Source organism: Aureobasidium melanogenum (genome assembly GCF_000721775.1).
Source record: "Aureobasidium melanogenum CBS 110374 unplaced genomic scaffold scaffold_24, whole genome shotgun sequence".
In the NCBI taxonomy this organism is placed as follows: Eukaryota; Fungi; Ascomycota; class Dothideomycetes; order Dothideales; family Saccotheciaceae; genus Aureobasidium; species Aureobasidium melanogenum.
Genome location: NW_024470076.1, coordinates 1 through 446,730, shown reverse-complemented (window position 1 = coordinate 446,730; position 446,730 = coordinate 1). Strand labels below are relative to the sequence as shown.

The 446,730-nt window shown below is 49.6% G+C and overlaps 191 protein-coding genes across 191 annotated transcripts; 101 read left to right on the top strand and 90 right to left on the bottom strand.

Annotated features, from left to right (window-relative positions):
* Window positions 1-1,228: 1,228 nt before the first annotated feature.
* On the bottom strand, window positions 1,229-1,975 carry M437DRAFT_56507 (PRTase-like protein; the record flags this gene model as incomplete). Its single annotated transcript, XM_041023062.1, has 3 exons — window positions 1,229-1,280; window positions 1,337-1,866; window positions 1,943-1,975. 3 exons carry the CDS (start codon window positions 1,973-1,975, stop codon window positions 1,229-1,231), a joined length of 615 nt encoding a protein of 204 aa, XP_040876722.1.
* Window positions 1,976-2,323: 348 nt separating this feature from the next.
* Window positions 2,324-4,157, bottom strand: M437DRAFT_56721 (uncharacterized protein; the record flags this gene model as incomplete). The annotated part of the gene is made up of 5 exons (XM_041023102.1): window positions 2,324-3,274; window positions 3,324-3,691; window positions 3,744-3,811; window positions 3,868-3,966; window positions 4,018-4,157. 5 exons carry the CDS (start codon window positions 4,155-4,157, stop codon window positions 2,324-2,326), a joined length of 1,626 nt encoding a protein of 541 aa, XP_040876721.1.
* A 1,798-nt stretch (window positions 4,158-5,955) lies between these two features.
* M437DRAFT_56582 (actin-like ATPase domain-containing protein) lies at window positions 5,956-7,904 on the bottom strand (the record flags this gene model as incomplete). Its single annotated transcript, XM_041023076.1, has 2 exons — window positions 5,956-7,812; window positions 7,875-7,904. The coding sequence occupies 2 exons, from the start codon at window positions 7,902-7,904 to the stop codon at window positions 5,956-5,958; spliced, it is 1,887 nt and encodes a 628-aa protein (XP_040876720.1).
* Window positions 7,905-8,176: 272 nt separating this feature from the next.
* On the top strand, window positions 8,177-9,109 carry M437DRAFT_56241 (inositol monophosphatase; the record flags this gene model as incomplete). The annotated part of the gene is made up of 2 exons (XM_041023014.1): window positions 8,177-8,376; window positions 8,431-9,109. 2 exons carry the CDS (start codon window positions 8,177-8,179, stop codon window positions 9,107-9,109), a joined length of 879 nt encoding a protein of 292 aa, XP_040876719.1.
* A 69-nt stretch (window positions 9,110-9,178) lies between these two features.
* M437DRAFT_56424 (carboxylesterase) lies at window positions 9,179-10,938 on the bottom strand (the record flags this gene model as incomplete). The annotated part of the gene is made up of 3 exons (XM_041023051.1): window positions 9,179-9,433; window positions 9,483-10,423; window positions 10,560-10,938. 3 exons carry the CDS (start codon window positions 10,936-10,938, stop codon window positions 9,179-9,181), a joined length of 1,575 nt encoding a protein of 524 aa, XP_040876718.1.
* Window positions 10,939-11,395: 457 nt separating this feature from the next.
* On the bottom strand, window positions 11,396-13,330 carry M437DRAFT_56504 (uncharacterized protein; the record flags this gene model as incomplete). The annotated part of the gene is made up of 1 exon (XM_041023061.1): window positions 11,396-13,330. One exon carries the CDS (start codon window positions 13,328-13,330, stop codon window positions 11,396-11,398), a length of 1,935 nt encoding a protein of 644 aa, XP_040876717.1.
* A 1,715-nt stretch (window positions 13,331-15,045) lies between these two features.
* M437DRAFT_13466 (uncharacterized protein) lies at window positions 15,046-15,369 on the top strand (the record flags this gene model as incomplete). Its single annotated transcript, XM_041018713.1, has 1 exon — window positions 15,046-15,369. A coding segment is annotated over one exon (324 nt), but the record flags the coding sequence as incomplete, so codon positions are not given.
* Window positions 15,370-16,714: 1,345 nt separating this feature from the next.
* M437DRAFT_56244 (putative ATP synthase subunit E) lies at window positions 16,715-17,522 on the bottom strand (the record flags this gene model as incomplete). Its single annotated transcript, XM_041023015.1, has 3 exons — window positions 16,715-16,865; window positions 16,918-17,429; window positions 17,490-17,522. 3 exons carry the CDS (start codon window positions 17,520-17,522, stop codon window positions 16,715-16,717), a joined length of 696 nt encoding a protein of 231 aa, XP_040876715.1.
* A 505-nt stretch (window positions 17,523-18,027) lies between these two features.
* Window positions 18,028-19,458, top strand: M437DRAFT_56629 (uncharacterized protein; the record flags this gene model as incomplete). Its single annotated transcript, XM_041023084.1, has 1 exon — window positions 18,028-19,458. A coding segment is annotated over one exon (1,431 nt), but the record flags the coding sequence as incomplete, so codon positions are not given.
* An 879-nt stretch (window positions 19,459-20,337) lies between these two features.
* M437DRAFT_69006 (MADS box transcription factor Mcm1) lies at window positions 20,338-21,126 on the bottom strand (the record flags this gene model as incomplete). The annotated part of the gene is made up of 3 exons (XM_041025207.1): window positions 20,338-20,604; window positions 20,662-20,796; window positions 20,884-21,126. 3 exons carry the CDS (start codon window positions 21,124-21,126, stop codon window positions 20,338-20,340), a joined length of 645 nt encoding a protein of 214 aa, XP_040876713.1.
* Window positions 21,127-22,354: 1,228 nt separating this feature from the next.
* M437DRAFT_87582 (uncharacterized protein) lies at window positions 22,355-28,330 on the top strand (the record flags this gene model as incomplete). Its single annotated transcript, XM_041028663.1, has 2 exons — window positions 22,355-22,380; window positions 22,435-28,330. The coding sequence occupies 2 exons, from the start codon at window positions 22,355-22,357 to the stop codon at window positions 28,328-28,330; spliced, it is 5,922 nt and encodes a 1,973-aa protein (XP_040876712.1).
* Window positions 28,331-29,362: 1,032 nt separating this feature from the next.
* M437DRAFT_69004 (uncharacterized protein) lies at window positions 29,363-31,865 on the top strand (the record flags this gene model as incomplete). The annotated part of the gene is made up of 4 exons (XM_041025206.1): window positions 29,363-29,775; window positions 29,827-29,972; window positions 30,024-30,087; window positions 30,137-31,865. The coding sequence occupies 4 exons, from the start codon at window positions 29,363-29,365 to the stop codon at window positions 31,863-31,865; spliced, it is 2,352 nt and encodes a 783-aa protein (XP_040876711.1).
* A 365-nt stretch (window positions 31,866-32,230) lies between these two features.
* M437DRAFT_29815 (Rpl24ap) lies at window positions 32,231-32,858 on the top strand (the record flags this gene model as incomplete). The annotated part of the gene is made up of 3 exons (XM_041019168.1): window positions 32,231-32,281; window positions 32,391-32,534; window positions 32,709-32,858. Coding segments are annotated over 3 exons (345 nt in total), but the record flags the coding sequence as incomplete, so codon positions are not given.
* A 497-nt stretch (window positions 32,859-33,355) lies between these two features.
* On the bottom strand, window positions 33,356-34,424 carry M437DRAFT_56679 (DJ-1 protein; the record flags this gene model as incomplete). The annotated part of the gene is made up of 3 exons (XM_041023094.1): window positions 33,356-33,833; window positions 34,223-34,294; window positions 34,345-34,424. 3 exons carry the CDS (start codon window positions 34,422-34,424, stop codon window positions 33,356-33,358), a joined length of 630 nt encoding a protein of 209 aa, XP_040876709.1.
* A 1,262-nt stretch (window positions 34,425-35,686) lies between these two features.
* M437DRAFT_87578 (MFS multidrug transporter-like protein) lies at window positions 35,687-37,854 on the top strand (the record flags this gene model as incomplete). The annotated part of the gene is made up of 9 exons (XM_041028662.1): window positions 35,687-35,831; window positions 35,880-35,983; window positions 36,028-36,460; window positions 36,513-36,653; window positions 36,704-36,935; window positions 36,996-37,019; window positions 37,070-37,317; window positions 37,371-37,769; window positions 37,823-37,854. The coding sequence occupies 9 exons, from the start codon at window positions 35,687-35,689 to the stop codon at window positions 37,852-37,854; spliced, it is 1,758 nt and encodes a 585-aa protein (XP_040876708.1).
* Window positions 37,855-38,256: 402 nt separating this feature from the next.
* On the top strand, window positions 38,257-39,248 carry M437DRAFT_56475 (uncharacterized protein; the record flags this gene model as incomplete). Its single annotated transcript, XM_041023057.1, has 4 exons — window positions 38,257-38,349; window positions 38,411-38,543; window positions 38,838-39,037; window positions 39,093-39,248. 4 exons carry the CDS (start codon window positions 38,257-38,259, stop codon window positions 39,246-39,248), a joined length of 582 nt encoding a protein of 193 aa, XP_040876707.1.
* Window positions 39,249-40,056: 808 nt separating this feature from the next.
* M437DRAFT_35116 (peptidase A22B, signal peptide peptidase) lies at window positions 40,057-41,592 on the bottom strand (the record flags this gene model as incomplete). Its single annotated transcript, XM_041019298.1, has 1 exon — window positions 40,057-41,592. A coding segment is annotated over one exon (1,536 nt), but the record flags the coding sequence as incomplete, so codon positions are not given.
* Window positions 41,593-42,086: 494 nt separating this feature from the next.
* On the bottom strand, window positions 42,087-46,931 carry M437DRAFT_56294 (aminophospholipid-translocating P4-type ATPase; the record flags this gene model as incomplete). Its single annotated transcript, XM_041023029.1, has 5 exons — window positions 42,087-42,293; window positions 42,375-43,116; window positions 43,166-43,395; window positions 43,448-46,435; window positions 46,488-46,931. 5 exons carry the CDS (start codon window positions 46,929-46,931, stop codon window positions 42,087-42,089), a joined length of 4,611 nt encoding a protein of 1,536 aa, XP_040876705.1.
* A 1,936-nt stretch (window positions 46,932-48,867) lies between these two features.
* On the bottom strand, window positions 48,868-50,960 carry M437DRAFT_68997 (uncharacterized protein; the record flags this gene model as incomplete). The annotated part of the gene is made up of 4 exons (XM_041025205.1): window positions 48,868-48,911; window positions 49,061-49,609; window positions 49,725-50,618; window positions 50,672-50,960. The coding sequence occupies 4 exons, from the start codon at window positions 50,958-50,960 to the stop codon at window positions 48,868-48,870; spliced, it is 1,776 nt and encodes a 591-aa protein (XP_040876704.1).
* Window positions 50,961-51,917: 957 nt separating this feature from the next.
* Window positions 51,918-52,386, bottom strand: M437DRAFT_56442 (synaptobrevin; the record flags this gene model as incomplete). Its single annotated transcript, XM_041023054.1, has 3 exons — window positions 51,918-51,940; window positions 52,003-52,234; window positions 52,294-52,386. 3 exons carry the CDS (start codon window positions 52,384-52,386, stop codon window positions 51,918-51,920), a joined length of 348 nt encoding a protein of 115 aa, XP_040876703.1.
* Window positions 52,387-54,090: 1,704 nt separating this feature from the next.
* Window positions 54,091-55,710, top strand: M437DRAFT_56642 (mannan endo-1,6-alpha-mannosidase; the record flags this gene model as incomplete). Its single annotated transcript, XM_041023086.1, has 6 exons — window positions 54,091-54,181; window positions 54,231-55,083; window positions 55,135-55,375; window positions 55,430-55,482; window positions 55,535-55,620; window positions 55,673-55,710. The coding sequence occupies 6 exons, from the start codon at window positions 54,091-54,093 to the stop codon at window positions 55,708-55,710; spliced, it is 1,362 nt and encodes a 453-aa protein (XP_040876702.1).
* A 507-nt stretch (window positions 55,711-56,217) lies between these two features.
* Window positions 56,218-57,096, bottom strand: M437DRAFT_56433 (uncharacterized protein; the record flags this gene model as incomplete). The annotated part of the gene is made up of 1 exon (XM_041023053.1): window positions 56,218-57,096. One exon carries the CDS (start codon window positions 57,094-57,096, stop codon window positions 56,218-56,220), a length of 879 nt encoding a protein of 292 aa, XP_040876701.1.
* Window positions 57,097-57,705: 609 nt separating this feature from the next.
* Window positions 57,706-59,577, bottom strand: M437DRAFT_78117 (WH1-domain-containing protein; the record flags this gene model as incomplete). The annotated part of the gene is made up of 3 exons (XM_041026940.1): window positions 57,706-57,734; window positions 57,789-59,310; window positions 59,368-59,577. The coding sequence occupies 3 exons, from the start codon at window positions 59,575-59,577 to the stop codon at window positions 57,706-57,708; spliced, it is 1,761 nt and encodes a 586-aa protein (XP_040876700.1).
* Window positions 59,578-60,151: 574 nt separating this feature from the next.
* On the bottom strand, window positions 60,152-60,717 carry M437DRAFT_56245 (nucleic acid-binding protein; the record flags this gene model as incomplete). The annotated part of the gene is made up of 3 exons (XM_041023016.1): window positions 60,152-60,498; window positions 60,558-60,636; window positions 60,697-60,717. The coding sequence occupies 3 exons, from the start codon at window positions 60,715-60,717 to the stop codon at window positions 60,152-60,154; spliced, it is 447 nt and encodes a 148-aa protein (XP_040876699.1).
* A 265-nt stretch (window positions 60,718-60,982) lies between these two features.
* M437DRAFT_56510 (uncharacterized protein) lies at window positions 60,983-61,438 on the top strand (the record flags this gene model as incomplete). The annotated part of the gene is made up of 1 exon (XM_041023063.1): window positions 60,983-61,438. The coding sequence occupies one exon, from the start codon at window positions 60,983-60,985 to the stop codon at window positions 61,436-61,438; it is 456 nt and encodes a 151-aa protein (XP_040876698.1).
* Window positions 61,439-62,692: 1,254 nt separating this feature from the next.
* Window positions 62,693-63,616, bottom strand: M437DRAFT_14049 (S-adenosyl-L-methionine-dependent methyltransferase; the record flags this gene model as incomplete). The annotated part of the gene is made up of 1 exon (XM_041018742.1): window positions 62,693-63,616. A coding segment is annotated over one exon (924 nt), but the record flags the coding sequence as incomplete, so codon positions are not given.
* A 2,238-nt stretch (window positions 63,617-65,854) lies between these two features.
* M437DRAFT_56618 (Amidophosphoribosyltransferase) lies at window positions 65,855-67,600 on the top strand (the record flags this gene model as incomplete). Its single annotated transcript, XM_041023080.1, has 1 exon — window positions 65,855-67,600. One exon carries the CDS (start codon window positions 65,855-65,857, stop codon window positions 67,598-67,600), a length of 1,746 nt encoding a protein of 581 aa, XP_040876696.1.
* Window positions 67,601-68,391: 791 nt separating this feature from the next.
* M437DRAFT_35085 (uncharacterized protein) lies at window positions 68,392-68,999 on the top strand (the record flags this gene model as incomplete). The annotated part of the gene is made up of 2 exons (XM_041019296.1): window positions 68,392-68,601; window positions 68,796-68,999. Coding segments are annotated over 2 exons (414 nt in total), but the record flags the coding sequence as incomplete, so codon positions are not given.
* Window positions 69,000-69,790: 791 nt separating this feature from the next.
* Window positions 69,791-72,466, bottom strand: M437DRAFT_56490 (uncharacterized protein; the record flags this gene model as incomplete). Its single annotated transcript, XM_041023060.1, has 3 exons — window positions 69,791-71,611; window positions 71,665-72,094; window positions 72,156-72,466. The coding sequence occupies 3 exons, from the start codon at window positions 72,464-72,466 to the stop codon at window positions 69,791-69,793; spliced, it is 2,562 nt and encodes an 853-aa protein (XP_040876694.1).
* Window positions 72,467-76,782: 4,316 nt separating this feature from the next.
* On the bottom strand, window positions 76,783-77,994 carry M437DRAFT_56529 (uncharacterized protein; the record flags this gene model as incomplete). The annotated part of the gene is made up of 1 exon (XM_041023065.1): window positions 76,783-77,994. One exon carries the CDS (start codon window positions 77,992-77,994, stop codon window positions 76,783-76,785), a length of 1,212 nt encoding a protein of 403 aa, XP_040876693.1.
* Window positions 77,995-78,772: 778 nt separating this feature from the next.
* On the top strand, window positions 78,773-80,291 carry M437DRAFT_68987 (FMN-dependent alpha-hydroxy acid dehydrogenase; the record flags this gene model as incomplete). Its single annotated transcript, XM_041025204.1, has 5 exons — window positions 78,773-78,846; window positions 78,933-79,475; window positions 79,542-79,863; window positions 79,912-80,127; window positions 80,184-80,291. 5 exons carry the CDS (start codon window positions 78,773-78,775, stop codon window positions 80,289-80,291), a joined length of 1,263 nt encoding a protein of 420 aa, XP_040876692.1.
* Window positions 80,292-81,366: 1,075 nt separating this feature from the next.
* Window positions 81,367-83,436, bottom strand: M437DRAFT_78109 (acetyl-CoA synthetase-like protein; the record flags this gene model as incomplete). Its single annotated transcript, XM_041026939.1, has 4 exons — window positions 81,367-81,707; window positions 81,760-83,184; window positions 83,254-83,379; window positions 83,427-83,436. The coding sequence occupies 4 exons, from the start codon at window positions 83,434-83,436 to the stop codon at window positions 81,367-81,369; spliced, it is 1,902 nt and encodes a 633-aa protein (XP_040876691.1).
* Window positions 83,437-86,889: 3,453 nt separating this feature from the next.
* Window positions 86,890-88,380, top strand: M437DRAFT_56386 (HCP-like protein; the record flags this gene model as incomplete). Its single annotated transcript, XM_041023045.1, has 1 exon — window positions 86,890-88,380. The coding sequence occupies one exon, from the start codon at window positions 86,890-86,892 to the stop codon at window positions 88,378-88,380; it is 1,491 nt and encodes a 496-aa protein (XP_040876690.1).
* Window positions 88,381-88,680: 300 nt separating this feature from the next.
* Window positions 88,681-89,523, top strand: M437DRAFT_78107 (NAD(P)-binding protein; the record flags this gene model as incomplete). The annotated part of the gene is made up of 1 exon (XM_041026938.1): window positions 88,681-89,523. One exon carries the CDS (start codon window positions 88,681-88,683, stop codon window positions 89,521-89,523), a length of 843 nt encoding a protein of 280 aa, XP_040876689.1.
* A 605-nt stretch (window positions 89,524-90,128) lies between these two features.
* On the top strand, window positions 90,129-91,589 carry M437DRAFT_87559 (FAD/NAD(P)-binding domain-containing protein; the record flags this gene model as incomplete). The annotated part of the gene is made up of 5 exons (XM_041028661.1): window positions 90,129-90,339; window positions 90,391-90,732; window positions 90,782-91,139; window positions 91,187-91,494; window positions 91,546-91,589. The coding sequence occupies 5 exons, from the start codon at window positions 90,129-90,131 to the stop codon at window positions 91,587-91,589; spliced, it is 1,263 nt and encodes a 420-aa protein (XP_040876688.1).
* A 453-nt stretch (window positions 91,590-92,042) lies between these two features.
* Window positions 92,043-93,409, bottom strand: M437DRAFT_56540 (cysteine proteinase; the record flags this gene model as incomplete). The annotated part of the gene is made up of 3 exons (XM_041023070.1): window positions 92,043-92,837; window positions 92,885-93,288; window positions 93,337-93,409. The coding sequence occupies 3 exons, from the start codon at window positions 93,407-93,409 to the stop codon at window positions 92,043-92,045; spliced, it is 1,272 nt and encodes a 423-aa protein (XP_040876687.1).
* A 689-nt stretch (window positions 93,410-94,098) lies between these two features.
* On the top strand, window positions 94,099-95,410 carry M437DRAFT_56391 (FAD dependent oxidoreductase; the record flags this gene model as incomplete). The annotated part of the gene is made up of 5 exons (XM_041023046.1): window positions 94,099-94,130; window positions 94,183-94,320; window positions 94,368-94,471; window positions 94,524-94,624; window positions 94,682-95,410. 5 exons carry the CDS (start codon window positions 94,099-94,101, stop codon window positions 95,408-95,410), a joined length of 1,104 nt encoding a protein of 367 aa, XP_040876686.1.
* Window positions 95,411-95,795: 385 nt separating this feature from the next.
* M437DRAFT_56229 (COPI associated) lies at window positions 95,796-96,458 on the top strand (the record flags this gene model as incomplete). Its single annotated transcript, XM_041023010.1, has 6 exons — window positions 95,796-95,815; window positions 95,870-95,903; window positions 95,960-96,056; window positions 96,109-96,177; window positions 96,235-96,370; window positions 96,422-96,458. 6 exons carry the CDS (start codon window positions 95,796-95,798, stop codon window positions 96,456-96,458), a joined length of 393 nt encoding a protein of 130 aa, XP_040876685.1.
* Window positions 96,459-96,941: 483 nt separating this feature from the next.
* M437DRAFT_56481 (L domain-like protein) lies at window positions 96,942-97,867 on the top strand (the record flags this gene model as incomplete). Its single annotated transcript, XM_041023059.1, has 4 exons — window positions 96,942-97,020; window positions 97,091-97,131; window positions 97,195-97,455; window positions 97,511-97,867. The coding sequence occupies 4 exons, from the start codon at window positions 96,942-96,944 to the stop codon at window positions 97,865-97,867; spliced, it is 738 nt and encodes a 245-aa protein (XP_040876684.1).
* A 318-nt stretch (window positions 97,868-98,185) lies between these two features.
* M437DRAFT_78101 (uncharacterized protein) lies at window positions 98,186-98,795 on the bottom strand (the record flags this gene model as incomplete). Its single annotated transcript, XM_041026937.1, has 3 exons — window positions 98,186-98,549; window positions 98,612-98,670; window positions 98,724-98,795. 3 exons carry the CDS (start codon window positions 98,793-98,795, stop codon window positions 98,186-98,188), a joined length of 495 nt encoding a protein of 164 aa, XP_040876683.1.
* Window positions 98,796-101,061: 2,266 nt separating this feature from the next.
* Window positions 101,062-102,529, bottom strand: M437DRAFT_56240 (betaine aldehyde dehydrogenase 2; the record flags this gene model as incomplete). Its single annotated transcript, XM_041023013.1, has 2 exons — window positions 101,062-102,063; window positions 102,128-102,529. 2 exons carry the CDS (start codon window positions 102,527-102,529, stop codon window positions 101,062-101,064), a joined length of 1,404 nt encoding a protein of 467 aa, XP_040876682.1.
* A 2,520-nt stretch (window positions 102,530-105,049) lies between these two features.
* On the top strand, window positions 105,050-106,268 carry M437DRAFT_56234 (uncharacterized protein; the record flags this gene model as incomplete). The annotated part of the gene is made up of 2 exons (XM_041023011.1): window positions 105,050-105,213; window positions 105,266-106,268. The coding sequence occupies 2 exons, from the start codon at window positions 105,050-105,052 to the stop codon at window positions 106,266-106,268; spliced, it is 1,167 nt and encodes a 388-aa protein (XP_040876681.1).
* Window positions 106,269-106,496: 228 nt separating this feature from the next.
* M437DRAFT_56290 (Caleosin-domain-containing protein) lies at window positions 106,497-107,479 on the bottom strand (the record flags this gene model as incomplete). The annotated part of the gene is made up of 3 exons (XM_041023027.1): window positions 106,497-106,810; window positions 106,867-107,125; window positions 107,180-107,479. 3 exons carry the CDS (start codon window positions 107,477-107,479, stop codon window positions 106,497-106,499), a joined length of 873 nt encoding a protein of 290 aa, XP_040876680.1.
* Window positions 107,480-107,923: 444 nt separating this feature from the next.
* M437DRAFT_56318 (uncharacterized protein) lies at window positions 107,924-109,060 on the top strand (the record flags this gene model as incomplete). Its single annotated transcript, XM_041023034.1, has 1 exon — window positions 107,924-109,060. The coding sequence occupies one exon, from the start codon at window positions 107,924-107,926 to the stop codon at window positions 109,058-109,060; it is 1,137 nt and encodes a 378-aa protein (XP_040876679.1).
* A 264-nt stretch (window positions 109,061-109,324) lies between these two features.
* On the top strand, window positions 109,325-109,949 carry M437DRAFT_56282 (uncharacterized protein; the record flags this gene model as incomplete). Its single annotated transcript, XM_041023023.1, has 2 exons — window positions 109,325-109,550; window positions 109,606-109,949. The coding sequence occupies 2 exons, from the start codon at window positions 109,325-109,327 to the stop codon at window positions 109,947-109,949; spliced, it is 570 nt and encodes a 189-aa protein (XP_040876678.1).
* A 127-nt stretch (window positions 109,950-110,076) lies between these two features.
* M437DRAFT_78095 (putative nuclear pore complex subunit) lies at window positions 110,077-111,389 on the bottom strand (the record flags this gene model as incomplete). Its single annotated transcript, XM_041026936.1, has 2 exons — window positions 110,077-111,137; window positions 111,380-111,389. The coding sequence occupies 2 exons, from the start codon at window positions 111,387-111,389 to the stop codon at window positions 110,077-110,079; spliced, it is 1,071 nt and encodes a 356-aa protein (XP_040876677.1).
* M437DRAFT_56646 (putative ATP binding protein) lies at window positions 111,367-112,598 on the top strand (the record flags this gene model as incomplete). Its single annotated transcript, XM_041023087.1, has 3 exons — window positions 111,367-111,756; window positions 111,810-112,052; window positions 112,107-112,598. The coding sequence occupies 3 exons, from the start codon at window positions 111,367-111,369 to the stop codon at window positions 112,596-112,598; spliced, it is 1,125 nt and encodes a 374-aa protein (XP_040876676.1).
* A 548-nt stretch (window positions 112,599-113,146) lies between these two features.
* M437DRAFT_9760 (uncharacterized protein) lies at window positions 113,147-114,095 on the bottom strand (the record flags this gene model as incomplete). The annotated part of the gene is made up of 2 exons (XM_041029112.1): window positions 113,147-113,862; window positions 113,924-114,095. Coding segments are annotated over 2 exons (888 nt in total), but the record flags the coding sequence as incomplete, so codon positions are not given.
* A 1,061-nt stretch (window positions 114,096-115,156) lies between these two features.
* M437DRAFT_56534 (pantothenate synthetase) lies at window positions 115,157-116,295 on the bottom strand (the record flags this gene model as incomplete). Its single annotated transcript, XM_041023068.1, has 2 exons — window positions 115,157-116,208; window positions 116,265-116,295. 2 exons carry the CDS (start codon window positions 116,293-116,295, stop codon window positions 115,157-115,159), a joined length of 1,083 nt encoding a protein of 360 aa, XP_040876674.1.
* Window positions 116,296-116,620: 325 nt separating this feature from the next.
* Window positions 116,621-117,767, bottom strand: M437DRAFT_56359 (NAD(P)-binding protein; the record flags this gene model as incomplete). The annotated part of the gene is made up of 3 exons (XM_041023042.1): window positions 116,621-117,307; window positions 117,360-117,640; window positions 117,692-117,767. 3 exons carry the CDS (start codon window positions 117,765-117,767, stop codon window positions 116,621-116,623), a joined length of 1,044 nt encoding a protein of 347 aa, XP_040876673.1.
* A 639-nt stretch (window positions 117,768-118,406) lies between these two features.
* M437DRAFT_56599 (ATP-dependent RNA helicase dbp7) lies at window positions 118,407-120,836 on the top strand (the record flags this gene model as incomplete). The annotated part of the gene is made up of 2 exons (XM_041023079.1): window positions 118,407-119,781; window positions 119,890-120,836. The coding sequence occupies 2 exons, from the start codon at window positions 118,407-118,409 to the stop codon at window positions 120,834-120,836; spliced, it is 2,322 nt and encodes a 773-aa protein (XP_040876672.1).
* Window positions 120,837-120,857: 21 nt separating this feature from the next.
* M437DRAFT_56270 (WD40 repeat-like protein) lies at window positions 120,858-122,139 on the bottom strand (the record flags this gene model as incomplete). The annotated part of the gene is made up of 3 exons (XM_041023020.1): window positions 120,858-121,465; window positions 121,518-121,843; window positions 121,901-122,139. The coding sequence occupies 3 exons, from the start codon at window positions 122,137-122,139 to the stop codon at window positions 120,858-120,860; spliced, it is 1,173 nt and encodes a 390-aa protein (XP_040876671.1).
* Window positions 122,140-122,864: 725 nt separating this feature from the next.
* Window positions 122,865-125,183, top strand: M437DRAFT_56308 (uncharacterized protein; the record flags this gene model as incomplete). Its single annotated transcript, XM_041023032.1, has 4 exons — window positions 122,865-123,212; window positions 123,381-123,761; window positions 123,812-124,677; window positions 124,730-125,183. 4 exons carry the CDS (start codon window positions 122,865-122,867, stop codon window positions 125,181-125,183), a joined length of 2,049 nt encoding a protein of 682 aa, XP_040876670.1.
* A 526-nt stretch (window positions 125,184-125,709) lies between these two features.
* M437DRAFT_17477 (uncharacterized protein) lies at window positions 125,710-126,276 on the bottom strand (the record flags this gene model as incomplete). The annotated part of the gene is made up of 3 exons (XM_041018909.1): window positions 125,710-125,883; window positions 125,938-126,163; window positions 126,218-126,276. Coding segments are annotated over 3 exons (459 nt in total), but the record flags the coding sequence as incomplete, so codon positions are not given.
* A 498-nt stretch (window positions 126,277-126,774) lies between these two features.
* M437DRAFT_56723 (pectin lyase-like protein) lies at window positions 126,775-128,342 on the top strand (the record flags this gene model as incomplete). The annotated part of the gene is made up of 6 exons (XM_041023103.1): window positions 126,775-127,041; window positions 127,095-127,243; window positions 127,294-127,517; window positions 127,569-127,616; window positions 127,668-127,819; window positions 127,872-128,342. The coding sequence occupies 6 exons, from the start codon at window positions 126,775-126,777 to the stop codon at window positions 128,340-128,342; spliced, it is 1,311 nt and encodes a 436-aa protein (XP_040876668.1).
* A 54-nt stretch (window positions 128,343-128,396) lies between these two features.
* Window positions 128,397-128,804, bottom strand: M437DRAFT_56283 (uncharacterized protein; the record flags this gene model as incomplete). Its single annotated transcript, XM_041023024.1, has 1 exon — window positions 128,397-128,804. The coding sequence occupies one exon, from the start codon at window positions 128,802-128,804 to the stop codon at window positions 128,397-128,399; it is 408 nt and encodes a 135-aa protein (XP_040876667.1).
* Window positions 128,805-129,399: 595 nt separating this feature from the next.
* On the bottom strand, window positions 129,400-130,918 carry M437DRAFT_56340 (putative Stabilin-2; the record flags this gene model as incomplete). Its single annotated transcript, XM_041023038.1, has 2 exons — window positions 129,400-129,765; window positions 129,818-130,918. The coding sequence occupies 2 exons, from the start codon at window positions 130,916-130,918 to the stop codon at window positions 129,400-129,402; spliced, it is 1,467 nt and encodes a 488-aa protein (XP_040876666.1).
* A 688-nt stretch (window positions 130,919-131,606) lies between these two features.
* M437DRAFT_68965 (cryptochrome) lies at window positions 131,607-133,512 on the bottom strand (the record flags this gene model as incomplete). The annotated part of the gene is made up of 2 exons (XM_041025203.1): window positions 131,607-132,930; window positions 132,989-133,512. The coding sequence occupies 2 exons, from the start codon at window positions 133,510-133,512 to the stop codon at window positions 131,607-131,609; spliced, it is 1,848 nt and encodes a 615-aa protein (XP_040876665.1).
* A 1,828-nt stretch (window positions 133,513-135,340) lies between these two features.
* Window positions 135,341-136,580, top strand: M437DRAFT_87537 (Mg2+ transporter protein; the record flags this gene model as incomplete). Its single annotated transcript, XM_041028660.1, has 3 exons — window positions 135,341-135,421; window positions 135,478-136,106; window positions 136,160-136,580. The coding sequence occupies 3 exons, from the start codon at window positions 135,341-135,343 to the stop codon at window positions 136,578-136,580; spliced, it is 1,131 nt and encodes a 376-aa protein (XP_040876664.1).
* A 517-nt stretch (window positions 136,581-137,097) lies between these two features.
* Window positions 137,098-138,870, top strand: M437DRAFT_56554 (MFS general substrate transporter; the record flags this gene model as incomplete). The annotated part of the gene is made up of 2 exons (XM_041023072.1): window positions 137,098-138,531; window positions 138,583-138,870. 2 exons carry the CDS (start codon window positions 137,098-137,100, stop codon window positions 138,868-138,870), a joined length of 1,722 nt encoding a protein of 573 aa, XP_040876663.1.
* A 549-nt stretch (window positions 138,871-139,419) lies between these two features.
* On the top strand, window positions 139,420-142,224 carry M437DRAFT_56691 (bifunctional acetylglutamate kinase/N-acetyl-gamma-glutamyl-phosphate reductase; the record flags this gene model as incomplete). Its single annotated transcript, XM_041023098.1, has 3 exons — window positions 139,420-139,612; window positions 139,676-141,125; window positions 141,174-142,224. 3 exons carry the CDS (start codon window positions 139,420-139,422, stop codon window positions 142,222-142,224), a joined length of 2,694 nt encoding a protein of 897 aa, XP_040876662.1.
* Window positions 142,225-142,688: 464 nt separating this feature from the next.
* Window positions 142,689-143,716, top strand: M437DRAFT_87534 (uncharacterized protein; the record flags this gene model as incomplete). The annotated part of the gene is made up of 2 exons (XM_041028659.1): window positions 142,689-142,730; window positions 142,781-143,716. The coding sequence occupies 2 exons, from the start codon at window positions 142,689-142,691 to the stop codon at window positions 143,714-143,716; spliced, it is 978 nt and encodes a 325-aa protein (XP_040876661.1).
* Window positions 143,717-144,169: 453 nt separating this feature from the next.
* M437DRAFT_56432 (structural maintenance of chromosomes 5 smc5) lies at window positions 144,170-147,505 on the top strand (the record flags this gene model as incomplete). Its single annotated transcript, XM_041023052.1, has 2 exons — window positions 144,170-147,078; window positions 147,136-147,505. The coding sequence occupies 2 exons, from the start codon at window positions 144,170-144,172 to the stop codon at window positions 147,503-147,505; spliced, it is 3,279 nt and encodes a 1,092-aa protein (XP_040876660.1).
* A 594-nt stretch (window positions 147,506-148,099) lies between these two features.
* On the bottom strand, window positions 148,100-148,686 carry M437DRAFT_68961 (uncharacterized protein; the record flags this gene model as incomplete). Its single annotated transcript, XM_041025202.1, has 3 exons — window positions 148,100-148,189; window positions 148,229-148,346; window positions 148,409-148,686. The coding sequence occupies 3 exons, from the start codon at window positions 148,684-148,686 to the stop codon at window positions 148,100-148,102; spliced, it is 486 nt and encodes a 161-aa protein (XP_040876659.1).
* A 2,015-nt stretch (window positions 148,687-150,701) lies between these two features.
* Window positions 150,702-151,239, top strand: M437DRAFT_56285 (uncharacterized protein; the record flags this gene model as incomplete). Its single annotated transcript, XM_041023026.1, has 2 exons — window positions 150,702-150,988; window positions 151,056-151,239. Coding segments are annotated over 2 exons (471 nt in total), but the record flags the coding sequence as incomplete, so codon positions are not given.
* Window positions 151,240-153,025: 1,786 nt separating this feature from the next.
* On the bottom strand, window positions 153,026-154,032 carry M437DRAFT_68959 (uncharacterized protein; the record flags this gene model as incomplete). The annotated part of the gene is made up of 2 exons (XM_041025201.1): window positions 153,026-153,276; window positions 153,741-154,032. 2 exons carry the CDS (start codon window positions 154,030-154,032, stop codon window positions 153,026-153,028), a joined length of 543 nt encoding a protein of 180 aa, XP_040876657.1.
* A 3,309-nt stretch (window positions 154,033-157,341) lies between these two features.
* On the top strand, window positions 157,342-158,646 carry M437DRAFT_56714 (proline dehydrogenase-like protein; the record flags this gene model as incomplete). Its single annotated transcript, XM_041023100.1, has 1 exon — window positions 157,342-158,646. One exon carries the CDS (start codon window positions 157,342-157,344, stop codon window positions 158,644-158,646), a length of 1,305 nt encoding a protein of 434 aa, XP_040876656.1.
* A 1,470-nt stretch (window positions 158,647-160,116) lies between these two features.
* On the top strand, window positions 160,117-162,296 carry M437DRAFT_78077 (FAD/NAD(P)-binding domain-containing protein; the record flags this gene model as incomplete). The annotated part of the gene is made up of 3 exons (XM_041026935.1): window positions 160,117-160,850; window positions 160,900-162,224; window positions 162,280-162,296. The coding sequence occupies 3 exons, from the start codon at window positions 160,117-160,119 to the stop codon at window positions 162,294-162,296; spliced, it is 2,076 nt and encodes a 691-aa protein (XP_040876655.1).
* A 396-nt stretch (window positions 162,297-162,692) lies between these two features.
* M437DRAFT_56411 (NAD(P)-binding protein) lies at window positions 162,693-163,676 on the top strand (the record flags this gene model as incomplete). The annotated part of the gene is made up of 3 exons (XM_041023049.1): window positions 162,693-162,997; window positions 163,065-163,554; window positions 163,644-163,676. The coding sequence occupies 3 exons, from the start codon at window positions 162,693-162,695 to the stop codon at window positions 163,674-163,676; spliced, it is 828 nt and encodes a 275-aa protein (XP_040876654.1).
* A 481-nt stretch (window positions 163,677-164,157) lies between these two features.
* M437DRAFT_87527 (uncharacterized protein) lies at window positions 164,158-165,381 on the top strand (the record flags this gene model as incomplete). Its single annotated transcript, XM_041028658.1, has 1 exon — window positions 164,158-165,381. One exon carries the CDS (start codon window positions 164,158-164,160, stop codon window positions 165,379-165,381), a length of 1,224 nt encoding a protein of 407 aa, XP_040876653.1.
* Window positions 165,382-165,752: 371 nt separating this feature from the next.
* Window positions 165,753-168,971, bottom strand: M437DRAFT_87526 (putative beta galactosidase; the record flags this gene model as incomplete). The annotated part of the gene is made up of 5 exons (XM_041028657.1): window positions 165,753-167,697; window positions 167,747-168,538; window positions 168,597-168,626; window positions 168,676-168,743; window positions 168,798-168,971. The coding sequence occupies 5 exons, from the start codon at window positions 168,969-168,971 to the stop codon at window positions 165,753-165,755; spliced, it is 3,009 nt and encodes a 1,002-aa protein (XP_040876652.1).
* Window positions 168,972-170,660: 1,689 nt separating this feature from the next.
* On the top strand, window positions 170,661-172,346 carry M437DRAFT_68953 (uncharacterized protein; the record flags this gene model as incomplete). The annotated part of the gene is made up of 1 exon (XM_041025200.1): window positions 170,661-172,346. The coding sequence occupies one exon, from the start codon at window positions 170,661-170,663 to the stop codon at window positions 172,344-172,346; it is 1,686 nt and encodes a 561-aa protein (XP_040876651.1).
* An 874-nt stretch (window positions 172,347-173,220) lies between these two features.
* M437DRAFT_87524 (uncharacterized protein) lies at window positions 173,221-174,061 on the bottom strand (the record flags this gene model as incomplete). Its single annotated transcript, XM_041028656.1, has 2 exons — window positions 173,221-173,915; window positions 173,980-174,061. The coding sequence occupies 2 exons, from the start codon at window positions 174,059-174,061 to the stop codon at window positions 173,221-173,223; spliced, it is 777 nt and encodes a 258-aa protein (XP_040876650.1).
* Window positions 174,062-174,536: 475 nt separating this feature from the next.
* On the bottom strand, window positions 174,537-176,697 carry M437DRAFT_56313 (uncharacterized protein; the record flags this gene model as incomplete). Its single annotated transcript, XM_041023033.1, has 5 exons — window positions 174,537-174,883; window positions 174,939-175,968; window positions 176,017-176,124; window positions 176,175-176,431; window positions 176,484-176,697. The coding sequence occupies 5 exons, from the start codon at window positions 176,695-176,697 to the stop codon at window positions 174,537-174,539; spliced, it is 1,956 nt and encodes a 651-aa protein (XP_040876649.1).
* A 3,168-nt stretch (window positions 176,698-179,865) lies between these two features.
* Window positions 179,866-181,169, bottom strand: M437DRAFT_56371 (uncharacterized protein; the record flags this gene model as incomplete). The annotated part of the gene is made up of 4 exons (XM_041023044.1): window positions 179,866-180,337; window positions 180,401-180,774; window positions 180,832-180,936; window positions 180,999-181,169. The coding sequence occupies 4 exons, from the start codon at window positions 181,167-181,169 to the stop codon at window positions 179,866-179,868; spliced, it is 1,122 nt and encodes a 373-aa protein (XP_040876648.1).
* Window positions 181,170-182,721: 1,552 nt separating this feature from the next.
* Window positions 182,722-183,978, bottom strand: M437DRAFT_87521 (arrestin domain conatining protein; the record flags this gene model as incomplete). Its single annotated transcript, XM_041028655.1, has 2 exons — window positions 182,722-182,964; window positions 183,013-183,978. 2 exons carry the CDS (start codon window positions 183,976-183,978, stop codon window positions 182,722-182,724), a joined length of 1,209 nt encoding a protein of 402 aa, XP_040876647.1.
* Window positions 183,979-184,568: 590 nt separating this feature from the next.
* On the top strand, window positions 184,569-185,063 carry M437DRAFT_56647 (cyclophilin-like protein; the record flags this gene model as incomplete). Its single annotated transcript, XM_041023088.1, has 1 exon — window positions 184,569-185,063. The coding sequence occupies one exon, from the start codon at window positions 184,569-184,571 to the stop codon at window positions 185,061-185,063; it is 495 nt and encodes a 164-aa protein (XP_040876646.1).
* Window positions 185,064-186,542: 1,479 nt separating this feature from the next.
* Window positions 186,543-190,176, bottom strand: M437DRAFT_56260 (GDPD-domain-containing protein; the record flags this gene model as incomplete). Its single annotated transcript, XM_041023019.1, has 3 exons — window positions 186,543-187,126; window positions 187,188-189,986; window positions 190,038-190,176. The coding sequence occupies 3 exons, from the start codon at window positions 190,174-190,176 to the stop codon at window positions 186,543-186,545; spliced, it is 3,522 nt and encodes a 1,173-aa protein (XP_040876645.1).
* A 1,266-nt stretch (window positions 190,177-191,442) lies between these two features.
* On the bottom strand, window positions 191,443-193,065 carry M437DRAFT_35288 (putative chitin deacetylase; the record flags this gene model as incomplete). Its single annotated transcript, XM_041019304.1, has 4 exons — window positions 191,443-191,715; window positions 191,773-192,167; window positions 192,218-192,796; window positions 192,849-193,065. Coding segments are annotated over 4 exons (1,464 nt in total), but the record flags the coding sequence as incomplete, so codon positions are not given.
* Window positions 193,066-194,071: 1,006 nt separating this feature from the next.
* Window positions 194,072-195,569, bottom strand: M437DRAFT_56346 (actin-related protein, ARP3 class; the record flags this gene model as incomplete). The annotated part of the gene is made up of 5 exons (XM_041023040.1): window positions 194,072-194,130; window positions 194,183-195,110; window positions 195,165-195,403; window positions 195,455-195,477; window positions 195,535-195,569. The coding sequence occupies 5 exons, from the start codon at window positions 195,567-195,569 to the stop codon at window positions 194,072-194,074; spliced, it is 1,284 nt and encodes a 427-aa protein (XP_040876643.1).
* A 770-nt stretch (window positions 195,570-196,339) lies between these two features.
* Window positions 196,340-198,310, top strand: M437DRAFT_56255 (N-terminal nucleophile aminohydrolase; the record flags this gene model as incomplete). Its single annotated transcript, XM_041023017.1, has 4 exons — window positions 196,340-196,464; window positions 196,512-196,711; window positions 196,768-198,024; window positions 198,075-198,310. The coding sequence occupies 4 exons, from the start codon at window positions 196,340-196,342 to the stop codon at window positions 198,308-198,310; spliced, it is 1,818 nt and encodes a 605-aa protein (XP_040876642.1).
* A 493-nt stretch (window positions 198,311-198,803) lies between these two features.
* Window positions 198,804-199,372, top strand: M437DRAFT_68944 (RNA polymerase; the record flags this gene model as incomplete). Its single annotated transcript, XM_041025199.1, has 2 exons — window positions 198,804-199,129; window positions 199,267-199,372. The coding sequence occupies 2 exons, from the start codon at window positions 198,804-198,806 to the stop codon at window positions 199,370-199,372; spliced, it is 432 nt and encodes a 143-aa protein (XP_040876641.1).
* A 600-nt stretch (window positions 199,373-199,972) lies between these two features.
* Window positions 199,973-201,125, bottom strand: M437DRAFT_68943 (RNA polymerase II transcription initiation protein; the record flags this gene model as incomplete). The annotated part of the gene is made up of 2 exons (XM_041025198.1): window positions 199,973-200,145; window positions 200,198-201,125. 2 exons carry the CDS (start codon window positions 201,123-201,125, stop codon window positions 199,973-199,975), a joined length of 1,101 nt encoding a protein of 366 aa, XP_040876640.1.
* A 179-nt stretch (window positions 201,126-201,304) lies between these two features.
* M437DRAFT_56640 (uncharacterized protein) lies at window positions 201,305-201,976 on the top strand (the record flags this gene model as incomplete). The annotated part of the gene is made up of 1 exon (XM_041023085.1): window positions 201,305-201,976. One exon carries the CDS (start codon window positions 201,305-201,307, stop codon window positions 201,974-201,976), a length of 672 nt encoding a protein of 223 aa, XP_040876639.1.
* Window positions 201,977-202,333: 357 nt separating this feature from the next.
* On the top strand, window positions 202,334-203,898 carry M437DRAFT_68942 (zf-ZPR1-domain-containing protein; the record flags this gene model as incomplete). The annotated part of the gene is made up of 2 exons (XM_041025197.1): window positions 202,334-202,486; window positions 202,540-203,898. The coding sequence occupies 2 exons, from the start codon at window positions 202,334-202,336 to the stop codon at window positions 203,896-203,898; spliced, it is 1,512 nt and encodes a 503-aa protein (XP_040876638.1).
* A 230-nt stretch (window positions 203,899-204,128) lies between these two features.
* On the bottom strand, window positions 204,129-204,601 carry M437DRAFT_78061 (uncharacterized protein; the record flags this gene model as incomplete). Its single annotated transcript, XM_041026934.1, has 2 exons — window positions 204,129-204,365; window positions 204,509-204,601. The coding sequence occupies 2 exons, from the start codon at window positions 204,599-204,601 to the stop codon at window positions 204,129-204,131; spliced, it is 330 nt and encodes a 109-aa protein (XP_040876637.1).
* Window positions 204,602-204,888: 287 nt separating this feature from the next.
* On the top strand, window positions 204,889-206,822 carry M437DRAFT_56571 (DBR1-domain-containing protein; the record flags this gene model as incomplete). The annotated part of the gene is made up of 3 exons (XM_041023074.1): window positions 204,889-204,942; window positions 204,996-205,097; window positions 205,155-206,822. 3 exons carry the CDS (start codon window positions 204,889-204,891, stop codon window positions 206,820-206,822), a joined length of 1,824 nt encoding a protein of 607 aa, XP_040876636.1.
* Window positions 206,823-207,250: 428 nt separating this feature from the next.
* M437DRAFT_87510 (uncharacterized protein) lies at window positions 207,251-209,161 on the bottom strand (the record flags this gene model as incomplete). The annotated part of the gene is made up of 1 exon (XM_041028654.1): window positions 207,251-209,161. One exon carries the CDS (start codon window positions 209,159-209,161, stop codon window positions 207,251-207,253), a length of 1,911 nt encoding a protein of 636 aa, XP_040876635.1.
* A 423-nt stretch (window positions 209,162-209,584) lies between these two features.
* Window positions 209,585-212,768, top strand: M437DRAFT_87509 (vacuolar protein sorting-associated protein 11; the record flags this gene model as incomplete). The annotated part of the gene is made up of 3 exons (XM_041028653.1): window positions 209,585-209,668; window positions 209,716-211,746; window positions 211,974-212,768. 3 exons carry the CDS (start codon window positions 209,585-209,587, stop codon window positions 212,766-212,768), a joined length of 2,910 nt encoding a protein of 969 aa, XP_040876634.1.
* Window positions 212,769-212,922: 154 nt separating this feature from the next.
* M437DRAFT_56395 (uncharacterized protein) lies at window positions 212,923-214,531 on the bottom strand (the record flags this gene model as incomplete). Its single annotated transcript, XM_041023047.1, has 4 exons — window positions 212,923-212,988; window positions 213,042-213,230; window positions 213,289-214,277; window positions 214,327-214,531. 4 exons carry the CDS (start codon window positions 214,529-214,531, stop codon window positions 212,923-212,925), a joined length of 1,449 nt encoding a protein of 482 aa, XP_040876633.1.
* A 680-nt stretch (window positions 214,532-215,211) lies between these two features.
* M437DRAFT_78055 (uncharacterized protein) lies at window positions 215,212-215,587 on the bottom strand (the record flags this gene model as incomplete). Its single annotated transcript, XM_041026933.1, has 2 exons — window positions 215,212-215,496; window positions 215,555-215,587. 2 exons carry the CDS (start codon window positions 215,585-215,587, stop codon window positions 215,212-215,214), a joined length of 318 nt encoding a protein of 105 aa, XP_040876632.1.
* Window positions 215,588-215,846: 259 nt separating this feature from the next.
* M437DRAFT_87507 (P-loop containing nucleoside triphosphate hydrolase protein) lies at window positions 215,847-218,045 on the top strand (the record flags this gene model as incomplete). The annotated part of the gene is made up of 1 exon (XM_041028652.1): window positions 215,847-218,045. The coding sequence occupies one exon, from the start codon at window positions 215,847-215,849 to the stop codon at window positions 218,043-218,045; it is 2,199 nt and encodes a 732-aa protein (XP_040876631.1).
* A 558-nt stretch (window positions 218,046-218,603) lies between these two features.
* M437DRAFT_56682 (Arabinanase/levansucrase/invertase) lies at window positions 218,604-220,213 on the top strand (the record flags this gene model as incomplete). The annotated part of the gene is made up of 2 exons (XM_041023095.1): window positions 218,604-219,080; window positions 219,149-220,213. 2 exons carry the CDS (start codon window positions 218,604-218,606, stop codon window positions 220,211-220,213), a joined length of 1,542 nt encoding a protein of 513 aa, XP_040876630.1.
* A 345-nt stretch (window positions 220,214-220,558) lies between these two features.
* M437DRAFT_56345 (Cloroperoxidase) lies at window positions 220,559-221,806 on the bottom strand (the record flags this gene model as incomplete). Its single annotated transcript, XM_041023039.1, has 1 exon — window positions 220,559-221,806. The coding sequence occupies one exon, from the start codon at window positions 221,804-221,806 to the stop codon at window positions 220,559-220,561; it is 1,248 nt and encodes a 415-aa protein (XP_040876629.1).
* A 1,049-nt stretch (window positions 221,807-222,855) lies between these two features.
* Window positions 222,856-224,108, top strand: M437DRAFT_87504 (paxneb protein; the record flags this gene model as incomplete). Its single annotated transcript, XM_041028651.1, has 2 exons — window positions 222,856-223,321; window positions 223,375-224,108. 2 exons carry the CDS (start codon window positions 222,856-222,858, stop codon window positions 224,106-224,108), a joined length of 1,200 nt encoding a protein of 399 aa, XP_040876628.1.
* An 18-nt stretch (window positions 224,109-224,126) lies between these two features.
* On the bottom strand, window positions 224,127-224,441 carry M437DRAFT_56527 (uncharacterized protein; the record flags this gene model as incomplete). The annotated part of the gene is made up of 2 exons (XM_041023064.1): window positions 224,127-224,332; window positions 224,384-224,441. 2 exons carry the CDS (start codon window positions 224,439-224,441, stop codon window positions 224,127-224,129), a joined length of 264 nt encoding a protein of 87 aa, XP_040876627.1.
* Window positions 224,442-224,870: 429 nt separating this feature from the next.
* Window positions 224,871-225,398, top strand: M437DRAFT_68932 (uncharacterized protein; the record flags this gene model as incomplete). The annotated part of the gene is made up of 1 exon (XM_041025196.1): window positions 224,871-225,398. The coding sequence occupies one exon, from the start codon at window positions 224,871-224,873 to the stop codon at window positions 225,396-225,398; it is 528 nt and encodes a 175-aa protein (XP_040876626.1).
* Window positions 225,399-226,187: 789 nt separating this feature from the next.
* M437DRAFT_56712 (FAD/NAD(P)-binding domain-containing protein) lies at window positions 226,188-227,748 on the top strand (the record flags this gene model as incomplete). The annotated part of the gene is made up of 7 exons (XM_041023099.1): window positions 226,188-226,295; window positions 226,346-226,471; window positions 226,520-226,597; window positions 226,644-227,106; window positions 227,156-227,347; window positions 227,404-227,604; window positions 227,657-227,748. The coding sequence occupies 7 exons, from the start codon at window positions 226,188-226,190 to the stop codon at window positions 227,746-227,748; spliced, it is 1,260 nt and encodes a 419-aa protein (XP_040876625.1).
* Window positions 227,749-228,009: 261 nt separating this feature from the next.
* M437DRAFT_78047 (uncharacterized protein) lies at window positions 228,010-229,212 on the top strand (the record flags this gene model as incomplete). Its single annotated transcript, XM_041026932.1, has 1 exon — window positions 228,010-229,212. One exon carries the CDS (start codon window positions 228,010-228,012, stop codon window positions 229,210-229,212), a length of 1,203 nt encoding a protein of 400 aa, XP_040876624.1.
* Window positions 229,213-229,541: 329 nt separating this feature from the next.
* M437DRAFT_56293 (uncharacterized protein) lies at window positions 229,542-230,561 on the top strand (the record flags this gene model as incomplete). The annotated part of the gene is made up of 2 exons (XM_041023028.1): window positions 229,542-229,742; window positions 229,821-230,561. The coding sequence occupies 2 exons, from the start codon at window positions 229,542-229,544 to the stop codon at window positions 230,559-230,561; spliced, it is 942 nt and encodes a 313-aa protein (XP_040876623.1).
* Window positions 230,562-230,937: 376 nt separating this feature from the next.
* M437DRAFT_56284 (uncharacterized protein) lies at window positions 230,938-232,137 on the top strand (the record flags this gene model as incomplete). Its single annotated transcript, XM_041023025.1, has 1 exon — window positions 230,938-232,137. One exon carries the CDS (start codon window positions 230,938-230,940, stop codon window positions 232,135-232,137), a length of 1,200 nt encoding a protein of 399 aa, XP_040876622.1.
* A 66-nt stretch (window positions 232,138-232,203) lies between these two features.
* Window positions 232,204-233,102, bottom strand: M437DRAFT_78044 (putative rhamnogalacturonan acetylesterase; the record flags this gene model as incomplete). Its single annotated transcript, XM_041026931.1, has 3 exons — window positions 232,204-232,612; window positions 232,672-232,906; window positions 232,985-233,102. 3 exons carry the CDS (start codon window positions 233,100-233,102, stop codon window positions 232,204-232,206), a joined length of 762 nt encoding a protein of 253 aa, XP_040876621.1.
* A 1,283-nt stretch (window positions 233,103-234,385) lies between these two features.
* Window positions 234,386-235,225, bottom strand: M437DRAFT_78043 (ubiquinol-cytochrome c r; the record flags this gene model as incomplete). Its single annotated transcript, XM_041026930.1, has 3 exons — window positions 234,386-234,567; window positions 234,624-234,863; window positions 234,928-235,225. The coding sequence occupies 3 exons, from the start codon at window positions 235,223-235,225 to the stop codon at window positions 234,386-234,388; spliced, it is 720 nt and encodes a 239-aa protein (XP_040876620.1).
* A 1,025-nt stretch (window positions 235,226-236,250) lies between these two features.
* M437DRAFT_16654 (uncharacterized protein) lies at window positions 236,251-236,703 on the top strand (the record flags this gene model as incomplete). Its single annotated transcript, XM_041018870.1, has 1 exon — window positions 236,251-236,703. A coding segment is annotated over one exon (453 nt), but the record flags the coding sequence as incomplete, so codon positions are not given.
* A 956-nt stretch (window positions 236,704-237,659) lies between these two features.
* On the bottom strand, window positions 237,660-238,997 carry M437DRAFT_56548 (putative alpha-1,2 mannosyltransferase KTR1; the record flags this gene model as incomplete). Its single annotated transcript, XM_041023071.1, has 3 exons — window positions 237,660-237,727; window positions 237,789-238,077; window positions 238,131-238,997. The coding sequence occupies 3 exons, from the start codon at window positions 238,995-238,997 to the stop codon at window positions 237,660-237,662; spliced, it is 1,224 nt and encodes a 407-aa protein (XP_040876618.1).
* Window positions 238,998-239,903: 906 nt separating this feature from the next.
* M437DRAFT_87496 (uncharacterized protein) lies at window positions 239,904-242,329 on the top strand (the record flags this gene model as incomplete). The annotated part of the gene is made up of 2 exons (XM_041028650.1): window positions 239,904-240,034; window positions 240,091-242,329. 2 exons carry the CDS (start codon window positions 239,904-239,906, stop codon window positions 242,327-242,329), a joined length of 2,370 nt encoding a protein of 789 aa, XP_040876617.1.
* A 921-nt stretch (window positions 242,330-243,250) lies between these two features.
* Window positions 243,251-244,180, bottom strand: M437DRAFT_87495 (uncharacterized protein; the record flags this gene model as incomplete). Its single annotated transcript, XM_041028649.1, has 2 exons — window positions 243,251-244,039; window positions 244,100-244,180. 2 exons carry the CDS (start codon window positions 244,178-244,180, stop codon window positions 243,251-243,253), a joined length of 870 nt encoding a protein of 289 aa, XP_040876616.1.
* Window positions 244,181-244,534: 354 nt separating this feature from the next.
* On the top strand, window positions 244,535-245,515 carry M437DRAFT_68922 (alpha/beta-hydrolase; the record flags this gene model as incomplete). Its single annotated transcript, XM_041025195.1, has 1 exon — window positions 244,535-245,515. The coding sequence occupies one exon, from the start codon at window positions 244,535-244,537 to the stop codon at window positions 245,513-245,515; it is 981 nt and encodes a 326-aa protein (XP_040876615.1).
* A 304-nt stretch (window positions 245,516-245,819) lies between these two features.
* On the top strand, window positions 245,820-247,522 carry M437DRAFT_56271 (GMP synthase subunit B; the record flags this gene model as incomplete). The annotated part of the gene is made up of 2 exons (XM_041023021.1): window positions 245,820-247,416; window positions 247,485-247,522. The coding sequence occupies 2 exons, from the start codon at window positions 245,820-245,822 to the stop codon at window positions 247,520-247,522; spliced, it is 1,635 nt and encodes a 544-aa protein (XP_040876614.1).
* A 570-nt stretch (window positions 247,523-248,092) lies between these two features.
* On the top strand, window positions 248,093-248,572 carry M437DRAFT_56402 (uncharacterized protein; the record flags this gene model as incomplete). The annotated part of the gene is made up of 3 exons (XM_041023048.1): window positions 248,093-248,237; window positions 248,293-248,402; window positions 248,465-248,572. 3 exons carry the CDS (start codon window positions 248,093-248,095, stop codon window positions 248,570-248,572), a joined length of 363 nt encoding a protein of 120 aa, XP_040876613.1.
* Window positions 248,573-249,222: 650 nt separating this feature from the next.
* Window positions 249,223-254,052, top strand: M437DRAFT_78036 (protein kinase WD40; the record flags this gene model as incomplete). The annotated part of the gene is made up of 2 exons (XM_041026929.1): window positions 249,223-249,819; window positions 249,871-254,052. The coding sequence occupies 2 exons, from the start codon at window positions 249,223-249,225 to the stop codon at window positions 254,050-254,052; spliced, it is 4,779 nt and encodes a 1,592-aa protein (XP_040876612.1).
* Window positions 254,053-254,934: 882 nt separating this feature from the next.
* Window positions 254,935-255,135, top strand: M437DRAFT_27102 (Bromodomain-containing protein; the record flags this gene model as incomplete). Its single annotated transcript, XM_041019109.1, has 1 exon — window positions 254,935-255,135. A coding segment is annotated over one exon (201 nt), but the record flags the coding sequence as incomplete, so codon positions are not given.
* A 1,907-nt stretch (window positions 255,136-257,042) lies between these two features.
* Window positions 257,043-257,885, top strand: M437DRAFT_68918 (uncharacterized protein; the record flags this gene model as incomplete). The annotated part of the gene is made up of 2 exons (XM_041025194.1): window positions 257,043-257,461; window positions 257,522-257,885. The coding sequence occupies 2 exons, from the start codon at window positions 257,043-257,045 to the stop codon at window positions 257,883-257,885; spliced, it is 783 nt and encodes a 260-aa protein (XP_040876610.1).
* A 1,405-nt stretch (window positions 257,886-259,290) lies between these two features.
* Window positions 259,291-259,461, top strand: M437DRAFT_18080 (Bromodomain-containing protein; the record flags this gene model as incomplete). The annotated part of the gene is made up of 1 exon (XM_041018931.1): window positions 259,291-259,461. A coding segment is annotated over one exon (171 nt), but the record flags the coding sequence as incomplete, so codon positions are not given.
* Window positions 259,462-261,547: 2,086 nt separating this feature from the next.
* M437DRAFT_56598 (uncharacterized protein) lies at window positions 261,548-266,866 on the bottom strand (the record flags this gene model as incomplete). Its single annotated transcript, XM_041023078.1, has 2 exons — window positions 261,548-266,176; window positions 266,420-266,866. The coding sequence occupies 2 exons, from the start codon at window positions 266,864-266,866 to the stop codon at window positions 261,548-261,550; spliced, it is 5,076 nt and encodes a 1,691-aa protein (XP_040876608.1).
* Window positions 266,867-267,718: 852 nt separating this feature from the next.
* M437DRAFT_68915 (ARM repeat-containing protein) lies at window positions 267,719-268,794 on the bottom strand (the record flags this gene model as incomplete). Its single annotated transcript, XM_041025193.1, has 2 exons — window positions 267,719-268,223; window positions 268,289-268,794. 2 exons carry the CDS (start codon window positions 268,792-268,794, stop codon window positions 267,719-267,721), a joined length of 1,011 nt encoding a protein of 336 aa, XP_040876607.1.
* A 231-nt stretch (window positions 268,795-269,025) lies between these two features.
* On the bottom strand, window positions 269,026-269,710 carry M437DRAFT_56536 (uncharacterized protein; the record flags this gene model as incomplete). The annotated part of the gene is made up of 2 exons (XM_041023069.1): window positions 269,026-269,488; window positions 269,544-269,710. The coding sequence occupies 2 exons, from the start codon at window positions 269,708-269,710 to the stop codon at window positions 269,026-269,028; spliced, it is 630 nt and encodes a 209-aa protein (XP_040876606.1).
* Window positions 269,711-271,229: 1,519 nt separating this feature from the next.
* On the top strand, window positions 271,230-274,363 carry M437DRAFT_87486 (uncharacterized protein; the record flags this gene model as incomplete). The annotated part of the gene is made up of 3 exons (XM_041028648.1): window positions 271,230-271,399; window positions 271,450-271,656; window positions 271,708-274,363. 3 exons carry the CDS (start codon window positions 271,230-271,232, stop codon window positions 274,361-274,363), a joined length of 3,033 nt encoding a protein of 1,010 aa, XP_040876605.1.
* Window positions 274,364-275,277: 914 nt separating this feature from the next.
* Window positions 275,278-276,795, top strand: M437DRAFT_87485 (mannitol-1-phosphate/altronate dehydrogenase; the record flags this gene model as incomplete). Its single annotated transcript, XM_041028647.1, has 1 exon — window positions 275,278-276,795. The coding sequence occupies one exon, from the start codon at window positions 275,278-275,280 to the stop codon at window positions 276,793-276,795; it is 1,518 nt and encodes a 505-aa protein (XP_040876604.1).
* An 847-nt stretch (window positions 276,796-277,642) lies between these two features.
* On the top strand, window positions 277,643-279,278 carry M437DRAFT_78030 (MFS general substrate transporter; the record flags this gene model as incomplete). Its single annotated transcript, XM_041026928.1, has 2 exons — window positions 277,643-277,695; window positions 277,751-279,278. 2 exons carry the CDS (start codon window positions 277,643-277,645, stop codon window positions 279,276-279,278), a joined length of 1,581 nt encoding a protein of 526 aa, XP_040876603.1.
* A 295-nt stretch (window positions 279,279-279,573) lies between these two features.
* Window positions 279,574-282,200, top strand: M437DRAFT_56412 (ARM repeat-containing protein; the record flags this gene model as incomplete). The annotated part of the gene is made up of 3 exons (XM_041023050.1): window positions 279,574-280,544; window positions 280,593-280,766; window positions 280,820-282,200. 3 exons carry the CDS (start codon window positions 279,574-279,576, stop codon window positions 282,198-282,200), a joined length of 2,526 nt encoding a protein of 841 aa, XP_040876602.1.
* A 1,617-nt stretch (window positions 282,201-283,817) lies between these two features.
* M437DRAFT_31677 (uncharacterized protein) lies at window positions 283,818-284,824 on the bottom strand (the record flags this gene model as incomplete). The annotated part of the gene is made up of 3 exons (XM_041019210.1): window positions 283,818-284,207; window positions 284,264-284,491; window positions 284,543-284,824. Coding segments are annotated over 3 exons (900 nt in total), but the record flags the coding sequence as incomplete, so codon positions are not given.
* A 738-nt stretch (window positions 284,825-285,562) lies between these two features.
* M437DRAFT_56619 (GABA permease) lies at window positions 285,563-288,128 on the top strand (the record flags this gene model as incomplete). Its single annotated transcript, XM_041023081.1, has 13 exons — window positions 285,563-285,889; window positions 285,946-285,986; window positions 286,038-286,067; window positions 286,114-286,166; window positions 286,220-286,280; window positions 286,331-286,413; window positions 286,465-286,710; window positions 286,768-286,896; window positions 286,943-287,049; window positions 287,100-287,339; window positions 287,391-287,498; window positions 287,545-287,694; window positions 287,883-288,128. The coding sequence occupies 13 exons, from the start codon at window positions 285,563-285,565 to the stop codon at window positions 288,126-288,128; spliced, it is 1,821 nt and encodes a 606-aa protein (XP_040876600.1).
* Window positions 288,129-290,646: 2,518 nt separating this feature from the next.
* On the top strand, window positions 290,647-292,242 carry M437DRAFT_78026 (uncharacterized protein; the record flags this gene model as incomplete). Its single annotated transcript, XM_041026927.1, has 2 exons — window positions 290,647-291,043; window positions 291,098-292,242. The coding sequence occupies 2 exons, from the start codon at window positions 290,647-290,649 to the stop codon at window positions 292,240-292,242; spliced, it is 1,542 nt and encodes a 513-aa protein (XP_040876599.1).
* A 695-nt stretch (window positions 292,243-292,937) lies between these two features.
* On the bottom strand, window positions 292,938-295,010 carry M437DRAFT_56323 (putative glucose oxidase; the record flags this gene model as incomplete). The annotated part of the gene is made up of 4 exons (XM_041023035.1): window positions 292,938-293,149; window positions 293,208-293,827; window positions 293,879-294,479; window positions 294,530-295,010. The coding sequence occupies 4 exons, from the start codon at window positions 295,008-295,010 to the stop codon at window positions 292,938-292,940; spliced, it is 1,914 nt and encodes a 637-aa protein (XP_040876598.1).
* A 1,342-nt stretch (window positions 295,011-296,352) lies between these two features.
* On the top strand, window positions 296,353-296,865 carry M437DRAFT_56259 (uncharacterized protein; the record flags this gene model as incomplete). Its single annotated transcript, XM_041023018.1, has 1 exon — window positions 296,353-296,865. The coding sequence occupies one exon, from the start codon at window positions 296,353-296,355 to the stop codon at window positions 296,863-296,865; it is 513 nt and encodes a 170-aa protein (XP_040876597.1).
* A 207-nt stretch (window positions 296,866-297,072) lies between these two features.
* Window positions 297,073-297,486, bottom strand: M437DRAFT_18277 (uncharacterized protein; the record flags this gene model as incomplete). The annotated part of the gene is made up of 1 exon (XM_041018947.1): window positions 297,073-297,486. A coding segment is annotated over one exon (414 nt), but the record flags the coding sequence as incomplete, so codon positions are not given.
* Window positions 297,487-298,305: 819 nt separating this feature from the next.
* M437DRAFT_56672 (uncharacterized protein) lies at window positions 298,306-299,394 on the bottom strand (the record flags this gene model as incomplete). The annotated part of the gene is made up of 1 exon (XM_041023092.1): window positions 298,306-299,394. The coding sequence occupies one exon, from the start codon at window positions 299,392-299,394 to the stop codon at window positions 298,306-298,308; it is 1,089 nt and encodes a 362-aa protein (XP_040876595.1).
* Window positions 299,395-299,691: 297 nt separating this feature from the next.
* On the top strand, window positions 299,692-300,309 carry M437DRAFT_56331 (uncharacterized protein; the record flags this gene model as incomplete). The annotated part of the gene is made up of 1 exon (XM_041023037.1): window positions 299,692-300,309. A coding segment is annotated over one exon (618 nt), but the record flags the coding sequence as incomplete, so codon positions are not given.
* A 1,348-nt stretch (window positions 300,310-301,657) lies between these two features.
* M437DRAFT_56532 (uncharacterized protein) lies at window positions 301,658-303,465 on the top strand (the record flags this gene model as incomplete). Its single annotated transcript, XM_041023067.1, has 2 exons — window positions 301,658-301,839; window positions 301,893-303,465. The coding sequence occupies 2 exons, from the start codon at window positions 301,658-301,660 to the stop codon at window positions 303,463-303,465; spliced, it is 1,755 nt and encodes a 584-aa protein (XP_040876593.1).
* A 1,172-nt stretch (window positions 303,466-304,637) lies between these two features.
* Window positions 304,638-306,284, top strand: M437DRAFT_56688 (uncharacterized protein; the record flags this gene model as incomplete). The annotated part of the gene is made up of 1 exon (XM_041023096.1): window positions 304,638-306,284. One exon carries the CDS (start codon window positions 304,638-304,640, stop codon window positions 306,282-306,284), a length of 1,647 nt encoding a protein of 548 aa, XP_040876592.1.
* A 709-nt stretch (window positions 306,285-306,993) lies between these two features.
* M437DRAFT_87474 (uncharacterized protein) lies at window positions 306,994-308,586 on the bottom strand (the record flags this gene model as incomplete). Its single annotated transcript, XM_041028646.1, has 2 exons — window positions 306,994-308,331; window positions 308,383-308,586. 2 exons carry the CDS (start codon window positions 308,584-308,586, stop codon window positions 306,994-306,996), a joined length of 1,542 nt encoding a protein of 513 aa, XP_040876591.1.
* Window positions 308,587-309,611: 1,025 nt separating this feature from the next.
* On the top strand, window positions 309,612-310,569 carry M437DRAFT_18084 (uncharacterized protein; the record flags this gene model as incomplete). Its single annotated transcript, XM_041018932.1, has 2 exons — window positions 309,612-309,641; window positions 310,270-310,569. Coding segments are annotated over 2 exons (330 nt in total), but the record flags the coding sequence as incomplete, so codon positions are not given.
* Window positions 310,570-312,324: 1,755 nt separating this feature from the next.
* M437DRAFT_13519 (DNA repair protein rad18) lies at window positions 312,325-313,413 on the bottom strand (the record flags this gene model as incomplete). Its single annotated transcript, XM_041018716.1, has 1 exon — window positions 312,325-313,413. A coding segment is annotated over one exon (1,089 nt), but the record flags the coding sequence as incomplete, so codon positions are not given.
* A 1,865-nt stretch (window positions 313,414-315,278) lies between these two features.
* M437DRAFT_68899 (exoribonuclease family protein) lies at window positions 315,279-316,208 on the top strand (the record flags this gene model as incomplete). The annotated part of the gene is made up of 1 exon (XM_041025192.1): window positions 315,279-316,208. The coding sequence occupies one exon, from the start codon at window positions 315,279-315,281 to the stop codon at window positions 316,206-316,208; it is 930 nt and encodes a 309-aa protein (XP_040876588.1).
* A 473-nt stretch (window positions 316,209-316,681) lies between these two features.
* Window positions 316,682-317,530, bottom strand: M437DRAFT_68898 (uncharacterized protein; the record flags this gene model as incomplete). Its single annotated transcript, XM_041025191.1, has 2 exons — window positions 316,682-317,299; window positions 317,360-317,530. 2 exons carry the CDS (start codon window positions 317,528-317,530, stop codon window positions 316,682-316,684), a joined length of 789 nt encoding a protein of 262 aa, XP_040876587.1.
* A 917-nt stretch (window positions 317,531-318,447) lies between these two features.
* Window positions 318,448-319,469, top strand: M437DRAFT_15965 (uncharacterized protein; the record flags this gene model as incomplete). Its single annotated transcript, XM_041018840.1, has 3 exons — window positions 318,448-318,640; window positions 318,719-318,790; window positions 318,889-319,469. Coding segments are annotated over 3 exons (846 nt in total), but the record flags the coding sequence as incomplete, so codon positions are not given.
* A 487-nt stretch (window positions 319,470-319,956) lies between these two features.
* Window positions 319,957-321,207, bottom strand: M437DRAFT_87468 (uncharacterized protein; the record flags this gene model as incomplete). Its single annotated transcript, XM_041028645.1, has 3 exons — window positions 319,957-320,535; window positions 320,589-320,945; window positions 321,004-321,207. The coding sequence occupies 3 exons, from the start codon at window positions 321,205-321,207 to the stop codon at window positions 319,957-319,959; spliced, it is 1,140 nt and encodes a 379-aa protein (XP_040876585.1).
* Window positions 321,208-321,815: 608 nt separating this feature from the next.
* M437DRAFT_87467 (RNA recognition motif-containing protein) lies at window positions 321,816-323,002 on the top strand (the record flags this gene model as incomplete). The annotated part of the gene is made up of 2 exons (XM_041028644.1): window positions 321,816-321,940; window positions 321,994-323,002. The coding sequence occupies 2 exons, from the start codon at window positions 321,816-321,818 to the stop codon at window positions 323,000-323,002; spliced, it is 1,134 nt and encodes a 377-aa protein (XP_040876584.1).
* Window positions 323,003-323,148: 146 nt separating this feature from the next.
* On the bottom strand, window positions 323,149-323,623 carry M437DRAFT_31872 (uncharacterized protein; the record flags this gene model as incomplete). Its single annotated transcript, XM_041019222.1, has 3 exons — window positions 323,149-323,237; window positions 323,311-323,493; window positions 323,560-323,623. Coding segments are annotated over 3 exons (336 nt in total), but the record flags the coding sequence as incomplete, so codon positions are not given.
* A 227-nt stretch (window positions 323,624-323,850) lies between these two features.
* On the top strand, window positions 323,851-325,268 carry M437DRAFT_78011 (DnaJ-domain-containing protein; the record flags this gene model as incomplete). Its single annotated transcript, XM_041026926.1, has 3 exons — window positions 323,851-324,000; window positions 324,054-324,194; window positions 324,246-325,268. 3 exons carry the CDS (start codon window positions 323,851-323,853, stop codon window positions 325,266-325,268), a joined length of 1,314 nt encoding a protein of 437 aa, XP_040876582.1.
* Window positions 325,269-325,751: 483 nt separating this feature from the next.
* M437DRAFT_56657 (S-adenosyl-L-methionine-dependent methyltransferase) lies at window positions 325,752-326,677 on the bottom strand (the record flags this gene model as incomplete). The annotated part of the gene is made up of 3 exons (XM_041023090.1): window positions 325,752-326,315; window positions 326,394-326,562; window positions 326,628-326,677. The coding sequence occupies 3 exons, from the start codon at window positions 326,675-326,677 to the stop codon at window positions 325,752-325,754; spliced, it is 783 nt and encodes a 260-aa protein (XP_040876581.1).
* Window positions 326,678-327,297: 620 nt separating this feature from the next.
* Window positions 327,298-328,317, bottom strand: M437DRAFT_56624 (protocatechuate 3,4-dioxygenase beta subunit; the record flags this gene model as incomplete). The annotated part of the gene is made up of 2 exons (XM_041023082.1): window positions 327,298-328,015; window positions 328,067-328,317. The coding sequence occupies 2 exons, from the start codon at window positions 328,315-328,317 to the stop codon at window positions 327,298-327,300; spliced, it is 969 nt and encodes a 322-aa protein (XP_040876580.1).
* Window positions 328,318-329,952: 1,635 nt separating this feature from the next.
* M437DRAFT_56352 (uncharacterized protein) lies at window positions 329,953-330,750 on the top strand (the record flags this gene model as incomplete). The annotated part of the gene is made up of 1 exon (XM_041023041.1): window positions 329,953-330,750. One exon carries the CDS (start codon window positions 329,953-329,955, stop codon window positions 330,748-330,750), a length of 798 nt encoding a protein of 265 aa, XP_040876579.1.
* Window positions 330,751-330,921: 171 nt separating this feature from the next.
* Window positions 330,922-333,509, bottom strand: M437DRAFT_56564 (acyltransferase-domain-containing protein; the record flags this gene model as incomplete). The annotated part of the gene is made up of 5 exons (XM_041023073.1): window positions 330,922-331,671; window positions 331,719-332,394; window positions 332,448-332,592; window positions 332,642-332,752; window positions 332,801-333,509. 5 exons carry the CDS (start codon window positions 333,507-333,509, stop codon window positions 330,922-330,924), a joined length of 2,391 nt encoding a protein of 796 aa, XP_040876578.1.
* A 212-nt stretch (window positions 333,510-333,721) lies between these two features.
* Window positions 333,722-335,275, top strand: M437DRAFT_56237 (mannosyltransferase; the record flags this gene model as incomplete). Its single annotated transcript, XM_041023012.1, has 2 exons — window positions 333,722-333,887; window positions 333,948-335,275. The coding sequence occupies 2 exons, from the start codon at window positions 333,722-333,724 to the stop codon at window positions 335,273-335,275; spliced, it is 1,494 nt and encodes a 497-aa protein (XP_040876577.1).
* Window positions 335,276-335,853: 578 nt separating this feature from the next.
* On the top strand, window positions 335,854-336,432 carry M437DRAFT_78005 (uncharacterized protein; the record flags this gene model as incomplete). The annotated part of the gene is made up of 1 exon (XM_041026925.1): window positions 335,854-336,432. One exon carries the CDS (start codon window positions 335,854-335,856, stop codon window positions 336,430-336,432), a length of 579 nt encoding a protein of 192 aa, XP_040876576.1.
* A 228-nt stretch (window positions 336,433-336,660) lies between these two features.
* M437DRAFT_56581 (Ssu72-like protein) lies at window positions 336,661-337,806 on the bottom strand (the record flags this gene model as incomplete). Its single annotated transcript, XM_041023075.1, has 2 exons — window positions 336,661-337,378; window positions 337,601-337,806. The coding sequence occupies 2 exons, from the start codon at window positions 337,804-337,806 to the stop codon at window positions 336,661-336,663; spliced, it is 924 nt and encodes a 307-aa protein (XP_040876575.1).
* A 927-nt stretch (window positions 337,807-338,733) lies between these two features.
* M437DRAFT_78003 (proline iminopeptidase) lies at window positions 338,734-339,752 on the top strand (the record flags this gene model as incomplete). Its single annotated transcript, XM_041026924.1, has 2 exons — window positions 338,734-339,440; window positions 339,491-339,752. The coding sequence occupies 2 exons, from the start codon at window positions 338,734-338,736 to the stop codon at window positions 339,750-339,752; spliced, it is 969 nt and encodes a 322-aa protein (XP_040876574.1).
* Window positions 339,753-340,273: 521 nt separating this feature from the next.
* M437DRAFT_68886 (uncharacterized protein) lies at window positions 340,274-341,626 on the top strand (the record flags this gene model as incomplete). The annotated part of the gene is made up of 1 exon (XM_041025190.1): window positions 340,274-341,626. The coding sequence occupies one exon, from the start codon at window positions 340,274-340,276 to the stop codon at window positions 341,624-341,626; it is 1,353 nt and encodes a 450-aa protein (XP_040876573.1).
* A 628-nt stretch (window positions 341,627-342,254) lies between these two features.
* On the top strand, window positions 342,255-344,119 carry M437DRAFT_78002 (carboxylesterase family protein; the record flags this gene model as incomplete). Its single annotated transcript, XM_041026923.1, has 4 exons — window positions 342,255-343,570; window positions 343,629-343,855; window positions 343,911-344,017; window positions 344,054-344,119. 4 exons carry the CDS (start codon window positions 342,255-342,257, stop codon window positions 344,117-344,119), a joined length of 1,716 nt encoding a protein of 571 aa, XP_040876572.1.
* Window positions 344,120-344,314: 195 nt separating this feature from the next.
* On the bottom strand, window positions 344,315-345,415 carry M437DRAFT_56718 (NAD(P)-binding protein; the record flags this gene model as incomplete). The annotated part of the gene is made up of 1 exon (XM_041023101.1): window positions 344,315-345,415. The coding sequence occupies one exon, from the start codon at window positions 345,413-345,415 to the stop codon at window positions 344,315-344,317; it is 1,101 nt and encodes a 366-aa protein (XP_040876571.1).
* Window positions 345,416-346,107: 692 nt separating this feature from the next.
* Window positions 346,108-346,952, bottom strand: M437DRAFT_68883 (uncharacterized protein; the record flags this gene model as incomplete). The annotated part of the gene is made up of 4 exons (XM_041025189.1): window positions 346,108-346,236; window positions 346,300-346,324; window positions 346,375-346,808; window positions 346,872-346,952. The coding sequence occupies 4 exons, from the start codon at window positions 346,950-346,952 to the stop codon at window positions 346,108-346,110; spliced, it is 669 nt and encodes a 222-aa protein (XP_040876570.1).
* Window positions 346,953-347,396: 444 nt separating this feature from the next.
* On the bottom strand, window positions 347,397-348,829 carry M437DRAFT_78000 (uncharacterized protein; the record flags this gene model as incomplete). Its single annotated transcript, XM_041026922.1, has 3 exons — window positions 347,397-347,849; window positions 347,930-348,634; window positions 348,689-348,829. 3 exons carry the CDS (start codon window positions 348,827-348,829, stop codon window positions 347,397-347,399), a joined length of 1,299 nt encoding a protein of 432 aa, XP_040876569.1.
* A 1,549-nt stretch (window positions 348,830-350,378) lies between these two features.
* Window positions 350,379-351,586, top strand: M437DRAFT_77999 (uncharacterized protein; the record flags this gene model as incomplete). Its single annotated transcript, XM_041026921.1, has 5 exons — window positions 350,379-350,399; window positions 350,436-350,463; window positions 350,599-350,860; window positions 350,913-351,485; window positions 351,538-351,586. The coding sequence occupies 5 exons, from the start codon at window positions 350,379-350,381 to the stop codon at window positions 351,584-351,586; spliced, it is 933 nt and encodes a 310-aa protein (XP_040876568.1).
* A 533-nt stretch (window positions 351,587-352,119) lies between these two features.
* M437DRAFT_77998 (calcium/calmodulin dependent protein kinase) lies at window positions 352,120-353,208 on the bottom strand (the record flags this gene model as incomplete). Its single annotated transcript, XM_041026920.1, has 5 exons — window positions 352,120-352,482; window positions 352,530-352,747; window positions 352,802-352,955; window positions 352,987-353,074; window positions 353,120-353,208. The coding sequence occupies 5 exons, from the start codon at window positions 353,206-353,208 to the stop codon at window positions 352,120-352,122; spliced, it is 912 nt and encodes a 303-aa protein (XP_040876567.1).
* Window positions 353,209-356,530: 3,322 nt separating this feature from the next.
* M437DRAFT_56476 (uncharacterized protein) lies at window positions 356,531-357,229 on the top strand (the record flags this gene model as incomplete). The annotated part of the gene is made up of 1 exon (XM_041023058.1): window positions 356,531-357,229. A coding segment is annotated over one exon (699 nt), but the record flags the coding sequence as incomplete, so codon positions are not given.
* A 742-nt stretch (window positions 357,230-357,971) lies between these two features.
* On the bottom strand, window positions 357,972-358,843 carry M437DRAFT_87451 (ClpP/crotonase; the record flags this gene model as incomplete). The annotated part of the gene is made up of 2 exons (XM_041028643.1): window positions 357,972-358,561; window positions 358,615-358,843. 2 exons carry the CDS (start codon window positions 358,841-358,843, stop codon window positions 357,972-357,974), a joined length of 819 nt encoding a protein of 272 aa, XP_040876565.1.
* A 1,215-nt stretch (window positions 358,844-360,058) lies between these two features.
* On the top strand, window positions 360,059-362,975 carry M437DRAFT_87450 (uncharacterized protein; the record flags this gene model as incomplete). The annotated part of the gene is made up of 2 exons (XM_041028642.1): window positions 360,059-360,442; window positions 360,492-362,975. The coding sequence occupies 2 exons, from the start codon at window positions 360,059-360,061 to the stop codon at window positions 362,973-362,975; spliced, it is 2,868 nt and encodes a 955-aa protein (XP_040876564.1).
* Window positions 362,976-363,422: 447 nt separating this feature from the next.
* Window positions 363,423-364,351, bottom strand: M437DRAFT_56325 (uncharacterized protein; the record flags this gene model as incomplete). The annotated part of the gene is made up of 2 exons (XM_041023036.1): window positions 363,423-363,612; window positions 363,684-364,351. 2 exons carry the CDS (start codon window positions 364,349-364,351, stop codon window positions 363,423-363,425), a joined length of 858 nt encoding a protein of 285 aa, XP_040876563.1.
* Window positions 364,352-364,740: 389 nt separating this feature from the next.
* M437DRAFT_68875 (DNA damage-binding protein 1) lies at window positions 364,741-368,233 on the bottom strand (the record flags this gene model as incomplete). Its single annotated transcript, XM_041025188.1, has 3 exons — window positions 364,741-365,487; window positions 365,537-368,090; window positions 368,139-368,233. 3 exons carry the CDS (start codon window positions 368,231-368,233, stop codon window positions 364,741-364,743), a joined length of 3,396 nt encoding a protein of 1,131 aa, XP_040876562.1.
* A 1,733-nt stretch (window positions 368,234-369,966) lies between these two features.
* M437DRAFT_56626 (serine/threonine protein kinase, CMGC family) lies at window positions 369,967-371,926 on the top strand (the record flags this gene model as incomplete). The annotated part of the gene is made up of 5 exons (XM_041023083.1): window positions 369,967-370,109; window positions 370,165-370,950; window positions 371,041-371,133; window positions 371,190-371,430; window positions 371,486-371,926. 5 exons carry the CDS (start codon window positions 369,967-369,969, stop codon window positions 371,924-371,926), a joined length of 1,704 nt encoding a protein of 567 aa, XP_040876561.1.
* A 1,413-nt stretch (window positions 371,927-373,339) lies between these two features.
* Window positions 373,340-374,339, top strand: M437DRAFT_56456 (ERG25, C-4 methyl sterol oxidase; the record flags this gene model as incomplete). Its single annotated transcript, XM_041023055.1, has 3 exons — window positions 373,340-373,573; window positions 373,633-373,718; window positions 373,778-374,339. Coding segments are annotated over 3 exons (882 nt in total), but the record flags the coding sequence as incomplete, so codon positions are not given.
* A 712-nt stretch (window positions 374,340-375,051) lies between these two features.
* Window positions 375,052-377,371, top strand: M437DRAFT_77991 (NCA2-domain-containing protein; the record flags this gene model as incomplete). Its single annotated transcript, XM_041026919.1, has 2 exons — window positions 375,052-375,068; window positions 375,379-377,371. 2 exons carry the CDS (start codon window positions 375,052-375,054, stop codon window positions 377,369-377,371), a joined length of 2,010 nt encoding a protein of 669 aa, XP_040876559.1.
* A 567-nt stretch (window positions 377,372-377,938) lies between these two features.
* On the top strand, window positions 377,939-378,750 carry M437DRAFT_56296 (ras-domain-containing protein; the record flags this gene model as incomplete). The annotated part of the gene is made up of 3 exons (XM_041023030.1): window positions 377,939-377,971; window positions 378,043-378,310; window positions 378,413-378,750. 3 exons carry the CDS (start codon window positions 377,939-377,941, stop codon window positions 378,748-378,750), a joined length of 639 nt encoding a protein of 212 aa, XP_040876558.1.
* A 1,062-nt stretch (window positions 378,751-379,812) lies between these two features.
* M437DRAFT_56676 (putative nucleoside diphosphatase) lies at window positions 379,813-382,157 on the bottom strand (the record flags this gene model as incomplete). Its single annotated transcript, XM_041023093.1, has 4 exons — window positions 379,813-379,964; window positions 380,106-381,845; window positions 381,902-382,028; window positions 382,083-382,157. The coding sequence occupies 4 exons, from the start codon at window positions 382,155-382,157 to the stop codon at window positions 379,813-379,815; spliced, it is 2,094 nt and encodes a 697-aa protein (XP_040876557.1).
* Window positions 382,158-384,052: 1,895 nt separating this feature from the next.
* M437DRAFT_68870 (uncharacterized protein) lies at window positions 384,053-387,037 on the top strand (the record flags this gene model as incomplete). Its single annotated transcript, XM_041025187.1, has 5 exons — window positions 384,053-384,399; window positions 384,492-384,710; window positions 384,756-385,955; window positions 386,095-386,435; window positions 386,484-387,037. The coding sequence occupies 5 exons, from the start codon at window positions 384,053-384,055 to the stop codon at window positions 387,035-387,037; spliced, it is 2,661 nt and encodes an 886-aa protein (XP_040876556.1).
* A 3,977-nt stretch (window positions 387,038-391,014) lies between these two features.
* Window positions 391,015-391,765, bottom strand: M437DRAFT_31378 (uncharacterized protein; the record flags this gene model as incomplete). Its single annotated transcript, XM_041019204.1, has 2 exons — window positions 391,015-391,607; window positions 391,678-391,765. Coding segments are annotated over 2 exons (681 nt in total), but the record flags the coding sequence as incomplete, so codon positions are not given.
* Window positions 391,766-392,191: 426 nt separating this feature from the next.
* Window positions 392,192-393,350, top strand: M437DRAFT_68868 (uncharacterized protein; the record flags this gene model as incomplete). The annotated part of the gene is made up of 5 exons (XM_041025186.1): window positions 392,192-392,238; window positions 392,287-392,556; window positions 392,619-392,743; window positions 392,803-393,155; window positions 393,210-393,350. The coding sequence occupies 5 exons, from the start codon at window positions 392,192-392,194 to the stop codon at window positions 393,348-393,350; spliced, it is 936 nt and encodes a 311-aa protein (XP_040876554.1).
* Window positions 393,351-393,709: 359 nt separating this feature from the next.
* M437DRAFT_68867 (uncharacterized protein) lies at window positions 393,710-394,443 on the bottom strand (the record flags this gene model as incomplete). Its single annotated transcript, XM_041025185.1, has 2 exons — window positions 393,710-394,018; window positions 394,087-394,443. 2 exons carry the CDS (start codon window positions 394,441-394,443, stop codon window positions 393,710-393,712), a joined length of 666 nt encoding a protein of 221 aa, XP_040876553.1.
* A 296-nt stretch (window positions 394,444-394,739) lies between these two features.
* M437DRAFT_87441 (uncharacterized protein) lies at window positions 394,740-396,843 on the bottom strand (the record flags this gene model as incomplete). Its single annotated transcript, XM_041028641.1, has 2 exons — window positions 394,740-395,319; window positions 395,381-396,843. 2 exons carry the CDS (start codon window positions 396,841-396,843, stop codon window positions 394,740-394,742), a joined length of 2,043 nt encoding a protein of 680 aa, XP_040876552.1.
* Window positions 396,844-397,302: 459 nt separating this feature from the next.
* On the bottom strand, window positions 397,303-398,013 carry M437DRAFT_56690 (vacuolar ATP synthase proteolipid subunit; the record flags this gene model as incomplete). Its single annotated transcript, XM_041023097.1, has 4 exons — window positions 397,303-397,405; window positions 397,462-397,770; window positions 397,828-397,919; window positions 397,981-398,013. 4 exons carry the CDS (start codon window positions 398,011-398,013, stop codon window positions 397,303-397,305), a joined length of 537 nt encoding a protein of 178 aa, XP_040876551.1.
* Window positions 398,014-398,398: 385 nt separating this feature from the next.
* Window positions 398,399-399,112, top strand: M437DRAFT_87439 (uncharacterized protein; the record flags this gene model as incomplete). Its single annotated transcript, XM_041028640.1, has 3 exons — window positions 398,399-398,481; window positions 398,533-398,629; window positions 398,693-399,112. The coding sequence occupies 3 exons, from the start codon at window positions 398,399-398,401 to the stop codon at window positions 399,110-399,112; spliced, it is 600 nt and encodes a 199-aa protein (XP_040876550.1).
* Window positions 399,113-399,335: 223 nt separating this feature from the next.
* Window positions 399,336-399,895, bottom strand: M437DRAFT_56304 (uncharacterized protein; the record flags this gene model as incomplete). The annotated part of the gene is made up of 2 exons (XM_041023031.1): window positions 399,336-399,721; window positions 399,838-399,895. The coding sequence occupies 2 exons, from the start codon at window positions 399,893-399,895 to the stop codon at window positions 399,336-399,338; spliced, it is 444 nt and encodes a 147-aa protein (XP_040876549.1).
* A 907-nt stretch (window positions 399,896-400,802) lies between these two features.
* M437DRAFT_56470 (uncharacterized protein) lies at window positions 400,803-401,971 on the top strand (the record flags this gene model as incomplete). The annotated part of the gene is made up of 3 exons (XM_041023056.1): window positions 400,803-400,914; window positions 400,967-401,118; window positions 401,240-401,971. 3 exons carry the CDS (start codon window positions 400,803-400,805, stop codon window positions 401,969-401,971), a joined length of 996 nt encoding a protein of 331 aa, XP_040876548.1.
* A 5,614-nt stretch (window positions 401,972-407,585) lies between these two features.
* Window positions 407,586-408,753, top strand: M437DRAFT_77984 (uncharacterized protein; the record flags this gene model as incomplete). Its single annotated transcript, XM_041026918.1, has 2 exons — window positions 407,586-407,609; window positions 407,665-408,753. 2 exons carry the CDS (start codon window positions 407,586-407,588, stop codon window positions 408,751-408,753), a joined length of 1,113 nt encoding a protein of 370 aa, XP_040876547.1.
* A 1,209-nt stretch (window positions 408,754-409,962) lies between these two features.
* On the bottom strand, window positions 409,963-411,438 carry M437DRAFT_87434 (uncharacterized protein; the record flags this gene model as incomplete). Its single annotated transcript, XM_041028639.1, has 3 exons — window positions 409,963-410,832; window positions 410,885-411,329; window positions 411,389-411,438. 3 exons carry the CDS (start codon window positions 411,436-411,438, stop codon window positions 409,963-409,965), a joined length of 1,365 nt encoding a protein of 454 aa, XP_040876546.1.
* A 465-nt stretch (window positions 411,439-411,903) lies between these two features.
* M437DRAFT_56360 (uncharacterized protein) lies at window positions 411,904-412,611 on the top strand (the record flags this gene model as incomplete). Its single annotated transcript, XM_041023043.1, has 2 exons — window positions 411,904-412,335; window positions 412,438-412,611. The coding sequence occupies 2 exons, from the start codon at window positions 411,904-411,906 to the stop codon at window positions 412,609-412,611; spliced, it is 606 nt and encodes a 201-aa protein (XP_040876545.1).
* A 2,697-nt stretch (window positions 412,612-415,308) lies between these two features.
* M437DRAFT_56656 (uncharacterized protein) lies at window positions 415,309-416,374 on the top strand (the record flags this gene model as incomplete). The annotated part of the gene is made up of 4 exons (XM_041023089.1): window positions 415,309-415,491; window positions 415,548-415,584; window positions 415,642-416,086; window positions 416,140-416,374. 4 exons carry the CDS (start codon window positions 415,309-415,311, stop codon window positions 416,372-416,374), a joined length of 900 nt encoding a protein of 299 aa, XP_040876544.1.
* Window positions 416,375-417,361: 987 nt separating this feature from the next.
* M437DRAFT_87432 (uncharacterized protein) lies at window positions 417,362-418,159 on the top strand (the record flags this gene model as incomplete). Its single annotated transcript, XM_041028638.1, has 1 exon — window positions 417,362-418,159. One exon carries the CDS (start codon window positions 417,362-417,364, stop codon window positions 418,157-418,159), a length of 798 nt encoding a protein of 265 aa, XP_040876543.1.
* Window positions 418,160-418,744: 585 nt separating this feature from the next.
* Window positions 418,745-419,719, bottom strand: M437DRAFT_56274 (amidohydrolase 2; the record flags this gene model as incomplete). Its single annotated transcript, XM_041023022.1, has 1 exon — window positions 418,745-419,719. The coding sequence occupies one exon, from the start codon at window positions 419,717-419,719 to the stop codon at window positions 418,745-418,747; it is 975 nt and encodes a 324-aa protein (XP_040876542.1).
* A 670-nt stretch (window positions 419,720-420,389) lies between these two features.
* On the bottom strand, window positions 420,390-421,737 carry M437DRAFT_56593 (calcineurin-like phosphoesterase; the record flags this gene model as incomplete). The annotated part of the gene is made up of 3 exons (XM_041023077.1): window positions 420,390-421,399; window positions 421,450-421,540; window positions 421,597-421,737. The coding sequence occupies 3 exons, from the start codon at window positions 421,735-421,737 to the stop codon at window positions 420,390-420,392; spliced, it is 1,242 nt and encodes a 413-aa protein (XP_040876541.1).
* Window positions 421,738-422,108: 371 nt separating this feature from the next.
* M437DRAFT_68854 (uncharacterized protein) lies at window positions 422,109-425,501 on the top strand (the record flags this gene model as incomplete). The annotated part of the gene is made up of 1 exon (XM_041025184.1): window positions 422,109-425,501. One exon carries the CDS (start codon window positions 422,109-422,111, stop codon window positions 425,499-425,501), a length of 3,393 nt encoding a protein of 1,130 aa, XP_040876540.1.
* A 135-nt stretch (window positions 425,502-425,636) lies between these two features.
* On the bottom strand, window positions 425,637-428,458 carry M437DRAFT_56530 (uncharacterized protein; the record flags this gene model as incomplete). Its single annotated transcript, XM_041023066.1, has 5 exons — window positions 425,637-426,481; window positions 426,531-427,810; window positions 427,867-428,028; window positions 428,082-428,190; window positions 428,242-428,458. 5 exons carry the CDS (start codon window positions 428,456-428,458, stop codon window positions 425,637-425,639), a joined length of 2,613 nt encoding a protein of 870 aa, XP_040876539.1.
* Window positions 428,459-428,984: 526 nt separating this feature from the next.
* On the bottom strand, window positions 428,985-429,428 carry M437DRAFT_68852 (uncharacterized protein; the record flags this gene model as incomplete). The annotated part of the gene is made up of 1 exon (XM_041025183.1): window positions 428,985-429,428. One exon carries the CDS (start codon window positions 429,426-429,428, stop codon window positions 428,985-428,987), a length of 444 nt encoding a protein of 147 aa, XP_040876538.1.
* Window positions 429,429-430,384: 956 nt separating this feature from the next.
* M437DRAFT_87426 (O-methyltransferase) lies at window positions 430,385-431,554 on the top strand (the record flags this gene model as incomplete). Its single annotated transcript, XM_041028637.1, has 1 exon — window positions 430,385-431,554. One exon carries the CDS (start codon window positions 430,385-430,387, stop codon window positions 431,552-431,554), a length of 1,170 nt encoding a protein of 389 aa, XP_040876537.1.
* Window positions 431,555-432,725: 1,171 nt separating this feature from the next.
* M437DRAFT_77975 (uncharacterized protein) lies at window positions 432,726-434,231 on the bottom strand (the record flags this gene model as incomplete). Its single annotated transcript, XM_041026917.1, has 2 exons — window positions 432,726-432,923; window positions 433,548-434,231. 2 exons carry the CDS (start codon window positions 434,229-434,231, stop codon window positions 432,726-432,728), a joined length of 882 nt encoding a protein of 293 aa, XP_040876536.1.
* Window positions 434,232-434,558: 327 nt separating this feature from the next.
* M437DRAFT_56663 (uncharacterized protein) lies at window positions 434,559-436,054 on the top strand (the record flags this gene model as incomplete). The annotated part of the gene is made up of 3 exons (XM_041023091.1): window positions 434,559-435,051; window positions 435,106-435,514; window positions 435,562-436,054. The coding sequence occupies 3 exons, from the start codon at window positions 434,559-434,561 to the stop codon at window positions 436,052-436,054; spliced, it is 1,395 nt and encodes a 464-aa protein (XP_040876535.1).
* A 62-nt stretch (window positions 436,055-436,116) lies between these two features.
* M437DRAFT_77973 (monoamine oxidase N) lies at window positions 436,117-437,733 on the bottom strand (the record flags this gene model as incomplete). The annotated part of the gene is made up of 4 exons (XM_041026916.1): window positions 436,117-436,353; window positions 436,403-437,206; window positions 437,257-437,504; window positions 437,556-437,733. The coding sequence occupies 4 exons, from the start codon at window positions 437,731-437,733 to the stop codon at window positions 436,117-436,119; spliced, it is 1,467 nt and encodes a 488-aa protein (XP_040876534.1).
* Window positions 437,734-438,379: 646 nt separating this feature from the next.
* M437DRAFT_77972 (amino acid transporter) lies at window positions 438,380-440,216 on the top strand (the record flags this gene model as incomplete). The annotated part of the gene is made up of 6 exons (XM_041026915.1): window positions 438,380-438,416; window positions 438,568-438,784; window positions 438,833-439,104; window positions 439,154-439,481; window positions 439,541-440,049; window positions 440,113-440,216. The coding sequence occupies 6 exons, from the start codon at window positions 438,380-438,382 to the stop codon at window positions 440,214-440,216; spliced, it is 1,467 nt and encodes a 488-aa protein (XP_040876533.1).
* Window positions 440,217-440,997: 781 nt separating this feature from the next.
* Window positions 440,998-443,313, bottom strand: M437DRAFT_87421 (uncharacterized protein; the record flags this gene model as incomplete). Its single annotated transcript, XM_041028636.1, has 1 exon — window positions 440,998-443,313. The coding sequence occupies one exon, from the start codon at window positions 443,311-443,313 to the stop codon at window positions 440,998-441,000; it is 2,316 nt and encodes a 771-aa protein (XP_040876532.1).
* Between the last annotated feature and the right edge of the window lie 3,417 nt (window positions 443,314-446,730).

Here is a 446,730-nt window from a genome sequence, read left to right as displayed (position 1 = left end):
TAGTATACTTATAAGCATATAGAGAATACTATTCTTTAGCGACGTTATTAGTAGTTTCTTAAAGCGCTTATCGACTTTATAGAACTACTATAAGAGGTAACTAAGCTATACGAAGGTAATAATACTACCCTTAATTAAGTAAGTCTATATTTACTTAAACTATAGATCTAGTTAAATGCCTACCTATTTATAGCTAAAATCTAATACCTAAGAATACTAGCTTATATATAATAGGTACTTATATTAATAGACTTTCTACGCTAGTATTATAAGTAGAACTTAGTCTATTATACTTTGTCTAATCTAGTCCTTACTTCTACTATCTAGACTAGCCGTTTTGCTCTTAATAAGTAGTAAGCTATTAACGATTATACTCCTACCTATGCTACTACGCTCCTTCTCTATCTAATATATTATAAAGCCTATCTTATAAAATATTAGCTTCTATTATAGCGAGTACTAGCTATTACTACTATACATGCTTTATAGAATATAAAGTATAAAAATAAGATAAAGCTAATTAGAATAATACTACGATTAAAAGAGGAGGAAATAAATAAGCTAGCTAAGTAATAGGCTTCTCTATAGCATATAAGCTTAGCTAATATACCTAAGGAATATATCTACTTTATTAAGAGTCCTATAGTACTTATTAATAACACTATATAGTAGTAGCTTAAACTAATATAGTAGCTTAACTACCTAAATCTTACTTAGATAGCTATTAATATTCTCTTAATTAATCTAATATCTACTAAGTTAGAAAGGGTATTTAGTAATTATAGAAGGATACTATTATAGGATTAAGTAAGACTCTCTACTACTAATCTTAGGTATATCGAGTGCCTAAAGAACTAGTAGAAGAACCTTCGTTTTAAGAAGGTAGATCTACCTATTAACGAAATATAGGAGGATTATATAGAAGGATAGGACGACCTCTTAGAAGAGTAGGGTAACTTTATAGAAGGATAGGGTAATAGTAATAGCGACGACGATATTAGAATTAGCATCATTCTACTAGATAATTAACATGGAATGGAATCTTAGCTAGAAGTAGTGGAATGGAATGGAATAGAGCCGATATTCTACCGATTCCATGTATCGTCCACTCTGCTGATGCAAATCTTTGGAAATTTCGAGATTGTATATTTTGGATTCATGAACTCGACAGGCTCTACCCTAAAACGCCGTATTATTTTACCCCATCCGCCGGATTGTTCGTGAAGGTCTATTGTTGCTTGTTCTGCTCGGCAGCGTTGCGATCGTGCTCGTCAATGTCCCTGTGAATGAGTGGTTAGCTACGATATAGAAAGCAAAGCAAAAACACGAGACGTACTGAGCTTCCCAAGGATAGCAGATCCAGTAGTCGGGAAGAGTGACGGCAGCGACGTAGCGGTCCTTGATGACTGCCTCAGGAAGAGTGCCTCTCTTGGGCTTGTCCTTGTTGTGCAGAACGAAGATGGAGAAGTTGGTCTTCTCGGCGGTGCGACCGAGCTTCTCAGTAGCAATGTCGACATCCTTCTGCAGCTCGCGCACGGCGTACTCGAGGGTTGTGCGTGTGTCGTCGACCTCGTCAACGATGAGAATGTTCTTGCCGATCAGGTTGGCCATCTCGAGCGAAGACAGATCCAGCCATTGTGTGCGGGTGACCTTTGTGCCGGGAACCTCTTCGGGAGTCTCGGTGCCTAGTGTCTCGTACAGGGAGAGACCGATGGCCTGGATGGGGATGTTGGGGTTGCCGGGCTTCTTGAGGAAGGAACGCAGGATACGGGCAGGCACATAACCACCGCCACCGATGGCGATGATGAGGTTGGGCTTGCAGTCGTTCAGAATGCGCTCAGCCGAGTTCTGGCAGAGCTTGTGTACCTGCCTACTGGTCAGCAAAGCGTCCACATGCTCCAACTACCAGCTCGTCTGGCATGCGTGACTCGAGCTTTCATACATCGTTGTACGTGACATAGACTTTTTGCACCATATTGGATGTCAATTGCGCGTATGCGATTACGATGCAAGGAAATGTAGGAATATGCGACAATCAGCAAAGTACGAGGATGTGACAGTTGCTCCAACAATAATTTTTATTTTTCCGCGACCAAGACCATCTGCTGCTCGCCGAGGCCAGGCCCGCAAACTTCAAACTCTGGGACTCTGCGGCCGGCCCCGAACGTAAAGGACCACTCACTGACTCGGTCCTATTTTCTTACACATGCTTGTCTCGTTTAGGCCTCTTGACGTTACATTTGCGTGGAAAATGTTCAATTTCTATGCTTAATTTTTCTAGCACGCTATGCATAATAATCGTGGATTGCTCCAAATAAATCTTCTATCCTAGTCTCTTGCGCTTTCTGTCTTCGGGCCCGTCTTCTGCATCTCGCTCATGATTCGAATCCGCTGTGGGGTTGAGTAGGGAGTGCACATTGCTAGCCATACTACTTCGGCGAGTCCCGGGCGCTGAAGCCTCAACACCTTTGAACGAGAACTTTGGCCCAGGGAGTTGCCATCCGGCTTCGCTACTGTTGTTGGCGTACGATGGGGGCTCGGGAGGTGTAGTCTGTCGGGAGCCGAGTCTAGATGTCGCGCGTGGCAGCTCGTATTGCGCCAGAGTATCCCTGATCTGCTGACCTTCATTGTTGGCCTGGCGGAAAGGAGACGTGGGCCATGCTGCAGAGCTCTGCCCTCCTGTCGAGTAAGGTGAGGTTCCGTGCGCAGGTGGCGGAGGCGGTGGAGGAATTGCATGAGGCGGACCGTTCCATCCTTGTAGTCTAATGTCGGCAGAAGTATGGCGTCGGGAAAGGTTCATGGGAGGAGATGCTGGGCGATGCTGCAAGGATGGCTGGCCTGCAGGCGCTGGTGCCGGTGGAGGTGGAAGCGTGGAATAAGTTGGCGGCGGAGGTGGCGGTGGTGCAGGCTGCCTAGACGAAGGCGATGGTGGACCAGAGGGGCCACTGAGGGAACCAAATCTATGAGGTGATGCTGTCATATGGGGTGGCATGGGTGCTCTGAAGGAAGAAGTGCGAGAAGTCGGTTGCAACGAGGGTCTGCGAGAAGCATCCATTGCTTGCTGACGGGGGGAAACAGGAGCGCCATGATCGTAAGAAGGAGCAGTCATGTACGGGGGACGAGTTGGCTGCAAGTTCTCGTGAGGCACTTCGTGTGACCTTAGAATATCCGCGTTCCTGTTGATCTCGGCGCGTAAGGCGGACACATCTCTGTGAATGGCATTCTCCGGATCAGGTACCATTCCCAGCAGCTGAGAAGACAGCTCTCCGCTCCACTAGTTTGGCGTCAGTGACTGATAGACATATTGCTTGCACAAGACTCACGTAATGACATCTTGCCAATCCCTCGGACAACACCTGGCATTTGGCGCTGAGATTGGCATATGCATCTTCTGATCTTGCCAACCTCGCGTACACGTCCTGGAGGTTGAACTCCAGCATGCTAAGCCGAGCCTCGACAGGATCCGGCATTGGAGGCTCCATTGGTGCGCCAGGAGGAGGTGGCGGCGGTGGCTGAAGCGTCATTTTGGGTGTCGCATTCGAGAATGAATCACGATGTATTAAAGTATGCCTTGAAGCTCGGCGTTTGATGTCCCTCAGGCCGTTCAGATCGCCCCTTCTGAAATTATTGGCGCCATGTTTGAACTCCCATAGAGGTGAATCGGGAGATCCTGTATGAAAAACGTCGCTGACTGTTAAGTTCGGCGTTAGCTCGTGCTGGCCGATCAAAGCCAGAATTGTTACCTTTATGAAATCCGTACATGTTTAATTGACGGACGAATGAGGAAATGTTTGTATGCTTGAAGTATGACCTGACAAGAATTCAGCATATTGTTAGAAGCCTGGTGCACTGGAAAATGTTGCTTACGCTAGTACTTTGGAAAATTCAGTTGAAGGTGACATGACAAAGCTTTCGTTTGTGCTGGACCACGAAATCAAATGCTGTATACTCTGGTCTTCGAGCATGCTGCAGAAGAGTCAGCCATTGCAGGCCTTCAGCGAAGGGTAAGAGCAGTACCTGTATAGTTTATGGATGAAAGCTGCACTGATGGCTTTGGGCTGTTGAGCCGCTGCGGCAGCGCCGACTGCGTGTTGACCGACGGTTCCATTTCGCAGGTTGGATTGACTGTCTTGGTCCACAGAGTTGGCAGATTGCATGGTCTGCTTGTCGCCCCTGGGACTGGCATTCTGAGAATCCCTGGCGGCGTTGTCGGAACTTGTATCCATTGGGTCAGGAGAAGCGTCCGAGTCTGGAGCGCTGGTTGTGAGGACGGGGACCGGCAGGGTTGAGGATTGAGTCGAGTAGTTTGAGCTGAAATGGATATGGCGAGCCGGCTGCTCAACAGTCGTCATGTCAAGATGCGCGGCAGCAGAGGGTCGTTGGATTGACGAGCACAAGTCGTGTGGCGGGTCGCAAGTGGCTCAGCGTCAAGGGGATGGATAATGTGTGCAGTCGGTCCAGGAAAAGCTATGTTTTCTGATCTAAATCCGTCTCTTTGATACAGCAATGGGAAGCGGCGTCGTGGTCGAAGGTGTCGGGAGTTGCGACTGTTGCGCGATGAAACGCAAAGGGACAGTGCAGGGAGGTCTGAGATGATGGGAAATCAAGGACCAAGGACCGAGAAGATGCTAACGTCGAAACGTTTTTCGACGGCCCTCGGCGAGCCGACTTCTGTTCTAGAACAATGGACGAAGTCGAAGAGGGTGGGCGTGGGGTTCACACGGTGCAACACGATAGTTCCTCCCTAGCTCGAATTTGCCGTCTTACAATAGATCGACAACGAGTCTAAAGGTTCGATGGCGGCAAACGCAATCTCTTCAGACAGCGACCGAGCTGCTCCAGGTGACGCGTCCGAGTACGGCCTCGAGGTACTCCGTGTCTCCTGCTTGTATCCGGATCACGATGGGCAAGAGAATGGATGCGCACCTGCCAGCGGAATGCGGTATTCTGTACTGTAGGATTCAGTCGGCTAAACTGCTAAGACAGTCTCGGCAGACAAGTGGGAAAGAAAAGAAAGGAAAGAAGAGGAAAGAGAAGGAGAAACAGAGAGGAAGAACCGCAAACTTGAAGACGCCAAAGCGATGAATGGTTAGCTGCTATTCAAAAGCTCGTCTCGGGTCCGTCTTCCCCTGTGGCTTCCCGCGCAGGATGGTTAAAACCTGTGCACGATCCACTTCGCAGATCCTGGAAATAATAGTCCCACCAGCTTGTTGAATAAGAGCCACAAAGCTCAACAGCCACCACCCGACGGACGGATACACCCTTCCTTCCGCCATACGCCTCTACCTTGACCATAACTCAGACAGTGTCCATCGTACTAGCAGCATTGCGCCTACACCTGGCTCCGGTGACAATTCAACTATGGCGCATGAATTCACCCGAGTCATTCACCAGACAAAACCCGCAGCACATGAGTTTACCAGTGGGGTAATGCCTCGGCGTAATACGGGCAGAAATGCGACTTCTAAGCGCAGGGGAGTCCTGTTCAACGCGTCGGACCCTGAATGCTCGTTTGATCATGGCTATCTACTCTACAATCACGAGCTTCTCAACAAGAGTGGACTTCTGGTTGTGAAGGAAAGGGTACTCACCCGCCTGACCTTGAATGGGCAAGCTTTTCCATGCGCTCGGCACAAGCTCTCTGAGAGACCAAAAGAATCACCAAAGACTTTTTCGTTTGACGGAATTGCTCGATAGGTAGAAACTCACCATTGATCAGGGTCTCTGGCTGCTTGGTGAATGCTAGATTCAATGCGCAAGCCCCTAACTTGGGTCTTGATCTTTGTACACTGCCAACACTTCTTACGATGACCGAAGCATTTATTAAACCGGGTCATAATTCCACGAAGCGAGAGATTGTCTTGTATTCATCAATTTTCAATTGAGCAACATGCTAGACTTGTCTGGCCCTTTAACGCCTTGTCCCCCGCTCGAAGCATCCTTTTACAAGTCTCGTTACATGCTACAATCGTGAATTCCCTGAGGTCCCTGTTCGTTGTAATCTGTCCTCGTCATATATCCCTTGCTCAACCCTTGATCTACCATGAAGAGAACCTTGGCAGCCACCTGAGCTCCAAGGAACACTGCTTCTTCGTAGCCCGCGTCTTTCCATTCGGGGAAGTACTCGGGCATCTTGGCAAGTTTCACGCTCGTAGGGGATTGCGCATGTGAAGTGTGCAAGCTGTGAGGCATGTGTGCACCGGGCATGCCACCGTTCATGGGATTCAACTGGGGGTTCTGTGCCGTAGTCGCAGCATACAACAGAGGGTTGACTCCAGAGCTCAAGTGTGGGGGTATTGAAGGCTGGGGAGTGTTGGCACCGGTTGCCATTGGCGTCGAAAGGTTGGATGGGAGCTCTGATGTGAAGATGGTAGCCGAAGATGGGGAGATCAGGTACTTGGTTTGTAGCGTGTTCAAGAGAGCTTCCTTGAACCCGCGAACCTTTGATCCATTACCAACAATGATAAGAGAATCCCACAATTCGCTTCTCTTGCCTACTTCCTCCACCGAGGAAACAGTGCGATAGATGACATCGGCCAGTCTATCGAGCACACCACCGCTGGCAGCTTGGAATCGTTCAATACCAACCTCGGCTTCGCGGCGGATTGCTCCTCCGTGTGATTGTTGCTCATCGTGGGTACTATCGGTTGTTGGGCGATCTGCGTCACCCGCGTCCACGTCGTTCTTCTTTGCAGGACCAACATCGACAGCAGCCTGCATGTCTGCGATTTGCTTGTCGCTGAAGTTTTGTTGCTTCATGGCATCACGCAAAACGTGGTCCTCATATATGAAGGTGTTTTTGACTCTCTTCGAGTTAGGAAGCCTAGCAGGCTTCGCGCCAACCGGGCCAGTTTCTGTACCTTTTTTCTTTGCGGCTAGCCTTTCAGCCTTCTCCTTCTCTTTACGTTCCAAGAATTCGTTCATGTTTCCGCCAGTGACAATGCTGGCTATATCAAGCACGCCCTCGTTGTCCTCACCGTCCTTCTGCTCGCTGCCGACTTGAGTGCCAGGACCCGGACCTAGAGGTGTCTCACCAAGAGCGGCAGTTGTCGTTCGCTGGTCAGGACCGGAGCCTTCTGCGCCAGTGCTGGCAGCGGCGGCAGGGTTAGATGGTTGATCAGAAGGTGCTGCGGCAGTTTCGGTAGGTAGGTCACCGTCAAGAATCTCACAGATGGGACTCTTCTTCAACTGCTCACAAACCTCTTTGGAGAAGCCCCGCGCAGAAAGAAGTTGGAAGAGACGCTCTGTCAGGGCTTCTCCACCACAGTCAGGCACGCTCAAGGCACGACCCGTGTCGTGGGTCAGGTAATCGTAGATGGCAGTAACGTCAGCCTTTTCGTAGCCCACATCGACGATGGTGGCAGTTGGTACACCGTAGGCGTACAGTGTGGCCGAAGCAGCGTCCATCAAACCAAAGGCTGGAGGTTTCAGTTTTTCGAAAATGAATTGAGCGATCTTCTCGTGCTCCTTGGGAGTCCATATCGGCTGAGCAATGAGAAGGATGGCAGTGTGGAAGGGAGGATTGATGTTGCGATAGACGTTGTCGATCAAGGCGAAGAAGCAGTCCCAGTCGACAATTCGGCCTTGTTGGATTGGCCAGATGGCGCCCTGCTCGGACAGGACGTCCTCTTCGTACTCAGGCTCGCTGTCGCCATCTGCTGGAGGGACGTCTTTTCGGCGGACCTTGTTTGGTTCGAATTCGCCAGGCTTCTCAGCAGGAAACATGCATGAGCGCACTCGGAAACGCGCTGGGGTCAAAGATTCGGGAAGGCCAAGCTGCGCAAGAGTTGTTCGCGAGCCGGGCGCGATGATCTGGCGAGCGCACAAGAGGTGAGCGAGTGAATTGATATACAATTAGCGCGGACTAGACTCACTAGGATCTGCTCATCTTTGAAAGGCGCCATTGGTGCAATTGGCAGTGGCTGAAAGTTCAGGGAGCTGCCCGAGTCGGACGTGTTTGCTTGTCGCGCTTGCGAGCGAGCGTGACAGCAGCGAGACGTCCGTGCGCGACTACCCACCTACCTCTTTAAACCCGCTATGTCCACCTAGACCCTTGCTCTGCTCCGCCCTTCGTCATGTCTATGCAAGCCATGTTATGCTCTTTCTTCTCCAGCTGTTCTTCCTGAACGCTTCCTTCTACTTGTAACATAGTTCTCTAATCACTCCAGGCACCACCATGTCAGACATCAATCTTCAAGAGGTGCACGACTATCTGGTCGATGTTGCAAAGCAAGCAGCCAAGATCATCACCACTGCGCGTCCCACTACCGCGGCCGCAGGTGAGAAGAAGAATTCTGTTGATTTGGTCACCGAAATTGATCAAAACACTGAAAGTCTCATTACCAGACTTGTACACGAGAGATATCCCCACTTCGAGTGCGCGCCAATGTCACCATGATTCTATGCTCAGTTTCTAACACACTCTCTCAGTTTCATGGGAGAGGAAACATACAAACCTGGCGACCTTCTGACTGATCGCCCGACTCTGATTTGTGATCCTGTGGATGGAACCACCAATCTAGTCCACAGGTATCCATATGTCAGTATCTCCCTGGGACTCGCCATTGATCGCAAGCCTGTTGTCGGTGTTGTCTACAACCCCTTCACCCAAACCTTGTTCTCCGCCATCAAGGGCAAGGGCTCCTTCCTGTCTGATCCTTTCCACAATCACGTACAACTACCTTTGAAGGAGCCGGAACCTCTTGCTCTTGACAAAGCTCTTCTAGCCGTGGAATGGGGGAGCGATAGAGCAGGCCACGACTACGATGTTAAGGTAAAGACTTTCCGTAATTTGTGCGCTAGTCCAGAAGAAGGCGGTGCTATGGTGCATGGTATCCGCTCATTTGGTTCGGCTGCTCTGAATCTGTGTGGTGTTGCTGCTGGCCACCTAGATGCCTATTGGGAAGCAGGATGCTGGGCTTGGGACGTGTGTGCTGGCTGGATCATCCTGGAAGAAGCTGGAGGCCAAATCGTTGACGCAAACAAAGGCAACTGGCAGCCAAGAGTCGACGAAAGACGATATCTGGCAGTAAGGAAAGGCGAGCGTCAAAATGCTTTCATCGAAGAGCTCTGGAGTCATGTTGCAGGAGACCTGAAAGTCGGCATCTGAGCTCACTTCATTTTCTTGGCTACAATGTGACATTCTTTCAGACGAGAAAGTCCAAGACAATTTCAGTACTCAAATGGGAATCTTGTGTGCCACGCTCCTCCAATAATCACACCGCAAAATCAGCTGCGCAATTGACCCGTCAGAAAAACCATCCTGCAAGACTAGAAACTGCTGTCCAGACTGCAACTCTGGCACACCAACTACACTCTTGTTCGTCAATTTGTGAGCGTCAGGGTCTCCCGTTGCAAAGAACGAAGCAAATGCTCCAGCATAACCTTGGTATGTGAAAGGATCAGTTTGCTGAATAGAGTTGACTTGGTTCCACTGCCGACTGTGTGAGCAAATTTTTCTAGACAGACAGGTATCAACTCACATAGATCGTATCAGAAGCATGTTTGGCTGGCGAAATGGTGTACTCGCCAAGGTAAGATTTCTTGTGGGCAGCACCTGCCATCCAGTATGCAGGACAAGCCAGAACTGTGTCTCGGAAGATAAGACCTGCCCGAACATAGGTAGTATTGTAGTTAGGCAACCCTTCTGCCGACCCCTGCGCCGGATACAAGGACAGTACTCTCGATCTGTCGTGGTCCGACAGCCCTGGTAGATACCCCTTCAACCACTGGACAAGAGATTGAACCGATGAGTTGAACGATCGCGAGCCAGAGTTTACCCCATCTTCGAAACCTGGAGGGACGAAATTTTCGCCTTCATGCAGATTATACATGCCGAATCCGTAATCGATGTTCACATGACTGTTTGAAGTGGCAGAAGAGAGTGGCTGAGTCAAGAACGTACCGTCAATAACAGGTGCCCATGTATAAGACGATGTGTTGTCGGTATGGCTTCCTGAGATGATCAGTGAAGCATCTCGGATGGTCTGCACATCTACTGTTTTCAGACACTGCAGTGAATCTGGTCCAGAGCAACCGGTAAGGTTAGCCAGAACGTCGTAGAGAGCCTGGGCCTGAGGTGCGTTGTACTTGTAAGTCTTCGGCCAGAAAGGCGATGATGCCAACGCTTTCGAGAACAGAGGCGGGCTGATCCTTCCATTCTGAGCTATGACTTGAGCTACCACGCTACCGCCTCCAGCAGATTGACCCCAGATCGTGACGTTCTTGGGATCGCCTCCGAAGGCTGAAATGTATTTGTGTGTCCATTCCAGGGCGGCATGTTGGTCTAAGAGCCCTGGATTGAGATCAGACAGCGGATCTGCAGCAATCTCTCTGCCTGGGAGTAGTCCAAAGGCGTTGACTCTGTAGTTGGGGTAGACGAAGACGAGATCGTTAGAACTAGAGACATTGAGCACTGGGTAGCCTAGAGAGAGGTTAGCATGTACTGCTTCGACGAATGTATTTGCAGCAGAAACACGCTATCTCTACTATCTCCTTATGGTCATGCATCATTGTGTGAACTGAGACCTTGAATGTCTTGCTGAGGATTACGTACGCACCTGGTGGAGGCACAGAGAAGTAAGCACTGCCTTGTATGAACCCTCCACCATAAAAGACCACAACGACTGGGCGAAGTGGCTGTGCCTTAGTCCAAGGTCTCGAGTATAGTCCAAGATACAAGCAATCTTCGGATCCATTGACTGTTCGCTGAGGGCACATGTCAAAGGGCTGTGTCGAATTGTAAGTGCCATTGTTGACAGGGACTGGTGGCTGCGGTCCTCTGAAACGATTTTGACCAACGGGAGGGGCAGCGAACGGTATCTTCTGCCAATAGCTCAGGTTATACCTTGCTGAGTATGATCCTTCAAAGGTTCCATAGTCTAGCTGAGCCTCCAAAGTCGGTGCACAAGCACAAAATGTAATCAAAAATATGATCATAGAGAGACATGGTCTCGGTAGTAGTGCCATCATATCCTAAGAATTCTTCCAACAAAGGTTCATGGAATTGGCCATTGTAACATATACTTGCGATTGTTCGGTATTCGGACAAACTGCAGTAATAGCCCCTCTTTTCAGATCCATCACAGTGATGCGTGAACTTCGGTGGCTATTGAAAAGATGGGGTAAAGATGGAGGAAGGTTCGTAAGTCGGATGAATTGGGGCCGAGACTACCTTTTGTACCTGTCCCAACTTACTTGATCCTGTGACTGTCTGGTGCAGCTCAATTTCTCGAAAAACCGTGTGGAGAACATGCAGAAGGAATGTTCGTGAAATAATGTGGTGTCATGGCCATTGACTGAAGGACAGTGGATAATGTAGTCAGCAATGCCCTAAAATCTAGTATACAGGGGTATCTTAAAACGAAACCAGTACGCCGTTCACCTCGCAGTTTCTCTATGATGCAATATCCTCCACTCTGACGAGACCGTTAGCTATGCCCGCGGCGATCCAACCGCCAACATGGAGATTTGGATTCCAGGACATGGACTTGATTGATGTCTTCAAATCGTACACGGTCGAGTATACTGCTCCGTTCTCCCGATGAGTGAATGCGTCTTCGGTGTTGAAGAGTTTTATCTCTTTGCACTTGAATCCTTCCAGCACTCGACTGATCTCTTGCGGCGTGGAATCTGCTTGGCTCTTTGTGCTTGTGGCATGATCTTCAGGCTCGTTCGATACGTCTGTCATGAGTTCATCATCATTGGGGGTGCCGATGTCAGTAGACTCTTCAGTGCTGCGTTGTCTCCATTCATGAGTAAACCAGGTTTGATTCCAGATGGGTACCTTGTTCTCATAAGCGCGACGCAAAGGGTTGTTGCTGATGGCCTCGCCGCCAATGCATCCGGCCATAACGAATGGATGCACAGGGCTATGAGCAAGACATGCCACCGAGCTTTTGTAGCGCGTGAATGAGATCTGACGGAAGAATCGTCGGATGGGAAACGCGACGAGAGTGAAGTTGTCGTCGACTGTAAGAATTACTTGGGCAAACTCATGCCACACGAGAACAGATCTTCCAACACGCGAGCGACTAGCTCTCACTGTCGCGGCAGGAGCCATGGTTGCTTTGGAGGTCATCTCCATCAGGTCCGTCATTTGAATGTGGCCTGACATAGAAGACGAGATCATGATATTGGGTCGTGAAGGGTAGCATGTTGTCACGTTGAGTATGTAGGTCTGTGATATCGAAGAGTAGATGATAGGCTCTGCGTTAGAATTTTGCTGATCCGCTGTTGACGCGGTCTGAAGCGACGATGGAATATTCCAGACACCAATACATCCATTGGCACATCCAGCAATCACGCTGGTCGAGCTGAGCCATGTCATGCATGTGCAGATCGTGTTGGGTGGCTGAGCAGTAAACGCTGCAGAACTGACCAGCTCGTACTCTGTTTCTCCAGCATCCTTCGCTGTAACAAAGACGTTCAGTACTCTCAGGGCACCATCTGCCCAGATGCCAGCCAACAGACCCAGGTTTAATCGCTCTGATGCCTGTTCGGCTACAATATGTCGAGGCATGGGGCACCATCTGAATGTCTTGACATCTCCCCATTCAGAGCAAATGACTTTCCGCAGAACCGGGGCGTATGTAGCATCGATTCGTCCCTGAGAAGTGGCACGAAACTCCCAAATCTGTATGGACGACTTTGATGGTGGTCGTGGTGCGAAGGCTGGTGCATAAGGAGCGCTGAAATTCTGCTCTTCTGCATCGGAGCCTATCAAAGGCGAAGTTGTGACAGCCAGGAATTGCCTAGAACCTGAGAGGTTAGGTGCCCATTCTAGGTGTTGTATCTTTTCGCCTATGTTGAGCATCCATCCGTTCCTTTGCGATTTTGTGTCTTGTGCGAGTGCCGGTGTATTAATAGATGGTGCCTGTGGTATCCAGGGGTCGTTCAGATCGAGACTTGCATGTAGTTTAAGCTTGAAGAGAGTTTGGCGCTTATACGGGCCCATGAGAACCTGACAGGTCGGATGTGCAGCCGGGGATATGTAGACCTGAGCCTCTTGAGAAGACAAGAAAGTGGTCAGCTGACGAGACCTGAAGGTTTGCCTGCCGCCTTCCTTCTCATACCAGTTCCAGCCGTCTTGCGACTCAGCCTTTATGGCTGCATCTCCATGATAGTAACTTGTCGTGAAGCCACCAAAACCACCGGCGTTTGCTTCATGACTCGGAATTGTTAGCTCGGCGCCCCATTTGTAGTGAGATTTGAGAGCGGGCATCTGGTCGTCTTTGGCAGGACCGAAGAAGAACAATCTCTGAAGCTCTTTTGAGCCACGAGCAGCAGGTTCCAGCAATCCACGAGGATTGTACCTAGGGTCGCCCTTCATCTTTGCGATTTCGTCGAACTTGACCTTCTTGAAGCCACGAGTGATAGTTGGGGCATCGGCTTCCAAGCCACCAATAATTGACTCTTCGTCAGAAACCAGGTCGTGAGGAGACTGATACTCTTCTTCATCTTCTTCGGCGGCACCATCGGCGGAAAGATCATCGTCCGGTGGCTCAGGAGATGCATTAGTATCCATGTGAAAATCATCGTCTTGGTCGTCATCCGGCGTCTCAACAGACAATGGGATCCCATCACCAATATCAAGCCCTTCGAAAGCGTCGACTGTGTACTTCTTACTAGGCTGCCTCCTGCGGCCAGATTTGCGACTGGGGGCCTCCATGATCCATAGAAGCTCGATGTACCGGTACAGTCACAAAAATCGGTGTTGCTGATGAGTAGCTAATTTGTTTTGGAAAGTGAATTGAAATCAAATATGAACCTGGAAACACCAAGACCTCCGAGAGAACGCCATACTTTTCTTATACAACACCAATCGAATCATTCGCATGGCCAGAAACTGAGAGTCACTTAACAGCTTGAGATACGAATCTCTGTGACTGACCGCAGATCATTTGTCTATTTCAAGCTTTGTAGATCTCGTATATGCCATGGTCATTCACTGCCATCTGCCACAGAGCTGCGGTGCCGCATAAGCAGCTGGCTGTGTTCTGTAAGGTATCGTGCCAGCGTCGGCTCGGGGCGCGTCACGGATCAATTTGGCAGTCGCGACGCGGCCCTCGATTGTAGCCTTATCCTTCTTATTCGACCATATCATATGGAGCATAGTCCGGCGTGGCCAGCTCACAGTATCAATATCCAATGGCCCCAAAACCAGAACGGATTATTACCGACTTCTTCAAGCCATTCGCCCAGCCAAAGGTCAAGCGGATAATCGCTGGAGAGGGAAGGAGCGCGTCAGAGCCCCAAAACGCGACTGCCGCAGCCACCAAGGTGCAGCAGCAACAGCAGCAACAGCATAGTGCAAAGTCTCGTTTCTCCCTGCCGCCCGACAGATCCGTCTCTTCGACGGTTCGCAACGCAAAAATCCTCTCTTGCAAAGAGACAAGCATAGCCGATCCCATTCCTACGCCAATACCTTCTAGTCCGCCTCTATACCATGCACCTACCTCACGCATTCCACGAGAGCTGAGCCCTCTCACTTCACCCGAGCCCAGCCCTAGCCCTGCTTCACCTCCACCAACAATCCCGAAAAAACAGCCAACCATGGATCCTTCTGTCTCTTCATCATCTCTCTCGAGCCTCCCAATCAGCTCGCAATCTTCGAGCAAACGCATTATTCGCGACGGCATGCTGGCTGTGACAAACTCGGACTCCGATAGCATTGATGCCGATTCAGATCCCCTGGATGACATTGACGAACTTATTCGACGGAAGCGCTTGAAGATGACCCCACCCGCAACATCTTCGGAGACTCCACCACGTCCTTCTACCTCTGCACGTGAGCTGAGGAGCTCCACTCGGCGCGACAGGATCTCAACTTCCAAATCAAAGCTGGTCCAACCTGCTCGAAAGAAGTACAAGTTCAGTATGGCTTCCTTGGTCGCTTCTCACAACAAGGATGCCAAATCCATTCGAAAGATCCAAGAGTACGAGGAAGAATACAGGCAAGAGATGGATTTGACAGCACGTCAGGAACACGAGCTTAGGCAGGCGTCTGACATGAATGCTGAAGAATTTGCCTCCCACCTGCAGGTAGATGACGGCGACGATGAGACAAGAGAGCGTGTCGTGCGAGCGATTGAGCGCAACGACGTCCTAGAAAAGAATGTTCAATATCCTTTCTTCAGACATGCCGACTCAAGAACACATTTATCCAAGCCATTCCCCAACATGGCTCTACCGAAGGACTGGACAAGGTCGTTGCAAGAGTCAAAAGCTCGGGAAGAGTTGTTCAAGAGCGGATTCGTGGCAGATATGGCTCACATATCTGCTCTACCTGACGGAATTGTGCAATGGATCCTGTCTGAGCTACTTCAAGACCTCGAAGGTAGCTTGGCTAGCGCCTATGTGAGCATTCTAGAACACTCGTTTTCTAACTCTTCTTTTTCGACCGACCATCTACGCAAACAGTTTCTTTTGCGAGCAGGTAGAGAGGATCTGGAGCCAGATCTGTTCTCCGACATGTCGTCGAAGCCACCTCCTGCGCATCAAAGACCTTACGTAGAGGTAATTCCTCTAAGGCTTGACTGGACATGTATACTCTTGACAAGACTTGCGACAAGGTAAAATGGCCATGGCATTTCTGTACTGATGGAGGCTGAGCTGACCGTCATGACAGATTGCATGTTGCTGAAAGAAGGAGCTGGCTGACACCCTTGATGCTTCTTCTTGTGGATCCGCAACTAGAAGAGAAGACGGAAGCCCGAACAGCTCTCCAAAGTTGCATTGTGAACTTGCTTGAAGCCGATGCTGCACCCGCTGTCCGAATTGCAACAGTATGTCGATACGCTGTCTTGAGTTTGCATAAAAGCTCGTGCTAATCTGTACTTCAAGGTCGAACACGTTGGACAGCGCCTTCGCGCACACATTCCAAATCCTATCTTGATACAACATCTGATTGGATCTCTTCCTTCAAACACGGCGGCATCACATGATTTCAAGCGGCGTATAGGGTTGGCATCATTCCTGAAGTCCAACGTATATCTCAAGGACAATCTTGATGACCTGGCGACCATGAAGACTTTGACGCTGTTCCTTCACGAGAACAGAGCTTTCAAGATTCGAGACAACACCGACTTCCAAAAGTTGGCAGCTCGGTTCGACACACTAAACGTAGCTATTGGAGCCGGTTTCTCGAAATTCGAATTCCGCAACGAAGCGACGGCCAAAACCGATAGTCCAGTAAGCATAGACAGGACGACATCAAGATTACCGGTGTCGGATGAAGAAAGTAACTTCAATTCCGCCATAGATGGATTAGTGGCAGAATTGCGATCGATAGCGTTCAACATCCGAGACACGGGAGCCACGCACATGCGAAGAACTGAGTGCAAAACGGCGATTGAAAAGCTGTCGTACAGGCTCGAGTTCGCAGCAAGGACAAGGCCGAAGCCCAAGAAGGGAATATTCGGAGCAGCTGAGGGCACAAGCGATGTGATTAGAAGCTTCGTCGCGAGACGTGAACAGGATATGGTTATGGGAAATGGGATCGACAGCAGCCGCGGTGCTGTCTAGACGATCCTATTGGCGCAGGCGTAACGATAATGAACAAGAGAGATCACAAGTAGACGTAATGAGGTATATTGCGTACAAGACAGAAAGCAAAAGAAAAGCGATATCTACAGATTGCGCTGGCTCCGGATACCTAAGTATGCAAAACAGGAGGTTGGACAGAGATTAGTAGTAGACGATGAGACGAGAAGATTTAATCCTTGAACTTTCTGTTCTTGTTCTCGCCGAAAAGAGTGGCTCGCACGCTAGGAAGAGCCTCGGACTGGAGCAGACGAAGACGCTCCTCGAAAGTGTTGTTGATGTCGATTCTGCCGGTCGAGTTGACAACAATGACACCACCGGATCTGGGAACAGTTAGTGAACAATCTCGGTGGTAGATACAGGTCTCGAGCATACGTCTCTTCGGGCAGCTTGTCCTTTTCGTCAATGGAGATTTCAAGGTCGCGACCGCTCATCTTGTCCTTGTACTCTGCCTGAGCAGCGTCGGCAGCCTTGCGAACAACATCATCATCCTTTGACCTGCAGCGGAGGGTGATCTTGGACTCGTTCAGGGCGTAGAGACCCTCGAGAATAAGGTTCTTGAGAATATCCTGGTACTTGTCGGCATCGGTGGTGATGTCGGCAAGCTTGTTGTTGGCCTGGTCAAAGAGGTCGTCGAGCAGCTCCTGGCGGGCGCTCAAGAGGCGCAGTCTTGTCTTGTTGGAGAGGGTGGACTTTGTGATTTGTTGGGACATGGCGGCCTGCTTGAACTTCTTGTCGTACTGCGAGTCGATGGACTGGGTCTCGTTGCGGACGAGCTGGGACTTTTCAATGGCAAACTCCTCGTCGGCCTTGAGGTGGATCTCGCGGGCCTTTTCCAGGGCTTCTTGACGGATGAAGGCAGTCATCTTGCGCAGCTCCGAGGCGACCTGTTTGGACGAGCTCATCAGAAGGGCGTCGCAGCTTGACAATTGGACGGGACGAGTTACCTGGTCGTCGGACATGGCGTGGATTTGCGACATGGCGGCGGTATTGTGTGTGTGGGTGGTGTAGGAAGGGGATAAACTTGTTGGACAGCAGCGATACGGGAGGCTGTAGATGGGAATTGGCGTCTGGAGCGTCTTGGAGTGACGTTGAAGCGGGCGCCGTCTCTCCACAATCAGCCAAAGTCACCAGTGGCCAGTGGAACGCCTGTGCCTGTGCCTGTGCCTGTGCCTGTGCCTGCTGTGCAGCCACGAGCCCAAACACGCCCCATGTCGCATCACTCTGCTCTGACTAGTCACCGCCAGACGACAGCATCAACAATCAAAACAGCGAGCCCCTCGGTCGAGTCTCTCTGCTGCCACATCCCTCGCACCACCATGTCGCTGCGACCGTCTTGCTAATACACCACTCCTCGTTTCCCCGGACTACGACTGCTTCTCTCCCGTCAACAACCATGTCCTCGCTGTCTCCCAGTGCCACTCTTGGCGTAAGTCGCGTCCAACCATCTGTCACTCCTACCACCTGCCTGACCCGCTTGTCTAGCTGGGAATCGTCGTTGGCCTCATATCGACATGCGTCCAGTCCGTCGGTCTTACCTTGCAGCGCAAGTCACACATGCTCGAGGATGAAAAGGACCAACACCTCCCCCGCCGCGCCCCATACCGCCGCCGACGATGGCAACTCGGCATGTTGCTCTTCCTCCTCAGCAACATCGTCGGCTCCTCGATCCAGATCACAACTCTACCTCTACCTTTGCTCAGTACCCTACAAGCCTCGGGTCTGGTCTTCAATGCCCTCATGGCTACACTACTCCTCCACGAACCCTTCACCCGTCGTACCGCTCTAGGCACCCTTCTTGTCGCTGCTGGCGCTGTTCTGATTTCCCGCTTCTCCGCTCTCCCCGAACCATCCCATTCGCTCGATCAACTATTGAAGCTGCTGGTCTTTCCTAACTTTGTTGTCTGGATGACCCTGACGCTGGTTCTGGTCCTTGCCATCTTGCTTGCCGATTCTACTACCTCTTTCTTCATGACCGCCCAACAAATACAGAGACCACGCTTCAGGTTGTTGCGTGGTATGGCATATGGCCTTGTGTCCGGCGTTTTGTCTGCCCATGCTTTACTTCTGGCCAAAAGCGCTGTAGAGCTACTCGTGCGTACTATCGTCGATCACAAAAACCAGTTCGATCGATATCAGTCTTGGCTTCTGTTGCTGCTCTTTCTTCTCTTCGCTCTTACCCAGCTCTACTACCTCCACCTTGGTTTAAAGCTGGTCAGCACAAGTATTCTGTATCCTTTCGTCTTTTGCGTCTACAACATCATCGCAATCCTCGACGGTCTCATTTACTTCCGCCAAGCTGACCAACTATCGCCACTGTATGCTGGTCTCATAGCTCTGGGGACGGTTGTTTTGTTGGCAGGTGTGCTGGCACTCAGCTGGCGGCTTAGCGAAGAAGATGCGGCCGCAGTACCCGCAGGAGGCGAGATTCCTCACTCTGCTTTGGCACCTGGCATGGGTTTCGTTGATGAACATGAACACGAAGACGATGGCCGACGCTCTTCAGAGACGGCACCCTTGATGCGAAGGCACACGTTACGGGACTCTGCCTTGCTGATTGGCCAGCAACGCAGACGAGGTAGCAACGCTCGTGAAGTAGAAGATATCTGGGATGAGTTGGGCGATGAGGAACGTTATTACGGCACTGTGCCTCGCCGTGAATCTTTAGGCTCAAATCCAGAGGCGGCTCCGTTACTCGACAATCGACGACGGCCGCCGCCTCCCAAAATGTCGAGGTCTATAACCGACCCTCCGAACCACGCGCATTTCAGAAGTCGCTCCGAGCCGCTCAAACTCGATGTAGCGGCGTATAGACACGAAAGCATATCCAAGCAGCTTGTGGATTGGTGGCGTACGCGCTGGAGAGGGCAGGAGCGAGACGAAGATAATCATGTCGACAGTCGGCATGCTTCATAGATGATCTCAATAGTGTTCTTTACGAAGGATTTGATGTACACCATAATGTGTTGGTTTTCAATTTTCTTGATCGTCGTTCCTATGTGCTTAAGCGTGGATACATGTAGCTACACAGTCCTTTTCAGGTTAGTAAACCATGTGGTGAGAGGTTGAAAGGATGATGAGGAAGATCAGGATAAGTACAATATATCTTTGGGACCTCTTCTTGTATCGTTGTAGGGTAATGTCTGAATTGTCAAAGACACAAATGCTCTAAGATCCGAGACGCAGCTGAAGACAGCCAAGAACATGTCTCTGAGCAAATGCCACTCTGTTTCACATGTTATTGAGCGTTGCATCTCTACATGCATGCATATCTTGCATAGGCAGGGTGTGCCTGGTGTCTCTCGGGATATAGAACTCAAGAGACTGTCGCCTTTCACATCTTCTGTGACATGCTCAAACAAGTCGAATAGCAACGATAAAGTCCTTGATTCTGGTTTTGGATATAATACACGACCCATAAGCTGACTGAAAGGGCGACCTGACCTGTCTCTTGATTTTTGGTGAAATGAAAAGCAAAGTAAAACATGGGTCAGCCGTGTAGAGGGAAAACGACACCATTGGTGCCTTTTTCTTGCAAAGACTAAGATGGAAGCCTTGGAGCAAGGCATGAAGCGAAGGAGAAAGGAAATGGGGATAAAACAGAAACCAAAGAAAACCAGCCCGATGCTACGCCGCAGTTCGCCTCGCCCAACCAGCTCTCCGAGCATGGCAGTTCGTTTCATCAACCCATGGCACCAATAAAATCACTCTTCGGTTCCCGCGTCGCACGTGTCATTATGTCGGAGCAATGATAAGAGAGTTGACGATTTGTGTATAGTCTCTCGACCGTCCCCTCTATTGGTGTCCGGGGTGACGACCAGGAATGGGTGCGCCAGACATGGGGTAGGCACCAGTCTGTTGTTGCTGGAGATATGCTTGGTAGTGCAGAGCTTGCTGCTGATCGGGTGTCATTGCGTATTGGTTGGGGGGCATGCCAGCGGCACGAGGTTGCATGCCGGCAGCTGGGGCAGGGACGTTGGCGTGTGTGTCCTCCGGAGAGTCGACAGTCGATTCACCGTCGACACCGTTCGAATCGGCGGGTTCGGGAGCGTTGAGGCATGCCTGACAAGAGGGTTAGTGAGGAAGGCGACCAACATGTTATTGTTGGTATATGCATACCTGGATCAAGTTCTTGCCCTCGGCCTTGGTCACCAGAGGCTGGAGCTTGGGGGTAGTGAAGGTGTAGACGAGACCAGTCTCTGACACAACAAGAAGAAGGACTTGAGTACCAGTGAGGACAGACAATTCGTAGGCCTGGATTGGAGCTTGTCAGTAAGGCCCAAGTTGGGACGAAGTGGTGCGACACGTCGCGTCGCGTGCGAGGACTGGGCGACGACGAACCTTCTTCATGATACCAGCCTTTCTCTTGGAGAAAGTGATGTGACGACGCGACTTGTCTTGGATGAACTTGATTTCGATCTTTCTTCTCTCGCGGCCAGGCTTGTCGTCGTCGTCGTCATCGTCGTCGGCGGGCGCAGCGTTGGAGGTGCGCTGTCTCTTGATGCCTCTCTGTTCGGGCGCAATGCTGTCGTCATGACCAGAAGGGGACTGACCTTCCTGGGGATCTGTAATTTGGTCTGCCATTTGTATCGAGCGATGCGGGGAGAGACGGATTTTGGGTGTGATTGATGGATACTCAAGTGGATGTATGAGAAGGGTTAGACCCAGGGAGCGCTCCTGCCTCTCGAAGTATGAGTGCCCTAGTCGGACTCACTTCGCCGTGTGCGGTCCGAGCGTCGTCATCTGCATTCTTCCAAACCACCGTAATTCGGCTCACGCAAACGTGTTTCTCGAAGGCTGGCCGCGTGCAGTTTACCCTTGACAGTCCTTACTGATCTTCATAAGGTTCATTCAGAGACTGCGACCAGAACATTCTCATCCTTAAGGACTTATTTTCTCTCAACTAAAAGCCGACTGTGGCGACAAACCCAGTGCAACACTTTAGACGCCACATCAACGGAAACCGGTACACTGCATACCACCATCAAAACAAGAGTGTAATGAATAATGCCGAGTGCATTTGCGCGCGACTGAATGTTCGACATTGCTCTGTCAGATTACAAACAATGATAGATAATCTTGTGTCTACTTACTCTAGCAACCTGCTCAGAGCCGTCTTGTGTATATAGACTTCTCAATACAACATCCTGTCTCCCAATCCTGAGCTTCTTTGATAGATTAATGTGGTGATGCACAAGGTCCTAAGGCTGGAAAGCAGCTGCCAGTGAGGATGCTCTGCGTATCTTCAATCGGTCAAACCTGCCAGACTCAAATCTACCAGAATGGCGAGAAGCTTTCATGCGACCACCAGACAACGCTTTTTGTATCGAGTTGATCGGTCAACTTTTGCTCAATAGTCAAAGAAAGTGAACGAGTCAAGTCACCAGTGGACCGACTTTGTGTTATGCAGTTCTGCTCAAAGTGGACACATTATTAGTACAAAACACGAAGAGCGCGTTAGACGTGCGATCGTCGTGTTTCTTCTTCCATCATCGTCGCGGCAGCAAGGACCCTTATGCAACCAAAGTGAATGTTGATCTAGCTACAACTTTCGACTACACACATTTTAGCACCTCATCTTTCAATAAGTCACTTTACAGTGCCACCACTGTCACTATTGTACCTTCTGATCCTGCCACTATTGACATCACCAACACTTTACCATTGCCCATTACCACTTGCATCTGCAAAAAGAAAGGCGCAACCAAGACCACGACATCCTATCACGCGGTCATGAGATCTTGACCAGTCTTCGCCCCAAAGATTTACCAACACAGATGCGTATTCTGACCGACGTCTCGTAAACTTCGCAATGGCCGACGTCGTGGCAGAGATAGAGTAAGATAAATACATTGCCCTGCGCTGTGGTCGTATGCTGACCTGATTGTTCAGAGATCTCAAAGCCCTCCCCAGTAGTCAGCACTGGTTCTGCCCGCGCACATCCGATGATGATGCCTCCGTGTACTTCGACGAAGACAATCTCAACCCAGTACCCCAGGAAACAGAGACACAAAAGAAGGCCAGACATATAAAGGTTGAAGAGGCGCGGCAGTTGAAGAAGAAAGTCTTGCAGGCTTGCCAGATCCTTGCTTTCGATGGAGAGACGGCGGTACAGCTGGGCGCTACTCTCAAGAGCTTGCTCAAACTTCAGCTTCAACGCTGCACTGTTTGTGTACGCGAGTACCATCGTGGACGACAGGAGTTGAAGCATGACCTCGAAGCGCAGTATGACGCGAATGTCGTGGCTTCTTTCATGCAAGTGTTCGATCAGATGAATACTGAGCGTATTGCTGCCGGCCTCGATAGCGCTACCCACACCCTTCTCGATCTTGCTCCCCAGGAACGCTCCATTGCCAGTCTGCCTCAGGAAGAGATGTACGCTCTTTTCGAGTCGATGCATTGCACGGCCTTCCTGAAGGACGAGTCTCTACTTCAACAACACTTCGACAAGCCCTTCCGCCTCGTCCAGACAAGAAAAAAGATCACCTTGCCTGAATACACACCAGCCCTGACATCTTTTCTGTTCAGCCAAAACAAGGAAAGATCTGCCTGGGCGCTCAGAGGCTGGACCAAGTTCAAGCGACCGATCACTGGAATTGAGTTCGACTGGACAGTCCGCGATGCTTTGAACGCTGCTATGGGCCGAGTCGTCCCCGTCAATATCGACCGCGAATTCTTGCCCATCTTTTGGGAAGGCGCCAAGGTCATTATCGAGAAGCTCGACAAAACACTCATCACACATCACCTTCGGGCCCTAGACATGGACATCTACAAGCTGGCCCTCGATCATTTCCAACTTCTGTTCGATGGCTACGGAAACATTGTCAGCAGTTTCACTTCTCTCCTGAAGAAGTCACCAGGAGACGTCTGGGAGGCTCTAGCTGCTGTCCCTCCACAGGCTGTTGTAGAACAGATTCTCAACAGCCCTTCCATTGAAAGCCCCATGATGACCACCGAAGAAGACAAGCCGTTACAGCTCGAGACCCTTCTGGAATGGATTGATCCTTTTGTACAGTCCATCAAGCCTGCGAACCTGGCTCCTGCATGCCGTGCCGTACTGCAGCAACTCATGTCGAGACTACAATCAGAAAAGTACTCGCGTTATGCGCAGACAGTCTGTTGGCGTAAAGGGTTACAGGTTATGAACACTACAATGGAGATCATGAATCAGACCAGTGCAGGCAGTGCTACTGTGGCAGACTTACTTGAGCTTGTTCGTGTGCATGTTATGACGATCCTGGAGAACCTGCACAGTTTCAAGGACTCTCCAGCACACTCGCGCGAAACAGAGCTTGGGCTCGACGTTGTTCGAAATGCTCTATCGCTCGACTGCCATTCTCTGGCATCCATACGTGATGCAATATTGCAACAAAAATCTCTCGGGTTCGATCTCAATGTCTCATCACTAGCCATTTGGAAAGCAGCAGTGAGAAGCATCAAACCCGGCGATATATCCCTTGCATCGGCCATATTGATTGGCACAAGCCGTCTTATACTTTTAGAACCGCTTGCTCCTAAAGAGTCTGCCAACGCTCCAAAGCATGCCGAGAGCTGGAACAATGGCTTTGAGCGCGCCTCGACTTACATTACTGAGCTCTTTGAGAGATTACAGGACTTCGATCCCAAAGAACTTCAAAGCTTGATGATCAGCCCCGGTGCGTCTCAAAGTCTCTTCTATGCGGTGTTCTCTGGCCATGCTGAGATCCAGCAATCTGCGGCAACAGTCATCAAGAGCATGGGCTCTCAGGACTCTCGTAGAGAAGCCGTAAAATACCTGATGGAGAACTTCTTTGTGGTGACGCTCCGATCCATCGCCTCGACTCTCCGCGGAGTGGCTCGAAGCCACATGTTCTCGCCATGCAGGACTGTACTCAAATTGGGCAGAGATGTTCTTGACTGCCTCTGCAGCACTCAAGATGGTATTCTACGATCCCGCAAGCTCAACATGGAGGAAGTTCAGGCCACTGAGAACACATGGCAAGCTTTGTGGAGCGTCATAGGGTGCATGTTCAGGTATACTGAGCAATGGAGTCTTGCTGGGCATGACAAGAACATGATGATCGAATTCTGCCGAGACGCTATGGATTTTGCAGACTACGCTTTCAACCAATACAGCGTCATCGCAGGAGCATTGCGGGACGCGAATTCTGCATCCGGCGACAACAAAACTTCCCAAGAGGTCGAACAAGGACTACTCCAGATGCCCAGAGATGCATCTGGCCATGTTACAAAGTGGCTGCGCCTTAGAGACGAGTATCTGATCAGCAAGGCCGTGAGCATTACTTGCGAGATCATGAAGCGTCTTGAGTCGGTCGACCTGCGACTGCCCGAGGATTCTACAATCTATGTCGATGATGTTCTTAATGGGACCGTCAAGACCAGACTCAGCATGTCTCAAAAAGCCGAATTGCGTCGGGCACTAGAAACTCACATTGGTGTCGGATCCGAGATCGAAGAGCAGAGTGCGGCCGAGATATCCAAGCCCCAGAGGCAAGGCTCTCTTGCGTCCTGGATTACGTCTGGATCAGGCACGACAGACACATCTTCAGCAAGTAAGCCTAAGAGAACCTTGGATATGGAAACTTGGAGAGCTGCCGCCAACGAGTCAGCTCTTAAGAAAGCTATCTCGAGCGCCTCGCCAACCGCAGAGATGCTCAAAGCACGTGGTGACTTCGCTAAGAAGTCTGTTCTGCCGACCAGAACTCCAATTGCACAGCAAGATCCCAACAACTTCAGGCTCAAACGCCAGCAAGAACAGGAAGCCAAACGCAAGAGAGATCTTGCGGCTATTGCTGCTGCTAAGAGAGAGGGAGGCTCAGGTTTACAAGGCATCGGCCTGGAAGGGAAGGACCACTCGACCAAAGGTCAAGGTGTTATGGTCTCCTCGGATGAGAGCAGCGATGATGAAGACGATCAGTTGGACGCAGAACTTTTCGGTGTTAAGCCAACCAAGAAGCGAGCTAATACCGCGAAGAGCGATGCTGCTGGCGCCATTGGTTTAAAACGCGAACAGCGTAACCAACCTGTCAGAATTGAGAGACGTGTCCGTTCTGCCAAGGATATGCGAGCTCGACTTGCTCCAGACCTTGCACCCCTACACAAGACGATTTTGGGCTGGGACTTTTTCTACGAAGGCGACTACCCACCAAATTCGAAAGATTGGCAGTTCCAGAAAGTTGCCAACTCGTTCCGCCATGTTGCCGATTATCAGGAGACGTTCCGTCCGCTCCTTATTCTCGAAGCTTGGCAAGGCTTTGTCAAATCAAGGGAAGAGAGTTCTTTCAAGCCTTACGAGATCAAGGTCGTAAACAGATCCAGTGTTGACGCTTTCATTGAGATCAGCAGTTCTGTCACTCATGCTGAGAACAAGGAGATCCAGATCTCGGAGAGTGACATCATACTGTTCTCGATGTCCAACAATCCCACTGCAGATGCTGAGGCAGATCACTGTTTTGCTCAGGTTTACCGCACGCGCCGTCAGAAGCAACATATCGAAGTCACGTATCGTGTGATGCCGGGAAGCAACAACAGCATGATGTCTCATCTCGTACCTGGCAGTCTCATACACGGTACCAAGGTCCAGTCGATCACGCCTTTGGAACGCGAATACGGTGCCTTGCTCGGTCTGCAATACTATGACTTGTGTGACGAGATCACCAAAGCTAGACCTTCGCCCTTACTGGACTATACTGACAAGCAGTTGGCACCCATCGTCAACAACTACACACTCAATAAAGCACAAGCCAAGGCTGTTCAGTCTGCTGTCCAAAATGATGCCTTCACTCTCATTCAGGGCCCTCCGGGTTCCGGCAAGACCAAAACGATCGTCGCGATCGTGGGTGCCTTGCTTAGTGACAGTCTTTCCGACAAGCAACTGGGTAGCAAGATCGAGGTTCCCAGGGGTGGTGGTACCTTCCCAACGAACACGACTGCGTCAAAGAAGCTCTTAGTGTGTGCGCCCAGTAACGCAGCCGTAGACGAACTTGTGATGAGATTCAAAGAAGGCATCAAGACGCTCAAAGGAGTCCACCGAAAGGTGAATGTCGTTCGTGTCGGTCGTAGCGATGCCGTCAACAGTTCTGTTGTCGATGTGACGATGGAAGAGCTTGTCAATAAACGCTTGGGATCTACCAACAACGATAAACAGGCAAGGGAACAAACTCAACAACTCATGAAAGAGCATCAGAATGTGTCTGAACAGGTTCGGTTGACTCGTGCAAAACTGGACAGTGGGGAGGTCAAGGGCAAAGAGCTCTCGCAACTCCAAGATCAGTTCAATGCTCTCCGAAACCGCAAGACCAAGTTGGGGACGCAGATCGACAACGCCAAAGACAACGAGAACTCGGCTGGTCGAGCGGCAGAACTCAACCGCAAGAGGGTACAACAGTCTATTTTGGATGATGCTCACATCATTTGCGCTACTCTGAGTGGTAGTGGCCACGACATGTTTCAGAGTTTGAACATCGAGTTCGAGACTGTCGTGGTTGATGAAGCCGCCCAATGCGTTGAGATGAGTGCCTTGATTCCCTTGAAATACGGATGTGCCAAGTGCATTCTTGTTGGAGACCCTAGGCAGTTGCCTCCAACGGTCTTTTCGAAAGCTGCCTCTGCCAACAAGTATGAGCAGAGTTTGTTCGTCCGAATGCAAAACAATCACCCGGAAGCGGTGCACCTGCTGGATACTCAATATCGTATGCACCCCGACATCAGTGCCTTCCCTAGTGCAGCCTTCTACGAAGGACGTTTGTTGGATGGAGATAATATGGCAGGTCTTCGGAAACAGCCTTGGCACGCCAGTGATTTACTTGCGCCATATCGATTCTTTGACGTCCAAGGTCAGCACCAAGCCGCACCTAAGGGACACTCTCTCATCAACTTGGCGGAGATTGAAATCGCCATGCTTCTCTATGAGAGGCTCATCAGTGACTACCGTGATCATGATTTCAAGAACAAGATTGGCATTATCACGCCTTACAAGTCACAACTAAGGGAATTGAAGCAACGCTTTTCAGGTCGCTACGGTCTTGATATTACGGAAAGCATCGAGTTCAATACCACGGATGCGTTCCAGGGTCGTGAGAGCGAGATCATCATCTTCTCTTGCGTTCGTGCATCCGCTACAGGCAGTGTCGGATTCCTGTCCGATGTTCGTCGCTTGAACGTTGGTATCACTCGCGCAAAGTCAAGTCTATGGATCCTTGGTAATTCAGACAGTTTGATGAGGGGTGAGGTCTGGAAGACGCTACTGGATGATGCTCGGGATCGCAATTGTTACATTACAGGCAACCTTCACGGGATGCTTAAAGCACACTCTTCAAAGTTCCCCGCCAAGAAAACTCCTCTGATCAAGCACTCAAAGGTGTCTGCCTCGAACGGCAGCGGAGGCGCCAAGCAGAATGGCAGTACTGGAATCACTACCAACAAAGTCCAAGGTAACAGTACCAACTCCAAAAAGGAAGCCGATGGTCAGAAGATTCAAAAAGAAGCCGATGTTCAAGCAATGGAAGGCGTGCGCGTCAAGTTGGAGGATAAGCTTGCCAGTATGCGCACGAAGAAGGGTGAGGAAGATGTGGACATGGTCGATGCAGAATCCGCCCGGAGTGGCGCTTCCACGCCAACAGTGAACAACGAACCTGTTTCTGCTCCAGCATCCGTCGCATCGGGACCGGCTGCCAAGCCAAAAACATATCTACTACCAACCACGACCACACCTCAGATCATTCGCAAGAGGAAGAAGCCTGCGGACCCCTTTATGCCTCAGCCTACCAGAAAGCCGAGGAAGGATTGATTGATTGATTGGGCCAACATTACGGAGCATTTTTGGGGCGTGACAAGGCTAGCACGGCGTTATTCTTTTCGATATGTACTTTTTGCATGACATGAGATTCGACTTACAAGGCTTGGAGAAAGGTAAGTGAGCAGATTGTGTATTGGCTCCACACTCAGGCTCCACCCTTGCTTCCACGTGTGACACTTGACCGTGACCTTTGTTCGAGGCACTGAAAGCCGTGCGCCTTGTCATTCAATGGCCTACTCCTCTTGTAATACCATGGGATATTCCCGAGCCAGTCCCTACGGTCCTTGCGTCTATTGTCGCGGCATCCTACATGCAACATGCACGCCAGTGAAACCCGAGAATCATGAGCATCACGAGTGCGCCGGCCATCTGTCAGGGCAACAACGGTCTCTGTTGTACAGCGCTGTCGATCTAAATGATTGGTCATGTTTTTCCTGTGCAAATGATCACTGAGTTCAGGCTGGCTATTGCCTTTGGACGACGTGTACGTATAGCTCCATACAATGCAACACCCGGTACGATATTCGAATGGTCGGTTCAAGGTGCCGCCGAAATTGTTGCCACGACCAACCCCAAAGCGAATTCTTGCATGACAAGCGCCGCGCCAACTCAGAGACGCATAACGCCCAGTAGCTAGGGTTGCTGCATCCACTGACCTGTCTCTTGGTAAGATCCCTGACTATGTGCATCGATTGTCGCACATCGTTGCTGTAAGGACCTGGTGCTCTTCCCTTGCACGACGACTTGTGTTAACCGTGAATGTTATTATTTCCTCTGCCGGCTCAACCGACTGCATGAGACCTCTTGCTTTTTGAACCCATGTTATATTGTGCTTTTCCTTCAATCTGTGTTACCTGCCTGGCCACTCTGTGCAGTGTCAGAGCTCTTCTTCAAGCTCGGCCTTCTCCATCTTAGATGCACCTTTCCGCCATCTCACGACGCAGACCTGTACTTCCATTTGCCAACCACACGCCCAGAGCATTCGAGTTTCAAAAGGTCGGCAACTTACATCAGTCTTCATCAATGTTTGGTCCAACCGGTATGGCGGTCCCTGTCATGCTGCCATCTTCTTCAGCCAAACCCGCGAACCCTGATGTATCTGCAAGTGAGGGGAGCAGCATGGGGGATGGCGTTAGCTATGCTAGCTCTCGAGCAGATGTAAAGTCTCAGGCAGAGACTCGTCCATCTTCTTCTGAGATTGGCCCTGGAGAAGAAAGCAGGAATCCCTTCGTCGACGAGATGATGACCCAAACCAACCTTCTCGTCCTGCCGCCATCGAATCCGTCTTATCAGATGGCTTATTTTCTCAAGACCACCGGACCCGTCAAGGATCCTCCACCGAAACAAACCAAGCCTAAACGGATCTCATCTGCCATGCGCATCTTTAAAAACAGCAGTAGACGCCCCTCTAATTCAACGACTGCAGCTCATATGAGGTTTGTGAAACGAGATGCGTCTTGAAAAATGCCGGTACTAATTGTCTCCAGGCTGAATCAGGCGATTTCAGAGGAGAAAGAAGTTCCCGAGTTTCAGACCCAACCCACAGATGATGCCTCTCAGACGTCCAAGAAGTCTCTGTTACCAGCAGCGCAAAGACTGCCAGATGTTGTGGTCCCAAAGATCTCGAAAACTGGTAAGTCAAGGGCTGAGGAAGTGCCATGGCTTAGGCTTATCGACGTTGCAGGCAAAAAATATTATGAGATCGAACCGGCCAACCAGAAGACGAAGGTTGACACTCTAGCAAAGAGGTGCGTTGACAATATACAACACCTCGGTACTCGACTGACGTGCCAATAGTCCCGCGATAGCCGAGTCTAGGGTCTCTGTTCTAGTTACAGATCAGCTCAGTACAGACAGCCTACAAGATTGGGTTCTGGGCTTTGAGGCATCTGCATCTGAGACCACCTCCCAGGTGCATGAAGGACCAGAAGCACTCAGAGGATGGCCAATCAAACGTATTTCCCAGACATTACCACACGAAGAAACCGTCCACGTCCTTGACCGCAAAGCAGTTCCAGTGCGTCCCTTGTTTCTTGGCACAAAGACTCGCACAATGGCGTCAGGAGGTGACAGGCACGTTCGAGTGATACGCGGAAAAACAGCACCTCTCCGAAGTCATCCTGTAACTCCTGGACCAGTACCAAGCATACCACCGCCAACGTTACCAGAGGATGAAGTCAGCCCACCTATCGTCGACCCGGTCAAATCAGCAACACATGTCCAACCAAATCCCAAGCGGTCGAGTGGAAATGTATCAGTGCTCCAAAGAACATCTAGTGATGTGACTGGTCATTGTTTGCCACAACCTTCTCGGCCAGGTGTAAGATCGGTCTCAAGTAGCCCTGGACCTCCACCTCCCCGCAGCCCTTTGCGGTTGTCGATACCGTCAGAATCTCTATGCGAGGTTTTGGGCAGGTCAACTGCGGAAAGCAGTCCCGATACATACCTGAAGGACAAGAAACCAGTAAACGAAGAACAAGCGATTCGGGTGACAAAAGAAGCGGCCGTGATTTACGCTACTCGGGAGCAAAGGGACAATGACCTACCTTCCTTCCTTCGACCGGGCAGCAGCGGAACCAGCAGTGATGTCTTTTGCACAAACACGAATCAGTCCAAGGCCAGTTCTTCAAAGCCTCTCGAACTCATCGACGCCATGGTCAAAGCATCACAGCAAAATACATCACGCCGCCGACTCCGTAGAGCCAGACCTGAGGGTCCTCGGCCGCTTGACTGCAGCAGTTCGCATTCGCAGCACTCCCTCGAACGCGACCAGAAGCCAGATGGATATTGTACAAGCCCACTTTCCACCAAACGCTCAGCGAGCATAGGCAATTTTTCGGAGAATTATCGAATCATCGCTACCACTGCCTCGCCCTCGCCCAGGATCAGCAATGTACGCATGGCCCCGAGCGCAAGAGGTAGAAACAGTCCGGTGCCACGATGCAAGACAAGCAAGCGTAGTAGAGGGCCAAAGAGCGTGGCTCCGACGCCTTCACGAGCAGGTAGTACTTCGAAGAAGAGTCAACAGCCGACCACGCCTGAATTGCCGTCACCACCGCCCAAGAAAGAATTGCCACCAACTCCACGTGCGAAAAGCAGTAGCATTCTACAATCTGAAGACGCGATAGATGCAGGGCTAGCGAGGACCAGCTCAACCAAAGACTTACCTGCACCGCCACTGGATGATAGTGGACACAGTATGGTGTTCCCATCACCACCGTCAAGTGCAAAGACGGCCAGATTCAGGTTGCAGCCAGGCGAAAGTAGTCCTGTCACAGTCGAGGCAAGGATGGAGGCACTCGAGCGTAGAAACAAGCTGTTGGAAGCGGCGCTTTCAGCAGTGCTCAAGACGGGAGGCATGCTCAACGGTTGCCCTTGCCAGGCATCACACGCACCAGGAGTCGGATGTCAAGAAGCGGCGACAAGCGAGAGATTGGTCGCACGAGGGAGTGTACGCAGCAGAGTCAGCTCTGGCAGCAACATGTCGAGCGCGCTCGATGTGTATCTTAACACGAGAGGAAAGTGAAGAGGCTTGAACGCAGTGACGATAAGATGAGATATGATTATTAGTGAATATATGTATGCAAGCTTCGGGTCCATTGATAGATCGCGTGCACCTCGTGAGATACTTTCGAAAAGCTCGGTGATTTTTCGACAAGCAGATACCAAAGGAAGGAGCGATGAGTCGTGCATTCGATAATATTCTTGTTCAAGGCGTGGTGGTGCAAGGACGAAGTTCGAGCGGAAGCGGAAGGCGCAGAGCGCCAAGACTGTGGAAAATCCTCGGCTAGTCCAAAACGCACTCGCCATTTTCAAACACAGCTTTGAACATCGCGAATCGAACGAGAGACGACGACGACCGACCACCACACCCAACGATAAACCGCCAAAATGAGAGTCTACGAGGACAGTTTCTCCGGTCAGAAGATCTACCCTGGCAAGGTGCGAATCGCTGCCCCTCCCCACCACCGACCGCGACGACGACCATGATGAAGAGGAAGAAACAAGAGCTTGGACAAGAACACAAGGCTGATTGGGTTACGTGCAACAGGGCAAGCTCTACGTCCGTGGTGACAGCAAGATCTTCCGTTTCCAGAACGGCAAGTCCGAGTCGCTCTTCCTCCAGCGCAAGAACCCCCGCAAGATCTCCTGGACCGTCCTTTACCGCAGACAGCACAAGAAGGGTATCTCAGAGGTCAGTCGCCCATCCGCCCCGTCGCCCATCTCGCCAACCAGCAAGCCTGCGCGCACCCTACCGATCGCCATGAACTCGACTAGACGACCGCCGCCGCCGCTGCTGCTGCTCGGATTGCGCAAACGGAAAAAGAACAACATTGTGAACAGTGACTGATGGACTTTCGTTATACAGGAGGTCGCCAAGAAGCGCACTCGCCGCACCGTCAAGAGCCAGCGTGCCATCGTTGGTGCCTCGCTCGACGTGATCAAGGAGCGCCGTTCGCAGCGCCCCGAGGCCCGCGCTGCCGCCCGTGCCGCCGCCATCAAGGAGGGCAAGGCCAAGAAGTCCGAGTCCGAGTCCGCAAAGAAGGCCAACAAGGCAAAGAACGCCGCCTCTGCCGCCAAGGGCCAGGCCGGCAAGATTGCCAGCAAGCAGGGCGCCAAGGGTGCACCCGTCAAGGTCGCCGCCAAGTCCCGCTAAGCAGCTGGATTCTCGCGGTTGATGTGGTTTGATTGTCGTTTAGGCGCAGGCTGAGGCACGGCATGGGAAAATGAATCTTCGTTACTGATACCGACTATTTTCGCACTTCTCATGCCAAAGGGAAATTATCAAAAAGCCGCCCCCCGCACACGTCTGGAGGCGCACCCACAATGCGTTCATGATAGGCCTCTGAAATGCATTTCGAAAATTAAATGACTCCATGTTTCTGTTCATTCTATGGTTCATGCTCTAGCCACCACTGTATTGGCCTCTGACAAAAATGTAGTCTTCTTGGACTTGTACTGTTCTACGACTCCCACATTCGTGTTACTGACCCTACTCTATTCCTCTTGTCTTGCTCACAGAGTCTCAGCGCAGATCATTGGGCCTTGAACCTCATCTCTCTTCGCCTTTCCAGCCAACTTCTCAACAATAGTAAGCGAGAAGAGCAATGCCGTACCTGGACCGCGGCTTGTGATGACCTTGCCGTCGACTACAATCCTCTCGTTGTCGTCTGCATAAGACCAGCCAGCGTCCATAATCTCCTGCTTCACTGATGGGTGCGACGTGACCTTGCACTTCTTTGCAGCTTCGCCTTGAGCATGGGGTGACTTGACGCTCTCGACAAGTGCTGTAGTTCCAGCACAAATTGCCGCAACCCATTTTCCTTCGTTACGGAACTCGCGTACCAGGCGTAAGACATCATCGCTCTGACAGAAGGTCTTCGCTCCTGGTGCACCTCCTGGTAGGATCAGGATGTCTGCTGCATCGACTAGACGATCGGGTATCTCATGAGGTGAAGGAATGTCAGGGATAATCTTGATCCCACGAGAGCATCTGTGACACATGTTAGATGGTCGAAGCTTAGAATGTCGATCTGGTAACGAAGTAGTTGAATTTGTGTAATACGATTAGTGATCCAAAAGATTAAGAGTGCGGTGGCTCAAGGTCTCCAAGAAAGATTTGACTGGACTTGCTGTATCGCAATGGCCGAGTTATCGATACTTGTCGTCAGGTGCAGAGATCTTGTCGATGTGAGACAATCTGCTCATGGATCGGTATCCCTCTTGCGATCTTAGCAGCCCTGCGTTGACAGCCATGTTCGTTGGACGAGATGCTTGAGCATCGTCTGACCTTCGCAAGAGCCTTTTGCCTTTGTCTATCCAGATGTACACGAACCAGACCAGATGGCAGATCGACGGAGTGACAACGGCAACTTCACTTACTGAGCATAAAGAGGATTCTTAAGGTTAACACCCACAGATTTGACTGTTGTGAATCCGGCTCGCACTAGAACACTTCGTTCAAGTCAGCCGAGGCACTATACTTAGCTTCCATCTCGACTTACTCAAGCGGAGTGACCGTCTCAATCTCCTCAGAACCATCTGCGACAAGCACAAGTGCTGATAGCTGCTTGGTCTCGCTCATTGTGTAATACGAATTGTATAAGTCTGATTGAGGCTTGAGAAGACGGTGACGTGTGAAGTGAGGTGGTTCTTCGAAAGCTGAATCCGACGTCAGTTGCTAGTTTTTGCCAAGCCCGTCAGTAAGTCATCGAAACCTGGCCACCTATTCTAGCTGAAACACGTTGATTGGCATGGAGATTCGTCGATGGTTCAATGAATCGATTAGAGGGCGTCTACAAAGACTCGAAATGTCTGGAGCCATTAGCTTCGCCGCCCTCAGCCTCCGTCCCGCGTACATCGTCCATCGCTACTGCATGTCTTATGAACTGACCGAGGCACCTCTCTAAAGTTTGCTCTTGCTAAAAATCACTGCGAACCGTGCGCAATCTAGTTTTTCGTTCTTGTAAAGCAGTCATAATCGCGGGCTTGCTTCGATGGATTTGAATCGTCCGCTACCACACTCAATGCTGTACAGGATTAGGTAGTTGACCAATCACTTACGTTGATGCATTGAATACTCTAACGGCTCAGATGTACACTTACAAGAACTCAAACGTGCTCTTGGCAGGCGGCTGCTTTTAAATTCATTTCAGTGCATGCAGTCTTCAAGGAAGGTCTATAACGTCGAGGCATGTCTTGAACTTAGAGCCAGAGCACAAGCCCTGTTCCCCCACAGAATCCTTCGCGGGGACCCCACATACCGCCCCGCTTCTTGCCCAAACACTTCCTCCCACTCCCAATTGGCCTTGACCTCTTTTCTGCTCAAGCTAGACAGCACGTGTGGTCCCTCAGACTTGATGATCGTCGGATGTCGACAGGTTCTTGAGAAGAAATGCAGCAATTGATCATTACGGCTCGTATGTTCTGGGCCTGTCTTGATATGCGATCAGGTATCAGCTGCTCAGAGCTCTGGAAGACATTGGGTGGCGCTTGATCTACCAAGTCTTCTACCTAATAAGCTTCTACCATCACACGATACGCTTTGCTTGTAACTGTCAAGCCTCGGCTCACATCTCCAAGAACTGCGAGCAACGGTTTCGCCCTAGCCACCATTGACAATATCGCTACTGATCTACCAATCAGGACCTACATCCCCGCATTGCTCGCCTGTGTTTCCTTGTCGTTCTTGATCTCGTGCCGTGCCATCGTAGTAACTGCAGAGCCAGACCAGCGGTCTGCTTCAGATATAAGAAAGTACATGCTCCTCCAAATCACTCTTCTTCTCGAGCACCAAAACCCGAATTTCTAAACCTCCACATTCTTTCTAGGTTCTGTCTTAGTATCATGGCTGGTAACACCGACCTTGAATCTCCTTCTGGAGACAAAGAAGCCACCCAGCACATCGAGCGCGTTCACACAAGAGATTCCGAGCACGGTCATGCTGGCCACCCTGAGAAGGATGGCCTTCGTATCGACAACGATGATCAGGGTATGTGTCCTTCGTCCTGGTGAACACGACCAAGGCTGATTCTTATAGACCATTATACTGAGCCTCCTATGTCGTTCAACCGTATGATGAGTCTTGTTGCCATGGCATTCCTCTGGACTGGCTCTCAGATTCCTGTCTATCTTTTCGGAGGAGTAAGTCAATTGACACCCATGCATAGTGCTGTGCTGACTTTCAGATCCCGCCCTACATTTATGGGGATGTTGGAGGCGCCGATCGTTGGATCTGGTTCGTCCTAGCAAATCTTTTGTCCCTGGCTGCAATCTGTCCCTTCGTCGGCTCGCTTAGCGACATCTTTGGTCGAAGATACGTCGCAATCGTCGGTGCAGCTTGCATAGTAGTGGGGATGATCATCTGCTCTACTGCTCACACTATGAACGTTTTCGTCGGTGGCATGGTCTTCGCAGGAGTAGGTGCTGGTATCAACGAGCTCACAGCTCTTGCTGCCACGAGTGAACTTGCTCCTACCGCGAAGAGGGGCAAGTATGTGGCGGTACTCATTTTCACCATCCTACCCTTTTGTCCTAGTGTGCTCTGGGCACAGCTGATAGCAGCCAATTCCTCGTGGCGATGGGTTGGCGCTCTCTGTGCCATCTGGGCATTCATTGGCCGTAAGACATATTCGAACTCCGCTGTGCAGAACTTCAACTGACCGTCCGATAGTCGTTCTGACCGCCGTATTCTACTTTCCGCCACCCCGAGTCAACTCTCGAGGACTCTCAAAGGCAGAAGTCCTTAAGCAAGTCGACTACGTTGGAGGGCTTCTTAGCGTCAGTGGTATGATATTGTTTATGGCTGGCATGCGTAAGTTCCCAAACTGCGGATGTTCGCCAAACCAAGCTAATGTGCCAAAGAGTGGGGAGGATACCAGTATCCATGGGGCAGTGCTCATGTCCTGGTTCCTCTAATCCTCGGAGTTGTTCTTCTCGTCGCCTTCTGCTTCTGGGAAGCTTACTGTGCCAAGTATCCAATGTTCCCTAAGCGTCTCCGACAAGAACCGCGAATTCTGGCTCTTACATTGATCATAACGTTCATCTCAGGCGCCAATTTCTTCAGTATACTTATGTTCTGGCCAACAGCATGTTTGTACGAATGACCCCCATATGGCATGAGAAGCGTGTAGAATCAATGCTGACTTCTTGACAGCAACGTCTATGGACACGATCCTGTGTAAGGGATGAAATTTCGAAGCGTGTACAGTTGATACTGACTCTCCACAGTGGTGTAGGCATTCGTGGACTCCCGGTCGGTTTCTCCATCCTGGCAGGCGCTTGCGTTGTACTCTGGCTCCTCTCAGTGTTCCGTGGCCACAACAAGGTGATGATGATCATTTCTTCGGTCCTCATGACCGCTGGTTGTGGAGCCCTTTCGATCGCTCGTGTGGACAACTTGAATCAGCTCTGGGGAATTCTTGTTGTCGCGGGTCTCGGTATTGGCGGCATTGTTGTGCCTGCCTCAATCATCACCAGTAAGTCTGGATACGGAGGGGTCTCGCTTTGACGTATTCTGATCTTCTTCAAGCAATCATCTGCCCAGACGACCTCATCGCTACTGTAGCAGCATTGACTCTGGCAATTCGCGTGATTGGTGGATCAATCGGATATTGCGTTTATTATAATGTTTTTATCAACAAGTTTGTGCCTGCGGCCACGCACTACATCGGTGGGACGATGATCTACAAGTTGAACATTACAAGCCCGGCCATCATCAAGGCGGCGATCGAACTCACAGGTGCGAGTCTGTTGCCGGAATTGCAAACACTTCCAGGAATCAAGGGGGTGCCCGGAGCATACGAGATGGTCGTGATTGCTGGAAGAGTGGCATATGCGGAGGCATACAAGTACGTGTACTACGTGTCGATTGCCTTTGGAGCTGTGTCCATCATCGCAGCTTGCTTCTTGGGAGACATCAACAAGTATAGTAAGTACTGATTCAGGTTTCGGCGGAGTGACCCTCAGCTAACTCTTGTCAAGTGGACGATCATGTCGCAGTTGTTATCCACTGAGCGGGTTGTCAAGTACGTTTTGAGCGTTGACAGAGGATTGGTTAGGGGTAGGGCGTATATGTGTCGGTAGGGAACCTAATGCAAGATATTTGTATCAAGTGGTGTCCGGTGTTTGTGGTAATAAAAGTTGTTGGAATAAATCTTGGTGGCAGGTGGTTGGTGGTTGAACAGCTTCACCCACGCAAAGACAGTTTCAATGACGAAGGGAGCACCTTCCTTTGCACCGTAGAACATTCTTCGTCTTCGCCAAAAGCGAGCTCCAGATACTTGGACTTTGCCGCGTCGACTATCACATCACACTATCTATCACCTCGGCCTGTGTTACATATTGCAGTACTTTGCCTAAGTAAAAGACACGCCAGCATTTAACCGCATTTCGTCATCCTCAAAAAGCGCGTCAAAATGGAGCCAATCGTGAAAGCAACCATTCAAGCAGCAATTCTGAGCGCCATCTCAAACACCCTCGCTCAGCTCATCTCATGTCACCGCGCAGGCGTAAGTGCATAAGATTATGCCCCCCTGTCATCCTGCCGGACCAGACTGACGTTTTCCGCAGCATGGCTACACCCTCGACACAAACCCGTTGGTCACCTTCGTAACATTCTCGCTCCTCTCATGCCCGCCTAATTACCTCTGGCAATCCTGGTTGGAATCCACCTTCCCCGGCTACACTTCGCCCGATGATGCTGGTACCGTCGCCAGCATCGCTCAGCAGCCTCAACTCAAGGCCGCCCTCGACGCCGCCGCTCCCACCCTGCAACGCATTGAAGAGACGGCAAGCCCGGTCCTACAAAAAGCTTCGGCAGCCACCACTGCTCTAGCAGAAAGTGACGCTGTCAAGAACGCCAGACGCCGTGCTAGCGAGGGCGTCGACACAGTCAAGGCAAAGGCGAAGGAGCTCGAGGCCCGCGCCGGCATCAACCAGTCTCCTATGGCCAAGCCCCCTACTCGCTCCCAGACCTTTAGCACTCATGATGGCCAAGCTGTCGAGAAGAAGATTGATCCCGCTTTTGCCCAGCCTCCTGCTTCCTCGAGACCTAAGGCCCTAAGCATCAAGAACACCGCCATTAAATTCGCTCTCGATCAGACTCTTGGTGCCGCGGTCAACAATGCTTTATTCATTGTGGGAATCGCTTTCCTGAAGGGCCAGTCTGTCGAGACCGCTCTGTCAGCACTGCAGAAGGTATATGCTGTCCGTTTCGACCGTGTGCGAACGTATCCCACTGACAGTCGTGCAGGACTTCTTTCCCCTTCTGTTCGCCGGCCAGAAGCTCTGGCCCCTTGTGTCCATCATCAGCTTCACACTTGTGCCTCTCGAACACCGTACAGTCTTCGGCGGTATCATCGGTGTCGGTTGGGGTGTCTTCTTGAGTCTGATGGCTAATGACAAGTAACTGGTCTGATGCTTGCACGAGCTGCATGCATGTGGTTGCGACCTCGCTGATGCACAAGTTACGCTATGATGTATACGATACCTACGATATCATGCTCGAATAGAATCTTCTTATCATCCTCCTATACGTCTTGCATCGCATCATCTACCATGTCTTTCACTCAATGTCGTTACAAGTCTGGAGAAGATCGATGATCATAAAAACGATAAGTGGCATGAGATCTCGTAACTGCGAGAAGGAAGGAGCAAGCGAGCGAGATCTAACCACATCCAGTAAGCTGATTTCTCGTGCCTTCACATTTGAGATCAATGGTTCTCGCAATTGAGCTATCAGGGCAAGATTCTTGTTCAACAACTGCTGCTCGTGGTATTCGTTTGTTAATCGAATCTACGTTTGATGAGCATTCTCCCAGACTCCTGCAGTAAACCCGTCAGATGCGTCTTCTCTTGCCAGCTCGTTCCTCGTTGATCTCTTGTTGACCTGCGCCTCTCCACTCAGGACCTTGTCCATTCGCCTCGGCCGTCTGAGAACCGCTAATCAGAGTAGCGCTGTCCGTCTCCTCGTCTGATGAACGTTTCTTGGCGTCGCTAGCTAATGATGTGTTCTTGGGACCCGCAGGCGTGAATGAGAAATGAAAGAAACCCTTGTCCGTGTCCTTCCCTTTCTTATCGCTGCTCTTGTCTTCGCTGTCGCTCTTGTCTTCGCCACCAACACTCTTTGCAATCTGCTTCTCAAGTCTCTTTGCATTGCGTTCTGACTTCTCGGCCGAGAAGAAACTCTTGCCCCACCAGGAAGTGGGTTGCTTCTTGTCTTCGTCCTTTTTCTCTGCATCCTTCTTGGCCTTTTCTTTCTGTTCGTCTTTGTCCTCTTCTTCGTCTTCGTCGCTGGCTTCGGTAAAGTTCCACATTTGCTTGATTTCCCCTCTGACTAGGGCGGTCAACCACAAACTTCCTAGAACACCAGGGACCAAGTAGAGAAGGGCAGGTTGAGCATGGTTGAAGACCTGCATGATACCCAGCGTGACGCACATTCCAAGAATGTAGCCAACAATTGAAGCATAGAAATATGGCTTTGAGAATGTAGGGATAGGATTGCGAGTGGGTTTCTTGGGTTCGTACTTGGGTAGCAAAGAGCGGCCGATCCAGGAGGTGGTCCAGAACTTGTTGCCCCAGTGGCCAGTGACTGGACGGTAGGGTTCTTTCTGAACTTCTTCATCGACCTTACTTGCACTGTTGTCCTGTTTCTTGTCGGCATAGATTTGAGTAGACTTGACACGCTTTGACTGTCTCTTTAGGTAGAACAGATGGAGATCGAATCTCAGAGCGAGTCCGACCATCATTCCAGGAATCACGATGTCTCCCAGACCGAGCATAGCCAGCTTCCTGTCCGCAGCGACCTGTCCATCTTCAAGGGGTCTTGGGAACAGCAGCTTGATAGGCACATCGAGTTTGGTGGCCACAGTAACCATCAGAGGGGTGTAGAAGACAAAGTAGATGTCGTAGAAGAACAAGGCGCTCAGAATAAGGGAGCCGGTTCCAAATGTGGTAGGGGACATGAGCTGTAGCGCACTGTACGAAAAAGCAAATCCTTGCAGGTTGGTAAGCCACCATGTGTCCATCACAAAGTTAGAGCAAAAGATGGTTGCGAGTGCGGCCGCGGTCGAAAGGATTGTGCGAAGCGTAAGAGTGACCTTGAATTTGATCAAGCTGGACAGTTGGAATCGCAAACGGTACTTGCGTCTAAGAAGACCGCGCATGATCCAAAAGATGTCAAGGATGCGTTGAGGAAGAATGATGCGACCCAAGACTCCTGGTAGAGGAGACGGTCTCGTGCAAATGGCTGAGTGAATCGCCTTCTTTTCGGGTTGGCTGACTTTCCACAAGACGCCTCCTTCGGTGTAGTAGTGTGGGAAACAGAAAGACTCAGCTACACCAAGACCATCGTTGATGAGTTTAGCAACACTGAATATGGCCATTGCCGAAAAGTACCAGCGTAAAACCTTGTTCAGTAACGAAGCACCCATGTACTTGATGAGCAAGTAAAGGCCACCCAAAGTACATCCTGCGAGAAGAGGAAATATGACGGCATCACTGGGACTCAATCCCTCCATCTTCTGAATGCTATCCTCATCTTCATCTGGGTCGTCTTGCTCATCAGCTCTCTGCTGGGCCTTTGAGTCCTTAACAGGCTTTGCTGCTGATGAAGGTCGTGAAAGTGAAGAATAAGCACCTGTGATGATAGGAAACAGTGCCGAGAGAACGAGGTGAGTATACAAGGGAAGCAACGGTTGTACTTGAGCGAATGCATAGGCCAACATGCCTAGTATTTCGCTGATCGGTCCAGGGCCGCTGTCGCTACCGTCGGTAGCCATGACGATGTTGTTTTTCTCAGCTAGATGAAGAGTCGACGCGGTCACAGCGAACTTTATCGCCTGTCATCAGTCGGGCGCTGCTGGGAACTTCAATCAATGAAAAGACAAGTTTCAGCGTGGCATGCTCTGGTGTCACGTTGCCTCTTGTCTCGCCGCGCGGGCTGTTTTCACATCAAAACACTTCACGCCAAGACATGCAACTCATGAACCATTTCGCAACAAGTCAGACAGAACGATAAATCGATGATATTCAAAACCTATCAACAGGCCAAGGCAAACGCTTTGTCTCAAAGAATGACAGCAGGGAATCTTAACTAAGTCGAATCAAATCTATGCAAAATCCAAAATCATCAAAACCACAACCAAGCAGTACGCCATGTGAAACAGACATTAATCAAGACACCCGAAAGACATAACGCCTTCGCTCCTAGCCTTTTGTACAAACGGCGCTCACACCACGCTCCTTGTTACATGGCGTAACCAATGTCTTTTCGGTCCACCGCAGCAGGTGTTCCAGCAGGTGTATGGCTGCTTTCAACCCGCGATAGATACGCCGCACTGGTGAAGTCTCGCGAGCTCTCAAAGGATGGCCGAGTCCTTTCGTAGTCCATACTGGCTCTCAACCGATCGAAGGAAGGCCTTGGTCGGTCGTAACTCGGTCGTGGTGCAGGTGACTCAAAGCCCCCAGCGATGACTGGAGGTCGGTAGAAATCTATCGGGCTGTGCCCAAAGTCTTCGGATGGACGAGATGTCACTTGTCCGACCGCAGGGAACGTCCGCTCAATGGAAGAACGATGTCCAGTGTAATCGGTACCATCGCTGCCGTTGTGTGATCTAGCATTGCGGGTCGTTGCCGTTGCTGCTATTGAAGGCGGATATATTGGGCGCTCGTCTTCTGTCGGGACTCTGTTGTGGGACAACTTGTGAGCAAGTCTCTGTGCTCCTGAAGGCTTGCTTATCTCGGAGCTTGAAGTAGAATCTGACACTTTCTCTTGAGAGGGAGGACTAACATCGTCCAAATCTTGTGGATCCACGTTCTTGAGATAGTCAAATTTGCCTTGTCTGACCTGTTCACGGATGACATCAATGTCGCGAGGCATGAAGATCTTCTGGAAAGACTTTGCGGCAAAGCGAGGGAGTAGAGCAACGACAATCACCATCATCGTTAGCGCCCAGAAACTTAGAGCTCCATAGGCTTCAGCACCCGCCTTGTAGAATGTGAAGCCAACGGTGAATGAGGAGTAGATACCAGTCCAGGTCCAGATAAGCAGAATAGAAATTGTTGTAATGAGTGTGAAGAACCAATCCCATCGGTAGGCGTTCATCAATATATAGACGTTGGCCACCACGACAATGGAGTTTGCAATGTACACACCAATGCGTTGATAGTCGTTGACGTTTCGGCCTGACTCGGTGTTGAAATTGGCTGGCTGGAAAAGGAGGTACGGAAGGAAAAAGCAAATGAGCGACTGGTAGAAACCATCAACCATGTATGTCCTGTCATATCATTAGCTCGAGCATCAGATCTGAATTCATTTCACCATACCAGAACTTGAGCTGTGTCCACTCCTTTCTCTCAATTCCACGCCTGTAAAGCTGGGGCACTGCAAGGGACACTTTGTCGTCGACATCCTGGTCCAAGATACCCATCAGAATGACCGGTAGAGAGGTGAAAGCCAGGTTGTAAAGTAGAATGTACGAGTAGTCGAAAATGTATGAACAATCGAAGTTGGCATAGATCTGATACCAGAAGAGAGCGAAAGTCCAGATGATGTTCTTTGAGAATGTTAGTGATAAATCGATGTAAATAGCGAAAGCAACAACATACCTTGTAGAAGAAATTTGCAATGGTTTCGGCAAGTCGGCGGTAAGACCAACGTCCGTGGACAAGAACAAGCCTCGTAAGGAATCTGAATTGACCAATCGCATAGTCAGAGGACATCACTGCTTGTCTGCCTTCCTCACCAGCGATACCAACACCGACGTGAGCCTTCTGAATCATAGCAACGTCGTTGGCACCGTCTCCAATGGCCAACGTCATGACATCGAGGCCATTCTTGACCATGCCAACAACGGCAGCCTTCTGACTGGGACTGACACGACAACATAAGACTGATTTACATTCCTTGCACAAGAGCAGGAACTTCTGTCTCAGTCTGTCGTCAAGCATAAGTTTCAACGTCTCACCATCGATGACAACAGCGTGAGTTGGTGCTGGCGGTTCGTGATTCTTCTTTGCAGCCATGAGTTCCTCATCAGATCCAGTCTTACCGAAGATAGCCAAGTTCTTGTCGAGTTCTGCTTCAGCACTAGCTAGATTCTCGTCTTGAACATTCAAAACGATGAGATCCATGTCATTACCCAGCAGGTTGCAGGAGAACCCGATGTTGATGGCTGTCTCGACCTTGTCTCCCGTCAAGACCCATAGCTTGATACCTGCCTGAGCAAGGAGCTGAATTGCGTCGGGCACACCATCTTGAAGTCTGTCTTCGATGGCAGTTCCTCCAAGAAGAGTGAGGTCACGCTCGATGGCGTCGGAAACTTCTTCGAGCTTCTCCTCACGGTTCTGAATAGCTGCTGCAGCGATATCATGTTGTTTGCTCCAAATTTGGTACTCCTCCTCGTCGAGTTCTCTTTGAGCAATGCACAGCGTACGCAAACCCTCTCGAGCAAACATCTCAAGATGGTCAGCAGTGGTCTTTCTCAAGGCTTGCTGTTCACCCTTCTTCAGTCTTGAGTAAATGATGCTGTCAGCACCTTTGCAGAAGAGAACAATCTTTCCGTTGGGCATTCGCACGATAGCACTCATGCGTTTTCTGGATGAGTTGAACTCCAAGATATTGAGAACAGTGTACTGGCGCTCCTCACCGAGAACGTTGACGATGATTCCGTCATTTGAGCGACCCAGAACTGTGAAGCCACAGTCCCTGGCTGTTGCAACGAGTGCAGCCTCATCAGGCGATTGTGCTTTGAACTCCAACTTTGGCGGATCACCAGGGGTACGCTCAGTAATCACAGTGTGGCAGAGCGCAAGCGCAAGCATGAAATACTCATTGGCTGCTTTCTGTTCAGGTCCAGATGCTCCAGTCAAGTCGGAGACATAATCGGGCGCAACAAAGGTAACGTTTTCGTCCAGAAGGTAAGGGTTGTCATGCAGCTTGCGTAAGTCCTCGAGCATTCTGACTTTAGCGCGAGCTATCTGAACACGAGCTTTAGCCCCTTCAGCATCAGTGTCAATTCCTTGTCGTTTCTGCATGCCGGCCAGAGCTTCGGTATATGCTTCTCCATAGGGCACACCGTTGATCGTGACCTTTTTAAACTCCATGACATTCTGGGTCAATGTGCCGGTCTTGTCAGAGAAGATGTACTCAATCTGACCAAGGTCATCGGAAATGTTCCAGGATTTGGGGGTGCAGGGATAATCGACTGGCGCATAGTACATGAAAGTGTCACTGTAGATGAAGAAGGCCTGAGCAGTACGGATAATCTCCAGTGTGATGTAGAGAGAGATGGGCACCAAGTTTTGGAAGAGAATGATGGCTGCCCAGAATGTGATGAAGCCGTTGAGACCTGGCGTACCGCCGTAGGAGCCAAATTCGAAAAAGTCGAGTGATTCGTCGCCTTTGCCCCAGGTAGTGCCTTGCACTACGGCCGAGATAAGACACATGAAGAACAGGATGATGAAGTTGTAGATGACGTTCCAATTCAGGTCCTTCGAGATCTGTGCGCGCTTCGTAGGGGTGATACCAGAGTTGAGCATGATCTTGGTCTCTTCTCCAGTGAAGACGACGATACCCAAGACCCACTCGGTATTGCGAATGGAACAGCCTCGGAGCAACATGTTATTGATGGAAACAGGTTCGGCCATGTCAGCAGCTTCAGCATCCGAGTTCTTACTACCGTATTGCTTCCATCGAACAGCTCCGCTGTAGGAGTAAAGATTGGCGTGAGGTGGTTCACTCTCCAGAACAAACTCAGCCCGTTCACAGTCACGAGCTCTCTTGACCTTCTGACCGCAGTGTAGAGCCTGTCGGACCTTCAGATTGGTCTCTCCATCCAAGTTCTTGGTCTCCACATAACAAGCTCCATCAGGGTCAGAGGTCGACAAGACGACGATGTCTGCAGGAATGGATTCTTCGTTGTAGAGTCTCACGAAGTCTCCGACTTGCACGTTCTTCCAACAATCCTTCTTGAACCGCGCTTTTCCGGTGGGTTTGTTGGGGTTGATGATGTTACCGTAGAATCGCTTCGGAATAGGCGCATGAGGGTCGGTAGGATCCTTTGCGATTTCAACAACTTGAGTGGCATCGCCAGGTTTAAGTGCATCGTTCTCGAGAGATTTTCTAATGTGATCACCCAGATCCATCTCTTTGCTTCCCTCCATGGCCGAAGCTGGCATTGGAGAATGTACTGGTGTCATTTCCATGGCGCCAGGCTCCTCGGTAGCCATGGAAGCCACAGACATGCGCTGAGAGTACATGGATGGTCGTCTGGTGTCTACCTCATCCAAGGCTCTATCTTTTTGGGAATTCCGCTTTTCGGCTTTGGACTCTTTGCGGTTCTTCCAAAGATGCCAGACAAAAGTGATGGCTCGGGTATTTGCTTTCTTGAACTTTCGCCACAACGAGATTCGGTCCTCTGCTGTATTCACATTTTCCCAGTCCACAAGACGGTGAGCGGGGGCGTTGTTGAGTTCGTTGTCGAGAACTGTTCTTCTCCAATCCTCGATTGCATCTTTGATTGCGGTGATGGTCACGATAACGATCAGCGGTACAGCACTGAGACCAGGATTTGAGGCGCCAAAGATGGGGAAGATCTGACAAGGGCTAATCAGTATGAATCCGAAGGGTACAGGGAAGGTTACGTACCGAGAGGATAATGATGAACAAGAAATAGATATTGGCGATGTTGTGAAACTGGAACCACAAATTCTTGGGTATGAAACTGATGGGGGTGTACTTTGCGGTGCGAATCTTGTTTCGCACGAATTGAGTGATGGGGTGTCCTTCTTCGTCGCGTGCATCCTCAGGTAGTGGCATGTTGAAGAAGACGCGGCGACCGGCACCGGGCTGCTCGGTCGAAGCCTCGGAGCCCTCGGGCACAGATTCAAGGTCAGTTCCATTTGATTCTCGCTTGGCGGAGTCATCGTTCGAGCGCTTGTTGTGGGAGAGACGTCTAAGAATTGATTGGCGTTTCGTGCGGCCTTGAGAGCCGGCCACTCTCTGAGTAGCCCAGCGTAGTCGTTTTGCAGGAGCGGTGTCTAGGGGTCCAGAGGAAGCCTCATTGTCTTCCTGGTACGGTTGGATGGCCATGGTGAATTATAGATAGTCGAGGCAAAGTAGTAAGTGATTGTCCGATGTCGACCATCAAAGGTGGTCGCCGAGGCGTCCAGATGAGCCTCAAGAGCCAGGATCAGGCTCGCTGCTTAGAGCCTACAAGCATGCGATACCAGAATGAGGGGAGCGAAAGAGGCGACAGAAGTCGGAGGATGTCTGTCCAGACTGTGTCGGGCTAGGAAGATGCGAGTGAGTGTGGTGGAAGGGAAGGAAAGCGGCGGATGTGTCCAACGCGGCAGAGCGTCTGGAAACGCGAGTCCAAAGAAATGTAATGACGACTTTCCCTTGCAACAGTCTGATCGAACTGCGCTCCACTCAACGAGCGATCTCCGTCAGAGCGGGCTTGATCTTTTCAGTTCTCGACGACCGACGACACTTGGTGATTGTCAGATGAATGTTTGCGCTCGCGCGGCTTAGGTGGTTTCTGTTGTATTGGATGCTGAGTAGGGGCTGCTTGGCCGGTTGCTCCTTCTCGCTGCTCCTCCCACCTCCCTCGCAACGGGCACGGCTACCGGATCCTCCGAAGCCGTGCGGCCCTCACTTAACGCCGATGCTTACGAGAGAGCGGCCTGACGACTCTACCTTTCGTTGTGAAAAGACTGCTCGCTCATAGAGCCACTTTTTTCCAGTTTTTCAACCTTATTGACCAGATACTCATACAATTCTTCGGACCACATCCGAGCTCGATGATGTGTCTGCTTTCCATCCCTGCAACACCCATGCTGCTTTCTCATGTGTAACGTCTTTGGCAGCCATAAATAATATCTCATCAAACGCCGCAATTTACTTGGCATGTTTTAACCCTACTGGAATCTCCGAGTAGCTGAACACGAACTTTGCGCGTTGATCGTTTTTTCGCATGGCTGAGTATGCCGGTACGAGACCCACATTCTTCGCCCTAGGAAGACATTCATGGCTTGCAAGATGCATCCACCCGAAGCGAGACTGAAAGCCTTGCAGAATGGATGTTGGAAGCGCGCACCAAACTTCCGTAGCCATACAGCTGTCCTCCTACTTGCTGAATCAGAATGGAAAGCATTACGACAACCGCTTGTTCATCAATCTGATTTTTGCCGGCACGAGGTTGATCACTAGACTATTAACGTCCTTGCAATTTGTTCGCCCTCCTTTACGCAATCGAACGTGGAGAAGCAGATCTGATGTATATTTATTGCACTGCATCTGGACACATCTGGGAACATGCCTTTATTGCTCAATGCAAAACTTGCACCCGAATTTAAATAACTGTGCATACAACAATTATACAACAACGACTTGTATGGTCTTGGAGCTCTCTGCTCACGATAATCTCGGAAGCGGGGATGACCCTGTTGTGCTGCCAGAGCAACCTGACTTGATGATATGCTTGATGAATTATTTGATAAATCTCCAGCAACCCAGGAAACCTCCCAACGGTGATTGTAATCGCAGATCCTTCTGTTTCAATAGTGTCTAGTGGTGTTTGCTTTGAAACTGCGCAGTTCCAATCAAAATGAGCCTACGGTAAGTGAAATCATATCAGACGATCAGCGTCCGTAGACACTTTGCGCTTTTCTGGAAGGATGTGCAGTTTCACAGCCGCAAGCTGACAACTTTACAAAATCCCTGCTTCTTCGTTGGATTTGACGCTCTCGGGCTCATCTCGCAATGACTTGCACCGATAGCTGAGCTATACAAATGCATGATTGTCTTGAGCCCCGTCATGTGTCTGCAGTGCGTTCTCTGGTAGAGCCACTCGGTGGATATCACGTCTTCCATTGATTGTAACCTACATCTCACGTAGGATCACATTAAAACTCCTGTGTGGTTTGCTACAGCACACATGCGACACACTTGACGTGGCAGAAAGAAAATGTTGGAAGACTTTCTTCAGATATCGTTGTGTGCTATGGAATTTCTCCTGATCTTCCTCCTAATGTCGTCTGTTTATATCTTTGTCCTGTCTCGAATGACTACCTAGTAATTGGTTTTGCTCACGTATTTGTAGGTGAGAAGCATAGTGTTGAGCTCTTCATGCGTGGAATGTCTCTGTGACTGTGAGTCACTTGTTTGTTTCGACTGATGGTCTTTGCGTGATGGTAATAGGAGGGATGGTGGTGACTTACCAAGAGACTCGGCGGGTTCGGTGTCGAACAGGTCCTGCAGGTATCCGCTTAGATGATGAGATTGATGTTCGTCCAGATGGTGAATTTGGTGTTCAACCTCCGCATGCTCTTCATGCTCTTCCCAAAAAGCAGAACTCTTGAATTTGCTGCGTTTTGTCTGACTTGAGGCTCCGGCTTGATCATCCGAGGGCTCGTCTGCGTTGTCAGACTGCTCAAGTTGAACCGCTTCTTTAGCTCTCTTGCGCTTGTAAGTCGGGCCCCAACGACTGCAGCGACATGGATCACTGCAGTTTCCTTTGATCTCGTAGCCGTCATTGCTCCCCTCAGTCAACTTGGGCGTGCAAAGCTTGTCATAGGCTGCATCGTTGTCTTTGAAATCTTCGGGAAGAGACATTTTCGTGTAAGTGCTTGTCAGCACCAGAACGTTCAGCGGCTGTCCACCAACTACAGCTCGGACATCGACTGCGAGATGATACAGAGAGTGCAACTCAGGTAAGTTGGAAGGACACTCTCCGAAAGTTGCGTGGAGGTTCTCATCGAGATCTTGTCCTAAAAACGTCGCAAGTCAGTGACACGAATACTTAATAATAGTTTCGCCATATTCAGTTGTGCATCCCCATAGTCAGAAAACGACGGTCATCAGGACATAGAAGGACAGACTTACGAGTGTAGCCAAGTCTGCGAATCAGTCCTCGAAACAACAGATCGCCTGCTGCTCTCTTGCGGAAGGTAAGTGCATGGAGGAGTATCCACAGATTTGGTCGGCTCTTCTCCTGTTCTTTGCCCGGCTGCACACGTGTGTGCAACCAAGCGATTTTCTGCGCAATCTCAAGCTCCTCTTCGGTCGTCGTACGGACGTGGTTGTAGCTGGAAGTACGAATGTATCTTAGAACCGTGTAAAGACCTGCGGCTCTGGAATTTTCATCGACCTTCAACTCAGGCACAAGCTTGAACAATCCAGCTGAAACGAGGTCGGCCCAAGCTGCTTGCTTTAGTCTGTCATTTTGCGGATACTTGATTGGACCATGGGTGATGAACTCATGATTGGTTTTTCGAGGATGCAGACCAGGCAAGTCTCTTTGACACTGCCATTCATGATCAAAGTATACCCCGGTGTAGTCGCAAAGATCGGTGGCGGCATAGAATTTGGCTGGCTTGTATGTCTGAGGCCACATTTCCTCCATATACCACTCTTCCGGCTGCAAAGCTCGCGTGCGGTTGATCATCGCAATACTCCCAATTTCCTGGCCTTTGAGATGGCGTAGATACAAGTGAACTACGGCAAAGAGATAGGATACCGTATAGGATAGGAGCTCATCTTGTATTCTGTCTCGCCAAAGCAGATGATGTCCCAACATGACTCTGAGTTCCTGCAGCGGGATATCGACCATGTTTGTTCGAATCCAGTAGGTTTCATCTCTGCCTTCTCTGGAAGGCAGATCTCTCATGAGATAAGCGCTAGGCACGAATAGATCTTGTGTTGTGAAGCCATTTGTGGGCCTGTTCCCAAGAAGGGTAGAAGTTCTGAACATGATGAATGGAGCCTTGTCACTATACTCTGATGAGTGTCGTTAGCATCGCCGTAATTCACTAACATCATGAAGAACATACCATCAAGCTTGGAGATCGCAGCTGCATTCAGACAACCATGGTGTGTTTTGCTCAACTTATAGTCTGAATGCTTCCCTCGAGTCGGTCTTTCGATATAGGCTCGTTCACTCTCTGATAGTTCCTGATTTTGCTCGAGTTTCCTCTTGATCTCGAGAGCAAGGATGTGCTCCTTTTCCCCCAACTCTTTGATGACTTGAATGCGTATGTCTTGGCAGGTTCTTCTCAGTCCTGAAGATGTGCGCTTTAACCTTTGCAACCAAGCTTCGGTTGTTTCAAGGGAAGTGGCCATGATGATTGAGAACTCATGCAGCGTAGGAATAATCGAATGTGAAAAAAGAGATGTTGAGCACGAAGGAGGGAAAGTGTGTATGAACAGTAGAGGTTGCGTCTTTGCTGGTGGCGTAGTATCAATAGAGATAGGTGTGAAGCCACGAGTAAGGAAGGGATAGGTGATGGTGGGGTGAGAGACAGTGCTTGGATTACCTACCTTGTTGAACGGATGTATGAGGTTGGGAGGATGAACGGATGTATGAGGTTGGGAGGATGAGGTAGAAGGAAGGGTTGAGGTCCTCGATAGCGGACGAACTTATAGAGCAGCCAAAGGTCAGAGTGAAAAGCAGTCGGAGCTGAGCTGAGTGATTAGACCTGAGGTAGTGAAGCAAGAGGGCATCGTAGCAGCTGTGACAATATCGTTATGAGTGTTCGTCCACAGTCAGAGGCTGATTCACGGAGCAAGAATGCTGTGACTTCCTTCGTAAGGTCAGTCGAGTCGTAGTCCGATGAAATCGTCAGTTGACCTCTCTACATGCTAGATCCAGTCGCTGTGACTTTGAAACTGCTCGATATTCAGAGACCGAGTGATAGCCATCAGAAGGTCTTGTTCGGACATGACATGATTACGGCTTCTGACAGCTATCTATCAGCGTTTTACGAAAAATGCAACTGGAATCACCTAGTGAAGGAGGGAAGAGGAAGTGATGAAGAGAAAGCAGTCATATTACTACACGTATAAGAGCCTTTGGCTAGTGCAGAGGCGGAAAAAACAATCGTGAGGTCAAGAAACAGATCAGCAGATGCTCCTTGATGCGCCAGTTCGTTAAGTGCAGTCGGGGCATGTCGTGGTATCGGGAGGATTCGAACAGACAAGGGGAATCGTGGCAGAGAGGTATAATAGGCGATCCTCTTGGTCAGAGGCTTCGCAGGCTTGCAAAATCATATCGTCAAGGCGTGTCGAGGACGGTGCGCTCTAGTGATGTTTTGTTGCGACGACTGTACCGTATTAGCAGACTGAACTTGTACAAAGCAGGAAAATGAGGGCGAGTTTGACATACCACTGGGAACGATGATGACGACGAGCAAGAGGATGATGCCAATGATCAGGCACATTCTCATCTTCATATCCTTCCACCACATCTGCTTTCTGACTCTGTTGGCACCACGTCTGAAGCCTTGCGCCGAGACGGCCAGGTTGTCGGTCTTGTCTTGCAAACTGTCGAGGCGTTCACCGCGCTCCGAGACCTTGTTGATGTTGTTGCGCATGACGTTAACGGTCGAGTCGATTTCCTGGGCAGTCTGTTAGTCGCTGTATGCACGTGCGGCGTAGGATCCCAGAAGCGACGTACGGCTTGGAGGGCAGCAGTACGCTGGTTGCCATCTCTGCTGGCGCCGCCGGCCTGGCCAGAAGGGATGTAGGGGTCGTAAGGCTGCTCGGACATTGTGGCGATGTGGGCGGTGTGATTGATGGCGAGACGAAGTGTTGGCTAGGTTGTACGAGAGGTAGCGAAAGCGCAGGCAGAAGATTTGAGATTGTTGTAGAGCGAGGTTGTGGGTGCGTGAAGATGAAGTTATTGAGATCGTGACGGAAAGATGAGAGTCGGTCGCCGGTCGGCGGAGGTTGACAGAAGCTCAAACCGCCGCGACCACGATGTGGCTGGGGCGGTGCAACGACGACAAAACCAAACCCAAACTCGTCAGACCATTCGCGAATCTCGCTGCCTACCCAAAAATACCAACGACTCTGTCACAGCTCTCAACATTCAAATTTGGTCTCTTGTCTAAACTGTCTTGTTCTCGCCTCTCTCGCATGCTGTCCCGTCCATGTCTCCGATGGCAGTCCTGGTTGCTTGAGGCCCATCCTGTTTGCTATTGATTTCTTTTGCACATCTTTGTGCTTCGTTTCACCTTTAGACCGCCCATCTTGCACCAATATTCATTTCATTGTCGGCCTAAAGCATCGAGAGCAGTCACTCTCAGAGTCTCTGGCTCTTTTGTACGTATCGCGAGGATGTAAGCCGCTGACGGCAACAACCATCATGGTAAAAACGACCGTCGCCGGCTTGCGGCTGGTAAAAGATTCCGGCAGGCTTGGCTGACTATTCATGCGTCACGTGCAAATATGTGGTTGCTGAGGTGTCTCAACACTCGAGCCGCAAGTCTCAAGACAGCGGTTCGCTGTGCTATCATCTAATTGAACAGTATAAACATCAGGGGAAGACGCACTGCACTGTACTGCACTGCACTGCCTCTACAGCTAGCGAGTTACTTCTGCATCGGCAACAGTACACTTATGACAAAAAACTTCTTGTGCGAGCAACGCCGGGTGCTTGGCGACTACCATTCTTCTTGTCAGCCTCGGCGCCACCTGCAATCCTCTCGTGTCAAGTCTTGGGCCATACGCGTCTAACTCTTGTGCTCCCAGAAACCCCGAAATTGGCTCCCATGTGCAGGTATAAACTCACAGCCTCTACAATCGTGTAGTCGGGCAAGACGATTTCAAGATTCCAAGGGAGAGATGCACGATGGAAGGTCGCATGTGATGCAGCATAGGATTTGGAGAAGCGACGGCAGGTGGGTTCTTCCAGACACTAGTGTGCGGAGGGCACCTGTCCAGCGTGGGGATCTTGGCTGATGGAGCAGCTGATTGGCGCCCAGAAGTATTTTAGAAGGCCATCTCCATCCGTGCGCTGCCCGATTTCTAGACTATTAGATGCATCACGCTCATGCTGGCGCTGCTCTGTTTCCCTTCCTTGAATTGACCTTCTCCGCCATCATACTGTAATCACCACTGTGACCACCCTCGCTCAACATCCATTTCCTCGACCCAGACTCGTTGTCTCTCGTGCCTTATCTTTGTGCTCATCAGAACCATCTGTCGGCACACCTCTCACTGTTTGCCGCCTTCAGCTCTCCCTGTCTTCGATCGACGTCACTATCGAATTCTGAACTCCATCACAAACCTGGTTAAACGGTGTTGGATGCCCCGAATAACTGTCTAATTCGCTCATCTGCTGTATCGCAACAACCTCAATTTCCATCACTGGTCTCCTTCCAACATTTATCTCTATCATCAGCGTCAAACGCCTGTCGACGGCGCGTGCCTGGTCTAATTCACTTACACACCATACATTACTGTAATCGCCATGCGTCCTTCGTCAATACTGTCCGGTCTTTCATGTGCCGCCTTTGCAATACTGCCATGTGCCGCCATCACTGTTGATCTGACGAGCGAGGGTAAGCGCTTCTTCATGTCACATATATGCAAAGAAACTAACCAGCACAGACTCGATCAAAACGGCCGCCTCTACTATTGCCTTTGGCATGATGAAATTCTACAACGGAAACGTGACTGGTGGCATTCCTGGATTACTTCCAGGTCCATACTACTGGTGGGAAGCAGGCGCCATGTTTGGCTCTCTGATCGACTACTGGTACTACACCGGCGATACCAGTTATAACGATGTCATCACCCAAGCCATGCTCTTCCAAGTCGGCGACAAAGACAACTACATGCCCAGCAACCAGAGCAAGTCGCTTGGTAATGACGATCAAGCTTTTTGGGGCATGGCTGCCATGTCTGCCGCCGAGCTCAAGTTCCCAAACCCTCCTGCCGACCAGCCTCAGTGGCTCGCTCTAGCTCAGGCTGTCTTCAACAGTCAAGCTCTCCGATGGGACACCACGACATGCGGTGGAGGCTTGAGATGGCAGATTTTCACCTTCAATAACGGCTTCGACTACAAGAACACTATCTCCAACGGCGCTTTCTTCAATATGGCTGCACGCCTTGCTGCTTATACTGGCAATCAGACTTATGCTGAGTGGGCCGAGAGAGCTTTCGACTGGACTCACGCCATCGGCCTGATGAGTGATGACTACTATTTCTATGACGGTAGCGATGACAAGATCAACTGCACTCAGATCAACCATATCCAGTGGTCCTACAATGCTGGTGTCTTCCTTCTCGGATCTGCCACCATGTGGAACCTCACCCAGAGCGATCTCTGGAGAGAGCGCACCCTTGGCATTTGGAACGCAACCCATGTCTTCTTCACCAACCAAGGTGGTCAGGGAGATGGACTTATCATGTTCGAGGTGGCCTGTGAACCGAACAACAACTGCAATGTCGATCAACTCAGGTAAGATTCAAGATGTGACGTCCAAGTCGTGCATCGATTGATTATGAGCAGTTTCAAAGCCTACTTGTCACGCTGGATGGCCGCTTCCACCAAGGTCGCGCCATGGCTGTACGACGACATCAAGCCTTATCTCGCAGCATCCGCCCAAGCTGCAGCTCTGTCTTGTAGTGGTGGAGAAGACGGCACAACATGCGGAACCAGATGGTGGAACAACGGGGTCTGGGATGGAGCTACGGGTGTTGGTCAACAAATGTCCGCTCTCGAGGTCATCCAATCCAACCTCATTGACAGAGTATGTCCTTGGCTCACGAGCCGCTTGGAACGTTCTTGCACTAATACTCTCTAGGTTCAAGGGCCTGTGTCCAACTCGACCGGCGGAACCTCACAAGGCAATCCTAAGTGAGTAGTAGTTCTCAGAACTATCTGCATTGTGGCTAACCAGTTTCTTCAGTGCTGGAACCGGAGGCGACTCGAATCCCATTGCCACACCCGATCCCATTCAAACCAGTGATAGGGCTGGTGCTGGCATTATCACAGGTTTGTCTTCAAATGACTTGCTTTCGAGAGACAACATGCTAACATCTTCAAGCGCTGATTCTAGTGGCTCTCATCGGAGGAGCATGGTAAGTCGTCTCGCGGCCATTCAACGTTCGCTCGACTAACATTTCACAGGTGGATGATTGCATGATCGATACTGAAAGAGGTCTAATAGTACATGCACATCGTGTACAATAATGCGACATGGGTCTGGGAGGATGGGTAACGGAGTATTCGGATACGGGTCCTTCACAAGGATTCTGAGGCGTTGTCAAGTGTGATGATTTACACATAGGGGTCTGTTTTTCTGTTCTACCACATTGATTCTTGCAACTTCTGCAATGCCTGCTATCCTTAATCGAGATATGCTATGTAGTGTTTATTTCATCCAGACGAAGATCATTCGACTGCAAACTTCGTCTGCATCGCTGAGCTAAATACTCATGTTTGCGCCAAGGGTTGTGGGCGTTTTGATGATCGAAGTGGTTTCTTATATTCAAGACTGATGATTTGAGCTTGGGTAGTCGTCCAGCAGGAAACTCAATCTCGTCCTGCTTGCAACATTGTTGTTTTCAGCTTGAAACTCGTTGAGCTTGCTCAAGTATCTGATCGAGAAGTCCAGCCGAGCCACGACTTTGCAGGAGTGAAACTCTTGATAGAAGATTTGACGACACCTTCGCCCTCAGAAACGGGAACAGCACCCTTGACCAGCACGCAAACCGTGCCATCCAAGGTTTCGAGCTGAACATCAACCTCCATGTCATTGGGCGACGAGGTCTCGAAAGCGCCGTACCTGGGCACGGCACGCACGACGTAAAAAGCATTAGCATATGTAGGCTTTTTGTATGTTATATCCACACGCGTCGGTTCCGAGGGACCATGGGAAGAGTCCTGCGCGGGGTCAATGCCTTTTGCAAGACGAGCAGCCAGTGCCATTTTGTCCGCAAGAACAGTCGCAATGCCGCCTCCATGTGCAACGCCAGGCCATCCAGACATGGCACCTCCGAACCACACCACGGCAACCAATTCATGCTCTTTCTCGTTCCAAAATACACGTTGGACGCCCAGCGAACGGGCACCCGCTAATGAATCTTTCATCAACGAGCCATTCAGGGTCTGGGGGTCTAGTTCACGCCAGACGCCTTCATCGCCGCGCAAGCTCGCTGCTACAGCAGTGCACTTTCCTCGCAGCACCTTGACTTTGAACTCGTTGTCGATACGGTTGTTGAGGTCTTGTATGAGGATCCCATCTTCGTGTGTGCCTGGTAGCGGATGCGGTGGAGGAGCGATTGTGTGCGAGATCATCGTGCCGGTTGTGCCGCCTACTGCCAGGCCGACTGATGTCCATAGTATAATGCCGCGGTATCTGCGGAAGATGGATGGTTTTGCGTTGGAGGTTTGGCTCGGGGTCGATGCGTTTCGGATTTGGCGAACGAGTCGCAGACTCCTCGTGGAGTTATTCCGTAGATTATTCATTGTGTATGTGTGTTGTGGGAGGATATGAGCTCGGCTTAGGAGGAAGTAATTTGAGTTGAGCTGCAGACAAGTCATTTCTCATTGACAGTACCACCCTGCCCCCAAAGTATACCATCGACAGCAACATCAAAAGTGGTTTGAAACATTCAAATCAGAGTATGTCGCTATCATGAGTCCGTGAGTATCTGATCGACCTGTCCAACTTTCAAATGCGTCTATATCCCGAGCAGTCTGTATCAATCGATCTTTCAACAAATCATACAGGTCAGACCACAAGGGCTGAGTAGCCCTTGATGGACTGGATTCACACCATCGTGTAAGTCCCTATTTTGTGTCTAAATAGTACTAGCAGACGCACCGAGTCGGATATCATGGATTCCATGTGACTCCAACATTGCCGAAGAATTAGACAAGATAACTGACAATTTGTATCATTGCTGGTCGGAACTAGGTTGGCTGCAAGTAGCTCTAGAGCCCATGATATATACTAAATTGATGAAATATACCCCTTATACCTGAGTAATGCCTTACTTAGACAAACTCTTTTGAAACACCTCGCTCCCAACCAGAAAAAATTGACACGCCTTCGAATCGCTTCTCTGCAATAATCTACCAGTCATCCTTGTCGTCTTCGTCATCTGTAATATTGTCAGCACATAGTCACGACGAAACAAAACCGAAGTAAAACTTACCACTGTGGCTAACTTTGGACTTTCTTGCAGCGAGTGCACTGGCCAATGCACCAGCAAGACCGCCAGCAGCAGCTGCATCGCCGCCTCCACCACCGCTAGGACCGCTCGAAGCAGGAGGTTCACTACCTGGCACCGCTGCAGCACTGCGGTCTCTCTTCTCTGCGTCCGAGACCTTCTTGAGACGAGCACCGCCACGAATGGATGCGAGAAGATCATCTCTACCGCCACCGCCAACGGAGGGCAATGGCGGAGGTGCCGGTGCATCCCCACCAGGAGGAGCACGACCTGGAGGCAATGGAGGCGGTGGAGGAGCACCACCAGCTGGGGGCATTGGAGGAGGGGGAGGGGGAGGGCCTCCAGACGATGTTGGGGGAAGAGGAGGAGGCGGAGGAGGCAGACCACCAGCACCGGGAGGGGGAGGGACAGGACGAGCAGATGATGGAGGCAGAGGGGGTGGAATTGGAGCGGCGGAGTTTGGAGTTTTAGGAGGCAATGGTGGTGGCATAGGTGGGCCAGCGCCCGCGACATTGTTTCTTGCTGGCGGTGGAGGTGGCACAGGGCCTCGAGCAGGAGTAGGAGGAGGACCGGACGGAATACGGTTGCCAGTGAAAGGGGGAGGAACACCGAATCTGGATGAGGATGGTTCGTCGGCCGGCGTCTTGGTCGGGGCACGCGGTGGGGGTGGAGGTGCGACAGAAGATGTGGCTCTGGCTCTGGCAGGCGGAGGGGGAACGTTGGCGTACTTTCCGGCGTCGGCAATCGGAGGAGGAGCCTTGAACATGGGACGAGGAGGTGAAGGAGCGCGTGGCGGCGAAGGCGAGGGAGATGGCGGTCTCACTGGTGCAGCACCCCTCCTAGGTTGTGGCGGAGCAGGCGGAGGACCACGTCTCGAATTGCTTCCACTTCCTCCAGTGGTTTGAGGAGACATCTGTGCAGCAACAGGTGGAGGAGGAGGTGGTGCCCTGGCCTTGCGCTCTTCCTCAGCAGCGGCAGTAGCCTTGTGCTGCTCGAGATAAGTCTGAATGAAGCCGGCGTGCTCCTCTAGCTGATCCTCAGTAATGCCCATGGACAGAAGCTGGTTGAGCACTTCTTGCACAGCAGGATCTGACATGTCCAAGTTGTGAGATGGCGTGGAACGAGCAGGCGCAGCATGACCGATAGTCACATCGCGTGGAGGGATGATGGATTGAGCTGGAGCCTGAGGAGCTTGAGAATGGCGGTGGCCGGGTAGCAGACTGCTGAAACCGAAACGATGTCTAGATGAGCCACCACCTGCGCTGGCAGCGGAATAGTCCTTGTTGGTACCACTACCACTACCAAAAGGCTTGTTCTTTGTGTTCTTGTGTGCATTCTTCTCGCGTTCATCCATCTTCTTCTTGAATTGCTTTGCTTCCTTTTCATCTGCAAACGACAGACCAGCCAGACAGTCCTCGAGCTCGAAGGTGTGGAAGAAGGTACGGTCCTGGTTGTACTGGAAGGTGTCATAGATTTCCTGGTCCCAGACGACACCGCGGTTCGAGGGCTTGAAATGTGGTTAGTCGAGGCACATGGCATGATTGAGGAGGGGTAGAGAGCGTACCGAGACGTCGACCATCTTGATCCAGAAGGTGTTGCCGACAAGATCGTTGGCGAGGACTACAGCGCCCTGCAGCCCGGTGTACTGCCATTTGTTGTGGTTTGGATAGGCAATGTACAATTTGGCGACAGCGACGGCATGGATCTTGTTGGAAGCCTTGGGCACCTGGCGCTTGACATTCTGCTTGTCATCGTCGTTCAAGATCGAAGGCATGGCGAAGGTGAGCGGATGCGCATGTGTCAATCCAGGGCGACAGGCACAGGCACGGGTGCTGGAGAGATGGTGAAACTAGACAGTCACACGCACGCAGGGCAGGTATCGAGGCTGTAACTGGTTGGAGTAGAGGCTAAGTTAGAGAGCGGCACGCAGACGTCAGTACGGAAGACGAGACCGATGAGCACCAGCCTCTTTCCACGCGCGTCGACCGCCGAGCCCGCCGCTTCCGCACTCCAATTTTGTCCTCTGCCCTGCTCGCCGTCGTTGCTGCCCAATCAGGAATCATGTCTATATGAGTACATCACTTTTGTATGCGCAGACTGTGCACTGTATTCTCAACTATCTCTCAAAGCGTTGCATTCGTCAAGGTAGCAGAATCAGGTATCAGGTAGTAAAGAAACTTCATTTTTGCCAGCCCGGCGGCGTCAGACCCAGTTTGAAGGAATATGCTCGTGAAACAAAAAAGACGCCCAACGCTGGTAAAAATCGTGAATGCCGCCTGCCTGCTCAATCCCATAGTAGAGCCATTGCGAGCGCGGCCGCCAGTCTCGGTCTGCATCTGCATGTGCGCTTAGATGTCGTCAATGTCGACCTCACCGCCGCTCTCGCTGTCGTCCTCGCCGAAGTCGAAGCCGATGCCCTCCTCCTCGCCGCCGTATGTGTCGGTCTCGTTGATCTTGGCCGACTCGGGCAGCTCGCCGTATGCCTTCAAGCTTCGTGCTTCGTCTGCGTTGTACTTGAGGATGACGTCGCCCTTCTCGTCCTGGTAGTCACGCAGCGACAGGAGGATGATGTCTCCCTGATTGATCCAGACCTTCTTTCGCAGCTTGCCACGGATGTGTCCTAGTCTCTTCTCGCCGTCGAAACATTGTGCTTCCAGTCTGCCGTTACCCAGCATCTTGACGACTTGGGCATACTCTGCGCTCTTGGTCAGTCTCGTGCTCGATGTGTTTCGTGTGCCGTGCAAGAAAACATACCCTGACCCTCCTCCTTGAAGGTGAGCTCGCGCTTCTCGTTGTCGTTCTCGTTCTTTCCTCTTCTGCGGTTCTTACCACCCTGGTTGGCACAGCCGAGTCAGCGCATGTTTTTTCTCTTTGTGTTTGCGGGGGCGCATACCTTTCCCTTGTTCTTGGGCATGGCGAATGTGTCGCTGAAGTGTTTGGACTGAGTCTAGTGCGGCTTCGTTGCCTGGAAGTAGGAGGGTTGGAAAAGTTGAGTGTAGAGTGGTTGTGGTTGTGGAAAAGAAGGAGGGGCGGTCGCTGTGACGCATGTTGGTCGGCGTGGGGGATTCAGAGTCTGCCAAATCTCTTGGCCAGCGCCTAAATCTCCCTCTTTCACATCATCGCTCTCATTGTTTGACCCTCTTCTTATTGTGCCACATTTCCTTTCACTTGGCCATCTAATGTCGCGCCTACCAACACAGAAGGGTCTCAACACTCTGTTCCATGTCCGCTTCGAGCCTTTTCCCAAACCAATCAATTGCACCACTTTCATTGCTACCGAAGCCATTGCCAACGACGACCGTCATCCCTTGAATATTCCCATCTCTCGTCGCCTTGAAACTTGGAATCCACAACGACTACACTGGGTCATCAGAACCCCAGTTGCCATCTCAAAGAAACGGACTATTCGCTCCTGGGTCACGAGAAGATTTCGCAACACAGTTATAGATGAATTAGAAAAGTCTGGCTTCAACAGATGGGGTGAACCTCTTGTCCCCTCCAGGCTAAAATCGCCCCTTACTGGTGCCTTGGCTATCACCCTTCTCCGACCTGCACTTACTGCCTCGATCGAAGATGTACGTCAAGTCTGCAGCACGATCTTGAGAAAGCACGTACTCTCTCGTCGGAGACCCTGAGACTTGCGAACAGCTTACGCTATCCTGATAGTCGTGATTTCCAGCTCATCTTTCTTGTCACGTCATGGAGTATGAGTCATCTTCAAGCAATGACTTCTCCTCCCAGTGAGCGTGCTAGTATCAGAAGCTGATGAGGCCTGATATACATGCTCAAGTTCGCTCTCATCCTGAACATCTTGTAAGTTGCTTAGCCGATGCTGATGGCTCGCTGTGTCAGCGCTGTATCTCCACACTCGATGGTTGTGGTGTGGTCAGTCCTACATACTTGATTGAGTGCAAGAGCGATTGTAAAACGTATGCATGGCGTCTCTCTGCCGTACTGCGTACGCTAGCTGAACAAGTGGCGGACACACAAGTCAAGAAAACATGCCCGACCACGTACAAGAACGACCAAGTACGGCAGGCTTAATCAAGTAAGCAAGTCCCCTTAATCAGTGGCTAGACATTTGACCTGGGTGTATGATCAAAACCAATCAGTATCTCAATTCTTCTTACCCACATCGTCGTCTGCCCATGCAGAGTTATGAGCGAGGATATGATATTGTGTTTATGTTGCAGGCTAATTAGCCAGATCAAGAGACGGGGGGTATTTGCAGGTACCGGAGTCAAGGCACATACATAGGAGCGTATTGATAAGTTATGTACCAAACCTGTGTCTTACTTCATACGTAAAAATTAGAGCATTAGCAAAATGAAGACGCTTTCTCTGGATGCCGAGTCTTTAGAAAAAGTTGTTCAAGTAAGCTTCTCAGAAGACAATGTGACAGTCTTTGGCACACAACGAAAAAAAGAAGCTTATCACAGCTCGCACACTAGCAACTCGAAAAAGTTCGTTGAAGAAGAAAACATGACTTCATTACTACTAAGATATTCTTCAAAGGAACAACGATCATGACTGTGGCCTATCCTCCTGGCCTTGCAACACACTGGGCTCCCTCAGAATCTCCGACGATGATAACAGTAATTGAGGCCCTCGATTGGAAAGAGGAAAATAGAAAAAGCAGACAATGAAGAAACAGGAGTACTATGTGCTTTCCATGCACTTGCGACGAACGTGAACAAAGGAAATCGGGGATCTGTGAAAAGCAAAATGTGCGATGAATTAGGACGATCAGTCGTTCATTGATGTGGTGCAATCGGCAAGCGCAAATCGATGTGTGACTGGCAGTGACATGGCGTTCAAGTCAGGTCCACGACAATTCTGCCATCGTCCATCATCTCCTCATCGTCGTCGATCTGGATAACTCCGGCGTTCTCGCGATCTTGCTTGTCGACCTCCTCAAAAGTCTTACGGATACTTTCGAAAAGCTTTTGGGAAAAGGCAGGTGGAACTGCGTTTCCGACCTGCTGAATCACCGAGGACCTAGTGCCGACAAAGACATGATCGAGAGGAAAGGTCTGGAGACATGCGTACTCGCGCTCGGTGAAGTGACGCTTGCCGCTGGGGTGCCAGTTGTTTTGACCACCGCTAGTGGTAATGCAACCTCGGACTAGCTGGTGAGGGCTGTAGGGTGCGAGGTCTTTGGCAGGAAGGGCGGCAGGATTGTGGTTAGGCGTGTTAGGACGAATTGGCTGCAGAGCCTCGGCAATCGTCACGGAAGGCCTCAAGCCTGGAACAGGCTCCAAAGGTGAAGCGGCGTGAGTAGGCATCGGAAAGTCTGGCAAAGGATGTCCGGGACAAGAGGCGATCATGATGAGGCGCTTGCGTGCCTGAGGAACGCCGTACTCCGATAGAGTATGGACAGCCCATCTGACCGAATAGTTCATGGACGTGAATTGTAAGACGAAGGAATTGAAGAGCTGGATCTTGCCAGGATTGAGAGCACCAAAGGTCTGCTCAAGGGTAGCGACCATAGGCGTGGTCTTGCGGAGGATGTCTGAGATTGTGAAGAGAGTTGCCTCGTTGGCATCATGGTTTTTGCCTCTGACGGTGTAGGCAGTAGAGATGGTCTTGCAGACAGTGGACATGTGGACGCAGCGTACATGTGCATTTTCCTGTACTCTGACGGTTAAATTGTAGTTGATGCTCTCCTCAAAAACTGTTGTGCCGGGAAAGTTAAGGCGATACGTGGAGCAAGCATCGCGGTCGTGGTCTACACCATAAACGATCTTGAAACCCGCCTGTTTGGCTCCGGCAGAGACACCTCCTGCTCCACAGTAGAAGTCGGCGAAAGTATAGGCAGAGTAGTCGGTGTCAGAGATATGAGTACCACTCATCAATCCTATCAGCTGCTGGGTGTCTTGATCAGCTGCCTCGTCGGTGGTAAGGTCGGCGACAGTAAGATCGGACTTGATCTTTGGGACAGCTCTGCGTAGCACAAAATCCGGAACACGGAAATCTTCATCGCATTCAACATCCGTGATTCTCTGAAGAGACTGCTGCTGTGGATGACCTTTTTTCAAGTCCTCTGCGCAAGAATATTGGAAGACTCTCTTCCAACGGCATGTGAGCTGCGCATTGTCTCGGGGGAACTGTTTGCCCTGTCCATACATGTCCTCGCGCGTGCGGAAGCTGTTCTCAGGAAAGGGAGCGTTGGTGTGTTTCAAGCAACGAGTACGGACAACAAGGCTGACTGGGACGTCGTGAAGGGACTGGATTTGAATGGCACGAGGGTCTTCCAGATTCTGTTGCAGGACCTGATACACTTCGTTGAGCTTTTTGGGAAGCATACCGCTCAAAGTCCGCGTGCGGCGGTAGAGAAGACCGCGTAGATAGACGATCTTGGTGTCCAGATCTTCATAGACATCTTGGATTTTGAGAAAGTCACCGCAATCCTTGAATTCATGAGGTCTGCTGTAATCAACCTGGAGTTCGACTACCAGACCAGGTACAAGGCAGAAAGTCTCCACAATCCAGTGGCCTTGCAGGAACGAGGTGTTGATGATAGGTTTTGTTCTGGGCTCATAGATGACGGACGGGTTTGACCTTTTCTTTGTAGCTCGAGCAGGGCGTGGGGACCGAGGCGCACCCCAACGCTGCTCGCTGTCGACAACACGAGTGTGCTCCGAGATGAATTGAACTTCGTCTTCAGTTTCATCCTCATCATCATCGATCATGATGGCACTATAGAAATTTGTGTTGACGTAGTCGACGACATCATCGGCATCTTCGTCATCAATCATGATAGGGTCTGTTAGAATGTCAGTCGAGGTGGAAAGGGACTGAAGACGTTCACTTACCACAAGATGAACCTGGACGGCTAGGAATGACGCTGCTTGGCCTCCGCATAGCGGACTGATGTGACGCGAGGTTGACCATTGAGAATGATGTAGTCTGGTGGTTGGGGACGAGAAGTGGTAACAGAGTGAATTGAGAAGATTGGTGAGGTTTTATGATGGGCGACTGAATTGCTTCATGGATGGTTGAAGCTGCTGAAGGCTGGAAGTAGTGTGAAAGGTCGAGCAGCAATCACTTCGAAAGAGAAGTACGAAGCTTGCTGCGGTGTTGCTTCGATGGAGACAGATGGTCGCGTGTACGGGAAAAGAAGTTTGCCGAAGACAGATTGTCTAAGAACTATTGTCTAAGAAGAGAGAGAGAGCCAAGGGATGAAGGGTGTTGTGCAAAGAGACGAAGTTGGGTTATGGAAGAAAGAGACGTGAAGGATGGTAGTAGGAAAATGAAATATCAGACAAGAAAGTGAGTGTACCCTCTAGTAGCTTCAGATGAAAGAAAGGTATTGTAGTTGAAGTATTGGTAGCACTTAGACCATTGATATGATCTTCTTTAGTCTTAGCAACAAACTTGCCTTGGTGTTTGCAGCTTCATTCAGGGAAGCATCAGAATCACAATTGAAAGGAGTCTTTTGAACTCCATTGTTGCGACACATGGAGTCTTCATGACAGCCTGCTTAAGTAAAAGTGAGATGTTTCTCGGACGAAGCTGCGACAAGTGAACCCCAGATGGAGCGATCCTCCCCACGTGCTTTCATCCCGAAGTCGGAAGGTCGGCAGAAGACAGTGCAAGACATGGCTGCCAAGGTGCAGGGTTCCGAGAGGATTGGTGGGGGCTCCGGCAACGCTATCAAAATTCTTTGCTTCTGACGCTTTCTCCCTCCTACACAAATGTCGTCCCCAAGTGCCTCTTCCAGGCATACTGCCCATGCCCGATCGCCAATAACCGCCCCGCCCCCCGTACACATATCTTTGTGTCCTCCCACAAGGCCACCTTGACTCGTAAGTTGCAGACTTTTCTCTCAGCATCCACCACCACCACTCTGCACGGATGAGATCAGAAGTAAAAAATAGATGTTAGACTAGTGATCTTTCATGAACACATTTTCTAGAACTGAGCAATACCTTGAGCACGCGACCTTGATAAGAACTATTACTTGTCTCAGCCAGCTAACCTTGAGTCTTCTACAGATCCTCCCACGTTCCCTACCTATCTTTTACCAAACCTCTATATAACCAGACACCATGTGTGGCATCCTCGGCGTTATTCACGGCAACCCGTCGTCGCTCGACGCTGCCGCTGAGATCCACCAGGCTCTATACTACCTGCAACATCGTGGTCAAGATGCTTGCGGTATTGCCGCCTGTACCCGCAATGGTCGCATCTACCAGTGCAAGGGCAATGGTCTCGCCGCAAAGGTCTTCCACGACGGTTCCCGCGTCGCTGACCTCCCCGGCTTCATGGGAATTGGTCACTTGAGATACCCAACTGCTGGCAGCAGCGCAAACTCGGAAGCCCAGCCTTTCTACGTCAACAGCCCCTACGGTATTGCTCTCACTCACAACGGCAACTTGGTCAACGCCCCTGAATTGAGAGAGTACCTCGATCAGGTCGCTCACAGACACATCAACACGGACAGTGACAGCGAGCTTATGCTGAACATCTTCGCCAACGAGTTGAACGAGACCAAGAAAGCAAGAGTCAACGCCAGCGATTGTTTTGCTGCTCTTGGCCGTATGTACAAGCGTTGTTCCGGCGGTTGGGCCTGCACTGCCATGCTCGCTGGATTTGGCCTTATTGGTTTCCGTGACGCCTACGGCATCCGCCCAATGGTCCTCGGCTCCAAGCCTTCGGACGACGGTATTGGTACCGACTACATGATGGCCTCTGAATCCGTTGCCTTATCGCAGTGTGGCTACAAGAACATCATTGACATCAAGCCTGGACAGGCTGTCATCATTGAGAAGGGCAAGGAGCCTGTCTTTTCCCAAGTCGCAGAGGAATTGAACTACGCCCCCGATATTTTCGAATACGTCTACTTTGCTCGTCCTGAGTCCGTCATTGACGGCATTTCAGTTCACCGCAGTCGTCAACTCATGGGCTACCGCCTTGCCGAGACCATCAAGCAGCAACTCACTCCCGAACAGCTCGCAAGCATCGACGCCGTCATCCCCATCCCCGAGACCAGTCTGATTTCTGCCTATGCCGTGTCCAAGCACTTGAAGATCCCTTACTGCCAGGGCTTTGTCAAGAACCGCTACATCTTCCGTACTTTCATTATGCCAAACCAGAAGGCTCGTCAAAAGGGTGTCCGCGCTAAGCTCAACGCCATTCCTATCGAGTTCCAGGACAAGAACGTGCTTCTTGTCGACGACAGTATCGTTAGAGGTACTACAAGTCGCGAGATTGTGCTCATGGCCAAGGAGGCCGGTGCCAAACAGGTCTTCTTCGCCAGTTGCGCTCCCCCAATTACCTACGCCCACATCTACGGTATCGATCTCGCTTCATCTTCGGAGCTGATCGCCCACCACAGCAGCTCTCAGGACATTGCCAGGAAGATTGGTGCTGATGCTGTTGTCTACCAATCGCTCAAGGATCTTGAAGAGTCTTGCGCAGAAGCTAGTCCCCGTCCGGACCAAAAGTTCGAAGTTGGTGTCTTCTGCGGCACATATGTCACTCCAGTCAGCGACGACTACTTTGAGCATCTCGAGCGCATGCGTGGAGATGCAAAGAAACTTAAGGTCATGGAGAGCGCACGTGAGGCTGTCAGGCAAGGTACTGCTGGCGAGGAGGAAGTGCGCATGGCGGCGAGCGGCGTCAAAGTCGACCGCCAGGGCAACGTCGTCCCTGCCGACGAGGGCACCAGCGCACAAGCAACAGCCGTCAGCAAGATTACCGCCGACGGCGAGAAGGAGGAGAAAAGACCCAATGATGGCTTGATGCACCGTGGTAGCCAGGACGTCTCTCTGCACAACTTGAACGATTATTAATTGATGAATGGTGGGACTCGCCGTTTGGAACGGTGGAAGGAGTTCAGAAACAGGAGACAAGGATGGCGTTTGAGGCGTGAGGTTACATCAAACCCTTTCGTATAGGGAGACGCAGGAGAGAGGAGCATTGTCTTGCTAGACTAGAATGATTATCCATGGGCTGCAAAGCTATACACGCAATGAATCGATAGTCGGTTTGCTTTAAATCATGTTCAGATCCACAGTGACCCACAGAGGAGCTGATGGAGGAACTCGCGGATGAATTAGTGGGTGAGCATCGCTCAACCAACTGACACAGGCCTGCGGTACTCTTTCTCAACCCTTTAGAGGCATCGCTTTTGTCCGAAAGATTGCAATTGATATTGTGCAATCTCACATGTACGAGATGCCCACTAAACGCTCACTAAACATGTCCTACCGACATCGCATCCAGTTGCATCAACAATAGCGAGGGCTTAATTCTTGATGCAAGATTGCCTTGCGCCGGATCCTCGGTTAGGGCAAGAAATGACCCCCACGACGGCGAGGCCGCAATGCCACCACACTCCACAACACTTTGTAGAGCGCGCATCCTCATCTTTGCCCGTTTGCCAGCAACACCGATTCATAACCCAAAATCTTCTAAAGCGACAACCTAGCCGACGCGGAAAGCAAGCCATCTTTACGAGGTGTCCGAACTCTCCCGGGGTTGAAGTCCAGACGCAGGTGCATGAAAGTCAAAAGATGAGCCTCCATCTATGGTGTCCAGAAAACCTTCATCCTCGGCTTCTCGAGCTGCGGCGCCTACAACATCCACTGTGCCGCCATCGCTACTGGGCTTGACAAATGGCGAAGAGGTTGCGACTTTCCAACGACATCAGCAGATTGCTTTGTCTAGAGCAAACAACAACGCGCGCTCTGCGGCTGCAAATGGAAGAGTCTTGGTGGACGCCGGCAGTTTGCAACTGCTAGCCAATCACTTTGACCATGTTATGGCTGGCATACAGCGAAGAGCTGATCTTGTGAGTACTTGTCAAAAGGTCTTTCATCTTTCCTACGTGTACGTTCTGCTCTCGTGCCTTATTCAGTTGTGTGTGTGTGTGTATTGGCACATTTGAGTCCTGTATGCCTCGTGTCGTAGTTGTGTGATGCAACCATCCCAATCAGCCATGCTTTTCAAGCTGGAAGCATCTACTAACAGACCTGTGTCTTGGAGTTGACCCGCGAAACACAAGCTTCGGTGCAAAGACAGAGCTCAAGGGCCGTCTCCTCGATCCAGGCTGCCAATGCAGAGATTGCCCGGGTTCATGACCTTCTGAGACAGATAGATGAGCTCGAAACCGAGTTTGACAAAATAAGACGTATCCGCGACATTGTGGCGGCTTTCAGAGCTCGAGTTGAAGCCCTGGAGAGAAGAGTGAGATGATACGGGCGAGGTTTAAAAGCAGTGGATTTAAAGATTTAATGTATAACATTTTACTCATAGGAGGTTCTCTTATCTGCCTTGTTGACTTTGCCCTATCAAGATGTAGCTGAGGATGAGCATTTGGAAAATGCTCAATGACAGGGACGTTGGGTCGATATTCACTTCTAAACTTAGCAGAACTGCATGCAACTTGACATATAACAGTATTTAAAAGAGATCGAATCTTGCTACTGCGTCAAAGCCACCCAAACGAAAGAAAACAAAGTTGAAGAAAATGAAACAAGTCTAGAATTCAGGTCATTACGCGACCACTCAAACAAGTAAAAAGAAATATCAGAATCGTGTACCGTCATTGCTCAAGGCAGTGCGTTCAAATCGTCTTGCACAACCTCTTCTTCGGCTCATCAACAGCAGATAAGAACTAGAGGATCTGATAATCCAGCAAAATAGCAATCCGAAACCTGCCCACAAGTCTAATAAGGGAATCATTGGAAACAAGAAACAGTACCACACCTCTTCTCAGATGTAACGCCTGATTGAACACCCAGGGAAAAAGCAAAAGTGCAGGCCGTGTATACGATGGCCTGCTCATCCATTAAATACCAAGAGACCGTAAGTCCAATCTTGGTGGTGTCCAGTGCCCGAGCGACCGGGCGGGTATATGATCAAATTCAAAAAGCGGAAAATTGACGCAGCGTGCTGCAGGACGCTGGCCTTCGCAAGTTCCCATCTTGCGTCTAGATTAAAGGAAATGCTCTGATGCGAGTTTGCCAGCGCTCTACGCCTTACAAACTCATGGTGAGCCATTCCCATTCCTGTGGTCCGGCAGGCATGCCAGAAGGGGAGCTGACCATTGACCCAGACGAACCATTGTTCGCCATCATCGTTGGCTGTTGAGTAGACGTGAAAGCGGGTGGTGGTGCTTGAGCAAGTTCTTTGGGCTTGTTGCTTACACTGATATCGTCTGCTTCACCCATCTCGATCTCTTGTGGAGAGCTCCCAACTTTGCTCTGCTTACGTTGGCGCTTGGGTGCAACCATTCGTGTGGGAGCAGGGCCTGTGGCTGGCATTTGTGGTTTGGGTGGACCGGGCGCAATTGGTACCACAGTGGTTTTAGGCGCAAGGACGGGGTTGGTTTGAGTGGTTGGAGTATTGGCGGTGGTGGATGACCCAGCAGTGGTACTAGGGGAGTCGGCATCCTGTGTAGGCTTGGGAGTTGTCGCGGGAGTGTGAGCGACTGAGTTCTTTCTGCTTGCAGCCTTCTTGGAACGGCTGGACGAAGGTCCAATGGTTGTGGAACCTGCGCCGCCTCGATTACGCTTTTTGATGACATCCGTCTTCAAGCTCAGCGGACGTACGACACCGTGGAGCTTGAGGAACAAACCACATGCATTACACAGCGGATGTCCTTCAGGGTTACGGCGCCAGAGCGGAGTGGTTTGAGTGAAACAGTTTGTGCATGTGGTAGGCAAGCCATTGTCACCAGGCTTTGGACTTCCGGGCCGAGAAGGTGCAACAGAGCTGAAGCCAGTAGACGACTCAGGCGGCGACGAGGGCGACGACTGTGGACGAACTGAGAAGATACCATGTTGAGCAGCCATAGCAGCCGCATTTGGGGTTGAGCTGGTGCGAGGAATCTTCTTCAGACGAGGGTCGTTTCCACGGTTGCGGATCTCACTGACCGAAGCAGCTGAACCATGTGTACGTCCCAAGCTGCCAACACCCCACTCCTGTGGCGATGGAATCATTTCGGTATGACCAATCGTGACGCCCTTGCGAGCTGGAGGTCCGGCATAGCGAGCAGGCATCGAGTTGAACTGGCCCGATGCGAGACCGCTCTCCCATTGATATTCGCTCACCGAGGGATCTTCCATAGGCGAGAAGTCAGTCTGCATTATGAAGTTGTTGCGGTCGCCAAAGTTGGTCTCGTCGTCTTCATTGTCAGAATCGGCACCAAAGGTGAACATGTTGTCGCCTCGCGGTAAGGACATGGCCGTCGACAAAACCTCGGTTGGGTCGACATGGCCTGACATGGAGAAAGATGATGGTTGGGTGAATGAGGTAGATGGATCGGGGGCCGAGATTTGGCTGAATATGTTCTCGTTGTTGGGGCTGAAGATGTATTGAGGCTGCATGCTAGCGACGGGAGTGGGCTGCTGGCTGGTATAGCTGCTCATGTGAGCGTGATGTCTCAAATCAACACTGCTAGACGTGTTGAAAAAGACAGGCTCGTGCTCGGGGATTGGCTGGGGAGTCGAGACACGGGAATGATAGGATGACTGGGGCGGCGAGCAGTAGTTGTTGGCCATGACTGACTGATTGAACATGTTGGTATACGGACCGTTGGCCATCATGGGCGAACCAACTGGGGAAAAGTTGAAGTTGCTCTGGAAAGGGCCGGCCGATGTGAGCAGCGGGTCGTTGTTGGTCGAGTTAGCCCCTGCGTCGAAGCCAAAGGTGTCTAGGCCGAATGGCACTTGGGCCTGAGTGCCGGTGGGGTTGTAAGGGGTTGAGTCGAGCGAGTAGTTGTTGAGAAGGGCATCGTTGGGCATGCCAGTGGTGACTGGAGGGACTTGGGGTGAGCAGTCGGCACGTCGTTTGGGTGGCTAGACAAGTCAGCAATGAATGCGATCTCAGCAATGACAAGGAGCTTAATTACCCTTCTCTCATCGATGCTAGTCTTGCGCACATGGCGTTGAATGTAGCCAAACTCGTCCGTAGTTTTGTTGACGGCGGTGGGAGCAACCGAGGGGGCGGATGCACGCGCCACAAAATCGTCCTGGGCCTCTTCCTGCAGCTGCTGATGGCGGCGGATGGGGATGCCTGTCGGAGTGGCCTTGGAGTCGGCTGTCGTTGAGGGATCGAACGAGGCGGACGGCGAAGGCTGGCTTATGGGGGATGCGATGGACGAGGGAACAATGAAGTCGTCCAGGTTCATGTGATCGCTGGCGGGGATGGCGAAGTGCGGCTGTGATTGTGACTGCCCTTGAGTCTGCGACTGTGTTTGTGACTGGGCCTCTGCCGACTGTCTCAGCTGTGCAATGCCGCTGGGGGCGTTGGCACGCTGCTGGTATGCGTGAGCTAGACGACTGGGCAGGTTGTCAGTATGATGCATTTCTTTGTTGGAGGCTTCGGAGTGCGCGGTAGTACCTCTGCTGCTGGGCGCGCCTCAGGTTCATGGACATCATCCTCCAGGTCAGGTTTTCCATGCGCTCAGAGTTGGGCAGAGTGTTCTTTGTCTTGGAATACAGCTTCCAGATCTGGGTGCCGAGAGGGTCTTTCCGTTGTAGTTCCTCGGGTGTCTCGCCGTCGGGTTCGCGCCATGTCGCCGACTCAAAGACACTGTCGCGCAGCGCTCGGCGCGCGGATGACTCGGTTGGTGAATCCAGGGTGCTGGCACTGGTGAGAGACTGGACGGCCGACGAGGTCGTCGAGGAAGAGTGAGCCGTCATGTCAGCCATGCTGGGAGCAAAGGTGCGCGGCGATGTCATGTTTGGTTGGCCCCCACGTCCTTGGTTGATTAGCCGGCTGGCCTTAATACATAAGCTCTCGTGCGGAGAGGCAGCTGTAAGTCCGGACTGCTTGTCGGATGGCTATGGCAAGTGGTTCCTACGCAGACCGAGAATCCAGGTAGTTGACGGACGCTGAGTAAAAAGCCAAGGGCAGAATAATGCGAGTGCAGTAGCTGGGGTTGCAAATGACGCGCTGGGAAAGACAGAGGGTGGGATGTGGATATGTCTAATGGTGGCTCGAACTCGGAGTGCAACTCGGTCAGCACTGTGTCGGCACATGAGTAGGCTACGCCTGCTAGCCCGTACGAGGCTAGGGGCGAACCCGCTGCTCGCTCTCATCGCCTGTTTTGCGCTTCGTCAACTTAGTCTCCCTGCACTCTGAATGTGGCTGACCCAATCCTCTAGCTTCACCCACGCGCGCCGACCGACGGGCAAGGATCTGCCACATTTCTCTACCCTCGGCGCCGTCGCATCTTGTTACTGCTCCCCTGTTCCATCAAACAAGCGCTCGCTTCTCACATCCTTGCCGTCCTTTGAAATGCCCATTGAGTCTGGTCTGTCGCAAGTCTGAAGCCTGTAACGTTTCCGTGTCCATTTGCTATTCTAGGTCCTAGTTACTAGGTACTTTTCGTTCGAGAGTCATTCTTCCACTCGGATCCAGAGCCGGGACAAAGCCCCCACGCCCTCGACGGTCCACTGCACTACTGCACTGCATTTCCTCGTCGCAGCAAGCTCAATGACGACGGTAACAGCGTTGACAGGCCTCCAAGGTCCGACCCACATCTGCGGCTCAAACCTTGCTCCTCCTATCTGCCCGACCAAGTATGTAACCCTTTTTGCCGTTGTAGAACCGCTCGGTTGAGAATCCACCTCCTACCTACTTTACTCAGGGCCCGCTCATCCTCTGCCTCCCAATATATCCGACGTCCAAGTCATCACGCCCCTCTCTCTTTGCCATCATGGACGTTGCTTGTACTCTGCGCTGCCGCGACGATCCCGATTCTTCTCATTTCTTTTGTCCTCTCGTCGTGCAAAGTCCACCTTGACTCGACATGTCTTGACGAGCCGTAGCCGTGCGCGTAGCACTTTAAACTCCCCACGTCGACCATTGCTGGGCCATCCGTGAAATTCCGAGGTAGACCCTGATCTTCGGTTCATCTCTTTGGGGTCCATTGCAAACCTACCTCCGTTGCTGTCACTGTCAGTCAGGGCTCGAGCGATCTGGGACCCTCCCACTAATTACTGACACGGATGCGACCGCTCGAGGCTGGAATGCACCGAATCTCCGCCCAAATCTTGCATGTTCACCATGACTCTCGAGTGTGTGCCTGGCACCAATCGAAGTCGTCTATTTACTAAGTACCTACCTGCGCAACAACTACCGATCCTATGCGCTTTGGGCGACTAGCTGATCCCTATGCTTCATGATCCTGCAGGCCGAACAAGCAAAAAATGCATATGCACGAGACAAGCTCCACCACCGTTTCCCTACGTGTGTCGCTTCCGTTCCCGTCCTCTCACGTGCAAAATTCTTGCAGGTCTATGAGTTCCAGAAAATTCGTCTGCCATATCTAGTTGTAGTCAATACGGTTCTCGCAATTTGTGTGCCGATGCATCCTTCATCCGTGGATGCACATTTGCTTCAGAGGTCTAGCCAGTGGTCGCACGACTCAAGAGACGGAACAGTGTGGGAAGTCGATTCTGAGCAATGCGATGAATCTCTGGATCGAGCAAGGTTTGGTTTGCACACGACCATGTGGATCTCTTTCCCCGTGTTTTTTCGAGGTAGCCGCGCCCGAACCATGCTTGGAAACGTGGATGAGCGCGCTAGGAAACGCGACAATTCAACCAACGATCTCTCCAGAAATAATTTCCTTGCTTAAGTCCGCTCGGTGGATCCGAGATCCTGCCACACCAAACAAGATCGCTGTTTTTTTCTGCCTCGAGCTGGATACTAAACCATAAGCTGCTAAAGCAAAATTCATGTATGTAGTCCAATTGCTCGAATAGGATTTTTTGACAGCGGTCGGAACTCGGAATTTAGGGGACCATGGAAAAAAGAAGAGCCGTGGGTTGGTTGCCACGGCGTTTAACTACTCCAGCCTCCGTGTCAAGGTGGGTGGCCGAGGGTGGGTCTTGCATCCTCCAGGTCCTGGGCAGCTCTAAACCTCGGACCGGCGAGATGCGGTGAAAATAGGTCGCGGAACCGGCCCTCCATGGCTTGGGTAGATCACTGGTTGTTAATTGCTCGCGTGTCCTGAGATCAGTCACGCACTCTCTGAATCGAAACAGTCGCGGTTCCACGCACGCTCATCACCTCAGCAAGAAGCTTCCAACGGGAGAATCATCTCTACCATATTAGCCTGTGCTTGCTGCGGGTGGCCGCGTGGAGCCAGGCGTTCGCGTCCGTTGATATACGCAGTGGCCTCATTTCGCCCTGGCGACAGGGTCGCTTCGGCCGATGCTACCGGCTGGGTTGATCATCTCCTTGTTATTGCAATTTCATGTCTGCAAAGCCACCTAGAAATGGTATATCAGTGAATACTGGTCCTCGAGCCTTTGACGAGGGCTGTGAGGGCCACTTTCGAATAGCTGATCCGATTAATGTGCGACATGGGGCATGTGAAAGTGGGCTCATGCGCATATGCATGACGACCGCGATGCAGTCGTTCGCTTGCACGGAGGCTGCGGATGAGGCTGGCCAGTAACATCCGGCGTGGGCAGTCCAGATCCCAAGTAACATTCGAGGTCCACGCCGATTGATGTGCTGGGAAACAAGATTTGGTCGACATCGTGTGATGTTCTCCATCGAGCTCGATCCTAGGAGTGCGAGATGCTTTTCCGCCTGGAGCATTGACGTGTCCTGGCAGAATTGAAGTCTGAATGTCGAAGTTGTGGGCGCATGGCGGTTGTTATATATGTGCATCGAAGCACCGAATGATAAGAGGAACCATCAGGGAGATAGATAGACACTGCTATCAAGCACCAGTGTCGCTACTGGTGTCCCTGCTTGCACCTGCTGTCTTTGTGCTTATCTGCGATGGCGTTATCTGTGCCTGGCTGTTGCTCATCCTTGGATATGCAGATCGAAGCTCTCTTATCTAGCAACTTGGGAAGGTGGATAGGGTGAAACCTCTAGCAAGAGATGTTGAATAAAAAACAAGCATTTCAGAAAGGTTCGAGAAAAATCGTGCATCGTACCTATATGTTTCTTCATGACCATCAAGGTCTCGCACGTGGCCACTCGAGATCACGCTATGGCATTTCTATGACTACAAAAATCATCCCCATTCCCACCGATGAGGTAGATTCGCAAAATATTATATAACCACTTCATCCTCCTTCTGGACCGGCACGTCTTTCTATTTTTCGCCATGATTCATGTTTCGATCGACGTACCTGACTACAGTACATGCATCCCGAAGTACACTCATCATGACCACCTCTGGCGCAGACGTTCTGGCTCTTGGGACGATCAATGAATAGTACACTCTTGCTATTACCTGCCGATAGGAGTACCGGTCCTGGGACTTGGGAATAAGCCAATATCATTCGGATCCAAGTGTACTGCCAGTATGTTTCAAGCAAACGTCTTTGAAGCCATTCCTCCAAGCTTCACATCACCGGGAACGAACATCAGAAGTATACTCGAACCTCATCGACGTTTCGGACCTTATCAGCCAGCCAGACGTCAAGCACTCCGCTTCCAATTGAAAATGTAAAGGACAGTCTGGATATGTATTCTCACTAGGTATACCTCCTGCAAATCGAGACCTTGAGCATGGATGTTTCCATTGTCAAAGCTTAACATATCAATCAAAGGATAGGGTGGTCCGCCGAGTGAAGAAAGATCGAACAGTATTGGATGGTCACGAGAGATGTATAGTCAGAGACAGCAGCCGTTCTCGCGACCTCTCATCACAGAGAGAGAGGATAATCTACCTCGATGGTCTTAAAGCCAGTAACAGGAACATCAGACTGGCACGTCACAATCTGGACTCTGGAGACACAAGACTAAGCCTACTGTGGATGACTGGGCTGGTTGGGTGTCTGAAGACTTGCACAAGAGCAATCACTTTAATGCCTTATACCAAGGAGTGGATCGCCACATGTTGAAGCGAGTCTTCCGAGGTTCATGCCGACGAGATCTAACACCTCCATAAAGACAGCCTGGATTTCACGCGTAGCCTTTTGGCCAAGTAGTGGAACTCAGAAAAGATGTACTGATTTGGATGGCGATACAGGAAACACTGCTCATCCACTCTTTACTTCTTCGATGCTTTCTCGGGATTCTTCTCATAGGCCTTGCACCACTTGTCCCACTCATGTGCTGCTTTGGCCATGACAGTCTTGAGGTCATCTTTGACCTCTGTGGTCTCCCAGTGTTCATCTTCCCAGTTCTTTGCCTCACCATCAGTCTGACTTGGAGCCCAACCTATGGCCTCAAGGCACTCTGTCTCAGTCGGTGAAGTACCAAAGGATGGGAAGATCTTTGCATCCTTCTCGTGGCATCTCGCCTCCAGGTATCTGTCCAGTAGTTCGAGACGAGGCGAAGGGGTGAAAGAGAGTCTCAACGTATCTTCGTCATGCTTTCCACTCGTGGAAGTAGAGTGAAGTCGCTTGGTCACGTTGCGAGAAATCTTCGCACCTCTGAACGAAGCAGCTGCCCAGACTGCGTCGACCTCGAGTAGACCTCCGAATGGCCAGATCAAGGTAAGCATGATATCAGTTGCAGCAGATACGGGCAACAAGCCGGTGGCAATGATCGAGTCTCTCTGAGCCTTGCTCTTGCTTCGCATCATCGTCTCGACAAACTCGGTTCTGAGCTGATCTGGGGTACTCTTGATATCCGCAGGATACACCAGTATCATCTCCTCCAAACCGACTGTGCGATGAACTTCTCCACCTTCAGCATGCTCACGCTGAGTGTGCTCTTCAGATCCTTTATCGCCGTCTAGGTTGATCCTGTTGATGAACTCGAGGTTTGAGGTCTTAGTATAACCCATTGCTGTATTGATCGCCTTAGTAGCTTTGCTTTTGACGCCCTTCCAGCTTGCGGTTTTAGCAGTTGACATCTTTGCTTCACGCACTTCTTCCTGCCATTTGCGTTGCAACTTGTGAACCTTGGTCTCTTTCTCTCCCTCTGCGGGTGCTTTGAGGGGAGGAGGAGGTGGAGTATATATCAGAAACCTGGTCGGAATAGCATCTGGAGCGATTCCATGGAGTTTCGGTTTTGGAAATGGGACCAGGTACGCCACAAGCTTGTGCGGATCTCGAGTGTAATGTATGGGTGAGGAAATGTCTTCAGTTGAAGTTCTGGCGCTGTTCAATCTCTTAGGAGGGGCTGGATATGATGATTGCACCGGAAGTTGCTGCGAAGCGTCGGTTGAACGAGCAGGTAGTGGAGGTGCCTGTTCGTAGTATGCCGGTGGTGGACCAGAGTCGCTGGAGGGGTTTCCTGCGTGTTGCGGATCCATTTTATCGAGTGATGTTTGGTGCTATAACCTAGACGACTTTGGTGGTACTTTTGCTCAGGAATAATGCGAAAGCTCAAGAAGAGTACGGTCGGTGGTTATATAGGTAGTTCATTGCCAGAGTCTTTCACCACAGCCCGTCATGACGACTTTGTTGCACACGCGGCCGTCTCAATTGACTTTCATTGGTCAACACAATCGTAGCCATATGCAAACAAGGAATGCACCAACTACAGCCGCAAACCAGCATCACGAGCAAAATGCCTTTTCAGTGAGAGCAATCTGGTTGTTCTTATCACCCGCTGCGGCCGTACGTTGACGACTACGAGCTTGGTGTCATACACAGTCAAGTTTGTCCGCAACCATCCGAAGCTTGCGGATTTTGTGGGACAAGGACACAAGATGAAGTAACACAAACCGACATGTTTAGAATAGCGCTCAACAGACGAGTTTGATCATGTCATTGCGATTCATTCGAAGTTCGCCCGGTGCCGTGGAACATCGCCAGATAGGAACACATCTTGATCGTTTGGTGTGCGCTTCGGCCCTTCATGCTTCGGCAGCTCGGATATCCACGTCATTCTTCGCAACCTGTCTACATCACTGTTCTGCCTCTTCACAGCGGTTTTCGTTGTGATCAAGATAAATAGAAGAAATTGACTATCTCCAAATTCACATATCTTCCACACTGTTTCACATCTTTGCTACACACTGTCACGTACTTTGCCACTACTGTACACCCCATCCTCTGTCCATCAACTTTCTTCCTTTATCGACCAAGATGAACGCAATTCAAGGCACTCACCAGGAGGGCGAGTACAATACTCCAACCCAGCACGATCACTATGGCGCTTTGTAAGTGAGATCATGCTATATGTGACTTTCAACTGCTGTGAGTACCGACAGCACCGGAAAGCATGCTAACTGTTTTGTGCATTTAGCCAGACTGATATCTATAAGAAGGGAATGTATGACAACGTCGTTCCTAGTGTCACTACCAACCCCAATAAGCTCGAGCAACAAGCAAAGGAGAGCATGACCAGCAGAGGTTATAACTACGTTGGTGGAGGTGCTGGTGAAGGAGCTACCATGGACGCAAACCGCCTGGCCTTCAGGACCTGGAAGATGATCCCTCGTATGCTTCGTGACACAACCCACCGAAGTCTTAAGACGACAATTCTAGGCAAGGAGTATCCGACACCTTGCCTGATAGCTCCCATTGGTGTTCAGCAAATCTTTCACGAAGACAAGGAGGTTGGAGTCGCTGAGATTGCTACTGAACTCGGCGTTCCTTACATCCTTTCAAGTGCATCTTCATCCTCGATTGAGGAGGTTGCTAAAGCCAACGGTGATGGCCACAGATGGTTCCAGCTTTACTGGCCTCACGACGAAGCTATCACTGAGAGTATGCTCAAAAGAGCCAAGGAATCTGGTTACGAAGTCCTGGTCGTTACTCTGGACACCTGGTCCCTGAGTTGGAGACCGTAAGTTCCGTTAACTGTTATCTCAAGGGAGATATGCCGATGAATTTTACTGACAATTTGATGAAGGCAAGATCTTGATTCGGCCTATGTACCATTTATGAAGGGGATTGGAGATGCCATTGGATTTTCTGACCCTGTTTTCCGTAAGCAGTTTAAGGAAAAGCACGGTCAAGAGGTCGAAGACAACATCCACGACGCCTCGCTGGAATGGCAAGGCAAGGTATTCCCTGGTGCTGCTCATACCTGGGACGAGGTCCAGCATCTGAAAGACAACTGGGACGGACCTATCGTCCTCAAGGGTATCCAACACCCCGAGGATGCCAGGAGAGCGGTTGAAGTCGGTGTCCAAGGCATTGTTGTCAGCAACCACGGAGGCAGACAACTAGATGTATGTGACGTTCTTCAATGTCGAGGAATAGCACTAACCATATTCTAGGGAGCCATTGGCAGCCTTGAGATGTTGCCAGAAATTGTCGAAGCAGTTGGAGACAAAATCGATGTCTTGTTCGACAGCGGTATCAGAACCGGCGTTGATATCATCAAGGCACTCTCTCTTGGTGCTAAGGGTGTTCTAATCGGACGTCCTTGGGTCTACGGTCTTGGTGCCGGCGGTAAGGGAGGAGCTAAGCAAGTCCTCCAGGGCATTCTGGCAGTAAGTCTTCTTCAAACTGACATGGAAACAAACGAAATAGCTGACAAGATGTTCAGGATCTTGATCAGAGTATGGGTCTTGCTGGTATCTCTTCGATTGCAGAGTGTGACAGAAGCATGCTGCGTCGCACCTTCTATCCTGGAGACAGACACTCTAACAACTAGATCGCGGTGTATGCTTGCTTACATGGTTGCGAATCATGAAAAATCACGTTCTTGATGCGACAGAACATAGTGATATCTGATATACGCAGAGCGAGCTGGATGAAACCATGGTATCCTAGAAAACTAGCTACTAATTATTCCTATATACATTGTTTCCTTCTCTCTAAGTTAACTTAACATCCATGCCAGCCAATCCCGTGTCTTGGACATTTCTTTGAGCCCAGCCTAAGCATAGTCGTGTCCAGGGTTGCCTGATCACCATGTACACCAGATATGACTTTGCATGCAAACAAGTCTTTGAGCAACTAATATTTGATGATGGCACCACGGGTTAGATATGTGAATATGTTATTAGAGCTCTTTGTGCTGAGGTCTGTCGTAAAGTACCTGCAGAAGTGCATGATACTTTTGCTATGGATGTAGTCTCCACCCAGAATCCGATCAGATAGTAGATATTTTCACAGCGAGGATCATTCATGGAATGCAGCTGTACGTTGCGATGGCTTATGATGGACTGATGCCTTGGAGCCGGAGAAGGAGGGCCAAAATGATGAGCAAGACTGATGGGGATATATTAGGATCGAACAGGTGCTGTTAGTTCAACACCCAGATGACCCGGAAACTTTTGTACTATTGATTGAACATTTTTCTTAAACTGCTAACTTCTGCCCGGCTGGCACAATTGGTCAGCGCGTGAGACTTTTATGTAATAGAGATCTCAAGGTTCAGAGTTCGAGCCTCTGGTCGGGCGTTGCTCTTTTTGCGAAAATCTCGGCACTTTTGCGACAGCATGGATGGCAATCGGCTGCATCTTTACCTCCATCTTCAAAATCTGGAATCGCAGCATAGATGATTGTCTCAGTCTAGTTGCAAATTGTTAGGAAACAGCACTGTATGAAGTTTTGTGAGTTGTAAGCGGGCTAAGATTGACAATGCTGGATCCTCACATGTTAATTCAGATGGGGCTGATTTCACCTCCCACCACTCGTAAAGGTAGAGATGGATGACAGGGTAAAGAGCGTGTACCATGTATTTTGTTCTGTTACTGTACGTACTGAGCATCTCCTCGTTCATCTCACAGCTTTGCCTTGCCGGCCACTATACTACGCCACTCCCCTTCACCAAACGGCTCATAGGTATTGCCTTTTGGTGGTAGCCAGTAGAGTGTGTCCTTCGAGCCAGCTGTTCCCTGAAAAACCTTCTCGGGATCTACACCCTCTCTCCTCAGTTGGGTTTTGTTCTGCTTGTTGTTGTGCATAGTATGCGCTTGGTCGTCCTGTACGAACCGCAGGAACAATGGTACGGCATATCTGGGAAGCAGCTTTCGTGAATGGGAGAGGAAAGCCTTCAAATTAAAGGAAGCACGATCGGCTGGCTCGATGTAAACTGCAGCACAGCATGCTCTGCCGTCATGGCCTGATGATAAGAATGTTAGCATTTTAACATCAACAGATCAAGTTATACTTGCCTGGGAGTTCAACGCCATAGACATTAGCTTCCTTGACGGACGGAAACCTGCCCAGACACTCAGCGACCTCAGCCGTGCTGCAATTCTCGCCCTTCCAGCGGAAAGTGTCTCCGAGACGATCCATGAAGAACCATTTGCCATCCGATGATCTTCGCAGAGCGTCGCCAGATCTGTAGTATAGATCTCCCTTCTCGAAGACATCCCTAGCATATTTCTTCGCAGTGGCTTCGGGTGCATGCCAGTAGCCTTTGAACACATTTTCGTCAGGAACCTTGACCAGCATCTCTCCACCTTCCTCGTATGGTTGGCGCTGGGCGAACCCAGTTTTCGGATGTCTCCAAATTTCACCTGTTTCGTAGTCCAACTTCACTGGGACGTAGGTGTTTTTGAACATAGCTCGGAATACTGCTCCATGGTGTCCAACTGCATCTGCAAAATGGTCGTTTCGGCTGAAGTTGGTCAGAGTGAAGACACCTTCAGTGCTGTTGAAGAACTCCATAACATCCGCCACACCAAACCTTTCTTGGAACTTTCTCCAAACGTCCGGTCTCATACCGTTGCCATGCATTAGACGGACTTTGTGATCTTTGTCTCTAGGCGAAGGTGGTGCGGAGAGCAGATAGCGAGCAGTCTCACCTACGTATACGAAAGCAGTGGCGCCAGATTCTCTAATCTCATCCCAGAATCCGGAAGTTGAGAACTTGCGTCCAATGGCCAGTGTCATACCAGAAGCCATACAACCAGCAGCGATCGTAGCCCCGGTGCCGTGGTACAAGGGCATGCAATCATAGAACACATCTCCGTCAGGCCCCGAGCTTTGGTATGTGAGGCGTCTGCGGTAGTTGCTTAGGAACCAAAGCCTTTCGAGGTGAAAAGAACTAGCCTTTGGGAGTCCAGTAGTACCAGAAGTGTAAATGCCAAGGAAGGGTGTTTCCCCATTTACATGCTCTCTGTATCGAGGGTCTGGTCGCTTGGGCCTGATAGCACCGATCAATGCCTTGGTCGATGGTTCAAGGATGACAATCTGTACGCCTAGTTCTGATTCAATTCTATCGCGGCACTCCTCAACTCTCTGTCGACACCCAGCGTCCTCGTCTACCACAAGGACCTTGCTGTTGCTTATTTTGAGGCAATGCAGCAGCGAGTCGCCTGTAAGATTATAGTTGATCATTGCTGGGGCAGTACCAAGAGCCCAAGTGGCAAGCTCGGTGAACATGAACTCTGGCGAATTCTGAAGATATATGGCAACAGGTTCACTAGGGCGAACTCCTTTGGTCAACAAGAACTCGGCATAGCGGCAGGCTTGAGCGTGTGTTTCGGACCAGGTGTAACATCCAGTTTTGGACCAGATACATCTTGTGGAAGAAGGCAGACGTTCTACTTGATGCTCGAACTGAGTCCAAAGCGAGGCTTCTCCTTTCTTGACTGTTACGATTGGTCTGTATCAGAGCTCTGATCAAGCTTCACTCTAGAAAATTCCATGTTTGCAATTACCTGCTCGATTCCACTCGAGTTGAGCTCTCTTGACATTCCAGAGATCCCGCAGGTCTTTGCGAACCTGGAATTTACCATCGATGTATGCGGCAGCAGCGACGGCGGCGCCAGCAATTGTAGCAGTGCCTGTTGCGGGGTAAGTAGGTTAACAAGCTATGCATGATGCAATCTACCTAGGTCCATGGTATTGTGAAGGCTGAACAAGAAGAATTAACAGATCTGAGGCACAACGTTTGGTGAAACAGTCTGCTCAGCAAGCAACGTGCTTGTGGTTGTATATCTACCTACCCTTGGCCCTCGGCTGACTATCAACGATCGGCCGTAAATATGGAGCGGGGTTCATTAGGGTGTTTAAACAATAGGGAAGGCGCTAGCAAGCAACCGGCCGGCTGGCTGGGAATACCAAGCTGCTATAGCCGTTGCTAGCTCTGCAGCACAGCATGTAAGTGTAGCTGTGCCTCAATGCAGATAAGACAAACATGAGTGGTGCATGTCAGAGGGGTGCGCACTGCGGAGTCACGATAATGGCTTGGCGAACAGATAGCAGACTTCAGGTTACACACTGAATGTTACTAAATACTGTGGTAGATCTGGGAGCCAGAGATCGGACAGACAGCATGGCTCGAAAGCAGTGGCTGATTGCGCGCTGAGTGTTCAAAGAAAGAAAGGCATGACAAAGCGAGAAGAGTCTTGAGACATGCGGCTTAACACAGGCCAAGCGTTCTGCAAGACAGACCTCGGCAAGCCACTGACGATCATGGCAGCACGGCCTCTCAGTACCTGGATGTTAGAGATTGTTTCGGCAGGGATGGAGGGGTGAAGATGAGTAAGTAGGATGTCGAAAGTGGTTTCAGGAGCACACAGAGTGTCTTCACAGAGCAGAGTAGGAGCAGCGGATTGCTGGTCTTTGTGTTTTGAATGTCCAAGCTTTGGGCGCGTAATTGTGAGGTTCGAAACCATGGGCAGCTGATGCTGAAACCCCGTGTGACGATGCTGGAGCAGGGCAAGTAATCTCATCTTGTTATGGATTGATTGACGGATTGTCATTACATATCTTCGACCCTTGTCTCTTTTCAAAGTCTGAAGAATTTGAGGCTCACTGCTCTGGACTGCTCCCACATTTGGTTCGAAGGAGGCTCAGAGGAGGTTCATGCCGCGACCAACGTTGACGCAGGGATTGGACCAGAATGGCGTACGACCTGAGTGCATACGTTCCACCTACGCGGGGCTACATGGTCGAGAGAGCCCAGTCACCGGCGCACAGAGGCCGGCGACCAGATCAAGCTGGATTTGATTCGGTACACAGAGCGCACAACGATTACCTGAACCAGGAGCATGCTGCACAGTCACGGCCCATAGCAGACAAGCAAACACACACGACCAGAGGCACTCAAGCAAGAGAAGAGTCGCGAAGGCGAGAAGCTTCACGACCGGGTGAGACAAGACTTGGTTGTGCCTACCTGCTACAGACGCTGATGGACGACAGCAGCCCGCAGACCGCTTCTCGAACCATCACCTGAAGACAGTCCAATGGCGCAGGACAACGCCTTTCCCGTCTTTCCCACCAAGCGCTCTGTCGCTGCTGCTGCCGCCGCTGCTCAGCAACAGCAGCAACAACAACAACAACATTCACAGAGACCGCCGCGTGATGCATCCAGACCTCGCGATCGTCCACCCACTGCCAACGCTAGCCCAAATACAAGACCGTCCAACAACCAGTCCGATCGTCTGCACCCATCTAACACCTCCCATTCAAGACCATCCACAGCCGATGCGCCTCGTCCTCCACCCCACTCGCGTTTCCAAGAGACTCCAAATACTAGAACACAGTTTCGCAATCAAGAACCAATCCATTCTTCTCCACAAGCTCATTCGCAACCCCTTTACCCACCACAACAGCCTCACCAACAAGATCTGCGCTCTGCTGGTCGAGATGTCCGTCCGCAGGCTCGAGACCAGCGTCATCCCTACCGCAGTCCTCCACAACAAGCTCCAGCACAGCTTGCCCCTCTGCCAACCTTCAGTCCGCCTTACTCAAACTCCTCTCGTCCTTCGACAAGCGATTCTGCCAATGGCCGCGAGCGTCCATTCCTTGCGCCTCTTGATACCCAGGTCAACAACGATCCTCACGATGTCGAGTCGCCTCTGCTAAGCAGTGTGACCGCACGTCATCGGCCGGCCATTGTTCCCGTACATCACACTCCTTATGAAGCACGTATCTCGCAAGCAGCACATCTATCCAATGCTTCAGCTTATCAAGACGACTTTGCCCATCCTCAACAGCCTTGGAACCATCATGCGGATAAACACGAAAGTTTGGGGCGTGTCTACGATGATTACTATCAGGAACCGCCTCGGCCCATGAACCGGGAAGATGAGATAGAAGCTGCCATGCCGGACTTTGACAAGACCGTCGCGCATAAGCGTCAGCCTACCATTGACGAACATCTGAACAACATGCATCTGAACAGTCCTCCCCAACCTGCTCAACCTCAGCCAGGATATCAGACTGCTTCTAGTAAGCTGAAATCTGCCAAATCTACACCAGATATGCGCCAGCGTACTCCTGTGCAAGAAGAAATCAACGCCTTTGACTTCGGCTTCCAGGGTCAGCAGATGACACAATCTCCTGAGCCTCACTGTCCTGATCATGTCCCACAACACCCGGCACAGGCTGTGTACCACCACGCTCAGCCACACTGGGAGCAACAGCGGGATCGCGATCATGGTGATCAATACTCTATGTCTACGCGGCCACCACAACCCCCACAGCACGATCATACCTACCGCGATCAACCATCTACGACCATGGCTCCTATGTATCGACAGCCACAACCCGCACAGCATAACTATGGCTACAACTCCCAGATGCCCATGCGCGAGGCGCCAACTCAGAATCAAATGCGTAACGAAGGCTATGATGTACGAGCAGATCATACGGGTAGGCCTCTGCGAGAGCAGCGGTATGACAAATCGTACGGTCGTGAAGATATGACCATGTCACCTCCCAACCCACAACGAAGTCAGAGCTATGACGATCCAGACCCAGGGCTTCCGAGGCCGCCACAGCAGCAGAGAGCATTCACTTCGGACGACAACAATCTATATCAAGAGCAGCCGTATAATGGGCAGCCACCGATGCAACGAGGTGGGCCTACGCCAAATTCTGGCATGCAACGTGGTCCTGTGCCGTACGGCCAACCACCTAATCCGGCTTTTGATGGATATATGCCTCGCGGGCCTCCTAGGCAGGGCCCGATGCCTAACCAGGGTCCGATGGGTGGTATGCCTCCAGGTTTCCCGCCGAATGGGCAAGCGCGTCGTGGTCCGCCACCTTCTCGACCCATGCCTCCAGGATCTGTGCCTTCGGGACCGAACCCTGGACCCATGAACGGCGGACCTCGATCGCAGTCTCGGGGACCGCCGTCGAGGAGACCAGTTCCTGGACAGCAAGACTTCAGACCAGGAATACCTCCCGATAATCGATTACCTGCGCAGCGCCAACCATCAGGTGACAGGGCTCCAAGTGCACCTGCAGCAGCGAATGGCTTCGCGCCTCCTCCTGCTGGACAAGCTAATTATGGCTACGGGCCCGATCCGACGATGGCAGGGAGAGCCCCACGCCCGCGTTTTGCCATGGAGGACAGGTCTCCGAGTGCCCCTGCTACTCAGAACGGGTTTGCTCCACCATCATCGTCTGACCATTCATTTGGGCCTCCACTAGCCAAACAGCGTTCTGCCCCACAAACGATACCAGGTGCCCAACAGCATGGCTATGGCCGGCCCGTTAACCCTGACGGACTGCCCAGCCATCCAATTCCCGTCAGGCCTGGCCTGAACAATGGCCCCCCTGCACCAAAACCCGCACCAGTACGCAATTACGCGAACAACCCAGACTCATCATCAAACAGTCGCCCCCAATCGCAACCTAAGTCTATTACAGGCGACGATAGCGTTAGCTCTAGTCCAGTGACGAGAGGCGAACTTGATACGTTACGCTCAAAGGTTGATGCGAACCCTAATGATATGAAAACTGCAATGGTTCTGGTGAAAAAACTTGTCGAAGCTTCAACTGTGTTAGCGTCAGAGAATGGCCGCTTAGACGCAAAGTCGACTGCAAAGAACAGCGAGCGGTATGTTCTTGATGCCCACAAACGTGTCAAAAAGCTCGTTGCAGCCAATTATCCAGAAGCGATGTTCTACCTCGCGGACTGCTACGGATCTGGAGACTTGGGTCTAGAACCTGATCCCAAGCAGGCATTCTCGCTCTATCAAAATGCCGCCAAAGCTGGTCATGGCGCTGCGGCGTACCGAACGGCCATGTGTTGCGAGATGGGAGCTGAGGAGGGAGGTGGCACTAAGCGAGATTATCACAAAGCTGTGCAATGGTATCAACGCGCTTCGCAACTACAAGATGTGGCTGCAATGTACAAGATGGGGATGATTCTGCTCAGAGGTCTGCTTGGTCAGCAGAGAAACGTCGGGCAAGCGGTGGTGTACCTCAAAAGAGCGGCTGACAATGCGGATGCCAATAATCCTCATGCTATCCACGAGCTTGCTCGCCTTCACGAAGAAGGAAATCCCGATCCTGCTATAAGCGCTGCAGTGAAGCCGGACGAGAAATATGCACAGAAGATGTACACGCAAGCAGCCAAGATGGGCTACAAGCAGTCGCAATTCAGACTTGGTCAAGCCTTCGAGTATGGATCGTTGGGTCTACCGGTCGATTCACGCAATTCGATTGCATGGTACTCGAAAGCAGCTGCTCAGGGTGAGCACAATTCCGAGCTGGCACTCTCTGGTTGGTATCTCACAGGTGCCGAGGGCATCTTGAACCAATCAGATACCGAGGCATATCTTTGGGCACGCAAAGCTGCGATGAGTGAACCTCCACTTGCAAAGGCCATGTATGCCTTGGGCTATTACATTGAGAACGGTATTGGCTGTCCTGCTAGTCTTGAGGAAGGTAAGAAGTGGTACACGAGGGCCGCTTCGTACAAGTTCCCCAAGGCTGTAGAGAGACTTGAAGAGATACGCAAGGGCAAAGCAGTCAAGCCGCAGCCAAATCAGGGTCGCTTGACCAGAAGCAATCAGAAGAGAGACGAAGCAGAGTGCATCGTCATGTGAGAGCTCTTGGATTTTTAGCAGTGTCTCTAAAGCGTAGTTGTTCAGTGGAACATACTTATGATACCCAATCTTTTTTTCCCTACCGAGATGCGTTGCTTTATCCTCGTGAACATGGCACAACTTGCTAAGATCAAGTGTTCTGTATTCATTATGCTCCTCGGTCTTCCTGTTCCTGTGAATTACGTCATCCAACAAGTCATCACAAGCAGCGGTAAGAAGCATTGAAGCTACATGCATACCACACGCAGGTCAAAAAGACATCATATCTTATCATAAGACTTTTGGACTTGGTACTCCTCCATGGCGACTTCCATAAACTACCTCGTGACCGGTGCGGGCAGGGGTATCGGCAGAGGGCTGGTGCGGAATCTCCTTACACGACCTGGAAACCGTGTCTTTCTCTTGGACAACAACGAGAGTGAGCTGCAGAACACGCTCTCGCTTGCATCGACATGGACAAAGTCATCAGATACCAACAGAAGTTCTTATAAGGGCAAGGTCGTCGACCTGAGCAATCGCGATGAGATCAAGACCGTCGTCCGCGAGGTCAATGAGTTCTTCGACGGCAATCTACATGCACTTATCAACAATGCTTTTGCTACCCCACACATATGGAATGATGGCAAGGGAATGGAGGATAATCTTTCCTCAGACGAGATTATGGATCAGTGGGATCTCAAAATCGCTGTTGGATTAACTGCACCGTTCCTTCTCTCAAGACTCTGCGTACCCATGCTCAAAGGCAAAGACGAATCGAGTGCTGGGTGTATCATCAACATCTCCTCTACTCGAGCTAAACAAGCGGAGGACAATCACGAAGCCTACAGTGCTGCCAAAGGTGGCCTACTCGGTCTCACACAAGCGTCGGCTATAAGCTTAGGTCACAGGCACAACATCCGCGTCAATGCCATCATTCCTGGTTGGATCAACGTTGAAAACGAGAACAAAGCAGCAGATGAGGCCTCGACTCAGTGGGAAGATGGCATGACGGAACACGATCACTCATGGCATCCTGCTGGTCGAGTTGGAAAGGTTGAGGATATCTACAAAGCAGTCAAGTTCCTGGTGGAGTCAGACTTCGTCACGGGCGAGGAGATTGTGGTGGATGGTGGTGTAACACGGAAGATGTACTATCCGGAATGATTGTGACAGTCTTAGCACATGAGGGCGCTGGCTTGGTGCCAGTCAGTGTAGCTGCAGAGATGCAGAATGCTTTCGGAAAGAACGTGGCTCCCAAAGAAATCCCTGGTGAAAAATCGTCTCAATGGTCAAAGTCATCTTCGAATCGCAACTGTGCATTTCAACAGTGCACAAAAACCCTTGTGTTCGCGAAGATCAATTGATCCAGAAGGCATACCCTATGCCAAGACTTATTGTCAATCAGATAAGTGGCACGGATCAAAATGAAGCTAACAAACTAGGGCACGTTCATTGACCTATCACGCACAAGTCCTCTTTCCCACAGGGCGCGCAGTCTTGTCTGCGTCGCCGAACCGGCGCTGAAGAGGATTCACATCAGACCATAATTTGGCGTTGTGTGATGAATATGAATACGCAAGTGGGACCCGGACGTGCCGCTGCGGCTCTGTACCAGCATGAATTTTGCACAAGTCCTGAAACCCATTCTTGTCCATAGCAGGATTACCAAGACTCCGTGCTCGGCGGTCTTGAGAAGTTATTCTTGCACCAAGAACTCTCCTTCTCCTCCTTTCTTTTCCTCATCCCAGTTCTCCGCCTTGTTTTCAACTATGCCATCCCACGAAGGTCCGAACATTCCCCAGGCCATTCCAAGAGTTCTTGTTATCGGAGGCTCCTATGCTGGACTTGCAGCCACAGTCAACCTCATAGATCTGTGTGACGGGAAGCAGCCTCGATTTACTTCTGTATCCACTCAGGAAGAACATCCCAAGGTCAAGCTGCCTGTTGATATCACAATCGTCGACGAGCGTGATGGCTATTGTAAGTACCTTTGCAGATCGATATTACTCAGTATCTTAACGAGAATTCTAGACCACTTGATTGGGAACCCACTGGCCTTCGCCTCGGGTGATGCTGCCTCTAAAAGTTGGACCAGATTTCAAGACATTCCTGCTTTGAAATTGCCCAATGTACACTTCCTACAGGGTAGTGTTGCAACTGTAGATTGCGAGAAGAAGACGGCATCGATAGTGGATACTGTCACCAAACAACTTCGTCATGAGAAGTATGACTATCTACTGGTTGCTTCAGGACTTCGACGATCTTTTCCTGTCGTGCCACAAGCATTGAACAGAGACGAGTTCATTGCTGAAGCAAAGGCACATGCAAAAGCTATCAGAGATGCCGAAGAAGGCGTAGTGGTGATAGGCGGAGGTTAGTGTCCATTGCACACCATAGAACAGAAACTAATGATCTTACTCAGGGGCGGTGGGTATTGAAATGGCTAGCGAGATCAAGGTGGTTGAACCCTGGCAAAAAGTGACTCTCGTTCACTCTCGAGATAAACTTCTATCTGCAGAGCCTCTGCCAGATGACTTCAAGGACAAAAGCCTTGAAGCGCTTCAGCAAGCTGGCGTGAAGGTCATTCTTGGCCAGAGAGTGATCGACACGACCGCCATACAGACTGATGATAGGTCTAAATCCTGGAGACTTACCTTGTCTGGAGGGCAACAAATCGCAGCCGGTCATGTCATCACAGCTATCTCAAGAAGTACACCTACCTCGACCTATCTTCCATCTGCAGCGTTGGACAAGGACGGCTATGTCAAGATCGATACATCGTACGAATGACAATCCAATCTGCCTAGACTCCACTGACACTCTACAGGTTACGGTTCAACGGCAACATACCAAACGCAGATAGTCACTTTGCAGCAGGAGACATTGTATCGTGGTCTGGTATCAAGCGTTGTGGAGGTGCCATGCATATGGGCCACTACTGTGCCATCAACATACATCAAGATATGCGTAAGCATCACTACGAACAAACACCAACCTACAAGGAGCTGTCTGAGTTCCCAAACATCATGGGCTTAGCTGTGGGAAAGAAGGCTGTGATCTATGATTCTACAACTGGAACTGCTTCTGGAGAAGATTTGATGGCCAGCTACTTTGGTGATGACTTGGCAAATTCAAGTAAGTGTCATATCATTGCTGTAGGCGTCAACCATGCTAACTTACATGTAGTCTGTTGGAACTATATGAAGCTTGGACAGGCTGTTGCTGTGTAGACTGAGTGCTTGTAGTTAGTGGCCGTTGTATACAGAGCCTGCGAAGATACTTATGGCACGACGTGTTGCCGAGAGAGTTGCCTGTGAACTGTGCAATGCTTTAGAGTGTGAGGAACAATTATATTTGCTTGCACCTCGTCTAACGAAATATTTGCTCGCTATGAAAGCAAAAGAATTAGAAGCTCGGGCGTGAGTACCCGTCTAGTGTCATCATGCCATGCTTCTGGCATGTCAATGCCAATTCGTATCCCAAATCTACCTGTATGCGCCGTCGCCATGCTCATGGTGGTATAGTAAAATCACAGATTGTCCGCCGTCAAAGTGCCCACGCTATGCATCATTGAGAGCCATGAAAGAAAAGAAAGAGGATGTCAGGGCGTCTTGTTCATGTACCCGCATGACCACCCTTGGATCCGATGCCGAAAAAGGTCATTAGCAAAGAAAGCCTGCACTTCAGATGAACAGAGTGCGGAAACCGGACTCGATGGGTGGAGTGTTGACCATGCCTTTGCTGCGAAGCTTCATGCCGGAAGTGGTTGGGCTTTCAGGTCGATCGCCACCAGCCGCTGCCTGCTCCCGCTCTTTGCGAGCGGCCTTTTGAGCCTGCTTCTTCATGTCTTTCTTGTCCCGAGCAGTTTGACGTTGAGGTCCTTTGCCTGGAGCAGGGGCTGGCGTTGATGCCTTCTGTGAATTGAACTTCAGCCTGATAGTGGGTCTTGGACGTGTGTCAGGAACGATGTCGTTCTTCTTGTCAGGCTGTGGTTTCGAAGATTCTGAAGGTTCTGATTTGACGGATTCAGAAGAGTCATTATGTGTCCCGAACTTGGCCCGCGTTTCGTCTGACTTGGCTTCTCCAGATTGCTGTCGTGACGATGGCCTGCGGTCTCGCTTTTTGTTTGGTCCATCCTTGCCAGGGTATTCGTCTTCACTATCGGCTTCACGCTCAACGCTGGAGCTCTCTTGTGCAGATGACAGGCTGCCGTTTTCTTCAGCACCCATAAGCTTGTCGACGGCGGCATCGATGTTGCCTTTGCATTCTTCGAGAGTGCGTTTGATGGTAGGCTTGTCGGCAAGGAATGGAAGAGAGGACGAGACGACGTCGACCATCCAAGGGAGCACGTGAGGTGTCTGAGCTAGCTTCTCTTTCTGTTTCTGCTCTTCGTCGGGCGACAAAGCTTTGACAGTGACATTGGGCGGGCCGGAGTGAGGACCATCGAGGTTGCGGATGGACGAGTAGTGCTCCCAGGCCTACAGAGGTTAGCAGAAATACCGCTTGGCCGGGGCACGATACCAACATGGTAAGCAATATGAGCAACGTCTCGCTCTCGGTCGTCACCAGAGCCTGAGATCATGTAGGCAAAGTCTCGCTGGTAGATCTTGACGTCTACATTGTATGCCGAGCTAAAAGCCGAAATCTCCATGTTGTCACCATATGTGCCACCTTTTGCCATTCTCTCAAGGTGGTTTTGGAACGTGTGGTCTATGTCTGCCTCGGATGGAGCAGCAGCAACGGCGGAGAAGGAGCCGACGTTCTTTCTCTTGGGATTCCTCCGTGTGCCACCACCGGGTTGAGCATCTATGAATTGTTTGTAGTAGTCGGCATGTTCTCGCATGTAGTCGATGACTTTGGAACGGATGACTTGGTGTTCTTTCTGGTGTCCGTACAGCTGATCACTAAGTGCGTGGAAAAGGCAATTTCCTGGCTACATTAGTGGGTGAAGGCAAAGAATATGGAACGACTCCATACCATCACCGAGAATGTTGGCAGCATACAAGCCAAGGCTATTCAAGAGTGGAAATTCTTCTTGACTGCCGCCCATTGTGCTGTAAGGGAGGGTTTATCAGCGAACCAAAGTCAACAACACAGCAGACAGGCATGAGTGCGAGTGGAACAGCAAATCAGAAAGACATGACAGTGGAAGGGTAGAGAGTAAGGGCCCGCTCGGTGATCAGGAGTGAGTGAAGAACAAGGAGCAGAATTGGAAAGCTGGAGGGCTTGCTTGGCGCACGCATCACTGTCACTAGCAAAAAGACTGACGCCCGTGAAACTCCGCCGCAAATCATGAACGCATCCACTGGCCAGAACTTACACCTGTTTATTTATTTGTCGCCGTCTAACTCCGTCCTTCACCATGGTCAGCCTCAAGCTCCTTGTATTGCCCGACTTGCCCTAATCTGGTCGCTTACCTCTGTCTGATTGGTGTGGCCTTGGGCGTGCGGCCAAGATCATGTACTTATCGGTGCCGATTGCGGGCGTGCTCCAGCGGATAGCTGTGATGATGCGGGGCGGAAAACTGCCGACTTGGACGAGGATAACAGAAGTAACAAGTAGGTAGACCGGCAGGGAGAGATTTTGTATATAAACCCAACTTATCCTCTGACTCTAATCACTTGTCTTGTCAAGCTCACTTTTCAAGAATACTGTGTGCGGCAGAACCAGTCACTGCGAGAAGCAGGCAGCAATCACACATCACCCAATCACTTGACCATATAATCACGGTCATCAGTCATGGCACCCCAACATAGAATTGTCGTCTTGGGGTCAGTCTTCGTTGTTGACTCAGAATGATACACCGAGCTGACAATACCCCAGAGCTGGAGTATCTGGTTTGACTGCGGCCTTTATCTTGTCCAAGAACAAGAACTACAGCATCACCGTTGCCGCAAAGCATATGCCAGGAGACTATGACATTGAATATGCATCCCCGTGGGCCGGTGCAAACTATCTGCCGTACGTTATTAGGTAGCTAGTCTGATCCCTGAGGCTGACCATCAAAGTGTTGGCAAGGAAGGCACTCCATCGCAAGAATATGAGAAGAATACATGGCCCGAACTAGCTAGACTCGCCAAGGAGCACCCTGAAGCTGGTATCCATTTCCAAGGTATGCAATAAGAGAGCGCAGCGCTTGAAAAGAGGCTCAAGATCATGCACAGATACCTTGATCTATCGAAGAGAAAAGGACAAAGGTCCTGTCAGTGAGTGGTTTGCAGAACTCATCCGCGAAGATGCATGGTTCAGCAAGGTTGTGCCTAATGTAAGTCCTGATTGAGTATCTGTCTACGCATGGTGGTATGCTGATCTGATTGTGCAGTTCAAAGTCCTCAGCAAGGACGAGTTGCCAGAGGGCATGGACGGTGGTACCTCATTTACCTCTGTCTGCATCAACACGGCAATTTATCTCCCTTGGCTGGTCTCTCAGTGCCTCAAGAACGGCGTTATCTTCAAGCGAGGTGTCGTAAAGCATATTGCAGATGCTAAATCGCTTCATCAATCTGGGAAGAAGGCCGACTTGGTAGTCAACTGTACTGGACTTTTCTCACTCTTCATGGAAGGAGTGCAAGACAAGAACATGTACCCAGCTCGTGGACAAATCGTTCTCGTTCGAAACGACCCAGGATACATGGCTACCACTTCAGGAACTGACGATGGCGACGACGAGGCAGTCTATATCATGCATCGTGCAGCTGGCGGTGGTTGCATCCTGGGAGGCTGTTTGCAAGCGGATAAATGGGACTCTGCAGTGGACCCGAACCTGGCCATCCGCATCATGAAACGTGCAATTGCTCTGACACCTGAACTCGTACCCGAGGGAAAGGGCATTGAAGCCTTGGACGTTATCAGGCACGGTGTAGGATTGAGACCGATGCGCAAGGGCGGCATCAGAACCGAGAAGGAGACAATCAAGGGCCCAGACGGGAACGCGATCAAGGTTGTGCACAGCATTGGTCACGGTGGATATGGATATCAAACTTCATGGGGTTGCGCTGCCGCTGTAGTCCAACTTGTTGACGAGTCTTTGAAGGAGAAAGCTCGTTTGTAGGTAGAGATCAGCAGGCATAAGAAGAATGTTTCGAGCATGAGCCACTAGACAAATTGAGGAATGTGTAACAAATGAGAATAGGACTGCTTTTGTGGCTCTTAAGCATTGATCCAGCTAGGTCTGTTGTTAGTAAATTGTTTCCCATGTCGTCCAAAATTGTAGCAGTTTTATAAGAGAAAGCGGAAGACTGAAGCTCAGGGCTGTTCGCACGGATCGGGAAAGCACATGGTTGCGGACGGGAGTGACGATGGTGGAGCTTGGCAGTGCAGGCCGCAGCCTCGAAGCTCTCTATTGACAGCTTCCAGGTTGCCAGTTCTTTGTCCTCTTAATACGCCTACTCTTCTACCTCTCAATTGTAGATCTTGGATCCTGCAGCACCGCCGTCATGGACTTCTCAGATATCTTGTGGGTAGAAACGCTACGTATGCTAAATACTTAGTAGCTGACACAACTGCGCAGTCGCATTGTCAACCTGGCAACCGGAGCCTTGATGGTAGGACCGCTTCTCTGATATATCCAGCTCTCCGCTGATTGCGACTGTGTCTCCAGGTCTTTGGAGGAATCAGTCAATTCTTCCCCGTCACTGTCCGAGGCACCATCTGCGGCATCTATATCATCCTATTCGGTCTTGCCAATGCTCTTCTTGGTTCACGGCACCCTTCGATCAAGCACGACACATGTTCTAACCAGCGATGCAGAGTTCCAAATCCCGCCTCAGATCGCCAGATATGCATCCTTCATGTTCTCCTTCATTGGACGCGGTGTTTGTACGGCACACGAGCTTCTGGTCTTGTCAATCACATAGGCTGACGAACATGGGACAGTCTACATCTTCATCGGAGGGCTTTGCTTCTCAGGCCACGTGATCAAATACATCATTGGCGGCATTATCATACTTGTCGGTATGGTCTATGTCGCCCTTGAATACGTACCTAGCATCGAGCCTCCGGCCAACATGAGGTAAGTTTCTAGCACCGCTATCATAACACAGAGGTGCTTACGCGACAACAGGGATGCCGATGCCGGCTGGGGAGCTGAGCAAGTCTAGAGTCGATTCGACGAAGCGTACGAACCGCACACGATCGAGACAGCCGTGTACACGGGTTAAAAGCACAGAAGATAGCGATGGAACCGGTCAAAGAGATCAAGAGGTATACACGCGATGGACATGCAGCCGAGATGAGATGGTTTGCCCTATCAATGCAGAGACTTGGAGAGGGCTCGGACTGTATGAAGACGAGAAAAAGAGGAGTAGTATGCAGTGACGGGAGCAGCATACTCTGAAGTCAAATAGTTGAAGAATTGAGCAATGTACAGATCAGTTTACTATGGTATTACAATTAGGAGGCCCGTGTACTGTATATAAAGGTTAAGACGCCAAGAAAGTGGTACAGCGCGCGCCGTCACTTTTGCGACAGATTGAACCATCGAGAAATCAATCAACCAAGTCGACTCAAACCGCCCGTCGCATCCAACCCTTTTATCACAAGTGCGATCGCGTCGCGCAAGCACAAGCACCACACATCACACAATGAGACTCACGGCCGAGCTTGTGCACAACTCGCTCTCATACCTCAACCCGCTCAAGGAGCGCGAACTTGACCTGCGAGGTACTACTATCCCTTATCAAGAAAGAACAGATACTATACTTGAACTAGCTGATTCATAGGCATGCAAAAGGTCACAAAATCCCTGCCCTAGAGAACTTGGGTCTCATTACCGTATGTTTGCCTGCCCACCATCTATGCGACTCTGGCACAATGCTGATCTGAACCCGCCGCCAGAACGAAGATGCCATCGATTTTACAGACAACGACCTTCCCGCTCTGGCAAACTTCCCAAAGAACCATCGATTGAAGGCTTTGTATCTCGGCCGGAACCGCATCACCGCCATCGCCCCAGCCCTGCACAACTCCATCCCCAATCTTGACACGCTTGTCTTGACCCAAAACTCCCTTTCAGAACTCGGCGACCTTGAGCCTCTGTCCGACCTCAAGAAGTTGACACATCTGACCTTGCTGGACAACCCCGTCGCCTCAAGAGAGGTTAGTCATACCCCAGTACTCGTCCACTACAAGTCTTGATTCTGACTCGAGACAGAACTACCGTTACTGGGTCATCGCAAGATGTCCATCTGTCAGATTCCTCGACTTTCAGAAGGTCAAAGATGCAGAGCGCAGTAAAGCCGCAGAGCTCTTTGGCACAGTGGCCGAACCCACCGAACTTGCCCAGAAACTTCTCTCGTCACGTTCATCAAGATCGCTCAACACCGCCTCATCAAATGCAAATGGCACCGACAAGATCTCGCGTGTCAAGCTGACCGACAAGGAAAGAAAGCGCATCGAGGAGCTGATCAGGAACGCAAAGACTCTGGCTGAGATTACTCGTTTGGAGAAGGCTCTCAACGAGGGCAGAATACCTGCAGGAGTTCTCGAAGACGCAATGGATGCATCATGAATGTTGAAGCTATGCCCTATTCTATTACAGGGTTAGTTCCATACCATTTTCACGCTGGCATCACGTGGAATGCCGAAACGCCATACGAACCACGAGTTCGCCAAAAAGCGATTTCATACATGCCGAGCGAGCACTGAGATCTGGGAGGAAATTGTGGCACAATCATGAAAAAGCGACTGCTCTCATTTGGGCTTTGTTCACGCTCTGCTAGAAGTGCGAGCTGGCTTGTTACCCCTCCGTCTTCTTAATTCAGAATCTGATTCACTCCAGAGCTCTTCATTTTCCATGCCTGCGCCCTCTGTCTGTAATTCCTTGAATTCACTTGTTCATCGCAAAGCTTCTGGCATCGTCGTCGTCCTCTTCACAGCCCGCCATAGCAGTTTCCATGCTGCTGCTGGTCTTCACGCCGTCCGCGCTGTGCGGCAGCAGCTGCCTTATTTCGGTAGAGTCGGCGGCTTCGAAGTTCAAGGGCTGCATCATGAAAGAAGTCTCGTTAGCGAGTGCTGAGTATCCAGAGCTCTTAGCTCCGACGGTCGACATTGCGGTGGTGGTGACTGACTTGATCGTGTTGCTTAGGCTTCTGGTGTGAGCGACAGCACGCTCCAGACGAGCGTCGCCCTCAGACTCCTTGGTGTTCAAGGGATAGGTGACAGGGACTGGGCGGTTGTTGATGAGCTCACGTCTAGTGTATGCAAAGTCAGCAGGTGAGTCTTCGATATAGACAGTAGGAAAGGCAAGACTAACTCATGCTCAGTAAGGCCGGCGAGCTCAACGTTGATGCGCTTGAAATCAGTCGGTCCGCTCTGGTGCGCAAAGGCGTCAGTCAAGTCAATGTCAACAACGGCGCAGAACTTACGATGAGCAAGAGGGTGTCTTCTTCGTCGCCGCAGCAGAGGAAAGCCTTGATCTTCTTCCAGTCGATAGGCATTTTGCTTTGTTTTCGTTGATCCGTGAAAGAAAGTAAGTTAAAGAAGAAAAGATCTTTGTATGCTGGCGCAAAGTGAGCTTCTCTGGATGCCGAGAGTTGACTGCGCACGGAGACAGCAAGTCTGTGTGTCTGGATGCCGAGACTCTATAGCAAACGGAGCAAACTCGTGGTGGAGCACAATCTCGACGGCCTGTCCGACGAGAATAAGACAGTGGTAGGTGTGTTAGAACGTCGAGAGATTGTCTCAGATGGGCTACGAGTCGACGACGAACAGGACGAACTCGACGTGAACGAGAGGCTTTACAATGGCCTGTTTGAATCCAATAAGATAGTGGTAAGTGGTTCGACTGCCGAGAGGGTGTCTCTAAGGGGCTAGAGTCAACGCTGAACAGGGCAAACTTGACGTGGAGAAGAAGACTTACAATGACTTGATCGACGAGAACAAGACAGTGGTAAGTAGTTCGGATGTCCAGAGATTGTCTCGAATGCACCAATACTAGACGACGAACGGGGCAAAGTAGACGTGAGGAGAAGGCTCACAATGACCTATGCGACGCAGATAAGATAGTGGTAAGTGGTTCAAGTGCTGGGAATTATCTCTAGTGGGCTAGAGTCAACGTTGAACAGAGCAATCTCGACGTGGAGGAGGAGATTTATAGTGGCTCTTCGACACGAGCAAGACAGCAGTAAGTGTGTTCCAATGCTGAGAGAATGTCTCAACTGGGCCGAGAATCAATGACGAAGCCGGTAAACTCGTCACGGACAAGTGTCTATCGGTGCCAACGAGACAATAGTAAGGTCGATGATGCTGAGCAAGTGTCTCTCGTGGACTGTGAACCGACGACGAATGTGGTATGCTTCTCGAGAAGAGGAAGAATGGCCTGTCAACCCAAACTTTTGAAGACAAGGGTACTCAAATGTGCTTGAGGATGCCGAAAGGATGTCTTTGATGTACCGAGAGAATTGGACACGAATTTGGTAGACTCGTCGTCGTAGAGAGGAGGCACGATGGTCTATAGAGCAAAGAAGAACGTGGTAAGTGTGTCTGAGAATTTCTCTAGTATTCCGGGAGTCAACGACGACCACGGCAAATTTGGCGTGGGGGAGATTAGGTATGGGCTATAACGCTAACTCTTGAGGACAGTAGTGAGGTTGTTCGAGAATGACGGGAGGATGTCTCTGGTGTCAAAAGTCATCGACAGGCGTGGTAGACTCTTTGTGGGAGAGTGTCCTGGTCGTTTACCGACTCAAGAAAGACAGTAGTAAGCCTGCTCGAGATTGGCGAGAGATGTTCCAAGGTCAAGAAACTCGTGGAGAAGAAACACAATGGTCTGCCCGATGCCACAGAGTAGTATTTTGATTCGAGATCGCCGAGAGATGTCTCTAATGTGTTGAAATCAAAGATGAACTTGGTAAGCTCTTTTTGCTGAAGAGACAGGACGGCCTACCGATACAAACAAGACAGTTCCGGATGAAACAAAGAAGCACGCAGGTAATTTCAGCACAACCACGACGAGGACAAAGGACTCGCCAAAGATGAAACAAACGTCAAGAATAACAACAGCCAGCACATGGGCAGATTCCCAAATGACAAGCAAGGTAAGGACAGGTCGTGTGCAGACATGCAATTAGAAGTACAAGAAAAGTTCAGTAAAAGACGAGTATGGCCATGTCTGGACCTAAGAGAAGAACAGAAATCAGCAGACCTGGCGGCTCAGCTGCAAGTTGGAGATTGTAGCATCTTGCAGAAGATTGTGTTGACCCGACAAATCCACAAGAGTCTCAATCATTGGCAGATACCGAAAGCTTGATGAGGTCCGTTTGCCTTGCTTGAGACAATCCTTTACTGATAAAGCCATGGGCCATGATGGGTGGCACATTCTTTCTTCCCCTTCCGAGACAACCTTGCCGAACAATATCTTTGGAATGCTTCGGCATGCCGAGGATTGCATGACATTGCAACCAGCAACTGCCAAGGACGATTTTGTTTTCTCTCATCATTCTTATCGGAGAGCACTCCTGTGTGCATATAGACCAATTCTCTCTTGAGTTCGAGGATCCGATGATGAGGTCGTAATTCATGTTGACGGGAGGGATGATGTCTCAGCTTGGATTCGCTGTGCTACCTAAACGTACTTCTGCATGAGAATGTGAACATGCGCCCATTCCTCCTCTCAACGTCTCTTTTGAGTTTCATGATAAGGATTCTCATGGTCCTTTGTCGATTGCATAAATCAAATGCAATGATCGCACTGGCACTGTGCATTTATTTTGGGTAGTTCTTGATGTGGTAGCTCTTGAGCCTGGAGAATTGATCGAAGCCGAATTTTGACAGGGTCTGTCCCTTGCCAGACTCTTTCCATCCGACCCATGCAAGGTCAGGTGCAGGGTAGTCGCATCTGTTAACAAAGACAGTACCAGCTTCGACGTCGTCGGCAAGTTCGTAACCCTTTTCGGTCTCCTTTGTCCAAATACTGGCAGTCAAACCAAATTGGCTGTCGTTCATCCATTTAATGGCTTCAGCATCATCCTTGACCTTCATGACAGGAATGATAGGTCCGAAAGTCTCCTCAGTCATGACATCCATCTTGTGCGAAACATTAGTCAGAAGCACGGGAGCCACGTAGTTTCCATCGGCTGGCGGCGACTCGAAGGAAGAGTTCTCGGGCGTCATATCCTGAGCACCCTTGGAGATAGCATCCTTGACATGGGCGCGGATTGTCTCAGCGGAGCGCTTGGAAACGACAGGACCAACGTGTGTGGACTTGTCGAAGGGATCGCCCAACTTGTAGTTGGCCAAGACCTTCTGGACTTCCTTGACAAAGTCGTCGTGAACCTTCTCATTGACGTAGACGCGCTCAATGCTGCAACAACTCTGGCCAGAGTTGAAGACAGCACCATCGACAATTTCTTCTGCAGCCCATGCCAGATCGACATCAGGCCTGATGTATGCGGGGTCCTTTCCACCTAGCTCGAGTCCGACTCTGGAGTCGACTCTGTCGCTTGCGGCCTTCTGTACGGCAAGACCACCAGCAACGGAGCCGGTGAAGCAGACAAGCTGGATGTTGGGATTCTTGACCAACTTCTCAATCTTTTGGAAGTCACCGCAGTGGAAGTATTGAATGACGTCCTTGGGAAGACCAGCTTCGTTGAAGGCAGAAACGACTTGTTCGGCAATGGTTGGTGTTTGTGGGGAAGGCTTGATGATGACAGTGTTGCCAGAGAGAAGAGCGGGAACAATTGAGTTGACGAGAGTAAGGTATGGGTACTAGATGGGTCAGTAGTGGTTAGCACCGCACTCTGCAAGGCGAAGGAGACTCAGGCGGACTCACGTTCCAAGGGAAGAGCACAAGGACAGGGCCCAGGGGAACCTTGCGAACGAAGCGCTTGAAGCCATCCTGAGGCTCACCAGGAGTATCTGACAGGGCGTCTTCGGCAATCTTGAGCAGGTACTCGCCACGGGCGACGGCTGTCTTCACCTCGACGGCGGTATATGCGATTGGTCGACCCATCTGTTCTGTGATCTCCTTGGCAAGCTCATCTTGCTTGGATGTGATGATGTCAAGAGCCTTCTTGACATATTTCTTGCGTTCGTCCAGCGAGGTCTTCTTGTATGAGTTGAAGGCTTCAGCTGATCTGCTGGCCAAGTCGCTGAGCTCCGAGTCGCTGAGGCCTTTGCGCTCGATGATACCCTTGTTGGTGATGGGCGAGATTGTGGTAATTGTTTCAGCCATGATTGTCATTAGTTTTCAAAGGAGAAGACGAGTCTGTAAGAAGACAACAAGTCAAGTTTTGGAGATCACTCCGTCGTCGGCCTGGTCCCTTGGTAGTCTTATCGCCGCCCTATCGCAAAATTGTGGGGCTCGTTGCATCATCAGGGTTTCAAAACACAATATATGCACCTGAGATGCTCGCTGTTGCACAATTATGCTGAAATTTGGAATGTGCATCATGCAACTGATATTTCTTGAAAGGGGAGGAGTGAGTCTGCATTCTCCCTACGTGCTGACGACAAAGAGAAGAACCCTCCCTCCTTACTTGTGCAGCTCAGATGTCAGCAACCTTCGTGGCCACAACTGCAGGCTAGAAACGAAGGTGCATTCACGCCAACAGTGCAACGGTCCATCACACATTGAGAGGTTGAAAAGGGCTACCGACTCTGATTTACCATGTGCTTACTTGGAGCAATCCCATCGCCAGTCGATTTGCATCCGTTGATCGCTTTGGAGCACGGTATATTGCTGTGTTGTATACAAGCTATTCATTCGCATCACCTTCCCTTAGCTCTTCCAGTCTCTCCATCAGCTTGCTGTCCAAGTCCCGATCCATAATTCCAAGTTGCTGCTCTCCTTAGACTGCATTTCTTCTCTGAATTTATTGGCATCACCTCCTTCTGTTTCGTGTCTATGGCCTCGATGCCTTGAGGATACCATCTTGCGCGAGAGACTTCATGGAAGATTGATCATTGAGCTGTCTAAACATTCCCATCCTTACAACTCTTGACAATGGCATTGTCAAGGTGACACGCCACTGAGCGACACATTCAGCCTTCATTCTAAAGCAGGATACGCTTCTGCATGGCGTGCGAGCCATGCATTCACAAAGGCTCTTCTTAAGACTAACTCTGCCCTCAGTCTGGTGTCTCTTCATGGCCTGCAAACTTGATTCTCCTCATACGGGCTTTCTATTCGAGAAATGTCTCTAAACTTCAGATGAGAATTATCCTCGTCTTCTACGGGGTTATCAATCATCAGAACAAATTCTCGAGATTCAAACGATTGCAACGAGAACAAGAAGCCAGAGGCCAGCCCAGAACTAGCTCAAAACAGCTAGCGTGGGGTGCCCGAGTCACACGGTCGTCGCTGCAACTGGTACGTCCGATCTGAGGATATATAGACCATGATCAACAGACCAAATTAGCATGGGCAATCCATCATTCTGCAACAAGTCGTGCAATATCAATTTGAGAGTGCTAGGGGATCTGAAGACATGGAGGAACTGTCCTAGGGAAACAGATGGTTTCATCAGAAAGTCTCGAATGGATCTCTGAGAATCATACTTCGAAACCTTGTGCAAGAAGAAGCTATTCCTGACTGTGCAGACAATTGATCAGGAGTCCAGATAGCGAGAGTTGCTAGCGATGTTAAGGCAACCATATCGGCAAGCACAGGTTGATGACATGCTTGCCGGGGAAGTCAGCGGATGATGCTTGGAGCGATGCCCTGAACCGCAAGGCGATGTAGAAGTTTTTGGGCTGCTGCACTGTTGAAGAGAGCAGAGGATGACAGCGCTCGAAATGCTCTCGAAACGCCTACAGACTGCTGTGCTATTGAAGAAGCATACTAGGGCGACAAAGTGTTCCGAGCTGCCTCATGCAAAAAGCAGACCATTCGAATACAAATTTGAATGAGAGAGCTGAGCAGGGAGGCTCTTCAAACCTTTATATTTGTGAGTGGCACAACGCATTGCTGCTCGGAAGGATGTAATCAAGGTGAACACTGAATCGAAGATGCCAGTATCGTTCCTGACGGGAGGTGTCTTCTTGTCTATTCGTTTCGAGAGCCTGCAAAGAGGGCCTCGGCTGCATCCAAAGATACTCATGAGATAAATCGCTCTTTCTGCTACTACGTTCCTAGACAATCCCGGTTGGGTACAGAACAAGCTCGCCGATATGCTTCGGGGACACTCAGGATTGGGGACAGCGGAAGAAGCCCGCACGATCGCTTGTGAACAATCGTGAGAAAGTGGCAGACAGAAGCAAGGCGCTCTTGGGACTAGCAATGGGTCTGCATGAACCACCAGAGGAATTGATAATCAAAGAAAGACATGGTACGCGTACGTAGGTGGTCGATTCTGGCAAGAAGAGTCGTCCTGAAACAGTGGAAGAAAGTTGCGAACATGATGGAAACGAAACTCGTTGCGGGTCGTGCGTAGACCCTTGAATCGGTGTCTACCATAATCATTTATCAACCAGTCAGAACCTCGCCACGCCTGCACACTCTACTTCGTATCAACCCCCCATGTCACCAAGATCATCACATGCAGCGGCAGTGCTCGCTACACGTGCATGCCCTCGCCAGCAGCCAATCTGTCGTGCATACTCCAGCAATCAAGCATGGCGCGTCCCTGGAGGATCGCTTCCTCGCCGAGCATTGAGCGGTTCTTCGGGGACACTCCCATTGAAATGCTTGAGAGATAGCACATCTCTGGGATCCTCTTTTAAGCCATTTTATTCCTCACGATTTGTATCAGACATGTCCGTTCACAGAACAAAGTATGCTGCAGTGGTTTGTGGTGGTGGCCCTGCAGGAATTACAGTACTTGGAAACCTTTTGGAAAGAAAGGTTGGACCAGTACTTTGGGTTGATGATCTGTTTGAGGCTGGCAGAGTGAACAAGGCATACAGAGAGGTTCCATCGTAAGACCATCTTTCTGCTTGATTATCTCTATACAGTCACTAACAAAGACAGAAATACCAAGGTCAAATTATTTGTGGACTTCGCAGAGGCCGTATCACCCTTTCAGAAAATCATCAAGGACACGCCATCACCTCATGCAGTCGACTATCTTCGAGGTCTTCCTCAAGACACTGGATGTGATCTCGGTTATGCCGCAGACATGTGCCTCATGCTCACCGAAGGCTTGAAGAAGGCACCCGGTGTTGAAGCCCGCCAAGGTCGGGTGACTGAAGCAATCCTCAGCGAGACGAACGACTGGGTTGTCAATGTCAAGCTATCGAATGGCGAAACGAGCAAGGCTATTTCATCCAGAATGATTCTTTGCACCGGCTCTTCTCCGACAAACCAACAACTTCCCGTTGAAGTACCAGATCTTTTAGCTCTAGATCTAGACCATGCTCTTAGCCCAACTTTGCTGGCGAAAGCCATCCCTAACGAGCCTACGACTGTCGCTGTGATTGGAGCATCTCACAGTGCCGTCTTAGTGCTCATCAACCTCTACAATCTTGCTTCCACTACTCACCCTGATCTACGGGTCAAATGGTTCACAAGACATCCTCTTCGATATGCCGAGTTCATGGACGGCTGGATCAGACGTGACAATACTGGTCTGAAGGGTGCAGCAGCAGCATGGGCCAAGGAGAACCTGGAGCCCGAGAAGTTCGAGTCGTCTCCTGTCAGCAAGTTCATCTCAAAGATTGCTTATGAGAAGGAAAACGAGACTCAAACTTACGAGAAGCATCTCCCGGGTTGTAATCGCTACGTGCAAGCCATTGGCTACACAAGAGATCCCCTGCCTGGACTCAAGGATGCTACTGGCTCTGACATCACTTACAACTACCAGCCCGATACAGGCGCTTTCAGAAACGTGGACGGAAAACAGATCCCTGGACTCTTCGGTGCTGGCATTGCATGGCCCGAGCGAGTCACCGATCCTGAGGGCAGTGTAGAGTGGGCAGTCGGCTTCTGGAAGTTTATGCGTTATGCAAAGAGAGTGGTTCCCGACTGGAACTAGAAAGATCTGAAGCACTTTAAGCGAATGGTGGAGTTTTCGCTCTATCAGGAGAATCTAGATGTCGAGTAAAGCGTTTCATTAAATTAGCACAGTATTCATGCATTCTATTTAGAGTGTGGTTCTTATTACAACGCGCATTAATCCCTGCTATCTATATCATGATATCTATCAGCGGCTGAAGTCTTCTCACTTGTGATTTTGTCTGTGTGTCATTTGCTCCACCAGCATCTAAGCTTGCTTCTTCCTTCTCTCTATGCTCCTGTTGGCACGGCCGTAATCTCTCTTCTTCTCGGCATACTCGTCGGCCTTGAACTGGAAGATGCTGCCATCGTAGATTCTGCGAACATCATCTTTACGCATGATGCCATCTTCAGGCCAAAGTAAGAGATATGTTGCGAGCCATTCGAAGAAGGATGCACTCCAACCGAAGAAATCCATGGCCATTCTTTGGCCCTTGTGCATTCTAACCAGATCCCAAGCGTCAAGGCCACCTTTGTTGCCACGATCGTATTTTGCGAAGAGATCCTCAAAGTTTTGAGGTCCTACAGAGGTCAGCAAAGGAGTGAAAGCGATATATCCGATTGGAAGAGAGACTGACTGAATCTTCCCTCGTTGTCATAAGTCATGGAGTCGCTGCCGTGCTTGTCCTTGTGGAGGTTCGAGATGTGTATACGGAAGAAAGGGTCAGGAATCCAGGAAGGAGAAGTAGGGTAGGAAAGGTTGACGTTGATGAGGAAAGTTGCGAGCAAGCAGAGAATTGGATTCCAGCCCCATGCACGGCAGCCTCGGTAGGTATCCAGAGGCCAGATGATGCCATCTTGGTCTTTGTCCCAGTAAACAACGTGCTGCTGCACAACCTATAGATAGTTTTAGGAATGCTATTTGACGTGAATGCAGAGGACGAAACCTACTGTTTGGTGCTGGTGGTTCTGAGCCCAGTCGTCCTGAGAGGTTCCGTTGGGGCTCTCGTTGGAAGCCGCAATGTTTGCCCTGGCGGTCCCAGGATCTTGGAGACGGTCACCATCTTTTGGGTAGTAAGGCAGACGTTCGACAGTGACGGGTACTTCTTTGATGGCAATGCTGTATTGTTTGCCAGGAGGAAAAGCGCTAATCTGGTCCTTGAGTAGAGATAGCAGCGCATTTGAGTCGCCAGTGACTGTCAAGTCGCCGTTCTTGCGGTCAGGAGCTCCAAGTTCTATAATAGACGGCATGGCTGTATGTGATAGAAGACCCTAGGAAGATAGCAAGCAGGGAAGTGGCTAGAAAATATACCAACAACCTGAATCTCTCAAATCTGTTGACCCTTCATGACGTGATGTCTTGCATGTGAAAGCGACCTGAAGCTTGCACGAGTCGGAATACTTGTGATCAACCACAGTGATGCATAGTTTCAGCTTTCTTACCTAAACGAGGTCACAAGAATACTTGTACCATCTTCCATCTTCTATCTTCCTCCGAGATTGTTGTGAGAGATGACGAGAACTTGACGAAGATACTGTACCTGATGATCTTGAAGATCTGGCATGTGATAGAGTGTCGATGAGCCAAGCCGGCGTTAAGCCGCCGCCGCGCATGGTCGGGCCGGCAGCGCGGCGCTGGAGAAAAAAGTGCTAGACAGATTCCCCAGATCAGACCAAACTATCGAACAAGAAATCATGGCTCAGGTCGGAGTCGCAAATCTGTCGAGCAATTGGAAGAGACTACAGCAGACACTCAAACCGAAACCCAAGTCCGATGACTCGAGTCTGGGCGTGAAGCGCAAGAGGACAACCGAGTCGCAAGACGAAAAGCCAAAGAAGTTCCACAGCTCCTCGAATGGAACAAAGAGACCAAGAACTGAGCTGAGCAAGCCATCTTTTGCTCAGAGAAGATCCAAGATGGGCGTTTCTTCTTCAAAGTCATCAGCTTCGACACCGAGAAGCGCATCCAATGCCGAACCTTCCACTAACCCTGAGGATGTCGTTTCTACACGCACCTCTACCGACTCTCTGGTCAACCAAGGTCTTCACCCTACACACAAGCCCGGAAAGTTCCTAGCCATCGATTGTGAAATGGTCGGCACTGGTCCTCTCGACGACAACGTCCTCGCGCGCGTGTCCATCGTCAACTTCCACGGCGAACAGATTTACGATAGTTTTGTACAGCCTGTACCAGGCGTCGAAGTTACAGATTACCGCACCTTTGTCAGTGGTATTCGACCTCATCACCTGAGACCAGACGTCGCTCGCCCATTCTCCGAAGTACAGAAAGAGGTGGCCGCACTGCTGGAAGGGAAGATCTTGATTGGACACGCAGTCAAGAACGATTTGGATGTGCTGCTGCTCTCACACCCGAAAAGAGATATTCGTGATACATCCAGACACTCGACATTCCGCAAGATGTCAATGGGTAGAGCACCCGCCCTGCGCAAGCTAGCTAAGGAGTACCTTGGTATGGAAATTCAAGCTGGAGAGCACAGTTCAGTTGAGGATGCAAGAGCAACCATGATGTTGTTCAAGCTTGAAAAGGAGGCATTTGAGAAGGAAGTCAAGCAAAAGTATGGAGCCGCCATTAGAAGGGAGGAGAAATTGAAGCAGCAAGCGGAGGAAAAGAAGGCTAGGAAGGAAGAACAGAGGCTAGCAAAACAGAACGCAGAAGGTTCTGACTCGGATGAGGATGAGGACGGGTCTGACAATGAAAGCGAGGAAGAGCTGGATGACGAGGGCAACGTGATTGCACCACCGACCGTCGTCAAGAAGAGCAAAAAGTCAAAGAAGAACAAGAAGCGCAAGAAGAGAACCAAGCGTGCTTGAGCGGACAACTTTCACAAGCGAACTAGCATAGATACCCTATTTCGAAGCCTTAGAAGATACCCAAATATCTGTCGAGAAACGACATGCCAAAAAGTCCATTTGCATCGTCGCCAAGCTTCGACCTTGATGTGAATCGCAGCCCTCGTGAACTTTGAAGCAACCAATTTTCCTGACCAACCATGACTTGATTGCACATAAGATGCCGATTGCATCATCAGCAAGAACAAAACCCAGCGCTCGATACACGCGCCTACATCCGTCATCATGGTCCGATTGAAGCACCGCTACCTGCTCGTCAACATTTTGTACCCCGAATCAGACACTCCCACAAAGTCCACGACAAGAGACGGACAAATCCCAGATGTCGTATCTTTCCGCCGTCCTTCATCGGACAAACTCAATGCCCAATTGCTGGCACGCATAATCAGAGATGGTGTTGCAGAACTGTTTGGAGACTATGGCAGCGGCATGATCGCTAGCAGTCTTGTCGGTGAGTTTGAACCACCACCACTACAGCGTCGAACAAAGAAGCTGACCTTCGATAGTGAAATACCTATCTCCTGCCACTTCTACTGCTATAATTCGAGTATCACGCGCGCACTATCGTCTAGTGTGGGCCGCTCTGAGTTTCGTTACCCGGTTACCGCGACCCATCGATCAAGCCTGTGTTATTCAGGTCGTCAGAGTGTCTGGAACCATTCGCAAGGCCGAAGAGGAAGCTATCAGAAGAGCAAAGGCTGCAATTCTACGAGCGACGGCACAAGGAAGAGGCTCCGACTTTACACTCGACAAGATGCTTGGAAGTGACAGTGCGGCAAGCAATACAAGAGCAGGAGCATCTATAGGCATCGAAAGCGACGACGACGAAGACGAAGTGGACCAAGATTGAAGAGAACGGGAAACAGAGAGGATGTTAAATTTCCATATCAAGCCCTTGGGAAAACAAGGACGTTAAAACGCCTACGCTAATGTATCAAAGACCATTTTTTTCTAAATTCCTTCGTCATCTGCCATGTCTATTTGGCGCTCTTGCCCTTTGCTTCTCCATCTGCGAGTTCTCTGATGAACAGCTTGACCTGACCCTCGGAAATAACCTCGTTTCCATCTTCAAAGCCAGGGCTGATGGCAATGGCTAGATATCTGCCGTCGGAGCTCCATGAGACACTCGAGACACTGGAAGGGTATGCCTGGTACTGCCTGATTCTGCGCTTGGTGACGCCATCCCATAGTACCACGAAGCCATCACCACCTCCACTGACGAAAGTTCCTTGGTGTACGGGGTGGAAGGCTAAAGCGTTGACAGGATAGACAACATCGACGCCATCGTCGGCCTGTCTGTGGCATTTGAAAGCGTACTTGCGACTTTGAGACTCAGCCGAGGGATCGAACCACTCAACACCGACACGGCCCTCAATCGACGAAAGTGCATAGCCCTGGTCGTTGGGCATACAACAGACAGCGCGGGTCATGAACTTGAGACTGCTCTCGCGTTGCTGCCATGGTTGAACCTCGAGGGTGCTCTGGTTGCCTGTTTCTTCTGAAGGAGCGGATTGCGAGGTGAGCATTTTGAGAGCAGCCAAGTCGTAGATGAAGATCTGGCGCGAAGCCATAGCGACAACGAGTTTCGTAGGGGTTAGTGAGATGGAGAAGGGCTTAGATGGCAGGGGAACGGTCGAGGGAGCATGGGCGACGTTGCCATTGTTGAGTATGTGGACGTGGAGGGTGCTGTCCCACGAGGCCGAGATGAGCAGGTTGTGCTTGTCCGAGTAGACGATAGACTTGACACCGGCCTGGTGTGACGATATGACAGTCTTCTCGCCGGTTTCAAGGTTGATTCTGTTGACGTCCCAGTCGAGGCCAGCGCTGAAAGCAGTCGAGTCGTCGTCGCCGAAGCAAATGTCCAGAACGGGAGCGCGATGCTGTATCTTTTGCAACAAGCTGCCCTGTTCTCCAGTCTTTGTGTCGTAGAGGTAGACATTGCGATCCCAGGATGCGACTAGCAGACGGTTCGGTGATTGAGGCGCGAAGCGGACAGCAGAGATGGCATCGGATGGCGCATCTGCGAGTTCTATTTGAGCTGTGGCAGAGAGTTAGTAAGCGCAGAAGAGACCAGACTAGAAGGAGAAATACCACTCATTGTTGTGTGATGATGTCGTGTGGAAGATGGACATGGAGCAACTTGAGAGTCCCAAGTGGGAGCTTCTCGTGGGCCTCGAATGTTTTGCGGGGCACTTGATCGTCATTGCAAACAATTATTGATTCGTTGTTTGTTTCTTTCGCCATCACACCTGTCACGTCTCAGCAGCATGCCTTTCGCACAACTAGTCATCGGTCCGCCAGGTGCGGGCAAGTCGACGTACTGCGATGGCATGCATCAGTTCCTCACGGCCATCGATCGCAAATGCGCCGTCGTCAACCTCGACCCTGCCAACGACAAAACTTCGTACCCATGCGCCCTCGACATCCGGGACCTGGTCTCGCTGGAGGAAGTCATGGAACAGGAAGAGCTTGGTCCTAATGGTGGTGTCATGTACGCTCTCGAGGAGCTGCAAGAGAACTTTGACTGGCTCCAAGAAGGCTTGAAAGAACTCAACGACTCATATATCCTCTTCGACTGTCCTGGCCAGGTCGAACTATTTACACATCACAATACAATGCCCAAATTGTTCCACCGTCTCGAGAAGATTGGTTACAGAGTCCGCCTCTCTCTCTCTTCACACCCACTCTTTGCCTGACTAACTCGTTCCAGCTGATTGTTGTTCATCTCCTCGATTCTCTCACCCTCTCACGTCCTACCTTGTATGTCTCCTCGTTACTGCTATGCCTTCGCAGCATGCTCCATCTTCCATTCCCTCTGGTCAACGTCTTGACCAAGATCGACAATCTCGCAAAGAACTCTGAGCCTCTGCCATTCAATTTAGACTATTACACCGAAGTTCAAGACCTCGACTACCTATTACCACATCTCGAGGCCGAACAGAACAACACTTCTGTCCAGAACCTGGAGGAACGTGCTGGAAATAGCGACATTCCCAAACTGCCAGAGTCAAAATTTACAGCCCTCAACGAAGCCCTCATCCAACTGATTGGCGACTTTGGCCTTGTCGCTTTTGAGACTCTCGCCGTTGAGGACAAGGTCTCTATGACAAACTTGCTGCACGCTATTGACCGTGCTAGTGGCTATGTTTTTGGCACAGACAAGGGCACAAATGACTCGGTCTGGCAAGTTGCCATGCAAGAAGGCTGGGGTGGAAAGATCGATGTCAGAGACGTCCAAGAACGTTGGATCGACAGACGTGATGAGTTTGACGAGATGGAAAGGCAGCAGATCGAGGACCAAAAAGCAGAAGAAGCTCGCCAAGCAGGCCAGCCCGAAGTCAGACGTGTGCCTGCACAAGAACCTTCATCAGGACAAGATACGCAGGTGTCTGGCGATGATCTCGACGATGATGAAGATCTAGAGGCGATGCAGGCTGCCTTCCTCAACAAACAATCGACCGGCAATGACAATGGCATCAGAATCATCAGGAAAAACTAACTACTGATTTGTGAATTCATCAAGAGATATTTACAAGAACCCAGAACGACACCACGACAAACAAAAACTCCTCGCTCGACTGCTGAAAAACGCCTGTTGCCCAGAAGTTCAATTGGCTGAGACATCTGGAAATATCGATCCTCCAAATTCGCATCCAACATCTAGACGTCCTCTCTGGGCACTGCTGGCATAGCAGTCGAGACTGCAGACATGTTGGAGACAGGCCTGAGCTTCCACTTTCCGCTCTTCGAATCCCAGCCCATCTCTTGTTCAGCACCTCCAATATTCGCAGGTTTAGCAATTTCGCCATCCTCGGCCGTTACATAAGGCATAGGCTCGATACCATCCTCGCCCACCCCCATCTCGGTATCTGCCTGACTAATGCCACCCCAACTGATGACAGAAGGAGCCTTGCTTCTTCCGCGACGGGTCGAACCACCCCACGACTGCAACGATTGCGAGCTGCCCGTGAGGTTGCGAGTAGAATCGCGCTGGCCCAATCTGGACTTCTCGTTTCCGCTTTCGCCAGCGAAGACGAAGCCGCCAGCGTAGCTGTAGGGTCCTTTTGCGCCATCTGGGATGATGAAGCGCTTGTCTACCCTCACAGCCATGAAGAAGAACAAGATGATGATCTCAACACCAAAACCAAAGGCGTAGAAGATACCGCGGTTGAAGTACCAAGGTGTGGGTTCGGCTACCGGTGGGTTGCTGTTGCTGACGAGAGGAATGGGTGGCAAGTATCCAGTGCCAGCCTTGATGGAAGCGGCAAGCGTTAGAAGCACCGCAGCGGCCAGTACAATGATGATCTTCGTGCTCATTTTACCTTCTCCAAACTTGTCTATTGCCTTTTGTCCGCGTATGCTGGGAATTAGTCGTGCAAGTGTCGATAGAGAGACAATGACAATGGGAAGGAAGGCGATGGCAGAGAACGCTGTTGATCCATAAAGCTCAATGATCCGGTCAATCCGATGAATGTTGGTGTCCAAGGTGTAGAAAGATTGAATAACACCAACGATCAGAGCGATGATCGTCAAGACAGTGATGACGCAAACAATAGGGATTAGTGGTGAGAAGAATTTGCTCCAGCCAAAGTTGGGATGTTGAGCTCTGACGATGCGCTGTGTGAAGAAGAGGTTGACAAAGTACAGCAAGACGACACCAATGTTGACAAAGACCTGTGCTGCAATGCCCAATCGAATACTTTGCGGGTAGCATGCCCATGCCATTCGAAGACTCAGTGTTACGATGCGGATCTTACAGAGACCTAGACGCTAGGGTCAGCTATGCTGTTGGATGTGAAGGTTAGAAGAAGTGCTTAGTCTTACCAAACATCATTCCACCAAAGATGAACTTCTTTCCCTTCTTCTTGTTTTTCTGGAAGGTTGCCATGTGCAAGGCACCAGCAATGATGTACAGGACCATAAAGACAGAGCATACTGGTATGTCGACGGCCTTTGTTGGTATGCCACCCAAAGCTTGGACTTCTGGCCGATATGGCGCACTCTCACGCTTGAAAGCCTGGGATCGTCGTTAGACCCATCCATCACATATCACATCTTTGTTCCTGCACAAGCAGATGCAGAAACGTTTCGGACACTACTGACCATCAGGAATCACCAAGGGCTGTCAAAGAATGCAGGAGAGGAAAAGGCAGCGGCTGGGAAGAAATGGAGAAGAAGAAACACATAGCAAACCAAGGTCAGAACACTTACCATTTTGCTCCACCACACTTACGCATTGTATGGAAGGCATCCATCGGCGGGATGCTGATGCCGGTTGTCCGATTGACTAAACTTACCTTGAAGGACATACCAACAGAGTTGGGCTGTTGCTAAGGGAGGGTAGCACGCGCAGTGGCATCATTGGTCTCGCCCTATGGTCGAGGTGGTTGGGTTGGAGAGCCGACGTACGTAAGAGTCATGTACTGAAGACGATTTGACCAGGATTCATACAGCGTCTGTGGACCTTACAATTCACGACAATGGCTTGTCAAGACAGACTTTTTAGCTCTCTAGCGTCTTTGCTGTCGAGCACCATCTCTGTCTCAACCCAGTAGTTCCTAGACTGCTGAAGGACTCGTCCACCTTCGCCTCGCATTGCTTGCGGCTTAGTTGGTGGTGCAACATCAGGCAGTGCGCCGTGAAAACCACATGGCGGAAGCCTTGTCGTTCTCGCAGTCAAACGGCAGAGTAACCAAGGATTGAGCATGCAGATATGCAGCAAAGTCGTCATGAGGTGTTGAAAAAGGCTTCCCCGCTACGGACTTCGAGTCTCGGCAGAGATCGACGAACCATCATCAGCATTGGCCGGCGACATCGTGCACCGACTTGCCGTTGTTTGTTATTTCCATGTTTCTAGCATGTCAAACACTCCGAGGGAACACAAGGCTGGTTGATTGTACTGTACATCGGGTCTGTCGATAATCGACATACTATCTTGAGTAACATCCATATTTGGCGACCTGTTCATGCAATATTGAGACACATGACTCATCTTCACGAGAGTATTTCTTCTTGGACAAGACGTCCTTGGGCTCATTGCCCTGTATTAGTATTTGCTTAGTTCATCGGTTGTAGGATAATGTTGTCAATCAGTCTGACGGGAACAGCGCCACCTCCTAGACCACAATCCTCTCCTTCTTGAGGTTCTTCTAGAGGCAGCATCTTGACAGCCCCACTGAGAATTGCACCCTTGGAGGCATCTACAACCTCGATCTCTTCCATTGTATCTGGGTCTGCCAGCGAGATGTAGTCTACCTCGACTCTCGCTCGCTTCGATGGAGGCAGGTCGTCCTGTTCCATCATCTTGCTTGTTGAGACCTCATTTGCAGGCCACAGGATATCAGCACGAAGACGCTTGCCTTGCAGATATTTCTTCTCGGCGGCTTTGAGAGCACGCGACAAGACCACACCCACCTCCCTTCTCCTTGCACCTAGATAGACGTTTCTCGAGCTCATGGCTAGACCATCGGCCTCACGTTCTGTAGGTCCAATCTTGACCTCGGTGTCAAGGTGAAAGTCTTTCACCATGCGCTTGATAACAACCGTCTGCTGAACATCTTTTTGTCCAAAGTAGACGCGTTCGGGCATGACAATGTTGAACAGCTTCATACAGACGGTAGCAACACCGCGGAAGAAAACTGGGCGCGAGGCACCTTCAAGCAGGCTCCCCAGAGGTGTGATTGTAACGAAGGATCCTGGACCGTTGATCTCAGACGCTGGAGGTAGTGTCGGGTACATGGTCTTGGTGATGGGTGCAAAGATGGCAGTGATTTTCCCAGAGCCTTCCTTGGTCTGTAGTTCCTTGTTGAGAGCTTGTAGCTTATCCATATCTTCTTGCCATGTCTTCGGGTAGCTGTCCAGATCCTCATTGACGCCGAATTGAGTGGGATTGACGTATATGCTCACAAATACATCGGTGTTCTCAGCAGCAGCTTGACGCATCAATGAGATGTGACCCTCGTGCAATGCGCCCATGGTTGGGACGAAGCCCACTGTCCTTTGAGATGCCTGAAGCTCTTTTCTAAATGTGCGGAGGGGCTGGACTTCGCGGAAGGTGTGTATCGCACGTCTGACGACGCTCGGCGTATATGGGAGGCATTGTGAGACCGCTATGAGCTGTTAGATAGTGCCTCGTGAAAGGAGTGCGGAAATAAGCAGTATATACCTTGGAAGGAGCGGAACCGCGGGAAGGCCATCTTGTTGCGCCGCTGCTGCTCAACTGTGTTGTGTTGACACTGGAAGTCTTGCTTGGTCTTTGGATCGCTTGTCCCCGCGCTGCGAGGTCGACTTCGTATTTTTCAACCCATGGGCAGCATTTTGGCAGGTGGAAATTGCAGCTGCTTGTTGTCGAGTATACACAGTACGCGGTGGTTTTGAGTATGGGCAATACCCAGCTTGTGCTTCAAAATACGCCTAGCTTCTGATCACACTTTCCCTTCATCATTATTGCGACAACGATAAAGACCGATTAAAGCTTGTCTAGTCTGATTATTGTACATGCGAGAGACCTTCTAGCCCAGTTCATTTCTTCGCACCCACCCGAATCACAATCTTTCCATGCGTATGACCACCCTTCAACTTTGCATACGCCTCTGCTGCATCTGCCAGAGGATAAGTTGAGTCAATGACAGCCTTGATCTTGCCCTCAGCCATCCATCTTCCAAGCTGCACCAAATCATCCCGATGTGATCCAAGCAAAACGTGGACCTGCTCCGACCTGCGCCTGCCACCACCCAAGAACGTCGGAAGCGTACGTGCTGCCAGTGAGACAATGTCGTTCTTACTACCGATCGAGATGAATTTACCCTCTGGCTTGAGGTAGGAGTGTGACTCTTTGTAAAGATCCTCAGGCTGTCCAACATCGTCTACCACAAGGTCGAAGGGCTCTGTCTTGCCAATCTCAATTAAATCGGCAATCAGATCTTCAGATTTTGTATAGTCGAAAACCTCGTCTGCACCAAGCTCTTTGCAAAGTTCGATGGTCGATGTTGAGCAGGACACGGTGACATGACAGCCCAAAAGTTTGGCAATCTGAATCCCATAGGTACCTGTGCCTGACGAGCCTCCGTTAATGAAGACCCTGTCGCCCGTGTGCACATTTGGCACGATGCTACGATAAGCGGTCTCTCCAGCAATACCAAGCGTAGCAGCATGGTCTGGGTTAACTCCTTCTGGAAGTGGTATACAAGTTCCGGGATCGATATTGACCTAGCATAAATCAGTATACCATCATTCTGACTCTTCAACTCAAGATTCTTACATATTGAGCCAGAGTGCCTGAAGATGTGGGTCTGGTTAAGCGTCCATAGACCAGTTCGCCAATGCTGAAGCTATCAATGATAGAGCCCGTTGATTTGATTCTTCCACAATAGTCCATGCCAGGTATTTTGGCGGAAGAAGTAAGGGAGTAAGTCAAAGCTTTTCCGATGACAGGAGTCTCGGCCGTCTTCCAATCCAGTTGGTTGATGGAGGCAGAAATGACTTCGACCATAATGTGGTCTCCGCGTTGCATTTGTTCATCGTGGGGAGGAGTCAATGCATCTTTGAACAATCAGAATCATGCAAATAAGGACGAGGAAACAGTTGTTCTACCTTCGGTATAGCGTAGATTCTTCTCAAGCCCTCCCTGGACCGAGGTATACTGTACTGCTCGCATTCGCTGGGCCATGTTGAAGACTGTGAGAGCCATGGTGTTAGAGAGCAGGATATAATTTTTTTCTGATATGCAGGTCACGAAGGAGCGGCACAGGACGCATATCAGCATGTAGGCAATGTTGGACACACGTCATGGTTCAACGGTTTTCTCGTGTCTCAGCGCTGCCACATACGCAGATCAGCAAACCCATGGCCCATCTGAAACATAGTTATTCGGCGATGAGCGAGACCATATCTATTTACCAACGAGAGCTGGCGTGTGGGCTTGCTGGACTCAGCTGAAGTGGATATCTGTTGATCAGAGAGCGGCGCGTGGCTGTAAAGCAATCTCAGGCAGCCAATAGAAGTGTCACTGTGATGATCCGGGAACACGAGGCTTTATGATGTTGAACATTACCTTGGTAGTTCAAGCACAAGATGTCCCCAGCAGCATATCATCAATTCTTGCATGACTTTCGATGGAGGGCAGATGAAGAAGACAACGATAAGGCACCGAGGCAGCTCGGGAGAGAGTTGCGGACATGTGCCTGGTCCAAGCTCGACTCCCCCAGATTGCGGCAGAGTTTCTTGAATCTTCCCGTTTGGGGCAGCCTGGAAATTTTCCAGACGCTGCATCAACTTTTTGTGTCGACACATACTATTCGCATTCACAATGGCCGACGATGGAATGCTTTTGAACTTCGCGGTTGGCGATCAACCGTGGGCTCCCAAAACTACCGCATACAAGGGTGGCCGCTGGAAGGATCGTTTGACTGCGAAAAAGGCCTTGCAATATGGCCAGAACAAGAACAACCCGGATTATAAGAAGGAGAATGATGCAAAGAACGATGTACGATCAGGCTCAAATTCCGAACCTCGCCCCTTCAAGCGCCAAAGAACCGACGGAGGAGAGTACAAACCCACTCATACTACTGGCCGCACCGGTCCAAGAGATAGCACCAATGCCCCACGACAACGTCCGAAAGAAGTCATCTCGTCCCTGTTCACATACAACCCAACTGCCACGACTGCTCCCGTTGAAGAAGAGGAGGAAGCGGAAGACGCAGAACCTATACAGCCTTCGAACGCTCCCCTGAGCTCCGAACTCGATACATTCACTTCCTTAGGCTTGTCACCGAACGTTGCTCGCCATCTGCTAGAAAAGATGGGTATCAAGGCCCCCACAGCCATTCAAGCAAAAGCTGTTGCACAATTAGTGAAAGACGACTCGGACGCTTTCATTCAGGCCGAGACTGGTTCTGGTAAAACACTGGCTTACCTCCTTCCTATCGTACAACGCCTAGTCACCATGTCAGAGACTGCAAGGAAAGCAAATGGAGGCACCGGTGGTCTGACACGAGATTCTGGACTGTTTGCCATCATTCTGGCGCCTACGCGAGAACTCAGCAAGCAGATTTCTACTGTCCTCGAGTCGTTACTTGGAGCTGCCCACTGGATTGTTGCTGGAACCGTCATCGGTGGAGAGAAGAAACAGTCCGAAAAGGCCAGGTTAAGAAAGGGCTTGAACATCTTGGTCGCTACTCCTGGTCGTCTGGTCGATCACCTGGAGCACACAGAGAGACTGGATGTCAGTAACGTAAGATGGCTAGTGTTGGATGAAGGTGATCGTCTGATGGAGCTTGGTTTCGAGAACGACATTCAGAAGATTGTCTCTCTGATGAATCTGCGTATGCGAAAAGTACAGCAAAACCCTATCCCTGGACTGCCTGAGAAACGAACAACGGTCTTGTGTTCCGCAACCATCAAGATGGACGTTGAGAGACTGGGTAACATCACGTTGAAAGAGGCTGTGTCAATCTCTGCCGAAAAGCCTAGAGATGCTGAGGACGCAGAGAAGAACGGTCATGCATTCTCAGCACCCGCTCAGCTGAAGCAGTCATACGCTGTCGTTCCTGCAAAGTTGAGACTGGTCACACTTGCCGCCATTCTCCGTCGATCTTTCGCCAGGAAAGGATCTGTTATGAAGACAATCGTGTTCATGTCATGCGCAGATTCAGTGGATTTCCACTTCGAGGTCCTGACACGTGGTGGACAAAAGAAAATTACTGGATCCGAGGCCAAGGAGGAAAGGAAAAAGAACCCTGAACTATCTGACCTGGATAAAATGAACCCCATCACGACCCCAGCGAATAAAGAGAAGGAGAAAGAACTTTCAAACTACGAAAAGAAGCTGGCCCCAGGCAAGATCAGACAAGGAGGTTCGATCGACGATGCGTGCACTGAAGCCATTTCACCAATCATTTCTGGTAAAGACAATGATGTTTCCATTTTCCGCATGCACGGATCGCTCCCTCAGAATATTCGTACATCTACGCTCAAGGCTTTCACCAACAACAAGGATGCTTCGGTCATGATATGTACTGATGTTGCTTCTCGTGGTCTGGATCTTCCAAATGTCGACTTTGTCATTGAATACGATCCCGCTTTCAGCAAAGATGATCACCTCCATCGTATCGGACGTACCGCTCGTGCAGGACGTGACGGACGAGCCTTGATCTTCCTTCAACCTGGTAACGAGGAAGGATATGTCGACATTTTAAAAGAAGACAGAAGAGACGCAGGACATGGTCTTACTCGACACGATGCTGTTGAACTTTTGAAGAAGGGTCTAACGCCAACTACGGGCACAGTCTCTTCTGGTCGTGAATGGGAGGAGAAGGCAACTGACTGGCAGTTGGATGTTGAAAGATGGGCCCTTGAGAACCCGAAGCATCTCGAGCAGGCTCGTCGCGCATACCAAAGTCACATCAGAGCTTACGCCACCCATGTAGCGGCAGAGCGAGAAATCTTCAACATCAAGACTCTTCACCTCGGACACTTGGCTAAGGCCTTTGCGCTTAGAGACAAGCCTGGTAGCATCAAGGTGCCCGGTTTGCGTCCTGGCAAGGATGATGCCAAGAGGTCCAAGGACTCTCGTCATAAAGCTAATGTCAAGGGTGCAAAGAGTTCGGGCGAAAAGAGATCTGCAACCGATGGAGACGACGGTCCGCAGATGACTGATGCTCAGGAAGCAGCTAGAATAATGCGCGCAAAGACAAAGGCCATGATGGGTGGTGGTGCTTCGGAGTTCAACCTTGGCTAATCGCCAACTTCTTTCCTTTCTTCAATAGATATCCCAAAGCGAAACTTTTCCATCCTTTGACCCTGCAGCTATCCAGTGTGTTGTCTGAGCTTTAGTCTCGCGTCTCTGTCCGACTGTTTGAAGCGAAGTAGAAGCTTGTGCCTGGTCTGAATTTGTGTTTCCAGCTGCCGGAGTTTCGGTCTCTCCTGAGGAAAGGTCTGCAAATGCTAGGGCATAGCAGCCCTGCTTGTGCCACTTTAGCACAGCAAGTTCACGCATGGTTTTTGCAGAGTACACGCGTACACATCCGTCCCAACCGGCTGTGGCAAAGATCTTGTCGTCAGATCGAACATGAAGAGACTGCTGGCCAGAGTGTTTGGTTTGAGCTGTCTTGGTAGGCTGAGATGCTGTCAGGTCTGTAAGAGTGTAGCAAGCAATAGTAGCGTCTGCAGCAGATGTATAGTATCTTTGAAGACCACGCGCGACATCTAGTGAGAGAATTGGCTGACTGTGACTTTTGATGGTTGACAGCAAGGTCCATTGGATTTTTTCTGGGTCGGAACGCCACAGACAGCAATGCCCACTCTCATAGCCTGCTATTAACACAAGTTGACCATCCTGATTCAAGATCTTCACACACATGGCCATGCCTTTGGCGTTATCAGCAACAATGCAGGGAGAAAGGAACAGAAAAGATCTTACCTAGCTTGGTAGTGCTAGGGGCACGGATAGTACTGAGCTTTGCTTTAGAGGGCAAAGAATAAACGTCAACATCGCCTTCAGTATCTCCTGGAACAGCAACAAGAAGGGCTTTATCGATGGTATCAGGACATAGTTGAGCAGCTTCTGATGGAGAGACTTCACATGCGGAGAATGAACAGAAGTTGAGAGTGTTCACCGAAATCGTATGCAACAGCCATGGCTCATGACGGGGTGCAATAGCGTCTTCTACGGGAAGAACAACAGAGAAGGTGGATTCGTCTGATGCTTTCAGTTGCCAAACATGCAATTTACTGTCTCTCCCATGCCTGAGAGCTCATCAGCATAATGGCAGATGATGAAAATAACATGTGCCTGTCACTCACGTAATCAGCCTGTCATCTGCCCAACTTGAGAGGGCTAGAATAGCAGCAGAATGACCCCTCCATACAGCGACAGGTCGCCTGGAAGCAAGGTTCCATAGGACGAGCCAGCCTTCAGCGTCACCAGTCAAGAGACGGGTGTTATGACGCACAAAGCAAACACTGTGAATCTGTGCATTATGACCTCTTAGCACATAGGTTGGCTGTGCAGGAGGCAGAGTAGCAGTTTGTAGTAGAGCCATGTGCAGCAGTGTGGACTTTGAAACCTGTTCAGGTACAGATCATGAGAGGTGCTCGGTACAAAGTGACAGATGACAGCGGGAAGGCGTCCGCGTGTAGGCTCGGGTTGCCAATCGAGGCAGCCAAAGGGTCTGTTCAGCACAAGCAGCCGAAAGGAGCACCAGGCAAGGTAGTGTCGCAGAATTGCACGATTCTTAACATGCAAGCAATTATGGCAGCAGGGAGCATAAGCGAGCGGATCGAGTAGGCAGTATCAGAGCTGAAATGCACAAGGGCATGCACAAAACAGGGAAGACGAAGAGGGCTCGATAGCGGAACAGGAGGATCAGTGGATTAGGAAGGAGCAAGACGGAACTTGGAAGCGAGGCGCAGGCGGGCCCAAGCGCGTGAACGAGAGAACGAGGGCATGTGCAGACGTGCTTTTCGGCAGCGACTTCCCACCTTTGCGTCGCGCTTTTGAGTTCACCATCACTCTTGATGCTCTGTTTCCACCTCGTTTGACTCAATCCTCCTTGTAGCGCGCGCCGTCGTGCGGACAGTACTGCCTAGCTGACGCGACTTGGTCCAGTAGGAAACTTCGTGCCCGCATCCGCCAGCAAGATCGTCGCCTACTGCTTTTGTTTCGACTCGACTCGACGACTCGACTCAGCGACGCTCGCGACCAGCCGGCTAGGAGTAGGTCCAGTTCACTTATAGCTGCTAAGCAACAAGGACCCATTCTAGTCTCATGACGACGCCAACAGGCAATGGCGACGTGCCTGCGCCTGATGCAGCTGCAGCTGTCGTATCCAAACCAAAGCGCGTCCGCACCGGCTGTTTGACGTGTCGCGAGCGCCATCTCAAGTGCGACGAGGGAGCTCCCATCTGCCAGAACTGTCGAAAGTCCAACCGCCAATGTAAACGTGGTCTGCGTCTCAACTTCATCGACACAAATTGTCAAGGTCCGCCGCAGAAGGCTCCCACGCTGGAATGGAAAGTAGACTTCATGGACGAGTCTCGCGATATTGCTTCTGAGTATGTTGGAGGGTTGGAGAAGTACGGCGCAAAGGATGCGCGCCCTTCGCGGCCTTCCATCGTACAGGCTCATCTACAACCCACCGATATGACAGCAATGTCCATGTTCGAATACAATCCTGCTGCCGTGGCCCACGCACACGCCCAGGCTCAAGCTCAGGCCCATGCTCAAGCGCAGCACGCTCATGCTCAGGCTCAAGCTCAGGCACAGGCTCACGCTCATGCTCAGGCTCAAGCACATGCTCAAGCGCAAGCTCATGCTCAGGCACAAGCTCATGCCCAAGCACAAACTCAAGGGAACCCTCCAACTGATCCAAACATGTCATATCAAGCGCTGCCGCCGATTCAGGGTATGCTACCTGAATCATATCCATCGGCAGACGATCACAAGTACGGCGCGTATAATACATCCAATCATGCCACTCAAGACTCTCCGTTCGCGAATCAACAACAGAGAAATTCGATATCAGCCTACAGCCAACAGCAAGACCAAGACGAGACCACTGAGGGAAGACGTGAATTTCTTACAACCCAAGAGGAGACTCTGTTCATGCAAGTCTTCGTCGAAGAAGTCGGTCTCTGGATGGACAGCATGGATCCTATGAAACATGTACGTACGCCTTGTGCATGCGTTCTCGAGCACCGACTAATACCTCGCAGTTCTCACGCTTGCTACCCTTCCATTCGCTAGGCGAGCCTATGCTGTTGAATGCCTTCTTAGCATGCGGTGCTCGTCATCTAGTGCTTGTTAACTCTGCGTACAGTGAAGAAAAGGCTCTGCACTACTACGACACTGCAACCAGATATCTGCTGAAGAACCTCCAGAATCCTAATCGTGACACCATCGTCTGTGCTACTACTGCCGTCATTTTGAATGTCTACGAGATTATGAGCGAGCGAGCATTGCAGAGAATGAACCACATTGCTGGCGCCCGTGCTCTCATCAAAGAGTGTGGATGGAACGCCCGTTCTCAAGGCATTGGTGCGGCTTGTTTCTGGCTCAATGTTGGGCTCGAAGTCCTAAGTTGTTTGCACTTCAATTGGCAGGTCGCTTGGGATCCCGATGACTGGGGTATTGATATGGACTTCAATCGCGAGATTCACAACGGTCGAGAAGAAATCTGGACTCACCGTATGCTATACATCGTCGCAAAAGTCGCGAACTTTAGAGCCACCATACCTCGGCATCAGGAATCGGATCAGCGTGACGAGGAAATGCGTCGTCAAAACAGGTATGCTGAATGGCAAAAGCTGAAGTCATGGACCGATGCCTGGAACGACAATATTCCCCGTACCATGCATCCTATGGCCTATCTCTACCCTCAGCACACCTCGTCCAAGTCATGTTTCCCAGAGGTGTGGTTGATCAAACGTACAACGATTGTTGCTCGTCTGTTCTATCACACTGTCATGGTTCTTCTTTCGCAAATACATCCCTACTTTGGTCTGGACAATCCCGAAATGCACGACATGCAGCATCGCCATTCACAGATGATTTGTGGCATCACTGCTCATGTCAAGGATAGGTTAGTACCTTCGTCCATTGCCATCGAGTTCTGTTACTGATCCGTTCTATAGGGGAGTCGCAAGTGTAGCTATCCGTTCTTTGGCGCATGCTGCTGAGTGCTTGACCGATCGACGTGAGCAGGAAGAAGTGCTCCAAATCTTCCAGAAAATCAACAAGGAAACAGGATGGCGTATCGCCTTCGTGTTCAAAGAACTCAAGGAGAAATGGGGCTGGCAAGACGAACCACAGCCGCCACCCCAGCCCATCGCTCCAGTCCATTCCACGTCTCTGCTTACGAGCCCTGTGCCAATGCAACAGCCGTACGGGCAGTATTCAACTAACATCACGCCCGTTGCTGCACCTGCGCCTACACAGACTCCAGCAGCTTCGCGCCGACCTCCTGCTGGCATGGTCAACCCCATGTTCGCCAATGCCGATTTCACCATGCCATCACATCCTTATCAGAACGTTTATGTGGCACCAAATCCCGTTACTAACCAATCTGCACTGTATTATCAGGCCTAGTCAAGCCTAGGCGCTTTTTATTCTGGCACGGGTTGCATATTGATACCCACGTCTGCGGTCCTCTAATTGTGTGCTTCTTGTACGTTCCGCACGGCCGTTGTCGAAGGTTGCGTAATGTCTTGCTGCAAATTAACCTGGAAGAATTGTGCAACATCATGTTTGACGAAAGAAAAAGTAGGGAGGAGAGGCTTGGTTCATGCGGCGTTTTATGGCGCTTTAATGATTTGTGTTTTTATCGCTCGTCGGCTGCATTGTTGTTCGCTTACTAGATCATATATATACCCCATGATGTCTCTCTCTGAACGATCATTGCCAAATTAATGCGTGAAAGCAATTGCCTATCTTTCTAGAATTGATGATGCTGCAGCCTCGTAGCAGAGGTCTCTAGCTGGTCTCTTGCTAAGCAGTTATTGCACTCTGCCCTGACTGATCATCAAGCTTCTCTGAGCGTGTCCTAGACGAAGAACATCAAGCCATTGGTCGTTCTTCTATAATATACCGCGTGTCGATTTCAAAACTAGCGCCCAAACAAGCCAAATAGACTGCCGCCACCAGCACCACCTTCGCCATGACGCTTTGCTTCCGTCTCGATCCAGTTAATGAGGAATTGCCTGTTCTTCATGTCCTCTACCTTGTGAACTTTGGTTTCCAACTGGGCCTCTTGTCTATCAAATGCCAGTAATGTGGGCAATGAGTTGACCTGTTGTTGTCAGTTCATCTTCGCCTTCGCAAGATTTTATCGAATGATACTGACCTGATATCTCATAGCCAAGCCTCCCAGAGTTGGCGAGTCGAGTTCAATCTCAGCATATGAAACACCACCTTGAGCTTCTCCAACACCTTCTTTGATGAGTTCCTTGAGCAGTGGAGAGATGACTTTGCAGGATGGACACCAAGATGCGGACCAGAGGGTGATTAAAGGTATACGACTGCTTGCTGAAAGCAGATTTAGGGTTTCGAATTCATCTTCGTAGCGTACACTGTTCATCGTCAGAAATCTTCAAGAGCAATTGAATTCGCAGGTAGCAAATTACGAGTTGTAGAGACGGTTCTTTGCTGCCTTCTTAGGTGCAGTGGCAGTGTATGCACGCGTGAAAGTCTGGATGTAGCTTCGCGGCAGGGTTGCCATGAACCGTGATCTCGTCAATGTGGCGGCAGCGACCATCTTGAAATTATGATATATATGTATTTTCGGTATGAATCTGTTGTTTGTAGAATAAAAAAGGTACTCAAGTTGTCGTTCCTTGCAGGAAAACACAGACGTCATATGGCAAGTGTTTCCCCGCAATCACTTCCTTCCGTTTTGAGCCTCCACTCGCACCTTTCTTGTCAGCCATCTCGGTGTGTTTCATGCCGAGCTCTAGGATGCTTGTTTCGTACCCGTGAAGATCTTGTCTCTTCAGGTGCACCTCTCCGCGAAGGATCATCAATGGTTGCTCGGTAGTATCGCAATGATTGGAGCAAAAATATGGCTTCCTTTTGTGCCGTCCCTGTGAGGAGTTGCTGCAGCAGTGTATTTAAGAGGCACAGACTGGCCCAGAGTAAGTGGAAAGGATAGTCTTTTCTCTTCTTGTGTTTCATGATGATTTCAATGAACCTTTGGACTATCTTTACGTTCATTCTCCCACTGGCATCTGCTAGCGGAGGCGTCCATTATGCAGATCATGGCAGTCGACCTCAATGCACTGTTCTCGCTAATGGTGGCACAACAAACGACGTCCCCAACATCCTCGAGGCGTTCAGCAGATGTGGTACTGGAGGTGACATAGTCTTTCCAGAAGGCCAGAACTACTTGATTGCTTCGAAGTTGAACCCCATCGTTAACGATGTCAACATCAATTGGGGAGGGATCTGGACTGTAAGCCATGCAGGGATGATGTCTAGAAAGAAGATGTGCTAATAGAGCACAAGTTTTCTCCTGATATCGAGTACTGGAGACAAACCAGCTCTACCTATCCGATCGCGTTCCAGAACCATGCTGCTTCGTTCATTCTGACTGGTCATCATATACGTATCAATGGATATGGCACAGGAGGTATCCATGGCAATGGCGATGTTTGGTGAGCCTCAATCCTTCGAAGACATCTGAAATCTTGCTCATCTTGAAAAGGTACACTGCAGAAGCAGGCCACACCTTGCCTGGACGACCTATGCCATTTGTTCTCTGGAATGTCTCTGATGTGACAGTCAAGAAGTTCTTCATCATCGATCCGCCTTTGTGGAGCTTCAACATCATGAACGGCACCGACGTGTGGGTGGATGAGCTATATACGAACGCTACTGCGACTAAAGCAAACGCTAGTCAGAACTGGGTACAAAACACAGATGGATTTGGTAAGCATTGATGAGGTTTGATATGCAGAACTTCTGGCTGATTTTTTGGAGATACAATGGATTCGCGTAACATTCGTCTCACGAACTTCGTCTATCAAGGTAATGAATCTTCCTCCTCGTGATGATAGTGTCGCTGACGACAAGTTCCAGGGGGAGATGACTGCTATGCGGTGAAGGGTAGGTCTTCAAATATCTTCGTCCAAAATGCCACATGCAGAGGTGGGAATGGTATGGCCATCGGAAGCCTTGGACAGTACCTCGATGACAGCACTGTGGAGAATGTAGTCATGGACGACGTGAAGGTATGTCTTGAGATGGCTCAATCGACGCAAGGCATCGACTGACTCAAGACAGATTATCCGATGGAATGAAGATATGCATGGTTCCGTCCTGATCAAGACCTGGGTTGGAGCCTTGGTGCCCCAGAACCCGTCGGCCAACGGCTACTACGAAAATGCAGGCCAGCCACGAGGAGGTGGCTGGGGATCTGTCCGGAATGCCCAGTTCTCAAACTTCCAGGTAGAGGGCGCAGATGCAGGACCAACCATCAACCAGAACTCGGGCGACAATGGCAGCTATGCTGGCACGAGTTTAATGGAAGTGAGCAACATTGTGTTTGCCAATTTCACCGGCTGGCTGTCGGGAAAAGAATCGAAGAACCGGACAGCGAGTGTCAGTTGCTCGAAGGTGCATCCGTGCTTCAACATCGCTTTTGAGAATGTGACGCTGACAACAGCGGAAAACTCGACGAGCACGGGAACTGGCAGCTGCAGCTATATTTCAGCCGGCGGAGTGCACGGCTTGTCGGGAAGTGGTTGCTCGTAGAGAGACTGTAGAGCGTCCAATACAATACACGTTCCCGTGTCGTTTGGGGTAGTTTTACAAGGAGTTGTCGCCCGATTCTGTGTCTTGTCTGGTATGGCGGTCGCGCAGCGTCTGGATAATGATGGTAGGATTTTGTCGTTGCTCTTGTGGTTTGAAACCCATGACCTGGCCTATAAGACCGCTGGGCTTTGGCACGGGACATTCGCGCTTGGGGCGCTCCATGTCGCTCAAGGAGCTCATATCGTTGTCGTCTTGTTGATCAGAGTCGGGAGAAGGAGCAGACTGCTTGCGGCGTCTTCGGCGTCTGGGCTCTCCGTCTGGCGAGGCACTGTCGGCGAGCTGTGTCTTGTCGACAGGACACGGGAGGACGTGAGGAGCTGCAACGACCGCAAAGCAGATTGCGAGGCAGCCGCTGAAGAGCGACATGGTGGATCGCGAACGCGGATGGAGGTGGGCGACCATTGTGGACGAAGTCGTGTCTTTGTCGTGGCTGAGTTGCGTCTCGAGCGTGATTGACTTGCTGGTCCAGATGCTGGGCTACCTGCTTGACGAACTGGACTGAGAAGGGCGAGCCTGTTGGCTGTCAATGTAGTTGCTGGTGCTGGATGCTATTCACAAAACTTGAACCCTTGTGCTGTTTCGACTTCCGCTGGAGCTTGACCAATCAGGAGCCGTCCCCGCCGCAACACCTTGGCCTCTTTCCTCCTCACTTCCGACCCCCAGATGGCCGTTCTATCATATTGTGCTGATTCGATAAGACTCTCAATATGGCTTTGCGTGATCACGTCAACGAATAAACAACATTACACCACATTTTTCGTCGCGTTGTATGTATCGTCGTTTTGCTGAGGACAATGAGGATCTTGGACGATTTCAACATCGGTCGCAAGAGCCTCTACAATCATCACATGGGATTGTTCTCAATTCTGCAACGACTTGTGACAAAGAGAAGCTGCATGCTTCACAGGGCATTGATGCCTTGGTGGCAACTACATACTGACTAGAATATCATAAAGGATCGTGGGTCATGTTACACAGAGAATCTCTCGCCTCTAGTTTAGAGGTCAATCATTCTCTCGACATAAGGCTCAAATCTGACCTTGAACTCCTCGAGCGTGAGCTCCTTCTCGGAACCGAACCAGTTGAAGCTTCTGAGCTTAGCGCTACCGAGCTTCTTGGGAGGGATCAAGACGTCGCTGACGACCTGGATGACTCCATCTGCGGCAATACCATCTTGGACACTGACGCGGGAGAAGGCGTTGATCTTGATGTCAATCAGACCACCGTATCTTCCGACATCAACCGACAAGGAGTGGTCCTCCAGGGCAGTGGGCAGGTCGACATGCCAGTGTCCCTTGGGGATGCCGTCATGTCCCTCGGCCTTGATGAAAGCGTCACTGTAGAGGACATTATCGGGCACAGTCTAGAGAAAGTCAGCATGGCCCAGGTAAATATCGTGAGCTTGCTTTACTTACGTGGTAGAGGATCAAGGCCTTGAGGTACTTGCGGCCATACTCGCTGAATAGGAAGCCGTTGATCTTGGGGCCGAGCTTCTGGAAGGCAAAGTTGGAAGGAGCAAACAGAGTACCACTGGGGTGGTCGGTGCTGTTGTAAGCATCAAGGAGACCAGTCTTGCCAAGAGCCAACTCGAAGGTAGAGAACTCAGAAGGCAAAAGGTCAATGATCTTGAAAGCTCTTGGAGGAGGAATGAGAAGGTTATCAACTCCGTGGATGACACCGTTTGTGCCGAAAATGTTGACGGCAACAACACGAGAGTAGAAGTTGATGGTCAGGCCTTTGAGACCGAGGTGGACGCTAAGTCTCTGAGCAGCCTTACCAGGCAAGTGCTCACCCTCCATGAGAGTAGGGATGGTGTGGGTGAGAAGGACTCTGCCAGCAGGGTAGAAGTCGTCACTGATGTGGTACTCGATGAACTTCTTGATCATCTCCTTGCTAGGCTTGTGGTGAGGAGGATGGTCAGGGAAAGCAGTGTCCTTGGGAGCGAAGATAGTGAAATTGCCAGAGTCGGTAGAGTTCAGCTTCTCAACGAGGTCAGGGTACTCGCTGATGAGCTTGGAGAACTTCTCGGTGTACTTAGAAGAGCTAAGGAGCTGCCAGACGGTCTCATTGGGCTTGTGGCCATGGTGAGGGCCTCCGTGGTGAGGAGGAGGAGGGTGATGAGGTTCACCGTGGTGAGGGTCATCGTGATGAGGAGGGTGAGGGTGCTCCTCATGGCTGTCCAAAGCATCGTATGCGTTGTTGGCAGCAGACTCGAACCAAGACTTAGCATCGAAAGCAGTCTCCTGGAACTTGGTTGTCATCGAGCTTCCAAAGTCCGATGCGGAGCTGAAGGCTTCATCAAGTGCGTGTTTGGCATTGTTTGATGCCTCCTTGATGCTCTTTTCGGCTTCGGCGAAGTCATTCTTCACTTCAGAAAGAACCTGCTCGGACCAAGCTCCCTGGTGTGCACGAGCATGGGTAGTGTCATCGATTGACAATTCGCTAAAGACCTGTTCGTTTGGGACGACAAATGCGGCGCTCAGGGCAGCCAGAGGGAGGATATGTGAGAACCTCATGTTTGCGATGAATGTAGAAAATCTCAAACAGCAGAAGTCTGGCTGCCTAAATAGCTGTTTAGAGATGGCGGAATGTCAGCGTAATAAGCCAAGCTATGACGAGACTCGACGTTCCCGTCTCCGCGCGGCTTGCATCCATCATGAGATGATCCGGAACCCGCGGTCCCGAATACGTTGCTGACATTGGAATCAATACGCTGGACCGTATTTCAAGGGCGACGAAGACTCTTCATTATTTGGCTGCCTGATGGCTTTGCTAGAAGATGTTTCCTCTATTTCTCAGTGCCAACCTGTTTCCTTACCCCGCGCTGTCGTGTAGAGATGCCGTGTGTGGCGACTGACCCCACACAAGCTCTGTTGCTTGCACTTTAACTCCGATGTCATGACCACCATAGCTCAGTTATAAAGGTTACCGAGTACGACACTATCTGATGCTTACAAGAGCAACTAAGTGTCTTATCTCGAAATCAGTGGGCGTCGGGTTGCTCCAAATGTGTTCCTATGGGCGAATGATGACTAGAGATCTGATAGGACTGATCTGTAACCACAAGCCAAATCGATTCGAACCAGCTGAGCAACGCGTCAGTTGTGACCATTTCAGGAGTAGCCGCAAGAATTCTTGGAGAGGCATTATCGTTAAAGTTCTAAGGATGCTTTTTGTCATTTGTGATTAGCGTACAACATGCACTTATGCATGTGCCTTCTCAGGCGTACTTCTTCTGTCGTTTCTTCCTCCACGACCTCCTCCGCGGCCACCACGTCCATTGCCGCGACCACGCTTACTACCACCGCCTCGTCTGTTGAGCGAGAAGTCGATCTTGACTAGAGGCTTCTGTACCCACTCTACCGACTGTATGCCCAATCTCTTCTTCTCTTCCTCGGGCAGTCTCCATGCTTGAAAGACGCCCATCAAGTTTTGTGGGTCTTGCGTTCCTTCGCTCTGGGTGCCCACTTTCACGTCTCTGAGTTCTTCAACCCATGTGCGGATGTATTCGCCTTGAGAGTCGTAGTCCAGAGCTTGCTTGACAGGGTTGAAGACGCGCGATTCGCCACGAGGGTCGTTTCCTACACCAGCTACATATTGCCAGTTTCCCCAGTTGTTTGAGAGATCGTAATCGATGAGATTACACTCGTACCATTCAGCGCCGATGCGCCAGTCGACTCCTAGGTGCTTAGACAGATAGCTTGCAACGTTTTGTCTTGCGCGGTTTGACGTGTATCCGGTCAAGAAGAGTTCGCGTTGACTGGCATCGATAAGCCCTGTGCCAGTTCTACCGGTAACGAAGCGCAACACAGCCGCTGCAGTGGCATCGTCGTTGCTGCCACCCTTATTCTTTTTGTCGGTTGAATCGCTGAAGGGGCTAGAGATGTACTTCCACGATGCGTTCTGGTCGTTCCTGAAGCCCTCTACTTGAAACAGGCGAGGTCCAAATTTACGCGTGCACAGGCGCATGTAGTCTCTCCATAAGAGCTCAAAGCGAACAGCGGCTGTGCCCTTGTTCTCACCCTTGCCGTAGCCTGGTGCACCTTTTCCTAGTGTTGTCTTGCCGTCTTCAAAATCAACCAGCTTCCAGTGTACTTGACGTGCCGTAAAACACCCAAGCGCCAACCATGCAGATAGTTTTGTGCTAAAGTCCTCGCCCAATAGCCCGTTGCGTGTGTCTTTGTATGTCGTCATGCTGCCGCTCTCGATGAGATGGTCGATGCGCTCGTGTCCTGATTTAGAACCACCTCCATATGGATGTGCAGATTCTGCTCCTTTGGGCCACTTCGCTACGTTTGAAATGCCGAGATCATCTCCGAGTGGCTTACTGAGTGCTGATATGGTGCCTTCCAGAGAGTTCGGAATCTTGAAGGGTTCGGATTGTGCGGGGATATGGGTTGGGAGAGGTGGCAGGGTATCAGGCGCTGGGAGAGTCTTGCGCGGCGCGGATCTCAGAGGCTCCACGGTCTTTCTGTATGCAGTGAAGACGTCGTTCAATTGACTCGGATCTTTGAATGGAAGGTCGCGACTAGAAAATCCATGTTAGCTCTGTAAAGTCGAACAACGATTTCACAGCATATACATACTCATCCACGAGATACTTCTCGTCCACCCAGAGCTTGAATTCGGAGTCGAACTCTTTGCAAAGCTTCCTGACATCTTTCTCCTCCCTCTTTTCTTCGACACCTTCCTCGTTGGTCATCCATACACCTGCAATGTCCACCTCTTCATGGTCCTTGTAGCCTTGAAGTATACTTCGGACCGCATCGTGGACGGTACCGACTCGTACTTGAAGGTCACTGCCAACTCTTTCCAAGTCCTTTTTCAGGTCCCATACACTTTCTGCCAGGAATTTGGCCCTGAGCTTACCACATCGCCAGAAGCCACTGACCGGTGCTCTAGCTTCTGGGTATGGTGACTTATGAGAGGAATCTGGTATGAATCCAGAGACCTCGACCTGATTGGCTGGAAACGTGTAAACAGGAAGGAAGTGTGTAAACGGGTGCTGAGATTGTTGGAAAAGTCTTGACACTTCGTGAAATATGGGATTGTCGGCAAGTCGTAAGTCGCGGCGCAGCACGTAGATAAGAACGCGTGCTTTGGAAGACATATTCTGTCTTCGTATGCTGTATAGCTTGCGTGAGTAGTCTCGAAGGCACAAGATGCGGTGTGCTAGATGTTAGGCGCAAGAGCGAATAAGAACGTTGTCAGAAAGATCAAAAAGATATTAAGTGATTAGAAGTATCGAGAAGCCAGTGCTGAGTATGTGCTTCCCAAAAACAACGATGTCATCCGTTTAGGACATGCCGACCGATTTATCGATAGACTATGCTAAAAGTTTGTGAGGCGAGCGTGCATATGTCATCGGTCTCAAGGAGAAGACTTGGTGCTCGGGAGGTAAGCGAAGAGCGACCATAGGCCAACATGATTGCAAAACAGCAGAGCATCAAGATCCAAGCAACGACTGGCAACGCTCGAGTACCGGAAAACTGGGTGAACTGTGTCTGAAAGGGGAAAGGTGAATCTGATCCGAAGAGACACGAGAGGGTTGGTGCGATCGGAGAGATTTCTCATGGGAGCCATGACATGGTCGTTGGAGGGGCGTTGCGGACATTTCCACTTGAAGCAACTTACGTTTCGGGCAATATGCGTGCAGCTCAAGTCCCGACACTCTGTAATCTGCAACCTAGATCGGGGCCAGACGCAGCGTTGGTCGTAGATCGTGGTGCATCGTGGTCGAATCTCACCGATGCACGAAGCCTGCGATCTCTGACGATGTTTCTGGGCATCTGTCTCACCACTCCCGTGCGCCACCAGGGTTGTGTGGCGCTCTTGCCGCGTGGATGGCCACGTGAAATGCTCGAGTTTATCAAAATCAACAACCAGCTACATGTTCTACAGTCCAACGTGGTAGTCACACAGCATACGCCGTAAATAGCTGGGCTTGCAATCTATAATCAAGGTATATGGCACGAAGATCAGACAAGGCGATTTGGAATTGCTCCCAAGAAGTTTAATCTACGTGCATGCGTCCTTGTGGTGTCGACATTAAGCGTGTTAGCGACTAAGATGGAGGTGTCTCCGGTAGCGATATGATATTTACGCAGGGCTCGTATCCATATTGACGCGCAGAACACACCGTGAAGAATACTGCACACCGGACATCGGCTTCTTTAAATGGCATTCCGTCGTCCCTTGGAGAACTCACTGATGTCACTTTGCGTTGACTTTGTCAAATATGTAGATTTGCGAAATTTTGAAGTCGACGAGCTTCCTCTCAGCGAGACGAGATTTATTCTAGGAAGATGTACAGACAGACAAGATGCAACTGATTACAGCCAAAATTAAAAACCAATATTTTGAATCGCGTCTTTCGAGCTGAGTTATTTGGTATCCAAGACATAGAGCAGGGTGAGTAGGTCATCAAAGTGACTTGATCAATACGGGACGCTGCCAAGCAGTTGTCTGACGTCGTCGCGACATGAACGAAAAGATTGTTCGCATGCGAAATCAGAATCAATAGTATCAGCCGCAGACATAACATGCAAGCGCTGTCGCTCGTACGAGCGCCTGTGCCGTCACCAGCAGTCTTGAAGTTTTTGAGGATCCAAGCCGAGTGTCTACCGTTCCTTGCATCGCACTCGCAAGTCCGTCGAAATCATCACCACGCTACGCTAGACACTGCGCGAACGTCTGTTTTGACGAGTTTGCAATGCAGGACCTGTTCGAGAGTAGAGGGACAGCAGGCATCACGCCAATCGAGCCGTGGGTTCTGGAACAGTGCGACAAGGTCAAGATGGCAAAGGCCATGGCAACACGCGCGGCCAAAGAAGACGGCTCCTTTACAGCCAAACGACCTCCCACCACTGCCTAGACTACTCGACGATGCAGGAGCTGCCAGCTTGGGGCGCATTGTGAAGCCGACGAATGAGCTTAGGATGCGATGTACAGAGTTTGATGGCGACGGCAAAGTCACATTGGTCAATGGTGCCTTCAAGAAGAGCGAGCTGATAGCCAAGGTACCACTTCATGACAAACAAATTCAAGACCGCTGGCTGACTGTCTTGCCTGGTAGTGTGGCCTTCTTCCTCGCGACCTTCGAAAAATCGATTCCGCTTCCCTACCACACATTCTCGTACGCCCTTCGGCTATCCTGATAAAAATCCTGCACATAAGCTGCCTGATCAACCACAACCGCGTTCTAGTTTTTGATGCATATGGAACGACAGACTCACACACACAATCAATATTCATGTACGATCTGGAAGGCAAGCTTCAGCTACGAGAAGGCCGATCTGCCAATACCCTACCGTATGAGTTTCGCGCGCTGGAAGCTGTTCTCATAAGTGTCACCTCTGCGCTAGAGGGAGAGTTTGAAGGTGTGCGCGAACCTGTCGTGCAAGTTTTGAGAGAACTGGAAGAAGACATCGACCGCAACAAGCTGCGTCACTTGTTGATCTACTCGAAAAAGTTGGGCACATTCGAGCAGAAAGCACGCTTAGTTCGTGATGCCATCGATGACCTACTCGAGGCAGATGATGATCTTTCTGACATGTACCTGACCGAGAAGGCGAACGGTGTGACACGCGAAGAGGATGACCATACTGAAGTCGAGATGTTGCTCGAATCCTACCACAAGGTGTGCGACGAGATTGTGCAGGCGAGCAGCAACTTGGTTAGCAACATTCGCAATACGGAAGAAATGTAAGTTTCGACCAAGGACCAGGTCACGGAACTCTGACTGACAACTGAAACAGCGTCAAAGCTATTTTGGACGCCAACCGCAACTCACTGATGCTCTTGGATCTGCAATTTACAATTCTGGCACTTGGAATTGGTGTGGGTACCTTCTTTGCCGGTCTTTACGGCATGAACTTGAAGAACTTCATCGAAGAAAGTGACTTCGGATTCCCACTGGTCAGCATCTCTTGCGGCGTCTTCTGTGTAGTTGCCATCGTCTGGGGCCTACGAAAGCTTCGAAAAGTACAGCGACTCAGCATGTGGGGCGAGAGCGGCAGTCTTTCGCCAGAAAACTCAGGCCGTCGTGGCCGAGGCAGCTCGAGAGAGATTGATCCTCAAAGTCAACTGTCTGGCGAAAGCAGAGTCGACCGGACTGTACGCTGGAAACAAGACCAGCGGATGAGCAAGATGCAGGAAGGCTCTACGGAGTCGCTCTAGAACTGTTGTCTGGTGCTTAGACATGATTTGACGTTTGTACGAATAGACAAGCATCTGGCATTGAGATAGTATGCTGTGGCATAGCGAGGCGTTTGTGGGGATTTGTATATTCAGCTGCCAGGCACATATCGCCTCTCAATTTTCGCACCACCCAGATGGTGTTTCTGCTCCCTGCTTGTGTGATATGCGACTATGCTTGAAGTGAATTTGCGCGTGTTCATGTCCTCGACTTGTGGATACTTCTTATAGAGACGGCGACCATTTTAGGAAGGTGGCAGGAGGCCGAAAGCGGGGATGCTTGCGTGCGTCACCGCAACGTTGGCGCGGATGGTCGTGGAAAAACGATCGACTTTCTGCAGGCACAAGGCACCTGCAAGTTGCAACCTCTCGCGTGCATCTTGGGGAAAAAAATCGACATTCTCACACTCCGTCTCACCGTCTACCACCTGCTCCGCCTTGCGCGACTCTGAAGCGCACGAGGCTTCAACTCTTCGCTACTCTCCCTCCTCGCCTTTCGATGGCACGCACCGACAAGCCTGCGCTGCAGCAGAGACAATCATCAACATTACATTATCAGACATTTCCGACTCCACCGCCCACATCGCGCGGGAAACCTCCTACCTCGCCCAACCCGTCATCGTCCAACATCCACGCCGATTCCCAGTCTGGACAGCAAGATGACAGTCACGAGGAGACGCCGCTCCCCAAGGCTCAATTAGCCATCCTTGCCATTATAGCGCTCGCCGAGCAGACAGCCCTCAACTCGATCTCACCTTATCTGCCTGCAATGGCTTCCACCTTTCCCGAGGTTAAAGATGGCCAAGTCGGTCTATACGTCGGCTTGATAGCCTCGAGCTTTGCCCTGGCACAATTCGCTACCAATTTCTTTTGGGGCTGGCTCAGCGACAGAATTGGCAGGAAACCGGTTGTGCTTATGGGCACCTTGTTGACTGCCTGCTGCTTTGTGATCTTTGGCTTCAGTCGAACTCTGTGGCAGGCTATCTTCGCTCAGACACTTATGGGCTTGGTCAACGGAAACCAGGGTGTCATTAGCACCTGTTTAGGCGAGATCACCGACCGAAGCAACCAAAGTAGAGCCTTTACCTATCTTCCCGTCGTCTACGGCATTGGCGGTATCACGGGTCCTCTGGTTGGTGGATTGCTTGTATTCGAGACCATTCCTTGGAATGGCAAGCGAAACCCATACCCTTACCTGGCTCCAAATGCGCTCAGCGCTGGTGTTCTGATCATCGATTTTGTGCTTACTCTGATTTTCCTCGAAGAGTCTCTGGAAGAGGCCAAGGACCTGCCGCCTCTCAAAAAGCGAGTGTCCAATCTCTTTGCATGGCTCTGGCAGTTCACTGGCAATTCTACCAAGCCTTCGTATGTCAGACGCCGTGAGCAACACGATAATTCAGCTGCCAACACGCGAACCGACGGTGCGGACGAAGACAGCTCTGACGATGAGAGCGATGGTGAATCTACCCATCTTCTAGGTACTGGCAACCGCGAAACACTCAGCAGCTCTGCTGTTTGCAACCGTGACACCATTCTTCTTCTCATCACTTTCCTCATATTCCAGCTCTCAAACATTTCATACAACTCGCTTTACCCTATCTTCGCGCAAGCAGTACCTCCCACAGGTCGTGGTCTGTCACCCGAAGAGATTGGTCTATCGTTGGGCTTTGCTGGACTTGTCACTATTGTCTTCCAGGTCGGCATTTTCGGCAAGCTGCGTGAAAAGGTCGGAAACAAGATGACCTATCGCGTTGGTTTGCTGGGCTTCGTCATTGCATTCTTGCTTATGCCCTGGGTAGGGTACAGGGATGGCAAGGATGGAACTGGAAATGACACACAAGCAGGAAAAGTTTGGTTGTGGATTGAACTTGGAGTAGTGCTTATAATCAAGACTGTGGCAGCAGTCGGCGGCCTCACCAGTGCACTACTTCTGGTAAGATCATCAGTTCCAGATAACCTAGTAAAATGCTAATTGCGATGACAGATCACAAACTCAGCGCCGAACCACTCAGTATTGGGTACGCTCAATGGACTTGCGCAAACACTTTCAGCAGCCGGACGTGCAGCCGGGCCCTTTATATCCGGATCGTTGTTCACTGCAGCAACACATGTTCAGCCCAAGGGTGAAGCTCTTGCCTTTGGAACATTTGGTGGTATCAGTCTTCTAGGTTTTGCTTTAAGTTTCGGGATTCGATCATCGAGTCTTGAGGCTGAAGGCTGGGACGAGAGTGACGAAGACGATGACGCTTCATCTGACGAAGAGGAAGTGTAATCAGGACATGGTGAAAAGTGTATAGAATCTGATTCAAGCGAAGGCGTTATTGGTAGGGTCTTATTGATATTGGTCAGGGTCGATCGCATTTGCACATAAGTGGCTATTTGATAGAAAGTAATATAGAAACAGACATAAGGTAGTAACATACTGCATGACGAAGCACTGATAACAAGCAGCTGCTCCTATATAACCCTTTGCAGTAATATCTCGGTCTAGTCGAGAGATCGAAAAGTGAAGTCAAGGATGAAATGAAGAGCCATGTTTGGCAAGACGCATGACTCATGAGTCGTGCATGAGGGGCACGTCAAAAAAAAAATCAGATTAGATTGATAAGTAAAATCTGGGTGAGTGATGAGTTAAAGCCGCTGCGGGCCCGAATATCGGCGTCGACCAAAGGATCCGCACGTAATCTAGGCATTGTGACTTTCTTGTCCTTTGCAAAGCGAACTGCTGTGCCTTTTCTCTTATACTCATTGGGTTGCTGCATGTTGGACGGTGTGTGACCCTTAATCTACCGACCACCAACCCAAATCGAAAGACGTCGCTATGTTGGCTCGCCCTTGTATGCGCGCCCTTAGCAGGGCCAGACCCGCTCGCGTGTCGGCGGCAGCAGTGTGCAGAGCAGCTGTCCGTCCGGCCCTTGCTAGCGGCTATGCCACTGTCTCCAAGAGCACCCGTCATGAAGAGACATCGGCTCGCTCGGCCGTTATCAATGTGCTTCAAAACCTTGGATCCAAGCGTGAGTAACAGTCGCAGCTCGAGAGACAGGTCGAAAGATACTGACGCCGCTGGGTTCCGCCAGGCGAGGTCCAGCAATACCTCTCGCAGTTCCAGTCTGTCTCGTCGCAAAAGTTCGCCGTCATCAAGGTTGGCGGTGCCATCCTCACAGACTACATCGATGTTCTCTGCAGCTCGCTGCGCAACCTCAACCAGATGGGCCTGTTCCCCGTCATCATTCACGGAGCTGGTCCTCAGATGAACAAGTTGCTCGAGCAAGCCGGAATTGAGCCTCAGTACAGCGAGGGTATCCGTATTACCGATGGCCCTACACTCGGCGTTGCGCGCAAGTTGTTCCTCGAGGAGAACCTCAAGCTCGTCGAGGCTCTTGAGTCATGGGGTGTTCGTGCTCGTCCCATCACCTCGGGCGTGCTTATGGCCGACTACAAGGACAAGGACACATGGAAGTTTGTTGGAGAGGTCAACCAGGTCAACACTGACCCTATCAATGCCGCCATTGCCGACAACTACATTCCCGTTCTCACCTGCATGGCTGAGAACACCGAGGGTCAGCTCCTCAATGTCAATGCTGACAAGGCTGCTGCTGAGTTGGCTAAGGCTCTTGTCCCTCTCAAGATTGTCTACTTGTCTGAAAAGGGAGGTCTGCACAACAAGGATACTGGCAAACTGATCGAGGCCATCAACCTTGATGAAGAGTATGACCGCTACATGAACATGCCCTGGGTCATTCACGGCACCCGCTCCAAGATCCGAGACATCAAGGACCTCCTTGACCACCTGCCTCGCTCATCCAGTGTTGCCATCATCCACCCCGAGAGTCTCGAGCGCGAGCTGTTCACTCACACCGGTGCCGGAACCTTGATTCGTCGTGGTACCAAGCTTCACAAGGCTTCATCGCTCTCTGAGTTCTCCGACGTGAACAAGCTTAAGCAGGTTCTTGTCCGTGATCGTGAGGGCCTTGACGCCGAGGCCGTCGTCGACCGCTACCTTGACAGCCTCAAGGGCAAGACTTTCGCTGCCTACCACGATGAGGGCATGGAGGCTCTTGCTGTTGTCCTCCCTCCTGACTCGTCCTCTCCTAACGGTTTGGCTCACTTGGCTACTCTGACCATGACCCGTGCTGCATGGCTTTCCAACATCGCCGACAATGTCTTCCAGAACCTGAAGAACGACTACCCTAAGCTTGTTTGGACCGTCAAGCAGGACGATGAGAACCTGACTTGGTTCTCCGAGAAGGCAGATGGCAGCATTGCCCGTCAGGGTGAGGTTCTCTTCTGGTACGGTATCGAGACTCCCGAGGAAGTGCGCGAATTGATGGCCGAGTTTATTCAACACGGCAGACAAATGTTTGGCGACAACAACCTCGAGAGCCAGCTCCACCGCGCTGCATCCGGCGCTCTGAGAATCAAGGATGTTGCACAGAAGCTGCAGCAGCACAGAGAATCGCTCGGACAGCAGACCAGAGCTTTCTCTACTAGCTCTTTCTCCTCGCGCAACATGCAGCGTGTCCGCAGGTGAGTCGTGTCAGAATGCAGACAATAGTAATTACTGACCAATCGCAGCACCTTCGGCACCCCCACCAGACGTGGCTATGCTACTACCACTAACCCCAACCCTCCTCTTGGTATCAAGAACCAGGACAAGGACTACCCTTCGAAGGTTGCTCTCATCGGTGCCCGTGGTTACACTGGTCAGGCTCTGATTGATCTCCTGAACCGTCATCCCAACATGGATCTGCGCCACGTCTCTTCGCGTGAATTGAACGGCAAGAAGCTTGCTGGTTACACCAAACGCGAGATCACATACGAGAACCTCTCTCCTGATGATGTTCGTCGCATGGCTGATGCTGGTGAGATTGACTGCTGGGTCATGGCTCTGCCCAACGGTGTTTGCAAGCCTTTCGTCGATGCCATCGAGGCTTCAAGCCACAAGGAGTCTGTCATTGTCGATCTGTCCGCCGACTACCGCTTTGACTCATCATGGACTTACGGTTTGCCCGAGCTCGTCAAGCGTAGCAAGATTGCCGGCGCTACCCGTATCGCCAACCCTGGATGTTATGCTACTGCTGCCCAGCTCGGCATTGCTCCTTTGGTCCCTTACCTCGCAGCAGCCCCTGCAAACCCCACTGTTTTCGGTGTTTCTGGTTACTCAGGAGCAGGCACCAAGCCCAGCCCCAAGAACGATGTAGAGAACCTTACCAACAACCTGATTCCTTACAGTTTGACCGATCATATCCACGAGCGCGAGATCAGTGCTCAACTTGGACGTGAGATCGGCTTCATTCCCCACGTCGCTGTCTGGTTTGCTGGTATCCACCACACCATCTCTATCCCTCTGGCCGAGACCATGGCTTCCCGTGACATCCGCCAGCTTTACCAAGACCGCTACAACGGTGAGAAGCTTGTCAAGGTTATTGGCGAGAGTCCTCTGGTGAAGAACATCTCCGGCAAGCATGGCGTTGAGATTGGTGGCTTTGCTGTGCACAGCGGTGGCAAGCGTGTCGTGATTAACGCCACAATTGACAACCTGCTCAAGGGTGCTGCCACTCAGTGCTTGCAGAACATGAACCTCGCTCTGGGCTACGCTGAGTATGAGGGTATCCCGCTGGCATAGTGAACAGACTTATGATTTCGTGTAACAATACCAGGCGTTCTCTGTTTTGCGTACATAGAAGTTAGCGGGTCCGAAGACGGCGTGGAAGACGGGCATTCTAATCAGCTTGGCCATCTAGATTGGACAGGTCTATACGTAGAATGTCATGATTTCGAATGTATATGATTTCTTTTTCTTGACCCCAAGCCCTTTTCACATGCTTCACAAGAAAAGTGGTCCCCCACAAAGCGCACTGCGATGACGGGAGCTAAAATTGGCATCTGGGGTTCGGTCAAGAATAGCCGGCAATTCGGCGTTCTTGTAGCTGTTAGAGTAACTCGCCATCTTGTCGAACAGGCCAACGTCATTCTATCTTCGTGCGCCAGGGGAGCCTACTGGGTGGACGGGACGAGGTTACCCACTGTTAAATTGCAAATTACGCCTCTCAGTCGGCGCACTGGTCTCTAGGACCGACCACAGAGGCAATGTCTTCGGATCAGGATGCGAAAGTCGACCTTGGGTCTTTGGTATGTGCTGGAACCCATGGCGAGCCAGACCAGTACTCACTAGCTGCTAGACTCAAAGTATCATCAATGACTGCTTGTACACCGTCATCCATGATCTGGTCCTCCAGACCCATCGCCGCGAGAAACTACTTCTACGAACTGTAGACCCTACGACGGGACTGCCAATCTGTCCGTCATGCAATCTCCCACGACTTCTGGACCCTCCTCTAGCGAATGCGAACCCTCCCAAGAAGATACAATACTGCACACATATTCCCTGGTCAACGCGACCTGGTCACGATATCTATGGCAACCCATTCCCAGTGGCTGGCAGCGACAAGCCACCAACCAAGAAGGAGCGCGAAAGGATGAAGGCCGAATCAAACGCTTCCAAGGAGAACGGCACCGCACCTCCGTCGCCTTCGGCAGAACAACCCAACACTGGCGGTCCTGTTGACAAGAAGGCTGCAAAGGTCGGCGAAAGACTCAAGGGTGGCACATACATCCCTTGGCATACATGTCCGTCTTGCAAGCGAAGTCTGCTTATCACGCGCTTTGCCCAACACTTGGAGAAGTGTCTCGGAATTGGAGGCAGAGGTGCTAGAGCTGCTCGTCTCAACAACGCGAACGGAGCATCTCCGCTGGGTAGCAGAGGTGGTACACCGACACCAAACTCACGTGGCTCAAAGAATGGAGACGAAGACGAGGACGAAGACGACGACAAGTCTGGAGGTGTACGGAAGAAGGTACTCAAGAGGGGGCTCAAAGAAAGCATGAAGAAGGATGTAAAGGGCTCCAAACTTGGAAAGCGCCCCGGCAAGTCAGATTCAAAGACGGACAAGAGAGAAAGAGACGAGCTTGGAGACGATGAAGACAATACGCCGCTACGCAAAAGGATGAAGCTACAGAGAGTTGGCAGTACAGCAAGCTTACAGACCAGCATTGCTGGTGAAGAAAGTGTCGACGGAAGCTTTGTTGACGACAACGACAGCGCGGGCGATGATTGAGAGGGCTCGATATTCTGTCTATGGCATAGGTTGGTTTATGAGGGGTTTTCACGGATGCACAATGATACCACTGAGAGGCGTTCGGAATGGAATAGACATCATTTGGAAACACGAGCCTTGCACATGGTTCGACAAGCGTATTATTCATTCAGTGAATTCTAGCTGAACACATACAGTTCTTTCCTGCTATAGCGTTGTAGAATTGCAGGCAGATGCTTGTGGGTGCGGGATGATCGCGCCTTCCACTTTCTGTCGCGTCGGCAGATAGCCAAACGCGTCACCCGCAGCTCAGGCAGCACGTTGACCTTCCAAACCAACGACCCGGCAGCAAATCGCTATCAATCGCAAATATGCCTGGTCTGGTGCCCATGCGAAGGCCGCGCGATAGTGAGGACGACGAGAGTGAGATCGATGCCTCCTCGTCTTCTGACAAACGCCCGCGTTTGAACGGCCATGCTTCTTCGCAGGTATCGTCTACCGCCTGCTGTCTCTTGCGCATTCACTAAACTACTATCGCAGGCTCCTCTACTGCCGCGCAGCTATGAGAACGGTGAGAACGATGCCGCACCCCTCACTCATTCACCTGGCTCTATCGTCAGAGTCGCCATGAAGGACTTTGTCACATACACCTCGGCCGAATTCCTACCTGGTCCCAGTCTGAACATGATCATCGGTCCCAACGGCACTGGAAAGAGTACTCTGGTCTGCGCTATCTGTCTGGGCCTTGGAGCCAAGCCAGACGTTCTTGGTCGAGCAAAGGATCCTTCTGAATTCGTCAAGCATGGCCAGAAAGAGGCCGAGATTGAGATCGAACTTCAACGCGATCCCGCTCGTCATCGCACCAACCCCGTTATCAAGCGAATTATCAAGAGAGACTCAAATAATAAGACCTTCTTCATGATCGATGGCAGAACCAGCACCCAAAAGGCTGTTGCTGAACTCTGCCGCTCCTTCTCTATACAAGTCGACAATTTGTGTCAGTTCCTTCCTCAAGACCGTGTCGTTGAATTTGCTGCACTGGACCCCATCGAACTCCTCGTCCAGACACAAAGAGCTGCAGCTCCGGACTATATGAGTGATTGGCACGATCAGCTCAAGAACATGCGAAGTCAGCAGCGAAAATACCAAGCCGATCAGGGTCAACATACCGAGAACTTGAAGAACCTGGAAGGCCGACAGAACATGCAGCGTGGCGATGTTGAGCGCCTGCGCGAGCGTGCGGATCAACAAGAAAAGCTTGCTGCTCTGGAACGTCTGCGACCCTTCCCTGCTTACAATGTTGCAAGAGAAAACTATATTCAAGCCAAAGAACGTTGCAAGGAAGCCAACAACGAGCTTGTCGCATTGCAGCGTGAGTGTGAACCTGCTTTGGTAGCAGTCAATGCAAAAGAAGAATATGTCAAAACCATTGACGCTGTTGTTAAACGCCGCCAGCGTCTTGTAACTCGTGCACAGGACGACATTAGACAGAAAATCAAGAAGCAGAACACGGCATCTGAACAGCACAAGGCTTTTGAACAGGAAATAGACGCCGAGCAGAAGAGCGTCAAGACACACAAGCAGGAGCGTATCCGTCTTGACACCCAAATTAAGAATCTTGAACGTCAAGCCGAGAATGAACCACCAACGATCGATGTTGCCGCACTCAACGAGAAAATCAGAGACATCTCGCGCCAACAACGTGAGAAGACCGATGCCGCAAGAGATGAGAACGCCAAGCAAGACGAAAAAGTTACTGATCTCAATTCGCTTCAACAACGTATCGTCGCGGCAGAGAACAGTTTGAAACAGCTCCGATCCAAAGCTGGTCAACAAGTAAACAAACTCAACAACGTCTCTCCCGACACCGCAAAGGCCTGGGACTGGATTCAAAAAAACAGAAATCAATTCACCGGGAAAGTATTCGGACCAGCGATCCTTGAATGTTCTGTCAAGGATACCAAGTTTGCCAACCTCATCGAGTCAGTGCTTGGCCAGGCAGACATGGTTTGTATAACAATGACGCACAAAGAGGATTTCAATCTGCTTCAACGTGAACTCTTAAACACACAGAGGCTGTCTGATATCAACTTGAGAATGCTGGACACGCCCTTGGACTATTGGAAGAAACCCTATTCTCCAGATGACTTACGACGACTTGGCTTGAATACCTACGTTCTGGATCTTCTCGAAGGCCCTGAGGAGATTCTAAGCATGCTTTGTGACAACAGAAACATCCACATGTATGGTGTCGCGTACCAAGAATTGAGCTCCCAACAATTTGATGGAATGATGTCAAGCAATATTTCAAGTTGGGCAACACCTACGGAAACTTACAACGTGACAAGGAGAAGAGAGTATGGTGACGCCGGTACATCGACACGTACGGCGCGTATCAGGCAGGCACGCTTCTTCACTTCCCAACCCGTGGACACGCAAGCCGAACAAGAGTACAAGAAAGCAATTGCCGAGCTCAAGCACGAATCGCAGGAAGTTCAACGGCAAGCTGAAGCGCACAAAGCTGCGAGTGTTCGGTATGGGCGTGAGTACCATGAGCTTAATGAGAAAAAGAAGGAACTCGAAGCCGAAAAGAAGCAAGCGCAAGAGGCACGATCGGAATGGCAGAAACTGCCGGTTAAAATTGCTGGGTTTGTGTCGAAGCGTGATGCTTTGGATGAGCGTCAAGCCAATTACCGAGCCCGAGTCCAAGATATCAAGAATAAGCAAGATAAGCTTACCCTTGATCGAGCTCAGGATGCTTTAACTCTTGTTTCCTCGGTCCAGAGCTTGCAGAAACTGGAAATGGATCTCCTCCAAGCAAGCCTTGCTCTGATCGAAGGAGAATCGGACTTCCAAATCCTCAAGGCGCACAGCGAGGAAGTGCGTCAGAATCTCGCTCAGAAAGAACGCGACGTAGGGGTGTTGACGGCCGAAAGGGACAACTTGAAGAAAATCGCTACAGCTGGACTCAAAGCGTGCAACGAATTGCTTCAGGACCTCTCGGAGAGAGAAACAGAAATCTACACTGAATACAACAAGATGAATCTCGACGAATACGAGGCCGAGATTGACAGTACCAAAGCTCGACTTGAGATGGTGGACGGAGGCAATCCTCAGATCCTTCGCGAGTTCGAAGAACGTGCTGGCAATATCGAGAAGGTCAAGTATAAACTTGAGAAGATCGAGAATGAGCTTGTGGAGTTGCAACAAAACATTGATGAAGTGCGTCAGAAATGGGAGCCCGAGCTTGATCGACTCATCGGTCAGATCAGCGATGCCTTCAGCGAAAACTTCGCCAAGATCAACTGCGCTGGGCAGGTCGAGGTTTACAAAGAGGACGATGATTTCAACAAATGGGCTATTCAGATTCAGGTGAAGTTCAGGTATGCAACCAAGATATACACTCTTGAATGGGAACGGCACTAACAATGACACCACAGAGAAAATGAACAACTGTCCGTTCTAGACTCGCATCGCCAGTCTGGTGGCGAACGTGCTGTGTCGACAATCTTCTATCTCATGGCGTTGCAGAGTCTGGCCCGAGCACCCTTCCGTGTCGTTGATGAGATTAACCAAGGAATGGATCCTCGTAACGAACGCATGGTTCACTCACGTATGGTCGATATTGCTTGTGCGGAACATACCTCGCAGTATTTCCTCATCACGCCTAAGTTGTTGCCGAACTTGGCATACCATCCCAACATGAAGGTGCACTGTATTGCAAGTGGAGAGTACATGCCTGATGATCAGGGCAAGCTGGATTTTGGAGCTCTCGCTCAGAAGGCTTTGGCGGTATACGGTGGCGTTTGAGAAGAGAACATGATTAGTGTAATTTTGGGACGGAGTTTGCTTTCTGCGGCTTGAAGCTGCTTCCACATTCAGATAACATGAAGCACAGGAGTTTGTGTCAGGACTTACAGGCTGTTCCAATGCCAATAATTATGAGCACGCAAGATAGAACGTTGATTACTCTTTCCCAGTATGATGTGATGAGATCGAAAACAATCTTGTAGATCGCTGTGATGAAAGCACGCTCTCCTGGTACGTCCATCAAGCAGCTTTCTTTGGACTCTCATTGATTCCAGAATAGTTTGTGCCTTTTTTATAGTGTACTTTCACATCGGCAAGACGCTATGAGACAGATGCTTTATAGATGAGAAGCTTGCTCTCTAGAGGCACTAGCACAAAGGGATAGAGCAGTCGAAAGTCACGAAATTTATAACAATCCAGCTGTCCTAGGACGAGACAGGGTAAAGCTGAGAACGAGGCACAGATACAAGGCTACTCTTGTTGTACTGTTCCACTCAACGTAATCAAAAATTCACAATCACAACGAAGCACATGGGAAAGACAGTATCAATCAATCAAGGGGAGAGAAACGAAAATTGGTTGATTTGTACATGCTTAATGACCCGTGGTCGGATTGTTTAACGTCCCTCGGACCTTGCTGCCTTCCTCTTCTTGCTCATCTCCTACAACCGGACCGTTAGCATGCTGTTTTTGAGCCATAGCAGGGGAGAAGTCAAGACTTACATGGTGGCAGTGGGAGAGCAGGCACAAACCCAAGAGCAAGGTTGGCGGCGCGAGGGCGAGGGGCGGGAGGAGGAGCAGGAGGGTCTCTCCATCCCAAAGGAGGAGGAGAGTACCGGCGCTGTAATGTCACACATCAGTATCAAATTCAGATTCTGATAGAGCACAAGTAAGAAGGTTTACCAAGACCAGGCCGCGAGCAGGGAGAGGAGGCGGAGGAGAGGCGGGCGGCGAGGGAGGCTGTAACAACGCATGAGTGCCTGATCAAAAGATCTCATCGCTACGAAACCTACACCAAACGAGAAGTCGACAGGAGCCCGAGGCTCGATGGTAGCGGGCCGGGAGGGAGCAAAGGCAACCCGCTGTGCGCGGTGCTCAATGCGGTTTATGGCATCCCGCCAGCCACCTCGCCTGCGAGGGGATTGGCGAGAGCCGCCCATGTTGCCCTTTTTGATGGACATTGTGGAGAGAAAGAGAAGGAAGGAGGAAGGAAGCTGGTTTTGTTTTGAGGATTTGAGTGTGTGTGAGCACTGAGCGCGAGCGTGGGCCTCCTTCACATGCTATTGCTCAATAGAGTGAATAGACGGAGGGTCTCATTGTGATGGTATAGACGCAATGAGAGGAGAGGAGAGCAGATGGTCACATTGTGGGAGCTTGGATGTGATGATCGGAGATAGGGCAGGCAGCATTCACACAACGCTATACCAGTATACATGCAGCATTGAAAAGCATTCAAAGTATGTGTGTGCTGGTATTTGAGCAAGGAGCTGTACATTCCTGCTTAGAGACATGTAGCTATCTTCTTTGGTCTGGCAGCTTTTGCAGCAGGCTTCAGACATGGACCTCGGTCCTGGGACAAGGAGTAGCTTCACCAGGAGGTATTGCTGCCGAAGCATGTTGGTAGAGTGATCTGAAAGGCAACAATGCGGATCCAGACGACCTCATTCGCTGCTGGATGGTTGGTAGCAGGGACGGACTCACAAAGCGCTGACCACTTGCGCTTAAGTAATCGATCTCCTTCCCAGCAGATATAAAAAGCCGGACATGAACTGCTCTGTCTCCCTTTCTTCTTCAACCGTCCGACATCTTTCTAGGTGAAGGCCTATGGGATGCTAACATTTCTATAGGTTCATCGGGATTGGCGTTGTAAGCGTCCATTCAATTTTTGGAACTGAAAGTTGACAAAGACCTTGGTCTCTGTGGACAAACACTTTTTTTCATCAGTGTCTTCTGGTCTTTGACTGGGAGCTGAAGAAGAATGTTGAATGTTTGACTCTTCATGCTTTGTTTTGCAGCTGCCATACTGTGCTTTTGATGAGACAGTTGCTTGAGCAGGCAAGAATTATCTGTCCAAAACCTTGCCGTGCTGGGTATGTCATGATCAAGCATCATATAGGCCCTGCTCTATGACTTGATGTTCTTCTCAGTCATGAAGCCTGCATATGGTACATCTGAGGCGGCAGCGGTGAGCAATTATGACACTCTCCTAAGTGTTTGCACCAGCTCAGACTCGTTGTGAGAGTCGGAGCGCTGTTGTGTCATTGCTGAAGTGGCAGGCGCTCTGAGCTTCGGCCATCATCGCAGAGTAGAGACGCAGCTTCCTCACCCTCAAGCTTTGAATCTGCTTCCATCTTCACAGAAACTTCAACTCTTTCTGGTTCAACAGATCAAGGTAACACTGCAGCCTGCTCCGAGCTGTGACTGAAGCACGTGTCCGCTTGTGCAAAGTCATCTACGCTGCGCAGATCTGTTCTTCGCATGACTGCAAGGCCCCCGGAAAAAGCACACCTGAATTCTCATGGGCTTCTTCAGACCCAGAGCATCTGCGCGCACGTGCTATGCTCTGTGACTCCAGGTAAGCATCTCTTCTCCATTCTATTCATCGCAACCTCAACTGACTTGGCTTCCCAGCATCAGCAACCGTCATTCGCGGGCTGCCAGGCCATGCGTTCCTGCGCTGGCCTTCGCAAGATCTTTCTTGTTCAACATGGCATGCCTCTGCTTGTTTTACTTCATTGCCAAAGATTTGTAGGCACTCCGAGTCTGCTGTTTCGGTATGGGCCTTACTTTTGATAACCTTCAACCTGAATTGATGACTGATGGTATCAGCAGTGACGATACCGCATCCACGCAAACCATTATGTGCATGCGCGGCTCGCAAGTGTCAGCTCTTGTCACACTTGTTTGCTTCACGCAGCAGCCCCGGCTACAAGCAGTCTTGGTTTGTCTTTACGACACCGCTCATCCAGATCTTTTGCTGACCTGACGCCAGCATGAATGCATCTGTTCTGAAGATCAGAACAGCCTCGAGAATAACCTGGACAACATCATTATTGATGAACAACGAGAGTATGTACGATGTCACCATCTTCCCGTCAAATGGCTGACTTGAGGTACAAGCATCGAACATGTCTTTCCCCGCTTCAAAGTCCACTATCACCAAGTTCACGTCTGCTTCGACTTGGTGGTAGTGGTCAAGTGCACCACCATGAGCGACATCGCCAGACCTCTTGACAAGACTCGCGACCGCATCGCCAGCATGAGCGCCGATGAGCTGAAGCGCGAGCGTGTTGATAGTGTCAGCTCTCTTAAGGCCGTTGACCACCCCAAAGGGCTCAAACCCATCAAGGCCTTCGATCAGAAGAAGTACCTTGGCGATCTCGAGTCTGGCCACATCACCCTCCGCCAGATTCAAGTCGCCGCAAACTTGATCAAGCTACCTGAGGAGCGCGTCGCGGACTACAACCGTGTCAATGGCAAAAAGTATCCAACGCTTCCTTTCTTTGCGCGTCGATGGAACTGACGATACCACAGAGCTCCCCGAGCCCAGATACGGTCCTGGCAAATGCACCTACGACGCCTTCCCTCTTTCCCCCAAGCGCAAGCGCGATGCTGTCTCCGACAACATCGAAGACGCTCTGAAGAAGGTCAAGAGAGTTGGAGGCCGAGGAGGTCACTTGAACATCCTCTTTATACACCGCCATATGGGATGCACGTCCGCGAACAGAAGATGAAGCCATTGCCAGTCTCTTCCTTGCTGTAAACCACTCGTGGGCGTGCTCCCGGCGCCTAAAAATCCTGCGTTCGCACAGCATGGTCCTGAACCGCATGAAGGAAAACAAGGCTATAACCATCTCTCGCCTGAACAACGAAGACAAGGCCACCAGTATTGAGCAGCTCAGGGATCTGCCGAAGGCACGGCACGAAGACCTCAACGGCACGAAGGCTGAATTAGTGAGACGATTGACTATCTCCGACGCAAAGAGTTCCAGAAAGTACCAAACCTTGCGCACCAACCGACCCCTTGATGAGAATGGCAACCGTACCCAAGATCCTTGAACATCCTCTTTATATGTATCAACAAAGATGTCAATCTCAGCGGACATCTTCAGGCATCGAACAAGTTTGCAACTTTCGGCGCGCATAGAGAAAGAGTACCTAGCAATTGAGACTCCCTTGACAGTCCTCATCTTCGCATAGCCCTTTGTGACAGTTGTGTAGACTTTCAGCGGATATCTCGATGCTTCAAAAACGTTTGCGACTTTCGCTGCGTATGAAAAAGAGTACATGGTAATTGAGACATGCTTGACACCCCTCATTGTTCATGGCCCTTTTGTGGTTCCGTTTCAGACTTTCAGAGGACATTCTGAATACTCGAGTATGTTTGCGACTTTCGGCGCGTGTGGTAATAAGATAGATAGCAATCGAAACATGCTTGACCGTCCTTATGTTCAATGGGACCCTCAGTGACAGTTGTTAGGCTCTCAATGGACATTCTAGTGCTTCGAAAACATTTGCGACTTCCGTTGCGTATGCTGATACAGGTTCTTGCTGCTGAGATATGCAAAGACAGACATCTAATTCTGAAGTTTGGGTTGATACCTTTCTCCCAAGGCAGGCAGGCGCTTCCACGGTGCTGACGCCTACCGCTTTGAGAGATCAAGATCATGTTTGCCCCTGATGCACAACGACGGAAGGCACGTACAACATCCACACCTTCTCATTGGGGACTGCACAACGCTTCCGGGCTTCTTTGCTGGCCAAGCAGAGAAGACATCAACTTCTTACTTCCCCAAATGATAACGCCTGAGAAGAGCTTTAGACTCTCTCTCAACACTGAACGTAAAGTCCAGAACCTTCCGGAATGGTTGGACAGTTGTTATGACATTCTCGTCGTCTTGCGATGGTCATCGCCAAGGTGAAAGTCGTTTCACGCAGCGAGGGCCAGGTGAACTTTGACTTGAGCTGTCCACACCTTCCTTTGAGCCACCACGACTCGAGTCTCGCGATCATCAAGGACAGCATCACATCGCGTTAGAGAAGACCATCTGATAAGCATCTCTCCAATTCGATTTGCCAATGCTGACAGTGCGAACAGGCGCCTGGTGGCCTAACAATACCATGACTTTATGCCATCTTCTGCTTTGTTTTATCAAGCATTGCCACTACACCTATCTGCATCCATCATGCACGCTGCAAATATTGCTTCGACGGTGCGCATGGAGATTCTGCACAGTGCGCATGTCGCCGCCGCTGATGCTCGCTTGTGTCGGGTGATGGTAGATCTTCATCAACACCACCACCTCTCAACAGCGCAAGTCCATCATTCAGGTTTGTCAGGTCTTTCCCTTTCACACACCGTTCCTTTACGGCTATGATGTGCTTCGATGGCTAGCTTGCCATCGGGGTAACTCGACAGCCAAGATCAAACCTCCATGCTTCTTCGCTCTCAGTGCCAGACTTTGTGCTCCTCTGGTCAGTGTTTTACGAAACAGGTCGAGTCGAAGAGCACACATCCCCTCAGCAGCCCTTCACTCCGAGAGACTCTTCTTTGAGGACTTTGCTGACGCGTTCAAAGATCTTCGCCTTGTCCTTCGCGTACGTCGCTCGTGGCCGAGATGCATCGTAGTTTCTCCTCTTCGCCTTCCGAGTACCGCCACTGCACCAAGATGCATTCTGCAACCAGAACGATGACCGGCGAACATGGACGAATACTCCCACTTTTTCCAACAACTGTGTTCTGATGAAAGCATCACTACTCATTCCAAATCCTACATCATCATGAAGGACAAAAAGAAGAACAGATTCTGAAGGGCACTTCGACTTCCTCCACACCCCTTGTCATGTTGCAGAGCTCTTGACTGATCATTGCTTGAACAGGTGCCGATCTCACCACCACATGAATACTCGAACGTTTTGCCTTCGTTTCCTATCGTTCCAGCTAGAAGTTTTCGTTCAAAGAAGTCGCTCACTGACTCAACAACTGCAAGAAGCAGAAATGCTCTCAAGAGGAGGAAGAAGACGAAGTTCAAACAGCTGCGGGTCCAAAGCCCGAGGCAATGTGCTCAGTCTGACCAAAGACGGCATTTGTCAAGGGCGGACTGGATGGTCAGCGGCATCCTACTGCAGACTCTTCTGAGGGCGTTGATATGACTGCGCTTGCTTATGTGACGAGCCCGATCTGAACTCTGCTACATCAATGCTGCCGATGGTTTCTAAGACTGTCCACGAGTACTTTGGTCGGTTTCTGAAAAACAGGAGAAATGCTTCGGTAAGTGCATCAACCAGTACTTTTCTTGCCATGATGACCAGAACTTTTCGCCTTCATCTTCTTCTCGACTCTGTGGGTGAGGAAAACAAGCGCTGCCTAGCACTTCTGATCGGCTTCTCCTTTCCTTTTCGAGCTTCAACATAGCAGCAAAAGAACTTTGATTAACCTTTGCAGCAGTGCGTTGGTAGTTCAGGAAAGATCGGACGTCGATAAAGTCCCAATCACACAAGGAACGCGGCAATACCGTTCGAGTCATGAGGATTTTGATCGTTTGGTGAGCCTCTTGCCTTAAACCTTCGTCAACGGCGATGATGAGCACAATATCTCTTGCTCTTATATTGACTTAGTGGATGACATAAACAGATAGCCGTTTGGCGTATCTGAGCTGTTTTCATTTTCCTTCGACAGCACCTCACAGCACTTGAAAGAATATCGCTGACCAGCACTGGTGTCTTATAGGCAGAAGAAAGTCGTCTGGCATGTTGATGTCGTTGGACGATGACCTAGAGCCACACGGCACTTTTGAGCTTCCCATCACTTTTCACAGTACTTCAGGCTGTTGAAAGAACAGAGCTAACACTCTTGGGCGTTTTGCAGGCTGAAGAGTGCACATCTGATCCTGGCTCTCGGTATATCTGCCCCTTTTAGCACCTTTTCGTGGCAATGATAAACGCAACATTCCTTGTCTTTTGCTCGACTTCTGTGAATGAGGACAACAAAAAGCCATGAGCATTTCTGAGCACGTTTTCTGGTTCCGAGCGCACCGTATCTCGAATCTGACAGATTCACCTGCTGATGTTGCTTGGCGAATTAGAACAGGGTTCGCGAGTACAGTTGATGACAATTCGGACCATTCATGTCGGAGAAAAGGTAAGTCAGTCTGTCCCACGTTGCTGCCCGCAGGTTGCGATGATGACACCAAGGTTGTTTGTCGAGAGCAAAGCCTCTCGTAGAAGAATTGGTGGCAGGCACCTCCAAAGCTCCCCGAGTAAAAAGCCAGCCTTGAGTGGCTCTCAATGAGCAAGAACAAAATTCAAATGCCTGAGCGACATCTTCGTGGCAGCAACAGTTTCTGATGAGCTTCTACTGACATGATGAGACACAGACTGCGTCTCTGAGGTTCTCCGCTGCTGCATCCGAGGTCCATATCAGGCCAGTAACTTTCATTCTCATTTACGGCAAAGCCTCAATGCGTGATGAGAAACATTATACTGCCTAGCCGTGGGTGCCTCCGGCTCCCAAGTTTTCGAGGGACATGGCTTCATGGTGGAGATATTGACGAGTGTTCTGAACATTGTCTTATTTTGCAATGTGACTGTGGACTTTCGGCTTCACCATCGGCTGACTTTAGCTCAAACAGGTGTAAAGAGCCCAGTCAACGAAACATTGGCGATAAGAAATGAAGGTGTGTTGTTTCCTCTTTCTCTACATTCTTCTCACCAAGCTGGGCATGATGAGAGAAGCCAAACTGCCTAGCATTCAATGCCTTCGGTGTTTCCCGAGAGGTCTGGCTTCATGGCAGATAAAAGTGTTGTTCTGAAGACTCTAGCTTGTGACATTTGTTTTGTTGGATTCTGTGTTTAGAACATGAGCTGATCTTGCATTGCCAACAGGAGGTCGCAAAAGGTATTTGTGCTGATGGGTCAAGAAGTCGGCCGCTTGTATATGGAACGGAGCGGTGACAACCAGGAACTGGAAAAGATAAAGTATTGTTCGAGCTCTCTGAACCTTTCAACGAGGTGAGTTGGCTGTGGTGATGTTTGCTTCATGTTCACGAGTTAGGACGAGAATTGAGCCACAAAGAGATCATGTTCTGGTCCGTCTGGAGGGGCGAACAGAAGCAGGCGTTGAGGTGATCAGCACTGCGCCTCGAAGACTCTCTGGTCAGTTGTGTTGATCCAACCGGCAAATAGCAACAACCTCAGTGTCCGCTACAATCCAAGGACAACAGCAATCAAGAACAGCCTTCGTGTGTTAAGCTGAAGCACAAAGTCCACTCTGAAGATTGCGATATGTTAAGCATCAAAAGCGTCAAGGGGTAGATAGCCGAGCATGGTGATCCTTCCGATGTTGAATTTGAGATCGTATACCTTGGCTGTTTGCACCCGGCGCTCCTGATTTGACATTCTTGACAGACTGCAGACATTCCAAAGGCCGACGAACTTCAAGGCTGGTGCCAGTTGAGCTTGAAGTGTCGGCTAAGATCTGCGGCAATCGCGATGGACAACTTCTTCCTTGCCGATCGATGAAACCCTCTGATCCCCGATGAGAGCTGCGTAGGTGACGATTGTGGCAGAGCATGAACCGTGTAGGTTTGATGAAGACCGGCGACATAACTTAGAACGAGAGGTCCAGACATGCCCACACACTTGACGCGAGTTGTTGAGAAGTCGATCAAGAGGTGAGACCGCAAAGATCTTGGCTTGTTCCCTTCAGAACACTGAGGATACGAGCAGAGACTTGAGCGCCATCGGTATCCCAGAAAGATCGAAAGAGGTTGTTGATTAACCCCAGCTGTGAGTTGTCGTTGATGACCTGAAAGAGAGAGGAAAGAACTGATGTTGTTCGCGTGTTTTAATGTTGTCGAGGACTCCTCGGCGTCCCGCAAAATTTCTCGAGCAAATGTCCAGACTGACATGTTGAAGCCATCTAGATCTCTCAACAGCCACAAATGCCTTCACAGTCATGTTGTCCGTGACTACCTTTGGTGTCGTTGTTTGTTCGAGCTTGCAATACCAGAGCTTGAGCAAGGTTGAGCTATGTCAGCTGGTGGTGTTGCAAAGTCACGAGAGCCATCAGACGAAGGCACTGCGTGTTGAAAACGCATGGCCGCGAACAAGCGTCGGTAACTTCATGACTTCCCGGTATCTGTCTATCGAAGCAGACGGCACAAGTGATGGTCGGATATCGACGGTAGAGAAATGGATGAGAGGTGGAGACTCAGCAGTTTCGAATCAACGCGATCAGCTTGTCCGAACTCGCAGTGAGGAGCCAGAGGAGGTGCGAGGTGCGGAGATGAAGCAAAGAAGGAGCATCAAGACCGATACAGGCCGTTCAGCAAGCCGAGATGATAACCTGGAGAGCCGAAGCTATGTGATTATCAAAGCGATAAAATTGTGTCGAAGATTGGTGGAGCGCTTTTGCTTTCGATCTGGACTTGTGGTGCGACAGAAAACTGTAGCCGAGCGAGGCCTGATATGGTTAGCGTAAGCTGGGGAACAGTCCCGATCAGGTATCGCGTCAGCGGCATAACAAAGAACGCCAACTTTCTCTTATCAACGTCAACACGCAAGACCGAGGGTAGCCGCGAGGCAAGTGAACAAGGAGAATGGCGGCATAAGGTCATGGGAATGAGTATTAAAGGCAGATGGCCCTCTGCTGAGGGAGATCTAAGTAAACTTATCGACCTCTTTTGCAGCCTTCAAGAAGATATCACAGATCAAACGACAAGATGTCTTCCCTCAAGCTGCGCTCCAACATGGTACGCCGCCTAGATGGCCGCGTCGCAACTCCCTTCTTGATGTCTGCCAGACACATCCACAGCACTCCGGCTGAGCAGCATGCAATGACTGCTCCTCAGGTGGCTACTCTCCCCAAGCATGTTCCTGGATCAAAGGTCACTAAGACCAACAAGACTCCTGCTCTTGCCGTCCTCCCTCTCTCCACCGTTCTGAGAACTTACATGATCACCTCGATCTCTTGCAAGCCTGCACTTTTGTCCGTCTGCTTCAAGGCTCTTACCGCTATGATCCACGCCAAGAACCCTATCTTCAACGTCGAGCGCAACCCTCTTCTTAAGCTCATCCTCAGAGAGACCTTCTACAAGCAGTTCTGCGGTGGTGAGACAAAGGCAGAAGTCCGTGCTACTCGCGCTCAATTGCAGAGCCTGGGTTACTCTGGTGTCATCTTCGAGTACGCTCGCGAGATTCTTTCCGACGTCCCTTCCAGCGACACTGCTGCCGATGTTGAGATGTGGAGAAAAGGATTGATGGAGACTGTCGAGGCTGCTCAGCCTGGTGACATTATCGGTCTGAAGTGGTCTGGTATGGGCGGTTACGCTATGCAGCTACTCAAGCAGGGCAAGCAGCCCATCGACATTATGGACAAGGCCATGAAGGAGATCTGTGACGCCGCTTCAGCCAAGCAAATTGCTCTTGTCCCCTCTGCCGAAGAAACCACCACCAACCCTATGATTGACGCCTGGACCTTGAACCTGCAGAAGATCTACAACAAGCCCGATAACATCGTCCTCTACAACACTTACCAATGCTACCTCAAGGGCGCACCCGCCTCTCTCGCCAACCACCTCCACCAGGCCAAGACTGAAGGCTTCACTCTCGGTGTCAAGCTCGTTCGTGGCGCTTACTTGCACTCTGAACCTCGCGAAAAGATTTGGGACACTATCCAGGACACCCACCGTGCTTACGATGGCATGGCCGAAGCAGTTCTGACCCGCACCTACAACGATGTCGTTAAGCCTATCTCCTCCGATGACGGTGTCTTCCCTCGCAACGTTGGTCTGGTCCTCGCAACTCACAACGCCGATTCAGTCCGTAAGGCTCAAGCTATCCGCACCAACCAGCTCCGCTCCGGCGAGGAGAGAATTCCCTGCGCCTACGCTCAACTCCAGGGTATGGCCGATGAAGTCAGCTGCGAACTGATCAGTGCCACTCAAGCTAAGCCCGAGGAGATGGTTGACATTCCTCGTGCTTACAAGTTGACTGCTTGGGGATCCATGACCGACTGCCTGAACTACCTTCTCCGTCGCGCCGCCGAGAACAAGGACGCCGCTTCCCGCACTGTTGAGAGCAGGGATGCCATGCGTGGTGAGATCTGGCGTCGCATGAAGGCTACCTTCAACCTCGCTTAAACCTTTCCCTCCTTCTTACCTCTCTGCCTTCCATGACGATTACGATATTGGCAAATTTTCTGGCGTTCCTTCTTTACAACAAGCATTTCTATGGCGTTATCAGCGATGGTCCGGCGTTCGACTCCTCATATGGATATGAGTTTCCTTACTCTACAATATAGAGGCTTCTTTTGCCCTCAAGGGCAGTTCCTTCAGCGATACCAATACCCCTGTAAAGCATACTATCTTACTCAAAATTCAAAATTCAAAATTCCATATAACATCAAGACATCTTCTAATTGATTTTGCTCGTGCTCGTGCGACCAGTGCCTTTGATGCTTTTCTTGCTGCCTTAGCGGATTGATCATCGTGATTGTCTTGATCTTTGGCTCTTCGTAGAACAAAACAAAAACCATGATCCTTTGTTTTGCTTGTTCTGTGTCGCCGCTTCCAACCGCTCCCAGCCGCGCAATGCCGATGATATCCGAACACCATGATGCGGCACCCTTTGTTCCCGGTGCATGCCTAAACTTGAACGATGACTCGTCATCTGTAAACGTGACCCTCGATATCATAATCTTGATCATGTGGATGAGTGCTCTGGAAATATGGAAGGAGAAGGGGTTGAGGTGCTTGACGTGGACTGAAAGCCAAGGACATGCAGTGACTGCAACATCGTTCTCTCAAGCTGTCTATACTTTTGAGCATATGTACCTACTCTAGAAGACAACATAGACGTTGGTCTGTTTTGCTTCTGCAACTCGACAACATCTTCTTGTTGGGTATCTATGCCAGTATCAGAGCCACTCCTAGAGTCCTGATGGCATCGTTAAGGACAGAGACACGCCCGAATGTCGGCAGACTTCTTGCTCGAGAGCTCTGTTTGGCGTGACGCAGAAACATTTTCGAGATCCTGGACGACAGCACTATGAGCAAGTCTCCCTATTCAAAACTCATCAAATGTGATGTGAATGTGATCAAATGTGATGTGAATGTGAATAATCACAGAGATGCCTCTCGATACCCTCGTCTGAACCACGCACAACCTAACCGTTCGAGATCGGACACACAGAGCTATTGAATAAAACAGCAGTGTGAATACAAACTCGCAGGCTTATTCTCAAACACAAGAGTTTTAAGTCCTCTGTGCAATGTGCAACAAGGTTCATTTCACGATTCAAGAAGCTCGAGGGTCGAGGGTAGAAGCAGGGACGGCATGGTCGGATCAGATAAGATGGAGGATCCGAAACTCGAAAGTGGCTACGTCACGACCCGATCGAGCCGTCCATTTTCGCGTTGACCTTGGACAGATACGAACACTCTCGTTCGTGATCTCAACACAACACATTGACTCGTCATCTTTAATCGACAGCCTTTGAGTAGGCGTGCTCGAGTTGTGTTAGACTTTGTCAATTCATCCCTCGTTGTTTATCTGTCACAGCTTTTAGGCTTCACCCTTTCTTACTGGTAACTCATTGCATCTCACCCACGATGCAGCCGCTTCGCCAATTGAGCGGTCGCACTGGGATGCAAATGCGCCGCTCCATCGTCCAGGCATGTCGCTCGCAACAATTCACTCGCTCTCTGGTCAATGGTCCAGTTCGTCGTGAACTGCTGCAGCGCATGCCAGCGCAAGCATCCCTCGCAACTCCCGCCATCATTCGTCAATTGAACCACGTCCGTCGCCAAAGCACAACCACCGAACCTCCACCAAAATCTCCCGCCGCTACTCCTATTCAAAGATCTCGTTTCCTCCGTTTCCTGTGGAGAGGTTTCACTGTCCTCGGTATTTTCGTCGTCGTTTCTGGTGTCCTGGTTGTTGGCTTCTTCGCCTTTGATGCAACCACATACAAGGAAGAATCCGACACGGTTGACATTGTTGTCTCTGAACTCGCCCTGAACCCTAGAAGAGGAGGTCCTAAGAACCTTCCCATTGCCGAACACCTTATCGACGATGATGATTCACCTGAAAAGAAGGCCCAGAAGCACAAGCCCAAGTTGGTCATCCTCGGTACCGGCTGGGGTAGTGTTGCTCTGCTCAAGCAGCTCAACCCTGATGACTACCACGTTACTGTTGTCTCTCCGTCCAACTACTTCTTGTTCACTCCTATGCTTCCCTCTGCCACTGTCGGTACTCTGGAGCTCAGATCGCTTGTCGAGCCTGTTCGCAGAATTGTCTCTCGTGTCAAGGGTCATTTCCTCAAGGCTTCTGCTGAAGATGTCGAGTGTGTAATCTCCAATCCTATTCTACTACTTGCGCTGACCGCACTCTAGTTTTTCCAACAAGCTCGTCGAGGTATCGGCAACCAACCCTGATGGAACCAAGCAAAACTTCTACCTCCCCTATGATAAGCTCGTTATCGGTGTTGGTTCTATTACCAACCCTCACGGTGTTAAGGGTCTTGAATACTGCAACTTCCTCAAGGACATTACCGATGCACGTCTGATTCGTAACCAAATCATTCGCAACCTCGAGGCCGCTTCCCTTCCTTCTACACCTGATGAGGAAAGACGTCGCCTGCTCTCTTTCGTTGTTTGCGGCGGTGGTCCTACTGGTGTTGAATTTGCTGCCGAACTGTTCGACATGCTCAACGAAGATCTCTGCAACTACTACCCTCGCATTCTCAGAAACGAAATCTCCGTCCATGTCATCCAAAGTAGAGGCCACATTCTCAACACCTACGATGAGACTCTCTCCAAATACGCCGAGGCTCGTTTCGCAAAGGACTCTGTCGATATTTTGACCAACTCACGTGTCAAGGAGGTTCAAAAGGATAAAATTCTCTTCACCCAGAAGGATGAGAATGGCAAGACTATTACAAAGGAAATTCCCATGGGCTTCTGCTTGTGGTCAACTGGTGTCGCACAAACCGACTTTTCGAAGAAGCTGGCTGAAAAGCTTGGAGACAACCAGACCAACCGTCATGCTCTTGAGACCGATACTCATCTTCGTCTTGTTGGTGCCCCCATGGGTGACGTCTACGCCATTGGAGATTGCTCGACTGTTCAAAACAATGTTTCGGATCACATCGTTTCCTTCCTACGTACCATTGCTTGGGAGAAGGGCAAGGATCCTGAGAATATGCTCATTGGTTATGGTGATTGGAGAGGTGTTGCTAAGCGTGTCAAGCAGCGTTTCCCTCAAGCAGCCGAACACTTGAAGCGTCTTGACAAGCTTTTCGAACAGTATGACAAGGACAAGAGTGGTACTCTTGACTTTAGCGAGTTACAAGAATTGCTCAAGCAGATTGATGGCAAGATGACATCTTTGCCTGCAACAGCACAACGCGCCAACCAGCAAGGTATCTACTTGGGTCGTAAGCTGAACAAGCTCGCTCAAGCTGCTCCTGGTATGGAGTTGAATGCCATGGATTATGGTGATATTGATGATGCCGTTTACAAGACTTTCTCATACACCAACATGGGTAGCCTGGCTTATGTCGGTAATGCAGCCATTTTCGACTTTGGCGGTATGAACTTTGCTGGTGGACTTGCCGCAGTATATCTTTGGCGTGCAGTCTACTTCTCGCAGAGTGTCAGTCTTCGTACCAGAATTCTTCTTGCCATGGATTGGACCAAGAGAGCACTTTTCGGAAGAGGTAAGCTTGCAATTAGAACTCCTAGACATGTGAATGAGTCACTAACATGTCACAGATCTCATGAACTTCTAAAGCAGACATATAGATAGTGTCAATGCCTAAATAATTGATTATACGTACTTCAAATGCATATTTCTTGTTGCCATTCAACTCTTGTGCGGACAAACAAAAGGCCGATATCTCAGCTCTCCAGCTCTCGGTTGGTCGGCAAAGGACGGCGCGAGTGGAGCATGGACGCAGCCGAAGCTCCACCTTGTCGAGCTCGCCATCGCCCTGAGTGATTGCGATAACAGTAGACCCTTTGCTCTTTCCAACTCGTTTGTTGTTTATCAGACCTGCTAAATCTTGTCGAATCGCATGTCCTTCCGTCGTCTCATCCAACCTCTACGAACCGTCCATTCCCTCATTTCCTCGACACGTCCAACACTCATCCCGTACCCCGCATCCCACTTCTCTGAACTCCGCAACATGGCCACAGCAATGGGCAAGCGTCTTGAAGGCAAGACCGTCGTCATTACCGGTGCCTCTTCAGGCATTGGCAAGAGCACTGCTCTGGAATTCGCTCGCACCAGTCCTAAGAACCTGAAACTGGTTGTTACTGCACGTCGCTTGGAAGCCCTGCAGCAATTGAAAGAGGATATTAACAAGGAAGTTGGCGAGGGTGTTAAGGTCTTGCCTGTACAGCTGGATGTCAGCAACCCTGAAGAAGTCAAGAACTTTGTTGGAAATCTTCCAGAGGAGTTTAGGGATATTAACGTTTTGGTGAATAATGCGTGCGTTTCTTCTACTCTTATGCTATGACTTGATGAGAGGAGGACAGAGATGCTAACAGGCAAACAGGGGTCTGGTCAAGGGTGTCGCCAAAGCCCCTTCAATCGCCGAACAAGACATGAACATCATGTTTGCGACAAACGTCACAGGCCTCATCAACATGACCCAAGCCATCCTACCCATCTTCCTCAACCGCACAGAAGGATCCTCCGGTCTCTCTGGCGCCGGCGACATCATAAACGTCGGCAGTATCGCAGGCCGCGAACCCTACCCCGGCGGTAGCATCTACTGCGCCACCAAAGCCGCAGTTCGCTCGTTCACAGAATCGCTGCGTAAAGAGTTGATCGCAACCCGTGTTCGCGTGATCGAGATTGATCCTGGACAAGTCGAGACTGAGTTTTCGGTGGTGAGATTCTATGGCGATAAGAAGGCTGCTGATAAGGTTTATGAGGGTTGTGAACCTTTGACACCTGAGGATATTGCAGAGGTTGTTGTGTTTGCTGCTGGCAGGAGGGAGAATGTTGTTGTGGCTGATACGTTGATTTATCCCAACCATCAGGTATGTTTTGATTTTCTTTTCTTGTTTTTGGCCTTTTTCATTTGTCCTTCCTTGTTTGTTTGCAGCACAGGTGCTGATTTGAGGAAAAGGCCGCTGCTACGGTCATGCACAGAAAGACTTGAAATGGTTATCAATCTGAAAGACGTGTCTGACTGGAGTTATACAGGCTGGTGCTGGAGGAAGCAACTCGTACAAGCGTCCTCCTCAAGCAAAGATATAGAAAATTCGGAAGCTCTCGAACACTATGGTATGAAAAGGCCGTGTTCAATTCCCACGTCCCAATATTTAAGCTGTCATCTTTTGTTTTGTGATCACAAATATTGCTATTGAATAAATCTCAATCACACTCAATAATGGTTGCTGGCGATCTTGATAACCAAAGATCGATGACAATTAGTCTTCTCTCTGTCTCTATATAATGCTCAATCCCATGCATATCAAGTATAGAATGGTGACTCCTCCGCCTCCCTTCTGACAGGGTCACTCTGCAAGCACGGATTTAACGGAGACAAGCAAAAAACGTCACAGCTTTCACATGTCAATCCAGTTCCTCTTGACATTTTCCTTCTCTCCAGAAACCAACCTTCAAAACACAACGACAGAATGGCAGACCCATCAACACCCTTGACAGCACTCTGCAGCATCTGCCACAGCGCACCTCCCAAATACACATGTCCCCGTGATGCCGTCCGCACTTGCAGTCTCGCCTGCTCACAATCTCACAAACGACGTGCCGCATGCAGTGGTATCCGCGACCCAGCCGCCTACGTATCTAAATCGTCCCTTCAAACCGCTGGTGGTATTGACCGCGACTACAACTTCCTCAGCGGATTGGAACGCAACCTCTCACGCGCCGACAAAGAGACCTCCGAACGCGGCGTCTCCCTCGATGGAAAAGGCAAACCCATATTCCAGAAACGATGGCATGATAATGGTGCTTTGGGGAAGTATTTGAAAGAGTATGGGATTGTGGTGCATAAAGCGCCGATAGGGATGGCGAGGCAAAAAGCAAATCAGACGAGGTTCATACAGAAGAGTAAGAGGATTGTGTGGAGTGTGGAGTGGGTTGTTGCAGGTGAGAAGAGGGTTGTTGAGGTTGATGAGAGTAGAACGATTGAGGAGGCGTGGAGGGAGTTTGTGGTGGAAAAAGAGAGGGAGAACAAGAAGAGAAAGAGGACGCAGGAAGATGGTGGAGGGAAAATGCAGAAGCAGAAGGTGCAAGCAGAGAAGTCTGATGTTGAGGAGTCGAAAACATCATCTGTGGAAGGCGCCACAACGGATGCTGAACCTGCTACGGAAGCAGAAGGAGCAACGACGAATGACGCTCCGATTGCTCCTTCCACGGAAGAAATCACAGCAGAAGATGCATCACAACAGCAACCACCCAAAGAAGACATTTCAACACAAGGGACTACGCACTTCTACCTACACAAACCGCACACCTCATCAACGAGCACCGTCCTCATACCGCTCGACCCGACTACCGCCTTAACGACCGCTCTTCACCAGAAACATGTCCTCGAATTTCCTACGATATACGCCTTCACCTCTGCTTCGTCACCCCAACAACCTGCCCTCAAAGCGCAAGCTGCAAAGGACGCAACACATAATTTACCTCAAGGCTTCATCACTGTTCAACAATACAACGAACAGCGAACAGCTGAGGACAGAGAATTGATGGGACTGATGGAGTCGATACCAGAGAGACAACGAAAGATTGCCTTAGATGGTGGTATCTTTGGCGGTAGCGGGGAGAAAGAGGAAACAGTGGATGAGAAACAGATTCTGGAGGTGCTGCAACGGGATGCTGATGCTCTGAAGCGATGATTGTGCGTAAGAGTAGAATGACAAGTATTGATTCCGAGATAGCGAAGCGGGGGCGATAGAAGTCGTTGTGTTGTTCTCGTCACAAATTTCTCGACATAATCCAGGAGATAAGCTTGGTTGAGAAAAACTGTTGCGTTCTTCTGCCAGCTTGGACATGATTTGTATCCCACAAAGGCTCGTTGAGGAAGGAGCGAACCCAAAGTTGTTCGCGTGGGTGTGGCTGGCGTTGCCGACTATTGCCAGATGTGCGGCAAGTTGTTGCCATCGCTGCTGCTGTCTCTTGAATGTTCACAGCACGGAAGGAAACATTGAGCAAACAAGTGTCTCCATCAACAATCCAAATTCATCGTACCAAAATTAATCACGTATCCCTAATAGTATTGCAGTCTCCCCTCCGTCCATCCAGGTCTGAGATATCTCGAATCAAAGCCAACATCGAAACCTGAAGAGTGTACACCAAGCACACTAACGCTAACAGACACACTAGCGTCGGCATTGTCCTGCGACCAAATTGACAGTCCGATGGTGTTATTGCCATGGTAGTCCAAGATACCGGGGAAGACTGGGAACTCAACCTGATTGCCAATGTATGGAACAAATTTGCCAAACTGGTATCCATTGACGTAGAGTTGGGCTCTAAGCTTTGTGCTCTTTGATGCATGGAGATTGAAAGCGAGTGAGACGTCATGGCCTTTGGGCAGATCCAGAGGTAGGATTGTGCGGTAGAAGTTGGCGCCTGCGGTGTTGAGACCAGTAGAAGGCGAGTCTGAAGCCCACTTGCTGTCATCAAAGCCAGGCAAGTGCCAGCCAAGACGCTCAGCGTGAAGACCGCCTTCGTTGTAAGGACCGCGGACAGGGTCAATGTTGTCACCGCCGCCAGCCTTGCCTGCTACCTTCCAAGAAGTGAAGTTGGCGCCATCTGCCAGCGTTGCATTCAAGATGCCACGAGGGTTAATAGCGCCAGTAGTTTGATCCTTGCCCATGTGGTCTTGAATAATGAACAAAACGTTCTCTCCACTTTTAACAGCATCACCAAACTTTAGTGTCTGGTTGGTCTGGGCAAGCTTGATATCACCGAAAGTCGAACCAATGAATTTGCCGTTGAGCCAAGCGGACCAACCACTACCAGTACCGCCGATGACGTTCAGGAAAATACCACTACTTGTGCCGTTGAAGCGTCCACGCCAGAGAAGGTTACCTCCATGGAAGCCATATTCATCGGCATACAGAATAAAATTGGTTGCAGGCTTTTCCCAATGAGGAGTGGTCGTATGGTTGGCATCAACCCATTTCGAGTCGTCGTAGTCAGCCTCACGCTCAGGCAAACCATCGGCGACCTTCCACTGAGATAGTGTAGGAAGCGCGGCAGTCAGCGAGTCTACAGTGACTTTGTCCTGGGATAGCTCTCCCTTGAGACTACCATAGCCAGAAGCCTTGACAGGAACGCACTCGCCGTTGAAAGTGACTTTCTTGACACCTGCAGCAAAGACTTCGAGAGGTGTTGTTCCGTTATAGTCGCCGACTAAAGCAAGTGTGTCACCCTCAACCTCAGCACTACGGACGAGGTATGGTCCAGTGACCAAGGCGGTCTTTTCTAGAGGCACATGAGGTTCATTCGTCAGAGCAGGGTGCCAAAGCTTGTAGGCATGTGATCTGTCGACCACAATCGCTGTCACGCCATTGCCGTACTGGAAGACGCTCATTCCCGAGCCTTGTGCGAAACTCGTGATGACACCATCCTTGGTCTGATAGAAGCCGACGCTAGAACATCCATTGCATTGTTTAACGCTTCCATGCCGAGCGCCCTTGAGGTAAAATTCGCCGCTCTCTCCGGTCGGGACCCAGAACACGATGATGGGCTTGCCATTCTGTATGGACACAGCCAAGACTTCAGCAGTAGAGTAAATGATCTTCTGTTCGCCAGCATTGTAGTCCGAAACGAGGATTTTGGATTCTCTGCCATTGATGCGAATATCAGCAGCATGCTGAGGGACTTGGAACTCTCCAAGAGAGGTTGTCATGTTTTGCTTGAAGGAAAGAGACGTCTGTAGTGTTGTGTTGGCATGTCTAACAACATAGAATTGAGCATTGTTCTCGACGTTGTAGAGAACTTGGGTAAAGACGTTGGAGTTGGTAGTGAGGTTGGTGCCGTTAGTGCCTCTTTCGATAAGAGGAAGATCCTTGGCAGATCTGATGAAGCAGCCTAGCAGCTTTGCTTCGGAATATTTATCACCTATTAGACGATCTTCTTGGATTGGCGCGGAGTAGTCGTAACTGGTGCCAACTAGTGGAAAGGCAAGACCGCCCCAGTTGGTCCTTAAGGTGTCAGTGTTTTGATGCACGGCGTGCAGGAAGCAAGACTTACCCGCCATAAAGCATATACATGTTATGAGCTGTGACCTTTTGAGCAATGTTGTTTCGGTAGAACACATTCACCCAATCAGGACCTGTATTATTTCTGCAGCCACCAGCAGGACCATTCCAAGGGTTGTACGAGCCACCTTGAAATTCAGCGAAGAAGGAAGGATCTCCTGGTGCTGTCTCCTGGAAGTGAGTGTGGTAGTCAAGAACAGTAAAATCGGGAGCTGGGGCGTTGGTAGAGCTACACTCTTCGAGGTTGCAACTCCAGCAGGAAGGATAGTTGTCGACGGCGTACAACCAAGTATCGCCGCCAACTTTGTTGATGTCGTAGTCCATGGACCAAGACTTGCTTCCTAGATTGGGGTTATTGTGTACGGTGGGCATGTTGATACCAGTATCATTTGCGACAGTCTCAAGAATCTCCATGTAGTGGATTGCGGTTTCATTAGGAGTCCTGAGAGCAGTGTTCGTCCATTGGTAGCCGTATTCGTTCTCGACCTGGTAGAAGATGACATTGCCGCCGTTGGCGATTGAATGCTCAGCGATGATACTGTTGACGGTCTCGATGTAAGGCTTCCAAGCTTCGGTGTATCTTGTATCGTTGTTGCGCAAAGAGCCGTAGGCACCAGTTGTGACCCAGCCTGGGAAACCGCCACCAGTACTTTCTGCATTGATATAGGGTCCAGGACGGTAGAAAATGTATAGACCCAGGGATTTGCATGTCTCGAACAGACTGGAGATGTTGTGGGCACCGGCTTCGAAGTCAACGACTCCGTCACGTGGAGCATGGAATCCCCTGAATAAGATCAGTCGTCCGCTTCCTGTGTAGGAACCATAGCCCATCTCTCGCTTACCAGTGGGAATAGAAGGAAACTGCATTGAAGCTGCTTACGTGTTAGAGATGAAGGTCCATGGCGTTGACGACTGACTGACCCAGCAGCTTTGACCTTGTGCAAGATGTCAACCCATAGCTCAGGAACGGGTATTCTCCAGTAATGCATCTATTGCATGATCAGGCTCAAACTTGGCTAATACTAGACAATAATGGAAAATACCTCTCCAGACCAGATGAATAGACGTTCTCCATTGATCTTGAAACTATAGTGATCCCATTCAACCAAGTCAGTAAGTCCATTGCTTCTCAGTGGCCATTGGGTCTCCTGCGCATGAGAAAGAGCAGCGAGACTCAGTGGCAAAGAGAGCGTTAAGCTCTTGAAGAGTCCCTTCATGCTGTCTAATGCAGGGAGGCTACGACAAGAACAACCAGGAAACTGGGATGTCAGGGCATGGCAGTAAATTTATCCTATGCTGCTCACTTCATGAGCCAAGTACTTGACATATCCGTCTAGCTGGGTACAGAACACGCCTCGTTTGGATAGAGTCTTAGCACGGAAGAATGACACTTTATCCAGAGGACCTGCAAGGAAGACGAGACGGAAAAATTGGTGCACGGTGGTCGCGTAAAGTGGCGGGGCTGCAAACAAGGAAATGAGGGGAAAGGCGGATCAACATGGTATGGAGATGGGATCGATCTACCGAGTATGTCAAAACAAATACAGTGCTGCATCTACCGCAACACACCGCGTGCCAGCAGTCCATGTAGGAGTTCAGTATGACCGAACATGTCTTATGGCGGGTTTTTCCAGACCATCGAGACACAATGTTGAGGGCAAGGAAGAGAGGTGAAAGAAGGAAGGTTGGACGAGATGTGGGGTTTTCTGCAAACGAATGTGGAGTCTCGTTCCGACCTTGGCTCGTGCATGCACATCACCTGTTCCTGCCTCATCGTAACTTCTTCGCGTCTGTCTTCCATGAGAGTCACATCGTTGTCTCTGTTCCGAGTGAATAAGAACCGCAGATGCTTGACGAAGGAGCGGGTCCCGATATGACTTTCTCAACAATGCTGATGCTATCAAGACCTTGAAGAAGATGAAGGCTTCAACAAGAAATTCTCGATATCGATGTATCTCAGTGGCTATCCATCCTTCCGAAGGACGATCGTGCATTTTCATAGAGTCAACGAGGCGAGTCTCGGCCTAGAAAGAGGGGAGCGAGCCGAATCTTTCTCTGTTATGATGATGCAGGTAGACAGTAGTAACAGGAAATTCGTGAGTTCGACATGCTTCTCTGGTCAGACTTTTTGAAAGCTGAATTTAACAGGTGTCTTTTACATGGATCCATTCCGAGATTTGAGGTATCATTGGTGTTACATTGCCTATACAACATGCATCAGATTCGTATCTCACGCTTCGAAGCCCGGACAGGAACCATTCCCATCGGACACTCAAGATATGGCCCATACAACGCGCTCTGATGCTTTTGATACCTTTATATATCCTGGATGATAATATGTCCTATCTGCAAATCCATCTTACTGGGCCTTGGACCATCATAAAGTTGACATGGTGATGCGGAAGGGCAGTCATTGCTCGGACACACACAAGTCGGATGCAGACATGATTGTCTACCAGATTTGAGAGCTTGTTCGACCCTAGTCGCTGAGATATCACCGTTGCCGTCAATTCTGGTACAAGTTTTGCTGTCATATAAATTGGTTTCAACTTAGGAAGGAGCGCCAACACCAAAAAAGAGTCTCCAGAATTTATGGTCGCGCACAACTTCCGATTGTGCTTTACTGCAAGTCCAGTCCTACTCTAGAGAGCCCTTTCATCGAAAGAAAGTCCTGCTCCCCAGCAACACTGCCCAACGCGTCACACGAAATCGCGCACTGAATTTCGCAAACGCCATCTATCACCTTCGCGTCTTGCGCATCTCTCACGAACCATCCTCAATCATCATCTCTTGACATTGCGAAGAAGGCGCACAGTTTGAAAGTTGAAGAGTTTGCTCTCCGACAGAACTCTCCTGAAGAAGACGCGGAAAGGCTCCGTTCAAAGATCAACGGGCTGATTGCGACCATGGATGCTCTCGACAGACGTGAGCAAGATGCACAGAATGATTGCGAACAGAAGCACGAAGATCTGACCGCCAAGTACGAAGCACAAGATGAGCAGCTGATCGCCAGTCAGTCTAGAAATACAGAAGGGCTGGAAACCATTTTGACGAACATGAGCAAACTCGCAGAACCTCGCACACAACTCGAACATACCAAGAAGCAGGTTGGGAACTTGCAGGGTCCGCTGAGGGAAGCGCGAGAATCAGCTCAGCACGCCACTTCGCAGCATCACCAATCAACCGAGACTTCTCAAGCCTCGCACCGTGACGCTGTTTTCGCCCTCAATGTGGAGCACGCAAACGAAGTCCGCGTCTTGAATCAGCAAATCGAGAGCTTGAATTCTAAGGTCGCCGAAATGGCAAAGAAAGAGTCTGATGTCACGCGACAAATACTGGACCTCAACAACGACCTACAAGAACGAGACAAGACCGTCTCGAGTCACGTCGAATATATTGGAAAGCTCAAGGAAGAACTGAAAAAGAGCAACACAAGAGTTGAGGGATTGAAAAAGGACGTTGAGCGCAGGCAGAAGGATCTGCACAAACACGACGAGCAACAGCAAAACGAGCGTAAGTCATTGGAGTCAACCATAACGGAGCTTCAAGGAGAGCTTGGAGCCGCTCTGCATCATCTCGAGAACATCATCGCTGGTCCTGCAATCCACTGCGATCAACAAAAATTACGTGACGCCGCTACCACGCTGCCCAGCACAACCCTGGTAGATGAGTGTACAAAAGACTACCATTTGGACCCTCAGGACGTTTCTACAGACTGGTCGCTGTCCATGGTCTCTGAGCACGAACTGCTGCCATACAGACATCGGCCTTTCTCTCAACTTACAACACGTCTCTATCTTTCAGCTGGCGTGTCACACGACCATCGAGCAATTCAAGCCATGCTAGAGGTTATGCTGCAGAAGCCGGATCGGTTTAATCCTCAGGATCTCCCTTTGATGATCTCCTTGGTGCACAAACTTCTGGAAGGAATCGTTGGGGAGGACAGCGCCATGTTCGCAGTTCGCGTCATGGAGCTCATCATCAGAGTTGCCAAGGCCCACAACTATGCCTGGCACAACTTCCCCTCACTGTGGCAGGAGTGGAAGCCCAAGGTCTCCCCAGATACCAACTGGGCCAAGTACATGCTCCTTAGTGCTCACGTCTCCTGGCTGGTACTTTGGGCAGATGCTGTCCACGATACCAACAACACCACTGCTAGTGTTGTTCCGCTGTCGCGCATCTGGATGGCCGACAGCGGGGTCCAAGCCATTGACGATCATACTCTGAATCATGCTATGCCAGAGTTGAAAAGTGTTGTCGAAAAGCTTTCCGTGGGATCTTCCAGATCGCCTCGCACGCTCTTTGCCAACCGTGTTAACTCATCCGCCACATTCTATGCTATTGTTGATGTTCAGGCTCGATGGATAGTCGTATATCCTCAATCTGAAGGTGAGGTGGATGGGCATGGGCTGAACACCCTGCCTCAGCGCTGCAGGATCAATGGCGAGCTCAGTGATGTGCCCGACTTCGTTCTTCCCGACCATGACATGATGTTCGTGGCACGGAATATGAGGGTCCTTTCCGGGCGTTCACTCCGTCTGTGGCGTGAAAGAAAGGCCGCCGAAGAAAAGCGCTCACAGGGTATGCAGTAAGGTGGTCTCCTGGATCAATCGTCAAGAGCTCGCAGGGGATCCTTCGTTGCTATGACTTAAGCTGACAAAGTGCTTCTCTCAAGCCTGAGTACTCATTAGTGGATGAGATCGTTGTATTGTAATAGTGCCAGGGACGTTCAATAGCATAAGTAGATGGATCCAATCACGTCTTGGTTCTCTTTCGCTCTCGTTCTCCCTTTCTTTTGTCTATAATCGATGGAGCTCTGTTCCCAATCAAAAGAAAAAGGATTCTGTATCTTCATGCATAACAACTAGCCAACCTCTTAATTCAAAGAAAAAGAGTTGTGCCTTTTTAATGTTGACACTTGGTTCTATATCGTTACAGGAAACGATGCGTATCTTTGCATGAGCTGAAAGCCTCCTTGTGCTGGCTGAGCATCTCACTCAACGCATGTTCGCCCCTTACTCAATTGATCCCTCGTCATCATCATCATCTCCTGCTCTTCCTCCTGCTCTTCCTCCTGATCCTTCTCCTGATCCTCCTCCCCTGACTGAAGGAACAGCAGAAGCAGGTACACTACTCGACATGTAGATGTCTCTGAACAGCTATCTCAGAGGAGCAACCATTTCAATCAGCTCGAAATCTCTTGCCGGCCGATCAAGAAATTGCTCTATGAAGAATGATTCTCCCTCTACGGCAAAATTGTTATTTCCTACTATAAAAATGCACCAATCCTCTCAGAAAGCAATTCGTATCCAGTGAGAGACATTCTTCTAAGGTATGTCAGTGGCCATGACTCTGTTTGGAAAGCTTTTGTGCATTTTGGTAGTCATGTCCATGTCGGTAGGCTACTATGAGATGCTGACATCACGGGTACTTACGTTCATTTTTCCCATGACCATGTTGTTATTTTCAAATTGTAAATCGTTCGAGTGATTTCCAGTCCGTGTCTGTAGTGACCAACAGACCTGGGTAGACCCATGTTGGCACGGACTTAGAAGATTCCTTGCCAATCTCTCCTGCACAACCAAAGTCAATGAGCACTATATTGCCTTGGTCGTCCTTCATGACATTACTCGGGTTCAAATCACCATGCGAGAATCCAGCCCTGTGCAAGCATTCTATAGCGTCCTTAACGTCTGACAAACGTCGTCCTAGTTCGTCCTGTTCAAGCTTATTCAAAAGTCGTAATCGGTAGCCAAAGATGCCCTGCTCGTCTGACAGCAGATGTTGGTCTATCTTGGGTACTGGCAGTGCTGGTTCGACGGAGGCCATAGCTTTCATGATTTCGAACTCATGCTGAATGCGCAGACGAGACTCGTCCCCAGGATGGGCAAGCTTGATGATCGGATATGGGCCTTTGTGTGAGCATCTCAGGACAGCGTCGGCGCCAAAGTTGACAAGCTTCGAGGAAGACCAAACTTCCTGTTTCGCAGGCTGGAAGACAATCTCTTTACATTTGTACTCCACATCATTTAGAAAGTCAATAACATCAGGATAATTCATCGATCCGCGCCATGTGATTGTATAGACTTTTCCTGCATGTTCGACCATACATTTGTAGTGACCATGCTCGTCCGCCCGGTTGGGTGGTGACAAGAAGTGACCTGATAAGTTTCGGGTGTTAATAATCCGTTCAGGTTGAGCTGTTCTTGATTGACGATGACATACATTGACCCAAGATTGATTCGCCTTTGCAGGAACAGGTTTGCTGCTGAATCGAAGGTGAAGTCGTATCCAAGATGCTGACCATTGTTCGAAGGATCCCAAACAGTCAATGTATGGCCCAGCAGACAGATGATGCTATTTTCGTACTGCCGCAAGCTGTATGCAAGGTATGAGATGGGAAAGATGAATGCAACACAGAAACGTTTGAACGAAGTATGAGAGTCTCAAGGCCTTAAGGAAAATGAATTGGCGGTGAGGTCTGTGGGTTAAGGGAAACTTTCCTCTCGCGTGATTGATTACGTGCAGTGAACCTGCATACGTATCAATCCAGATCGGGCAGAGCTTTGTCAGCGCTTAATGGCTCATTATTCAGATCCCGTATCTTACAGGTCTGCCTCTCTATCCCTACAACAAGACAAGTAGGCGTTAGACTAATCGTTTGATTCTGTTATAGGTAGATAAAAATATTGACATTACACTTTAAGTGCTAAACCATAGCCCCAAGAGCCACAGCAGAAGAAGATTATATAGAACGGACAAAGGTAAGATCAAAACAAAGCCTACAGACCAGAGTCAATCTGGTTGACAACAGTCGTGTTGGTGTATGCAGCCCAATCACGGCAGGTCTGTGCCATGACATATGGGATCTGCATCTCATCGGTGACATAAGGCGTATCAACGAGCAAGTTGATGTTCATGCCTTCACTGATGTGCCAAGCAATGTGACAGTGGAAAGGCCAGAGACCCCAGTTGTCAAGCTCGATCTGGACAACGAGGTAGCCGTTGGGTTGGACGAGCTGAGTATCGCGACGTTGAGGGTTGGAAGGGTTTGTGATGGAGACACCGTCCCAAGTTCCAAGACCTTCACTGAGGACTTGCATGTTGAAACCGTGAATGTGCATGGGGTCTGCAAGGCTTCGTTAGTATATCTCGTCAATGTGTATAGAAGAAGCATGACTCACGGGAAGCAGGGAAACCGACACTCTGCATGATTATACGGACGGTCTTGTTGGTTCCCATGTCAAAGACACGCCTCTCCTTTTGGAAGTCAATGTTGCCAAGCCCAGCCTCAAGGAGTATAGGATCGTTGTAGTCGATCACGAAAGTCTCATTGTTCAAGTACCACAAGAAGGCACCGGTGGAGTTGTATCCAGCGGACATGGTGAAGTTGAGGACGACATCAGGCTCCTGTACAGGGATAGGATATTTCGGAACGGTGTAGTTCAGGGGCTGGTTGTTGCAGTTGAGTGGGAAGTAGTAACGGGATTCGGCGATAGTGGTTGCTGTGGTGGGAGGCACACTAGTGTCGGCGTTCTCGTAGTAGATGGCTGCGAGAGCCTCAACACCATTGCCATCATTCAAGCTGCAGCCAGTTTGGCCCTGAGGTGGTCCAAGTCCTGAAGGTCCTTCGGTCATGCGCATCCAAACTGAATCAGTGCTGTTGCCTGTAGCTTCTACAATGATATCGGTACGCTGACCAACACCGAGAGTCACAAGATCGGTGTAGTAAGGTTCGACAGGGACAAAATCATTGGCGACGACCTTGAGTTGATATCCATCAATCGAGAAGAAGACGATCGCTTCAGCAGAATGGTTAATCAGACGCAAGAGATGCTTCTTGCCGCTCTGGAAGCGGAACTGGGAGATGCCTGCATTGGGAGTACAAGTAAGATTGGTGTTCTTGCAGTCGTAGTTGTTCTTTCCGTTAATGAGCATGTTGTTGGCAAATGGCGGGAAGATTGGTCCAAATTCTGAAGCAAAGAAGACCTGCTCGAGCAAGTTGAAGTAGTTGTTGTGGAACCAATCAGTCAACATGACAGGTCCTAGATCGATGTCGTACTCGTCGGCAACGGGTCCGTGAATAATGATAGGACCAGCCAAGCCATTAAGATATTGAGCTGACCAGTGAGAGTGCCACCAACTGGTACCATAGAGTTCAGCGCGGAAGCGGTAAGTGAAAGATTTTCCAGGAGCAATGGGACATTGAGAAATCTAATCTGTCAGAAAACATCTCGGTTTGTGTAGAGGATGACAACTTACACCAGGAGTACCGTCATACCAAGGAGTGCCCTTTTGGAGGAATCCGTGCCAGTGCATGGCAGTACCCTCGTTGAGATTGTTTGTGATTTTGACCTCGATCCAATCACCCTAAAATTGTTAGAATCCGCATTTCGCATAAGCTGAGAACTTCTACTTACCCAGTTAGCTTCAATGAGCGGTCCTGGGAATTGACCATTGACCACAAGGAGAGGAAGTTCAACACCATCAGGAGCCATTGTTTGGTTGGTAATCGTCCACTCGTAGTAACGAGTCATGCCAGTGTTGGGTACATTCTTCTCGTTATAGGGGTTTGTGTCATTTTGCTGTCGCATACCCCAGGGACAACCTTGAGGCATGGGTCCATCAACCCATGGACCGAATCCAGGATGATCGAGCATACCCCACGGGCTCAGACCTTAACAACGTGGTTAGCCAGTAATTATTGACTTATCGTAGAGGGTACGAACCATTAGTCACATCCTGAGGGAGTGTGTTATTGGGAAACCAAGGAAGGGAACTGTAGTTGGTAGCCGGGTACGAGGGACTAGGAGGTGCAGTAGAATTCCAGTCGTGATATACTGGACTTTCTTGACGCTTCGTCTTCTCAAAATGGGGTACCCAAGCATAGGCGACAGCGGACCCCCACAGTACCGCGGTAGAAAGTTTGGTTACGGCCTTCATCTCAAGCGCAAATAAAGAGAGAAGTCAAATGAATAGGTATAAAAGTAGGTTGTGGAACGTATAACGGGTGTTTGCAGAATGTTGAAACGAAAGACAGGTAGGAGGACAAAAGATAGGAAGGTCACACCTGGGTTGCTGATGAAGAAAAGGCTGGGAGTCTGCTCCTACTATATAGCCAGACCCAGAAAAGAGGCAATCACCTACCAGCATTGGTACTTTGGGTGCCAACAGCATCCACTCGCTAAAGGATCCGCTCCTTCACAGTAGCTTCTCCCAGCAACAAGGTCAAAACAAGAAGCTAAAAGTTGGCAAGAGGAGTGACCAGCCGATCCTGCCAGGGCGGGTGTATAGCAAGTGGCGGGTCGTGCATAAGGCAGTGGGCGAGGGAGGGACAGTGTTGGGTAAAGCGGTATTGGTGTAAATCGACACCGTTTCTATGGCACACCTCTACTTGTCATGCATGCGTGATGCTCTTAGCTGTTCATGCATGTTAAACTTTAGCTTTGTGATCTCGAGTCCCCACCCTCTTCCACGAGATCAAGAGCTTCAAGGCGGTCTCGCCGGCACAATGTACCTATGCATACTCACTCGGATACATGTACCGCTGGTCAGATATCGTTATGAGGCTCGCAATTCATGGAATCCTTGCTGTAGAGTGATTGTGCATGGTTGAGACATTCAATTCAAGACCTCATGGCCTCAACACTGCCATGGCCCCGGCCTCATTCGAATTGTTGCATCTGCAAGTCGTACAGCAATAAATCTCCGAACTAACAAGGATGGACGTGTAGTGCAAGGATAGTCCTTCAACTTGACCCGAGGGTTGGGACAAGAGGACGGGACGTTACTTTGTATCAGCGTCATAATTGCCGTGCCAGTCAAAGCTTGGCGACAACTGTTGGCAACCACACCAGCCACAGCTTCAGCTTGTGCAACTTCTGTTTGGTGATTTGGTGGAGCTTATTCCGACTCTTCTGGTACCGCTCCATGTAACGGTCGGTATTTAGTCTTGACCCCACCTCGTTAGAGCCTCCAAGGACACGCAATGTTGTCCAGTTTGCCTGTTACATGAGCAGTCACAGTTGGCATCTCGATTAATGACGGGGCTGACATGTTAACCTACGCGATTCATGCCGTAACATGTATGCAGCACGCGCTCCTCAGCCGGGCAAGGACTTTCCTTGCATGCTAATGCTGCTTACGCGAACCTTGTTCAAGGCAAGGATTATGCCCTGCCTCGTTGTTTACACTTCTTCAAACACATGGCTCAACAATGGCTATCAGACAAGCAAATGTTTCAGGCATGGATCTCGTGCGTGGATGCTTCTCGCCAAGTGCTGCACATGGTCACGGAAGCAAGGTGAAGTTATCTTGGTGTCTCAAGACTGAGTTGAACTCCGACTTTATTGAGCTTTGAAGAGAGCTTCGATGAACCTCACATTCAAATGACAGTGCTTCACTTTTTTCGAGTCTTCTTCTCTACGACCATATGCTTGCTAGTCATCTTCAATGATTCACGGACCTGCGTCGGAGAATTTACGTTGATGTCAAGTTGTTAGTACAGCATACGGCTTCCCGACTGCTGGTGTTGTACGTCGGTCAAGCACGTTCGGCACCCTGCCGGATTGACATTTCTGCGTACTACAGAGAGTATAAAGCTCGTGAGAGCCTGATGAACATCCATTCTGTTTCTACGAATCTCAAGTGCTTCAAATTTCGAGATAACGACCTGAATTTATCACCGAACATCGGGCGGAGATACCTCCAGCACGTACCTCGAACAACGACGAGAATGCCACCCACACAATTGCACTCCTACGACAACACGAGCCTCCAAGACTGCCAAGCCGCTTCCTTCTTGTTGCATCTCGATGAACGCACTGATCGCGAGGAGCAAAGCACGCCCAGCGCGGTGGCAATAAAACAGCTGAAGTCTGGAGGGTTGCGTGGGGAGCCGAAGCGGACTTTTATATCAAGCTTGGTCCAATCTATCAAAACACAAGCCCACAAAAACCCACAACCCAATGATGCTCCAGGAAAACTCGCGTGACTTGTCCAACTCTTGAAACTCTCAGATAGACTCTTGAATAATGTTCTCGGAAAGGACCGCTCCCGGGTAATGTCTCACTGTGAGGTGTTGACAGGAGGATTATCCCATATGGCATATGCATTTTGTGGAAAGTAAAAGTCATCTCTTGCTTCTTTCTTTTTGTGACTCGGATATACGGCATTTCGGTTTTGAAATTACCCGTTTGGGTATGCGCAATCGAGGTGCGTTCTTTTCAGAGAAATCGATCCTGCCTTTTCCTCGTTCAAGCCGTATTTGCTATTGGTCCGTACAACCAATTCAAATCTCGGTCGCCTCTCAAATACCTTGCAGACAAGCCCTGGTCGTTGAGATAGAGAAGGATGCCATATGCATCGTGTTCCTGGATTCTTGTCATTGCATTGCATAGTTACAAGGTCCCTTGTACAGAATCATATCAATCCATGTGCTTCATAAAAGGAAATAGGTCTGCAAGGCTCGTATCTGACAAGATCTCGTGCAAGAGCGTTGATCAAACCAAGTTTATTGCAAAGTATATTTGATGTCTAGAGCACGACGGCGCTTCTGACAGCCGTTTCCCGCACGCAGAATCGTCGTATTCAAGGTATATCCAGTACTACGCCCACCAACCTGGGTGCGAAAGGTACCTCGTCTTGAAACAGCTGGAGCCAGCTATCGTATGTACATCGCTACACGTTAGCTCTTCTCGACCAGCTGAGGAACGCCAGCTTTTCGAATCTTAGATAGAGCAAGTGACATCTTACTTGTACTTCTCAGTAACCAGCCACTGTTTTGCAAGAACATTGCGACTCAGTCCTCAATTTCCGAGGATCTCTCATGAAGGATTCAGAGCCCCAGGCCAGCCATCTTTGCGAAAGGTACGCGGATAGAGTAAGTGACATCTCTCTTGTACCTCTCAACAACCCAGCCATTGTTTTGCAAAACAATGCAACTCAATCCTTGACCTTCGAGGGGAGATTTTCGGGGCCCACTTTGAGTCAATGGGCTCGTCTTGGTATTGATAGCTAGCTTGACACATCTTCTCCCAAAGAATTCAGACCCCAAACAACCAGCAATGCCGACACCAAGAAGGAAGTCAACAACAAACAAAACAAAGAATCCTACACGACCTGCACCTCAAAAGTCTCTTCCCTAACAATCCCCTTCAAACTCTCCTGACTCTCTTCACTTCTATGTCCCTTTACCCTTTCCCTCTGTCTATTCTGCTGTCTAACTTTTCTTTCACTTTCTCTTCTCGCAACCCCCTTGACATCAGCAAATACCCTCGCTTTATGCGAAAACACTTCTCTGTCTCCTCTGATCTTGTCACCGAAGAATGACATAGGTGTAGACATTCTTCTGGCAAGTTTACTGCGTGAAAGGGTTTTGAGTGGGGAATCTGAGGAATAGGGAGAGGTGGAGAGGGGAATGGGGATGGTGAAGGGGAAGAAGGCGGTAGAGGCTGAGGACAAGAAAGAGTAGGTGGCGAGGACTTGTTGGAGGATGGCGACGGGGATGAAGGAGATACTAGAGAGGCCATGGGAGAGGAAGTGACAGTAGGCGAGGAGGTAAGCGATGCTTAGTCCGATGTTTCTGCTCCATGGATCAGTATATACTCAAGACGAAGTTATCGATATTGTGGAAGGAGAAACTTACGGTACACGCAACACAAAAGCCATCAAGATCCACTTCCTCTGTGGTGTCTCTACTCGAAACTGATTGAAGAAGGCAATAGCAAGACCAAGTACTCCCAACTCAGTAGCACAACTCAAAGCCATGGTGATAGTAATCCGAGTATCCAAGTATCGACAGCTGTTTTCCTTGTTCTCTAGTAAGACATGACTAGGCGAGCAATTCGTATTTGTGGTGAGGACAGCCATCACACCCCAGATGATGACAAGCACAATGCCTGTATTGCAGATATAAGTGCGAACGCCATTTGGTGGTAAGAGGCGGCGCATAAGAAGCAAAGCTGATAGTTTGGAGGCTCCAAGGATGAGAGAGAGTAGGATTCTGCTTGCGAAGACCAGCTGTGATGAGAGTCAGTATACCTGCTTTGCTTTCCCTTTCTTGTGTTGCTTTCCCACCTTTGCAGCTCTGAGAATACCTGCTTGTGTCCTAGGTGTCAATAATACTCCAAATCCTAGTTTGAGCGATCCCATCAAGAGCGCTGAATGTGCCATGACAAAAACCTGATTTTCTTCATCAGCTTCTTTTCTTGTATGATACGCAGATAGACGACCGATCAACTCACAAAAGAAAGAACAACAGCAAGGTCATCAAGACCATATCTCCTATACCGTACTATCCCTCGTCCAAGAAATAATAAAGGACAGATTATTGTGCAGGTGATGACGGTTATCCAGAGCCAGCCTCGATGATCCGTATCCGTAACCGCAGAGAAAGAAGAATTTGATCCAGACATTTAGAATAAATTTGCAAGCAGCAGTAGGTGAAGACCATGTAGAGTTTCGATCTGTGATTCCTTTGATACCATACGAAGTGGCGCGGTCTCTGAGTGTCCACAGGAAGATACCAGAAGTCGTGTTGGTAGAAATCCAGATGCCAGACCAAGGACAGTGAAAACAGAAAAAGCCAAAATGGAAAGAGCGGACGAAAGATGAAAATGTAATATCAACAAAATAAATCAAGGTCGCAAAGGAGAGATCCTCCAGAAGATAGAGTAATGCGTCTGCAAAAAGCAGGCAGCCTTGCCATTTCCTCAAGAAGAGAAATTGGGATGCCTTGCTCTACTTAATACAGACATGGAAGCGCTTAACCCAGGAGGATCGAAGGCACGAACCCACCCGCCGAATCAGAAAGATCTACAAAGCATTTTGTTCTGTGCATAGATAGAGACTTTTACTTGAGCCTCAGTCAAAAACACGCCAATGGCATGGCGTGGAGAGCCAATCTACCTGAATCTCCTTCAAAGAGCGAGGTTTGAAACTGTCAAGCAGTTTCTGAGTTTCAAGCTATTGTGTGAACATCGTTCTCTTATAAGTCCTAGACCCTTGTCTGGTTCGTTGTCGCAATGAGTCAGTCTTGTCAGAACCATGGCTGTTGGAAGATTTGAAAGTTGGACTTGGTGTCAGCCATTGCGTGAGGGTGTTGTCGAAATTCCAATCGAGATTACCAGCCCTATATGATTGTCTCATAACACTATAATAGCTCGGTCGTCGAGTTTTGTTGGTGTAGCTCTCTTCACAGATCACAATTCAAGAGAGTTGAAGCCAGAATTCGAGACTCATCGAAAAGTAAAAGTTGAAGCTTCAAAACAAGACGATACCCACTTGCGCAACCCAATTCGTACTCGTACCCCTCAAGTGGATCACTGTGGGCATTTCGGAAGAGGTATACCAAAGATGTCTCATTCTGTAGGGGACGCAATTTCCCATTCCTGATTCGAGAAAGTCGGTAGGTGGGGAGGTTTGTTGCGTAAGGCGACACTCCACTTCATGAAACAGCCGCGCGCAGTCTATCCCCCAGACCAGACCCAGATTTTTGGTCCAAGTATGTCGGTTATCTAAACCATTTTCTTGACGGTTCACAAACAGGTAACAGCAGTTCTCAGATCTTGGTCATGAGGAAAGGCAATCGAGTTTTTGGTTTCTTGAATGTGGTCATGCATTAAGCTGCCCGATATGGAGGCAAGCCGGTTGTTGACAAAAAGGTGTCACCATTGAAGATGGATGACAAAGGGATGCAACAGTGGAAAACAAAAAAAAAGAAACTCCAGAAATGCAATTCAAAGGTCTTTCAAAGGAAACGCCTGTCTTCGTCCTTGATAATAGGGACTGAGACATCTGCCGGCCTGACAGATACCCGATCTTTCCAACACCCAAAACTCCTCGCCAAATCAGCATTTTGTCCCTTCCGCTCCTTGAGAAATGAAGAAAAGTGGACCAGTCGTGACGTCGTGACTTGTTCCAAAAATTGGTACAAAGAAGCAAACAATACTAGAAGTTTGTTCGAGCTCATTCAATCAGAGGTTTCCTGTGACCTCCGACCATGGTCATGCCTAGACTTTTGAGACCGTTGGCATCAGAGGCTCTTACGATGGTAGAAGCAGGTAGCATTGGGTTGTCGGGAGAGATGTGGTAGGCGTCTTTGGCAGCTTGTTCAATGGCTTCCATCTCTTCTTTACAGCCAGCATGATCCCACGGGCAGACAACGATCGGTTGACGGATCATTATGTCTTTTGCACCAGACATGACGGCCTGTCCAACGTTAGAAAAAGGATTGATAATAATGTTCAGGAGACATACCTTGACCACCAGATAATACTCTATCTTGTACAGAGTACCGGTGGTTGTAAAGCCGCTTACAGCGTAAAGAGGAAATTCTCGCTTCTGGCGAGGCAAGATGCCTTCTGAATTGCGTAAATCTCTAGCTGGAAAGACAAGACCCAAGTTTGTAAAATAGCCAGCTTCGGGCATCTTAATCCCTACTCGATGGGTGGAAGAAGCCAACGTTTTTGCTTTGCGTTGTGGTTCATCTCCTTGATGGTTGTATATGACCTCCTCTTCAATGCTCATTGTGATTGCTTTGACTGTAGCCTTCATAGCCTTCCTAAGCATATCGGGATTTGGTGTTAATTTGATGTAGACGCTGACTGGATCAAGAGGACCATAAGACCAGCGTGGTAATGAAATGGCGAGTGTGACAAGGTGGTCGACTACACGTTCGGCGCTTTCTGGTCGATTGTACATGCCAAAGGTCGACAAGGTATCGTATCTCGCAATGGGTACAGGAAAGGGGTATTTCTTTTGGTCGCTTGCGCCGTGGTGAACAGTGACGACAATTTCGTAGTAGGTTTCGGCAGCGCGACGATCCAACTGTAAGCTCGCTGGTGGTACTCGTCTCGCCATTTCTTCACCGCCGCGGCCGTATGGGATAAATATGACAAACGGGAGATCCATGGACAGAATGGCTTCGCTCTCACGACCCAAGGGAGCGCGATACAACAGCATCTCCTTGCCAACTATGTCTATGATTTCCCTGCGATTTGATGTGACAAGATGACCTTTTATTGTGTCGGCTGAAGGATGAATGCTCTCGCGCCGTTGTAGGCAGACGGTGACCAGTGATACATGAACAGGAGCGGAAACACCGAGTAGCGGACGTATCTCGACTTTGCCCTCTATGCGCGGAGAAGTTGCCGAGATTCCAGGATATCCAACGAGGAAGTTACTGTTCGGCGGACCAGAAACACGCACAAAGGCGGTGGTCATGTTGGGCGCAGGGTCGTCGTCAGTAGAGGCGCTGTTGGCCGCATGTCATGGACCGAGTCGGTGGATGGAGATTGAGAGCGCAGCAAGGGCGAGGGACGTCGAGAAGGGCGGTCCAGCTATGTCGAGAAAGGTTGGGTGCGAGGTGTACAGTCGAAATGCTCTTGCAGACAGCCTGTCAGCAGTTGGGTTTATGAGAGTCTCAGACACTCGTCTACGTCAACCAATACAGACAATGACCGGCAGAGGCGGGGACGGCAACGGACAAGGGGCGAGGTCTAGACACAAGCGTCACGCAGGGCAGAGCGACCGACGACAGTCACGTAGAAAGAAGGCAAGGGTTGGAAAATAAGAATACAGATTGAGTTATTAGTTGTTGAGCGATGATGTCGCTGAAACTCGTACAAGTCGAGCGGGCCTTCCTTGGTTTGATGAGCTGATGCCACTCCAAGCAATCAAACGAGGAAACCGCGACCCGCGCAACCACAACCAAGCAACAGCACGAGCCAGACGCCGAGCACCTGCCCGCCATCAGCGTCATTGCATACCATTATCCAATTTTGTTCAGCTACTGACCAGCTAGTCCAACAACCATGGCCGTCACTCTGCACACAACTCACGGCGACCTCAAACTTGAGCTCTTCTGCAGCGCCTGCCCCAAGACGACCTACAACTTTCTCGCCCTCTGCGCATCCGACGCTTACAATGACTCGCCCTTTCACCGTCTCATCCCGTCTTTCATGATCCAAGCCGGCTCTCCTGCTGCCACTTCAACCAAAGACAGTCCCAGCGTCTATGGCCAACCTTTCGAAGATGAGATCAAATCACAGCTCAAACACAACCAGCGCGGCATTCTGAGTATGGCCAACAAAGGCCCCAACACCAACGGCAGCCAGTTTTTCGTCACCTTTGACAAGGCCCCTCACCTTGATGGAAAAAACACCGTCTTTGGTCGCGTAATAGAAGGATGGGACACTCTGGACAAGATGGAGTCGGTCCAGGTCGACAAAAAGAATAGACCCAAGGACCCCATTCGCATTCAGAGTGTCCACATTCACGCCAACCCCATTGCCGACGAGCAGAGATGAGACAAGCGACATCTATCTGCTCATCATACTTCATGCCAACGTGCACCAGTCTAAGCTATGCACAAAAAGTGCTGCCAACTCAAGCACTCGCAACATGCGCCACAGATCAGCGATCGGCCATTCGTCACATGCGATGCAGCCTGCCTCTTCACAAAGACCTGCTACACAGCATCCGTTCGACCTTATGAACAAGCCCTGCGTTGCATGGTAGCACCAGATCTTATCTACAAAGCCTCGAGTAGAGAGCGTGAGGTCTCACGATCCAAGTCGCGCTGACCCTACTTGTCTGCCATGCGCACTCTATCTTCAAAGACGCCCAGCATACTCTGGCACAACAATACTATACCTGTTCCTTGGCTCTTTTCGAGGACTACTCTAATCAATATCTCTTCACTTTTCATCTTCCGTATCTTTCTTTTCTGCTATTCTTCTCACACCCTATGACAAGATCCTTCGGCACAGCAACACTGTTCCGACACTACGGCCCTACCACCAGGACCTCACGTCAACCGTCCGGACGCCAAACATATACTGTTTGACCATTCTCGGCTATCATCAGGTTCCAGCCTCGAGAATATATACACACCCGACAACGAACACCTCATCAAGGACTCGAACATCGCAAGATCATCGTGTTCCCGAAAAGGCGAGATGGCCGAGCGGTCTAAGGCGCCAGCTTAAGGTTCTTCCAATACGCTGGTCCGAAAGGGCGTGGGTTCAAATCCCACTCTCGTCAACATCACTTTTGCTTTCTGTATGAATATCTTGTGTTTTTGGAAAGCCTCAGAAAATGGTGGTAGAATCGAGTTTTTTTTCCGTGCCTTGACTTGGAATTTGTGGGATTCCTTTTTTGGTGCGTGAAGTCTTGATTGCATAAGCTCTTGGCGGATTTGTGCACCTGCATCGGCTCGAGCATAAAATATAAGGTACTGCTGTAAGATGTCCTCGCCCCTTGAATATTCCTATTCAATGTGAAGTGTTGCTTTTGGGAGTTTCACAACCAACTTACTTGCTGTCTTTACGATTAGATAAGTGGTGGATACCTTCATCGAGTCATAGACAGCAACTCGACATGATCTGCTTTCCAACACATATCGAGGATGAACACTGAACAACTCGGAATCACCAAGCGCCCGGCTACCTGCAGATAAAGTTGAACACGCGGCAGAACACAGGAGTATCATATCAGATGAGCTGAAGACCTACAAGTATCTTGGATTTTGCTGTGGTGTTGTGAATGATGCGAAAAATGCCTGTTGAGTGCATAACCCTGACCATGCTTACCTGCTTGACCACACGACAACAATCACATTGCTGGAACATGAGGCGAAGGAAAAGAAGAAGATTGCTCGAGAAAACGCGACTGAGAAAGGCAGCAACCCGCTATACCTCCAATGCTGCTAGTGATATTGTACATACCGTCGCCATGCATCATATCTTGATTCTATCTTGCACTTTTTTCCCATCCCCTCCCTCAACTCAAGCATGTCCATTAGTCTTGGCCCCATTCGCCGTAGGCACAACCTGCGGCACTTCAATAACCGGTTCAGGCTCTTGCTTTTGCTCTTGCTCCCCAGCCTTCTGCTGCGCAGCCGTCAACTCCTTTCTAATGGCAAGCACCGAATCCACAATCACAGCATCAATGCCCTCTTTAGCTTGTCTCTGCACCATCCTCGGGTTATTATTCAACGTGCCATACGAAACACAAACCAAACCGCTTTCCTTGACAACGCGAATCAGGCGAGGGCAAGTGACCAGCGGTTCAGCGGCACTAACCACACCGAGTAAATTCCAGCGTGAGGCGAAACGGATGGCTTCTTGAAGGGAGGAGGCGCGGATATCGCCTACAGGAGAGGTTCCAGCGTCGCTGAGGAAGAGGATGGGGATGGAAGGTTGTTTGAAGGAAAGGAGAAGACATATGTCTGGGTTGAAGGAGGAGAAGATCATGTTGCGGCCAGTTCCCAGATCGTAGACCTTGGTGAGGACGGTATCGACGAAGGAGTTTAGTTCTACGGCGTAAGTGTCCATGTCGTGTTCTTCTGATTCGAAGAGCATGGGGTATTCTGTGGGAACACGTAATTAGTGGTCTGGCAAGTGGTAGTGAGGACTGCAAGGAAAACTCACTCATTTCAATGTTGAAGCCAATCGAAGATGGCAACGTCTTGAACATCTCTTCAAGTGTGGTGAAAGGTGCTTGAATGAAATTACCACGGCTGTTGCCCTTGAAGCCTTTCTCTTTAAAGTCACGCGTATGCTTCATGCGCTCAGACATGTCAGGAGCACGTTCATCTTGAGCACCACCAAGCGAGTAAGAACGTTGCTTGCGTGATTGCTCAAACACACCATCCAAATGACTTCTCTTGGGTGATGGGGGACGTGAGCCTCTCGGTGTTTGACCCTCGCTTGCATGCATGAACTGTTCCAAGGTCAATGTATGCACAGGTGCATCAATACCTGTCTCGCTAACCAAGAAATCGTGGTAAATGACAGGAACGTGATCTTTGGTGAGTTGGACATCGAACTCGACATAAGAGGCACCCAAGTTAGCAGCTGCGATGAAAGACTGAAGAGTGTTCTCTCCCAACTGCAATGATTTCATGGATGCCATGTTTTTACCCAAGCCACGGTGACCAATGACTTGTGTTGATGTGCTCTTCCAATAAGTCTGATCTTCGGCGATATGCATGTTGGGATGCTGGAAAGGTGTAATGATGAGGAAGTTGAAGTTGACAGAGCCAATGACATCCAAAGTCTCTGCAGCGACGATTGGTACACTCAAGTCACCTTGAAGCAACATGCGCTTTGAACCAATGCTAGGCTTAATACTAGAAAGCAAGGCCACACCACGACCGACAATCTTGTCCTTTGAACCAGAATATGTGGGAACAATGTCAAAGAGCAGTCTGACTTTGGTCGGGTCGCGTGTCTTGAATGTGATAGGTGAAGTGCTGATGTTCTCTTGAACAGGCAGATCCACGATTGTTGGCTCTCCGTTTGCACCTGTTGCCGCTACGACCAGCGATAGAGCAGTATCCAACTGAGTAGCATGTGCGTCTGCAAGGGGGATATTGTCAAGAGTGACTGCAGGAACATTCTTACGGTTGTCCATAGAGCCGAGACTGACCAGCACCATGGATTCATCCGTAAGGTATCTGTGACCGAAAGTCTTGACAGGTTCGGGTATGCGAGGAGCATCACGTCCTTGAGGAGCGTTGGATCGTCGGTCTCCAATAGAAGAGTTGTTCTTGGGTGATGTACCTGGAGCATTGCTAGGTCTGAGGAGTGGTGAAGGTGCATCGAGATTCTCAGGGGTCGGGCTGAGGTTCTCCAGCTTGTTCGCAACGTCAAGATGACCTCTGAGGGCAGCATGTTCAATAGGCAACCAACCCGACAAATCAGCCTTGTTCACCTCAGCACCAGCTTCAATCAGAAGTTCGACAATCGGAAGGTGGCCATCGACACAGGCTATGAAAAGTGGCGTCCAACCATATGTCTTCTCGGTAATCTCAAGGTTGGCCTTTTGAGTCTCAGATCCTTCAAGAAGAGACTTGGTGCACTCCACAAAACCAAAGCGGGCAGCAACATGCAAAGCTGTTTCACCTTGCTCGTCTTGATAGTTGATGTCAATGCCAGCCTCAACCAGCAATTTGACGATCATGTAGAAATTGTTCTTTGTCGCCAAAGCCAATGCAGCGCCTGATTTCTCAACACTACGTCTGGCAGCATGGCTGTCTTCAGTCTCACCATGCCAGTCCTCAGCTTGCAGCAGAGCCTTTGTGGTTCGGTAGTGGCCACCGATGACGCTGAGATGAAGAGGAGCATATCCCTCAGCGTCTTGCCAGATGTCAGAATCAATGCCCTTGCTGACATCAAATTGACCCCAAGCTTGCATGTACTTCATGATAGTCTGAGATGCAGCTACCAAACCGTATTGAGCAGCATAGTGAAGAGGAAGACGGCCGTATGTATCTCTCTCCTTCAGTACTGCTCTCTGCTCGGCGGAGAGATTCGAGAGGATGAAGGAAAGAAGTTTGATTGCAGGATCGTCCTGGCCGAGCGTTTGAGCAATATCCTTCTCTTGGACCTTGAACGAAGTAGGAACACGGACTGGAAGCTCTGCTGCATTGATGAAAGAGTTAGTTTCAGCACCAATGGGAACTGCAGCTGGTCCATTCTCTTCAAGAGCTCTTGCACGGCCAGTCGCTATCACCATACGATGAATGACATTTCGTTTGTTCATATCATCATCCTCAGTCAGAGAGGAGATTTGTGATAGCAGGTACTTGACGCAATCATACGATCTTGCGGAGATAGCTCGCTGCAGAAGATTGAGCATCAATTTCTGAACAATAGAAGGAGACAGATCCTTCAAGGATGTTGAAATGAGCTCCTGCAGCTTGGCAAGATCATCCTGGCGGACATTCTGTTCTAGGTTGTCCAGTACAGCTGTGGGTACGCGCAAAGCGTTTCTAGACGATACGCGATGCAGCGAGCCAGTTGAGGCAATCGAGGCAGTGTCATCAAAGACCTTGACCTCACCCAAGCTCGATAACCAGTCATTGATGGCACGCATGTCTGACTCGGTTTTACGGTTGTTTGCGAAAGCTTTGGGGTCAACTTTGGCGGCCAAGTATGTCTTTTGTGAATGCGAGGCTTCAATCTTCTTATCCAGCTTCTTGGTGATCTTGACGAAGCCTCTGCGGTTGACTTCGCCAAACCAAATGAGGTTGCGATATTGTCCTCTGAGCTCCAATAGTGCGCCCATCAAGTCTTCCATCTCTTCCTTGTCCATGCCATCTTGTGTCTGAGGAGCTTGTCCATAGCGATCGTAGAGAAGTCTAAGTCGGCGTGAGAATTCGGCGAGTTTTCTGTTGTAGAAGCTGTCGACGTCTTCGATGTTGCGATCTAGGGCGAAGAAGAATTCTGAAGGAGTCAGTTGAACATGCTACCAAGGTGTTTGCGACAAGCACTCACCTGCAAGATCGACTTCACCACCAGCCTCGATGCTGTGTTGTACGGCGGCCTTGATCAATTTCTTCAGGCCTTTGTAATTGATGTATGCAGATGCCCACTCGGGCACCTGATTGCGAGGGAGATTCTGTCCAAACTTCATGCTGATCGTATCCAATGCCTAGTGAAGATGCCAGTGATAGGCAGCCGCCACGAAGGTGGAAGTATGTAGAGGTAGAGGTAGAGATAAAGAGCTCTCAGGAGAGTGATACAAGGTCAGTGACAACAGTGAGATTCACTGATAGCCGCGCAAACGGACAGTTGGTTTAGTAAAGGTGCAAGCAGGGGTAGAGACGTAGGCCATTCGTTCAAGTAGCAACGGCAAGCTAGGATTAGTGATTGGGGCACGACAGCGTGCCTGGCATCAACACACAACACGGACAGTGAAGGGTCAAGTGAAAGGTGAGAGGTGTGAACGTGTGGATACTTCTTATCTAATTGGTTACGATTGAAACCTTGCTTGGCAGAAAAATGATGATGATGGTTTTGTCCGTTGCGGACTTGCAGGGGCTGCAAAAAGGCGCGTTCCTCAAGGATCCCCGCGGCTCATCGGTCATGTCCAACTCAAAAGTACCATCCGTCATCCGATCTTGTACCCCCCCATATCTCGACCCTCTTTTCGAAAATGCATGAATGAGGCTTTTCTGTACTATCGCGTGTGATACATGTCTTGAGGCCGTGGCATCCGCTGACTGGACATTTCGAATATTGACGCCATCTTCGAGGCTTCAGCGCATTCGTCCCGCGACTTCCGAACCATTTCGAAAAAGCAACATGAGGCTTTCGATTGCAGTATCGCAGGTAACTTATCTCGGAGAGACCGCAGCAGTCATATCGCATGGAGCGCCTTCTGCTGTACAGAGAGTGGTGACAAAGATCTTATGTCAAAAGGTACAGGTCTCTGAATCTGCAACTTGCAAGGCTCGATACAGAATCTTGTGCTCATTAACAAATACTTTTGACATTTCTCTCTCAGCTCATGTATGGTCTAGTACCAATCTAGAGGTCGACTGTGACCCAATTCCCAATACCTTCATCCCAACATTATAATCCGACAATTCAAACGTAAAACAAGATCACGACACTCGGCTGTGTCTTTAGTTGGATCCAGATCTCAACTTGTTAAACCAGTTGTTGAGCCATGTCTAGATGAGTCGTTAGTATAGACCTATCATTGCAGCGATATACAATCACTTACCTGAAGTCTCGATCCATTCGTGGTTGTTGCCTTTGCAGCTGTCGTTGTCTGGGTTGGCTGTGCTGACGTGGTGGTAGCCGCCTTGCTGGTGGCAGATGTAGCAAGCGTTGACTTCACAGCAGTATTGGTTGTTGCTTGAACAGCACTTCCTGCTGCCGAACCGCCATCACCACAAGAGCCGAAGCCCGATTGACAGCCATCGCCACAGTAAGCAGCAGTACTTCCGCACCATCCAGCAGGCGAGCAGCAGTTACCAAAGACGGAGCCCTGACAGGTCATACCGCTCGTTCCTCCACAAGTTGCATCAGTTGAAACTTTTGTTGGCTGAGCTGGTGGGGCAGTTGAGGTGGTACTACTGCTCTGAGGAACATTGATGCCGCATTGACCAAAGGCAGCTTGACAGCCTTCACCGCAGTAAAGAGTTCCAGAGCCGCACCATCCAGCCTAGAAATGGATATGGTCAGTACAATTCTCAAATCTCAACATCTGTTAATGACGTACCTGCGAGCAACAATCTCCAAACTCAGATCCAGTGCACATAAACCCGGTGCCTCCGCCACACTGTCCACTGTTCGAGGTTGCTGTGGGAGCAATAGTTGCAGAAGTCGAAGTGGCTGAAGTCACGGCTGAAGTGGAAGAAGTGAAGACATTTCCAGAAGAACTGCGATACCAGTTTGCTTCAGGGTCTCCAAGACACTCGCCAACGGTAACAGGTTTGTAACCAAGTGCCAGAACTCTTTGCAGCATGTAGGCAGTCAAATTGTTGGCAGTCTGGTTGTGAATATCGTGTCCAATAACAAGGTAATCGTCGGTGGCTGGGTTTCCTCCTGCAATTCCTGCATCGAAGTTGTTCTTTGCGTTTTGGATAAGTGTGGGAGAATCGTTATCATAATCATCTACTGCATGTTAGTGACTTAGCTTCAAACAAGGTTTTAAAAATTCGTACCTGTATCGACATCAAAGTAGGTGACATGATAACCTAGGTCAGCCATATCCTGCTCGCATCCAGACTCTGCGGTGCAGTCAGAGTAGGGAGGCCTCATGTAAGTAGGGAAGAAGCCCAAAATGTTGCGCAGTGCCATCTCATTGCTGTACATGTTTTGCTTTCTCTGAGCACTGGTAAGGTTGGACAGATGGGGGTGTGTCCAAGTGTGAGATGCAATTTGATGTCCTTCATTGTATGCTCGTTTGATTGTCGCAGCCCAAGGGAAAGCGGCATTATCAATCTCTCCCTTGCCATTGTTGTTGCCGGTGATGAAGAATGTGGCTTTGGCATTGTATTGCTTCAAGACATCCAGGACATGATCAGTATAGATATAAGGCCCATCATCATAAGTGATGGCAATGGTTCCAGCCACTGTGCAATCGTAGATGCCAGCTCCACCATATGGGACATTTCCGACTTTGGGTCTTGCAACCGAAGAGGTGCTGCTGCCAGGTGGAATGGTATTGTCGTCACACGCGGGGCCATAGTTGAATTGACATCCAGGGGCAGCACAGTAATCAGTGCCCTTACCACACCAGCCTGATGATTGTCAGCATCAGTCACAGGGCTCTCTCTTCTTGATGATACTGACCAGCTTCTGAACAGCAGTAACCGGCAGCACAAGAACCAAAGCCTGGTCCACATTGTCCATCGGTATTGGTAGAAGCCTGACGCTTGTCATGGACTTCAGAGATGGCTGGCTGGAAAGTGCTGGGTACAGTACGTGCTCGTCTAACCCCATTCAGGGTAGATCTCCTTCCAAAAACTTTGGGTGCTCCAGGAATATCACCGTGAGCTTCGATGAGGGAAGGAACTAGGGCCAAAGAAGCCAAAGCCAGGCTGTTGAAATGCATTTTCTGATGATTTCAGGACGAAAAAGACGGTAGGTGGGTGATAGCCAAGCAGAATACTCTGGAGAAGCAGACCCAATATACAAGTTCAAAGCGAGGGGAAGAACGAATGACGCAGCACGAAGAAATGCTGAAAAGAAAAAGGAACCTGCCTACCTTGCAGACCTGAAGAATCATTGATCGTGCTATATTATATATTCAGCAACCACAAACCTCGCCTGTTGCTGCACTGACCTCCCTTGCTTGCAGTCTGGGCATTATCGTGGATATTGTTTCTTGCCATATATGGTGGTCAAGAAAGTCGAAACCGATCTTGTCAGCCAGAAGTAGAAAGGTGGATATGAAAAGTCGCATGCACCATCTATCTCGACTGGATCGAAACACTGGAACGGCATCAGGTGAAGCCATGGTCTGTTTCGTACAGGTGCTTGGCGGTCAAAGCAAGCGGGATGATGGCTCGAAGCCCTGTGCCGTCTCTTGTATACAGCGGAACATCGGGTGATTCGTTTGAGGTATGCATGTGGCTTGCTTTGGAAACATTACTCTGGGACACGATGAAGAGGGAGAGAACGAGTCGTGAGAAGACTGCTCAGAAATCAAGTCGTGATTGGACATTCTTGGGACGGGAGAGACCGGCCTCGGCAAGACCCCATGCTTTGCTCCACGACCCTTGTTTATTTTTAGGGGATGCATGCAACCGACCTCGAGCTCAGGTCGTCTTGGATATGCACGCCGAGATCAATTTTTGAAGGTACATGTGCATTTCAGCAGGGACTTCTCGTTAACTTATGTGCATACTATTGATTTTGGCAGACGATCTGTTGATCATCATCTGCCTTCAAGAAGCAGTCGAATAGAGGACGAAGACAGACTCGAAGGCACTCATCATTGTTGGGTGTTGTCATGAAATGGAAATGGTTTTGTTGATTTGGTTTGAACAAAGCGTTTAGTCTACATGTGCCATCTAGGTGCTGCCTGGGCCACCCAGAAGAGCGAATCTTCTCACTATTGAAGGACCGTATTCTGCGTGTCAAGTCAGTATGGGGAAACAGCAAGCAAAGGGATGATAACGAACCGTCGTATTCTGCCTTTGTGTGACAGTAACTTCTGAACTCGGGTGTCTGACCCAACAAGCTACCACCGAACCAGGGACCATGACGTTGTCGCTTGTGAGTAATGACCTGAACATCGAGACCACCAGACTTGGCACCACCACTGCGAGCTTCACTAGCTTGGATACGAGCATCAACCAGATGTCTGATATCACGCTGAAGTCGGCGGCCAAAGTTCTCGTACAGGGTGGAACCACCAGACAACACGATGTTCTTGTAAAGACCTCTTCTAACATCGATTGGTGATTGTTGAATGACAGTGTCGACAATGTTGGGCAGAGGTGTGAGGAAGTCGGATGAGTAGATCTCGGGGTTGAAGAAGATTTCAGGAGCAAGGAAACGCTCGTAACCAACATCCACAACAGCACTACGACCGTTCGGGTAGTTGATTGTGTGCTTGCCGAATCGTTCTGGCTCACGGTCGTAGCGTGCAAATTCCTTGACGATGTCGGGACAGACATAACAGAACTCCTCCTTGATCTTTTCGGCAGTCTTGAGAGAGCTGTCGGGCTCGCCTCTGTCACGGAGGAGACTCTGAACGAAGTAGGTGATATCACGACCAGCGATGGGAACACTCTTGATCGAGGAACCAATAACGTAACCCTCAGCGACAGGAATGACGTGAGTGACACCCTCTCCTGAATCGATCACGGTACCAGTCAAGGAACGGTCCTGGACCTTTGATGAAGTCCAAGAAGCGGCAAGAGCCAGCACAGCCTGAACAGCGATGTAAAGACCAGCGACGTTGAAAGATTCGAACATGATTTCGGCAGTGGCTTCACGGTTCTCGGGAGGGTTGAGAGGAGGTTCGGTAAGGAGGAAGTGGTGATCTTCGGGCTCGACACGAAGGTATTTAAATATCGAGTTGGACCAGAAACGTTCCATTTGATCCTGCGCATATCAGTATTCAATGCTAGTGGTCGACGATTCCATAGTCCTACGTACCCAGTTCTCAATCTGACCGTGACGGATGGGGTAGTGAAGGCCGTAACCAGGACCGCTGGAAGCGGCTAGAGCCTCGTCACCGATGAAGTAGTCGAGATCCTCTGTGCCTCTCTTTCCTGAGAGCATTGAAGAGTTGTTACCACCAGGTCTGCCGGAGCGGCCAGCAGAGCTGTCGGTGGGGCCCTTGGTAGCAATGGCGGTAGGGAAGACGAAGGATGGGGAATCATTGCCAGCGAAACCTGCGGACTCAGTATTGCGAACAAGATGAGCGAGACTTTAGTGTGACCAACCGAGCTTTGTGTAACCTGTACCGCTAGTTGGAGTCAGTATTGCTGCCTATGCGCGCAATGAGAGCAGGGGAGGCACGTACTTGTCCATGACAACGGCCGGAGTTTGGTTAGCCATGATGACCGGAGTGTTGGCGAGTGTGTTAGAGGTAAAGAAAGGGAGGCCAGAGGCCAATGGTCAAGCTGAAGATGAGATATCGACCGAGAGTGTATGGCAATCCTTGAACAGTCCAGCCAACCTGGTGTCGCGTTGGCTTCCAAGGGCGTTGTCGTCACGGAGAGCTCGGCCACAACCTCTCTCCCCGCTGTAGTCCGTGCACGTTCTCCAAGAGCAGTCAAATGCATCTGACCGCCTGGCAGTTCAAACCTACGTATATCGCAGTGCTAGTAGACTTCTATATCAAAAGTATTCTTGTTGCGCCATGTTTCTCCCATTTGCCTGTGTCTTCAGAATTCAGTATTCGTTATGATCATAACAGCGTCATGACAAGCAGCCCGCTTCAACTGATTATTTGCGTCTGCACAGCCTTAGAAAAATGGAAAGAGCGATCCTCCTCCAAGCTGTAGGCCAACAAACATCCTGCCTATTCTTCTTTAGATCTCATATTCCATCAACTCGACTCATCCTTGAGTCTTCACTCTGCTCTCAGTCGCTTCCGAAGCGGCTAGTTGCAAGACCCATCGTCTCTTCTGGCTATCATCACTCGCTTTATCCTTCTTCTTGTCCGCTTGCCCTACCAACCTAGCGTGCCTTCTTCGACCTGTTTTGTTTCGACGTCAGCGACTTGAGAATAGTCGTGCTATTCCGTCACACCTTCAGCCATATCTCACTTCAACGCTCAAGAAACATCTGTCATTTCACCGTTTCCTCGTCAACTCGTATACGAGATGCTCCACACAAAACCACGCAAGATCCAAAAGAATGGTGCCGATCAACCATGCATATTTGTCCATGCCGGTGCTGGTTATCACAGCTTGCAGAATGAAAGGATCCACCTCCAGGCCTGCAACGAGTACGTCAATTCAATCCAGATCCTCAGCCTCCAGCTAATTCGAGTAGTGCTGCAAAAGCGGCCATGGTAGTCTTGCGTACTGGTGGGACTGCTCTTGACGCTATCGAGATCGCTATTAAGGTTCTGGAAGATCGTGAGATAACCAATGCTGGCTATGGAAGCAATCTTGCGGTAGATGGAATTGTCGAGTGTGATGCTACCATTGTCGATCATTTTGGTCGTAGTGGAGCTGTAGGTGCTGTCTCACGTACGTCTTTCCAGCACCACATCAACACCTCTCAACATCGAGCTGACATGATGCAGAAATAAAGAACCCAATCTCATTGGCTCGCGTACTCCTGGACCGCAGCACTCAACTGCTCTCTCTACGTCGAGTACCTCCAAATTTGCTGGTCGGCCAGGGTGCCATTGAGTTCGCTGCAAGCGTGGATATGCCAATTCTACCTTACGATGCTCTGGTCTCTCCTGCTGCCAAAGAACGCTGGTTGAAGTGGAGAAACGACCTCAATACCGTTGAGAAGAACAAAAGAAACTCTGCGCCACAAACCCCTAGCTCGCTCACGGCGATAACACCTAAGCACTTGCTGGGTTTTGATTCAGAAGACCGTGTGCGGGAACAGATGCGCCGAGCACATACACGTGCCCTCGAATCTGGAGTCTGGAACGAAGCACAACCCATTACGCCCCTCCCATCATCAGATTCCCTTACTCTACCAGGTCATGCTCTTAAAGCCCCGACCAACGGCTTGCAAGCACCTACTCCTACCAGAGTCCCTACCGGGTATCCTGCAGAGGCGCTCATGACCTATTCTGATCCTTATGGTCCGCCGGGTCCCCGTCCAGTCTACAGCAGCTCTCCTCTGGCCACAAATGGCCGCGGAGTCAACGACGGTCACTACTCAGGTGACTACTTTGCAGAGACCTTCTCGTCGACCGACACGATGCAGATAGACCACTATCAGAATTTGTCTGAACTATACAGCTCGCGTTATAGTGATCGCCATGATGGTTCTTCAGGCGACTCAGGGCAGGAGTCTGGTTCGACGTCATCCGAGTCCTTGCAATTACCATCAATTACACCAAGTCCAGAACTTCAGCCCACTTTGACAGGCTTGCCTACTCTGGAGGGCACTGACGTCCAGTCTATGGAGCCACCGTCGTCCGAGCCATCAGATTCAATCCCACCCCCACCTCTCTCCGCGCCACGTATAGGCGAGGAAGATCACATTACAGATACTGTGGGTGCCATCGCTATCGACAGCTATGGAAACATTGCTTGTGGTGCATCATCAGGAGGTATCGGCATGAAGCATCGTGGTCGTATTGGACCCGCTGCTCTGGTTGGTATTGGATCTGCCGTCATACCAGTCGATCCAGATGACAAGGATCGGAACACAGTCGCTGCGGTGACGAGTGGAACGGGCGAGCACATGGCCACTACCATGGCCTCTACAGTGACAGCCGAGCGTCTCTTCTACAGCGTGAAGAAGACTCCGACTGGAATTGTCGAGACTGATGATGCTGATGCAATCAAATCGTTTATCGAACGTGACTTTATAGGTGAGGCAGACATATCATGTGCATCAATCAAGATACTGACATGTTTACAGGACACCCGAGTGTCAAGAACAGTCACTCAGCAGGCGCCATCGGCGTTTTAGCTGTGAAGAGAACGCGCGAAGGAATATATCTACACTTTGCTCACAACACAGATTCATTCGCATTGGCATCGTTTCATGGATCAGAAACGAAACCTACTTGCACCATGTCTCGTAGTACAGGTAACGGAGCCATTGCTCAAGGCGGTCGTGCAATCAGGTTCAAGGCCAGCAGGAAAAATGCTTGATTGGCGTGAGATGGAATGAGGATTGATTTGCTGGACGACAATCGAATCAGCTTGATTGAAAGCACATGGCTCATCCTATGACTCCTAATATCCGTAGTGTAATAATTTGTACCATCACAATGCATAATATCGAAAGTTTGAGGAGATCGACTGTGAGAATGATGTCCTTCTATTAGGCCCAAGCCCGACTTTGATGACAGGCAGCGAGGGCAATTCAACCGACTTGTGACTTGACGCACCAATCTCTTTTCATAGACATAGTAAGCCAGTGACAGATTTAGTTAGTAGAGTAGTGAGGCGTGAGTGAGATAGAAGGTCAGTCGAATAGGTGAATTCTTGGCGTCGAAGAGTCGGAGTCGACGTCGGCTTTCTCCGCTCCTCCAGTTTTGCATCTGTCGCGACTTGAACATCGCAAAGCTCCAAAGATTTGCTTGCGACAACTTCAATTACAGCTCTCTCCCCATCACATCCTCAAACCCCAACTATATCCACCATGGCCGACGCAACCCTCTTCGACGACACCTTCACCCTAACCTCGCTCAACAACCAGAAATACGACCGCGTATCCCGCGTCACGGGCACATCCACCGATTCCTCCACCATTCTGTCGCTTGACATCAACCATGAAATCTACCCCGTTGCTGTTGGCGAGACTCTGCAGGTGGTTCTGGCCTCGACACTGAACTTGGACGGCACCAAAGAGGATGTGAGCAAGGGATGGAGGGAAAAGACAAACGAGGAAAACAGCTTGGCGGATATGTTTGATTATGTTTGTTGGGGCAAGGTTTATCGGTTTGAGGAGGGAGAGGGGGAGAATATGTGAGTGTTTATGCCACGTCTCGTGCAAAATGGAAAGAGGAGGATTTGCGGACGAGGAAATTGGAGATGAGAGAGGGAAAAGCAGAGATGCGCGAATGGTGTTTGATTGGGATGCGTATACTGACAAGTGTCTACAGCAAGGTCTACGTCTCCTTTGGTGGTCTGCTTCTTTACCTCGAGGGTCCTTACAAGAAGCTCACTCCTCTGCGCATCGACTACGTCTACCTCTTGATCAAGAAATGAGCGTAGCGACACTCGATTCGCAGCGCAACATTCAGCTCTTGCAACTTGAATCTGGCCCTTTCCACTCGTTTTCGCGATACAACCTTTCGGCGCATCATGGACCTTATCCAAAGCACATCGGGCTGGACGCGCTGAATAAATCAGATCAAGGCACGCAAAGAAAGTTGGAATGAATTCGAAAATGGGCGAGAATTACATAAACGGGCGCATAGAGACACAAAAAGAGGCAAGGAAAGACACTTGATTTCTCGGATTCGAGAAGGGGCATAGCGTGGAGTTTACGGCGTCGTTTTTCATTCCAAAAAGCTGGCTCATATCTATGGCCTGGGCATAGTTGAAGCAGAGCGGCGGTCTTTGCGCACTCAATCATGCTTCTTTACCAAGACCTTTCTCCTTGCCCATCTAGCTATGTATAAGCGAGGGAAGTCTCCTGCAAAGAGTCTCTCTCATTTCAAATCACAATTGTGCTTATGGTTCTCTTCAGCCCTTGCAGATGTTGTCTCTTGCCGTATTCGCAGCGGTCAAGGATGAATGTGTCTCTGCGAACTTTCTTTGACTTGCGTGGTCATCATGTATCTTTGTGTCGTGTCTGAATCATCATCATCTCGGTGTATCGGGACCTGGAGTAGGTGAGTCTGCTGGTGTAGCTCCATCAAGCTTTCTCTTCTTCTTCTTTTTGCGAGGAATGACGACTGGTTTGGCAGCATGACCTGATAATGACAAAGCTGTACCGCAGGTAAGACAGTTGTTGTCAGGAGGCGGTTGGCAAAAGACTGTTATCACATGTTAGCTTAAGTCAGTGCTATGAGGTAGGAAAGAACATACTTGACAAGCAGATACTGCAGACATATCCCAAGTCGACGATATTACGATGGCAGAAACAGGCAGCGCGGAAGTCAACACCTTCACTCTCACCAGCATTGACGAGATTCTTTCGTGCAGTAGCGTCTGGAAGATAACCCATCATGAGAACTTGTAAAAGGCCAGCCACGCGGTTACCCAGGGCCATGTAGACACCTCCCGTAGCGTCGGCAGCTTGTTGCAAGAATTCGGCGTTCGAATGGGCAGACAAAGTCAAGATATCGATAGGTATTGCGAGACGTTGACATGCAAATATGGTGTTCATGATGGGAATGTATTGGTCTGCAATGTCTCCGCTGACACTGAGAATCAAGATGCGGCTCTGTAGACCTGTGTGGCTAGGTTGTGTTGTGCCGTCCGCACTGGTAGTTGTGAATGTACCAGCAGTATTTGTGGCATCGTAACTTCCATCTCCTGCTCTTGCTGGGTTGTTCAAGGTGGCTTTGGCCATGTATGTCAGGGCAAGAGTGAGAGCGCCAGACAGCATTGTTGATGTAGAGGCTTTGAGGTGGTCGGGAGTTGTTGTGGACAGCAAGGCACGTAGATTTGTAGTCAAGGCCTTCTCCAATTGCGCAAAAGGACGGTACTTGTTGGCATCATTCTGGACATCGTTGGCGTGGCCGTGTGGTACTTTGAGGTCGTCATGGGTGGTGGGATAGAGGAAGCGAGCGCTGTCCGAATGTGAAGCGATTACAGAGACTTGGTTGGAGTTGTTGATGGCGAGATGAGCGTTGATGAAGACTAGGAGGTTCGCGATCAAGGTCGAGAGCGGTAGAGTGGACGATAGCAGGCCCCAAGCGTGTGGATTGGTGTCGAGGATGATGGTTAGCAGAGATGGAGCCTCGGCTGTGTCGGCGACCTCCTCATGCGACGAGGCGTCGACAGCATTCATGTCGGATGTCTATGCGACCATGTGCTGGTCGAAGAGAATGGAAGTCTAGAAGAGAAGGTGTAACAATCAAAGATGAGTAGGCATCTTCACGTGCGACGCTTCGATCAACTCCGTCACTGCCAAATCCACCATCACTTTCTTGACTTTCTTGTCGCAACCACCAAACATACATACTCAACATGAATCAGTCAAGGAAGAATACAGACAGCATCACGCCTGCTCAAAAACACCTTCAAGCAGCCTCGGATCTGCTCTTGTCGACATCACCGCACATATCGGCTTTCCTAGCGTCACAGCTTCAACAGTCCAAGTCACCATCATCGTCGCATACAGAAGAAGACTTGAACAAGTGTCGCGCATGTGGGCATGCCCTACTTCCCGGATGGTCCTGTACCGTATCTAAAAGAAGGCTTCCTGAAACTCCCTCGAAAAAGTCTAAGACCAAGTCGAAAGTCGCAAAAGAGCCTGCTATAATTCAACACACGTACATCGACTACAAGTGTAACCTATGCCACAGTAGTAACACAGCAAAGTCGGATACACAGGCGCCAGCCAGACGCTCTAAATCATCCCTGTCGTCTGTTCAGAGCAAGCCTGCCGCTGCTCCAGCACCAGTTCAGTCAAGTGCCACGACTACCAGCAAGTCGGCCGCAGCAACAACAACAAGTACACCAAGTCCTGCCCCTTCAACAGCAGTCTCATCATCCTCTGAACAAGCTCGTGCTGGAGCAGACAAGAAGCGAAATCGCAAGCAGAAACTTGGTGGTCTACAAGCCATGCTGGCAAAGTCAAAAGCTCCGGCTTCAGCACCAAAAGCCTTTGACTTTATGGATTTCATGAAGACCAACTGAAAGCACAACCAGCTGCGAGAACAAGTTGCTGGAACATGTTGACTGAAGAATTGATCAACAAAAGATCATATCTAATCTTTGATCTGACGTCTTTTTTGGTTGTTATCGATAAGCTGGAAATTTTGCTCCATGAAATTATTGCCCCGCGAAGGCAGGCCGAGAAGCTTCTCCCGAGCGCTGGTAGCGCCCAGTCGCATTGCTAATCCGACTTTCCTTCACAACTCACACTTGCAACAACTTTTTTCGTTGCTGTTTATACACTACTACTCGACACGACATTCACTGATTTATACGACTTGACATCGACAAGAGTCACTCTGCAACGAATCTAGCTCCTTAACACACATTTTCGCAACAATGGCGGCAAACAAGCCTGAATCATTAGCGAAGAAGGACCTCTTCGAGGACATGGGTCGCCAGGTCGAGGGCATGAACGCTTCGACTGAAGACGGTGATGACCAGAGAGTTGTTGACGAGATTGAGAGTTTGTGCATGAACTGCCACGCTGACGTGAGCCCCACCCACTGTCACTTCTTGTTTGCGCCCAACTAATTCTCTCTCAGGGCATGACCCGCCTTCTTCTCACTCGTATTCCTTACTTCCGCGAAATCGTCCTTTCGTCCTTCTACTGCCCTCACTGCAGCTTTAAAAACACCGAGATCTCATCCGCCGGTCAAATTCAGGAACGCGGCTCAAAATATATCTTCAAGGTTGAGAATGCTGATGACATGCAAAGATCCGTCGTCAAGGGCGACAGCTGCGCTTTCAGAATTGAGGATATTGACCTCGAGATTCCTCAAGGAAGAGGTCAGATGACAAACATTGAAGGTATCCTTGCTGGTGTCAAGGAGGATCTCGCACAAAACCAGGAAGCCAGAATGGAGCAGATGCCCGAGGCTGGCGCAAAGGTCGCCGAGATCATTCAAGCTCTCGGTGACATGCTCGAGGGCAACAAATACCCCTTCACCGTCTCTGCCGAGGACCCATCCGGCAACTCATTCATCCAGCCTTCGCCTACTGATGCCCGCCACAAATACACCCGTACCGAGTTTGTCAGAAACGCTGAGCAGAACGCTGCACTTGGTCTCGGCGAAGAAGGTCCCGTCGATGGTCAAGACGCTCCTGCTACCGAAATGAGACCCGAGTACCGTGCCGCTGGTGGTCTTGTTGGTGGTAACGAAGCACCGAGAACAGTCACTACCAATAACGTTGATGACGACGAAATCCGCGAGAACGAAGTTTACTCTTTCCCCGCCAGCTGCCCTGGTTGCACACGCCACTGCACAACCAACATGAAGATGGTCAACATTCCCTTCTTCAAGCAAGTCGTTCTCATGAGCACCGTCTGCGAGCACTGCGGCTACCGCAGCAACGAAGTCAAGACCGGTGGTGAAGTTCCCGAGAAGGGTTCAAGAATCACACTCCAAGTCAACACACCTGAGGATCTTGCCCGCGACGTTCTCAAGTCTGAGAGTGCCGCTCTTCTCTGTCCTGAATTGGGTCTCCGTGTCGAGCCTGGAACTCAGGGTGGCCGCTTCACTACCGTCGAAGGTCTGCTGACCAACTTCCGCAAAGATCTCCGTGCTCAAGCTTTCGGTCTCGAGAACGGTGACGACGAAGAAGAGCTTCGCGCTGCTGCCGACTCTATGGAGATCGAGAAGAAGCGCACCTGGGAAGACTTCTTTGCAACTCTTGGTGAAGCCATTGAGGGCAAGAGACCTTTCACTGTTGTCATTGAGGACCCTCTCGCTTCATCATACGTCCAGAGTTACACTGCTCCTGCACCCGACCCGCAAATCTCTGTCGAGGAGTACGAGCGTACCGAAGAGGAAGAGGAAGATTTGGGTCTCAAGGACATCAACACTGAGAACTATGGCTACACTGAGGAAAAGGAGCAGGAGCAACCTACCACCTCTGAATGACTAGATGGTGGCAGAAAGAGAAAATTGGAACATGTTGATGATGTTGAAGATAAGATGGACATCTAGACTTTGGAAGAAGAAGAGACGCATTAAACTAGATACCACTTTGCGCGTTTTTCGCTGGCCAGATCAGCTATTAAAGAAATTCGATCATGAGAAATACAAAAACACCTTTCTATCACACTTCACAAAACGCCAGTCCCAATGCTGTTGTCCCCATTTGCCATTATCTACTCTTGCATCTTATCGCCAGGCTCCTGCTCCCTCAACTCCAAGTCCAACTTTTGAAACGCAGCAGATAGACTATCCGCCTCTTCGAATTGCTGTTGCCTCACTCCAGTCAAATCCGTCTTCTTCCCTTGGGCTTGCATTTCTCGCAAGTGATCGTAGACCATTTTGTGCACTTCTTTGTATTGTTTGCTTTCTGTGCCCCAACTTGCTGCTGCGTTGCGTAGATTGACGAATAACTTGTGGAATTGTTAGGGGCATGTAATGAATGTATGATGAGATGATATGAAAGAAGAGTGGAAGAGGCGGAAATGAGGGTGAGGGGATTCGAAAGGAGGGAATGAATGGAGCGAGAAGAGAAAGGTGAAGGAGTGTGAATCACATTTTCAGAATTTAGTTTTGACTTGTAGTGGTGGAAGAAATTGTTGTTACCCACGCATTGGAGGAGGTCGTTGTGTGATGAAAAGGACGACATTTTGATTGGGATTTCGAGGACTCAGTGAAGCGAAATCTTTGTGTGGAATGGTCTCTTCTCTGATGGTTGAAGTGATTGAGGAGCTTCTTGTAAGATTCAATGTTGACGAGTTGAATATGGCAGGCACGAGGAAGCAGTACACCGATGGTTGATGAAGGAGGTGCGACTTGTGACGCCAAGACATCACTTTCTATGAGAATACCAGACCATCCACCTTTCTTTTTCCCCGTTTCATCAACTTTCAGTCTCAAAATCGTTACTCTTGGCCGAAAAGCCGTGGACTGAAGATGGAGCCACAGCTGTCCGAGGAGCATGGCGTCAGAATCGCTGTCGAGGGATGTGTATGTTTTGACCAAATCGTCCACCAAGCAATAAATCAACTCACAAACAACAGGGTCACGGCACACTCCATGCAATCTACGCTTCCATCGAACGAGCATGCGTTGTCAAAGGCTGGCCAGGAGTAGATCTTCTGATCATCGGAGGTGACTTCCAGGTACACTATAAAAAGCCATCCACAAAATCAACAAGCAATGCTAAGCCTTCAAAACAGTCAGTACGCAATGCACATGATTTACAATGTGTCTCCATGCCAGCCAAATACCGCGAAATGCACGATTTCCACGAGTACTACTCTGGAGCTCGCAAAGCACCTTACCTGACGATTTTCGTTGGTGGAAACCATGAAGCCGCCAACTATCTCTTTGAACTGTATTATGGTGGTTGGGTGGCACCAAACATCTACTACATGGGTGCTGCTAACGTACTCAAACTCGGTCCGTTGAGGATAGCTGGTATGAGCGGTATCTGGAAAGGCTTCGACTACAAGAAACAGCACTTTGAAAGGCTTCCCTACAACGAAGGTGATGTAAAAAGCATCTATCACGTCAGAGAATTGGATGTGAGAAAATTGCTACAGATACGCACACAAGTTGATGTGGGAATTTCTCACGACTGGCCTAGAGGTGTGGAATGGAAGGGTGATTGGAAGAAGTTGTTCAGGCAAAAAGCACATCTAGAGGAAGATGCTAGGAATGGTCAATTGGGAAGTGTGGCTGCCACTTATGTGATGGACAGATTGAGGCCGCCGTATTGGTTCAGTGCGCATTTGCATTGCAAGTATGCTGCAGTCATTGACCACGAGAACCCTGGACAGGCATCTGATTCTACGGCTGCTGCCAGCAATGAAGTTCCTGTTGACGAGTCAATCAAGAAGAACTCGGACGAGATCGACCTGGACATGGATGACGAAGCAACCCCAGCCCCAGTGCAGCCAACAAAGAACACAGACGAGATCGACCTCGACATGAACGACGATGAAGCAGCGCCAACATCAAAATCTAGCGAAAGTGTTGCAGTTCTGCCAGTCAATGCAGATGAGATCGATCTCGAACTTGAAGACGACACCGAACCAACGACTGCACCAGTAGCTCCAGGCCAAGGACTTGACGGCGCCCGAGTACCAATTGCAGCATCCACAGAACCCACAACAACCGCATCCACAGTTCCAGAAGACCTCCGAGCTCAACTGCCAGCCTCATTCGCACGACCTCCGCCTCGCCCTGAATCAACAAACCAACCAATCTCCCATCCTCCAGGCATCACAAACACAAAGACCCATTTTCTGGCTTTGGACAAATGCCTTCCAAACCGCGACTTCTTGCAAGTGCTTTCCATGCCAGCGATCTCTGATCCTACAGCTTCACCTCAAAGACCTCTGCAATTGGAATACGATACAGAATGGCTAGCCATTACCCGTGTCTTCGCTTCCGAACTAAATGTCGGTGGCGACCCTAACACACGCGCACCACCAGATCTGGGAGAAGCACATTACGCGCCTTTGATTGACACCGCAGAAACATGGATCAAGGAGAACGTCAAAGACATGACCATCCCCCAGAACTTCGAAATAACAGCTCCGATATTCGATCCTGCTGCTGGAATTCATGTTCAAGGCGCTCCTAAGGAATACACGAACAACCAGACTAGTAGGTTCTGTGAGATGTTGGAGATCTCTAATCCTTTTGATATTTCAGAAGAAGAGAGGGAGGAGAGGATGAGAGTGGGTCCTAGACCTGATGAGCAGAGAAGAGATGGTGGGTTCAGGGGTGGCAGGGGAGGTGGTGGTCGGGGAGGAGGAAGAGGAAGAGGGAATGGGCGTGGCAGAGGTGGACATGGAGGACGTGGAAGGGGACGAGGTCGCGGAGGACCTAGATACTAGAGAGTAAAAGTGAGCATGGAATTTGTGAGCTCTTTGATGCTCTATTGTCGATCAAACCGCATGCCGCTGAGCAGTTGGACGAAACGACCAGATTCGGAAATTGATCTTATGACTATGAAGACCGGCAGCGTACAACAAAGCTGGGTGTCAATTTGAATCAAATTTTTGCTGTAGATCAATATCATTTTGACATGGAGATAGGAAAGCTCCCACGAAAACATAGCTAATATAAGACATGCAGTAATAAGTGGGTATCATGCAATTCGTGATAAGAAAGAAACCCCATAGTTCCACCTCTGTTCGAGTCGTTGCCTTGCCATGCATGCTATCCATAGTCAACGTCCCGAGCCACAAAAGCAAAACCAATACCCAGCCACCCAACAACACCATCGCAATGCATGAAAACAAAACCGAAAGAATGCACAAATTTACTTCTTGAACACCTTGAGCAGAGATGGAATTCGTTGTGTCTTACTCAATCCTACCCGATACGTCGATTGTTGCCAACTAGGTTTAGTAGATGACTTTGCGTCCTTCTTGATAGTAGCGACTGTGGGCGTTACAACCGCAGCTGAAGTAGCTACTTCGACAGCAGCAGGTTTTGGCGTTTCTGCTTGAGGGATAGGAGGGGATGGCTTGGGTGTAGCAGCAGCAGGTTCCGGAGCCACTGGTTCGGATTTTGCGGTTGCTTTCGACTTGGGTTCAGGTTTTGCCTTTGTTTTGGCCTTGGATCTTGGTTTTGGGGATTCTTCTTCTGCTGAGTCTTCTTCTGCTTCGGAGATTTGGTCCGCTGCCGATTCGTGGTCGTCCACTAGAGGCTGCTCTGGCGTGTCTTCATCATGATCTGAAGGCGGATCTGGCTCGACAACAGCTTTCGCTGCTTTGCCTCTTGCTTTTGCTTTGGCCTTTGGTTTTGCTTTGCTCTTCGGTTTCGTTTTGATAACCTCCTGCGAGTATTCGTCGTAGACTTCGTGCTCGGACTCATCATCTTCCTTGTAGACTGGCTCTGGTGTCTTCGATTTCGCTTTTGACTTAGCCTTAGCTTTGGTTCTGGCATTAGTTCTAGGCTTTACGATTTCATCCTCCGACTCCTCGTCAGCTTGAAGAGGTTCGGCCTTGACAGTCTCGGCATTCGCTTCTTGGGATTGCGCAGATATATCCTCCGGTGGCGGTTGTTCATCTAGTGGCTTTGTGGTTGATTCCCGCGACCTTTGCTGCAACTGTGCATATACAGTAGCTGCCAATGATGATTCAGATTTTGGCTCTATGACGACCTGAACCTCTGTCTTGGCCGATGCGGGTGTCTTGGTTGTCGATGAAGTAACATTCTCTTGTGCCAATTCATCTTCCTCGTCCACGATAACATTTTTCCTGGGGCGACCGCGTTTACCAGGCTGTTTTGTATTGGTGGACTTCTTGCCCGATTTCGAAGACTTGGCAGATGAGAAAGGCGCCTGGACAGACTCGGGTACAGTGGACGCAAGTTGTGGTGAATTCTTGAGATGACCAGCATCAGGGGTGGGCGACAATCTCTCAAACTCAGGAGCTTGATCGATGGGATGTTCGGGGAATATTGAGGCCGAGGTGGAATGATCGGCAGAGTCTGTGATTGAGCGCTTTGGTCTAGATTTTTTGGCAGCCTTCTCGACGTTTAAGGCGTAGTCAATGTGACTATTTTCGACTTGTGCAGACCTCGATCGACTGGGTCTAGGGATGTACATCTCTTTGGGCAGACCAATTGCATCGTCAGAGTTGATTTTATCGCTGCTTGCAACAGCAGTGCCGGACCATGGAGTAAGGCTATTCATCTGGTCGGAAGACGAGTGTTGGTTTTGGGAAGAATTGCGCAGTCCAGGCTTGGGAGTTCTCGTTGGATTGAGCAGATCATGGCCAGCTGCAGATGGCAGAGTAGGACCGGGAATGGTGTCGCTGGTGCCATCGAAAGGAGGAACGTGAGGTACATCATAGACGTCGGCGGAAGCGTCTTCAGACTCGGGCTTTGTGACAATCTTAATGCGCTTGAGTTTTCCAGACGAACGAGGTTGAGGATCAGTGTCGAGCAGAGGGCGCTTCTTGTTTGTACTCGAGGGAGAAGTATCGACGGAAGTGGCAGCGAGATCAGAGAAATTGACAACAGGGACGTCTTCTTGGGTGGGAGCCATCAAGGCGACTTGAGCACGTCTGAGCAGCTCTTCAGTGCTGGCAGTAGATTGATCTACATCCATGTCGACTGGCGCGTCTTCCCCACTTGGAGTAGTCGCCACCAGAGGAGGAGGCTTTACAGCAACGAGATCATCTTCATCTTCCGAGTCGAGAATCTCGTTGAAACGAGGCGGCATGATGCAATTGACATTGAGCTAGATTGCTAGTCCTCACAGCCCACAGCTGAGGCCTTGAATTGACAAGAGGAAGACGCGCCGGAAAGGAAGTTGCGACCCCGCGATATCACATGATTCAATCTAACTCATTCCCTCATCGTACTCCCGACTGCAGCAACGAGCATCTTTATACTGTGAAAAGTCACAATAGTCTCCAGCATTGGGGTATGGTCAGAGAGAGCTGTCAAGATATTGCCTCTCAATGGACGCCACCTTGTCTCTCAATGGTATTGTGCATTTCTATAGCTACATTTGTTGGAATGAATTGCACACAGGGACGCGCCAAGATGAGCCCGGGCGCTCGGTAGAGATGACGGAGACGTCGCCGACGCGCGCATTGCATCGTCTCTAAGAGCTGCGACAACAAGGACATGGCTTGACAAGATGGCCTTGACATCGTGGAAAGCTTTTCGATTCTTCGATGTCACACCCATCAAACTCGATGACGCCGACAAGTCGATACTAGAGGTATGACACCCAGTCATCTAAATGGACTCTAGGTTGACCAGTGTTAGCAAGGTAGTGTGAGCTGCATCACCGCCAGTTCTGATCACGTCTATGTCGGCTCTCAAGATGGAACTATTCGCATCCTCAATCAATCCTTCAAAGTCACTCAGTCGTGGAAAGCTCATGAAGCTGGTGCTTTAACCAACATCCGCCAGATCCCACACTCGTCGCTTCTTGTCACTCTCGCCGAAGACCTACCTCATGAACCCGTTCTCAAGGTCTGGGCATTAGACCGCCCTGATAAGAAGACTGGCATACCGCGCTGTCTCACCACCGTCTCGGTTACCAATGGCAGGAAACCTTTCCCAGTATCCGCCTTTGCTGTACTACGCGATCTGTCCCAAGCTGCTGTTGGTTTCGCAAACGGTGCTGTCACCGTGATAAGAGGTGATTTTATTCACGATCGCGGAACAAAGCAGCGCACGGTTCTTGAGACAGACGAACCTATCACTGGTCTCGAGTTCAGGGAAGCCAACGTTACCACCCTCTTCATCTCGACCACAAGCAGGATATCAACCCTCATCATTTCTGGCAAAGGTCAGGGTCAGCCCGCTCGTACTCTAGACGAACACGGTTGCGCTGTTGGATGTCTTACAAAGGATCTGCACTCCAACGATATCATCGTTGCACGGGACGATGCCGTCTACGCTTACAACCCCCGTGGCAGAGTTGCCTCGTATGCCTATGAAGGCCCAAAGAAGCTTACTGCCATGTACAAGGACTATGTCTTGCTGGTCTCGCCGCCAAAGAACATGACCAACGCTCCCACGCGATCGTTCGGCGGTGGCCAAGCAGATGATCTCTTCAGCACCTCTAACTTCACCATTCTCAATCCCGACCTCAAACTCATTGCTCACACCGAGGCTTTGCCCAGTCAAGTGACTGCTCTATTCTCTGCTTGGGGTCATGTCTATATCGTGACACTAGATGGGAAAGTGCTGCGCTACACCGAGAAGACATTCCAGCAGAAGCTCGAGATCTTGTATCAACGCGAGTTCTTCGTCCTGGCCATCAACTTGGCACAAAAAGAAAAGGTGGATGCTGTCCAGCAGAACCTCATCTTCCGCAAATATGGCGATTACCTATACCGGAAAGGCGACTTTGACACGGCCATGCAACAATATCTTCGCGCTATCGACAACACCGAACCATCCCAAATAATCCGCAAGTTCCTTGACAACCAACGGATACGCAATCTCATCGAGTATCTGGAAGAGTTGCATGAACATCACAGGGCTTCTTCAGATCACACTACGCTGCTATTGAATTGCTATGCGAAATTGAAAGACGTCGAGAAGCTCGAAGATTTCATCAAGTCGCCTGGAGATCTGAAGTTCGACCTTGATACTGCCATTACCATGTGTCGTCAAGGTGGCTATTCGGACCAGGCAGCGTTTCTTGCCAGAAAACATAATGAGCACGGCTTGGTTGTGGATATTCTGATCGAAGACCTCAAAAGATATGCGGAAGCTTTGGCTTACATCTGGCGTCTGGAACCCGAGCAAGCCTATGACAGTCTTACCAAGTATGGCACGGTGCTTCTTGAACACTGTCCAGAGGACACGAAACAACTCTTCATCGACTACTTCACAGGAAACTTCCGTCCCAAGAAGGATGCAGTCGTGGAGCAAGAGATCACACCAGAACAAGAACAATCTGGTGGTATTGGCAAGATGGCGACATCTGCTGTACAGAACTTAGCTGCTCTGATACCCCTACCTTACATGAGCGCAGAAGTACCACGTACACCAGGAGGTACTAAGACGACGCAGCAAGTCATTGAGACTACTGTTGAAGACGAGTATGTCGAGTATAAGGTACCAAAGCCGAGAGCAGCATTCTCTTCCTTTGTGGACCATCCCGATGAGTTCATCTCATTCCTCGAGGCCTGCATCGCTAGCCCGGAATTGAAAGATGAGGACAAGACCGATCTCTACACAACGCTGTTCGAGATGTACCTCCAGATTGCGAGCAAGAAGACTGGCGACGAGAAGACTGAATGGGAGAGTAAAGCAAGACATTTGGTGGAAGAACAAAACGTAAGTCACCGCACTCCCACTGTATCAAAGTGCAGAGTCATCACTATATAAAGGCACAGTTGTGTTCGGAATCAGGCCAGTGTCCACTGAGAGTCGATAATTTGTCGCCTCTCGGTGGGATTCTCCTTTTTTCTAATATTACTGTGCCTTTCGATAGACACGCATTACGTGCTTTAGCATACGGGATGACATGTAACGCATGAGCTGCATACTAACCTGATCTACAGACACGTATGGGCACTTCCAACATTCTTCTGCTTTCACATCTGTCGAATTTCCGTGATGGCACTACTCTCGTAAGAGAACAACGAGGTCTCTATTTCGATATCTTCCGATCGTATACTGCCGCGAACGATACTGCTGGCGCCATCAAAGCACTCCGCAAATACGGTCCCGAAGAACCACAATTGTACCCAGCAGCACTCGCCTACTTCACCTCAACTGAGGAGATCCTTGCAGAAGCGTCTTCCGAGCTCGATAGCGTGCTCAAAAAGATCGATGACGACGGCCTCATGGCACCTCTCCAAGTCATCCAAACCCTCTCCCAAAGCAAAGTCGCCACCATGGGTCTAGTCAAAACATACCTCTCCCGCACCATCGAACGCGAACGCGCCGAGATTGCCAGCAACCGCAAACTCATCTCTTCCTACCGCACCGACACAGCAGCAAAAGCCAACGAACTCGAGACCTTGGCTACAAAACCTGTTTCCTTTTCCGCAACCAGATGTTCTGCTTGTGGCGCTCCTCTGGACCTTCCCACCGTGCACTTTTTGTGCAAACACAGTTTCCATGAGAGGTGTTTGTATGTGGGGGCTGGAGAGGAAGAGTCGGATGTTGAGTGTCCCAAGTGTGCGAATGATAATGCGACGGTTAAGGCTATCAAACGTGCGCAAGAGGAAAGCGCTGATAGGCATGAGTTGTTCTTGGATGCGCTTGGCAGGAGCAGAGATAAATTCGCTACTGTTAGTGAGTGGTTTGGTAGAGGTGTTATGGGGAAAGGGGCTGTTGCTGGTCTTGAGTAGGAGGTTGATACCATCAATTGAGAGATACTTTTGGCTTTGACATCCTTCACGTGTGCTAAAGACTGGTGTATTGTGATTCAAAAAAGAACATTGGACAAGAGAAACAAAGAATCGGACTGTGTGTCTCCTTGGGTATGATTAAGAAATATATCCATCAAGCCCAGTATTCGTGTACCTCATGCTTACGCTTGTACATGAGGAACCAACACGTGAAGGGGAACTGCGATTGCTGTCAGTGAAAAATTCAAATAGGGAGACATGCGAGAAACTTACAATGGCTGTATTGACAGCCGCCCAGGCAAACAACACACCAAAGTCAAGGCCAATGCGTGAGTGCAGACCAAACAAGATCTGTCTACTGGCTTCAACAACATTGTGCAACGGCCATGCATAACCCCAGCGGAAAAACGCAGGTTCGATGTCGATGTCGTAAAAGCCGGTTGATACATTAGTGATGACCCACTGCTCATTGTTAGTATTCTTGAAGCAACAAATTTTGAGGCAGAGGGAGATCACTCACGAAAATTAGCCAGAGACCCGTCCACGGTTGACCAACAACCATAGCCACATTCTCGCATGCAAGACCTAGCGCGCACATGGCGACAAAGTTCAACATCCAGTACACAGGGAAGGTGCCATGACCATACGCGTCAGGGTTTCCATACGCAATATCCGTGGCTTGAGTTTCCGAGGTAATTGGGTTACCACCAGCGAAGTTAATCTGGAAAGCCAGAGAGACGAAAGAATATGCCAGAGACAGGAAGAAGTAAGCAAGCACAGTGCCTCCCCAACGAACAGCAATGAACTCGACAAATCTGAGAGGTGGATGGCCTTGAGGATTCAAGAATCTAAACCAGATAGGTAGGTAAAAAGCGAATGAGAAGAAACTCAAAATGATGAGGTAGATGAGTCCAATCGTGGTGGCTGGAATGGTCGTATAAGGATAGAAAGGTCTGAGATCAAATTCCGAAAAGCCAATTGCTGGCGAAACAGCTTGAGGCACATTGGCAAGGTTGCGCAAGAGCGTTTGATCGGTGGTTGCGTTTTGTAGGAACATCTTAGCCCATTGCTGACCAACCATAGTCGTAGCCTGGGTTTGAAACTGTGAAATGATCGGATACATGAAGTCGTACCAATTCGTGTCGTCTCTAGAGGATTGATAGATCAATTGACATGCTCCCATGGGATCATAACTTGTGTTTCCGTTTTGAACAGCACTGTAGAGTTGTGAAGTTGCATTGGGCATGATTATGATGGCAGCCCAGGCATCCCAGTTGTAGACGGCTTGTCGTACAGCGATTGGGTCGTAGTTGAAATCAGATCCGAATAAGGGGCCCCATCCGAGAGTTGGTGTACCAGATGCTACTTGCGTACGCGCGAGACCTTGAATGATAGGACCGACTAATGGTTCGACTCCAGGTACACTGGCAGGGCCCTGACCATCGAAATCCACGACATAAACAACCAAAGAAGATATGTTCGACTCCACGTGGTATAATGCTGCCCAGTCTGATCAAAGTCAGGATCTAATCCAGGATGTTTGTTATTCAAGACTCACAGAGGGACAGCACGGCCATGATGGCTATCATAAGTATGACAGTGGTCAATAACCATTTCCAGGCAATTTCTCGCCTCACATGTTTGAGTTCTGGAGAAAACAAACCGACAGGCTTGGGTTTCTCGCTCTCCTCGTCCTTTTCAGAATCGCCATTCTGCTGTTTATGATCGCTCGGCCGCTCGGTCGAATTTTCCTTTGATGACATGATCTGTGTTTATGTAGTCTGTACGAGTACGACTGGCAGGAGGCTCAATATTTATTGACATTCCCCAGGCTGATTAACCATTTAGGCAATTTTTGTCTGTGCTTCTTGAACTTTAGATGACGTTGGTGCACGTCACCAAAAGTATCTGCCGTTTCTCCACGATTCGGAAAGAGTTTCCCAGATCTTGGTCTTCATCCGAAGCTTCGATTTGAAATTGTATGCAAGTATGGCACTTGTTATAGTGGATAGGATGTTGAAGCAGAATAAATTGGCTGCAACGACAAACTTGCCGTACCGATAGCTGCTTCGTACAGAAATGTCGTCTCTCGCGATGTCGTCTAGAGCAGCCTGCACACGACGATTTTCTCCACCAATATCGCCCTTGGCCCGCACTGCTATGCAAAGATTCTGATTGGGGACCTTGAGATACTGAAGTGGCTGCCCAAAAGGCTCTTATATCGCTAGCTCGATTCACGCAAAACTCCAGTTGGACCGCAGAAAGAGACGTATCTTCCGTGCTGAGACATCACGTGGCCTTTGATCCCATGTAGGTTGAATCAATGCAGAAGCAGCAAGTCAGACTAGCTGTAGGAAAATAAAGAAGGCCGGAAGATCTTAGACGTGTAGGCTGGAAGAGATTGCGGCACTTTTAAAGATAGAGTGTGAAGCTCGAAACAGTATCAAAGCTTAGTTGGTGGAGTCGGCTTGTTCGAGTTGAAGATGTAACCAGTGGCCGAAGGATGGAAACCAGAAGAAGGCACCAGCGGTATAGAAAAAGGAGGCTTGTGGAAGGAGTTTGAGAAAAAGACTGGATGGCAAGTTGCAGGATTGTACGGAGACGCTTGAGGCGGATTAGACACGTTGGGCGGCATGGCTTCTATCTGGCTCATGGGCTTTGATGTGTCATGAGAAACAGGTCGAGTCTGCTGGAAGTTTGGTCGCTGTGGATTTTGTGACGGTGGATACTGAGGACAGTTAGGCCGAATATTCGGTGGTTCATGTCAAAGCGATTTGTCTGCTTACCTTGGGTCTGGATGGTTGAAGAGCGGGAAACATGATTCACAGACGATACGTGACGGGAAGTGAGCTAGCAAGGCAGGGTCAGTGCGAAGTGACTACCTAGGGTTATAATATGGACCGGAATTGAAGAGGTTGTAAAACGATAGACAAGACCGAGAGCCGAGTAAGTGCGGAGGTGATAGGAAGTTTTGATAAGAACAGGAAGGTGCACGCGAGGATATTGCTTGGCATGATTTTCTGGGCGGCGTGCGACTTGTCGGCGCAACATTCAGACGAGTCGCAACTTGAATTCGCCATGTTCAGAGCGCAACTGCGCCGACGACCATTTGTCTATCCCCAGAATCTCATCCGTCTATCCAGACTATCGTCCACCTCAAGTTTCGCCTCCGACTCGCCTCTAATCCGTCTACAAAATGCCACAATATACAAGGATTCGACCGACCAGAACAATGCATCACCTCTGTTTAGCGACCTGAATTTCAACCTCCCTCCCGCTGGCGAGCATTGGGCTATCGTTAGTGCCACCTCGTCTGCACGCACCGATCTGCTCAAAGTCTTGAGCGGCAGATACCTCTGCACTCCTCCCGATGCTCGGTCATATCCCTACCTGCTACACAACAACACTCCTCAAAATCGCGCCATTGGCTATATTGGCTTCGATGCCGAGAGAAGCGGTTTGGGCGGCACTGCTGTCAAGGGCGAATACCTCAGTCAGCGATATGAGGCTCATCGCGAAGTCACAGACTTCTCTCTACTGAATTACCTTGAGGGAAACACTGAGCTCAATGCTCTCGAAAAGCCGGCCGATTACTTGGATACACAATTGCTAGCAGACGTCATTGCAAATTTGAATCTGGATCCTCTGCTGAATCTACCTGTTAGCAACCTCAGCAATGGCCAGACGCGCAGAGCTCGCATTGCAAAAGCCTTGCTTGCCAAACCAAAACTTCTCCTGCTCGATGGGCCATTCATGGGTCTTGATCCTATGACCACACTCCATATATCAAGCTTCCTCCAGCAAATGGCCGAGCAGAGTAGTCCAAACATCATTCTATCCCTACGAGTAGGTGATGATATACCTTCTTGGATTACTCATGTGCTCGTCATCGATCCCGAAACAAACACAAGAGTCAGCTATCAAGGTACTAGAGGTAGTGTCTGGAAGGACTTGCGCGTCATGCGTGGAGATGATGGCTTTCACCAAAGCTTGCGAAGAAGCATAGTCTTAACCCCTGCAAGACCTTCTCGTGCCAAGAGTCCCGAAATGGGTCGACTAAGTCGTGATGGTTCACCCATGACCCATGTTCCGATCCCATTGGGAGAACCCCTGGTCGAGATGCAAGGCGTAAAAGTATCTTATGGAGTGGATAATGAGGCAAGCAAAAGAACAGTCCTGGGAAATTGGTCCGAGTCCGTCGATGGTAACGAAAAGGAGGGCCTTTGGTGGAATGTACGCCGTGGAGAACGATGGGGTGTCTTTGGACCAAACGGCTCCGGCAAGACCACTCTTCTATCCTTGATCACATCGGACCATCCTCAGACATATGGTCTCCCCATTAAGCTATTCGGCCGCTCTCGCATTCCGTCTCCAGGCGAGCTCGGAATCAGTATCTTCGAACTCCAATCGCGCATAGGACATAGCTCGCCGGAGGTTCACACATACTTCCCCAAACAGCTATCTATTCGCCGTGTTCTAGAGAGCGCTTGGGCCGATACGCCACTTTCAAAACCTCGTCTGACGCGCCAGAAAGACATTCGTGTCGATTCCTTCCTGCGTTGGTTTGCTCCTGAACTATCACCCACCAAAACCAGCGAGCTTCAAATTATTGCAAGCAAGCTGAGACGTACTGGACCTGCAAATCCTGAAATGAAACGTAGATTGGAGCGCCTTCACATTGCCAACGATGATCTCGATTGGGCAGACAGCATCACCTTCAGAGATTTGCCCTTCAGCTCACAGCGTTTGTTGCTGTTCCTTCGTGCATTGATATCTGAACCTGACTTGATTATCTTGGATGAAGCGCTGAGTGGCATGGACAAAGCTGTTCGCGAAAAGTGTCTGCTGTTCCTCGCTCATGGTGAGAAGCTGGAATACAAGTCTGGTAACAAAATCGTCAACAGCGTGCAAATGAACAATGACCTGGTCAACTTTGGCGGCATTCAAGAGTCACAGGCATTGTTGACTATCAGCCACAGTACAGAGGACATTCCTGGCTGCATAAGGCAATGGATATGTCTTCCAGAGCCTAGTGAGGGCAAGCCGGCGAGAGTCGGTGAGCTACCAGGGCCACTTGACCTTCATCCCGACAGTTGGTATGAGATCTGGAATCTACCAAACAACAGGCCACAGAGACTGTCTAGAAGACGTTTGGATAAATCTGTGAAGTTGGGCCAACAAGAACGAGAAGCGGAGTCTGAGAACGGATTGGAGAAGGAAGAAGATGAGGAGGATGTCGAGACAGACAAAGCGTCTTCATCATCACCTTCTTCATAGAGTATGTAAAATACCTGTAGACTGTACAAAAGCACATGATTATTACGCTCATGAGATATGGAGATGGCATCACTCGTAAAGGCGTACTGAGCCCTCGGGCGAGCACGGGCAAGTCGCATCTTTTGACCTCGACCTTTAACAGAGCCCTGCAGCCACGACTACTATATTCTGTTTCAGGCATGTTTCGAGCCGTAGATGCTTCGTATTTTCCATCAATCGCGAACCTCTGTTCTCTTGCTAGGCATCGGTCTGCGGGGACTGTATTGGAAAAAGTAGGCGACACAGCCTTCTATTCGAGGATGATCCCCTCGTTTCGGTGATCAGCATGGCAGAATAGACATGCTTTTGCTGCTATTTTATCCGTGTTCATGCCTAGTCACACACTAGGTAGGCATCTCGAAATCCTACAAACCCCTCTCGAGTTCTTGTAAGCGATGTGACGCTAGGGCTTGAAGTCACGAACTTTCCCTGAGCATGGTTAGGTATAAAGACTGGAGATGGCTTCAACCACATCCATCTATAGCTTTTTGCTAGGATCTCCACAGGCCTTGATCAACTATGAGGTTCTCATCTGTTCTTGCAGCCTTGTCTGCAGTCGGCAGCACGCTGGCACAGCAGACCTACACTAACCCAGTACTGTGGTACGATCTCGCAGACCTCGATGTCTTCCGCAAAGGCAACCAATACTACTACTCCGCCTCTACCATGTCCTTCTCTCCCGGCGCACCAATCCTCAGATCTGGAGACCTTGTCAATTGGGAATTTATCGGTCACTCAGTCCCAAGACTGGACTTTCATGACACTGCATATGACTTGGCCAATGGCAAGCAAGCTTACGTTCGTGGTATCTGGGCTTCTTCTATGCAGTACAGAGAGTATGACGATACTTTTTACTGGATTGGCTGTGTGGACTTCAAGACTACTTACATCTACAAGGCCAAGGATCCTGCTGATGATTGGAGCAAGGTTGGCGAGATTGGGACTTGTTACTACGATTGTGGCATGTTGTTTGATGGTCAGAATATCTACGTTGCCGTAAGTCTTACTCTACTCATCTCTTCTGCTATCTTTGATCAAGCAACTGACTCTTATTCTCATCAAAGTACGGCAACACCAAAATCAGCGTTGCACAGCTGAACAACGACTTCACTCAGAAGTCCACCACGCAGGTCTACAGCTCGAGCATCTACATCGAAGGCTCCCACATGAAGAAGATCAACAACAAATACTACATCTTCGTCACTCAACCCGCCTCCAACGAATACGTCCTGAAATCAGATTCTGGTCCTTTAGGCCCTTACGAGTTCAAACTCTTTACAAAAGCTCCTGCGAGTGGTATTCAGGGCAGTGGAAACCCACATCAGGGAAGTGTGGTCGATACTCCCAATGGTGATTGGTACTATCTCAGTTTTGTGGATGCGTATCCTGGGGGCAGAAGTCCTGCTTTGGCGCCTTTTGTGTTTGATGCCCAAGGTTGGCCTTCGTTGAAACAAACCAATGGGTTTGCGATTGCAAATCCTTACCCAGTGCCTGCCGTGCCTGTTAAGTCTACCACTGGCACCGATACCTTTACAGGACCCAAACTAGGTCCCCAATGGGAGTGGAACCACAACCCGGATACCTCATCCTTCTCGTTTGCTTCTGGAGGCGGTTTAGTGCTCAAAACCTCTTCAGTAACCAAGGACCTCTATCACGCCAAAAACACCCTCACGCATAGGATACTAGGTCCAGACTCTACCGCCACCGTCGCTCTTGACATTTCCAAGATGTCTAGTGGTGACCAAGCTGGTCTAGCTCTCTTCCGCGATAACTCTGCTTACATCGCCATCCGCAACAACGCCGTAATCCTCCAACGCGACTTGACTCTAGGAGCAGGCTGGAACACCCTCTCCACCGGCAGAACCGAAACCTCTGTTTCCCTTCCTTCAGGAACAAAGACCGTATATTTGCGTCTACACGCTGATATCAAACCTGCTGGCACCCATCAAGGAACTTTCTCTTGGAGTGCAGATGGCAAAACTTTTAAGACGCTGGGAACGCCGTATACCATGAACACGACTTATTACTTTTTCATCGGATACAGATTTGGAATCTTCAACTTTGCGGAGAATAATTCGGGAGGTAGTGTTACGGTCAAGTCGTTTGATTTGGCGTTGGGAGCAAAGTAGGAAACATCGGGCCAAGGTTTGGAGTGGGTGATGTAGTGTGAGGCAGAGAGTATGTAGCTTTGGAAAGATTGCAGACCACACCTATTTGAAAGGTTCAGCATCTAGTTGCGTTATTACTGTGAAGAAATGACGTTGTATGGTCAAGTTGAGAGGGTCAGATGTGTACTCCACAGTGGTCTGATACGCAAACATATGCAGGCATTACTGGGCAGAGGCAGGTAGCAGGCAAGAACAAGTCAGGTAGTAGTGATGGGAGAAGATATTCTTTAACATTCTAAGCTCTAAGCTGAGTCTAATTATACAATCATAACATTTTATTCATTCCTGTTCTTCATATAACCATCCTTAGTAGGTACCATCAGACTTCAGCTTGGTGTAGCCGGGGTACTTGTTGAACTGGTCCTGGTTGATCTGGGTAAGCTTGGGGCATCCAAGCTTCTCAGTGGCATTGCCAAAGGCAGAGCTGACTTGGTTGACAGCAGAGGCAAGGTTGGTGACAACACCGGAAAGAAGGTCAGGAAGCTCTTGAACAACAAGCTGCAGACCGTAGCACATGGCGTTGTTGCCCTGGGTCAAAGTGGCAGCATTGAAGACACCGTTGGTCAATTCCTCAGGGTCAATACCGACGAAGCTGTTGTTTGTACCAGTGTTGCCACCAATGCTGGCGAACTCGAGATGCTGGAGCAGCTGGTCGACAAGGTCAACGTTCAGGTAAAGAAGATCGTAGGGATCGGCCTGGTTGCGAGTGTACCAGTTCTCGGGAATACGTTCGTGACCGGGAGTGTAGGTGAAGTTTCCATCCTCACCAGTGATGGCGTAGAAGGACTTGAGAACCTCACCGTCAAGCTTGCCAGCAGGGTACTCGGCAGACTTGTTGGCCATGAAACGGTAGATGAAGCTCCACGCTGCAGGTTGAGCAACAACACCAGAGAAGGGGGCGTTGAAGAAGTAGGGGTTGCCGTCAATGTTCTCTTGGAAGCGAGCAGCTCTTCTGTCGGTCAGGAGCTGGAGGTCGTAGTTGTCGTCTGCCTTGCCGGCATCGTACAAGGCCTGGAAGTTCTTCATCTTCAACAGGTAGTCTTGACCATCGACGTACAGGTCACCTCTGGTAGGCGATGCGTCACCCTCGTACTTGTTGTGAGAGCCACTGATACCCTGAGGCTGTCCAAGAAGGTTGATGGAAGGAACGTTGGCTGTTGGGCCACCAATGCTCCATTCAAGAAGGTTACCGTCGATGGCTGCACCATAGACAGCAAGAACGGCGGCGAGATCAGCACCCATACCAAAGACAGAGGTGGTGGAGTCGATGAACTCGGTGATGGTACCAACACCGTTGTGAGGGAGGTAGTTGTGGTTGGCAAGGGCGTTCAGTCCTGGGCAGGGTCCACGCTGGTCTCCGCTGCCAGGAGGAGTAAAGGCGTGCTTGCCAGAAACATCGACCAATTGAGAAGCGGCATCGAAGATACCAGCGCCTCTGTGCTTCAAGCCAGAAGCCTTCTTCTGTGATTCGAGCTCGGCAAGAATGTTGGGGTAGGCCGCAGACAAGCCTGCGTAGGCAAGGGCAAGGGCGGATGAGATTTGTAGAGTCTTCATGATTGTGATATGTGAGTAGATGTGTCGATGAGAGAATCCTTTGAGGGCGATCTCTGGCCTTTATATATTCAACTCCAGAGGCAAGCACCGAGGCATTTTTGCAAAGTCAAGACAGCAGACATGGCTTGCGGCCGAAACACAAATCACCATTGATGGTGCAGAGTGCGTAGTAACCAACCAAAGCGTGCAACGGTGGGCCCCATGTCGCATTGGAGATGCGGAGAGAGACGTCGAAAAGGTGTGGTTCATGATGATCATCTCCAGTCATGGATGATTCACCCCCAGATCGTCCCTCGGCGTGTGGGTGACGCTCAGGGACAAAGGTCTCGAGTGACAACTAGGAACAGATGATTGGCTGAAAAAGGCGGAGATCTCCAGAAAGGCGTCCAACTGAACCACAACAACCATGCACTCGTGGGGACCTAGGTTCGAGTGATGTCGCGGGGATAGTCACACACCTGCCATGTTGATGAAGCTTAGCGACGCCGCGGCTTGCCATCCGTCAGCCATAGTGGTAAGTTACCTCCACCTGTGTCAGCAACCTAGACAAGCGCCGGAAAACTGACAGCGTGGCAGTGTTTACGCCATAGGGAGTGACCACTAGCGAGCGGCAGTGGGGCTCTCGTCATTAGGCTTGAATTAAAGCTTAACGAGGCAGATACTCCTTGTGGAAGGTAATCGCAGCCACTAACATCATACGGGTATAAGAGTCTCTACCGGTCGTGGCAAGTTGCAAGACTCGTAAGTGGCGAGCAGATATTTTTCATTGGGTGAAACTTCGCGAGAGAATTGCAGTCGTATTCGTATGCTGGAAATTGGAATACTTTACTTTCTGGATGATGCTGAAGTCGAACGTGCAAGTGCCCTCTGGAGTGAAAGTCCGGTGTGAGAGGAAGGGTCCTTGCAGCTCACACACGTGATCGACCGGAGCAAGGGGGCCGAGCGATAGCAGATAAGCTCCGCAATTCGGTCCGGGCGCAAAATCTCAGGTTGCTCGCTTTCGCATTCAAGCACATCTTCAGTTCAAAATTGTCAAAGTCACTAGCAACATGTCGTTTCGCAAGCGCAACATTGGTGTACAGAGATCTCCGGCCGCGTCATCCCCAGCAGATGCTTCAGTAGAGACACACGCCGGACCAACAGCTACCGCCTCTGGCATCCGCCCCTCGCCTTTGACAGGACAGCCAACGACGTCCACAGGAGCCTACTCGTTGGACAGTCTACTAGGAGGTCATGCAGGTCTGGCGCTAGGCTCGTCGCTGCTTGTTGAAGAGAGTGGAACTACAGACTTTGCCGGCGCTCTGTTGCGATACTATGCTGCTGAGGGCATCATCCAGAGTCACACTGTGCATCTTGTGGGTGCTGGCGAGCAATGGATCAAGGACCTGCCAGGCTTGGTAGGAGATGCTGAAGCTGCAGAGGCTCAGAAGCAAGCAAAGAGTGACGAAAAGAAGATGAAGATCGCTTGGAGATATGAAAGGCTGGGTCAAGTAGATGCCGATCGAGGCAGTAGAGGTGAACAACCATACATAGACACTATAGGACAAAGTTATCTGACTGCTTCGCAGTCGTCCCTCAACGTGGTCCAGCCCCCGTCCAGACATCTGATCACCAAGATGAACAACAATCGCTAGCCTTCTGCCACACTTTTGATCTTGCAAAGCGTCTTGCTGTTCCGGCCGAAGCTGACATCAACCATATCGCCATTTCACTTCAATCGCCCTTGCTGGCTATTCTGCAAAATGTTGCCCAGCGATTGAGCACCTCTCAGCCTCACACGATACATCGCCTAGTAATACCTTCTCTCCTATCGCCCGCTCTATATCCGCCCTCTGCTGGTGCACCAGAGAACTTGCTTCAATTCCTGCATACTCTTCGTTCCCTGCTTCGACAGTATCCCAGCCGCCTTACGGCCATGATCACACTCCCATTGGAGCTGTATGATCGCTCGTCCGCCCTCGTCCGCTGGGCCGAGACCCTTTCGGATGGCGTGCTCGAACTTACTCCCTTTCCACACCTAATGGATGCTGCAAATAGCTTGGCCGAGAGTGGTGGTGCAAGAGCAACGGACGAGCAGCCGCAGGGAATGCTGAAGCTGCACAAGCTACCAGTGACGACTGAGCGTGGTGGAGGGGGTGCGGCTGCTGGTGTTGGCGATGATTTGGCATTCACCGTCAGCAGAAGACGTTTCGTCATCAAACCTTTCAGTTTGCCGCCAGCAGAAGGAGATACCGAGGCTCAGCAGGGTAATGCTGAGGGAGGTGCACTGGGCAAGGCCACCAAGGTCGACATAGAGTTTTAGTGCATATAAGATCTAGAATCAAGGCTCGTCATCCGAGTCGTTAAGTTCCCACTTGTCGTGCTGCAACATGTCCTCCATTTCGATGGCCTCTGACCCCGCGGCTCCAGGATAGGGGATGTTGCGGGCATAGGTCCTGCCATAAGCACCATGCCGAGGATTGATCGTGGTGCCGCCTATTCGAGCTCGAACATGGTCTCCGAGGCAGCTTGAAAGAGCGAACCAGACTATGCGATGTCAAAACAAGCTTTTTCAAAGTTGTGGCATGAAAAGCCCACCTAGAAGCGCGACAAGGGGCACGAAGAAAACAAAGAACAACAACCAGAGGATATTCATGACGATCTCACAGAGAAGTTCTCCTCTGAAACAAAAATCACAGGTCAATTCCTGGCAGTTGTTCAGCTGTGTTGATGAGTCTCAAGTCCGCCCAAGTCCGGACAAACCAATCAAACTGTTGTTGGTGTCTTTTGGAAACGGCGTCATTCTGCCACAGTTTGGCTTTGTCCTTCTCTCAGGGAAAGCATCATCATGGGTTGAATAAACACTCCAACCAACTACTCTCTTCTCAAAGGTATGCTATCCCTGCAATGGCGAATCTATCAAGGTGTTCAATCGCCTGAGAAATTTGCGAGCCTGATATATGCTCTTCACAACACCCTGTCCACATACTTCGACTTCCACCAGATACAACGTGTTCTTTGCCTCGTTCTCCTTCGCTGACAATGCTTGGATAGACCCTGACGATAGTCTCGGCAGCATATCAATATGGCCAACAGCACCGTCTCTGAACCGTTCCCCATCACCTTGACCAGCGGTAGATACATGGTCTACGATGTTCAAACCATTGCACACGTTCAGCGGAACCACGGCATCGAAGGCGCATCACAAGCACTCCAACAGTACAACCCTCTCGAACTCAGATCTGAAGACGTCGCATTACTAGTCAACAAAGGCGCCGCCCAGATTATCAGAGACGACAAGAGCAAGCCACCACAATCACCTTCAACTGCGCCAGTGTCACCAAACGGCGTCCCCAAGATCGCTACGGCCAGCGACAATACACAAGACAACTGGAATGATATTCCTGAAGATATGTTTGCGTCGCGAGGAAGGCCAAACAAGACTAAAAAGACTCGCAACCGCCTCGGCGTTTCACCTATTCCTTCCACTGCGCCAGGAAGCCGTACCGCTAGTGTTGGTGGGCTTCAGCCTGGCCCGCCTACATTGAGGCCTACCGCTTCGCAGCCAATGTTGCGTCCGCCGCCTCCGCCTTCACGACAGACCTACTCTTGAGTCTGCGACGAGATCATGAGACGTCCCCCCTCCGCATCGCATGTCCGATTTCTCAGCAAGGCACATGATTGTTCCAGAGCGGCTTCGTCTGTGTTCAAGAGTTGTTCCAGACATTTATCCACGAAACACTGCCCCGGCTTTGACGATACCTCAGATACAATCGACAGATATGGTTGTTAGAGATGCACTATCGGTCTGCCCCGACTTGGAATAGACCCAGGTCTTTATAGCCCTACATTATTTATAATTCTTAATACCAGTTCTCTTTTCATGATGAGCACACTACTCTTGCATATCCGTCACTTTGCTTTCACAATGCCCGAGAAATGCACATGACACAAACACAGATCTAGTTTCTAGTATAGCACGAGATCTTCTTAACGAGCTTCCGTGTAGGGGTAAGCTTGTTTAACTGACATACGACATCCAGACGACTTGTTATGACTTTGAACCCGAGGAGACAAACATAAAATGCTCACGAATCGATACAAGTCCAAAGCTATACCTATGTATAATATAGCCTACAAAGACAAGCCATCCTTGAGTAATGCCATCGGCAGAGCGGGTGTGGCTGCTTTCCGAAGCCCAAATCTGTGAATGCATGACCCGCAACGCCGATCACCTTCAAGTTGGATGCATCGCGCGTCTCGGTCTCGACCCCATCCCGAAGTCCGTCAGTCAGACGACCGGACAATGGTGCAAATGCTTCGGGCTTGCTATAGAAGGGGCAATTGCCGAACACTGTTGTCCTCTTACAACCCAACGGCAGGATAGTTTCGAGCATACAACATGGCTATCGATATTGAACAACGTCCTCTCAAGGTTACCATTATCGGAGCTGGCATTGCTGGTTTGACTGCAGCACTTGCTTTGAGAAAACAAGGACATGAGGTTACGGTCCGTGGAATCAACTCGTCCAGACGAAGCCATAGCTGATGACGGTTCAGGTGCTTGAGAGATCACGCTTCGCGGTCGAGACCGGTGCTGCTATGCACATGGCACCAAATGCTACAGCACTATTGGAATGGATGGATGTTCGACCAAGCGAAGTTGGCGGAACTCTATTGAGACAAGTAAGGCATCGTAGCAATGATGAGAAATGACCTTGCTGACTGTTGCAGATGCGTCGTTTTGATGCCAATGGCAATCTACTTCATACAAAAGAGTTTGGTCCAGAAGACAGAAGCCGTTGGCAGACAGTGCGTATATTTATCAAATCTTGAACTCACTGACTGACAATACAAGGAATGGTATCTTGTACATCGCGTTGATCTTCACAATAAGCTCAAGTCTGAAGCTACCTCGACAACAAGAGCTGGTGTTCCTGTTCAACTCCATTTAGCCTGCAAAGTCACAGACATCGATCTCTACAATGCCAGTGTGACCCTTGAGGATGGGCGATCCTTCAACGGCGATCTACTTCTTGGAGCAGATGGTCTGCACTCTTTCACACGAAAGCGAATGGTCGGTGAGATTCAACCATATGCCGTTGGAAAATCTTGTATGCGCTGGTTGGTGTCAAAGGAGACACTGCTAGCGGATCCCAGGACAGATCGCGTATCTATCGAGACACCAGGCGCTTTTGTCGAATGGTCAGCGCCAGACCGTCGCTTGGTAGCGTATCCCTGTGGTGATGACAAGATCATGAATATGTGTGCTTTTGCTCCGTCTTCAGAGTTCCAAGATCCTGAGAACACTACCGTAGATGGTACGAAGACTCAACTCCGGAGACCATCAAGATTACTGACTTTCGATAGAATACAACACCTCTGGAAACATGAGCCTCATGCTTCGCGCATTCAAAAACTTCTGCCCTGCAGTGCAGGCAGCAATGGAGAATTCTGGAGACAGTCTCAAGATTTGGGACATGTACGACATGAAAACTTTACCTAAATGGTGTGAAGGATCTACTGCCATTATTGGCGATGCCGCTCATCCTTTCCAACCTTGTAAGACACTGCAAATCTCTGTGCATGCATAGGAAGTAAAGCTGACACAATCTAAGACATGGGACAGGGTGGTGCCATGGCTATCGAAGACGCAGTCTCTGTTGCTGTCCTTCTCCCATTAGGAACCTCCAAGCAAGAGATTCCAGAACGTCTGCGACTATATGAAAAGTGTCGTAAGCAGCGAAATGAGACCGTCCTGATGTATACGCGTATGAACGGCAGAGACGAAGGTGATGACTCTGTTAAGAGGATGACAGGTAAGCTCTAGACACAGCAACATGAGTGATCGATATACTGACTGCCGAACAGCTAAAGACTTGGTAGACTGCATGACTTTGTGTGTGATGCACAATGAGCGAAACTCTTCAATGGAGGCATTGTCTAAAGCTATTGCAGTATGAATATAATGACAAAATCATGATTCAATGCACAAAATGTTGTCACGAAAGCGATGGTTGAGTATGACTGCTGTTTGCTGCTAAGACGTGTTTCAGTCCAAGAAGTTATACTCACCACTTTGTCCTTCTTCTGTCAGACTCTGTATCTTTGATCAAAGAGACTCGGTCAGTCTCAGCTATCCCAAGAGTGCTTGACTTAGACATCATCTGCCAATGCGTCTCACAGACACTCTCACACAAGCCTAAGCCTTGATCTGACTAGCTATGGTTGACCCATATCCCTACCAGTCCGCCAACACCATCTACGGTCATCTCCGCTCGTTGAGCAACACGATCGGAGGCCTAGGAGATATAGTGACTTCTCTACACTTCTCAGCCGTATCTCCCGAATCAACAGACACAAACATGCCTTCTTTCAGTCCACCAGGATCTATTCGTCGCCGCTTTCTTAGGATCATCAGTTTTGGTCGATACAGCAGTCGCAGCGCGGATGACACAGAGCCACTCACCAAAGCTCGTGATCCCCCACGAAGACACAGTGCACCAGCTGATATGGACGTACCATCAAACGAGCAACCTACATATACCGCGCACCAAAGTCAACACTCTTCTGACAGTGCTCAAACTACTATCGTTCATGATGTATCACCAGGCGCGACTCCTTTCTCCATCGATACTTTCCGAGGCCAACATCGTCACATGTCCGATACCGAGTTCGATACGCCTAGTCAACCAGAAGCAGAACCAGAGACCATCGACACTGCCATTCGTGCCGATGAGGCAAGCTGGGATCCAACACGCCTTCGCCGCAACAAGTCAATCATGCATTGCAACATCTGCAATCGCATCTGGGAGTACAATCAAATCCACTGTCCGGGCTGTGCTGCTAGGACGCTCCACCATATATCTGGATCTAGCGAGGACTCGTACACCGACAGTGAAGTCAGTGGACATGACCCTCACCCTCTTCATCATCGGCCAGGTAGACGCATTCCTGAACGTGATGTTTTGCCGACGGAAAGCAGTTGGGCTACGCACGAACTTGAGGCTGGTACCGCTGAAGAGTCTTGGGCAACGACTACGGCCGATGTATCTGCGACAGAGACTGCACAAGCTTCCAGCGAGCAGTCTACAGAAACTCATCCAGCTAGCAAGGATCCGGGCAAGAAGCATCGTACCACTCACTACGCGGCCATATATTGCTGTTGCAGGAACGCAAATACGCACCAAGATTCAAGCACTGATGTATGTACTCAGCCATGCACACTTCGCATATGGCCTATCACTGCAGCTGGCCAAGCAGTGTGCAGATGTTCGAGATGTGGAAGTCGTCATGTGCGCGGATACGTGGAGATCTTGGAAGATCATGCCCCAAGCTGTGAGCGCGGTGATGGAGGTCACGAAGTGACTGTCAAGAAGGAAGGGTCTTGGTTAATGAGATTGTTGAGGTGGTTTTGCTGTTGCTGATGGGCATGGGATGCATGAATCTTGGTCGCTGCTTCTGCATGTTTGATTGATGGGGTTATGCTTGCTTTTCTTCAAGCGTGTGATTGTTGATCAAAGGCTATCTTTTTGCTGTCTGGTCTTGACTGGTAATGGAGTTGATTGTGTCAGAAGGCAGAACATCGAACAGATGGACTTTTATAGAAGCGTTGTGTTACATAATTTTGCACAACTGCATAAAATACTTCTATCGATAAGACCCCAAAATTTCCAAACTCAAAGCCAATTCCATCATTGTTCTGTCTCTCAAAAACAACCTTGACCACACCATTTCACCTTGACAAGTCGCAGATATGACTAGCCGCAAGCGCAACGAATTTCTGGACCACGGACTCAGCGACGAGGAAGAGGATGCAGGCTACAACTCGGAAGAGCAAGAAGAGAGCCGTGGCGCACGATCCATCAAGCGACGAAGAGTCGAGCAAGACTCTGACAACGACTCGCAAGACTTTGACGACGAAGATGAGGAAGCTCTGGACAAGACGAGCGCAATCGTCAAGAAGCCCGCTCCTGTAGCACCAAAAGGACGCTTCGAGCTAGACGACGAAGATGCCGATGACTTTGTCCCCGAGGACGATGAAGACGACAACGACACTCTCGAACCCGCAACAACATCCACAAAAGAAAAGACAGTCAAACCCTTGACCCAGAAACAACTCCTCAAGGCCCAGAAAGCAGCAAAGAAGACCGGTGTAATCTACATCTCGCGCATCCCACCATTCATGAAACCTGCAACCCTCAAACACTACCTCTCTCCCTACGGCGAAATCGGACGTGTGTTCTTGACTCCCGAAGACCCTGTGGCCCAAAAACAGCGCGTGCGCAACGGCGGCAACAAGAAGAAGTCATTCACAGACGGCTGGGTGGAATTCATCAACAAAAAAGACGCAAAAGATGCTGCGGAAACACTAAACGGCAACATCATTGGTGGCAAGAAGGGAAACTTCTACCATGATGATATGTGGAACATGAAGTATCTGACTGGGTTCAAGTGGAGTCATTTGACCGAGCAGATTGCGAACGAGAATGCCGAGAGAGCGGCTAGATTGCGCGCAGAAGTTGCAAGGACGAGAAGGGAGAACAAGAGCTTTGTTGAGGATATTGAGAGGAGTAAGATGTTGGAGGGTATGCGCGCTAAGAAGGCTGCTCAAGCGGATAGGGCTGGTGTTGCAGCAGAACCTGCTTCTGCTGGTGCTGTCAGAGAGTTGAAGAGAGATTTCAAGCAGAACGAAGTCAAGAGTAAGAAGATCAAGGACTCGAGCAAGTCGGCGCAGTCCGAAGATGTTCAGAAGGTTTTGAGCAAGATCTTCTAGACGAATCAAGACTTGTGGACATTTCAACCTTTTACGAACTTCCTTTCTAAGCCTCTTCGCCTAAACGAAACTGTTGTCGCGGCTTGCACATTCAGACTATCACGTCTTCGACCGCATATGACATACCAAACTCTAATTCGACTTTTACTTCATGCACTACTCAAACACCGGTGTACTTGCCGGTCATTCGCATCGCGGGTGTTTTTCAGCACCAACTTGGGCGCTTAAGTCGCGAACATGTGACGTCTCGCAAATCTCAGCGCTTCGTCCTCTTGTTTACTACATCACATTCCAACGTACTCTCCGATATCAAGATCTTTTGGTGTTGTACAGCATACTATTCTGACCTACATACTCTCTTCATCGGACGACCCTCATGATTGATCCAAAATATCGATTTTGGGTCGACTGCAGTTCAACCAACCATGTCAACGATGACATTACTGTCATGGACTTCGATCAGCGCCGTCATTATAGGATTCGTGGCCCATCGAGTTTCTTGAGACTTGACCATGAACGCGAAGGAGTCGATGCGATTGAAGTCTTGAAGCGCTACATGAATGAACTCGATCCTGCTGTTCATACCATCAACGTCGATGCCACAGGCGCTCTCGTCTCGACGTCGTCAGATCCTGAAGAAGACCCTCAAGAGGCAATCTTCTATCCAAGTCTTCTCGATGCGCCAAGTCTCCAAGATTGCTGTATGATTGAGATGGCCAAGCTGACTGAGCTTGATCGGATCATGCCTGGTGTGGACCTCGTAAATTACGAAGACGACGATGGCACCACGAAGAAAGTAGTATTCAAGAATACACCAATCATGCAGTATCGACATCGCAGATGGAGAGAAATCATCATGCTCCATGGCTTACCTGCACATCCTAACCTGGTCCCTTTGGATCGCATTGTGGTTGACGACACAACATCACAACACATACTCGGCTTCACAGTTCCATACCTTCCTGCACCTTCACTTGACAAAGACCATACCCAACTCTTTCGGCTGGACTGGTTGCACGAATTGACCTCTCTCGTTGATTACCTCAACTTGGAACTTCGCATTGCCAACCAAGACATTGCACCTAGAAACCTCATCTGCCTTGAACAAGCACCCACGGGTAGCCAGCTTAAAATGATTGATTTCGAGTATGCAACGGCCATGGGATTGCCTTGGCACGTCGAGGAGTTCAACGATGTCAAAGGAGTCATCTTCACTCTGTACGAAATCATTACACTGGACAATTCCTATCGAAAGGTTCATCCCTCGAAGCAAAACCCCGATCTGGTCATGAATCTCGAGGGTTGGCCATGTCGACGTGAACTAGATGCAGAGGTTGAGGACTTCCGTCTGCATTTGAAGGAATGGGTTACAAGTCGTCGAGCTCTAAGCCCGTCTACACCGACTCCACCACCGTTCCCTGAAATGCCTAAACCAAGGCCTGTCATGTATGATCTTTATACGAAAGAGACTGTTCAGATGGATATGCCACAGATGTCGCGGGCGAACGCTCAGAAGTATGGCAACTATATTATCTCGTGGCAGCGTCCACCTAGTACGAAGCCAAGTGCTACATAGTTTTGATCAATAGAATGATGCTGTTGTTCTATCAGTAGCTGAGCTCTCAATACATCTTGCAAGTCTCTATTTCAAACAAGCCCCTTCGATCGCCTTAGTATCATTCTTAACATGACTCCCCAACAAACTCCCCTCACAAACCAACGCCCTCACAAAAGCCTTAGTCACCAACTCTGCTCCCCCGGGCGACGTATGCGTGTGATCATTTGGATAATATCCATCCACAGTTCGCACAGACAAAGCCTTGTACGCCGCCAAAGTGTAGGCATTATGATCCACAAAATTCACTTTGGCATTTGTCGCTGCTGTCTCTGCAAGATCGACGAAACGAGGAGTGGAAGAGACGAAAACACCGCTTTGATCGGGGTTATTGGGTGTTTGAGAGGAGATAAGGACGTGAGCTCCTTTGGCGAGATAGGATGTTGCTGCTTGTTCCAGATACCACGGAAACGTATGTACGGTTTCTGTCTTCCCACTGTCCCCAAAACCATCAGTCATGTTTTTTCTGAGCATGGGGTAGATGCAAACACTTACTTGTAGGCATACCGACAGGTTTCGGCGCCATTACCTGGACAATCAGACCTTCCATTATCAGGATGGCTACTTCCATCATTATGTCCAAATTCAATGACCACAAAATCTCCCTTTTTGAGTAGAGTCCCGATTTCATCGAAGCGACCTTCGCGGGTGAAACTGCGGGCAGAACGGCCTGCGAAGGCTTTGTTGACGACGGGGAGGTTGAGGGAGTAGTGGAGGTATTGGCCCCAGCCTGAGGAGGAGCTTGGGTTAGTTTGGAGCGGATGAGAGATGAGTGGTTGAGATGATGGAGTGGAAGAATGAGACTTGCCTTCTGTGCCTTTACCACCGCCTCCAGGAGCCATGGTGGAGTCGCCAGCTAGATAGACTGTTTGGCCGGCGACTTGGCCCGCAAAGGCAAGAGCCAAGGGGATGATTGATATCCACATGGTTGAAGAGAAGTTGTTCGAGGTCCCTCTGTACGCCGAGTAGAACAGAACGGTACCAGCAGGAATCGCAGCACATACCTCACATCTATTATATACTCAACCTTTCTACTTCCTGTATCGTCACCTACTTCAACTCCTTCGCATTAATGAATGGCAAAAGCTCTTCAGACATACTACCCAAACTCAATTCAGAAACACTCACATCTGAGTGCAGCAAAGCCAAAGCCAAGATGTATCTCATTAATAGAATCTCTTGGAGCTTCAACATCTAGAACCGGCACATTTATCTAGTTGCGGCACATCCTCATCAACGTGTGAAGAAAAGGTGCACGTTTGGGTGATTTGAAACACCGCACCGAGTATGATCGACAAAGACATGTAAGCGATGGGTAACTGCATTTGTCAAGTTGCGCGTCAAGCGCGGAGAATGCGGGGAAACCCAAGAGATCTGTTCTGCATGCTGAGGATTCTGGATGGTTCGAATGGTAAGAAACGATGCGAATGTCGAGTCGTCGCTTCATCTGTGTCCGAGAAGGACTTCGAGAAGTTCGTAGGAAGCAACGTCCGAGGTTTAGAGGAAGTCTGGCCTAAAGCTTCTGTGGACACGGATTCACTCTTCTGCTCTTTTGATCATATCTACTTACTTTTATTTGACAGGCAGTTCTTGAGATATCTTCATGTCAAATCCAGCGATCTGTGCATGTCGTTCGCATCGACTATCAGTGAAATTGATAACAGAATGTGGTTCCGTAAATGTCGTTCGAGTCCAAGTGCGATCGTTCTCTTGGCTTTCGTACTGTACGTTCCTGGTTTATGTCAAGAGATGTCCAGCGTTCAGGTCAATGCTGAATGTTTATCAAGATCTGCTCAAGGTTATTTCGACTGTAGGTCATCTAGCTGTTCCGGGTTGAAAGGCATGTGCACATTGGCAAGGTCAGAGGGAGTAAGGGATAATCTGGCAAGCGACTTTTGTACATGGTGCTCTAAAGTCAAATGCGGCTGAAAATACATGTACAATAACAAAAGACATTGAGAGAATAAGGAGAAAGGGGTGGTCGATTCGTAGGAAGAGGCAGTTTGAAGATGGGCAGCTGAGGTGAGAGGACGAAATCCATACAAGACCACAAAAAAGGCTCTCCATCACTTCTGGACAGCATTCGAAATGCGCAAGATATAAGTGTTTGAAAGTCGTTTTTTGCGTTTTTTGTGTGGTCGCTCTCTCGTCTATGGTTTCCTTTTTTACCCAGCATTATAAAGTCGAAAGGTTCGAGGTAAGTAACGCTCTAACCAATAACCAGGGAGTTCTCCTCGGGGAAGTCGTACTCGGGAACCTCGAGGTTCAAAGGAGCGGGACCCTTGCGAATACGGCCAGAAATATCGTAATGTGAACCGTGGCAAGGGCAGAACCAACCGCCGAAGTCACCAGCCTCACCAATGGGCACACAACCCAAGTGAGTGCACACACCTGATGATAATGTTAGTTTTGTTTGTCGTGTCAATTGAGCCTGGGGTAGAACATACCCAGCATGACGAGCCACTCGGGCTTCTTGACTCTGTCAGAGTCGGGCTGGGGGTCACGGAGAGCCTCCCACTTGGCGTCCTCGGCCTCCTTGATCTCGTCGGCGGTACGGTGTCTGATGAAGACGGGCTTTCCTCTCCACTTGATGATGACGTTCTTGCCCTCGGGGATGGCGGCAAGATCGATCTCAACCTTGGCCTGAGCCAAGACATCTGCGGAAGCGGACATGTTGACGAGGAAGTCTACAGCACATGTTAGAACCATGGCGGGAGGATTGTGGTGTCGCATTGGGTGGTGTAGGCATACCCTGAACGGTGGCCTTTGCGCCGAGGGCGGTCACGGCACCGAAGGTTCCGACCATGAAGTACTGGAAGACCTTGTTCTGGGTCTCGCCACCAGTGTTGCGGTACTTCTTGAAGTCGGGGATGTGGGTGGTGTCGCGGTGGTTGCTGGTGCCACGGAAAGGGCTGGTGTAGCTCTCAGCAGTGGTGGCGCTGGAACCGGCATTGCGGACCTGGAGGGCGGCGACAGAGGAGCGGACGGCGGAAGGACGAGCGCATTGGCGAGCCAGCGAGGCTGCCGTCGAGACTGAGAGGAGAGACATTGTGAGGTGTGAGGAGAGACGGAGGATGTTGCTGCACTGAGGAGGCCAGACGTCGTCGGCGGGAACAATTCGTTGCGTCCTCCAGTTTCGTAGGGCTGAGCCAACGCCCGCTGATTGGCTGCTTACCTTTCCTCTCACAGTCCAATCAGCGTCGGCGCCTTGACTATCACTCCGTTTTGTATTTATTCCTCCATCTTCTCTTCTACTTCCTCTCCTCGACATCAACCTCTTCTCTATACAAGATGGTCAAGAGCAAGGGCTCTTCTGACGCTGGCGTGTCTCAACATCTCGAGCACCAAGCACCTGCCTCTACTGACAATTCATCCACAATGTCCACCTCTGCCAAGCCAAAGAGCTCAACCTCTGAAGCTGCAAAGACACAGAAGAAGAGAAGAACCATCCAAAGATGCTCCGAAAGTGATGAAGAAGGCATTGAGGATCTTATCAGTGAACCCGCCAAGCCCAAGGCTATTCCCAGTGAAACTACAAAGCCCAAAACTTCTACCACTAAAAAGCAAGTCACTCCAGAGTCGATCGACAGCGATCACGATGACGAAGAGGATAGTGAAGAAGATGATGAAGATGAGGAAAGCAGTGACGATGAACAGACTAACACAAAGACACCTCCCAAGGCGCCCGTCAAGACGAACCCTTTAGCCATCAAAAAGCAAACCTCGACCAAGAAGCAAGCACTCAAGAGGCCTGTTGACAGTGAGGATGAGGATGTGCTTGAAGTGGCCAGTAAGCCCAAGAAGTCCAAGACTCAGCCGGCTGCTCCCTCGTCCAGCAAGAAGCAAAAGGCTGTCCCGACCAAAGGCAGAAAGAACAACGACTCTGACGACGACATCATTGAGATACCCAGCCAAACCACAAAGACCAAGCCAAAGGCTAATCCCAAGCAACCTGCCAAATCGTTGAGCTCCACACTCACCAAGAAGCGAACATTCAAAGCATCGAAAGCACCTCCAACCGAGACTGACTCTGACTCTGAAGAAGACTCATCCGAGGAAGAGGAAGCCCTCAACATCACCATCTCAGAGCGCAAGGGCAACCTCTTCGATGCTCCACCCAACACACTCCTCCTCCATGCCTGCAACTGCGTAGGAAGCTGGGGCGCCGGCATCGCTCTCGCCTTCAAAAAACAATACCCAGACCACTTTGCCATCTACAAAGCCCACTGCGACGCCAAAACTCCAAACTCAATCCTCAGCACTTGTCTGCTGATCCCTCCCCAGCCCACCGGCCCTAAACATTGGATTGGTTGTTTGTTCACTTCTAAAAAGTACGGTAGAGGCAAGGACTGCAAAGACGATATTATGGACAGCACAGACAGTGCACTGCAGGATATGCTCGAGCAGTTGGGAGATATGGAGAAAAAGCCAGAGCGTATCTGGATGTGCAAGATCAACTCGGGCTCTTTCAAAGTGCCCTGGAGTCAGACTAAGGCACTCATCGAGGCGTTGACTTTCAAGGACGGTCTCCACATCTATGTTGTGGACAAGAAGTAAGAGACAGTCAATAAGCGGACAGAGCGATAGGATGCGACCTTGTCAATTGGGAAAAATGGTAATTAGCATTGGTCGAGCAGAAAGACTTATGGCAGCGAGAAGAAGTTAATGGACCATAAAGAGATATCATTATTATTGAGAAGCGAGACGAAAAATTACTGAGCAACAATGGAATTTTACTCAATACAGATCAATGACAATGATCGCTCAGGCCCACCTAATACCTCCTCGCTGCGAATGTGATAATCGGAGTCTCTCCCGCGATGGCATGTGATATCATCGTAATGCTATAGCAATGCACAGTGCCTTTTCTCACACTAATCCGTGGCCTTGAGATTACCTGAACAACGTTCTCTCTGCAACAGTCGTTTCGTGATAAAGAACACTGTGCAATTCGATAGATATATTGTGATAGTCTCGGGCACACGGGAGAAGAGTCAACGGAGTCACGACATAAAGCTCTAGTCACAATGATGTTCTGGGCCTTGCAAATTTGTGAATTTCATGATTGTTTTTCATTTTCTCTGGTGTTGTGTCTCAATATCTGCTGCAAGCATCGATGATCACTCTCCTCCGCTCCGAGTCTCTTCTCAAACAAAAACGCCGTAGCCACCTTTTGGGTACTCCTACACCACTCCGTTTCAAGGCCCATGTCCACCCAGACCAAAAAGCAGAAGAATGCAAATTCCGACAAGAAAAACAAAAATTGGTATAGCCTCCTTTTTCTAGTAGATATTCTTAGTCATGGCTTTTCGTTCCGACATGGACGGGTGAGGGCCAAGCGGCTCGTAACGACTGCGTTGGTTGCGCATCGAGTGTACCAAGTTCAGGATAGGACGAATGGAAAGGAGAAGAATGAAGCAGCCGGCGAGGACGGAGAGGACGATGCACAGGATTATGGCCCATGAGAGGCGTCTCTTGGCTAGTCAGTTGCCTTCTTGCTCCCAGCCTGCGGGCTTCTCCATGCCGTTGAGCTCGTAGTAGCGTGCGGTACCTGTGATTTGTATGTCAGCGGATATTCTTGCGACGTCGGAGGGTTTGTCGCAGGAACTTACATGAGTAGCCGTTCCAATCAAAGTTGTCCTTGGGGTTGCAATGGCACTTATGGTCCATTCTGTACTGTTCGCCAGTGGGGCAGTGGGTGAAGGGAACGTGGTAGTAGGCAATGTCGTTGAAGAAGTGAATCTCCTCCTTTTTCAGGGTCAGACCGGCTGCGATGGAGTGAACGGGGGCGTCTCCCCAGCGTTCGTAGAAGAAACCGCCATCCTTGTCGAGAGCCTCAAAGTAGTCGAGGTAAGCGGGGCTGCGGAGCCAGTCGAGGTTGCCGATTTCGAAGTTGGACCACTGGACACGAATTAGTAAGCTTGCTTGAACTGACTGTTTGTGTGATTACTCACGAAGTGGCAGTGGTTGTAGGTGTCGCCGCCGTCATCGGAAAGGAAGCCCATAGAGTTGCCCTCGACAATGTGCTCAGGGTGATTCTTCATCCACTTCTTGGTGCTCTCCCACAGAGTGGGGATAGTCTCGACGTACTCGTACAGAGAAAGAGTGAAACTGTACTTCTTCTTGTTGTCGGCCATGAATTTGAAAGTGTCGTAGTCAATGTCGCAGAAGAGCTCAATGCTGGGCTCAACACGCCAGTACCACTCGTAATCGAGCATCAAGGGGTGGCGGAAGAAGAAGCCGGACTCGTAGCGACACATGTGTCTGTAACTGATCGAGTCTCCGTAGATGATTTTTCTGGCGGCCATGTCGGCGCGGACCTTGGCGGCCTTGTCCTGGTCAATCCACTCGGGGAAAGACCAATGCTCCTTGGGGATTTCGCCATACTTTGTGTTTCCGGAAGTGAGGGCCGAAGTGACCTTCTTGAATTGGTCGTCGAAAGGCTGGTCGTTCAGGAAGACCCAGTCGTAGTTGAATTTCTTGTTGAAGCGGTCTTCGACTTGACGAATGGAACGAGCAATCTCCCAGACGTCCGAGTTGCGAGCAAGAGTAACAAAGGTGGCGTTCATGCGAGGACCGGGGTTTGTTGCGGGAGGGAGGCCGGCGTGAGTGTTAGGGGTGGTTCCCTGGTCAGAGGGAGATTGCTTGACATCGCCGTGAGATTCTTGCGAGCCACGCCATCTTGAACTCGAATCCTTGATCAAATCTGTGGCACTCTGGGCATATTCGCGTCCGGGGACTGATGAGGAACTGGAGATGAAGAAGAGAACGACGAGTGCGACGATGGCGAAGACGATGTATCGCAGATACCTGGCCGCCATTGTTGCGATGGAGTTGAAGACAGGTCAAAACAGTTGGGGATGCGACGGAAAGAAGGGAGTCGTCGTAAAATGCCACGACTCACGAGGGCTGGAATAGCACCACGTCAAGCTATTTGTGGAGAAGGGTACGGGGACAAAAAGCCAAAGTAGTTAGAAGGAGGGACTTGGGAGTAAGACAGTCCCTAACGTCCCATATAATGAACGGCAAGAAGAAAAGCCAAAGGGCAAGAAACAGAAAAGACGGAAGCGATCGCCGTGGGCTCGAACGGGTTGCGTGAGCAATTTGTATTGTGCTTGTAGATGCTATCTATCTCTGCTGAAGGGGAGAAAAGGGGGTGAGCAGCACCGCGCGTTCACTGGTTCTGAGCGTTCAGGAGTGGCTAGAGCTTCTGATCTCAGTCTCCCTGCGTACGTAGACGCATCAAAAGAACAACGGCTCAACAAAAGTCGATTCTGCGCCCGTGGCTTGTATGCATCGCCGGCAGGCTCAATGTTGGTACATGTTATAGCCCTGCAGCTGAAGATATCGTGATTTTGGTCAAACGGCCTGCTGGTTGCTTCTGAAAGCACGGCTGCGCTTCCGCACTGTTCCTGGTGCGTGCTGGAGCTGGTTGCTTCATGAATCAAAGTCTTGGCAGATTAAGAAGTGCACGGGTTTTCTCCGGAATGTCATCACCGTCTCGTCGCGCTGCTGAGAGCCCGAGAGTCAAGCTGGCCGCCCGCTGCATCATCATTGCTGCTGCCGCTGCTTGATACCGCCGCCGCACTCTTTCCACGAGCGCATACCCCGCGCCTACCTCTCTTTGCCTGTATCAATCCGCAGTGATTGAGACAGCTCACTTCGACTCGCGCAGTCTTCGGTCGACTGCATCTCAACCCCTCCTCCCTCCTCCCTTGCTGTTCACAATGTCTTTCTTTGGCTTCGACACCAACCTCCCTCGGGACAAGCAGGACAGAGATACTGGTCGTGGCTTCTTTGCCGGCCAGCAGGACGCCTTCGCCTTTGCCAATCGCGACTCTGCTGACCAGGGCGATGTGTGAGTCCAAGTCTCCAATTTTCTATTGCCTCATCAAATAACTGAACCCGCCTCAGCCTCAACTTCGATGATACCTACGACAACCTGGCCGACAAGCTTGACGAGGCTGGCGATGCCTTCAATGACGATACCTTCGGTGACGGTGGCCGTGTAGGCAAGGACTTTGACTTCTTCGGCACTACCAACAAGGTCGCCGGTACTCTTGAAGAAGAACAGGCTCTGCATTATGCTCGCCAGCCTCCTCAGCCTCAGCAGCGCTTCCAACACCACCAACAGCAGCCCAAGCCCTCCCGTTCTGGCTACGAAAACTACTCCAAGCCCGAGTACATCCCCCAGCTCGAAGCCAACGCCAGCATCTGGGGCCTGCCTTCCAAGAAGCCTGCCCAAGAGCCTCAAATCAAGCCTTCGACTCCTTCTAGCAGGAAGATGATGAGCCTTGAAGAAGTCGAGGCTTCAATGCGTGCCCAGTCACGACCTTTGTCTGGAACCATGAACATGCCTCAGCACCACACTCCCGTTCAAGAGCCTTTTCACGCTCCAGGAAGCAGCTTCTCCGGTGTCCAGCAGATGCAACAGCACACCCCACGACAGCCCTCAAGAGAGCCTCAGATGGCTTCTCCCTTCCCTCAACCTCAGCACATGCCTGTCCAGCCTCCCCCAGGCATGCAAAACCCTGGTTTGATCGCTCAACAACTTCAACAGCAGATGCCTCCCACTGGCCCTCCCTCCGTTCCTCCGCCCGGTGAATCGGGCCATGGTCACCGTCCCTCATACTCTGGTCCTCCTATCACCCAGGCCAACCAGATGATGCAATTGTCTGACGAACAGCGTGCACACTTCCTTGCAGAGGAGGCCAAACGTGCAAAGCGCAACCACAAGATCTTCTTGCTGTCCAAAGACAATGGTCTTATGACACCTCAGGACAAGAACTTCATCACCCGCATTCAGCTGCAACAGCTTCTGACTGCCACTGGTGGTGTCGATGAGCAATCTTCGGATGCTCAGCTTGCCGAGGATTTCTACTACCAGGTCTACGCTCAGATTCGTGGTGCTCCTAGACAACATCCTGGTCAACCCCTGAACCAGTTTGCTCAGACATATCTTTTCCAGACTGGTGGTCGCTATGGAGCTGGTCGCAGACATCCTCGTGGTGGTGACAACCACATGCAGAGAATGGAACAGCAAGTTCAGCGCGCTGTTGAGGCCGCCAAGGCCAGACCGAAGAACAGACAGTTGATTGTTGAGGGAAGTCTGGGTAAGATTGCTTTCAGCAACTCCAAGACTCCCCGTCCTCTGTTGAGCTTCAAGCGTCCCGACAGTGAGAGCAGACCTCACAACCAGAGAGTCGCCAAGCCCAGCGTTGCAGACCGCAAGTCTACCCTCCGCAACATCGAGAATGTCTACGAGACCTTGATGCAAATGGAGGACCACGAGCGACACCTGCCTCCACCACCGAATGAGGAGAGCCACCCAGATGCTATCCAGCGTCACATTGAGTGGAGACAAAGAGCTCACGAGCTTAACCAGAAGCTGTGGTTCAACCTACGAGTCATGGAACCCATCCAGCAGAATCCCTCAAGTCCTCATCCATTCATCGCCATCTTGTCTCATGCCAAGGGAAAGAAGGCCATTCCTCGCGTCTTCCGTCACATTGACGATCAACAGCGTCTGACTATTCTGACTATCCTTATTATTCATCTCGACATTCTTGACGTTATTCGCTTGGCTTACCCTCACCCCGACGAGCCTCAATTGCCTCGTGCTGTCCGTGATGAGGTCGAGTTGTTCAGCCAAGCCGTCATTCCTACTCTGCTCGCCTACATTGGTGACGCTCCTCTCAACATCATCTCCGGCCTTGTTGGTCTTGTTCTTGACCGCGTCAATGTGCAAGCCATCATTCGCACCAAGATTGGTGTCGCCATGCTTACCATGCTTGTTTCACGCGCCTTCCTCGTCAAGCAGCAATCAAGCGCGCAGGTTTCGGACGAGGACTGGAGCCAATGGACTCAGCTCTACAACCGTCTATTCGATCTTGCAGAACCCGTCCTTCCATACATTTTCACCACCGACAACGTCAACACTAGCAACGACTTTGAGATTTGGCAGTTCCTGGCTACCATGGGTGTCAGTGCCAGCCCCGAACAACAACAACGTCTTGTCCTTGGTGTCAAGGACAGAGTCATGGCTACTGTTGAGATCAGCAAGCAATTGCCTCAGGACATGGCTGCCAGGAAACTGGGCGAAGTCAACCTTTTCATGAGAGCCATTGGTTTGGATGTCGAGTTGCTGGGTTAAATGCATACTTGAATGCTGAGCGAGAGGATAAGTCAACAAGATCGAGCTGTATTTGGGGAAGTACGCTCGCTCCGTGTGATGATTCTTCTGCATCAGGACGTCTTTTCATGAGAATGATATACCAGGGGTCATGAAGCATGCAAATGATTGAAAAGCTATATAATGAGCACAGCCCAGGCGTTCATTGCGAGCGGGTTTTGCATGGTTTTTAAAGCTGAGCTAGAAGAAAAGAAAATATTACAGAATAAAAAGTCAAAAAAGTTCAAATCTACAACTGCATCTTGTCCTTCAACGTGACAACCCAGCTCACCGTAAAGAATGAGGTTCTGTTAGCATCGATGTTCTTCCACTTAGAGAACAAGGGACCGAAGTTAGGAGACGGAAAGAAAATAATGAAAAAGATAAAAAAAAATAAAAAGTATTATCTCGCATGCCTGCTCGAGACAGGGTGATACCCCATACAAGTGCCCAAGATCAATAATGGCGATTTCCTCGTCAACACGACCTTTTCGAATAAATTTGAGTACATAGACGTGAACATGAAGTGAGTTTCCGTTGCTTATCTTATCCTTGTATGCATTGATCGTGCGTTGCGTTGTTGATGGAGCAAATTGTGATTTCTTATGCTGAGAGCTAGAAAGTTGCTGTCAAGTATCATGAACTGTTCGTGTCTAGCCACCATCATGAAAGAACTTTCAAATTTCGAATGGTCAATTGCATTGTATTGGACTGTCCCATCTCATACATAATGTTTGTATAGAAATCATCCCCATAGACCCGCAGATTATGTGATGACACTTCGTGTTCATGAATCACGATTGCCGGAGCTTCTTTGCATGCATGGAGAACAACGAGTCTTCTGTGAAAGACATTTTCATAGCATCAAAGCCTTCTATTTGCTTACTCCTTGTCGTGTATACTCTAGTTGCCAGACAAATACTCGCCAACACCCTTGATAGCATCGTTGAACTTTCCAGCCTCGATGAGGATCAAATGTCCCTGCGGCCTAATACCAGCCTCCTGGAAAGCCCTCTTCGCATCACTAGCACCCTCCTCCCCAACCTTATCATGATCAAAATTACCGTGTCCGACACCAAACTTTTGCAGCGCTTCATCCTCAGGGTGGAAGTAAAACGTCATGGCATCTGCCTTTTGCTGCTTTCCCTTTTTCGTAGGTCGCGATTCTTGTGCGTCGAGTTTTGATTCTACCTCTGTGTAGGTTTTTGAGAGGATGAGGTAGTGCGTAAAGTTGTAGGGTTCTTTTTCGTCAAGCGCCCATTGGATTTCTTCTTGCAGCATTGTGTACATTGGTGTAACGATTTCGGAGGGCATGTTGATGAAGCGCTCTGTCAAGATCAAACCAACCTCTGCCTTTGAATCTGCGGCAAGTAGAGAAGGTAATGAAGACAAGCTAGGGATGGTAGAGGCTTTGCGCGAGAGGTAGGAGGTTAACTCGGCGATGACGGGGTTTTGAGCGTGTTGGCGCAGGTTTAGGACTGTGAGGAAGGCGTAGGGGTCGCTTTCGTTGCCGTCGACTTTGACGGTGCTGCCGAGCATGGGTTGGGAGAGAATGAGGTCTGACAGGGCGGACAGGTTGAAGAGTTCGTTGTCGACGTCGAGGAGTTGGCGCAACAGCGTCTTGAGGCCGTGGAAGTCGACGGCAGGTTGAGGATCGAACCATTCAAAGTCTACATCGATCATATCCTCGTCCTGGTGGTTGCATTAGTTGCTTGGTTTGAAATATTGGTCCTTGGAATGTTCAGGACGTACATCGCTGCTCGACTCGTCGTCGTCGCGCATCTTGTGGTCCTTGACCGGCGCATCCTCTGCTGTTGTCTTTCTCTTGGGCATTGTGTGTGGTTTGGTATCTTGTTGTCGTCGTCGTCGCAAAAAAAAAGTGACGGAAATCAAGGTGCATCAACTTTTCGAGCTGCATGCCAAGATGCCGACCCCACGATTGCATGTGATGGTCGTCTCTCGTCGTCCTGATCCTCAAACGGCAACTCGTCCGAAGGGCTCCAGCTTTTCATGGAACATCTCGTCTACAGTAATTTTAGCCGATTGTGAGCTCAGACTGTTCCATTCTTGTGTCCGTAAGCGAATTGACTTGTCGATTGCCATATAAACATCGTCTGTCCATGTCTTGTTCTTGACCTCTTCCCTGTTCTAATCACAGTACATACCACATCTTCAACCAAGCACAACATGGATACCCTGACCAAAAAGACCCTTGACGTCTCACGTTCCCTGACATACACATACTACCACCAGCCACCGGCTCAACCAGAGAACCCTACTGTTTTGTGTATCCATGGCTTCCCTGACGAGGCCGCTGAATGGGCAGACCTAGCCACCAATCATCTCATCCCTGCTGGCTACGGTGTCATTGCTGTTGACTGTCTGGGCTATGCTGGCACCTCCAAGCCTGTTGATCCTGCCATGTATGCCTTCGAACACATGACCAAGGACCTTACAGAAATCCTTGATAACGAGAAGTTGCAAAAGGTCGTCTCGCTAGGCCATGACTGGGGCTGTGCTTTTGCCCAAAGATTCTACAACTACTATCCCCAACGTGTTTTGGGACTTGTTATGGTCAATGTTGCCTATAACCCACCTAGCGATCAGCGCTTCGACCTGGACGCAGCCAACGAGATGACCAAGAAGATCTTTGGCTACCCTACTCTTCCTTACTGGCACTTGATGGCCAGCGAGAATGGCTACAAAGTTCTTGATGAGCATCTCGAGAGCTGTTTTACTGTCCTGCATGGTCCTCCGGCCAGCTGGCTAGACACAGTCTGCAAAGAGGATGGCCTGAAGGACTACTTGCTTCAAGACAAGAAGCAAGAGACCGAATCTTATGCCACCGAGGAGATGAAGAATGCGTTCATGACTCGCTTCAAGCGCGATGGATTCGCCGGACCAACATGTTGGTACAAGGCCGCAGTGGGCGGTATCCAAAGCTTTGAAGCCAAGAGAGTCAAGGCAATCACTGTCGAAGTGCCTTCGCTCTTCGTTGGCTTTGACAGCGACAAGGTGTGCCGTGCAGAGGCAATTGGCATGGCCATGAAGAATGGTCTTTTGCCTAAGCTCACAAATGTCACCTTGGAGGGTGGTCACTGGGGTCTGCACGCCAATGCTGAGAAGTTTGGCAAGACTATTGTTGACTGGCTGAAGAAAGAGATCTGACTATCACGGGACAGCAGTTCTCGACTGTAAATATTTGTATAGCATAAGTTTGTACATCAGAATGATCGAGCTCAAGAAGATATTCAAACCGAGGATGGCGATAAGCTGAGATAAGAAGAGCCAAGAACAGACCATACCCAATCAAGTAAAGCGTTTCAGGCCCTCTTCGAGGTCGGACCCTTGATCGTTGGCTTCTCGAGAAGAGAGAAAAATTATTGATTTCGCGTGTTAGTCATTCCCATACCACTTCTCTTCTCTCGTCTTGTAGCGCCCTCTGTCGCATCCAAGACACACAACCTTCACAATGGCCGACTCAGCTACCAATGTTCCTCCTCCGCCCCACACCCTTTTCGACACCATCCTGGTGCTCGACTTCGGATCGCAATACACCCACTTGATTACCCGCCGTCTGCGCGAGCTGAGCATCTACTCTGAGATGCTTCCCTGCACTCAGAAGATCTCGGAGCTCGCTTTCAAGCCCAAGGGTATCATTCTTTCCGGTGGTCCTTACTCTGTCTACTGGGATGATGCACCCCACGTCGACCCCGCTGTCTTCGAGCTGGGTGTCCCAATTCTCGGTATCTGTTACGGTCTCCAGGAGATCGCATGGCACAGCGACCAGAAGAACGTTGTTGCTGGCGAGAAGCGTGAATATGGCCACGCCATTCTGAACGTTCACAAGCACTCTGGCAAGACCGCCCACGTCGACGCTCTTTTCGCTGGTCTCGAGGACGACATGGACGTCTGGATGTCCCACGGTGACAAGCTCTCCCAACGCCCCGCAGGTTTCGTTACCGTCGCCGCTTCCGAGAACGCACCTTTCGCCGGTATTGCCCACGAGGAGAAGGAGTGGTTCGGTATCCAATTCCACCCTGAAGTCACCCACACCAAGAAGGGCACGCCGCTCATCAAGAACTTCGCCGCCAACATTTGCGGTGCCAAGCAAGATTGGACTATGGATGCCTTTGTTGGCAAGGAGATCGAGAGAATCAGAGCCCTCGTTGGCCCTAAGGGACAAGTCATTGGTGCCGTCAGTGGTGGTGTTGACTCTACTGTTGCCGCCAAGCTCATGCACGAGGCTATTGGTGACAGATTCCACGCCATCATGGTCGACAACGGTGTCCTGCGTCTCAACGAGGCCAAGCAGGTCAAGGAGACTCTTACCGCTGGACTCGGCATCAACCTTACCGTCATTGACGCCAGCGACCGCTTCCTCGACCTGCTCGCAGGTGTCAAGGACGACCCCGAGAAGAAGCGCAAGATTATCGGAAACACTTTCATTGAGATCTTCCAGGAGAAGGCAAAGGAGATTGCTGCTGCCGCCAAGGGCTCTGCCAACGAGGGCGAGATTGAGTGGCTCCTCCAGGGTACTCTCTACCCCGACGTTATCGAGAGTATCTCGTTCAAGGGCCCCAGTGCTACCATCAAGACTCACCACAACGTTGGTGGTCTGCTCGAGGGCATGCACCTCAAGCTCATTGAGCCTCTGAGAGAGCTCTTCAAGGACGAGGTTCGCGCTCTTGGTACTCAACTCGGCATTCCGGAGGATCTTGTCTGGAGACACCCCTTCCCTGGCCCGGGTCTTGCTATCCGTATCATTGGAGAGGTCACTCGCGACCAGGTTCGCATTGCCCAGCAGGCCGATCACATCTTCATTGAGGAGATCAAGAAGGCTGGCTACTACAAGCAGATCAGTCAGGCTTACGCCGCTCTTCTGCCTGTTAAGGCCGTCGGTGTCATGGGTGACAAGAGAGTCCACGCTCAAGTCATTGCTTTGAGAGCCGTCGAGACCACCGACTTCATGACTGCCGACGTTTTCGACTTCCCCACCAAGTTCTTGAGCAAGGTCAGCACTCGCATTGTTAACGAGGTCGACGGTGTGTGTCGCGTGCTGTACGAGGGTAAGTCACCACAACAACCAACAAACATCAGAACTTTCTTGGACATGAATTTACTAACGGCCAAATAGTGACCAGCAAGCCACCAGGCACGATCGAGATGGAGTAGGGCCGAACTTCGCAGCAATCGGGGAAAATAGCGAAGTCGCACGATACAAACTAGAATTCTTGTACAATCGGGCGGGGCAATTGGGGGCTTATTTTGGCGTTTTTACTGATGATTTACTGGAACTGAAATGCATGCATGAAAAAAGCTGGCGGCGTTTAGATGGATGATTCCCAAAAGGCACTTCAAGTGTCTCGTCATATGGTCACGTAGAAGTACATGGAAAAAAGCTCAATCCAAAAAGCCTCCCATGACGGAGTGCTGCTCAACAAACATACGGTGCGGCCTTCCCGAGTTTTCGATCGCGTGCGTGTGTGTCAAGCAAGAGTGGATTTTGGAGCTGCCCAAAGCTCTAACAACCCCACAGCTGTCCATTCTTGGAGAAGATTCTGATGATGTCAAGCAAGATCTACGTCATTGTCATGCAGGAGCTCTGAAGACACATTTAACTTCTTTCACAAGACTCTTTCACGTTTCTTTTCCCTCCATCAACACATCTTCTACAACTCACAACTCCATCAATTCACCTTCAAACCCACCCCGCAACCTCAAAACCACTTCACATCAATCAACATGTCTGGAACTGGAAACGTCGGTAACTCTGGTGTCTACGAGGCTGGTGACCAGAGAACCTACAAGGACTCTGAGATCGCCGAGCAGAAGCAGGAGGCCCGTTTCCACGAGGGCAAGGAGCACTCTCACTTGGCCAACGACTCCAGTAAGAAGATTCACTCGTCGACGTTGCTTGGACACATTCACTAACAACCTAACAGAGGACGAGCGCTCGATCGCCAACAAGCTTGAGCGTGAGGAGAAGCGCGAGAAGGAGGGTGAGGAGAAGTCCCTCCAGGCCCAGCAGATCGAGAAGGACGCTACCCTTCCTGTACGTTCATCCACGCAAGGCAACACTTTCACCATACCACAACATACTAACACACTATACAGGCCAAGGCACACGGCAACGAGCCCTCCAAGGGCGCCAAGATCGACCAAGAGCTTGCTGAGGAGGACGCTGCCGCCCTCAAGGGCAAGGGCTCGTTCGGTCCTCAGTAAATGCTTTCTCTCTTCTTCGAGCAGCACTTTCCAAGATATCAGCGATGATTCCTTTTCTTGTTCAAACAAAACACATTTCGACCCAACGCAAAAACCTCATTTGATATGAGAAGAATTGCGATGCTCTAATGCATTACACGAATCAGCCGTAGAAATACCTGATGGTCATGAATCAACGAAAAATAATACTTCAAACACTTCCATCTTCTTTGCGCGTTTGATATTGTGACTGCCCAATGTTTACCTTGAAAATCAACAAACAACCATATTGTGATAATCACCTGCTCTGAGTGTTTCACCATGGATATTCTGCTATGCGGTCAAACGAACTGCGAGGGTTTCTCTACAAAACATGCCGATCGCATGCATTTCGCAAGTTGTGCCTGAAAGTCTCGCGAGTGCAACGCTTGGCTCCAAGGTGGCATGTTTGTCTTGTTTGTTTCGTGCCTGCCACCTCCATGTGACTACCCAATCACCTGGATTAGTGTCGGACTTAGCATTTACACAATTTCTTGATCATGGATTCAAATAACACTTGAATAAACTCTTTCATTCTGATTGTCGAACCAAGATTGTGTTGCGCATGCTCTCCGAATCTGAGTACACCAAAGACTCGTGAACGCGAAACATGCGCGTAGCCAGACATCATCATGGGTCAAGGTTATTCCATCAACGTTTCTGCTGGCTCGGCTGGTATTGATGTCCCTGAACTCGCCGATCTCGAGACAGAGAGGAGTCTGGGTGCTGTACGGTTCATGAAAACAATCCGCGCAAGACACAAGGATGGACTCGTGATTGCCAAGGTCTTCATCAAGCCATACCCCAACTTGAAGCTCGAAGAATACTCGCGGAAGTTGTTCTACCAGAGGAGAGAGCTCACAGACGTACCGAACACTTTGCCTTACCATCGCATCATTGAGACTGCAACAAATGGCTACCTCGTTCGCCAATATATTCACAGCTCTCTCTATGACAGGATCAGCACAAACCCTTCGCTTGAGGATATTGAGAGGAAGTGGATTGCATACCAACTTCTGTGTGCTGTCAGAGAGTCACATGCGAAGAACATCTGCCATGGAGACATCAAGACCGAGAACATGCTTGTGACTACCTGGAATTGGTTATACCTGACTGACTTCTCCACTGCATTCAAGCCGGGACGACTGCCCGAGAACAACCCAGCAACATTCTCCATCTTCTTCGATACCACAGGCCGTCGCATCTGTTATGTTGCACCTGAACGATTCGTGGACGATGAGCAACTCAGAGAACATGAGCCAAATCCGCAAGACGACGAGTATGAGAGAAAGAATAGAGAGACATGGCATGAAGTCACCTGGCCGATGGACATCTTCAGTGTGGGGTGTGTCATTGCTGAACTCTTTACCGAGAAGCCCACCTTTACGCTCACTCAATTGTTCAAATATCGTAGAGGAGACTACGACCCGACACACACTACGTTGAACAACATCAAGGATGAGAACATCCGAGAGATGGTTGCTCACATGATCCAGCTCGATCCGGCAAAACGTTATAGTGCCGAAGACTACCTACAGTTCTGGCGAGGCAAATGCTTCCCGGACTACTTCTACACATTCCTGCATCAATATATGCATCTCATCACAGACCCGACTTCCGGCAGGAAACCAGTGGTGGTTGGAGCAAAGAATACAGGAGGATCAGATGATCGCATCGAGCGTATCAATGCCGATTTCGACAAGATCTCATACTTCCTAGGATTTTCAGACGTGAACAAACTCGAAAAGTCCACTCGCGCACCGATCACTTCAGGTCTGGATTTGTTCCCACTCCAAGTGGACTTGCCAAACAATAGACATGATGCAGCAGATCGTGCTGGAAGTGTTCAAGATAACGGCGCTCTCCTCTTCCTCAATGTTGTGATTTCGGCCTTGCGAACGACTGCTCGCGCTAGTTCTAAGATCAGAGGCTGCGAACTACTTCTGGCGCTAGGAGAAAGATTGACCGACGAAGCCAAGCTCGATCGAGTGCTGCCTTATGCTATTGCTCTGCTTGAGGACGAGTCAGAGAATGTCCGCATGGCTGCTCTAAGGACCATCACCCAGCTGCTAGCCATCGTCACTGTGCTATCACCTATGAACGTCTTCATATTCCCCAACTATCTGCTACCTCGTCTGCAGAAGTTTGTCGCAAGCCCTATGTTCCGCAAATCAGGACCGTTAAGAGCGACATATGCAACTTGTCTTGCAAGTCTAGCCACAACAGCAGCCAGATTCTTGGACATGATGCAAGCATTGCGTGCCGATGGATCTTTACCCTCAACAGATCCAGAAGCAGAAGACGACATTACTTCGTACGCTGCCTATCAAAACACCTATGACACTACTCGCGAAGACCTAATTCAACACTTCGAAGCGCAGACCAAGCTGTTTCTGCAAGACGACGATTCTTCCGTCAAGAGAGCATTCCTTGGTTCTGTCACCAACCTTTGCGTGTTCTTCGGCGAGACCATTGCCAGCGATCTGATTCTTACACACTTGAATACATATCTCAACGATGAAGACTGGACGCTGAAGTGTGCTTTCTTTGAGACTATAGTTGGTGTTGCTGCTTTTATTGGTGGACCAAGTCTGGAGGACTTCATACTTCCGCTAATGGTACAAGCATTGACTGATCCAGAAGAAACTGTGACCGAGCAAGTAATAAGATCTCTCTCAAGCATGGCACATCTTGGACTGTTCCAGCGATGGACGACTGTCGAGCTGGTACTGATTATATCTCGCTTCACTTTACATCCGAATGTATGGATACGTGAAGCAGCTGTCCAGTTCATCGAAGCATCGTCAACTCATCTCTCTGATGCAGATGTCTGGAGTATGATAGTGCCACTGCTGCAGCCTGTGTTGAAAATGCCGTCAGCTGGTCTTTCCGAATTCGAACTTCTGGATGCTCTCCAAAAGCCGTTCCCTCGACCAGCATATGACCTAGCAAAGACCTGGGCAGAAAAGGCCGACAAGAGCGTTTTCTGGAAGCATGCACAACAAGTTAAGAGTTTCTCTTTCGAAGCAGGCGGCAGCAAAACTCTGTCTGACTTCTACCATGATGGCGATTCTCGTGTCTTGAGCAAAGCAATGAAGAATGAGGACGATGAACAATGGCTCGCAAAGCTTCGCGTTGCTGGCATGCGCACTGAAGATGAGCCCAAACTTCTTGCGCTAAGAGATTATATTTGGCGAACGACCATGCGCTCAGACAAAGAAGTCATAAAGCAAAACGACTCTCAACTCAACCAAATCGTCTCCTTGAATGCGATACAAGTACCTTTGCAGAATGTCTTCTTTGAAGCAGAGACTGTCTCTTACGAACCATACCGCCCTCAAACTGATCCCACGAAACAAGGCGTGAAAACATCACTCGAGGAAGCTCTACGCGATGCTGCCACACCAGCAGAGCAGGATGCCAAGAACCTGTTCAACCCAGCAAGAGGCAAGCCGTACCCAACTACAACGCAGCAAGCATCAAGCACACCTGGGCCATCAGACAGCTCTCGGGCTCAACCCACGCCCATCAATGGCAGGACGCCTAATCATCGTAAGCAGATGGCAAGCATTGACGCTCCCACACATTTATCGACATCTCCAGCGTCCACCATGTCTATGAGAAGTGGACATAACCATGTGCTCCACTCAAAGTCAAGCGCAATGAACCTCATGAAGCGCACAGAACAGACAAAAGCATATGCAGAAACAGGCACTGACTCGGTCAATGCTGTCGGCAAACTCGATGTCCCTGCGAACCAAGCGTCTGTCACGCCTTCGCAATCTGGCCAAGCTACACCCACCGCACGTCCAGCGCGACCCAAAATCTCTGCAACGCACTCTTACCATGGTGGTGATCCAACTGTTTTGAAGCTATTAGACTCAGTCTATACTGGGGCCAATCCGGGCAGTGACCGTGAGTTCGGCCCCAGAGTCCCGACACGCCCTCGTGCTCGCATGGCAACCAAGAACGCCCCAAACCAGCAAGCGCAAGGTTACTGGAAGCCAGAGGGACAGTTGACTGCTGTTCTTGAAGAGCATGAAGCACAAGTCAATTGCATTGCTGTGTCACCAGATCAGGTGTTCTTCCTGACTGGTTCAGAAGATGGCTCAGTCAGAGTTTGGGACACTAGCCGTTTCGAACGTAACATGGCATATAGATCGCGTCAAGCTCACAGACATGCTTCTGGCGCAGCAATAACCAGTATCTGCTTCGTAGAATCTACACATAGTTTCATCTCTACGGCATCAGACGGAACGGTTGATATTGTCAGGGTCGAGGTGACCGAAGCAAATGGTTCACTACGTTATGGCAAACTCCAGGTCTTGCGAAGCTGGCAGATTCCTACTCAGCCTGGACAGAAAGAATATGCTGTTGGTGTCGAGCATGGGAAGACAGATGGTACATCGGTCTGCGTCATTGTCACAAATCTCTGCCGTATCCTGTTCATCGACGTTTACTCGATGGAAGTCATGTATGAGCTCGTCAATCCGATACAACACGGTACACCGACATCGTTCTGCATATCAAAACGATGGCAGTGGCTTCTGGTTGGCACTTCTCATGGTGTTCTCGACATCTGGGATCTTCGTTTCCGTCTCCGGCTTCGTGCTTGGACAGTACCTCGGCCGGCACCCATCACACGTCTTACCCTCCATCCAAGCAGAAAAGACAGTAAGCGAGTAAAGATCTGTGTTGCTGGTCTGACATCTCCAAGCCACGTATCCGTATGGGATCTTGAAAAGCTGGTCTGCATTGAGGTGTATCACGTTGATCAGACTGACAGTAGTAGCGCTCTGAAAGCAAGAGACTTTGAACTTCTGAACGTTGACGAAGACAAGTCTGGCGCCATGCCATCTCGCATTCTTGGATCTCTTGCATCAGACCCGCACCTTAGCGCTCGCCCATCTGACAATGGTAAGGACAGGTCAGGAAGAGGATCGGGTGCAAGTGCGGGCGCTGTCAAAGCATTCATTATGTCAATGCACACTTCGCCCGATAGCTCAGAACCCAGACACCCTTTCCTCGTCACCACAGGACCAGACTGGAAGATTCGCTTCTGGGACACCGATCGCATCGCCTCATCCATGATCGTCAACGACAAAGACGACAAAGCCACCTACACAGCCTCCAAATTCGGCAACGACATCTCCGTCTACACAGAGCAAAACCTCAACGACAGCGCCTCTGAAAAAGACAAAGGCTCATCAAGTCCAGCCCCAAACCGCGCAAGCACAATCTCACCTGTATCGAACGATGCAGACAGTGAAAGAGGCAGTACATCAAAGAGAAAGAAGGAGAACAGAGAAGGCAAGATTGCTAGATATGAGGTTATTCGCAAGTCGGCGAATCAGTTGCTCAAGGGTCATAAGGATACTGTTACTGCTGTTGCTTTGCTGGAGTATCCTTTTGGCATGATCATTTCTGCTGATCGCTCTGGTGCTGTGTATATCTTTAGATGAGGAGAAGGGCTGCAAAAGGGGATAGGTAGAATAGATTGGAACTACCACATCTAACCGCACTGGCCACCTTTGTGACGAATTGTGTGATGGTCACTGAAAGCCATCAAGTAACTTCAAGCAAACACAAGCCGACCTCACACCGAAGTCCCGCGAGCGATCGGCTTAGGGTTTCTTCAATATTCTTGCATGGTTTCTCCACTCAAAGTAGTGTAGACTGGCAAAGCAAGGGATATACTACCCAGAACCAAACCCTAATGATCACGTGAGATGTTTTGTAGTCTCGAAATGCTATGAAAGCGCAATATACACACTTGGAAAGCACTCTACGGGCCTAAAACCGTGTTGGACGGGTCCGTAGCGCTTTCCTTGGCTTGTAGCTAGCTTTGACCGTGTTGTCGGCTTGATAAGATAGCAGTGCGCCTGGTGTGACTTTCTCGGTTTCCGTTGCGTCTTTCTGAACCTTTCACGCATTGCCAGTATAGCCATTGCTGCCTCTTTTTCCTCGGTAAGATCGTTGAGCTGCTACTATACGCTATTACAGGCGTATATTGCTGCTGTCTATGGATTTGGATCACTGCTAACGCGTCCTGGACGCTCCTTCGTCGCCTCGATATATGGTTTCAAGCCTGCGCCTAGCAAAGCGGCTGCATTTCCACCTTCGTAAGTTAGTCTTCAACCTTACTGCGCGCTTTAGACACTGCTATTACGATGTTTTCTGCTATGCTGTCCTGTTTTTGCTTACACTTCCTTATAGATAGACCCTACGCCCTCATCACCGCCTCCATAGCCGTGAGAATGGCCAGCGAACTCGATTTCTGCGTCCACCTGCTAGAGAGATTCCTCAAGTTCTGGGAGACAAACAAGGCTCCTTACCTCGAAATCTTCCTCGATCCTGTCGACGAAGTAGAAGACCATGCTCCCGGCTACTACGCCATGATCAGCAGTCCTATGGATCTCGCCACCATGGCTACTAAGCTTGGGGCCGGTGCTTATGCCGATGCCCAGGCGTTTAAGAAGGATTTCTATCTCATGATCCAGAATTGCCATACGTACAACCACAGAAATCCCAACTTCGTCAAGAAGTATGCGGATAGATTCGTTAAGGAGTTTGAGTGGGAATGGAGCGAAATGGGTAGATGGATGTCTACAACACGGCGCAAGTTGGCTAGAGAGGCTGCTGCTGCTAGTGCTAGCGCTCTTAGCGCTGGTAATGCTGCTCCCACCGCCAGTACATCTGGTAACGAAATGTAAGTCTTGAAATCTGCAGTTGGACTCTCAATGGACACATCAGAGATCTCGAATTCGATTGTGCATTTTGATGCTAACAATGATACAGTTCCTCTTCGCCGAGATCATCGGCCAGTGATGCTGAGCCTGAGAGGTATGTCTTCCATCATCGTTGTCTGCTTCAGTGGACGCCATCACATCTGATAAACTATTGTGCATTTTGATGCTAACAAATTCACGTGTACAGCTCCTCGAGACCCTCTCCCAGCCCCTCCCTCGGCTCACCCCAGGGCAACGGCAAGGCCACCCCCAAGCCCTCTGCCTCCAACACCGCCTCCGCCTCTAAGAGAGGTCGTCAAAATGCAGAGGAGGATGTCGACGACGAGGAGACTCCAAAGAGAGTCCGCGTCAACGACTCCTCCGAGGACGCAGTTGACGTGACCGTTGGTGCCCTGCGCGGCATCATGACCGAGCAGATTGCCGTCGTCGCCGCCGAGAAGGACCAGATGGCAGCCAGTACCCTTGCCCTCTGGGGCAAGATCTGGGGACCTGAGCGCCGCCAGATCTCCAACGAGATGTGGAGGGCCAAGTGCTTCTCCAAGATCACTCGCGAGGAGTGGCCAGGCTCTGTGGCTGCCATCAGAGTTGAGGTTCTGCAGGCTTGGATAGAGACCGTCACTGAGCAGTTGGCTCTTGTGGAGCAGGAAGAGGAGATTGCAAAGGCTGCTGAGAGGGCCGAGTTTTTGAGACAGTTGGAGTAAGAAGGGCAGATTTTGGCAGATCTAGCAGTTATAGAATGGAGTTTTGCAGTTTCTTTCTGGTAGTCAAGAGCAATGAAGATGATTACCGGCGATGGAAGACAAAGATATCATAGATTTTGTTGCGCAAAAGTGATTCCAAGGTACAAAACATCATACAGGCATGCTTCTTGCTGCCACAACAGCAATAATGTATCAGTCAAAATGCACAGAGTGATGACACTTTGGCCTCTTTTCCAGAGAAAGCGACAAGCTTGATCTGAACTCTGAGCATGTATCGATAGTTTCATCGGCTCCCCCTCCTCTCAGAGTACCTTCCTGCCTCTTCATAGCCCTGAAGACTTCTTTTGTGTCCAAAGAAGCTGTATCCATATGTGCATTCCTATCCTTTTTCTGCTGTCTCTCCAGCGAGCTGTATGAGCTATAAAAATGCACAGTTTGATCGAGTTATTCCATCATGTCCATTGAAAGCTATGGATATCTCAGCTTTCTCTGGACAAATCTTTGATCTGAATAAGTTTGTGTAATTTTATAGCTACACGTAATGGAAGCCTGTCCATTGGGAGCCTGTTCATCTTACGCTCTCTCTGGCCGATGTCCTTGAGATGCAACTTATACTGCGCTTCTATAACACTTCATGTTGTAAGGTACGGTCTTGGAGTCTCGACGCTGCTCCAAAATATTCCCTCGACGACTTCCATCTTACCTGAGTTTCGACGCTGCTCCCAACAGTTCTCTCGACGCTTCCGACGATCTGGACAGTCTCGAGGAGAAGTTGTCGGCTTTCACGAGACGTTGTACCTCTTGTTCACCTCAAGCCGAGCGTCCTGGTTTGTTCACTTTACTCAGACGCCTGCTGCCTCAAAAGCAACCTTCTTCTTCTCCCTTTGTTCTTCGACGTGACCAATCTCCAACCAACGAACTCACCAGCAAACACTGTAAGCAATCAGCGTATCGTTTCTTTGCCTACAAGCTCTATCCTCTAACACGTCATCAGCCGTCGCCATGCCTCCCAAGCAGTTCAATACCAAGGCCTCAAAAGTCCACAGTGACTCAACTTATGAGGACTCGGAGCCTGAGCCACAGCCTCTCAGAAAGCCTCGCATCACACTCAAGCGTGGCAAAAGTGCTCTCAACATGAACGAGATTGACGTCCCTATCCACTCGCGCACTGTGACCAAGAAGCCCTCCCAAGACCAGATCTACAAAGATCTTTTGTCTCGTCCTGCTGCCAATCAGCCTCTTCAAGACCAGATATCGCGTTCTGCTACTAGCCAGACGCCTCAAGACCGGATCTATAAAGATCTTCTGTCACGCCCTGTTGTCAAGGAGCCTGCCCCCAAGAGACAGCGTGTCTCTTCAGCATCTCCTTCACCGGCAGCTATCGCTGCACCTGCTTCTTCAGCAACCATCGCTAGCAAGAGGTGATTCCCTTTGACTTACAAACCTCTCTTTCAGCTCAATGTTTGCTAACAATGTCACAGCCACCAAGATCTATTCAACGACTACACAAAGGATCTCTTGTCTCAGGAGATCGAAAAGCAGGCCAAAGGCCTGGACTTCTCTAGCGACAGTGACCTTTCCGACAAAGCTCGTGTCTACGGTCGCTACCTCTTCACTGCACCGTACCAGTTCGAGCGCACCAAGACAACATGGATCAACCGAGCAATGGAGAGAGTCGATAAAATGTCCATGGCAGAACTCAGAAATGGTGGCATCGAAAGGGCAGTCAAGGATGCTCTGATCCAGACAATTGGAGATGAGACAAAGAACCAGGCTGTGCTGTTTGGTCAGAATGCTAGAGACATTATCAGGATGCTCAAGAAGGAAGATGGAGATAAGCAATAAAGCGACAGACGTGCAGACAGAAAGGGCCGATAACGAGTTACAGAAGCTACCAAAGAAGGAGATTACCGACTGGCAGTAGATAGGCATGAAGAAAAGCACTGAGTTAGCTTTCAAAATCAGATACCACGAAAGAATAGGATTTCGAATCAAGTTTATGTGTTTCCATGCTCAGATTCGCCGGTCCACAAGATGAAACGCATGAGGTCAAGAACGCTTAGAGTCTATATCTTGCCACCGGGCTGTCAAACGTAACCTCTCGTGCATACTACCTGTCGAAAATTACCTTGAAAATCGAACCTCTGTGCTGTATTGCCTGAGGTAAACGCTGGCGCATAGAAAGAGACGCTTCGGGTTGCTGATGGAACGCTCCTCTCTCATTCCACCGACATAACAGATGTAGCCTGTCGTGAATGCTCTCCGTGTCTAACAGTCAAATTACGCTGAATGCGACATGCTTTCATAACATATCCCGTTGTCGGCCTGACCTCGAATGACCATATCTCCAATCAAGTCATGCAATGATTCATAGCTGTCAAAATGCAAGACCCTTTTGATCAAACGTACGAAGTCCAAAGAGAGTGTTTCAGAGCGGTGCTCTCCCTAGAAATGTGCCTACTTTTGAGGTCTGTCTTGCACTTTTATAACATACTCATACTGAAGTGGTCCTTTTGGAAAAAACAGAATACTCTGAACAAGTGGGGCGCAGCGAACGTCAAGCACTCTTCTCCCATACTGAAACAATAGTGCTGTAATGCCAGTAGAGAGGCAAAGTTCTGATACATCCTTGGAAAGTGTCAAAAGAGACTCGGGGATAGCAAAGCTTTCAGTAGAATAAACCTTCAAAGCAGACTACATGCTGCATCTCTATAGCATCAACTTTGAAGCGCTCATGTCTGGAGAGCTGTTAGATACTATAATACTCTCGAGTGCCCGAGGGATAGATTCAGTATGCCCGTTGAATTGCAAAGTGCTGTCTCAATTTGGAGGTATGTCCAGAGAGAGGTCAGAATGTCTCAGATATTGGTGGAAACGTTGTAGGAAAACACTCAGATCTAGTTCTAGGACAGCATATCGACAAGCAGTCATGTTTCAAAGAGTCTCAGGCTGGCGTCCGACACGTTATGATAGTAGGGGGCTACGTAGTAGTCATCTTGTCACGTGGGTGCTGCTTGGTTGCGCGCTCCGCCTTTGTCTCGCAACCCATTCTCATCGAAACACCGCCATTATCATCCTCTTCCACAGGAACAAACATTACACACTCTGCCTTGATCTCAACAAACACCAAAAGATCCTCACAATGGCTTCCAAGCACGCTATTACAAGCATGTCTCATGCAGACTTCCTGTTCTGCGAGCATGTCCTTCAAGAGTTCAAGAGATTCAAGCACCGCAAGTATGTTGCCACCTTCAAAGAGCCTGTTGACATCGTCGCGGTGCCCACCTACTTGAATGTCATCAGACAGCCCATGGATTTGTCAACGATTGCCTACAAATTTGGAAGGGACATCTACGACTCTGCAGCTTCCTTCAAAGCTGACTTTGAGCTCATGTTTGACAACTGTGACCGCTTCAACGCAGGTCATCCTCCTAGCGCTGTGTACGAGCACGGTCAAAAATTTCGCGAAGAGTTCCAGCAAGTGTGGTCGGATCAGCACAACTGGTTGAAGAGAGTTCATCCCGAAGTCTTCATTCAGGACGCTATTGCAGAACAAGAAGGTGACATGGACGAGCCTCTTGCTAAGAGACGCCGTCAGAGCTCACGTCTCATTACCTCTACTGAGTCTTCTCCTACTCTGCCATCACCATACACAGCAGCTAGTGTGGTCAAAACTGCTACCTCCACTCCCGCCACACCTGCGTCTGGTCCCCTCAAAGGCAGAGCTTCGAAGACCATCACTATCAAGCCTTCATCCTCCCGCGCTCAATCGGTGTCGTCCACTGCCGATCAGAACACCGCAGTTCAACCTGGTGCAACCAAAGCTGCAGAGGTCCTTGTCACCGAGCCTATGGAGCCCAAAATCACTGCTCCTGACGCTGCTAAGACTGATACCAACTCACGCAACGGCGCCTCTCCAGCCGACTCAGACCTATCCAAGAAAAGAAAGCTGAACCTTCGTGCTAGCTCTCAGTCTTCGTAAGTAATATCTGCATCTACTCCTTCAACAATACTGACAAAACTTCAAGCAGCAACAACCCCTGGGACGAATTCCAAAGCCGCCTCAGAACCATGGTCACTGAGGAAGCAACCAACCTCCTCAACAACCCCACCATCAAACCTCCAGGTACCGACACCAACAACCTCGCCAAAACCATGTGGGAAGCCATTGCTTCCGATACCAACGATCTCACTGCTACTGAAGCAGGAAAAGCCAGCTTTGGTGCTTGGGTGGAGCTTGCTGTTGAGGAGTTGTCAAAGGTAGCTATCAGAGACGTCGCTAACCAGGTCGAGAACGAGACCAAGAAAGCTTTGGTGGTGGTTATGGAACGTCACTTTGTGTACCTCAGAAACAAACTTGAACGCTGTCATGAGGAGTTGAAGGCTAGATTGGAGGGTTGAGCGTGGGGATGGGTTGCTTTTGCTTGGAGAATATGGCTAGGTACAACGAGGCGCGACAATGGCGTCTGTGAACACTAATGAGAATGACTTGCTTCCCGCTTGATCGATATCCTCTTTGAATGTGTTGACGTAAATCATCGTGTACAAATTTCTGACTACCAAAGCGCGGGATGTGTACAATCTGTCACACGTTGAACACCTCGTCTACCATTTTTTGGTCTCCCAACTAGATTTAATGCTTTTTTATGCCTATCAAAATGCACAAAGGTTTTCAAATACTATCGTTTTTCCGGTGAGAGCTCAATATTGCAGTTATCTCTCTGGAAACAACTCAGATATCAAAACTATTGTGCATTTTTATGGTAACGATAGCAGGCGCACGCGCATCTAGGGATATAGTTACACAGACAAGTGCCCAGGGTCAAAACCACGCATTTCAAGACTCTCTCTCCTATGCAAAGAACAGAACAACGTACTATAAAAATGCACAGTAATCTACGACTTCGAGTCTTGACCAGTGAGAGCCGAAGACTCTGCATGCTCTCTCTGCATACGCTCCTAAACTTGAGTCTACTATGCGATTTTATAGTACCAAAAAACAGGCGCATAGTGTTTGGAAGTCAGAAACTATTCAAAAAAAGAGCCTGGGGCCAATAGTTTCCATAGCAAGGATCTCCTCTGCCATGGCCAGAAGTACAATATACTATCAAAATGCACAATACAATCGAGATATTGCAGCTTCTCTAGTGAGAGTCCGGCATTTCGTATGCTCTCTTTGGACAAAGTCGAATCTTGGATACTATCATGCATTTTTATAGTAGTAGGATCTATGGACTGCAAAAGAGAGATACAGTTAAAGCTACAACACACATCACGTTCAAGCAGAGGATCATCAGTGATTGTCATAAGATTTTGCTTTTGCATTCGCGAAATTATCATGGGTATCTATTCATGTTCTCCTCCTTTTCAATATGTGCCGTTCGCATGCACCTAGAAACGTTCGCAAAGCATGCTGAAGCGATAACGACATAGCATCTCAAGCTCGCAAGGCATAAGCAATATACTCGAGTACTTGGCAAAGCCAAAGTAGCAATGCAACCTCTTCGTCAAGCAAAAGAGACAGAGCGACCTTGCACACTCGGACTCTTTCTTGGTCGTCCCTTCTTTCTCGGAGTGTTCTGGGAGGAATCGATGCTCTTCCTCTTACGGCCACGCTTCTGTCCACTGCCGGGTGTCGCACTTTCGCCTCTCTCACTGGGCGTCTCATAGCCATCCCCATTAAGCGTCATTGAAGTATCCATGTCACCATCTGCGTCTTCCTTGTCAACCTTGAGTTCACTGTCGACTGCCATGACCTCCGAGAACGAAGTGCAAAGGCTGAGTTGACTCTCAGGCGACTCGAGGGCTCTCATAATCTCTTGGTTGCGTGCGAGATACTTCTCGGTCAGATTAGTTGAGTTGGGAATGCGTTGTAATGCACGGACATTCTCTTTGTTCGCCTTGCCCTTCGTAGCTGCTTGGTGTTTGCTAACATTCCACAGTCGTCGAAGGTATGTGCGAGTTTCCCAAAGCAGCAGAAGGATTTGAACGTAGACTGTCAGCTCACGTGAGCGAGCTGGATCGACTGGCTTGTTTTGAGACGAAATTGCGCCATTGGTGATCCCGCTCTCACCATCAGTCATAGGGACATCCCTTTCAATGAGCATTCGAAGAATGTCAACATCGACCATGTGAGCGACGGGAGTGCCGGTATTGGCCATGACCTTCTCGATGCAATCGATCAGGTGTTGGAGCTCGTCGAACTTTGCGTAGTCAAAGAATGCAAGATTCTCGCAGACAAATCGAGTGAAAGCGACATGCGAAGGAAGTGGATCCGACATGTCTACCTTCGAAACGTCAAAGCCCACACCTGCTTTGCCACAGATTGTTGACAAGAACTTCATGCGAATCTTGGCTTTTCCAGTCTTGAGTACTTCCCAGAAATGGTGCATTTTCGAGGTTGGTGGAGAGCCTGCGTATCCTTCGTTGCTCTTGGCCACATTTTGCTGATACGTGAAGGCTTGATGTACAGCGCCAATGTGCTCCTTTTCAAACATTGCTTCGTGCTTGCTGTAAAGACCCATATGCTCCTGGAAGGCGAAGGTGGCAATTTTAGTGTCCGGACATGTTTCGAGAGCGATGAAGCATGGCCCTGTCTCCTTGGGATGAACGAGTCCTTGGCGGCCGATACTAGCAACCACTTGAACTGCGTTGAATGCGAGAGCATCAGCTGAAGTAAGAGCAACATCACGGATTCTACCCAAGAACTGTTGCGCAATGGAAGTGGCCGCGCCATCGCGATCTGTAGCCATGTAGGTGTTTCCAAGTCTCTCGGTACCAGCCTCAACACCAGTACCAACCTGGACCAAGTTTGACTCACCAGGCTTGTCGCCAGCACAATAGAAGTCTTTCAGACCGACAATTAAAGTCATTGGAAGTTGTTGATCGTCAGACTCAAGGGCCAACTTGAATGCATTACAAACGTCGGCACGCATCAATTGACTAGGCCATGCCTGACACAGCATGCATACACTGTCAAGTGCAGCTTGGCGAAGGACCATGGGCTGACTGGGTTTTGTGAAAGGACAAATCAGATCCACAGCTAAGAATGCCACATGCTCACCCTTGAAGTCCGAAAACTTCTCCTTGAACGAGCCGAGGTAGGAATCAAGATTGAAGGCCTTACCAAAATGACCGGCGATGGTGATGAGTCTCCTCGTCTTCTGTGCTACGGCTTGGTTGCTGTTCATATCAACAGGCAAGCCTTTCTTGATCTGGTCATAGAGTGACAGTGTTACTTTGACAAGTCGCTCGGTGTTATGCAATTCACCATCAAGAGTCCAGAGGCATGTCGCAACTTCCTTGAGCTCAGCTGGTGGAAGCCTGGTGAAGCTACCAAGTAGAGCTTGCTGTATGTTGACGAGAAAGTCTCGATTGAGGTTCTTCATGTGAGGCAGGGTGTGACGCAGAATGACAATTGCTGAGCGGTAAACCAGCAGGTTATCATCAGTGCTGAGATTTTTGACGTAAGGTTGAAGAGTTTGGAGCTGGTCAGCTGAGAACAACTTCGCGTTAGCTGCAGAGAAGATGGTGAGTGTCTGCAGCACGTGCTGCTGTGCTGGACTCTCAGGAAGCTCGTTTGGATCGATGATAGCGTCAAACATAAGCTTAACCATCTCTTTACACACGACAACATTAGCTTTTGCTGCCTTGGACTTCTCCGACAAGATCTGCTGCAGAAGTTCTGGCAAAACAGCTTCTGTAGTGTCAGTCTTGCGTTTGACGATGTTGATCACCAGACTGGTTTGCTCTCGCAGACGGAGCTTCTGCTTGATCGAATTAGTGTCCGAATCAGAGATGCTGTGGAAAGGTGTCATCCAGATATCCTCGAAAGTGTGACGAGCGAGCTCCACGATGCTTTCATCAGCATCAGTAACACGGTTGATCAGAGTGTCTGCAATCAATGCTTTCATGTTGAGGGCGTCATTGCGCAAGTACATGTCTTTCAACATTTTCATCGCACGTTTTCTAACGTGCAAATTGGCATCCTGAGCTCGCATGATGACGCGCTCGTAGAGCATCGTATCCAGCTTTGGACGCAAAGAAAGACACTTGGCGATAAGACCAAGAGCAGAGTCACGAACTTGAGTCGAGTTGTCGGCAAGACATCTGATAATACTGTTGATGAAGAACGTTCCCTGGTCAAGGATGGTGGGGTCCATTTCGAGGAGTTGCTCAATACTCTTCAAACTCTTGCTTCTCAATGAGGCTTGATCGCCAGCCATGGTGCCAAGAAGTTTGCTAAAGATCTTGTTGAAGGCTCGACAGAAGGGCAGGTTCATAGTTACCAGGACGGCTGCAAATCTTCCATCCTCAGTGCTGACTTGCTTGAAGTCGTATTCAGTCTCCAGCCATGCAGAATCCTTGATCATGAAGGCTAGGCGTTCTTCAAGTTTCGTTGATTTCGCAGTATCCTGGTTGAGCTGAAGAATCTGTTTGGCCCACAGGACAGAGTGATAGCCACGAGCGGTCAATAACTCTGTGTCATCCGTGCCTCTAGCCTGGAGATATTCGAGTATGATCCGATATGGGCCATCAAATGATAGCAACTCATCCTCTTCAATTTGCTCAGCCGAAATGTTCTCATGTATTTGCAACAGCTTGGCTGTGACTTCCGAACGATCCGTGTTCGGATTGCGCGCTGCTGACTGGGCTTGTAAACGTAGTTCAGTGATTCGAGTGGCCATGCCGCCCATCAACTCAAGAGCCATCGCTTTTGAGGGAGCCGAGCCTTTGTGATTTTCTGACAGTTCGAACATCTTGGCTAGAAGCACGCGAAGGAACATCTCGGCTGCCGGCCAGTCTGTGTTGCCCAGAACATTCAGAAAATCTTCAGTGAAGATGTCCAGAAGATTTCTGTACGGTTGATCGCCTGACTTCGTCGAAGTCAAGGCACGCTGAACCATGTAATTGACCACATAGTGAGCATCTCTGTATGCAGCTTCATACAGGGGATTGGCAACCGATGCTAGATCTTCCGGTCCGTCGCTTGAGCGCTTCTTGGGCTTGGGCTTTTTCTTGAGGCGTTGCTTCTTTTCTTGATCGCCTTCAAAGTCCGAGTCTGCATCCGCATCTTCTTCGGAAGACTCTGAATCATCCTCGTCTTTCTCGGCATCATCTTCATCAGGAATAGATTTCGTCTTAACCTCCATACGTGTCGCGCTAGTCTGAACCAGACGCATGAGTAGAGCGGACACCAATTGTATTGGCTTTGCATCAACCATCTTGAATTGGCGGGCGCTTTGTCGACCAACAGGGAGCTTCTCAAGCGAGGTCAAAATCTCATCGAAGATTGATTGTCTCTGCTCTGGGTAGCGAGCGAAGATTTTTGCAAGTACATCCATGGCAGCCCTACGAGCGGTTTCGAATCTCTGGATACCTAGAGCAGAATCCTTCTCAGACGTCGCATTCTCAACGAATACCAAAGTCTTGCAGATGAACTCGGCAGAAACAATGACACGCTCATCGACATCAGTCTTGGCTATCAGATCGCCCAAGAGTTTGATGACGCGAATGCAGACCGTCAGAACCTGAGTGAGGGGCTTGCTTTGCGAAGAGGCGAACTTAAATGCATCGCCCATATCTCCATTGCTTCTCATCTCCACCACAGGGATGATGCAAATCTCAACCAAATGGATCAGACTGTTCAAAAGGGTAGTGAGCGTTTCCTCGGAGTACAGTTGTTTCTCCTCCCGGCCAGCCGTCATGATTCGTAGCAATGTCTTGCAAGCAGTTAGACCTTGTTCTCCAATGCCAATGCGGTGAAGCCAGTCATCAGCCTCCTGTGGGGTGTCGTCGTCAATGCGATAATTGGTAGTACCTGCAGCAGTCACAGCGTGGTCACAAAGACGCTGAATGCGGGCTAGGTCGTCGATATCGATGCTGGAAAGACGACCGTTCGCGACCACCTTGTACAAAGCGGTATCAAGCTGTGTTTGAACAGCAGCTTGCAGCACTGGCGCACCTTCAACTGCATCATCAGTGTTGAAGAAGCGAGCAGCATTTGAAGATACCATGCCAGATGTATCGGCCTGCATTTGATCTTCGGCCTCAAATATTTCAGCGATCAGAGTTTGGAGTCTAGCAACTGCAGAATTTGCCTTTTCTTGTTGAGCAATGCTTGCCGAAGTTAGTCGCTGGTCTGCCTCGTAGTCTGCGCGCCTTTGAGAAACACTTTGAGCATTGCTTGGTGCTGGTTCCGGTATGGAGACATATTGAGCGCGTTGTGCTTGAGTCAGCGTGTCAGGAATCACGACAGCGATGTTCGATTTCTGGGAGCTGGGCTGAGAGCTCTGCGATGGCGTTGAGAGAATGCCGTTTGCCTGTGAAGAGCTGGTCTGGTAGGACGCGCGGGCCGACGAAGGAGGGATCGGAATGACGACTTGTGGATAGGATTTGGAAGCAGATGATGTGGACTGTGTCGCGGGTATGAACGGCGTCGAAGATGCTGACTGGTAGCCATGCTGGGGTTGCTGCAGAGGGGCAGTAGCGCTCGATGCTGGCGTTACAGCATGGGTAGGCGGCTTTGGCGGTTTAGCGCTCAGACTTGGGGCCGATGCAGGAAGGTTGGCTTTTGTGGTGGCATAGTGAGAAGGAATCGTCTTGTCCAAGACCATCTTTGCGAACGGACCGAGCTGGTGCTTCGATGGGGTCGAAGTGGATTGGCCTTGACGAGGTTTGGTCTGCGCAAACCTGGCAGGTTTGTTGAAACGGTACTGAGTGAGACTGTCCGGCCTGAGAAGGTGTTGGACAGATTCCAGTGTCTTGGTCAATTGTTCCGAAGCTCTTTCTGCATTGTTGGCTTGAGCATCGAGACGCTCTAACATTCCATGAGCCGAGAGTTTCTGTTCTTCGGACGAGAAGACTTGTGCGGAAGCGGAGGGAATAGCCAAGGGAGGAGGTATGGCGTCTGTATAGAACGATCAGCTGTTGTGCAAGGCATACGGATCATGCGACACAATACCAATAGTGAATGGCAGAATGGATGTGAATGGCGAGTATGGCAGAGCCTCGGCGACGGTAGGAACACGCAGATTCTTGCGTGTTCCATTTGGCTGGTTGGTGCCATTGGATTGCGACATTGCGGACAGGAACTACGAGTTCAAGAGTGTTGTTTAATTAACATGGCTACTTTTGCGAGCGGATCCCGAAGCCTGGAAGAGTTTGGCGATGGTAGTGGATTGATTACAGAGTTGCTGGTGCCAGATCTAGAGACGACAACAGGATTCGACAATACCGAAACGCAGCGGAACAATCGTAAGTTAGGCAGGTGCCACCCAGAGTGATGGATTGATTCTTAGAAAGAGAGTTGTTTAGGCAGGGACCTGCCGCGCGAGCTCACCGCCTGCCTCTTTGAGTCCAAATTGAGCACAGATTCCCCGTTCATTCAAACGCTCTCCGCACAGCTGACACGATCTGTCTTATTACTTTGAGCGCGTTTCAGAGCTTGTATTCAGAATGGGATCCGCTTTTGCATCAGCTGTTCTTCAATTTGGGCAAACGACTCTCTCCCGTCTGACGAGAGCGCCATGTGGGTTGAGGAGGTCTTGCGATTCATGCTGGTTCAAATCATCAAGGTTGAATATAAACATTTCATTCATCTTGTCTAATAACAGATCCAAAAACTCCATCCGTAGTGCCTTTTATCTTCAAACGCCAAGGGTCATTATGCTTCGCTTTTAAGCAACAACAGGAATTGTTGCATACTCGGTCTCGCCGTTCTTCTCAAACTCAGCCATATCAAGGGCGACGATAATGCTGTCTCTGACGACCTGATCGGCATCGTTCAAGAACTTCTTGAGTGTCTCCTCGACGCCCTCCTCGTCTCCCAAGCTGCCAAGAGCCTCGGCGGCCTCGTGACGAACCATGCTGCTCTCCTTCAGGTTGCTGAGTGCTCCGGTCAAGGCAGGGATGGATGCAGGGTGTGAAAGCTGGCCAAACACAAAAGCGATCTCGTGACGGAACAGAGCAGAAGAGTCGGTGAAGCCACGTGCGAGGGCGTTGATGGCAGGGACGGCAGTCGGGAGATCGGGAGGAGAGCAAAGGTCGCGCAAGGCGAACATGGCACGGTAACGCTCGAACAGGTTGAGCTTGGAGTTGAGGAGAGTCTGCTCAAGCTCTTCGATTGTGGGCTGCTTTGCGGCAATGGCGAGAGGAGGAGCGGGATCGATCGAAGCGAAATCGCTGGGTTGACGTTAGTTCCAGTCGTCGCTTTGTAGCTCTATGCGCTCATCTTATAGTGGTTATACCTTTGCTTTAATTTCTCTGCCTTTCCAGCGTCAGAGTGCTCCCACTCGATGCGACCAACAGCAATGTCGCAAGTCTCCTTGACAACAGTCTCCTCGGTCTCGTCGTCTCTTCTCTCAATAAGGAGCTTCAAGCTGCCCTTGTCGCCCAGAGCACCGATGGCCTCAGCGGCTTCGTGTCGGCACATGGCATCTTCTTCGCGGTCGCTAAGAACTTTTTGGAGGTATGGGACTGCGGCATCGTGACGAGACTGACCCAGGCAGTAGGCGAGCTCGTGCTTGAGGAGAGCGGAGGGGGAAGAGAATCCAGCAGCAATTGCATCGATGGCGGGAATGGTGTTCTCGGTACGGGGCTCCTGGCAAGCAAGGTACTTGAGGGAGAAGAGGGCACGGAAGCGAGCGGCCAGCGCTTCGTTCTCGGAGGTCAGCGTCTTACGCAGAGCCAAAACGGTCGAGTCACCGCTGGGGACTTGAGGAGTCTCTTCGGGCGAGATTGCTGAGGGTGCCATGTTGTATGTATTAGGGTTGCGGTATAGTCAGGCAAGATTGTTGTGAGAAGAAGTTTTGACGCTTCTGTCACGATCGTTCCAGCCCAAAAAAAGTCGGACCATGATCGATTTGCGGGGTACAGGAACGCCACTTTAGATTATCAGATCAAAAAGATAACATCAATTTTTAAGGGACTGTCAAGAATGGAAATGCCATGCCGTCGATAATGAAAATGAAGAAGAGCATGAAAATCAGTTAGAACCAATCTTCGCCTCATATGCACTGCTGTGCTTCCATCTCAAATCGTAGATGTGCTCGATGAGATCCTTGACTTCGTGGCCGTTCTCACAGTCCGTCCACTTGCCACCATCACGAATGCACCAGTTCTTGTCGTCGACTCTGACGGTGCAGCTCTTAGTGACACCCTTCTCGGCACTTCTCTGAACAGACTTCTTGAGGAGATTCCTGGAGTATGCGCCGTCATCAACGCTCAAGCAGTGGTTCAGCTTCTCGAAGTCGATACCATGCTCCAAAGCGCAGTCCTTGGCAAGATCTTCTGAAGGAATCTCAGAATAGTTGCGCGACATGCACATAGTGAAGCCGAGGTGGATTCTGGGGTTAGGATAAAGACGAGCTGCGCAGAGTTCGATGGAATTGCCCAAGCATTCCGAAGGGCCATGCATGCAGACAACACCGTCGTCGTCCTCTATGGTTCTGTTTTCTTGTCAGCTACTGTGAAGCACGTGCGCATCATGTTGTAGATGCTTACTTTCCAATGTAGGACAGCTTGAAATCGACGAGGTTGCTGACATTCACCATAGCTGGGAGTACAAGGTCGTGAAGGCAATCACGAGCATCAGGACACTTGCTCATAATGTGGGCCTCCAGAGGTACTCGTCTGGGCAGGTATTCGTACGTTTCGGGCTCATCGTCCATCAAACCCAACAGCACAAGGCCTCCAAGTGGCAGAAGGAAGATGGTGATGATGAAGATACAGAAAGCGGCAATGGTGATGCGACCGCGAGTTGTACGAGACCATGCACGCTCATATTCGCGTCTTGCAGTGAAGAGCTCTTGGGCGGCAGCTTGGAGGTTCGCACGGGCTTCATTCCATCTTGAACGAAGGTCCTCGAGAGTGGCCTTGGGCTGGTCCTCGATCAGAGGTTGCTTCTCAATTTCTGACATGATATCCTGAAGACCGATGATAAGGAATTTGGTAGGGTAGGCAGATCGCAGGCTAAGTGGAGAATGTTGATAATAAAGGACCCTCTGCTTTGCCACTCAAAGGAGGCTGAAGCGTTGCGGCTCAGCCCACGTCATTTGCACCCTGATGAACGCCTCCTGCCCGTCACCCTGGCCTCACATTTCTGTAGCCCTTCCTTTCGTGTTTCTTTCAAAAAGACCATCATTAAGCTCCAGGAACTCATCTGGTTGCTTCGCTCACCTCAAACTACTGTTCTCTACTCCGAACTATACCGTCGAGGAATCGCCTGCGATATCTTGAAAACGAAAGTTTCCGTCTAGCAGCTCGTGAGCTTTAAAGATTTCGAAGGTGTGCGGGAATTATGTTTCCAAGCCATACCTTCGACTGAGGAAGCAGCACCCACTGAAGGTGCTTGTAGTAAGGAGCTCGGAATCCTCTGCGGAAACCTACAGACGGAATCGATCCTTGATCCCCATCTCAACGACTTACCCATTTCATGAGGACCACCTCAATCCTACGGTGTCTTTGAGTAGATGACATTATTATGGTTTCCCATTTGGTCGAGTCGCAAGGATGATACTGGAAAATGGTCCGCTCTGTACTCCTGACATCTTTTCCTTAACGACCATGGTTTCGAAAACGGGGTTCACCGACACTGCGTGGATGCTTCTAGCTGACCGTTTTATCGCTACTTCGTTAACAGCCAAGCCTTTAGGATCACAGTGGCTAGCTGCGAAGAACGCTTTTGTTCTAACAGAGCCTCCTAGAAGCGCCTTGCTATACTGTCGTTTTTCAGCTCGTCGTTCGTGGCGCTGTTCAGTGTGTATTTGACTGTTATAAATCGCGAGATTGAGTTGCCAATCGGAATATTTGCTCAAAGCCCCATCAACTATCATGACTCGTATCACACAGTATCCACAGCCGTACGGACCTATAGGTAATTGCGACTGTTCTTCAGCTGGGTCCAAGGCTGCTTGGATTGTTCTTGAGACAATATACTCAATGTTCGCCTGGTGAACGAGAAGTCGAGTTCGGAGATGCCCCTTAACACTATCAGCCGTCTGTGCCTTTTCAGTGCGAAGGATGCTGGATATGTCTTGAGAAACAAGGTGGTCGATATTTGCGACTCAATGGTTGTTCACTTGTTGGCAAGAGCAGTCCTGCCGGAGAGAACTGATGTATAAATAAGAGCCTCCGAGTACGGTGCAACAACCAACAACTATCAGCCTCCTCAGTTCATGCTTAGGCAAGATGTATCTCCTCTACTTGCTCAATGTGGTAGTCCTGCTCTCCTTCAGCATTGGCGTTTCGTCCTCCCCTGTTGCACAAGGCACAACTTCGAAATGTAACGCACGAGACATCGCCATCGTCAAGCGAACAGCCAATGAGCCTACATATTTCTGTACATGGTGGAACTCAGAGTCCGTAAGATCGACATCCACAAGCTTGGAATATTGCTGACGCATCTCAGCACACGCACTAGGACTCCCTTCATGGAGTTAACAGTGTCCCAAGTCAACAGTGCATGCAAATGCATCTCGAAGCCCTCAAAAGGCAAGCGAGCAGCAACCGTAGACCATCCAGTCTTGTCAAAGGGACAATCTGTTCAATCTTGCCGCGCCGAAATGAGCAAGCAGTTCACCGAACCATGGCATTTCTGCAACTTCTACACTGCATAGTAAGTGAACACAGTCTAGCTTTATCTGACTGACACTGACCATATGGGCAGCCCAAGAACTACATCTCCGTTCCGCAAGTATAGTGCAAAGAGTCTTTTGGCACTCTGTGATTGTGTCGAAGGCAAGTCCATTCCTTCGACTACCAAGAAATCGTCAAGCAAGAAGACCTCTGCGACAAAGACAACTATCAAGACAAGTTCTACCAAGTCATCAAGCAGCAAGAAGCCCACTTCGTCATCAAGCAAAAAGACCAGTTCTTCTAGTAAGAAGTCGTCTCTGTCTTCATCCTCAAGTAAGAAATCGGCGTCATCTTCAAGCCACAAGGCCACTCCCTCGTCAGCCAAAAGCACAAAGACCAGCTCAACCACGAAAGTTGTATCCACTTCTAAGTCGTCCACGTCAAGCGTCCGCAAGACGACTAGCTCTTCGAGCATGGTCAGCAGCACCAAGAAGATTAGCCGCAGCACTAAAGCAAAGACTTCATCATCCGCTAGCCGAAGCTCCAGCTCGAAATCGTCGACGTCCACATCTACTAAGTCTCTGAGCTCGACCAAATCCTCGTCGAAAGTTTTGAGCTCATCTCGGCCTTCCGTACACACAACAACGAGCAGCAAATCTTCATCAACACTCCTAAGCTCAAGCAAGTCTTCCACAACAAAGGCATCAGACTCGAGAGGATCTTCTTCGAGTATCACAAGCAAATCAGCTTCGAGTTCTAGCTCTTCTGTGTCACCAACTTCTTCCAGCACGACCCAGTCTTCTACCTCGACCCCCTCGGCCGTCCCCACAGAGACACCAACGCTCAGGACAGACGGCCAATTCTACCTCAGAGTCGCGAACTCTGCCGAAACTGTTGATGGCTTCTATATTACAACGGACGACGGTTACAGTCTTGGACATCTCGATCCAGTATTGTTCGAAATTGATTCAAGTGGATACTTGTATCAAGTCGCAGGCTCCGATAAATACTGGATTGGTACCTCTTTTGACTCGGTTGGGAAAGGCTACATTAGTAGTTATGATGAGCTTGGACAATACTACACCACCAACCTCAGATGCGCCTATGATGGAGATTACCTCCTGAGCTGTGCTACTACCTCTGCCAACGGTACATTTTCCCCTGTCACCTTCTCGTACATGAACCTTGGGTCGGGATTCTATGAGTGGTTCGCCAATTCCAGACCCAATGATCTACCGACTATGGATCTCTATGTCGAACTCGCGGAAGCATCAACACCATCTACAACTTCGTCAAGCAGTTCCTTCGCGTCACCTACTCCTTCCAGCACCACCAGCACTCCTTCTACCTCGACTTCGTCGGAGTCCGCCACAAAGACACCTACGGCCAGAACTGACGGCCAATTTTATATAAGGGTCGCTGACGATGAAGCCCCATCAAGTGAATACTACGTGTTCAAGGGAGAAGTTTACACTGTGGGATCTTCTCGACACACTCTCTTCCAAATCGATTCTAATGGATATCTGTATCAGTCAAATGTTAACCAATACACAGATTCATACATAGTGATCTATGATAACGGCGATATCTCAAACTATGGTGCGTTTGGGCAGTACCATCCCGGCAACCCGAGATGCAGCTACGATGAGAACTACCTCTTGAGCTGTGCTACCACTTCCGCCGATGGAATCTTGCTCCCGGTTACATTCTCGTATGATGCAAATCTCGATTGGAAGGGTTTCTACGCACCTAGTAGTATTCCGGCTATGGATTTCTATGTCGAACTCGCGGAACCATCGACGCCATCTACAACTTCATCAAGCAGCTCCACAACTTCATTCACCACTCTGTCAACCGCTGTCAACACCGCTTCTCCGACCACTTATTACAACACTACAAGTTCTCTCACCAGTACTACGACCACCTCTTCTCCCGCTTTGTGTACCGCTTCCTCTGAAGACTCCGATTTCGGGGCTTGCTTGAAATCTTGCTCTGAGAATCCTCAGTGCGTTGGAACCAGTTTCAACTTCGACAATGGCACATGTGACTACTACTACCTTGATGGAGCTTGTCCTACTGCTAGCCGCACTCCTGGTGTTTCGGCCAGCTCCACCTCCACTGCTAGTGCTACTGGAAGCTCGACTCTCTCTGCTAGTATCACCAGCAGCGCTGGTAACTCGACTTCTTCTGGTCTGGCTACCGCATCACCTACCACTGCTCCGACCTGCACCCTCATTCCTCGCATTCCCAATAGCGGCTTTGAGGATGGCAAGAACCAGACTGCCTGGTCGACTACGGGTGGCTACTTTAGCTCCTGGGCTCCTACTACAACGAATCCCTATGACGGCTCTCTCAGCGGCCAATTCACTTTTGAGCAAACTGAAGACTACTCCAGGGTATCGGTCTATCTGGTGAACACCATGAGTAATCTCTGTCCAGGATTCACCTACAGCATCTCGTACCATTCTTCCTGCCATGTCCCGGACACTGAGTACTGCAGTGTTTCAATAACCACGAGCGAAGCTATTGATGATGAGAAAGATTCGTTTGTCACGTCAAATCCAGGCACAGGTTGGCTTGCCGAACACGATGTTTTCAGCTTCACAGCTGCCAGCAGTACTTCGACACTGTATGTATTTGTCGGAACGACGGCTGACAACTCAGGCATTGGTAACATCTATCTGGATGACTTCAGCATCGCTCTTTTGGACACACAGATCATACCACAGAAGAGGAGCTCGCTCTAACGGTTTTGGCTCTTCGAGGTGGGAATGAACTACAGCAATGAGATTCTTCACAGAGTATACATCCTATAGTTCTTAATAACGTTCTCAACGTGCTATGTATATTAATAGCCCTGAGCTTTTGCGGAGACAACTTTTGCATACGTCATAAGCACCCTGTTTTCTTGTCCATTGTTCTCGGTTAGTTTCTCTCACCACTTTGGTGGCAGACCTGTGTTTTTTGGTGAAGAGTTTTCGGCCAATGAAGACTTGCTCGTAACTTCGTAATTTGTAGCCATGGGTTTGATGGCTCTCTCCTTAGGCCGTAACACCGTAGCTCGCAATCAACATCCGTGACTGCTCTGCGTTCGCAAAAAGATACTATCATGCACGGCGCATGGAGCGTGATCCGAATGTCTGAGATCTGCAGGCCTCCGAGTTCAGAAAGAAATACTTGCCAGGATCTGCGGAGCCACATCCATATAGATAAACCCACCTGGGCGCATTCAGCTGAGAACTGTACATCACTCTGCTGTCTTGCTACACTAGCGACTGCGCAGCAGATCAGAATTAGACCAATGCCAATCTCGTAATCCCTGCTGCTGCGCATTGTAATTATCTCGCTCCTCAAATAGCTTCAAGGTGGAAATAATGTATGCAGGATATCTCGGGAGCCCCTGGAGGCTGCGGTCGGAGCTGGCGGTTGGACCTTTTTTGGAGCTCCACCCGACAGCGTCATCCCGGATTTTATTGTTGACCTGGTCATAATCGTCACTGGGTGGCTACTTCCACTCAACAGACCCTTGCTCGAAAAGCAACGTGAAGGAAGAGCTGAGTGAAAGATCTTCCAGTCCGAACATCTTCCGCGTAGCTACATAACTAGCTTTCTCTCTTGCAACTCGTCTCTTCTCAATTATTTTTCTGTATTGCGAGACATCATGCCTCACGCTACATCGCAGTCGTTCAAGCTGCTCAGCAAGAACCTCTCGCAGATCGCGTCCCAGTCGGGTCGCGCAACTGTGAGAGTGCCCACCTATGACCGTTCGTCGGTCAAGGAGGGTGTTGTTCACATTGGTGTCGGTGGCTTCCACAGAGCTCACTTGGCCGTGTACCTCCACAACCTGATGGAGAAGCATGGCGTACGCGACTACGCCATTGCTGGTGTCGGTCTTCAGCCTTTCGACGCTTCCATGCGCGACATCCTGAAGAAGCAGGACCACCTGTACACTGTCATTGAGCGTGGAGCTGGCGGCAGCTCTGCCAACGTCAATGGTGCCATCACTTCGTTCCTCTTTGCGCCCGACAACCGCCAGGCTGTCATCGAGAAGATGGCCCACCCCGACACCAAGATCGTCTCCATGACCATCACCGAATCCGGCTACTACTACAACGAGAACACTCACGAGCTTCAGGCCGAGCACCCCGACATTCAGCACGATCTCAAGAACGAGGACTCGCCCAAGACCACCTTCGGTTTCCTCTACGCCGGTATGAAGAGACGTCACCAGCTTGGTCTCAACCCTTTCACTGTCCTCTCCTGCGACAACATGCAGAAGAACGGCTCCATCACTCGTCACATGCTCGTCTCATTCGCCAAACTCGCCAACCCCGAAATCGCCAACTGGATCTCCGAGAAGGGTGCCTTCCCCAACTCTATGGTCGACCGTATCACTCCCCGCACCGAAAAGACCGACATTACCGCACTCGCTGAAGACTTTGGTATTGAGGACGAATGGCCAGTTGTTACCGAGCCTTTCATGCAATGGGTTGTTGAGGACAAATTCTGTGATGGCCGCCCTCCCTTCGAGAAGGTTGGTGTTCAGGTCGTCAAGGATGTCCACGACGTCGAGCAGTTCGAAATGCACAAGCTGCGTCTTCTCAACGGTTCCCACTCTGCTCTCGGTTATGCTGGTCAGCTCGCTGGTTTCAAGTACATCCACGAGGTCATCAACGACCCTGTCTACCGCAAGTTCGTCGAGCAGATGATGCACAAGGAAGTCAAGCCTCTTCTGCCCAACATCCCCGGCGTCGACATTGACAAGTACTGCGACACTCTTATGGAGCGCTTCTCGAACCCCACCATCATGGACCAGCTTCCTCGTATCTGTCTCGGTGCTTCTGGCAAGATCCCTCAGTTTATCATGCCTTCGATCGCCGAGCAGATTTGGGGTGAGCACAACTTCCGCCGTCTCTGTTTCGTTGCTGCCGCCTGGTTCCGCTACATCAATGGTGTCGATGATGCTGGCAACAAGTTCCTCGTCGACGACCCGATGGTCGAGGAGCTCCAGGCCAAGGCCAAGGCTGGTGGTCTCAAGCCCCACGAGCTCCTCAGCATCAAGTCTCTTTTCGGTGACGACTTGCGCGGCGACAAGAGATTCATTGACGAAATGACCACCGCTATGGAGCTTATCGCCAAGGACGGTGTCATGGCCACTCTCCCCAAGTATGTTGACTAAATGACTGTCAAGGTGCGTTGATGGGAGAGCTGCTGGTCGGCTGTCTCGTCATACAGTACAGAAAGAGCAAGGAGTCAGGTCACAAATAATACCTCGTATCACACACGAGCACACTTCTCTATTGGCGTATCCACGCAAGCAGACACCGCGAGCCAACTCTGAGATATGATATACCCCTGAGCTCGCGGGGTTTGCGAGGAGAAGCGAGTTGATGTGTAAGATAGACACGAATTGGTCATAGATCAAGTTTAGAAGATTCACAGCATATCTGAAGCGTTTTTACCAGTTTCCCGTCCTCTGTTTCCACATGATTTTTGACGTGATGTTGTCTAGACCAACACCTGTCTCTCGACTGTCCTCAGCCTCCACGCGTTTAGATTAGGGCGACTCCTTCGAAACACTGGACTGATGAATACATGACCAGGGTGATAGACATTGCTTGGTCGAGTTGAAAATATGAGACGTTTGATAAACGGCAGCACATGTGAATGCGACTGCGGAGATGACGGAATCGGTGGCTCGTGCCTCGGAAGGGTACACGAGTCAGTGAAGTCACCAGGGCTCGATAGACAGTCATTCGCCATGGCCTCGTCCTCTTCTTGACGCTATACCGACTATCCTCTGGAAACAGAGGAAGTAGTAGATAAACGCCATGGCCGGTCAAGGAAGTGGAAATGCTGGTCGAGGGGGGACAGTCATCGACAAATTGGACTACCACCCCGGCAGACCGCTACTACGTGCCGACGACGAAGGAGAATCATCAGGCAGACCCAGTGCTGAGCACAGCTATGCCGGCAGCTTCTTTGAGCAGGTCGCCGAGGGTATCCAGAACCGTGACAGACAGAAGATGCAGCGTCAGCTCTCGCGTTATCTCACCTTTGCCTGGGCCATCATCAACTGGTCCGTTGTGCTACCAACCTACTGCTAGCAGAGCATGACTGATATACCACTCTAGTCTGGTAGCCGGTTCCATCACTTGCTTCTCCGTCTACGCTCCCTTGTTCCAGAAACGCCTACACTACACCCAGCTGCGCGTCAATACCATTTCCATCACCGCCGAGTTGGGCATGTACCTGCCCGTGCCTATCTTTGGCTTCCTCTGTGACCGCTACGGTCCTGGCATTCCTTCGATCTTGTCAGGCTGCTTCGCTGGCTTCGGTTACATACTCGCAGCCTTCACATACCGCAATCCTGACTGGCCCTTTGCTGTCATGGTCTTCTCCTTCGTCTGGGTTGGCATGGCTACCAGCTGTATGTACCTCAGTGCCGTCACCACCTGCGCAAAGAACTTTGGAAGAGGAAAACACAAGGGTCTCGCACTGGCTCTGCCCATTGCTGCTTTTGGCTTGAGCGGCATGTGGGAGAGTCAGGTGGGAAGTCGCCTGCTATATGAAAAGAAGCCTGACGGCACGCCTGGAGACATTGATGTCTTCCGTTTCTTCATCTTCCTCGGATGCACTCTGTTCTCAGCTGGTGCCATCGGATTCTTCCTGCTGAGGATTATCGACGAGGACGAGATGATTGATGAAGCAATTGAAGAGTTGGAACAAAGTGGTTTGCTCGAAGACAGTGCCTTCTTCAGAAGAGGCTCTCATCACGAGCATCATGATAGCTATGGTGCCGTGCCAGATGAGGATGACGAGGAAGAGCGTCAACGCAAAGAAGAGGAAGCCCGTAAGAAGACATGGCTGCTCAACGAGGAGACCAGCCGCTTCCTTTCTGACAGAACTATGTGGCTACTCGCTGGTGGCTTCTTCCTCGTCACAGGTCCTGGTGAGGCTTTCATCAACAACCTAGGCACAGTCATTGGCACTCTATACCCGCCCAACGTTCCCGACGAGGATATTCCTACGAGTGCTGCTACTCATGTCTCGATCGTTGCCATTACGTCAACTATTGCGCGTATCTTGACAGGTACTCTGTCCGACTTGTTCGCTCCTACCTCTGTACCACACCAGCATCGTAGAGGTCCTAACTCGCTCATGTCCTCCATGGCCACCTTGCCTGGCGCAGATGCTGCAGAACCTCAAAAACGCCTTGAGATCTCACGCATAACATTCTTGCTCGTCTTCTCACTCGTCATGTCTATTGGCCAGGCTGTTCTTGCTTCGGGTGTTGTGCAAGAACATGGCGAACGCTTCTGGTGGGTCAGTGCGGCGGTCGGCGCAGGATATGGTGCTGTTTTCAGTTTGACCCCGATCATCACTTCGGTCGTCTGGGGAGTTGAGAATTTTGGTACTAATTGGGCTTGTGTTGCTACTGTGCCTGCTTTGGGAGCCACCCTATGGGGACTGCTTTACAGTGCTGTCTATCAATATGCAGCCAACGAAGGCGTAGAGGCAAGTAGCGAGCTATGTTTCGGCCGCGCTTGTTATGCGCCGACATTTTGGGCCATGGCAGTGAGCGTCTGGGTAGCATGTCTTCTATGGCTTTATGCATGGCGGGGTCCTGGCGGCTGGTATAGGCGGGGCATTGTGGTTTGATATTGCATCTAGAAGTAGCATTTTCGTATATGAGCAATTTTTGCTATCTGCATATCGTCCACGTTTTTTTTTTTTTTTTTTTGAATCGGTCCTTGTTGGTTGCAATCGGCCCTTGATCGTTCTCTCGTGGTTGTTGCCTTGTTCGTCTGGTGATGAAGCCAAGAGCTGCTGTTTGTGGTGTCCGAGCTTTGGGCTTTAAATGTAAGACGAACGTTCCTTGAAAATACCACAAGATAGTTTAAAACATTCAACAATTTATCACGGGAAAGAAACAACGAGCGACTGGAATGCTGTAATGGCAGACTCGTCGACGATCCAACGTGCGGAGGAGCTGGTGGCTCAAGCCAGATCTTGCATCGAGCAACGCCAACTCCAGAAAGCAACCCAGCTAGCCAAGGAAGCAGCCTCCCTAGCACCTACCAACAAAAACGTCCAAGCCTTGGTACAATCTCTGTCACAAGCGGGCTCAGATGGAAGTCAGATCTTGTCTCTGGTCAAAAGCTATGTTGAATATGGAGAGCAGAAGGACGGTCAAGAAGCTGTCAGTTTGCTGAAGCAGCATGTTGCTGTACCTTCTGACCAGATTAACGATGTCGCTCACTTGCTCTTCGACCATGATGGAAAGCCTACACAAATCAGAGATGAACTTACAGGAGCTTTTGTAATCAATTCTGCAGCAGCTCGCAAACAACTTGCCAACAGGATCCAAGTCGGCACAGAAGCAACCAGATACTTTCGCTTGCTCTGGAGACGCGGTGAACACAGTTTCAACAGCATCTTACCTGTTCTTTTGGATGCAGAAGCTTGGCCTAGTACCGAGGTTCAGACACAGGCTAAGCGAGATGCTTTCCTACTTGCTCTGGGAAAACTCCTGGATCCTGCTTTGGAGCATGGAGAGTGGAGCATGACCTTGATCGCCAGACTGCTTACTAGCAATGCGCAAGATATGGCTGGTCTCATTGACAGAGACGCTTTTGAGATTGTACTTGCTCAGCTGGACATTCGTCTCGATACTAAGATCAGGGCACAGGCAACCTTGGCTGTTGCGAAACTCCTCGAGGAAACCCGTGAGGAGGGTGAAGCCATATTTACAGACTACATTACCAATGGTGTCGCCAAAGGACATAATGACGAATTGATCGTGGCTTTTTCGGCAGCAGCTTCGGTCTTCCCGATTGTACCACAGACTGTGGCTAAGTTGTTCCTGACACCTGGATTCTTGGAGGGCTTGGTGCCTGTGCTAGAGAGAAACTCAATGGGACAGAGGTGAGTTGTGCAGATGATTGTGAAATCTACCACTGACATGTCCTGCAGAAAGTCACATCGACTCGAACAGGCAGCGATGGAGTTATTAAGTGCAGCATGTGTCGACAAGGCATGCAGAGAGAGTATCTCCAAAGTCGCTTACAACTGGCTCGATGATGTGGCGCACACGAGTACAGAGTCAGCAGCCGCGAGTATGGCTGCATTAGTGTTAGCCAAGATTCCGTGAGCTCTCTTTTTTGTGTTCTCATCCTGTGCCAGCACTAACAGTCAGGCAGACCGAAGCCAGAGTCCGAAGAGTCCTCGATAACACACGCTGACGATCTCTCTTCTCTTCTGGTAAATCTTACGATGAACGCCAGCAGCCCTGCAGAACAACAGAGCTCAATAGAGGGTCTGGCATACACATCGCTTCAACCCAAGATTAAGATGGAGATTTTGTCCAATTCGGCCTTACTCAAAAAGCTCATTGAACGCCTCAAGTCGACAACAACAGCTGACCCCTGTACCTTTGGCATCTTGACCATCTTTTCAAACCTAGTCTCTTACCGCCCAGCACAAAGCGAGGAGCAACAAAAGATGTCACAACTGAAAGACTACGCCCAAGCCAAGAAGCCCGAGGAAAAAGATCCTTTGGACGATGACAAACACGTTACAGCACGCTGCAAGACAGTGCTAGACGCAGACCTCGTACCCGTCCTCGTAGCAGCGGCTAGAAGCCACTACACCATCACAATCCTAGGCATAGCAGCAAAGATCCTGCACGCTCTCGCACGCGAGCAAAAACATCGCGGCAAACTCGCTCAACAAGGCGCAGTAAAGCTGCTTCTTCAAACCATCGATCGTCTCCAATCTCCTACAGGGCCTGCCGCTGCCTCGGACTCTGCACAAGCAGCAATTCATCTAGCCGCGCACGCACTCGCACGTATTCTGATCTCTGTAGATCCCAACCACGTGTTCAGTAGAGCCATGCCCGCCATCTCCGCATTACGGCCCTTGACTCTCCTCCTTACTCCCGACACAAATTCAGACACTCGCGATCTCCTTCCCGTCTTCGAATCCCTTCTCGCACTCACGAACCTTGCCTCCCTCGAAGACGAAAGCGTCAAAGACGCACTCCTCAAACAAGCCTGGGATCCCACCCAAGACCTTCTACTCTCCTCCAACAAACTCATTCAACGCGGTGCCGTAGAATTAGTCTGCAATCTCATGGCTTCACCTGCCGGAGTTGCGAAATACGCGGATGGCAGTGCGGCGGCAAAACAACGCTTACACATCCTTCTCGCGCTGGCGGATGCAGAAGATGTAGCTACCAGATGCGCAGCTGGCGGTGCGTTGGCTATGTTGACAGAATGGGATGCAGCTGCAAACGCAGTCCTTGAACATGAACGTGGCATTCCTATCCTCTTAGACCTCTGCGCTGATGCCAAAGATGAAATCAAACATAGAGGGTTAGTCTGTGTACTTAACGTCATTTCTGCACCCGGAGAGATTGGACCTAGGGGAATGGAGAAAGTCAGGCAACATGATGGATTGGAAGAGATCAAAGATTCGTTGAGAGAGTGTAGGGATGCTAGTGTTATGGCTGTTGGTGTGGAGGTTTTGAAGGCTATCATGGCCAAGGATGGCAATAAGGGAAAAACCATTACGCAGGGATAGGGTTGGAGGTCTGTCGGAGAGGAGAAGAGAGGATTTTTTCCCTTTCGTCGAAGATGAGAGAGAGGGTTATTTCTTTGACCTTCGAGGTTGATTGTTTTTTTTTCTTGCATCGCTCTTAGCTTTGACATTGCGCATTTCATAGACAGCGATATCTTCAACATTTCTTTTTCTTCTCAGAAGCTATGAGTCAAAGTTGGTATCTTGTACTCCCCGAGTAGACAGAAAAAAAAATCCAATCATTGTCTCAATCAAGTCCGTAGCAAGATACAATCGCATCGTGCTGCTGCCCTGTTATAAAATGGCAAACAAGGGTGTATAAAAGCTATCACACAGGGAATAGGACTAATTACAAGAAGTGGACCATTGTTGATTTATTTGATTGTTGGGTTTTTCTTGGATCACTCTAGCTTTAGGGCATTATGCAGTCAGATTTGTAACGGTTTTCCCGTCTTGATAGTATTAATTGAAGTAGGTACCCAGTGACCAAAAGGTATGAAAATCATGAGATCGTCAAGTTCGTAGCGAATGCGATCGCATCGTGCCGCTGCCCCCATTTGTATTCCTTCTATTACTCCAGACTGGTCTAGATTTGTGAAGTCGCCGACAGTGAATCCGAATCTCGCATCTCGCCTCCGGGTAGAACTCCGGCTGTCTGAAATGTACAGGATCGCAGTCCAGAAGAAGCCCATGTGAAGTATGTCGCGCCGTTGCGAATGTAAGCGACAAGTCGACATTTGGAATCTGCGTGTCGATAGTGCGAGCAGTCTGGTGTAAGAGAAGGACCTATTTCAATATGCACGGGTGCCCACGTTTCGGACCCGGACAAGACTCCGAAACTGACGGGTGATTAGTTATTCGGCGGATGTTGAATGTAGCTCCAGTTTGAACGGTGTTCCAGGCTAATGAAACGAACACTGACTGCAGGTGTTCTCGATTTCTGGAATTGGTTGTGTGTCCGTGTGTGACACTTCTGAACGCTTCTCGATTTGACAGCTTCTCTTGTTTATCGACGTCATTCGATGCTAGATGGTTCAACAGAACGAGATGAAGCGACATCTGCTGTTCATGTCGATTGATTCAGAGGTCGTGATAAAGCAGATTTTTTGCTCTTTGGCCTTTTCTCGACTTGTTATGTGTTGTTCATACGGACGAGTTGCCATCGGAAATTCTGTGGATTTCATCGACCAGATCGGCCTCGTCGACAAAGGCATAGGTACTTCTTCTCCGAGAAGGTGGCCTGGAAAGATGTTGGCATGGTGAACTTGGAGGTTTTCGAATCGTGGTTGCTCACGTTTCCTCAGATCTTGTTGCTGCCCTTACCGCAGCAGGCATTTCCTCGACCATTGTGGAATTCGACTCACGCCAGACCTTACTCCAACGGCTAGGCTTTGTGGGTTCCTCATAAGTGACTTCGACACTAGAGATGTGTTGGATGATGCCTAGTTCGATATCTTCTTCCTTCTTTGACAGTCGAAAAAGCTTCTTCTTTGGTCCCTCGACAATGGTTTCATTACGGCCTCGAAATGCTCCAGTTTGGCTTCCAGCGCTTTTCACTGGCTCAATCTGAGGCAATCTAGATGGATTAGATACAGACAGTGTTGCAGGAGGGTTTCCTTCCTTGTCAGTTCCCATGATGAGCACAGCGCCATTGCTGCGTGGTTCGGAATGGTTGGGAGAATCTTCCATCACAGTATCGAAAGGTGAAATCAGTGGTCTGAAAGACGGGAGTGATGCTGTAACCATACTCCAGAGAAGAGTGACCTGGAGCCAGACAACTGGTTGAACAATTGCTAAGCCTCGATCTTGAGTATTTTTCAGAGACAGATCCAGGTAGTACAAGTGAAGCATAGTGAAGGCGATGACAGGAAGCCTCGCAGCGAAAGTACCGATGATGACTGCTTTGTGCTTCGGGTTTAGCAGAATTCTGCAAATAAGTACGATCGGAACAATCACGATGGCCAGTTCAGACAACACGTCGAGTGTCTTGATCGTGACCCATCTACTTTGCTGCCGTGAGATCAGCTGGATAGTTCAGAATCAGGTGGTGAATTGAGATGACCTACCAGCCCAGGACACAGCTCTTTGTTCTTGAAATACCATCCAGCGTGACAATCGATAGAGATAAGCAGGATGCTGACAACCAAGAAAACGAGGTTGACAACGAGCATGACATCGCAGATAATTCGATTGAATCGTTCCTGGCCGTAAAACAGCCGGCGAGTAAAAAGTGTCAAGGAAATTTTGGCCAAGTAGATGACCACAAAGAACAAAACAAGCCGCGTGTAACTGCTCTGAGAACTGTTAAACCTGATCTTTTCGTCCTTTAGATGAACATCGCTTACATTGTTGAGTATCTCTTGATGCTGTGGCCGAAGAATGCTTGATGAGTTTCCCAGGCAATTGTGGAGCGCAACGAACACGAATGTATGCTGGACTACACACGCAAGAGTGGACACTAGCAGTGCAGCATCGTCAAAGCTGTACATGCCGCGGCGCAGAACGAAACGAACACTGCTGCAGAGAATTGCATATGTTAGACTGACGATGCAGACCACATAGACGATACCAGCATGGTCTGTTGATGTCAACTGGGAGAAGTAGTAGACGTCTGGAGGAAGGGCATCTCTCGAGAGGACTGAGTATTTACTCATACCGCCTGTGAGAGTGTCGCGAGATATTTCGCAACGAGCATTTGAAGAAAGAAGTTGATGAGGATGATGAGATTCGATGTCAAGATGAGACACAATGAGTTCAGGTCATCTTTCTAGAATTCACAATCGCAAGACCGTTGGTCGTGGCTTCCCTAAAGGTCGCTGGTGACACTCTTTCTTCCAATTCAAAGCTGACTCGGTGTCGCCGCAACCCCGCATCCGCACCTTCCATTCGACGACAAACACAATTTAATGACAACGTCCGTCAAACAAGCATGATCTGGACACCGGTCAAGTTCGGGCGTGATGGGACGTTGTAATCTTGTCGATGCCTACGCGGCCAAGAACTCCGTAAAATCGTCGGATAAAAGCCACATTCAATGCAAACGTTGCTGACCTGGCACAGAAATGGAACAGGCTACCAACGCCCTGCCCTAAAAACACCCTGGTCAGGGATCGTGTGTGGTAGGGAACAATTCATCTAGCTGCATGACGTTTGCAAGCTTGGACCGGCGTTCAATGTACAGAATTTGTGCCCATGAGAAACTGGTACATAGGCTGTGAAATAGGAGCTCACCCTGCGAGCTCTAGGCCAAGACAAGCCAGGCTCGTGGCGGGCCTGCAACGTTATTAGCTCACTAGAGAACATGTAAGTTCTACGACCAGAACACTTTGTTTCCTTGGCCTCCAGCTTCCTGGGTCACCAACACAATGCATGAAGACTCTATCCAGAAGGCATCCAGCGTTGAGGTTGCAGAGCGAAGGAAAGGTAGTTTTCTCAGACCCATCACCACACGGGGCGATAGCTTCCCCGATGAACGAGATGGAAACAGAAAATTGGACGACATCGCCAGACCAGGACTCGGGTTAACCAGGCTGTCGTCTTCCCGTACACCATTATCTAGAGGCTCTTCCTATCAACCAGACTGGGCCCATGACGCAGAAGATATGTCTGCATCAACAGTGCCCGTACAGGAGCTTGGATCACCGGAGGATTTCAAAGATATGTTGAGAATGGGTAGGACCCAGGAAATGAGGGTGGGTTTGAATCTTCTCGCATAATCGCGGAAGGATGGAGCTGATTCACTTTCCAGAGAGTGTTCAAACAGTTTTCTCTGATATCTTTCGGGTGCCTGTAAGTCTTGAAATTATGCGTACAGCACATTAACTAATAGTGTTGCACCAGGTCGCAATGCACATGGGAATTCATCTTACTGTGAGTCAATGCTGACCTGACTTTGAACGATCCTGATCGATATTAGTAACAACAATCAAACACTCGAAGCGGGCGGATGTGCTTTACTTTTCTGGTCTTGTTTGTGGTGTCATTCTGATCCAGAGGAGATGTCATACTGACCAAGAATATAGATGTGTGGTCTTTTGTGGGCTCTATGTTCATTACGGCGTCGCTGGCAGAAATGGCTTCGATGTAGGTATAAGAAGACAACATAATTATGGTCGAGCTAACATTTGGGTTAGGACACCGAGCTCAGCGGGTCAACATTTTTGGGTTTCAGAATTCGCCAGTCAACGATGGCAGCAGTCTCTGTCCTATGTCACGGGTGAGCAAGTGTATGACAAGTGCTTTGAGGTATAAAGACTGACAGCCTCAGCGTGGTCGACACTCCTTGGTTGGCAATGCGGAAATGCCTCAGGACTCTTCCTGACAGGCTCGCTCATCCAGTCCATGATAACGATCTATCGTCCTGCGAACGGTGATTTGACGTGGCAGACAATTGTATTTATGCTTCCATGTCTCGGTCTGGTCGTCTTAGTCAATATATATGGATCGCGCACGATCGCCACGTTGCAGAATGTTTGTATGTCATTACACATTCTTGCTCTGATTGCAATCGTTGGTTAGTTGAATCCTGAACACGAATCCACCCTTTTGACCGATGCTAACAGCAACTAAGCCATTTTGGGAGTACTATCGCCGCATATTCCATCAAAGAGGGCTTTCTTGCAGATTGAGAACACAGAGTGGCCTTCTACAGCTCTTGCAGTACTTGCTGGTCAGACAAATGCAAACTATAGCTTGTTTTGTGAGTTCGATAGCACTCTCTAAGTGCAAAGAGCTAATGTCAATAGACGTTGATGCCCCAATTCGGCTTTCTGAGGAGGCTCAAGATGCTGCGGTAGCCGTACCAAGGGCAGCAATGCGCAGTCAATTGATCAGCGGATTTTGTGGACTTCTCGTAAGGTTTCAACCAAAACACACGTCTTGAATCTAACAATTCTCTTTCAGGCTGTCGCAATATTTGCTTTCTGCATTCCAAGTGTTAAAGAAGCCCTAAATCATCCAACTGGCTACTCACTGCTTTACATTCTCCAGTTGTCCGTTCCAAACGGCGTTATAATATGTGTTCTTCTGGCGTTCATTGTTCTCTTGGGGGCAAGCAACATTGGCTTTTCAGCCGCCACTGCAAGAATCACCTATGCTTTTGCAAGAGACCAAGGACTTCCGTTCTCTCAGTGGATCAGCAAGGTATTCAGATGTTGAGAAGCACAGCAAGAACTAGCTGACAAGAGATCAAAGGTTCACAAAGGACGGCTCACTCCAATCAATGCTGTGTTTTTGACGGCAGTATTTAGTGCGTTATTGTCACTGATAAATCTTGGGTCTCAGACTGCCTTCTACGGGATCGTAAGTTTGTCTTGAAGGATGCTTCTGAATGCAACTGATAGCGTAGGTGGGGCTTGCTCAAGCCACTCAAGCCATGTCATACTTTCTAGCCATCTCGAGCGTATTGTACCGTCGCATGAGATCGCCACAGAGCATGCCAAAAGCGCGATGGGGCCTCGGACCTACTTGGGGTCCGGTCAACAACGTTCTTGCCTTTGTAAGTTCACGCCCATACCATTCCTGGCTTTTTTTGGCCTATCTTCAAGCAAGCTACATGGTTACTACCGCACAAACATCTCTTCGAATGTGCTATCAACACCGATGGAGGCAACAGAACACACCTGATCAAAGCCTCGAAAGTATGTTGGTCTTGAAGCAGAACGCTGATTAGACCTTCTGTTCCAGATATTCTCGATAAACTGCTTCATCTGCTCGTTTGCTCCGCCGAGTCTGCCAGTATCTTCGACGAATTTCAACGTGGCAGCCGCGCTTTTCGTAGGTGCGGTAATTCTGATGATGATAACGTATTATTTCAGAAAGAAAGAATATGTGGGACCAGTAGCACGTACAAGAGACACTCCAAGCTGGAACCTGAGTCAGCTAGGTACAGGTCAGAACGTTCAATTCTTGACGATACCGGAGGAGTTCTGAGAGCGCTCTCAACTATGACCTGCTGCGTTGTGTTGCGTAGCTGGCGCAAAAGACAAGCCTGCCTTCCTTCTCGGCATGAAAGCTCTGGACCTTGAGTAATCACAACATAGACCATCCTCCTATGGCGGTCCGTGCCATTTGCAGAGAACGCGTACAGGTATCCACTATCGTCGGCATACAAGTATAAAATCAATCCGGGATGATCAGAGTACTACGTCTTCAGAAGCAAATTATGGTTGTAAAACATCTTTTTCACACAAGGCCAATTTCGCGCGGGCTACGTGATTTGCACACTCAAAGGTCCGAATATGATGCTGCGGATAGCGAGTGCTGGCAGCTTCGAGACGGTTGGTCTGCGAGCGCCACACTATTCAGATCGAGAACCTAGAAATGCGCTCTTCGTGGGGCATCGGTTTCCTCATCAGTGTCAAAAGAGCTCCTTGGCATCTTCTTTTGTCTATTGCCTCTTCTCGTTCGAGCTACCTCAATGTGAACACGATGTTCCCAGGTTGACATTCAGGTTTCCATACTCGGTAAGGCGGGCTGGACAATCACAATTGATTCCGATTGGTGGACCAAGATCTGTCAGTTTGCGTAATTGCGCAGTCAGCGCAAAGTCTCAAATGATTCGCGTTCGCTTGCGAAAGGGTTAGATTGAGCCTTTGGGGTCGACTATTGGCTAAGGCTGTGGAGTGCCTCCACTCTATCGAAAGCTATGTTCGGCTTGTCGAAGAATGCACGGTGGTTATGTATCATGCATACTTTGAAGCTTAGAACACCTTCGGGGTCGCCGCAACCAACCGGCGGGAAGTGCGGATGCCTCAGGCCATGTTTTCATCGTGCATTCATCTAGACAACTGCATAATTGTGCAACGAAGTTTGTGCTTCACCGACCAGCGGACGCAATGCAATAGTCAACAGATGCGGAATCAAGTCTGTAGATAAAAGCATCGTGAGCAGTGTGTTTGGCGTAGCAAAAGATGCATGGAACAAAAACAAAAGCTTGGAGGCTGTCGGTATTGATAGAAGGTTAAGATAGTTCCACGGCTCGGCCGCTTACCGATCGACAATACGAATACGACTAGTTGAATATAAGTCCTCGAAGCCTCAATTCTGTTCGTGGTCACAGCTAATAATGATCATCCCAGCCACGTGCAGAGAGTAGTTCTGAACGCGGGATTACATATGTTTGCGAACTGTATACATATCAGACTCTGATTCCTCAAGCCCTACACCAACGTTTGTGAACAGCAATCTGTTACTGCAAGCGGGGAACAGGTACAATAGGTACCGCTTGGTCGGTACAGATTCATGCGCTAGACGTCTGCAAGGGCTGCAATCCTGAGTATCTTGTCACTTCAGCTCTCAGGAATTGTGGCAATCTGCAAGGCACGTCAAATCGAAAAGGAGGACAAGCCTTTGACGTTGCGTCCAGACCGACTGACGATTTCAAATTATCCTTGCCGATGTTGTCGAGGCAGCAAGTCTGCCGCGTTCTTAGCAGATTACAGGCAAATTTACTGTTTGGTGACGATCGCAGGTGGATCAGGTAGATCGCATCAAGCACGAGAGGTGAACGTGTTCGCGGCAGAAGTAGTTTCGAAATGCGAAGAAGAAATTCTTAAGAAATCACAGATGTAATTAGAAGCAGCCACCAATCAGATCTGGGATGATCACCCGCGACTCGCCGGACCCAGCACCCGAAAATCGAACCGCGCTTGCAACGGGCATGCATGATACCTTTCTGTACATTCGGTAAGGACCGAGGTTACTAAGCAGTGGTTGAAAGGAAAGAGGAGTGAGCTCCAGCTTCAAAAGGGTGACGTAGAAACTCAAATCAGTCAGACCATTCCCGAATAGGTTCAAGCAGCTAGCTGGCACGGTCCTCGACATCCGACTCGGGGTAGACAGCACATGCCATCTGCAGTGCAGAGGACGAAATGCTCTCATCCTATCCCAGTAAGGCTCAAGCCATCGGACGTGTGTCGCTAAAATGCTTGTATCAAAGTGCACTAGAAGCCCTGGAAATTGAAATCGGTTCTTCACTCGCTATCGCACTCACATCGGCCGTATCACCATTTCCGATGACGAGCTTCTGCTCCAATATCATGTACTGATGCTGCGTAACCATTCATCACGATCCATCTCGATCAGGGACTGGAGAAGTCGAAGTTTGGTTTCTGCCACAGCCTTCGCATTGCTATATCGAGATCGTTGAAGAGGCTCAAGAGGTGAGATGCACTGTGCACATACCAAGCATGATGCTATCCAGTAGATTGGCTAAGGTTACCAGTCAGCAAAGGTTAGCGGCCCCACTCCCGTAACGTCGTTGCAGATGCGAGCATGCCATGGTATGCGGATCTCGAGTCTGTCCGCTCCGGATGAGCGAAGGCTTGCTTTAGAGGCATACCCTATTCTTTAAATATGATTTCCGCTGTCCCCCCGTACAGAACTCGGAAGTCAGCTGTAAGCTCGCTCACTACTTGGTTCTCGTGCTGGCTGGCGATAATGCAGCACTATGTTCATCAATATCACTACCCCCTCTGACACCCAGAAGGGTCCCTTGCGAAGGGCCATTCGATCACAGGCTGCACTAAGCAGTGCTACTTGTCGGAAGAACACCATTGCCGCCAAAGCCAGCTCCAATTCGAGCTCTCCCGAGGATCAAATACCTCCAAGGGTGCGTAGGAGAAGCAAAGCAAAGGCGATCAAAGACAATACCGAAGCACCTAGTAGCTCATCGGTTTCCATTTCTTCAAGACGCAACTCTTCCAGTCCTACTTCCCTCAGTCCGGCACAACAGGACTATACCATCAGTCCACAACTCAGCCAATTGGTCATTCAATTCGACTCGTCTTTGACATTTCCCTACCCTGACGCCTGGCATGCGAAGATCCCGCAATTGGTCGATACATGTAGCTCTCATGCTTCTTGTTCGTAAAAAAACTTCGACTGACCTTGTTGCCCAGACTTGACATATTTCGCTCCAAGCCATCAGGATCCCATCTACATATCCGACCGACCAATCCTTCGCCAAGAGCTATGGCCTGATACAATGTCACATCGCGCCCTCTTCTTCACGAATCTGCTTCTTGCATCATCTCATCCATCTTTCTCGCGGGAACAAACTCAGGAGATTACCGCATGGTTTCGTCTCGAAGCAATGCGTAGCCTCCAGGTTGGATTGGATTCATCCACAGGCTTGAACACAAGTGACCAAATGATTGCAACGGTGTGTTTGCTCTGCGCTTGGGAGTTCCAATTCGGTGATGAGGTCTCGGCAATGGCACACATGACAGGTTTGAAGACGATGATAAACCTGCGCGGAGGGTTCCACGATGCCACACTGCCGCCAATTATTCGTCGCCTTGTCTCCTTTGTCACCTACGACCAGCGATGGTACTCTGGCATGGAGCCTGTGTATGTACCGCAAGGATTGGACCGACCCTTCACGAGTGACCTGAGCAGCCTTGATCTGCCAACCGGCTTTGCATCCATTGCACGATCCTATCGGATTTGTCCAATTGCGCCTTCGACATTGGGACTCATCTCGGAAATCAACCTTATCATGAAGAGACCTCGACACCGTAAATTTGCTTTGCTTGACGTTCAGACACGCTTGACCGACCACAACTTTTTGGAAAATCTGACGAGCAACTTCTCGCCAATTCAGACTTCCATGGATGACACTATCTCCGTTCAGGCCGAAATGCATATCAAGCTTGCGCTGTTGTCGCTTGTCTCTCACTTGCAGGGTAGCGGTTCTGAACAGTTTTGGGAGATGAGCGAGTCCCTGTTTCCGGAAGTTCTGATCAACACCGTCTACGCTGAGATTGGACTATGGGCTCTCTTTTTGATATGCGGCACTATGCAGATCCCATCTCCCAGACTCCTGGACGGACTCGAAAAGCTGGTCTCGAGTCTATTGCATATCGATTGGTCGCTGATCGACCTCACTTTACGTCAATATTTATATCCCTCGGACAGCCTTGACGTGGCTTCGCGAGCATTGTGGGACCAAATGATGCCAAACAGAGCAACTATATTCGAGCAGAACAATCTTTCCAGATTTCATGTTGCCGCAAATTTACGCAATGAAGTGCCAATCGTCTGAGACCTGGCCCACAACTACGACTAGGCACATCACCATTACACCACCAGATCTAGGAACGATCCATATTACTGAGAACATCAGCTCCGCAGATCCACTTGTGCATGCTACCTTATGATGACCTGAGCTTCATTTTTAGTTTTGTCAAAACGAAAGCTCGGAATGATTCTATCGTTTTTCCTACCATTCAAAACCAAGGCGCGACCCGCTGACTAGCTTGTATCAACCTTCGATAGACGGTATCAAGTTTTTGGTCTGCCGGTATCGCCCACAACTCATACTTGACCATCAACAACAGCTCTGTTGCCAAGCTTTGAGGCATGGTCAATAGTGTTGGATATTGGGTTGGTTGCGGCATAAGCTCGTCGTGATCGTAAGGGACCAGTGACGAGGTACGGCAGTGTAACGCTGGCATTGCACCGATTTGAGATCTCAAAGGCTCTGACCAGCGGTTCGGTTGGCACGCACTCGCATCTTCGAAACAGACCAAGGGTTCTAAGATTCATTGAGCTTCAATGAAACACCCACCTGTTTCACATACTACAAGGATAGCTCTCATACTACAAGGATAACTCCTTGGCACGATTTTTTCTTCCCACAAATCATAGAGACAAACAAGGAATTATATTTTTCGCTACAAAAAGGAACGACTCGGAAAAAAGAAACAACAAGAGACTGTGGGGAAGAGGGATGATAGATCAGTAGTAACGCTGCTTGATAGCATCAGCAGCTCTCTCTGCAATCGCATAGATGGTGGCAGTCAGATGACCGCAGACCTGGAAAGGAATGACTGAGGCATCGACAACGCGCACGTTGTCAACGCCATATACTGAGAGATTGGTATCGACTACACCGCCGAGGTCTTGAGCCATCATGGCTGCTGTGGAGATGTAGTGGTAGTTCGAACGATCTAATAGAGCGAGTCAGCAACTGCGTCTGCTTTTTCCTTGCAAAGTACGAATACTTACAGCCTTCTTTCAGGGCCTTGGCCCAGACTTCGTTAGAAGCATCAAGGGGCACACTTTGGAGACCAGGGCTGAGTTCTCCAGTAACGACCTCACAAAGAGCATCAGAACCAGCCAACTTTCTCACTGCCTTGGCAGTGCCAATCTGCTGCTTCAAGTCATAGTCGAGCTGGAAGTAGTTGGGGTTGATAGCAGCAGGAGTGGTAGAGTCATTGGACTGGATGTGAATATTACCACGAGAGAAAGGAAGCAGACCCCAGTACGAGAAATCCATCCTGCCATCTCCAGGAGAGAGCAGGATCTCGGAAATAGGGATCTGTTGGTTGAAGATGAGATCATAGTGGATCATGAACAACTTCTCCATGACTTTCTGGTCGAGCACACCATTGGAGGCTTCTACGACAGATGTAGCATATTGGAGTATGTTGTCCCTGATTGTGCAGTTGAAGTCGTAAGTGTCGTTGCCAAAGATGTCCGCGACGCTGAAGTAGCCGACGTAGTCGGCTGTGCCTGAGAAGCTCTTGTTGGAGCTGTATGCACCAGCACCCGTGGTCTGGTCTTGGAGATTCTCTCCCACAGTTGGTAGGTCAACTTTGACGTCAATGCCATGTTGTTCTAGAATACTATTCCTAGTCAGTTTTGCAAAGTCTCTTAGATAAATTAATCATGCTTACGCAGAGTTGCCGATGCCCGACAATTCCAAGATGAGAGGTGATCTCAATGCACCAGCCGAAAGAATGACCTCTTTTTTAGCACTAAGAGTCTTTTGCTTTCCAGAAGCATCGGTAAATTGTACTCCGTCGACACGAGGGGTTGAGTTCGTCGAAGATCCATCCCAGGTCATGCGCTGTACAAAAGAGTTTGTGTAGAGGTCCAGATTGGTTCTGTTTTGGATAGGCAGGTAGTAAGCACGGCCAGCGTCTTCACGAACGTTAAGCTCGCGGTCTACGGTCGCGGGATAGCGAGTGAAGCCACGCATGGAACCACCGTTAGGTTCTGGGATGTATGGCAATCCAGTAGAAGTGTATGTGGCGTTTACGAGCGAAGTGACGTCCTCACCAAGAAGACCAGTGTTCCATCCGGTCCTGAGGTAGCCAGTCGTTCCATGAACTCTAATGTCGTAATTGACACCAGCTGAACACTGTTCTTCAGTAGGAATCTGAAAGTGTTCGCTTTGCTTATAGTAAGGCAGTAGGCTCTCCCAATTCCAGCCGTCATTGCCGAGATGCTCCCAAGCGTCGATCTGAGCTGCTTGAGCTCTCAAGTAAGCCATGCCTTGAGTCTCGTCAGATATCAAGCTCAATTGTTCGTAATGATAGACTCACCATTGATTGTGCTGGTCCCACCGAGAGCCTTGCCAGCTCTCATTGTCTGGCTTTTGTTTTCGGCATATGCTTGAGGTACGCTCTCGTATTGCCAGTCAATTGCCGTTCCAAAAGACAAGCCATAGCCATCTACATCGGACACATTCTTGTTGTCGAATACCAGATCGCCAGCCTCAATGACAGCGACTGACGTGTCTGTGTTCTCTGATAATCGATTTGCGATCACTAAACCAGCGGTGCCGCCCCCTACGATGATGAAATCGTAGACGCCCACACTATCTGCCGGGACTTCAGAAGCAGAAGAGCCAGATGATGTTTGGCAGCCGATAATATCAGGACTGTCGCAAGTCTGCTCGCCGGCAGATGAGGAAACTTCGCTTGATGAAGCTGCTGGGACAGGAGAAGCAGTAGTTGGAACAATGGTCGGAGCTGTGGTGGTGTTATATACAGCACTGGAAGACGCAATCCCATATCCGGACATGCCTGTACTAGCAGATGCTGCATCTACTACGGAAGAAGATATGCCACTTCCTTGAGGGGCAGTACCGCCGTATGCAGATCCTTGGTTGTTATAGGCAGGTCCACTGCCGTAGTCGGGTGATTCTCCATATGTAGGACCAGACTCGCTACCATAAGTAGAACCACCATTGTATGCCGGTGCCTCGGCATAAGCTGAGCCATGTGCATGCGAGAAGAGGTCACCAAACAGACCACCATTCAAAAAAGGCAACGTAGGCAGCGCCAGCGCTGGGGAAACAAGAGACAATGCAGCAATGGAATACCGCATGATTGCTCAAGAAGATTATAACGAATCGAAAAAAAAAAAATGAGTGGACTGATCTTCGAATGTCGAAGCTTGCAAACCTCGCGATTATGTACTTGCCTGGCCTTCGCCCGAAGATCCAGCTATCCCGCGATTCTTTTGCAGCAAAGCTGTAACGCATTAGTGTTGCATACCCCTCAGCTAGAGTCATATGTCGAGTTTCACAGCCAAAGTTGGCAATACTCCGCTCGGATTTCCTTGACGATCTGCTGCCAACATTGAAGGCAGAGTTGGGCTTGCCCTGGAGAGGTTTTTGTGAACATCCTGTTACCAATGATCTAGACTCTCAACGTGCACATGCGATGTTTGTCAAGTCACAAAGGCTTGATTGAGCGGCTGGCATGAGGTGTTTAGGGCTTGGCGTTTCAGATACGCTCCTGATGTCGGATTTGGTACTACTTGACGAAGCTGTTGTTTCGAAGAGGATACTCAAATAGAATGGTAACACTGGCCAATGGCGAATACTGTGTCGTCGCCGCTGGTATCCTTGGTCGTGGACGGGGGAATTGTTGCGGCTCATGACGTCCGGACATGAGTCGTGATTGTCTAGCCATCATCCTCTGTGTTGGTAGACAGCGGACAAAATTCAAGAGCACCGCGCGCGCGAAATTACGGCCGACGAAGATCTCGGAGCTATCTTCTCATATATATTCCTCCGCTGCCTGTTCTTACGTGCGAGAGCTATCAGTACCAAAACGGATAAAGATCGGTTGCTGTGTGGCTATACAGCCATGGGTCGGCGTTGAATCCCTCCGCAGCTTTGCAGTCTTTCCTAAAGCGGACGAGGCAGCGAGAAGTACGTCCTCCGAGTATGACATCCATGTAGCACAGCCCACGACTTGTATGTCTTTGAGATAAGACTGTAGAGATGACCTTCAAGAGAGATAAATAAGCAGTGCTCCTTAATATTCTATTCATACCATTTCATCAGCTCTTCAATCAAACATCCAATATCTACAACAATCTCTATTTCATCAGACATACTATTCAACCACCGATAATGTGCTGCAAACGTCGTGCCAATCCACAAGAGTCGACCGGCGCCAAGCTGGTGCAGGATCAACCAATCACTACCTCTCGTGCTGCTTCTAGCGAGCCTCTGGATCCTCCTCCAGCCTACGAGCAAGTCGAGAAAGGATCGAAAGATATCACCTCAAGCCAAGACATCGATGCATCAAAATATCTTGACAATCAAGGAACGTCCGATGTTCGAGCTGTTCCTTCATACAGCTCCAATAATGCCAACCTGGAACTCCGAACGAACAACGTCAACATGCACACTCCCCGATCGACATGTCAAAGTAAATGCGCAGCAAAGCGTGAGCGGAAACAACAGAAGCGCGAGCTTCGCCAGGAGCACCGTATGGAGAAGCGAGAGTACCGTCAGGAGAAGCGTGAACTTCGAGCCGAGCATCGCTTCGAGAGGAAGGAGATGCGAAGGGCCCACGACGGTCCGATCAGCATGCTGATCAAAGGCGTCTCAAATTTGATGAAGCAGGACGGCAAGGTATAAAGCGATGTGTATGATGAACGACCGGGACGAATTATTACGTTTGATGTTGTGGTGTGCCTATTTGGATGATTGAGTGTTTTGATTAGCAGTTGGATTGTCTATCCTTCAATCAAATCAGCAGTTCGCCAAATCACCCATGTGTCTTTTCGTCTTCTTCGCAATATCCTTGATCTCAGGATACGGCGACACCTCGCTGATGTTTGCGAAGCGATTGTTCCAACTCCTCCATCTGTCCATCTCGAACCCATTCCACTCCTTATTCGGGTACTTGTTCCCTGCTTGGGCGACTTTGCCCTCGTAGCTTCTCTTGCCTTTGCTCTGTTTCCTCAACACTTCGCCAGCATACAATATCCACATTGCGGCTGCTCGTACTGTGGCATCGGGCACATCATCTTTGTCTTCTAACGCCGCCCTCAATGCCCAGATTGCGTATAATGAAAAGTCGCGTGGGTCGGAACTGTCGAATGCAGATGCGGTGGCTGTGACGCGCGCAGCGAAAGCGTTGGCGTTGGCCCACATACAGGCAACCTCGTTGTCTTCTTGTGCAGCCCTTTCGTCGTAGTTCCAGTGTTCACGAATCTGGCGACCGAAAAGTGGGAACGAAGACCAGGAAACGGTCTTGCCCTCTACATCCCCGACTTTCGTGTCGCAGTCGCGGAGAGCAGTAAGGAAGGAGACGAGCTTGTCTTGTGCAGACGAATCCGAGGGCGTTTTGGAAGCAGTAAGACCTAGCGCATCCCAAGAGCGTAGGAGTTTGTCTTCCGCGGATGACGAGTCGGAGTTGGATGTGAAGTTCTTGACAGTTTCGTCGAGCGAGGATCTATCGTCGAGGAACGCTTTGAGGGCTGCGTACTCATTTGTTTCTGGGGTGTTCGAAGGAAAGTCCATGTTGGTGGTACAATGTATTCTGTTAGAGGAATGAAGGCTACAAAACCTACCTGCGCGGCTCTACTAACTATTAGTACCAACTGGTGGAAGCTTTTCTGCTGGTAGGGCCTGCTTAGAAAGTCAACATGTTGAACCACACCGCCCATGACGTACCTTCCGTCTTGAGCCGAATTTGTCCTTGGCGCAAGTCAGCTTGTTTGCGGTATGACCCTGGCAGTAATATCCGACTATCACGATAACCACCATGTGCCTCCTGGTGTTTGCGTAAAGTGGTTAGGCGACACTATGTGTCACAGTACGACCAGTGATAAGATCTGGAAGTACTTTTGTTTGATATATGGTCAATAATGACATTGAAGGGAAGTTGAGGAGACTCCAGCCATGGATTGATCCAAATTCGGTGTATGGTGGGCTTATGTTTGCTTGAATCTACTTCTAAGACATTTTCTCATTGGAACAATTCTCTGATAGATATGCATGCTCAAAATGTAAATGAGAATGACCATTCGGACCAGCCTTCTGGACATGAAAGTAAATTATCTACCCCTGATTTCAAGCTGTAGGGAAATCCAATTTGCGGTGTAGCCTGCTCACAATCTCGATGAAGTCAGGCTCGTTTTGTGCGTTCACAACGCCATGGCGGATGAAGAAGTCGAGCAACACAACAGCACAATTCGGCTTGAACTCGCCGGCTTTGAGCTTCTCCTTGAGCTCGTCCACTCCCATCAGATAGAACTCCTCAACCTCATCATCCGAAGGCTTTGGCTTGATGTCTTCGGGCAACTCAAGGTCGAAGATGTATTGGCACTCTGGTTGTAGAAGTCGCGTCTCGCCTCCAGCGCGAGAGTCTCTGATGTGGAAGTATGTGACAGTGCCTGCTGAATGTGCCTTTTCGCGTACCAGGTCTTCTGGCAGAGAAGCTTCCTCGCTTGCTTCACGCACACAGCAGATCTGGGGGTTCTCGCCAGTAGCCATACCACCTGCGACTGTGTTGTCAAGCATACCGGGATATGTCGACTTGGTCTTGGAGCGACGTGGTGTCCAGATCTTCAATTCACCAGAAGCAGACTTTGTGTAAGCAGTCATGTGAATGCCATAGGTGACGACGCCGAAAAGGGCACTGGCTGCACGTTCGATGCTGAAAAGCAGTTCTCTGGCAGGCGCAGGTCCATAGACTGGGTAGAGCTCGTTGCGCCAGCCTTTGAGGATTGAAAAGTGACCAATTGCGCGCATGGCAGCTGTGGTTCTGGCGAGGATCGCACTTCGAGTAGGCTCGTCCTCACCAGCTTTGAGCGTAAGGGTTCGCTCATCATCGTCCAACTCCCATTCTTCGAGGCCCCGCAGAACTTCAGCGACAGAAGGTAAGATATAGCCAAGAGTTGTTTCGGGATAAGCAGCGACACGCAGATGATAGTATGTTGAAACGTGGTTGAGATAGAGTTGAGGAGTTGATTGGAAGTACGGGAAGCTGTCGCATTCATTGATGAGGTCGAGATTTGATTTAGGTTTCGACTCGTCAATGGGTTGTGGATCCAAAGAATTGATGGGTTCGCTACTGTCAGGCTGAGTGTGATGGCTTATCTCTGCGTCTGCATTTTCTGTAGCGGTCGCATCTGGTGCCTTTTCGCTGGTTGGGGACATTATCGAGGGCATTGAAGGCAACATGTCGCGCATTTTCTCCAGCGAGAACATGTCCATGATGGTTGGTGAGATGATGGATTGCACAAATTGCGGTGTATACCAAGGAGGCCGAGGCTTGGTGACGGTGGCTTCGAGAAAGTGCCAGTCACACGAGAGCTCAGAGCTGGCCCCACAGCTCGAATCCTCAGGGCAACGATAAATTTACAAGTTGAAGGGTTTGTCAACAAGAAGGTCGCACAAGTCAAGTCATTCGTATCACTGTACATATCGCAATTCGAATCTTGTTGACAGCACGCCGTCATGTTTGGTCTCCTTATTTCTGGTCGTCCCGTAGACGCACAACCGCAGGCCATCTCTCCGACGCAATACGCCTTCCAGGTCCCGTCGCAACCAGCTTTTAACCATATCGCCGTCTTTTCTCTACCAGGCAACGAGCTGCCACCCGATGCCGCTGCCGCAATCTTCATTCAGATTCCACCATCGACCGAGTTCAAGCTGGTTGGCGCCTTGTCGTCGTTGAGGCCTTCGACCATGTTCAAGATCAACACGGGCAACAATGTTGCGCAAGGCGCAGGAGATGACCAGCTCATGTTGGATGAGACCCCGGAAGGCGTGGCAATAGGAGGACCTGCCATCGTTGTTGGCATAGAGATACAACCTGCTGAGCAGGTCAAGGCATTGCTGGCAGAGCAAAAGGCGAAATCTTCAACACAGTTGGTGCCAGCAAGACAATCCGCCACCGCCTCACCAGTCACAACAAAAGTTCTCGCACAGCGTATCATTGCCAACGCTTTCAATTTTCTTGCGTCATTTGGAAGTGATACTGTCCCGCTTAAGGCCTTTGAAGCCTGGTGGACAAAGTTCGAGAGCAAGGTCAACAATGATCCCAGTTTCCTTGAACGTCCTCAAGATTGAGTGAGCCGTCCTCGCCAAAGGATATGCCGCTTCAGATCGCGTATCTCGATCAAGTCGTTGTTGACTGACTGGATACCGAGACGCGTTGGATGGAGGCGGACACTCTCTCCAACATCAATCATGCCAAATTGGCCAAGGATCTACTCACCTCTTCCCAAAATTAGCGTCTGGCATCTCCTCACATCTCCATCCTCTTCCAAGCCCGTTGGTCTTGGATGTCTGACATGCTCGGCAACACGATCTGATCAGATTGTGTGGATGGGGATGTAGTCGCGAGGCGGCTGCGATTGGCGGGCAAATGTTCAGCACTTCGGGATGCCGATGTTTGCATACGCAATCTGACAAGTGATTCAGAATATCACCGTGTAGTAGTCGTAACGGGAGTAAACGGAGGAGCGTCGAGTTGTCCAATAGCGCGACCTGCGCCGATCCTTCCTCCTGCATGTTGGCCCTGAGCTGAAACATGCATGCCAAGCACGTGTGGAGGAAGTACCTGATCTTCTGCAGGAACACAAACCTGCATCTCTTTCTTGATCACATTCGACATCAACCAGATGATGTATACTAGAATGTACGGTCGGTCAAATTGGCTATATTCACTATTCACTTGATTAAAAATATTCTGAAAAAATATTCCATACTCAGTATACAATAAGTGATGCGTCATGACAGCGCTCCACACCATACCATCCTTCATCTGTTACAGAGGAAAGACGTTGTGATTGGGGTGGACTAACAACCGTTAATTCTTATGATAGAAATCCCCACGAACTCGACCCTCAACCTATAGGAGGGAGGCAAACATCACTACACCCCACAGCAAAGCCGGTAAATTCATTGCCTCTTTGCTTTTGACATCTGAGCCGCATGGCAGTAAGACATCTCTTTCCACTTTCTCATGTTGATCATACCATATCCTCCAAAATCTATACCCATTCGCCGCGCACGTTTCACTAGTCTAACAGAGGACTCTGTCTGTCGGGTCGATCCTACTCCTTCGCCATGCCATCGCTCTTTGTCGCCTACACCATACTCCATCGTACGTGCATAACGGTCGATAAAATTGCCGCTCCTGGGTATTGCAGCTCCTGCGTGCCATAGGAGCTCTTGCGAAATGAATGGTGGTCTTGTCTCTCAGCGGCTGCTCAGCTCGTCGTGAGACACGGAATCCTTGCACTTGTAATGACGCAGCTGAGGTGTTGTTATTTTGGACATGGCATGGATATAAAGAGAGGGCATGACCAGACTCATTCCTCTTCTCATCCACTCAAGTCAGCAAACAATCAGGACGACCAGCGACCAGAACATCACTCGCTTTTAGTGTTCTTATTCTTTCGTTCTATCAACAATGGCCGCCAAGTTTGCCGTCTCGTTGATGGCCCTGCTCGGCGCTGTCAGCGCTCAGAGCAGTGGTTACACCAACAGCAGCTCTATCGCTACCTCTACTACCTCCTCGGCTAGCTCTACCTTCTCCAACGGAGCCATGGTGACTAACGCCGGCGTGGTCTTTACTATCATGGATGATACTACGTGAGTTTTTATCAAAATCTTGTCACTGAAGCCTCGGTCTAACAGCTATATAGCTACTCCGATGTTACCCCTCTGCAGCTCTCAAGAAAGAGACAGGCAGCCTCAGGTATCGGCTCTTGCTTGAACACCTGCAGTGATAACGTTCAATGCGCCGGAGCCAGTTATTCCGATGACACTCAGCGATGCGAGTACTACTCAAGCGTCAACCAGGACTCTGAGACTTCCACCCCTGGCACCGACTTTGCTCTTGTCGAGAGCCGTCCTGGTGCCTCATCTTCTGCTAACACCACCGCCTCTGCAACCGGAAGCGCTACTCCCTCTGGTGGCCCAGTCGGCGGCTCCAACTCCACTCGTAGTGCCACTGGAAGCTCCACTCGCTCTGCTGGCATCACTGGTGCAGGAAACTCCACCTCTTCTCGTCCTACCGGCTCTGCTTCCCGTACTTCTTCCAGTGTCTCTTCAACTACCTCCGGTGCTGCGGTCTCAACTCCCTCAACTATTCTGACTATCGACGGAGTGCTTTTCCTCATCGAGATTAATGTTTCACGCTCTGGAATCACCATTGACTTCGCTATTTTGGCCAAGAGAGCCACAGCCACCCTTGATGAATGCTTGACAACATGTGCAGCTAACACTAACTGCGCTGGTACTGAGTACGACAATGGCATGTGTACCTTCTTCACATCGATCGATGAGTCTTCTACTACTGTTACCCAAGGCTCGACCTTCGCTACGGTCATTTCTCGTGCAGGCCAGACCGGTACTGGTGCTGGTAGCAACAGCACCAACTCCACCACTCCTGCTGCTCCTAGCAACGTCACAGCTGAGAGCTTCATTTGCCCTAAGCTGAACGGAGGCGTCTTGGTTAGCAACCTCGAGATCACCTTTGCAATTTCGTGCTCGGAATTCTTGATCGGCACTACATTCGATCTGCTATCCGAAGTTCAGCAAAAGCGTCAAGCCGTTGAGAACGGTCTTCCCCAGACCCTCTCCAACTGCGTTGATCTCTGCTCCCTCTCAGCTCAGTGTGTTGGCACAACCTTCTCCGAAGCTTCTGGCTGCTCCTTCTACAGCGATGTTCGTTACGCCACTCCCATGGATGGCTTCGACTCTGCCGTGAAGGTGCAGGACAACTCTGGCAATGGTGTCACTACCACCACTGTGATTGCTGGTCAAACTATCACAACCACTGTCACCCAGGCTGGAGCTACTACCACTCAATACGTCGGTGCAACCAGTGTCGCTACTGTCTACACCACAATTGTCTCGACCGTCACTCAATACGCTGGTCCTACCGGATACCCTTCAGGCGCAACTGTGACTGTCATTCAGCCAGTTAGCACCATGACCTACGCTCCCAGCGTCGAGACCATCACTCTCCCTCAGAACTACGCCTCGCAGCCTACTGTTACCGTCACAGTCGGCGGAGGTGCTGCAGCTCCCGTCGAGACCGTTTACCAGACTGTTGACGCAGCTGGCAATGTCATCGGTTCTTCCACAGTTGGAGCCGCCGCTGGAGCCGCTGGAGCCGGACTTGGATCCTACCCAACTGTGACTGTGTACGCAGCTTGCACCACCCCTGCTGCCCAGCCTGTTGAGACAACTTGGACTACAGTGTATGTCTGAACGGTCCCCTGATCGATCCTCGATCAACTGGAATGTCTGAAGCCATTGAGGCTTCACAGGCATCGAGGCTTCACAGGCTCACGCACTTTCGTATCTCATCTCACGCGCATACATCTCGATCTATCCGATCCAGTGTAATATTACTAACTACTGACGCATAACATGCGGGCTAATGACTTTCCTTTATACTTGTCTATTAATTACTATTCTTCTTGTATCCTCCTCTCTGAGGGCTTTTCTATAACTCGGGTTTCCTAGCTATATCTTTATTCATAGGAATATGAAAATTGTCTCATTATATTTATGCCTATCTTACTTGTGCTATCTTGATGAAGTTGTGGCATTGGCGTTGTGAGGATCTCGATTGTCTGAAGCCTTATCATAGGTATGATTCGAGAGTCCACATTGACCTCCCAACCAGAAACATCAAGGCAGAGTTGAACACAAAAATTGATCCTCTCTTCTACTCTCAATGGCAATGCTATATCTCCTGAAAGTATTGTGCATCATGTCAACGAAACGACTTTGGAAGTGGCAGTTTTGGGAGCTCGAGTAGGCGAGGAAAGAAGCATGGTTTCAGGAGAGCAAGGAAAAGTGACAAACGAAGCATCATTGTATGTTTCAGGCAATTCCGATGTTCCAAACGTCCCTTGCTGTCAAGTCCGATTTGAGCTGAACCTGCCAATGGTGGCAACTTTAGGCTGTAGATCCTAGCAGGGGTGGCTCCGCCCCTGCTATGTCAACACCACGGCATGTTTCTGCACATACACAAATTTGTGTTTAACCCTAGGAAATTGCATCTCAAACTTGTTGAGTAAAACTTCGAAGTTCGTCTGTCCTGTCCAAAGCATCGAATTCAAGTGGTTTTTAGAGACGTTGCAATCAAGAGGTGACGTTGGAAGATAAGGAGATAAGCAGCTGGGAGCGTCATTACCGGCTTTCAAAGTCCGACTCCCGGGAACGTCACCAGCCACTTGCAAACACGACTTGACACTTCCCTCGTCCAACGGCTGACGTGGACTTGGTCGATTTTCATTTGAAGATTGTCGAAACACTCTCTTCCTATGAACTTGCACCTACTATGAAGAACTTTGTCCTACTGTACTACCAAACCTGATACAAAATTGAGCTCCCCGCCATCTGGGAATCTCACGCCGAACAAGCCCCGGGAAATGCTTCCGTCGCTGGATGATTGCAACGAGTGTAAGCCTGCCTATCTTCGGCGCAGACTTGACTCTTTCCCACCATCTACCATCGCTTTATCATCAGCGCCATTTGCCTTGACCTTTTTGTTTGTTGCTGTCGCTGTATGGCAAAAGGTCGTGCCGCATCTTGCGTCATCAAACTCGCATAAGGACCAGAACATACCATTCTTCAATCGGGAGACTCAACGCACAAACAACCATGGATCTAACTCACTGCGAACCATCACGTTCAAGCGCATAGCTGCAGTCACTTTTTCTACAACGATCGCTCTATCGGCTGTTCTTGTGGAGCTGATTCTGTGTGAAATCTCAAATCTTCTGAATCCAGCAGCTCGAGGACTGGCATTGCGCGTCACCCTCTTCTCACTACTCATCCTGATCATTATCATCATACCAAGTCTGGAAGTACACACTCTCATTACTGGATCACGTTCTCGCTCAGAATATGCCACTCCTAACACACGCAAGTCTCGTCCGACCCTCCGATACACAATCGAGGCTTTGTTGCTGGGCTTCTGGTTTCTCGCCTTCTGGTATGTGCCGCATACATCACTTCTTCCAGCATCTCTTCATTCGCAAGCGGGGCGCCCGAGTCAGGACAAGGACTTTGACTTCGTAGAGGCATGTCTTGAGCGTGTTGGCATCATCGGAATTTCTCTCATGGCTTCTCTTGCTGGATTTGCCGCAGTGTCCTCTATCTGGCAGACATTCGGCGTGAAACACCGCATGGTTCGTGAGAGCGATATTGCGCGTAAAGAAAGCGGGCTGGCAGCGACCAAAGATATGTTAGCAGTCAAGCAAAGTCGTCTACGTGCATTGGAGCGTAAAATGTCTGAAGCACCGCAAGACAAGGGCGGGATCATGACAAGAATGATAGGCTCCATCAAGGGCAATTCCGACACAAATGAGCAACGCAGCCTGGAAATGGAGATCTCGGGATTGGAGACAATGACGATGACTCTTTCCTCCTCCCTGGCAACTCTGAAAACTCGATATGCAACACAGCAAAGATCGCAAAATAGTCTTGGACGTCTGTTGAATGTGCTCAATCTCGGCTTCTCATTCTACTGTCTTTACCGTATCGGAGCGACAACTGTCTCTTCACTCCGCAGATGGTGGCAGCCAAACACGACATTTGCGACTTCAGACCCCATCAACAATGTCCTCGCCTTGCTCACTACTCATTACGACCCTTCACTGGATCGCGAAGCTTGGTCTCGTCAGATATCCTTCGTGCTGTCAGGTGTCATGCTCCTGCTGTCCTTCAACGCCGTTCTCCAGACTTTCCGCTTGTTCACTCGCTTCTTCCCCAAACTAGCTGCCCGCGCACAATCTGCACTGCCGCTTGTCGTCTCTCAAGTCGCCGGTGCATATGTCATCTCTTCCGCACTATTGTTGAGGAGCAACTTGCCTAGTGAGGTGAGCAGCGTCATCAGCGAGGCTCTGGGTGCACCATTGGAAGGACGTTTTGTTGAGGCATGGTTTGAAAGTTGGTTCCTAATTGCCGTGCTAACGACGAGCATCGGTATCTTCATCAGTCGCAAGGTGGGATCATCTGCTGATTGGGAAGATTGGGAAGAAAGTCAAGACGTGGAAATGGGAAAGATGCATTGACGGTTGGGGAGGCGGATCTGGGGTCGGTCAAGCTGTGGGTAATTTGGCGTGGTTTATTTCAAGGGTTTTGTGCTTCCATGGCGTTATCAGGGGGTGTTCTGGTCGATACTATACCCGCATGGCATACCGGATAAACAGTGGTTTAGAATAATAATGGTATCAACACCTACATCAAAGAGAGATTTTGAAGTGGTATGTCAAATTCTGTAATCGAAACCATCGTTCTCCAATCTCTCGGGACATGCCTCTGCTTTTCAAAACAACAACGCCTTTTCGCAGTCTACATTTGGCCCGTAGTTATAGTCGGGATACGGTGGGAGCTACAGACTCTAGTATACATTCCCTATATGTCAAACTCTGTGACTCCTGATTCAGTCCATCATCCTTCAACTACGCAGAGAGCAGACTATACGCTATAAAAAGGCACAGTGTTTTACTTGAAACGCAGACATGTCCACAGAGAGTCTATGATCAGTGACTTCTCAGTGGACGTTATCCTGTTACTTGTTATTACTGTGCATTTTTACAGCACGAAATTTGAGCACACGAAGAGATCGGGATAAGAAAATCATTAAAGAAGAAAAAATTAATTACCAAGTTGGAAAAGACTGGTCTAAGTGCCGACTCCTTCTCAATCTCCATATCCAACCTCAATCTCAATGACTTCCAATCTTGAACAGCATGCTTTGTTATTCTGAATAAGCTGTAATCACCATGAACAACTCAACAAGCAGCTCATCGAACACTTGATCGATAGTCGTCGTCCTGATCTTTCAGAAGTGTTTGCGTCTGATGCGAGTTGTCCAGACGACTTCTTCTGCGTCTTGTTCTTCTTGTCACGCTCAGCAGCTGCTCTTCTCTTGTCATCAGCCTTAAGCACAGCCTCGAGCGAAGATTTGGCAGTCGGAAGGCGTCTTCTGTCACGAGTGATGACTTCTCCGATGGTGGCGGTCTTGAGATTCTTGAGGTTGTTGACACTGAGTTTGAAGACACCCTTGACTGAAGAGCGGCGATTCTTCTTTGTCGACTGAGGGATTTCGTGACTGGGTTCCACGTTCTTCGAAGTTTCGGGCAGAGGTGCGCTCAATGAATGAGGTAGCTCAACTTGGTTCAAGCCAAGCACAGATGTGCTCGATGAGCGAGAATCTTCGGCCTGAGCGCTGACATCGTTGGCTTGTTGAGGAGCTGAAGCAGAATGGTCCGAGGAGGCAGGACGAGAACGTGAAGGCTTGGGCGAGGCTGAGGGCTTGACCTTGGTGGGTGATGGAAGCTTAGACTCGGAGCTCTCCTCATACTGATCCCAATGAAAGATCTCCGTCATGGTAAGCTTCTCGACTTTACCTCCAGCGGCATCTTCGTCGGAACTCAGCTCATCAGGCACATCTCTGAGGATCGTCTTGGGCTTGTCGATCTTGGTGTCTTCCTTCTCAATGATAGGTAGGATTGATCGGCCAGGCAATGCAATGTTGCGGTCTTGTACTTGACGAGGATTGGAGACTGACGAACCAGGAATCGCAGCCTTCTTTTTTTCGGCTTGTCCAGGAGTGTGCCAGAAAGGAAAGAATCTGTTTTGCTCCTCGATAATGTCGCAAACCATCATAGACTTCTCGACAGAGATACACTCCATGTTGATACTGAAAAAGACACGCGGATCGACACAGAAACCCTGGTCGAGTTTGTACTCGGAGATGGGCGCGTATGTCTCTGCTCTAAGCCTCTTCAACTTGTCGAGAAAACTTTCGTCGTCAACCTCAGACAGAGAATTCCCCTTCTTCTGGTCAGTCATCTCAGCGTTTTTCTTGAACGGATGAACCCTTACAGACTCGGTCGAACGCTCTCTCTCTTCTTTTGCGGGTTCGGGTCGCCACTTTGGTGGTCCATCAAAGTAGCCGTCATCATTGGGCTCATCTGCAAGTATGTCTGAACGCAGGTCGTCGAGCTTGCGGCGCGCTTCGGCCATGAGGCAATTACCCCTTCTGTAAGTGTTTCTAGGAGGCCATCGACGTCTTATGAAAGCCCAGATGCGATTGGCGTCATTGTAAATCATCTTAAAAGCGGTCAGAATGGTATCGCCAGCATAAAAGAGCGTCAAGCTTACCTGAGCTTGGTAGCGGTCTTCGACAGCTCGGGCAAGGACGATCAGGCATCGGATTCGACATAAGGGATGCAGTTCAGGATAGTCAAGAAGCACGCGCACTTCTTTTCTGGCCAGCGCAAACTGCTCATTGTTGAACAGAATGACTATTCTGTTGGTGCGGTCTTCCCATCTTATGTTCTTCATGTTTGTCGCTGCTGCTGTCATTGCTGTATCACCAGAACAGAAAGAAGACGTGAGCAGAGGAGACTCTCCGTGTGAGTTTCTTGTCGGGTATTGAGATGTGCGTAATTTATGAGGCGCAAACAGAAAAATTCCGTCGTCTCGCACTCACTTGAATTTTCCGTCTTTCACTTGAAATCTGGCAAAGCGAAGTCTGTCCTGATCTTGAATCGTTTTTGTTGTCATTTCTTTGTCATAAAAACGTTGGCTTCCACAACGACTCTGTATCACTCTGTCTTCTGTAAGGACTCTCAGTGAACGCTTCCATAGAATCTAAGATATTCTGCATTGGAATAAGTTCAAGGAAACTGGCAACGTTAGCAGAGATGTGGGTCCAAAAAGTCGAGGACAGTATCTCACGTAGAGTATCTGTAGAATAAGGGGTCGTCAAAAGGCATGATATGATTTGACTTCTTGTACTCGTCCAGGGATAGGTTACAATATCAAGGCTCTCACCGGACAATCCAATAATTTGAAGAGCTATTCTGCGTTTTTGTGGTACATCAAGTAGGACACATTGAAACCGGAGACATTGTATCTACGCAGAAAGAATCTTGCTCTCCTTTATACTCTCCCTATAAAAAGAGACTGTCGAGAGTCATAATAAAGTATGGCTTCCTGTGCTTGTCTACAGAGAGCTTGCAATAGCACAACTCTATTCGTTTCTTGACTGCAGGGATACACGATGGTTTCCACTCCGGAAAGCACCTGCTGAGAGGATTCATCCAGGGGTTGGCTATTGTCCGTGTGTATCTACCAATACCGGTCAGACATTCAGTCGTACAACGTGACTTGACTATAATCAATCGGTGACAAATGATTCGGGTTCACAGTGAGCGAGTTTGACAGCAAAGAGACAAGCATTGTTGCTCCTGCTCACAATCACTCGATAGAATACCGGATGTCATCGAGGGATTGAACAGGATTCGAATGCATGCAGCAGCGCAGAAGAGGAAGCAAGAGAGGAAAGAGCGTCGGTAGTCATTTATGCAAGTTGCACAAAAGCGGATGGCGATGGAGCCGACGGAGCAAAAGGCGGGGTCGGATGTGCGTCGTCTTTTGGGGAAGGCACTGACGGCGGCGTCTTACATAAGTCTTGCTTAGTGATCACGGCCTGTTTAAGCCAACCCGACAACCAAGGACGAGGTAAGTCAAGCAACCAATTTGTCGACATATATCCCCGCCGACATGGCCTCTACCGAGATGGCAGTACTGACACGCGCAGTCACCAATTCTGTGACGCCGGCAGCGCGACCACAACGACGACCATGTCTTCGGCTGCTGTAAGTAACTAATCACCAAACCGAGTCTAAGCACGCTTTGCTGACAGAGCATACAGGACTCGCAAGCCTTTGAGATGAGTAAGCCGGGCTTGACTTTTCGTGCATCTCAAACAGGAACTGACTGCGCACGCTTCCAGGTCTGCGCGACCAACTCATCGCAGCTCAAAACAACCATGCCCCTCCTCAACCACAGCAACCTCACCAGCATGCTGCTCCCACCACCTACGCTGCTCACCCGTCGCATCCACCACCTCCACACCATCAACACGATCCAGTCATGGCCATCCAACCATACGCCATGACCCACGACAGTCCGGATCTAGGCCATCCTCATCCCGACCCCGCCGTGGATGCCAATGCACAAGGTCCTGCTGCTGGCAAGAAGGGACGAGCTCAGCGTGAGCTTTCTAACACAAAGCGTGCTGCTCAAAACCGTGCTGCTCAGCGCGCTTTCCGTCTGCGCAAGGAGCAGCACATCAACAAGCTCGAGGAGGATCTAAAGCAATATCTAGTCATGGAGGGGAACTACAAGACTCTTGAGCATGAGAACTTGGCTTTGAGAAACTACATCTCCCTGCTGCAGTCCAAATTATCCGACCAGAACATCGACTTCCCACCTGCACCTGAGCAGGCTTCTATGCGATCTGCCTCAATCTCGGACAACCAGCCTTCACATCAGGAGCAAGGTCCCATCTATCATCCTGTCCCCAATCAGCAACCTGCTCAGCATGATCACCACCCCCATCACGAACAACATCGCTATCCTGATCCATCTCCTGCGCAGAGTCATGGCGCACCATCTAATGTCTATCCCCAATCCACACACGATCAACACCACCAACATCAACACGAGCCTCCTACCAATGCTCAGCCTGTACCCCAAGACCATGCCAACGACTCTCTTCCTGCTGCTGCCATAAGTCAACTTCAGGCCGCTGCCGCTCAAGCAGGTACTATGGATCGTCCACGTTCACCACCTCAAACACAGCATGATCAGCATCAACAATCTCATCCTCAAGACCCTCAATACGTGCGTGCAAGTGAGTATCCTACTCATAAACGCGCCAGACTTGATTCACCTTCTCATCAGCCACGTAAGTGCCCATCTTCTGACTACACTTCTTTGACATCCACTAATGCAAAATAGAGGCACTGAGCGACAAGCCAGATGCTTAGAATGCGTCCGGTAACTTGCCAGATGGATTCATCGATATGACTCACTTGAATCACAAGCCAGAGTCTTCCGACAACTTTGATGAGCTGTTCGGCAAGGATGTACCAACCGAGGCCTGCGGAACCGGCTTTCCTTCAGGTCTTTTGGGTAATGATCAGTGTGAATCACTGGCTGACTGGGCACTCTAGCTGTTTTTCATCTTTGTGGCGTTACGAGCGTTGTTCTTTCCATACGTACGTTTTCAGCTCAAGGATGTTCATGATTGAGCTTACTGACGGTGGGTACATACATGGGGTTTGTTGTTGGCGAGTTTCTCGCTGATTGTTTTTTCATTTCGTTTCTCTTCTTCTTTGCTCTCATGGCATTGTTGATGTGCCCCCCCCCCCCCTTTTTTTTTCGCTTCTAACTAATGATTACGAGGTTTCGCATAGACATGGCGATGGCGCTGAATGGTATTGGTCATTGCTTTAATCCACAATTCTGATCCAATAATTCGCTGCTTTCCATTTTGCACTATGATGCTGTTGTTGCTGAGATTGACTTGATTCGCTCAGTGTCTGGCAAGAGTGTAACACAAGTCTTCTTGTCACTATTCGCGAATTTTTAATTTCATAATGGAGGCTCTGATTGAGGAAAGCTTCTTGAAGGCACAGATATCGATTCCTTTCTCCGGGGGTTTGATCACTAGTCTTCTTCTGAGAAAGCAGGTGCAATGTGTGTATTGATAGAGTTTTGCAGAATATGCTCCCGAGACGAGTTTTCGTATACAGTCAACATGTCATGGTGATCGAAGCTTGTAGAATAGTATGTGCATATCGAAGAGACAGCAAGAATGGTCTGATTGTCGAGTGTCTGGTCATTATAGCTAGCCATCTACAAGCAACAGCAAGAATGATTCGTCCCATATCAACTTCAGCCATCCCGAGTATAGCAAAATCGCCATCCTTCCCACTTCGACCTCTCACTTTTTCAGCAAACACTTCAATGCCCACTATTCTCCGTCATAGTCTCCACATCAGCAACAGGATGACTCGACACCTCAAACATATCCACCGTCTTTGCTTCAGTCCCAAACTTTTCAGGCAGAGAGGTTTCCTTGGTGATTGAAGGTGGAGGCTCGACTCGTTGTCCAGACGGTGGTGGATGATCTGCGTCTGGGAAATTTTCTTGTGGTTGTGTAGCGTCGTGGTAGCCGCTTGGGAGATCCTTCTCTGGCTCGAGGTGGGTCTGTGAGGTTTCTGGCTTGTCGACTTCCATGATGTCTTGCTGTGTCTCTGTCTCTTTGGTTGGTTCGTCTGCTTCCTTCTTTTGCTGTGTTTGTTGTTTATTCCTCCCTTGCCTCGCCTGCTCGATCAAACGTGTAAAATCGTCTTTGTTTCCAGTACTCCACGCTTTAGCATCAAAGTCCTTTTTCATAACCTGGTTGCTTGTACCAAATTGATCTGGTTCGCGACCAATACTTCGATCCCACTTTCTCAATTCGTCGAGGAGGTCGCGTTTAGAGCGTGGGGCTCCTGCATCAACATTTGCATTCCAGAGGTTTACCCACTCGGTGTGGCGGCGTGAGAGAAGGTTCTTGGAACCTGTGGTGGGGATACCTAGTTCGGCGAGTTTTTTGCGAAGGGCTTTGTCGTTGAGGAGGGAGTAGTTTAGTTCGGCGAGGCGGTCTGGGATTGGTTTTGGAGGTGCTGACGGTTGTGGCGTTTGTGTTGTGGAAGAACGTGGGGGGTTCTTTTGTTTTTGTGAGGGAGATGTGCAGGCTGAGGTTCCGATATGGTTGAAGACGACTTCTTCTTTCATGCGGGTTTGGCAGATTGGACAGGCTACTAGTCCGTCGTCTGGTGTGGGTTGTCTTTCTGGTTGTGTGCTGCCGTTTTCGGTGTATTCAGCGTCACTACCATCTTCGTCGGCTCCATCAAGGGTTGTGGGTTGTTGATCGACTTGTTGTGTCCTCTTGCTTTGACTTCTCGTAGTGCGCACAGTCAAGTCACTTCCACCGCTGTGTCTCTCTGTCCTCCTTCTCTTGCTTGGTCGACTCGGCGCATCTTCTTTCTCCTTCTTGTCTTTTGTCGCAATCTCCAGCGCAACAGGTCTAGCCGTCTTGAATGCGCCTACGACTTCCTCCAGCGCCCAATTCCTGCGCAATTTACTAGCTTGATCGTTGGCGCGACATGCAGGACATTTGCCATCAACTGACAAACAGCGGCGAATACATATACTGCAAAATGTATGCGAGCAAGTGGTGACCATGGGCGTTGTAAAGAAGTCCTTGCATACTTGACATCGTAGAGAGTTTTCAAGTGCGGCAAAGGGTGTAAGTGAGGTATTTAGCCAGTCGCTAGGATCTGAAAGATTGTGTTCCATGATTTGCTCGAGAAGGTGCTGGTATGCGACGGGCAAGAGTCGAGGTGAAGAGAATCAAGGTTCGAGAGAGTGCGACGCGCCGATGCACGCGACCCTCACTTCGCGCTTTCCTTTTTGAGCCGTTATTGATTCATCGTCACTTCCCTACTTTCAACACATTAGGTACCCATCACCTTCAAGATTCGATGAGGAGAGTATAGGATGATCATACAACTCACTTCCCATCGACAGAATTGATTTCATCATTGCTCGTGCGCTATGCAGAATGAGAAATGTGTGACCATCTCTCACTCCATTACCAGATCCTATCATTTCTCCAGGCCTTGCTACTCTCAAGCAAATGACTTTAGGACATGATGTATAAGACTAGGTTGATGACTTCATGAACGTAGTGACACGGGGACTCGATAGGAGAGTAGGGTCAAGCACAAGGAACCACTTCTCCGTGTAAAGACTCGAGACCAATATCGACAGCAGAGGCTGGAAACGAGAAGCCTCCAATGTGAAGAGACACAAAGCACAACGAGCAGTTGGAAATAAGAGAAGTGGATATAGAACAATTATGATTGATAGACTATCTATGTTGGCCGCCGCAATGTTGAATCGCGACAGTCTCCTCTCGACACACACAAGAACATTCAAACCTACTTTATCGAAAGTCAGCAAAAGGAACTTTCATGCTACTAGATCATCGAAAGCGATAAATTGTCTTGAAGGGAACGCAGAAACTCAGAAAGCCGTCTTTACTCAAGCCCTTCCCGCCGGCACCGGAATCATCCACCCAAGACGAGTGAACTCATCCAATACACGGAAGCCCCATTACAACCTTTTCCACTCTGACGAGTTACTAGAGGCTTTTAATTGCAACTCCACAACCCGTCATTCCTGGACTTAAAACACAGGTAGGGTATCAGGGAGGGGGGCTCGGCGGGTATAGGTAAACTTCATTGAATGGATTGACTAGTTGTCATCATTGCGTTTGGTGGGAAGGAGGGGATGTGTGGGTGTAGATGATGATGTAGAAGGGACGGTAGCTTACCCTTCTGTAGTTTGCAGGAGTAAGTGTGCTTTGCACTGTTTGTGTATCTGTCTTTTCATGCTTGTTAGCAAAGATGATCGGGAAAAGATCGTGATGAACTAATGTGAAGAAATGCCCAAAAGGTGAATGTGGATCAGACAAGGTAAGCTTTGGTGTATAAGTATCCGCATGATTTACTCAGTAGCAGAACTGAAATTAAAATACAATCATCCTGAAAAACACCTTTGGCGGGGTTGATGTGTAGAAGAGAAGCAAATAGCTTACCATTGCAGAGTTGAAGAGTTCTTCCACCAAAGTGTGCATGACTTTTATGCATCGAGTGGAAGAACTCTCGGCGTCTGAAGACGAACGAAGCTGGAACAAGAAACTAGAAGACTTTGCGCGGGTCAGCACAGATTCAACTTTGAATATCAAGTAATATGACAAGCAGTGATAGAGAATGTGGTTCAGATGGTAGTGCATGTTAGTTTATGGCTCAGGAAACCCCGAGGGTTGATCGCCAACTAGTTGTGTTGGAGTTTCTTCCTAACCACAGTGATATTGTAGGGTGAAACTTACACAAAAGAGAAAAAGAAAGTATAGCAAGCCGCCAGCGGTCTCGCATGTTGTCGACAATCGAGGTGACGCGCAGAGGCAGAAGGTTGTGTGAGGAAAAAGGAAGAAAGCCGCAACGCGATTTCAGGTTGTAGCAGAAAATTCGAAAGCTTGGACCATCTGGCGCGGACGTCACGCATCTTGCCGAAGTTGGAGCAGAAGCAGATCAAGAAATCATCCAACAAGACATTGCCAGTTTATACACATCCAGTGATCAATTACCATGGCTGACCGCCGTCGTACCAATGCGCCTGCAGGCGGTACATCTGCTCCCATCTTCGTCCCCACCACCGAAACATCATCACAACGACCAATTCGTCAACGATCCGCATCCACGCCTCGTAAAATCTTCCTGCAAACAGGTCTGGTGCCATCAGCTTCTGGATCAGCCTACTTCGAACTTCATCCTTCTACCGACGCTGCCAGAACAACACTCGTAGCCCAAAGTGGCACTCTCAAACTTACTTGCACTGTTCATGGTCCACGACCACTTCCTCGCACCGCCGCTTTCAGCCCGAATCTACTTCTCAGCACACACGTCAAGTTTGCGCCATTCGCGAGTCGTCAAAGAAGAGGTTATCTTCGCGATACTGCAGAAAGAGATCTTGGACTGCATCTGGAAACTGCACTACGAGGTGTGGTGATTGGCGAGCGCTGGCCCAAATCTGCAGCCGAGGTTGTAATTACCGTTCTGGAAAGTGAGGAAGATGATTGGTGGCGTGATGACGATGCCAGCAAGAAAAACATTGGAGGTGTGGGTTTGATGAATGTGCTGGCTGGTTGCGTTACTGCTGCAAGTGCCGCTCTTGTGGATGCAGGGATCGACTGTGTTGATCTTGTTTCTGGTGGTGTTGCTGCAGTCACTGGTGAAGGCAAGGGAGAATTGGTACTGGATCCATGCCCGAGTGAACACAACGACCTGCGCGCCGCAGCTGTAGTCGCCCATCTTCAATCAAGAGACGAACTTACAGAATTATGGGTCAAGGGCGATGCTGGAGAAGGATTTGAGACATTGGTTGATCGTGCTGTCGATGCTGCTGGGCTATCAAGAAGTGTGCTCGCAGAAGCTGTCAGAGAGGCCGCTGAAACCAAGACTACGGATGCTAGCAAGCAACAAGTGGCCAAGGCGACCGATGTCGAAATGACAGGATGAGCCGATCGAGTCACCTAGATGAGAACATCAAAACATATGCCGAGCTTGGGTAGACGTCAGACTTGCATGCTCAACCAAGATAACGGCACGTCTGGACCACATGTCTGCCGCCAAGCGGCCGTCCAGACACTCAAACCAGCAGTCCTCAGGAACGGACGAGACAAGCCATTGATCTTCCTGCTGGGCCTCAAGATGATTGATCATCCAGACAGTTCGACAATCCAGATACAGGATAACCCAAAGTCAATGATCAAGGCAAGGTGTACACAAGGATGTGGGAACCATGAAGTGTTGCACATGTGCCGAATTATTAGCCTGGCAGGGAGAAACCCCAATAAGGACGTAGAGTACGCCAACCAAATACCATACAAAAGCCGCTGAGCAAATCTATCCAATGACCACAATTTCCAAACAGTTTCCACGTACTGTTTACACCCTAGGTCCCCCATTGTATCGTCAAATTGCGACCACTATCATGCCATGCGTCCTCTCGGAAGCCTAGGAGGTGCTGGACTGGCGTTGAGCCTGATCGAAGGAGTACCCCTTGGAATATAGACACTGCTTGCAGGTCTACCGATTGGTGTCAACTCAGAGTCTTGACTCGGTACTGTCTCAACAACCGGCAGGTCTTTTGGTGGATCCACATAATAGCTCTTCCTCAACATAAACACCTCATTCTTGAACAACCAACTCGCACCAAGGAAAAGATCCGTCCTCTCATTAGAAGCAGGACTGGTAACCCCATCACCAATCTCCAGCACCTCAAACTCCACCTTCTCATGCTGCTTCCTAAACTTTCCAGTCTGAAAAGTAATAGGTAACACATAATTAATACTGACTTCTCTGTCTTCAAAACTGCAGACCTTTTTGATCAACCCAACACCTAGGTGATCACGAGGACTGGACTCGAGGTTTTGAGCAGCTTCGTAGTCGTCGATCTTTTGGAGGTTGTATTCGAGTTTGAGTTTGCGGACTAGAGCCATGGTGATGAAGTTTGCGCATGCGCCCGTGTCGCATTTGGCCCAGATTACTACTTCTTGGTTGTCGCCGTTGCGGACGATCAATGGGATGTGGGTGTGGTCGCCGCCCTCCTGGAAGGGGGGTTGTCAGTTGGGAGACGTTGTGGTGTTTGGAGTTGGGATGTAAGGTACCAATGCTGAGACTATGTCGTTTGCTATTTGTAAAGGCTTCTTGTGCCATTTGTCGACGATGCTTCTGATTATGTCTACTTGTTCTGCTGGAATGCCGGATGAAGCTTCGCTGTCGGATAGGGATGGTGAGTCGTCGACGGACAGTGCAGGTGTCAATTGTTGAGGGTCCATGTTTGTGGGATCTTGCAAGTATCTTCTTTGTGGACGAGTATGGGAATTGATAGAAGTCAAGAGGTCGAGAAAAGATTCAATTGCACATGTATCGTCTTATAAGTGATCCTACCTACTCTGGGCCATCCTCCAAGCCACGAGGCACTGCCGCCAATATTGTGTTAAGGCAAACGATGGCGGAGCTCGATTGCGACGACTATCGATAGCTATGGCAAGTTCCCGAATAGCTTGATGGAATGTAATCTATTCTGCTCCATAAGAGACGCAGCTGGGTCGTGTTAATAAGCACTAAAGCAAGCCTTGGGGCTGGAAGATACAGCAACGTAGGCGTATCTCATATACTGCAAGGCGAAGCTTGCGTACTAGCCTTAGCCTCATGCAAGTCCTGCCACCTCCTTCACCGGTACTTTCTCAATCAAAATCACTCAGGCGACGAGGCACTGCTCTTGGCGGGCCAAATGTCAGCCCTTTGCTGCGTGGTGGAGAACACCTCTGTTCATGCATGTAACATCCAATCATTGGTATTAGAAAGTGGGGCGACTATTCATGCAGATATCTGGGCTGTGTCTAGAGGTAGGACTGCTTGTGTGACACTTTCCTTTCTTTCCACTTTCTATTTTCAACCCTTCAACCTATCTCTATTCTCCCCTGGTTGCCTTTTCTGAGTCAATAATCAGCATACTCCGCCACCAACCATGGCCGGCGAGAGGTTTGAGCTTCCCGTCATCGAACCCACAGACAAACCTCGCATCTCAACAAACGTCCAAGCTGTAGGCAAAGACTCGAGAACCAACTCTGCCGCAAGCTCTTCCGTCCATTTCTCACCGATATCATTCAACACATGCAATACCGAGTCAACCTTCGTATCACCAGGCTTGTTGCGTCAAAACTCTGTTCGCGAACGACCTGCTCTACAAGGATATCCCAAATTAGCACGATTTATCGGCGAGCGGCCTGGTTTTGCCATCTTTCGACGTTTCTCGGAACTCAATGCGAGGAATCTGCTGTATCTTCAGGCGGAGTTGTTGGATATTGAGGAAGAGCTTTATGAGACTGAGATGGATGATCAGAGGGATCAGGATTTGAGGCAATTGCAATTTAGCATGCGCAGTATGCTTTTTCTATGCCGGTTACAAATCTTTGAACACTGATGTTGACCCTTGCAAGGTATTCACAACGGTCGCGTAGCTCCAGAGGGCTCAAGAGCTCGTTCCCGATATAAGTTGTACGAGGAGAACCGCAGATTGTTGAAGGAATATAGTAAGTGATGCCTTTCTTAACACTCATCATTCGATACATATCCCTGCAGTCCGTTACGCACTGCGTTTCCATATCACTACTGACGAAGACTCTTCAAGACGAGATCTTGATCCAACAACACAAGCTATACAGCCTTCCCCGCCCAACCCACGGTGAAGTGCGAGGTCTTCGCGAATTCATCTGCGACAGCCAAATCCACGGCCACAACAACGAACAAGAATGGCTTCACCACCCTGAAAACACCATTTGGAGTCTGAGTATCGACGAAAAGGCCAAATACGAAACAGATCAACAACGAGCAAGAGCACATGAAAGGGCAAAAGCAACGCAGACAGATCTCGTCAGTCTATCTGGACATGTGGCGCCAGATTCGTTTACAAACCTGCTGAGGAGCAAAGTCGTGCAACGTTTTCATGTACTGTTTGGACATCGACTCTTGCAGGAAGATGCAGAGTTTGGTGGTCACATGTACCGAGGAGAAATCCTCGAAAAGCTGGCTTTCTACATCAGCATCTTGTTCGCCTCATTACTTCCTACCGCCAGTATCATCGCCCTCTACTATATCCCTGAGCTGATCTGGAGATTGATCTTTATCGGGCTCTGGAGCGCAACATTCAGTATTTGTTTGGCATTCTTTACATCCGCGAATCGCATTGAAATTTTCATGGCTTCTGTGGCTTTGGCCAGTGTGCAGGTGGTATTTGTCGGTACGTCAACCAAAACAGCAAGTCCTGCAAATTAACGATGGAGTTTTTGATATATGATTTTTCGCAGGTACGAACGAACAATAACCTGAATGAGTTGGGAATGAAGTGATGACTACATGAAATGATCACGATAGGATGGACATTTGGGTAACGATGGAATGAAACATGTTGATAGAAAGGGAACGATTTGAATATGAAGCTCACATGGCTACATCCAATTGTATAGATCTTTGCGCGAGGAACAATAAAGTGATCGTTCAAACATAATTGTACATTTTATATCTCTAATAGTCAAGACAAAATGTATCCGCAACAGTTTCTTTTCTGCTGTCGAGCGATATCCCATAATCGCCATGCAAAGTGATCCCTTCCAAGCCGATTAATAAAACATGTGGGTTCTCTAGTAAGTGGTATTCAAAAATGAAGAAAAAAGTAGAAGAAAACAAGAACGTTCATCGCTTATGCGTTCATGGGCTTGCGTCCAACCATGAGGTACATGGGAGTGAAGAGCTTCTCTCTGCCACCAGCGACGAGGGCATCAGCGGCAACGGCCAATGAGTCGGCGGTCTTTTGGGTACCCTTAGGAGCAAGACCGAATTTCTCAAGAGTGCCAACAAAGTTGTGTGCGGTCCAGCGACCAAGTTTGGTCATACGGGCAAGTGTAGGGAAGTCCCAAATGCTGCTCATGTACTTGAGCTGACCAGAAAGAGGCCAGTACCAGGGGTAAGGGTCGTCACGCTCTGCAAGATCCTCGTTGATTTCGAGTTCGAATCCAGCGGCCTTCATGGCGGCAAGGGCAACCTCAATCTTCTCCATGTTGGAAATACCGTCACCGACCTCAATACCGAGACGAATCTCACGGTGGTGAGGGTTGTCATTGTCGTAAGCATCAGTCATGAGCCATTCGTAAACACCGAAAACACCGCCGGGCTTGAGGACGCGGAAGATTTGGGAGTAGATACCCTCGAGCGAAGGAGCGTGAACGGTGGCCTCGATGGCGTAAACAGCGTCGAAAGTGTTCTCGGGGAAAGACATTTGCTGGGGAATTGTCAGTTTTGTGATTTGACGCTGGAGTGTTGCAAGAGACGCACCATGAAGTCACCCTTGACAAAGTCAAGCTTGTGCGAAAGACCCTCCTTTGCGGCGTAGTGGGTAGCTCTCTCAATCTGGTAGTCGTTGTTGTTGAGACCAGTAACGTTTGCGCCAGAGAACTTGACAATTTCTCTAGCAGGACCACCAACACCACAACCAACATCCAAGACCTTCATGTTCTCCTTGAGGTTCATGACGTGAGCGAGGTAGTGCTCGTGACGGGCAACAGCTTGTCTGAAAGGCTCGCCATATGCAAAACGGCAGAAGTGGAAGGATTGACCCCAACCGTACTCGTAAAGGTCGGTAGCCAGGTTGTAGTAGTGACGGGTCAAGGTAGCGTACTCGGCTCTTCTAGCCTGCTCGGGAGGTCAGTAAGAGGCCAATTAGAGGATCTGAGTGTCCAAGAAGACGCACCTCTCTAATCTCAGGAGTCTCGTCCTTTGCGGCCTTGTTGTCCCAGTGCTTGAAGTACTCATCAACAGCAGCCTTTTGACCGTCTGCACCCTTGCTCAACATGGCGGCAAAACCACCTCTCTTCTGGGCAGAAGTGCCGTGCATGACCTTGTTGAAGGCAGCATCGCGCGAGTGGTCTTCTTGTTCAAGCGAATGAGGAGCCATTATTGTTGTTGTGTCGAAAGAAAGGGGAAGTTGTAGAAGAAGAGAAAGACACTACAAAAGAGTACAATTGAAGATGCGGTTGAACGCGAAGAGAAGAGTCGATTGAGAAGAGGAAAGTGGACTGCACAGCGAGTTGGGGCAAGGAAATGGCAAGCAAGCACTAAAAGAATTATAAAGGGGTGGCTCTTTCCATAAACATCGTACGAGATCGAACGCGCTGGGGGCGTACCTGCCTCTGGGGACGCAATTTCACGGCCTGCAATTGGCTTGCCCTTAGCGCATCTCAGAGTCCTCACCGTGCCTCACCCAAATTTCCCGCCGCGGCTCTCACATGCATACGGAGACCGTGGATTCCGCCTTATCGATTGCGGAGAGACAACGGAGGTGTCTGGAAGAAGTGCTAGGTTGAACTTCGGCAAGGACATCGTCACTTTGGTTGCCATCTGCGAGTGGTGCTCAGGATTCAGCTTCTGCTTATACAAGCAGCCATCATTTTCTCGACTTTGACCTGCGCGCTCGTCGCGTCACCTCCACAATTCATCAGCCACTTCTAGCATCTTCCGCGACTCCAATAATACCACTTTCAACATCCCAAATCAGCTATCACCATGCCTCCCAAGCAAGATCTGAATCGTTCAGGATGGGAGTCGACCGACATGCCCTCGGCTTGTGAGAAGTGCCTTGGCGACAATCCTTACGTTCAGGTTCTGAAAGAAGATTATGGTGCTGAATGGTGAGTTTCCTACTCTTGTGCATCGCTATCGAGCTTCTACTAACACGACGCAGCAAAATCTGCACTCGTCCATTCACAGTATTCCGCTGGAAGACCGATCGCACAGCTCGCCAAAAGCGAACAAATCTTTGCTTGACATGCGCCAGACTGAAAAACTGCTGTCAGTGCTGTATGCTCGATTTGAGCTTTGGACTACCCATCGTTGTACGCGACGCCGCCTTGAAGATGATCACACCTGGACCCAACAGTGAAATCAACAGAGAATACTATGCACAGAATCACGAAAAAGAGATCGAAGAGGGTAGAGGAGCTATCGAGGCTTATGAAAAGACGGACGAAAAAGCCAGGGATTTGCTGCGCAGACTTGCCCAGAGTGAGCCTCATTACAAGAAGCAGAGAAGATTGGAAGAGGAGGGTGCTGCATCAGGACAAAAGATGATCGAGGGCCCGTCTTCGGAAGGCGCCAGACCAGGACCTATTCGTACGAAAGACTCGAGGCCAGCTGGATACGGACCACCATCACGTCCTGTCAAGGGCGCATCGAGAGCACGACCTTTCCCAAACACTGCGACTTTACCACCACAACCGCAAGACATTCTGCCGCCGGCCGACAAGAATGTCATGTCGCTTTTCGTCACTGGTGTCGAGGATGACCTTCCTGAACACGAGATTCGCGTCTTCTTCTCGCAATATGGAGCACTCCGGTCGCTCGTCTGTTCACATCGATCACACTGCGCCTTTATCAACTACATGACTAGGGATACTGCAGAAGCTGCTGCTGCTGCATGTCAAGGAAGAGCTGTTGTCAAGGGTGTACCACTCAGAGTTCAATGGGGCAAGCCCAAGACATTGGACAACATGGACAGAGACGCTCGTATGGCGAATGCAAGAGCTGGACGTGAGACAAATGCGGCCGTCAAAGCAGCTTCAGCAACCAGACCGGCAATTGCTGCTGGTCCTTCATCGGCAGCTGGAGCGTCTGAAAAGGCCGACAACTTTGATCTGGTTGCTCCTCCACCTGGATCTGAAGATGTTCAATACGCAAGTTTGGCAGGCGAGTAGGCTTTTTCTCAGTCAGAGCAAGAGATTGGAACATTAGGCGTTTGACAGGAAAGCATGGCGTTCTCAGGCTTGGTGTGCTTTGAGATGAGTAAGGTTGAACAGGCAGGGGTATCATATATTTTTACATATCAAATCAGAGAGCAGCGCTTGACCTCTGCGAAAGACTTTGTGGTTCCTTTGAACTGCTTGACAGACTCATTGTCGCCCCTCTCAGTTTGATCGTGAATTCGCAATTCTGTTTCGTGGGTATCGTGTCAGTTGGAGTCGGATTGTTCAGTCGTCAAATTTAGGAGCAGCCTGGAACTCACTGTAAGTGTCGGATTCTTCCTTGTCGGTTGCGCCTTGTACTACATTTTCCCTCAAGATCTGAGCCACTCCTTGGGCATGTTCTACAGCCTTCTCGGCTTCGATGCTGCCAGCCTTGATGCCGCGGTTCTGGTCGAATGAGTCTCGCGCGAATCTACGGGAGTTGTATAGTGTGCTGTCGTCGCCTGCAGGTAAAATGCTGTGTCAGCGACCTGGGTCGGATGCTGGAGTCGAAGGCGATGGATGGCTACCTTGGAAGGCGATGCGGGTTGCGCGCAAGAGGTTGCGATATGTCGACAGAACGACAGTCTTGTTGTGAGGTACGAACTGTGCCGACATGTTGTCTGGGTCAAGTAGGTGAATGTATGTGAATTGTTTCCTGGCTGTGACAATAAATTATTGACTGGTTATGATGGAGAGACTCGGACGGCAAAGGCGTGCCAAGCTTTCGATTCCCCGGACCAAAAAATCGAGACTCTCAATCAGATTTTGAGCCAGCGAGTCTTGCTCTCCCTTTGTATCTACACATATCAAACATCAATATGTCTGTTACTCAGATCAACAAGGCTTTGCCTACCCTTCCTGCCGGCTGGTCTGCCGACAAGGACTTCAAGGCTGTTGGCAAGCTTTCTGCTGCCGCTCGTCGCAGCGTTGAGCCTGTCGGCCCTTACTTCCTGGCTCACGCTCGCAGAGTACGTTTGCTTGCTTTGCTCTAATCTAGAAATCATACTGACTCCCGATCCAGACTCGCCACAAGCGTACCTTCTCCGAGGATGACCGTATTCGCGCCCAGGAGAACGTCAAGAAGGTTGAGGATGAGGATGCTGGTTACATCAGTGAGCCCGAGGACCCTGCCATGCTTGCCCGTGAGGCCAAGGACTGGAAGGTATGTGCCATTGACTCTCATTCTACACTTTCACATCTAACAACCATACAGAGCCAGGACCACTACGCCGTTCTCGGCATAACAAAGTACCGCTGGAAGGCTACCGAGGAGCAAATCAAGAAGGCCCACCGCAGAAAGGTCCTCAAGCACCACCCCGACAAGAGAGCCGCCGCCGGTGGTAACGAAGACGACAACTTCTTCAAGTGCATCCAGCGCGCCCACGAAATCCTCAGCGACCCCGTCAAGCGTCGCCAATTCGATTCCGTCGATGAGGCTGCCGAGGTCGAGCCCCCATCCAAGAAGCAAACCCAAAAGGGCAACTTCTACAAACTCTGGAGCCCTGTCTTCAAGGCTGAGGGTCGTTTCAGCAAGGTCCAGCCCGTCCCTAAGCTCGGCGACGAGAACAGCACCCGCGAGCACGTCGAGAACTTCTACAACTTCTGGTACAACTTTGACAGCTGGAGATCCTTCGAGTACCTTGATGAGGATGTCCCCGATGACAACGAGAACCGTGACCAGAAGCGTCACGTCGAGCGCAAGAACAACAACGCCCGCAAGAAGAGAAAGGCCGAGGACAACCAGCGTCTGCGCCAGTTGGTCGACGAGTGTCTTTCCCTCGACGAGCGTATCAAGAAGTTCAAGAAGGAGGAGCACGCCCAGAAGAACAAGAAGAGACTCGAAAGAGAGGCCGAGGCCGCTAGAATCGCCGAGGAGGCAGCAAAGGCCAAGGAAGAGGAGGCTCGTCTTGCAAAGGAGAAGGAGGAGGCCGAAAAGGCAGCCAAGGCCGACTCAAAGAAGGCAAAGGAGGCAGCCAAGAACGCCGCAAAGAAGAACAAGCGTGTCGTTCGCGGTGCCGTCAAGGATGGAAACTACTTTGCCGATGGCGAGGCCAGCCCTGCTCAAATCGACCAGGCTCTCAACGATGTTGATGCCATGATTGCCAAGCTTGAGGTTGATGACCTTGCTGTCTTCAAGAGCAAGCTTGATGGCAAGACCGATGCTAAGGAGATCAAGACTCTCTTCACCGAGGAGGCTTCCCGCCTCGGCATGTCTGACCTCAAGTCTCTTGCTTAGATCGACTCTTGTTTTCCTCCATAGACTATTTTCGGGTTATACAAAAGCATGCGGAAAGGGGGATAGATGGTATTATGATCTGACACAAATCCAATTTCTTGGACACTCTATAACCAAGCTTCACTTTCATATCGTGCAGGTGCAGGTGTCGTTTGACTGCAAAAATGTAAACGCAGCGAGTAGGATTCGAACCCACGATTTCCACACTTCCGAGATGGTGTTGCAGAGCACTCACCATCCCTTCCTGCTTGTGTTTGCAAGACACATTGGTGTGGTGTCTTGACCACTAGACCATCGCTGCTCGTTGGAAATCACTCCAGGCGTAGTAGATTATAAAACCAGGTATCAGGTCACAAGGTTTTGAAGGAATGTCCTGAAGATTGATTGGGAAGCAGCATTCGAGCTATCAAACTTGCAAACAAAGAAAGAGCATCAAGAACACACAAGACTCCTCCCAACCTTTCCCATATCCTATCCACCCCCCTAGACCTTCCTCCCTTTAGCAATAAACCCAGTCTTCTTGACCTCTTTCCCATTCATCTGCAAAACAAAACTCTCCTCTAGCACCACAAATCCAAAATCTTGGAATCCTGCTCCTTCAAAGAAAGTCCTCATATCCTCTTCTGTGAATCCGTTCGTCTTGATTGTCTTTTGCATCTTCTTCCATTCTTCTGTATCGTTTCCTTCTTTGGTGTCAGAGGAGGTGGGATGAGCATGTTGGTGTCCTATGTGGTCTTCAGGTTTAACGTCCTTGGGTAGCCAGTCAACGATAAACAAGACTCCTCCCTTCTTGAGTCTTTTCGCCAAGTTAGAGATACAAAGCCCAGGATTGTTGAAGTGGTGGAAGCCTAGTGCCACACCTGCGACATCAAAGTCATAAAACTCTGGGCCTTGGAGGCAAGGATCGGGGTCTTCAGAGCAGAAATCGGCGATTGCGGTGGTGAGGGAAAGGGAAGGGTGGGAAGAGGATAGGAGAGTCTTGTATTGCTCCAACATCTGGGATGAGATGTCTAGACCTGTTGCGTGGGTGATGTGGTTGCTTAGTGCCTATTTTCCCATCGCCCTGTCAGCATCTCTTCCTTTCAGATTCCTTCCTTGGTGTTAGGAAGAAGCAGAAATACTCACTCTCGTCACACTACCCGTCCCACACGCATAATCCAGCAGCTTGCATTCTTTATTCGAGGAAGAAGTCCAATTTGCTCCCAGCCAGGAAGAATGAGAGTCCAGTGCTGAAGCTACTTGAGCGGCTATCTTCTTTTGCCAGGGTTTGGCATCGTAGTCTTTTGCTTTTGAACTGCGGAGGCAGTTTGATTAGTTGAAAGTTGGTGAGAGGAGAATAAAAGAGATCAGGGTACGCACTCCCAGGTTTCACGATTATGGGCTGTTACGTCGTTGTCCTGGTGACTCATGATTGCTGTCTTGTGCAAGTCGTCACTCTGATATTCTGGATTGAGAGACAATATGGACATGGGGGAGTGCTGTTGATGAATATATATAGCTGGTTGATTCAAGATGTCATTGGCAAAAGTGTCCGAAAACTCTCCGAGGTCAATATCTGGCGGGTACTTTTCGAGGAGTTCTCAACTTCGATGTGATCCTTCATGCAAGGCCTTTTTGCTATCTGTTGGTCATTAGAACTATAATATCTAGAATAAGGCTCAAGCGACCAGTGTGATGATGCTGCCGAGTTCATATGAGTAGCTTCAGACAGGGTCACTCTGTAGTCGAGTTTGTCTTGATCGTGCTGGAGCATCGACAGACTACAGATTCTTAGATGTGTCACTTTCAAAATAGGAGATTATCATGAAGTTTGAAAAAGATGAAATTCATGTTGGATATATCGCGAAAAGAAAGCGAACATGAATATGAATATGGCAGAAATCGCCGATCAAATGCAAAGAACCCACAACGCCCTTCGTGAATCAGACATGGTATATGCACAATATGTCTTCCACCCTCAACGAATGTCCAATCGTAAAAACTATGCCATCCTCGTCAAATAGAATCCCCAGCTTTTGTGTTGACATTTTTACAGGTTGGCAGCAGCCTGGTTGGGGTTGGTAGGCTTCTTGTTACCACCCATGGAACGCTCGAACGAAGAGACCGGAGGAGCAGAGTTGGGGTTGGGGTGGTGCTTCTTGAGAGCCATGGTGACGTTGAACTCGAGGTCGAGCTCAGCCTTGGGGTCATCCTTTCTGGGCTTGAAGTCGACAATGAGGTCGTCCTTGACGGCAAAGACGGAGTCATCACCAAGGTGAGGGTCGTTGTTGGGGTAGAGCTGGTTGATGACAGTGGCGTATTCAGGGTGAGTGATCATCAAGTGAATGTGGGCAGGGCGCCAGGGAGAGCGGTCCATGAGTCTGAGGAGAACACCAGCGGGACCATCGGTGGGAAGAGAGTAGGCAGTAGGGTGGTAGCAGTACCAGTGGAACTTGCCATCCTTGTCGGACTTGAACTTGCCACGGAGGTTGTTCTCGGACTGGTCAGGGTCCTGGAAGTCGTACTTGCCGTTGGCAGAAGCTTGCCAGATGTCGAGAACGGCGCCCTCAATGGGCTTGCCAGTGTCCATGTCCTTGATAACACCGTGCATGAATGTGACTCTTCCGCTCTCGTTGGGGTCTTGGATGATGCTGTCACCGAGCTCACGGAAAGGAGCGTTGGGCGACCAGAAGGGACCGAGAATGACGTTGGAAGTGGGAGACATGCCCTGCTCGGTGACAATGCGGTTGGCGATCTCGTCGACGAGGCTGTATTGCTGATTAGTTGTGTTTGTCGCTTGAAGAGACAAGTAGACTCACGATTCGAGACCAATGACATCGCAGATACGGTGACCCTCGTTACGAATGGGAGTACTGATTTGACCAATCGAGTTGATGAACTCAACACCCATCATCCACTCAGCAGGAGTAAGCTCGACCTCACGGGCAAAGTCGTGGATGTGCTTGATCAAGGATCCCAGAATGACACGAGCACGGTCGGGAGTGCCAGGTCCCATGGCATTGATGACATAGGGAGTGAAGTTGGGGTCAAATCTTGCGTTGGTCGACATTTTGGTGGATGTGTGTGTAAAGTTGCGAGGAGTGCAAGTACAGAGAGGCGACTTTCTGAGGATATGCGGAGTACGAAAGTGCTGGACAGGCAACTTTCTGGAAAGTGTGAGAAGGGAAATGGTGGATAAGAGGTTGAGGACTGAAATACAGGAGGAACTACGTGACACCTGGGGAGCTCGGTCTATATACTATTTGTACTGCTAGCCCATGGACCCATCAAAGTTGACGGCAGATTGAATCGGCTGCTCGTCCATGCCACTTCGGCGCTCCAAAACGGCATTCAAAAAACTGCGGTCCGAGGGGCACCTCCGCCGAGAACCCCAGATTTATCAAGCTCTGACCACCGCTGCCCCGCTGTCATGAGTTCTGCCATCTTCTGATTGGCCACAAGTTCTAGAAGCAAGAGCCGGTCGAGCTTGCCGTTCGGAAACACACTTCTGCTGCGAACGCGGCGGCTCTTGTTTCATCCGACTTTGTCAAGACCATCATGTGATATCTTGAAGAAATGATTTGAGATGGCCGTTCAAAAATGTCGGATCCTTACATCGGCTACTCCAAACTTCTGCATTGTCTGTCGATGCAGGATGCCTTGCGAATCGAGTTTGTTCACGAATGCCAGCCAACCAGCTAGCCAGTCTTCTTCTGTGCGAAACCATGATTGACCACACATGAGAGGCACTGATACAGCACGTATGCTTACTGCGCGCTGCTAAACTCGATATCAGCTGGCCGACACGTACCTGGCTACAGCTCTCAAAAGTCAATCTCTGGTCACGATTCTCAGTCTGCAAGCGACTGTACTTTACGTACAACTGAATCGACTTCGATAAGGAGAACGGGTCCGGTCTTGATATTTTGATACCGCCAACTCTTACAACATGATCTCCAGGCAGATAATCACGGTGAAGGTCACAATGGATGACTCGGATCAACTCGAGAAACGCTATCCGTTCCAATGTGATTTGGGTACCTACAATTGTGCAACATTTTGTTCGCTTTGTGTGGCAAATGCATGACCGGGCCTTCATTCCGTCAAGTGGCCTGGTATCTGTCCGACCGTTCGCAAGTGCCAAACACATCATGCGTCTTGCGGCTCGCGTTCATCAAATGGCATGGATACCAGGCAGATGGGTAAGCAACTCAGGTCGTTCCATGTGACTGAACATGTGGCGCATCCCATGTAACTGGAAAACGAAAAGTACAGAGGACCAGACAAGATCACCCGGTGGTCCAATGTGAGAATAATTCCACTAAAAGTGTGCTACACCAACCGGGCTTCAAGTCCCTGCTGCCCCGCAGGGTGGTCATTGACCATACAAAGCCAGCACTGCAGCCGCCACCCAGCTGATACATGTACTTGCTGCAGATGTAACATAGGCAGTTGTCGTTGAACTGTGCGCATGACCGATCTGTCACATCCACTCTTCAAATCTAAAACATGCACAGCGCATGTTTGTGTTGCTCTGACAGAAATTGCACACTCTTATCTATACAGCAAGCTTACGCCGAACTCTGGCAACTGACTTCAGGTTTAATATCAAGCAAGCGAAGGTAGCAGCAAGAAACAAAGGTCTTGATTGCCTGCGAAAGTCAGCGTGAAGGAAAAAGTCAGACATTTTCCTGTATATGCAAACATGTCAGCATCTACATATACCACAACCAGGATTTTCGAGAAGAGAAGACGCAACAAAAACACCAGCATAGATAGTCGCCTCCATTGCCAACCACAAAACCAATTCTCCTGGAATTCAGGATCTTCAATATCCTCTACATCAGCACCCGAGTCCAAAGGCAGCGTCAGTAACTATGATCACCTCAAACAATCAAATCTAAGGAGCACCATGAGTCTCATCAACTACAGCTCTGCAGACGAAGACGAAGACTATCCATCAAGCGACAACGACCATCTCTTCATGAAAGATTCCCCTCGCCGCCAAAGCAGTAGTAGTGCAAGTCCTCCGTCCAGCAACAACGATGTTCAATCCACCCAACCATTGAGAGCTGGTACGCTGAGTCGTTCGACTCCCATCTGCATCTGTCGAAACCCATCCTATATCAATTTCGCAGCCTCGTTAGCAGCAGCTTTCAGCCCCGTCTCACCAGCCATCTGGAATGAATTGCACCGACTCTTCCCTTGCATCTCCAACCCCCAAACCCACTTCAATATCTTGCGACGAAGCACACCAATAACCGACGGACAAGGAAAAGCATTCGTACTTGTAGAGGCAAGAGTACAAGCCAAAGATGGAAGTATGGTTGCGAAAGGCGAGATGTGTACTGATCATGTGCTCGCGTTGAGGAGTTTGAGGAATGCTTTGATGGAGACTAAGGGAGAGAGAAGGTTGCCGATGCAGAAGGGGGAGGAAATTATTGCGGGTAGGATTGGGGTGTTTGAGGGGGTATGTTCGGCTTGTGGGTTGTCTCGCTTTTGAAGTGGGATTGATCATTGGGCAAGCGCAGCGAAGGGACATCGAGGGCTCACGAGGGAACACTTTGAGAAGGAGACCGGGGCGAGAGGACTACGACACATAGTTGCAGACACGAGACAAACGAAGTTTACGTTATCATGACAAACGATCGACTTTACATTTTCCAAACCACAATCAAAGTTTCGGTGAGGGTCTAATCTCCCTCCTCTTCGCCTTCCACTCTGCATCCTTTTTACCAGGCATCTCCACAGTATCAACCCCAGCATCCCTCCACAGGCCCTCGCCAACCAGTTCTACCAACCCAAAAATCCTCCTCACAACTGTATTTCCATCACGTCTATTCTTACCTTCTCTTCTACCTTTACTAATACTCTCACAATACTCCCAAAGCTTTCCTTGTGCTTTGATTTTTCCCTCCGCATTTCTCTCAGGTAACCATTCGGACGTCAAATGCACAGTAGCTGGGATCTTGCCATCCTTAGATGGTGGTGTAATGGAAATGATTCCGCTTTCGGCGAATCGAGTATAGGCGTTTCGAAGAGTTTCGCGGTTTACGGCTTCCAGGTAGGAGATATCGCCTTGTGCATACAACGTCTTGCCTAGTTTTTGTGCTTGAGTGACCACAGCATTCAAAGGTAGAGAAGTCTGCTGAGAGGTATTGGATGACGGGGGTGTAAGCATCAAGAGACTGATAGCCCCTAGCCAGCTAGCCTCTATGAATGGCCAGATTAAGAAGCAGTAGAAATCGTAGTTTTCGCGACCGGAAAGGCGCTCGGATTCGTCAAGGGAGATTGAGTCGATTGTGGTGCCGTCGTTTGAGGATCGGGTTATGGAGATGATGTTGTCGGATTCGAGGCTGGTCAAGGTGTTGGTGAGGTTTTCTGCTAGAGGTGTAGTTGGGAAGATGAATTCGCCACGGAAGAGCTTGTAACGTTAGTATGCAGACGATTGCAGGGAAGGGATTGGCTCACTTGTGAGAGGAAGTATACATAATCATACAGATCATGGTATGAGATGCTCTGATTCTCCGGACCACCACCCAGCTTGACCTTCGTGTACAACGCAGCACTAACCAGTGCTTCTGACACAAAAAGATGAATGGTCATGTTACGATAGAAACTGAGCTGGAATCGATCTGCAGCATAGTAAGTCTTTTCGGGCAAGTTTTTATACTCTCCAACCAAGTTTGGTCCTAGCACTTCCAGAGCACGCTCTACAACGACAGTTGTCGGAAGACCAGAGAAGTGGGCTATGCGACCACCTTGCTTCTTGACTCTTTCCGTCAACCAATCGACTCGGCGTACGAGTTCTGATTTTCCAGCTCCACGTCCACGAAGAGTGAGAAGGACGGTTCCGACTAGAGCAGTAGGCATGACGACAGAGACTGCATTGATGTCTGAGAGGACTTTATAGCCGAGGGTAGTCAAAAGGCGACGCTTCAGAGCAACATCCTCCGGAATATTGATGCGGGGTGGCAACGTTGTGAGCCTAGATTTTTCTTCATTGATAAAGTCACGCAGACTCCAAGGCTCATGGAAACGGACATCAACACGGCCAAGCTTGAGAGATAGGACAGATGAGGAGGACAGAAAGTTGCCCAAAGATTCCTTGGGCTTTGGTTGACCCAACAGTTCTGAAATGTAGGAGCTGATCAACATTAGTCTATGACATTTAACAAAACATGTAGTGGGAGTACTAACTCGACTTCGATGACCTTGTCATACTGTGTGCTCACGGGGCAAATCACAGCGTCTTCGACCTGGCCAGATAGCACACTTTCGAGTAGGAAACTCAAGATACCAAACTTTGGCTGCAAGAGCTTCCCTGTGCGTGAACGGCCGCCCTCTGGGTGTGTGTGAGTAGTGCACAGTGTAGGTGGATAAGTGATACATACCAACAAAGCATTCAAAATTGTGACCTTCCTGTAACAACGTGTCCAGATATGCTTGAACAAGAGTTGTGTACAATGCATCGTCACCAAAACTACGACGGATCCACATTGCACCTTGCGAAGGTCAGTATATAAACAAAAGACCGAATGAGTCAGACATACCAGCATGTTGTAAAAAAGGCCCAACTACGGGAAAGTTGAGGTTATCTCCAGCCACTACGATAGGCAAGGCAAGACCAAGACGATAACAGATGACCTGTAATGAGACGTAGTCTACGTGTGAGCGATGGCATGGTAAGAAAATGATAGATTGTTTCTTTCTCTCTGCTTCTTGAGCAACATTGCGAAGGCGCAGAACTTCCTCGCTAGAGACGTGGATACCCTGATGGTAGGCTCTGGTGAGAAGTTGTGTTGCAAAGTAGTATGCACCGCGGATGAACCTCCTACTGTCCATCTTGCAGATCATTTGATCGGTCCAGGAATCGGCAACTTGGATCAATTGAGCTTCCATTTCATTACGTCGTTCTTCAACCTTGTCGGTCGGAAGAGTACCCTCAGCAATCTCGACATCAAGTCTTTTGTGTGCCAATTCCGAGATCCTAGATTGTAGTCGGGGATTCTTCAGGACCAAAGCCTTAATATGATCGCTGAAGCCATTGTAGAAGATGTTTCGCCCGATGAAGTCATTGTAAGAGCGCCAACCAGAGCCAGAAAGATGCAAGCTGACTTCTCGCAAAAAGTCCAAGGGGGCTGAGCGAAAACGAGCATATGAAGTTAGGAGAGGCGTTTCTTGGTCCTGGATGACGCCTGGTGGATGTAGTGTTAGGCGATCACCCACAATGGATAGATCAGGGGCGTTGTTGTCAGCCATGGTGGTCAGGAATTCTTCATGTTCTTCTAAGAGTTTACGAACAGAAGTCGCGGCGATGTTGATGCAGGAGCATCATGGATGGACGGGCCGAGGCACAGGAAGGTTTACCCCGGACTGTGATGCCAAGAAAGGAAGGCATGGCGGGGTTGATCGAAGGCCAACAAGCTTCAGGCTGCGTCAGGGACCATGAGCTGTCTGTTTCTCGATCAGCAATGGCGCAAAAGAAGAGCATCGTCTTCTTCCACCCAGACCTGGGCATTGGAGGTGCCGAGAGATTGGTGATTGATGCTGCTGTTGGCCTCCAAGCGCGTGGCCACAAGGTCACCATCTTCACGTCGCATTGCGATCCAGGCCATTGCTTTGAAGAAGCTCGTGATGGTAAGTAGTCGTCTACACAGCTATACACATTTGCTGAGAGACCAGGCTGAACAAATCAAGGAACCCTCGACGTACGAGTCCGCGGCAACTCGCTTGTCCCCTCAACCATCTTTGGTCGCTTCGCCATTCTCTGTGCCATTCTAAGACAGCTGCACCTCGTCTGCATAATCGCATTATGGAACTACGAACTCGACCATCTCAAACCTACCCACTTCTTCATCGATCAACTGAGTGCCGCCGTGCCTCTCCTCCGCTTCCTCTATCCCGACGTCGGCAGTCTCTTCTACTGTCACTTCCCGGATCAATTGCTGGCTCAAAAAGGAGAAGGTGCCATAGCTGTTCTGAAGAAGGCCTACAGAGTGCCTTTCAATGCCATTGAAGGCTGGAGTACTGCTTCTAGTACTGGTATCGTCGTCAACAGCAAATTCACTGGTGGTGTCGTGAAGCGTGTCTTTCCTCAACTGTCAAGTAGGGACTTGAAGGTCGTTTATCCTTGTGTCGACACTTCGCCTGCGAATCAGCTGCAGCGAAAAGCCATGTGGCCAGGTCGAAAGCTCGTCTTGAGTATCAACCGCTTTGAAAAGAAGAAGGACGTTGCTCTTGCTGTCAAAGCTTTTGCCATGCAACAGGATTCTATTCGCAAGTCCGCTTTGCTAGTCATTGCTGGCGGCTATGATCCTCGCGTTCCCGAGAACGTCAGCACTCACAAGGAACTACAGGACCTGGCCGATTCTTTCAAACTCGCACATGAAACTCACAAATCGCTCCCTGATCCTTCCGCCATTTCTTCCAACACATCGGTCCTCTTCCTCCTCTCTGTCCCCAACTCACTAAAGCAGTCTCTTCTTGCTTCTGCCGACTTGCTCGTATACACTCCACAGAACGAGCATTTTGGTATTGTGCCTCTCGAGGCTATGCTCGCCGAAGTACCCGTGCTGGCTGCTAATGAAGGTGGCCCTCTTGAAACCGTTGTTGAAGGAGAAACTGGCTGGCTACGTGACATCCGCAAGCCTGAAGAATGGTCTGCTGTCATGTCACGTGTTCTCTCATCCCCCAATCCTGCCGAATTGCGCAAGATGGGCGAGAATGGCCGCAAGCGCGTTGAAGCTGAATTCTCAAAGGAGCAAATGGCTCTTCGTCTTGACCAGTCTCTGGACCAAGTTTCAAACCCACCAAAGAGACCTGCAACTATACCTGACTGGCTTTGGATGGTTATCATTGTTGGTGTGAGTGGTGTTGTTTTGGCTCTCGGAGCTACTTGGCTATTGTTCCTTGGGTTGGACTTGGTCGTGGACAAGCAGGAAGGCTTGCGGCAACACAACGCTGGCAAGACAGTCACTGAGAGCATCATTGCTACCGCAACACAAATCGTGAAAAACGAATTGTAGGAAGGTTTTGTTTATGGCCTAAATTAAAAGAAAATAATTAGTAGTTTCGAACCAACCCCTTGTGGCTCCATGTACTGGACGTATCCTATATTTTTGTCATATCGATCAAGCAAGATGTGTCAAGTTCACTCAAATTCGCACTTGCTTTCGCGCATTCGAAGGTCTTTGTCGTCAGGGTTCATGATGCAGCGGCTCGGCACGGACGACCTTATCGTCACATCACAAACACTCGCCGGTACACTTCCACAACGCATACACATCACGTCAATTCAATGCTAGACCTACTTGGCCTTTCAAGCATATCAAGCAAGTTGAATGGTTTCTCAGGCCATAAAAAATGGTATTCTCGGGGCTCTCGGGTCTTGATATCGGATGTCCGAGCCGGAGAGGAGCAACTTCATGTCCGTTCGGGAAAGCAAGATCGATGACCACACTGCTTGCAGGACTGCAATTGAAATGCACTGATGTATATAAGAGCGACCAAGGTAGGTTTCAGGTTGTAGGACAACATCAAAGTTGGTCTTTTGAGCACCCCCTCGCTACTACATTTTTGTCCGAGGTGCACAACAAAGAAGCACATGAGCTTTACATCTACCTTTCCACTACATCGATCTATTGCTTCACGGACACTTCTTCCTCGACCATCCAGATACTCGACAATCACTTTGGTCTCCAGGACTTCAATCCGACTTCAATCTCCAAGATCTTTCTCAACAATGTCTCTCCCAACCCCCGTCCCCATCGCTCTCTGCGGCAAGAGCGCAACAATGGCCTCTTCCTTCTCCTCCGCCCTAAAACCCCAAGGCTATGAGGTAGTCCACACCTGCCACGACCTGCCCACCGCAAAATCATCCCTCCCATCTCTGCTTTCCTCATCCACTGGTCCTGTAGCCGTCGTCATCGGAAAAGGCTTCTACGAATCCGAGATGCAGGAGATTATTGAAACTTGTAAGAGGGAAAAGGGGGCGGAGAAGACGGTCTGGTTACTCCCTGATGATGACAAGTTTACGGCGTTTATGAAGGTCAAGGCTGTGGCGTCGGCGGGGACGATGTTGCCGGGGTTGATTGCTGAGAGAGCTGCTGCTGCGTTGAAGGAGAATGGCGTTGTGGGTGGTGCGAGTTTGGAGGGTGTTAAGAGTGGTGTGCATGGGTTCTAGGCAAGATCTCAAATTCAGAGTGTATCATGTTTAGTGGGCATCAGAACGCAGGATTGCTTCTTATCCGCGAGAGTGGATGTATATTTGCCAATGAGGGAAGTTGTGTTGTATCATGCGTCTTGTGGTTTATCCATTTGATCATCTTCGGTGATTGTGGGGTATAAAGCTATTCTAGCAAGTGAAATCGACTGTCGTACAGGGCTCACATGGGTCAAAGAGAGTGTTTGTCTAGAACCATGCCAAAGTCCACAAAGCAGGAAGATGAGGCCATCTTTCTTGCCACTCCCCCAGAATGATTGGCACCCTAGCATCAAAGCCGTCCCTCGAGCCTCCAGTAGCATTGTCGAAACCCTCAGTACTGCCTGTCTTTTCAGCATAAATCTTCCTCTCATCCTGAGCAGCAGCATTCAGCTCGTCGGCGAGCTCGAGAATGGCTCTTCCTCCTACCAATGCTTCTTCATGGTTATCCTTAATATCGACGTTGAAGACATGAACAGGACGATTGAGTGGGCTTCCTCTTGACAGCAAGTCATCGACGACAGCTTCCCAACAGCGATCTTCGCAGGTTATGACAATATCCACTGTTCCTGATTCCGTTCCTTGGGCACCCATGTCATTCGTATACACGGGGTCGCCTGGAATAGGTGCATTGGCATATCTTTTGCCCACACGTGGATATCCGATCTTCCAATCTTGCCAGCGCTCCGGACCCCATTTGATGTTTCTGTTGCGATCAAGCATAGGCAAGATACCGTTCGCGCGGTAGAGGCGAGCATCTTTGCCTTCGAGTTCGCGGTACATGCTGTCGTAAGAGGTGTTGTTGAAGTTGTAGATGTTCGGTTGAGTAATGGAAGGGCCAGGTAGACGGACTAGCGAGCCAGTGCCAAAGGAGATGGTGGGATATTTTTGAGCGCTGCCGGCGAGGCGCAAATGCGCTTCCATGGATCTGCATCACCGTATTAGTACGGTGGCTGGTGCAAGGGGAGCAGTGGCATGATGGCAGCGTGGCAGGACGAGATGATGAACAAGCAGAGGCTTTGTATTTCGGCGAGTATATACGTTTATGCAGAGGAAGAGGCAGAAGTAGAGCAAGCAACGTAATGGATCATCTTGCAGAAGACAAGGATAGACAGAGACACGATTTACGGCATCACGCGGCGAAACATACCTGTTGTTGTTACTGGCGCATACCGTGCAGAAGCGCAGCTTGAAGCTATCTTCGGCCGTAGCCTGTTGTGCTGATGCCTGGCCACTCGCGCCATCCAAGCTTTGGACAGATGAATCAGGCTGGGCCTCTGCTGGTGGTGGAGGTGGAGGAGGCGGTGGAGGAGCAGATTGTGCAGGCGCAGGTCGCCTCCGAGGGTCGGCAGACATGACTGTGTATTCAGTTTGCAGAAGGCAAGAGAGTGTGGTTCTGCCAGACGGGTAAAGGTCTGACAGATAGGCGTAGGTCAGGCGGAGCTGTAGCTTGGACGCGAGCGCAGACTTTTCGGGAAGGTCGAATGGATGTCGCGAACGTAAATAGAGTGCTGTTAGGCGTTAGTACGAGATCGTCTCTCATGTGGAGACGCGTGATTGGTATAGAGTGAAGGAGGGGTTGTTTCAGATGTTTGCGTATAAGGTAATAAGTTGTCTCCTCAGTCTCCGAAGAGATAGGACAGCTCCAATATATATAATCTCATCATGTGACGGTGCTTGTGCTTGTAGGAGAGGGCGCGCATGTGATGGAAACTTACCAGAGGCAGACACGGAAGTGAATAGGCAGCACGCGGCTCGTGTGTGATGGACAGTCGAATAAGACGCAACTGTGTGATGGGATTGGAGGGAAAGAACGTTTTGTTGGCACGGAACGAGGGAGGTCGCACAAGAGCGCTTTCCGATCGTCGGCCAAGCTTCGACGCTTTCCCGGATAGGCAGGCCATCTCTTCCAATCACCAAATCCGTACATCAACCTTTTTTTTCTGTCTCCGGCCGCAACGTCAAAAGATTGCCAGCAAAAGCACCCATGACGAACAAACTGTCTCTGTAACATGGCTCTTCTATCTCCGACATCGGTCATATACAACCACCATGTTGCTCTTCAGCCTGACTACACGGCTCGAACGCTGACGACTGCTCGCCGTTTACCTTCTACTTCTGTACAAGTGCTGATCGCTGCCTACTGGGAGAATGTCACAATGATTTATGCCTACCGAGAAAACCCTGACTCGAATCGATTCTTGGTTCTATAAAGCCAGCTTGGCACCTTCTTCTGTTCTTTGATATACCCTTTTCACCCCTAAACAAACTCGTCGGGTCGTCATGAATTCAGCTGCCGGTGCCGGTAGCCGCACGTCAAAAACTTTGCCTGCACCTTTGAAGACTGAGAAAGTCGCCTTCAAGGTCCCAGGAACTGACATTCAAGCCCAGACATGGTATGCCCTGTATGGAAAGCTGTCTGAGGATGTAACTCCTTTGGTCTGTCTGCATGGCGGGCCTGGAATGGCTCACAACTACATCCTCCCTTGCGCTCATCTATCCTCGGCTCCTTTCTCAAGACCAGTGATTCTTTACGATCAGATTGGTTGCGGAAACTCAACACATCTGCGTGAAAAGAAAGGAGACACCGGCTTCTGGACTACCGACCTCTTCATTGCCGAGTTGGAAAATCTGTTATCCTACCTTGGTATCAAGAAATTCGACCTCTTTGGACAAAGTTGGGGTGGTATGCTTGGTGCATTGTATGCCACAAAACGTCCGGCTGGCTTGTACCGTCTGATCGTCGCCAATTCTCCAGCTAGCTTGGATACCTGGCTCGAAGTTGCAGATAAGCTACGAACGGAGCTGCCTAAGGACATCCAGGAGACTTTGACGCGCTGCGAGGAGCAAGGCACAACAGACACGGAAGAGTACGAGACTGCCATGATGAGTTTCTATGAGAGACACGTCTGCCGTGTCGTACCTTTTCCCGATGAGCTTGTGCAAACCTTGGACCAAGTCAAGGACGATGATACTGTATACATGACTATGTGAGTCTAACATTCCATTTCCTGGAAAACATCTTGCTTACATTACTCAGGAACGGACCTTCAGAATTTAACGTTATTGGTTCACTCAAAGGCTGGGACATCACACCCGAGCTTCACAAAATCAATGTTCCGACATTATTGATCAACGGCAACTACGACGAAGCTCAAGACATCACCATGGAGCCATTTTTCAGGGAAATCCCTGGCAAGGTGAAATGGGTCCGCTTCCCTGAAAGCAGTCATTGTCCTCATCTTGAAGAGACAGATGCCTTTGTTGAGGCTGTTGGCAATTTTTTGACTTCTGAGTCATGATTCGACGACCTTGTTTGAAATTTCCTCTTCCTGCCTCTTTCATGATTTCCTTGTTATTTTTTGGTCGCAGCTTCCGTAATATACCCCTGCTTCACTTCTCCCACGACAACCTCTGTGCTTCATTACTACAGCTGCTTCTACATGCGCTCCGCAGCAAAATCAACAGTCTGACATGTGCGACTCGCGAGAGCGGTTGGAGACCATGTTAAGAGACATATTAAGCAAGTCTGCGCTACAATAGCAGGGCACATGAAAGCTTCAGCTTCAGCGACTCTTCTGAAAATTGTCAAGACCTATCATTTGCTGCCGACTTCTAGAAACCGCATCTGAGTCACGGTAATGAGACACGAGGGAATTTTTGCCACTAATAGTCAATCTATGGGCCATAGTTTCTAAAATGCTTCTTGATCTGTGGATATCTGCCTCAATACACCTCATCACTCGCGAAAAGATGGTGCGACTCGTATATAACCAATTCTCTTTCGGCACTTGACGATACTGCACACGACTTACCTCCTGATATGGCCCGTCAACTTGGTGTGTTTCCTCCTGTCGAAAGACAAGCCGTGGTAGAACAGACAATGCAAGCATACTCAAGCGATCCCGATATTCAGGAACCATCAGACCTACAGCTCAGCGAGCCGGCCCTTCTCTCAGGCCGACCAACGACTGCACAAACGGGACCTTTGAATAAACTGCCTCTCGAGTTGCTCTACAACATAGTGGGATACTTGCTCGTTAGAGAAACCGCCTGCCTCTCACTCACATGTCACGACCTATATCGAAACAAACACTTGCAGCAGATCTGGAAACCTGACCTTCGAGGACCTGTGCGCTGGCCAGTCAATCACATGATGATGTCGTCTCCGATCCCGTATCCTCAACTTGATGACCACCTTCGCTTCATCATGCTCTTGTGGATGGATCTTCCGAATCACTCATTATGTCGCAGGTGTTATCGTTTCTACACGAAAGATCGTCCACTACGCGGCTGGTTACACTGTCGACGCTGCCACATGATAGATCTCTCCGTTCATCGAATACAGGTAGTTCCGGGCGAATTCTTGCCTGATTGGTGCATGAGAGCTGTGTGGGATTATATTGCGTACAGCTCAGTCCAAGACAAATTCCTGGATTGCCTCACGTTTCAAAAAGATTGGCGGACTGGTTATGACAAGAGCGGGAACATACCAGCAACATTCTGGATTCGGTACACGATCGAGATAGAGATCATAGGAGGGCTACCCGTGATACATGCTTGTCAACGTTTGTTATACACTTCGGAACACAGACGAAACCCGAAGACAGACGCTCTAAGCAACCAGTTTTTGGCCCTCAGAGCAGCACGAATCCTTCGCATCTGTGAGGATGAATACCACCATCCATTGAACGATGATCAGAGGATCGAAACGAGAGCGTCTGATCTCATCAAGCTCATGACCGTCCCGGCTTGGACCGTCCCGGCTTGGACCGTCCCAGCTTGGAAAAGGACCACGGAGACACGAAAATGTAGCCTGTGTCCCAGGGAGTACAAATGGACAGTCTACAGACACGGGACCGACACAACCGAAATCGTGCTGGATACCTGGAAGATATTTAGCACGCATTTGGCGAAAACATTGCCAGTCGAATCTCTCAACCGGTATAGCGCTCAATCGTTTCTTGAAAGTAATGCAAGCAACATCGACAACACTGCATTCGTTGCCACTGCACAACAACCGCCACCGGAAGTTACAAGGTCAGCCGTCAGATACACAGACATGTCCAAAGCTAATGTGATATACAGCTTTGGTTATAGAGCTCTGCGAGCTTTGAAGAGGACCTCGCTGTGGATATGGCTGAGAAACAAGAAACGAAAGACCTATATCAAGTAGATCCTGCAGATTGCTGGGACCTAGACCTCCGCAGATGCGATCCTCCACATCGCTCGTTCGTCCCCACCTTGGTGTAGAGTATCATGTGGAGTTGTGCTGGCAAGAGATTCTCATTCTGGCAAGTCCGGCCGACGACGGCCGACATCATTTACCCGGCCATGTGTCTTCTTGACCACAAAAACTCAGCACGTCATATTGAAAAGCTGTATAAGCCTCCACCAAGATATCTGCCATGTGTTGATCTGTATGTGGAGTGCATATTCAGGGCTATGTTTGCGGGGTTGATGGTGAGGGGTTTCGGCCCCGATGCCCGCATGAGTCGGTCCTTTCCTGTCATACAGCCATACATCGCAGATCGTTCAAGCAGAGCAGAACGGCAGTTGCTTGAGAGTACATTCATACGCGGATTCTGAGCCTCTGACGTGTCGGACTACCACCATACCGCGGCACAATGCTACAAGATATCACCTCAGAAGCGGGGCAGCTTCATCTCAGAAGTACCACGAGATCAAGCTCAAGGCGGGGCTTTGTTTGGTATGGTATCCATGTTGAAAATGGTTAGCTATAGATATGAGGCTCTTGCTGGTAGTCCAAAATCAGTCGAAGCAAAAGTATATCTTCTTTCACGATGGTCAACATCAAGGCCCTAGCGAGCGGCTTCGTGCTTCTCAATGCTGCATGCGCGGCTGTTGTTAAGAGGGATAACAACCACCAAGGTTCCGTACCTACTGCACACGTCAAGAATGGCACCTACACAGGCTACTACGCACCCGCCTATGGCACCGACGGCTTCCTCGGAATGCCATACAGCCAACCTCCTGTTGGCGAACTACGTTTCCGTGTCCCTCAATCTCTCAACACTACATGGTCTGGAATCAGGAACGCTACCCAGTACAGTCCAGAGTGCATTGGGTATGGCAGAGATACCTGGAGCCAAGGCAACTACGTGAGCGAAGATTGTTTGACTCTGAATGTCATCAAGCCAGCCGGTTCCCATGCGAGCCTTCCTGTACTTGTCTGGATCCATGGAGGAGGCCTTGTCATGGGTGGTAGTGCAGATCATCGTTACAATCAATCCTTCATCGTTCAACAGTCCGTGGAAGCAGGAATGCCAATCATCGCTGTCAGTATCAATTATCGTCTGTCTTCGTGGGGCTTCCTTTATGGACGTGAGATCCAGGAGTCAGGCAACACCATGAACGGATTCAGAGATCAACGCCTTGCTTTGCGATGGGTCCAAGAGAATATCGCTGCCTTTGGAGGCGATCCCAACCGTGTCACCATCCAAGGCGAATCGTCAGGAGGCACCAGTGTTGGAGCTCAATTACTTGCCTACAATGGCCGCAATGACAGTCTCTTCCATGCAGCTATCGCTGAATCTGGAGCTCCCGTTGGACTCCAACCTGACTTCCACGTTGCTGACTGGGAACCCGTCATCGCCAACATCAGCAAAGCTACAGGATGCAATGGCGCTGGTTCTGTACTTGATTGCCTCCGTAAAGTACCTACTGATAAGCTCAACTCTGTCATCAACTCTACCGCCACTCAGGGAGCTCGATACGGTCCTGTCATTGATGGAGACTGGTTCACTCAGACTGCCTCGCAAGCACTTGCTAAGGGTGACTTCCTCAAAGTCCCTTACATTATCGGAGTCAACGAGGCCGAGGGTGTTGGCTTCGGGCCAGGAGGGCTCAATACGACTCAGCAAGTCTTGAACTATCTCGTCAGGTCAGGTTATGACAATGCTACAGCCCATGATATCGCCATCCTCTACCCTGACATTCCGGATATTGGTGTACCTAGTACTCTTCATGGTAGACCGAACGCTACCATCGGACTTCAATTTAAGCGTGCTGCTGCCATCGGCCAGGACATGAGTATGAATGCAGGTAGACGTCTGACAGCACACTGGTGGGCAAGACATGGTGCCACATCCTACACCTAGTAAGTCTCTGAGTTCGCTTGTTGATTCAGATACACCCTGACTGATCTTGTTTTTCAGTATCTTCAACGCCCTTGTCAATGGTCTCCCATACTTCGCCGGAGCAGTCCACTTCCAAGAAGTTGCTTTCGTCTTCTACAACACAGAAGGTCTCGGCTACCCTCAGAACGGGAATCCCAATCCCCTGGGCGGGCCAGCACGTGAATCGCTCGTCACTTTAGCCAAGCAGATGTGCCGTATGTGGATCAGTTTTGTCAATTATGGCGATCCGAACATGCATCTTGGTGGTGAGTCTTGCACTCCGATTTGGATTAATCTCGACTTTGCTGACAATATATCCAGTACCAGCAGAACCTTGGGTCGCTGTTGATGCGGATGAACCTGAGGCTTACTACTTCAATCAGAACACTACGTCCAGTTCTATGCCTGATGATGTGCGTGCTGAGGGCGTGAGTTATTTCGAGGAGCTTATTATGGCGCGTAAGGGTACAAATTGCACTGGTATTGTTGCTTGTGGCAGCACTTACAACGGCGACCTTGGCAATCTCTAGATGGCCTATCTTAAGCAAGCATCTCGGATAAATCCCATGTACGGAAACTATTGATGAGTATCGACAATTGGAGCGCCAAGGTGGTTCCGAAGAGTTGTAGTAGTGCTGAGCTTGGAGCACAGTGGAAGTTTGATAGATTTGTTGTTCTTATACTCGTATGTTTGTGATCTAGCGAATTATCGTATGATCTTCAAATCAGACGTAGGAAACGCGCTTGCCCTCATCGTTGCTCTTGTACAGAGCATCCACCCAAGCATGACGCTTAACAGCCCACTTCCAATCAGGATAATACTGACCATCAGCAAAAGCCTCATAAAGTCTTCCAACATTACCAGGAGGACCCGGCTTATCCTCAGTAAACTCAATTTCCTTGGTCTCTCCAGTCTCAAAAAGCTGCATTCTGATCTTGATGTCTAGTGACATGCTCAGAGCGAAAGGTTCTTTTCCACGAACTTCGATAACACCTTTGTCACCCTCGATTTTCCATACTATGCCTGAGTCGTCCATGAAAGCTTGACCGCCGGTTACGGTCGCTGAAGAATGTGCGCCATTGGATAGAAGACCAGACATTGTGATATGATCGGCAGCAGTACGCTTGGTCGTTCTCACGACCTTTGAGCCATCGGCAGACTTGACCGGCACATCTGGATACTGCACCGACAGTGTCGAAGAAACATCCTTGAGTTCGCCGAGAGTGTAGCTTACGGCATCGTATAAGTGACCGAAGGGAATGACCAACATGTTACCACCAATCTCAGCGGAATTGAGGTATTCATGTGCCTCTGTGGTTTCCTTGGTGCCTAGCATACCAGCCAGAGTGACGTTCGAACTGATGATACGGCCAATCGCCTTGTCCTTCTCGATGAGTTCCTTGACACGACTGAGAACAGGACTCATCTGTCCCTGTAAGCCAATCATAGTCTTAACACCCTTTTTCTCAGCAAGTTGAAGTAGTTCCTTAGCGTGCTCAGAGTTTGAAGCCAATGGCCACTCCACAAAACAGTCCTTTCCAGCTTCAAGAGCAGGTTTGATGGCTTCGTAGTGACGATCAACTCTAACACAGCAGACAACAAGATCAACATCAGAGCTTGCTGCCATCTCTGCAGGAGAGCCATATGCTTTTGCGTCTGTGAGGTTGTGGGCTTCGACTGCCTTTTGCGAGGACTCGGCTGATGAATTGCAGATACCAGTGATTTTGTATTTTGAAGAGTCTTTGAGGTAGGGAAGGTGGGCAGACACTCCCCAGGAGTAACCTGAGGCTGAGAGGCCGATTATTCCAACGCCGATTGGTGCCATGTTTAGTTGTTGTTGAGGTGTCTTTAAAGATGGAGTCTCGAATATCAAGAGTTGCAGCAGGAAGATACTTTTGCCCTGTAGTTCCAGTTACCAAACTTCAACTGGAGACGTTCCTTGATATAAGTATGTTCCAATCAGTTCGTCAACATGTGAGGATTACAAAGCAGGAGCTATAGTTGCGTAGTTACGAGCAAGAGCATCTCGGAGCCGGAAGCGTCGGATCCGAACGTGAGAGCTTATGCCAAGTTTTAATGCTTTGGCATAAATCAAGATTTATGCTTGTCGGATGACGTTCTCAACAAAGACTGGCATGCATATGAATTCTCAATAGTCCTTTATCACAGGCTCCAAGGAACGTCCTTCTTCCCATTCTTCCATTCGCATAACGGAAGAAACCAACTTCCTCATCAATATGAATGGATACAAACCTCTCCTACCCATGATCTTCCTCTACGGCGCAGCCACAAACTCAAACCTCGCAAAAGGTCATTCAAAAAGCTTTAGCTTTACTATGGGCGCTATCGGCATTCTTGCATATATCTACGTTCAAGGCGCGTCCGACATCCGCAATGTCATGACCTCAAGACGAGACGGCGACGAGAAGCTAGCATGGTGCAAACCAGATTGCATGTATCATGTTCTCAAGACGGCATCTTGCACTATACTGTCGTTTGCTGTGTTTGGAGCGACCGTTACGACTCAGATGGTTCGGATGGCTCCCGAGAAAGCTTCGCGGTCGCTTTTCTGGGGATAAGTTGAGGCACAATCATCGACCTCTTCCTCCATGTGAAGCTATCATTACGGCCATCGACTTCGACAGTCTGTATCGAAAATTAGTTTGTCTTGGAGGAGTGCAAGCATATGTGTGCCATGCATGGTCATACCGAGAAACGAATATCAAGTGTGCATCTGAATAGTTGTAGCATAAATATGACAGCATAATCAATATGAATCCCTACTTCTCAATCCGAATGACTCCATCCCCATATTCATTCGCAATCTCAATCATCTCATCGAGAGAAGGGTGAGATACACTGGCTGCCGATATACATGTCGAACATTCTGTATATTCGGCCCGGACCGATTGTACGTCTCCATCGTCTTCAATACTGACAATGACAGCAGTGGAAGTCTGCGCTGATTCTTCATCAAGCACCAAAAACCATTCAGTGTTTAGTGACGAGTTTGTAGCGGCCACCATGTCCTTCAGCTTCTGATGAATTTCGAGGAATGTACAGCCATTGAACGGGCTTTGCAAGGTCTCGTCGTTGCCTCGTAGTTCTTTGGTGGGCCCCACGAGCTGGACATCGAGGCTGTGGACCAGAGTCAAGTTGTTGTCGAACCCAACATCAAGATCTTGTCTTTGTGCTTCGGCTAGGAAACGGTTGATATCCTATATAACAAAAATGTGAGTCAACATTGTATTTTACTGTGCAATAGGTAGCTGTGAAGTCACCTTGACAGGCATGTTGGTGGTGCAGCAAACAGGAAAGTACTCCATGAGCGTACCCTCAAGCATAACATTCTCGAGTGTCATATTTGCAGTGTTGCTTTACCAATATGTTGTTCTTTGAGTTGTTGTTCTTTCAGGTTACGCCAACGAGACTGAATGGGAGGCAGGGGAGGGTTAAGGCAGCAACCAGATTTATGTAAAGATTGCATAACCCAAAAAGAGTGGATAGATTTTGCATTAATCTAGGTCGAACAGAAACTTGCGACGCCAACAACATTTGATTAACTACCAATTAACTGCGCTCCTTCTGTACATTTAATGTTACAAACAGAGCGAGCATCACGACCTAGGGGTTCTCTCCATAAAGTATGCCCATTGATTCTTGAATAGCTCGACTTGTGCGAAGAAGCCGTGAGTACCTTTCACAGAAGAATGTCTACCCATGCTGTCGACAATGGGGATAAAAGCGCATAGATAGAGTAGAATTGTAGTCAAAATAATCTTCTACGCTTAAACAAGGAGCTTCACTCATCCCTCGGACCTGCTCAGGATGTCGGTTAACCTAGGATCCTGGTCGAACTGTTTTAAAGCTTGTTGTCTCCATTCTTCCCAGCTGTGTCCGTCAACACCCTTCATACTGTTTAGAAGCCCCCCAAACAAGCTTTGCAGATCTTGGAAGCTGATACCAAGATCAAAAGTACACAGAAAGGCGAATTGATGGTGCTTTCTGCCTTCCCGTACAAAGGACGCCATATCAGAGGCTCCCTTTGCTTCCAAGCACTTGGCAAACAGTTGTTCCTCCTCACCGATCCGACCGAGACCCTGAAAGAAATCCCAGGTTGGGAGTAGCAGCATTGGGGAATTGAAGGCCAGATGCTCTGTCGTTGTGAATGCCCATTCCCAATCGATGATTCCAGTGATGTTCATTTCTTCATCGACGAGTATATGGCTCCCCTTGTCATCGGCGTGCTTGAGATATGTCTTCGTTCGAGTTTCTGACACATCGGGGTATAGTTCTGGAACAATCTCGTAAGGTATCTGTAGAGCAGATATGCATCTACTGGCCTGTCTGCATGTATCTCGCCGCGGTGAATGAGATCGAGCAGTAGCTGAATCGAGGCTTTGTAGTAGCTTTGCAGATCTGAAAAAGGGCCGAGGGGTCGAATGCCGGAATCGGTGAAATCGGTAAAACACTCTCGAGCAAGAGGTCCCACGTGTTTCTCGTCAGCCTGTTCTATAGACCCGATCCGATCAAAGGGAAATTCGCGGAGTTGCAAATAGATGTCCGCAATCTGTGCGATGATCTTGTCTCTTCCTTCTTCGGATAGTGAAAACCGATCAAGGGATTTTCCCGGCATGCAATCCATGAGGATATACCCAACTCGAACAGGATTCTCTGGTCCTTCTAGAGCATAGTCCCATACTTTCGGCGTTGGTATGTTGGTCGTCTGGAGGAAAAGTAGCGTTTGGATCTCACTCATGAAGATACGATCTCGTAACTCTGATGGTGGTGATGTCGCGTTGGAGCGCCGTATACGGGCTATCCAGCAGACTTTGTCTTCGAAGATGATCCTTACGTGAAGGTTCATCCCACCCATCATGGACCATCTTGAATCTTTGTCATTCTTAGGCATTTCGACTCGACAAGGAATGTTGTTGCGTACAGAGCTTGCTCTCAGTTCAAGCTGTTCGAAATTAATCCGATGCAGTAATTGCGCAATCTCATTCTCCTCTGCTTTGTCAAGCTGTTGATCGTAATCTTGGTCCTGGTTCATCAGTGAGTCAGTCTTCTAGGACCGATATTGCCTACGTGATCTTACTTGAGGGGACGGGCAAGTATGAGAACGCTCCTGAAGATGTTCATAACAGAGATGACTCCCACATATCACACAATCGCCAAGGACGCGCGTTGCAGGTTTGTTGCATTGACTGAAATCGCAGGGCCACATCGACCGCTTCATTCTAGGTGGCGTTACCAATCCACGATTCTGCGTTGTGACCAAGAGGTCAAAACCCATTGCTTGAGAGTTTTCCATATAGACAAAAAGATCGAGATATATTCAGACTCACAGAAGCAAGGATTGGTGCGCTTACGAAAAGCTGCAGTAACACTTGCTGGCGGCTTGCTATATTTAGTGCGCGCGTATTAAGCATGTGACATTCTCAACACACGTGCATAAGACTCTTATCTATTTGCAATGCACGGAGCCAGCAGCGGATGGAGGAAGGTGAATGGCACATATATCGAAACGAACAATATAGCAAGACGGCAGTAAAGGGTCTGGTACTGCGAGATCCCCGTTGCTTGACGAATGCTATAATATGTATTATAACGGCTGTTAGTCTTGAGATTTCGTGCTTTCCTGATTTGATAAACACAGACTCAAGGCGACTCTATGCGACAATCTAGCTAAGGAAGGTCTCTGGATGGAGATCCGGTATGTTTCTATAGTTGTTTATAGATGGCAATCCATAAGGTTACACAATGCTAGGATGTAAAGGCACAGGTGAGAGGCAGAAGATGATAGCAAAGCTGCATATGTATGTTTCTTGGTCAGTGTTGTTGTGTCGGCTGTTGATCAACATTGTCGATGCTTGGACTCTCCGTCCTTCAACGATAATCTTCCAACCGCGCATCATTTTGTTTTCTGTGATAGCTTTGCTTGCCGATATGCATAGTATTTGCGCCAAACTTGAGACTTATAGTGCTTGAAATCCAGTTTGTAGAGCATGTAGTCGTTGCCCAGGTATCCGGCAGAGAAGCACAACCCGAGAACGCAGTCACCTGCCTGGAATACACATGATCAGAGATCAGCCTTGGATGTACTGATGGTGACTGACTATCTCTTTTATGGTCCGCATCGACGAATCTCCTTCTTGAGTCGGGCGATACTGTGTTGTTTTCGTGTTCTCGTCTATGCCATCGATCAACTCTTTGCTGCTTTTCACTTTATCTGCGACTGGCCGAAGTCAAGATCTGTACCACCGGTGCTCGGTTTGCAAGACGCTAACCAAAACTCTCTGATGCCGATGTAGGTCGTTCTATACTCCCAAAGAAGCTGATGGAAGATGATGATAGGCAACACGCGACGTCGTGAGATGTCAACCCGCCAAGACCTCGCCGTAGCGACGTATATAGTCGGTCCTTCTATTTTCTGCTACATCTTGCCTGACTGATTTATGTCATGAACTGCCATTATTGTCGAGTTATGTCGACCGAAATCCAGCCAGAAATGAGTGGTCCAGAGCCCAAGTCAAGGTGATGGCATCTGCGCGAAAATTAAGCGCCGCTAAGGGACTGACGTCCAGGTCGAACCATGTCGTTGGCACTTGAGAGCGAAACAAATTGATGTCACATCACCAAGTGTGCTATTATAGTCCCAATCCATCTCAAAGCTGCAGAAACAGATTTCGCGGAGCCGCCACTGTGAAGCGGCACAGGTTCGCTGGGCCAAGTGCAATATACCGGCACCAACGAAGATAGCTACGCGCCGCTACGATGCGGCACTCATGGCAATCCTTCAACTCATGGTGGTCTTCCAAGGCCGAGCTCTCGATGAAGGCTAGGCTGTCGTATATATTGCTCCAGGCTGGAGCAACCAGCATTCTTACCATATCCTTCAGCATACCACCAATATGAAAGCAGCGACTCGATTTTTCCCTGCAATCTTGCTTCTAGCAGGCTTCTTCCTGATCAGAAGTTGTCTGTATCGCTTGCGAATTGCAGAAGCCTTCCATGGCTCTAACTTCAGATCGTTCGTCGATGCCGAAGATGGTGCGTTAACGAAAGCCAACGAGACTGTAGAATTGGCTTCATCGTCTGCACTAAATGACGAGCGCTTCGAAGCAACTGCGACCGCCACTGCTCTGAATAGAGCCCCAGCTACTGCGTCTACAACAACAAGCACAAGTAGCTTGAGCTCCTTGGACCAGATCGTTGTAATGGGTAAAACCAATAGTGAGGATACATCTTGGGTCGAGAAGCTTCCAACGTCAGTCCTTCGGCTTTTGTTCCCATCTGGAAAGCTCTGACGCAAATCGCAGATGGCAGAACGCTGTATACTCGGTCGACAACGACACTTGGCCTTTGCATACTTCGAGAAACAAGGGGCGAGAGGCTAATGTCTATCTCACGTACCTCATAGAGAATTTTGAAAAACTTCCGTCGACCATTGCATTTGTACATCCTCACGAAGACGGCAACCCGCGAGCATGGCACACAGATGCAGATGGGTATTCGAATGTCAAAAGCTTGTTGTCTCTCCAGACTGGTTTTGTTCAGAGCCATGGCTATGCCAATCTTCGTTGCATCGCCAATCCTGGCTGTCCGGACGGGACCCGACCTTTCCACGAATATCATGACGAAGAGGACCGACGAGCAGAACACGCAATTGCGCACGTATGGAAAGAGCTATTTGGCAACAACGACGTGCCGGAGGTGATAGGCGCTACTTGCTGTGCCCAATTTGCTGTTTCGCGAGATCAGGTTCGCAAGCGACCTCTGGAGTTTTATGTTGGTGCTTTGAAGTGGCTGCACGAGACACCACTTGATGATGATACAAGCGGCCGTGTTTTCGAGCATCTTTGGCATATCATCTTTGGTCAGGATCCAGTATAGTAAGTGATCTGTGAAGCTTGGGCGTAAACATTGACCAATCTTCTTGCACAGTTGTCCTGATCTCGGTCAATGTTATCACGATGTTTATGGAAGAGCTTAGGACATAAAAGCTAATAGTGGCGATGCTTATCGCTTATACAAAAAGAGGATCGCGTCTCAATTTCCTCTTTGGTAAAAATCACAGCAATAGACGGCGTTTTCCATCCATCAGTTCTCACTCGCAAATGGATATTCTTCGGCACCATCATGGGCAGATATCCGACTAGCTATGCCGAATGTCTTTTGTAGTGAAGGTGTAACATGATGATCAGCTTAGGTCAACGTGTCTTCCACGTACGGCCACAGTCAGCTGAAAACTGGGCATCCCGTCCGCTCTGCCATACATAAGCAGTTGAACGGCAGATTAGTACTACGGTGGGTGACCACGTGGGAATCCCTGCTGCTGTACGTTTTGCTCTCCTTTTTGCTAGTAGACATCGAAACTGCCTCTTTCGAAACTCTGCTTGATTGAGTTGCGAACAAGTAGGTTCGCTCATTCCCTTGTACGGACCGTGCAGACGGCTCTGTTTCTTCATGGCATACCAGGCGTAATCTGGAGATTGATCATGCTTTTGCCTCCGTTCTGAATCGTCGTTACATACCTACAAACCAAGGATGTTCCAGAGCTTGAGTGGCCGTAATCCTTCGCGCAGGATCCAAGCTCATCATCTGACCAATAAGGTCTTTGAAGTTCTCATCTTCAACTTCTGGCCAACTGCTGAATGGCGAATAACCGATGTAATCCTCATGTCGCTCCTCCCAAAGCATCCGTAAAGCCTGGCAATTGAGTTCGTCGTCACCAACATGCTTCACAAGTCCTTCGAGGCCGCCCTCATTCCCAAAGAACCATATCTGTCGCTGGAGATGGATCAAATAAGGGAGAGCACTCTGCATCTCATGTTTCTTGAAGTCATCATTGAGTGCGAAGATAACCTGTCCAAGGACAGCGTGGATACACTGAACCTGTCAGTGAGTGGATCCAATCTCTTTTCACATTCGCATACCATAAATCCAAAGGAAAGCATATCTGATGGTTTGTTACGCTCCCCTCTGAAATGTCCCTCAGGACTGCGCCAGCTTTCGTTTCCTGGCAGCATTCCTTTCATACACCTACCTTTAGGCAAAAATGCCGCATTCTCGACATCACTGATCAGGGTGTTCTCGATAAAGGTTGATCCGGTTACGTGTTGGCAACTGACGAGGATGTTGTCGGATTTAATGTCTGAAGATCGTCAAATTGGAAAGCGGGTTTGTGGTTGATGCGAAGCGTGCTCACCTAGGTGTACCACATCTCTCGAATATAGTTCCGCGAGTCCCTTCAAGACTGCCTTCAAGATCTTTTTCCTTGCTCCAAGATCGATCTTCGCTTTGATGAGAGAGTGAAAGTCATCTGTCAGATAGTTATAGACCAGTATGGGCTGGTGTGGTATCTGGTCGAGAGGCAATTCTTATGTGTCTAACCCTACAAAATCGAGGTCGTATGTTTTCATTGAAGTTGGAAAATATGGCTTCAGGGATATCCTTCAAGATGTGCGGGTTGTGCTCTGGTCTGCAGAACAATAAGTCTGCGATGTAAAGGGTATGACCAGCTTACTTGGTTGTTGCTAGCCAGACACGCCCAACGTGCGCTCTCTTCTGAATCAACTCCTTGAAATGGTAAATCTGACCAGTAGAGCCGATCATGGAAGGGATTGCAGTCACCCTCGGGCCTCTGAACAACATTGTCCACTCTTGATGACGGTGAGGGCTGCGTAATATTGGGTCAATGTTCAAAAACACAAGATCTGATGTGATAAGGTCGTGCAGGACCCAGACATCGTGTCAGGTTGTTCATCGCGACTTGGCGAAATAAGGGGTCAAGCGCCCGTACAAGATGCCGACATCACGTGTGCTCCACAGCCAATCAGTATGCGAGCAGCTCAAGTATACGGCACAAACCCTTGCTCTGTTGCTGTATGTGTTGCTTCCCATTTTGCTGTATGGTATCTGACTTGCCTGAGTCAATCTGCCTGCATTGAGCAGCGAACAGAAGCATCTTTGCTCGTTTCCTCATGCGAAACTATCAACCAGTAGATTTGTCGTTCCACAGCAATTCCTCCAGAGATCCTTCACCAATACATACCCCTTGTATAATACTATTAGCTTGCTCGAATGACGTCCTGTATTGAACAATAGGACTGCCATTATCGCTCGGCAAATTGCTCTCAGGTCCTCGAGAGGTTTTTACTAGCAACACACTTTTGTCCTGGGTTGTTTGTCCGTCCAGAACAATACAAAACTGTTTGTTCATGCTTGATAGGAGACCTTCTGCACTTCGTAGGGTCTGAGCAATATCTGTCGCATCTTGATTCAGGAAGGGCGTCTCGAATCGTTTCGTCCAGGGTGGGCGAGAAGGTGACTCCATTGGACCTCCACCTCGAGGTACAGCAATGCGTCCTTGTATTTGGGCTTCTCCGGGGCTCAGCCGAGCTTCATTACGATAGTAAGACCAGTCTTTAGTGGTTAAAATGCATAGGTCTTCTGGAGCATCTGTGTCGGCAGCGTAAGCTTCGACCAAGAATTGATTGAGCAGCTATCGTGATGATTAGTTCCAAACGGCATCGACATCCGAGACACCAACCTCCGGCTCGATGTTGGTAGTGCAAAGGACAGGAATCATCATTGATGGTTGGAATGGACGAGCGCAAGACAAGATGCACAAAAGCAGGCACAGCAAAAGTGGGGCGGCCAAGCGCTTGGAACGAGCAGCACGCGACAGCGCGGCAACAACGTCCGGTCGGGGCAAGAGAGGTGTCACTACTTACTGCAGAATGGCTCACCTTCAACATTGTTCGTGTTTGAGGGATGCAAGTGTTCAACATTTTCTCTTCATCCACGATGAACACATCCCTGGACACATCCTGACTGGCTTGTCACATCTCATGCCATCTTCCAATGCTACTCTCTTAAGCGCCGACAACGTCAAGCATCTCAACATGCAGACGAGCGGAAGCATAATTTCTCAGAGACAGTAGTCTGATGCAACATCTCCCTTACTTGTGCACTTCTGCTTCATATCTCCTCGGACTCTTGCTTTTCAAAACCCGGATGACAGTGCTGACAACAACACGTCGCAAGGGATCCATTAGCTACCGGTCACATTTCTGATATTCGTCATCTCGAATGCAGTATAGCACGATCTTTCCCACAAAACAGGGACATAAAACGGGTTTGACAGGTCAAAAACCTTAAACCAGGGGTGTTCCTGCATGCACCCAACTCGATCTAGATGCGTAACCACCTTGCTGGAATTAGCCCTCATGTGAATTGCCGCGAGCCGCTCTCGAGAAAGTTGACTTGTCGAAGTTGATATAAATCTTGCGGTGAAGAAGAGCTTTGACTTGCTGTCATGTTGCGATATCTCCGTGTCGGTCCTTGATCCGCGAGGCAATTGACAGGTGAGCCTGCTGTATATAAGGACTGATGGAATCACCTTAGAGCCATCATCACCATTCGACTTCTTCGAACAGTATACCGACCAGAGGTCGACACAGTCAATCATCTTGAAATATCTTTACAACCAAGCTTCTACCAACATCACAACCAGCCGACCACATAACCTCTCTGAAACTCCAACGCAGACGTCCATCCCTGTCATAATCAACAATGCCTCATTCATGCAAGAACAGTACCAATGACAGCATGCTCCAGCCATGCACCACTGTCCCACTCTCACCATGTGTCGACCATATCGACGTCTCTCCTCTCGGTCCTGTAAGTAAAGCCTGACCTGAAGCATAGCTTTCCTCGACTCACTTTGGCCACAGGTCATATTCGCAACACGCCAATGCCCCAGTTGCGGCCGCTACTACATTGCTGGAAAGCGATGCTCATGTGGATACTCGGGTCGATCTTGACTTCAACAAGAAAGCGGTCGTTACGATGTTTCGTGATCTGAATGTTGGACAGTGTTGGTTGAGAAGTTTGACCTGGAAAGCGAAAGCCCTTTGATGGCTCTTGTGTCAAGGCGCCGAGAGATCCACTGATGTGCTCACGCAAGTTTTGGTTTACTCGAGTACAAAAACGCGACGAGATTGATGCTGGATTTTGGCAATGGAAGGGTTTCGTTTTTCTTTTGACTCTTGCTTGCTTGTGAGCAATTTTCTGTTTGACAAAAATTTGGATCTTGCGTACAAATCTACCTACTGTATCATTAGCTTTGGAAGTCGTTTTGAATAAATTCCTCCGGTGGCTTTTGTGAATTGTAGCATCTCTGAGTCAATGTTCAGCATCTCATCAATACATTTGCCAGATTCAAGTAATACTATCATCTGGTCAGGTCATTGGAATAGACAGCAAGAACGTTTCGCGAAAGCCATCACTTCAAGAAGTCACAATCAGCACTTGCCCTTATTATCTTGACCCATTTCATCCCCTTGATAAGTCAACAAGTTTTGGGACACATGACTTCCATACACCATCGTCATTGCCGGTGACCTGATCTCTCATATTCTTGCGGTGTGGGAAAAAGACCGATGTAGGTTCTTCGCTCGTGGATGTTGACTCGGATGTCTTCGACGTTTACTCGACTCTGTGACAACGATGCTTGAGCAGTAACCTAAATGTAACTAAGATCTGTGCTATGGCTATGTAGATCTTTGGTCGACATCAGACGTATCTATTGAAGAGACGATAAACAAAGGTCGAGGCGGCCACGTCAGTCATGCCTCTTGCATGTCAAAAGTCGGACTCAAGAATGGTTCCAGCAATTTGTTGTCATGTAACGCGTATTGTTAATCTGATAATCGCCTTACGAATTGGTGGGTTTCGCGACTATATGAATCCTGATGACTTGCATGCAGCAGCCCCATACAATATTCAGAAGCACGACATCAAGGCTTTCGCATCTTGGCCTGAGTCAAGGTACGGATATACTCATGCTTACGAAGACCAGCAAAGAGCACAATGATATACCACTGCTGGTCTCTATCGTCGCAATGAATGCTTCATCGGTTGTGTTTGCTAGTCAACAATGACAAGCGCGAGAAACTCGACTGTTTCGACACACAGTGTGGCTGATGCACACTTACTCGCATTACTGGAGGGAAAGCAATACCTTGGCCAAATTAACGACAAAGGCTCCAGACTGTCAGCATTGTTTCCTACGAAACTTCTGGAGACGATATTGGTTATCCCAAGCAATGTTCGTCAATCTGAGGACGAGATGGCTGGAGATGAGCTATCGGCAACTTCATTCGACGATATGCAGAGATCAGTTCAAATCATTGGATTGCCAAAGCCTGAGAAAGTGAAACCTAGAATGAGCCATCACTTCGAATCTGAGCATATCATCAATGACGACGACCCTGCTGAAGGACCTGATTACGACTCTGAACCACAAATGCAATATCTGGTCCCCAGTCGACCAAACGCCTTATCACCCGAGTGTCGTCAGCAAGGCTGTGGATATCGTCACCCAACATATTACGGAGGAGCATGTGAGAGAGTTGGATCTTGCGGATATGGCAGAGGATATGGCGGGCCTCAAAGACCACCACAAGCTTACTTTCCGGGAGGCCGAAGGCAACGAAGATACGGAGGAGGATACTATTATGGTGCAGGAGGTTGTGGATATGGCAGAGGTGGGTATCCCGGTTGTGGGCCTGATTACACACAAAGACCGATGCTTGTTCGACGGCATGGCGGGTTTTGCTGTTGTTGTTGACGAAGCTTCAAGCTCTGCGCTTACGAACAACTTGGATCGCCTATCTTGAGTCAAGGGTTGAGAGTTGACTAGGCGGGATTGTCTCCGGTCAAACTGGACCTCAGCCCTCATGGTTGTGTCAGTGCTGGAAAAGAGATCTTTGGTACAGTTCATTTATTTCGTGTTACGATAGTGGAGGGTCCACGATGAGCCGCGATGGATGGTGGCCTTATCGCACTGCACGGCTCGATCCATGGAAACAATGACATCCTGTCACACACTCGTTCGTACTCGAGTAAGTTTCGTGCGACATGAACCATGATTCATGCTTTTCGTCAAAATCACCATCCTTGTCAAAAGAACTCAGGACTTTCAAAAACCGTTAAAGTCCTGTAATGAGGCTTGTTTGACAGCGCAGACTAAGCTTTCATGTGGTGACCTTCTTTGTTGATCCACATATTCGAGAAACTGGTCGAGGTTGACGCGGAGCGAATTCGAAACAAGCGGATCAAAGTTCGCGTGGAAACCAAGATCGGCAAGAGCCGAAAAAGAAGCGATCCGGTTGAGCAACACAGAAGGTGGAGAGCCGGTGAATCACATCACTATTCTGCAGGACGCGTAGAGCGCAGCAAACGTGTTGGTAACGCGCTTCTCAACGCTGGACGGCTGGGTTGTTCCCATGCAATTGCTCATTTCGAGAAAGCATCGAACTTTGTTTGTCTACAATAAAGTCGGGGCCTGCCTCATGCTCTGTGATGCGCATCTACAGCTTTGAGCTCACCCAGACAGGTGGACGCTTCTCTGCAAATGCCTTGATGCCCTCCTTGAAGTTATTGCCTTGCACGAGACGTGGGTACCACTCGTTAGCAAGAGTAGTCACGGTATCCTCGACACTACCAGCTTCCCAGCTCAGTCTGATGCCCAAGCGGCCGACAACCAACGCATCAGGACTGTTCTTGCACATCAGCTGAGCAGTCTTGATAGCGGCATGTACGACATCCTCAGCAGAGTCGACCAATTCGGTGACAAGTCCCCAATCATGAAGCGTTTTGGCTGTTACGTTTCTACCCGTGAGCACGAGGTCGGTGGTGCGTTGTAGACCCAAGGTTCGTGTCAAACGAGGCAAGCAACCAGCGACTGGTACAATGCCTCTCTTCACTTCGGGCAGCGAGAAGATGGCCGAGGAGACGGCAACTACAAGATCGCAATTTGCAACCATCTCGAAACCACCGCCCATGGTGATACCATTGACGGCAGCGATGATGGGTTTCTTTCCTGCTCTACGTGGCAGACCAGCAAGGCCAGGTGCTGACATGTCGTTGATAATGCCGCGTCTGTTCATCTCGTTCCATTCTGATGTCAAGTCAGCCATGAGGGTGGCACAGCAGTGATATTGTCAAGCCTACCTGCCAGATCGGCGCCAGTGCAAAAGGCTCGACCATTCCCTGTAATGATACCGACCCATAAACTCTCATCTTGATCGAACCACTCCCAGATCTGGGCAATTTCTTTGCTAGTGGCTTGATCAATGCAGTTGAGCTTGTCAGGTCTGTTCAGAGTAATCTGCACGATTCGCTCGTCTGGAAAAGATACATTGAAATGTTTGTGGTGCAAGTTTCTTGACCTCAAAGACATGTTAATGGTGCTGCTGTTTGGTGATAGATTATCAGATTTTTCTTATCAGATGCGATGGATCAGGGCAGCCGAGGTCGGAGGTTCGGCGAGACCGACTGATGTTCAGCTGTTGGCAACATTGGGGCTTGCGTCTCGAAGCGAAGAGAACAGGTTGAGCAGATTGAGTTGGAGTATTTCATATCAGGCATGACGGCAGCAACGTGGGTGCAGCGGATAGCTGCAGGCACTGTTGCACGCATCATTGCACAGACGAGCGCGAGTCTCGCAACGCACGATTCTCTCTGGTTGAGAAGACCAAAGCCAGCCTCGAAGGAAATCAATGATTTGACGGCAGTCTGTCGAAGATGGACAGTAGCGAACACGACGTTTATTAAATGTAACAGGGGTGCCAGCTGAGGCAATTCTAGGCTTCGGGAGGGGAGGGCAGTTCAAGGCTATTTAGTTATATAACAAGGATGTAGTGAATTGCGGATTTGGGAGTGGTAATGAACATCACCCGGCCAAATGAGAGCAAATAGATTGTCGCGAAACAGGAGCCAAGCCAAGCAGCGTGGATTGGAGATTGGGCAACAAGCAGCTTGCAGACTGCTGGTGGTCAGAGAAGACTTCTTGTGTAGCCTTGGTTGATCAACAGATGAAAGAGTGAGGAAGCAATGAGCGGATGATGGCTGGGGTTGCAGTGCTAGGGCGAGGTTTGTGGTCCACAGCATTTCTTGAGGCGCGCCGACGGCAGGCGCTGATTCGGTGCGGCTTCTGTAGAGTTGAGATGGGGCACCGTGCACTTCTCCAGTGTGGTTTATGCACAGCTGTCGATCCCGTGTCCCCCCATCGGACTGCGCTGCGATGGGCGTAGTGGCGCGCTGTAAATGGCCATGACTTGCAATTCGAGGTTAGTGGGTTACGGAGTCGACTCTGCTGTGTACGGTCTTCGGCTTGTCGATGAATTGATCTGCCTTCTGCTCTTTCGTCCTTGCACCGTTTTCTCTTTTCCTCCTGCCCGACACTCCTTCCTTTCCAAAGGCTGCTTTCCGTCTTTCGCTTTCCTCCTCTTGCCAGCTATAGCCTCATATACCTGGACGTCGGTCGTGCCAGCGAACAACTGGGCACATCCGACTTGGACGGTTGAAGCAGGGAGATAAAGTTGAAACAAGACGATTGCAACGCGGGGTCGCACAACGAGCTCCTGTAACAAGCTTCAACGACCATAACGACAATATGCCTCCGAGCTTCACATCACGCCCACGCTCGTCGCGCGGAGATTCGCGCGGAGAGTCTCGCCCTGTCAGTCGTGCTGACGAAGACCTGGTTATCCCGGACCGTACCTCGTCGCTCCATTCACGTATCACACAGCCTCTGGCAGCCCAACTATCCCAGCCGCGAAATGGTCAGCGTACACCAAAGACTCTCACCCATGCCTACATGGTATGTGGTGTCGGCCGTGAGCCCTCGCAATGGGTCAAGGCTCCTCCGCCTCCACAGGGAAAGATTGGACACATGAAGGGTGCTGTTGGTCAATTTTGGCTTCCTGAGATTCTGGGAAGTAGTCCAAGACTGGAGCAGGATAACGACATTGCCCGTGCTCTTCACGCTGCCATGAGGGTACACATCACAACCATGTATACCATTATAATGCACTAACGCTGTATAGGCATGTTTCCCTCACGACGTCGAAATCTGTACTGGCACGATGCAGCCTCACTGTGTCCACCATGCATTCGTCCTCCAGCAAGATTCCTCTCACACTCTATACGGTATTGCTCTTCGTGTTTGGTCTCGCGCAGATGAAAAACGTGCAGAGACGATCCGCGAATTGAGGAAGCGTACAGAATCCGACTACTACGACACTCCCGGTGAGACATACTGGATCCCTTACTGCTTGAGTTTCCTTTCTAGATACCCTCTTTACAACCTTCTCGGCGACTACCTCCGTGGCATGTGGATTCACTGGAACAAAGCCACCAACCTCTTCCATGCAGAGGAAGTTTCTCGCATTCTTAGTTTCCCCGCTCCCAGACTCAACGACCTGGTCCGTATCGACATGAAGGACTACGCCCTATGTTACCAGTTCCCTTCTTCTCCTACCGGCTTCCAGAACTTTGCCATGTGGCCTCTATTCTCTTGTTTGTCTATCCCCAACATCGTCGGTGTCGTCGAAGCCGCCATCTCGCCAACCAGAAGAATCATCTTTGTCAGTCACTACCCTGCTATGCTGACAATGGCTGCCGAAACTATTCGCTATCTGGTTCGCGTCTACGAATGGAGCGGCTTGTATGTTCCTATCGTGCACGCTCGTCACGCAAAGGACCTTGTCCAGGAACCTGGTCCGTACATCATTGGTGTCACTGCCGAATGTCGTACTCTCTTCACTGCTCCCAACGATGCTCTGGTTGTTGACCTCGATCGTAACTTTGTCTTGACTTCGAGCCCTCCGGATGTTCTGACAGGAGGTCAAAGAACAAAAATGGTCAACCGTCTTACCCAGGCTCTGAATGGCGATGTCGCTCCTTCTGGTGTTCCTCAACATCTCCGTTCGGCTTACGGTGGGGGCAAGCTTATTCCTGCTGGCCAAATTATCGTCATGCGTGGCGAGGTTGAGAGTGTTCAAGATCCTGGCTGGTGGAACCAAGACGCAGTCATGTCTGTTATGGACCATGTCTGCGAAAAGCTTGGCCGCAACACTGGCCTGAAAGCCGTCTTTGGCGGTTCTCAAAAGAAGCCTCTGATGACGAAGGTTTCGATGCGTCACCTTAACGAAATCATCCGCGAACGTAACCAATACTCTCGCGATGCAAACGAGGCATGGCAAGATTTCATCAACCTCAAGTGTCGCATGGACACCGAAGTTGTCAAGGTCAACAAGCGCAACAACATCCTCGATGCTGAACTCGACTCGTGGAAGCAGCAATTCCTCAAGTTCCAAGCTTTCGCCGAGACACTTACCAAGGAGACACAAGAGCTCAAGGTCAAGATTGAGAGTCACAAGCGCGAGAACAGAAGAATTGCTCAGATTGCAGATCAGGCGAAGGAGGAGATTGCTCGTCTTACACCTAGACTCAGCGGCACAGAGAAGCAAAGAGACGATGCTTTGGAGGCTCTTGTCCTGCAGCAGGAAATCGCTGAGGAGCTCGAACGCGAACGCAAGCGTAACAAGCAAGAAATCGCGTCTTTGCAACAGACCAACTCTGCTGTACTCCGTCAACGTGACGAGGCACAGCGGGTTGTTCTCCATTTACGTGCTCTGATCGATGGTCAGGCTCACCACATGGAGCACATTGTGCGCACCATCGAGTTGCCTGATGAAGTTGATGAGGCTGCAGCCACTGCTCTTCCCGTATCGCCTGCTCCCGGTTCTTCCATCTCCGGAGATATGTCTAGTGCTCAGACCTCGCGTGCTTCATCACGCAGCAGCACTCGCCTGTCGACTCGCGGCGAAGATGCAGCAGCTGAGGCCCTTCGTCGCAACGCTGATGCTCGTCGTCGTTTGAGCGGACTCAGCATGACTGACGTAGCAGACCGCCAATTGCGTGACAAGACTGACGCTATCGCTTACATCATCCGTAACATCAGCGAGCAGTGTGCCGCTGCTGTCGAAGGTCTCAACATGGCTCATCGCGCCGAGTCAGTTGCTAGCGACCGTCACGATAATGACGACGAAGCCAGTCTTGCATCCACCGAACATGGAGGCAAATTGAAGCGTCGCAGCAAAGGTCGCATCATGACGCGCGCATCGCTTAGCGACGCCCCCTCCGAGTACGACAATAGATCTGAAGCATCTGCTTCGTCAAACTACGATTCGCGCAGCCACACCGTTCGCAGCAGCATTCCACCCACACCCGATCTCGTGCACAGTCACAGTCTGAACACGCTGAATCGCAGCAGCACATCTATGAGCATGATTTCTTCGTCCACAGCTGCCACTCCCGACAGAGGAAGCATGCAGAGCCACTGGCGCACAACTCTCTCCGAGGATATCCCAGAGCTTCCTGCTACTAAGATTTTGAGATCAGAGTCTGGTGACTCGGGGGTCGTCGACGAGTTTGGCGCCCAGTCTGCTGAGGATGAAGAGCCTGTCAACGCCAAGTATGCGACTCAGGGTCTTGAGCATCGTTTTAACATGCGCGCTGTCAATTAGACAAAGGCTGTCTGTGGAGTGCTCCTTCTGTTCGTCAGTTTTCTAAGTCCCAGTCTCCGTTTTCACCAAGCTGTTTCTTGAACACAGCCTTCAAAAATCTTGCTTCTGCTGTTCTGTGGATTACACCACTTTTTATTTCGATGATGAGGATTGATCTTTTTTGTTGTCCTTTTGTGTTTTCAATTATCCTTATAGCAGGCGAGCGGTCATTTTCTGTCTTTGATTCTCTATGTACTCCTCTTTTTCCATCTCTGAAATCTACCTGTCTCTTTCGAGCTTGTGATCATGGTCTACTCTCGTCCCCTTGTGCTTGCGTTATCTTGATCAGTTGTGCTTCGGCCTCTTCCACATTGTAGTAGAATCAATAGGCGGTGCCTGCGCTTTCGACCTTGATTGTTTCGTACACTGGTTATCTAACCAAAGTCGACTACTTCCACCGGAAGCTCTCTACCTTCTCATCCTCGCATACCAGGAATACGTGAATGCCGCAACTGCAACCACTGCTCCAGTAAGACCGAAGATGTTTTGATACGCCTGGTGTCGATAAACCTTCTTGAAGTGCTCAAGGCGTCGTTGGAATTCTTCTCCATTGTTGCCGTGAGGGAATTCTTCATCTGGGATTTCGACATCAAGGAATCTGATCACAGGTCAGTAAAAAAAAAATCTCCAAATGTTCTCAATTAGGATTGTTGAAGGGCAAAAACATACTCGCAAAGAGGCCCCCATCCATCCTCAACCCTCCACTCCAACAACCTCTCTGGTTCCGTCGCATTCCTAACACTCTCACTATGTCTCTCATAAGCCTCTTTTCCAGTCCTCTCAATATCCCCATCGAAAATCCCATAATAAGTGGTTTCGAAAAACGACCTCGCAGTCCAATATAAGCGGTGTTGGAAATATATCAACCAGCCATAGTTGATATTCCCCGGAAGCGAAGCGAGAGTAGAAACCATACTTTTATGCCAGGCCTCTGTATCTCTGACGTTTAGGATGACTTTGGCTTCAGGGTATGCGGCTATCAGTTCTGGTGCGAAGATTGCAGCTGGAGTATCTGTTACGGCATCACAATCCGCCAGTACAACTTCAAAGTCTTCTCGAGAGATTGGCTGGTCGTTAGAGCCAGGAGAGAATTTCCTGCGAGCGAGACGGGTGAATATCTTGCCGGGTAAAGCAGAGTAAGAGGGATCAGGGAGGTTAAAGCCATGCCACACGTGAGAGAAACCGAGCATATAAAGGGCGCGACGCAGGGAATCTGTTCCTGAGCGTGAGAGGCCGAGGCAGAGGACACGCATGGGTTTTGTGCGAGGAGGAAGTGGTTCGTGGGGGCATGGGTAGAGGATATCTTCGATGAGGGCTGGGAGTGCTGGAGGTGCCATTGTGGATGGAATGATGGAGGGAATCCAAGTGTTATGTTGTTGGAATAAGGGGAAAGCAGATATTAGTTTACTTTGCTCAAGAGAAGTGGTCTGGCAGAGCTGGGAGGGTGTATTTGGAATATTGTATAGCGTCATTGCCATGTGCATAAGCTCAAAGATCCACTTGATCGGCACGCCGTTATGCATATTCCAGTTTCAGTATATACAGGTCGGTCTTCAAGCAAATCCATGATATACTGCTCTCAGTCGTTGTGAAGAGTTAAAAGCATAGTGAGTAAAGCGACATTGGCCCGTGAAGAATAGATGATCTCTACAGCTAAAGAATGAGTTTGATCGTCCTCTGTAATACTGACTATTTCTTGCGTAGACGAAGGCATATGTCTCTCTCATTAATGCAGTCTCCTCAATGCCTCAACCATCCCCCTGACCTCTTCGACATCAACAGTGAGACCTTGCACGATTTCCTCCTGCAACTTCTCATCGCAGTCCAAGAAGCGATCGATCAATTCTCCATCAACGAAACGATTGGGTTCTTCACTGTCACGCACCGTAGTCTTGTACGCGCGGTAGCGGTTGAACGGCACATTACCAGGACTGCTGACCTTTTCTGCCATATTCTCTTGCAAGCGCATGAGTGTATCTTGATGTTGTGGTGCAATAGTAGCGAACAGGTAGATACTACCCTCGACAGTGGCGAGGAAAGCAGAGGGGATAACGATGGCATTCGGAGTGGGTTGGATATCGATGTGGCGGATGCGATTGACCATTTCGCCGAGTTGCATGTCTGAAAGTACACGCAGGCGGCGCTTGTCCTCTTCCGAGAAACCATTGATGTCTTGGTTGAGGACAAGTAGATTGCCTTCCGCGTCGCTTTCGAGGTAGGTGTTTGGTGAGATGTTGGCGACAGCTGTGCCCCAGGTGGTGTCGTAGTGGCGGGCGACTTCGTTGAGCGTATCGTCTTGACCGTTGATGCCTTTCTTGTATTGCACGACAGAGATGCTCTTCATCAGGTCGGCAATGGCGATATGGTCACCTGTAACCGAGATATCGATGGGTGCTGTGGATGTTCGATAGCTAGCGACCTTGTCGAGGAATGGTCGGCTCGCCGTCTCGTATTTGAAGTTGTACATTACGACCTATGATGCGTAAGCAGATAGCCTGTAGTTGAACATCGCAAAAACTTACTGTCTTGACGAGAGCAGCCACAATGCGACCCTCGCACGTTGCTAGACATCTGCAGGCGCCCTTGACGGCATGCTCGGTCACGAGCTTGAGGTGTCTATCTTCCGTCACCTCGAACACCAAGATACGACCTCTAGGTGCATCTCCCACATCCTCCTCAATATAGCTCGTGCCTACCACGAAACGCTCGACGAGATCGCCAGTGCCATCATCTAGCTTGGCACGAATGCAACTCTCGACCAGTTCTTCTTGGTTGAGAGCAAATGTGTGCAACTCTTGGAATGCAACTTCGTCCACAAGCTTGAAGTGACTCTCAATGTGTTCGAAGCTATCCTTGATAGTGCGCTTGATCGTACCCAGACCAAAGGCACGTAAGTCGGCAGAGTATGCAATTCTGCGGACAGTTTCATTGACTGGTAATGTCTGCACGTGAGTAGTTCTTTCCTCGTCCACGATAGCAAGCTTGAGTTCGTTCGCCGTGGCAATTGCAATAGCGTTGGGGAAAGCCTCGGTGTCGAAAGGAGATACACATGTTGCATCTTCTGCTGTGATGGCAGAGTATACAATGCGACCCTCTGACCCATAAATCAGACTCGGGTGCTCGCAGATGGCAAACACAGTATTCAGACCGTCGCCTTTAGGCAGGGCCTTGAAGCTGGCCTGTTGCGTACCAAGGATGATACTCTTCTTTGATGAGAGAGCATTGGTGCTAGGATCAATCGAGTACGTAACAACATTTCCGTCTGCCATGCCAATAAACAGTGTTGGTAAAGAGCCTTCCAAGATCGGAGCGACGAGTAGCGAGCGAGGAACTGCTATGCTCTCTTCATCGATCGTCTCCGAATGGATAGTCTTCAATGAAGAAGCGTCGAGCAACGATATGCTTGCGTCTTGCCAGAACCCAACAACACAAATGTTTCGTAGCGTGGGTGATAAAGATATACAAGCAACTTGTGAGCCAGCGTCGAATGTTCTCGATGCCGTTACCTTGACGTTGTCGCCAGAGACGTCGAGCATCGAAAGACCAACGCCACTAACAGAGACCAAGATATTGTTGTCCGCTACTGAAGCTGCAGCGATGGAAGAGGCACCCTCAGGCGACCAGCTGGCCAGACTCATGCCACTGTCGGGGTCGAGGATATGGATGGAAGAAGCGGTGATTTGCAGGATCCTGCCCTTAGCAAGATTGGTAGCGAACAGCGTGCTTTGAGACAGATCCATTCCCTTGAAGTTGTCGACTTCCTCAACATCGCCGTCAGAGGAGAAGTTGAACACTCGTGTGTGTGCAATGAATGATACAACCAACGTGTCTGCAAATTCGAGCGCTGGACTCGATTTCAGGCTGAAGACTTCGGTGATGTTTTCCATCTCGCCAATCGAACCAAGATCTTCCAGACCGACACCACTTCTCACACTACGCAGACTACCATCCTTGAACGCACCACTACCTGTGACGATGCGGGCCTGTCCTGAGGAATACTCGTTGACTTGAGCATCAGAAGAGCGATTGCCCATATCCATGACAGTGAAATCGAGGATAGGCGCGATGTTCGGGAAGGTTTGAAGAATCTCAATAGAGCCGGGAGTGATTTGAATGAGTTGAGAGTTGCCTTGGTGTGAGCCCACAAAGATGCGACCACCATCCAAGTATACCAAGGTTGACGCTCGTGAAGTCTCACCGATAATATCCAGCTTCCAGCCCTCGAGATCGTTCTTGCTATTTAACGTCACCATCAGCAAGTATAGCTTACCGTATTCGTCGGCAAGCACGAAACGCTGATCATCGATTTGTGTCCAGGCGACAAAGATTGTGGCTTCTTTCAGTGGTTCGCTCTTTGCGACTTTGGCCATTCTGCCATCAAACTCTTCGCAATATGAGATACTCGTCTCTCCCAGAATGAGCACGCCATAGGCTGGGTGGGGTAGAGGTATGAGATGGCTGGCACCCAGATCCAACTCTTCATCTGCGTCTTGTTCATTCTCAAGTTCAGCTGTGCCAGGCTCGTTGGACTTGAGTGACGAAGTGTATTCAAGGTCGCGGACCTTTAGGCGGACTTTTCCCATAGAGTCCTCGTGGAGCAAGGCTAGTTGTGGCTTTGCCTTTTCGCTCCTCCTGTGCAAGAAAGTCGATGACCGTACGTTTAATTCGGGTATCCTGACGGAGGTCGGTTCGCCTATGTCGCCCAGCTGAGCCGTCGAGATTGATTTGCGCTTGCTTTCGTGTGTAATGGGGATAACAGAAACGATTCCCTCGTAGATCTCGATAGTCATGTACCTCCGTGTAGGATCGATGTTGCACCGTTCTCCCAGTTGTGCTTCTCTTGCTGCTCGGTCTGACAGATCTTTGAAACTATTCTCGGTTCGTAGTTGCTTGTTGGCGGCATCCCATGAGAGAGTGAAGTACATGTATCGATCGGTTCCGACGAAGAGGTGATCGGTCTCGGACGAGGCGGGACGAATGCTTTGTAGCATGATGACTTTGCCATAGATGGCCTTTGAGTGCTGTAACACGAGGCCATCTTGTTGTTGAGCGTAGAACTCTAGGCGGTTGGCCTTGCTACCTTGGTGTCAGCTTATAGAACGAAGCTTGTAGATTGCAACTTACGCCACCACAAGGGTATCATCTTCGGCACTGAGGAAGTTCAGCTTCAGCGCGTGCCGGACGCTGCTGGGTCTGTGAATAGATGCCAAATACGCCATGCTGTTGAATTGAATAGCTAAGATCACAAGTGCTGTGATTGAACGAACAAGAGCTCGAGAGCTTCTGCGACAATCGCCATGACGCCGTCACTACTTCTTATCTCCGCTCCGAGGCTGCAACCAAACAGTGCGGAGAGACATCACCAACACATGACAGCAAACACTCACAGTATCAGAGATGCTATCTTGTCTATTGTGTATGATATTGGGACATCTGAGCATAGCCGGAAGTTTTCTTGAACATCTTTTACAACACCTCGAACATAGTCATGATGAGACGAGGCTTGCTTTATCTCCTTCGTTTGCTTTCCAGAAACATGCGTTCGATCCGCTCTGACGTTCCATACAATCAAAACTTGCATGCATCAACAGGAAAATACTGTTCCAAATTTGGGAAAGACAAGCACATATGTCAGCATTTAGCATCAATGTAAAGAGGGCAGCTATTGCTGTTGATATGCTGCATCAGAGATGTCACGATGGCGACCCTGTTCATGCCCAGCTTGGGTCATGCATAAAACCATCGACTACACGAATTACCTACAGCGTGTCGATTATCATCCATAACCCAAAGATATACTACGACGGTAATCAATGCACATGAACCAGAGCAACTTCTTGTGTTGTTATTATTTGAAGCAGATATCATACTTATACTTGTCAACTGATGTCCTGCATGTCCTCATGATACTTCACAGCCATGTATTGCCAGAAGATGTGTCGGACTTGGCAGTGGAGTGAGTCTCAGCACATGTCGTTATGAATCGAACACTAGACCGGGTGCCATCGGCTGAATCGCGCACTAGTGGGTGCATATGTCATAACTAGCAGAGCCCACATGGCATGGTGGCACAGTACTTGTTTTATGTGAAAGTGCAAACAGGCACAGTGACATGTCTCAGAAGGATTGGCTGACTGACAAGAGCAAGTGTGACTTGCATGACCAACATCCTATGAACAAGGCATCACGTCGGTGGAGAAGACCAACCACCCCGCCATTCGCAAGGAAAAGATAGAGCACAGGCCAAGAGGATACACGATAGTCGAATCGATATTCAGTACCAATAGATGGACGTGCAAGCTGCACAAGGAGTGGAAAAGGGGCTCGGGGAGACAGATACATTCAAAGAGACTGCTCATGAGTGAAGCTGGTGCTGTTTGGTGGTCGAGTTGATTTCTTTTGGTCGAGGCCGTGACGTGACAAGGATTTGAAAATAGCGGGCTTGGGCAGACACATCCCAACCATCTAGATATTGCATCCCCATCGGCATAAGAGGCATTTGATTATTCGGATTGGGGCGCCGACAAAGTCGCGCATGGACAAGCAAGCAACAAGCAGCAAAACAAGCAGGAAGTTGATCATAAGAACCTCCAGAAACAAGTTGGCAGGGCACCGCTTTGACCACTGAGAGAACGCAACCAAGAAGTGTACAGCGTCACTCCCCGACCCGCGCCGCTGTCTGTCTGCTTTGACGCCCGCTGCAAGTTGCGACAGCACAGCATATCGACGACAAGCCTGCCCTTCGTCGTCGCAAATCCATCATTCGTATTACTCGACCAGCTTCCACAAGCCGCGCATTTGACAAGGACGACGCAAGCGACACACATCTCCGCACAAAGAGCTCCCACGTTCCGACTCTTCATTCTTCATCAACTTCTTTCTTGCACCGCCGGCTGCTGATAGTCCATCAGAGCCAGCAAGCTGCAGCGCGCCATTGTCCAGACGCCCGAAAATGAATGGGTCCGACATTAAGAAGGCCGCAATTCAGAAAGCAAAGCAGGTCGCCCATTCCGCATCCAACGCTGCCAACGGCACCAACGGCAAGAAGCGCAGAAAGCAAGAACTGAAACCCATCGTCACCACCGAACAAGAAGCGTACGTCAATCCAATAACCCTACCACAATCCCAACTAACACCTCTCCTCCCACAGCGCTTCAGGCACCGCTTCGCCCATGAGCTACCAGAAATCCACAGCCAGCACCCGCGACGTGAGTCCGTCAGGCTCAGATTCATCCTCGCTTTCTGGCGACGAACAGACCGAGAACACGGCCGATGAGGAGGACTCGGAAGACTACTGCAAGGGCGGCTACCACCCCGTCCAGGTCGGCGAAGAATACAACAATGGCAAATACACTGTCGTGCGCAAGCTAGGCTGGGGTCACTTCTCAACCGTCTGGCTCTCGCGTGACAACGACACAGGCAAGCACGTCGCTCTCAAGGTCGTGCGCTCTGCCGCTCACTATACCGAAACCGCCTTGGACGAGATCAAACTGCTTAACAAGGTTGTCCAGGCCAACATAGACCACCCTGGCAGGAAACATGTAGTCAGCTTGCTCGACTCGTTCAACCACAAAGGCCCTCACGGCATGCACGTCTGCATGGTCTTTGAGGTTCTGGGCGAAAACCTTCTAGGCTTGATCAAGCGCTGGAACCACAGAGGCATTCCCATGCCCCTTGTCAAACAGATTACCAAGCAGGTCTTGTTGGGTCTCGACTACCTCCACCGCGAATGTGGCATTATTCATACCGACCTTAAGCCCGAAAACGTCCTCATCGAAATTGGTGATGTCGAGCAGATTGTCAAGACATATGTTCAGGAAGATCCCGGCAAGGCAAAGGACGAACACCGCAACGGCAGAAGGAGGAGAAGAACTCTCATTACTGGCAGTCAACCTCTACCTAGCCCTCTCAACGCTAGTTTCAGTCAATCCGACCTGTCGAGCTTGAACAAGCTCATGGCAGACCAAGGTAAACCAGTTCCGATTACGGGCCCAAGCCCCAGTCCGAGTCAAGATGTTGAAATGAGTGGTGCTGTAGGCGCGACTTCTCCCACCAAATCTATGAAAGAGTCTCTGGGTATCTCGGACGAAGCGGCGCAAAAGGAACGCGAAAAGACTGCGTACGTTTCACCTATCCACTCTACTGCTATACAACCCTGACTAACCCTGCTTGTAGTGATATCCTTGCCAACAATGTCTCTGGTATCGACCTCTCGTCCTCAACTTCATCAACCACAAAGGTGCCAGAAGAAATATCATTCGACACAATCTCAGTCAAGATTGCCGATCTGGGCAACGCATGTTGGGTCGGGCACCACTTCACAAACGACATTCAGACACGACAATACAGATCACCAGAGGTTATCCTTGGAGCAAAGTGGGGTGCTAGCACAGATGTTTGGAGCATGGCTTGCATGGTGAGTCAATTTCTTGTCAATGTTGCCAGACTTGAGCTAACAAACTATTTTCCAGGTCTTCGAGCTCATTACCGGTGACTACCTCTTCGACCCTCAATCTGGCACAAAGTACGGCAAGGACGACGATCACATCGCTCAAGTCATCGAACTGCTCGGCACCTTCCCCAAGTCGTTGTGCGTTGGCGGAAAATGGTCACAAGAGATATTCAATCGCAAGGGAGAGTTGCGCAACATCCACCGTCTCCGCCACTGGGCTTTGCCTGATGTTTTGAGAGAGAAATACCATTTCAGCATTGAGGAGAGCAAGCGCATTGCCGAATTCCTGTTGCCCATGCTCGAACTTCTCCCTGCAGACCGCGCCAACGCTGGAGGTATGGCTGGCCACGGCTTCCTTGATGGCACAAAAGGCATGGATGGTGTCAAGCTGGAAATTGAGCCCGGCACCAAGGGTGATGGCATTGATGGATGGGCCACAGAGATTAAGAAGCAACGGTAGTGCAGCTGCAAGCACCTTTGCTGTTCTTGGACACTTACCAAAGACTGGGCCGTACGCATGGTAATAGTCATGTGCATCACAGTCCACCGCAGCACATTGTTCTTCTTACATTTACGAGAAACGCCGTCGCCGAGAGATGAGGAATCACAGCAGGTCGTTGCTGCTGTTGTCGCTTCAGGAAACCAGAAGCAAAAGAAGAAAGAAGGAGGATAGAGGGACGAGAGGAACCAAAACCTTTGCTTACATCTAGGAGGTTCAGGAAAGCAAAAAGACAACAGGCGCTTTTCTTCTGATGCAGAGAAGAATGAGGAGATATTTTCGTGGTCTGGTCTTTTTTCTTAATACCTTTTTTTTTGTTGTTTCTCTCTAGCATTGATCGGATGTCAATATGCAGACTTTAAGGAAACAAGATTCGGTTCTTTTCTTTTGCTGAGTGGATATCCGGTGAATCCGTTGTCGTGGACCTTGTCGTAGGCATGTGTTTGTTCGTCTGGAGAAGAGTCGCAGTCATCCATTGAAGCTTACCTTAGTACTCCGAGGGCTTGTTGTAGACAATTGATGGATATGACGTGGAAGAAATACTTCACATCCACGACGGGCAAGCGAGATATGTTGAGACAATACCAAGACCCTGAATAACAACACAAACACACGAGCATGCAATATCAGGTCAAGCCTCAAACATGGTACGAGAAATGAGGCCATCCATGCATGCCACCACAATCACAAAACACGGCGACCCGGGATTTGAACAGCAGATGTAGGATTTATGGTATTCGGGATCTTCGTACAATTCTATAAGATCTGGTGATAAGATGCTACAAAGTGGAGCCACGCAATTGCCGCCATCAGACCAGAAATCCGGTGTCTGTTCCTTACGGCGGAAGGTGGATGAGCTCGGGTTTGTGGCTTTGATAGGGGGCAAAAAAGAAAAGGGAGTTCTCCGGCATGGCCCTTTGTTTTGTGCGCGTCGACGAGATGATCTCAATGCTTAGCTCGCAGGCGGTGAAGGCTATGATTGGTCAGAACGCCAAATCTTGGCTTTGATCAACCGCCAAAGGGCTGGTCGGCCTTCTAGCCTCCGCGAATTCAGGGACCGTGTGGAACCATATGTGGGCAAATCGTATGATTTTGGTCCTCACTGGAAATTTAACGTTGGTCCGACGTGGGCGGCGGCGTGTGGTTGTTTAAGAAAAGGGTAGCTCATCACTTCTTCAGAACTTCTGTTGCTCTACACACATACACACTCACCTACGGGTTCTCTCTCTTTCAGCTGCGATTGAAGGTTCTAGAGAGGCTTGCAATCATGTCGTACCTGTGAGTTACGCCCCCTTTGTACACAACTTTGTTGAATTCAGGGACACGCAATCTGACTTTGGTGATAGCAACGCGACAGCTATTCTTGAGCACGCTCTCCCTCACACCTCCGACACATACTGGAACCAATTCGATAAGGTTTCTGAGTACAATGTCCACCTCAATTACTTTGAGAAGCTCTGGATGGCCTGGTATGCATACATCGGCAACGATGTGCTCGCCACTGGTATCATGTCTTTCTTGATGCACGAACTCGTCTACTTCGGCCGCTCTCTTCCTTGGATCATCATCGACTGCATTCCCTACTTCAACAAGTACAAGATTCAGAACGTATGTCGAGCAATTTCCTGTGTTGCGCCTCCCAATCAGCACGCTGACATGGTCTTCAGCAAAAAATCCCTACTGCCGCTGAACAATGGCAATGCGCCAAGCTCGTTCTGTTGAGCCACTTCACTGTTGAGCTTCCTCAGATTTGGTATGACAATATCTCAGAATACTCGTCCATGATCGCATTGCTAACTCCAGCTTCTCCAGGCTCTTCCACCCTATGGCTCAGTTCTTCGGCCTCGGCACCAGCGTCCCATTCCCACCTCTCTACAAGATGGCCTACCAGATCGCAGTCTTCTTCGTCCTCGAGGATGCATGGCACTACTGGATGCACCGCGCCTTCCACTGGGGCCCTCTCTACAAGGCTGTCCACAAGATCCACCATCAATACTCTGCCCCCTTCGGTCTTGCTGCCGAATACGCCTCGCCAATTGAAGTCATGAGCTTGGGTTTCGGTACCGTTGGTATCCCCATCGTGTGGTGCGCTATCACCAAGGACCTCCACATTCTGACCATGTACATCTGGATCGTCCTCCGTCTCTTCCAAGCTATTGACGCACACTCTGGCTATGAGTTCCCCTGGTCGCTCCACCACTTCCTTCCCTTCTGGGCTGGCGCTGAGCACCACGACGTTCACCATGAAAAGTTCATTGGCAACTACTCGAGCTCTTTCCGCTGGTGGGATTACTGCTTGGACACCGAGGCTGGCCCTGAGGCCTCCAAGAGAAGAAGAGAGAAGAAGCTCGCAAAGGCCAGAAAGGCCCAGTAAGCGCGCATCGCAAGTCTACTTTACGTTCCAACACGCTTTTATGCGTGCTCTCCGGACTTGGCATGATGATGCTTGAATATCTTGTGTCTCTACAGGTGTCAGGTTTCAGCGCTTACCGGAGCTCTTTCTTCTGATTGCCCTTCTTTTTTCGTATCTTCTGCATTGGGATGGAGTTCTTTTTCCTAGACGAGATGGGGAGATGCCTACACACGCGAGCAAACATTCGAGTTCGGTTCCGACTTGCCTAGTTCTTCTACGAACGATAGATGCATGAAGTTGCATGCAAGACAAAATATCCTACGTTTCCAATTCTTATATTGAGTGTTTCCCAAGAGATGTGGTTAGAACTCTGCTCATGTGATTGAACCTGAAAATGAGAGACTAGATCGCCGCTACCAGTAAGTTTAGAGCGCGAGAAGCTTCAGATTCAGGACGAGTTGCAACATGACTGGTTGAATGTGCTCCAAAAAGCGTTAGACCTCGTATATGCAGTCAGCCTTGTGAGTTGGTGTGGTTGGGCACACAAAAATCATGCTTCTGACACATGACGATCCCCGGGTTTGGCAAGCAAGACTTTCGTCATCATCATCACAACTTGGCTTCCACGTTTGTTGGTCCACGTTGCACAGCTTTGATCAGCTACACAAAGGTCTTTTACAAAGTTATGACAAGAGAGGACTGAGTCTTGTTTCCTACGGATACAGGCGCGAATATGTCTTTTGTTATCGAGTAAGTTGCCTATTGTCCAGCGCTGCTTACTGAAGCTAGAACCTCTCCGTGTCAAAGACTGTCATGATCTTGCGATTTACCCTCTCTCCATCGTGAGTGGAGGGGTTGTTATACGCTGTTGAAATGCACATTCACAACGGAAATGCGACTCGAGCCAGTGAGATAGTCTCTAATGGGATCTCTCTGGAGACCACGTTTTTCGCGACAAGATTGTGCATTTCTACAGCTATGCTGTGACAGTCTATAGCACACGAAGAGAGTTTCGCGCATACACACAAGACTGCATATAGAGCTGACCACAAGATTACAGTCAAGTGCGGCGAGTAGATTCGCAAATCGATCGTCTACAGCTAAATGCACCACCACCTGTCGGCCCCATCAACATTACAGGCGATGACCAGCACTTCCCTTCAGACCGCGCAGAGCATCTACAATCACTAGTAAAATCGCTATCCATAACACCTTCTTCGCGAAACCCTCTACTATCCGCGTCGCAAATTCACCACTACCTTACACGCGCCCAAATCTCATTACCGAACGAAGGAGAGGATCTGTCCACGCAAAAGCACGATGGCGAATACGAGCAAGAGTTGGCTTGGTTGCTGGTTGCAAAGGCTACCGTTCAGGTATATGGCTTGATTCTGTCGCGCCTGCTAGATGAGACAGTTGCACTTGCAGACGATGTCTGGTACTGGGATCAGGTGCTAGGCAGTCGACACGCAACTGCACTTTACAGCATACAGACTGCGCCTTTCCGTCTGGCCCAGTGGAGCCAATACGTCTTGGCCGACGTTCGCAGAAGAAGCGCTGATTTCAACATTCGCGATGCTGGTGCTGAAGCTCAGCAGAGCTTGACGGCGCGTTGGTCTGAGTTCTATGGACTGGTCAAAGAGGTGGTTAGGGAGAAGAGTGTTAAGGAGATGCGCAAACGTGTCGTGAGCCCTGTTGCAAGGATTCGTGGTTCTGTTCGCCAGAAGCAGAGCGAGCTCAAGAGATGCAGATTGCGTGGAGCCAACGCGCTAGGTGTGTTGCTGGGCGAGGGCTTGATGAATGAAAACATGCATGGGGAAGGCTTTGCAACGCCGAATGGTACTCAAGGCCGCGACAAGTGGAAGGCCAGTGTAGCACGCAATGTTGCTCTTATGGATGCCGTCCTCGCCAAGGTCAACGAAGAAGAGCTTGCTGTTGACAAATTCGACGCAGCCATCGCAGCAGCTACTGACGACGATCCGCTTTACGATGTTGAAGTCTACACACAAGAAAACGGAGAAGCTTCCGAGCTGGGAGTACATCCTGCGACTATCGCCGACAGACTGATCAAGATGCTACACGCCAAAATACCCGAGTATACGCAGCAGTCAAAGGTCATGGTGCAAAAACACGGCAAGCCATCACGTATTGTTCGATACTGGTTCCCCATCACTGTAGGCATTCTCTCGTCCAGCACCATCCTCCGCTACCTCGTCAACCGAAAAGCGGAAATTCTTACCTGGATTCAAGAGTTTGGCCACACCATTCGCGACTTTTGGATCAACTGGTGTGTAGAGCCCACTCGCAAGGTCATTCAGACTATTCGCCATGACAAAGACAGCGAGGTGTCGATCATGTCGAAAAGGTCTCTCGAGGGTGACAGAGCTAGTTTGGAACGCATGGTTGTGGACTTTGCAGTCGACAACCCAGGCAATGCGACAGAGACTGGCAACCCACTTACAGATGCAGAAATTGCAAGCATCAGAGCCAAGGTGCGCGAGGGTGACTTGACACCAGTGCTCAAAGCATACGAGAAGGATCTGTCTAGTCCCTTCATGGGTACCATCCGTGGAAACCTGATTCGCGCACTGTTGATTCAAGTACAAAAGACTAAAGTCGATGTCGAAGTGGCTATGGGCGGCATCGATGCATTGCTCAAGAGTCAAGAACTGGTATTTGGCTTCGTGGGATTGACTCCTGGCATTCTCGTCACAATCGGTATTTCACGCTGGATGTCATCTGCATTTACATCACGAAGAGGCGCAGACGCAAGTCGCAAGCAAGGACACATGATGCGACAATTGCGCAACATTGATCGCGTACTCACCAACTCAACACCTACAGAGAAATTTGGAGAGTTGTACTACAAGGATCATGGATTGTTGTTGTGCGAGGTACATGTTTTGCGCGAGGCTGCATACCGAGTCATGCCTGCACAGGTATTCAGGGACTTTGTCGAGGATGTGGAGGAATTGGTCGATGTGCGGACTGGAGTCAAGAAGCAGAGGAAGGTGGTGAACAGGATCCGCTGGGCGTACAAGCGATACTTTTAGATATCTCTCTCTCTCTCCTCTCAATAGGCATAAACAGGACTGTACTTGACATGGCTGGGAGTTGGTTTTTGTGAATCAGGCTGATCAATGGAGACGTTTCGAAACAGTTGTTAGTGTTGAAGTCTGTGTGGATGGGGGTCTTGGAGAAGTCGGGGTCGTGGCTGGTCTGGTCGGGACACTTGGCAGGCGCAGGCTGATTGAGAGCAGCGGCGGCGGGACATTGGCCAACGGTAACTTTTGGGCATCTGCCTTGACCCTTGACGTCGTCGTTGTCGCTTCATCCACCATACAAGCCGCTGTCTGTCTATACACATCTACTCCACGCCTGTGAACAATCCAAAGCCGCCTACGTCGTCTCTTGTCTTTGTTCCCCTGTCTCTTACACCATCGGATCCTGTGCCCCTCGATCAACCATCAACGACAGACACACACCGCCTTCGACCCACTGCTCATCGTCGTCGACACTTCTCTGCACTCGCTGCTTGCCGATAAATCACTGTCGCACCTGCAACCTCTGCACCCCTCACTGCCAACCGCTGTCACTCTCTCCCACATTCTGCCGTCGCCATGGCAGGCCAAAACCGCAACTATGACTTCCTCGTACGGACCCCACTTCCGCCGTCAACACCTTGATAGTTGAACATGTCTTCTAACACATTTCCTTTCCACAGATCAAGCTCCTTCTAATCGGCGACTCGGGCGTTGGCAAATCATGCTGTCTGCTGCGATTCAGCGAAGACAGCTTCACCCCATCATTCATCACCACCATCGGCATTGACTTCAAGATCCGCACAATCGAACTCGATGGCAAGCGTGTCAAGCTCCAGATTTGGGATACTGCTGGCCAGGAGCGTTTCCGCACCATCACTACTGCTTATTACCGTGGCGCTATGGGTATCTTGCTGGTTTATGATGTGACGGATGAGAAGAGTTTCAATAGTAAGTCTTGTCTCCTGCTGTCCCTACCCCCAAATCTTCCCTTCCTTTTATTTTCACTCATATACTTGTCTTGTCTCATTCACTAACCACTCTGCAACACAGACATCCGCACCTGGTTCTCAAACGTCGAACAACACGCCAGCGAAGGCGTCAACAAAATCCTCATCGGCAACAAATGCGACTGGGAAGAAAAACGCGCCGTCAGTACCGAGCAAGGCCAAGCCCTGGCTGACGAACTCGGCATCCCATTCATCGAAGTATCCGCAAAGTCAAACATCAATGTGGAAAAGGCTTTCTTCTCGCTGGCTTCGGATATCAAGAAACGTATTATTGATTCGAGCGGCGGTGCTGGTGCTGCTGCGAGTGGAGCTGGAGCTAGTCAGGTTGATGTTAACCAGGGTCAGGGTGTTGCGGGTGGTATGGGGAAGAATTGCTGTTAAAGAGGTGGCACGATGTTGGAAGTGGGCTTGGTCCTGCTTTGGACTCTCACCTCATCTCTGACTGCCGGCACACCTTTCTGCATGCTGGATTTTGCTTTGCCGTTTTTCCTTTGCTGGTTTTCGTTGCTGTGTTCTGGGAGGCAACTGCGGCGTAAACAAGGCGTTTAACACTTCTACAAAGACCTATTACCACAGGGTTTGTGCATGTTTCTGTTTTTCTCTTTTCTTGCCGCCGTCTATCATATCTCAGGCAAATCATACGTCTTTTATGCTACAAGCACATTCTCTTCCCAGTTTCTTAACGAAAGTACCCACTCAAGAGGTCAGGAGAACGAAAGGGCAGAATCAATTCCAGGCAAAAAAGAGAAGTACAAAAGATCCAAAAGTGTGTGCTGAAGCAGAAGCGCTCGAAACAGGTCAAAAGCGAGCGAGCTCTTGAGATAACAAAAAACCATGGGCGCCCCAAAACCAACCAAATACATGTTTAGGAGCTGAAAATTAATGCCTGATTTCATTTGGTAGACATACCAGGAAGGCAGGCAGTTGAGAAAATCCACGAGACGAGAGATAGCATTCGTGACATGCCATGCTCCTCTATTATACAGGAAAACTTCTTTGGACAGAATAAAGAGTCTGCAAAGATAAGTAAAAACTAATGTGGCAAAATTCGAGTAAATGCACAAAATGCATAGAGTTAGGTCTGCTCATGCCACCTACTCCAAGTATCAAGTCTGCTTATGAGCTTCGTTGTTTGCTGCACTTTTTAACCCACCATATATGTACAGAACTACAGAACAGGTCACAGCAAAGGACATGATACCAACAGAGAGAGCGTGCAGAAGCAGGTAGTTCGATTGAATGTCGAAAAAGTTTGATACGCCCCTTCCTTCTTAGGGGGAAACACCGACGCTAATATAATACAAATCCAGATCTCGTGAGAGATGTAACAGTAAAGACTCCCAAGGTCCGAGAGGACGGGGAACAGAACGACAAGACAGAAAATCCTCCATTGAACGCCACTTTCAAATGCAAATTTGGTCGTCTCTAGGAGCCCTCTCCCGTTCACTCGACAGTCTCTTTGAGAGGCGTAATGAGTGGGCTTCTTATCCGACTAGGACTGGCCGCCCGACTCCTGCTTCCTGAGCGCAATGTCGCAGTAGCTAGTTGCTCTCTACTTTCCGTCCTCGCCAACACACCTCTACCACCATGTGGCACTTGCAATCCAGGCGTTGTAGCAAGAGATAGAGTGCTCGAGCCATGAGTAGCGGGTCCATCGAAATATCCAGACATTGGTTGAGAGCCTTGGTTGTAGAGATTTACTCGTGCAGAGCGAGGTGAAGTGTGCAAGACTGGACTGCTGAAGCCATTGTTGTTGATCTTGGGGGTGGCCCAGCCAGAAGTGCGGCCGTTGCTGGTGTCCGAGTCCGAATCGTTCTCGTTCATATCATCCAATTCGAAGTCAGAGGGGTCAGGACCAATGCCGCCTTCTAGGACGCGCTCATATGCGGGGCCAGAGTTATTGCTGCCGAAAAGTTTGCCTAGGCTGTTTGTTACAGCATTAGGTTTGCGTTTGCTGCTTTTGCCGGGTGAGAAGCCTGCTTTTCTGAGTAGGGTGTTGCGCCTGTCCCGACCACAGAGGAGGAATGCTGCCACCAGGAGGATGACTAGGAATAGTAGGAAACCTGGCAATCTGCGGGAAGAGCTTGATGTGAAGAGCTTGTCGTGCCAGTCGACATCATCATCCTTGAGATCGGTCGGCAAGGTGACAGGGCTACCACCTGCAAATTGGAAGTCCTTAGGAAGGTTGGGTCCAGGAACATTACTGCCAAAACCAACTGCCAGTGCCTTGTCGTCCGGACCGGGCACCTGTGAAGCAGCGTACAAGACCATCTTCCCTAACGTCCAGCTGACTTCGACATCATTGATTTTGTTCACGGCCTGGAACGGATCCAGGAAGCCCTTCTCTTTCGCTCCATCGATTACAGCCTTCGTACCATTGTGACCACCTTTTGTACCTTCAAGACCAACTCTTGGAATACCAATGCCATCATGCAGCATGTTGATCAACCAACTAGCCTTGAAGCAGACTTCGGCCACCTTCTCTTCTGTAACCTTCTGGCCCCATTTTTGCTCTTTCACACCCTGTTGTATTGACTTCCAATCTTGACTGCAGAATTCGAGAACGCGTTGTTGATAGGTGTTGAAATCGTAGGCTTTGTCCTTGTGAGCCATTTCGAAGATCTCGTGAGTAGTGTGCCAGTATTCAGAAACTCCGACGAAATGATTGACATCGAAATCAATTGCAGGGACATGTACGCCGTGCAGCAAACACGGAGGATCTAGACATGGCGCATCCTTGTCCAGCAAGGGGTATGTCTTAGATAGACACTCGGGGAACTTGCCTGTTCCTAAAAGGTATGTTTCTCTTCCAGCCGCCTCATGAGAACCAGGAGGAATTGCGTGACCAGATTTAGTGACTTCCAAACCAGTAGGAAGACAGGGATCAGGCAACTCAACGATTCCGGGACTTGCTGTTGTTAGTGATTCAATGTAACGTCTGCGAGCCTCGTTGACACCATAGCCTAGCCAAGTTGTGACAAAGACTTTGTACTCGATTGGGTCACCGTTGACCTTGCGCATGCGCAACAACTTCAGGTCTTCGGCGTGTTTCTCAGCTTCAGTGGCATTTGGTGCAAATGCAATTTGAGCAGAAGCACCTCCCATGTCCAGAAATCCGTATGTATAGTGGTCCTTGCCATGGAGGTGCATTTTGGAGGCATCGGCGTCAAAGGCGCCGAGTAGGTAGTTTGCAGCTATCCATCCATACAGTCCTTCTGTTTCGCCAGGAATGACCTGGATGTGTAGGCCGCAGTCGGGTAACTGGAATTTGGTATTCTTTTGTAGGTAGGAGCAGATGTTGTCAAGGACTTGGGTTCGTTGGACATCGGGAAGTAGGCGCATGCCAGCTGTGGCGAGGAGAAAGATGGGAGTATCTTGGACTTGGTCATCGGGGATGTACTCGAGGGCGTGGTCGACAAGCTCTTTGAGATGGTCGGGGCCAACGAGTTCTGGCTTCTCTCCGAACGTCGAGACTCCTGTCAAAACACATCAGTCTCTGTGTATGAAAGCGACAAACATCAGGCCAACACACCAGGCTTGATCTTGAGCGTCCACTTCTTCTTTGTCTCCAGCTGCGGCAGACTTTTGAGGTCGAGATCAGAGCCGTCCTTCCTCGCTCGCTGGTTATTGAGCCATCGGTAAATATAGACTCGGGTGCCCTGAGTAGGTCAGTCGTGTCATTGCGACGGGCATGGGTTGGTGGAGGATCGTACAGATGAACCGGCATCCAGAATTACACCATATCGCCCTGTCTTAATCAGTATCTTTCGCGATAAGAAGAATGTCATGAGAAGGCGTACATTTGCCCATTTGTTCGAGACTGAGGAGTTGCGAGAAGAGAAAGAAATATTAGATGCGCTATGGCTATGTCAATGGCAGGCGCATGGCAGAAAATAGGCAGAGAATGGCAGGTGCGATCGAGACAGGCGTGCTTGCAGTTTTGTTGTCTTTCTGGAGCCGCAGCGAGCACCATCTGTCGATCCTTCGCCCGTTCCCGCCAAACTTAAGCAGTGGACGCTTTTAGCCTCGCCTCTCCACAAACCTTCGCTCCTTCCTCAAACTTCAGCCAAGTCCGTCCGCCCCTTGCGCTGACCACCAGTTTTCCCCTCACGGCTGACGACGCTCCAAACAACTTTTGGCGAGTCACTCTGCCGCTCTTCTCTTCGTTCTGAGACAGTCTCTTGTTTCGCCATATCTTTGACAGCTATCGTGACGCTGGTGGCTGCTTGTATATTGCCTATCATCTCGCACGACATGGAAAGCCCTGGTAAATGACGTTGTGTTTCAATACCTGACTAGCTGAAATGCCGGCATCAACGGCCTCACTGAGAATACCTGACTCAACGGCTATATTGACAGCCGTACATGAACTGCGAGATAAGCTATCGTAAAAAAAGTACGTACTTCAGCACCCTCGCTTGTCACTCGTGTCTGCTCAAAATAGATGCTGCCAAAACATCGAGAATTTGCTTCTGCCAGAAATCAGTCCTCAGGTAGGCTGCTTTCGAGAGGGCACATTGATATGCTCTGAAGCCTCTATTCCTGTCGTCTCGACCACTTTTATCTTCTAGCTACCCAGATATACGACCATTGGAGCATCGTCAAGAATTGAAACAACCCTGCCGTCACACCTACGCCCATGTTGACGTCTCTGCTGAAATGCCCGGCCATGACTCCAATCCCAACAGACAACACAGCAACAGCTCCGAAAAGCAAAACGACTTTAACGTGTCGGATCTCTTGAATCACGAGAAGAGCATGTATAGTCTGTCCTGGCCTTCCACTCGTTGCGAGTTGCGAGCGGTTGATTGTGAAGTTCGGGTTGTCCTGTCTCTCGAACCTGGCAGGGTCTCGAAGTGCCAGCGTATATGCTTCATTGTAGCGCTGACTCTTGACGAAAACTTCACATAAAGAAGTCTGAGCTTCGATGTCATCTGTCAATTCATGGCCCTTGCAGGAACCAGTCAGTCTGGGCAACATTGGAAGTTGAGCGTTCTCACCTTGACAGCAGCAACAGTATACACAACCGGGGAGTGAAATATTGAAGACACCTTGTGCTTAAGAGTATCCCGAAAGGAATAACAAAGCTTCTGGATTCGGGTGAAGATTGCCGCCCCTGAGTCCTCAGGTTCGATCAACACGGTTTCCAGGTAGTAAAGGCCATTCGCGCCTTTACGAACGATATTCCACTGCACGATCTGCTTCCTCGTAGACATGATGAAAAGGTGAATGTCAAGAACTTTGGCGAACATTCCTATCGTATACGGTGCGACCTTGCTTTATGAATGTCGTCCATTACTGACAGTATGGCACATTTTGGCAATAGAGATATGAGGGCAGCTTTCACGCAGTCGCGTGAGTTGCTAAATCTAAAGCATGAATTTGCATCTGGGACTTTCTGGACGGGTTTTGCGCGCTTGCGTAAGTCGCAATCTCTTACCAGGTCACTCCCTCTCCACCCTATGATAGGTGTAGAAATGCACAGTACTTCTCGGCAAAGATCGTTCTTCTCCCCAAAAACCGTCACCCTAGGATTCTCTGCAGCTCAGCCCGGGGGAAGCATTCTACGCAGCTGCGCAAATGCAGCCCCCACGCCCCTGCTCGGTTGAAGCACTCGTACATTACTGCGGGTTTCCCCAGAGCTCTGCACTTGTTTCTCACAACCAACACCAATATACTGACAATGACAAGCGAATACGGTTTCTCGTACGCCAAGCCAGATACAATCTGTAGGTACGAGGGAAATCTGACCGAAGATCCCTTGAGTAGAACCTACGCGGAACCCGCAATCTTCTTGGAACCCTCAGTCTACGTTGAGTTGATCGAACCAGATAGAAGTCCCTACGGCAACTATGTGTCTGGTAGCGGGGAAGGTCTGCAGTACAACGAGGATTTACAGCAACAATTTGTGGCTGGAAGCGCTCACGCAGAGTCTTGGCCTGATCCCGAGCCTGGTCATGCATCATCAGATTTCCAGCTTCCGAAATGTCCCCACTGTGACAGGAGGTTCAGAAATAAAGCTGAAGAAAAGTGCGCTATCCTATGATCTACTGCTTGAGTGCAACAAAACTGATTCTGGACAGGAAGCACTCTTTGACACATAGTAGACCATACAAGTGTAGGTACGAAGGCTGCACATGCGGACAAGACTTTGCGACGTCTTACGATTTGGAAAGACACCAGAAGGGGTTGATGCTTGGGGCTAAGCTATGCTATTGGAGATGTGCGCTACCGACGTGCGCTGAAAGGGAGAAGCTATGGACTCGAAAAGACAAGTTCAAAGCGCACATAAGTCGAATGCACATGGGAACAGCCATGGATGTTGAGCAGCTTGTCGAGAAGTAAGTCCATGCAACAAACTATACATTGTACGATGTGCTGAGCAGAGTGTACAGTTCAAAGGTGACACCAAATTCGGTTGAATGGAAACAGCTGGCTAGTGCTAGGACTCCGCGAAGAGTGTCACTCAACGATCGAAGTCATTCTCATGGACAGAACCCCGTATCAAGCAATGTAACCAGCCCGGTCCGGCACGTCCCTCCTTCATCCCCCTCAGATTCCACGAATCCAATCTATTCTGAGTCCATTGGATCATATTCATCTGGTCCCGTCGCCCTACCTGGTCTTACCATTTCAACGGGTTGTTCTGATTCCTCATGGTGCTCTGAAGAGAGCTTGTACACCGCTAATCGCGGCCCACAGTCAGAGAAAGGCCTAGCTTTAGGCTGTGCAATACTAACCATCGACGAGAACCCAGAGCTGGATCCCCTCAACGCAGTATTTGATCGCATGGCCAAAGCAAATGTTAATCCAGGTTACCCGATGACCGTTCCGATACCTTCCAAGCACCGGTCCAGTTCAGACCAGATTTTCTCCTTCGGTCCTGCGGAACCATCTACATATCCGTTCTGCTTTACGCATAACCAACTATCTCAGCTATGTGCAAAGGAGCACCACAATCCAGCAGATACGGCAGAGCTCGGCGGTCATGTTTTTCAAGAGACCAACCCTCGTGGCCTCTATGATTGGGGATCACTTCCGCTACCAATGTCTCTACAGTATCATGACCCTACTTTAGGACCAAGTCAGCCATACCACTCAAATGACTTGTTTTCTATTGGAGACGGATACGGTCTCACTTCAGACCAGCTTCAGAGCCCTGGTTCGTTTCAATGTGACGAGGAGACAAATCATGAGTCTGCCAACTCTGACAAGGAAGATCGAACATACGAGCAGTTTGAGAGCCATTCAGGCAGTGAGGATTCCCAATATCCAACAGACACAGATTCTATGGCCAGTTCTGGAGGATCAGCAGATGATATCGACAGCGTTCTCCTTGATCTGGAGATCTCCAAGTTCAGAGCTTGGCTTGTAATCCGATGCACGTCGGATGCGTTCTTTCGACAGCTCACATCGACTTCAAAAAGATCTTCAGGTTCTTCACCCAAAGCTACACCTCTTTTACCTTCTCCGTCCTCGTCTCAGGCTGCTTCATCCCGTAAACCTTCCGATCATAGTAAATCTGACGACTGTGGCCGAAGTGACAGAGACAGACCGAACAAAAGAAGACGTGTTACTACAGGCGAGTGTGAAAACGTATCCCCACGTCGCCTTGCATGCTTATACCATAAACATGATCCGGTGATGTACAGATCTAACACTCAAACACAAAACAAGTTCCTAGTATGCCAGACGCACGACTTTGAGAATATGAATAGGTTGTAGTGAGTTACCACAATTAGAGAGCTGGGACATGTATCAAAGTATTCTGACCAAGAGCAGCGAGCATCTACGACGAGTGCATGGCGATCAACCACTGCAGTGCCCGAGGTGTGCTCGGATGGGATTTGGCAGCCCTGGGGAGCTTCAGGCACACCAAATTGCCCCGGAACCATGCTCCCCAGTCCCATTGACTGCTGTCAAGCGTATAAGGTGGATGACTCACGACGAACGCACAGCCCTACAATCAGCAGTCAACCAGCGTCTGAGAGGTGGTACAGATGAAGAGAAGTGGCGGTTTGCCTACAGACGGTTGTTTCCTGAAACGGGCCACACACCATGTCCATGTAGGTAGACTCTCGAGTCTAGTGTACTTGACGATCTAACAAACTCAGATCTGCAGGATCCGGTGATCTCTATCATATCATCCGTTGTCGATGACTTCGAACTTCACCTTCGGGAAATGATACAGTCCTCCAACGACCTGGACGATCTTGCAAGTCGTATCCCAATCATCCGTAGACTGTTCCTAGCGCGATACGGAATCCATGAGGTTGAGCAGGATCCTCCATCTTTAGTCACCCTCAGGACAGTCTCCAGCAGTCCAAGTTCTGGAAGGTTGACTACTGCAATGCCGCCAGAAGTGTCTGACCCGGTCCAACCACATCTCGAGGGTGACGCCAATCACGATCGACCCGTTCTCTCGACAGACTCTCAACAATATCTGAACGTCTTGTCGACCGGTATCAATGCCCACCAAGATGTTCCACTTGAGCCTCTTGTAACCAGCGATATCGTTTGGCTTCAGAATGACGAGTTTTCCAGTCTGGATGACATTTCTAGCTGGGATCCAAGCACGTGGTATGCAGACTACGACACAACGACCGGCATAAACAACAATCTGTATGTGACGGAGAACCCGAAGGATCTTCATGGCCACGGTCCTTGAATACAGGAGGAAAGCCTGAATTTCTCATAGTATCACTGCAATCTGTGTTGCGCAAGGCCCATCATATTCGTTCTCTTATGAGTTGCATGATCTACGGCTAGATGTCATTGGAGCTGAGGATGAGTTGTTAATGTATGGTTGTTTGATGATGAACGTTCTCTCCTTTCCATAGAGTTTATTGCATACTTGCAAAAATCACGAACCGCCAGAGCTGTCTCAAAAGAAGATCGAGGAGTACCCGAAACAGTGACTTGGACGTTTGGTGACAAGGGCCTATAAACGACAAAGGCAGTTGGTTAATCTGGTTATCGAACCTCTGTTACTGCTTAACAAGAATGAATCGTGCTCTCTGCTTGCGTTATGTCATTTGGTAGTCGTATTCTTGTGTTGACAAAACACTATCTTTCTGAGCACCCCAGTTTGATATACCACTACACATGATCGTCTAGCTGCGCGTACACAGAAGCCGTGGTTAGTTATGACTAGCGAGGACTTTACTGCAAGGTTTTTATAAGATTCAAGTACGTTTTCCGAGCCTTTCTTTCTGTTGCTCTCAGAGATATTTGAGGTCTTATGTATAAGCTGATAGAAAGGACTGATCACATCTATACAATGGGAAATAGTGTAATTTAAGATAGATATCTCAGAATGGTCTGCCGTGCTGCTAACCTGATCCCCGAACCTAAGGAAAGTAGGTATCATCTGCTATGTTGGATTGTGGCTATGTGCATCTACACCGTGTGCGCGACAACACGATCAGATTTCAGTACATAGAGAATCTTTGCAAGGTATGACTGGTTTTCAAGCACGTTTTACCCTTGATGACAGTCGAGACAGATGTCATAGTCGTCAGCGTTGCAAGAACAACAATCTGGAAGTGATGTATTAGACAGACATTGCTCCCTGGAATGAAGAAGGACAAGTTGTTACGTACGGAAGAAAACGGATCCAAGCTCGATCATCTTTGAGCATCTGTCGCAGTTTGGTTTGGACTTTGCCTCTAATGGGGACAGAGCTCTGCGGCATCGACCTCTGTCTGTACCTACAAGGCTCCTACGAGCCATGCCTTGGTGTTCTGTGTCGAAACAGCGATGGCCTGTATCAAAGCAATTCGAGCACAGATTAAAGTCATCGCAGGACACACAACCTGCAGAGCTGGTCAGCAATTGAGCAGAGGCGTCTCAGTGAAGGACGGCTGAGGACACGTCCAAGTCATGCATGAAACTGACTGTAAGACACTCGGGCTGAGCAAGGGTGGAGACACTCGTCGCAGTAACGTCCAAGTAGTGTCTGATCCCAGGCTGTGGAGACTTTGCATTTCACAGTGCGGGCAGCTTTTGCCACCTCAAAAAGGTTGATCTGGTTCTTCATCTTGGAAGTAAGTTTGTGAACAGCTAGATCTCTGTTCAATTTTTTCAGAGACAGCTGTCGTTGGCGAGTCTCTTGGGCGTCTTTGATCTTTAATTGTGCCAGCTCTTCGTTGATCGTCTCGTTCTGCAACATTGTCTCCCGGTTCGACCGTTCTTGCTCTTCGAGTCCATTCCGATGACTCTCTTCAATTTCTCGTATCGATACCTCTTGGATCTGTTTTGCTGCTGCGAGTTCTTGTTGGAATTTCTGTATCTCCTTTTCCAGAATCGTTCGTCGTTCTGCTTGTAGCCTTTGCATCTCAGCCCGCTGTTTCCGTAATGCTGCCTCCCTTTCTGCAGCCAGGGCGGCCACTTGTTGGTTCCATTCCTCCCGAAGCTCCTCCAATGCTTCAGAATTCTTGGCAATTGAACCAGCTCTGGTCCTAGAAATTGGCTGTCCCTGATCAACAAGCTCCTCTTGTATCTGTAGTGCCAGCGTTTTGTTCCCGGACAGCTTCATCAACAGTGTAATACATTCCTCGCGATCATCTGGAAGTCGAACAATCAGCGAGCCGTGATCTTTCATTCGACCCCACCAGTCACCATTTTCCTCTAGCTGCCGCTCGCGCCGCCTTCCAGTCGTTTCGTCAACCAAGCTCCAGAAGTTGGTCGCCAACACGATGTTGGAATAGAAATTGGGACCGCAAAGCTTTTGGAACATGGACAGGTTGTCTAGTGCAGACCCCTCCAATCGATCGTCGGTAATAGGGTGTAGATAGATGATTGCCGTTAATTTCACGTCCGCACGATAAGTGGCTTCCATGAAAGTTGCAAGTTCTGCGAGGATAGCTGCGTCATCCAGAGATGTATCATTGAAGCCCGGAGTATCTACCAAAGCGAAGGTCAAGCCAGCGTTTTGGAAACGGTACGCTTTACATTTGAGGGTACCTGTTTGGAAAGTCAGCATGACATCTATGATTGCCACTGCATATCGACAAACTTGAAGTCAGCTCATGTCCAATCTGAATGTCTTCACGTCCAGTCACTCGTTTGATGAAAGTACTCTTTCCCGAGCCCGTTACACCCATCAGGGCAATCACGATATCATCTAGTCACATCAGGTCAGCACATGAGTCCATCTTGGTTGTGGTATTACTGATTTCCGCAGCATACCAGGAGTAGGTACATCGCTCGAGAGTGTCGCATTGTCTTCGATATGTCTTGTGACTTGGTACGTTGGATTCAGTAGGCCATTAGCAACCTGCCAGCCAGATCGCAACCACGACATGTCTTGAGACACCACGAGTCAAAGAGTACTGGTGAAAAAGATCCACGCGTGAGCAATCTTGGGTCTAAGCAACGGGACGGAACAGGCGAAACGTTCGATCGTGAATGTGTGGAGCTTTTCATACCGTCAAAGAGTGTCGAAGAGATGCCTGAATGAAAGAAGATGACATGCCCTGCAAGGCTGTATTGCCACCCTTATCTGGGTGGGAGCCTCCGCACAGGCTGTACTGTGAGCAGTCCAGCCAGACGGAAGTGCAGAAGACGCACAGCGACTAAACAAGCCACCAAGCTACTATGCACCTGAAAGCACGGCTGAGTGATAGGCTGAGTGCCTCGAAAAAGTATCTCTGCGTTGGTCATTTGATACGTGGCATACATGTTCCTTTGCTTGAACGTGATAAGCCCTTCGGCATGCGGCATTGCTAGGACGTGCAGCTGCATGAACGTGCATACAACCCGACAGACATAAGATCTTCTATGGATAGTGCAATCAAAGCCTTTTACAGGGACTACCCAGACAGATACGTCTCGTGACAGAACCCCACATTGTTTGTATCTACTGAACCAACCCTCCACGCGTGACGTTGGGAAGGAGTGACGCTCATCATCTACATAATCAGCTCGGTTGACATCCGTCACCATCCATCACCAACATCAATACAATTTGCTTCCAACCACCAACGTCGATGCTCACCGCGAGTCGCTCAGGGTGCCCAAGGTAAGGTTAAGGCCAGAGCGTCAATGGCTGTATGGACGAGATTTCGCTAAGCTGAAGAAACGCCATACGTCGCTAGAACAGCAACTTCTTGTATCGTCAGACTACATAAACCGTGTTGGAAGCACCTACATCATGTTACACGAGAGTAATATGGTTGCAGCTGCCGCACCAACCACGACCTTCCCCGTCGCCGTGCCCGCACTCTTTTTGAATGATTCCTTGAACAATGCAGGTGTCTCGGCCGATTGCTTTGTCCTCCAGTCATGGAAACTTGTCTGCGCTTCCGTCCACTCATTTGTGGATAGATCGCTTATTTCGTCACTGTCTTTTTGGTGTTGTCGAAGTTGCTCGTCTGCCTCTTCGTCTTTTGCTCTCATCTCGCGTGTGAGTTCTTCAATCTTTGCAACATTCAACTGAGATTCCTGCTGGCTTTGTTGCTTCTGCAACTGGAGCCCTGCCATTGCCTCTTTGTATTCGGCATCTTTCTGCTCCAAAAGTTTCTCCATGGAGATTCTGAGTTCATGAGTTTCCTGCATGGCCTCAGCGATTCTTTTCTGGAGTTGTTCTTGTTGCTCTGCTGCCTCGTTGGCTGCCCTGCGATTTCCTTCTTGGATGGCCTCTTCCATCTCTTCTCGTGCTGCTTTCAGGCGTTTCTCGAAGCGCTCCCTTTCTTGCAGCAGTACTTTCTCGAGCTCTTTACCAGCAGATGTTTCGATCAATGACTTGCCCTCGTCGACCATCTGTCGTTGGATCTGAAGGACTGTGGTCTTCCTCTGGTCTAGAATGTAGCTGATCACTTTCATTGCCGAAGCGCGGCTGTCATCGTGTCGAAACACTCGGCTTCCCTTCGCCATCATATCTCCCCAGAATGCTGCAGTGTTTTGTAGCTCCTGGAGGCGTTCCTCGGCGTGATTGTCGGCGTGGCTCCACATAGTTGTTCCAAGCACCACAGTCTGAAGACTCTCATCTCCACAAAGCTTGCGGAACATACGTAGGTTCTTGTATGCCGAGCCCGTCATCCGTCTGTGGTCGATTGGGTGAAGATATACAATGCCACTCAGCTTCACACTCTCTTTGTATGCGGCATTCAGCCAGAAGACGATGTCCCGGAGCACATCTGAGTCGGTCCGGTTGGTATCGTCAAAGCCTGGAGTATCGATGAGGTGAACGGTGGCTCCATTGTACTGGAACTGGAAGCTTTCGATCTGACTTGTGCCTTGACCGATGTGAGTCAGGTAAGTGAAGTTCGTTACAGCTCTCGTCGTGTTGATGGGGAGTGCACTTACAAGAGACAAGGTCATGTCCAATTTTCGCTCCTCCGTCAGTGACGCGAGAAATGAAAGTGCTTTTGCCAGATCCTGTTACTCCCATCACTGCGATGAAATAATCTTTTGGGCTTCGCATCGTTAGTGGGTCTGGCCAGCAATATGTAGATCTTGAACAAATGTGCGTACTTGTACCCCGTGACAACCTTCGACATGATCGAGTTGGGATTCTCCATAGTGGAATTCGAGTCGTCAGCGTTCAGTGCTAGAAGATCCAATCCGAAATCGATGCCACAGTAAGTTGGCCGAATGAAAAATCTCAGAGATGAAACGAGAGTGTTGTTTTATAGTCGGGTGGTCCCAACAACTTGGGTGCTCGTTCCCTTCGGTACTGGGTTTGTAGACCCCCATTAGCACGGGATAACTTCCATACATCTATGCATGCTGCTCTAAGCATGCAGGTTGCTTCTCGTAACTGGCTGCATGCATTAAGGCCAGATGCAAGTGGAGGTTGGAGAAGAGCCGGGAACGCAGCATGGATTTGCCCAACATCTATATCGCCGGCTCCGGATTGGTCGTCAGGTTTGCGGCGTGCCTCGCTTGCGCATATTTCTGATCATGCGTTTACAGGCAGGTGTATCACTGCAGCAGGCCAACCGGTGAGGATAATGTTCCGTCAGGCAAGGCTATGTCGACAGGCCTAGTCTTGCTTGAAGTGGTCTACTCCCTGCTTCGCATCCCATACTTTCTCAGCAGGGAAACCCTCCAAGAATCTCTGGTCTCTGCTGAGATGGATACGTATAGGAAACTCATAACTGCGCTCGTGCCAGAGAAACCTAGAGGACTCCTAGCCTTTGCTGAAGACGGATACGTATGGGAGGGTTCAGGGCTCATAGTATGGTAGGTGAATGTCTTACCCCGTATACGCAAGCGCGAACACGTTTGTTTAATTGGTGCGGCAGGAGAAACCCCCCATCCAAGTTGGAGGAGGAGCTCAAGACGAGTAAGAAAATGTACTGCGTTAGTATTGGACCAAACGGCGGATTTTTCTACTCCTGGAAAGACCATAAAGGAAAGACCAAGAGACGTGCGTCCGTTGATCAGCAGAGCCTGTTGTTAATCAGGAACTGACTAGATTTCCCACAGGCTTCCAATCGCCCACAGGTTCCGATTGTTCATCGCTGGAGGAACTTCTCGAACATAATAAGGAGACATTCAATGACCAAGCTTTTCACGTCTCTCTTGGACCACAGGGCTCATACTACATTAACAACTTTCCGATAGGACAAGGCTACGAAGGAGTGCATCAAAAGCTCGGAATCGAGATAAAGCGCAGGTACCCCGAACGAGAGACCTATGTTCAAGACCCTGTCCACGTTACACTTGGGGTAGGAAAAACCTATGCACTCATAGGCAAGGAAGGAGATATATTCTGGGATTTTGCTTCCCACTATCCTGATCTCGACGCAAAGTTGCTAAGAAGTAAGGTTGGAGTTGAGGTTAGTAACCTTATCAGTTTTCCTGGGATAAGATCTCTTAATGACTGGCTGCAGAATATTGTGCTTTCACCTTTCGATGGCAGGTATTGGTTTGTTCTATTCAAGGACCGAACGGTTTCGATGAACGTGCCTGAGGATTGGGACATTATGAGCAGTGTTACAGGTGATAAGCGGAATTCATTCAAATTTGATTGATTGTTGCCAACTCCTATTATGACTCTAACTATCCTATGGGAAAATGGTCAAATCGACTATCAAACATCCTGCAAGCAAATATGAACAAAGCAGGTCTCACGACTTCCAAGAGCCGTGAAAGGTCTGTTTCATGGCTTAGCACAATTCTCTATCCAACCATGAGCGACAAAAGGCTTACCATGAGCCATTAAAGCCAAAGAAGTCAACGTTGGCTCTATTCTTCTCCTCCGGAGATGGCTCTTGTTGGTCCACGGAGCAAAGACAACGCATTTCAGAGCTTCATACATGTGAACCTCTTCAACCATATCAATCGAAGATCTGTATGGCACACGTTGTGGCGACTCTTCTCCTTCAAAAATCTATACACTTTCTTTTGGCAAGCACTCATCCTCTTGTTCCTTATCTTCCTGATCCATAATCTCCTGAACAGTAGCGGCCCAGAAATCATCGTCCAAAACGATATGCGGCTGATTCAATTCGGTGCCAGTGATTGGATCAATGATACTATCTGGGACCTGTATCATCGCTTCTACCGTCTTTCTCCTTGTCGCCTCAGGATCAGGATCAATATCAGGATCAGCGGCGAACATGTTGCAAACAATATCATCATCCTCTTGGTATCTTCTCTCGAGACACGAACAATCTTTCAAGTCCTCGTTGTCTCCAACCTAAGCTAGTCAGTGGGATGTGCTCGTCTTTATGTTTATAAGAGAAAAAAAAAAGTAAAAAAACTTACACCCTTGCATCGCGTATCATAGTAATCAAGTTCCTTGTAATAGAAAAGGGTAAACCCGCCGCAGTCAACACACATAGGCATGGTTTCGTAGGAGTCGGGGCAATATGAGGGTTGTGTGTTTAGTGCAGCTTGATTATCTTCCTTGTTTCCTGAGCTTATTATTTTTGCTGCAGTGGTGGAGTCATCCGCTGTTGTATTTCCCTCGGCGCCTGAACAAAGGGTTTGGATTGATACATCGGGTTTGGACAACAGTGATGGCAGCATGAGAGCAGTGAGCATATCAGCTGGCGAAGCGACTGTGCTGATGGTGCCTAGAGTGAAGAAAACAAGAGTCGCCTGTATCGTGAAATTGTGCATTGTTGGTAAGTTGAAGGTGATTAGTTGATCAAAGAAGAGAAGAAAGCTATCGTAGAAATTCCCGCATGATTAGGCCTGTCTATATTAAAGGTGATTTCTTGGCGTGGAGATGTGCTGTCAGCGGCGCGGAATTGAACGATGGTATGCCTTGTATGCCTGATTGTTTGCGGTATCTGGGTGTGTTTTGATGCGCGAGGAGGAGGTATTTGGGGACGGTACATGTTGATAGCTACCCATCGAGTAGATAGATACTTATGCTAAGAAAAGAGATCCTACACCATAACAACCTCTATCTATCAAACATCACCAATCAACTTGCCCATCAATAACGCATCAACCATCTCTCCCTTCTTGATATTTCCCTCGCCAGCAGGTAAACACAACAAAGCATTCGCACCCTTGAAACTTCCAATCCTCGAGCTGCGTTGTCCGCCAGTAGATACAGCATGCAACAATCCATCTGCTCCAGCCTTGACTACCGCACGGTGGAACTCATCTCTTTGCTTATCTAACTTGACATCACCATCGAGTTGTACTTTGACTCTTGCACAACCCTTGGGCTCCACACCAGCTAATTTATGCAAAGCCGGAAGTACGAAAAGATGGTAGGTGACAACGCACGAAGCAGGGTTTCCAGGCAACGAGAAAACGACTTTGTCGATGCGAGAGCCGTCGTTGGATTTTACAGGGATGGTGGCGAAAGTGGTGGGTTTACCAGGTTTCATGGCTACACGGCCGAAGTGGATGGACCCGCCGAGTTGGCGTTCGAGGGTTGGTTTCAGGAGGTCGAGTTCGCCCATGCTGACGCCGCCGGAGGTGATGATGACATCGGCTTTGCGGGTTGCGTCGCGGAGGGTTTGTTCCAGGGCTCCTGGTCTGTTTTCGCTCTTTGTCAGTAATTTGTCCTCGAAGTAATGGCGAGAGGGAGTAAACTTACTTGTCGGAAACAATACCCAAATCCACGGCTTCAAAGCCTGAACCTCGAATGGCGGTTAGGAGGGTAGGACGATTAGTATCTCTGACTTCTCCACGCTTCAACTCTCCTTCACGATCATGGTTTACAATCTCATCTCCAGTGCTCAAAACACCGACAACAGGATTCTTGTACACAGAAACTTGTTTAACACCCACAGAAGCCAGTAATCCAAACTCTCCACCGATAGCAGAGATACCCTCGCCTTTTCGCATGATGACATCGCCAGCTTGGACGTCTGAACCTACTTCTCTGACATTCTCTCCAACCTCGATTTCAGAAGTCAAGATCTCGACTTCTTTCTCTTCTGTACCGTCGTCGGTTTTGGAGACGAGGATGGTGTCTTCGACCATGACGACACTGGTTGCGCCAGGAGGAAGAGGAGCTCCAGTGGTGATTCTGGCGATTTGTCCTGGTTGGAGTTTTTGGTGTTCTCCGGCTTGAGCGTGAGAGATCATTGCGACGGGGAAAGTTCCTTTGGTGCTGGGGGCATCTGGGCCAGCGATGACGGCGTAGCCATCTACGATGCTGGCGCGGAAGGCAGGGACAGATTCTGGTGCTGTGACATCCTCGGCCAGAACATGGCCGACCAGAGATTCGTTGACGGGGAGTGTGATGGTGGTAGGCGAGGGCGTGTGAAGGTCGATTTGCTGGAGTGCGTCCTTGACTGAGAGCATAGGATAAGGCGAGTGTCTGTATCTCCTGCTAGGTCCTTGAGAAGGGTCGTTAGATTGCTGTGGCCGGTCTTCGGGTGCAGTGTGGGCTTTTGGGCCGTGATGACCTCCGTGTCCATGATCGCGTCCACATCCATGACCATGGCCATGACTATGACCATGCCCATGCCCATGCGAATGTCCACCAACCTTCTCACCCCCACCTACCCCCGCCTCCTTCTCCAACTTCTTCACACCACCTGAATGCATCTGCCTCGAATCGCCCCCACTAGCCTGCAAACAAGCATGACTCAACAACTTAAACACCGCCTCAAGATTCTCCTTCGCGCCCTTCGGACTCCCCGGCAACGTAAGAATCAAACTGCTTCCCCTGACTCCCGCAACAGGTCTACTCATCACCGCAAAAGGCGTAACTTGTAAACTACTAGCAAGCATACCGTGCACCAACCCCGGAGCTTGCTTCTCAATCAATGGGCCCACGGCTTCGGGAGTTACGTCTTTGACTGCAAAACCCGTACCTCCAGAGGTGATGATTAAATTAATGCCTTGATCGCAGGCTTTAAGGACTGCATCTTGGATTGCAGGGATGGAGTCTGGGATGATTGTTGTGGTTGAGATGGTCCAGTTTGAGGATCCGAGGTCGGAGAAGACTTGAGATAGAGCGGGGATACATTTATCTGTTGATGGATCTTTCGAGGCTGTTTCTGAGATGATCAGAATCGCTGCTGTGAGTTTGGGTTGCGAGGATGCCATTGTGTCCGGATTTTAATGGGATCGTTGGATTTGGATGGCGTGAAGTCGAGGTTGCGGGATGGCGGGAGTGGATTGTGGAGTTGACGCTCGAGAAAGCAAGACATGGATTACTCAGACGTGCTAGGATTCTTCCTAACAACTCATTGTATCTATATCTATGGGTTTCATTTTGAGATCAGCCTAGCATGATGGAGATTTTCGTTATGTTGTGGTAAATGTTTCATTTTGCTATACAAAGGTCTATACACGAGTGGTAAAGTTCCACAATTCAGATGCTTTCAAAAACAACATGGCTCCCTGATTTCTTCGCTCCGGACGCCATACTAATGCTGATCTGATCTGGTTGCAATACTGCTTGTTGATGCAGTCTTGACAGACCGTTCTCTTCTTATCGTGCATGTCGCTTATATTATGACTCTTCTTGTTGAACTTGACGAACAGCATCCAGGCTGTCATCATTTAGGCAAAGTCGGCAGCGGGACCAGAGAGTAGAAGACCGATAATGAGACCGAAGAGTCCGAGGACGGAACTGAAAATCTCAATGACGAGAATCTTGACGAACCTGTGAACTACAGTCAGTATGAATGAAATGACGTCCGAGTTTGAGATGCAACGTACAAGCTGGGGTCGGCAGCATCAGCAAGGGCAGCACTACTACCGTTGATACCAACAGAAACACCGCAGACCAAGTTGCAAGCACCGACCAAGAGACCAGACCAGAACAAGGCGAAACCAGTGTAGTAGTTGCTGCCAGATCTTGCGGCATCGGGACCAACCGAGGCCATCTTTGCTGAGAAAACAATAGACATGATGACACCGTAGATGGCGACGACTTCGCAGAAAATGATGGAGATCAAGTTCTTGGTTCGTATCCTGGGAGCCTTGACACCACCACCGAGGATTGAGGCACCGGTAATGAAGATACCCCTGTTTGTCTTGTCTCAGTATTCAGCTCTTTCTGTTGTTGTGATTCGTGTTACTGACCATGCAGCTCCGACGACCGAGAGACCGATGCAAAGGCCAATACCCGTGCTAGCCCATGCGTGGGGCGAGATGCTGAGAAGGAAGTCTCCAACCTGAGACGAGTGTCAGACGCGTGTTCGGATGCGATGGATGTGCGTTGGTGTGTTTGCGTACGTTGAAAGCTTCACCCTCTCCATTGAAGAGCATATCTAAGGCGTGGTATTAGCTTTGAGGCCCATGAGGAGTGTTGCAGGTGGTTGATAGGAGCGTACAAAGTCCGATGACAGTCAGGGCAGTGGTTGCGCCATAGAGGCCGTATGTGAGACCGCCCATGTTGATTGATCAGGGACTGCGCAGTCGTCGGGGCTGTCGTAGTCTCGTTGGATGCGTGTTGACCTCGTCCAGTCTGCCAACGTTGGAGGTGACGCTTCGGGCAACCTGCAATGATGCGCCTGCGGCAATTTCCGTCTCCAACTTCCGCCCGCCGTCACGCAGTCTTGGCACCATCAACGCTCCGCCAGAATCATCAAGGTTCCGCCAGATCAGATTAGCCATATCGAGCATCTGGTCGCGAGTCCATCGAATATCAATCATGTCAACATCCACTTCCAAGTGGTTGGTCTTTGCGGTTGCAAGTGGAGCTTGTGCCGCCTTGAATGGTGTCTTCGCCAAACTGTAAGACACACAAAGCTATCGTCACCCTCTCACCCTTACTGACCCCTATAGCACTACAACACAGTTAACCACAGCATGGGCTGAATCTCTGTCTCACATCTTTGGCTTATCAGGTCCAAACAAGTTCTTTGAATATCTGGTTCGCGGTGTATGTCCTTTGTCCCAGTTTGCGACACGATACCTGTCTCAGGAGTTCTGACTTCCCGCCTAGCTCTTCTTCGTCCTGAACCTCGTTTTCAATGGAGTCATGTGGGGTCTCTTTACGCGCGCCCTCACCCTCGCCTCGAGTACAACAAGAGTCAGTGTCATCAACACATCTGCAAACTTCATGATCACCGCCGTCCTGGGCGTCTTGATCTTCTCCGAATCTTTGCCTGGACTTTGGTTGCTTGGAGCTGCCATGTTGGTTGCTGGAAGTGTTATTATTGGAAGAAGAGAAGAAGGAAAAGAGACAGGCGATGCGGGTACTGCTGGTGCTGAACCGACTGTGCTTGCGGCAGACAGCTCAGAGACCACGCCATTCCACGATGAGCCAGATGCGCCCCTGGATGGAAGTGACCAAGATGAAGCCTTCAAAGATGCGCCCAGCACACACGAGTTGGAGAATACGAACAAGGTCTGGTCAAGCTGATGGTGGAGAAGCATATATTGAACATGATATAACACAAACATGCCGTTCCATGTTGCCCATCGCGCTGTTCACGCGACAGTAGAACAAGTCAAACAAAAAGACAAGAAAAAACAGCCAAGTTAATTACACGAAATGTATCGCGCTCTCGGATCAGAAAGGTGTGGGTATTGTTGTGGGTATAAGTTGAGTGATCGTTCGTCATTAGGTGATATGCAGTGGCAATCTAGTCGTGTGACTGGACCTTGTTGTTGCCCTTAACAGCCTCAGCGTAGGTGGGAGGGTTTGCAGCATCGCCCTTTGACGCGCTAGGCATCTGCTGATCTTGGCGGTATTGCTGGGGTTGCGATCCCTCAGCTTGACTGCTGGGAGCACCGGTGATGGTTCCGTAGCCAGGACCCCTTGAGCTGCTCACCGAAGGACGGTGGCTCTGTTGGACATAGTAGTATGTCACACGGCCTCCCTCAGGTTCCTGAGCGAGCTCGTCGTACGTCGGATCGGGGTATCGCGAGATGATGTACCAGGAGTGGAGTAGACCGGGCAGGTAACCCAAGACGCAAAGGGCGATGTTGATGAGTGAGTCGGCTGAGCAGATGCCGCGCTTGACCCATACTACAAGACTATATCAGCGACTCATTCTTGCAAAGTTGCACCCTGCTTGGTCCATGCTGCAGCGGTGGCTGCGCAGGTACGTGTGGAGAAGGGGGAGGATTGCGGTAGTCACTCACCAGCGATGGGAGGGAAGAGAATGGCCAGGAAGCCCAAGAAGATATCACTGCCGCACATATTGTTTGTTTGGTATTGGTCTGAGATGTTGATTCGATGCTTGCGCGAAGGAAGAAGAGGGGTGAAGTGTTGACTGAAAGCGGTTGCCTCGTTGCCAAAAGCCTCACGCCCACCCGATGACGCGAGAAACGCTAGAGACGCTCAGCCTTACTTGTGCGCCACACTAGGCAGTGACATTGTTCACATCCACAAATCAACGAAATCAATTCTCTCTCATTCTCGTAGATTGATTATGAATGTCACCATTAATCTGAAGTGATGAAGTGGTATCCGTTCGACACAGATGTGGAAATCTTATGGTCTCGAGCACAAAGTCTGCACTGGTCATGCACAACTTCTTATACCGCAGATAGCTATCCGGTTTCAAAAGCATGTTTCATGTCGCTCAGGCTACCACTTAACGACTGAAGATTGAAGACTGAAGACTGAAGACTTACCCCACGCCAACACATGGCAGCATCTCAAGCTGCACAGGGACATGGTATCGTGCAGTCAGGGTGTGTCTCCAGATAACTGCCTAATTGGACGTCCTTGAATCTAAAGGACACTGCCCTATTTCTTCAAGACGTTGTGCATCTCTATAGGTACACACGTGAAAGTGTTCTGCATACGGGGAGTTTCGCGACTGCTGCCGACTCGGCCATGCTGCTCCAGAACAAGGCACCGAAAAAGGTGAGCCGTGAGGCTGATTGATTGACCTTCCCCTCTTTCCCGTCTCCGCAGTCCCCGGATATCCGTGGCACCTTACTCCCTTCCTCGGTTGCCCGAGAGCCGATCTTTGTCTCGCTAGGCACAATTGATGATGTCGTTTAACCATCTCCCGTGTTGATAAGGAAAAAGACATGCTGTTCTTGACAACCTCGATACCTTTGTGAACTTATACCTAAGGCCAGACTAATCACTCAAGATGAATGCTTTGAGACGCCAGCTCTATGCTGTCAATGCTCCCGTACAGCGATATTTCTCGACTTCGAGTTCACGGCACGCGACCTATGGCTTTATCGGGCTGGGACAGATGGGTGTGTACTCGAAAGCTACATTCTTACATGTATCACGACTGATCTTGAACAGGCTATCGTATGGCTCAAAACTTACGAGCCAAACTGCCCAGCTCTGATAACCTCATAATCCATGATGTGAACAACGAGACGACATCAAGATTCGTCAAAGAGAACTCGAATGTAGAAATCGGACAGGACGTCAGAGATGTTGCCGAAAGATCAGTAAGTCTATCTCGACTGTCCAACACCCTATGATATACATCGATAACTACCGAACTCATCGAGTCACTTTCACCGTCTTCGAACTATTCCGAGCAAGCAAAGAGAACTAACCAGCCCTTAGGAAACAATTATCACAGCACTTCCAGGACCATCCCATGTCCAAAACGTCTTCAAATCGATGCTCAGTCCGCCTACCTTGCTCCGTGACGGCGTAAACCAGGAACGACTCTTTATCGACTGCTCAACCATCGATCCTCTGTCTTCTGCAAACGTCGCTAACGCAGCTCACTCATCCGGCCAAGGCAAATTCATCGACGCTCCCATGTCTGGCGGCATTGTAGGTGCCGAAGCAGGAAAACTTACCTTCATGATCGGCGCACCTCCAGAACTGGTCGACCGCGCAACTGAAGTCTTGATGATGATGGGAAAACGTGTACTTCACCTCGGACCCCAAACTTCTGGATTGAAGGGCAAACTCGCGAATAACTACTTGCTGGCTCTTAACAACATCGCTACTGCCGAAGCTTTGAACATGGGTGTGCAGTGGGGATTAGACGCCTCGGCATTAACAGACATGATCAACACAAGCACAGGAAAATGCTGGCCTAGCGAAGTCAACAACCCCGTTCCTGGCGTCCTTCCTGATGCCCCTTCCAGCAAAGAATATGCTGGCGGCTTTGGCACAGCACTGATGAACAAGGATTTGAAACTGGCCATGCATGCTGCTCAGCAATTCGGTATCGAGCCTCGTTTGGGTCCTATGGCTGCTTCCATCTATGCTGCCATAGAGGGAAATGAGAAGTACAAGGGCAAAGACTTTTCAGTTGTTTACAAGTATTTACGTGGAGAGTAGATTTGCTAGATTGTTTTTAGATTTTACAAAACAATGTCTTGCATCAAGGGCGCTGGACGCCAGTTTTCGATTTCTTTTTTTTTTTTTTTGTTTTCTCTCGCCGCTAGCTCTCAGTGGACGCCGTCTCATGCTTGTCATCGTTCTACTTTCGTGCCTTTTGACAGCGTCGCTATCAGCCTGGGGCGCTGCCAGTAGTCAGGAGCTATCATTGTCCACGAGTTGACTTGTAAAAATGACTCCGAGCATGGAGACACAGAGCTTCTCTAGACACGAGATGCGATAAAATAGCACTGAAGCTGCTCCAACATCGACAACGACACAGCTGTGCCTGCGAGAAAATCGAGTCCAAGGCCAAATCACGATGATCAAGGGCTGAGTGGGAATCCAAGGAAAGCTACGCATTACTCGCCGTATCCAGGGCCTCCACAGAGTATTTTTGACCCAAAGGCCCATCTACGGCCCATCATCTCGAAATCCTACAATTAGCGTCCACACGAGGAACTTTACCCGAACCCAGTATGCTCAGACACCCTCCTTTTTTTCATCACTCTTTTGCAGCTCTCTCCCATCAAAAACTTAGTATCATAAAGTGACTGTCAAAAAGCAGAATAGCATCAAAAAAAACCATGGACATGTTCATCGAGAGACGTTACCCCCACTTACCTACCTCGATATTGATATCATCATGCCTTTCTACAGCTTTTCAATCGACCTGTATTGCAGCAAGGAGAGGATAGAGAAAGGAGATAGGGATAGTAGCCTCCTAATACTTGGTCTATCGGGATCATTGATTTCACTCTACCCCTTGTCCAGGACCTGTTCATGTCCCTCCCGCGCACAGCTTATCGTTTCAAGTATCCATCAAAATGCAGAATGATTACAAGAATCAAGGGATTATCCACTGAGAGACCTCGACAGGCTGGCTCTCTCAGGATACATACCTCAACCTCAATGATATCGTGCCTTTTTATTGCTTGTCCATCGACCCGTCACGCTGTAAGGAGAACTAGGGAGTAAGAGGTATGTATAGCAACCCCGTTGCTTTGTCCATTGATACAGCGACGTGGATTATGCTATCTCATCCACAACACAGAAAAAAATGCTACCCTTCGTGCATCCAATCATCATCTACAACGAAGAGATAGCACTAGCCCACCTCTGTTCATCCTTCCTATAAAGCTCATTAGCATCCATCTTATCGATCCCACAGCTTCAAAAGACTTACTTGTCAAAATGCAACAACATGCCCAACACAGGCACCAACTGCAACTGATGCTTTCTATCCTTCTGTTCCAAAAACTGCAAAAGCACATTCTTGAGGTATACGTAGTCCATAGCTTCGCCGCGAGCATCGGGGCCTCCCGTGGTAGCGACACTGCCATTGCGACTTCCCATAGGCGACCCAATACGTGAGCTTTCGAGTGATGATCGAGCGGATGGTTTTTCTGACTTGCTGCTTTTGAGGGTTTTGATCTCGTCGGCGAGGGCTTTTGAGGATTTTTGGAGGGTGGTGAGGCGGGTTTCTGTTTCAGAGAGGGATTTGCGGAGGTCTGCTTTTTCTTTTTCGAGGGCTTGGGACGAACGTTCATGCTCATCGAGAGCGTCGCGGAGTTGAGTCATTGCACTCCTGACTTCGGTTAGTTCTTCTGTGGCAGCTTCTGATTTTCTCTCGAGGTCGGTCTTTTGTTTGCGCCATTGTGCCTCTTTTCTTTCGAATTCCTCCTTTTCGTCGTTGATGGAGGAGAGTGATGTTTCCGCATCTCTCAGTTTGTGCTTCAAGTCTTCGAGTTCGCGCGCTCGTCGGCGACCGACGGTAACTGCTTCCTCTTCAGCACGATCACGTTCTTCGATTGCTACGTCCATTCGTTCGCGCATTTCCTTGACGCGCGACTCGGCACGACCTTCGACATCAGCGAGCAGACGGCGCATCGTTTCTGCTTCTCTGCTGCGTTCGCTGAGGAGACGATGGGCATCTGCAAGCTCTTCCTCGAGACTCTCGCATCGTTCCTTGACTTCCTTCATTTGAGTTGCCAGCTCGCGAGTCTGATCTTGCATGCTGTCCATTAGGGATTGAGCCGAAGCTTGCTGAGCAGACTTGAGTTGAAGTTCTTCCTTCAATCGTGATGATTCTTGGTTCAAAGAAGCAACTTGCTTCTCCAAACTCTGCAACTTTTCGCGTTGTTTCGAAGATTCTTCTTGAGCTTTGGTGAGATCTTTTTGAAGCTTGTCTCTAGACTCGGTGGCTTCCTTTTGTGATTTCTCCGCCCGTTGAAGGTCTTTTTGCATCTTGTTGCTTTGCTCCTCGAGCGTTGCTGTGCGTTCTGCACTCTGCTTGACCTTTTCGTTCAAAGATTTGATCTCAGCATCTTTGTCCTTTGTCTGAGTCTTGTAAGTAGAGATCTCGGACTGCAGATCCTTCTCCTTAGCTTCCAATCTACGAAGAGTGCCATTGGCTGTGCTGAGCTCTTCCTTGGCCTTCTTGAGCTCGGCGGCTTCTTGACGCAGCGTTGTTAGCTCAGGCTGGATTTTGTTGAGGTGCTCTCTAAGTGCCGTCAGATCCTTGTATCTTGTCTGAGCTAGCTCGTTAGCGGCAGACAAGTCAGTCTGCAAGGATGAACTCTTGGACTTGAGTTCGTCAAATTCAGCAGTCAAGCTCTTGTGCTTTTCGTTTGACTCTCCATGGCTTGACTTGAGCGACTCGGTCTCTGCCTTGAGCTTCTTGTTGGCATCTTCCAGAGTCTTCTTTTCCTTCTGGACATTCGCAAGCTTGTCTTCGAGCTCTTTGCTTGAAGCACCGGAGGTTTCCTTGATCTCGTCCAGCTCTTTCTGAACCTTTGCATGATCCTCCGTCTTGGTCTTGATCTCAGCCTGAAGGTCATCGCACTGTTTTTGCAGAGATTTGCATCTGTCTTCAAGCTGCTTCATCTCTTCGGCACGTTCACCAGACTCAGAGTCCTTTTGTGTCTTCAAAGTCTTAATCTGATCTTTTGCACCGCACAACTCGTTGCCAATATCCTTAAGCTGTTCTCTGAGGTCGTCAATCTCTTCCTTGAGATCGTCTTCACCCTTGAGCTTAGCATCAAGTCTGTCAATAGCTGCCTCTTTCTTCTCGATCTGAGCTGTGAGTTCTTTGATTTCACCATCCTTCTGCTCAATGACAATGTTCAACTCCTTGATCTTCTGGTCGTTGTCCTCGGATTGAACACCTCTTGGAGCTAGCTGGCTGAGAGAGTTGGTGATATGTGCTCTTGCGGCAGCCAACTGCTCAGGTGAAAGGACAGACTCTTGCGGAACAGGTCCAGACTGCTCTTCGGGCTTTGGAGAAGGCGCAGACGAAGGTGAAACACTCTCTGATGTCTCTGCGACAGGCTTGTTGGCAGCAGCACCACCCTTCTTCTTTTTCTTGTTCTTGTTCTTCTTCTTGGCTGCTCCACCATCCGCAGTCTGGGTGGCGTTGGCCGTCTCAGCCGAAGCAGCAGGAGCAGGCTCGGGCTCGACTACTGCAGGTGCTTCCGGCTCGGAAGTTTTGCAGTGGCCACAAGCTAGAATCATTTGATAAGCATCATCACGTTCTCTTTCAGCAGCCTTCAACTGCCCTCGGAGCTCATCCAATGATGTGTCCTGAGTAGACGCTACTGGAGCAGCCTCGGTAGCAGCCTTCAGGTCGGCCTCGCTCTTTTTCAAATCGCCACGCATGCTGTCCACATCCTTCTGCAATGACTTTTTGCTTGACTCGGCTTCAGTGAGTTGTGACTTCAACGTCTTGACCAAGTTGTCCAGAGTTTCCAACCGCTTCTTGTCGGCATCGCTTTGTTTCTTGTTGCCACTATCCTGATTCGCCTTTTCCTTATTTTCCTTCTCGAGTTTGGTGAGAGCGTCCTGTGCAGAAGCGGCTTTCGTCTTGAACTCCCCAATTTGATCATTGGCAGTCCTGAGATCTGACGTCGCCTTGTCGAGTTTGTCACTAAGAGATTTGATTCGCGATTCCAGTGGTTCCTTTTCAGATGCTGAGATGTGATCAATCTGGTCCAGCTGTGTCTTGATCTTCTCAAGCGTACCCTCAGATTCCTTGAACCTCTTTTCTAGGTCAGACTTTTGTTTCTCCAGCTCCGAAACCTTCTGTTCAAAGTCGGCCTTTTGCTTTTCCAGATCAGACTTTTGCTTCTCCAAGTCGGCGAGCTTTTTCTCTGAATCAGACTTCGACTGTTCTTGAGATTCTTTTGCGCTCGATTGATCCTTGTTCACCTTTTCAAGTTCTTCTCTGGCTGTCTTTTCAGAGTCCTGGGCAGTCTTGAGGTCAGTTTCCAGAGAGGTGATCTTCTCGTTGAGCTCTTCAACTTGACGTGTTTGTTGGTCCAACTCTTCCTGTAAACGTGGAGCCTCTTCTTCATAGGAAAAGAAATCCTCGCTCTTTCTGGTAGACTTAGCATCCTTGTCGTCGACAGATAATGTGTTGGCGCCTAGGGGGTCGGTCTCTGCGGTAGACTTGTTCTTCTCATCCCTCTCTTTTCTCAAACCTGCTGCCTCATCGTATGCCTCTTTGGCTCTCTTCTCGGCATCGTCGAGTTTGCGCTTGATTTCATCCTTTTCGCCAGTAACCTTCTTGTACTCTTCCATGACCATGTCGCCTTTCAAGTTCAGCTGCATAAGATATTCGACCAGAGCAGAGGGATCAGCGATAGAAGTCAGAGGGGTGTTTTCGCGGAGAGCGGCCTCGAAAGGCTCGATGGCGGTGACCCTTGCATGAGCAATGCGGTAGGAACGGAGAAGTTCAGTGTAGCGCGACTCTAGCTTTTCGAGTTTGCGCAGCTTTTGACGGACATCTTGGGGCAATTCGTCGGGTTGTTTTCCTGTATCTTGTGCCTTTTCTGAAGGAGGAGCATCGGATTTGACTGATTCCTTTTCGTTGGTTGAGGTAGCAGGTGGGTCAGAGGAGGAATTGGAGGCTTCATTCGCAGCAGGATTGGGAGTGGCAGTGCGAGTAGGAGCTTCATCATCGTCAATAACGAATTCGCTTGGGTCGGGCCCTTTGGTAGGAATGCCACGATTCGAGTCGGCGCGGGCACGATTTCCTGGACGATTCGGTGATTCGGTTCGAGACACGCCCCTTCTAGCAGCAGATGAAGGGGTGCGCTTCACAGGGGCTGATGTGCCGGATTGACCTCTTTGGCGAGCTTGTTCCTCTGCAATCTTGGAGTCCAAGAACTGGTCCAAGTTGCCCTTGAGCCTCTGCAGTGGTTGGTTGTCAGGAGAATGTTGATCTGACTGAACATGTAAGGGCTTACTTGAAACATGATGATGCGACTATGATATGACAAGCAGCATAGCTAGAGGAACAATACCCAAGAGAAAGAAAAGGAAATATTGTTTGTTGGACGGAACACGTTGATGGGCACGGGTATCGGAAGCTCGGCCCTGTCCCCTTGACTTTCGGCTTGTGACTTTTGGTGGAAGGTGCGACCTGAGCCTTCGACTTCGGTGCTTTCAGCTGCGGAAGGTGCAACGCGTGTGGAGTCCAACGTCATCGGAGCTTCTCGTTCACGTTGCGACACGTTCATCTTTCTTTTTGCATGTGCCTCTTCTGCTTGACACACATGCATTGTTCATAGCAGAAATGGTTTCATTCTGGCCCTTCAAGGCACGTACCTTTTAAGCATCGAATCTTCTTCAAGTCATACTGACATTCAGACCAGGGTCACGACGCGACATCGGCAGCGTCATTCGAAAAGCTGCTGTCTTCCCTCTCATCCAAGATTAACAAAGAGAGCGCCCGCAACGATCGTCTACACCAGCGACAACGCCGTTACAAAGTGCTATGGACTCTGTACACCACATTTGCCTACCTCCTCGCTGCAACCATCCTCATTCTGGTCACCGGCTTACCGAACTGCACTGCTATCGAGTACACTGGCCTGGCCGCATCACCTCTGCTTATCTATGCTGTCAGAACTGGCCTTGACGCATACTTCAACTACCGCCTCGCTTCAAGCCAGTCATACCTCAACCATCTGAACAAACAACGCGACGATGCTATCTCCAAGCTCAAGGAAGCCACAAAATACAACACTACCCAGCAGCTGCTGGACAAGTATGGCGGCTCTACTCCCACAAAGTCGCCCCAGCAGAAGTCGAGACAGGCACAAGACACTCCTACCAAGAAGCAACCTATTCCTGTCAAGCGAACTGGTCTACCTCCTCCGCCTACCGCGAACATCCCAGGACGCCAGCTACCTCCCTCTTTTCAACCTATGACTCCTCCTCAACAGCAAAACGCTCAGTTCCAACCTCTCCCTCCGCAACCTCAACAACCTCAACGCGATCCAAACGCCGAGTTCGCCCCCAACGCCTTCACAGCACCCACTCCACGCGATCAAAACCCCTACGCTTCATCTGGCTCGCGCTGGTACGACAGAATCCTAGACGTTGTTCTCGGTGACGACGAAACCCTACCCAAGAACCGCATCGTGCTGTTGTGTCGCAAATGTCGCTTGGTAAATGGTCAAGCTCCTCCAGGCACACGCTCCTTGGAAGACTTGGGTACATGGAGATGCAAGGAATGCCATGCCCTCAATGGACAAGAATCAGAAGCCAAAGCAATGATTAGAGAGATTGCCGAGGAGTCTACTGTCCCTGAAGGAGGAAAAGAAATGCAAGAAGTCAGAGGAGCTGAGAAGATGAGTGAAGAAGATGGCGAAGATCAAGAACAGGAAGAAGATGAAGATGAAGTTGTGTCTGCTCCTGCCACGTCTACTAGAAGTAAAGTCAGGCAACGCAAGAAGTAGCATCTTGAAAGAGCAACAAAACAGCAAAGCATTTGGAAAAGAAAAGAATACAAACGAATTGAAGGTCAATCATTGGTATTACTTTGTTATCATGCCACATCCCAATGTACACACGACTGTCTCAGTAAAGTTGCAGAGACAAACGATCTATCATAAACGCAACTGGGCTGTCAAGGAGAAAGACAGCAGCACCAGCTCAGACTGACTCCACAGCCACACGTCAACTCATATCAACGGCCATTTGATCTGACACTTCAACTCACTGCAAGAAAACAACAATCCTCATCTCCAGGCACACAGCAAAACCAAAACAAACTCTCGCAACTCACCAACATTCCAGCCCAGAAACTAAAGAAAAGAACAATGGAGTATTGGAGAAGGAAGCAAAAAAAAAAGGCAAAAGTATGGACGACTAGGGGATCGAACCCTAGACCTTCAGCATGCAAAGCAGACGCGCTACCACTGCGCCAGACGCCCAATCATGTCATTTTGCTTCTTCAGCTACAATATATTCAACCACTGTCGCAAGGGAAGCAGAGATGATGGTCGTGTCACCTTGCTGTGAGATGCTTCTAGATGTTTGTTGTTGGATAATGCGTTGTAAGGTGCAAGATACAGGGAAATGCGACACATCATAGAAGAAGAACAAAGTCAAGAAAAGCTTCTTGAGATGTGTGTAACAATTGATCTGATTGTTAGACAATCGCTTGTTAGTCAAATTCCCATGGAAATTTTGACACGAGACATTCACTCCACCTTGGACAACCTCTGACATCGGCAAAAAAAAAAAATATAATAGTATTCTGTATTTCTACAGTCTCCAGAACTTAGGCATCATGCTAGAGGAGATGGTGACCACTCCGAAGACTCATAGACCTACTTTACACGTTTAGGAGAGCGTTGCACATCTGCATCGCTTTGGTGTGACCTGCCTTCGACACGAAATGCTGGTCTCCCAGATGCAAACCTCCAGTGATATATCCATAACAATGCACAATGATATCGAAAAACAGAGTAAGGTCCACTGAGAATAAGTACCGCAACAGACTCTCTCTCTGGACATCAGCTCTATTTTGAATAGACTGTGCATTTTGGAAGGTCCGGGATACGCTTCCACGTCAAGCTGGGAGTCGCTTCAGGGACAGTTGGTCATTGACCTGAGCAGCCATATGTACAATGCTCATTAATTCGTAAGACTCCTATAACAACCTACGCAGCTTCCGCCTGCATCTCTGTCTGCCTCTCTCCCTCTTTCCCCTTCTCTTCCACCTCCTTCTCTTTCCTCTCCTTCTCCAACCCTTCCAATTCCGCCAATCTCGCTGCAGTCTTTGCCGCTTCTTCTTGTTCCCTCTTTTCCTTTTCCATCCTTTCCATAGTCGCAAACTCTTCGTCCACATCTTCTTCATCAACCTTGGAGGTATTGGCTTCGTTAATGATACGCCCAACTTCATCTACATTCTCCATTTCATCTCTCAAGCGATCCACAACTTCTTCCACACCTTCTGTTCCTCCAACTTCTGCGTGTAAACTCTTCAAGACCTTGGCAGAAGCAGACATGGCGGATATTATAGCGACTTGATCGGCAGCGGTTTGGATGGCTGTAAACGTTTCTTCCAGTTGTGATAGTGTAGCACTGCGTGTATGTAGAGTGGTTTCTGCAAGCTTTTTGCTGCGTAAGGCTGATTTGGCTTGAACTGTGCGTTTCGCGGCGACGGCTTCGCGGGCTGAAATGTCGAGGGTTGTGATTCTGTCTGTAAGGGCTGAGACTTGAGTTTCCAGGGCCTTGATCAGGGTGCGTAGGTTTGCGATGTCGGTGTCTTGTTGGGTGATAGGTTGAGGTGCGGATTCAGAGGTAGATTTCAGCTTGATGGTCGAGGAGGTGAAGGAGAGGTAGGGTTTGTCGCGGGATAGATAGCGAAGGAGAATGTCGAAGTCAGTGGTGCTCAAGGCGGCCTCGGGATGTTTTGTCGGGTCAAGGACATAGGCGAACTCTGACTCGAAAAGGGAGCGAGAGAAGATCAAGGAGGTCGTTGACTGGTCGAGCTGGGAGGCTTTTGCTATGATAGCATTTGCTGCTTCCTGTTGTACTCGAGTCAGCGTGTGTTTCGTGATGAGAGTGATAGGGCAGTACCTCAACATTGGCCATAACGACGAGATTGCCAACTGACAGCTTATCGGATGCGCCAAACAGCGAGGCAACTCCAACCTGCTTGAGACCCCAACTGACGACCTGCCACGGTGAAGGAATCCAACTCTTTGCATAAACACTCTTGGTCGCATTCAGAAAATCGTCCAGAGGAATGAACTCGCGTCTTTCGACAGCATCTTGCATGACAGCACCGAGAGCTAACGGGCGACCCCATTGCTGAGAGTTCAAGGCGCGCGACAGTTCCTCACCGCTTCCAAAGACGACGTGACTTGGTTGTCCAGCTGCTGTTGTGGCGGGTGGTAATCGGCCAGCGCGTGCGGCAGCAGTCAGACCGCGCATCCATGCTCGAGAGTTTGCTTGGTATCCATCTGGGTTCGATGTCTTTTGTAGGCGAAAATCTGAGTAGAGAGACTGAAGGCGGTTGCGACTGGTGCTGATATTAGCGGAGTCCTGTTTGGCGCAATGAGGGTTGACAGGAGCATATACCTACGGAATGCCTCGTCATGTGTACGTAAGAATTCAACAAGGTCGTTCATCTTGTTATGCGTGGCAGCTGGTGTGTTTACAAGACATGGACTGCGTAATGGACAGAAACAAAATAGGCAATGACGATGGCTGGTCTTGGCGTTCACATGCTCATCGCGCTTTCCTTCCGCGTTGTTGTCAGTCATTCCATATCTGCAGTACAAGATACTACATCCTCCTGTTTCGAGATCATGCCTCTTCTCTTTATTTGGGGGAGATATTTGCGGCCACTGAGTCCCAAGACCCACAGCATCTCAGCTTGTCTCAGAGCCCTTTATTCTCGTTCTGCTCCGCAAGCCTCATCACATGATACTACCATCGTGAGCCAGCAGAAGGAACAACTACAGCATCAGCATGAAGCCAGGGATAGTCAGAAAAAACGACAATCTGCCAGAGAGTGGTATCACAGGCAGATACTTGACCCGGAATATTGTCAGAGAAAACAACAATATGCAAGAGAGTGGTATCGCAAACAGATGCTTGATCCAGAATATCGTCAGAGAAAACAACAATATCAAACAGAGCGGTATCACAAGCAGATGCTTGATCCAGAATATCGTCAGAAACGGGCTGAAGTTTCCAGAAAATTTTATGCAGACCGCAGAAGAGACATCGAATGGTTTCGACAACACGTGTATGCTGCCAATAAACGGTTCCATGATCGCATATTTGCAGACGATGCTATGCGCCAAAACAAAAATGCCTACTCAGCTAAATGGAACAAACAGCGTTATTGCGCCGATCCTCAGTTCAGGTTATATCATGGCCTAAAAAAATGGTATAGGTTACAGAGAGAGCACCTCAGCCAATTTGTCTGGGAACACTGGCGGCCTATCTATCATCAAGACAAAGTCGAGAGAACCTGCGCTACTTGTGCCACGACTAGGATTAATGGCAGTCGCCTTTGGGTACGTATGCAAACCATCATGAGATTCGATTTCTTTTTTAGGAGACCGAAACCAGCCATCACATCATAGTCCCATCCATGCTGACCGTACCTCGCTTGGCAGTTTGAGCGCAAAAATACATCTGACTGCAATTCTACTTCGTACGACTGCCTTGGTTGCTACGCTGAATCGAAATGGTCCAAAATTGTACCAATGGAAGCGAAAGGAGCATCGCGCTTCTACAAGCCTAGGGATCCAGAAGTCCTCGCTATGCTTGAGGCCCGAGAAAAAGAATAAATCTTCTGCTCTTCGTTCATTGTATACTGATGAGTTACTGTTCCTCAGTCAAGGAAGAGAATACATGCGGTCTTGGATCTCGAAACGCGCTGCATAGCGACTTGGGTTTTCTCTGGAAATGTCTGGGATCTTGTTGTTGCCAAAAAGATAGCTAAAGATTGGCCGGCTTCTCCTCAGCGACTCTCTGACTTCTCCTGAAAACAGTCAACAACTGGGCCCGACCAATGTACCGCAGTAACGTTGTCGGCGGAAGGAAACACTTCAGTGCAATCAGCAAACTGTGGAGACCTTCAAGCACCAGACTCTGTCACAATTTGCCAATACGTCTCTCTCCCATGCCAATCTTGAGCAGAATAACAAGCTTTGAAGGTGCAAAATTATATTCGGATTAGAACTGCGTCCAGGGAAAGCCCGTCAAGGCGGCGTCTCTCATCCGACATCCTCTATCGCTCAAAACTTCGGAACTAAGCCCCTTAATTCCTGAGGAGAAAAGAATTATAAACAAGCTTCACAATCAGATGTTATGCAGTAAGCCCGACAAGTCAAACAAAGCTATAGCAAGCGGGTCATGCAGATATCAGCAGACAGCTGTGATCGACAACGCTCGTCAGTCTGCAATCACAGTCTTCTTCTTGCTCATCATCAATCTTGTCTCGCTGCTTGCCGTCTGGGATACTGTTCCGAGGCTGTCACCCTTCTGTCATGCTCTAAGCTGCAGGATCTTGTTTATGCCAATTTTCCTTTTCAGTGTCCTAATGGTAGCCTGAACGACAGTCTGACACATATGTACTCTGCGTCTCATCCACGGCTTGAGGTTAGAGAAGGCATGGGCGGCAGGATCCAGGAATACCGTACAGAAACCACATATAAACATGTAGGCGGCTATGTGGTTTCAACCATTCGCAGTGATCTGTGGTACAGGTTGCGAAGGGGAAAGTTTCGTACCTGGTGAAATGGTCGGAATGGCCAGAGGAGTATAACCAATGATTACCTGCATCAGAGTTAGCTCATGCGGAGAAGTTAAGAAGAAAGCCTACGATAGTGCAAAGGTCACAAGCAAGAAACTTCATTTGCAGGTTAGAGACCGCGGGCAGCATTAAAGAAACGGGAACCATTCCAAACCTCCCAACCCCAAAGAAAAAAAAAACCCAATGGCCGATCAAATCTTCGACACCGGCTTAGAGTAGGTTTATAGCACGAGGATGCAAGAGAGAAGACTGAATTACTCCTAGTCGGAGTAGTAGTCGAAGTCATCATACTCGTCGTCAGAGTCGCTAACAATGCGACGAGCAGGGCGCTTACCAGCAGAGCGAGGGACACGGACGGAAGAGTCCTCCTCCTAATCGCCGCCACCAGCAGGGACGGCAGGACCAGCGTTGCCAGCAGTGGCCTCGCGCAGGCGCTGAGCCTCCTCGAGCTAAGCGCGACCTAGAATGTCGGAACGACGGATGTCCTACCTAAACACACGAGGAAGAGCAACACCACCAACGCGAACAGTCGACGAGGTGTGGGTGGTACGGCGACAAGCGTAGAACTCGCGCAGAGCAGCTTCCAAGCGGGTGCGGTACTCATCGACGAAGCGGGAGCCGTGGGTGATGGTTCAACGAGTTGAGATCTTGTAAGTCATGGTGTGCTTTTCGGCATATTGTACTCGGAACGCAGCTTTCTCAGGATCTGGGAGACGATGTGAGTATGAGCATGCAATGCCGTGCTTAAACAACGTCGATTGCGTCCTAATAATCTCCTGCCGTTTAACCTTTGGCTGTCTCTACCTTTTCGCAACACGAAGTAGTTCTCTTGTTCTCTATGCCAACGCCTATAGAGTTATAGCTTGGAACGAATCCTCGACACAAGGAATTTCAAACACAAGCTTTCTATGGAAACACCTCAATCCTTGACTTCATTGTGCATTTTGACAGCTCAAGAATCGCTCTGCATTGAGTCAGGAGTACTTCTCAGAGCTTCTGCATCTCTCAGCGCGAAACCCTGGATTATGCAGCTATAAGAATGCAGAACCTTGTCCAGAGCATGAGAAGTGTCCAGTGAGACCTGTTGTCTCTGAAAGCTCTCTCTGGACACGACTTGGTCCCTCCCAACCACACACGGAGCGGTTTCTGAGCTATCGAGATGCACAATTCTCTCTGATCTCGAGTTGTGGCCGGAGAAAGCTGATGCAAATGACAAATCTCAGCGGAAGCTCTTGGTTACCCAAGATTCTTGTGCATATTGATAGCTAGGTGCCGATGATCCTTGCGTCGTGCGATACAGCAGCTCTTGAGAAGGGAATCCTAACTCGATTGAGAGCCATCAATGAGCTAACAAAATGTACAATTCTTTCTCACTTCAAGTTGTATCCGGAGAGAGCTTATGCAAATGACGGTCCTCAAGAGACGTTTTTTGCTGCTAAAGACTATTATGCATCATAATAGTTATATGCTGAAGGGTCTTGTTCTACGAGATGCAGCAGTTCTAAGGACTCCTAATTCGACGCAAAGTAGTTTTTGGACCATCAAGATGCACAATGGGTTCAGGGATGAGTCGATCAAATCGGGAGTTTCGCTCCGAAAGTGAAGCTTGGTTCTCGAAGAACTTAACTTGACATGAGTCTGCACACACTTTCACACCACATCTCACTTGACCTTCGTCGAGTGTGTTTCCTCCCTCGTCTCGACAACATCACAACAGCCATTCTGCACCATGTCGACTCCTGCTCCTGCTGCCGATGCGCAGGGACTTCACGACAATCGCGCCCACCAATTGATCGTTGCTACCATCTTCGCCATTCTTCTTCCGACTGTCTTCGTTGTGCTGCGTCTGCTCGCCAGACATGTTCTGCGCATCCGTCTGTACTTTGATGATTGGCTGATCATCATCGCCTGGGTAAGTCAAAGATCGTGCGGTACCATCCGCGCAGTCTACTGATGCAGAGATCGCAGTTCTTCAAGATTGGCCTCGATATCAGCAACTCTCTACGTAAGTCTTGTCTTCTACAATCCTTCCATGCATACCTGATCTTAACATCTTGGCTAGTCATCAAGCATGGCATCGGCCGCCACATCTCAACCCTCGGCATCCCCTCCCTTGTCAAGTTTATGCAGCTCCAGTATACTCTGGTCATCCAATACCCCCTCTGCATCACCGCGATCAAGTTATCCATCCTCTTCCAATACCGCCGTCTCTTCCCCAAACACCGCGACTTTCTCCTCATGACGTCTGCCCTCATCGCCATGATGATCATGTGGTGTTGTTCGGTGTTGCTTACTGGAGTGTTCATCTGTACACCCATCCGCAAGGCGTGGACCCCTTGGCTTGACGGCAGATGCATCGACTTAGTGCCTTTTTACTATGGCATGCAGATCCCTAATGTGGTTACTGATGTGCTTATCCTGCTATTGCCGTTAAGAGAGGTACAAAGACTCGATCTACCCAGACAGCAGAAAATGGGTGTGGCTGTTACTTGTTTGCTTTGGGTCATGTAAGTATCTTCCTATCTCTTTCTCTGCTCTCTCCGCTGACCCTTGACACTAGCTCTTTGGTTTGTGGTGTCATTCGATTGGCTGTTATGGTGCAGCTTGCTGGGGAAGGCATGGATCTTACTTGGAATCTTGTTCCTGCGGCTATCATGACGACTGTTGAGCCTGCTGTGCAGATTTGTACTGCTTGTTTGCCTTCTCTCCGCGTGCTTTGGCGCAAATATCTTGATGCACGCAAGCAGAAGAGTGCACGTCATTTGCGCAATATCGAGTTGGAGGCGAGTATGTAGAAATGGAAAAGAATGAGAAACTATGGGCTTTCTCTGGACATACCCCTGAGTTCTAAAACATTGTGCATTTTTATAGTGATATATATCATCCTCCCACTGGGGAGATCAGACCAGCTTGACGTGGTGGTGTGCCCCTCAAACCCTTTGTCTCAATCTCCAGACCGGTAAGTATCAGATTATAGTACTATCAAAATGCAAGAAGCTTTGTAGGATTGGAGGACATCCACTGGGAGCCCTTGCCTCACATAATCTCCTCGACCATATCTCCAAAACAAAACACCATCGTGCATTTTGATAGGTGGTTAAATTCACATCAGTTGCGATTGAGAGAAAGAAAAGGCTCGTTTTGGTAGTGTACTCCTTTTGAGTCCCGTGTTGTGTGCCTCTATCACCCCTTGATGCGTCGAGAGATGCCTGTGTAGCTGTACAGATGCACAGTATCGTCGAGATATAGACTTGTTCCCTCTGAGAGTGCTTAGCTTACCACGCTCTCTCTCTCTGGAAGCTATCTCTCATGTGTATACAATCGTGCCTTTCTATAATACTATAATACTACATTTTAGCACGAAAAGATACCAAGATCTAGAGGCAGCTTGCTGGCATCGGTCGATCGGCATCAAGAAAACAAAGAGAAAACAATGGAAGGAGCAATTGGCACGATACAGCCAATTTCGTCAGCTTTAGTAACCATTCAAGCAACAACTTCCAAATCTCTCGCACTTCAACATCACCGACATTCATCCAACTCGCTCCTTCGCCTCATTCGACATCCTCGTCTTCATCACGAATCAATGGCAACTCCATGCAACACACGTGTCTCTCGCTCGGCATCAAAAGGCACGCGACCCCACCAGATTCTTGCTCAAACTTCCGCAAGTCCCTTGATGAACCAGTCATAGCCTGATTCAATAAGCTGCTGTCCCGTCCCCAGATCACGACTGCATTCGACACACTTCGATCTTCAATATCCTTTCTGCTCACTCGAAAATGGTTACGCAGATAGTCGACGGCCGTAGACAGCGTGGAATCTTCATCCAGCGTCCTGGGACAACTTACTTCCACATCATCTGGAATTCACTTTGGGGTGACACGGCTGACGCATCGGGTCGGAGTTCCATAATTCGAGATTCTACTGTCAGAGATAGGCTTGATCGAAACGACCAGCCACCAACTTATGAGCCCGTGGAATTCAAAGAGCATTGGATCAACACAGGCAGTGGAGTCTGGCGTAGGAAGCTTGAGCACTGGCATTCAACACAATGGGGCATCAACACACACAAACAAGTCGACAAGTCATCTGGACCAGATCCCAATCCAAACCTGACATTTACCTGTAAAAGAATGCCGAGACAGCCAAAAGACCGCACAGAAGCCGCCCTCGATACTATCTGCAGAAATATCGCGCTGAACCTGCTTTTCCACCAGCGAAGACACAAGTGTACCTGCGACCTTCGCTTCCTGCGTCTCGGCCGCGTGGATTTGGCTTTCAACGATCCTGCTGCACATCGATGCTCAGACAGGACTCTGCGTATCGAGCAGATACTACCCGGAAAGACCGTGATTGATTGGATCCATTTGCACGATGCGCTGTGCTACTGCTGCTGCTTCTCTTCTGGAGTCAATTGGCCCACTCATCTCTCCAGTCCACAACCGAACCACGATGACCAGGGCGCCAGTGGCAATCTCCGCAAAGCAACACACTACAGGCGTGTAAAAGATCCAACCGGAGTGCTGCGCAGATCGAGCAACAATACACTGGGTGTTGTGTATTGGTTGTGGAGATGAGAGCATGATGCTTTTGGGTCATTATTCTCTTCAGTACCAGGATTGCTTGTTCGATACCAAGGATTCATCTGGCCTTTCTATGAATGCGGTGTTGTTTCCGACAAGATCGTGCATTTTTATGGTGACACATCTATATCAATCACACTGGAGAGACCACTTGCTTGGTCGTGCGCCCCCTTCTGAATCTCTGCGTCGTGCAGAGAGATCTATATCTCGCTATGAAAATGCAGGGTAGTGTTGCAAGTTGGGCAACCTCCTTTGAGAGTGCTCGATTATCAGCCTCTCCATGGATACGCTTCCTTATACGGATTCGATCGTGCATTTTTATAGTGACACAGCTATCTCAATCGCAATAAAAAACCACTTGTTTGAACATCTCCAGCGCATAGAGACGAGTAAATCTAGCTGTAGAAATGCAGAGTAGTATCAGAGATAGGGGATTCTCCTTTGAGAGTGCTCAACTCAGTAGGCTCTCTATGGACACGCTGTCTCATGCGAATCAAATCATACAAATCCACATTACCATTCTGTAAGACCATTTTGTAAGACGAGCAACATGGAATCATGGGGGAAGAAACACAATTCTTATTGCAGGGCCTTGACTCCAAGCAACTTCTCGGCATTCTTGTAGCAGATCAACTCCAAGTCCTCGTAACTCACCATCCCACTTGCCTCAACCTCTTCTATAAACTTCAAGCCTTTCTCGTTACCACTGAATGGGTAGTCTACAGAATACAGAATGCGGTCTTTGGCACACATTCTCAGCAAACAAGCCAAGGGAGCCAGACTAAACATGCCAGACGTAGTAATCCAGAAGTTTTCTTTCCAGACTGTTTCCAGACTGCGTTTGTTCTCTGGAGCCCAAGAGGCTGAAGTACTGATGATACGATCGAGCTGATAAGGAAGCATCTCTCCCATATGTCCAATAATGATTTTGAGCTTTGGAAACTCGTCAAAGAGCCCAGAAGCCCAGAGACGCAACACATGCAACCCGGTTTCAGAGTGCCAGCCCCAAGCTGCTATACTCATCATCTGTGCTGCCTTTTCGCCAAAGTTACCGCGGTAGTGGGGCATCCATTCGTCTGCTGCAAAGGTTGGATGAATATAGATAGGTACATCCAATTCCTCGGCTTTGGCAAAAACAGGGCGGAAAGCTTCGCCGTCGTAGAACGTACCGTTGCAGTGATTGTTGATCAGAGCGCCGACGAATTTGTGCTGTGTAACGCATCTCTCGAGTTCGGCAGCTGCATCTGTGGGCGTAGCCATAGGCAAGAGCGCAAAAGCTGCATATCGGGGTTGGTCCTTGATTGCATTTGCCAGATTATCGTTTGTCGTCCTGCATTCCTGAGGAGATGCGTTGAGTGGACTGTGTGAGAGGATCTGCAGAGATACTTTGCCAGAATCCAGGGCTTCTAGACGGTCTGAACCCAGAGAGGTCAGTTTGTCGATTAGGTGAGGTGGGAATTGAGCGTAGGGGTCTTGGCGACCTGTGTCAGCGAGATGCTGACGCACGTTTTGAGAGAGATAGTGCTCCTCCAGTGTGATTAATGGAGGAACCATCTTGCTAGGTGAGGGCTGAGATATGGATGATAGGTGGATGCGAAGGTCAGATTAGTCACAGGGCTAGTAAAAGTTGTGTTGATAAGTGTTGACTGAGAAGAAGCGGTATGAAATAGCAGCTTCTATTTGGAGCTACCTCGAGGACTTTATACTTCCTGCAGGATCAGAGGTTGAGGTGACATCACGACCAACCCTGTCGTGCTGGTACCTTAGTTGTTATCCTGGTAGCAAAATCATTATCCTGGTGCCTAAGCCAGGCACTCGAAAAATCCCTGTTGACCAGCATCTCTGTGCATGTATCGCTCTTTAGAATGGTCATAGGACTTAGGATCGGATATTCTAAGGCTATAGCGGAGTTATGGAGGGAGGAACGTCGAAGTGACGCGGACATCGGAGCAATTCTCCGCTCCGCCGCCCATGTGCTTAACGGCCATGATAAGATTATCAGAAAACAGAAAATTGTCCGCTGGGAGTCGCAAAGGTTGTGAGAGAAAAATCTACAGTTGTTTTCATGTTTGTGGGGGTATCTACCATCAAGTCATTCGTGTCTGTGTTTTTGCCTTGACGCCGATGAAAAATGCAAAACTGCCAACCTTCTGTCTGCAGCTTTCGATGAATATGGGAAATCGTTCTTGTCATCAATGAGTCTTTTTCCATCCTTTGCTGATTTCTACAAGAAGTAATCGGCAACTGGCTTCTTGGCAGGCATTCCTCTAGAATCCTGCGGCGCTGCTTCAAAGACACGGTACCTTCGGCCTGGCCCTTGTTTTAGTACCATGTCGGTGACAACACCTGGTGACCTCTCGATTTCGCCGTTGCTGCGTGGTGTATATCCACCGTTGGCTCCATCTTCCGACAACTCCAAGATTGCAGCGACGTTTCCACAGCGGTAGCAGTAATTCGGCGCACTCCAAACAGTGACGATTGTGTTGTCGAACATTTCCTTGAAGCCTTCCATGACCAGTTGGTGTGCGCGAGCTATTAAGCTCAAGTCGTTCTTGTGATTGAAGTGCTTGACGATATCAGCACCAAACAGGAAGCCAGCTCCTCTTGGTGACAGACCCCAGCCGTCAATGTCATCAGGATCGGACCACAATAGATCGCACATAGCGCCTTCGTGGGGCACCTCTTGTTTTCGATCAATCAATCTGATCTTATCGATGCTGTCGATCAGGGGACTTAGGCCGCCATGAACACATAGAACGGCACCTCCTTGATTCGAAGCGGATCCACCACTTGATGATGTTGCGCCTGTGCCAGCAGGACCAGTGTTTGAAGGACTGTTGGGGACGGAGGATTCGGTGGAGGGTTTCGGGCGAGGGAAGCGATTCATGACTTGGTTGTGTGAGTTGATGATCTCGATTTCGACGTCTTCGAGAGACTCGGGAAAGGGTTGTTGGATGTCTTGTGGGAGCTCGGCAGAAGTGGGACTGAGTTCTGAAGAAGCACCAAGGATCAAGGCACCGAGAGCGAGGTAGTCAAAGACTTCGCAGCAGTATCGCCAGACATTTGCGCTGCCGTATTTGCGTAGACATTCGTCGTAGAAGCCGTAGACAGTAGTGATTTGTCTTGATTCGTGGTTTCCGCGGATGAGAGTGATGCGGTCAGGGTAGCGAACTTTGAGGCAAAGGAGGAGGAGGAAGGATTCGAGAGAGTAGAAGCCGCGGTCGACAAAGTCGCCTAGAAGGAGTAAGCTTAGGTCGAAGGTGCGAGAGCGACAGGGAACGCACCCATGAAGAGGTAGTTTGTGTCAGGAACATCACCGCCGACACGGAAGAGCTCCATCAAGTCGTGGAACTGGCCGTGGATGTCGCCGCATATCTGGAGCGCATCAGCATGGGAGAGGTGAGAGCGAGAGCAGAGCATGGTCGACATACCGTGACAGGGGCATTGACTGTGACGACATTGCCCTCTTCTATCAGCAGCTCCCTGGCCTTGTAGCAGAGCTCGCGGACCTGCGTCTCGGGGATGGGCCGACAGGAGCGCAGTTGCGCAATGGCCTTGTCCAGGTCGCTCATTCCAGGATTGCTGTCGCGTGCGCCGCCGATCAACGGATTGTCGCGTGGGAAGGTATGTCCAAGGAGTCCTCTCGTATAGTTTGGCGGCACGAAACAATGGCGCGTCCTCGTCCACTATGTCCAGCAGGTCAATATCCACAGAAGAAATGCGATTGCAGCGACACGGAAAGTTGACGCCTCTCGACCTCTACAAAGGTCCAGAAGTCCGAGCGCCTTTCACGTATGCCGAGCCCGTTCTGATCTTCGGCCGCTCCCGCCGTCGGTCCCAAACCCTAAAAACTTCATCAATCTGATGCCAAGACTTGACCGCAAACGCATATCCATGTTTTCTGCAAGGCCTGCGTGTCTGATTGAACATCCACTTTTACAAAATGTCAAAAAGGTTCGCCGAGTTCGACGGCCATGAAAACAGGGACAACAAGCGGCCGAAAACACAGCCCCCGGTCGCCGTCATTCCCGCCACTGATATTTTCTCCGCTCGTCAGCTTCAGGAACTTCTTGTATTCAGCCAAGACGGCGTCCAGAACTTGAGGAATGGTATCCAGTCTTTCAAGCAACTCTTGGAACTTATCCTCTACCAGCCTGACGAACCCAATCGCCCGGCCAAGATCAACATTCTCAATGACTATCTGGATGCCGCCAAATTGAAAGCTGCCCGTGACAAGGATGCCGAATATCTTCCTGATTTTATGCAGGCATGGGGCTTTGCTAACCAGACTAACAATGATTACCTGGCTACCTCTGTTGCTTCAATCCTGGCTCTGCTTCTGAAGACAATCGCTTCCCTCATTGAATCTCGTGAATACGGCATTCTTCTAATCAAGACTCTCCTCAACCATGCCCAGCTAAAGCTCATCTCGAGAAGTGTCTCTGCTCCCAAGCACAAGGAACATGTCATCTCGCCTTCTCTACGTATCCTGACCGAGATGGTCTCTTTTGATGCTGGTCTCATGGCTAAGCAGGTTTACGCAAAACGCGACTTCACTTTCGAGACAAAGATTGTCGCTCGTAACCTCGGTCTCACCAAAAGCGGCTCTGGTCCCTCAATCAGATCAAATGCTGTTCGCTATCTGCTCGCAAACTTCAAATACCAGGGAGAAGGCGCCAAGATTGATATCCTCAAGAACGGCCACATCATCAAGGCTCTGTTTGATCACTTGAAGGACGACTCTGCCGATGCTTTGCAAGAGATTTTCAAGGTTCTCGAAACTGGTATCCTGCGCGACGAAACCATTCCCCGTGCAACAAAGACCCAGACAATCAGCGAGCGTTCTTTAGCAGGCGTCCTTGCTGCTTTGCGCACATTCGCTGCCACCGAAAGCCCTACAGGCGATGAATCTACCTTGATACGTGGCAAAACTGCAATCGTGTCATTTTTGAAACTCGTCAGCACTACTCCTTCGCTTGGTCTGCTCCGTCCCAGCGGCTGGTATCCTCCTGGAAGCGAGCGTCACACTAGAGATCAGAATGATGATGTTGAAACTGATCTCGCCCTTGATCTCGGTCTTGACTCTGTCGACTGGTACAATAAGTTCCAAGGTCAAGTGCCCGTACGAAACACCATTCTTTCTGGCTTCTCGCAGACTTTGAAGCCATATGCAAGCGAGGAGGAGAGAGATATCCTTCTTTCCATCTTCGCCGCAGCACCCGAAATTATTGCAGACTACTACTTTTCAAGAGGAGAAAAGTTCTCATTCGAGCCCAAGCTCACCAACACCTGGATTGGTTATGCGTCCTTCCTCTTCTCATCCGTTCAGGTTCCTTTCCCCAAATACTTTGGGGCCATTGATCACTACGCAAGCTGCCCTCCTCCAGTCTCAATCGCCATTGAAAACATACTCCCTCTGCCTCTCACTCAAAGGATCTTGACAAAATCTCTAAACCAATCTTCCGATCTCATCACTCTTTTCGCTGTCCGTATTCTGGTTGTGGCTTTCCAGAAGTTGCATCAAGTCTTGCAAGCGTTCACTGTAGCGGCCGCTGAAGGCAATCCTCTTTGGAAGGAAGGATCCATCAGATTGATTGCCGAATTCTGTCAAAGATGTCCCCCAGTCAAAGACGTCATTGCCGCTTTCCGCAAAATCTCCGACGACAACATCCTTCAGAAGGAAGCCATCTCAAGACTACTCCGCATGTACTACCAGGTCACACCACAAACTGCACTGGAAGAGAAGTTCGACGTCTCTCAGGCTTTGACCGTGGCAATGTCAAGAGTTGAGACAGTGTCATCCGAGACTGAGAACTACGCCTTTCGTCTGCTGGAACTGCAGCACTTGCTTGTCATTGCTCAATGCTCTGCAGGCATGCGTTGGTGGCACAAACAAGGCTCGCTCAAGTTCTCTCCATTCACCACTTTGCTCCGTCTAAGCGCACAGACTCCCGCAAATCAGTCTACCGGATCTGAGTTTATCAATCTGCTCCAGTCGGTCATTGATGAACATGGCATCCTCCAGCAGCAAACGAAGGAGCCACCTGTAAATGCCTTGATTGCAAGTCTTGTGGATGACGAGACTTGGAAGCCAAGCGAGGCTCTTTTCACCTTCATCGATGACTGTCTCGGTCGTCTTGTCAGAAAACCAATCAAATACCTGGATGATCTCGATGAATTGGCCGGCAGTTCAGATCATGGCAAGGCCCTCAGTGCGCTGGTCATGGTCTGTCTGGAGCAAATTCCCTTCACCTCGAAATTGCCAGAGTCTGACCGCATCAATGTGTTAACCTGGTTCTCGCGCTTCCTCGAATTGCTCAAGGTGATGGGTGAGGATGTCGAGTTGTTGCAGCTCATCAGACAGAGAGTAACAGACTTGCCTGTCGTTTCATCTGTAGAGCTCGAACCAACATTGCGATCAATAACTTCTCGCAGACAGTCTGATGATGACAAGACGTCAGTCCCAGCATCTTCATCTGATAAAAAGTCCACCAAACAACCTCTTGCATTCTCAGAGCCTCCTGTTGAAAAGCAAAATCACCCCGAGTTGAGCAGATGGCAACAAAAGGATCTAGACGAGTCACTCGAGAATGGCGATATCGATAGTCTTATCCTCTGCTTGTCGTCACAAGACAGCTCGGTTAGATTACAAGCCCACGCCGCAATTCGCAAACTCATGCTCAAAGTCAAAGAATCCACAAACGACGACAAAGACCAGATCTATTTGCTCCTTGGTGAGCTGTCTGAGACGGTCGCTGAAATGTCACCCTCAACCATAGCACAACAACCACTTCCATACCTTGTCACTGTGTTTGCTACACAAGCTCTGACCATCCTTCAAGACCCCTCTCACTTCATGTACCCCAAAATCAACAAATACTTCAACAAAGGCCCAGTCTGGAACATCGGCAAACTGCCAAACTACTGGATCGACATAACGGTCCTAGAAACACCCGAAGAAGACGACAAACACTGGGCAGAAATTGAATTCGTGCTTGAATTTTTCGCAATTGGCACAAGGACACTGCAAGATGTGCATCTATTGCTTCCTCGCAATTGCATGGAGAAAGTGCTGGATCTTTTTGCTAGTCCATCAGCGCCTAAGGGTGTCAAGGATGCAGTGTTGAAGGTCGTTTATAGAATTGCTGCTGTGGGTGGTGCGACTAGTCTTGTTACTAGGACGGGTGTGCTGGCTTGGTTGGATATGAGAGCCAAGGTCGGTGATGTGGATGCATCGACTTTGGAGGTATTGTCACGTAAAGTGAAGGATGGGATTGACGAGGCTAGAGTCAAGACTTGGAGTAAAGGTGCTTTGACGGCTGTTCAAGCGCAGTAAAAGATTTGTATATCCTGAATAATCGAGATCAAATGTACAACAGCCACACCTTGTTCCCGAATTCTCTTCACTTCTGCAACTATCACAGAATTTCCAACTTGTGCTGAGTCTTGACAAAACTGCAAACTTCCTCTGTCACACCTTAAGCACCGCCTTCAATGGCAAATCCCTCGACGAAGACCCAACAAACACCTTCTTCTCATATCCACTAACAACCCAATCCTGCTTTTCCGTATCCCAACTCGCGAGATCCCTTCTCGCCAGTGGAAATGTAACTTGCACAGTCTCGCCAGGATTTATCCTTACACGCTCAAACCCTCGCAACACGATCTTGGGGTCGTAAGGCCCGCCTAGGGAAATGTAGAGTTGGGGGACTTCGTCACCGAGGACAGAGCCGGTGTTGGTTACGTTGACGCGGGTGTGGAAGAGGATGTCCCAGAGCCCTTGGTTGCCGCCGTTGGGGCCGGAAGAGGGTGGATATGAGTAGCTGGAGTTGTTGAGTGCGTTTTGGGGGATCAATGAGTTGTTGCCGTAGTTTGCCGCTCCATAGGATTCGCTAAGGTTTGTACTGTTCAGCCATGGGTAAATGTACAGTGGGATACGAGTGAGGTTCTGCGGGAATGTATGGGTAGAAGTGTCGTTGTCGATTTTGCCGTACGTAGGCGCTGGTCTAGAAGTTCCTGTCGTTGGCTTGTAGTCTGCGACATCGAGTTTTTCCACAACGAGGTCAGAGTATTCGAAGGTTGTGTAGCTTAGACCGAAGCCGAACTCATAGACTGGAGTGATGTTGCGGTGGTCAAATCCGCGATAGTCAATAAATACGCCTTCTTGGAAGTTGAATTGCGGGACTTCTTGATTGGGAGTGTAGAGGACGTCAGTACCGTAGTCTGACCTTTTGCGACCCATAGTGAATGGCAGTTTTGCTCCGGGATTGACACGACCATATAGAACATCGGCAATTGCGTTTCCTGATTGCTCGCCTTCAAGGTTGTCAGTCAGGATATCATGCAGAGATTTCAGCTTACTTACCAGGAAGACCTGCCCAGAGAATGGCAGTGATGTTCGGGTTCTCTTTGTACTGCTCAATCTCGACTGCCCCAACAGAATGGATGACCAGAATCGTGTTATTACATGTGGCAGACACATTTGCAATCACAGCATCAGCGCCCTGCCATAGTGTGAGGTTTTTCCGGTCCCCGTAATTGCCATCAACATTGGCAAAGCCTTCGCCAGAGTCTGCACTGCTAAAGACCAGACAGACTCCACCAACGTCGTTGACTCGGCGGGCCAATGCGTTGATTTGAGTCAAAGCTGAATTGTTGGTGATGGACTCATAAGAACCAAAGCGAGAGACGACCTCGTGCTGTATCGCCGCGTCTGGACTGACAAGATATGGAGAGCTGGCTTGACCACTGCCCCAACCAGTAGCCAGCGTGCCGATGTCACAGGCATGGTTCCTGCAGCCATTATGGCCATTTGGATTGTTGCCTGCATCTTCGCCAAACACTGCCGTCAGCCTTGCCGTGTTGTTCAGAGGTAGTATGCCACGATCGTTTTTGAGAAGCACCGTAGACGCAGCACCGATCTCGCGGATCAATCTCCCGTGCTCCCGGCGAACATCAACATGTTGGTTGACAAGCCCTGTACCCCATGCTGAGCCGACGTGTGCATGGACGGCGCCAAACGTATCAGGTGTCCATGACTGGAAATTGGGATTGGGTACTTCAGTGTCTCCGCCAACGAGATACCATCCAGCAAGGATACGAACGGCCATATCATCGAGACGCCATTGCGGCACGGTACCATTCAAAACAGCGATGGTGAGATTAGGACCAAAGTAACTTGATCCATCGCCGAAACGGATGTCTCCAGCCATGGTCATGTCGAGTCCTGCCAGAATAGCGGGCACACCGCTCGCGGTGGCTTGCCAGTCACTCATAACATAACCTTGGAACCCGAGTTCGGACTTGAGCACATGGTTGAGCAAGTAACTGTTCTGACAGGCCTGCGAATTGTTGACGAGGTTGTAGCTGCACATGACAGAAGCCACGCCAGCCTTGACAGCGTCAGCAAAAGGCCAGACATATAGCTCGTGTAAAGTCTGATCATCGATGTTCGAAGAACCAGGTTGTGTGATGTTGAAGCCGTAATCGCGAGACTCAGGGACTTGACGGAAGTGTTCTTGCTCATTACCCACGTAGTGTTTAGCGCATGCCTGTACACCTGTGCTTTGGATGCCTCGAATAGAGTCGGCGAATAGCTTCCCGGTGAGATAGGGGTCAGGACTGAAGCCTTCCCAATTGCGGCCGCTTGTGGGAGACTGTGGCTCGTTTATTAGCATTGTCGATAAGTTCTGACCTCGAACGTAGCAAGACTTGCCCTTCCTAGTGCGCCAGCAACAGGACCTAGCTGGACAGTGACCCCTTTGTCACGGCTTTCGAAGCCCATGGCTCTGCCTCTTTCGTATGCGAGGCGCTTGTCCCAAGTAGCACCAACGTTTATTCCTGCAGGGAACAGACTGACAAAACTGTATATCTGTTAGAATCATTGTATGCGGGTCATTGTCATTTGTGCACTTACTCTGTATATCTTACACCAACGGGCGAGTCTTGAAGGCAGTGTCCACGGATACCTAGTCGAGGGACACCACCGGTCTGGCCGACGCATTGTTCTTGTTGCCAACCAGTTCCTGGTACACTCATTAGCTATATGCTCACATCATCGTATATTGGCATCATACCTGTAGTCAAATTCACCTTCTCCTCTAGGGTCAACTGCTCGACGACCTCGATTGCTTTTTTGTATGCTTCTGCCCATTCGCCGGCCCCACTTCCCCAAGGACTGGGATATCTTGGCGGAGAGGTCTGGTTACTTTGGGCACCAGAGACAGCGTTTGGATGTGGAGAAAGGGCATCTGGATAGGTCACATCCGGAAACTGAAGGGTGTAAGAGGTCATGTGTTTCCTTGCTCAAGAAATCATCCTACCGGAAGCTGGTCCTCCTTCATTTGCGCCAGCGACCCGCCGACGATAAGGGCAATCGCGAGCGCGGTCAATTGCATGGTGAGAATCGGCGTAGACAGAGCATCACAACAGGGACGAACCATCAGGATATATATGCATTCTTGATCGTGTTCATGTTGATCAATCCTGTGCCATTACCAAGAAGTGTTTACCCGTCTGGGCGGACTGTGTGGGGTGCATTTCCGATCATCACGGAGCCAGCCAAGAACGATGGCGTGAGGGGACAACGATCCTGCTCGCTTGCAACAAGGATATGTAATCTTCGGAATGCATTTGATGCAACAAACATGTCAAAATGTTACGTGAGATGGGTCTTGGTGCTGATCCGAAGATTGCCAGGAAGGGAATGCAGGAAGAGGAGGTTGCGGAGGAGTGTCAGCCAAGGCGGATAATCTCAAGGCTTCACGGACCGTAACTCCACTGGGCATGAGGAGCAGCGCATTAGCAATCGCGACTCTCCTCAAACCTGAGCTTCTTGTTTCTTTTCCTCGGCCAACTCAGCAATGACTTTGAGCGCATCTTTCTCTCGCCCCAATGGCACGAACAGATGATCGTGGTAGAAGCCACTGACTGGATTGACGCCCATCCCAGCAGCAGCCAGTCTTGTCGCAACGACAGCAATGAAGCCAACAGCATCCAAACTTGAAGTCACGTCGAGGGTGATCTTGCGACATGGGAAAACGTACTCTAACCCGTGAGTCTCTGCATACTCTTGGGTAGTGATCACTGTGATACCTTCCGCCTTGGCTTCGCGGAAGAGCATCTCCACCTCAGAAAATGGCGGAAGTGAGGCTTCATCTGCGAGTACAGCGAAGACGTAGGTTTGCGGGTGAAGCGTGGCTGTCAGCGTCGCCAGAAGCTTCGCGAGTGACACTTCGCCTGGATGAGTTGTTTGTGCTGACATGCTTCAAACCGAGATGTGCAGATGGCAGAGCTCTTGAGGTGGAAGGTCTTCGTGTGGAGAAAGCTACTCGTACAGCAAGGCGGTGAGCACAGCGTCTGTCATGGCAAATCCTCGGACACAGATTCTCATGCAAGCAGGCCTCAATTTTGACTGCGCCAGCATTGTCTGACTCGCGAGATGGTTGTACGCCCTGGAAGGCGCTCTGAAATTATCTCGTGTCGGAAGAAGCAGATCAGAGGTGACCTTTGACAAGTCAAGAGACAGAGCGGTGAACACAAGCATGGTACATCTGTGCTGTCACCCGTGCCGACAGAGAATCAGCTTTGTCACGAATCCTCCAGCCCGCTTGACATAGGAGTGTCTGAGTCGACAAGTGTGCATAACGTGGCTCAGCTACAGATGCAGCTACAAATACGCCTTGTCTGCTTCACATCGCCGTTCAGTCGCCGTTTAATCATTCTACAGTCGCCGTTCAAGTCGCCGTGTAGGCCCTCGATATAGGATCTGGAGGTTAGCTGCATGCGGGTCAAGCTTTCTTGATTAGAAATAAGCTTCGATCAAGCTCACAACAGCTAGACCCTGTCTTCACAGGTGTGACGTTTCATACACCTGCAACTTCTTTCCTCGTTGTCTTTCTGCTTCTGAAGCCGCTGAACAGTCTCTTTGAGTGCTGTGATGACTTGTGTTTGTACAAGGTCACCAACTTGTATTGGAGCATCACAAAAGGCTGAAAAGCCACTGACATCACTGAGTTCCGCATGTCCATCCTTCTGGTTTGTCTAGCAGTATGATCGCCGTTAAGGTAATCAGAGTATCAGCTATCAGTGGGGTGCAGCTCATGCACGATGTTTGATCCTTCAAACATGATCGCGGACTGAAGACTATAAGAGACAAGGCCAGCCGTCGGGTTATCTGCTTGTTTACTTTGTACCCTGTCCAGTTTTCCAAAATTCGAGATGGACGCCCTTATTCCTCAAATCGAAGCACTGGCGCGCGACGCCGACGAACACGGCCGCAAGCAGCTGATCGATAAACTCCACGACCTGGCTAGATCATTGGAACGTCCTCAAGACCACGCACAGCGATTGTTGTTCTCACAATTTCCTCTGGCCGCCGTCCGTATCGGCTGTGATCTTAAAGTCTTCGATGTACTCACCAAAACTGGCAAACCGACGTCTGTTGATGAGCTTGCAAGCAGTACAGGCGTTCAGCCAAAGCTTATGGCTCGTCTACTTCGCTACATGGCCTCTGTACGCCTCGTCGAAGAAGTCGACACCAAGACCTTTGCTGCCAACAGCATCACCAAGACCTTCGCCATTCCAGGATTCGCAGGCGGTGTTTACCACATGTGCGATTACGTAGGACCAGGCCTCAAGGCTTTGCCTGACTTCCTCAAGCGAACTGGCTACAAGGATCCAGAATCAGCAATGGACACCGCACTCATGGCTGGTTGGGGCTCTGATCTACCACTGTTCGCTCATTTCCAGACTCAGCCGAAATTGTTCGAGGCTTTCAATGCATACATGACCGTGCAACATATGGACATGCCAATCTGGCTAGATGCGTATCCTTACCAAAAAGCCGCGAAGAATACACCATCAGGCAAACCCTTATTTGTCGACGTAGGCGGAGGTTTCGGACATCAAAGCATTGCACTCAGGGAAAAGGTGCCTGACGCACCTGGTCGCATCATCGTGCAAGACATCCCTGCTACTCTGCAACATGCTATCAGCCACCCTGGAGTTGAAGCAATGGAGCAAGACTTCTTCCAACCCCAGCAAATCCGTGAAGCCGCCATCTATTACATGCGCCATATCATCCACGACTACCCCGATGAGAAGGCCATTCAAGTTTTGAGAAACACAAAAGATGCTCTTGGTCCTCATAGCGTCATTCTCATCGATGACATGTTCTTGGAGAACAATGATGTTCATTGGCAAGCTGCACAGGTTGATTGGACCATGATGATATGCTGTGCAAGCCGTGAGCGCACTCGAGAGGAATGGGCCGACCTTATCTCGAAAGCAGGCCTGAAAATCTCGAACGTCTATACGTACACGGAAAGTCTGAGGGATAGTATCATTGAATGTGTTCCAGTTGAGAGGTCTTTCCAAGGCAGTATATAGGTAGAACAAATACCATCCTGCCCCGATGCTTTGTCTTGTCATTTTTCTCAAATGCATTGCCTGGATTTTCAGATAGTCTGCAAGTAGCAGGCTGAGGCGTCACCTCATCGGTGATTACGAATATTAGTTCTTTGTGCCGGTGCAGACACTATATGCCAGAGTATCTTCTGAGTCTTTGATGTGCCGTTCTCTTGGGACGAACTCTCAATCCACAGCGAGACATTTCCGTTCGCCGACATGGACTAGACGATCAGCTAAGCATAAATCGTATAGCCTGAACAGATTGGATGCGAGTTCTCTATCTGGACTTGCCTCCTGATGGCAAGCCGAGGCCCAGGCTTCGCCGCATCTCTCACTCGACCGCGAGGCTTCACTAGCAAAAAATTCATCATAAAATCATCCCCTCTTGTCCTACAGACTTCCTGAGTAGCTCAAAAAGTGCAAAATGATGAGCAGAGTGGGGTTCGAACCCACGCTCTTTCGAACTGGCGGTTTAAGTTACGATAGGAAAGATTTTCTCCACGCGGAACGAATCCTTCCATACAACCTAAAGCCAGCGCCTTAACCACTCGGCCATCTGCCCTGAGATAGAGTCGACTCTCAGCTTTCCAATCATGTAGTCGATTTTCCAAACGGACGCGAATTGCGCTCACAATCGCCGTTTGCAGTTCCGGTGAAGAAAGTCCACCCTACTATTCACTTTTCAGCATGAAAGCGAGGTGACAATTGATGACTCCAAGCTACACCCCACATAATCGTCGCTCTGCGATCATGATGCGCTAAGTTCGAGCGCAATCGGTGCAGTATTGGTGGAGTAATCTCGAGTCCAAAGTGCGGGTGGTGAAAAAGATCCTGCGCATCTTTCTGAAGCAGTGACGCCATGTTGTGCGCTTTCACCTGGTCGAAAGTCGTAAAAGGACACTGCCAAACAGCTCACACCGCCGTCCGCACGCCTCGTGCTGAACAAGAGACTCCCGATAGCACCTTGAAGCCTCAATTTTGCGCCCGTGGGCGCGGACCCGAAAACGGAGTTTACCGTCTGCTTTCAGCATGTTCACAAGCAAACAAAGATCAATTGCTCATGCACTCTGGCTACAGTGTGATGCGAAATCTGATTCTATTACAATAGGAGCTATATAAGAGTGGCTCTATCTAAAATCTACGGCAATACTCAGTACAGTGTAGCAGGATCTACCTCGACATTATCCAATCGCATTGTGATAAAGCGGTTCCATGCAGGCTTCCATCGAGCATTTTTCATCTGACATCTTGCCCATATGCCACTCATACTATGCACCCATGATGGCTCTTCACCTTCAACGGAGCCGTTTGATGCATAGGTTGGCTCCCAGCGGCCCTTCTCAGGTATCTGGTAGGTGCATAGATGGTGCCAGTCCGTATCCTCATCATAATGGCCGGTGTCGTAGTGAACTATGCCAAAGTCGACCTCTCGGTTGTCGCGGTCAATCAGGTACATGCTAGATTTCCCGAGCCGAGGCAAGTCTTCGTTGATTATGAATTGAAATCTCGAGTACCTCTCACAATCGAGGAAGGCACGCAGAGCATTAGGATGCCAACTCCAGAGGACAGTGGCGATGGCCATGGCACCGGAAAGACTCTTTTTGTTAGTCTTGTCATTGTAGACACTTTTGCTTGTGTCCACGATAGCAACGGGCGAGCCATCGATGGAGAGATTCAAGCCAGGAAATGGGTCCGTGTGCAGAAAACAGAGTGGCCTCTGAGAAGCGCTTGCTATGCTGTCGGGGTCATAATCCTCTGTGATGTACAGCGTAGCAGGATCCACCTTACCGCCTCCCAAAGTCAGTACTTGCTGACGATTCTTTCTGGGCAACCATGGCTTGAAATAAAGCTCGTCTTTAGCCCACATGTTTCCTATCTTGTTGACCCATTCTGGTTTGTCTTTGCCGGGTAAAACGTTCGTAGATCCCCAAAGTGGCTCCCAGCGACCATCCTCAAGGACTCCATAGCTGACTTTAAAGCCCCAGTCGATGTCTTGATCATAGTGCCCGATGAGGATGGCCCGGTCATGGCGACTGATCATATGCGTGACGTATCTCTCAGCTCCAGGGGCTCTGTCCCACGTAGCAAACTCGAAGGCCGAGTATTTTTGACAGTCTAGAAAGGCGCGGAGAGCGTTCGGGTGCCAGTTCCAGAGAATTGTAGCTGTGGCAATGGCAGCAGTGAGATCTTTCTTTATGGTTTCTTCAACGTAGGCTTCTGTGTCTACTATAGCGACAGGGAAGCCATCAATAGAGAGATCTGGGTCCGGGAATGGTCGGGTGCGCAAGAAAGCAAGTGGTCTGGGGGCTTCATCGTCGAAGTCATCGTCATCATCGTCGTAGTTACTGCTGTCAATGTTGTAATCTTCGTCGTCATCAACGTCGTTATCTTCTTCGTCGTCAATGAACACCTTAGGGTCCTTGAGCAAACCCCTCAAGTTTTCACTGAACTCCGTCCTGTCCCCAGTCGTATCGGGAGGGGCGGAGGTTTGTTGCTGGTTTTGTTGCTGTTGTTGTTTGCAGAATGCTTTGTGCTGTTTCCAGTGCGTTTTCTGGCAATCTTTTGAACAGTAGGATGCCCGCTTGCAGCCGGCACAGCGCTGATAAGGACTACCAGCGGGCGCAACAGATGCGCAATTGGCACACGAAATCGACATGGGTTGCTGCTGCAATATGGCGGCAGACATCACGTACAATAGAACAAGGAACCCAATTTTCGGTACTTGGACAGGCGTATCGAATAATCAGACTTACAAGTGTTGGATGGGACTGCCTCAGGCAGGTTATGTGCATCCGCATGATAAGCAGCAGGGACAAGGATACGCGTTCAAGGACGCGCTTTCGTCCGAAGATCAACCGCAAATTGGTTTCTCTCCGCACCTCGACGGCAAGATATTCCACGACAACATCGTTTTGTATGCCGTCTTGAAGTGCCAACAAATGTGCTGCGCACTAGATTCACCTGAGTCATAGACGATGGCAGGATGCCGAGAGACGGCTGCAAAGAATGCTCGCGACGTCGCATCAAATGCGACAAAGGCACGCCTGAATGTGCTAAGTGTGTGAAGAAGGGTATCCAATGTACTGGCATCGGTCGCCAAATCAGGTTTGTGGAGGGAACAATCTCGAAAGGAAAGCGCAAAGGGCACACTTTCTCCAATGTTCCGGAATTTGCGACACGATTGAGCCAACATCTGGAAACCACGCCTGTATCAATGCCGCCATTGGAGACACAGACAGAAACTTCTGAGCAAAATGCCATTGTTGGCGCGTCTATCGAAACTGTTAGAAGCCTCGAAGATGACGACACCGATGCGGATGTAGAGGAGGTTGAACTAGTCCCTCGCCAGGGACGAGCTTACAGTCCAACACACAATCTGTTGGACGATAGCACTACCATTACTTTCCACGTCGACCCTGGCGCTGATCTGAAACTTGAGCTATTGAAGCCTGGTATACAAATGCTCTTCAATCATTGTAAGCCAACGCATTTGCTCCTTGCTTGCTTGTCTGGTATTTGACAGCAAATAGTTTCGCAGAGCATTGCATCAATCATGGTCATTTTTGATACCGGTTTCAATGGCTATCGCAATTTTTTGCTCCCCATGGCCTACCAAGATGACCTTGTGCAGCGTGCAGTGTCTGTTGTCGCTGCCTTCCACTTATCAACAAAGAGACCAGATCTTATTCCTCTTGCAGAGACTGGACTTGCCGAAATTATTAAGAGGCTACGTGCAGATGCGTTTGCGAAAGACAGCAACGGAGTGTTCAGCACGTCTACATGGGCTACTATCATCCTTCTCTTGGTTGGAGAGACTGTCACTGGCTCTCGAGACTTCGTTCATCTTTATCCTATGCTCACCAACCTTCTGAGCCACAACATGCTCCTCGAAACAGAAATGTCAGCCAAGAGAGGATTCTTGCTCCAGCAGTCCCGAATGTGAGTATGTCTAGTTGAAATCTTGTCACCAGTCTGACATTGTTCAGGTTCCAGCTATTTACTCCACCTCTTCTTGACCTATCTCAAGGCTGCAAAACTTTTGAGAAGGATCTGGATTTCTACCTTGACTTTATATTCTCCCAGCATTACCCAGACGACCCAAGGGTTTTGGAAAATACGGTAATCTTCCGCGAGGCCATTAAGCAAGCAAAGAACATATACATGCGACAAGCCTTGGACGACTATCAACAAGGGCAACTCTATACCGACATCGAACAACTGCGCCGTTTGGTACTGCCAATCCATGCGGACAGTCCTTGCATGCACACACTACCTTGGGTATACTTTATCGCAGCAGCTTCCAGCAAAGATACAGATCATAGGAACTTTTTCGCAGGTAGACTTGCCCAGGTCTACGAGAAAACACGGATGAACAGTATCATTGTGGCCCTGGAACGTCTCGGACAGATCTGGTTATTACAACCAAATGGTGAATGGGCCCGGAATCCTAGCTTGGTGGAACCGGTTCTAATAATATGAGAGTTCAACTCGCTCACTTGCAATGTAGTCGGATGCATGTGTTTCATTTTTGGAACTCATATCTAAAGGTGTGCCGAGCGACTTCTATCCAGATCTCTCTTGACTGCCAGCGCAGCCCGTGTACCCTCCTCAATGGCTCCATCGATGAAGCTTCTCCAGCCTACCGCCCAATCGGAATTGGCAAAGTAAATATTACCCTGCGGAGCTCGGAGATCTTCCAAATGTTCTGTCACGAGACCTGGAGGAGAGAAGAACCAAGCGCCCTTAGCAAACTCGTCATCCGCCCAGTTGTGGAATACCTCGAAGATGTCAGCAACACTCTCCGTCTAACAGCTGGGAAAAGCTTACCACTCTCTCAATATCCATGGGTGTCATTGTTGTTAGTGCCTCCATGGTCTTGTTGATGTCCTTTTCTGGCTGAATATGATTGTGCGATCCACCAAAAGCAACGATATGAGTATTGCCGCTTGGAGTTGTACCATCGCCGATGGCATACATCAATGCGTTATTAGGATATGTGATGCCGCTCCAAGATCTCAAATCTCTATCACGGACCTCAGCATGGACCTTGACACATTTGTTGACATGTTCCCGATTTGAAGCCTCGAGCTTGCCTGGAATCAACGCTGGGCTGAATGCTACATCCTTCAAGATGTTCATGGGAATGGCTGAGATCAACCTGGCCGCCTTGAACGTCTTCCCATCTCTTGCGGTTACGTGGACATCACTGCCATTGTCCTTGATCGCAGCGATCGGTGTGTTAAACGCGTACGAGAGTCTGCCTGTCGCACAAGCTTCTTTGAAGAAGTTGATAGCAAAGCTCGATTGCCCACCCTTGAACTTGTACTTGATGAGGTATTCAATGCAATACTCGTACGAATAGTTGCAAAGTGCCCACCAATGCAGATATTCGTAGAAGCTGGTCTTTTCTGGGGTGCTGCAACTGCAGAGTAGTACGAATCCGAGTAAAGCGGTGTGCTCATCTGGTGAGAGATCGTCCTTGATCTGAGCAATGCGGTCGGCGACAGACATTCTATCGTATTTCGCGGCCTCTGGGTTATGTCCTTCGCTGTGCGGGAAAGGCATGACTTTCCGACCGAGCACACCATCGACGTTGGCGAACTTGTTTAAGGCGGATTCCATCAATTTATCCTGCTCGCAATCAGCATATGTCCCCAGCATGGAAGCTCGCCCAGAATTACTTCTTCTTCATGGCTCATGTTGCGGTTGCCGCTTGAAGAATTCAGGGAGAAGTGATTCACGCCTCGACTGTAGTCGTGGGAGATCTCTAGCTCATTTCGCATATCATACCTCGAGATCTCTCTCCAAACATGAGGCTGTCCCCAGCTGACCCAGGTGCCACCCATCTCGAATGGATAACCCTCGATGTTTGAGCTCCAACTACGACCACCAATTCTGTCTCGAGCCTCCAGCAACAACACCTTGAGGCCTATGCTTTCAATTAGCTTTCGTGTTATACAACGCCATTCACAGAACACACCTGACAACGCAGCATCTCTGGCTGCTGTAAGCCCACAGTAACCTGCTCCAACTACAATAACATCGTAGGTCGCCTGCTCGTCTGTGATATTTGTAGGTGGTTGGATCACACCTATACTAGGCACGCCTTTAACAAGACCAGAAGACTCCGTCCATTGATAACCGTCTCGAGAAGTCATTGCAAACAACAGTCTTCGCGTGCAAAATGCGTGTACGCTGGATGACAGCACTGGGAGCTGCCTTACTATTTATTGTGTAAGCCAGTTTCCCACTCTTCGTACCATTTTCACATTTGTAATTCCATGACCAATGGTTATGATCATCTCCACCTATCATTTCTCGTTTCAAGGCTATCCACGTGTGCACATGCCCAGAGCACGATGCTTTCTCACTTTTATGTCCCGATTAGGCCTAGTTCTCTTTTTTCTTTCCGCATTGGGACTTTCTCCCTTTCGTTGCCTATTTGGGAACGCTGCCCGTCTCGCTCTGTCTTTGCTATCATAACTCAACATGCTATATCAGTAAGATAGGAGACCATATCGTGGTCACTGATTAGCCATTTGTCGATATCAGCTACGCCCTTGGTCGATCAAGACAATGAGAGATACGATTGCGGCCAGAACAGCAAGCCCTTGCGCCATGCAACCGCTCTGGTCTCGAGCGGGGTAAAGCTACTCAGTAACTCATGGTATCAAACCAAGCGTAGTCGTGTACGAGGCGGAATCGTTCCTTTATCTTCAACTCTAAGCTGGTCAAACATAAGTATCGTCTTGGAACCCTCCTAGAAGATCGGGTATAACCAACTTCAGCTCTGTCATATTCATCATGGCATCATCTGATCGAAAGAGCATGTCTTCCATTAGTATGCCTTTCTCTCCTCCAAAAACATTCTAGTTGTACCGTAGCTAACATTCACTACACAGCTCGAGCCAATTCCATGACTGCTAAGCATACCGCACATGATCCTGAGAGGCTCTCTGTGTCGGTAGGGGATGTGAGTGACTTGGGTGTAGCGCCAACCCGTCGTCACTTCAGCAATTTCAACATCATCGCCCTCAGCTTCAACATCTGCAACAGTTGGGTAGCCATTGCGACATCTCTTGCCATAGCAATAAGTGCTGGAGGCACGGCGACCTTGATCTATGGCATTCCCTTGGCATCGATCGCTTATGCCGCCACTGGGGTCTCGCTAGCGGAGTTGGCATCTTGCTATCCTACCGCTGGTGGCCAGTAAGTCGCCAAGGGTCCTCAACTTCTGCTCGAGCTAAACGTCGTCAGGTACCACTTTGCCTCCATCCTCGCTCCGAAACGGTTTAGTCGTGGACTCTCTTATGCGTGTGGCTCAATCGCCATGTTCTCTTGGATAGCACTGGGAGCTGCCGCCACACTCCTTGCAACGCAACTTCTGTTGGCCTTGGTGATGTATTATCATCCTAACTATACACCTCAAACCTGGCACTACTTTTTAGTCTATCAAGCGATCAATGTCGTTTTCCTTCTTTACAACCTTTTTGCTCTTGCCAAGACGCCATGGGTACACAACTTTGGATGTAAGTCGTGGTCAGCAAACCTAGCCGAGTAGAATTGACCATGAAATAGTACTCCTTACTCTCGGCTCTTTCGTTGTTGTCACTGTCACTTGCCTGGCGCGCTCCGAGAAACAAAGCGCAGAGTATGTCTGGGCGACTATGGAAAGCAATACAGGTTGGCCAGCTGGTGTGACATTCTTGTCAGGCTTTGCAACTTCCTGCTTCATATTCGCTGGCATCGACGCGTCCCTCCATCTCGCAGAAGAATGCACCGAACCCGAGAAGACAGTGCCTAAAGCACTGTGTACGACGGTAGTTATTGGCTTTGTCACAGGATTTGTCTTTGCAATAGCAATGTGCTACGGAATCAAGGACATCAACGAGCTCGTCTCGACTGCGTAAGTGATGGCTTGACATACCTACCCACTGGACGGCGATGGCTGATGTAGTACTGCAGTGTACCTATCTACGAACTCTGGCGTCAAGCAACCAACAGCGACGCCGCAGCGACCGTCTTCCTCGTTGTCCTTCTTACTATCAACTTGTTCGTCGTTAATGCCGTTCAACAGACCTCCTCACATCTTATCTGGGCATTTGGTCGTGACAACGGTCTCGTGCTTTCGAAACAGTTGGCTCAAATGCATCACGGTCTAGAAGTACCTGTATGGTCTCTACTCGCCAATGCTGTGGTTATCTTCATCTGTGGATGCATCTATCTTGCGTCTACAGCTGCGTTCAATGCTTTGATCAACACGACCATCATCCTGCAGATGATCTCCTTTGCCATGCCTTGCTTTTTGCTTATTTGCAGAGGCCGTAGCGAAAAGTTTCTCGCTAAGAACCGATGGTTTCGCTTGCCTGGTTGGCTGGGATGGACTTGCAATGCAACTGTTGTCGTGTTCGCCATCATCGAGGTTGTCTTCTTTGATCTTCCGACTTCTATCCCAACCACAGGGTCCAGCATGAGTGAGTTTTCCTTCTGTCCTTTTGTTTGTGTGTGGATCAGATGTGCTAACAAAGATGCTACAGATTATACTTGTGCGGTACTAGCTGCCATGGCGTTGTTCAGTGGCATCAACTGGGTCTTTTATGCAGAGAAACACTACAAAGGTCCGCGTATTGAGCTAGGGTAGTAATCTTATTGTCAATAACCTGTAGATCACTGTAGGGTGTAGTAAAAAAAATCTTGTTCGTTCATGCAAGCTGTCTGATGTTCGCGTATGGCTCATGAGTATTTCCGACCATGCTGGGCATATCGCACCTGCCATGTGCAAAGATACATAGATAACACACCTCGCAACAAAGAGCATTTGACTTGCATGCTTGTAACTTGCCATGTTCGTTAACGTGATATCCATGTGGGAACAGGGTGAAGTCAAGCACAGTTGGTCAGAGAAACAGGGTTATACCCTCGACAAGCACTTTTTGCATTCGCACGATGGTCTCCCAACGAGTGTGGATTTTCAGGCCTGTCAGAATGGTGGGATGGTTATTTAGAGATGTGGTATTCCTGCTATGAGCTAAATCTTCCTCACCTGCTGCGTTGTTGTTGAGATATCGATTTTGACGATATTTCTAGTATCTTTGCTCAAAAGTATGAGCTGGACCAATTGGGACAAGACCACATTTGAAAATCGACACCGAACTCAAATTACAATATCAATACTGCCATCAACAAGGTACAAATCTCCGAGAGCAACATTTTCGTGTTGTTAGAAAGTCATCGTCCTTCAGGAGTGACGTACCAGGAGACAATTGTGAGCACATGATGGTCGAGTGATACGAGCAGGGTGACACCACAAGCATTAGATGTGCATAAAATAATGAAAACTTGCATTATCTACCCTCGCTGAAAAAGTATGTAAGCAACATCTAAAACGAGAACTATCATCCCAGCAAAAGTCATCAACCACGTTACAGTCTCATCTCTTTAACAACAAACACACCGCGCTGGTCATCTCCGTTGTTATATCGCTTCCACGCCTCCGCATTGATATAATTCTTAACACGCTTTCTTCCATCCCTAAGCTTGATAGCCACAGCTAAATCCTCCCTCACAGTCTGAGTCTTATCCAAGAAGAATGGCACACCAAACTTGGGGTTCTGAAGGACCTGTTCACGGTGAGACTCAAGGTCCTTGTGTGCGTCCAACAAGTTAACAATGGCACGTTCAAGAAGATTCCTGATATCATCGAAGCCCTCGGTAGCCTCGCGGAGTTGGTGGAGGGTTGAGCGTAATCGGTGGAGTCTGAGACCTTGTTCGCGTTGCTCTTGTGTGCGAATCCTATACCAGTAGGCTTCATCGCGGAACCAGTACCAAGGATTCCAACGAATGGCAGGTAGTCTGATGACGGGGAAGTTGGGAAAAGGTCCGAGAGGTCTCACCCAAGGAAGAGGAACAGGAACATAGAGCAGACTCTTCTTTGCAAAGTCGCGGTGATAGGAGAGCTCGATGACTCTCTCGATTTCTTTGAGCAGTCCTTTGCCTGTTTCGAGTGCGCCTTGCACCTTCTGGTGTATGCGGACCAAGAACGTTTGGCATTCAACAGGTGGATTGCTGAGTGCCTTGAATGCTTTATCGGCAGGTGTAACCATCCAGCCTGAACGAGACAGGCTGAACCACGAATCAGTCCAAGGTCCGTAGGTAATCGTCTTGGAAAGCTCGCTGATGGCGATCTCGGATGTTCGAATCATGCAGATCGAGAATTGGTCAATCTCCTTCTGAAGCTCCCACGCTGTTATCAAGAGAGCGTTAAGGTGGCGCTTAGTATCGGTAATGTGTGCGACGATGGAAGTGTCGTTCTGCTGCAACATCTTGAGTTCTGCTTTCGCGACCGCCAAGGTGTATTTGAGCTCGACATCCTTGATCTTAGAGACCGCTTCAATGCCGGCGGACAGATTCGAGCCTGCAGAGGCCGCTACGGTCTCCATTATCTCTGGAGTGTGATCGCTACTAACGGCACTCGCGATAATGGGCAGGTAGGCAGAACTAACGGATGACAGCGCCGAGGATGCATGGCTCTTCACTTGGCCCGCCAACGACGCGACGACGCTGTTGGCTACGTGTTCGACACGAGCGATCGGATTGGCAGGAGAGTCGACAACTTCTTGTATGGTAATGCTCTCCCTGAGTCTCGGGCTTGAAGGCTTGGAAGGTCTTGGAACTCTGATTCCGGTACTGGTAATTGGGCCCCGGAAAACGCTTCCAAGCATCGCGAAAGGCTTGCTGAGCTTGGAGTACGACTTCTTAACACATCTGTCCCACTTTTCCGCCCTTGGGAGAGCACACAGAGATTTCTTGAAGTTGGCAGTCGCCTTTTCCATACCTTCGAACATGTACTCGAGCTTGCCCTTGCGAGCCTCAATCGACACCTGGCATGTGTGCACCAGGTCTTCGACATTTGTCTTCACGCCAGCCATGTGCAAATTGTCGTAGATTGCGTCAGCAGCGTTGTGACAATGGCTGACAACATTGTCGATAGTGAAGTTGAAGTTTCCATTGCAATTCCACTCAACAGGATTGCCAAAACGGCTACATACTTCTTTATATGCAACCTGTACCGGATTTTCCTGGGGAGGGGTGGAGAGCCCCAAAAGAATGCCGAGGAATATTAGTACTAGCCAGACGAAGCCAGAGCGTGGTACAAAACCTTCGAGCGGGTGCCAGAAGCTGTTCTTGGAGGGGAAATCAAACATGGTGGCTCGGGCGGAAGAAGGAGTATCAGGTCTTTTCTTTCTCCAAGTGGACGATGCTCGCAAGCGCTCTTCCTCGTCCTTATCGAATCGAGATATCTCGACATGCTTCGGACGTGATGCAGATCTTCTAGGGAAATTAGGATTTGGCCAAGGGATAGCTGGCTCAGGGAAGTTTGGGAGAACCATTGCCTTCGCGCGAGAGGCATTGGAGCTAGTGACGCGGTCTTGGAACTTCCCGGCTGGCGAATAGCTCACAGGACCACAGGCGCTGCTCATATAGTAGCGGCGGCCATCTGATCTGATCAGTGGCACTGAAGGTATACCTTGTGGTGCCCTGAAGCCTTGAGGTTCAGCTGTCTTGCGTGGAAATTTGCCCCATGTCGGCGAGGGAGTGGATGCAGTCTTCGGCTCAGGTGTCGATTGATCGTAATCAGGGTCCGAAAAAGAAGTGTTGGTTCGAACACGAGACAGAGGTCTTATAGGCTTATTGGCAGCTCGACCTCGACTTTTGCTACGTGTTTGTCGTGTAGACATGGTTCATGCGCTATGTGATGATGGCGGAAACAGAGCAGAAAGATGGTGGCAATACCGACCAGCAGAATTGAACGACTCATCTCTTCTGAAATTATGGTACTTTTCGACTCCGAAAGCAGAGGATAACAGTTTCGCTGTTTGCGGATATCTTGATCATCCAATGGTTGTTTACCATTTCCGGTTGGGTCAGTACAAAGCATTGTTTTGTTTCCCGTAGGCTGTCAGTCATTATAGATTGTATACAACGACATTGTTGTTGTCAAGACTCCAGGTCAGGAAGCGCCTAGTCAGCTCATCCTGAAAGACTCGATGCTGCGTGTTTCTAAGTCAGTATGACCATAGTCGAACAGCCATGGTGCAGGAAATGACCAGCGTCATACGCAAGGCGCGCATTGCAAAGCTCCTTTGGACGATTGCGTGCGCTGTGGAATGTGGATTGATCCACCCACGCATGGATGTGCATTCCTCGCTCAGCCCATTCTATCATTGTCGCATTGTTCAGGAATTCGGCACCCATCTCACGATGTCACAACGTCGGCCGAGGAGCTCAAGAGCTGAAGTCGAAGTTGGAGTCGCTGACGGAATACGCGTCACAAACTGGAGCCGTAGGTTTCTCTTTTGCCTCTATTCCCCCACAAGGGTCTGCATCATATAACAGAGATAAGAGACGGGTAGTCGGGAGAGGCTTGAAAAGCGAATCTACCACCCGTGCCTTCCGTGTCCGAAAGGCCTCGAACTGGCCGAAGTGGTAAGGATGGAGTGGAGAGGCAGGGTTGGCGGTAACGCATATTGGCGGAGCATTGTTATTGCGAAGCCGGAGTAAGCCATTGCTTGGCGGATTTAGTATATAACCGTGCCGTGCGCCAGTAGTCTAAAAAATCAAGTTCCTTTGGCAATTACATCTGGTAGCTAAGCTCTAGAAGGCCTCTACGGCCTAGGGTGCTCTCTATAGCCCTTAAAAGGTAGACTTACAACTATCTCGACCCTACACGACGCCGGCATCGCTATTACGCTCTTTATTAGTTAACTTATAGGAGTTGTAAGGATATAATGTAGTTATAAGAGTAAGCTAATATTAGCTTCCCTTAGTCTGTAACTGCACTTTTCTTATAATTAGCTATAATCCCTATAACTTTAAGGATAAGAGTAATAAGGCATTTATCTTCGAGCTAAGCTTATAGCTTTCTATTCTACTAAAGATAAATATACGTCTATAAGGAGTTATAAGATAGATCTAAGTAGTCTTTCTAGCTAGAGGAACTCTAATTAATATAAGAAGGATATCCCTTCTTATAAGAGGACCGGATAGCATAGTACTACTAATATAGTACTTTAGCCTCTTTAAAACTTTTTTATATCTCCCGCTTATATAACTCTCTTACATTCTAATAGAACCCGATCTCTACTATAACCCTATAACTAGCTACGCTTAGCTAGAGGGGTCTACAACTAGCTATTAACCGGTTAGAGGACCTATAACTAGGCCGTAATAAGCTAGTTAAGAGCCTTAAGACCCTTTATCGATAACCTATAAGGAACTACTTAAGATCCTCTACCGTATAGAGTAGAACCGCCTAAACTAAGAGGCTAAGTATGTAGAATACTAGGCAAGGAACTAACCTAGTCTATAATAGCCCCTATAATAGGCGCCTCTACCTCCTCTATAGCCGGAGCTAATATAATAAGATACTTCTCCTACTTCTAGCTTTATAACTACTACTAGAGAGTATAAGTATCGTCTAAAAGTACCTATTTAGAAACCTCCTACCTTTAAAGAAAAGATGAAGAATAAAGAAGTAGACAATTAGATTACCTAACTTAAAAACTAGATAGGTTTGTAAGAGGACTTTATCTTTTATAGACTATTATAGGATAATAAAAAGAATCGCCTTACTTCTTCCTATCTAGAAGGGGACCTATTTAATTACTAGTAAGAACACCTTATAGTTAATTCTTTTATAGCCTAATTGTTAAAGATCTAGTACTGTTATACAGATCTTAATTAGATAGAAATTAAAAAGAGACGATTTAAGCATATAAGATAGACTAGTTTAGCTAGGGCTTTTATAAGGGACTTGTAAACCCTTTTATGTAAACTTGTCCTTATTCTATCTCCTAAAACTTTTCTTAGAAGGTATAGGGATAGCCTTCGAGAAGATGTAAGAGATACTCTAGATATATAGCTTTATTTACCCTTAAATACCCTAAAGGATAATTATATTAATAGGGCTATTACTCTTAATAAGGTTTATTTCCGTTATAGGAGAAAGAACTAAAGTAAGAACCTAAATATAACTGTTAAATCCCTTAATATAATAGGCAAGAAGAAAAAAGGTAAAGGTAGTAGTAAAGGAAAGGGCAGATAGGATAAGTTAAAAGTTACTTACTATTCCTATAATAAGCCTAGCTACTATGCTAGAGAATGCTGTTTAAAAAACAAGTAGGTAAGGTTACAACTAAGGTAACTTCCTTACCTTCTAAGGCCTCTAACAAAGAAGAGAACCTAGTTATAAGTATAGATATAAACATAACCGCTAGATCTTTGCTAGAAGAAGAGACTAAATACTTTGCTACCCTAGATAGCGGTCTTCTTACGCTATATAGAACTATTAGACCTTATAATAATATCTGTAAGATTACCTTTACACTTAATACTATAGCATCTAGTATTTACATATTAGCTTTAAAAGCTAGGACCTTTTAGAAGAGTTCTATTATTTCTATTATAACAAAGTTAATTGTTCTACTAAATGGGCAAACTATTATAATAAAGGAAGGACTCGAGTTACCTTATACCTTAGGAGACTAGTTAGAAACTCTTAAAGCGCGACTTATAGACTTTAAAGAATACAATGTTATCCTAGGACTATCTTAGTTTATAAGACATAACCCTATAATTAATTAGTAGGTTAGTATAGTGTAACTATTATATAAAGATACTCTTATAACTTATGTTCTTAAATCTCACTCTAGGATCTTTACGTTATAAGATATAAAGGTAGAGGATAAACGAGAACTGCTATATGCACTTACTAACCCTATAACAAATAGATAACTTAGTAGGAGAAGAGCCTTCTTACTACTTATAGTACTATATGCTTTTTCTAGTCTAGAGCTAGATAGCAAACCTGCTATTATAATGCTCCCTATCTTTGTTATAGTCCTATAACAATATCTATCTATATTTAGGAAGGAATTACTAACTAGACTACTAAAAAAAAGAGATATTGTCTATTTAATTAATACCGGAGACGCGAAGCTAATAAACATATAGGCCTATTTGTTAAATCCGATATAGTTATAAGAATAGTAAAAGCAAATAGATATGCTATTATAACAAGGTCTTATCTAGGAATCCTCTTTGCTATAGGGAAGTCCTATTCTCTTTATACTAAAACCTAGTAATAAGTAGAGAAT